This window comes from Eulemur rufifrons, chromosome 29 (genome assembly GCF_041146395.1).
Source record: "Eulemur rufifrons isolate Redbay chromosome 29, OSU_ERuf_1, whole genome shotgun sequence".
In the NCBI taxonomy this organism is placed as follows: Eukaryota; Metazoa; Chordata; class Mammalia; order Primates; family Lemuridae; genus Eulemur; species Eulemur rufifrons.
The window spans coordinates 78,590,923-79,167,638 of record NC_091011.1 but is presented as its reverse complement, the minus strand read 5'-3'; the positions used below and the strand labels follow the sequence as shown (position 1 = coordinate 79,167,638).

The 576,716-nt window shown below is 43.9% G+C and overlaps 3 protein-coding genes, 1 non-coding gene and 2 pseudogenes across 4 annotated transcripts; 1 reads left to right on the top strand and 5 right to left on the bottom strand.

The window, feature by feature from the left end:
* Positions 1-3,125: 3,125 nt before the first annotated feature.
* LEP (leptin) lies at positions 3,126-5,292 on the bottom strand. The gene is made up of 2 exons (XM_069462201.1): positions 5,149-5,292; positions 3,126-3,485 (listed from the first exon to the last, which is right to left on the bottom strand). Exons 1-2 carry the CDS (start codon positions 5,290-5,292, stop codon positions 3,126-3,128), a joined length of 504 nt encoding a protein of 167 aa, XP_069318302.1.
* A 137,935-nt stretch (positions 5,293-143,227) lies between these two features.
* On the bottom strand, positions 143,228-566,457 carry SND1 (staphylococcal nuclease and tudor domain containing 1). The gene is made up of 24 exons (XM_069462550.1): positions 566,185-566,457; positions 532,552-532,701; positions 525,804-525,924; positions 521,725-521,803; positions 519,090-519,250; positions 517,873-517,964; positions 517,077-517,235; positions 515,709-515,815; positions 513,370-513,460; positions 499,131-499,244; positions 412,559-412,648; positions 377,725-377,825; positions 339,545-339,655; positions 324,553-324,625; positions 302,954-303,095; positions 247,189-247,298; positions 163,665-163,853; positions 156,898-157,039; positions 153,586-153,709; positions 152,668-152,737; positions 151,438-151,551; positions 149,722-149,925; positions 147,835-147,879; positions 143,228-147,725 (listed from the first exon to the last, which is right to left on the bottom strand). Exons 1-24 carry the CDS (start codon positions 566,260-566,262, stop codon positions 147,660-147,662), a joined length of 2,733 nt encoding a protein of 910 aa, XP_069318651.1. The 5' UTR covers positions 566,263-566,457; the 3' UTR covers positions 143,228-147,659.
* Positions 185,500-185,561, bottom strand: LOC138377704 (U7 small nuclear RNA). Its single transcript, XR_011231860.1, has one exon. It is a non-coding gene; the product is annotated as a U7 small nuclear RNA (small nuclear RNA).
* On the top strand, positions 208,230-212,612 carry LRRC4 (leucine rich repeat containing 4). The gene is made up of 2 exons (XM_069462224.1): positions 208,230-208,756; positions 208,941-212,612. Exon 2 carries the CDS (start codon positions 209,041-209,043, stop codon positions 211,000-211,002), a length of 1,962 nt encoding a protein of 653 aa, XP_069318325.1. The 5' UTR covers positions 208,230-208,756; positions 208,941-209,040; the 3' UTR covers positions 211,003-212,612.
* Positions 454,469-454,574, bottom strand: LOC138377642 (U5 spliceosomal RNA; annotated as a pseudogene).
* A 7,159-nt stretch (positions 566,458-573,616) lies between the features above and the next one.
* LOC138377772 (small nucleolar RNA U3) lies at positions 573,617-573,819 on the bottom strand (annotated as a pseudogene).
* Positions 573,820-576,716: the final 2,897 nt, after the last annotated feature.

Here is a 576,716-nt window from a genome sequence, read left to right as displayed (position 1 = left end):
GAAAGGATCCAGAGCTGTCATCCATGCTTATTGTGAGTTGACATCCATGTGTTCCTTGGTCCAGGGTCACTGACATTTAGGCCTGTTGCTAATTGGGATGGGAAGGGAAGAAAGGTTCACTCAAATCCAGATACTCTCTGAGTCATTATCTCATTTAATCCTCAGAGCAAAGGGGAGGGTCTTTGAAATTGCTCACGGAAGTGATTGCCTTTGGCGGGGCAGCCCTCCACGTCCCCTGATTCGGGTGGACACTGTCAGGTCCTGTGTGCACTGCAGGGTTGGCTGTGCTCTGTGCCTGCAGCAAGAGAAGTTCCCCCTTTTCTTCCACCCTACGCACCTGCGTGGGTCTCTGTTACTGGGCTGTGCGGGGTTTTTTTGGTTTGTTTGCATGGATTTTTGTTGTTGTCATTCTTTTTTTGTTTTTTAAATAATTTGGTGCTTCCCAAGGCTGACTCGCAGCACTGCACTGACTGGTGTAGAATGTGCTCGCTGCCAGCTCTGGCTCCAGGGTCATCCTTTTGCCTGAATAACTGGCGGCTGGCTGTGGCCAAGCCCGGGCGGAGCTGACCCCGGCGGTGGATGGGGGCCAGCCAGGCCTTGCCCTGTCACACACAAACAGCTCTCCCGAAGCCCCTCTATGAAAAGCAACAGAAAACAAAGACTAGGGGCAAAGTTAATTTATTTAGATATTTTTTTTTTAAATAAAACAAGAAAAAAATTGTAAGTAAAAAAAAGAATCATTTACATTTGGGAAGTTTCACACTCTGAGAATGAGCCACAGTGTCAGGTTTTGTGAGCAAAAGGCTTGAGACATCGCAGCCTGATTAGGTGGCCATGACGATCTGCCTCCCGTTTCCCAGAGCAGGTCCGACCCTGACCACTGCACAAGCCTCTGCTCCAGGACTTGTGACTTAACTCTTTTAATGCCAAACTTCTTTCCCCTTCAATATCCCTTTAACATGTCCCTTTCCCTCCCATCTCTTTCTTCTCTGCCTTTCGATATAACTCCGTGCTGACACCTTCACCTCCCTGTCTCCACATACCAAAGCTTCCAACAAAACAGCCTCCTCCCTGCAGGCCATTCACATACCTCACCTCCTCCAAAATCTGCCTCAAAGCACCTCTCTTCTAGGAAGTACTCTGGTCTTCCTTGCTCCAGTCTCTCTCAAGAGGATTACCTGGCTCGAGGGATGCCCTGGGGGTCAGGGGACCTGGGCTGTAGTCCTGGTCCCGCCACTTATCGGCTATGACGGTCTTAAATATTTTCTTAGTGTTAAAGTCTCAGTTATCCTGGCTACACAGTAATAGATGCTAACGTGCCCAGAAAAGTAAAAATGCTATGAAATGCAAGCGGGGTTACCTGTGGGCCCCCTCAGCTCATGCCATCCCCCAGCTGCCTACGACGCACGGTGCTTTCAGCTCTTTGGCTGCCGGGGTAACCTCAGCAGCACACGGGTGAGTGAGGTTTGAACATTGGGAATGCAAAGTCCCTGAGGGCAGGACTAGGTTTTAATGTTTACTTGGTGAGCTCCTAGAGCCCACAGCACCAGTCAGGGCTGAGCACGAAGCAGGAAGCAGGCGCTCAGTCTTAAAGTTTATTACTTTGATTCAAGTTTCCTTGGACAGATCCACCACCCACAGTGTGATAGCTACATCACAGCAGCAGAATGGTGGAAAAACCCAAGCCTTCTTGTCCATCCTACTGAACGTGACGTCACTCCAGGGGAAAGGGTGATCCTGGCCGCCTGGCCTGGGGTCCAGGCACTCACCCAGCAGTGCCTGCCCAGGTCTCGGGACCAACGGGATTTTGTTTTCCCATTGGAATAAAAATCCCCCCAGACTGGGTGGGAGATGTAGCTTTGCTTTGGATGAGCCGATCAGATGAGAACTACAATTTGGCATGCAAACTCCAAACAGGGACACTGTCAAGTAATAAATCCAGAGTGGATCAACCCTGGACCATTCGGAGGGTCACAGCAAGGACCCCTGCTCTGAGGATCACTGTCTCGAGTGTGGGACCCTCTGTCCCTGATAGGAAAGGCCACTCTGCAGCAGTGAGAGGCGGCCAGATCTCACCTTTGTCCCAATGAATAGCCTTCAGCCTCAGCACCTTCCCTCCACGGGGGCTCCCCCAGACCTCAGCGCTCCCGAAAGAGTTATCCTTTGCTACTTTCATGGAAAACATCCTAAGTGGTTGCAGATCAGAAAACACCTCACCCCTTCTAAAGAATCCAACATAAAAATGTTATTTGGAAAACACATTCTGGATCCTTCTCTCGCCTGCCAACTCCCAGGTGCACATAGCTACGTATTACAGTTAATTACAAAATTAACCTTCTTCTTTTTAGAATAACCTGGCCCTTGGATATCTGCTCAGCGCAATGCTATTGCAAGGACGGTGACTTAAAATGCATCACAGTAGAAACAAAACCAGTTATGAGAGAACTAACTCGAGAGCCACCTCTGCCAGCTCTTGCTCAGACAATCCCAGCCCTCAGGTCACTCAGGTGGGTTTGTCTCGGCCAGATCCATCGATGAGATTGGAAAAGCATCCCAGGAGCACCCCTATCCCTGGATGACCCCAAGGAGCCTGGAAAAGCCGATGCTTTGCTTCAAATCCACTCAGAATAAAATATATAATAAATAAATAAGTGCTTCCAACTTGTGTTGCTTGGGAGTTTCCAGCTGTGTGTGGATGTAGCCTTCACGGTACTCCCCAGAATTCTCAGAGGGAACCTTGTTCTGATCGTCCAAAGGCTCTGGGCCCCTCCTTTGAAATCACCCCAGGTCACACGTGCAGTGAGAGGGAGATGGAAGGGGGAGGGGCCAAGACAACTCCTGTGGGTGGCTGAAGAATTTGGTGAGAATCACAGACACAGTCCACTCTTTGCTGGATGGACACCCCTTCCTAGTGGGAATGGGATCAGGGGTATGTATCTTTGGTTTCAAGCAACATGGAGGCTTAGAGTCTCATGCCTTTCGAAGGGTGGCTTAGAGGAGTGAGAGAAATGGACAGAGTCCTGGATACGGGGTGTCCACACAAGGCTCTCTTCTCCTGGAGACACCTGGAAGCCAAGGTTTCCTTCCTCAACGTTGTCCTTGGGGGAAGAGCAGCCTTGAAGGCCTCAGCACCCGGGGCTGAGGTCCAGCTGCTGCAGCATGTCCTGCAGAGACCCCTGCAGCCTGCTCAGGGCCACCACCTCCGTGGAGTAGAGTGAGGCTTCCAGGACACTACCCAGGCTCTCCAGGGTGTCCAGGCCATTGGCCCAGGGCAAGGGGCAGCTCTTGGAGGAGGCCAGCAGGTGGAGAAGGTCCCGGAGGTTCTCCAGGTCATTAGATATTTGGATCACATTTCTGGAAGGCAGACTGGTGAGGATCTGTTGGTAGATCGCCAACGTCTGGTCCATCTTGGACAAGCTCAGGACAGGGTGGACCCCAGGAATGAAGTCCAAACCGGTGACCCTCTGTTTGGAGGAGACCGACTGCTGTGCAGGAGGAAGCAGGACAGCAAGCGCTCAGCATGGCGGGGCATCACTTTCAAGGCCCTCTGCCTTCCCCATGGCCACGGAAGCTCCTTCTCTGGGCCACCTCCTTGCCCCCTTTCTCACCATTTTGGTCCAGGCCCTTATTTCCTGTGCCCAGGTGACTGCCAAGCCCTAAGCTGGTCTCCTGGACTCTTGCCCTTCCCAAACCACCTCACCCTCCATTCCAGACCAATGTTCCCAGGCCATTCCTTTCTCCAAATGGCCTCTGCTGAAGACCCAGCCGTGACGCCCTAGTTCTAGTTAGCTAAGCCTCTTCCGCAGGCATCTGAAGTCCTGTGTAACCAGCCCCTGCCCAGCCGTCCCACGGCCTCCACCCCCAGCAGACTCCTCCCTCCTAGTCGGGTTCTCACGCAGCCCCTCCCCCCTAGGGATTAAGGCTGTGCCCCCAGAGGTCCCACCTCCCTTGTCTGTCCATCCCACTGCCTGCAGCACTGAGGCGACCACCTCAGCGTCACCCTCCTTTGCTCTCCTGATAGAACATCTCGGCAACACCCAAGTTGGGACACTTCGTTTTTATCACGGGCAGCCTTGTCAAATGACTAGTTTGAAAGAAGGAGACTTAGGGTTTTTCTCTATGATATGCTTAAGACTCTATCTAATTCTGAGCTGTCCCTGCTTCTAGACACTTCACTTCTCCCTGGCTGCCCAAGGCCACTGTCAGACCCCTACAGTGGCCAGGAGGTATAGAAGTCTCCGGGTGGCTCCATGTGGGGTAGGGGAAAGGGGGAGTCACTTGCTTTATCTAATTTGGGTCTCATAACAGCCTTGTGAAGACTACACTATTCCCATTGTCTAGATGATGAAACCAAGGCTTAAAGACATTAAGGAACTGGCTTATGATGTCACAGAGAACAGAAGTGTGAAGATTCACACTTAGTCTTCCTAATTCCAAACACAGACCTCAGCTGGGCAATGGCTGAAGGTCTAGGCCTGCTGGACCAGGGTGGGTACTGCCTGCTGTTTGCAAGTATGCAGAAGGCTGAGCATGAAAGAGGGTAGACTAGCTCTTCGGGCCGGCCTCGAGAGGCAGGGCTAGCAGGAGTGGGGATGCTTCACGGGGCCAGGGTCAGCTGGCACTATGAGGACCCTAATGACAAGCACACCTAGAGATGGGGCAGAGGCCCAGGACAGCTGCTACTGGGGGTCTGGGCATGCCAATGGCACACAAGGGGTGAAGTCAGGGAGGAGGGCAAGTGTGGGAGGCAGAGTCAGAGGGGCGAGCAGGGAAGAGGCAGTGGGTGGGCCTGCACGCGCCTCGGCTGACCTCTGAGGCCCGGTTTCCCCGTGGTAGAGTAAAAATGAGCACATGCAGCCTCCTAATACCAGAGAATCCTATGATTTTTAAATGGAAACACGTGGCCAGGTTAAATGCTCTTAGGGCGGTTTAGAATTGGAGCCACTCACCCCTGAATCCCAGCAGGAAGAGGGGCCAAAGGAAACAACCAGGGAGCCCTGGGCTTTCAAATCCTCCTCAGCTTCCAGCAGGGGCCTGGCATTCAGAAGGCGCTCAATAAACGTTTCTTGGACTATCTGGTTCCAGTCCCACTAGGAGCCAGTGCTGGGCTGGCCACAGTTCTACTTTGTCCCCCCAGGCCCTCCCTACCGTGTGTGAAATGTCATTGATCCTGGTGACAATTGTCTTGATGAGGGTTTTGGTGTCATCCTGGACTTTTCCGATGGGCACAGCTTGAACGTAGGACAGATAGGGCCAGAGCCACAGGAACTGGCACAGGGGTGCACAACGCATTTTCCTTCCCAGGATGTGCTTCTTGGGCCTGAAAACAGAAGGAACCACATGTTGCAAGGGGCTGGCTTCTCAGAATACACCCATCGGCCCCATTCCCAGGCGCGTCACAGAATGTGGATGGAAACGAGCTTTGCTTTCTGCCCCGGCTTCCACCACCTCAAAGCCAAAGACACGTCATGACCCAGACGTGCGGTGACGAAATGCATCACCTTGGGAAGAGGATTATGGCCTGGTCAATAAAACCTCCATGAGGTGTCCTGCAGAGCAGAGCAGTGAGCCGGACTGTGACCAAAGGGATGTGGTGGGGACGATGAGGGCTTCACTGTGTACTTCAAGGGAAAGAGGTCTGGTGTGAGTCCAGCCATTTACTCACTGCATAACTTCAGGCATGTCACATAACTGCAAAAAACCCTGCTCCACCTTCGTCCCTGTAATGTCCCTATCTCCAGGCTCTATGAGGACCAAAGTAGACGACCCCTGTGAAAGAGCTGGAAGGTGTGAAATGTGCTCTCCCCCACCCTGTTACTAGAGATTATGTTCTTACTCGTCCTCTCCATTACTGTCTCCCAGTAGCCTGCTGACACTGTGGTGGCCTTTACCACTGGCTTTGTTGCTCCTTGCTCTCCCTCGGGGAGCCTGAATCCCACCAGCACTCACCGGTCACCTAACACGTTGGACATAGCACTAGGAGCCAAGGATACCATGGTGAACATGGACGCTCTCTACCCTCACACGGCTGACAGACGTGCTAACGCAGGAAGAAAGGGCTTTGCGAGGAGGGCAAGATACCACTGGAGCACAAAGCACAAAGCGGGCTCCCTGGAAGAAGTGTCACCTGAGCTGGCTATTAAACACTAAGCATGAGTAGAGAGTGGTTGTCACGAGTGGCCAAGAAATCAGTGAGTGCAAAGGCATGGAGGCAGGAGACGGCATGACACGGTCACCCAGAATGTGTGAAACTTTCAGTCTTGGAACCATGAATTCTAAAATGACGACTATGCAGAGCCTTGATTAAACAGCAAAGTTTTAATGAGATACACAAGGCAAAAGGTAATAAAGGTAAGTATAGGCGAGTCTGCGGCTGATGATCCGTGCTAAGTATGCGTGTGTGAGCCTGAGATGATAATAAAATGCAAATAAATATTAGGATGAAGGTTCTGGAAATGGTAGTAAAGTTAATCCCTGATTTTTGTGTTCTTTCTCGTCTGGGTCTTGATGAAAACAGGTAATACATTTTCTGTCCATAGGTGGCAATATCAGAATTCATTTTCTGGCAATATAATAAAAATGAGCAGTCTTTTTACAGATTATTTATAATGTTTGAACAAAGGCACTTTTTAAATCTGAATTACAGAAGAGAAAAAAATGAGAGGCGGGAGCTTTTGTAACCCACCCCACCAGCCTCTCCAGGCTTTACGGAAAAGCGCAAATTATAAACCACCTCAATTCCCCACCAAGGGCAGCTCCGGTGAACACGGCACTTGGAAACAAACGCCCTGCTCTAGGGGGAAGCTGTGAAATTGTACCCCCATATCAACTTCAAATACGAAAATCTCTTAAATAATTTGGGAAAAGGCAGTTCAGATGTTTTTGTGCATGTTTTCTGTCTTAAAAAAGTAAAACTTCCTCTATTAACTGTTAGCTGAGCCATACACCAAATGGTTGTGGAACAGAGATAAATAGTGCTACTCCCCAGTACGACCCCACGAGACCCTGGCGAAGGCGGGAGGGTGTAGGGGTTAGGCCCCGGGGCTTCGCAGCAGGCTCTGCCCTCGTTAGCTGTGTGTCTCTGGGCGGGATGCTTAACTTCCCTAAAGCACTGGCTCCTATCAGTAAAGTGGAGCCAACACCACTGTCGGGCTCAAGGGTAAATGAGATGAACCCCTGGCGCCCCTGCCCACAGTGTGTGTGTCCAGCACAGGGTGGGGGAGGAGACGCTGGCTTCTTTAAAATTATTATAATTTCCTGGCAACACTACCTGTAGCCAACACCGAATCTAGCGTCTGGCCCACCGCCTCCCACAGGCCATCTCAACAGGGCCTTCCCCCGAGACCCCCCACCAAGGCACAAGATGGGGCTGTATCCTTTTCCAAGATTCATGTGCTGGTGACACCTTCCTTCCCAAGAGAATTTATTACCAGATTAACTCTGGTCATAGACACTCTCATGTAATGGCCACCCTCTGAAACCGAAACGGAAAAGCAATTTTACAAGCCGCCTCCATCACCACTGACAATATGCTTCAGTGGGTACTGAAAATGAATGGCAGTTCCTTGAAGACATGGATATGGGAAGCTGCGGCTGAGTGAGTCTGCCTAAGAGGAGAGGCCAGGTCTAGGGAGACTTCCGGGGGCTGCAGAGAGAACTGGTAACAGGTCCGTCTGAGATCCGAGCGCTGGCAAGAACCTGCCCCACAGCACACACAAACATGCTCACGCACACGTTCGCGCACACACAGAGAACACAGTAGAAGCTGCCAGTTGTCTCCAGTATCTAGTCTTCCCTTCTGCCCCAGCAGTCGAAAATCCCAAGTCTTAGGTAGGGCTGTGGCCACTCAGAAAAATACTACACTTGCCAGCTTCTCCCAACCACATACGGCCACGCAACCAAACTCTGGCCAATTAAACACAAGTAGATGTGTCATGTGGCACCTCTCAGGACCCTGTCATGTGCCTTTGCCTCTTCCTTTTTCATCCCTTCCTGCATTCTGATGCCTGAAATGTGGATGTGGTAGCCGGCAATCTAGCGCCAGCTTGGACCAGGAGGATGAAGACCTTACCTCATGGACAACGGAGCAGGGAGCCGCAGGAGCGTGGATTCCCAACGACCTTGGGCAGCCAAGATGCCATGCTGGCCTTGGACTGACTACTTATCTCTGGCTGTGTGCTGGGTGTATGTGAGAGACATAATCTCTGCCTTGTTTAACCACTGGTTGTTTTTTTTTTTTTTTTTTGGGGGGGGGGTCTCTGCTAAATGCAGCTGAACTTAATTCAAACTGATTTAATGCAACCCAACATGGGCATCAGAAAAGAGGGGACACCAAGTCTTTCTTCGTTCACCTGAGTCGCAGTCACTGGGTGGGGCCTGGCCGTGGCCAAGAAGGGGAGACAGTAAGGCTGGGAAGAGCAGGGTGTGGGGACCAGGAGACGAGGGATAGTTCAAGGCTGCAAATGCAACATCATTGACACGGCACCTGAGACACGGTGATTGCGTGATTGCTCAATATGACGGCTGGCTGCTAATGTTCATTGATTGCCTGTGATGGGCCAGGTACAAAGAAGAAAGAGACATGGAACCACAGGAAAGCCGGCATCAGGAGTGGAGAGGGACAGGGTAGAGGCTGGGGGTTTTCCCTGGAAGCCTAGGCAGGGTACTACTATATTTGATTTTGTCAACTACTTGCTTATAGTATTTGTTAAAAATAAAAGTAAAGAACAAAATTGTGCCCTTAAGCAACTGGTTTAAGAATTTACATAATTAACTGCAATGCAAGGGAAGACGTTTAAACAGATAAAATGCCGTGGGTAACTCAGAGAAGGAAGTCATCTGCTTAAAGTTATGAATGCTAAGGTTCAGCAAACTGTGTTTGAGTCCGGGTATAGGACCTTGGGAAAGTTAGCTAACCTCTCTGCGCCTCAGTTTTCTTAGCCCTAAAATGGGGATGACAGCGTCACAATGCCCACTGGGACTGTTATGAGATGAAACAAGTAAAGAGCTAATCTGTGCCTGGCACACAGCCAACCCCAATGTCAGCTGTCATCATCACCATTTCCAGTGAAGAAATCAGGGAGGCGTCGTGGAGGAGGTGGCATTTGATAAAGGCCCCGAGTGTGGGTAGGAGTTGCGTTTGTGAAGGTGGAGGAGAGGGGCAGCCCTGACAGAGGTGGAATAACACAGGTGGGTTTAGGAGACGTGGCTCCTAGCGGGCAGGAGGGAGTGACACGAGGGTGTGATGGGCGACGAGGCAGGGGAGGGGTTGGGCTGGGGTTGTGGGGCTGTGAGGCTGCCTTCTGCTCTGAGGGGCAAATGTTTTCAGCCCAGTTGACCAGAGAGATGGAGATGGAAAGTGGAGAGACACGAGAAGAGGTTTGGGAAAGAGGAGGCTGGGACCCGCTGATCTGCAAGTACTGGCGGGACGTGCAGGTGGCCTGTCCAGCTGCCAGTTGGAATCTGGAGTCTGAGCTCCTGGGTCGTAGACCGGGAGCAGGGGCTGGGGCAGCCACAGGAGAGCTAGGGGAAAGCTAGGGCTGGGGTGGGGTACTGAGGGCAGGGAAAAAGGCTGTGGTCAGCCGGTCGGCCATCTGCCTGGGCTGCAAAGCCTTTTCTCCCCAAAAGTTTCCAAAGCAGTTTTGAACATTTTAGATCTGTTGTTTTCTAAAACTTAAAAGATGAACCCCTGAAATGTTGATACAGCATCTTTTCCGTCCTCTGAGCACAGCTGAAGCAGAGTCTGGAGGGGGAGGGGAGCTCCAGGGCGGTGCGCAGCCCCTACTCTGCCATCTCCATCACGCCTTGTGCCTGTGGCTCCCCAGGGCCACCTCGCTCTAGCTCTTCCCGGGCTGTCTTCCTTCTCCTTTAATTAAGGGCCTGCTTCTCCCATCATCTCTACCATCATCCCTGCCACGGTGCGCTGGAGAAGAAAAGAGAGAAAAACTAGGCAGAGAAGCCCCTGGGGCAGCCCCAGATAATGAAGCGTAATCACAGAAAACAGGCTGGGGCCAGTGGGGAGGCTCATACAGCTGCACCATCCACAGCCAGGATTTCCGCTTCTGACTTCACCCGGCCCCACCTTTACTCGTACTCCTCGGGTGACTCCCCCTGCAGCCTCCACTTTGGCAGTTGTGGGCAGGGCCCCCGCCCTACCCTCCTACTTCCCCAAGAAGCTGGTGGCCCTCAGACCTGAGCTGTCTGGCCTTCCCTCCACCCCAGGGGATGAGGCAGACCAAGTGGGGCCCCAATGTCAAGGTGGGAGTGGAGGTGGGCAGAGATGTCCACTCTTCTCTAGACCCAGGCCTGCCTACAGCCTTCAGATGACAGAAGTGGGAGGCACAGGGGGAGGTGGGGGCAGGGGAGGGTTCTGGGTCACAGAGGCATTTGCTGCCGGAGCCTTCTAGCCTTGGTTCAAAGTACCAGAGGTTAGCAAGGCACCCAGAACACTCTTCTCTCTCTTTCTTCCTCTCCAGCCATCCAGTTTTTCACACCTTCCTCTCTGGTAGTCTTTTGCATGCTAGTATGAATTAAATTAGGGTAATGTGATATTTGCTGCTAATTATGATGAAAAAGCTTTGGCTAGGGTAAGTCCTCTTCCCACACACATTCCAACCCCCCACCTCCCCACCCCCACCCATGGCTCCCTGCCTGTCCTTCCCTCCCACCCTGGTGGGTTTGGGAGAATTCAGTATGGTAGAGGGGTGGAGCATGGGAGGCTGGAGACCTAGACTTTCCGGGCTTGATTCCACATGTAGTGGGGGACCTCTGAGAGATCTGACCTACCCAGGACACACACACACACACACACACACATACACACACACAATCCGTGGTGACCGTGTTTGCATTTACACTCCAGCCACCTTGGCCACAACTGCCAGACCAGTGGTAGTCAAGAGACCAAAAGGCTCTTCTCCCCTGTGCATGGAGTAGCCGAGAGAGACCACGGTCCGCACAGCTACTGAGAAGTGGATTATGGTCACTGTCTGGGCTCCTTCCTGACCGTCTCTGTGGTTTTTGGTTCTGGGCCCTCATGAGACTTGGTGGCCCTCCCTGTCCTTAGTCTCCAGTGTAAGATACTCTTTTCCACTTATACTCACTAGAATAGCTTTCAACTTTCTAAATACATCTTTTGCTAGAGACATATACACACATGTAAGAGAAATAAGTTTCAAGAAATAAAATTCACCCTTACTATGGGTGATGCACTCTTGACTGTCTTAGTTCTTTTTTTCAAATATTGGTCACAATATACAGTTTGGAAAACATCGAGCTAACATGAGTGATTTTTCTCGTTTGTAACCAAAGCCTCATTTGAGAAATCATGTTAACATCCTTCACCGGTAGCCAGGCTGTGAATATGGTGGTTATATTCTTCCTGCTCATCGGAAACTACACTCAGATCTGATCCCATCAGGGATAACAAACACATTTCAACTCTTGTGTCAACTCTGGTCAACTGTTAGAGGCATCCTGGAGGCTGTGTGAGGGGCATCTGACATGTCAGCCAGACTCTGAGGGACAGGGGACCATGATCTATTAGTGACACCTATACTTGTCCCAGCACCTACCACAGGTCTGGCACAGAGCAGGTATTTGTTAAGTATTGGTAGAATGAAAAAATGAGACATTTCTCATTCTTGATCTTCCTTGGCTAACCAGGTTAACCTGCCTCTACGACAGTTTACTTATGCCCATCTTAAAGTCACATCCTAGAATTTACTTTTGCCCAGCAAGACTTCTTAATAAGCTGTCTTAATTAAGACAGAAAAAGCTTCAGTGTCTAGGTCCCTTTCTTGGGGACCTTTGTCTGTTTCTGGCCCCTCCTAGCTGGCCCTAACATCCTTGAGCTTCCTGGCTCTGCTCCATCTAGACTGTCATCCCTGGGTGCTCCCAGCCATGGACCCATTCACGAGCTTGGCTCCTGCCCCTGCCCCTGCCCCATGCACCCCTGCCCTTCCCAGAGACCTCTGCCCTGCTCTCCTGTCTTCTCTGTGGCTTCTCTCCTCTTCCTTGGCATCCCCCCAGCCTGGAGCACCCCAGAGCACAGATGGACACTAAATCTTCTCTGGTGTCAGCGAAATGTTGGCATGGACACTGACTGCAGCTTCCATTCCGGAGAGCTACCAAATTGAGCAGGAAAGGTGGTAACATGCCATTTGCTGAGAAAAACGACATATCTGTTGTCACAGGTGGAATAAGTGCAAAGGACTCTGTGGGCCCAGGCACCAGGTGTGTTGTTTTTAAGCAGAAACAACCTCTCTTCCTGTTTTCTCTGAGACAACTGTGTGCACAACGAAGAATTTCAAAGGTCTCTGCTGAGAGGCCAGAGGGAGCTGCAGCTGCTTGAGTCCCCAGGTGGGGACGGGGCCTACTGATTGATTGACTGACTGCTGGAGAATTTGGCTCAGTTTTCCTTTAAATCACACCGATGCTGTTCAGGGATCCCCGCACCACAAGGACGCTACCTCCCTGGAGCTTCTCTTCTCTCCATGACTCCAATGCTGCCCTGGGTGGTGGCTAGGCAGAGGCGGGACAGTGACTTGGGAGGACAGCTCTCCCAGGCGGCCACCTTCGTGCCCTGCATGGGTCACTCAGACATGCGAGGAATCCGCCTGGGGCTCATGGGCAGGAATTCACTGCAACCTCCCTGGCTCTGTCCTTGGCGCTTGGAGCCATTTCCTGGAACAGAGGGGGAGGGAAATATTTCCCCCAAATACCAAGAAGAGTTATTTTGAGCATAAGATGTACCAAATATGAGAAGGACGCTCCTTTAGCCAACATGGAAACGTTCCCCTCGGCCCAATGTTCTCAATTGCTTGAGAAAGGAAAGAACTTGAAAGCATCCCCTGTCCTTCCTGTCCTTCCTCCCCCTGCCTAAATGAGACAAATGCTGAGCACAGCCTTTCTGGGCGTTATAATGGAAGCACCTGGGACAGCAGAAACCCTCCTCTCCCTGTTTGGTTCCACCGACCATCCTGGTGGGAAAGAGATTGGGAACTCTCTCCCCAGTCCCAGCTGCCCTCTGCCAACAGAACAAACACAACAAGCTGACAGAGGTCAATTCCTATACTGCAAAGGGTAGTCGGAGAGCTCATGCTCTCGGAGTGGTACGGCCAAGATCCTGCCCTCCGCCCACCTCCCCTGAAGACCACCCTTCCCACAGTAATTAGTCATCTCATCCTCTTCAAAGCTGCTACTCTCAAATGACAACCAGGCCATGCATCTCATTTGGACCTAACTGTATTAGAGTCACTTTTCCAAAGTGCCACCATGGTTAAGCTATACAGACAGGAGTATAAGGGCGACCACACCCACAGTGAAATCTAGACCAAGCCTGGAGAGAAGGAAGGTGATAGGTGGGCCTGAGGGTCTCTCCTGGAGCCCACGTGCCAACAGCATGTATTCAGTAGTCCTGGCTAGAAATTCCGTAACGGTGAGAAACATGCCAGTAACTGGCCTTTTCCATGAAACCCCATTTTATGCATCCTGAGGAAGGCGATTTGCATGGCTTTAAGGCCTGAGTGGTGAGACCCGGCACACGTTCTCTGGGAGCGTTGGGTTCTTCCTGACAGTTTTTCTCTCACCTCTACTCCATCGTGGCCTTCGTCCTCAGGCTCGGCCTTATACAGCCCCTCCCATTCAGGGGACAGGCCCCTCGCTGGAAAACGATGCCTGGATTCCTATCCGCAGCGCAAGGCGATGTTCAGTCCTCAGAAACTGGCCGCTAGCACGTGAGTCCCCTGCACTCCCAAGATAGCGGCGGGGCACCCTGATCTTTGGGGATGTGCTCAAGGCAATTTCCAAAGGCAGGCGGGTCGGACGGTCTCCTGGGGCCCTTGCTGGCTCTACAGGGACAGAGTCCTAACTTTTGGGCACTTGGCACCACCCCAACCCCGAATCCAACGTTCCCCAGCTCCCAGCGCATTCCCTCTGGCTAGAACTCTGTGCAAAGCTACCACAGTCCAGAACCAAGCCATCCACCCTGCCTCCTGCCTGCCTCAGTTTCCCCGGTCTCAAGAGTAGGCTGGGGCGCTGTGGCCTGCCAAGAAAGACCAGTGGAGAAAAAGAAAGGAGCGCGCCGGGACCTTACCTCGCAGCTGTTGGCCGCCGAGACTCCTCCGGGGCTCCATGCCTGCCCGCCCCTCTTATAGCCGCCCAGCGCAACTTGCGCAAGTGCCCGGCAGGCCGGGCGCACCCCAAGCGCCAGCTCCCGCCCCGCCCCACGGGGCAGCGTCAGGTCCAGCGGCTGCGGGCCGGGCCGCGGTGCACGCCTCGGGGCGCCTCGAGGGAGAGCCTCGGCTGAGCCAGGAGCCACGCGCTCAGCCTCGGGTACGTCCCGAAAGTGTGGGGGCGGCTGGCAGGAGCCAGAAATCCTCGAGGTCCCGCCAGAAGCGACTGTGGCACAGGATCAACCCGTGCGGGACAGTGCTTCCAGCAGTGCGGGGCGCGGCCAGAGCTGGGTGGCCGCGAGGGGCTCTGCGGAACCGGCTGGGGGACCCGGCGGCGTCCCCACCCAGATGGCGAGCCCCGCGCAGCCGGCACTGCCGGGCGGTGAGAAAGAGAGAGTTCTCAGCGCCGAAGGTTCAGCGCCCGGGAAGCCCGGGTTAGAGGGAGGTCCCGCCGTGTGCCCAGCGCCCACACCCACAATGAGTGTGTGGGGGGCGGGGTTCTGCTGTCCCACCCCTGCTCTGGCGGGCAGAGAACCGGGTTCCAAAGTTCAGGCGGGTTGTCTCTGGCTGGCACCCCCTGGAAGACACGAGTCCCCTGGTTATGAGGAGTCTGTCTCCAAGGCTACGTGGAGTGCGCTCACTCCAGAGTGCTCCGGGCACTGCGGCCTTTGGGGACGCTCTGGACGCGCCAGGAATCTCCATCCTCAACCCAGTATTTACTGTGTACAAAGCAGAGTGTCTCAGACATAGCGACATTTCCCTCACCACAGCCTGCGCGTAGGGTGGTGTTATCCTCAGGCTTCAAGGATTAGAAAACTGAGGTCCAGGGAGGTTCAGTGACTTTCCTTAGAACCCCCAGCTGGTAAGGAGTAGAGATCGTCCAGGAACCCACGTGCGACAACTGGGTCAGGCCCATTGGAAGAGAAGCTCCCAAGCCAAACCATTGGGTTAGAACCATCATGTAAGATAGGGGTCCGGAAACTACTCTCGTCACCAGATCCTGCCACCACCTTGTTTGATACTGCCCACAAACTAAGCATGGTTTTTACAGTTTAAAAAAGTTGAAATAGAAAAAAGAATAATAGTTCTGATCTGTGAAAATTATAGGAAATTTACATTTCAGTGTCTATAAAGCTTTGAATTTTGTCAACAAAAAAATTGTGGAAATGTTTTCAGTTTTGTTGTATAAGTACCTTAAAGCCTGAAATGTTTACTATCTGGCCCTTTAGAGAAAAAATTTGCTGATCCCTGAACTAGGGAACCCATGTGCACCATGGATTGGCCCCTTGGGCCTTTATTCCAGTCCCTTTGTGGGGAGGTGGGACTGACTATGGTCCCTTAATCTCTCCATTCCACTGGGGTTTCTCTCGCCACCACTGAAGAAGCTTATCTGGGTTACCCTCCGGCCAACTCCCCTCCTCGAGGCTGCTTTGGGTGGCTCTGTTGTGAGTGGAGGACAGGGCCAGGGCCAGCCACTTTTCAAGTGCTGGGACCTGTATGGTGCCAAGCACATGTGGGTGTCCAGGAAAAGTTTGCCCGAATTGAACCCCAGGGGTGCCACACACCACAGAGCTGATTTTTGATGTGTATAAGTGCACCGCTGTTTGGGGATTCCTAGTCTAGACTCAAGCCCACTGGATTTTTTAAAAACTTGGGAAAATACATCTGCAGTGATGACGGTGTGAAGGGAACAAGGAAAGCCAGGCTCACACAGGCCTTGGAGACACCAGTCATACTGCATTTGAGACTTCCTAATGGAAACATGATCCCCAAAGCCTCCGTGTTCCGCGAGACAGTAGGGGTCTGTTTCGTTCACTGCTATACCCCCAGTTTGTAGCCCAGTGCCTAGCTCAAAGTATTTCATTTTTAAAACATATTTTAAATGAAAATTTCAAACATACTAAAAAGTAGGCAATAGTATAATGAACTACAATATACCCATCACCTAGAGTTAACCATTATTATTTTCCATATTTGCTTCATTTATTTATTTATTTATTTATTTTTTTGAGACAGAGTCTCACTTTGTTGCCCAGGCTAGAGTGAGTGCCGTGGCGTCAGCCTAGCTCACAGCAACCTCAGACTCCTCGGCTTAAGCGATCCTACTGCCTCAGCCTCCCCAGTAGCTGGGACTACACGCATGCGCCACCATGCCCGGCTAATTTTTTCTATATAGATTTTTAGTTGTCCATATAATGTCTTTCTATTTTTAGTAGAGACGGGGTCTCGCTCTTGCTCAGGCTGGTCTCGAACTCCTGACCTCGAGCGTTCCACCCGCCTCGGCCTCCCAGAGTGCTAGGATTACAGGCGTGAGCCACTGCGCCCGGCCTGCTTCATTTATTTTTTAGCAAAAATATTTTGAAGCAAATTGCATACATCATGACATTTTATCCTTAAATACTTCAGTGCTTCATAACAAATAAGAATTTCTATATAACAGCAAGACTATCATCACATGACAATAATTCCTTAACATCATGAAAAAACCAGTCTACATCAGATTTCTCCAACCTGTCTCTGAAATGACTTTTATAGTTGCTTTGTTTCAGCTTGGTTGTTTTGCTCTTAATAATTATTTGTTGAAGATAGGAAGGAAAGCAGGAAGGAAGAAAATTGAGTTATATATTTGTGGAAGTCAGAAATTGTTATGATTTATAACTATGTTGCCACCAAAAAGGGAGGAAACCACCTAAATGTTCAACATAGGAAACTGATATGACTATTAAAAAGCCACATAAGAGTAATATACAGACGTTAAAATTTATTTTGTAAAGTAATATTCAATAATGTAGGAAAAAATCATATTTTGTAAACTGGAAAGAATCAGATTACAAAGTGGTATGTGTTTTCTGATCATATACATGCAGACACACACACATGCACATCAAAATACAATGTCATTTACTGGGAGTAAAATTCGGAATAGTTTTTAATCTCTTCTTTGCACTTCTCTGCTTTTTAAAGATGTCCACAATGGAATTACTTTTAAAGTGAGATCTTTTACATACCACAGGAATGATAGGGTTTTGTTTTGTTTTGCATACGCGTACATAGGCAGTAGCACTCACTCGGTACCAATGCTGGATATAGCCAAGTTTTTCCTACATCTTTCTAACTTTGCTTGAAGCAAAGACTTAGCTTATTTTCAGGGGTTGGCAGCCTGGGGCTTCCCTGTCTTAGCATCACCTTTTCTGGGGTCACTGGGCAGGTTGGGACCTGCGGTTATTGCCTGAATTCAAGCAGCACTTGAGACCATATTGTGAGGATATGACTGCTTGTCCATCTATCCATCACCTGTCTGTTTTTTGCCTTTGGTTGAGTTTTAAAATAAATAATAGATGACAGGATTTAAAAAGTTCAAAAGGGACAAAGAGATATGAAGACTCAGTTTCTCCCTACGTCCTCCTTCTCTACTAGAAGTAACTGTTGTTACCAGTTTCTGTTGTCTTTCCAGGAATATTCTTTTTCCATCCTTCACATATGTATTTTCACACACACACAAACACACACACACACACACACACACACACACATAAATGTCATACTATTCATACTGCTGTTCCTGCCCTTGTCTTTAAATATTTTTACTTTTGAAATTTTCTGATCCCCATAATACATTTACAAGAAAAACTAGCATAACAAATCTCCACATACCCATCATCCAGCTTCAACCATTATTAATCTTCCTTCCTTCACTTAGTATAGCTAGAATACAATTTCCTACTGAGCTGGGCCAATCTTTTTAAAGTCACCATATATCCTATTTCATGGATGCACCACAATCCACCTAACCATATTGTTACATATATAATATAATTAATATGTTTAAATATACTTATTTGAGCGCTGTGTGAGTATAACTGTGGGAGAAATTCTGATAAATAGAAATGAGTCAAAGGGTACGTGCATTCAAAATAGAAATATAATGCCAAGTTACATTCCTTAGAGATTGCACCAATTTACATATGCAATGGCTGCAAGTAGCAGTGGCTTAAGTATTAACAACATTTAGTTATCTCTCCTAACCAGGAGCCTGGAGGGGGCGGGTGCAGTCGCACAGTGGCATCATTGAGAGTCCCACCTCACTTCTTCCATTCTGCCACTGTGTGCTGGTGCTTATTGCTTCGCAGGTGCAAGATGGATGCATCACGTCTGCACACCAGTAGCAAAGGCAGGACAGAGGCAATAGGTTTCTCTTCTTGAAATTCTTTGTTTCAAGTCAGGGAAGGGAAGTCAGACTTTCCCTTATTTCTCATTAGCTGGAACTGGGACATATGCCCTCCGTGGACAAATTGCTGGCAAAATGGAATGTGACTGCCATGACTAAGACCAATCATAACTCTTCCCTTGGGGTTGGTGTAGATCAAGCTGCATCTGTCCTTACTGTAAGAATTGGGGTTCCCTGAGCTCAGAAGAAGGAGCGGAGAAATGGCTCTTGGTCTATAACAAATGGCACTTACTGTATTCAACTATCATGTATTATCAAACTTCTGATAGACTTGACTTTATTAGTAAATGGTAAAACTTAAAAGTCTTCTCTGTTTAACCCTGACAACATTCACAATGAAAGAAAAAGTAATTCTAGCACTTTGGATCTGAATAATGCTTTTTCTTTTTCAAAGCACTTTCATGATCTGATTCAATTTTGTCAGTAACCCACAGAAAGAGGCAGAGCAGGTCTTGTTTCTGTGTGACTCATGGGAGCTTGAGATCCAGAGGGGTCAGGTGCTTGCCCGGCAAGTTAGCGGAAGAGCCTGGCCAGAGCCTATGTTTTTGGTCACCTTGCTTGTCCTCACCTTTTTATAACATTTCCTTCTTCCAGACAGGAAAAAACATCATTAGATGCCACAGTTCTTTTTTTTTTTTTTTTTTTTTTTTTTGAAAAGGAGTCTTGCTTGCTCTGTCACCTGGGCTAGAGTGCCGTGGCATCAGCCTAGCTCATAGCAACCTCAAACTCCTGGGCTCAAGCGATCCTGCTGCCTCAGCTTCCCAAATAGCTGGGACTACAAGTGCACAGCACCACACCTGGCTAATTTTTCTATTTTTAGTAGAGACGGGTTCTTGCTTTTGCTCAGGCTGGTCTCAAACCCCTGAGCTCAAGTGATCTTCCCACCTCAGCCTCCCAGAGGGCTAGGATTACAGGCATGAGCCACCACACCAGCCTGGCCCAGATGCCACTGTTCTGAGCTGGTGACGAGAGAGTTACTGGCCTCAGCCCTGAGCTGCAGCCTCTCGTGGGTGGCCCGGGCCCGAAGGTCATCTCATAAAGCACCGTGCTTTGCAGAGTGATCGGTGGTGCCTGTTGAGGAGGAAGAAAGGCAGGCACAGGTTAAATCTCCATTCTGATTTTAGGTAATCCCAAGTAGAATCTCTTGTGGGAAATATGCCTTTCAACTCACACTGAGGTGGGGTCTACACAGGCCTATCAATAGGGCTAAAAAGCAACTAGATAATTCAGTCAAGTAATGGCTCTGTTACTTTTAGCAGTGCCTGGTGCATAGTAAGCCCCTGATAAACATCTATGGAATAAATGCCCAACTAAATATGACAGTGGCTTTGTGTTAAGACACTTCTGACGGTCTGGGGTAGAGACAACAGGTTGGCAAAGCAGAGCGATGCCAGGGGGCCAGGCTGCCCTGCAGTGCCACAGACGGGGGGACAGCCCACTGTAGGTTCCCTGCTTCCATGGGACACACCCACACTCGTAACCCCTCACCACTCTTGGTCTGACCTATTTCTCAACTTTCTCTAGGTCTGTCCAATGGTTTTGTTCACTAACAAATGATCCATTATATTTATTCAACTCCCCCAAAGCTGATTTTCACTTCATGGTGCCGTACTTGGGTGATTCTGGCTCAGGTGTGGAGCTTCCCACGGGCCTACTGAGTAGGGGAGGGCGGGGAAGACAGACATGACCATAACTGAGCCCTGACTCACTCGTACTTTTTTAGAAAGGGGCTGCTTCTTATAGCAGAGGACTCTAGGGTTCCCTATTTTCTAAAGGCTCAGCTTATGAAAACATAAGTTTGCCAAGCCTGTTAGAAGGTGCCCCCCTAACTCCCAGGCTGGGTCTGTTCACTCGGAGAGTAGGGCACTGGGCTAGCTAAGGAGGGACGGGTTTCCATTTGCTCTGGGGCAGGTCAATCGGCTATGCCGTGCATCAGTTCCACGGACATTGCTTGACTGCTAGGGTCGGTGGGCATTAGGAAAAGGAGAAGCCGGGGCTTATGTTTAGGATGTAGACAGTTCCAGCCACACCCCAGTCCTGGCCAGTCTTGCAGCGGGGTATGTGTGCATGTGCAAGGGAGGAAGTGGCTGAGGGAACCGAGTGGTCCCTTGGACAAATGGCTCCAGCTTCCTCCAGCCAGGCCCTGCTGGCACTTCGGGCTGGCCTCCCTCCTGACTGGGCTCTGGGTTGCTCCCAGGAAGGGTCCACGCTGGTTATTGTGACCTTGTGCTCTCTCTCCCCAGCCCTTGTCTTTTCCTTGTCTCCTTTCACCTGCCCTCCTTCCTCCACTATGGACCTTCTTAAGCAAAATAATAAAAAAATAAAACACAAATTTCAGTGTATGTTTTCATACCTCCATTAGGATGTCTGTCGCTATACCTGGGAAGTTTCAGAAGGTGGTCTTCATAGCATCTCTTCCTCCAGTCAACAAACACACAGTCTTGCAGGCTCGTGAGCTACGTAACACCCTACCCCTAAAACTCGGTGGCTTAAAGCAATAACCACTTATTTAGCTCATAATTCAGTGGGTCCAGTAGTCTGGCCTGACTCATACATTGGCTGGCTGTCAGCCGAGAGGATGAGGGTAACGGGGCTAGCCTGGGTTTGGTTATGTGGTGACAGTTGCTGGATTTCCAAGTGCAGCAAAAGATGGCAACCCCCCGCGGGCAAGCACTTTTGAAGTCTCTGCTAACATCCTGTCTGCTGTGTCCCATTGACCAAAGCAAGTCACACGGCCAAGGGCAGAATAACTGGGCGGAGACTACCCAATAGAACAATAAAGGGAGGCGCGAACAGATGGGGACCATTACTGTCATCAGCCCAGCACAGGAGAGGGAGCCACGCTGAACTCCTGAAAGAATTGGCCAGCAGTAAGTGCGCGCACAGAGGCTGGGTTGCCGAGCAGAGCAGAGCAAAGGAGGGGGAGGGGAGATGCTTCTCGAGGACATCCAGCTGCAGGTGTTCCACAGTTAATTGGAGCTAAAGTCCAGGTGAGGGACCAAGGATGGAGACACAATCCAGACAGCCTCTGCAAAGACATGAAAGATGATTTCTCATGAAATCAGGGCTGTGGGGACCAGCAGACTCAGGCCAGTGAAGCGCTTTGTCATCTGCAGAGTCCTGAGCAGGTTAGCATGCAGTGAGGGGTGTGAAAGGATGGCGTGGGGATGGAATTTGCTGGTGTGAAGACCAGAAAGATCTTGGAGGAGGCCACATGAAACAGTGGGCACGCTGGTGCTTAGCAGCCTCCGTAAGGATAGGGAAAGAGTCCTGCAAGGGCCAGAGCAAGATGGTGACTTTCTTCTCCCTTTAATTATTTAATTGCCCAAATAGTCATATGCATTGCAGAAAATTAGAAAAGGCAGAGAAGCAAAGCCAAGAAAAAAGTCATCTGTAATCACGCCATGCTGAGATTACCCCTGTTAATATGTCTGCACTGCTCTGCCCAGACTTGGTAACAGCCTCTTACATCCTGGGTTGGAATCCAGCCTGGAAACCCAGAGAAGCAAATGACAGCTGAGAGGGTGACTATGCCCAGCTCCCTCTCTGGGCTGCATGCTCCTTCTCTCACAGGCTCTGTCTTCCCCATTGGAGTGGAAGGACTTGGGCCATGATCTTTTGTAGAGCTGGCTCCTGCCCAGGTACCAGGGGCTGAACAGGCATTTGGAAGATGTTCCAGAGAAGTGGCAAGAAGCCTTGAGCCCTACAGAAAGCTGAGACCTAACACATCCTGAAGCTGTGAATAAGGTCCTCCAGCCTCACATTTTTTCCCTAAAGAGACGTTTTGCCAGACTGGTTGCATAATCACTTAATAGACAAGCCTCTAGCAGCTAGAGTCTAGCTCAATAGGATTCACCCACTTCTCTGCAGCTGTGGGGGGAGTAGTAAGGAAGAGGGGCTTTGGGTGCCTACAGCGCAAATCCCTGGGAAGGTGCTGTGTACCCAGCACTCTCTTGGGTCCTGGGTGGTCCCATGGAAGTGAAAGGCACAGTTCATACACTTGAGGAATCCAGTCTTCCAGGAAAGATCTGAGCATCACCATGGAAACATGACCATGACAGGAATTGTCTGCCAGAGAGGCTGCATGGCATGGTGTCTCCTGGAGCCGCTCCTGGGGCTGCACTGCCCAGGTTGACTCCAGGCTCTGCCATTCATTAGCCTGTGACTTTGAGGAAGTCGTTTATGCTCTCTCTGCCTCTGATGCCTCATTTGTAATGAGAGCATCATGGTACCACCTCACAGGGTTGTTGGGAGAATCATTTGGGTTATTACGAGTAAAGCACTCTATAAGTGTTAATTATTAATTAGAGCAGGGGCATTGGCAGCACACAGCATAGCGGGGCTAGCCGGGAAGGCTGCCTGAAGAAGGCACCTGCTTTGCATGGCTGAGCCGTCTGGGAGGAAAGGAGCTCCAATGTGCCTGCTCAGCTGAGTGGAACGCAGTGACCAGAAAATCCATCCATCCTGCTTTTACGCAACCACCAGGCCTGAGGTCTGGTTTGTCCCATTACAGCCTATAACGGAGCTGAGGAGTCAGAAGATCTGTTTGCCCAGGGCTGGGGCAAGGCTGCCAGGCGCATTTCTCCTGCAGCTCGTTGCATAAGCAGGGTAGCTGCGTGGCACCCTGCGGAGGAGGGCAGGGCTGGGCAGCGTGCCCCAGCCGCTGGGGGCTCTGGGGCACTCTGCTGGCCTAGGCCTGCCCTGGGCAGTGCAGCAACTCAGCACCCAGCACCCAGCTCCAACCTTCGCATGCCTCAGATATGACCCATTGTCCTGTGCCCGGGAGATGTCATTTTAAAAAATAGACTATCTTTTATTCTGATTGCATAAGCAATGAACATTTATTGTAGAAAACATCCAGAGACGATCATTCCAATTTCTTATAATTCCACTACCCTGAAATCATGAATGTTTTATATTTTTGACCCATAACTTTCCTCTCTCCCTTGTGTCTCTAATATATGTATATATATATTTGCTATCAGAAATAGGATCATACAGCACACACTGTTTTGCAGTTGTCTTAAGTTTCTTTTCATGTCATTAAATATTCCTCCACGATGTAATTTATAATACCTGCATTGTGTGAATATGCCATACATTATTTAACCAAGCCCTATGGATGAAAATTGAGATCATTTTCAATGATTTTTCCCCCTCTCATAAACAAGGCTCTCATCCGTACTCTTGTAGATAAATCTCTCCACGTGCTCGTCCTTATTCCCTTAGGATCATTTCTAAATGCCAGGTTAACAGGCGTGCATATTTTTAAGGTCTTGGATGCCCACTGCAGGGGCTCCCCGATCATCGCAGTGATGGCTTTCCTGCCCGCGGGCCTGCGAAGGCACAGCTCAGTCACTTGTAGGGAGTTGGGCAGATTCCTCCAAGCACCTTGGAAATTCCTCCAGTGCTGAAGGCAAGTGGTTGGACAAGGAATGTGGCAGAAAGTGGTGTCAGCCACTGTGCAGCCAGGATATTTCCCTGCCCTCTGGAGGATCGAGGATGCTAAGGAGAGCTGGTGGATCCATGTGAATCATTCTGCGGAGGTGAATGAGGTGCCTCCAAAAGGAAGAACCCAGAAGGAACAGAATCTTCCCAGCTTAAAAACCTGCTTATAGCTTTCAAGGGAGCCCTGGGCTTGCCCACACAGCGGGGCTATGGTCTGTGTCTCCCAGCAGGCTGAACTCCCCGAGGGCAGGAATGTGTCACCCAGCTCAGTGATGGGCAAAGATTTGTTGAGCTAACAAGACAAACCGTACTCCCACTTCCAGTCCCTGCACCTCCTCCTCCTGCATTTTCAGATCAAGACTGCCGGCATCTTACTGCCTGGTGATGTGTCGATTGGAGCATCTTTTCTGGAGGTCACTTGAGCGATGTGTACCAAAGGCCTTAAAATATGCATACCTCTTGACAAGCAACTTCATCTCTAGAAATACCCCAAAAGTAATCCGAGATCTGCCTGACATCCTGGGCTACTTGGCATCCTTGACATTGGGAGAAGGGCATTTCCTGCCCCATTACCCAAACTCCGCTTCCCCTCAATGCACAGTTGAAATACTACCTCCTCTAGCAAGCCTGCTCTGACTCCTGGCCGGACCCCTTCTTTACTGTGTGTTAGAGTTAGTTACACACATGACTTGTCTGAACTTCCACACCTCAATCTACTGGAGGGCAGGCAGGCAGAATCCGTATCTATTTTATCTTTATCCCTCTCTACACCTGGCTGAGTGCAGAACCAGCAGCAGTTCAGAAAGTCTGATGGGGACGCGCTCAGGAAAAGCTGGTTCTCTTAATGCCTCTGGGTCGCACCCTACAGTGCCGTGAAACCGCATCCTCCTCCTGCCAATGTCTGCATCCTGCCTGAGCTGCAGAATGGCTCAGTCTTCGCAGCAGCAGCAATTTCAACCTCACTTTTCAGAATCACAATCTAAAGTTTAGTTGAGCAAATGGAGGCTAGAAGCAGTGAGGGGTATTAGCAAAAGGCATGTGAATGCTCTAGAACCCAGGTGATCTGACATTAAGTTCGGGGCTCAGTTTCTGAGTTGCTTCCTGTTTATATTGTGATACAAAAGTGATTATTTCTAACAGAAAAGAATTCATTTCCTTGCAATAAGGTCTAGCATGAGGGCTTTAAATATATGCAAAAAGTTCCCCTGAAACTCAAGGAACTAACTACAATTCGATTCACAAGAGCCAGTGTCCTGAAACAGGACTGTTACGGAAGGAAAGGAGCCTCTGTTCTGACACTTGCCAAAAGGTCTTTATCCACACTCCCCAAAGCAGCACTTTTAACTGATAAAAACTGAATTATTATTGGTATTAATAACATAGTTAATTACTGATGGTAAATTTGCGTTTTTTGACAAGGGAAAATTATTGAGAGAGTTAACCCATCTGCAGTCAACCCAGTGTCGGCAATGAGAAAGTTGAGGCTCAAAGAGGTTGATTAACCTGGAACCAAGCAGAGCCTCGATTCCAGTCTGGTCAGTCTGATTGAGGAGTCAGGGTTCTCTTCCCTGTCCTGGTGAGTCTCACCCTGCTACACACTGGAGGCTCCCAGTGCCCAGGTCTCGGCACAGCCCAATAAAATCGGAAATTCTGGGACTGGGATCTGCACATTAGCATATGTACTTTTAAGTGCAGCCAGTATTCAGAATTAGAGTCCAGAGGCTTAAACCAAATCTCCTGTTCAGGCCTTCCCCTTCGGCCAGCCAGCCCCCAGCCTGCCCGGGGCAGAGCCCAGAGCCCCCCTGGCGTCCTTCACAGGGCTCCCAGGGAGCCGCGGGGAGTGAGGATGGAGGAGAAAAATAATCGACATGCAACGACGTCGTCAAATGCTCAAGGAGAATTCCTGCTCTCAAGTCAATTTAATGGTTCTTAGCAAATTTGTTGACAAATTTACTTGACATAATCTGCCTTCACAGGAAAAACAAAATACACTTTAGTCTTTGCTTAGAAAACTGATTTAAAAAATGTCACGAATGGGGTCCAGATGAATGAGGCTCACTGTGGAACAAAGGCGACTGGCAGACAGGGGGAGAATGGAATCTGGGGCGCATCTATTACACATCGGCTCTGTATGTAAAGCGGACAGAAGCTGCTGCAGGAGACAACAAAAGAAATTTAACAACCAATGCATAAAAGAGAGCAGGTGAACCCAGGGCAGAGAGCCCTGCTAGGAAGGCAAGCTGGGGCCGGGGAACAAGGACACTGCTGAGGCTGCACCTGTCCAGGATGGATGGAGCCTGTTTCTTCCAGGCAACACCCAGGTTCCGTTATCCCAGCAGGAGCTGACCTTGGCAGGACCTGTGTGTCCCTTTCCCCTCCCTCCCTGTCGGCATCCTCCCTTCTGAAGGGCCTGGGCAGGACATTGCCATATCCTCTCTTTAGAAGAGCATGAAAATTGCTGGGGAATTGTAATTAAAAACAAAATCTGCCCCCGGTCCAGAAAATCTCTCCTCAAAGGTAGAAGAGAAAGAAAACAGTTTTATTATTGAATGAGCATTCAGCTAGAATGTGATGCTCATGCCCAGCCGTCCACTTAGGGACTGCAAAGACGGAAAGGAGTCTCAGCCTTTCATACAGCCAAGCAGCGCCCACTCGCTACATACATGTGTCCTGAGGATAAATAATAACTAGTCTTCAGGTAAGAGGACTTGGCAGCACCATTTGTCACACATAGTTCGTCCTAGATTCATGTGGTTAGTGGGGTGGCCATCTGTGTTTGCTGATTGCCTTTATTCAAAGGAAAAATGAACTTCTCATCTCTTCATGACAAGAGGTAGTTTTGCAACTTATAGCTGAAGGTGGGCTCCTGCCCTCCTCCCCAAGCTAGGAGATCAGGGCGCTGTCTTCCCTGATGATTGCCTTTCAGAGGGATGGTTTCCAGGTTCTTGAGAAAGACATGCCTGGGTCCTAAAGCTGGAAAGAGGCTTATTTAGCTTTTAAAAAGATTTACATACCTTTCAAAGAGACAGGGAAAAAATTGCCAGTTACAGGTTTTCTAAAGTAAGTGACCTAGGAAAAGGAGGTGACATGGGGTGGGGGAGTTTCTTCCATTACTTTCTTTTGTTATACATTATTATCATTACCATTATTATTATTTTAGAGACAAAGTCTTGCTCTGTTTCTCATGCTGGAGTGCACTGGTGTGATCATAGCTCACTGAAACCTTGAATTCCTGGGCTCAAGTGATCCTCCTGCCTCAGCTTCCTGAGTAGCTGGGACTACAGGCGTGCATCACCACGCCCAGGTAATTTTTAAAAATGTTTGTTGTAGAGACAGGATCTCGCTATGTTGCCCACACTGTTCTCAAATGCCTAGCCTCAAGTGATCCTCCTGCATCAGCCTCCCAAAGTGCTGGGATTACAGGCGTGACTCACCGCACAGGGCCTTTTCTGTTACTTTCAACAGGGAGAATTAAGCCTCTTATTTTTAATGCTTATTTGGCATTACAGACTTCAACTTTGGTCCTCACACAGTGCCTGCCTGGGAGGGGATGTGAATGTTTGGTCTCAGGGTCTGGCATCTGCCCATGACATGAGAAAATCCAAGGGGTGGAGTAGACTTAAATCGGGTTTGATTTTGTCACCTTGGGAGGGAATAAGGGCAGACTGAGGGCCTTTAGGAGCCTCCAGGTCTTGGGTAGTTTCTGGATTTGGTGAGGGTGTTAGCAAGGATGGAGTTGGAGCCCTCTGCCCTCTGCCCTTCCGGATCTCCTCCCTTGTTCTGTGTCCCCCCAACCCCCTCTGTGTGTCATCTCTCAGCTCCCTGCAGGGGAGGGGGGCTGTCTGGGGATGCTGGCCCAGTGTGACTCCTCGGCTGTGGCTTCTTCCCTTCCTCCCCTCTCCAGCACAGCTCACGGCTTCTGCTCTACTCCAGTGAGACTCCAACCCACTGAAAGCTACAGCCAATTCTGCAGAAAGTTCAGATCTGTAGGGACTTCATAAAATAGCCTTTACTGCTAAGTGTGCTTCAGAAGAAAAGAATTGGGGATTGGAGGTGGGGGGGGGGCAGTTGCAAAGCACAATTGTGCTTATCCTTCCCAAGCTCTGAGTGTTGGGGTTGCAAACAATTAAGGCAGAGCCATCGGGAGAGTGCAATGGGGGTGGTGGGGTGGATGAAGGGACTGCTGGCTGGCCGAGGGGGCACTGGGTGGCTCTGGGCAAGTAGGAGGAGGGACAGTGCTGGGGTGCAGGTGCTGTAACAGTGCTTGTCTTGTGTTGGCACATTCTGAGCAGCATCTTGAATTTCTAGTGTGTGTCTGGGAGCATGTTGGGCCTGTGGCCTTTCCTGTTTATGTCAGGGAATTCAGAGCAGGAGCCTGCATTGCTGCACACATGTGTGTCTCTGAGAAAGTCTGCTGTTGTCAGTTGTCAGTTTTCAGGCTTTCAACTGCTTGGATGAGGCCCCCCTACATTATGGAGGGCAATCTGCTTTACTGGAAGTCCACTAGTCTAAATGTTGATCTCACCCAGAACACCTAGAAATAATGTTTGACCAACTCTCTGGGCACTGTGGCCCAATGAGTTTGATACAAATACATAAAATTAACCATCACAGTAAGAGACACAGGGGAGGGGAGGGGAGGCAAATTGCTGAGCCCCAAACACTATTTCAGCTGTCCCAGCTCCCTTCATAATGAAACAGGAGTAAAATGGATCAATGGATAGATGGATGGGTGGATGGGAGGATGTATAGATGGATGGATGGATGGGAGGATGGATGGCTAGATGGATAGGAGGATGGATGGATGGGAGGATGGATGGATGCATAGATGAATGGGAGGATGGATGGGTGGATGGACAGCAGGATGGATGAATGGGGGGATGGATAGGAGGATGGCTGGATGGATAGACAGGAGGATGGATGGATAGATGGATAGGAGCATGGATGGATGGATGGATGGGTGGGAGGATGGGAGGATGGATGGAAGGAAGAATAGATAGATGAATAGACAGATGGGTGAATGGAGAGGTATATGGGCAGTTAAATAGATAGGGATAGAAAGACACTAGAACTGTATCTTTTCAGTCAGCATCAAACTTAAATTCTCGGCGGGGCGCGGTGGCTCACGCCTGTAATCCTGGCACTCTGGGAGGCCGAGGCGGGTGGATCGCTCAAGGTCAGGAGTTTGAGACCAGCCTGAGCAAGAGTGAGACCCCCTCTCTACTAAAAAAATAGAAAGAAATGATCTGGCCAACTAAAATATATATAGAAAAAATTAGCCGGGCATGGTGGCTCATGCCTGTAGTCCCAGCTACCCGGGAGGCTGAGGTGGTAGGATCGCTGAAGCCCAGGAGTTTGAGGTTGCTGTGAGCTAGACTGATGCCACGGCACTCACTCTAGCCCGGGCAACAAAGCGAGACTCTGTCAAAAAAAAAAAAAACAAAAAAAAAACCACAAAACCACAAAGAAAAAAAAAACAAACTTAAATTTTCAAAAATACAAAACTGGAGAATTGTCAACAGAGCAGAGAGGCCGACTTATCCAACCCTAAATTTCTACATGAAGAAAATGACACCCAGAGAAGAAGAGTAACTTCTTCAAGGCCACACATGAGTTATTGGTAGAGGTTTTATTGCCTCCCAGCCTGGTGCTGGGATTGGCACAGGAATGAGGCATGGACATGCCAGGTCAGGTGAGGCCAAACCGCAGGAGCAAACTACCTCTGCAATCTCAGAGGCCTTCCGCCTCCCGCACTTACCGCACGCTCACACAGTGTGTCCCGTTCCGGTTGGTGGAGGAGCTCCCCTCCTGCCCTGGCATCTCAACATGTGGCCCCATGGCCCTGAGGCAGGGGAAGAGAGAGGAATAGCATGTTGGTGCCACTCTTACAGGCTTCAGCCCAGAAGCAACACCTGTCACTTTTTCTCTCAGCCACATGGCCCTGAACTAGTAGAGGAGGACTAGAAATGTGGGTGAGCACATGGATATTCAGTGAGAAATAAGTTTCTGCCAAGAGTAGCTTTTCGTCTCTTTGTTGGGATCCCAGTGTTTCCTTTTCTGTATCTTCGAACCAAATGAGTTGCCCCAGGATATCTCAGGATCCCAAGGATGTTCCTTGGGCTCTTGGAGCCTCCAAGGGGTCTGACTTTGCATTGCGCAGAATGAATCTACTTTTCGCTATTGCAGAACTTGAAGTGCTTTTTGTGTCCATGAAGGTTTGGGGGACTCTTCCCTCCCTTCCATCTAAACAAATGGAGGCCGAACCATTTACTGCCCTTTTTACCCAGAGCACAGCAGCATCACCCCAGGGACATGCCGTGTCTGGTTCCCTGTCACTGTTACTCACTCACCTTTAGGAAACTGGCTGTCCATATTTTCAGGCTTTGAAACTTGCTCTTTCTAGGATGTGGTTTATTAATAAGTATTGATCAAGCATTATGATAATTATAAGAACCTTATAGGTTCACATCGCTAGTACCCCATAAACTATTCCTTTCCCTGGAAGCTCTTGCATATACTTGGAACAAACTACCACCAGGGAGTCAGCTGGACTTAAATTGCTTGGCTACCCAGAGGTGTTAGTAATTAAAACATCCTTTTTTAATGGCATTGGTGCTCTTTAAATAAATTTAACTAGGGCTTTTTATTAAAATAACCAAAAACAAAGAATACCATATATTAATTTAAAATAGGATACGTAGTTGGAGTTAGATCTAAAGAAATACAAACATCTAGGCATAGCCAGTATCTTCATTACTAGTGCTGTCATCCTTTATTTAGTTTAATCCTAGTTCCTCATTAGGCTTAGGTAGAATTGATTGACTCTGAATCTTTTAACTTCCTTAGGTCTGTACTGAATCTGGTCAGATTTTTCAACAGTGCTGGTCTATGGCTTCTCTCCAGCCTTGACCTCTGATGTCTACTAAAGGACCCCCTCCTGACCCCTACAACTCCTCTGAAGAAGGCTTTGGTTTCTTCTGGGTTTGTCTCAGCCCTACTTCATTGGAATCTGTGGAGAGAAAGAGAGAGTAAATAGAGAGTAAATATAGTTTACTCTGATGTTTCCAGAATGTTTGAAACTTGTGACTGCCTTTTTTTTCCGAATCAGCAGGAGGATTTTCTTTACCTGGATTCCTTTCTCAGCCTCAGCTCTTTGCTGAGTGTGTGTGTTATCACTAATCTCCACAGGACGGTCCCTTAGCAACTAGGTCCATGATAAGGTTAGGTTGTAAACTGACCCTTCATGTTGCCTGACTCTGCAAAGCCTGCTCTTTTGTAGGTACAAAGCAGGCCGTTCCAGAACATGATTTTTAAAGTACTTTAACCAGAAGGTGACACAGAGACACAAGGTCACTTCTTCCTGAGCATCCCTGTGTGCTCAGCAAGATCCCAGGGGATGGGAAAATAGAAAGGTGCTGAAGGAGCTTTCAGTCAATTTAGGTGGGAGCCCCTGGGGAGTCGGGCCCAAAGCACCACGGCCCAGATATCACAGAGCTGACTCGACAAGGCAGACTCCCGAGTGGTGGGGTTCATCATTCCTGGGTTCAGACCACCTGTGAGCGAAGCCCTGTCCCCTGAGGCTTAAGCACACGCTGCGGTCCGAGACCTCCTGGCAAGAGTCAGGGCCGCTCCCGGGCCTCCCCCAGTCACCAGGTGCTCTTGCTCCTGAGTCAGGAAAAGAGAGTTGGAAGGCCAGGGGGCAGAGCCCTCCATAAGCAGATGTGGCGGGGCGGTCAGAGAGTCAGGCGGGCCTGCCCTGGGTGCTGTGTTGGCTTCAGGCGAGGAGTCATTCTTGGGGCAGCTCAGCCTGTTTCATCCTGGGTATTTGGGAAGGGCTTGGAGAAGCCTTTGGCAGGAATCTCCATTCTCTTCTCCTTAGAAAAGCTGAACCAAGTTGGTTAATAAAATTACCCAACACTGTTCCTATCGACGGTGTCCAAATTATGCCGCAGTTCTGTGGCCACAGCTGTGCTGGGGGGTGGCGTGAAAACTGCTTGTGGGAGCTGTATACGTAGAAATCATTAGCATGTACTGTCTGGGAAGCCTTTCCCTCGTTATCTGAGGTATTAAGATGCACAGCGTTCTCCTTGAAGGGCTCATGCTGTTTGAGAACTGCCAGGAGGGAGAAGAATTCAATGCGGGGGAGGTCTCGGTGCCTGGAGGAGCTGCTCTAGTAAGGTGACCCCCCCGCCCCTGCCCCTCAGTCCCCTCCACCCACCCAGTGCCAGGGCGAGCTGCCTGTCTCTGAGCCAGGCTGGCTCTGCTTCAAGAGGGGTTGTTTGCTGAGCACAGTGCCGTGTGCACCTCGTTCCATTTTCTTGTTTTATCCTCATCATACTATGAGGCAAGGACAGTATATTTGTCCCCATTCTACAGATGAGGACACTGAGGCACAGAGGAGATGAGGTTTTGCTCACAATCCAGCAGCTAAAAGCTGGCAGCGCCAAATTCTACTCATGTTCAATCTGACTGTCACCCCCTTTGGTAACCTGCCAAGGTCTGACTCCATCTACACGGCCCCACCCTTGGGCTCGGGTGACTGGGCACATTGAGACTCTCAGGCGGGGCTAAGAGGGTCTGAAGAATTGGGGGGGTCAATTATCCTGTAAAACTGCCGGGTCTGGATCGCAGATGGTGTTAGTCAACTAGGGCTGCCACACAGAGTACCACAGAGGGGGCGGTGTAAGCAACAGAAATTTATATTCTCCCAGTTCTGGAGGCTGGGAGTCCAAGATCAAGGTGTCCACAGAGTTGGTTTCTGGTGAGGCCTTTCTCTTTGGCTTGTAGACACAACCTTCTCACTGTGTCCTCATGTGGCCTTTTCTCTGTGCACGTGCGTCCCCAGTGTCTCTCTGTGTGCCCAAATTTCCTCTTTGTATAAGGACACCAGTCAGATTGGATTAGGGTCCCACTTTTATGACCTTATTTAACCTTAATTACCCCCCTTTTTTTTTGTATCAAACCCATCTCATTTATAGAAAGATAGATACATGTGTTTCATATTTTACATGTGAATGGCCTGCAAAAAGCCATACAATTTATTTAAGCAGAATAAAAGGAAATTAAAAGTACAGAAAGAATAGTCATAGAATGAATACATACATAGACAAGAGCACACACACACGTGCATACATACCTACTTGAAAATGCACAAACCAAAGAGAATTAATTTCTTTCAGTTTAAAAAATAAAGAAGCCAAAAATTTAGTTTAGCAAAGACTTCAGTGGATGTGCCTGTGGGTATACTGCAAAATGGTTTTCTTTTTTCAGAGTAAGTGGATATATATGTTTGTGGGTAGTGTTGTCTTTTATGTAAGAATCGGTTTCAATCTATTTAAGTGTTTGTCTTAATTACCCCTTTAAAGACCCTATCTCCTATGGTCACATTGGAGGGGAGGGCTTCCACATATGAATTTTGGGGAACACAATTCAGTCCATTGCATAGCTAATTTAAAGCTCTTTGTCCCTCGTACGGCAGACCCCACAACCCTGGGTGCAGTCAGCTGCAATCTTCGTGTCAGCCCCTCTCTGCAAGGCGTGGGGGCCAGATGCTCCCCTCGAAGCCACATCAATGAGAAACCTCCACTCCACTGAGAATTCAATAAAGGCTTTTTACAGAACATTACTACAGACTCCTACAGCTCTATACAATCCAACATTTACGTGTAATTTTTACTTCAGCTAAAGCTTTTAAATTTAAAATCTCAACACAGTGACTGAAGCCACAACCCCCCATCTAATCAGAGTTTCTATCAATGCTAAAAGTTATCTTTTTAAAGAGTCCTCAAAGCCTTCTATGGTTCCAGAGGGCTATGTTCTTCCCACATACAAAACTAATTCCTCCAATCCCATCCCTGGAATAGTTTTTCCAACAAAGGAATGGCTTTGCAAGAAGCCTCAGGTACCTTGGTAAACCAGTTCCTAAAAACAAAAGCCCTGATTTATTCGTAGGGTTTACCAATTTTCGTGGTGTTGATACTCCCACCATAATAGATTTCAAGCTATTATACTAATGATTTAAAAATAGGCTTACGAAGTTCCAGAGATTTTACACTTGGCTCTCATGAGGCACTGTAAGTCTGCTCTAACACATCACCACTGGTCCCTCTCATGGTCATAGAAGCCCATTTTGTAGATTTTAACCTGAGTCAGGGGTACACCCCGAGATCTTGATCAAAATGAGGTTGACTGGCCCCTCTGGGACTCAGTCTCATAATCTCATTTCCATTGTTCTCATGCTTTCATCCCTGCGCACAAGCCACAAACCCATGTACATGTCATACCTGCTTCTGAAACCTTCCTAACTTAGAAGAATCCCCCATTTTTTGGAGTTCAGAGTCACCCCGCTGGCCATGGGAATTTCCATGGGACATTGGTATGCACAGGAAAAGTCCATCCTGCCTCTTTCATCCCAGAGGCAGAATTGAGGAGTTCCATAGGGACAGGCCATCGAATAATCACAATTCCAAGTTCATGGCAAGGATATGGTGTTTCAGAGGAAAACAGTTATCTGGGAGCAGCCCTTGGAGAAAACTGGGCTTGGAGATAACATACTCCACCAAGGTAAATATAAGTGGGAATTGCAGCAGGCTTTGGACCTGGAACTCGATGGTTTCCAGAGCGACTGGCATAGGGAGGGAAGGGACACACAGAATTGGAATGATCCCTGCCTTCCTCCCTGACTGTGCTCCTGTTCCTTGGTGGGAGGAGGAGGCGGCCAAGAGCCCTCAAGCCCCTCCTGCCTCACGGATAGTCTCTCTCTCCCGCCTGTGCAGTCCCCTCTCCGGATTATTGCTGGGTCCCGGCGAGCCAGCTGAAGTGGTCATGATAATACTAATAAGTTGATTTAAGGGAAGAGTTTAGCTCATTGGGCCTTTGGGAAAGACCTTGGCTGGCGCTTTGCTTGGTAGGATAACAAGCTTCAGTGACTAACAGACTAACGGGGATACCAACTCACTCCACTGCTATATTCCTATTTTATATGCTGGAGGTGTCAGTAATCACTCCCATAAGTGGAATCTGCCTTTCCTCTGGCAATGGAAAGACTAAATTGTAAATGGTATCTTTGGGGCCTCCTCTCCCTTCTAGGGCATCTCTGAGCTCAGGAGAGGGTGGGCACAGATGGCTCCACACGTTCCTTTGCCCTTGGGGTTCCTGGCCAATGTTCTCCAGAAGGTAAGTTGGCATTTGAAACATCAGTGATGAATTATCCTTTCTCTTACTCTCCCATGTTCTGTCTTTACTCATAGGTCTATTTTGAAGAATGCATTAAATTAAAATAATTATAATTGAGCATCTACTAGGTGCCAAATGCTGTGCTAGGTATTTTACAAATATTACTTCCAAACCTAATAAAAATATTATGAGAGAGAAATCATAACTGCCATTTTATAGCTGGAGAAGCGGAGACTCAGAGACGTTAACAGATTTGCCCACAGTCAGTAAGTGCTAAGATTCTAGCTGAGGTCTTTTTAACTCTAAAGCTTGCGGTTTTCTACCATGTTACCGTGTTATGTATAACATTGCATCATTCAGCACGAAATTAGGTTCTGCTGCCGTTACAAGTGACCCCCAAATCTTAAGGGCTTAGGCAACAACGTTTTACTTCATCCTCACGTGTGATACATGGTTCATATGTATAAAAGCTCGGCTCAGCCTAGCACCCCAGGACTCAGGCTGGTGATGCAAGAACAACCAGACTGTCACTGGTCCCCATGCTAGAGGGAGAGGGAGAGGGTCTAAAACAGCAACAAAATGTCCTGGCACTGAATTGACACGTGTCACTCCTACCCACAACTCCCTGGCCAGAATATTACATTACTCTTCCAAACCACAAGAGGGAGGAAGTGCGATCCCACTGGGCAGCTGAGAACAGAAACCCGCCATGAGTGTCTGGCACAGGGCTTGGCACCTACATGCTCAAGAAACACTATTTCATGCTCCCTTTTCTTCAACTATGAACAGATTATGGTGAAATAATTCTTTTTGGACCAAGAGACAGTCCTGATAAACAGGCCCTTTGTTGTGCATTCTGTTGAACGCATTCTCTCTTCCTTGGCTTGCAACCGGATTATAGGATGCTGCAGCAGATTTCTCCAGGGCCTGGGTCCCCAGCGCCTTGATGTCTGACTGTGTAACAGGGTTTCCATCAGTTGTTCTCAATACCGTGTTGCAGATGATGGATGACATTCACAACCATGACATATGACACCCTCCCTAGGGCATCCCATAGGCTCAGGGCTACAGGTGACCCCTATCTGGCAGCTATAACCTCACCCCTTCTTCTTCCTTTCAGGGAGGCATATCTGAATGCAAGTGAGCAGCAGGAATATATTGAATTTGTTCTAATTGATAAAAAGGTCATCAATCATTTGAATACCTCAATAGTTTATTATTAATAGCTAATCACCTACGACACACCTTGTAACTGTTCCGGGCATGCAGCATGTCGGGACTCCACACTGAAGACCACTGGTCAAGATGATGCCGGAGCAGCCAGTTGTGAAATGAAAAATGGTGCCAATTAACTGGTTGTTTTATCCTCGTCATGCCAAAGAATTGATTGAAAAGAACATTTTGTCCACACTCACTGAATTAGCTAGTGGTCTTGGCACTGCGTAGACACAGCCTGAGTATTAAGAATGTGAGCTGTGGTATCAATCATCAAATCACAGAATGTTGGCCTGGAACGAATCTCGGGAGATATTTTTCATACATTCCCCTCATGTCACAGATGAGGAAACCAAGGGCCAGCCAGGTTGAAAGACTTGCTTAAGGACACGCAGCACAATTGTTCACTATTGTTTTAGAAAAGAGGTGAACGCGGGCACATATTCACCCACTGCATTTTTAACATTTTCTGCAGCTATTTCAGAATCAGGATGCCTGCTGAATGGCATTGCGTACTCCTTCTAAAAGTAGACAAGAATTTGAGAAACACCCTGTGGTGCAATTGTTCATTGCTTAAACTTGCTGCTGACTCATTTGCCCTCCACCCCTTCTTTACCAACCTCTTTGGTGGCATCCGTCACTTCCCCTGGCTCTTTTCCCCAGCTTGTCCCACCCCCACTGGCTGGGCTGGGCAACAGGATGCAGTGACGTCACCGCCGCGCATCCTCATTGGCTGGCGGGAGGGGTGAGTCCTGGTGGGGAGCCCTGGGTGTGCCTTGCCTCCCAGCCTCCAGGCCGAAGCCAGCCACCTGTTGCCCAGAGGGCAGCCTGTTCTGAGCCAAAAGGAGCCTGTGGAATAAGGAAGCCAAGGTTTTCAGGGTTCACCTTTTTGATAAAAGACAAATACTCCCTCCAAACAAACAACTCCTGTAGGCCACATTTCAGGTGTTAGGGGAAAAAGTCCCATCCAAAAATAGTCTGCGGATCAGGGCCTTCCCTACTCCCACTTAGCTGCGAATTGCACTTTTTTGTCCACTTCAGGTGCCTGCCTCTGGAAATGTCTTGAGTTTGACCCAGGCAATTTGGTCGTGGTCCCTGTAATCCTCACCCCTTTCTCAGATCAACTTCAGAGGGCTTGAAGGCTCCCTGCTTCAGGGCCTTGAGGGAAGGATCTCCAGACAGCTCTGTGTGGCCCTGGGGCTGAGGGATCCAGCTCCGTGGCCAAGATCTCAGCTCTCCATGGTCGCTGCCCAGTCTAGGATTTTGGCAGCTCTCCCAGCCCACAGGCCCAGATGCAGGAGCAGTCTTTGGCATGGACAGAGAGCTCTTAGGCTTGGGGCCAAAAGTCAGCCCTTTACCCCAGATGAACACATGGGGCTGCCCCTCCCCTGCACAGCACACCTCTTTCCCTCTCCATGGGTTTACACAGCTTAGAGAAATGTTTGGAGTTTGGGGGTAGGGGAGCAGGGAAGATGGAACCGTAGGGTGGCATCCTGGGACAAATCTCCCCCTGACCCACCCCAAATAAGAGGGGGAAGAAAGGACCTGTAGCTTGAGAGTAGATCTGGGTCACATTGGTCACCCCCCTCTTTCCTGGGTTTGATGCACTGTTGAAAAGATGTGGAAAGTCTTGCTCTTCCCAGTGCTTCGTTCTCGTTGGCTTTGGTACAAAGCTACAAATACAGACACAGACACAGACACACACTGCTCTACCCTATAACATACCGATCGTTCCTTCTTGGACACTTGGCTGCTCTGCCCTATAAAATACCAGTCATTCCTTCTCGGCCACCAAGGTTCACTAGTAGCTAATGCCATTCAGTGGGCACTGGCCGATAGTGAACCTTGGCCACTAGGTTCCAGAGTCTGGAAAACCCTGGTTGTAGAAGAATTCATGGCTCAGAAACTTAAGACTTTTAGGGAAAGTAGAGTTAGGAGAACAAAGGTCACCAAGGAACTAAAGAAAATCCTTATAATTGGTTTTGCATTCAGGAAAGAACCCAATCCAAGAGCACACTGAATAAAGAACATTTTACGATGTGTCATATGCTGCTGGTAGAAATGGGAACTGGCTTAGCCAAGCCAGTGAGCACGTGGACAGCGTGGTCTGTAACTGAGGATGCGTCCTCCCTACAGCCCAGCAACACCTCTTGCAGGGACGGACTCTAGAGAAACGTGGTCAAAGATGTTTGCTGCAGAATCGTTTGCAATGGCGAAACACCGAGAACAATTCAAATGTCCATCGGTAGGTGAGTGAATGAATAGTGGGCTCTTTGTACTGTTTAATGATATTCAGCAGTTAAAGCCAATGGGCTAGATCTACACCCGTCAACATGGATAGAAGCTGGAAACACAATGTCAGGTTAAAAAAAGTTCCAGAATGATAGGTTCAGTGTGATACACCTTATGTCAGTTAAGAAGCACTCAAAGCACTGCTAGATATAATTTATGAGTAACACATATGCAGTAAGTATGAACACATGTATGAGAAAAATACCCACCAGTTTCAGGACATCTGAATATCAGGATATCTTTGGAGGCAGGAAAAGGGACACAAAGGGGACTTCACCTGTGTCTGTAAGGTCTTACTTCTTTTAAGAAGTAATGTAACATAAATGTGACAACATGTTAGCATTTGCCATTTCTAGTGGTAGGTACAAGGCTTTCGTTATATTACTCCTTGTATTTTCTGTATGTTTGAAATATTTTAAAAAGAAAAAAAGGAAAAAAAACATTCCAGTGGCATCACATTTACATGAACAGAAATGGGTAGGGTACTGAGATTATCCATTTTCATCCGTCCCCTGAAGGAATCTTAGAATTTCCCTTCCTTGAGTTTCCAATGAAATGCTGTAAGTGTGGTTTTCTTTGTTGCAGAAATATGCATCCAGAGGGGCATTTTTCCCAGCCAACTATCCTGTGCCCTTCTGATCTCACGGCTCAAAATAATTGACACCGCTTCCCTCATTCAGATACATGGAAAAAGGGGAACACTTAAGGTAGGCTACAGCCAACCTGCTGGCAGGTTCTGCCTCCACTTTCCATTCCCTGGGCTAGTAGGTTTGTCCTCTGCCCAGGGGGCCTCCTGCCAAAGGCCTCGTTGCTCCGCTCCTGGGAGGAAAGCCCAATGGGTGTTTTAATTTCTCTCTTCTTTCTTTGCCTTTCACTAAGTTTCCTTTGCAAAACCCTTCTCCTTGGGCACCCTGATATTTCTTTCCTTCTGATGATTCCACCAGAGCTGACCCACTGGAAGTCGATTCTCACACTTGAGTGCATGTCAGAATCACCTGGAAAACCTATTAAAACACAGAGTTCTGGGCTTGGCCTTCAGGCTTTCCAATTCAGTAGGTCTGGATGGTGTTCAGTGGTGTGCTGGAAGCTGGTTTTTGTTTGTTTTTGAGAAAGGGTCTCATTGTTGCGTAGGCTAGAGTGCAGTGGCGTCATTGTAGCTCACTGGGCTGGACCCAAGCAACCCTCCTACCTTAGCCTCCCAAGTAGCTGGGACTACAGGTGTGTGCCACCACTCCCAGCTGTTTTTTTCTATTTTTTTTGTGGAGATGGGGTCTTGCTATGTTGTTGAGGCTAGTCTCGAACTCCTGGCCTCAAGCAATCCTCCCACCTTGGCCTCCCAGAGTGCTGGGATTACAAGCCACTGTGCCTGGCCATGGAAGCTGTTTAACAACAGGCTCTCTGAAAGAAAAATTAGCAGTGATCCATGGTATTTTCCGATTTCTACAGCTTAAATACCCCCACCATGGCTGATTTCAAGCCCCCCATGTGACTGTCACTAAATGTAAAGTTGGGGAGTGCAGAATTGGTTCTCCTGAGTTGATGCAAGCCATCTCCAGCCCACCCTGGGCACTGGGACCTAAGAATGTGCATTTCTAATGAGATGCCAGGCAATGCTGAACTGTTGGTCTCTAAGTGGTTCACACTTTGAGAGCCACTGCCCTAGAAGGCTGAGCACAAAAGTGCAGAGCTTGGGAAGGGATTCCTGGATTGTGTGAATGATCCTGAAACCTTGACCCTAAAAATCCCATCTCCTTAAACGGAGCCCAGAAAGAGATTTCCTGCTCTCACAGCAAAGGGGGCTCATGACAGGGGACTGGCACAGATTACACTGCAGATAAAACAGCCTGGGCTCCATCCTGCCTGGTGCACTGGCCTGGAAGTTCTGTCCCGTAGCCTGAGTGTGCCCTGACCACAGGCCACCAACTCTGCTGCTCCCGCCTCAGGCAAAGGTCGCTCCTCAGGTCCACGCCCTGCAGCTCAGGGACACAGCCCTGAAAAAAGGGTGCACACTGATCCCTGGGGGCTCCTGAAAGAAAGAACCATGTCTCTGCGAGTGTTCCTGGCAGAATGAGGCATCCGTGCTGGGAAAGAAAGGGAGGGAAACAGAAAAAGAAGAATGGAAGAGAAGGATTGGGGGCTTGGGGGGTGAGAGAAGAGAGTCTAGAACAGAGACGCTGATGGGGGGTCCACAACTCCCAGTGAACTTAGGGTACGGCTAGATTAGGCAAAAATGAAAGCACCAAACGACACTTGTCCATTCCCCTGCTAGTGACATGCCAGCTTCATTCATCCAGATCTTTGACTTTCACTTCCCTGGTCCCTTCCGACAGGTCTAGCCCAAGGAGGCCACCTCTGGGGCAGAACAAAGGCGGCTCTGCAGGCTCTGCTGGGATGAGAAAGATCCTCCCGGGAGACAGACAGGATTAACACTCGGCAGTGCCGCCACACACATGCGTGATATTATCCTGTTGGTATATAGGATTATATGTCATTAGGATTACAGTGTGTGACAACTCCAGGTGCATTTGACATTTCTATTCAAATTGTTCTTTGGGGAAACCTATAGGGTTTCCTTGCTCATAATTTCCCTGGCTCCTTCCTGCCAGAGCCTGGCATCCCTCCCACTCCTCCCTCCCCTCTCGATCTGCCTCCCTGTGCCCTTCGCAGCTCCCACCCTTGACAGCCGTTGGGGCCCCAGTCCTTGTTGCCTGTTTCGAGCTGAACAGCCTGAGGGGAGGAGACTGTAGCTGAGAGACGATCCAGGAGATCCAGCACCTTCCTCTCGTTCTACAGATGCAGAAGCCAAGGCCCGGGGAAGGAAGGAGACTAGCACAGGCCACTCCATCCATGTGGCCCGGCCACATCCCGAGTCTCAGTCTCCTGGGAGAGGGAACGCCTTGCCCAGGTGCCCTGCTGGCTTCTCGAGCAGTCAGAGAGGGAGACATGAGCCTCCTGGAGAGACTTCCCATTTGTCCTCCTGCCACCCTCCCCACCTTCTTCCCTTTCGTTCTTGCCCTTCCTTCGCCCCTTCTGTGCCACCTCCCATTTCCTTCCTCCCTCCCCGAAAGGCCCTAATGACCCGCAGGTGGCGACATCCCTCCCAGCCTGGGCCTCTCTGGCTCCAGGGCCTTGGAGGGGCAGAGGTGAACCGCTGACTTCCTCCAGCCTCTCAGCCCAAGGCCCAGGTCCTGCCTGCCCAGGTGGGCTTGAGGACTGGTGGCTGCCCCTTCCCATGGTGCCCTCAGCCCTGTGTGGGCTCTCGGCACACTTCCTGTCTGTTTGGGTGGGTGAGGTGGGGGCAAACGGCCATGGCTGATTTCAACCAGACAACTCATTGCCAAGTGCCAGACACATCCACACGACTGTAAGACATACACACACAACCACGCGCCGACAGCCAGGCAGATACCTCCCCAGAGCTGACACCCCTAGACTTAGAGTTGGGGGCCCTGCTTTCTATGGTAGGGACCATACACTGACTAGGACCCATGGCCCCGTAAGGCGGGCATTATTATCCCTGTTTCACAGAGGAGAGCACTGACGCACAGAGAGGGTAAAGGACTTTCCTGAGGTCACACAGTAGTGCATAGAGGACCTGAGATTTGAATCCAGATCTGATTGAGTCTGAAGTCCAGGTTCTTCCTATCAACTTTGGAAACAGGACTGTTTTCTGAATACCTCCTCTCCCGAGCCCCTCTCCCTCCGATGGGAACAGGCTCCCTCGGGTGGCAGGGATTTAAGGGTGATCAAACGCCTGGGATGTGGACCCAGGAACCCTCTTTGAGAGGCGGCCTGAACCCAGGAGAGCCACCTGGCTGTAGACACGCCAGCAACATTTTCCCCTCTCCCTCCCCTGCATTTCTCCTTCCCTTCTCCCACCCCTTCTCAGGTTCTGCACTGCTCCGATTCTGTGGGGAAAGACTCGTGGTCCTGGAACAGAGCCCAGCACGTAGTCAGACTTCACATTCCTTGAGTGCGCGTAAGGGAGCTCTCTGAGGGCTGTCGGATGCGCTACCCATTATGACCACACGATGCCACCCTTGAGCTGCATGCACAGTCCCCGCCCGCCCGCTGGCGGCAGGTGTCGGGGCGCGACCGGCTCTACAGCTGGCGGGGACTGGGAGGTCAGGGTAAGTAACATCAGGTGGTCACAGGCATTATTCAGCCCTCAGCTTTGCGTGTCGCTGTCCTGTCTTCTCCCCCTCTCCTGATCCCTGGCGGTCTCCAGGAGGGCTCAGTTTTCCTCACTGGCTGGGTCCGTGGGTCCAGGGATGGCCTCGTGACCCACACACCCAGCCCTCCTTCCTGAACCTCCACAGCGAACCCCCAGTCCCACCCAGGACACTTCAGCACCTCTGAGCTCAGTGCAGGCTGCACACACACCAGCTCACGTGTTGCCTTAGAACTGCCCTCTAGCAGCCTCTGCACGGAAGGAACCTTGTTTCTGAGAGCTGCGGCTCTGTTACAGGTAAAGGCGTGGGGGGCTGACACCACGCCCCTCACCTTGTGCTGCCTCGGCACAAGCAGCCACCCAGGGCCGGTGGGAGGGTTCCAGATAAGGAAGCCACCAGAGCTTGGCCTTTTCCAGGCCAGAGAGCACCAAGGTGCCCGGGGGCCCTGTCATCCAGCTCATCGTCAGTGGTGGACAATGACGTGGATGTCCATGTGGCCATCCCTGACCTGCCGGGGCCTCACTGCAGCTGCAGTGGCAATCCCCCAGGCCCCTGGCACAGGGAGGAGGGACAGGGAATCCACAGCCACCGTAACAGGCATGACCCATCCTCTGCCCCCTTTAGAAGCGAGGCGCCCGTTTACTTCTATTTCAAATCTCTCCGTGTTACACAAGTCTTCCTCTGTGCTTTACTCGACAAGGTTCTCACCTCTAGGGAGGTTTGCTTGGGCCCTAACCTAAGCCTTGTCTATGACCCTTGCCCTCGGCTCTGTCCCCTCGCTGCTGGGACTGACACCTGTGGACCGCCCCAGGCGCGCCCCTCCCTCTGCTCCACAGCGTGCAGTCCCACCTCCTCTCTCTAGAGGGCTCTGTACCCGAGGCAAGCAAGAACACGAACTCCTGAACTTAAGCAACCAAGGATTTTATTGGAAGGATTCCGGGGTGGTTCACGGGATGCAGGGGGCAGGTGGAGGACCAGGCCAGGGAAGGGCAGGCACCAGGCAGGTCAGTCACACAGGCAGCAGAAGCAGAGATTCTTCTCGTCGCACGGCTGCTGGGATCAATCAGGATCAATCATTTTGTTCCCAATCTTGTATCCTGCACAGGACTCCAATCCCCAGGCCTGCCTCGGGTCTCGTGTCCACCCAGTGGGCAGTGGGAGGACAGGACATCTTGAGTGACAATCCAGCCAGCATGGGCTATCCACAGTACAGGGTGGGGGGGCCTTCCCCAAAAGGAGCTCTGAGGGAGGTCGTCTGCATACAGAGGTCTGTATGCCACGAGGGCCCAGCCACCTGAGGCCCCCACAGCGGGTTTCCCTGGCCTTAAATTGAGCCACTCTTTTTTCTTACCTTGGGGAGTCTTCCAGTAGACATTGTCCGCCTGTAAATAATTAAAAGTGGCATACAGAGCCTCAGTGCTTGACTTAAGTTGCTCAGCACCTCTAAAGGAGAGCCAGCTTCACTCGCTGTCTTGGGTTTGTGTGCGACTCACCTGGAGCCCTGGGTCTCCCCTGTGGACAAGGCCTCCCGCAGATACTTTTTGGGGTAAGGGCTTCCTGACTACTGTTGAGAGGAACAGCAAGCCCAGACCGCAAAAAGATCCAAAGGAGACAGCAGCCACCCAGTGGCAGGAGGGCTGGCCCTCCAGGGCTCAGTGTGCACCTGGTGACCCGGTCAGGGAGGCGGAGCTGGGACCTGGGAGGGGAGGGAAAGAGCGGGAAGGGGAGCTGAGAGAGATGGGAGCCCCAGGAGGCATGCAGGCAGCAGGAATCCCAGCCCCTCCACCACCCAGTGTCACACCTGCATTCTTACCCGGCACAGCTGGTGAGAAGTGGCACAGGCGGCAGCGTGCGTCTCCCCTTCACTGCCCACACCTCCCTGAGTTCCCCTCCGCCTTAGAGTGAGTCACAGCCTCCCACTGTGGCTGGGGTCTGTCGGTCTGGCCTGAGGTCTCACATGGCCTTGGTCCTTCCCTGCTGCCACAGAGTCAGCACACCGGGTTCCCACGGGGGACTCTCAGAGTCATAAAACGCCAAGAGCCCCGAGAATAAGATGCCGTGACTGGTTGGGACCTCTGAGAACAGACACTTTTGAACTCTGCTTTCAGCAGAGGTGACTTATGGAGAAGGCAGGGGTTCCCGTGCCAGGCAGACTTGGCCTGAATAAACCTCTCCTGCCCATCTTAAATAGCTGCTCCTCCAAGGTGGCAGCTAAACCTCCCATGTCACACAGTGGCCTCCTGCTTCCATAACGCATGAGGTCAGCAAAGCTTCCTTGAAGTCCATCACACGGCCCGGCCTGGGCCTTACCTGCCTTACCTGGAGGTGCCCCAGAGGCCACAGCCTCGGAGGAGGTCCCAGAAGGGTGAGCCCGGCAGGTGTGCAGAATGGATGCTGTCTGCCTCTGGTCCTCGGCAGAGCTCAGGATGGGTTTATCTCTTGCTTTTCCTAAAGAGACAACGAGGCATCTGGGAGCTGCTGGAGGGGGAGAGTCCTGGGCCCTCCCCAGACTCCCAACACAACACAGGCTTGTTGGTAGGGGCCACCTGAGACAGTGGCCCTGCTCTGCAGTCCAGTCCCAGGAAGAGAACAGAACGTGGAATGCACAGCCACGCATGAGATGGAGCAGCCACGGGGCAGGCTGCAGCAGAGAACGTGGGACAGACACGGCCCTGAGGGTGCCCATGCCTGGAGGTGACTCGCGGGCAGCAGGCAGCTGCATCATGGGGATGGGGACTATTGTCTCCCACAGGACGGTGGATTGCCCACAGCCAGCTTCAAGCTCTGGCTGTTTCCAGGGTCAGCCTAGGCCCACCCCCATCAGCACATCTCATGAAATCTCTTGGGACTCCAGTCCCTGGCTCCCTCCTGCCCCAAGTTCCTGGCTGCAGCCTGTGCCAGAATGAGCATGGGACAACATCGATTGGCAGGGGAGAGGGAGGCACAGCCTCCTGGGGGGTTTGAGCAGAGCCACCTGGGCTGTAGTGCCTCAGGGCAGGCCTGGTGAGGCCAGCAGGGAGGTCAGCTGGCCCCTGCCCCGCCCGCACAGGTCCCACCTCCCATAAGGGGCTTTCTCTCCAGCTTCACAAATGGCTTCCTCTTCCAAGCTCCTCCATCTGATTCTGCATTTCTGGCACTTCCATTCATCAAGCACCCACTACAAGCCCACACAGCGCTGTGAGCCTCCCCTGCGGGGTCCCTCTTGTTCCTACATCAGGAAATGGAAAGTCCTACTTTCAGCTTTAGGGCAAAAACCTCAGAGTCCTCCCTGACTCCTCCTTCTCACACTTCACCTCTTATTTCATCTTTTTTTTTTTTTTTTTTTTTTTAGACAGGGTTGCCTGCGTGGGGCTGGAGTGCAGTGGTGTCATGATAGCTCACTGCTACCTTGAACTCCTGGGCTCAAGCGATCCTCCTGCCTTGGCCTCCCACATAGCTGGTACTACAGGCTTGAGTGCCACCACCACACTGGCTGGCTAATCATCTTTGAAAAGCTTCCCCCCTCCGACCCCCTGCAGGCTCCCCACAGTCTAGTCTCCACACAGCAGCCCCAGTGATCCTTTAAAAGCAAAGTCAGGCAGGCCTCGTCTCTGCTTAAACCCTCCTCCCCAGTACCTTCCCATCTCTCTCACAATACAATCTCCAGTCCTCACCATAGCTGATAAAGCCACAGTCCGGCACCCCTCGCACTCCCACACGTCCTGCTGCCTCTCTGATCCAGTTCCCCACACAGCAGACACACTGGCCTCTTGGCAGGGCTTCACACCACCAACCACGCCTCTGCCTCAGGGCCTTTGCACTTGCTGTCACCTTTGACTGGATGCTTCCTTCCTACATGTCCCCACTGCTCACCCCCACTCCTCACTAGGTTTCTTCTCAAATTGATCCCTTCTTAGATAGGCTGTGATGGTTAATTTTACGTGTCAACTTGACTGGGCCACAGGATGCCCAGATATTTGACCAAACATTATGTAGGGTGTGTCTGTGAGGGTGTTTCTGGATGAGATTAACATGTGAATTACTACACTGAGGAAAGCAGATTGCTCTCCCCCATGTGGGCGGGCCTTGTCTAATTAGCTGAAGGCCTGAATAGAACACAAAGCTTGAGTCAGAGGGGATTCTCTCTGTCTGGCCATCTTTAAGCTGGGACGTCATTTTTTTCCTGACTTCAGAACATCAACTCGTCCTGCGTCTCGAGCCTGTCGGACTGGGAGTAGGACTACACCACCGGCTCTCGTGGGTCTCGAGCTCACCCACTGCAGATTTTGGAACTCGTCAGCCTCCATGTCTATGTGAGCCAATTCCTTATTCTCTCTCTCTATATATATACACTCACACACATCCTCATTCTCTGTCCTCACCTGCTTGGTTAGATTTCACAATATATATCACAACCAGACATTATATTTTATAATTTGTTGCCCTGAGGCAGGACCCTACTTGTTTTAATCGTTGCTATATTTCCTGTGCCTACCGGTGTGCCTGGCACATGGTAGGTGCTCAATAAGTGTTAACAGATGAAATGAGACCACAGGTGAGGCTGTGCCTGGCAGACTCTGGCGAGTGCTTAGACATATGCAGCGATTAAACACCAGCACCCCCTCTCCTCTGCCCTTCCTTCCAGAGCTCACGCACCCCCTTTCTTGGATGGTCACATACAGGCTGGCACAGAAGTCAGCCTGACCCACGTTTCTGGTTGTGCCATTAAAAGAACAGCTCCACGTGTGGGTCCTCCTGCTGCTAGAAACCTGTGCTCACTGAAAACTGAATTCGTAATCTTTCCTACCAAACCAGTGACCCTCCAGAACTCCTCTGGCCACCTGCTCGACCCAGTCTGGGCATTCGTGGTGGAAGGGAGGTCTTCCTGCAAATCTGCAAGTGAGGAGGAGGCCACAGGAAAGTTCCAATTCTCTCTGCCCCTCCAAACTGCTCCCTCCCACTAAACAGGAACAAAGCTTTCTTTGCAAAGGTAACAGGAAACACAGAGCCTGAAACATCTTCCTGTTGAGGTGAAAATGGCTGATATCTGAGCCTTTCCCACATTTTACTGATGTGGAACCGGGGAGGGGAACAGGCCCTGAAGTGCTGAAACAGGAGGGAGGGGTAAGGAAGGCAGGGGAGGTGTGGGGGGAAGGGAACAGGGCAGGGCCACACTAGTCCAAACAGAGCCTTTGCGGAAATGAGAAAGGTGCCCCTTCTCCCGATGGCTGCCCGTGGCTAGGCCCGCAGCCCCGGAGCTGGTTTTAGCCTCACCCCTGTTCAAGGACAGTGGACACAGCCAAACACCCTTCCTGAATGGTGAGCCTGACTCACAGGCTTGGTTCTCAGAGTCTACTGAGATTTCCCCCTGCCCTACCCCTATGTCTTGATCAGGTTTTGCCTCCCAAGGCCACCCGACCCCACCAGGATCGGCCGACCTACCGACTGTGGCCCTCACCTCTGGAAAGAAGCTGCGTACTCTGCTGAGATGCTCACCTTGCCGATGTCCTTCCGGGGACTTGCAAGCATAAAACACGAGCTGGCTCCTGGAAAGAGGTCTGCAGCTTCCTGCTCGTGCTCCTGCTCCTCCTGCATGGGCTGTTGGACCAGGTTCTGAAAAGAGCTTTCCTTGGGCCGCCCCCCTGTAGATGGGAAAGGGTGACAGACCCCATCCAGCATGAATGATCTCATGGGCACAGGGGAGGTTGGATCTCCCTCTGGCAGAAATGTCTGCCCACCCTGTCCCCCCAGCAGCATCCTCTGCTTAGACAGGATCCCTAGATCCTGCCCTGCTCCTCTTCCAAGCCCAGCCCCACCCCCTGTTTACCTCCCACCCCTCCCCCCAATTCCTTCCTCCTCCCTCTCTCAGAAAGTCTTCATCATCACCCTCCTCCTCCCTTTCCCTATCCCAGTCCCTCCCTGTTCAGTCTCCATCCATTCCACCTCCTTCCTGGGGCTTCCCTTGGGCCCGTTCATCCCTTTCCTGAAATCCCTGCAGCTCAAACATCTGGGACCTTCATTTGCCCGTCAGTCGCTGGCATGGCAGACATCAACTGGTGTCTGCACATGCCACACCCGGTGCTGGGTGCTGAGTCCACTGTAGACCCTGCCCTCCAGGAGCTCCCAGATCAGAAGGGAAGTTTGGCCATTTCCCCTGGATGCCCCAGCCCCTCCAACAAGACATCCTGCAGCCAGTTCATCAGCCCTCCCAGAGCCCAGTCTTGCTCCGGGGCAGCCTCTGCCAACGGCGCAGGCACAAACCATGAGGGGGCAAGGTAGGTGCTATGGGTGCCTGAGGAGGCCCCAGTGGCGTGGGGGTGCCCCGGAAGGGGAGACTCTCCAGGCTGGATGGGGGCCAGCAGGAGGAGACGGAGGAGGAGAGAGACTGGCAGAAGCAAAGGCTCAAGGTGGAAGCACACTCAGGGGGCCGGTTTGTAGGCACAGGAAGGGGAGAAGGGAGAGAAAAGGTGGGAAAGAATCTTCAGCCCAAGCTTGGTCTTCGGTGCCAGGCAGAAGAGGTGCATGTTCTCCAGCAGGTGATGGGCAGCCTCTGAAGGTTTCTGAGCAGAAAATCTGTGAAATTGACTGCAGGAGGGAGAGGCTGCTGGTGGTGTAGAAAATAGAGACTTGACAATGCTTCGAGGGCGCTGACCCGGAAGGACGGAAGGAGGAGACGAGGCAGCAAATTTATGGGGATATAATAGACGGGAAGGGACAAAGGTGCAGGTCACCTGGGAGGCTGGGAGAGGGGTCCCAGCGACGAGGACGGAGGGGCAGTCACAAGAGAAAAGTGAGGTGGTTGGATCATATCTGGCTTGCAGCCCAATTTAATAGACAGATGTCGAAGACCCACCACGTACAGGGATGCTTTCAGCTCTCAAAGTGGAGGACTTGATAAGGACGGAGATACGTGAAGGGCAAAAGGGACAGAGGGAGGCAGAAATAGGAGCTGGAGGAGGAAGGGAGACGTGCGGGCTTGCGGGCCTCGCTGCGCTGTGGACCCCTCCACCGCGCTCCCGGCGGAGCGCCCCCTGGCCCTGTGCCGCCAGCCCGGCGCGTGGAGGGGTCGGCGGGGCAGCCTGCAGAGCGGAACCCGCGGCGGGAAGCCCCGCCCCCGCGAGGGGCTGCCCGAGCCACGCCCACGCCGAGCCCCGCACGGGGCGTGGCCTCCTGAGAGCCCACCCCCAGGGCCACAAAAGGGTGGGCATCTGGCAGAGGTAGAGAGCTCCGGTTTCAGTCCCGACTCTCCCCACTGCCGGGCGACCTTGGGTGGCTCACTGCGGCTCTCTCAAGGGCCAGACCGAACGCCTCTTAGTTGTAGAACGGAACAGTTTCAGACACAAAGGAGAGGGTGCCCCACCTCAGTGGCGGGAGCCTCCATCCTCCTGGCTGCACCTGCCACCGCAGGCACCTCTACTCCCTCACTTCCCCTTTCAAATATCTCAAGGTTAAACTTCCAAATGTCTTCTAAATCTACCCACCTGTCTCCTGCCACCCTACTGCCCCGCACTGTAGAAGCCCATTCCGTGACCACTGTGTCCCCACGACCTTGTTGACCATAGTGGCATCATACCTGGTCCCCATGCACCCACGTTAGCCCCTCCAACCCACACACGCCTCGGCATCCACGATAACTTTAAATTTTTTTTTTTTTTTTTTGCGAGATGGGATCTCATTATGTTGCCCAGGTTGGACTTGAACTCGAACTCCTGGGCTCAAGTGATCCTCCTGCCTCAGCCTCCTGAGTAGCTACAATTTTTTAATGCAAATCTGCTTATGTTCCTCCACTGCTTAAAAAATCCTTAAATAGTTCCTTGCTACTCTTAAACTAAACCGCACGTGATCACCTGCCTACTCCCCAGGCTCCTCGTGTGTCAATCTCTCCCCTCTCCCAGTGCTGTAGCCACATTGGCATTTTCCCGGCTCCTTGAACAGACCGAGTTTGCCTCGGGGCCTTTGCCCTTGCTGTCCCCTCTGCCAGGAACACCATCACTCCCAGTCCGCCTGGAAAACTCCCACGCAGTCTGCCTGCCGCAGGGAGCTTAATTATCACTCCCCATAAGAGACCTTCCCAGCCCCCAAATTCAATCCACCCTGTTAGTCTGTCACGTAGCACGTGTGCTACCTCCCAGCACTTAATCTCCTTTTGCAAATATATATGCACTACTGTGATTATTTTGTCTGTTTAATGTCTGTCCCACTGGACTGTAAATCCATGAGGACAGAAGTTTCACCTGTCTTGTTAGCTGCTGTATACCCAGCACGCATAGGCAGTGTTGATGGAATGAAAGAAGGAAGGAATTAAATAAGGAAGGAAGGATGGAAAGAAAGGAGGAAGGGAGGAAGGGAAGGGAGAGAGGAAGAAAGGAAGGAGAGAAGGGGAGAGGGAGGGTCTGGAGGCAGGAAGTTGGAGGTCACCCCTGGATCTCCTGTCTGTCACTATTCCAAGATTCAGGTGGAGGCAGGTGGGTGACTGGTCAGTGTCTGTTCCTTCCCCACCAGGGGACAGAGGCAGAGCAGGGGCACCGGCCCAAGCTGTAAGGGGTGTTCTCTCCACTGCTTCCCGGTCATGCTACGGGATGGGGCAAAGAGCATCACGCAGAGGGAAGCTGGGGATTGGGCAGAAACGTGACCAAAAGAAAGTCACAAGCCAAAGAAAGCCATCATGCTAGACTTCAGGCAGGACCAAGAGCGGGGCCAGTGAGGCATTTTGACCCAGGCCTCTGGGTCTTTTAGCCAAGTGGGCAAAGGCGTGCAGGGGAGCAGCGTGAGGTCTCATCACAAATGCTGCTCTTGGCCTTGTGTCTTGTTCTAAGAGCCACAAGGCTGTGCTCACTGCTCTTGGCCCCTCATAAGTGGCAGTGGTTTTTGCCAGCAGCAATTGGCAACTGAGCTCTCCCCCTAAGGGCCCTGTGCTCCTGCCACAACTGCTTCTACCTCCGTGACCCCCCTGGAGAGCTCTGGGTGGGGGGGCTCTTCAAATGGGCATCCCATCTTTTCGTGTGTGTTACAACTCCCCTCACACAGTAGACAGTCTACACTGTGACTTCATCGCCTCATGAATGACTTTTATATCATTCTTCATTTTAGCTTCTTATTTCTTAATTTGTCACCTGCTTGGTGACAAGTTGTTCCATGTAATTTTCTCCATTTAGTATTTATTTTCCTTAGTTCATGTTAAAACAGAAATATTTCTTATTCAAGTTTTACTCAAAAATTTATAGGCCAGTATTTATACTCTTTGTATCAGCTCAGTAATAGTATTTTCCAGATCTATTGTAAGTTCTATTGTCTTCATCGTTTCATTAGCCATGAAATGAAACTAAATAGAGTTACGGTTGTTTTATTTAACGTCTGAATCTTATTCTTGTTCAGGAAATAATTTAGATAAAAATAACTATTGTATACCCTGAATGGTGTCTGAATCGACATGTGGCTGTTTATAGAATTCCATTCTATTAATAATTTTAGAGTTTCCTGCTTTCTTGCTTTCTGATGCTAATAGAAATCCAACTCCCACTCCCACTCCACCCGTCTGAACTTGCTATATCTGGGAATTTGCACTGTGAGGTGAGGAGGGGCCTTAAAATCTGAAAGCTGTCACCCTTCGCTGGGGCTGTCTGGGATCTGAACTCAAGGGAAAAGAACCTTTCCCAAAGGTCAGATATTCACGTGTGCAGAGAGAACTCTCTTCCCCATTTCAAGTGGAGCCCAGCCCGGAAGCACTGTCCTCGGTATTTGGGGGGAACAAGAAACAACATAAAATGGCATAGCCGGTGAGCACATTGCACCCCAGGAGTGGCCCAGGGAGCGGTGCTGTTGGACCTGTCTGGAGAGAACCTCAGAGATGGTCCGGGGGCTCAGAACTTTGAGCGAGGGGACAGCCAAGTAGTGGGAGCTGGTTCTAACAAAAGCAAGCAGAGGAACTGGTCTGAAGGGGGTCGGGGCAGGGAGAAAGGAGCAGAGGGTCTGGGCTGGTTTTCCAACTCTGCAGGGAGGCAGCTGGTCTGGAGGTGGCAGGCCCTGCCCCCCACACAGTGACCTCATCCCAGGCTGGTGAGAAGGCCTCTGGCAGCCCATGCAGCTTCCTGGGTTGTGGTTCCATTTGGAAACTGGCTCAGCCGTGGGCAGCTGCTGGACACGAATGTGGCAGCCTCTAGAAAGTTCCCCTGACCTCCTTCTACCCACAGTCAAGGAACAAACCCGCCTTCAGGTCTTCTCTGCTGTTATTGGGCCAGGCCCCTGGACCCTGGCCCGTCTCCGGGGGATAGATGGGAAGTTGTGACTCTGCTCTGCAAAGGCTGTGTCCAGACTTGGGGCCCAAAGCACAGACCCACGTGGAGCTCTGAAGAAAAGCCATTGCCACCCTTCCGGCCTTCTTCTGCCTCCTCTCCCCTCCTCCCTGCCTTGCTTTTCCTTCCCTAGGTCTCTGTCTCATTCCTTCCGTCCCTGCCTCTGTCTCTCTGCCAGTCTCCCCTTCAAACCCACCACCAGTGGAAATTTGAGCGTTCTCTTCCTGGGGCAATAGATGAAGCAGAGGGAGGAAGAGACAGTGAGAAAAGTGAAGGTGAAGGTGTTTTCCACCCAATCCCCATCCAAGGTCTGTAGGATGGAGACCCGGGCACACCGGGAGGAGACCCGGGCAGGCAAGGCCAGTGGCACCAGCCGTTTGTTCAGTGCACAGCACGCCCGGGCATAAGGGCCAGAAAACCCGAACTCACAGACACGGTGAGGAGGGTCCGTTTGGCATCAGGAGTGATCTTGACCACTGAGCTGGGGCAGAGAAGGCAAAAAGCTGGAGTTGGACTTTCCCCGCCAGCCACGCAGAGTCACTAGCTCTGGACTTGCCCTCCTGGCCTGAGCAACAAAACAGGTGAAGCCACTGTTTCCAGTCATGGTCGACAGGCAGCACACGACTGTCATTGTTGAGGGAAGGAAAATACGTTGGCCCCAGATCTCTACCCAGGGCACGTTTTAGGTGGCACAGATCAGACGGCAGGGCTGCTGCAGTGGCGGGAATTTGAGGGCCGGGTAGCTGGTACGGGCTGAGCTGTGTCCCTCCTTCTCCCCCATTCACATGCTGAAGCTCTAGTACCTCGGAATGTGACTTTATTTGGAGATAAAGCCTTTAAGGAGGTGATTAAGTTAAAATGAGATGGTTAGGGTGGCCCTTAGTCTAATCTGTCCTTCTAAGAGGAAATTTGGACACACAGAGAAACACTTTGACTTTGTACTTCTAGCCTCCAGAACAGTGAGGAGATGGTGGCATCTACAGGGGGCTCTTGGCGGGTGACTGGCTGAGGGTGGGGTGGCTACGCACAGAGCAGGACTTCACAAAGCCCAGCAGAGGACGGCTGCTGTGGGCTGAGAGCGGAACAGGGTCACCACAGTTTACACAGGGCCTGGAGACAAAGTCGTGGTCCAGCAAAGAGTGGTGAGACCTCAGTCATACTCAAGCATTCAGAACTGATCCTAGGAAAACCACATTGTAGGTGCCCTACTCTAGGACCAAGGAAAAAACACATAGCAAAGGAAAAACAACTAGTCTGCCAGGATCAAGATGATCTACCTGTAATTTAATGTCCACCAGAACAAAACTCAACGCCTTTTAAAGGAAGAACATATGAACTGGATTCCCTACAATGTCTCATGCACAATGTCCAGCATACAATGAAAACCTTTTGACGTGAGAAGAAGCAGGCAAGGGTGACCCCTGATCAAGAAAAGTAAACCCATAACTGCTTATTGTAAGCCAATTGAAACAGGCCCCTAAGTAACGGAGATGTTAGATTTAGAAGATAAGGACTTTTAAACAGCTATTATAAATATGTTCAGGGATTTAAAAGAAAAACATTTAATATAATGAGTGAACAAATGTAGGAGTTTTAGAAGTAAAATGGCAACTATAAAAAAGATCTAGGCTGGGAGCAGTGGCTCACACCAGTAATCCCAGCACTTTGGGAGGCTGAGGCTGGAGGACTGCTTGAGGCCAGGAATTCAAGACCAGACTGGGCAACATAGCAAGACCCCATCTCTACAAAAAATAAAAATAAAAGAATTATCTGGGTGTGGTGCTGCATGCCTATAGCCCTAGCTACTTGGGAGGCTGAGACAGGAGGATCTCTTGAGTCCAGGAATTCAATGTTTCAGTGAGTACTTCAGCCTGGGCAACAGAGAGAGACCCTGTCTCGAAAAAAATTTTTTTTAAGTGCTACAAGAAAACAAACAAAAAAACCCTGTCAACCCAGAATTGTACATCCAGTAAAAATATTTATAGTTTCAAAATGAAAGCTGAGAGAATTCATTGCCAGCAGATATGCATACAAAAAATGACAAGGGAAGTTCTTCAAGCTGAATGGAAAGGATGCAGGTGAAAGCTGCGATCTAGGAAGAAGTAAGAATACTAGCAAGGAAATACGTAGGTAAATGTAAAAGACTGTGTTTATTTCTTCTCTTAATTATTTTAAAGACTACTGTAGGCCGGGCGTGGTGGCTCACGCCTGTAATCCTAGCACTCTGGGAGGCCGAGGCGGGTGGATTGCTCAAGGTCAGGAGTTCGAGACCAGCCTGAGCGAGACCCCGTCTCTACTAAAAAAAAAAAATAGAAAGACATTATATGGACAACTAAAAATCTATATAGAAAAAATTAGCCGGGCATAGTGGCGCATGCCTGTAGTCCCAGCTACTCGGGAGGCTGAGGCAGTAGGATCGCTTAAGCCGAGGAGTCTGAGGTTGCTGTGAGCTAAGCTGACGCCACGGCACTCTAGCCTGGGCAACAAAGTGAGACTCTGTCTCAACAAAAAAAAAAAAAAAAAAAAAAAGACTACTGTTAAAAACAATATCATATTATTGAGTATGAGGGAGCCTGGAATCATTCCATTGTAAATTCTTACATTTTACACACAGTAGGGCAATATTAAGCCAGCAAACTTGATGTGTCAACTGTATACCTAAAATGAGTGAATTTTTTTTTTTTTTTTTTGAGACAGAGTCTCACTCTGTTGCCCAGGCTAGAGTGAGTGCCGTGGCGTCAGCCTAGCTCACAGCAACCTCAAACTCCTGGGCTCAAGTGATCCTCCTGTCTCAGCCTCCCGGGTAGCTGGGACTACAGGCATGTACCACCATGCCCGGCTAATTTTTTCTATATATATTTTTAGCTGTCCATATAATTTCTTTTATATTTTTAGTAGAGATGGGGTCTCGCTCTTGCTCAGGCTGGTCTCTAACTCCTGAGCTCAAACGATCCGCCCACCTCGGCCTCCCAGAGTGCTGGGATTACAGGCATGAGCCACTGCGCCCGACCAAATGAGTGAATTTTATTGTCTATAAAGTATACCTCGATAAAGCTAAAAAGTTTCACATATAAAATTTGTACAAAAATGCAAAGAACTTAGAATATCCAAACAATTTTGAAAAAGGAAGACAAAGCTGGAGAACCGAGACTGGATAATCCCAGCATGTGGGAATCATGGCCCCTCCTGGAGCAGTGTAGGGACCAAACCCTGGGAAGGGACGCTACACCCAGATCAGGAGGACGGGGCCTTCCTCCCAGGGCCTGGATCCCAGCCATGCTCAGTGTGCAGCAGTGGCCGCCCATGTCACTCCAGGTCATGCTGAGGTCCTCATGATGGCCTAGAAGGCTGTGTTCTGCCCTCCCGTGTTCTCCCCAGCCCCCTCTCCCTCCGTCACTCTGCCCCAGCCACACCGGCTGCCTTGTTGTCCCTCAAACTCACCAGACACGCTAAGGCCTTTGCTCATGCTGTTCCCGCTGCTGGAGTCTGTTCCCCCAGATGTCCCTGGGTTACCCACTCCCTTCCTTCAAGTTTGCTCAAATCTCACCTTCCCAACTCACCTTCTCAGAGGCCTGTGCTGAGCCCTTATTTAATACTGCAAATTGCCTTCCGCTTTACTGGGCTATGTGTCTCTGTTTTTGCTATAGCACTGTAACCTCCTAATATACTTTCTAATTTGCTTATTTCTTATGTCTATTGTTTTTTGTCTGTGTTCCCTGCTAGAATGCAGGCTCCACGAGGGCAGAGATGTTCATCAAACTTATTTATCAGTATACCCCAGGATGTAAAATACTGCACAGCACGTAGCAGGCTTCTATGCTGACAATGAGTACAATTTCTTCCCTGTCTTTTGCCCATTGCTCTTTTCATTATCTTTTTCTTATTGATTTGTAGAAGGTTTTTATATATTACCTGCACTTGGCCTTTGCTGGTTGAATGTGTTACCGATATTTTCTTCCAATTTGTGACTTTTCATTTTTTCACTCTTTTTATGATTCATGTGATGAACAGAGGTCCTCAAGTTTAATGTCGTTTGATTGACCAATTCCCTCCTTTATTGTTTGTGCTTTTTTTGTATCTTGTTTAGAAAATCCATCCCTGCCCAAGATCATAAAGATAATCTCTGTTATCTTCCAAAAGGGTATAATTTTGCCTTTTAAATTACAGTATTGAATATACATGGAATTGAGTTTTGTGAAGGGTGTGATGTATGGGTACAATTTCATTTTTTTTCTATGTAGATAGTCATTTGTCCCCACACAATTTATCAGATAGTCCAACTCAGTCCCAACGACTCTGCAGTGCCCATCCTTGTCATAAACCAAGTGTCCATTTGTCTATTCCTGTGCCCTGACGCACTGTCTTCATTACTGTAGCATTCAAATAGTTCTTCATTTCTGGTGGGTCAAATCTTCCCTTAGACGTCCATTTTCTACCTGTGATATGTTCTGAAGTTTTATAGAATGTATAAATTACTTATTTTCTTAAATTAAAAATATAAGTGCAGTAAAATACCTAACTAGATGGAAATGTTGATGATACATAGGTTTAAAAATCAGGTTACAGGCCGGGCGCGGTGGCTCACGCCTGTAATCCTAGCACTCTGGGAGGCCGAGGTGGGCGGATCGTTTGAGCTCAGGAGTTCGAGACCAGCCTGAGCAAGAGCGAGACCCCATCTCTACTAAAAATAGAAAGAAATTATATGGACAGCTAAAAAAATATATATAGAAAAAATTAGCCGGGCATGGTGGTGCATGCCTGTAGTCCCAACTACTCGGGAGGCTGAGACAGGAGGATCCCTTGAGCTCAGGAGTTTGAGGTTGCTGTGAGCTAGGCAGACGCCACGGCACTCACTCTAGCCTGGGCAACAAAGTGAGACACTGTCTCAAAAAAAAAAAAAAAAAAAAAAAATCAGGTTACAAATGGTTTGAATAGATGGTTTTAAGCTGAAAGAATTAAAAGATTTATTTATACACAGTATATATATGTTTTTAAAAGATGGAAGGCTATCTTCCTAAATTTCAACAGTGATTATCTCTGCTTGGTGAAATTGTGGGTGCTTTCTTTTTTTTTTTTTCTTTGTCTTTTTATCTATTTTCCAAATTTTCTACCATGAGCATGTACTATTCACCATGAGAAAAAAATAACCTTCGAATTATTTTTAGGTGGTGCTGTGTAACCGTAAGGAAGCACAGAAGTGCCGTGCAGGAGGGAGCAGGCTCGTCTGGGCTGGGGGCGTGTGGACAGGCAGGAGTCCCAGCGGCCCAGATGTCCCCTGCAGCGCCCAGGAGGACAGAGCCATCGGCACAAAAAGAAACCAGGAGGAGGAGCTAATTTGGGGACAAGGAGGAAATGTTAAATTGGCATTTAGACACATTGAGTTGGAAAGCCCAATAAGGGGGGCAGGGGAAGAGTCGGCCCAGAGCCAGAGCCCAGGCCGAAGCTGGCAGAGCTGGAGGGAGGATCTGAGAAGCTGAGAGCAGCGGGGCGGGAGAGCCCACTGCGGCCTGGGACAGGCTGGGGGACCCTGAGGGGCCAGATATTGGGAGCGGGCTGGTAACCCAGGGGTCAGATTAGGAGCGTGAAGGACTCCAGGTGGCCGGTAGGAGGAGGAGGACAGGAGCCAAGCAGAGTGGGCTCTGAGGAAGGACAGGAGCAGCCAGCCAGACCCCAAGAAAGCAGCTTCAGGGAGATGAACCCTGCAGAGCCCACAGTCGGGGTCGGAGGAAGGGGAAGGGTCTCACTGCATCCATCTTCAACATGTAGCTCTCACATAGGTATAATCGTTCCCATTTCACAGGTGAGGAGACTGAGGTTCACAGAAGGTCAGAAACTTGCCCAAGGCCACTGGATCGGGAGTGGCAGGGCAGAGTTTAGATCCAGACACGAACACCAAAACTCTTAGGTTAGTACTGGTGTGGTGGTTACAGGATTGGAGGAGGTGGCAGAGGGGGAAGGGATTCTAGAGGATTCTAAAGGTCTAGACGGGGCTTCCCTGACCTCACCTGTTGGAGAGGGGCAGAATGTGGAGCAGGAAGGTAAAAGACCCCCCAGTCAACAAATCCATGCAGGGCTGACCCCAGGACTGGCCCTGATGGCCCAGTGCTGGCCAGTCCATCCGGAGCCAAGCTGTGGGCTTGCAGCCGGGCTGATAGCAACTTCGTCTGACAAATGCACTGGGGCACGTTGTGATGCACAGACTGGATCCCCCTCTACAACTGAAGGGCTTATTCCCCAGCTGGTGGGCCTGCCGCAGCTGACAGCCCTCATCCCTCCTCAGGAACTGTCCTTGGCTACAAAGAGTCACCTCACCCAGAGCCAGGTCTCCTTCCCTGGGCAAGCCACTTCGGTGCCTGACTCTGGAGAGTTCTGCAGGGCTGGCTGCACAGGAGCCCGGTGTCCCCTCCTGCCCGATCCTGCCTCCTGGGTCCCCTCTGCAGGTGTCGATCCTGAGAGCTCTCCCTCTCAGAGAACCTGAGCGGTGACACACAGACTCTCTGCTTTCATCAGGAAAGCAACTGGCAGGGAACACATAATCTCAGTATTGTCATCCCATTTTTGCAGTTGAGAAAATTGAAACTCAGAGATGGCCATCTATCTGCCCAAGGTCACACAGCTGGCAATGGTGCAGTCAGGGTTTGAACCCGGTCTTTAAGAAGCCAAATCCCATACTCTCTGTACCCTTCTAGCATCCGTGAGGGAGGCAGCCAGGAAGGGGAGGCGGGTCCTCCTGGGGCCGGAAGGGCATGCCGCCCCTGTGCTCTCCAGCTGCCTGGGCACATTCAGGGCTGGACACTTCCAAGCCACCTGGAGGCCAGCCCTAGGCAGGGAAGGAGGGAGGTGTCCGGGCGAAGCTGCACCACTGGCCACCTGAGCAAGTCTCCCGTCAGTGCCCTAAGTGCCCAAAGTGGAGGCAGGGGCTCAGATACCCCCATCACAACGTGCCCTCACATTAGAACACTCGTCCTGTTGTCCCAACATGATGTCCCAACAGCACAGACTTTTTGTAACTGTCAAGAACGTGGCAGAGCATGAAATCCGTTACATAAGTGATCTAACTTAAGCCATGGTGCATCCTGTTTGTTTTATAACAGGGCAGAAATGGAAAATTTTGCCGCAAGGTGGAAATGTAAAACAAAGACAAACTATGATAGCTTCTCACAAGAGGCCTGCGTTGCTGTGTCCCCATGTTCCCTGCCCTCCCCCTTGCTGACGTGGGACCCGTGCAACTCCCGGGCCTCACTGTCCACCTTCCACACTTATCCATTGAAACCCCAGCCCAGGTCAGCCCCACTCCCACAGCACCCCTAGAAAGAATAATGACATAATCTTACAAACCGATGCCACAAAAAATCATGGTCTTCAACTTCAGGGGGCCTCTGAGGTCCATGACAATCTTTTGAGTCACCCCCATGTCTCTTGGCAACTGTTTTCAACTTTCATGACTTGCCTTTGGCCCTCACGCACCACCCTGCTCACAGTCTTGCTTCCACGGGCTGAGGCCCACTGAGGCCTCCAACTCTTCCCTGCCCCGATGTCCTCCTGTGCTGAGCTGATTTGGCCTATCTTACCTGCCCCATCCTCCTTCCTTCTGGGAGCGGACCGTCCCGTCCTCTTCCTGCTCATGTCACCTGGGCACTTGTGAGCTGGCCCCACTTTCCCCTGGTACCTTGTTGTCCCCCTTCTCTCATGTCCCCAAGTTCTTCCTCTCTCCTGGCTGCCCACCTCCTGGAAGCCCACGAATGTGCTCGCAGTGCACGCTTCCTCCACTCCCAGTCTCTCTAGAGCTGCGGCCCTCTCTCCTCCCCTGCTCAGCTCGGCTTTTCAAAAAGCGTATGGGAGCAATCTCTGCTCTCATATACCAGCATTAATGGGAACAAAACCAAAATATTACAAACAGACTGCAGCAGAAGAGTAATAAAAATAATAACATAAATGACAAAGTGAAGTTTATTCCAGGAATTTGAAGACTGTCAACATCAGAGTACCTATTAATGCAATTTGTCTCATGAATAGATTGAAGAACAAAACTCATATGATCCATTAGATAGATGCCCAAAAGACATTTGACAAAATCCAATATGCATTTTTTAAAAGTCCTCTTAGTAAACTAGGAATAAAAGGATAATTCCAAAGGAGGATAAAGAACAAATCTAAACCAGGAACTGATGTCATTCTTAAAGACGAGACATTACCCTAGGAGTGCGCAAGGACGTCCTTGTTCAGAGCTGTCATGAAATATTGTTTGGAGGTAAGTCCTAGTCAATGTAATCACAAAAGAAAAATAAAACATGATCTAATTATTGGAAAGAGAGAGTCAAAAACCTGATTGACTCCAAAGCGTATTCAAAGGTCAAGTGAAAATTATTATAATTAATGAGTTTAATAAGACAGGAAGTTACAAAAGAAATATAGACAATTTTATTAGCTTTTCTATACAGTGGCAACCACCAGCTAGAAAATATAACCAGAAACAGGATTTCATTCACATAGGAACAAAATACAAAATACCAGGCAAGACTCCTAACAAGAAGAGTGCACACCGCAGAAAGAAAAGCACTCATACTTTACTGAACAATTTGAATTAATAGGAGCCTATACTTTGTTTCAGTATAAGACTCAATATTGTAAAAATGTCAATCTTCCCCAAATTCGTCTACATAGTTCCTATAATTGCAATCAAAATCTTAAGTGAGTTTTGAGTAGAATTTGATGAAATGAATCTCACATTAATCTGGATGAATAAGTATAAGGAAATTCATAAGAAAATTTGAAAAAAAAAAGACAATTAGAGCAGGGCACACTTGTCATATCAAATATGAAAAAATATATTTTAACCCCATAGTAAAAGCCTGGTGTCAGAGTAAACAGATCAAAGGAGCAGAATAGAAGAAAATCCTGTTGGCATTTTGAATCGGAGGGAAAGAACATGCTATTCAAGAAATGGTGCTGGGATAACACAAAGGCTGTTTTCTCCTGATGATTTGATTTACCGAAACATTAAAAATTTCCATAGTTAAAGACACAGCATAACTGAAATCTTTACAGAAAACATGATATCATGTCTGGGATTAGCTTCAAAATAATTGGGGGAGAGTTGGGCAGGGTATCAATGAAATGAAATTGACTATATGTTAATGACAGTTGAGGCGGGGTGCTGGATATGTGGGGGTTCATTATACCATTCTGCCTTCTTTTATATGTGTTTGACATTTTCCATTATAAAAGTCTTAAATATCATACGAATTAAAAAGCCCAACTAGCGGCTGGGCGTGGTGGTTCACACTTGTAATCCTAGCACTTTGGGAGGCCGAGGCTGGAAGATCGCTTGAGGTCAGGAGTTCGAGACCAGCCTGAGCAAGAGCCAGACCCTGTCTCTACCAAAAACAGAGAAAATTAGCCAGGCAACTAAAAATAGAAAAAAATTAGCCAGGCATGGTGGCATGTGCCTGTAGTCCCAGCTGCTCGGGAGGCTGAGGCAGAAGGATTGCATAAACCCAGGAGTTTGAGGTTACTGTGAGCTGGGCTGACACCACGGCACTCTAGCCCAGGCAGCAGAGTGAGACTCTATCTCAAAAAAAAAAAAAATAAATTTTAAAAAGCCCAACTAGGAAAATATTTGCACACAAAGATAAATGTCCTTAAGGTATAAATTGCTCTTACAAAACAATACAAATGTTTAGTCTCAATAGTAGTCAAAGACATACAATTCTTTTTAATGTTCAACCTTTAAGAATAGCAAAGACTAAAAAGGATGATAATACGTGGAACAGATGAAGGTGTGAAGAAATGGGCCCTCTCATATCTCGGGGTGGGGAGTAAACTCTTCCAACTATTCTAGGGGTAAATTGTCCATATATGTCAGGAGCCTTTAAAATATGTTTATACTTTAACTCAGCAATTCAATTTTTAAGAATTTTTCTAATGGACATACTCAAATAAGTTCACAAAGACATTTATACATATGTGTTTATCATAATATTGTTTATAACAGTGAAACACTGGAAAAATGCCCCAAATATTATTAGTCAATAGATAACTTCAATGAATTATGGTGCATCCGCACATTAAAAATGATGGTGTAGCAAGGCGCAATGGTTCACACCTGTAATCCCAGCACTTTGGGGAGGCCAAGGCTGGAGCACTACTTGAGACCAGGAGTTCAAGACCAGCTTGAGCAACACAGCAAGACCCTGTCTCTACAAAAAATTTAAATATCTGCCAGGCATGGTAGGATGTGCCTGTACTCCCAGCTACTTGGGAGGCTAAAGTAGGAGGATCGTTTGAGCCCAGGAGTTTGAGGCTGTAGTAAACTGTGATTGTGCCACTACACTCCAGCCTGGGTGACACAGTGAGACCCTGTATCTAAAAGAAAATTGTTTTTAGTTAAAAAAATTTGAAAAAAGAATAATGATGGTGTAGATTTCAATTTAATGACATGGAAAGAGATGCTGTTGAGTGAAAAAAATCAGATTGAAAGTAGTGTGCAAGGTAGGATTCCATTTCAAAAATATCAGGAAAAATATTGGGAAGACTATACATCAAAATGTTAACAGTGATTTTTCTCTGGGTAATAAGACTGAGAGTGGTTTTGCTTTCTTTTTAGTCTCTTCTTGTGTTCTAAGATTTTTTTATGAGAAGAAAATATTTATAATTTGAAAAATAAACTTATTTCTATTTTTTTAAGAGAGGAAGGAAAGAAGAAGGGAGGGAAGGGAAGAGGAAGAGAAGGGGAGGAAAGGAAGGAAAGAAAAGAAAGAAGGAAAGAAAAGAAAAGATACTGTATCTTGTGTGTTCTTCCAAAGATACTCTGTATCCATACAAAATATATGGGTGTTTTTTTTAAACACAAATATAGTAAGTAGGTAGCGTGCTGTACACCCTGTTCTACCCTTGCCTTTTGCACTTAACAGATCTTGGTCACAGCAAATTACTCTCCTACCAATAATACACGGGTGCACTCCCCTGACCCCCAGCCACACCCTTGCCAATACACTGTGCTTTACCAAATTTCTTGATCTTTGCTGAGTTTTGATGGAAAATGACAGCTCATTGTAATTTTAGTGTGCATTTCTCTCATTTTAAATGAGATTGAACATCTTTTCACATCCTTAAGGGCAATCAATTCTTCTTTATCTGTAAACTTCATTCACATTCTTTGCCCATTTTTCATTTTTTTTCACATTGATTTGTAGTTGCTCTTTGTATAGAAAAAAGTGGGCATTCGTCTGTTTTGTTTTATGGCTTCCTAAGCACCGAGCCCTCTCTACTCTAAGATCTTATATAGAGAGATTATGTATACGCATATATATAATGTTCCATGTTTTCATCTAGTGCTTTTATTACTTCATTTTTAACTTAAATATTTTCTCCATTGACTTAATGAGTAAAGTGGGAATCACCTTTTCTTTTAGACATGTCTCCAGATATCCCTGCCGTATGTATTGAACCACCTGTCTTTTCCCCTCTGATATGAAATGCCATTTTATAATACACCAAATTCCCATATTATTTTGGGTCTATTTCTGAGCTCTTTAATCTGTTCTATTGATCTGACTGAATATTCTCCAGTACTTCTATATTCTAATTATGTTTCCACATACGGTAGAGCTGATGTTTTCTCATGACTGTTTTTAAAGAGAATTTCTTGGATATTTGTCCATGTTTATTTTTTCATATAAACTTGACAATAAGATTGTCTGGTTCCAAGAAAAAAGTTATCTAGGTATTTAAGTGTAAAGCATAATTTCAGAAGAAATAACATCTTTATAATACTTAGAATCAACATTTTCCAATTCAGGAATTTTTTTCAGGTTTTTCATTTCCATTTCATGAGTTCTTCTATTGTGCTCCTCAATAATGTTTTAAAATCTTCATAGGGACTCTGCACATTTATTGCTATTACACTAGTTTTTCCCTTCCATTGTATTCTTAAACTTATTGTTTTATACAGGAATGCCATTAGTTACCATATTAATTTTGTATCAGCAATCTAATAGAATTCTTATTATTTGCAATTTTTTCCATTGTTTCTCTTTGGTTTTAAAGTTATGCAAGCACCTCATTTTATATTACTGATACAAATTTACTTCATGTTTTCTAATTTGGTGCTTTATTTCTTTTTCTCATTTAACTGCTTTAGCTAATACTTCATTTAACTGTTCCTTACTCTAGTGAGAATCCTATAGTTTTATCATTAAGCTAGACAATTGAATTAATTTAAAATAAGTAGGAACAGAAAAATAATCAAAACACAAAATAGGTATTTCACAGAAGAGAAAATAAAAATGACTCATGAACACATGAAAAGGTGCTTAACCCTATTTAAAGTGTTATTAGCCTCCTCTTCAAATGCTAAAATCCAGACTTTTGTCCTTGGTCCCCTGCTTTTTTCACTGAATACTCTTTGGGTGGTTGTCCCCCACTGCCTACCACAGGCTGATGGCTTCTAAGTCCATAGCCCCAGGACTGACCTTTCCCCAGAGTGTCCAGTCTGTACGTTCAGCAGCCTCCTAGACATCCTCATCTCTGCTTCCTGCAAGCACCTCAGGCTCAACATATTCAAAACCAAACCAATCATCTCGACCACCAAACCTCTACCTCATTTAGTGAGCTGCACCATCCTCATCTGCCCACGCCTCCCAGGCCAAACCTCCTCCCACTTCCTCATCCTGTCCATGCAAACAATCAAGTCTCACCACACATTTACCTTCTAAATATTTGCCTTTACTTGCCCCCTCTAACCCCCATCCATTGTCTTGGTTCGGACCCTCCTGTCCTCTCCCACCTGGGTTATCGCAATGGATTTTCCTAAATGGATTTTCCTTCTCCATTCCTGCCATTTTAGAGCTTCCAGAATTATTGTTGTCAAGGTGTATTTCCAAAACTCAAATTCAATCATATCGTTTTCCTTCTTATAATCTCTAAGTGGCTCCCTGTTGCTACCAGGATCAAGTCCAAGCCCCTAGCAGGGTCTACAGGGCTCCTGTGGCCTGGTCCCACCAGCTGTCCTTGCTTTCCTGGCAGCCTAACCTGGACACTCAGCTCTGGGGACACCGAAGCCTCCTAGTAATACTGTGCTGGTCCTTTCAACCACCAGCAACCTCTCGGTCTACGTGACTGTATCTTCTCCCAAAGCATGCTGCCTGCTGTTTACTACATTTCGGTTTGAGGTTTTTATATGTTTATCAAACCAATATGTGCATATGGTTTAAAACATCAAATTTTATCAAAAGGCTGAAAATGAATAAAACTCAACCCAGGCCTACCTCTTCCATCCCTATTCCTGCTCCCTGGATGCAACCACTTTTAATTCTTTTTGCCATTTCTTCTGATATTTACTTTCATATCTCTAAATAATATATTTATACAGTTATTTCTTGATTTATCAAATTTATACATCATTCTCACTTCCTATATAGCAGGTGAGGATTTAGTTCTATTACTCTGTCCATACCTTGCCTCTCCTGTTCTATCACTATCTTTGGTTAAATAAAGTTTACATTATTGTGACGATATAAGCATTGTCATTACAGAATCAATTAAGGAACAGGGATTAAATTTTATTTGTGTGTGTAGATTTTTGGTTTTCCAGGGATTTCTAATTGCCTTTATTTTACTTTTATCGTGGTCTTCTTTAAACACTCCTCTATGCTTTCCTCAGAAGCTCTGGCACGTAGGTACTTTATCAAGTCTTCCTTTTGTGGGGACCCGCCCTGCCATGAGCCGTCTCTCCACAGACTCCAAGCTATCGGCCTCCAAGCTATCGGCCTGGGACTTCATCCAGCCGCTTTCCGGAATGGAGCCATTGTTTCTAGATTTTTTTGTCTGCCTTTCTTGGCTTACTCCTTTATTTTGCTGGAACACATTATTAATAACTTCCATAAATAGGGTGCTGAGTCCTTACATATCTGAAAAATGTCTTTATTCTACCCTCATGTTTGGTGACAGTTTGTCTGAGTATTGAATCCGGGGTGAGATTACTTTCCCTCTGAGTTTGGAAGGCCAGGTTGCTCTGTATTCTCCGGCCTGGTGCCGCTAGTAAGAACTCTCATGCCATTGGAATATTCATCGGGGTTTTCTATTTTCTCCCTGGAAGTTTTTTAGTTATTCTCATTGTTCCTGGTATGCTGGGATTTTAGGGTGACATACATTGTTACGGATCTATTTTCATTCTTTATGAAGGACAAAGAGTGGACTCAGCAGACTCATTAAAGACCCCTAAACTTCAGGTTGAGAATTTTCCCATGTCATTTATTTGATCATTTCCTCCCCACAATTTTCTCTATTCTTTCTTGCTGGAATTCCTAGGAGTCCAGTATGAACCTATCAAATTGATTCTCTTTTAGGTTCTATTATCTTTTCCTTCCGTCTTGTTACCCTGCTTTCTGGGAGAGTTCCTCAACTTCATCTTCCAATTCTACTGAATTTTTATCTTCTCCTTTCTGGGAGGTTTCCTTAACTTTATCTTCAATTCTGCTGAATATTTTATTTTGGCAGCCATTTAAAATGTTTTAATTTCCAAGAGCACTTTCTTGTCCTCCGAGTTTAGCTCTTTTCTGTTCCTTATGTTATTTCCATTTCCTCAGAGTCTCCTTTTTCTCTGTTTCTCTCAATCTCAATTTTATTGGACTCTCTTTTGTGGTGGATTAACCGTGGCTATATCTATTTATATATTTAAGAACAAGACATTGATCATTTAGGAGCCACGTGTGCGTGAGTGGGGTTTTCTTAGCAGCCGAGCTTGGCTTAGGGGTTCTCAGTGGGAGCTGGCTGTGCCACTGGCTGTCCCACTGAGCTGAACAGTGCCTGTTCTCTGGGGCCCCTCAATATTCCTGAGAAGGAACTTCCAGTCTACTGACCGAGGGTACAGCCCTCCCTATATTTTGTCTGGTGTAGGGGTTGACTGTTATGCAAGTGGACTTTCAAATCCTCCCATTCTGGTACCAGATCCCATTTCTTCCTTCTGCCACACCCAGCTCTTAGGAGACCCCCTCTCAGGGATTCTCCAGGGGCAAACCAGCTTCTCCTTCCTATGCGGGCTTCTCCGAGCACTCTAAGCTAACGCTTCCTCCTCTCCTCCACACAGCCATCCCCTACTTCTACCTTCCCCTGCTCCTAGTCTTCTACAATTTGGTGGAAGCTTCTCATCTGCAGATGGCCCCTCTTCCTCATTTTGTGGTTTTAAAAAACCCTTCCTATAAGTTTAGACAGGTCTTGGGAGGGAAGGAAGACAAAGGTGTGTTTAATCCTCTGTTTTATGGGACTGTTTCACTGCTGGCTGAGCTCCCGGGGACAACGGCTGCTTCTAAATCATCCTCGTCTCCGGAGCTGAGCACAGTGAATGGCATAGGTCAGTCAACAGTGTGTAAAACATCCGCTGAGCGGAACTGAACCTACTGGTCCGTCTGAAGCCTTCATGCTTTGGACAATGCCTAGGTTGGCCAGGATAACAAGGGGCACACAAGTCCTGTCACACACAGAATGGTGAAGAGCCCGTGGACATTCTGTCTGGAGAAGAGAAGGCAGTGGTGGTGGGTGGGGGAGGTGCATGGGGTTTATGGCCATCCGCAAACATCAGGGAGCTCTCCCATGGAAGAACTGACACTTTCTACATGGCCTCAGAGGACATGACCAGGAAGTCAGAGGTGGGAGATACTCAATGACAGGTCAGCTCCTCAGGTGCAATCATTTTTTAACAGCCAGCTCCCTGATGACAGAGCAGGCGGCCTGGAGAGGTAGTGAGTTCCCTGCCCTGCAAGTATTCAAGCAGAGCTGGACACCTGGTTACTAGAGTTGCCGTAGAGAGGATCCGACTCACTGGTTGAGAGATTAGCACAAGATCATTTTTTTAACACTACCAGAAATAAAATACCCACTTTTATAGCAAATATTTAATATCCCCTTTATTTTGCTGAAATGAGACAAAGTAAAACCTACTTTTAAAAAAATAACATTTTTTAAAAATATCAATACAATTCCCTAAGGGATATATAAAATAAAAATGACCTAATTTATAAGAATATGCGTTTCAACATGTAAATGTTCATGCATGATTACAAATAACAGAATGAAAGGAGATGCTTGCACCTATATGTAGAATCATCATGAATGCAACTGGTGCAAACGTAGACTGACACAGGTGTGTTGTTTCAATGACTCAATTACTCTGGGGAGCTTTGCCTTCAGAGATGTGATCTTCCAACATGACACACAACTTTTAGTAAAGTTCTGAAATACAATCTCCTCGATTTATATACAGAAACATTCCTAGACGATGTAACCGTGTCTGTTAACCATAGTTCATAGATAATCTGAACAGGTCTCTACTGCTTGGCAAGACGTTTGAAAGCCGTGAAAGATATGGGACATGTCTTTGCTGTGCAGGACTGAATTGTACATTGCACGAGGCCAGGCACACCTGGCCTCTACCTACTAAATGTAGTAGCACTCCTCTAATCATTGTGACAAAAGTGTCCCCACATATGTCCAAACTGTCCCCAGGGGTCACTACTGCTTGAGAACCACTGGACTAGCTGATCGCTAAGGTCCCTTCAAACCCTAGGGTCCCTGGGGAGTCAGTGGGGGGTAGGGGAGTCTGGGTCCCCATCTCTAGAGCCACCTGGGCTGGCAGACACAGAGCAGCAGCTGCTGTTGGAGGTGTCTATGCGGCACAGCCAGGGAACCAGCAGTGCATCCCCCATGAAGGAGGTTTACTGAGTGGGTGTGATCAGTGATCGGCCCTGCATCCGACCCTCCTGAGACAAAGGGCAGAAAAATGTGACTCTAAAGATGATGGCATTAATGGCGTTCTCACAGCACCCTCGGCGACTTTCCTCTTGTGCCTTTCAGCTTGGCTCATCCCCAGGCCTGAAGGAAACCAGCAGTCTTCACTCTCCTCACCTCCTGAGCCTCTGTGGTTGGCAAAAAATGCAATGCCATGCAGGCTGCTGGGACGCAGGTGGGGCCACGGCCTCGCAGCTCTCCCACCCCTGGAGCCTCTCAGCCCGGAGGCAGGCTGCTCAGCCCGGTGTTTCCCCCTGGCTGTCGGCTGGCGCTTTGTCCCTAGCCGGAGAGCACTGGCAGGAACTACTTTCACACCCCTCTCCTCTCCCGATGAATCCCTCTCTGCTCTGAATCGCATCTGCTCCCAGCACCTCTGAGCTGCGACTGTGTAGTTACCTTCTCTCCCTCTGCGTCTTTAACCGCTTTTAACTCTTGCCTGTCAGCTCATAAACTGCCCAATGGCCTAATTATCAAACCCTGTTTCTGTCACCATCTCATTCCATGAGTCACGCTCTTTTCCCTGAACGGCTGTTTTTGTTGTCGGGTGTTCTGTTTCCTCTTCTGATCCGTTCTTTCCGGTTTGTCTTTGCTGGCTCCTTCCCACTTCCCGACCTCCGTCTCCCCTTCTCCTTTTCCTCTCTCCCCAATCTCCCTTTAAATAATGAGGCCCCAGTGTTCCTTCTCTCCTCTCCCCTCCCTTCCCTAAGTCCCACTCACTCCTGTGGCCGCAGCAACCCCTGGGAAGTGCTGACTCCCAGATCTCTATCCAGCCTCAACTTCCTCAGCTCCTGTCCCAGAGACACACCTGCCTGCTCCACCTGGCCAAGCCTGCCCTGCCTTCCATGATCTCGTCTTGCTGAATGGCGCCACCTCCGCCAGATGCCTGAACTGCACACGTGGGAGTCCTGCTCAGCTTCCCCCCTTCCCACCCCGTGTGCAGTCTGCCCCAAACCCTGTGGGTCCTGGTCCTCTCTCGGAACCATCTCCTGGACCCAGCCCTCCCCTTGACCCCTCTACCACCCTCTTGTCATTAGGCCTTTGGATTCTAAGAGTTCCAACTCCTGGTGTCAACGGCCACCAGTTTTCCTCTATTCCGTTCTTCCACCTGCTCTTCTAGAGTTCTCCACCACAAAGGCCAAGCTGACTCATGACATTCTCCTTCTTACCTAAAGCCTCCAGAGGCTCCTCATTGTCCACAGCTAAAGCTGAGGCTCCCCTGTAGGGCACAGACGACTTCACCATCGTGCCCTGCCCACCTCTGCTGCAGCCATCCTGCGTCTCTGTAAGTCCTGAGCATCCCAGGCCCGGCAAGACGATTCCTCTGCTCTGCAGGACGGTGAAGGGCACATTCCCTGCACCTCTTGCACAGTGTGCCCTTCAAGCCTCCGTGGGTGCCGGCATTGCCCTTATGTTACAGCTCATAGCTGTGTGCCTGCCTGGCCCTCACCGGCGTGGCGCAAGCACATAGCAAGGATGCACTCAGTGATTATCAGCAAAACGACTGAATAAATGAATGAGCAGAGGGATTGACTCAAATATTATGCCCTTATCTGCTTCTTTATCATATCATTCCCTAGGCCAAATTTGAATATGTACACAAGTTACCTGGAAATCTTGTTAAAATGCACATTCCGATTCCATAGGTTCTGCATTTCTACAAGCTCCCAGGAGCCCTTGACACTGCTGGGCTGCGGCCCACACTTAGGGAGCAAGGACCTGGCTGGTGCCAATGGTTTCACAGACTTTGCTGAATATTGGAATCACCTGGAGAGCTTTTACAACTCCTGATTTTATACTATTAGTAATTGAATCACGACGTCTGGGGAGGGAACCAGGTGTTGGTATTTTCGCAGATCCCCAGTGATTCCAGTGTGCAGCAAAGTCTGGGAGGCCCTGGCCCGTGCCATCGCTTCCTTCCTTAGTGGTGATCCACAACCCTCACTGCTCATCAGAGCCACCCTGGGGGCTTTCACTAACCACTGATGCCTGGGAGGCACCCAGAGCAATTAATCAGGGTCTTCGGAGGCTGCCCCTGGGCGTTGTTAGCGCTCCCCAGGTGATTCACATGTGCAGCCAGGGTGGAGCCTTTGCTTTCAGGCTGTGCTTCTAAAGAACAGCTGCAGAGATGAGGGACTGTGGGTCCAGAACGATGAGTAGGTGTGAAGTCAGACTTGAGCACCGGCTCTCCAGCGATGCACTGTGTAATCTCAGAGAAGTTAATTTAGCCTCATCTCCAAAATGAGATTAAAAATACATGCCCCTCCCATTCCAATTTTAGTGGAGACTTCTGGAAGTCATCAAGCCAAAAATGGAATTTGGAAAGTCCCCATGTAGGAGCCTCTCTTCACCTCCCTAATGTGGGGACACCACCTGCGTCCCCACCCTTCGGGTGGGCTTCAAAGACCCAACACTGGTGGGAAAAGTCTCTATCATGCATGAACTCCCAGCTGCAAGCCCAGCTAGGGAGCAGATGGTTCAGTAGCAGCCCAGGCCACCAAAGGGGAAGTCACGAGGACTTGCAGACGGAGAGGTGGAATCAAACACAACCCCTGCAAAGCAGTCTGGCCTGCAGCCTGGATGCTGCATGGTGGGCTGGTTGGCCCTGTTCAGGGACAGGGCACACCCGCTGTTCCCAGCACACACTGCGGTGCTGCCACCTGACCCACTGCAACGAGCCTGCAGGTTGCACCAGACTCCTCTCTTGTGAGCTGTCCTCACACACAAATACACAAATTAATGCAAAAAAACTTAGGTTTAAATCCAGCCTACCCCCAGCTGTATGAACTTGGCTGTTTCCCTGGCTGTTATTTTAATTTTCTATTTTATCAGTAGCAAGATCTGCTGTCAGGGTCTCAGCCCCTCCCTGTGAATGGAAGCCCAGGCACCACAATTCAGGAATACAGAGCTGGCAGGATCCTGTCCCTGGAAGCAGCAGAAACCCGGGGCCTCAAAGTGCAAGGAGCTGAGGACAGAAAAGACACATTCCAGTGTGGATAGGTTCTGGGTCCTAGGTACAGGGAATCTTGAGATATATTTGTATTAACAATGATTTGTATTTATCTGAAATTAAAATTTAACTGGGCATTTATCTGCTAAATCCAGCAGCCCTACAGGAGGGGAACGAAGGAGTTAAAAGGCACAGCAAATGCCCACGGCCCAAGAGACAGGCCTGGAGGGGGAGGGCCCCTCTGGCTGAGCTGGGTTTGGGCTGAGGGCTTCATGGCTCGGGAAACCAGACAGCAAAATTACATAAACTTTTCTGTCCCCCGAGCATCTTCTGGAAATAGGCCTTGGCCAGCAAAGTCCAGTCAGTTCCTTGAGGCTGGTGAGGCTGGGCTGGGGACTGGGAGGGGTCTTGACTCACACTCTCAGCATTCCACCATCTATTTACCCCAAAAGACTAAGTCAATGTGACTCTCCTGACTCTACAGGAACAAAACTGCCCCCCCCCACCACCTGCCTTCAAATCCTTAGCCTGCACAGATGGGGCCTTTTTTTCCCACAGGTAGAGTCCTTAAGGATTCACAGCACAATAAAAAGGAAAGAGCCTTCGAGCTCATCCAATCCCCTCTGGTTACTGCTGAGAAATCTGAGCCCAGAGAAGGACGAGTCTGCCCAAAGCCACACAGTGAGGGAGGGGCTGGATCCCAGGTCTCCCCACCACTCTGGTCAACTCAACTCCATGCCCTTGAACCTACCCTGACCTTCAGGATAGAAATGTCACTGACTTAACACGCAGATCCATTCGCCAGCTCCACCATCCGGAATAAACAGGTGCCAAAGAGGGCCTTACATCCTCTCCAGTTACATCCCAACTAGAAGTACAACCATGGAGAATCCCGTCCTGAAAAGGGTCCAGGGCTTTCCAGGGCGTCTGGAGACAGCCCCACTCACTACACCCGCGTGAGAAGCAGCCGCAGTCCGCAGTGTTCTTGCTGGAGGCAGTGCAGACGTGGCTTGTGTTGTGGAGCCAGGACACCTGGGCTCAAAGCCTCAGCTGGGTGGTCTTGGCTCATACCCAGTCTCAGTTTCCTCATCTGTGAAATGTAACTATTTCACAGGGGTATCATGAAGATTAGCAAGATTGGCCACAGGGCCTGAAACATTGTATCACAAGGCCTGCAAGTTCAAGGGCTGCCTTGACCTCTTTGAGTTCTACAGGCCTAACCGTGAGCTCCCCTGCTCTCTCCAGATGGGCCCCTCCCCACCCAGTGAGAAAGGGTCCCCACCTGGCTAGGTCCCCATCAGCCAGGCCAGCTGCACGCCACTTGGTCTTCAGCCTGAACCACTGAACCTGGATCAGCCTTTCCTGTACCCCAACTACTGCTCCACCTCCCCAGCCTATGAAATTATTCAAACAAGCCAATCACAACCTTCTGCAGGAGCTAGGGGACACCCTACACTCTTGTCACCATAAAGCTGCCACCAATAGCCCCTGCTGGTTCACTCGGCTCCTGGTACAGCTCCCGAATGCAGCCCTCTCCTGGTCCTGCATGGTGTCCTGTGTCCTCCTCAGGGCTGTGACTGCATGTGACTAATAAACTGCCCCCAGTTGCATCTGTCATTGTCAGGTGTTGTGTGCTCGGCCATCTCATACTATTTAGAGCAAGGGATCGTCTTTCACCAAGAGAGTGAAGAAGAGGTGGCCAGAACAGGTAACTTAACGAGATTGTGGACTCCGATGCTAACGAGCACGCTAAATCTCCATCCTTCTGGGCAGACAGGCCTCCTGTATTCCGAATTGTGGTGCTGGGCTTCCATTCACAGGTGAGGCTGAGACCCTGACAGCAGGAGAACTTGCCAGGAGGGGAGAGCATCTGGGATCTTCTTGGGGTCTCAGGGTCAACAGTGCCCACCCGCTCCCATGACACACTCTTCACTGTATCTCATTATACTCCCCACCCGCTCCCATGACACACTCTTCACTGTATCTCATTATACTCCAACTACTGCCCCATGAAGGGCTGTGGCAGATCCCCCAGCTGTTTTCATGCTGTGAGAAGAAATGACTTTCTAAGGTCACACAGGCAGAGACAGGGCTGGCCCACTCCCTGTCAGCGCCAACCCTACACAACACAAGCCTCTGGAAAAGCAGAGACGCTGCCCCTTATGCTGAGGTGACACCCTCCCAGGCTCACCAACTTCATCCTTAGTAAAATGGCTACAGGACACCTCCAGACTGTGACATACCCCCCCCCCCGCCCCGCCTTGAGGCCTGCACAATCCAAAGGGTGGCCTTGGTCATGAGATCCAGGTCTCCTGGGAAGCTCCGCATGGGGAAGAGAGCACAGTTAGTTCCCTGTCCCAGCTCACTTGGACCTTGGCTCAGTCCCCAGTGCCCTGGGCCCAGGGGTCCAGCTGACAGGCAAGTGAGGGGATCAGGAGGCCTCCACATGATTCCCTGCACGGGGAACACCCTGAGCTTCTTGGCCCCAAGAGCAAACATTAGGACTATTTCTATTTTGCTGTAGACCCTCCTGTCCTTTGGGCATTGGGGGCTGCTAGCTAGAATCCTGAGCTTGTAGTCAAAGCTAGGTGGCTTTGGCCAGCCTGGAGCTGTTTCCTCACACATGCTTCCCATGGGCACAGTGAGTCCCCGATTTCTGAATGGTGGGATCTGAGCTTTCATCTACAGGGGGAGGCTGAGGCATTGGCAGGAGGAGAGCTTGGCTAGGAGGCAGGGAAGTTACCACTGGATCAGCCTTTCCTGTACCCCAAGGCACCCCAGCCTCTCAGGAACTGAGGTATTTTAGTGAACAAAGGAGCCAGCTCTCCTGGCAAACTCTGACTTCAGATACTAATAAAATGTTGTTTACACACACTCAGAACAAGCTCTCAAGCTGCTGGAAACCATCTGTGCTTCAGCTAATCCCCATTATGCAGATGGAGAAATTGAGGCTTGTCATAAGGACTTGCTTAAGCCATCAGCATGGGGCTGAGGGAGAATTTGGTCCGCTGCCGGGAAGGGTGCTGGGTCAGCCTAGCTCCCTGCTGAGTACCTGACTGGGTGACTTAAGAGACCAGAAGCTCCCTGGCCCGTGATGTCTGCAGTCAGGCAAGGACAACTACAGAGGTAGGCCTGGGAGCACCCTGATACTCAGTACAATGTCAAGTGCTAGCTTCCTGCAGGGCAGGGGGCCCCATCTTCCCCGGCTCTCCTCTCTAAGGTCCCTGCTGTGCACAACCAAAGGAGAAGCCAGGCTTAAATCCACAAGGCAAACTTCCTTGTACCTACTTGACCTTGGCCGGCTTTCCCCCAAGGCCATGGCCAGATGTTACCCAGCTGAGCACAGAGGAAGGTGAGGGAGTCAGGTGAGCTTGGACAGTGGCCAGGAGTGGGGCCAGGCTGATCATGGCATCTTTGCACTCTCCGAGGCCAAAATTTTGGCTGAAAGACCCTGGGGAAGCCACTGTCCTTTAGTAGAAGGCACATCCCTTTGCTCTTTGTGTGTTTTGCCCACACTGCCACCTCCTTAACCAGATCACACACAGCTCTTTTTTGTCATGAAAATTAATTCATTCAGGAGAACAGCCATTTCCAGATTCCCCTTGAGACCTCTGGAAACTCTCAGGATGTCAGAAGAGCTGGGCTTAGGCTTCTCCACTGTCAGAAGGAAGTGCCACAGGACTGGGGTGGCTGTCCTCCTCCCCTTGTCCCCAGTCCTAGGGTTTTTTTTTTTTTTCCTCTCCTCCCTCTGGTAGCTCAGCAGCAGGCAGAACAATGGCTGCTTCAGAGAAAAGGCCATTTCCTGCTGACAGTGTATATATGCCTCGCCCCAGGTCCCCAGGGCTTCTGTAAAGAGGCCCTTTCCTCCCCAAGCCCAGACGTCCTCTAGGGCTCTGGCTTCAGTAGGACAAAGGCAACATGTGAATCTGCTCCTGGATCACATCTGACAAGGACAGTCTAATCTCTGCTGCCGGAGAGAGGAGAATGTCTAGAGAAGAGTCATCTGATTCCCAGGTGGAGAAAGGGGCGCACCAGCTCCGGCTTGCCAGGGTCCTCTGAGACAGGATGGGGCAGGATGGAGAGAGGTGACTTCCCTGGACTTCCTCCACCCATCCCTGAGTCAGCTGGGGCATCACATAGACCCTTTCTGCTCTTTCTGGAGAACTGGGATGACAGCAAGAAGACACATTTCCAAGGTGGAGAAGGTGTCTGGAACAATATTCCATCAACCACTCTCATGTTTTATCAGCTAGAGGAGCCAAGCATGGAGAGAGGCACAGGGAGAGTTGCCGTGTCCTGGCTTCCACTTGGGGTAGTAGCCGTCTCAGAGGTCTCTGGGTAACCACAGTCCAGGGAGTGTGGCCTGCATGGAGCCCTGTCACCATAAAAATCACTTTTGGGGGCCTCTTGGGCAGCTCAGGGCACATCTCTGATGAGAGTCTACACCAACATCATCCCATCCGGAGCCCCCAAGTCCATGACATTGAACCCTCTCTGACTGATGCCGGAGGTGGAGACGCGGTTGGATTCATCCCCACCCGTCTCCCGTGATGAGGCCTGGATTTAGGGGAAGAGGGGAGGGAGGAGCTGTGGGAACGTCTAGAAGGGGATCTCAGCAGCCACCAGTTGCATTTCTATAACAGAATCCAGAATAGCCTGGAATCCCCAGGGCCTTCTAAAGGCCAGCTTGCCTTTTGGGCAAGGAATCTGGCTTATTCACTTATTTCAGTGAATGGAGGTGGGAAAGGGGAGCCTGTGGCAGAGCCATGGCAGTCTCTCTTCAGAGTCACTGCCCCTTGAAGGAAGCCAGGTCGCGATGTGGTATCGCCTGCCAGTCAGCCTCAGAGACTTCCCAGGCCACCCGACAGAGGTCCGGGATGGGGAGGCGAGGGCCCAATTTGTATGTGTTGGGGGCAGGGAGGAAGGTCTAGGATAGGGTTCTGGACCCAGTTAGAAGCTATAAAAGCCGGGGCGGGGGTGTCCCAGTCGGGTGCTCAGCGCTGGCAACGAAAGAGGCCGCGCCAGGCCAGACGTGGAGCTGTCCGGACTATGGTGCTGAAAAGGGAGAGCGGCGGGGCAGGGGGCGGAGAGCAGCCGCCCAGCTTGCGCTTGCGCCCCAGGTTGGTGGGGGTGGACCGAAAGGGATTCCCCCCTGCCCCTCTTCTACTCACTCTCCAAAGAGGAAAGGGAACAAGCAAGTTGGGGGGAGAAGGTGGATTGAGCATTGAGAGGTATGCAGCTGCCTGAAGCTGCCGCCAGAGTGGAGAAAGTGGGCCACGACCCGGCAGTGAGTAGGGTGTGATCTGGGCCAGCTGTAAGGTGTGAGCAGGGAAGAAATCCTGGACTTGGGCCGGTCCCTCGCTGGCCTCCTACACTCCGGGTAGGTACCATGGATACGTGGCAGGAGGGGTGCACGAGGTGTTCCCACGCGTATGGCACAGACATGCGTGCACAGTGGACTTCCGTGGGTACATACACACCCCATGGACACACGGGGTACGCTCCCAGCACGGGCATACACCAGACACACACAAGCAGTCCCTTACACGCGCCCTGCACAGGGGCACCGGCTCCCACCAAGCTGCCCAGGCTCCCGCTCCAGGCTCGCATCCCCTGGCCTGGACGTCCCTTCCGCCTTGCTTCCCGGCCTTAGATGGCGCCCCTAAGGGAGGCACAGCCAGTGGGAAGCCCCAATTCTAACCTTAGACCGGGGAGGGTGCAGGAGAGGAGCAGACAGCCAGCTCCTACGCCCAGAAAGAGGGGGGCGAGACAGGCGGAGGGGGTAGGTCTCAGACACCCATTCTTCTTTCCCCAAAGTCCCAGTTACGGTGCCAGGACACAAGAGGAGTGTGCACGGGAGTGAGTGTGAGTGTCTCCCTCCCAAACTGGGGACACCCCGAGGACCAGCGCGTACCTGTGCGTAGGAGGCCCCGCGTGGAGCCCCCTCAGCGAGTCCGGACCTGCTGGCTCCTCCGGCTCCCCCTGGATAAAGGTGGGGTGGGAGTGAGGGTTACCCCGCCTGCCCTCCACACGCCTCCCGGATGTCCGTAGGCAACGGAGAAACTCCGGCCCGGGCGGCGGGAAGTTGCCCGGGTTCCGGCGCTGGGAGGGTGCGCCCTCTGTTCCCCGAGCTTGGCCCGGGCCTCCGCGCCCCCGCGCCCGCCGCCCTCGCCACCTCGCCGGCGCCCTCCCGCCCGCAGACTGCGCCGCGCCTGAGAGCCGCGAGCCCGCCCGCCCTCCCGGAGAGTCTGCTGCTGACCTGCATTGACGTCATTGCGTCATTAGGTTTCCCCTGGAAACACTGGCTCGCCCAAAATAGTAACACATTAATTCAGGCCGGGGGAGCAGGGAGAGACTGTTTGTAACCCTGCAGCTAACTCGGCTCGCGCGAGCGGGCGCGCCGCGGCCCCCACCCCTCGCGAGGGCAGCGCCGGCCGCGCTCGCCTACTATTTTGAGAACAAAGAAAGGCAAAATATAGAACCCTGGAGAGAGGGTGCGGGGGACGCCGAGACCCTCTCGCCTGGCTCGCGCGCACACCTGCAGACACACGCACGGATGCACACAACACCTGGGACTGCCTGCGCTCGGGCGGGCGCTCCTCGCGCCCGGGCTCTTTCAGGGACCTGCTGGGGTGTGTGCCCAGATCCCCTGCGCGCAAAGATCGGTCCGAGTTGGGGCTCCCTCCCACCACCCCCAGCCAGCACGCCACCCTCCCTCCACCGGCCCATTTCCACCCACTGGTGCGGGCGCAGGCGGGGAGCTCCTCTCCCAGACCCAAGGCGCACCCTGTCTTTCTTCCTCGGCCGCGCACCCAGCGCGTGGGGGAGCCCTGCGGAGATCCAGCCGGCCACCCGCGGTCCCTACCAGCCCTCCTCGGCTGCGGAGGGCCAGGCCACCCTGCGGCGCCCCGGCACCTCATGGGGGAGGAGGACTGATGTGGGACAGGAAAACTGGAGGACAGGATTGCTGTCGCAGGCTTCAGAATGTGGGCCGGGGAGCGACCGACTTTTCTGAGAGTCTTCTCTGGGCTCTCTGGGGCCCTTGGCCTGGCCCGCAGACGGGGGAGATGGGGCAGGCGGAGCGGGCCGGACGAGGGGGAGCCCTAGGCTTCAGAGGCTCTTTCCTAGCTGTCGGTCCTCCCCTGACTGCACCCTCGACTCGGTCTCCCTGGGAGGGTGAGGAGAATGCTTCCCTGGATCAAAATGGCAAGCGCTTAGCCTGGGCTGACCGGTCAGTGGAGGCGGGAGGCGGCGCGTGGAGCCGCAGAACCCCGGGGCGCGAAGGTGGCCGCGCCCGCGGGGCAGAGCTGGGTGGACGGGCTCCCTCTCGCGCCCAGCAGGTGCGGGGAGGATAGAGGGGCATTGGAAAGGGCGTCGCGCTCCCCTGCTTCCCAAAGGCCGCTCGGAACCGGTGAAGGGCGCAGAGAGGTCTCTGCTATTTCATTCCACCCTGGGCTGGCCTCCCCACTCACTGCTCTCTCTGGCCGGGGGAAAGGGGTGTGCCTGGGATTTAGGGATACGTCCCCCAAGGTCGGTCCGTGAGCACACACAGCCCACTGGCAGTGCCTTGTCTCACACAGCTCCAGGAGAGATGGCTCCCGATCGTGGCCTTTGTTCCTTCTTGACCACAGAGATGATGAACAGGCAGCTGCGCACTGACCTTTGTGGACAAATAAACCCGGCTGTCCCCATCAGATAGCCAGACCAAAGAACAGATTTTGGAGAGGACAGGCCCGGCCTTGCCCGCCTTGGGAGCTGTGTGTGTTCCTCTCTCTGCATGTGCCTTTCTCTCCCTGAGCTGCAGCGGCCTCATCTGTAAAACTGGGCATGAAGCCCACTCCACCGGCTGCCGTGAAGATGACAAGAGATGGTACCTAGAATGTGCTGGAGAAATGATATGCCCTAGTCTTGCCTCTGCCCTGTGGGTTGTTCTCTCAGAAAAGAGTGAACCCACACTTCCCAGTATATAAGTCACATTCCCTGCTGACTTATTTGGGGAAAGCTGATCAAGGGACACTCAGGGAACAGTGACATTCAGGGCCTGGCCCGCCTGTGCTCCTTCCCTCCACATCATCAGCCTCTGACAAAACCCCCAAAGCAGCTCTCTGCTGCCTTCAGATTCAAGTCTGATCAAGTGGCAGGTGAGGGGGTGTCATGATATGGCACTGCCTCCCTCATTCTGGGCTTATTTCTCAGTGGGACATCCACAAGGCTGCCCTCTCTCACGCTGGCTCCTGTCCCTGAGCTGCAGCCATCCTCTACCTCTTGGCTCCCTCTCTGGACCACATGACACTTGCCTCTGTTCCCCCAGCTCCTCCTGGCAAGGTGCCTGGCACAACTGACGCTAATTGTGAACAAAGATCAATAGTCCCTCTTTCAGGAAACTACTACCCCAGCCCCCTGCTCCTGTCTGCTTCTCCATGTCAAAGTCCATGTGGCCCCCAGGTCAAATACCGACTCCTCCATTCAGGCTTCTCTGGTCTCCAGGGGTATGAGCTCACCTGCCATTAGTCCCGAGACCACTTGGGAGGTCTCTCAAGGCTTTGACCATATTCTGTCCTGAATTGCCTGCCTCTGTGTAAGCTGTACATCTTCCTCCTGCTGGGCTTCAATTCTGCCAGAAGCGGGTCCTACCCATCTCTATGTGCTCCACCCACATGGCTCGGCTGTGCCAGCCAGGCACACAGCAGGTGCCCAGGAAAATTGGCCAAGCTGAACTCTGCAGGTCTGCTTGCTACTTCTCAGCCAAGGGCCTGGCCTGAGTTAGAGAGTGGTGCTGATGGTGACATTGCTGCAGACCTGGGCTAAGAGAGATCCCGCCACATCGGCAGGAGGTACCTGAGTCCACCCAACCTGAGGCCCTAGGAGAGCCACGTTTCTACTTTTCCTCTGTCCCGGGGGAAAGTGCAGTTTGGCAACCTGTGAGGACAAGCGGGAGATGGGGGAAGGAAGAAACCCCCCAGGGTCAAGGCCACAGTCTGCCCAGTTTGGCAGGAAAGCCAGTGTCTTATAATCACAGGACAGACCCCAGTCTCATCCCAGCCCATAGCGGCATCTGTTACTCAGTGAACACAATAAACTGGAGACTCAGAGTGAGCGACGGACCCGCCAGCCCCACCCACGCACACGCAGGCCTGGGACTAGTTCCTTGTGCCCCAGTCCTATCCTGGCCACCCTGCTTCCCCAGACTGTCAGCACATCGATGTCAGCCTGCATCCCTAAGGGCCTGCTGGGTTCCCTAATGTAACTCTCTCTATCCTCCAAGGTGGGGAGTGGAGGGTTCTCTGTGTGGGCAGGGCCAGCTGTGCTCCACTGCAGCCTAGTGGTGTCTCTTCTGCCATCCAGAGGGCCTTTGGGAAGGGGCCTCACTCAGGCTGCCTTCGGGTGACCTGGCCTATTGTAAGGAGACACAGGAGAGTACAGGAGATGGGAGTCTGGGTGTGTTCACACATGGTCCTTGTGATGTAGAGGAGACACCCAGAAGGCTGCTTGGGATCCAGGGGGCTCTGCTGACTCCTGGGCTCTCTGCAGCTCCGGGACAGCAGGGGCTACTTGATTCCAGGCTGGAGTGCTGCGTCGAAGGCTGCTCATGACTCATTTGTCCCTGCTTCCTTCTGGCTTGCTCTCCACATCTCCAGCTCAAATTACTGTGAAGGGGACACTCCGAATGACTCAGGTAAGTACTAGGGTCCCTGGTTAGCCAGAGCCTCTGACCCAGGCCACCTCTAGGCTGCTCTTGGGACATCTATAGATCACAGCCCTTGGGTCAGGCATCCCCCACTGGCCCAGGCCACTGGGCTGGAGCAGGACTGGGAGACAGGAGAGGGCTGTTGCCTGAACTGAAGTGGCCATGGCTCGCCCTCAGCAGAGCTGTAGGAAAGGCCAGTTCCTTGGAAAGACTCTTTTGATGTGTTGAACACCCTGGCTGGCCTGCCCTATGTAATCACGCTCTGGAATCCACCTTAACCTCCCCCCTACTCCAGCCTGGTGAGATCAGCGTGCTGGGATTGCATGAGCAGCCAGTTTCATCCCTTAGCTGACCTTCACACCAGGCCTGCTATGGGGCCCGGAAGGCAGGGGCTGACCTCACTGAAGGGTGGTGATGGCCACGGGACCAGAAGGGCCCTGGTGTAGTGAGAAGCCCACAAGACTGTTCCCCCAGAGGTGGCTCAGTGTCCCGCATCAGCCCCCACGTAGTGTGCAAGACTAGGCTCAGTCGGAGAGGATCAGGACTGTTGCTGAATGCAGGTAGGCAGCCAGAGGGGAGCCCCCAGCACCCCGCCAGAGGCCTGTTCTGAGCCCCACAAAGACAAAGTGATTAACTTGGGCAACAGGATCAAGAAGAAAGAGCCCGGTCTGGGAATTAGGAGAACTGGCTTCTAATCCCAGCACTGCCATTGAGTCAGGGTATAACCCAAGATAAGCAATGCCCCTGGGGATGCTTCACTGCCTGCTTCATATGCTGGTGCAATGGGATGACCAAGCAGAGCTACCTGCATGGACTGGAGACCTGGCAACACCCTCAACTTCAGTGGAAATTGGCCCAACAGGCACCCAAGCCCCTTGAGCCCAGGGACACATGTAGGCAGGTGGCAGAGTGGGCTGCTCTCATGAGATTGGGCCTCTGGCTGGCTGGGTGTCTGGTGGCCAGAGACCCTCTCCTTCTCAACAGGCCCTCCATCTGACACCTTCTTAGCCCCTCTTGCCTGTCAGCAATGGTGCTGCAACCCCTTCAGGTTTCCCCAATGATACAGTGAACAATACAGTCTTTCCACAACCTCAGTTGGCCCAATGCCACTTACGCCCAGATTATTTTCCTCTCAGTTCCTGTTCCTCGACCACCAAATTCTATCCCAGGCCCTGCCCAGCCTTTGCTCTCAGCATTTACCAGCCCACAGGGCCAACCTGTCCCCTAAGGTGCCATCACCCCATCATTATCTAGGTCTGCATCTGAGCGGCCGGGAAGGCCTTCACCACTCTCCTCTCCGCCACCACACTGGTGCCCATGCCCCTCAACCACAGTCTATTTTCCCAAATTCTTCCCACTTCCAATCCCTAGGAGGGGAGCGCTGAGTCTAGGACACCAGTTGGCAGGACCCCGAGTTCAAGTCTTCCTTTCAGTAGAGGCACAATTGTTGCTCTTGGGGGCAGGGAGGGAGGCAGCTGAGCAGCAAATGACCGAGTGTGGGAAGACTGCCAAGGATCCCACCAAGGATCAAAGCCAAGACCTAGATTCAAACTGAGGGGTGGGGAAGGCATCAGCTTAGCTGGGGAGGAGAAGTTTTGCACATGGTATTCAGAAAAGGGAGCACTCAGGCAGGCTGGAGAAGGCAGGCAGGGCCACACAGGGAGATGACACTGGGACTGAGCCCCAAAGACAAGTAAGATGAGGGATGGGGAGAGGGAAGGGGAGGAAGACAGGTGGGAGCACCCGGGAAAAGCAGTGTTCTCATCCCCAGCCGCACATCAGCATCACTGGGGTAAACCTGGGATCCACCAAAAACTAATGGTTCCACTCCCGAGACATTCAGATTTCACTGATTTGGGGTGATTCCCAGGCGCTTATATTTTTAAATTTTTCATTTGTAGTCTGGGATGCATTGGCAATTACGTGGCATGCTATCAGAAATTATTTTCAATTTGTATTTAATAATATAGTTCAAGAGACTACAGAGTAGTGGTTTGAAGGGAAGTCCTATCTGCCGGAATTCTGGCTCCCCACTCACTGGCCATGTGACCAGGAATGATGTCCTGAACTTGCTAAGTTTCATGTTTCCTCTCCTGTGGAATGATGACAGCAATAGTCCCCACGTTGCACACGAGGTAACGCCTTGGAGCATTGAGCACTGACTCACTGGCACCACCCTGAGCAGCTGCACTGCTGATTCCCACGTGCAACTGGGCGGGAACCTCTATCATAGAGCAACGGCACAGAAGTCAGGACAAAAGGGGCTGTCGGGGACTCTCGTGGGTGTGGGGAAGGTGTATATCAGAGGGAGGAGAAACTGAAAAGTTGGGTCAGGACTGTATTGCTACCGAACAGTTTAGTGACATGGTGAGATGTTGGGACTCCATCCTATTAAACACAACAGAAGCTCAAATTGGGGGGGTTTGAGGACGAGGAGTGACATGATGAACATAATGCCTCAGGAATCAGGGAGCTGTGCAGACTTGATTGCAGGGATGGAGAAGGAGCCCAGGGAATACTCCGGGATCAGGAGGGCCATGGCAGCTGAGAAGCAGGGATGAGTATGAGGTGAAGCGTGAAGGAAGAATCAGCAGGGTTTAGGGCCTTGGTGGATGGAAGAGCTTAGAGAGATTGAGAGAAGAAAAATGTATGCAAGTTTTCAAGTCTAGGGGGAACTAAGGAAATAATTCCTGTGTTGGTTAGGATTATATTTAACTGTGAATATCAGGCAACTCAAATCAACAGTGGTGCAAATAAAATTCAAGTTTATTTCTCTACCAGTTAAAAGTCCAGAAGTATACAGTTCCATGCTGGTAGGGTTCTTCTGTCCCACAAAGTCCTTGGAGATCCAGGCTCCTGCCAGTCACTCACGTGCCGTCCCTGGGGTGTGGTCTTTATTCTCATGGCACCAGGTGGCGGCTCCTGGGTTCCAGCATCCATATGGAGAAAGGAGTAGAAGAGAACTGGCAAAAGGCAAGAGCCAGGGTCTCTCGGTTGGGGGGGGGGGGGGTCCTTGTAGCCACTCGTCATGTTCACTTACATTCTGTTGTCCAGAAATTAGTCTCATGGCTGTGCCAAATTGTAAGGGAAGCTAAGAAGTGCCGCCTCGTACCCAGCAAAAAATGCTCTGTATGGTACCTCCTATGGCAGAGGTATGTATGTTCTGTCTCTATAGAGGAGAGGAGTTCAGATGCTGGAGGAGAGCCAGCTGTCTCCATCACTGCCTCATGTCCTTAAATGGTGAACTTGAAACACGGAGTCAATTTGGGAAACTTGGGCAACAAGGTGCAGACCTCTGGACTATGGTGGGCAGAATTCTAAGATGGGTACAAGACCCCTGACTCCCGCGTACACACTCAGCCATGGGTGGGACTTGGGAATATGAGGGGAGCTTTTAAGGGAACATTTAGAGTAGCCTGGTGGGCATCCAAGTCAAATGTAGGGAGTCGATGAGGAAATAGCCCATGAGAAAGAGTAGCGCCGTCAACATGGAGAAGCCCCTGCACAGTACACAGAATCCTCTGGAAGCTGGCCACTGTCTCCCTCTCCAGACTCTTCTTCTGCCAGTCTCTTCCTTTTACCTCTTTTTCAACTCTACTCAACTGCTCCACAGCTACTGGTCTCACCTCTGTGTCATCTAGAATGCCCTTCACCTGTCCCCTTTGCTGTGGTTAACTCCTATTCACCCTCCCAAACTCAGTTCAGACATCGCCTTACCAGGAAAGCTTCCCTGACCCAGAAGGGCAGTTAGGTGTCTCCCCGTGGCACCCCCATGGTGTCCTGACCCTCACTCCATCCCTGAATTTATCACATTTTTTGAATATTACGTTTGATTATGAGTTTGTCTCCCCTCTGGGCTCCTGGAAGGCAAGCGCAGAGCAGATTGTAGCCACAGAACGCAGCACAACTCCTGGTGTACCGTCAGCTCTCAAATACGTGGGCAGCAGATAAACAGAGCTCCCTCCAGAGCTGGGATCAAGGGAACACAGGGCAAGGGACATTTATTCTGGGACTAACAAACAGAAGGAGAGGACAAATGTGGAGTGAGATGCTTTAAACGAGGAATCATTTTAATCAGGTCCTACTACCACAACCAAGCAAGGCTGATCGTTGGCATTTTTAATAGTCAAGCTCTAGTGAGAGCTGGTTTAGGGAGTTAGAGATGTGATCTTAGTAACGAGATAGGATGGGTGGGTGTGAGGCAAGCATGTCTATTTCCAAAGCAAAAAGAAAATCTGAACTGACAAGAGAAAAACAAACACACAAAAACAAAGAGGCAACACCAAAGCAAGCATTCGATCCATACGTTAACTGCAAATCCCAACTGGCATGGAGCGCAGTTAGGTTCTGAGTGGAACCTCAGGGCTCTTTCTTCCTGGGCACCCTCTCCCAAACTCAGTTCAATTCAATTCAATTCAGCAAATATTAATTGATTACCTACTGTGTGCTAGAGTGTTCTCTGCTGCAGCAGGCCCGGCATCAAGGATGTAGCCATGAAGAAGACAAACACAGGCTCTGTGCTCGTGGATGAAGGAAGACAAACACTAAGCAGGTACAGCAGTTGCAAGTGCCATGAAGTTGGTTAGAGGAGACTGTTTGGTTCCTTGTGTCGGGTTCCTCTGACCCACCTCTGGTTTCAGCCACAGCTGTGGTGGGCAGTTCCACGGGAGCCCAGACTCATCCTTGCTGGACGTATTCCCCTTGAAGCTTGTGTACTGCCAAGTTTTTATTTTCTGCCGCAGGATCTTCTCCAGCCCTCTGGGGGCCCTCTTGGAAATGTGGGGGGAGGGAGACCTGGAGGAGCCCGGATCCTTGTACACCCAGCAACTTCCATAGCACCCGTCCTGTGGGCTTTTCCTCCCCCCAGTCTCTCCGCACTGTCGCATTCCTGATTTCTGTGCTCAACGCCAGTGTGTGACCTGCACCCAGTCGGTGGCTCATGCATTGTTTTGGTGGCTCTAACCTGTGAGAATACAACTACAAGGTGCTAAGAGAGGATATAACAAGGGGATTTAACCTGGCTGGACTTCCTAAGGTCTCCTTGGGAAGGTCTTCTTAGGAGGTGATGTCTAAGCTGAGACCTAAAGAACAGGTGGGAGTTCCCCCAGGGGAGGAGGCGGAGGACGGATGTGCACAGAGGGTGACTGTGCAGAGGCCGAGTCCACACCGGGCCTCAAGTCTTTGAAGAGACACCATGGGGCTGCAGCACGACCGCAGGAGGGAGAATGAAATGAGGTGAGACTTGGGTGTAGACCAGGCCTCTCTTGGAGAATCTTGCGCTGCAAACATGGTAAGAACTTTTGATTTCATCCTAAGACATTGGGTAGCAACTGAAGGGTTTTAAGCAGGCATAAAACAGATTTTTATTTTTTTTATTTATTTTTTTGAGACAGAGTCTCACTGTTGCCTGGGGTAGAATGCCATGGTGTCATCATAGCTCACAGCAACCTCAAACTCCTGGGTTCAAGCTATCCTCCTACCTCGGCATCCCAGAGTGCTGGGACTACAGGTGTGCGCCACTGCCCCCGATCAGATTCATATATTTTTTTAAAGATCATATTGGCTTCAGTGTGGAGATTGGACGGGAGCAGAGTAGATATAGAGACAGTTTAAGTAGTCCAGAGGCTGACAAAATAATCCAGGGTAGTGTGGACAAGAAGCATGGCTAGGCCGGGCGCAGTGGCTCACGCCTGTAATCCCAGCACTCTGGGAGGCCAAGGCAGGAGGATCGTTTGAGCTCAGGAGTTCGAGACCAGCCTGAGCAAGAGCAAGACACCGTCTCTACTAAAAAATAGAAAGAAATTTGCTGAACAACTAAAAATATACAGAAAAATTAGCCAGGCATGGTGGCGCATGCCTGTAATCCCAGCCACCTGGGAGGCTGAGGCAGAAAGATTGCTTGAGCCCAGGAGTTTGAGGTTGCTGTGAGCTAGGCTGATGCCACAGCACTCTAGCCCGGGCAACAGAGTGAGACTCTGTCTCAAAAAAAAAAAAAAAAAGAAGCGTGGCTGACGGGATTGACTCAAGGAGGTGGAGTTGGAGCACTCGCTGTTTGGTTAGATGCGGTGGGTGGGGGCGGGGCAAGTCAAGGATGCTCAGGCTTCTGATCTGAGAAACAAGGTGGAGGCAGTGGAAAATACTGGCAAAAGCATGGATTAGAGGAAGAAGACAAGGAGTTCTGCTTTTATTGAGTTTGAGGTGTCCCTGAGAATACCAAGGGGAGAGATCCCAGAAACAGCTGGAAGGAGCTCAGAGGGATGGGAAGAGACAAATCCCGACGGCCTCAAAGGGTCGTTTCCCCCCTTTTGTAAATGAGCAGTTTGCTGGCTCTGCTGGCCTGATCCGTTCAGGGGCAGAAGCGCAGAGGATCCTTCCCAGTGTGGCCACCACCGCCTTGGCCAGGGAGCGTTCGCTGTCACAGGGTGGCACAGATGTTTCTGCCCACGCCCACCCCCGTCTCTATAAATAGGTGAGCAAGGGAACAGAGTCCCTCCCGACCAAATGGCTCCAGTCTCATCTTTAGATGTCTCCATCAATATCTGTGAAACAGAGTCTAGGAAAAGGACTAAAAAAGCTATCTTTATTTAGCCTGGAGAAGAGAAGGAGGGAGAGCTGTGATGTTGCTAGGAATAAACTGCTGCTCTTATCTTTTCCTCCTAAGGAGGCCAGAGGAGGTGGACTCGGGATACAGTTGGAGAATTGACTCTCAAGGCTGGGGACGGGGTTGGTGGAGAGTTTTGTCCCCATCCCCTCCCACTCTGGGGCCGTTTGGCAATGTCTGGAGGCATTTTGGTTATCATGACTGCTGGTGGCTGGGAGTGGTTTGTTGCTGGCATCTAGTGGGTAGAGGCTAGGGATGTTGCTAAACATCCTGCCATGAACAGGACAGCCCCCGTCACAAAGAATTCTACGGCCCCAAATGTCAGTAGTACAAAGGCTGAGATGCCCTGAGTTGAAGGAATTTTAGTTGCTTAATTTTTTTGAAACAAAGAACAAATGGCCACTCAGTCCACCTTAGGGGAAAGGGCATTTATCTGTTTGTTTGTTTGTTTAAGGATGCACAAGGTTGGGAGCTGGGACTAGGAGAGGACAGCTGTCAGGGACTGACTCTCTCTACCACGTCTTTGTTTCTATTTGCCCCCTCCTGCCCCTCTTACTGCTGATTGGCCAAACCTTTTACAATTCTAAAGGAAGCGGCCTGATGGGCTAACCAGTCGCCACCACTCCTGCAGAGACTCCCCCATGGGCCGCCTTCCTGGGCTCTGGCCAGCCTGTGGGTGGAAAAATAGCCTTTGGTCAGTGGTCCCCCTCCCCATCCAATTAGAGGCCACTTTTATACGAGGAGCAGTCTAGATATCTTGCCTGCATGGGAGACTGACAGGACAGTATGAGCCAGAGGAGATTTTGGAACCAGACATACCATAGCTGGCATTTATATTGGTCTTTCTGGCACACAGCTGTCTTGTTCTTGGCATAGCAAAGATAGGGGCTCAATACAAAGTTATAGTTTTCCTTCATATGCCCACGCTGTGCTGTCCAATGTGGTAGCCACTAGCCACCTGTGGCTATTTAAATTTAAATTATTTAGAATTAAATAAAATGAAAAACTCAGTGCCTCAGTATTAGCCACATTTCAAGTGCTCAATGGCCACAGGTGGCTAGTGGCTACCACAGTGGACGGCGCAGACAGGGAACACTGTCATCACCGCAGAAAGTTCTGTTCAACAGCGCTGCCCCCAAGGAAGACACTGGCCAAACTGGAAGGTGGGACATGAATGGAAAAGACATTTTGGGGTTAGCCACAAAGAGAAATCCGAGTCTTCTTTGCTTCAGTCACAGTCCTTACTGCTAGGTGTGTGTGAAATAGCACGAGCAACTGTGTTTGCTGCAGTTCATGCCTTGGCTTGGTACATCCCCAGAGACGCTGTGTCTCTGCTCACTGAAGCGAGAGCTGCGGGAATAGATTTACCTGAGCAGGACTGCTGTACCTCGCCCACTCAGAAGGTGCTACCTGTGTTTAAGAGCAAGGAGTAGTTAAAAAGCTATATATGGTGCATAATCAGCTTTTCAAACACCATGACAACAGATGACACACAGAAATTTACAGCTCAGGTGAACAAAAGCGTGTGACCAGAGTGTTAGCCTCACCAATATGCCTTTAAGAGCCTACAAGGTCTTTCTTTCTCAGCTCCCATCTTTCTTGCCCTTTCTTCTCCTACCCTCGTCTTATTTTGCCTCTAAAGAGAACACAGTTTCTTCCCCCCATGTGGTTGCCATCACTGTTATCCGTCAAATACTCTTGACCCCTCTGCCTTCCAGGCACAGGACCCTTGTGATGGGAGGCTGAGCCCACGAGACCAGTGTGGCTCTCTGCACTCCTCCGTCAGAGCATCCAACTGCTGATGTGAGACCAGCTGGAGGTCTCCTCCTGGCACAGCAACCAGCAACAATCAAAAAGAAGCTGTCCCCCCATCCTGAATCCCTGAGTGACCACCATGTTCGCTGGCCTGGTCAGCTCATGATGGTGGTATACTGTGAGCATGAAACAAATCTATGTTGTTTTCAGACACCAAGATTGGGGATTTTTTTAAAAATTGTAGCATAATATAGCCAACCCAGCCTGGTCACTGTGTCTTTCACATTTTCATACCCCCAGCCATACTATCTATGACACTGCAATCGGCTGTGTTTATTAGCTGAGGCTGTTTCCTGTTACTTAAAATAACAGGCGAGTGGAAACGTTTTATACTTGTACCAATCACTAAATTCAGATGTTGACATGATAATCTTTTTTTATAGATTGGGTCCCTTGATACTAGAAGAAGGAGCCTCTTCAGCTGCTGAGAAGGGGGCACATGTCTTCCTTAACTGGTTAAGTGCCAGCTGTCGCCTTGGTTCCTTGCAGAATGACCTTAAGGCTAACAACATCCTTGGAAAAGAAACTCACAGTGATTAATAGCGGCAGTGAGTCCAAGAGGAGAATAAAACACTGAGGAGGAGTTGATGGGAATGATCTCAATCCAAGAGACAGAAAGCACTCTGCTAGGGAAATGGACACACAGCTGCTAGGCCAAGAAAGGCCTCATTCATTCATTCATTAGCAAATATTCATTGAGCATTTAATATGTGCTCTGCCCAGATGGGGCGAATGTCCATTGGTGGGGGTGGCAGGCAATAAACACATAGACAAAAGTGCAGTGAAGGGAAGAAACAGGGAATGAGATGGAATGACTGGGGAGGGAGGGGACAGGGAAGGAAGGCCTCTCTGAAGAGGTGACACTTAAGCTAAGACCTGGAGGAAAGAGAGCCGGTCATGCAAAGATCAGGAGGAGAGCATCCCTCACAGAGACAGCAGTTCAGAGGCCTGAGGAGGAAAGGGCTTGGCAGGATCAATGAATGGGGAGAGAGGGGACCCAGGCCAGCAGACTGGGGTGTGGTGATGAAGGGAACAAGGGGAGATGAGCCAGAGGCGGCAGGGCCCGTGGGCCAGAGCGAGGACTCAGGGCTTCCCTCGGGGAGGAGCAGGAAGCCCGTGGAGGAGGTGAGAGGGGGTGGTGTCAGCAAACTCCTTCCGTAAAGGCCCTGGTCATATTTCTGGCTCTGTGAGCCACGCGTCTCAGTCGCTACTGCTCAGCCCTGTGGAAGCAGACACAAGACACCACATAAAGAAAAAGCATATGTGTATTCCAATAAAACCTTACTTACAGACAATAAAATCTGAATTTCAGAGATTCCTGTGGCGCAAAATATTATTCCTCTGACTTTTTTCAACCGTTTAAAAATGTCCAAATCACGTGCAGCTCAGGGACCATACAAAAGCAGGCAGCAGGCTGGTTTTGCCTGCAGGGCCCACTCTGCAGAGCCCTGACTTGCATGCTCGGGTAATTTGACAGCAGAGGCAGAGAAACCATTTAGGAGGCTTTTGCAAAATAATCCATCAGGAGGTGATGAGGCTTGACTTGGTTGGTTGTGCTGGAGGTGAGAAGGATTCCAGATGTGTTTCAGGGCAAGGGTGCAGGACGTGCTAATGTACAAGGTGCAGGGGTGACAGACAGGGGATCCGGGTGACTCAGTGCTGGGGCCATCTCCCCGAAAGGGACTGCTGGGAAGGAGGGCGTCTAAAGGAGCCGGGGGTTCTACTGGGCCACTTAGAGTTGGTGTCAGATCACATCACGATGGACTCAGCCAGACTTGAAGTGAAGCCCAGGGCGTGGATGGCTCCGCACCTAGATTTTCCAGGGCCTGTTGCTTACAAGCTGTAAGACCTCAGGCAAGTCACTTCTGTTCCATCTTTTTTCCTTGTCTCAATAGGAGCTAATGTTCCCTGCCCATCCCCCGTCAAGATAGTGGTGAGGATCAAGGGGGATTCCACTTGAACCTGGTAAGAAATTCCTATCAGACTCAGCACCTCAGCACTCCCCACGGCCCCAGCACCAAATCCAACTCCAAATGATCGAGGGGTGAGCCTTTGGACTTTGTGAGTTAATAGAGGAGGAGTCATAGCCACTCACTGCACAGCAACACTTTCTGGAAATCTCCTTTAAACTGCTCTGTTCTTTCTATGATGTCCCCCTCTCTGCCGTAGGTGCCTCAACCATCAGGCGCTTGCCTCATTTTTCTCCTGTGCTCACCCTCTCCTTAGGTTCTCACGTTGCTCACTCAGAACCCACGGACTGGCATCGAAGACGAGGGGGATTCTATGGTGATGGAATTGTTTTGTATCTGTGTCAGGTTTCAGTCTGGAATGTCGGTTCTTAGCTTGCTCATGGCCAAAGAATGACCAGACATGCCAAAGTAAGGCAAGCACGAAAATGAGGTTTATTGAAGAGAGAAAGATAGGATTACAGGGCAAGAGCAAAATATAGGCTTATAGAGCATGATACATACACCACAGATGACAATCAGACCCATTGTCACAGCAAGGCAAGAGCAAGAGGAAGGGTCTGTGTCCTGTTTTATAGTGCCCAGGTTGGGAACCCCTCATGGTTTAGAGGTCACCATGGAACCATGTTGATTGGACGGTTGGGAGTTGCATGACCTGAGTGTTACTACACACATGGGGTGTTCCAGGTCACTTCCAGACTCTATGGTACCTGTGCCTCTTGGCCCGTGGGCTAGAAAGTCCTCTGATTCTTTTGCAGCTGGTGCGCTAAGTTCTAATGGCAGATTTGCAGGGTGTTCCCTCCTCCCCCAGGTATGGCAGTTGCTCGGGGGAGGATTAGGGTGGGACAGGACCAAGATGGGGGCCTGGGACCCACCCTTGTCCTTCTTCCCAGGTGGGGCAATTGCACCAAGGCAACAGCACCCACTTTTTTTCTTTTTGAGACAGTCTCACTTTGTTGCCCCAATTAGAGTGCTGTGTTATCAGTCTAGCTCACAGCAACCTCGAACTCCTGGGCTCAAGTGGTCCTTCTGCCTCAGCCTCCTGAGTAGCTGGGACTACAGGCATGCGCCACCATGCCCAGCTAATTTTTTCTATATATTTTTAGTTGTCCAGCTAATTTCTTTCTATTTTTTTTTAGTAGAAACAGGGTCTTGCTCTTGCTCAGGCTGGTCTCGAACTTCTGAGCTCATAACGATCCACCCGCCTCGGCCTCCGAGAGTGCTAGGATTACAGGAGTGAGCCACCGCGCCCGGCCGGCAGCACCCACTTTTGTCCCTAGGAGACCCGGAACCCTTGCTATCTACCTAACATCTTGACTGTGGTGGTGGATACACAAGCCTACACATGTGATAAAATGGTGTAGACAAACCACACGCGCATGTGCACGTGCACAACACCCACAGTGCAAGTGAAAGTGGGGAAATTGAAATAAGATTGTTAGATTGCCTCAAGGTCACGTGCCTTGTTAGGATATTGTATCTATAGTTTTGCAAGATGTTACCGCTGAGGAAAGTGGGAAAAGGGCACATGGAATCTCTCCCTATCATTTCTTACAATGATCTCAAAATAGAGAAAGTTCAATTGAATAAGAAAGCACAACCAAAAAACTCTGGCTTGTAAACCCCACTCAACAAGTTAGAAACAAGCCTGACCTTGAGAGCAAAATCCCCTCTTTGGGTTCATTAAATGATTTTCTCTAACAATGTCTGAAATTGTTTATTAAATAAAAGTTAACAAACACATTCCCTCACTGGCCAAACATAATCACCAATTTTCAAACCTGAGGAGCTTTAATATACCCACCCTGGGGATACGAAAATCCTTTTAAAAATGTGCCTAGAACTGTGTTATGGTTAAACCAGCATGAACTGAACACCAACGTGTACTAGAGCCTATGCTGAAAGCTAGGGAGAGTGCAGGAGAACGCAGGTGAGGGTAGGGAGGCGCAGGTGGAGGTGGAGGAGATGTGGGTTGGGAAAGTTCTCCAGGTGGTTAAAATATGAGATTCCTGTCCTGCCCCCTGCTCCCATGATTGAGGGTGACATTGGGTGCTTTGGACTTGGGGCACCCCCCTACCCTCAGTCCCAGTCTAAAAGCCCACGCTTCAGATGGCAAAGGACGATAATAAAAAATACTGTAATCCAATTATGCAATCTATTTACCTACAATCCAATTTCTCAGACTCTAGTTCCACAAGAGATTTACAGGTGTTCCTTGAACAAAAGCCCCAGAGTCCAGGAAGTTTAGGGAACTGTGTACAGTTCTCCTGTATAAATTTCTCCTTGGAAATTCACAAGGTGCACAGAATTGAAAAGTCCAGATAATTCCTGCAATAAATCTGTTTAATTTTGTTTAAATCAGCAATTCTCCAATTTGTTAGATACCTATTAGTATATTGCTTACCCAGTGTTTGGAGAAAGCACTTTTGCTGTAATTTAATGGGCACCTGCTATGCGCCAGGCGTTGCACCATCTCAGTCCCTTTTGCTGCAGGAGTGAGAGTTCAGAACATCTTCCTTTTGCCTTCCCTTTCTCTGATGCTCTAGAGGGGTTGCAGGTGTAAGCCTTTCCAGAAAGGGGAACTATTTTTAGGTGGATTCATGCCCCAGGGTTAAGGAGCCATCAAGTATCATGAAATAAATGAGGGGGGAAAGAGGTTTCCTAAGGGGTCAATTTCCTAAGAAGAGGAGGGGTCCTGCTTGAAAAGAGTTCGGAGGGGTAGACCTAACTAAGGACCACTAAAGAGGATTATTTGAAACCCCAGCCCTCATTACGTGGGCGGGCCTCCCTTCCACTCTAACAGTTATTACCACCGTCTATACCCACCTGGCTGCCCTTCCTGCAGGCGGTCAGCCTGGCCCGCTGAGCACCAGCAGAGGCAATGCTTTGTGCTACCCACTTTGAATTTTCCCCACAGCCTCCCCACTCCCTACCTTTCCAGACCCCTTAAACCTCAGAAAAGCAGGTTTTGATCCTAAACTCTTAAAGAAGTGGAGGGCTGGGGTGGGTATTTGGAGGACTGAACTAAGCCAGTTCAAGATCTCCAGAGCTAAGTCAGTGGTTACTAGCACCTCTGCAAGGTTAACATTACTATCCCCATTATATGGATGAGAAAACTGAGGCCCAAGCAATTTAAGTGATATGCCTGAAATTTTCATAGCTACTCAGAGACGCAAAAGAATTTGAATTCAAGTGGCTCTTACTTAAAAGCCTGGGTTCTTGACAGCAGTCAAGCCCTGCTCCCCGGCCTGGCTGAGGCGCCAGGACTGTCCCTCATCACACTCACCCACACTCCCACAGCCTCCCCCCAGCACAGTGGACGCCCGGTCTGCTCTACTTCACAGCAAGACTTCTCCAAAGCCACTGTCACTACATCTCTACCTCCACTTACTTTTTTACATCAGCAAGGATTTATTGGGACTCTGTCATCACAATGCACAGCTTAGTCTGCAGGCCAGTTTATGTGTAATACTTTACTTGATCTTCACAACCTGCCCAAATGGCAAACAGTTAAGAAACGTTTAAATTGAAATAATATAAAAAAGTACAAAGATAATGATGCCATTGTCTATATTCTCACACCCAAGAAATCACCTGTGTATAACATTTTGGCATTTTTGCTCTTCTGCCCTATATTTTATGTTTATACTTTTAAACATACATAAATAATGAATGCAGTGTCTCTTACAAAAATTAGGCATAATGAATAAAACTGACCTCTACCACCATCCCATCCTAATCCCCTTCCACCACCAGAAGAAACACTATTATGAATTTAATGAGCACTTTCCAATCGTTAAAAATGCATTGCATGTACATAATTGTGTCCACAGAAAATATGTAGCTTTGTTTTGTGGTTTTTATTTACATAAACCACTGTAATGCTGCACACATCATTTGGCACCATGGTTTTTTACTCATTGCTATTTTTTGAGATCTACCCATGTTGATACATACCATTCTAACTCATTTCTTATAACTGCTAAGCAGGGCGAGATGCCAGACCCCAGGGGCCTGCCCAGGTTCAAGGATTGGAAAGAAGAATTTAGACTTGACTGTTTTCTTTCAAGGCTTCCTGAGGGTGCAAATGCACAGAACTCACTCATCTCCACAAATCCAGATCTGCCCCCTGCCCCTGCCCCAGTGGGATAGTGTGGGGGTGCGTGTCTTTTGCAGGATCCTATAAGGAGTGAGGATTCCACCTGTTTAGAAGATACAGGGACCTTGCGCTCGCCATTTGGAGGTGGCTACATCTGCTCCCGACACCCAGACCTAGCATTCTGGCGTGGGGGTTCACAATCATTTGCTGCACCTTAGAAACAGGCACTTTCCTGTTTTACTTTGTGTGCCATGAGCACTACTCAAGATTCCAAGGCATCAGTCTAGCAATGACCTAAGGCAAGTATCCTAGGATGCCAGGCCAAGTATCTGCCTTGGTCTACTTATCCATCCTTCTCTGGCGGGACATTGAGACTGCTGCCGCGCTGGATGTCCTTGTCTGGGACTCCCTGCACTCGTGTTTGACTAGCATTGGAGGCACCACTGAATTGCCAACAAAGCCCCTGAGCCCATTTACAACCAGACCAGCACTGGTGAGAGTGCTGTTTCCCCACACCATGACAACACTGGAAATTGCTAGACTTTAAAACTTTGACTTAGCCTCCCCCAGCCACACAGTTGTTCAAGATAAAAACAAAACAACAACAACAAACTCACATCCACAAGGACAAATTTAAAATCCATCCTCCCTCCCCACCTCTCCACCACTGCAAAAGCCACCAGTGGGTCTTGCTCCCTCCTATCCGTTCTGCACACAGCTGCAGAGTGCTTCCTTTAAATTAAACATTTCAAAACTTGAGACAAGTAAAGAGAATAATATAATAAAAAGCCCATGTACCCACTTTATCAATTATTCAGCTTTATCAATTTTTGACATGTTGTTGTATTCACTTCCTATCCAGGTTTTTATACTTTTCCAAATTTATATAATAACTATAACCATAAACAACATTTAGAATAGTTTTGCATATTTTGAAACTTTTAATAAATGGCATTATACAGTATGCATTCTTCTGCAGCTTGCTTGATTTAGATCCTGTGGTTTTAGAGGCATCCACGATGATGTATGTAGCTCTTGTTCATTTACTCTAACTGCTGCAGTGTATTCTATTATATGGATCCATCACAATTTATCCATTCTCCTGTGATTCTGGTTTTCATTGCTGCAAACAGTGCTCGGGTAAGGGTGAGTGTTCCTGCACACGGTCCCCTTATGCATATGTATGGTGACTTCCCTGGGGAAATGCCTGCAAGTAGAACTGCTGGGGGTGGAGGTATACCCCTCAGCTCTGCTTGATTTTGCTGAATTGCTCTCGAAAGTGTTTTATACCAGTTTGCACTCCCAAACATTTATTAATATTAAATGTTTACTATCCAACAATACTATCTTGATTCGTATCTAATGTGCAATTTCCTGATTACTGTTGAGGTCAAGCGGTTTTTCAGATGCTTATTGACTATGTGGGCTTCCACTTCTGTGAACTGCCTGTTTGCATCATTTGTGATGAAAATTGTATCTTTTAAAAAATGATTTGTCAGACTTTTTAATATATACTATTTTGTTTCCAGAGATGGGGTCTCGCTATGTTGCCCAGGCTGTAGTGCAGTGGCTATTCACAGGCACAATCCCACCACTGATCACCACGGGAGTTTTGACCTGCTCTGAGTCTAATCTGGGCCTGTTCACCCCTCTTTAGGCAACCTGGTGGTCCCCCGCTCCCGGGAGGTCACCATATTGATGCCGAATTTAGCGCAGACACCTGATCTGCATAGCACACTGCAGCCCAAAGCTCTTGGACTCAAGCGAGCCTCCTGCCTCAGTCTCCCAAGTAGCTGGGACTACAGGAGTGCACCACTGCATCCGGCAGAGTTTTTAATATATACTAGCTGCTAACTCATTGGTTATTTGCATTGCAAAAATCTTCTCCAATCTACGTCTTGTCTTTAACGATGTTTACAGTATCTTTTGTTGTACAAAAGTTCTAAATTTTCATGAAGTCAAATTTACCAGTCATTTTCTGGAATTGGGAGCTTTTACTCTTGTTTAAGAAATCCTTCCCCTTCCAACTTGAGGTCACAAAGATACTTTACTGTTGTTTTTTTTTTTCCCAAAGAATTATAAAGTTTTGCTTTTCACATTAAAGCCTTTAATCCACAGAGTTTTTACGTGGTATCTGTGGAGATTTATTATCCCATAAAGATAATAATTTGTCCCAGCATTATTTATTAAATAGTCCTTCTTTTCTCCATTAATGTAATGCAACCTCTCTCATATATCAAGTTTCCGAATATGAGGCTTATTTTCTGGACTCTCGTCTATCTGAATTCATGGGGCTACTTTTCTATCTCTGTGCTAATACCACACTGTCTCAGGATAACTTTATAGTAAATCTTCATATCTTGTATGGAAAAGTCCCCCTCCTCCGCACTTTACAATCATCTTAGCACTTCTTTTCCTCTTGTTCTTCCACATTAATATTAGAATAAGCTTGTCAAATTCCACAAAAAAATCCACAGAAATTTTCTTTTGTGTTGCATTACATTTACAGATTAAATTGAGAAGAGCTGACACCTTTATCATAGTATCTTCCAACCCATGAATGTTACCCAGGAACATTTAAAAATCTCCATTTATTCAGATCTTCTTTTATGTCTTTCAATAATATTTTTGTGATTTTTCTCCATAAAGGTCTTGCATACCTTTTGCTAGATTTATTCCTAAGCATTTTAAAGTTTATTGTCATTTTAAATGATATTATTTTCTATTATATTTTCTAATTGGCCATTACTTGTGTATAGGAATAATATGGATTTTTCTATGTTGACCTCTTTCAGCAAACTTGCTGAATTCTCTTTATAGTTCTATTTGTTCTTCTGTTTGCTTTCACGGTAAAGAATTCCTGGGACTTCCCTTCTGCAAGTAGCAGCCTCAATACTCTGACAAATCTTGTCACAATCATGTTTATCCGGCTGGAAACATGATTCCTCTTGTACAACCAGAATTGCAGGAAGTATGTGAAATCTCCAAGGGACCAAGTGAGCTGAAACCAAGTGAAGGAATAACCATACAGGAGAGATGGGTTTTCCCTGTGTGCAAATGTCCAAACGTGTAAGTGCAGCAAGATAAACTTTGCAAGACTAAGCTTTGGGCCAGCAGCAAGGAGAAGCTGAACCAAAACACATGCAGGAAGCTAATATCTTGGAAGATGTCCAAAGTGATCAGGTTGGTCCCTTGGCACCCAGAAAAAGCAAATGTGCATTCTTCTCTGAAGAAAGCCATCTTCAATTAAGGCCTAAAGATTCCCACAGATGAATATTTACCAATGTGAACTCACAATAAAAAATCAGAAGGGGTGGGGGATGGGAAAAAAAATAAGCAAAGACACAAAGAAGTAAACTCCCATAACTGAGAGCCAGGGGAAACAACCAACAAAAGAGTTAGGTCCCCAAGGATAACAGATATTGGAATCATTAGATAGCATAAAATAACCATGTAGGGAGTGTGTAAGGAAATAGAAGATGGAATCACAAAAATAGACTAACAATGAAAGACTATCAAAATTGGAAGACCTGATGCACACTGAAAAAAATGTATAACTTTTAGAAATTAAAAATATAATCTTAAAATTAAAAAAGTCAGAATGTGGTGAATGGCATAGTAGGTCCAAATGAAGACTTAGCTGAGGAGATAATTTGTGAACTGGAAGATAAATATGAAGATGCCACCAACAACTTAGTACAGATTAGGACATAGAAACTAGGAAAGAGGTTAAGAGATGAGACAATCTTGTATATGTCTAACAAGAGTCCCAGAGGAAAACATAGAGGAGAATTGAAGAGACAATGGCTGAGAATTTTCTAAAATTGATGAAAAATATCAATCTTCATTTATCCCAAGCAGGATAGATTCTTTAAAAATATCCACTCCTAGTGTGGTAGATAGAATATCCACAAATTCGTTGACATCTCTCCCTTCAAAAGGTGGAGCCTAATTCCCCTCCCCTGAATGCAGGCTTAGTTTAATGACTTCCGTGTCTCTTAGTTTTTCTTTTCTATTTTCTACTTTTTGGTCCTTTCCTTCTTCCTTCTTGAGGATTTCCTCATATGACCCTCCAATTCGCTCCTCAGCCTGTAATTATCCTAACCATTTTGTTCATTTTAACTAGCATATTCTCCATACCTAACATTGTATTTCAACTATTACATTTTTTATACATAATGCTCTGTTTCTGCTTGGTTTTTTGTTTTCTTATTTTGTTTCCTATTGCTTATATCTTCCTTTATCTTTCTACGTTTGTGAGGCCAATTAAAAAACTTTGGCCCATCTGTTCTAATATTTATGCTTCTCATGGAATCTGAAATCCAATATGCTGTTTTTCGTTTGAAATATGTGTGCTCCTCAGTGCTCATTTGAACTGGCTACTCTCCCAGGCAACCCGGAAGGCCAGACCTCAGTCACAGTTAGCTCTGTGGGCATGGGGGTGGGGCAAATGCCACCAAGGGTGGAAAGCCCCAGGTATCAGAAAACCTCAGTCCTCACCCACAAAACAACTTCTTGTGCCAGGGCATCATTCTTCATGCCCTCGTTCCTCTCTGCAGGGAAAAGCAGCGTTAGCAGGTGAAACTTAGATGATAATTTACCAGCCTTGAGGGTTAGTAGAGTGAAAAGAAACTACCCAAAGAAAGTTAGGCCCTCTCTGTTTTTCTCAGCTCCTCACAAGTACAGGGCTTCTAATTTTACTCTTAGTGACCTGGGGACCAGCGGTCCGAGTCACAGCAGCTGTGTTCAGAGCAGGTAGTATTTCTCCCAAAGTAATGGCAGAGAAGAAGTAAAACAGTTCCAACCATTCCCAGAGGTTCCTCAGAGCTTTCTTAGTGTTCCCTGCCCCCAAATGTTCCTCTGGCTTTGATCTCAAGAGGAGTCAGAAGTTGTGATAGTTCAGCTTCTTGGTAAGAAACAGAACTGCATCCTGTTCTCATTTCATGGATACAAAACTTCTCTTTGCCTCTAAAGGTAAGTATATGATAGCTCAACTTTTTTTTTTTTTTTTTTTTAAGTTTTCTTCTGCTTACCTAGTCTGTTTGTGCCTGTGTACTCTTTAATGTTGTTTTGGCTCCTTTCTTTCATGCTAGCGGCTTTCTTCAGATGCTGATAATCCTTGGTTGGTTGTTTATGACCAAAAGCGAGAAGGCACAAAGCCGATGGAGAGCTCTGAGCCCACGGGAGGTGTGGGGTGGCAGTGGGCGTGTCAACTCTGAGCTTCTTTGTGGAACCATCTGGGGGGACTGTTTGGTGCACCCCAGTGTCAGTACTTTTAGGTCTTTCTTCTTGGGAATCTAGTAGGGAAGAAGGCTAGACAGTTTCAGTAGTCGTGAAGCATATATTATAATAACTTAATTTCCTCTTTCTTGGCTAGTCTTCACAACTGATTTTCTCAATCCCGAAAAATAATCCCCCAGACTTCTGCCAGGGTGGGAGGGGGCATTGCTCAGCACTGTGGAAGTGGGGAGGGCTGCGATCCTAGGTCTGACTGCCACCTAAATGGCTTTCAATCAATTATCCCTTTTATTATCCCCACCCCCTCACACCCTGTCCCAGCAGTAGCAGAGGCTGCCAGGCCCTGAGCCCTTTGAGAATGCTGCTGGATGGGACAGCTGGTGCCCCCCTTACCCACGGTCAGGCTGGGGGGCGGCTTTCTTGGACCTGCTAAGTCAGTAACTTCTTGTCCATCTGCTTCCCAGTTTCTAAAATGTTATTGCTGGTAACTTCTCTCTGGTTCTCCTTGTCCTTGTGGATTTATGTCTAATTTTAAAAAATCCCTTTGCTGTAGTTTTAGTGGCGTATCAGGAGGGAGAAAAATTAGATTCATGTGTTCAATCCATCATCTTTACCTGAAAAGCTAAATTTTCTGTATAGAAAATCATTATATCTGCTACTGGGAACATTATTTTCCATTTCTCTCAATTCTTACACCTTTTTTCCTTTTTCTTTTTTGTCATTTTGCATAGGCTGTAAAATGCAATGTGAGCAGATGTGGTAGTAGGAATTTTTGTCTTGGTTCTGATTTTTGTAGGAAGGATTCCAAAGTTCCTCTTATGCTGTGTTTGCCATAAGTTTTTGATAGATCCCTTTTATCGGTTTTATTACACAGGTTTATATTTGACTATAAGTAATAGAAAACCACAAAAGAGCAGCTTAAACAAGTTAGAAGTTTATTTCTTCTTTTTTTTATTTTATAGAGATGAGATCTCACTATGTTGCCCAAACTGGAGAGCAGTGGCTATTCACAGGCATGCTCATAGCGCACTGCAGCCTCGACCTCCTGGGCTCAGGCCATCCTCCTGCCTCAGCCTCCCGAGTAGCTGGGAATAGAGGCATGCACCACCACACTGGGCTTAGATGTTTATTTCTATCAGCTGTCCAAAGCTGGAGTGGAAGTTCCTAAGTCCTTAGGGACCTGGGCTCCCTCCATCCCTTCTCCTCCATCTTCAATATAAGGCTGACTTCTCATGTTCCAGAATAGCTGGTCTCACATTAGACAGCAAATCTGCATTCCAGGAAACAGGAAAGAAAAAAGAAAGGGAAGGGCACCCCACCTCCCTTGAAGGACTTAGATCAGAAGTTGTACACATCATTTCTATTTACATCTCATGGGCCAGAACCCATCCATTGGGCCATGCCTAGCTGAAAGAGAGTCTGGAAAATGTAGTTTTTAATTTTTGACTGTTATGTGTGCAGCTAATTTGATGAGTTCTTCATCTTTCCTTTATCCATTAGTAATACTAATGCCATTTTTCATTCTTAATATAACTTATGCCTTTTCTCTTATTTCTCAACCTATTTTTATTTTTGATTCCCTCTATCATTTGTTTTTATTTCATTGATTTCTACTCTTGTCTTTATTATTTTCTTCCATTTACTTTTTAATTGTTTTTTTTCACTCTTTGAAGTGAACAATTAATTATTATTAATCTTTCTTCTTAATAAATGTGTTTAAGGTCATAAATTTATCAAGTACCATTTTAACTGCATCCTATAAGTTTTGATATGTAGGAAGCACTGTCATTGTTATTCGATTATAAATACTTGGTACTTTCCTTTTGATTTCTTCTTCAAACCATAAATTATTTAAAGGTTTTCAAAATGTGAAGGTAGTATTTGTTTCTTGGGTTTATTTTTACTACATTTTAAATCATTTAAAAAATTTAATTGCCTTGCGATCAGGGAAAATGGTCTGTAGGATATAAATTTTTTGAAATTCATTTAAAATGATTCTTGTGTTTTTGAAAGGAATGTATATTCTCTCTCTGCTTGGTGAAGACTTCTAAATATATCTGTTGGCTCCTCCTATCAATTTGCTTACTTGATCTCTCAGTTTCTACGGAGGTAGGTTAAAATCTCCCAGTATGACTATGGTTTCATTATTACCTCCTTGAAATTCCATCAGTTTATTCTTTATATATATTTAGGCTATGTTGCAAGATGAAAAAACAAGCATGTGAATTTTAAATCTTTTTGGATTTTTCCTTTTATTATGATGTGATGTCCCACTTTATTTCTGTTAGTAGGACTGTATTAAAATCGACTTTGATATTAGTTTTGCTATACCAACTTCCTTTCATTAGTATTTTTATGATATATCTTTTACATGTCTCTAATTTCAATCTTACTTTATGGTTTTATTCTAAGCATGTTACTTATAAGCAGCATAGAGCTGGATTTGTAAAAATTCAATCTAGTGAATTTAATCAGTTTGTGCTTAATTTCTTTTCTTTTTTTCTTCTTTTTTTTTTTTTCTTTTTTTTTGAGACAGAGTCTTGCTCTGTTGCCTGGGCTAGAGTGCCATGATGTCAGCCTAGCTCACAGCAACCTCAAGCTCCTGGGCTTAAGTAATCCTTCTGCCTCAGCCTCCCGAGTAGCTGGGACTACAGGTAGACACCACCATGCCCGGCTAATTTTTTCTATTTTTTAGTAGTTCCTGGCTAATTATTTCTATTTTTAGTAGAGACAGTGTTTCACTCTTGCTCGGGCTGGTCTCGAACTCCCGACCCCAAGTGATCTTCCCACCTCAGCCTCCCAGAATGCTAGGATTATAGGCGTGAGCCATTGCGCCCAAACACTTAATGTCATTACTGATGTATTTGAACTCATTTCTACCACATTGTTTTGTCATTTATGTTTATATCCTTTTTCTTTGGTTCTGTTTTCTCTTTTCTTGCCTTCCATTGGATTGAACAAGTTTTCTACATTTCTTCTGCTGATTTGAAATATAAGGATCCTATTTCTTTTCCTTTAATAATTACTGTTACATTTTGAATATACATACTTAACTATAAATGTTTCTGACATTTTAAAAATTTAGTTTTTCTATTCTCCTTCCAAACAGAAGTCCATTCATTCATTTTAATCACCAGCTGAACACCATCCCTCCGTGCGTTCATATTGTCTTTTTAGAGTTTCCATCTCACCTTTGTTAAATCATAAAAGCTTTCTTTTTAAAGTTGGAAGTTAATTAAATTTACTAACATTTTATCAATGTCTATGCTCACCATTGTTTATTGCAACCCACGTCTTCCTTCTGGGTTCGTTTCTCTTCTTGCTGAATGACTTTTTCTTGGAGAGAACATCTGTGGGAGGTAAATTCTCTCACTCTTTGTATGTCTGAAAATATCTTCATTTTGCCCTTGTTCCTAAATGATAATTTAGCTGCATGTAAACTCAGGGTTTTAAAGATATTACTGCATTGTCTTCTGGTATTGCTGCTTGTAGGAAGTAGGCTGACAGTCTAATAGACATGGCTTTAGGTGGTTTTATCTTTTCCCTATGATGCTTTCGATTACCTTGTTATCCTTCATGCTGTGAAGTTTCAGTACAATGTGTCTAGGCGTACACTTATTTTTATTAATATTTACCTCGCTTGGCACCTCGAGTGCACTTATAATCAAAGAACTCATGTCCTCTTCAATCCAGCAAATTCTCAGCTTTATTGATCCTAATATTACTTCTCTACTCTCTTCCTCCGAGACTTCTATTTTCCTACCTTGGAGCCTCTTTCAATCAATCATTCACATATCTTAATTAGGCTTTATTTTAATCTCTTCATCGGTCTGTGCTGCATTCTAGGCTAATTCTTTCTTACTATCTTCAAAGTCACTAATACACTCTTTGGTTCCATTTTAGAATTTACGATATTGCATTTTTTTCGATAGCTAATTTTTTCCCCCCATTTCCACTTCTTGGCTTATTTCTGCTTATTTGAATGTCTGTTCCTTTTTTATTTAACAGAACTTATTTCTTTAGTCATTTCTTTGAGCTCCTTAAACATATGTATTTAAAATATTTGTCAAACTATTTTATAAAATTAATGTTATTTGCATAATGTTATCTGCAGTGACTTCATCTTCTGATTGTAGATTTTGTTGTCTTTCTTAACATTAGAATTCTTCATGTGTTTTATAATTTTCAGTGGGAGGTTTCAATGGTTTGTTTGGGGCTTTTTCCTCTTTCTTTGTATGTCCACCTCTCTTTTTGGCTTTTTTTGTTTGTTTGTTGTTTGAGACACAGTCTCGCTCCGTAGCTTGGGCTAGAGCGCAGTGGCATAGCTCACTGCAACCTCCAATTCCTGTGCTCAAGCGATCCTCTTGCCTCAGCCTCCTTAGTAGCTGAGACAACAGCGTGCATCTTAGATATTTTAATAAATCATTGCCCTGTCTTTGTGGGGCTTAAATGTTAATGGGGAAGGATGAACAATAAACAAATCTATGTGGCAGGTGGTAATAAGTGCTATAGAAAAAATAAAGCAGAATAAGGGGACAAGGATTGCAGAGGTGGGGGTTTGTTTGAGCAGAGACCGAAGGAAGTCAAAGACCATGTAGCTACCTGGAGGAAGGGCATACATGGCAGATAGAGGCAGATGAGTCAGGAGTTCCTGCAGCCATGGCACTTAGCAAATGCCAGGCACATACTAGTTGACCCCTCAACATCTGCTAGATGGTTGCGGAGGAGGGGCCTTTAAGAGTGGGGTTCTGCATGATGTTTTTTCATGGCTGAAGTTTATGGCCCAGAACATGCACAACTCTCCATAAGGCAATGACGGCTGCTCAAAGGCTTGTGCCACTTCCTACCCAAGCAGGAGAGGCCACCCCACAGCTGGGCCTCCAATGAGGTCCACGTCACAGTCATTTAGAGGAAGGCAGCCCATTAGAGGGGCCCGGCAAGGCCAGCTCTAACATGCCCCAGGGGAGCCCAGCATCCCAGGCTGAGCTCCCAGCCCAGATGGCTCCTTTGCTCAAGAACCCTGAGGTGCAGATAGGACGTTTCCTTTCCAGCTGCCTCGCCAGTGGCCTCCAGGACGGGGGATGGTCCATGGACTCTGGGGAAGCTACTGGATAAATGAAGCAAAGGCTGAGTCTCAAAGTATCTGTCTGTTTCCACAGCAACTTGGGGACAATTTGGGCCAAGCTGGGGCCATAGCTGAACTGCTGATGTGCCCAGACTCTGGGATCCGTAACAGGATGGGGGCTGAAGCGAGGCTGCATGGGTGCTGGAAAGTGGTGTCTGTTGCAAGGGCCCAGCTCTGCCCTCTTCCTCCACTGCGCTCTCAGCCTCCCCACTCTTTGCTACTCAACCTCTGGCAGTACCCATGTCCAGACTCCCGCCAGGAACTATGAGCACCCAGAGGGTGCAGAGAGCAGAAAATCGAGTCCTCTACAGTATTCACTTTTAAAGTGGAGCAAGGGCACCAGCAGTGGGGCCTGGGGGGAGGGAGCAGCCCTTCTGGGTGTGGGTCACCTGCTGGCACCATCTGCATGCAGAGACCAGCAGCTGCTTGCAAGGCCAAGGCAAGAAAGCCTCATGGTGACAGAGGAGCTGCCCCGCCCAGGCTGTGCAGCTGGCTGGGGCCAGGAAGAGAGGAGAGAGGGAGAAGCTGTTCCCAGGACCTTAGCAGGGGCCATCAGAGCCTGTGCGGGAGGGGAGTGGGCAGGAGCTGGGCAGGTTCCCTCTGAGAACACCTTGTCAGCCCGGCTCAGGTGGGCACACCGTCCCCAGTAAGCAGGTACTGAGCCCAGAGGTCTGTCAAGAGCCTGCTGTGTGCCGGTCCAGTTCCGAGGTCTTTACAGAGCCTCTCATTAAATTCTCACAACTGCTCTTGCAGCAGATGCCCTCATTGGTCCCATTTCTCAGTGTAACTGGGAAGAAAGAGAGGCCAGGAAGGTTAAGTGACTTGCCCCAAGTCTCCAGCTGGTTGACAGGGATTTGACCTTGAGTTTGTCATTGTCATTGTCATTACCACACACAAAGGGGAGGGGCCCTCACTGAGCCCCACATCATCGGGAGCTGGTTAAGGACCCCTCCTGGGGAGGTGATGCCCGAGACTGCCCGAGGCAGGAGCAGCCAGAAAAAGCCTGAGTCTGAGCCAGGAGGCTGAGGGTGCGCTGCGGGGGAGGGTCCCCTCCCAGGCGCCGTGTTCCCCCACCCGAAACTGGCCCAGGGTGGGAAACTCCCTGGGGCCATCCTAGCGGCGCCTTGGAGCAGAAACGGGGACCCCAGGGCCTGTGGGCCGGCTGCTCCCCCGGCCCCACCACGCCCCTTCAGTCATTTCTTTCCCAAACAGACGGCCTAAAGCCACCAGGCTTCCTTTTCCCGTGTAAATCTCCGCGAGAGACTCGGTAGGCTGTAACTAGCAGCGTCTAATGCCGCGGTGACACTGGGTGTGGAGCGCATTCATTCAGCCCACCACGACTTGCTAAGGGCCTGCTGTGCTGCAGGGGAAAGCCCACCCCGCCCAAGGCCGCGCGTTGCGGGGGCGCTCGGGGCAGGGAACCCCGGTGCTGCCCGCGGCCTCCCGCGCCCGCCGCTGAGCTCGCGCGCCCCCTCGTGGGGGCTCCGGGCACTGCGCGGCGCCGCCCCCGCCCGAAGGACCCTAGGCCCCCGCCCGAAGGACCCTAGGCCCCCGGCAGATCCATGTCCTCAGGCTCCCCTTCGTCCCCAAGACCCTTTTCCACGCTCCAGCAGCCTCGCCGCCTCATCTCCCTTCATGGCGGGGCCCCCAGCTCCCCCTTCCGCGCGCCGCCACCGTATCCACACTGCGCTGGAACTCTTCCTGGGCTCCCGTCCGTGCGGGCGGGGGTGGGACCGGGGACCCGCCCAGACCCCCCTTGCACGTGAACATCCCACAGCCTGCTCCTGGCTTGAGGAGGTTCCAGGAGGCGCTTGCATTGCCGCGGAAGCCAGGGCTTCCAAATATGACCCCAAAGTGAGGCTTCTGCTCTCAGGGTCTCGCTCATATTCTCTCCCCCTCCCACAGAGATGGAAAGAGAGCGCCGACGGGCCACACCGGCAGGATTTCCCAGGAAAGGGGGCTGAGGGACTGCCATCAGGCCTTTTAGGACTCACCCTAAGGATAACCGTGGACGAGGGCCAGGCCTTAGTTAAGAGGATGTTCACTGTGGTGGTTTTTGGAGCGTGGGTCCTCCCTGCTACCTACACCAAATGAGAATGGTTAAGATAAACCAATAGTACAATCAACTTCAAAGAAAACCAAGATAATTTGAAGAATAAAAGAAAAAATTTTATATGTATGTAAAGATAAAACTCTAGCATCCTTAAAAAGATTCAGGAAAATTTTACAGCCATAAAACAAGAATGGAATGCCATAAAGGGAATACGAAGGAAAGTTAGGAGATTAAAATTTTAACTGCAAAAATAACAAGCTCCAAAATCCATGTAGACAGTCGATCCAGTTCTCCGTCTCCTTGATCCCAGACTTCCCCAGTAATTTCCACCCACCTAGGGCACCCAGCCCACGGCCATGTTGTAGACATTGTCCTTGTTACTTCCCACATCCTTCCCCAATTCCCATTTCAAGCCTCCTACTCACTCATATATTTTCAGCAAATTCCCTCTAATGTTCGGACCAACATGATTATAATCACCTCATTTTATAATCGCTCCTTTGCGTGCATCCCTCGCTTCCTGTGTTCCTTGTCCTCATTGTATTTTCCTGACCAAACTCCAACATTTATTAAATCCGGAGCTCCATGTCTTCCACATCCCTGCGGGAGCCACTGAAGGGAGCTGTCAGTGTTTTAAATTCATGAACGCAACCCTCAGAAGGCTCCCTGATTCCTGGCATTGCCTCTCCATTTCCCTGTTCAATCCACTCTCTACTCTCTTGACTGAATTTCATGCTTCTCTCCCCTCCTAGAATCTCCAGCACTTCCTCACTCTTAGCTGACAGGTGCCCTTGCTTCGTATTCGCTGGGGAGCAGCGGATTCCACCTCCCACAGCTGCCTCCCCCCAGCCCGTGCTGGGACCAGGCAGCACCCCTGTTTGTACCTACGTTCCATGCCCTCTTGCCACCTGAAGTCTTTCATCTGCATCCATCCCCTCTCTCTCTTTCACTGGACATACACTTTTTTCTCTGTACAGGATGCTCCCTACTACCATCCAAATAGGACAGTCATTTTAAAAGAATAAAACTCCATCGACCCTAGATCCCACCTCTAGGAATGATACCATTTCTCTGACATCTTCTGCAGCGAAACTCCTCAAAAGCCCCATCTGCAGTGGTGATCTCCACTTACCTTCCTGCATTTATTTTTATTATGAAAAACTTTTATTATGAAAATTAAATATTCACCACAGTGAGAGAACGGCATAATAAACCCCCATATGCCTGTTATAGGGTAAATTGTGTCCCCTAAAATTCACATGTTGAAGTCCCAACCCCCAGTACCTCAGAGTGTGACTGTGTTTTCAGACAGGGCCTTTAAAGTGATATTATAATTAAGATAAAACGAGGTCATATGGATGGGACCTCATCCAATATATCCGGTGTTCTTGTGAGAAGAGGGGATTGGGACCACGAACAACACAGACTGAGGGACGACAGTGAGGAGGCAGTGTTGAGGTGGAGAAACCAAACCTGCTGACACCTTGATCTTGGACTTCCAGCCTCCACACTGTGATAGAATAAGTTTCTGTTGTTTTAGCTACCCAGTCTGTGGGTAGCTTATTACACAGCCCGAGCTGACTAACTCAACACCTATTACCCAGATTTAATAATTGTCAAATTGTCTTTCTTTACATCATCTCTCTCCCTTTTTCTAAAGTGTTTTAAAGCCAAGTCCAGACCTCATGTCATTTCATTTCTACGTGTCTCCATTTGCATTTTGGGGGAAAAAGCACATTTTCTTACATCATTGCAATGGCTTTTGCACACTTAGAATATTAGCAAGAATTGCTTGATAATATCTAATACTCAGCCTGCATTCAGATTACCTTGACTGCCTTTGAAATGCCTTTTCAGAGCTGGTTCCTTGGACTCAGGATCTTACTGGTTTGCTGTGTCTCTTAAATCTTAAATTAGTCTAGATTAGCCCCTCCCCCATTCCTGCCCGTTCATTTCTCATCTCGCTGTTATTTTGTAGCGTGTACCTCAGTTTGCATTGTCTCATGTTTCCCCGTGATTAGATTCGGGTTTTGCACTCTGGCAGGGGTGTCACAGAGGTGATGTGGGGTTCTCCTCACTGAGTCCTGGCAGGTGGTACCTGGCTTCAATTTGTCCCACACTGAGGATGTCAACCTTGATGGGTTGACTGAGGTAGGGACTGCCAGGCACTGAAAGCCACCCTTTCCTTGTTGGTAAGCAATACATGTTTGAAGCCCTGTAATATCCTGTTACTCTTCAAACTTCCACTCACTAGTTTTAGCACCCATTGATGTTTCTTGGCTGAGTTCACTATTACCAGGAGGGCAGCCAAATTTTCTAATGCCACCGTTCCTTCTGTATTTATTAGTTGGCATTCTATTATAAGAAAAAGCTTTGTGTTCTCTGTCTCTCTCTCTCTCTCTCTCTCTCTCTCTCCCCTCCCCGCCTTTCTGTCAGTATAGGCTCATGGATGGATTCCTATTTTATTTACTGGGTTATAATATGTTATTTTGATTTAATTTGATGCCCAAATATACTCAGATCTGACCAGAGAGAGCACAGCTCTCAGAGAAAGGCTGGCCTTCTGTGTCCCTGTGTACCTCCTTACTCTCCACAACAAGATATTCCAGGTTTATCTTGTAATTTTTCTGCCTCAGCCCAGCAACGGCCATTTCTCCAGGGAACTCTGATTCCTTTTACAGGAAAATGGCATTTGGGGACCAAGATCTGAGTACTCAGGGTGCTGTTTGCTATTGGATGGCGCTGTTCCCAGGCCCTCTCTCTCCCCACAGATTTTCATCTATATTTCTCTATCCATCTATCTCTCCGCGTGCGTGTGTACACATACGGCCATTAGTTTACACTGATGGGACCAACTCCAGTCCCACATCCTAGGAGTCTTTCTGATTTTCTCCTTTTCACATTTATAACTCTTTTTGCTACCAGCGAGAAGCCCAAACCCCGTGATGCTCGCTGTATTTGTTTGTTTGACCAATCTCCGTATGTGACCGATCTCCTACTGACGCTGCTGTCATGCAAACACACAGATGCGGTCCTCACCCGCTCAGGCTCCAACCCCCGGTACCGGGCTGTCCCCCCAGCCCCCTGACTTCCAGCCACAGCCACCTGCCTGGTCCAGCCCCATTTGATGGCTTTTGGACTGAATAATTCAGGGAGGAAGGAAGGGAGGGAGGGAGAAAGAGGGAGGGAAGGAAGGAAGGAAGGAAGATCTAATTTTCTCTTGAACCCCCTGTAATCTGGAAACAGTACAAGTCCCCCAGCCCCCTCCCCATGGCCTAGTCCCCCAGTCCTGGCCTTCTGTTTCTCCGGCTTCACGGGCTGCTCCTCATCTTCGCGACCTCCAGATGCTGGAAGGCTCCAGGGCTCCTGCTCACACCTCTCCTCTCTCCTACCTCACCTGTAGGTCAGCCGTCCCCAACCTTTTTGGCACCAGGGACCATTTTCATGGAACACAATGGTGATGGTTTGGGGATGATTCAAGCAGATTACATTTATTGTGGACTTTATTTCTATTATTATTACTTTGTAATATATAATGAATAATTGTACGACTCACCATAGCAAGTTGGGGACCCCTGCTCTAGGTGATATCTTCCAGTCCCAAGACTTTAAGTACCATATGCTGAAGGCTTCCACATTTTTCTCTCCAGCCCCAACCTCCCCCCTAACTCCACACTCAAACATGCATCGCCTTCTCTCATTGCATGTCTAGCAGAAAACCCAAAGTTAACACACCCAAAGCCACATTCTTCACCTTTCCTCTCAGAGTTGCTCCTTCCCCAGTATTTCCCATTCCAGAAAATGACACCTTCATCCATCTAGTGTTTCAATTGCTTGATTTCTCTGTGTCTCTAACCATATATATATATATATTTTTTTTTTTTTGAGGCAGATTCTTGCTCTGTCACCTGAGCTAAAGTGCTGTGGCACCAGCCTAGCTCACAGCAGCTTCAAACTCCTGGGTTCAAGCAATCCTCAGCCTCCCGAGTAGCTGGGACTACAGGCGCACACCACCATGCCCGGCAAAGTTTTTCTATTTTTAGTAAAGACAGGGTCTCGCTCTTGCTCAAGCTGGTCTTGAACTCCTGATCTCAAGCTATCCTCCTTCCTTGGCCTCCCAGAGTGCTAGGATTACAAGTGTGAGCCACCATGCCCAGCCTCTATCCTTATGTCTAAACCAGCAGCACATTGTGGCAGTCATACCTCAAACTCCGTCACCAAACTGCTACTTCGCACAGTGTTCATCAACACGCCCCAGTCCAAGCCACCATGTAGTCCTAGGACCTCTGCACGAGCCTCCTCACCGGCCTCTCTGCTTCCTCTCTTGCTCCCATATTGCAGCCAGAACGAAGCTGTGAAAATGGAAATCCCACTTCCAGTTCCTGTAATAGAAATGACAGAAACCATTTTAAAATTAAGACTAAAGGACAAAGAACACAAAGGAGAATGGACACCACATAAATGAGAAAATAAAACAAATAAACAAGGTGATTTTAAAAATTAGAGAGAAAATGACAGATGTATAAGACAGGCAAACCTTGCATAATTGTAATCCTCAGAGGAGAAAACCAAAACAATGGAACTGAAAAAGATATTTTCAAATGCAATTGAAAAAAATTTTTTTAAATAAGGGAATATTTGAATCTATGTATTGAAATGCAAATCGACTCAACACAGTGAACTTGGAAACAGGTCCTAGTATGTCTCCAAGCACCAGAATGAGCTTTGTGACCAGAGGAGGTGAATCCTGGGAGGAGAAGACCCAGGGACAGCTGACCGGGGCTTGGTGGAAGCTGCCAGAAGGTGAGGGTGCAGATCACACGCTGCATTTTGGGTCAGGCGGCAACGACTGGGGTATTTGTCTCAAGTGAGACAACTCACGTGAAAGCTTAGATTGTAAACATAGGGCCATACTCCGGCCCTTCTGGTTGGGAGGAACAGAGAACAACTACATCTGAAGACTAGAAACCCCATCTGCTATGTCTGAATCCCCTGGTTCCCAGCTGCACTCACTGCAAACAATTGTACCTGGCCCGCTCCTCAGGGCAGGACATTCCTACAGACACAGAAGGTTCTCCTCCACATTTGAGGAAAGCCATGCTCATTGACTACAGCAACACATGGAAGAAGCATCCCTGACGAAACAGTTAAGAGAGTGGGCAGGAAAGAATTTTTATACACACACACACACACACACACACACGCACACACACACCTTTTTTTTTTTTTTTTTTTTGAGACAGAGCCTCACTCTGTTGCCCTGGCTAGAGTGCAGTGCTGTTATCATAGCTTCCTGCAACCTCAAACTCCTGGGCTCAAACAATCCTCCTGCCTCAGCTTCCCAAGTAGCTGGGATGTCCAGCTATTTCTTTTCTTTTTTTTTTTTTTTCTTTTTACTTTTTGTAGAGTGGAGGTCTCGCTTTTGCCCAGGCTGGTCTTGAACTTCTGGCCTCAAGGGATCCTCCCACCTCAGCCTCCCAAAGTGCTAGGATTACAGGCGTGAGTGCCTAGCCTAAAATTAATATTAAAAATACCGTCAGAGGCATGAAAGTTTACGGCATCAATGAAACAAGAACAGCGTATTTTGAAAAATATTCAGGAAGAGATCAAAGAAATTAAAAATATACTTAAAGATAAATTCAGTACATGAGAGTAACAGAATGGACTTAGTTGAAGAGCAAATGAAAGACAGAGGTGAAGAATTCTTCTGGAATGCAACAAAAAGATATAAAGTTATGTAAATCATGAAAGGAAAGATACAAGACATGGAGACCAAATCAAGAATTAACATCCATCGACTAGGTATTCAAAGAAGAAAAAAGGGATTAGAGAAAAGGCTACATTTAATGGAGTATAATGTAGAAAAATTGATAAAAAATTTCCCAAAACTTTTCAGATTGAAAAGGCCTGCTGATGTTAAGTAACCTAATACTCTAACACTTTTTTGTATAATTTAAGAACAACAAGAATAAAGAGAAAAGTTAAAAAAAATCTATAAGAAAACAATACATTACAGATTGAGCACGCAAAATCTGAAAATGCAAAATGTTCCAAAATCCAAAACTTTTTGAGCACCAATATGACACCACAAGTGGAAAATTCCACACCTAACCTCAAGTACGGGTTGTAGTCAAAACACAGTCAGGGCTGCGCATGGTAGCTCATGCCTGTAATCCTAGCACTTCAAGAGGCCAAAGTGGGGAAGGATCGCTTGAGGTCAGGAGCTCGAGACCAGCCTGAGCAAGAGCAAGACTCCATCTCGACCAAAAATAGAAAAATTAGCCGGGTGTGGTGGTATGCACATGTAGTCCCAGCTTCTCGGGAGGCTGAGGCAGAAAGATCACTTGAGCCCAGGAGTTTGAGGTTGCAGTGAGCTATGATGATGCCACACTACCCTAGCCAGGGCAGTATAGCAAGACTGTCTCAAAAAACAAAAACAGAGAAACAAACAAAATACCACAGTCAAAACTTTGTTTCATGCATAAAATTATTTAAAATATTGTATAAAATTACCTTCAGACTGTGTGTATAAGGTGTACATGAAACAAATGAACTACATGTTTACACTTGGGTCCCAACCCCAAGATATCTCATTATGTATATGCAAATATTTCAAAATTCAAAAAGATCTGAAATCCAAAACACATCTGGGCCCAATAAGGGATACACAAGAGTAACAAAAGTAGAGAAAAAAAGAAAGAAGCTCAATTTCTTGTCAACATTACGGGGTCTCTACATTAGCTTTGGTCTGCATTCCTATGGATTTACTAGTTAGGCGAAACTAAAATTCCTATTATTTTAAGTGTCTTTTTGTTAACTCGAAGCTGATATAGATCCCAACTAAACTGCAATAAGATTTTTTGTGGAACTTGACAAACTAATTCTAAAATGTTTGTGAAAGAATAAAACACTCATAATACCAGGCAGTGAAAGAGGGAAATGAGGAAGAGGAAAGGGTGGTACCTACAGCAGGAAAGTAAAACTTTCCCAGAAATTGCCCCATAGACTTCCCTTGCTTCTCCTAAACCAGAGCCCCTTGTTTCAAAAGCGACTGGGAAACATAGTTTTTTCTGGGGCATTATTGCCACAAAAGTATACTCCAGGCCAAGAGCGGTGGCTCACACCTGGAGGCAACACTGTAAGGGGCTGAAGCAGGAGGATGGCTTGAGCCGGGGAGTTTGAGGTTGCAGGGAGCTAAGTAAGATCAAGCCATTGTACTCTATCTAGCTGGGGCAAAAGAGCAAGACCCTGTTTCAAAAAAAAAAGTGTACTCCAGATGAATTAGAGACCTGTATGTAAAAAAGAAAAACTTTAAAATTATTAGAATAAATGAAGAAGACCATCTTTTTTCACTCTGGAGTAGGGAAGACTTATTTAAACAAGACGCAAAATCTACAAACCAAATCATAAAAGAGATTTTTACATAAAGGAATTTTACAAATCAGAATTTAAAATCCATATAGGGCATGAGATACCATAAACACATTTATTTAAAGGGCAATCTACAGACTGACGGCAAACATTTTAAATATATAAAAAAGGAATTAAAATCTAGCATTCATAGAGCACCTACACTTCAATAGGAAAAGGAAAAAGGACCCCAAAGAGAAAAAAATTAGCAATGCATATAAGTGCACAATTCACAAAAGAGAAAATATAAATGGCCAATAAGCATATCAAAAGATGCTCAGCTCCAGAAGCAACCAAGGAAATGCAAATCAAAACTCCTGAGGAGATACTATTTTTAATCACCAGCTTGGCAAAAAATAATTTTATTATAATATCAAGTGCTAGCAGGGGGTGTGGGAATTGGCTTGCTCCTATAACTGTTGGGGGAAGGGTGTCAGTTGAAACAGCCGCTCCAGAGAGTGATTCGGTAGTATATTGAAAACAGAAAGTGCGCGTGTCCCGTAACCGAGTGATTATGCTGCAGTGTGTCAGCGCTAAACGCTCACACGTGTATATAGGGAGACATGCCTGGGAACGATCACCGGGGTGTTTCGGAAATAGCAAAATAGTGGGATGGATAAATGCAATGTGGTGTTTTTAGGATAGAAGACTCTGTTGTCACCCAAATGAATGAACCAGGTTTAAATCTATCAATGTATATAGATGTACAAAACACAGTTGCAGAATATGTATGATACTATTAATATTTATATGGCAGGGTTGCCGGAAAGTAACCAGCGATTGTTAATGTAACGAGAACAGTTACATGCCTCGCATATATTTTTAAAGCGCACACCCAAATAATACTATCTATTTTGTGTGGGCATATCTAACAAAGTTTAAAATATTTTTAAATATCTGGAGGATCCACAGCAAAATCACAATAGTGGCTCCCTCGAGGTGGGGGAGGGGCAAAATTGTTGGGTCAATGGAGACTTTAGATTTATTTTTGATAGTTTTTAAGAGGAATAGATTCATGTATTCGTATATTAATTTGTAAGTGCAATGAATTCAAACTTCAAATCATAAAAAATATAAATTTATATCAGAGTGGTTTGTACGTTGTGCATAATTGTGTTTCATAGGGAGCAAACTCATTCCTGTAGTTTTCAACAAACCCTTCTGTTGTCTTCATAAAGGGCTCATTCCTGCTCTGCCTTCATAGAGAGGCTGGGCCCTTCCCTCCGCAGAGCAGGCGGAGCTGTGGCACAGGGTCTTTGGGGAGTGTCTATGTGACAGGGCATGATTTGAGAGGCTGCAGGGCACGGGGTGCCCGCGGGAGCTCACTTTCCTAAGCCTTCCTGCATTCCACAGCTCACGTCCTTCGGATTCTCTCTGCCAGGGTTCTCCAGCGTCCCCGGGTGCGTCTGGCAGCTGAGAAGATGGGGCCTGGGTTGTAAGTGGGGCGCTGTGGGTCCTGCATTCCCAGGTGGCCAGGGTTGATGTTCGCAGTCCTGTGGGGCTCCTGCTGCTGCTTGCACAGGAGGGGCTCTGGCTGGCTCGCACGTCTCTGCCTCACACTCTGGTCCTGCTCTGGGCCAGCTTGGAGGGGTCCTTCTCCACTGCTGTGGGCTGAGGGGCTGCCTGGGGGACGCGGAGCCCGGTGGCTGCGCTGCCTGGGCAGGGAGGCCCTCTCTGCACGCCGCTGGGCCCCCAGAACCTCTGCAGCTGCTCCTCCCTGCCAGGGGCACAGGTGCATCTTGCCTCAACACCAGCCCCCCCCCCGCCCCCCCCAGCCTGTGGAGGGGGCAGGGAAGGGGCAGGCAGGCAGGGCTGGGAGGGGGCCTGTGAGGGCACCATGCTGGGACCACTGGATGTGTCCCAGCTCCCGTGACAGGCTTGGCACACCCAAGACGCCAAGGTGTACTCATAGTCTGATGAAATATGGAAAAGGGGGTGCGAAGGGAAGGGGTGCTCCACAGAGAGGCAACCTTGCAGAATGAAACCACAGGAAACGGTCTGTCCTCGTCTCTAATTCCCCCACTGCTTGGCCAGGTAGAGCCTGTCCCTGAGGAAGAGTCAGAGCCTGGAGCTCGGGCCCCCTGTGCGATCACATTGCTGCCTACCCCCAGCCTCCCTGGCCCATCCCCCACACTCCTCCCCCTAGAGTGGGCCTAGTGGGGGGGAATCCGGCCCCCTGGGCCCCCCGCAGCCCCACCCTTGGCCTGCCCGCCCCAGCCCATCCCTGGCTGTCTTAATTAACTTCCAGAGACACTCCATAGCCCTGGGTGATGGGAGCCATAAATCGCATAGTCTGATTAAAAATAATAATGAGACGCTTATTGCCCATTAGCCTGTGCCTGAGCCCTGAACTAGGGCTAGTTAATTAATCCGCCTGCCAGCGGCCTGAGGAGGGGGCAAGGGTTACTGCCACTCTTTTAGAAGCGGGCAGGGGTCAGCGAGGGGCTAGTGCCGGGAGGAAGGGCTTTGTCTGACCTCCCCTGGACCTCGGTAGCTGCTGGGTCACAGGAGAGAGCTGGGGGCCGCCATCAGAGATCACCCCTCTGCGGTGGCTGCCAGCTGTATGACTTAGGGAGGTGGCTCCCCCTTCCTCTGGCCTCAGTTTCCTCATCTGTAAAATTCAGAGATTGGAGTGAATTGCTTTCCAGGGCTCCTTCCAGCAGCCGCAGTGGGGCTGCACCTACTGTGTCTGCCGCCACCTCCCTGGGGACCAGGGCAGGGCTGCGGTCTTCCTCGGGGAAAGGAGGGCCAGCCCCTGCCCTGCCCTGCAATGACACCCTGGCTTGTTAACTGAGCCCAGCCATCTCCCGCCCTTGATGTCCTCATTTTTGCTTCTGTTTTTCTAAATTGTGGTAAATACATAACATAAAATTTACCATCTTAACCGTGTTTAAGTGTACAGTTCAGTGGCATTAAGTACATCCACATTGCTGTGCAGCCATCACCACGTCCACCTCCAGAACTTTTCATTTGCAAAACTGAAACTCTGTCCCCATGAAACACTCGCTAGCTCCCTGTGCCCCTCCCCCGGGCCCCCACCCGCAGCCGCCATTCTACTCTGCTTGTCTCTGAATGTGACTGATCTGGCGCCGCATATGAGTGGAATCACACAGTATTTCTTCTTTTGTCACTGGTTTGTATCACTTACCATGATGTCCTCGAGGTTGGTCCTCGCTGCCTGTGTGGGCACTTTCCCACCTTCCAGGACCTCAGCCTGGGTGGGTAGGGGGAGGCTGGTTGTCGTGAGGGGCTGCCAGGCCTCACTCGGGCTCCTGCGGGACCAAGATAAAGGGGCACAGCCTCCAGGCTTGTCAGTTTTACTCATTGGTAGATATTGTAAGAGATTGCACATTAAAATAAACACGAATACATTATGGAGCAGAATGCAACACGCACATGAATTTTAAAATGAGGACTTGAAAGAATCCTGCGCCTGCAGCAGATTTTCTTCCATCCTTGGCCCTGGGGGAGTTTGATGGGAAGTTAAAGGAGATTTGGAGATTACTGTGGGCCTAGTGGGCGCTCAGGCCACGGCTGCCAATCAGAGATGTACCCCTCCAGCCAAGGGGCCTGGGGCTGGGCACTGGGCATCCCAGGCTCAGGGCTCACCATGCGGGGGACCTCATGGCAGAAGCAGGAAGGATGGAGGAGGCAGAGGCGGCGGGGCCTCCCCCACTAGGAGAAGCTGCCAGAGGCAGCAGCCCCCAGAGGGCAGGTGGGGAGCTGAGGGCCGGTACCCCACTGCTGGCCTCTGGGGAAGCCTCCAGGACCCGCCAGAATCCGCCACCAGGGCCCTCTCCTCAGCAGCCAGAAGCACTCCGTAATAATTTGGCCTGAGAGATGAGCACCGGAAAGTTGCCGGTTTAATTTAATTTATTTCAATTTAACTTTAATTTCAGCTATTCCACATTTGTTCCCCCAGCTATCTTTTCGTTCCTGAGGTTGTTAAATTATTGCAGCTCGTGAAGAAAGGGAAGATGGAAAACAGTCAGAGAGCCAGGAGGAACCAGCCCCAACCCCCAGGCCCCCCACGTATCCTGTGTCCCCTTGGGACTCTCAAAATGCAAGGCCAGACTGAGGCGGGGGTGGGGGCCACCTCTGAGGCACCTGGAGCCCCCTTTACCCACCCCAGAGTAAACACAGTGACAATACCCACAACTCCCTGAGCATCTGCTGTGCCAAGACTCTACCACGGCTGTTCTCTGCCTCTCCCTGCTGGGCAGCGGGCACTATGCCCACGTCTCAGAAGAGCAGCCTGAGGCTCTGAGGCCAAGGATACCCAGCCTCTAACAGCAAAGGACGGGGAGGGACTCGGACAGCGGGCATGAAATCCTGTCCAGCTGCAGTGAGGAGGCTGTGGCTGGCTCTGGGCTCAACAGAGCGTCCCGAGGGCCACAGGGCTTGTGCCCAAGGGCCTTTCCCAACCACACAGGCAGCCAGGCTGGGGCCCTCCAGACCCGCTGCCTGAATCCCAAACAACAGTCAAATTGCAAAGTGAGGTAATAATAATTGTACCTGTGAATAATAATTCACAGGTACGCTGGTCTCAAAAAATTAAATAAGTGCAGAGAGGCTGTCCAAGAAAGACTGGACTTAAATGTGGGAACTCTGGCAAGATTGTTCTTTTTGGATTAACAGCAACTTCTTCCTTGATGGGTAGAAGCCTGAATTTGTCTTTGGGACCAACTTTCCCTTAGTTCTGAAATGGAGCCCTTTGGAAAGCCATTTAGCTGTTTGGTGTGAGACAAGGACCTTGTTGGGGGTCCAGGGTAGGGGGACACCTGCTGGCCCGAAAGCCCAGCCCAGAAGTGGAAGCTTGGTGTATTCCCATGGCAGGCCCTCTGCTCTGTGTCAAGATTTTACTTAATGTCACCCTCTCAGTGAGAATTTCTCTGACCACCCCATCTAACCTGCAGTTCAGCCCCCACCCCACAAGCTCCACCCCTTTGCCTGGTTTGGCACCCCCCACCATGGCATCTGGCACCTCCTAATTTACTGTATGACGGATTAGGGGGTGTCTTGTGTGTCTCCCTGTCTTAGCTCTTAGGCTGCTGTAACAAAGTACCATAAACAGAGTGGCTTATGAACAAGAGATGTATTGCTCACAGTCCTGGAGGCTGGGAAGTCCAAGATCAAGGCACCAGCAGATTCAGTATCTGGTGAGGGTCACTTTCTGGCTCACAGATGGTGCCTTCTCGTGTGTCCTCACACAGTGGAAGGGCTGAGTGAGCTCTCTGGGGTCTCTTTTATAAGGGCACTACTCCTATTCATCAGGGCTCCACCCTCATGACCTAATCAGCTCCCAAAGGCATCTTCTAAATACCGTCACACTGGGGATTGGATTTTGAATATGAATTTGGGGGAGGGACACATTCAGTTCACAACACTCCCCACTAGACTGCAAGGGCCACGGGGGCAGGGATCCTGTCTTCTCTGTTTACTGTTGAGTCGCCAGTGCCCAGACTAGTGCCTGGCACGTGGTGCATGCTCAGGAAACATTGGGTGACTGGATTAAAGGGGAGCCTTTGCTCACGCAAGGTGCTGTGGCTGAGGTGGGAGGCGGGGCTAGGCAGGCCGATGTTCTTGTCACCTCACACTGGAGGAAAGACCTAGCTGAGAACCGGGGTGGCCACCGCCCAGCACAGCCTGGGGTGGACGGTTGGCGACCCCACGCAAGGGCCTAACTGCACAAACCAGGCTCTGGAAGGGCGTTGCTGGATTCTGGGGATGGGCTTGTCAGAACAGGGCCACCCACACCCTCCTGGGGTTACCTTTAAAAGGTACGGCTAGCCCCATGGGAAACGAGGCAGGCTCCTGACCCGAGAACGGGGAGGTCCTTGTTGTGCCTCGCTTGGCTCAGCTTGGAACACTCTCCGGGCGGTGAGCTGGTCTTGGCCCCGCGGAGGCCAGGCGAGCTGTGCTAGGTAGGGACCTGCCTCAGAGCAGGCTGGGGCGGTGGGCTCCACAGAGGGCCACTGAGGGCAGCTGGAATGCCTGGCCCGGGGTTCAGGGGAAGAGCCAGAGGGGTGAGGAGGGAGCCCTGCCCAAGGCTGGAGCGAGGGAGGGGCCCAGGTCACCAACAGAGGCCTGGTGTCCCAAAGAGCGGGACTGGTGACTGGAACAGAGGCAGCGACATGTTAGCATGTCAGAAGTTGAAGTCGAAGCCCAAACACCCGGAGAGGCCTTTTCCCGATGTGTGTTGGCCACATTGTTGATGAATATTCAATTCTGATATAAAACATAACAGAAGCTACTTAGAGGAGCAAATAGCTGACACATGGTAAACCTCAAGTATAGAATATATGCACGTTGAACAGAGATACAAAAAGAATGGGACAAATAAGAGTGTTACTGATGGGTGGGAGGGGTGGAGGAAGCAGCAAGGCGTGGGATACCCGTGGTACACTAACCGCACGCGAGGCACCTAACGCGTTCCATATTCATGAGATCTTAAATCGGCCACCCACTGGCGACACTCATTCTGGCTCCACGTGTCCTATGCCCAAGAAAATTAGTAAATGTTTTACTTAAAACATCCCAGATGCTAACTTCTATGAGCTCTTACCGTGGAAAATGCCTTCTATAATCTAAGTAAAGCACCAAATGGGTTTGAATCTTTAAAAAAACTAACAGCTGCTATCAGGCTAATTGGCAAAGCCAGCGTTGCTCCCGAACCCCTCTGCTGGAGCACGCGAGCGCTGGCTCCGGGCGCCTTCAGTCTGGTCACCCTGCCTCTGGTCCCTGTAACCCTTCCGTCAGCTGCAACACTGGCACAGCAGAGAGAAAGGGGGCATGTCACATCGTGCACCCCCCATTCAGCGGTGTGTGCGCCCCCTCCACCCCGAGGGCACGCTAGCCTAAGTGAGTTAACGTTCCCATCTCTCTCCTCTTGCTTCTTGCTGTGTGTTTTTAATTAATCTAATAAGCCGTGTAATTCGAGGATCTTCATTTAATCTGTGAGCCTTGCTGTCCGGTGACCTCGAGATAGCTAACACACAGAGGCTACCATTGCTTCAAGGTAATTTCCCACAGGACAATGTGACATGGAGGATCTTTGGGACACCCACAGATACACCTGGGTGCTATGGTTTGAAGGTCCCCTCCAACATTCATGTTGAAGTTGAACTGTCGGTGTGGTGGGAGTGGGAGGGGGGCTCAAGAGGCGATTAGGTCAGGAGGGCTCTGCCCTCGGGAATGGGTTAATGCTGGTATCTCGGCTTTAATGGGTTAATTACTGATTAATGGGTTGGTTATGTGGGGAGTGGGTTCTTGATAAAAGGAAAAGTTTGACCCAATTTCCTCTCTGTCTCTCGTGTCTCTCATGCACGGTCTTTTGTGTGATGCCTTCCAACGTTATAGTGCAGATGTGGCCCCTCGATCTTGGACGTCCCAGCCTCCAGGTGAGTGAGCCAAACAACTTCTTTATAGATGACGCACTCCGTGGTATCTGTTATAATAGCAGGAAATGGGCTGAGATGCTGGGGGAGGGCATTCTGGGACTCATGCCATGATGATTTGGATATGCAGGGAAAGGTTACCCTATTCTGTGGGTATAGACCGGTGTGGCAGATTACACCTTCCAGGGATGGCTATGACACTGTCTCCCATCCCGTTCACTCTTTTCACGGTGTGACCTTGAATGGTGTGAGAGAGTGGACATCGCCACTCCTTGAACCCGGGTGGCGCTCTGTGGCTGGCAGGGCTAGAAGGTGGTGCTGGCCAGGATGGTGGAAGTGGCGCTCTGTGACTGCTGAGGCTCTCTGAGGCTCGCTGCAAGACGCAGGAGGGAGCCAGCCTCCGATGGCCCCAGGACACCCTGCTGCCCTCCTCCCCTGCCCGGCTCCCTCCCGCCACCCCAGCTCTCAGGCATGACAAGAGTCCTGGGCAGAGTGTGCCTTCTCCCAGGGAGGCCTGGGGAGGCTGGAGGGCCGTGCTGGGTGAGCCCAGCCTCCTCTTGTTTGTACGTCCAGGGACATTTTTGCCCAGGTGGTCTGAATCTCCCTCTAAGCCGGCCCACGAGTCTGGGTCTATTGGTCCTGAGAGAAGGAGGCATTTCTTGGGGAGGACCTCTGTGGTAGGTGAGTGGCAGCTGACACCTGCCCCCAGGCCTGGCCAGTAGCCCCCGCTGCACCGGGTGCCTCTCACCCCATCTCATCCCAGTTACCAGGCCTTGGCTGAAAGGTTGTGCAGATGGCCCCGGGATTTACCAAGGACCTCTGGGGGGCAGAGGCAGCTTTATTGCTACAAACAAGGCCTTGCAGCCAGACTCCCAAGGCCATCCTGGTCAGGACGTGGCCTTGACTGACCCTCAAGGCAGGTGGTGCCTCCGTGAGGGCTGAGGGGGCAGCCGGCTGCTCGGCACCCATTTGTCGGTTCCCGTCCGTCTGTCTCCCTGGGGTCCTTCTCCGCCTTCCCATCAAAATCCTTTTAACAGGAGCATTTCCTCCCCTCAGCGTCCAGCCCACCTCCCAGCCCCGCAGCTGCCCCCAGTTCCAGGTGGGTCTGTTGGTTTCAGCCCACTTAGTTTGCCTTGAGGCGTCTCTCTGTCCCCAGTCCCGAGGCCCTCTCGGTCACTCAGGAATCTACCGAGCACGGTACAGAGGAGCTGGTTCTGGGCAAGCCCTGGGGCCTCGCCCCGTCTCGATCATCCCAGCTGCCAGGGTCTTGGGCGAATGGTTGCTCAGAGGGTCTCAGGATTTACCAAGGATCAGGGGCACCGTGGCGGGGGGCGAGTTACAGACTCAGCCTCGGAGCCAGACTACCATGTCCAGTTAGAGCCTTACCACTCACCAGCTGTGTGACCTTGGGCAAGTTCCTCAACCTGTCTGTGCTTCAGTCTCCTTGTCTGCAAAATGGGGTGTAACAGAACCTGTCTCACAGGATGATGAGCGCGTGCGCGTGACATTCAGAGCAGGGCATATCGGTGACCGATGAGTGTTGCTGTTACTATTGTGCCTCTGGGCTGCCAGCGGCAGGGAGTACAGTCAGGGGATTGCTTCCTCTTGGAGGGGGCTGTGTGCCTGGAATTCTCTCTGAAAGAGGAGGGAGGCACCCTGCTTTAACACCTGCCACAGACCAACCTCCCTGCCCTGGTCCTCCGGTGCATGTCCCATCCAAGTCTTTCTGTCGCAGCTCTGGCCCCCTGAGGAATGGAAGACAGAGAAGGGTGGTGCGGCGAGGGGCAGTGGCCTACTGTGGGCCTTCGTGCCCCACCTTCCCTGCCCAGCACTCTTCTAACCCAGGCTTCCCGCTGTCGCCCCATCTCTTCCTGTGGCCTCGGTGGGACGCAGGGGTCCGGGAAGCTGGGAGCCACTGGCCACGCCAGCACCGGATCCTGGGGACACCAGGTGTCTACAGGAGTCGATCCTCCCTCCTCCCCCACTTCTAGATTTAGGGTGCTGGGAACCCTGGGGGGTGGCAGCCAGGAGGAGCTCTCTGTGGTCCAGCCTGGAAGGAGGCTGTGCCCAGGCCTGCCCCTCCTGGGAAGGGCCGTGTGGTCCCCAGGTGGCCACCAGACGGTTGCAGCTCTCCACACAGAGCGGGCCATCTGGAGAAGCAGAGGAGCGAGCCCGGGGGAGCCCGGGAGGCCTCAGCTGTCCCTTCCCTGTTTGCCTAGGCCCTTGCCATCTTTCCAGGCCCCCTCAGGTGGTACCTAAAACTGTGGTCCCCAACCCCTGGACTCCTGTTACCGGTCCCTGGTCTGTTAGGAAACAGGTCACGCAACACCACCTGAGCTCTGCACCACACCCCACCCCACCCCACGACACCCCCCCACCCCCAGTCCGTGGAAAAATTGTCCTCCACGAAACCAGCCCTTGATGCCAAAATGGTGTTGCCCTAAAAGGTTCTGGCATCCCTTCCTCATGGGACGTTCTGCTGGTGCTTCGAGAGCCCTGTCAACACATGATGCTGTAACTTGCCCAGCTATTTCCTGTGTCCCTCTGGCCACCCCAGCCAGACTAGAAGCTTCCAGGTGTCTGCTGCCACTCACCTACCACAGATGTCCTCCCTAAGAAATGCCTCCTTCTCTCAGGACCAATAGACCCAGCCCAGTGGGCCGGCTTAGAGGGGGATTCAGACCACCTGGGCAAAAATGTCCCTTCCATGCTGGACGGCCAAATAAGGAGAGGCTTCCAGAAGGCAGGGCCCATGCCACTCCCATCTCTGAATCCCCACAGTCCCTGTTTTCTGGGGATGTGGTTAGAAGGACTGCCTGCTGATGTCACCAACAAAGAGGTGACTGTGGATTCTTAAGACTCTTGTCCACCTCTGGAAACTGGTGGTCCTGGAAATGGGTCTACATGACTCACAGCAGCTGGGAAATGGAGCTGTCACTACCACTGCCTCCCTAGTTTTTGTCAAGCCTTTCCTCTCTGAGATGTGACTTCCTCTCCATGCTCCATGGAGCAGCTGGAGCCACACTCACTTCCTCTGGGGGAAGGCAGGACACCGGTTGCTGCCAGCCCCTAGTGGAGTGCTGGAGCTGGAGAGGAGACATGGGAACATCGCCTCCCCCCTCTGCGCTCCTCTCGACAGACACAGCGCACCCTGCACAGAGCGGGGCAGGGAGCGGGCAAGCTGGTTCCAGGGAGGAGGGCCAGGTGATGGTCATGCGCAATGATTCCTGGGCGTCCCTATCTAGCACTCATGGAGCCCTCGCTGTGTGCCAGGCACTGGGCTCGGCACTGTCTCCCTTGTCTCCCGGAGCAGCCCAGTGAGACAGGTCCTTGCATGGTCATTGCCATCTCATAGGAAGCCGAGAGGTGGAGACACACACATAGCAGCAAGTGGCAGCACCTGGACTTGAACCTGGCGGTCTGGCGAGGCATCAGCACTCGATACCACATTAAGAGCAACCTAACCCTTGTATTCAGTCCTTGCCATACCTATGGAATGACATTCTGCCAGTGCTACGTGCTTGGTCCCATGTGGCCAGGCTCCCTGGGCCCATTTGTCTCAGCCAGCTGTCGGCACAATGATGCTGTGTAACAAAGCAGAAAATCTCAGTGGTTTGTAAAAAAATAATTTCCATCACGAGTCTGCAGGTCAACTGCAGTTTGGCTGCATTTATTAGCTCCCTGTTATGTGCCAGGCTCTGTTCTCAGTCAGAGCGTCAAGACCCAGCCACCCAGCAGGGGAGACACACAGGAAACCAACTGTAACGACAAATGCAGGCACTGTGACAGAAACTGTCCAAAGTGTCAGGGGACACAAAGAGAGGGAGGGACCAAGTTTTCCTTGGGAAGAATTGGGGATAGAAGGTAACATGTGTGCTGGGCTTTGAAAATATTCAAAGGATTTCGAGAGACAATGACGGTGGGGAAGGTGTTCTAGGAACTGGGAACCAACTTTAGCAAAGGCATGGAACGTGAAGAGAAAAGGGGCATTTTGGGGACCACAGGCAGTTTAGCTTGCTGAGGAATAGGACACACAGGCAGGCACGGGTGAAGCAGTAGGTTGGCTGTGGCTTGGAAAGGGTCAGGCCAAGCAGTTTGAGAGGCTCTTGAACTTTTTTAAGCTGGAAAATGGACTAACCAGCTCTTAGCAGGGAGGAGGACCAGGGCTGGGGGGCAGGAAGATGGTTGGAAGTCTTTGGCAGTTCTCCAGGTAAGGGACGTTGCAGACCCAGAGCCAGCTGGACTCGGGGGAGGGGGCAGCTGGATGTGCATGATCCCAAGGGGGAGGGGACAGAACGGCTCCCCCAAGAGTTCAAGCAGCATGTGACCAAAAAGCAACATAATGAATATTTCTGTGAGGCTCACATTCGGACTCTGTTTCAAAAGAAGCATTATTGAATGTTTTCTCATTGATGACAGCAGAATTGAGAGAAATTCATGTCCCAACCCCTAACCCCAGGTCGATGCTTTGCAGACCCAATTCCTCACTGAAACATTCATTCTTCATTTTCGTTGTTGTTTTTAAGCAGAACTCAGCTTGTTCTTAGGAAGCATCACATGCTGCACGCCCAGGCCCACCCTGGGGTCTGCCCTCCGTGGGTCGCAGACTGCGCTCAAAGAGCCGGTGCCAAGTGCAGACAGATGGGCCCCAGGTGCCCAGTGCCAACACAGTGCTCAGCACGTCCTTCTCTAGTGACAGTGGGATGTTCAGTGCTGACAGGAAGCAGCCTGGCGAGGAATGACCCAGCCAAGGCCCCACGGGGGGCCCAGAGGCGTCGCGGGACCTCACGCCCTTTCCCTTCGCTCATCCTGCAGCCTGTGCTCCCTGCTCTGGGTCCCCCTGGCCAGACTCGAGGCGAGACCGGGGAGCAGACAGACACCTGCTCGGACATGAGAAACCCACCCGGAGTCTGAGGGACCCATGCGGCCAGCCCGGGTCAGGGAAAGGAGGGCGCCGCTGGAGCTGGGAGACGCTGCTTATTTTTAGCCCACTTATTGGCTGCGGCTTTGCAGACTAAGACGCGCTCCCGCTCCTCGCTGATGCTGTGATTTCTCCCCACCACGGCTGGGAATTGGTTTATTTTCCAGGCAGCCACCTCTGCAGCCGCCTGCTGCAGCGGCAGGCCCTGGGCAGGTTGCTGTGTGTCTATTATTTTTGATTGCCTGTCTTATGGGGCATGAAATCACCTTGAGGGTGCGGGCTCCATGCTGCAGGAGGCAGCCCCTCCGCCTAGGCCTCGGGGTGGTTCCAGCCAGGGATCCTGGCCCGTGGGTGCCCCCCCTCCCCCGCTCTGTGTATGATACCTCTGGGCCTGAGGGGGCAGAGTGAAAGGCCAGTACCCAACGCAGGAGGAAGTCTTCAGTGGGGAGGCAGGACACCTGGCTTCCAGCCCATCTCTGCCCTGCTGCTTTGGCCCAGCCTCCCGTGCTTGGTGTCTCGGTTTCCCCTTCCTGCAAAATCAGCAGGGCCACTCGCCCCTTAGGGGAAAGCTCTAGGGGAGAGTGCCTTGCCTCTTCTAACTGCCGGTGGCTCCTGGTGTTCCTCAGTTTGTGGTCACGTAACTCTAACCTCTGCCTCTGCCTTTGTTCTCCCTGGTGACTCCCAAATCTCCCTGTCATTTCCTTATAAGGACACCAGTCACTGGATTCAGGGCCCACCCCACGAATCCTGAATCCAGGCTGATCTCCCTGAGATCCTTTCTTAAGCACTGCTTTGGTCTGAATGTTTGTGTCCCCACAAAATTCATACGTTGAAACCTAATCCAACATGATAGTGTTAGAAAGTGGGGCCTTGGCAGGTGATTAGTGCCCTTATAAAAGAGACCCCGGAGACCTAGCTAGCCCCTTCCACTACTCGAGGACACAGCGAGACAGTGCCATCTGTGAGGAAGAGAGCAACCAGCCTGAGCAAAAGCGAGACCCCGTCTCTACCGAAAATAGAAAAAATCAGCTGGGCATGGTGGCGCCTGCCTGTAGTCCCAGCTACTTACTCGGGAGGCTGAGGCAGGAGGATCGCCTGAGTCCAGGAGTTTGAGGTTGCGGTGAGCTATCATGACGCCACTGCACTCTAAGAGAGCGAGCCTACACCAGACACTAATCTGCCAGCACCTTGATCTTGGACTTCGCAGCTTCCAAAACTGTGAGCAATAAATTTCTGTTATTTATAAGCCACCTAGTTCATGGTATTTTTGTTATAGCAGCCTGAACGGACTACGACAAATACTAACTTAATTACATTTGCAAAAATCCTATTTCCAAATAAAGTCACACTCATAGGTACTGGGGATTTGGACTTGAACATATCTTTTTTTTGGTGGTGGCGGTAGGGGGTGCACTATTCAATTCGGTACAGCCAGGTACTTGTGGAGATGCTTCCCAGTTCTCTCCCCTAGCCGCAGTGTGATCGGTCGGAGGGCATGAGGCCCACAGAAGAAGAAGTTTGCCAGAGAGCTACTTCCATGCCGGGCTGTTCACTCACCTCCCAGTCCTGGTGCAGACGAGGAGCTTGGCCAGAGGCTGAGCCCGGCACGGAGTGAAGGTTTACGTCAGCCCTTCTCCTTCCCCCTGCAGGGAAGTAGAGAGAAAGGGGGTTGAATCAAAGAAATCTGAGCCCTACAGAACGTGGGCCACCTGGGCAGAGAAGGCAGGGCATAAACAAAGGTGACAGGTTGAATGACACCTCAGGACCCCCAGGCAGCGCCTGGCAAACCCAGATGCTTGCCTTCAGCTCTCCTGCCTCCATTTTGGACCCTTTTCAAACTGAGGTCCTTCCCTGGAGAGCCCAGGCACCCCCCACCCCCACCCCTGCCAAATCCAGCGTCGCACCCGCCTTGGGGGGTTCCCTCCACACACACTCCCCTTTCTCCCGTGGAGACGCCTCAGGCACATGTCTCTTCCCTTAAGCCTTTTCTTCTCAGCTTTTCTGGTGATGGGGAGCTCATCCTACAAACAAATTCCAACCAACTTGGGAGTTAATGATGGCAACTGTTAGTGATTGCTAACAACAAAGCGGGTTGATGGGAGGGGCATACTTCGCACTTTTGTGCAGAAAAGGCTTTAATTTGAAGAAAGGCGTCCCGAATAGTGGCTTGTCAGTCCTGTGACTGGCTGTGGGACACGTTTTTGAGTTGAGGGGCTCTGTCAGAGCTCTGGACATCCTCCCACGTGCACGGACCCCACACGCACAGCCGCTGCTGGGCCCCCTCCGAGCAGCCGAGGGGCTCCCTTGCCCCGTGCTTGAGGACCCCTTCCCCTCCTGCCCCGTAACAGGTCTCAGGGGACCAGCGTCTCAGACAGGCCCAGCTAGGTCACACTAACACGCCTCAGGATCTATTTATTACTGTTTCCTCCTGGCTTAAAGACGAAACAGCGAGCGATATGCCTGCCCAAGGTCACACACAGTACAGCGTCTTTGACCTGAGCACAGGTGCTCTTCTGTCTCACGTCAATGCTCTCTCCTTTTCACTTACAGGGCCTCTATCCCCCTTCAATGCCATTCCTCCCCTCCCTCTCCTCTCAAAATGACAACATTCTAAAGTGTTTTGGTTTGTAAGATCGCTTGCAAAATGGTGTGTGTGTGTGTGTGTGTGTGTGTGCATGCATGCGTTTGTGTGCCTGTGTGCGTGCATGTATTTTTAATCTATTTGAGTGGTTCGGAATTGAGAATCTCATTCTCTTTCTTACTCTTTCTACTCAGCACTGCTTTGAACTCTTCCATTTCTATGTGAACAGGGATTTCCCTTCTGCTGCCGAGAACCCGTGATTTGCTTCTGGTGCATTTTACCCATCCAGCCTCTCAGGGATGGGCCCTCCGCCTCCCTCCACCTCAAGGAGTATCGCCATAGATGTCCTCACACCGTCCCCTTATGAGAGCAGGTGTGAGGGTTCCTTTGGGGCACGTCCAGAAGGAGAAATGCTGGACCGCAGGGTGGGCATGGACTGCACGTGCGTCAGGACCGCATTCCACCCGCTTGGTCCACACCCCACCCACACTGCCTTCCAGAATTCTTTCCCACCGTTCCACACAGGCACCCTGGCTGTGAAACAGAGCATGGTGTCGTGTGAGATTGTCAAGGCTGACACTGAGTGTAAGTACTGGTGAGCCAAAAATGTAAGAAGAGAAAACCTACAAAGTTGCACTGTGTAGACACATAAATCATAACCATTGGTTTCCCATTCCATGGTTGTCAAAAAACCAGACTGTCCAGTAATCCCCGACCTGTGCATGTGCTGGAAGTCTCCTGTCTGCACCGCCAGACTTGTGCTCTCTGCCCTGCAGGCAGGTCTGCCTGGCGCCACCCACAGGCCCCCTCCATCTGTGGCCTCTTGTTGCGATGGCCATAGAGAGGCCCTGGCAGGGGATGAGGGGGCGGGAGAGGGACGTAGGCGTCTCCTTCCCTTAGGCCTTCTTTGCTCAACTTTTCAGGTCACCTGCCTCAGCTCTCCAGGTGCTAGCAAGCCAGGTCACCTGCCTGGGGGCCCTCACACAGCTCCTCTCGCAGGATCTGCCAACTGTCCCCACACCTCGCCCCTTCCGGCCTACGGATAGTGCAGACTTTTTTGTGTCCATGGCCCTGGGCTACTGCACCATCTCTGTTGATTTCCCTAACCTCTGCCCACACGCACCTTTGTGCATATTCCTTTGATGAATGGACGGAGTGTGTCACTTGTTTCCTGCTGGGATCCTGCCTGATGTCCAGTGTCTGATACTTTAAAGTCATACATAAAATGATGGGCCAGACTAGATGATATTTAAGGACAGTGTCAGCACTAACATTCTGCGTTTGAGGACAGCTACCATGTCTTCCAATACACCTGTCTCAGTGTCCCGATCAGAAACCTTACCTGGGCTGGGGCCTCCCCTCTGGGACACACTTCTCTTCATACCTGCAACTCAACAGAGGCTTCAGGTCAGTGCCACGCTCCACCCACCCTACCACACCCTACACGCCCCCTTTGCACTCCCTGGACTTAGCTCTGCCACAGCTTTGATGTCCTGTGTACAGCATGACTGCGAAAAGACTGTGAGCTCTCAAAGCCTGGCACAGGGTCCCAGGTTCCTGGCACAGTGCCCGGCCCATAGCAGAACCCCAGTATCTGCGGAGCACTTGCTGGCCCTGTGCTATTTTCTCTGAGCCCACCACGATCCTCCCTGGCCCAATGTAGATGGTGTCATTGTGTGTCTGGCACCTCTACCACCCTGTCCTGGACCCACAGCCTGTCCCACCTTTGAGAAGGAGCCAATGACAGAGCGGGAAGATGTGGTTGGAAGATCCTGGGGGGCTGGAGGGCGGACACTTTAATTGCATAATTATTTCCTCAATAACGATGGTGCTGGGGAAGATGAGGCCTGCTGCCTGCAGGATGGATGGTGTGAAGATGGGTGAGCTATATTTTCCCAGATAAAAGCACCGATTGCCTATAAACTCTGATTCTGCCTGATGTAAAAGCCACTTTATTGCACATCCAGAAATTACAACCCGTATAAAAGCACATTATTGTGATGTAAAAATAGATTTTTATATAATTTTTTCATGCTGCTACCTTGTAATTCCTCATTTCCAAGCACCCTGAGATTGCACTGAGGTTTATTTTTCTCTTTTAATTGTTTGCCATGGCATGCCAATTTATGGTGAGATATTCTCCCCGAGATCAGAGTGGGGCCGGGGCATAAATATCAGCCATCACTGCATGGCAGGCAGGGCTCTGGGGCACTCAGAATGCCATCAAACATCGGGTTCCATGTGATGCCACAGTTTGGGTAGGGGAGAGCTGGTTTCACACTCACCTGAAGCTGCTCAGGAGGGCAGGAAGCGGGCGGGGCTCTATTCCCCACCCCCCACTCAGGGAGGGTATAGTCTATCCCTCCCTTTCTGGCCCCCTGCCTGTCCCAAGGCAGCCAAGGAAAGCTGGGCTCTGGGCTGTGCTTAAGCCCCAGGGGCCTGAACCATCTGGCCTATGGGGCTGCTCCTTTCCTGGTCCCCGAATCCCCCACCCCATAAAGCTTCCCTTCCCGAACTTTGACCTTTTCCACGTTGACTCTCTTTGCCTGGGTTCCCTTGCAGGTGGATGCCTATGGAAGCCCTTATTTGGGAGAGATGAATTGTCTCCCCTGCAGACAGTCGGATTCCCTTGCTTGTCCACCTGGTCAGGGTTCCTCGCTCCTGCAAAAAGCGAGAGGCCCCTGGCCTTCCAGAGACCCCCACCCTCACTTACCAGGGACAGAGGAGGGTCACATTCCTGTCCTTACAGCTTGGAGGGTGGGCGCTGCGAGTGCAGCACTGTCAAATCCAGGCAGCTTCTCCCCACCCCCACCCCAAGGGAACCCTTAGCCATTCTCCGCCCTGCTGGTCTGGACCTGGGGCCTCCTTTCCAGCCCCTCGCTCGCAGTCTGCACTGGACCAACCTGGAGAGCCTCTGCCCGCCCTCAAAGCTCCCGGGAAGCGTCTTCAGGGTGGTCAGCTGGTGGGGCACACAGGACTGGTGCTTACCCGGTGCCCCTCCTCCACTGGCAGCGCTGGGAGTTCAGGTGAAGAACCAATGAGTGAAAGAATGCTTAGACCAGTGGCTCCCAAACTTCCGCGTGCGTCAGAATCCCCCGCGGGGCTCCGCGGAGTTTCTGTGTAGGCAGCTCTGGAGTGGGCCCCGAGAATTTGCACTTGGACAAGTTCCCAAGTGATGCTGATGCTGCTCCTCCGGGAACCATACTTTGGGAACCACTAGCTCGGATTATTTGTGTCTTTGTCACCCTGATGGAAGGGGGAGCACTGAGAGGTGTGTGTAGTGTAGCCCAGAGGGAGGTGAGGAGCAATCGGGTGACTGCATGGCAGTTCCTGGGGCGGGGGAAAGGTGTGGGGGGAGGGGAGAGTAAGAACAGGTGATAGGAAGTCCCCAGAGACCTGGGGGCAGGGACTGATGGAGGAACCAGGAGACAAACCCGTGGGGAGTCAGATCTGGCGGGCCGAGAAGCGGTGGGCCTCTGGAGCTGCGGTCCGGCCCCCCGGCGCTCCAGGGCGTGTCGGCTTCCGTGTCTCCGAGCGGCCCGGGGGCGGGGGAAGCAGAGGGCCCGGGCTGTCCCGCGCCGTAGGAGCAGGTGCCAAAGTTTAGCTGCCTCGGAGGGTCGGGCCACGCCGCGCGGGACCCGCCCCGGGACACACCCGGCAGGGCCCGAGGCCCCGGCTGCCTCTGGGACTGCTGCCTCCTCCCGCGGCCGCCGGACCAGGGGTGCAGGCCCGTGTCGAGCCCCCACGCAGCCCCACGGGCGCACGCGCAGCACAGTCACCGCGAGCGAATGCCCCGTCGCGCCCCGCGAACTCCGTGGCGCCGGCCTGGCTCGCGGGGGTGGCGGGCGGAGCGGGAGCCCCTCCGCCGCGGGCCCTGGGCGCGGATGCCGGGAGCCACACCCCGGGTTCCAACCCTGGCCCTGCAGCTAGCTAGTCCTGCGGCCTTGGCCAAGTCGCTTCTCCTTCTCGGTTCTCAGTTTCCTCATCTGTAAAATGGGGGTGGGGACGATGATTTCCGGTTCTGAGGTTGCGGATCTGTGAGGTGGAAGGCACCGAGAAGCTCCTGCACAAACCATGCAGGGAGCCCCTAACCTTTGCTCACACCCGGGCAGCGGATGTCCTTGGAAGAACCGCCACTCGTGGCCTCCCTCCTCGGTTGCCGGCCGCGGCGAGCAGGGCTCGGACCCCAGCGGTCAGCTGCGTCCCACCGCCCACCGCCCACCGCCGCGTCTCGCCTCCGCGCTGCTCCGCCTTGGCCTGTAGGGGGCGCCGTCTGCGGAACATGGGCGTGGCTGCCGGGGTGAAAGACCCGCCTCAGTCTCCCACAGACCTTGGACTAGGGTACGACTGTGGACCACAGCGAGGTGACCATGCGATGCGGTCATGTGATGTGTGTGGCACAGAACCCGGCACAAGGAAAGAGCTCCATGTATGAGGCCATTTGGATAACGGGGCGCTGACAGCCCTAACTTTGCCAGGTCCTGCCCTGCCCCTCTCAGCACAGTGGACGGATCTAGCGTTTGCCAAATAGAACTAGGGAAACATCGACCAGGAGCCATACAGGGCTTACGTAAGGACTGCTCTTTTCCAACTAGTAAAGGCTGGCCACAGGTTCCCAGGCCACCCTGTTCCTACCCAGCCTGGCTGGGCCTGGTGGGTATGTGAGGATTGGCCTGGAATCTGGGTCTGGCCCCATGCAGCTCTGTTTGGACTGAGCTGCACTTTAGTCATTCATTCACTCATCCACATTCATTGCATACTTGTTACTGGTCTTCCAGAGGGTGTCTATAAAATGGGGGGCAATAGGTCCCGCCCTCATAAGGTTATGTGAAGTGCTTAGCCCAGTGCTGGCACATAGAACTCTACACAAAACTGACATCATGATCACATTGGGGGCTTACAGTCTAGACAGCCTACACTCTGGAGGGTAGCTCTGCATAGCTGTGCTGCCCCTGGCACTCCTAGGGCAGACAGAGTCCTAACCAGCCCCAGCTCCTCTCCTTCAGGTGAACCTGCAGAGCTATGCCAGGGGCCGGCTCGCTCCCTGATTTCTGGCTCTGTGCAGCACGAGTCGTGTTCTTTCCTAGCACCTCTGTGGGGACCAGGTGGGCTTCTCTACCTCCCTACCTCCTGCTGGTAGCCTTGGGCCTGAAAAGGGGGCTGGGGAGGGGCTAGCTCCTCACAGGGTGGTCCTGTGGCCCAAAGAACCTTGGGGAACTGGTTAGAAATGCAAATTCTTGGACTTGCCCCAGACTTACTGAATCAGAATCTGCATTTTAACCAAATGCCCAGATGATTCATGAGCACATTAAAGTGTGAGAAGCGAGGCTCCAGGGCCTGCTGACCAGAAAGGCCTCCTCCCAGCAGAGGAAGACGGAGGTCTGGTCTTCAGGAAATGCCCACAGCCCAAGGAGCACAGCCACCTCCAGGTTCACAGCCGTAATTCTTCCTGCTTCTGGAGAACTCCCTGCCCCTGCCTTTAGGGGCCTCTCTCTCCCCAGGAGAATTGGTCTTGCTGAGCCAGACTGAAATATCTGCAGATGATATCTGGCAGACAGGGCAGGGACTTGGCTGGCTCAGCTGTGGGTCCTTTGTGCCCACAGAGAGTAGGTGCTTAACTCATGTCTATTGCAAAACATTCTTTGCAACTGGAACACAATAGCAGTTACAGGACAAGAACTGAGAGGCAGTTTCCAGTCTTTTTTTTTTTTTTTTTTTTTTGAGAGAGTCTCAGTCTGTTGCCCAGGCTAGAGTGCCGTGGCATCAGCCTAGCTCACAGCAACCTCAAACTCCTGAGCTCAAGCGATCCTCCTGTCTCAGCCTCCCGAGTAGCTGGGACTACAGGCACGCGCCACCATGCCCGGCTAATTTTTTTTTTTTTGAGACAGAGTCTCACTTTGTTGCCCGGGCTAGAGTGAGTGCCGTGGCGTCAGCCTAGCTCACAGCAACCTCAAACTCCTGGGCTTAAGCGATCCTACTGCCTCAGCCTCCCAAGTAGCTGGGACTACAGACATGCACCACCATGCCCGGCTAATTTTTTCTCTATATATTTTTAGTTGGCCATATAATTTCTTTCTATTTTTAGTAGAGACGGGGTCTCGCTCTTGCTCAGGCTGGTCTCGAACTCCTGACCTCGAGTGATCCACCTGCCTCGGCCTCCCAGAGTGCTAGGATTACAGGCGTGAGCCACCGCGCCCGGCCCCGGCTAATTTTTTATATACATATTTTTAGTTGTCCAGCTAATTTCTATTTTTTTTTTTTTTTTTTTAGTAGAGAGTCTGGCTCTTGCTCAGGCTGGTCTTGAACTCCTGAGCTCAAACGATCCACCCCCCTCGGCCTCCCAGAGTGCTAGGATTACAGGCGTGAGCCAACGCGCCCGGCCTCCAGTCCTCTGTTGAAGCAGAAGCTGATGCCTGCTGTCAAGGATGCTATGGAAGTGACCCCTACTTTGATGGAGTTAGATTCCAGAACCTTCTCCCCATGAAAGAACCAAGAGAAGGATGGCAAATATATGGGACACACATGACCATCCCCCTTCCCCACACTCTTGGTAGACAATAATTGATTACAGCTGACTTTCTGGCATGACCTTAGACTCCTTTTCTACATAGCACCCCAGGGAGCCACTGTCAATTGATTAGATATGGCACCATTTGTGATCTCTGCCTCGGGTCTCCCCCTGGGAACTGTCCTCTACAGATCAGGCCAGATGAGACAAGGCAGCCAGGCTAGTCCCCAAGGACGCCCATTGCTCCTCCCATCTTACCAGATGGCCCAGAATGGGTGTGCTGCTGCACGTCGGGGAGCCCCCTCTGTAAATGGCCCTCCCCAGCTGTTCACAGCTGGCTGGGTGAAATGCAGCCCCAGATCTGACTTTGCCCACACAGGTCCCTCTCACTAGGGGTCAAGGAGATCACATAAGTGGCTCACCATGGTGGGCCTCTGTGCAGCTCATGCCTTACCTGCAGTTTACCAGGGTCACACCCTGTGTAACTTGGGATTGGGCACTGACTTCTTATGGTCTCTGTCACCCTGTCAAACGGGAATTCCCTCCCCCGAAAGAGTCATGCACTGTGGTGTCTGAGTGTGCCCCTCACACCCCAGGGTTTCAGTGGATGTGAGGATGGTCTAGGAAGTGCCCCCGCATCGGTGTCAACATTTTCTGCCTGGCACGGTACCCTCAGCTTGAGCCTGGAGGGCTCCCTCTCACAGCTCTGTTCTGGCTTTGCCACCCGCCCCCCTCCCTCCCCGAGAAGCCCGAGAAGCCTGTTTCCCCTTTCACAGCCAGTTTCCCCTTTCACAGCCAGTGAGGCTGTGTGCTGGAGGCCAGGAGGCAGGAGTGCGGCTTTGCTGGTGACTGCTTCCCCTGCATCAAGGGGTGCCAGCGATCTCCAGCGTGGGGCTTGCTGCTGGGGGTGGGGTGCACGGCAGCACCCTGCCCTCCCAGCACTGCCCCTGCTCCCCACCCCACTCTGCCCACTGCCCTCTCAGCTGTCCCACCACATGGCTTTCCCAAGAGCCACACCCAGAACAGGGGGAGGATTCATTTTCTGCTGCAAGAGACATCTACACACACACAGAGCTAACACCTACCACCACCTTTTCTTTCTGCCTGCTAAGTCCAGATTTTATAATAGGTCCAAGGGAAGGTATCCACGTGCAAGTTACGGCTGGGTAAGGCATCCTTCCACGCTGCTCTGAGCGCGGGCGCGCGCCCTCTCGCTAGTCCATGTGGTCGGGGACTCTGTGCCTTTTGCTGTTGCATCTTCAGCACCCAAACCGCACCTGGCACACGGTCAGTGCTTCGTACACGTGGGCTGACTAGTGGCAGCCCAGCAAGATGGAGGGCCCCAGCCTCCTCCCACCCCCACCCTGGGTGGGCAGGACTCCCACCTCCCACCACTCCACAGCTGGAGACAGGCAGGGACTCCATCAAGTGACCTCAGCTCCCTCCTCCTCCTCTCCTGACACCCTGGTTCCCATGTGTCCTCAACTCTAAATGCTCTGAGAACAGGACGCTTCCACGTCTTTGATTTGATGGCATCATCACTAGGTCCCTTCACCGTAGTTCCGGGTTGCCCACGCTCCTACCGAGTAGGCCGGCCACTGGGTTACACAGGACAGGCGGTTCCTGCGCTGCGTCCGCCCTGAGCCGTAACAGCCAGCGCCGAACACCGAGTCTGCGCTGGGCCCCGTGCAAAGGGCTTCACAGATTATTTCTCTTTCATCAACCTTAAGAAGTAGGAATTTTTATTTTTTGTCTTCAGTCTACAGATGAAGAAACAGCCTCTGAGAGGTTCAAGAGCTTGCCTGGGGACACTCGGCCTGTGCACGGCAAGCTGGTACTCAAACTCAGCCTGTCTGCCTTCAGAGCCCATGTCCTCAACCACTACGCTGCACTGACTCTTTGAAATAAATCTCATTTCCAAGTTCTCTGCCAGCATCAACTCAGCCTCATAATTACTAATCTGGTTGACATCTATCTATCGACTCAGTCCCTGAATGCAGCCTAAGGCTCAGCAAGAAATTCTTTGAAACCCAAACTCCTGATCACCCACAGCAGAAGAGGCTGGAGACAGGCGGCCAGCTCTGGCAGGGCGACTCCTGTGGGTGGGTGTGTGTGCGTGCGTGCGTGCGTGCTGGCCCCAGCAACACCATTTCCTCTTCTGTGAACCCTCTGAGCTGAGACACTCTTGACCACAGGTGAGCAGAGCATGTGAACACATTCCAAAGCCAAACAGAAGTATCATTTAGAATTGTAGCTTTGGTTTCTCCTTCCACACAACTGAGAATGTGAAATGTTAATACCATAGGATCTGTCCCTGGGCCATACTCACTGGCCTGGACCTGTGGCATCTGGGTGGCTGCAGGAGCCGGCCTGAGATCTGCCCCAGAGTGGAAGGGAGATGGCCTATCTCCTAGATCCAGGAAGCCAGATGACTCCTATGACTCCTATAGACTGAGGCCTCCTGCTCGCTGAATTGCATGAGTATCATGGGCCCAGGGTAATGACTCCACGGAGCTGGGATGCTAGATCCGTACTGCCAGGCTGGACACAGCCAAGGCCCTCAGGCAGGAGGGCAGGCGCCTTTGTCTCCTGTAGGCCGTGTCCAAGGTCCTGAGGCAGCCGCGGTGGGCTCTGAGGCCCCTGTCCTACAAAGTGTCAATTCTGGCCCCAGATTTAGGTGCTTTAGCAAAGGTACCTAGAGGTTGTGGTCCCATCACACCCCAGCACTGTTTTGGGGAAAAATGATTTTTAAAAGACCCTGGCACCAACAGCAGCAGAAATTATGGTGAGAGGGGTAAAAATTGTCATTATCTTTCTGGGATGCTGACGTTCTATAGATTGATCTGAGTGGTAGTTTCAGAAGTGCATAGATTTGTCAAAACCCACAAGCTGTATACATAAGGTCTGTGCACCTTACTATACAAGTTCCACTTGAACTTGAAATGTGAGTGGGGAAGCTTGAAGTGTCTCCTGTAGGCCTTGTCAGCTCCCCCCACCCTCACTGGTGGCTTTTTCCAAAAGGGTGGGGCTTCAGCCACTCAGCACCCAGGGCTGGTGAGGACAGAGTGCTTAGTTCTGTGGCCACACACTACACTGGAACATGGGCAGCTTTCTCAAAAGAGCCCCACCAGCCAGGAGAGGGCTTTGCTTGGTGTGTCCCCTCAACTAGACCCATTCCTCATCTGGTCATTTGTTGGAAGTTGTCACCTTGTCCTTGAAACCTTCCACAATCCCTGGAAGAATGAAGTGCTTCACCCCCCACGTAAGTCCCAGGAAGTTTTCTCCTTTGAGTCCCCACACCACTCTATTAATTTAATAATGTAAAACCATCTACGGCCCCACTTCCCAGACCAAGACACAGACACTGCCAGTAACTTATGTCTCCCCAGCATCCTTCCTTATCCTGTCCCCGGGATCCCTTGCCCCACCCGGAGGTGACCACCATCCAGATTTGTGTGTTCATCGTCCTTTTGCCTTTGTATTTTATCACACCGACGCAGGTGTCCGTATGTCCCAGTTTACCCAAGACAGTGCTGGCTACGTTTGTGGCCCAAATGTAAGGATTTAAGAGCGTCCCCTGTCACTCAAAAACATTCCAATTTGGACAATTAAATGATCACGCAACATACACGTATGAAGCAGTGTATTACTTGATTTTGAACTTTATAATAATGGTATCTATGATACAATACCAGCCCTCTGAGGTGTGCTTTATTCACTCAACATTATTTCTAAGATTTATCCATGTTTTGTGTGGCCACAGTTCATTCATTTTCATTGTCGAGTGATATTCCATTGTGAATACACCCTGCCCTGAATGTCGTGCCCAGTTTGTTAGTAGGAACAAAGCAACAGTGCCCGTTCTCATGTACGACCTGCTGGGTGCGTTCTTACATGTGCAAGCAGCCCTTGGCCACTGGATAATGGGGCATGCACGTTGCCAACTCGGCGAGCTAATGCCCCAGCATTTGTACATACATCAATAACACCAAGCAGATTTTTCTGTCACCAATGTTTTCTCAGTAGACTATGAGCCCCATGAGGGATCCCTCCCCCTTCCTCCCCAGACTTCAGAACGGTGCGTGGAACTATTAGCTCAGTAAATGCTAAATGCCAGGAGGCTTTGGTGGCTCAGGGCAGACCCATTCCCATTCTGGGAAAACAACTCAAAAGATGTTGCTGCTGGCAGGACCGCAGGAGCAGCCGCATTTTTCCATGTGCCAGTTCCTGCAACGGCTCTGCACAAATCCAGGGCATTGTAAACACGCCGCGGTTAGAAATATCCTGCTTGAGGGCTCTGCGCCTGCGGCAGGAGGCGTGGGGACCTCCTCTGCGCCTGTGCAAGGGCACCCCAGCCTCCAACTCAACTAGGACCCCAGCTCACCCCGAAGGTCCCTGAGGGTCAGGCCCGCGGAGATGGACACCCACCAAGGTGAAAGCAATGATGTAGAGAAAAATCACAGGCCTGGGGCCAGGAGACCTGTTTTCTATTCCTGGCTCTGCCATTAATAAGCTGGGTGACCTTGGGCAAGTCACTTTGTCTCCTTTCTCAACTTGTAAAATGAGTTTGGACAGAGATAGCTAATTCTTGAGCTCGAGAAGCAGCAGAACTGCCGAGGAAGCTTGTTAAAGTGCAGCTTTTCAGCCCTGCCCCGCAGGGACTGAGGTAGCAGGTCTGGAGTGGCTCCTACATACCTGCATATTTACATGATAAGGAATAAAAAGACCACCAGAAACGCCAGCATATGGTTTTAAAAATTCAACAGTAGACAAGGAATTAAAATAAAAAGCAGCGCTCTCCACCCCTACTGGTGCTACCCTATAGGCAACCATTTTTAATCATGTTTTTGATCTTCTGGTGGTTACCATCTTACTGCTAAATAATCAGCTACTTTTTGTTTTATCAACCTCAAACGCTACCCATTGTCTTTCCTGCTATGATAGATGAGGACTTAGCTCACTTTCCCCACCCTCACTCCCAAGATAGTTCTGGTACTATTTTTGGAAGCTGCATTTTAACGAGCACCCAGGTGACTCTGATGTAGGTGGCCTGCCAGCCACACTTAGAGACTCCTTGGTGGAGACACTGAAGTTCCCACAGGGGTCTCTTAGGCCCCTGGTTTGGTTTCTGGGCTTGCTCACAGGCCCTCACTCACCTCCAGGAGCTCTGAGGCTGGGACCCGTGCTGTTCTGGGTCTGCTGGGGTAGAACTGCCCTGTCCTGTCATCTTGCTACCCCTTCTCGTCTACTGCCACCTCCTGTCCCCCAGCTGTGTAATTTAGATGAGCAAATTTCTTCTTTAGGGCCTGGCATAGCTCTGGCCCTAGCAGACTGTTGAATGTCTGACTTCTTTGCAAGAACCAAGGAGTGGCATACTGATACGGTGCACCACACAGAAACCAGAGTGCACAAACTAAAACGAACGTGACCACATGGATGAATCTCACAGACAGGCTGAGTCAAAGAAGTCAAGCACATAAGAACATGTATGGTATGAGTCCACTCACGGAAAATTTAAAACCAGGCAAAACAGAAAAACAAAAACACATCAACACAAAAACATAACGAACAAACAAAACAGGCAAAACTCATCTACTGGGCCAGAAGTCAAGAGAGGGTTGCCTTTGGGGGTGGCAGTGACCGTGGAGGGAGCTCATGACGGGTGGTGCTCTTTTTTGGTGTGTGTGCTGTTTATGCAGGGAATGGTCACTTCGAATGCTGAGCTGCACCTTTAAAATTCGTGTACTTTTCTGAATGTCTATTTCCTTATAGATGTTACCCCCAAAAATGGAATGGAGAAAAACCAGGCAGCTCTTCTTCTTCCCTCCTAAAGAAGCCCTTCCCTAGATGGGCTCAGGAAGGCTGGGGAAGCCAGACACGTGCCTGCGTGACATGGAGGGGCAGGCGGAGGGGCTGGAGCCCTAATCCTGCCAGTCTTGATGTATTTCTGAGTTCCCGCCTGGTGCCCCATGGAGCAGAGCCACCTGCTGGGTCAAGGAAGTGGCTGGAAATGAGACCCAAGCATGTTCCCCGGGAAGAATGACAAGATTCTAGCCAACCAAGACTCATGTGCCTTCTTCCCCACCTGCTAGCAGCCAAGCTGTCCGGGGGGAGGGTGGCGTATGGGCCCCCAGCCCGCCTCCCCAGGCTGCTGGCCAACCTAGTGTAAATATTATTACACTCCCACGCATCTGAAGGACGTTAATTATTAAAACACATGCCACCCAGGGTAGTGCACTGTAATTAGGTTCAAATTAAATTAGCATCCTCTTGTAATTAGGACATCAATAACCACTCTTGAGGCACCAGCTCTCCAGCCCCTCCCTACTCCTTCCCAACATGGGCTGATGCAAGAAGAGGGGTCCATCGACTCTCCCCAGGATGCTGAAATAATCAAACCAATAAATAAACGCGGGCAGCCACGAGAGCCCTTCTCTCCACAACCCGCCTTCTCTACTGATCCTGCGCACTAACAGGGAGGAGGGAGGTGATGGGGAGGGGTCTTGGGCACCCACACTTCCCAGGTGGCCATACCAAACCCAGGGCTCTGCTGCATCCACCTCAGAGACCAGGAGACTCCTGAACCTGCCCAGAGATAGCAGCGCTTTCCTGCCACCTGCTAGCCCCAACTCTCGCCCTTCCGCCGAGAAGCTTCCCAGCCACCCAGGCCAGAGCCTTGGCCCCTTGAAGTCCTGGAGCAATGCCCACTCCCATGGCTTGTCACAGATGTTATGGCCCTTGCTGCCACCTCCACACCCAGCCAGCATGCCCCTGAGAGCCCAGAGATGGCTCGGCACACACTGGACCCAACTCTGTACTTGGTGCTCCCTGGGTTTTAATCCCTTTTGGTGGATGCATGGATGGAAGGATAGCAGGTGCTCAAGACAGTTTGTTGTTCAACTGGAAAGGTGGTTGGGGAAGCAGAACCCATGGCCCTGAGGCCAAGGAGCACACTTTTGCAACTCAGGGGAGAGGGAGGAACCTACGGAGAGCTTTGTTTGTGATCCTGGAGCAAGCGGATTTGACTGGACAGCTCTGGATGGGAACAGAACGTGCGGGTGCACTCTGAGTGCCTCCTTCACGCTGCACCCCAGGCACACGGATCGCCTCACTATGGTCCCAACCCTGCCCCCGACAAACCTCAGGGACTCAACAAATGTGGCAGGGAGAGAGGAACACCAAGGTGGGGCCAAAACCAGACAAGCTGCAGCAGAACCTTCCTGCCTGGTGACTGCTCTGACCTTTGTCTAAACCAGCCTTGGAAGAGAAAGGAAGTAAGAAGTGGGAAGGCTCACGCATAATTTCAATTGGAAAACTAAGGAGGGTTTATTCTTGGGCGCAGATGTAACCACGGCAACAGTTAAGACCGTGAGATGATTTCAGACCCTTTTACAAAAGAGTGGGCTGGGATATTGCCCTCTGCTGACTGTGTTCATGCATGCGCACCGACCTACCTCTTGGTCCCACCAGGAGCACCTTAGAGGTTGAGCAGTGGGTGAGATGGGCATTCTCTTCTCCATGGATAAAAATAAAAAATGAGCCCAAGATGAGAGTACGCTCGCCTGTTGGGGGTGGGACAGCTTCTCCAGGAGCAGGGATGATAGAGAGACTCACACCAAGTCATCATCCACACTCCTGCTGACTTCTCGGGCCCCCCCGTAGGGCTGCATGGAGTCTGGGGAAACGCAGTTCACTGGACCATGAAGGGTTTGATTCAGGGAGCGCTTGCTCTCACCAAATCAGAGGAGCTGCAGGCAGAAACCACGAGTCCTCAAGAGGAGGAAGGGGAATGTAGAGGTTTCTGGAGCTGAACTGACCCAACATTTCTCCCCATTGCCCCTCCTTGGTTCTTCTCACTCTCATCTCTCTCGACTAGTACACCCTGAGTGCAAGCAGAACATATCTTTTTGGCTGAAAGGAGGAGTCCTGGGCAGAACCTCATGTGAACCCTGGCCAGAACAAGTGTGTGTTAGGGCAGGACCTCTGGCTTAGGAACAAGAGCTGGCCAGCCAGGCCCTGCTCCCTCCACTGACTCCCCCTACCCCAAGATCAAAGGACCGATCTTACAGGGCAGCTTGGAGCATCACTGCAGATGAGAATGTCAGGATGGAACGTGAGGCTGCCAGAAAGACGTGCCACCACCAGGTTTCACCAGAGTATGTGCCTGGGAGGGGCAGGGCCACACAGATGATGCCATGGAGGGAGAATGAGGGGCTGGACACTGGGGACGCCAGGAGTGGTGACGTCTACCTCACATGCCTGACTTTTCTGTCTCTGGCATTACCTGTGTATGACAGGCCCTCACGGCACACCATAGTGGCTGTCCGGGGGCTCTCTCTTCTCTCTCATGAGCTAGAAGTAGCCCGAAGATTCTGAGAGGCAGGGCCAGCCCTACCCTGAGGACCTTTGAGGAGAGTTTATCAAGTCATACATGAGCAAGAGCTAACCCGGAGTAGACAGGCCTCTCCTTGCTGGGGCCCAGGACCCCCTTGGAGAACGCTGTCGTCCCAGCCCTGTTCTCCAGTGAAGGACAGAGGGCTGTGTTCTAGCCCACTCTGTGCCAGCCCACGGCAGGGATTAGAAATTGCCTCATTTCCCTCACCTGATTCCCCTTTGGATCCTCGTGGGGCTCTGGCTGGCCTGCCTGTGGACAGGCCCAGCAACTCCCTGCCTGGGCCTCTCGTGCCACGCACATGTTCACAGTGGGTGAACAGTCCTGGGCGCTGCTGGCTGAGCTGCTCTAAATCTCTAAGGTCCTTGAGGACAGCCACTTGCAATGAGTCAAAGAAGACATGCAGCCTCTGTATGACAGCCATGGTGCCAAGCAGTGCCCACCGGGCCCCAGGAATTGCTCGCTTGGGACTCTGAAAAACGGGCTTGCTTTCCCCAGCAGGCTAGGTTTTAGGGGGTGGCCAGGCATTTGGATGATGACCTTGGGGGTCATTCAAGTGTCTGGGTCTCTTCCTGGCCAGGGCTGCCAGGCTCTGGGCTCCACTATGACCAATAAGGGCTGCAGACAGCATGTACTATTTTATTGGGCCTTAAAAGCTTTAAATACAGAATGGGCTGGCCAGGGGGTGGAGGTGGACACGCTGGCATTTGAGAATGGACATCAGAGAAATTACATAATCAACGGTTGGACAGAGAGCTGGGGAGGAAGGGCAGTCTGGGGTAGAGGCAGGTGCCAGCTGGCAGCTGGCCCACGTGTTAGGATTACGCCCTCCACTGGGACAAAGTCTTTCAATGTTTCTTCCTGATTTGAGGACAACTTTTAAAAACCACAACCCCCCAAATAAAAATACAAAATCAGCTGGGAGAGACTGTGGACGACAGTGCCCGTCGACCCAGAGGACAATGATCTGCTCCTTAGGAAGCCTTGGGGTTCCCCAACCCCAGCCCCGATGCCACCCTACGAGACATTTCCACACACTTGAAGCAAAGCTGGACCCAATCTACACCCTTCTCTGGGGTCTGGAGTTGAAAACACCCTCCAGGCAGAGAAAGGGGTACTGGCGTGAGCGGTGCTGGGGGCCAGACCCGATCTCTTCCTTAGCGGCTGTAGCCAAACTCGTCGGCGTCATCGGCTCGGAAGTCTCCATAGCGCCACAGGTTCAGCTGTGAGAGAAAGCAGAAGACAGCTCTTTAGGGACATCGGGTCTGCTGGAACGCACAGGGCCAAGCCCCTCAACTGAGCATCCTCTGGGCTCTCGAAGCAAGGACTCACCCTGGCGCTCTTGGCCGACTCCTGGGCGTTCAGGTACTCTGTGATCTGCAGGGGCGGGAGAGAGGAAGGGGGCGCTCAGGATGGGGCTTCTGCGCCGAGGGGCCAGCTGACCCTGCAGGATGCCCAGGGCAGGTGCGCACCACCCTGCTCAGCCCTCCCACGGAGTCCCAGTTCCCTCAGAGAGAAACCCGAAGCGCACAGTCACGTTTGTCTCCTGGGTGTTCCCTCAACTCTTCGCTGTTCCATCTGCCTGGAACACTCCTCCCCTCAGGTCCTCCTGGCTCCCTACCGCCTGAGTCTATGACAAAGTACCTCTTTCCTGATGAGGCCTCACGTGCCCCACGTAAAACAAAACCATCTCCTCCCACCCACTCTCATTTCCTTGACTTTTTTTTTTTCCTTTTCCATTGCAGTTATCATCTTTTAACTTTCTATTTAATTTACTTATTATATTCATTTTTATTGTTTCCTCATGCTTGAATGTAAGCTCCACAGGGCAGGGATGCTGTCTCTTGCTCACTGATATATGGCAGGCCCTCAGTAGGTGTTTGCTGAGAGAATGGATAAATGAATGAACACGTTAGATGTTTATCTCAGGGACTGGGAAAAAGGAATTTTCCAGATACTAGAGACATTATGGGCAGCTCCATATGGGGACATGTTAAGATCTCCAGTTCTACAGGGAAACTTTAGCTAACCTTATTGGAGCCATTTTAGGAAACCGGGAGTGTCCCAGGGGGGAGCCAGGGGTCAGACTTCTCCTAAGACACAAGAGCGTTTCACACTGGCGTCTTGTTCCGAATGAATCATCAACATGCACAAGCAGCGCCACTGATCCTCAGACCAGCAGTGCGTCAGAGGGCCTGAGGTGCTGTGGGCAGAGGAGAGGCACGGCGGGCTGGGGAGAGGGAAGGCAGTGGGCACACGGAGGAGACCAATAGGAGAAGAGAATCTGGTTTTCAGGCCCCGCCTTTCTCACCCCTCGTTGCTGAGGGAGTGTTGGGAGGAGCTGGGTACATCCTGTTGCTCTCCCACCAGTTCCTGCCATGAGGTGGTGGCACTGTGGAGGCCACGAGCTCCTCCTAGCCTGGCCCTCCTGGAGGCCTCCCTGGGGAGCAGGGCTGGTCTGCAATGGGGCCTTAGCTGTGGCTTGGTGAGAGGCTGGGGAGGGCTCAGATCTGTGCGGTGCTGAGTGAGTGGGGTTGCCTGGTATCCAGAGCCCAAACCTAACTGTCCATAGCTGCGCGGTGCACGGTGTTCCCCGGTAGTGGCTCACCGATCGTCACGATCAGCCCCGTGAAGTGGCAAGGTGGCGAGTACTCTCACTGCACCAGGGAGATGTAGGCTATAGGAGGCCGGCTTCTCCAGCTCATGAACAGTGGAGGCAGGACTTGTGCCCAGCCCCAAGTCTGAGGGTCTTTCCAAACAGGCTGGAGAGGTGTGTGGCAGAGTCCTTTTGGGAGCTTTGGGGCCACTTCCTGGACAGTTCTGGCTCCAGGTGGCACTGGGTGCTAGGAGTCAGTTATGGACTTGGAAGTTGCATGTTGGAGGAAAGGAAGTGAGACTGGGACAGGAAGAGACAGGTTTTGACCCTCTTCATACCACCCCTGGCAAAGCTTTCGAGCCTGTCACCTGGGGGCACAGGGAAGGGAAACTTTCCGCTCTAGTTTGCAGCTGCATTCTCAGCCAAACCCGTAGCCAATTAATTTGGGATGTAATTAGCTTTTTTTTTTTTTAAACTCTAACAAACCCAAATCCATTATCTTTCCCCAGCAGGAGCAGCAGGACGGTGGGTTCCCTCTCCCCCGCCTGGCTCCTGGTGCAGTCCCCAGTGCCCTCCTCTGTGAGGCCTCCCCCAGCGGGGGGTGCCACTGTGGCATCACATACCACTTTCTGGAACTGCTTCTCCTTGCGCACCTCCACCATGACCAGGCCCTCCTTCACCAAGCCCAGCCCCACGTCGCCCTTGGAATCAGCAAACTGCAGGGTGACGTGGGGGCAGCCGGCGCTCAGGTGCTCCACGTTGAGCAGGCACTGAGTGTTCTGGATGTCCCGGACCACGCTGTCCACGGCGTCCGTGCGAGCATCGTCCTGGAGCAGGGACACACCCGGGACAGCAGACGGGTCAGTGGAAGCTGAAGAACAGTCACTTGGGCCTCAGATCCTGTCCACAGAATTCCAAGACAGGCTGGCCAGCAGGGGCCTCCAATTCACTGCCCTTTGGATCCTAATGAGGGGAAAGAGGCCCTGGACAGGAAGGGTCCCTTTCCCTCGTTTCCTTTCCTGAAGCCCGAACCTATGTGCACGTGAGCCCATTCTTCTTTCCTACTGTTGCACCCCTCCCACATGCCTGTGCCTCCGAGGAGAAGTGGCTTTTTCCCACCCAAAGCTCCCCAACCCTTGGCACCCTGGCTAGCCCTCTCACCTTCCACCTCTCTTGGGACCTTGCTCTGGCGCAGTGAGCCCATCATGTCCCCATGTCTGTCTCCCCATCCCCACAGACTTCCCCTCACCGGGTCTGTGATACTTGCCCTCAACATCTTTTGTTCTTTTCTCTCTTGCCCTTCGGCAACTTTGTGAAAACGTAGGGAACAGTCAACGGTGCTGATTCCTACTCAAGCTTTTTTCCCCATGTGCACCCACCCTGCATCTGGAGGCAATGCCGACCATGCTGTTCGCACAGTTCTTGCTCCTGGCACCAGGCACCTCCTCGAAGCTAAACCCAAGGGCACCCCCTACAAGCCTCAACCTGCCTGAGATCCCTGGGGAGATGGACACTGCAGACTGGCTGTCCCCTTCTGGGAACTGCGGGCATCTACAGCCTTGAACACAGGTTCCTCTCTGGCTGCACGTGCTGCCTCTGGGCTCTCTCATCCTCGTGGGACCCCAGCACTTCTTCAGGCTCTTTCCTCCCCATTGCACCGTCTACATACTCACTCTGGGTAATCCTGTATACCGCCAGTTTTAACTACTCAATCGCATAATTCTAGGTCTCATCTCGCTTCCAGATTGAAAACTATAAAGCTACCTGGAGGTCCTACAGCCCCAAATTCACTCCTCCTTGTTCCCCTTGGCCAACAGCAACACATCCACACGTAAGAAATCCGGCACCAGCTAGTCTCCAGCCCAGACTGCTGTAACTGTCTCCCACCCATTCCTCCCATCCACAGCGCCACCAGAACCAACTTTCAGAAACACACTGGAACATGTCACACTTCTGCTGAAAATCGTGCCACATCCCTCCTGCCTATGGCACAGAGAATGAACTCCGCACCAGGGCCGACAAGCCCATGACACCCAGGCCCCAACTTCCTTCCCTTCTCACCTCCTGCCACTGTCCGCAAGCCCCCTGGGGTCCAGCTGCAGTGGCCTAGTCTTTGCTCAAATGCACCCTGCCCACCAGGCCTACCTGTTTCTGAGGAACTAGCTGTAAGGCTCTAATGTCACCTCCTCGGTGGCACCTTCCCTCAACTTCCCATCTCTTGATCCTGTTACTAACACACCATCCATGATTGTTTCCATCTTGTCTGTCAGCCCGTGAGGGCTGCAGCAGTGGCTGTCAGTGCATAGTCCCCTTTGGAAGGAGGAAGGCTCCAGACTCACATCTTGGGGCACCTGGATGAAGGCGAAGGCATACTCTGTGGCTTGAGCTGGCAGCACCCGAGTGCTGAAGGCAGGCGGCAGGGTACCCAAGCGGGTGGAGGGCAGGACCTCTCTCTGCAGAGGAAGCACCAGGTCAGCAGCATCACACACTCGATGCCCCCTCGCTCTCACGTGACAGCTCTGCGGCCGGGCCTCGGGAACGCCAACTGTGGGCCTCCCCCGCTCACCCCGCGGCCCAGTTCCACTTCACCCCACGCACAGGCTTCCCCAGTTGGTGAAGCCTTGGGAGAACCTGCCCTGCTGCTGCCAGCAGTAGCTGGGGAGCTGTGACTCACACTCTGTCACTCTGGGGCTGGTGCTGGCACACCTGGCGGCTCCCTTGAAAACAATCACAATGATAACTGGATTTTAACTGCTGTTGGCATTTTCTTCCAATGCCCTTCCCTCTGGGGTTGGTTCCCTGACTACTTTCCCAGAGCTGCTGGCTGGGAGATCACACCAGCACAAGGGTCCCTGTAGTCCCCAGGCCTGCCTGTGGTCCTGGCCCAGGTGTGTGGGGTCACCCAGTCTGGCAGGACCTTTTCTTTTGAGCACTCCCAGTCGGGAGCAGGGCCCAGTTCTGGGATCTCTGCTAACAGATCCTCAGCTAGTCCTTGAGGAGGGCACGGGAAGAAAGCAGACCACAGCTACACCTCAGGAGCATCATGGTCCTCAACTACAACTTCCTTTGCTCCTGCTCCTTGCTGCTGTACCTACAGGGAATCTCCCAGGAACTGTCAACAGACTCCCAGATGCAGCAAGAGACTTTTTCCCCAAGGGTACCAGTCAGTAACTCTGTCACCCTGTGGCTGTCCCTTCCCTGCCAATATGGGTTTTAGGATGTGCTGGGGATTAGCAGATGGAACAAACACCTGGTTGAGCGTGAACAACAGGAGCTGTGGGGTATAAAGGGCCTCCACGCCCTGGAGAAGGCCTGCACCCCTGCTGCAGGGGTATTAGCCAGAAGAGCAATGGTGCGTGTGGCTGGGCACTCACTTGGGGACTGGAGGTGGCACCTTTCAGTGTTTGTAGCCACTGGCCACAGACACCAGTTTTGTCTGGTCACAGCAGAGATGCCCAAATGTTCATCGTTCTGTCGGTAAGCTCAGACGAACCTTCCAGAGATCAGACAATTTGACCCAGGGGCTGCTGTGTTTGACAGTCCCTCCCGCCCTGGTCCCCAACACTCACATTGCCGTAGTCGATGTAGAAGACGTGTACTTTGGCAGGAGACTCGACTTTCTCTACTCGGGCACGATACCTGCAATGGCAGCACGGGCAGAGCTCAAGGGACAGCCCTGAGGGGTCTGGGATCCCATGGCCTAGGTGATGACAGGGCAGGGGGCAGAGCCCCTCCCTGTCTAGGCTTCGAGGGTGTCACAGAGGACAGTTCCTGGACTCCATCAAGGCCCAGCCTCGGGCACTGTGGCCACCACCTAATGGAATCAGAACATAGCTGGGAGCAGAGGAGGGAGCAGGGAGCATGTGGAGCAGATTAATGTGTCCTTGGGGCATAAAGCAACAAGACTAATGACTAGATTGATGTCTGCTGTTTAAACCCAGCACACTAAACAGCAGCTGTAATTAGCCGGCAGATCTGTCTGGGAGGCCGCAGCAGGGAACACATCCAAGTCACTTCGTCACTCTAGGAGGGCCATGGGCCCTACCCTTGGTAGATCACACGTAAGTGACCTTCTTCCAGCCTGTGAGTGCTGCTTCTCATGTTCCAGACAGCTGGGGTGGAGGGTCAAGTGGCTGGTCTGGGCTTATTGTGGACCAGCCTCCCCCTCAGCCCCTGTGACATTATTCTTCCCACACGGGGCGGGGGAGTGTGCTGGAGACTCCTGGCTGGCCAGCCAGGGCTCCCACGCTGGGCTTCCCCAGGAGAGAGGGAGGGACGTCACTTCTGTCCTCCAGGGGCTGGCTGGACTGCAGGGGGCTCACAGGTCAAAGTGCAGGGCCCCGGATGGCTGTGGCCACGAAGAAGACAGCCAGGAGAGCCGGTGGGGCCGTCAGCAACAATCCAGGGAAACCGGACTGCTAAGGCAAACGTCTGGGTCTGGCCTTAGGACAGGCCTCCTATCACTCCTGCCGTCCCAGGTGGCTTACCATTCTCCATCTACAAATTTGGCAATGCAGAACTCTCCCCGGCGGGGGGCGTAGGAGCCCTCTACAGGGGGGTGGCTGGCAATGTCGTTGCGCATGTTCTCCATCAGCTTCTCCAGCTGGGTGCCTGCGGAGGAAGAAGAGGGCAGTGAGGCCTGGGGCTGTGCTCTTTGGAGCCTCATCTTTGGGAGGGCCTGGGGAGTGAGTAGGATGTAAAATTCTAGGGGACACTGTGGCACTGGCTCTGCCCCCAACCCACGCAGGGAAACCTTCGGTCCCCACTCAGGTGGCTCATGAGGTTTCATGCTGTCTTCAGAAGTGGGACTGGTGACTTGCTGACACATCAGGCTTTAAAGGCACACAGAGCCTTCCAATCTCAGCTCTCTAGGCTGGGCCGTGGGAGCCCTTGGGAATGCGCCTGGGCTGTGAGTAAGGAGGTGGACAAAGTGAGGGGACATGGAGCAAGGCTGAGGCCAAACAGCCTCCCATATGGGGAGAAACGGCCAGCCTGTACCCGTTTCCCCAAGCACCAGCTCCCGGCCCGGGAGGCGCAGTCTCCCAGGTGCACGAGTTCGGATGAAGGATAGGGCCCACACAGCCCTCGGCAAGGAAAGGGCCTCAGAATTTGGATTCATGAAAGATGGGGGAGGGATTCTGGGAGCAGGGCCTACAGCCTCAACTTGGCCTCTCTGACCCTTGTCACCCTGCAGGATACATGCTGAGCAGAGCTTCCAGTGCTGCGAGGCTGGGGCTTCACCGTCCCGTCCCTCACTCAGTGCCTCTCCTTAGCTGGGAAGGGGTCCCCTTCCCTGCCTTGTCTTTCCCTACTCACTCTGACCTTGGGCCAACTGTCCTGCTTGTCTGCTGGTTTTTGCCAGCAACTCCCGAGGCCCTCCCCACCCCCACCCTGCTAGGCATCAGTCCCCTGTGGCTTCCCTTTTATGTCCCTTCTGGGCCTGACTGTAGCTCAGCTTCAGACCTTTTTTGCCCCCTCCCTCTCAGAGGCCAGGGTGACCGTGGATGTGCGGTTTATCTGTGGGGCCCAAGGCCACACTGTAACGGTGTTCAACATGTGTTTATTGTTGTTACACTTCCGCAGTCAGCCTTGTAAGTTCACTGCCATTACGCTGTGAGCTCCTTCAGGGCACAGACCATAGCTCACTTGTTTCTGTTTACTCACTCAAGACCTAGCAGAATCCCCAGTATATGCAGGGTGCTTAATAACTCAGCTGTACTGCGAGTAAACTCTGTGTATGCATGCCGGGATGTGTCTCCTGTCAGGCTGTGGCACGGGCCACCGGTGCAGCTTCACACACCTGGTCTCAGAACACGGACTGGAAGGCAGCAGCTGCCCTTCCCCCACCCAAAGGCAAACCCTCTAGAATTCTCCTTAGCCGGTGCTCCTGGCCCACAGACAGTAAAGTCCACGGACTAGGAAGAAGCCTCGATACAGACAGGTTCCTCTGTAACTTGATCTACTTTTATTTTTCTGCTCCAAGGCAATAGAAGCAGGACTTTGTCCACTGCAAACAGGCAAAGCCCTCTGGGAGGTCCTTCCGCAGAGCCTGGTTGGTCATTTGCAGCAAATGGCAGTGTTTTTGTCAGCTCCTTCCCGAAGGCAGGCTTTAATTGAGAGAAGGGACATGGACGAGATGATGTCCTTCAAGAGCAGATAAAAGGTTTCTGAAGAGGGAGGCTGTGGATTCCAAGGTTTATTTCCATGGATTCTATGGAGCCACCCGAGGGCAGGGTCCTGTCTGGAGCCCACAACTCCCCGGGCGGCTGCCACGAAGTGCCTTACTCCCTTCCCTTCCAACAGTCTAAGAACACACGACTTTCTCTAGTTTTCTTTCTTTCCTTATTTTCTGCCTTGGACACACTTCAGTGTCCTGGCTTCCTAGAACTGCCAGAGACAGCCAGGTGGGGTATAGGATGGTCCCATGAAGCCTTATACCCTTAGGCTTTGCTCCCTGGAAAATTCAGGGCCCTGTTCCTCTGCAGGGCGGGTCCTCCCCAGCAGGGCCCAGTGTCCAGGTGGAGCCTGCCTGGGAGTCCCCGCACCCTTCTCGGAGGGCCCTTCCAGCTGGCTCTGCTCAGGAACAGCTCTCGCTCCCACCTCAACCACTACCGCAAGATTCCTCTCTTGTCACACAACCCAGACCTGGAGGCTGCTGCCCTGGGTTCATTTCCAAGGCAACTGCTTGTCTAGCTCTCACCAGGACAGCTGACAGCACGAGAACCTAATTCTGAAGGCTCATCAGTCCCATCTCTCCCCCTCCCTTGCATTTTTCCTTCCCAAGCAAGCATAGCCAGCTCAAGGCCAGGAATGGTCAAGTTTTTCCTGGTGAAACGACATGCCACAGAAGCAGCTGCCTGGGAAATATCATTAGAAGGGAAGTGGCTGAGACAAGGCTGTTGGCAACCTGGAGTGGGCCTGGGGTGGGCTGTGGAGGCCAGGCGGAGACGCATCCTGCCATCCTCGGGGCTGTCCTGAGTGCCAGCGACACCTTCAGCCCCCTCTGCCAGGATTGGGCTCCTTGGACCCAGAGGTGGCTTTAAGAGCTTTTTCTTCTGCTCCCAACTAAATTGTTTCCCTGCACAGGGTGGCAATGAGAGGACAGAGATCAGCGTGGTGAGAGCACAGGGGGCGGAGGAGGGAAGTTGGGCCAGCTGTCGCCAGCACTCTCTCCTGTCCTCTGGTCTCTAGAAGTCTCTGCCTAGAGGACCCTGGCCACAGTGCACAGCACTCGAGGACAGGAGGGAGGAGAGGATCCTTTAGAAAGATGGCCCAGGGATGACTTCCCCTAGAGCACTGCCTGTTTCCATGGAAACCGGCAACCACTCAGGGCTATGTTAACCTCTAGAGAAGGAGAAACCCCAGCAGAGACAGCCCAGCCCCTCCTCCTCAAGGAAGCTGGGGGGAAAGGGGCTGAGCCCAGCCTGGCTGGTGCTTCCTAACAGACTCTCGGGCTACAGAGCCTCAGGCCTGGCCTGGTCCAGCCCAGCCGGGGATGTATGGGGTCAAACCGTGACCTAAGAGTCTCAGAGCACCACGCAGACAAAACCTGTTACCTCACTGGGCCTCAGAGGACCTGCTCAGCCTCACCTACATGCCTGAGTCCACTGTACATGTGGGTTCATGAAATGTCCCTCGGGGCCAGGGAGCAGTGTGACAGGCTTGGGGGTGGGGTGGCACCAGTGTAGGCTCTCCAGGGGAGGCTCCTGGACCACCAGGGCTGTGCTCCTCCCTCCCACTGAGCAGAGCCCCCCCAGGTGAGGGGGGCTGGACCAAGCCAGCAGCCCCTGGGCACTCACCGGTCTCCACATCCTGCACGTAGAAGTGCAGGTCGTCAGTGATCTCGGTCACAAACACTGGCTTGTAGCTGGCCGACCGCTCCTTCTCCTCCAGCACGGGCATCACCTCCTCCACCGGCTGTTCTTCATAGTGGGCCCAGACCTGTGTGTCCAGTCAGCAGAAGTGAGGGGGACCAGGAAGTGAAATCAAAAAGGACACTGGGAAAGAGGCTTTGGGCAAATGGGGTCACCCCAGGTGAGTGTGTGTGTGCGGGGTCACTGCAGGGTACTCGAATCACACCGGGCTCAGCCCCGAGGCCCTGTACCTCTGAGGGGGAGGCAGGCTCTTTGAAGTTCTCATCCAGTGGCTCTCAAATTCTGGCAGGCATCAGAGCAACTGGGGAGCCTATTAAAAATGCCGGTTCCCAGGTCCCACCCCGGGCCTACCAAATTATAATCCAAGGGTCCCAGAGAGAGTGAAACAAACAAAAGCAGACTCCACGTTGGTTGTCATGCGTGCCAGAGTGTGAGACCCTGTTCTAATCAACCGCCTTGGCTTGGGGCTCCCCACTTCACCACCCCTGGTGCTTCGGTCCCCATCTCCCTTCCTCATGGCGCTCTGCAGAGCTTACTCTGAACTCATGGCGCCACTGGCCCTCCTCAGGCAGTCCAGGTGACAGCCCTGGGCTGGGGCGGCCTCGCCACTGTGCAAGAATGCCCGTCTGCAGCAACTTTTCTTCTCTCCATCCTCCTCACCTCCAGCAGGTTGCTCTGACCTCAGCTCAGAAGCTGGGCCATCCCCTCCCCACCCTTCCCTCCCTTCCTTCCTGAGCCCTGTGCTGTCAGAGCTGCAGTGGCTCAGAATTTGATTCGAGGTGACAGTGAGTCAAGTCCAATCCTGAGGCCAGGAGATTATCCGAGTAGTGACGCCTGTCAGAGCAGGGGAGGGAGGTGGCTTTTCAGCTGAGCAGCAGGAAAGGGGTGAGGGGGTGGGGGAGTGTGGAGCTAGACCACACATGGGGTCCCCTAGACACATGCACATAGGAACAGGGATGATAAAATATTCACCCCAAACTTCCACGCTTACTAGGTGGCCAGAAGCCATTCTAAACATTCTCCAAATATTAATACATTTAATCCTCACCACGGCCCTCTGAGCAGGTATTGACATTATCCTCGTTTTACAAATGGGCAAACTGAGGTACACAGGCTTGCAGCTAGTAGTGAAACCAGGATCCAGACCCTTGCAGCCTGGCTCTAGAGCTCTTCCAGGGCATTCTGGCATTGACTAGGCATCCTGGAGAAAAAGGCGGCACTGAGCAGCAGGAAAAGCTGTGGAGGGGAGGCGTGGCCTTGTGTCCCTGTAGCGCTGAATTTGCTGTCTCACTTTGGTCAAGCTAGCTACCTCCTCTGGGTCTCTTCTTCCCTCGAAAATTAGGTAGTTGGTTTGACTACCCAATCACTAAGATGATGCCTTTCAGGGAATATGTAGATTCCTGGGGGCTCAGGAAGCAGCTGGGGGGCGGGAATGCTGGAATCCTAGAACCACCTTGGCTCAGACCTCAGAACCCACACTTCTGCACTTTACACGGCACGTACGTGTGTTCTTCCACTAGAAGATGTGGCTGCCGGGGGACGGCTGACACATCTCCCAGGCCCAAGCTTTCTGCCATCCTACATGGAGCAGTGCCTTCTGCGGCTGGCCCTGGGCTCCGGCCCAGACGGCTCCTGAACCCCTCTCACCTTCCAGGCTCCAGACACCCCAACACCCGTCCCTGTCACAACCACTCCCCTCATCACCAGCAGAGACCTCTGCATATGCCACTGCTTCCAGCATCCCCAGCCCTGCTTGGCCAGAGGGGAGGAGGCAGGCAGCAGGACTGTAAGCCACAATTCTGCCCCTACTCAGAACAGAGACTCTTGGCCTAATCCCTCAAGGGCCCAGCTGCCCATATAGGAAAGTGGGTCTGTAGCTTGCAGACTTCCCCATGAAAGGGCCTTAGAAGAGAGCCACAAATGTTCCACTTCCAAGGCCTATGTCCTGATGAGGCCGAGGCTTTGCCCCTGGGCCCGGCTGCCAGTTCCCCAGGTGTCTAGTCAGCCAGTCATTCCTGTCGACGTCTGGGCCCCCAGACCCTCCCGGACCCCTGCAGCTCTGAGGATCGATGGGACACACTGCCTCTGCGAGACAAACTGTCAACCCTACCTTATGTGAGCTGGAGTTGAGCTCTTCCTGAGCTACCCTTCTCTCTGCAGCACCCACCTTTGCAATCCTGCAACCCTCCCTCTCTCAGCACACCCCGTGCTCTCCAGACCATACAGCCAGCCCTTTCCTCTTCCCCTCTGGCTGTTCCTTCTAGCTCCTTCCTTTGCCAACACTCAGCTGGTTAAGGGGACAGGACCCCTTGCGCTGGTTCTAGAGTGGGCCCCACCCTGCTTCCCTTGGCTGTGGGGGAAGGCGGCTCCTCAGCTGTGTTGATGAATTGGGAACAGACTGACAGGCTGAGAGCAGAAACTGCTAAAGACTCCTCAAGTGAAAGTGCCTCAGGCGACAGCATCAGGTTTCCTCCTGGGGGAGAGGGGGTGGAGCTTTCCTCTCTGGTAGGCTCAGGTGGACAGCGAGCATGAAGTCACAGAGGATGCAAACAAAAGCCTCAGGGATGACCCTTTGCCCAACAATGGGGCCAGCCCTAGCACAGGTCCCACAGCTCACCTGGGGGTAGAAGGGGAAGTACACGCTGCCACGTGAACTGACAAGACAAGGCATCTCCACACAAGGTGGCTGGCTCCTGAGGTTGCCAAGAAGCATCCAAAGGATAGAAGAGAGCTCAATCCTCAGATGAAGGAACTCTGTTTCTAAGAGATGTCTGAACTTGGCCCTTTGGACAGTGGAGCCATGAAGGTCCCTCCTCCCCTTTGGGATGGAGGTGACCAGCTGCTCCCTGGGGCTTGGCCTGCTCCAGTGGCAAGCTGGTAAATGCAGCCTGGCCAGGTGACAGGGTGGGAAGGAATCAGTCAGCTAGGCTTGGCTACCCATGTCCCACCCTTAAAACAAGAGTGCATTTTGCCCATGTTGACTTACGCTGCCCTTTGGCAGAGCTGGTGCAGGGAGGAGACACACGTTGACAAGACACCTCCCAGACATGTGCCACTTTCCCACAGCCATTTCAGCCCTCCTACAGCTCAGATCCCTGACAAGAAGCTTGTTTTGGGGAAGCACCATGGAACATACCTTTCCAAAAGGAGCAGTGATTGTGCACACAGAAACAGAGAGAGAGCCTTCTGGCTCCACCCCCAGACTCTTGGTCTATAAAGGAGCTGGGCAGAGGACAGGGGTACTGGACCTGTGAGTTCTCTGGGCTTTTGGCAGAGCGAAGCCTGAATCTGGCCTAAGTAGCAGGGCCCAGGGATGCTGGGAGACCCACCCATGGAGTGGGTCTGTTCCTGCTCTTGGTCCACTCCAAGCTGCGTCACTGGGGAGAGGCCGTCCAGCTCTCTGGCTGATGGTAGGGTTGTGGTCAGGTTGGGGAACAGTGTCTTTTCTGCTTCAAGGCTGGGCCAGGATAGAGTGCCTCCCAGAGGCAGGGCACTGCTGGCAACCTCCATGGCCCTGGCTACAGACCAAGATTGTGAATGGGCTGCAGGCCGCTCTGCCACACAAGTTCCTGCCTTGCTTAGGTCCCCTCTATACTCTGGGGCTCCCCATGGTCCCCTGTTGCTGCAGCTGCCCAAAGGGAAGGAGCCTACCACGCCAGCCACAGGCAAGCCCAGGTCGGGAGTGGAGGCTGTGTCTCCTCCTGTCCTCCTCCCACCCCTGGCCCTCCCTCTTCCCTGTACTTTCTCCTTAGGGAGCCCCAGGTCCGCCTTCTGGCAGGAGATGTGAAATGTGGACTGAGGATCCAGTGGCTAGAGTCTTTCCTTTCTAAATCCTATTTAATATCGCTGCTCACAAGGCTCCGGGGGTGGCGCTGGCACAGGGCCAGGGTGGCGGAGGCCTTCAAGCCTGCAGCAGGGAAGCCAAGCTCAATAAAAGCCAATCAATGGCCAATCCAGCCCTGTCCAGGGCCCTGCTGGGCACGAGTGTAGGAGTGGGTTGAGGGGGAGAGAAGATAGGCATCTGCCATCTGCGGCTCCCTCCTTGGTCCTTGGGTCTGCCCAGGGCCCCTGAGGGGGAGGTAGAGGGTACCCTCCTGCAGAGGAAGGGAAGAGCTCCTACCAGCCTTCACTGAGGAGGAGTCCACAGAGTACAGGGAGGAATTAAATCCAGCAGGGAGGCAGAGGCAGCTAAGCCCTCGTAGCTGGGAAACCAGCACCATCAAGTTCCCCAGACAGACACACGAATGCACGCACACATAATCACACTCCCTCAAGACTTTTTTTTTTTTTTGACAGAGTCTCGCTTTGTTGCCCGGGCTAGAGTGAGTGCCGTGGCGTCAGCCTAGCTCACAGCAACCTCAAACTCCTGGGCTTAAGCGATCCTACTGCCTCAGCCTCCCGAGTAGCTGGGACTACAGGCATGCGCCACCATGCCTGGCTAATTTTTTTTTTATATATATATATTTTAGTTGTCCATATAATTTCTTTCTATTTTTAGTAGAGACGGGGTCTCGCTCTTGCTCAGGCTGGTCTCGAACTCCTGACCTCGAGCGATCCACCCGCCTCGGCCTCCCAGAGTGCTAGGATTACAGGCGTGAGCCACCACGCCCGGCCTCCCTCAAGACTTCTGCACGCACCTGGTCTCATACAACCTCTCAATGTTACCTTCCCTTGGTTAGCTAGCAGGTAGAAACATTCATGCATCCCGATGCTAACGTGATCTCTCAACCCCTGTCTCTTGACAGGTAAGGCAGCCCTCAGTGGGGTTACAAGTGAGGCAAGGTTGGGTACATCTCAGATACTCAGGTTACTGTGCCCCAGCTGGCCACCAAATGCTCTCATCTGGGTCCAGCCAAGCTTGGGGGCTGCTACGAAGTCTACCCCCAGGAAGCAGCCCCACCAGGAGGAGGAAAGCCCGCTTGGGCTCCTCAGGATCCTCGAGAACAGGGATTTGCAGGAGAGGGACCCAGGAGGCAGCAAGCCCAGCACTGAGAATTGTGCACTGCATTTTAATTGAACTGGAATAAAAACATGCAGCCCATGTAAGTAATTAATCACTGGTAATTACTCCTGAGCGTCATCAAGTGGCACCAGCAAAATGGTGACTTGGGCTCTTCCAGACAAACCTAGTGTAGTAAATAATGATGCCCAGTTCAGCGGAGCACCTGGCAAGGAACCCACCCCTCCGCCTCAGCCCAGATTCCCCTCCCCGTCCTACCCTGGGTCCCTCAGATCCAAGAGGCAGCTGTGAGGCTTACTTGCTGAGGAGCCAGGAAGCAGGGCCTGGGGCAAAGGTGCTTTCAGAATCTGGGCATTACACTCTGGCGCTTGTCACCCTGCACCCAGCTGCTAACTCTTCTGTGAAGGTTCAGTCCTATTAACAGGAGGCCCCAGCACCGCCTCTCCTCTATCTCCCTGCTGTAGGCAGAGGACACAGGGTGGCAATCTTAGGTTCAGCTGTCACAAGCAGGAAATGTGTGACTCCATTCTCCTAGGCGCCAAGGCTGCCTGCTTCCCCCATTGTTCCAGGAAGACAGAGTTTAATGTCAGCAGGAGGTGGAAAACCTCCTCTGAGGCCTCATGGGGGCTGCCTTATGGGGGCTGCCTCCTCCAGGGCCATGGACAGTCACCTTTCACCTGTCCTAGCCTTTTGGGCCACCTCTCCCTGGAGTCCTTCTATCTCCATTCTCCTGCCACCACCAAAGGGCTGGTTGTCTGCCCTAATCTCCAGGGGACAGGAAGAATAGATACAGAGAGGGACTGCCTAGGAGGCAAGTCCCTGGGGGAAGAAGAGAGGCCCTGAGTGAGGAGGTGGCTGCTCTGGGCTGGGGAAGAATGCAGTGCTTTGCGGGCCCCAAAGCCCCCCACTCTTTTTGGCAGGTGTCTGGGCCTTGGCTCTAGGAAGTGAGTTTCCAGCCAGATGGCTGCCCCATGGGGAAGGAAACATTTATTCCTGGAACAAATTTATGGCTCAGCACGGCTGTCCCAAGAAATCCTCCTCAAGCCCAGAGAAGCTCTGACAAATTGGTGGCCGGTTGATTTATCCCCATTATCAGGGCTGGGCTGTAAGTCAACAGCGACAGGCTGAGTGCAGGGGGTGCTGGGCCCAGCTCCCACCACCAAACCACTGGGTTCCTTAATTGTCAAATTGTCAATTGGTTTCCAAAAGCTGCTTTTCCAAAAACCACCCCCCTTGTCTCTTCAATGCAGTGTCTGCAGAGACCGAAGGGCTGTACATCTGCTTCCCAAGCAGCTATTTGCATCTCCTGGGGCTGCCTCCCCAGGGGGCAACGAGAAGGAAATTCCTCTGAGGGTGCTGATGGAGAGGGGTCAGGGCTGGGGAGGGAGGGACACCCCAGGCATTTTCTCCCATGGCTCCAAGGTCACCTTCTAGACAGATTTATGCCCCAGATCCAGCCAACCAGGCCTGGGGATCCCTGGTGATCTTCCCGGCTGGCAGCCCAAGCCCACCCCAGGTCTGCAACAGGCTATGGCTGACGACACGTGAGCTGGCAGCCTCTCCCTTGGTTGTATGTGGCTCCTTGGTGGCGGGTCTGAGACCAACACTTTCATGGGCCACTCAGTGAGGGGATGACAGAAGCACTTCCACCTGTTCTCTGGAGGCAGCAAGTTAGTATGTTGGGGAGGGGAGGGGAGGGTGGGAGGAACATGCATGGGCTGCCACACTCTACCTTCTCTTTCTTCTGCTTGGCGGCCTCCTCGGCAGACAGCAGGGACTTGTAGTAGGAGCTGCGCTCGGCGGTGAAGTGGACCTTGGAGAGTGCGTGCTCCACCAGCAGGACGGACAGGTTGGCTCCGTCGATGTGCAGCCAGCCGATGAAGTTGCCGGCCTTGTCCATGCTCTCCACCTCCACCTCCACCTGGGACAGAGAGACGCGCATCAGTCTGCAGGGCCAGGCCTGGGTGTGCAGGGGTCGAGTCCACGGAGAGGAGAACAGCGCCAGGGCTTTGGGTTCACAGGCCTTGGGCAGCTGCAGCCATACTCAGCCCGTGTGGCAGTAGCAGCTGGGACGAGCAAAGATGGGAAGGACCCTGTTGGGGCCCCTAAGAGGGAGCCCCTCTTAGAACCTTCACTGCAGCTCTGTAAAACAGGTCTAAGTGTACAGCCACTCACACCCAGAATGGCCCTTGACAGACATGTCACTGATGAAGCAACCTCCAAACCCCCCTTTGTTCACGGATCTCCTTCCCTTCCTTGTGGCAGAAAGCCACTGGGGCAAACGTGACTGCCCTTAGCTTACGGATGTGTGTGTGCACGCAGCTGGGGATCAGGAGGGAGAGAGAAGCAGGCCGAGCTGCGGGCACCTGCCGTCCAGCGCCCGCCCCCAGCTCTGCACTAGGAACACAGGCAGACCCACAGGGAGCCAGGCAATCCCCGGGGAGAGGGAGACTGCTCTTCCCGGAAGAGCTGAGTGAATTCTTGTTTAATGAAGGTAATTAAAGTGGCTGCAAGAAAGCCAGGAGAGGACAGGTGAGGCAGAAAGGCATGGCAGGAACTGCATTAACACAGGGCAGTTAGGGCCAACCCAGCAGGAGGAGCAAGCAGAAGGGTGTGGTCACTGCCATAAGCCCATCCCTGGGGCCACAGGCTGTGGCTGAATCCCAGAACCCTCAGGAATCCCCACAGGGCTCAAGGGCTCCTGGGCCTCCTCCACTGAGGGCCTCATCCGCAGGACCCCGGACCCAGCAATGACTGAGTCTCTAAGAGGGCAGCCTCAGGGTCATGGCCCTGCTGGTGGCTCATCTGCTCCCACGCCATGAAGGCAAAGGCCCAGGATAAATTCCTTCTTTGATACTTTCCTGACCTCTTTCTTCTCCTGCTAAAGGGGCCTATAAAAGTCTTTGCTGCCAAATGTAAAAACTTGTATTAATTTAAACAGTTTCAAGCTCGATTAAGCAATAAAATGAATATCTAAATACCTGGGAATTCCTGAAGTCGGGGCTGGAGCTAGTGGCACAGGCTGAGAAGGGATGGTGAGGGTGGGGAGCTGGGAGATGTTGAGTGTCCTGGGACACAGAGTGGCCTGGGTATGCAGAGAGAAGGTAGCGGGGAGGAAAAGAAGGGGCCGGGCCAGGGAGGCAGGACTCTCACTTCCTCTCATTCTTGAACAGCATCTTCCTACTTAAGGCCCACAGCTAATCTTTCCAGAGGAACGCAAGTTCAACAACGCCTGAGGTTGGCGTGTGGGACAGAAGGGGATATGTGGAGTCTATTAGGGTTAGAGAGACCCAGCCCAGAGTGCAGATCCTGGAGGTGGCATGGAGAAGGGAAGGGCAGCTAGTAACCGGCAGAGCTGAGGGCAGAATCCAGGTTTCCACTGCCTTCTCTACACTGCCTCCTGGCAGAAGAGACTGTCCCCTCACCTCCTTCCCTCTAACCACAGCCTTCTGTTTCAGGTGCCCCGCCTCCTCACTTCCCACTGCCACTATCCAGGACCGTGGGACCTTTCAGCTCCTGAGCAGAGCCTGGCGGAAGTACTGCGACACAGCGTGCTCCCAAGTCCTCTGCTGGGCTGGGCCAACCCAGTGCCTGCACCCCGCTGCTGAGGGGCAGAAGCAGGAAGAACCAGCATCTAGTGCCTGTAGGTGTTAAAACAGGCTTCTCCTTCCTCTAGTTCTGGCAATTGACTTAACTGAAGGACTTGCATTTGTGGGAGAGAAGGGCAGGTGGGCAAAATCTGCGGTTGCTCATATTTCAACACCTCTGATCTACCTTGCAAATGCCCAGGGCGCTAGAGCACAGGGGCAGCTCGGCCACTGGAAGAGTGGGCACCCCCCCACTGGGGTGGGATGGGGAAGAGGCTGTCAGGTCTGGGGACGGGGTGGACAAGAACCGTGATGGGCAAAATGATACACAGGAAAACCACCTTTTATTTGTTTTAATTTGCTAAGCTTTATCAAACACGCTAAAGTCAAGAAGCAGCAGATTCCAGAGGAGTTCTGGGGAAGCAGAAGGAAGAACACAGAGGCTGTTTGCCTTGTGCTGGGGGAGACACATGCCTGATCAAAAGCAAACAAGGCTGGTGCAGTGCCCAGCCAACACCGAGCCAGACCCATGCCAGTTTCCCCATTCCCTAACCTCTTGCCTTCCACAGATGTAGGAGCCAAGTGTCCTTGCCCTAAAACCGAAGGTGGCTTCCCTGCTTGGACACAAGGCCTCTCTCCAGGCCTGGCAACACCCAAGACAGCTTGTGGTAGGCCAGTGTGGCTCTTGGCACTGGGTTGCTGGGATAGATGCAAGAATCTCAGAGACAGGCTGCAGAGGCAACCAGGCAGGCACTGTCTCTGTCATCCTATAAGGTGCCCATGCTTAGACCTCTCTCCATGCAAACCCCAAATTCACACCTTGCTCTCTGAGGCCAGAAACAGATGCTTGCCCCTCCTTTCTCTAAGGCTCACATTAGAGAGAACTCAACAACTAGCAGCCACACCTGGGGCCAGCACTGCTAGGGAGCAGCCAGGCTCCCCTGGACAGGTGATCACTGACTTCACACTTAACCAGCCTCTCCTGTAATCAGTATGCTAACTTGGGCTTGACAAGTCCCTAGGCCCAGCCAGCCACAGAGGAAAGAAATCTCTGGCCTTGGGCACTGTGCTGCCACCGAATCCGAATCAGGGTTGTAGAGAGAGATAAAGCTGTTGCCCATGGGGCTCTGTTCCCCTTTTATTACAGCTGCCACAGCCACAGTAATTTCTCAATCAAATAAAGGCAATCAGGGGAAGGTGGGCCGGGCTCCTTTCTAGCCAAACCCTGTGCTGTGTCTACCCTTCTGGACACACCTCAGCCTGGACGGCTGCATGGAATTCACTGTGACTCTTCTCCAGCCCGGGGAGAAGCGTGGGAGTTGCAAGCAGAGGGTTAAGCAGGGAGCTCCCAGGTTGGTACGTTATATTCTTCCTTCACCATGTTCTCTTTTACACCACCAGGAACCTGTGGCTTACCTGTAACATTATGTGGGTCCAGGTCTGTACAAGTGTTATTTCTGTTCAACTCTAAGGCTCCAATTTCTCTGGCATTTTCTCTCAATGAAAAGATATACTGCTTTTGCTATATCCCATAGATTTTGGTATGTTGTATTTCTATTTTCATTTGTTTCATGAAATTTTTAAATTTCCTTCTTAACCCCTTCATTGACCCATTGGTCTTTCAGGAGCACATCGCTTCATTTCCATGTGTTTGTGTAGGAACTGGGGGCGGGGGGCATTATGCTAAGTGAAATAAGCCAAGCACAGAAAGACAAATGTTCTCACTCATATGTGGGAGTTAAAAAATGGATCTCATGAAGACAGAGAGTAGAATGGTGGTTACCAGAGGCTGGGGAGGGTAGCGGGAAGGGAGACGAAGAGAGGTTGATTAATGGGCACAAATATATACTTAGAATAAATAAGACCTGGTGTTCCACAGATCAGTAGGGTGATTATAGTTAACATTAATTGATTTTATGTTTCCAAATAGCTAGAAGACAATAATTCGAATATTCCTAGTATAAGAAAATATACACATTTAAGATGGTGGATATCCCAATTACCCCGACTTGATAATATAAATGTATCAAATTATCACATGTATCCTGAAAATATGTATGTTTAATATGTATCAATAAAAAGATATATATACACACAGATATATAGAGATATAGTCCATTTTTGTTATTTGTGGTAGTTATGGTCTATAAAGTGATCACAAACACTGAATTAGCAAATACTGAACCACTGCTCCTAGGGGAAATACAGAGTTTGAGTTCCTATGAGCCTCTGGTCACAATATTTTCATCTAATCAATATATAACCTTATTCCAATGTGTCTCTGTGTAAGACACCTTATTTAACGTAAGTCATTGATTCAGTAACATTAAATTTATGGCTAACAGCATGATAACTCGTGCCTGAATGAAACTTATCTAACACATGCACTTTCTCCATAAGGCACATACCAGCCTTCTTGTACAAGCTCAGGGACACTAGACAGCACTGCAGCCCTATTCTTAAGGGCCATTTAAAACTATAAAATGACCCTCCCCCAAAAATGCAAAAGAAAAGTAAAAACCATGGTACTAAATAGACCATGAGAAGGATACTTGTTTGTATTATGAGAGCTGAAACTAGAAGGCAGATTGTTGTCTTGTTCAACCTAAGATGGAAACGTGATCACCAGGTGACACAAATTTTTTGTCACTCTGTATATGTCCATAGATGATCAATCTCGGCAAGTAGGTGAATATGCATGTACATAATCTGTAGATAATGAGCATCAACTACATACCATATGGATGTGCAGGGAGAGCCATTTCCTACAAATTGCCTCGAATTGAAGACAGGACTTAGGGGAGGAAGGCTCATTTCTGTCAAATATGCAAGAATCCTTCATCTTGTCCAACTAGATACTGTAAGCATTAAACGAGATACTATTGATGGAGTGCTGTACAAATTGCAGATAGCTGTACAATATAGCTACTTGTCTCTCTCACATCTTGCAGTGCTTCAGGAAGAGATCTGGACTCAATAGCTTCCAAGGGCAGCCTCCTACAATGGCAGGTGACGTGAGGGAGCTTGGGTGACCATGGGCTGCCAGAAGGCTGGGAGCAGGCTTCATATGAGAGTGGGCATGTGGTGTGTACACATGTGGGCGGATATGACCTTTAGGGTACCAGAGTATGTGTATGCATGTATACAAGCAGTGTCAGCTAGGGACAGATGATGGCTCTTCTCTTTAATCTCCTCTGTTCAGTGTGCATGCTGGAGCTGAGACCCAGGAAGACATGTGGCTCTGGGGGAGGGGAGTGCTCCCTGAGAGACTATGAGAAGGGGCAGGCGGCGCCACACCAAAGAAGTGGCTTGGTGGTAACTGGTTAAGACAGAAGTGCAGCCTAAGTGCCTGAAGACCAGCCGTGAACCTCAGGTGTTCAAGGCCATCGTGGTGCTACCTCACTTGCAGCCCCGGTCAGCTGGTCTGCCAGCATCTCTTGCCCTCTGCTCCTGATGCTGGCAGAGTGGCATGGATTTTGTGATTGCTGAATACCTGGCCTGTGCTCTTCCCAGCTTCAATGCCTCTTTCTCTGTGGAGGTGTCCCTCACCCCCACCTGCCACGAGCCGCCCTCTGAATGCCTATGGGCCCACCCTCCCTGTGGCATTTAGGGGGCAGTGTACAGCACAGAGGTTAAGAGTGTGGACTCTGGCACCAGATGGCTTGTACCTGTATGAACTCTGGGGAGTCACTTAACTTCTCTATGCCTCTATTTACTCTGTTGTAACATTGGGATTGCAACAGTGCCGACCTCAAGAATTTGTTATGATTAAATGAGTTAATATAAATATGTCAAGCACTTAGAAGAGTGCTTGGCACATAAATGCTTCATCATGGTCATCATAAATTATTTACTTCCTGGTAGAGGCAGTTATTTCATTTCCAAATGTCTTTATTCACCAACTACTAGACTGTCAGCTCCATGGGAAATGAAGCTTGTTCTAGACACAGAAACTTCTCCAGAGCTGGGCGGGTGTACACTGACTGGGCCACGAGGTAGTAGAAAGAACATGGATTTTGGACTCAGACAGACTGGACTCAACTCCTCCTAGCTCTAGCTGTGAATTTTGGGGCAAGTCATGACCTCTCCTACACTGTTTCCCTATCTGTAAAATAGGGACAGGGTCCTATGTATTAAATGAGGTAACATAAAACTGTTTCCTCTTCAACAAATGCCCCAGTGCACTGGTGGTCCTGTGTCTCTCTGGGATGGTTACATGTAGCCCCTGTCCCACTTTGTCAAGCTGCGCACAGGGGTCTTCCCATCAGAAATGACCAACCCCTGCTTCATAAGCCCCTTTATTCCCCTCTACCCTGAAAAGCTTTGTGTTTCTTACACCCTGGAGTCCTCATGCAAAATACAAGAATGAAAGTAAGGCAAGTGGGGGCTGATTGTCCCCACACCCCCCCGAACAGATAGATACCGTTTTGCTCAATGTGGGGATCTTTCCCCACCACAGGGCCAGAGGAGTGGGTGCCACCAGCCAGCCATGCCCAGCGGGAGAGCAGCCAGACACGCTGGACCTGGCTTGTCTGTGGGCCGGGGCAGCCAGCGGGCCCTGCTGCCTCTCAGTGGGACGCGTCCTCCTGCTCCCAAGCACATTAATGTGCCACTAATGAAATTGTTCTGGCTTATTTACCAAATTAATACAAACGGCACAGGCTGTTAATTTGCATGTCTCCTAATTACTGAGGAAGAGCTCCCCGTGCCCAGGCAACACACACACCTCAGTAATCACCCAGCCAGGCTGTGGTCTCACCCCTCCCAGTTGAGGGTGGTGAGGAAGGGGAGAACTGAGGCAACCACCAGCTCCATGCTGGGAGCAAAGTCGGGGGAAGGTGGGCCTCAGTACTCTGGCCTCAGAAATATCTACCCCTTCTCCCTTCTCCCAAATCGTTCCCCTTCTCCCTATTGTCTGGATACTGTCCTGCTCCTTGAAACAGGAACTGCTCAAACAGGCAGCAGGGGCCAAGTCATTCTCCTCTTCTAAGTGAGGCGCATTCCCTGCCTGGGGTGCAACGCAGGGCCGGGAGGAACTTGGGGTTTGCCGAGGGCTTTGGAGGAAGGAAGAGAAGTGAAGGCTGGGCAAGGGCTGATGGTTTTATAAATGTTAACACACTCTCCCACCTTTTCCCGGCCCTCCCAGCCAATCAGCCTTCAAATTCTGAAATCTTTCCTAAGTGCACCTGTGTGTAGGTGTTTAGGGGGAATGTTGGGGAGTAAATTCTGACTGCCCTGGGGTTCATTTAGCTGTGTCCGTCCTAACTCTTGTGGTCTGGGGGCCAAGCTGGATGCCCAGAGGCTCTAGAGAGGGGCAAACCTGAGGGCCCAGCTCCCTCTCCCGCAGCCTCTCTGGGGCATGGTGAAGTGCGGGGTGAGGGGTGGGGAGGAGGAAGAACGTGCCCTGGAGGCTGCCTCCACGGAAAGGCCAGCTTAAACCAGGGAGCCAGGGGCACTGAGGGCAAAGAATTAGAAAATGTAGAACAAGGGAAGACAGCAGGGGATGCATGTTCCATGTGATGACTCAAGGGCAGCCAAAAGAGGTAGTCCACACAGGGGATCTACTAGCAGTGGGGGAGGGGAGACCCCCCCATATCAGCTTTTCCCTTTGGATTTGCCAGGAGGATGGAGCAGAGGCACCATCTCCCCCAGGTGCTCAGGAGTTGCGGCTATGCACAATGCCTGAGGCAGCACAGGAAATTACTGAGCCTCAGCCAGCCTCAACCCCACGGGAGTCTGCGAAAGCCTGAACACAGCTGCTAAGGACGCTCCCTCCCCAGGGGAAGTGGGCCACCGGCAGGCCAGGCCATCCCCGGTAGGTAAGAGCTGCAGCACAGGACACCCCTGCCCAAGGGCATCTGGAAAGGGAGACTTCCTGCACCAAGTGGGGTGCTAGCTGCAAGTTCCCCCAGATGGTGAAGCAGGAATGCTCAGAGCTACCTCAGGGGAGGTGACATCAGGAGCCCCAATGACAGGCTTCCGAGGCAGAAGTCTCCATCATTCCACATACTGTCTGGCCACAGACCTGCTTTAGATACTTCCAAAGCAATCAGCATCAAGCACAGTGAGAGGCCTGGATTGGGGGACAGCACTGCAGAGTAGAGACAGCCCTGGACTAGAACTGGGACCAAGGACCAGCCTCACCTCTTCCAGGCTGGGCATGTTACAGCCCCCTTTGGGCTCCATTTCTTCATCTGTGAAATGAGAGTTGAACCAAGCTTCTTTCCTTTTTTTTTTTTTTTATTAGCCCCAAGACCTCTAATCATTCGCTTTACCAGATAAAACTGTGGTGTAGGGGGATGGCAAGAGCGCCAGCTATCCTGAGGGTGAGCCAAGTTTCTAAGGGTCTCTCTGCTCTGAATTTCTGAGGTCAGAGGTAGAGGGTGGCAGAGCTGGGAGCATAACAGGATGAACAGGAGGCTGTGCCTGGAGGCTGATGAGAGAGAAGAAAAGCAGTGGGTTCCAAAGACAGAAAAGCAAGTGGGGAAGCCCCGCTCATTAATCGTCAAGTCCCGTGGGAGACCTTCCTGCAGGATGGTGGGAAATGGAGGGGCAACTGAGTAGTAATGTGGGGCCCAAGGCACGGCAGCCTCCTCCCAACCCACTCATGCCATCCACAGCTTTTGGCGAGAATATGAGTAGCGATCCAGAGCAACCCGAGTGGCACTGAGGTCCTTTCCTGCCATGCAGAGGAGCTGGGTTTTCTGCCATCACTGCTGCTGCATGAAGGCTGTAGCGTGCTGTCACAGCCAGAGCTGTGAACTTGAAGAGACACCTTACCTTAACACAGTAGCAGTTTAACACAGCCAGCTCATCCCCTCCACTCCCAGCCACGCAGAGCCACACCAACGTCTTTCAGAGATGACGAACACAAAGCAATTAATATTAATAATGCAATGCTTCGGGAGCTAAGAGGCAGTGCCTTTGAAATGCCTCCTGGGTCTCATTACCGTCGTGGGAAGTGGGCAGGTGAACGGCACAGATTTTCCACGTGCCGCTGGGCAGTGTTGCTCCTAATCCCCCATCACCTCCAGACCAGATGACTCTTTCAAGTCCAGCCCACAGAGCAGATTGCTTTTCCAGAAAACCTCTTTTCTGACACTGAAGCACTAGCAATGCCTGGAAGTCTGGCCTGGGTTGGCATACTAGCAAGAAGGGCCAAGAAGCTTCTGGAAATGGACGGAAGGCCTGGGCAATGAGCAAGATGGCTCTAGAAGCTCAGGACAGCTTCCTCTCTCTCCTTGAATGCCTTTTCCCTACCTCAGGCGTGAGGGGTGGGATGACAGGGGTGGGTTTGGGGGGCAGCTTCTGGTCCTGCCTGAGGCGGAGAGGCAGCAGCCAAGGCCATCGGCATCATCTGGGTCTGCTGGGAAATGCAAACCTGCTGACTCCAGGCCTTTGCAAGCGGTAACACAGTTTACAAACTGACGCAATCTGTTCCTTTGGTGCAGACAATAAGGAAAGCAGACTGTTCATCTTCCCAGGAAAGCCCCGGGCTGGAGGCTGGAGGCTGGAGGGAGATTTCACTCTCTTTCTTCCCTGAGGTTTTTGCTGAGAATGTGGCTGCATCAGGGGGCCCTCACTCTGCCCCTAGCTCCCACCTAGGGCACCGCTGCTGGAGTCCTGTCTCGAAGGTTTCCTGAGCCTTAGGCAGGCTTTGGAATGTCTTCCTTCTGAGAGCAGGCACACCTGAACGGCCCAGCTCCTCCGCATGCTCTCTGGCTGACACGGAGAAGGGCAGTCCTAGCCAAAATGGGGAGTGCAGACTGCCTTCCATTAGGTACTTGCAGACAGCATCTTTACCTTGAACACCGGCCTAGGTCAGGGAGTCAGCCACAGTGGTGTTCTCCCAAGCTCAGCCAGAGTACCTGAGCCCTAGAGGTATAGAGATAGGGAGAAGATGGCTGGCCTCTTTTCTTGGAGGGAAATCAGTGCATGACCTGGTCTGAAAATATAATAACCAAATGCTGACTGGGTCCAGTTCAAATGCCAGCTCCCCTCCCTCTGCAGGCACCTGTACCTGTGTAACTGACCCCAAGTCCTGCTCTGGGGACTGGTGCAGACCCCTGTTCTGTGTACCTGAACCACTGTGGGTTTCTATGCAGACCCATACTTTGCCATTAAAAAGCACTTAGGGCCAGGGGTGGTGGCTCAAACCTGTAATCCCAGTGTTTGGGAAGCCAAGGCAGGAGGCTTGCTTGAGCCCAGGAGTTTAAGACTAGCTTGGGCAACATAGTGAGAGCCCATCTCTAAAAAAAAAAAAAAAATTTTCTTTTAATTGGCTAGGCATAGTGATGTGTACTTGTAGCCCCAGCTACTCGGGAGGCTGACGTGGTAGGATCGCTTGAGCGCAGCAGTCGGAGGCTGCAGTGAGCTCTGACCACGCCACCGCACTCCAGCCTGCGCAACGGAGTGAGACCCTGTCTCTAAAAACAACAACAGCAAAACAACAAAACACTTAGGTTGGCATCCATGATTACTTTCTCTTCTATCCAACTTGGAGAAAAAGAAATTATCCTGGCTCTAGATCACACCCTCTCCTGCGTCCTCAGGCACCGTTTCCATCACTTACCTTATTCTATAGCATCTACCTCTTCACCTACAAGCATCTTGCCCAGCTTAGAGAGCTTTGCTTTGCCCTCACAGCCCATCAAGTCTACCTCTTTCTCCTCAGCCAGAGCATCCCACCCTCGCCAGCCCCTTTGCACTCTGGTATCCAATGTGGCTGGTCACCGAGGTCAGTACTCCAATGTAATCATTGCTTCGAAGGTCACTCAAGACCTCTTAATTGCCATTTTAATAATTCCTTCTCAAATTTCATCATTTTTGACCTTTCAAATAATCTGCCAAAGCTAAGCACCTCCTTTCTTTGGTGAAACTTTCTTTTTTAAGGCCTCTGCAATTCTCAATCTTGGCTTTTTCTCCCTGCTCTTTCTTAGTCTGCATTGTGAATTCTTCCCCAACAACACAGCCCTGGAATACGGATATTCCACGGGGGCCCTTTTAGGCTGCAGATGGGCCCTGCATTTCACCACTCTCTGAGTTAGAGGACACCCCACAACTTCTGCCTCCAGTCCAGTGTTCTCTTCAGAATTCAGTCCCACTAGGTAAATCTCCAATGTGATGAGTCCCATCCTGAATCTCTTGCTCTCACTATGAAAACTGGTCCTTCCATCTGTACTTCCTATTCCAGGAGGCAGCGTGAGCAGCATAGGAATCATTCTGGGATCCTTGTACATTCACAGCCCATCTCCAGCGCACACTGGTTCTACTTCAGAAATGTCTCTTGGATTCTGCCCTCATCTTCATCCTTATGGCCACTCCCCAAGTTCAGGTCCTAGCTTTGAGTAACAGTGCCCTCACTGTGTCCCTGCCACCAGCCTTGCCTCTTTCCTGCAGAGTGCAGCCTATCACAGGCAGTGCAGCACAATGGTTAGATGCAGGCTCTAGAGCCAGACCACCTCATTCCAATCTTGCTCTGCTATTTATTAGCTGTGTGACCTTGAGTGGGGGATTTACCCTCTCTGAGTCTAGGTTTTCCTTTTTATCAAATGGGAATAATGAATGCTACGTACCTCAAAGGGCTTTGGTGAAGAGTAAGTACACTGATTCAAGTTAAACACTTAAGAAGAGTCTAACAAATATTAAGTACTCAATAAACGTTGTTGTAACTTTCCCCCCAAATCCCAGTCTGATCATTTCACCCCTCTGCTGAAATGCTCTCCTTGTTCTCTGCTAACATTCAGATTCCTCAGCACAGAGGAGCATAAGCTCTTCATAGCTGGGCTCTTCCTGGTCTCAGGCCCTGCCATCTGGCCCTCATTATCTTGCTCTAGTCAGGCCACACGACACCCAGCTCCACACACATGCTGCATGGTTCCAGGCCTTGGCACATACTATTCCCTTTGCCTGGATGCTCCTTCCTACTATTTCATCTGCAAACTCCTACCCAACCCACGCGCTAGGGTTTTGCACAGATGTGATTTCACTCGAACCATTCCATCATTTCCTTAGGTAGGGCTTTTCCCCACAGCATATTGTTCAATTACCATGGCAATATTATAATGGTCAGCTATTAATGGCACCTGGTGGGCATTCAATAAATTGATGATGAAACGTATTAATAAAAGGTGCTAGCTTCTCCAGATCACCAGCAGTGACTGGGAGAAGGAAAGGTCTGGACAGAATACTGTCTGGGAAAATGCAGGGACACCAAACTGACTGTGGAAGGCCTATTTTGAGAACCCCTCTGAGGTGAGTGGGTTGTCCCTTAGCTGCCCCTGCTGCAGCAGGCTGGCTCATAGGAGCCCAGGGAGCAGAAACCGACTTTGGTCAGCGCAGACAGCACTGATGACTCAGAGGCAGCCCAGACTTCATGAGCAGAAGGGGCTGTTTCGCACTTAGCTTTGCTGGTACCGACCGTAACTGGAGTGAGGATGGCTTCCTCTATTTATCCAGGCCTGAGCTCAGGCAGCAGCTGTGTGTGCCTCCCTCTGGTCTCCTACACACCCACCACCTCCTGGCCACCGATCCCTCAGTAAGGCAGAGTGAAGAGCAAAAGCAGACATTGGACAGCCTAGGAGGAGCTATGAGGACAGGGCAGGAGCTGACGAGATTGAGCAGAGGCAGGGTGAGGCCACAGATGCCAGGAGGCCTAGACTCCTGGATCCCAGATCCCTGTCTAGTACAAAGCCCTCCAAGCAAGGGGTTAGGTAGTGCTGGTCAGGCCACTGACACTTTAGGAAACATCTGAGTACAAAAGGCTGAGAAAGTCTGAAGCTACAAGTCACCTGTCAAGTGACAGAAAGTCTCAGACCCCTAGAACAGAGAAACCTTCAAGGAAAGGTAATTGCTGTTGGGTTTGATGAAATCTGGGGCTTGGACTGGGGAGCCAATCTCTGGCTCAGTAACTTCAGAGTTCTCAAAACTGGGCTGTGGCCGTGGGGGCCAAAAGCTGTCAGGGCAGGGCAGGAGTGTCCTATGTGTGTGTGGGAGAGTGGGGGGGTGGGCAAGGTTGGGGGGGGGCAGGGGGGGGGGACACTGAATGCCTTCTTTTCTTTTACCATCCTGATCTCTTGGCAAAACGGACACAGATGCTAATCCCTCTTGCAGGCCAGAAAAAGGCACCAGACAAAAACTCTATACTTGCAGCTAGGGATCAGGCAATTTACTTGCTTTATTACACCGAATATAGGAAACGCCAGACAATTTCAACACAAAAGCATGAAATGCCCATCCCTCCCCAACCAATGTCAGATCAACTACCCGAAAGGCACAGCTGAACGCATCGAGAGGATGAAGAAGTGCTGTCACCAGAGGAGACTCCCTTGCCCCTCCCTCTTCCCTTTCCTCCCCATGTCTCCCTTATCAATAGGCTGGCTGAGAGGGTACCATCCACACTGAGCCTCCTCTGAGGCAGGCCCCTGCCCCTGTACTCACCCCTACGCTTCCTTAAATCCACCTGGCAGGAGGCCTGGCACAGGCCTGCTTTCCTCACCAAGCCAGGCACCGTGTATGCTGCGCACGACTGCCCAGGGAGGGTCCCCTTTTCTGATTCACACAAAGGCATTGTTGCAGGCTGGCAGCAGCCCTGTTGACCTACACCTCTGGACAGGACACAGAGAAAAAAAGTCCCAGCTTCTACTTTCACCCCACCAAGGAGCTGCTCTTAGGCCCAGTAGAGAGGAGATCTGGGCATTTTGGACTGTGCATGTTCCCAAACTGTTTCAAACCTATTATAACACAGCAAGGAAAGTGAGCAACCTTTGCAACAATGCTGAGCCTGAGACTGGTCTCTGAGTCCAGCAGCGCCTGTGCTAGAGGGCTGTTCCGTGGTGACCCTCCTGCGCACAGGACCACTGGATTCTTGCTCACTATGACCTGGAGGGCCCAGGATTGCTTTGGCCTCTCAGTAATACAAAGAAAAGCCTGTGGGTAAAAGCCACCAATTATAAGGTTTGAGCGTTACACAGGAAGTAAGGATAAATGCAGCATGCCAGAGGCCAGATCGGCTTGGTTAATGACCCTGGCCCCCGCCCTCTGCTGTGTAGAGGTCGGGCTTCCTTGCAGCTGATGTTTTATTGCCAATGACAATTAAAATATGGCATTGCTTACACTCTCAGAGTGGAGGTCTGATGTGCAACAGCCCTCCGACACGCCTAGTGCAGGGCTGGAGTTTGTACCTGGGACGTCTGGGTCGCAATCAGCAGCCCTGCCCCATCTCCTGCCCTCCTCCCTCTGCAGTGGGCCCCAGCAATCCCCAGTGCAGAGATGCACGGGGTCACATTCCTTCTTCCTCCACTTTACCCACTGCCCGTGGCACAGGCTCTTGATGCTCTTCTGGCCCTTGTGCTCAGCTCATAAAAGTTCTCAAAGCCACTGCAGTGAGATCAGAGGCAAGGCAGGTAGAAAGAAATATTAGTGACAGGAAAGAATAATATGTAGGATGGGTCAGCAGCTTGGTTGTTGATGTGACTCTCTGCCCACTTGCTTGACAGAAGCCAGGGGCCCATTCATCTCAATTACTGCGCTCTCTCCCATTTCAACCAAATGTCCCAAATACAATTCAGCATAATGAGGTCCCGGGAGCCAGTGGGTGGCCCTCAGCCCTACTATTTGCCCAGGTTGATTTTGCCCTGTTCTTAGGTAGGAAGTAGCTGTCCTGTGGTCCCACAGCGGGGCCAGGGTGGCCTCCTTTGCCCTGCTCCACCTCCCAGTTCTGTTGTGCTAACCAGAATTCCACTGACACCTGCTCTGCACTCCATGTGGGGAGCAATCCTCCAAAGTAGGTGTGTTCTGAGATGGAGAGAGGAAATGAAGATGCTCAGTGTCTCCGGCTAAGATTTCCCAGAAGTCACAATTGAGCTTTTAAAGAGAATCCCTTTAATTTGGAGGAATAACACTGACCTGGCCCTCGCATAAGCTAGCTGCCTCTTTTGATAGTGGACACTTGGATGTAGCTGCTGCTGTCACCATGGCTTCTCCCACTGTGGACTTCCTGCCACACCGCCCATGGAAAAAGCTTCAAGACACCTGCCACCACTGCCACTCACTGTAAATACTATTTAAGCAATTTGATTTCTTTTAATGCTATCTGGAGTTGTTCTCAATTGCTCGCTGCTCCTGAGCTGCCGCCTGGAGCCAGTGGGCAGGAAAATGCAGAGTGAGAAGGTCAGGAGCAGCAAGTAGGAAGGGAAAGGCCAGGCCCATCCTTTATTTTAAGCAGGTGCTCACAGAGAAGTTGCAGGGAGGACAGGAGAAAAAAAGGACTCAGAGGGGATTCTCAGCATCTTGTATCTTCTCAAGAGAAAGTATATCAGATGGTGCTCATGCTCCCATCTCATCAACCTCATTTCCACTGACTTTCCTTCAAGGTCCTGCTGTGGCCCAGCTGATCTGCTTGTTGTATGAACTGCCCAACCCACCTCCTGTAGCCCTGCCAGTCCCTGATGCCATGAATCTGCATCATGGCTACAAAGGCAGACAAGCAGCGGCCCCTGCACTGCCAAGGGAGGCAGAGCCCACTCAGAAAGGAGTCTGTACATCTACCAGTAAAGAAACATTGAGGTAACCTCCCTCAGGAAGATGCTGCTCAGGAATGCAGAATGAAAACATGTGCAATTGCTCGCATAGTGCAACCTACACTCACCACTTCTGTCTTCCAGGAAGCCTTCCCTGATTCACTCTTCCTAGCAAAAAACTCCACCTTAGTGGTCATGCTCTGTCCTACATCAGCTTGCTCTTGTTAACCCAATACCGTTTACATATTAAGCCCTCTAAATAAGGCTGTTTTCCTGTTTCTTTGAAACCCAACCCCAATCCCCACAGCCTGGTCATGTGCAGCAGGATTCTAGGCGGTGCTTGATAAAGAGAAGGTGCTGGATGGAGAAGGATCCTGGACTCCTGGGGGAGACTGTGCTTGGCAGGGCTCTTTTGTTTCTGGGCATCACCTTCCAGGTGGCTATATTCCTGGTTGCTGTCCAGAGCTCTCCTAACAAAGACAGCTTCCAAGGCCAGGCAAGTGGCAGGAAATGCACATTAAAGTTATAATAGAGAACAATGTACACTGCAAGGGAAGAGGGTGGTGGTTCAATGTTGCATGTCCAGAAAGATACAGCAGGGCTGAAGGAGGACTAGAGATGCCTAGTTGAGCTGATTAAAGAGATGGGAATATCCAAAAATGATCAGGATTTTTCAAAATGAAAAGACAAATGCTGAGGGAACTAAAATGCATAAAAATCATTAAGAGTATGTAAAGAAACTGAGGACTCATTGTAATCAATCGACCAAGAAATAGGTATTTGGCATCTACTAAGTAGTAAAAGCATTGCATTAGGCACTGCAGTAGATCTTAAAAGGAGAAAAAAACAACTTCTGTCTTCAAAGAGCCTAAAATTGATAAAGCCGCATCATGTCAGTTAGTGACAAAAATGCCATGTAAAACACATAACTGCCGAGTGATACAGCCAGCAAGTGCTACATGGGTTCAAAGAAGAGAGCCAGCTCTGATGGCTGGAGGGTTGGGACACTCTTTAGGGAGGAGCCAGGCCTTAAAGGATGGGACTTCACAGGTGGAGAGACAGGCAAACACATTCTAGCTTAAGGAATGATGTGAGTGATGCTTTAGAAGCAATGTGTAACTGGCAGGGAAGGAGAAGGGATGAGGGTGGAATTTGGGGACAGAAAGCGATGCTGGGGTCAGTGGAGGTACAAGCAGACATTAGAGAGAAGATGGAGAGAGGCCAGGAGGAGGTGCAAGTAGCTCAGAGGAAAAGCTGGAGAGGGCTGACCTTGAGGGATGGGTAAGGGGGCAAGCCAGAGCCCAACTCCCTGCTGGGACAGATCTGGGATGGATGAATCAGGGGCTGGATTCTGTACATTCTTAGGAAGGCAGGAAGGAAAGATGGAAGGAGAGGGATCCTTTTATAATCACGATGTTTGGGAGAATGGAATGGAAAGAAATGAAAACGCATGGTGGTAGTTTGTTAATGGACCATGCTGAACTAGAGTCAGAGTGTACAGAAGAGAGATCAAAGGAGTCAGAAAGAAAAAAGGCTGAAGGCCCAGCCTTTTCAAGACTTGGCATAAATTTTCACTCCTTCCCTGCAAAAAAGATGAGAACAATGCTTTGTGCCTGGTCCCACCTTCACGTATCAGCCTCAATTCCAACATTTTTCTCCTGGTTTTGGGGACCACAGCCATTGGCAGAACTGCACAGTGGTAACCAGTGAAGGCTCTCAAGCCAGACTATCTGGGTTGAAATTCAGCTTCTGCCATTTAGTGACCCTGGGTGAGCTATTTTAAGTCGCTTTCTTCAGTTTCTTCAAGCTGTAACACGGGAGTAATGAGTCTGAGCACCTCCCTCACAAGGTTTAAATGAGTTAGTACACATAAAGCTCTCAAAGAAACATCTAGTGCACAGTAAGCACTTAATAAATGTTGGCTCTTCTTGCTAGGTTAAGCACAGGTAGTGAGAACAGAAACGTATGTTGAGTGTACTCAGGGCACAGAGTGACCAAGCTCTGTGGTTATCTACAGGAAAAACTGTAGGCCTTCAGCCAATGTAAAGCTCAGCTTGCTCACTCCTAGCCTTGGCAGTGGGTCAGGCCTCTGTGACTTCTAGAACCACATGGGAGTCTTCCCCTGAGAGAGGGGAGGGTGTGAACTACAGGCTTTGAGTCCTGGCCTGGCAGCCAGGCTAAGGGACTGGTGCTTGGGCAGATGCTGCCTGCCCAGCCCTGGCTGAGCACTGGCCACTGCACTGCTCAGCAGCAGCTTTCAATACCTCGATGGAAATGTGCATCTGCTTCTCTGGTCTCCTGGCCACCACCTCCTATCTGCCTTATGCTGCACGGTCTCTTTGATCTGGGCTAACCGAACTCTGTGTTCCCTCAACAGACACTGAAGTTTCATGTCTCTGACTCTGGACGTGCTGCCTGTGGTAGAGATCTGTCTCCTAGTATCCACTCTGTCCTTTTTCTTTTCCTTTTATTCCAGGTATCTTTTTCTTTTTATTCTAGGCTTTTTATTGGCCAGCTAAAAGACTACATTTCCCAGTCTCCTTTCTCTTTGGTCACACCATTGAGATGTGACAGAAATTTCTGGGTGAGATTTTTAGGAAAGCATTTGCTATTGTTGTGCTTTTTCCCTGTCTTTTGGCTTCCCGATGGAAAGGAAGAGGTGAATGGCTGGAGCTCCAGACACCTTGGACCTTGAGAATGGAAGCCATGTGCTAAGACTAGCTGAACAGGAGAATAAAGGGGCTTGGATCCCTGTTGACACCATGAGTCACTGTACCAGTTCTGGACTGTGTATCTCTGGACTTTTTTTTTAAATGAGAAAAGAGTAGGCTGGGTGCAGTGGCTCATGTCTATAATCCCAGCACTTTGGAAGGCCGAGGTGGGAGGATTGCTTGAGGTCAGGAGTTCAAGACCAACCTGGGCAAAACAGTAAGACTCTGTCTCAACAAAAAATTTAAGAGTCAGCTGGGCATGGTGGTGTGCATCAGCAATCCCCAGCTACTTAGGAGGCTGAGGCAGGAGGATCGCTTGAGCCCAGGAGTTGGATGGAGGTTGTACTGAGCTACGATTAGGCCACTGCACTCCAGCCTGGGTGATAGAGTAAGACCCTATCTCTGAAAAAAAAAAAATTAAAATAAAAATGAGAAAAGAGTCAACTTCAGTCTTGTTTAAGCAAATGCTGTTTTTGATATTTATCACCAGCAAAAGAATACAGATCCTAACTGTTGCATTGGTATCTCTCTCTAGAATGCATCCTTCCTCTACCCTAGCCTGGCAGAGCATCCTTATAGACTCGGCCTAAGCAGTACTTCCTCCAGGAAATATTTTTTGAATCCCCAGTTGTGCACCACAGATCTTATAAAGCAGTCCCCCTTGTCTGCAGTTTTGCTTTCCACAGGTTCAGTTACCCATGGTCAACAGTGGTCCAAAAATATTAAATGGGAAATTCCAGAAATAATTTATAACTTTTAAATTGTGTGCCCTTTTGAGTAGTGTGATGAGATCTTGTGCCCTCCTGTCCAGGACATGTATTATCCTCTGTCCAGAGTGTCCAGGCTGTAGACACTATCTGCCCGTGAGTCACTTAGTAGCCATCTTGGTTATCAGATTGACTGTCATGTACTGCAGTGCTTGAGTTCAAGTTACCCTTACTTAAGAGTAGCCCCAAAGCATAAGAGTAGGGATATTAGCATATTGCTATAGTTGTTCTATTTTATTATCATTACTGTTAATCTCTTATGTGCCTAATATATAAGTTAAACTTTATCATAGATGCATATGTATAGGAAAAAACATAGTACATGTAGAGTTCAGTACTATCTGCCATTACAGGCATCCACTGAGGGTCCTGGAATGTATCCCCTGTGGGATACAAGGAGGACTACTGTACCACCTGTACTCTGATTGTTGATGAGCTCCTGAGCCTGCCAACTCCTTGGTGGCAGAACACACAGCTTGACTTTGTGGCCCTAACTCCAAGCACGGTACCTGACATACAGTAGAAGGTCAATACAAGTTTGTTAAGTGAATCTAATGAAAAGGAAATACAGATGCCAATCACTGGCACTTATCTATTGATTTGTCTTTGCTTTCAAGAATGTTTGATTCAAAGAACATAAAAGGAAGATAATCTCTGAGAAACAAGGCCCTTTCTTCTTTTGTTACCAATCCAAACGCAATCCCCAGCATACAGCATCTGGGGCAAAGGCCTGCTCATTATGGCTGTACCTTTCCCACTACGGCCCCCGAGCACAGGTTCTGTCCAACAGCCAGGCTCGGCAGGGAGCAGATCATAAATGCTCTTTACCGAGGCTCTGCAGTTGTCCAATTCCACATCTGAAGGAAAGACCAGTAGTTTCTTGTTATAGAGAAGAGGGAAGAGAATTAACATTTATTGAGTACCTGCTGTGTGCCACACATTGAATTAGGTTTGCAGACACACACGTTCTTTTACTTAATCCTTACAGCCATTTTGTGACGAGGTTAAGTCTCATTTTACTGATAAGGAAATGGGGCTAAGAGCAATTAAAGAACTTGCCCAAGGTTATTCAGTAAGTGGAGAGGCCAGAATTTGAACTCAGTCCTGCCTAATTCCAGAGCCTGGCTCTTGTCACTAACCAGTGGGCAGAATGATTCTGCTGACATCTGGGAGACTCACTCCCAGATGTCGAAGTTTCCTGAAGTAGCTGAGGGGAGGCTCTGGCCCAGGGAGAGGGATGAAAGCATACTGAGCGAGGCCAGGAAGTGGACCTGGGGAAAAGCATCTGTCTTCCTGCTGGCCCCGGTTGCTGTGCCCTCAGACCGAGGGGTGATGTGTCACTATAAAGGAAAAGTCATTAAGAAAGCTGTGGGCCGTGGGGCAGTGGCTCACGCCTGTAATCCTAGCACTCTGGGAGGCCGAGGCGGGTGGATCGCTTGAGGTCAGGAGTTCGAGACCAGCCTGAGCAAGAGTGAGACCCCGTCTCTACTAAAAATAGAAAGAAATTATATGGACAACTAAAATATATATATATACAAAAAATTAGCCGGGCATGGTGGCGCATGTCTGTAGTCCCAGCTACTCGGGAGGCTGAGGCAGTAGGATCGCTTAAGCCCGGGAGTTTGAGGTTGCTGTGAGCTAGACTGACGCCACGGCACTCACTCTAGCCCGGGCAAGAGAGTGAGACTCTGTCTCAAAAAAAAAAAAAAAAAAAAAAAAGAAAGCTGTGATCCCCCTCAGCACAGATTTGCCTGAGCTCCTCTCCCCAATGAGCCCACGCTGAGCACTCCAGTTAACAGTGTTCTGGGCTCATTACCCTCTGGGATTCGCTGAGTCTCTGCTCTGTTGGTTGCGCAGCTTGAGCCCAGCCACAGAAACTCACTGTCACCTCCCTGACTGCCTGGGAGCTGCTGGCTGCACTGTCCTCCTTGGGCCTGCATCGGAGGTGGTCAGGCTAGGGCAGCACCTTGCCATGAGGCCAAGAGGTTCCCATTTCATTCCTTCCCACTGCCCTGCTCTGCAGAGGAATGCTACAGCATATGTCCAGAGAGGGGCTCCTTTACATTCCTGCGGTGGGAACAGCCACCACACTGAGATAGATGACAAGAACAAGGGAAACTGTGGTCCCACGGAGCTGCCTGGGGCAGGGGTGCAGGCTGTGGAGAAGGCAAAGTGGAAGGATGAACAAAACCCGGCACACCTCCCTGCCTCAACCCTGACTGCATCTGCCTTTTTTTATCCTTTAACCAAAACAAAATCCTTCCGGCTTCCCCAACTGAAAAAACTAAGTTTGTAATTGAAAAGCTCAGAGAATTTATTGCTGTGGAGAGGAGGAAATGTAAAACTCATAACCATTCTGCAGGCCAATAGATCAGGCAGATATCCCTCCTATTAGAATGAGTCCACACTGCAGATATCCATCTTATTCAACCACATGGTTAAGAAAGCCTTTCCCCACATCACAGAGGTGCTGTGTACGGTTTTCTGCTCACCTTCCTGAGTACATTCATCAGCCCATTTTGTTTCCTCTGTTGAGATCGGCCTCAGAATTACAAACTGCTGAGAGGCAGCAGAAGTTTTAAATTAAGCATTCATGGGCGTAGGTGAGCTCGGGAAATGATGGTGGGTCACGAGGCAGGCAGGAAGATTTAGTGCCTCATGTAGGGGAAAGGCTGAGGCTCATCAACAAGTCTGGATCAAGCCTGGGGACGGAGGAGCCATGGAGAGGAAGAGGAGAAAGAGGGCTGGAGAGGAGGAATTTAAAAGCTCTTTGGTCAAAGGGCCAGACACGCCACATGACAAAATGAAAATTATTGGAGACTTTGAATCACTGCTAATGCCAACCTCCGTGCAAGGCATAAATATCTGCTATGCAGAACAATCTACGTGCGAGGTGACTCGTGCTCCCTCCTCTTCCCTTTGGGCATTTCCAGACCCACCTCTTCCAGCTAGTTCTTTTCTTTTTTTTTTTTTTTGCGTGGTGGGGGTTTTCCAGTAAGGACTGGAAAACCTGCTAGACAAATTCTAAAAGAGCTGTAACACTTCTTCCAGCTAGTTCTACGTCACTAGCACTTATCACAGATATAGTACAGCCAGGGTTGTGTTTAAGGAACACCGACCTCTGTTTCTCTGCTACCTGTGGGCAGGACTTCTTTCCACCCCACTCTGGTTTGCTTTAGCGGGGAAATGCCTCTCTCTGTTCCCTGCTTTCCTGCCACTGGAGGGCTGTCCCCTGGACTAGGCACCAAGGCCTGCGGTATTTGGAGCTCTGAACAAGCATGCCTGCATACATGCTGCTGCTCCATCTGACCACCACGTGGGTCACTCACTCAGCCCCAGAAAGGATGCCCAGGAGACCGTAGATGACTTACTGACAGCGGCCTTAACGGTGATCAGTGGTGCTGGGAAGACGGACAGCAGCAGGCCCAGTTCTCTGGGGGCCTGCCCCCTGCACCAGCCATTCCCATTACCTTGTTTTATTTTCTTTTATTGCAGAGCAGCTCCAGTGTGTGGGCAATAAAGCTTTGACTGCTGCACACACAGGCCTGGGGTAGGGGAGAGCTCAGTTGGCTAAAATAGGGCAACATGGAGAAAAGAGGCCCAAGCAGGAGCTGATTCTAGCAAGCTTATCTCCAGGGAAGCAACACCAGAGAATCCTTCTGTAGTTTGAAAGGCCCTTTGAGGACTAGCGGAAAAAGGAACCACTGTGAAACTAGGGCTTCTCCCCGGTTTCCCATTCATCCAGGTTCCCCATCCTCCGCTTCGGGTTTTACAAGGTTCACAACCCCAGGAAAAACCTCACATCTCTCAGCTGCTACAGTCCACACTCTGGCTCCTGGGTTGATCTCTTTCCCCACTGCCCAGACATTTCACCTCTGTCTTTTGAACAATTTTGTGTTCTACAGTCTTCTAGGTAGTGTGTGTGTGGGGGGAATATTACCCTCCAAAATGACTGGCCTCCTGCAACAGCTGTCCTTGAACCCTGAGAGTCATTCAGACCTTGACGGGAGGGCAGGCGAAGGGGAGAGAACTAGCTGGCACAGCTTTTGACAGAGGTGGGAAGAGGCAGCTCTTCACTTAAGCGCCAGCAGCCTTGGGAAATGGAAGTGCTGGAGTGGCTGAGGCTAGAGAGGGGCTTCTTGAAGTTTCAGGTACATGCTTGTAGGGGATAAAAGAGGCTTTAGGGAGAGGAAAGAGAAGCAGCTAGCTGGCTTACTGCCAAGACACGGGGTGACAGAACCTCTTGCAGCCCCAAATGGTTTACAAACATAGAACCTTTGCCAAAACCTGTCCTTGTCAATTTTGAAAGCTTTAAACCCCATAATTGCCTCTCTAATGAGACCTGCTAAAGAGACCCTTCCCCAGCAATTGTCTACAACACACTTATTTAAGCTGGCTACTCCCTACTCAATATACATTTAAAAAATTTTTTATTAAATTCATTTGATTTATGCTCTATTTTATACCAACCAGTTTAAGATAATTATGTGTCAATTCTGTATGCTCTAGACCTGCACTGTCCATACTGTAGGCACTAACTCTAAACTGGGAGTTCCTAAAGAGTAGGGGCTGGGTATTGGTCTTTTCCACATAATTTTCATGACTGTAATTCTCCTGCCCCAGGGGACCCATCAATGTAACACTGAAATCCCAGGGGGAATGATTTTCAGGGCACAAGAGTAGGGTGGGATACAAGACTGGCATTCCAGACACAGCCCATCGGGCCAGCCTTTGGACAAGGAGATGAATTTCGTCTGATTTCCCTTGACGGACGAGTTGTGTTCAGCAAACAGCTCGGCGTGCAGCTGTCACTCTGATGCCGAGCTCTGACAGGCATCGATCAGGCTGTGGTGTGAGCATGCAGATACACATACAGGCCTCATCACCACCCCAGCTTGGAAGACAGCTCTGTCTGGGGCCAGGATGGCTACACACACTCAGCGGATGCTGCTGAGAGGAGACTGCACCAATGGGGAAAAGGAGACAGGATGGAGCTTCTTCAAAATGCCCATTCCTGGGCAGGAAGACAAGTTGTGACAATGAAGTGGAGTCAAAAAGGGAAGGAGAGACAGATCCAACCTTGACAGACAAGCTGTCAGGATGGGAGCGTGTTCAAATAGTTGAAATGAGCAAATAGGGGCGTTAGGCTCCAGCTGGACACAAATGGCCTGTGATCTGTAAGCCCGAGCAAGAGGAATGGACCACTGGCAGCTCCTCTGTGCCCATGTACCCTACCTGAACCGAAGGTCATTGTTCCCTCCCTCCTCACAACTCTGATATCAGCTTCTATCAACTTCATCTGCTTCAGGAAGAGCCCATTTCGCTGTTAGGAAAGTCCTCTTTCAAGTGAAAACCCTCTAACCTGAACTTCTTCCCACTGGTCCAAGCTTTGTACTCTGAAGCAATTTGGAACAAATCTATTCCTCTTTTCTTACTTATCAGTGGGTGACTTTTGGTAAGTTCTCTGAACCCAAATATCACTTAGCTCAGAGGGCTGCCTTGAGGACAAAATGAGAAAAGACCCGTTAAATGACAAGGGGACAGTGCTTAGCAACGGCAAGTACGCGGAAAGTGTTCGTTCCCTGCCTGCTTCCACATAACAGCCATTGGTATTATTAATGTTTGCTCTGTCTTTTCTTTCCATTGCTAGTGATTTCCATTACTCACTGGACCTGAATCCCATATTCTACACCAGCCAGATCCCTTCCTAGGAATGCCCCTCCATTTAACAAGAACCCCCTAAAAACACAGTGCTCAGAACTGAAGACAATATTCTAGATGCTGTTTAGGCAGTGCAGAATAATTACCTCCTTCGATCTATACTATTTCTCTATTAATGCAATTTTTATCAGTCACTTCCCACTGTTGTTAGCGCACAGTTTGTAGTAAACAAAACCCCCTGGGGTAATTTTCAAATAAATTGCCATCAAGCTAGGTCACCTTCATCTTGTAATTGTGTAGCTGATTTTTGAACTTAAACACAGGACTTGGCATTTGTTACAACCAGTAAATTACATTTCACGTTGTAAGTTGCAGCCCATCTCTCTCCATACTTGTAAGAAATTTGGAAGCTTGATTTTCTGTTCTAACAGAAAAAGTCTTGTTCATCTCAAATGTCTTTCTGGACCTCTGCCTAAGTCTTGGAAAAGGTGAGCCCAGGGGCAGAAACAAACTTGCACGATGGCTCCAAAATGCCCCATGTGCAAGGATCTGGTGAGCACTGCTGAGAAGGAAGATCCCTATGGAACCTGTGGGAGGCCCCAGAGGCTGATCATGCGGGCAGAACCTGGGAAGGACCAGGCCTGAACTCTACGCTCTGGGAACGCTCACCCACCTCCTTCATACTTACTGGACCTGAGGCTTTCACACAAGTGCAGCTACTGCCGTTTACATGGACCCAGGGATAGAACTAGCACAGTCTACACTCAAAATGTAGGCAAGGCGGAGAAGAGCTCAGAAATATCTAGGAAATGGTGTTGCCTCCCAGAGCCCCTCATCTCAGCAGCTCTGCCTATCTTCCTAGGACAACGGTTCTCTCAGATAAGTACAGGAACTCTCTGGAGAAGACTGGCTGGGCCACAGGTAGGGCTGTGGGAACACAGAGAAGGATCTTGGCAGAAGCACAGAAAGTGGATTTGCAAGTGATAAGATAAATGGAAGAGGGATTTGGACCCAAAGACCAGGGGAAATATGTGAGAGGGAGAGCCAAAAAATCAGCCAGAAACTTGAGGCTAAAGTGAGCTTTCCTCCTTAATTGCTCCAATGGTAAAGATGCTGGGAATCTCAGGAACACATGTGACTTATTTGGGGTCCAGCTCCCCAGATTTTACATGGCAATAAGGCCCTCTTTCTAGATGACGGATCAACAGTAATGAATTCCTTGCCACAGTGTGGTAACTGAATTGTTCAAATCAGTGAAGGTAAAACTAGCAGAGGTTTTCTTTTCTTGGTATCAGAGTCGATGCTGTCAGCGTGGGTTATGTGGGGAAGAGGGGTATGGAGAAAAACAATGAGGTAGGGGATTCTTATTGCACTTTTTTCTTCATGACCTGCCAGATCACATTGACTCAATTTGTCTACAAATGATATAAAAATGGAGTAAAGAGTGCCAGAAAACAGTGGCTTTTGCAAAAATTCTTTGTCTCCATAGGGCATCCAAACAGAAAAAACCTCCACATGCAAAAAAGAGGAAGGTGGAAAAGAAAAGGGAGACCTAGGTATACTGAGTGTTCCATGCCTCATCCTAGAACTCCTCCTTTGCACACACCCTGGTTCAGCCTTCTTATGAGCACTGGGGGAAGCAATCATGCATTCCCTAGGGCCACCTGCCTAGGACAGAGAATGTTACTGAGGTCAATTCTTTGTGATTCAGAATGCAGTGTTCTCTGGGAAACCCTTCCCTTGTGTGTGTTCACCCCAGCGCCCCCAGATTCAGCCCAGCTTCATTTGATCCTAAGCTAACAGCTCAGAATCTCATTCACCTTCACATTGCCCCAGAGATTCTGCACATTGTGGTGCTCTAGCAAATTCTCCCCCTATAATTCTACTTATTATTATCATCCCCATTTTATGGATGAGGAAGCTGAAGGTTAAGAGTTAAGTGCTTTATGTCTAGGGCCATGCAGCTAGTAAGTGAAAGGGCTAGAATTCAAAAGTAGGTCTCTGATTCCAAAGTTCATGCTGCTAACCCCATCATGCCATCTTGCTGCAATGACAACCGTCACTAGACTTGAAGCTCCTCAAGTCTTCTGGTCTTATCAAAAAGAGGTGGTGCTTGGGGAGCTGAATGTCCTTAGAACCATGGTGGACCTGAGGGGGAAGGGAAGGAAGAGGGGAACTAGTGGGCACTGTGTCAGGATGGCACCTAAAAAGGAGACTGTCCTTGCAGGGATGCCTTGGAGGCCTGGGGTGGAGTGGGGGCAGCTTGGGGGAAATGAGCTGTTAAGAGAGGAGGGGTCAGGAAGAAGGAAGCTGGGAGATAACATGGAGGAGTAGGGACTTGTTTCTTTTATCAAGAATAGAGAAAACCTTCTGGTGGACTTGACAGAGTGACATATCAATCATGGAGCCCTCCACAGCATTGTGAAACTCAGGCCTAGAGGGAAAGGGAAGAGTGAACATTGTACGGGCTGAAAAATCCTGTAGATTTTGCCCCTATAAGGGTCGCAAAGAAAGAGGGGTGACAAGGGAAGGCAGGGGCAGTAGAACTTGAAGGGGAAAGGCTCTGGACCCACTTCCACCTCCTGCGATGAGTGCGGGGCCCAAGTATCCAAGGCTGCTTAGACGAAGCTCTGAAAGGCTCTGCAATGCTGTTAACCCAAAGGTCCTGCTCTTTAGCAGACAGAAAGATGGATAAAAACCCATGTGAATGGTTGCAAGAAGGAGCTGTTAACCAGAGAGAGCATAATCTCTGTACTAACTGAAAGTGCACTGCGCTAAGCCAGTGGGGTAGAGAAGGCACACAGGAGAGGGATGATACATGTTCACCCTGAATCACCTAAGAACTAGATGTGGACCCTCTTCTAATAACTTTCTGCTCTCTTGCCCTTCAAAACAAAAACTGGTCCTGGCAGTGCTCTCCCCAGCCATGCAGCTGGCCAGGCGGCCACTGAGAAGCTGTTTTCAGGAGCAACACCTTCCCCCTCTTCCTCTGTTCCCAAGGCTGTTACCAAACAGGCTGTGTGTTTCCCCAGTTCATCCCACTCTTTCCAATCAGTGCTAACTGAACCATTTAACTCAAAGACAATAACATTTGTCATTTCAAACCATTAAGAAAAGTGGCTCAGTCGAGGCAGCAAGCATGAGGCCTGCTCTGGCATTATAATACACACTCACAAACATGCCGGCGAATGCCCATAAGGCACACTCACCATGTAAACGTGCACACAGCTAACAGAGCTCAAGGAGAAATTCTGCAAAGCATAGTCAGCAAGTGTCAGACTGTCTTTCTCAACAGGGTTTCCTGAATTAAAAAAAAAAAAAATTGCTGCCAGTTCTCATTTGGGGCCTGGAAAATGCAGCTGTGGTCTCATGGCCCTCCAGAGCTTCTGCTTCTTACATTCTCTGTGGTCCAGATAAGAACCGAGAAGAGAAATGCAGACCTCAGATCCCACTGTACTTGGTGACAGGAGAATGTTTAGGAGAGGAGGAAAGGGAGGGAGAAGGAAGAGGTCCTCCTCCAAGCCCCTGTTGGGCACCGTTTCCTTGTAATTTGTCCTTATCAGAAAAGGTGCCTATAAGCAATAGCAATGCAGAAAGAGAAGTTGAGGGGACACAAAAGTTTACTGTCACCAAAAAGAACATCCTCTCCTACAGTGTCAATGCAGGGCCGTAAGGCTCAAGGAAGAAGAGGAGAAGGCTCTGGAGGAGCAGAGCTACAGGCAAGGACAAGGTACTTGAGATGTTGTGCTGCTCTGGTCCTCATGGGCTTTGGTGAGAAGAAAAGTGAGAACAACAAGGAAGAAGGGGTAGAACAATGACTACTGAGGAAAGAAAAGGCAAAGAGCACAGAAGAAGGTAGGGAGGGACTGCAGACTGATGTTAACACTCTGGGCAGGACATACTGTATTTTCCCCTGAGAGTGACTTAACACAGTGAAGTGGAAACAGCTCAGGGCAGATGTTAGCTCTGCCACTTCTTTATGCCCATGCGACTTTAAGGTAAGCCGTTTAACTTCTCTGGGTTTGTGTTTCTTCAAGTCTAGATGGGGAATGCGATTAGATCTCTGCGCTTCCTTCCAGCTCTCAAATACCTGATTCTGATCCTTGGCTCTGCAACTTGAAGTAGCTTGCTCAATTCCATCCACATGCACATGTTCCAGTCCTGCTGGCACCAGGGCCGAAACTGCTTGGTGCAGCTTTCTGTTGTCTGACTTTTAGGGCCTCTGGCTCATCTCATTTGCCTCTTTTTGAGCTCTGAGGTTAGGCCAAGCAGGGCTGCCTCTTCTGCTACAGGGTTCCAAGACTGAAGTCTTCCCTCTTAAAGTCCCGTAGTATAAGACCAAGCTACTCAAGTAACCAATAGTTGCTGGACTGCAGTCTGTATCCTTTTGGGGATCACAGAGAACAGAAGAGACGCTGTTAGGATGAAGACAGGCAAATGTTGGTCTGAGAGTTAAAAAGGGGAAAAAAGAAAGAAGCAAAAGGAAAGGAAAGACGGTGAATTCCACAAACCACGGGTAAGAAAGCGTGCAGTTTGTCTCAGACCAAATTCCAGAACCATTTGTTGAAACATGGTTTATAAGCTCTTAGAAAATGAAGGAAATAATGGTTAAGAGATGATGCATGTTTATAAAAAATAAGTCTAATCTCATTTACTTTGTAGGTGGGATCACTAGTCTGTAAAACAAGGAGTCTATCTTAAACCTGCTTTTTCCCCATGACTGAATTATTTTAGGTGGGCCAAAGAGAGGGCACAAAATGAAAACCATAAACTGACTTATTTATTCCCTTTTCAGTTATCTCTCAGCTGATTATGTTAAAGAGAAAGTCTCAGTTTGCAGCATTTGTCTTTAGCACCTCTTTAATGCAAGAGGGATAGAGCCGTGCAGACAAAAGGATTTAACCAGGATTCAGTAACACTATTGTGTATTCTATGTGTTTATTTTTAAGGGTTCCTTTCATTTATGGTTAGTGATATTTTTTCATTTAAGGAAGCTTCAGTTAAAAAAAAACGTTTCAGAAAGAACAGAGTGATTTAAAGAAAAATATTAAGAAAACATAATAATATTGTATAGGTATACCTGGATTTGGCAAAAGCACATAGATGGTACAAACATATCAGAAGTTTAGAAGATACTGCTATAAATGAAATGGAGCTGGGCAATAGCAGGGAAGGGACCACTTGGTGGCACTTAGGCTGCCTGAGTCTATGGGCATTCACTGTGGAAAGGGCCACGGGTTGCCCAGTCAACAGCCATTTCTCCCTGCTCCCTGCTGGCAGGTCCCCATTATTTTTTCTTGTATGTGACTCAGGAAAATGCTAACTGGATTAATTATTTTTTGTGCCATGGACCCCTCTGGCAATTGAGGGAAGCCTATGGACCCCTTCATAGAATATTTTTAAATACATGAAATAAAATACTTAGGATTGCAAAGGAAACCAATTACAGCAAAACAGTTATTAAAATATTTTTTAAAATCCATCAAAATCAGGATATAATAAACACATGTTTCTTTACTAACACACTAAACGAGATCTAGCAACAGGTCTAAAAACTACTATAATTTCAAAGCAGTGATAACATTAAACAATATTTTGAAATTCCTGCAATTAATGTAATGTGATATGAAAATATTTTTGATTTTTATTGGTGGTAAAGTCATAGATAAACTAGTTTCACTCTAATTTGTTCCATACATTCATATTCAAAGGAAATGCTAAATTTCAGTTAGAGGTTAACAAAAATAAAGATGTAATTTTTTTTTCCTTATCCAAATTTATGGACCCTACAAATTCCTGGTCTCAGCCAATCACTTGGGTGGGGGATGAGAGTTCCTTTCCTGGTCTCACATATCAGTTTAGGAGTGGGCACATAATTGTCCAGATCTAGATAAGATGTAAAAGGAAGTCAGCTGAGAGGCTCATAGGGAAGGATTTTTTTTTTTTTTTGCTTTTAAAAGTGCACAAAATAAGAAACTATGCTCCTACTGACTTTGGAGATTGGTGTGTGAGTATGCAATGTCTGGAGCTATGGCAGCCATTGTGCAGCCAAGAAAAGGCACTTGTGGGCATAGGGAATGAACGGCAGAATAGAAAGATGGAAAGAACCAAGGTGCCTGATTCTGACCTGGGGCCACCTCTCAGTTAAACCAACCCACCCTGGAGCTGTCCTACTTTGGGACTGACTTTTTATGTGAGATGATAAATCTCCTGATTATTTAAACTCCTTGGATGTTCTGTTACTTGCAGCATAAAACACCTATAGCCTAAAGTGACCCACGAGTCTTTACTACAGCTACATGTATTTTTCAGCCTCCAAACAAATCCAGGTGGCTGGATCCCCTAATATTTCTGTGTCACAGGGTAGGAGTGGCAGGGGTTGCTCTGTGCCCCAAGCCCATCTCTGTCCTTTTTTTCCAGCCTCTCAGGCTCCTTGATGTAGAGAAGAGCTGTTTAATGAGAACTGACAGGACAGAGGCCATAGGGACTGCTGACAATAGGAGAGAGAGCTCTTAGCAAAGGATGCCACCCAGAGGGCTGGAGCACTGGCTTATACCTCCATTTGGGTGCAGCCACCAGATGGGGAGGAGGCAGAGTCAGGGTCCATGGAAAGTTGGTCTAGAAAACAGGGAATAGGCAGCTCAGCAGAGTTGTAAAGTCAAGAAATCGACGTTTTCATGTTCTCAACTGGTTCTGATCCAAATATCAGGGCTGACGCCTCTCCAATTCTTTATAAGAGCTCTTTTTTTCCCCCTCATTGGCCCATATCTGCCTCTAGTTTCCATGCTATCGACATGCAAATTTCTCAATTCATAGCCATAAATCTGATAGGAAGCTTGGAGAAGACATCAGACAAACCCTATAATCTCCGCTAATCCTATAATCGGGAGCTAAACTCAGGACACAAATGGATTTGTAAAAATAAGGATTTTAGAAACTAAAATGGCATCAGCAGGCCTCAGAGACAAAAGCATACAACACCAGAATGAGATCCATCAATAGAGAAACAGATACAGTATACTGCTTCTACTCCATATGAGCTATCTGGAAAAATAAAACACCAAATGGAAAACGGCTGCTATACCTCCGAGGACGAGAACAAAGCCATCTCAACAAGTCCCTTCTTGAAGGTTCTCTCAAACTGCTTTGGAACAGGAATGAGAGGAGGGATAAAAGGTGGGGGAAAGTGGAGAAAGAGAAGACAAGCTCCTTTTTATTATTTTCTTTGGTGCAAAAACAGTGAATGGTTTCAGCAAGGTAAGAACAAAGAAGGATTTTTAAAATAAGTGTGTCGTACATGCATGGGGCCCATGCAGAAAATTCTGCGGTAACCAGTTTTCAAGTCACTGATTTCACATTTTCTGCTCACCTGACCTATCCTAGGGGAGAAAGGTCTCTGGGAATCAGGGAGGACTGCATTTGTCTACAAAGCCTGATTCTTTAGGAGCCTGTCTGTCCGTTTGTGGACCTGGCCTGAATAAACCTTTCTGTGCTACATGTCAGGGCTGCAAAGCTCCTTGACCACACTGAGTGGAGAAGTGGTAAGACACACACGGCAAGTGTCACTGGCCCGAGTGTGGCAATGGGGCACTCGAGATAGGAGGTGGGCCTGGAAAAACCTCTTTCTTTCTTTCAACTGAATGGAAACATTTCCTTGGGTTTTCTTCTCCTCCAGCTACCTAGATATAAAAGCAATGGAGTCTGGGGGCCATATCTTTGTTCCTTTTGGGGAATAAATGCTCCTCAGGAGAAGGTGAATGTAGACTGGTGCAGGAAAGCCCACTTTGCTAGCTTTTGTCCCCAGACCCAGGTTCTCTCAGGCCCATAGTCCTTCCCTCTGCACTATCCTTCTCCTGGAAGCTTCAAAAATAAAATGGGAAAAAAATTGGTTACATTGTCCTATTTAACAGACACTCTTTAAAAAATGTTACAATGTTTATTACATGTATATTATTTATGATGGACAAAATATGGGCAACTAAATATGCTTGTCATATAATAGGGACCTATCGTCAGGCCCCTTGATCAATATATTCAGAATAATTAGGGCAAATGAGATACAAGGAGGGTTTTACCCTGGCAAAGGTGAAGCCAGCATGAACCAAACAGCATCACTGAAATAGGAGGGGGCAGGGAGAACTGGTGTCACCTCTGAGATGCAGATGTTCAGGGGGCCAAACACTCATTTCCCAGTGCTACTGTCCTCTAGGCTCACACGTGAGTGTGAGACCTTACAAAATTCTTCAACACCCACTTAATTCTTTTCCTCCCCAGAGAAAACAGTACTTAATGAGAATGGTCTTGTTCACCTAAGCAAGCGAGTCAAGGTTATGTGTTTAGAAAACTCATTAATAACAAATAACATTTTAAAAGAGACAGACTCAGACAGCAGCTGGCAGGAGAAAAGTCCTTAGGAGGCATTTAAAATGAGGCAGGGTTAGTGCTGATGGTGCTGACATGTCTGGGGTATGCCTGGCCTCCTATCAGGGCAGGAATGCCTCTTGGTCTCAATTTGATAAGAAATTTTATCCTTAAGCTGCCAGATATTCAGGAGCTGAGGGTATAATTTCTGTCCCTTTTCAGACAATAGGAGCAAAAGATGGCTTTTCTTGGTTAGGAACTCAAACAGGCTTGGGCCAACACAGGTCCTGTGCGGGGAGAGAGAAAGACCAGTCTGGCAGGATGAGCAGCAGCAGAGTGTTGAGCACAGGATACGTCCTTCTCAGGCGTCTGGGAAGACTGAGAATGTTCCCAGTTTGTTGGTTGCTCTGTTTAGGTTCATATTCTCTTTCTTTCACTTACTATCTCTCTCACGTGCAGACAGACTTGAACGGATCCCACTGACTGGCATTCGGAGGCAGACTGCCAGAAGCCAGGGTAGGAAGAACGGAGCCTACGTTGCTCCGTGTGTCTGGGATCCCAAGATGGTCTCCTCTTGGGGAGGCATCCCCAAGGGCTCTGTGCCAGCTCCAAAGCACCACCAAGTTGCTGGGGCGGACAGGCCATTTTGGGGGGAGGGAGGGGAGCCCGATTCAGCTCAGACACTGCTCACTTATACAAAGAATCCTTTCAGAGTTATTGGCTGGCAGGGCTCCTCACGGGTTTTATTCAGAGTTTGTGCCCTGAATACAAATTAAGCAGCTTCACTGGGCTGCCACACAAACTGGCCACAGTCACCAAGAAAGTGATACGGAATGAGGGCTCTTCTAGCCAGGCTACCAGTGTCCAGGCATCATGGTAGAAGACCCCAGACCCCCAGCTGGTAGTCCCACAAGGTCTGGGGCTATAGGGGCCCTGATAAGAAGCAGAGCCATTTCAGTCTGGTGTCCTTCAGAGAAATAGTTTAAGTAGACCAAGATAAAAGGATCCCTAGAGCAGCCTGCTTAGCATTCTAGGCTGACAGTGAAGCAAAAATTGAAAGATGGCGATTCATGGGAGGGTGGTATTCGGGGCTAAAGGAGAATAAGGTTCAAGGTAATCATGTCACCCATGGTTAAAAAGAAATATACAAATCTACCTATTAGTTCTGGCCAAATTCAGAATTGTATATGAGAGAGATAGGAAGTAAAAGCAAGAGAATATGTACATGAACAGACCTTACCAACCAACAAATTGGGGACATTGTAATCCTCTCTAAATCTGACAGAGGAGCTGAGGGCCCTAGCTCCTTTAGTCCATGCTCACCTATCCACAGTTTCTCTAGATATAAAGGTGATTTTCCCCTGGAAGCATTTGTAACAGAGCTATGTCTAAAAACATGGATCAGGAGCAGGCTGGAAGCAGGTATATCTAACTCCTGGGGAAATTGATATCATACTGAAAAGGAATGCAGTATCCAGGAAACTGGGTGTCAGCCAACCTACTCATCAGTCATTTGATGACTCACAGAAGCCAGTGGTGTGGGCTTCAGGCTGGTGCCCCGGTGTTCTCAATGCTGTACTCCCCTCCACCTCTAAGGTAAAGTGTTTATCCTTTTGCTCAAGGATGGGATACGGTGGGGTGAGAATGGTCACACCAGCAACTGAGAGACAAAATTCAAGCCCACATTTCCATTTTGAGTTCTTTAATTCTCCCTCTGAAACCCCTTAGATGAGACAAATGAACACACCGAGGAACTCAGGTTACTAGGCCAGTACTGGATGATGGATAGAGGTCATACCAACTGGAAGTAGGAAGACCCCAGCCATAAATACTGAAAGCGTATCATTGAAAACAATTAGCAAATTGTGCAAGGCAGCTTGGTGGCCATAGATGCTGATGCACAAAGAAACTTAACAATAGATGAAGAAAGCTGGTAGAGAGAAGGCAGTGCCAACATGGCACTGCTCTACAGACCAAGGGGATTAGAGTGGCTTGGAGGCCATGGAAGAGATTGCAAGAAGAGACCACAGAAAAGGACACAACAGGCTTCAAGCCAAATTGATTAGATTAACAACACGTAGAAAGTTCCAACCTGAGTACATGTCTTAAATTTAGTCAGAAATTCCATAGGATAAATATAAAAAGTATGTTCCCATTTTGTTCACACTTTTTAAATGCTAAGTTTTCCTCTGGAGCACAGAGTTGCTCAGTAAGGGACCCTAGGACATTCCTAGGCGAATGGCCTTTAGCCATGTGACTTTTAAAAAAAAAAAATTTCTGTGACACATCCATGGTTGAAGGAAATGGGGTCACGACTTGAAGAAACATCTTCCCTCAAGGCAAAAGGAAAAGAAAGTTAATGACAAATCTGGAAAAGGACTCAGGTGGCCTGGGCTTCCAGTCAGACTCACCATACAGCTGTTTGCTCTGCCTCCCCCTGAGTGTTTTACATTAAGAGTTTGTTGATGAAACTGTTTGTTCTTCAGTCAAACAAAATTTGGGGACTGACAGCTAACAGAGATGAGGACCCTGGACAGAAGGGGACAGAAGCTCTGGACTCCTCTGCTTGCCCAGCCGGGTGCTCTCCGACTGTGCTACAGCTCAGGCACTCAGTGGGATATTTATAGCTGCCTTTAAATTTACCCAGCTCTCCATAAAGCGAGGTAATGGGGCGCCCTTTACTGCTGCTAGTGGTGATTGTCCTAACATTCTTTAATTAGCAAAAAGCGTTGGCACAGCCACTTTCAAAGCATTTGATCTTACTGTCCTGGTGTTCCCTATTTCAGGAACAGCCCCCACTCCCTTTGGAGAAAATGCACTTTAGCAAATTTGAAAATGACAGGCATATGCATACACAAGCCCAGATATGTATATTTGTATACCTATGTTCACTCTTCACATATTCAAAACTCCCAAGAACCTGTGAGTCTTTGTAATACCTCCCTAAAACTCTCATTCATAAATTTGTCAGCAAGGGGCTAGAATTCTAAAAATTGAGGACTGGAGAAATCTTAAGGTCATCAGGATCCTCCTTAAGTTTTCCAGTATTAAAAAAAATAAGGTTGGTAATTTTTCACCTACCTTTTCAAAGAATATAAGCAGAGTAGGGGTGGGGCTAAGGCTATCGATATATTATCAGGGAGGCCTGTGCTCTTACCCATGTGGGACATCACAAACAGTCCTCAACCTTCCGAAATGAATAATTCACTACCATGATCTAGGTATGGGAGACAAGATGGAAAGGGCCTCTGCTTTTATGGGGGTATGCAACAAAGTAAACAAACACATAAACAAGATAATGGTAAATAAAATAATAAAACTGGGTGATCCAGCGGTGATTGGTGGGGCTACGTTAGACAGCACAGTCAAGGAAAGCCTCTCTGAGGAGAGCTGCTCCAGCAGCAGCCAGCCAGCCCCCTGAAGATGTGGGGGAGAACGCTCTCGGTGGAGCAGAAAGCAAAGGCCTTGATGGGGAGACAAGCTTAAGAGTATTCCAGGAGAAGAAAGATGACCAGTGAGGCTGAAGTGCAGGAAATGAACAGGAATGTGATAAAATATGAGGGCAGAGGTGCAGACAAGGGGATAAAGGCTCAGGGCCTGTGGGCCATGGTAGGCAATTTGGTCATTATTCAAATTATCAGGGGAAGACACTGGAGTATTTTAAGCAAATCAATAACATAATCTGATCTAATGTCACAAAGATCACTTTGGTTGCTATGGAAAAGAGACTGTAGAGGGCAAGAGTAAAAACCTATGTCTTGAATAGATTTCTTAGTTTTGAATAAATGTTCTACGGTCACATAAGATGTTAACATAAGAGGAACCCGGGTGAAGGGTATATGGGAACTCAGTATTATGTTTGACCTGCTTGTACGTCTAAAATTATCTCAAAATTTAAAAGAAAATTAACTGCTAAAAACAAACAAAAACCATTTATATCCTGAATAAAGAATTAAAAGTTCTAAATTAGGCATAATACCAATAGCAGATCAATCTAGGAGGGGGAAAAGAAAAAGAAAAAGGATTCTCTCAATAACTGACTTTGAATGAAATAGTGCCTTTCTATAGTAGTTTCCATCTTAGAAAGTGATAAGTGCTACCACTACTCCTGTTGGCTGAGATTGACTGTGATTTCCCTTACTTGCTTCCAGTCCAACAACACCATGAGATAAACACAGTTATTAATCCCACTTTATACATGACCAATCTGAGGCTTCAAGAACTAACTTACATGTACACAGTATGCAAGAGGCTGAACTGGGATTTGAATCCAGGTTTGTCTGACTACAGAGATACTTCATACCTACCACTATGCTATAATGCCCACTAGCATAAACACACATACACACACACACACACACACACGCACACACTGTGTCTCTCTCTCTCTCTCTCTCTCTCTCATGTAACAAATTTTGTAGAAGTCAATTTGGGGTAAAAAATGTTTGGGCTTCCCTCAACCAAAATATGAATAAATTTAAATACACATTGTGCATGCTTTTGTGAAAAGGCTAATGGTAATTATAGGCACGATTAACAATCAAATTTATGTTTGAGATACTTGAAAAGCCATTTTATTCATAACTCTCAGTTCCACATCTATACCTGCCAGCTCTCCTTTAATCTCCAGTGAACATGAAGATCAACGTCTCTAGGATAGTTGAGCCAAATTTTGTAGCAATGCCAATGAGGTACTTTTAGTGTTGCTGGTAAATGCTCAGTGTTCCAAGATCTATAGGATAAAATCTAAAGACTATGTAAAGAAAGAGAAAATCATTAAGAAATGAAATTTGAAAGAAACAGAAAGAAAATAAAAGGCGGATTTCTCTTGGAAGAGCTTGTCCTTATCGGCCTGCCCCCTTCTCTCAGCTCATGTGATGTTTCCTGATTGACAGACCCTCTCCCTTCCCAGTGGGAAGACCCACAGCTGTACAGCTCATGTGTGGCTCCTCAATGCCTCACAAGCACAGGTGTGTGGAAGAGTCATCTGCTGGTTGTCAGATGCACCCTCTCTCTTAAATGGCACATCACAACATCAGAGTGGTCTAAAATTGGGCTCTGGATGGAGATTAATTTAAAAGCTGGCTCCATCAATGCAGAGGCTTGAATGAGTCCCAGAGAGACAGGTGCCATGCCCTGATCTCCAGAACCTGTGACTGTTACTCTATTTGGAAAAAGTGTCTTTGTAGACATAACTAAGGATCTTGAGATGAAGAGATCATTCTAGATTATCCAGGTGGGCCCTAAATTCAATGACAAGTGTCCTCATAAGTCATTAAAAGGAGAGAGGCAGACAGAGAGGAGGCGGCAATGTGACCACGGAGGCAGAGACTGAAGTGACACAGCTACAAATCAAGGAATGCTGACAGCCACCAGGAACTAGAAGGAGCAAGAGGCAAGGAATGATTCTCCCTGAAGGCCTGTGGAGGGAGCACGGCCTTGCCACATTCTGAGCTTCTAACCTCTAGAACCGTGAGAGAATAAATTTCTGTGCTTTAAATCACCAACTATGTCGTGATTTGTTACGGCAGCCTCAAGAAACCAATTCAGTCACTCATTAGTTCTGTGATGCTGAAAAAGCTTCTTAAGTTCATCTGCAAAATGGGGAAATCTAATGCTACCCACTTCACAGAACTGTTGTGAGGATTAAATATGTGGAACTTAACCCAGTGCCAAGTACCCACCAATACTGCAGTAAAGATTGCTATGAAAATCATTATTATTACTGCTATACACAGGCAATTAGAGAGGATAAACCACAAGGGCCTGGAACGGGCCAGTGCACCTCCAAAGGTGCATTCTCAAGGCTCCTGGCTGGACCTCTCTCGTCTGTTCGAACATGCAGGTGATTGTGGCTAGAAAGGGTACCAAACTAACTATTCCCAAAGAGACGGCAGTGGGGTAGTTGGGGGTTTTTCCCTATCCATCAAGCCTGGAAGCCCTTAAAGAAATCAAGCACCAAAACTAACCTCAGAAGACAGGGAAAGTTTCCTTCCATATTATAGTTCTTTGCCATTCATTTTAAGTATCTTGTTTTTTCTTAGTCTAGATTTTTAAAAATTGCTCTTGAGGGAGAGTGTTTTTTTTTTGTCCACTCCCTTCTGATTTCCTTAAAGAGGTGAGTCCTTGGGGGAAAAGAACTATGGAGTCTGAGCACACTGAGAAGAGTGGGTAACTCTAGAACAGCTGCCTTGCCCTGAATCCGTGGGCTCGAGGAATAAAATCCATTCCCTTCATGACTGTGGGTAGTAATGGTACAGCCGGGCTCACTATGGGACCACAGGCAAGAAAAATAAACTTCTTTTTGCAATTCTGACTTTATCTATTAAACAGAAAGTTCAGGACTAGGTGGCCCTGAGAGGTATCTGCACACATGGGTGGAGGTGAGAGAGATACACACATAGGCATATACACACAAAAGGTGTACATTACCTTGGGAAGAAAGAGGTGACTATTTCTATGCAGATGATTTCTACTACTGTTTTGTCATTACTAGTTTACCAATCAATAGATATGTTTCCTTCCTTTTGTGCCAATTTCCATACTATTTTTTTCTTTCTTGTGTCTCAAATTCCTTTTTTGTCTTTGCACTTGTTCTGTTCCTCCCACTGACAGACCTAGCTTAAAGGGGCCCAAAAGTCTATTGGAGGCAAAATGGTACCCCTGGGACTGCTGATTCCCGGCACACCCTGCGAGGCATTATGGACATCTAGTGGCTGCTCAGGAAAATGCCTCAGGGATGCATGTCAGGTTGGGGAGTGGTCTAGCTCTGGTCTTTACCAGGAGCCCAGTAATCCTGGCAGGGTGGAGCAGTCCTGAGTCCTCTAGATGACTATTTCTGTCACTTTCTATTAGGGGCCCAAAGTCACTTGAAATGGCAGATAGGCTCTATTGAAGACCCATCTTTATCCCAATCTAGCAAAGTATAGTAGCACTTACAAGACCACAGAGGACAGACATTTGGAAGTATCTTCAAGTCTCAGGTTTAAATGCCAATTAACTATACATTGTCATCTTGACTGAGAGACTGAGCTCGGAAAAGACAGACTCTGATACTAATTAGTCACATGGCTTTACATAAGTCATTGCATCTATCTGAGCTTCATTAGTGACATCTGTAAAATGAGAGGTTAAATCCGGATAATCTCCAAGGTCTTTTTAGCTTTAACATTCTGTGATCTATGAGCCTTTTTAGTAGCTGGGAGAACATAGTCTGATCTGCTCTGCTCTGGCACAGTGGATCTCTAGATTAAACTGAGGGAAGCATCCTCTCCTCAACTTTGTGGCCCATTTCCAAGACTTGGCTACAATCCCAAAGGATCAACCTTCTACACAGAGTTACATATCTGAGAAGTGGTAGGAATCATGGACTAAGAGAGTTGCAAGAAAGTTTCTGGTCCATTTCCTTGACTTTATAAATGAAGAAACTGAGGTTTAGAGCTATTTTAAGATTTGTCACATGTCTAATCAGTGGCAGAAAGGGGAGTTGAACTCAGGTGTTCCAATCTTAGGGCAGGGCCCATTCTTTAATACCAAACTCCTGACACAGGCCTTGCCCAATCACTGCTGGCTTCTTTAGCTCACTCTGGCTTTACAGTCTCTCTGTGTGAAACTGCAAGTGAAAACATTCTCAGCTGGGCATGGTGGCTCATGCCTGTAATCTTACCACTCTGGGAGGCCAAGGTGGGAGGATAGCTTGAGGTCAGGAGTTCGAGACCAGCCTGAGCAAGAGCGAGGCCCCGTCTCTACTAAAAATAGAAAAAATTAGCCGGGTGGTACTCGCCTATAATCCCAGCTACTCGAGTGGCTGAGACAGGAGTTATCACTTGAGCCCAGGAGTTTTCGGTTGCTGTGAGCTAGGCTGATGTCACGGCACTCTAGTCCAGGTGACAGAGCGAGTCTCTTGTCTCAAACAAACAAACAAACAACCCAAAACACCCCCCCCCCAAAAAAAAAAAAAACACCCAATCCAGCGTTTTTCCTTCTCTTTCTCTTAAGGTTTAAGTTGCCTTCCTCCCTTATTCCTTGGTGGCATCACTCCAAATCAAGGAACAGACCACTTCCAGATGGTACTTGGGGTACCAAGATGAGAAGCTGCAGCCCCACTTTCAGTTCAGAAGGGCTGTGTGCTACAATGGCCCCACAGCCTCGCTGCAGCCCAGTCCCTAGGTTTGATGGTGCTTTCCTTGCCCAGCTGGCCTACAGAGGGCAAAGCAGGGCCATGCAGAGCTCCATAAAGCTCCGGCATATTCACCCTGACCAACAACAGTCAAATACTTACTGTGAGACAACCTCATTACTAAGTACTGATCTGATCCCAGTCAGCCCACCCTCCCATCTACCTCCACAGGGTGGGGGCAGCAGCTTTCATTTGTTGAGCGTGGAGCTGAACACATTTGGTCTAAGTTTGTCTACAAGGGCAGGAAACCAGCCCAGGCAGAGCCCTTCTTTTGCATGCGGGAGGGAGGGACAGCTACATGCTAATATGACATTCTGACCCTGGCCAGGGGTCTCCTCAGGTACTAGACCACTATTAGGTTGGTGCCCACTGTGACAAGGAGCAGCACCTTTCACCAGAAAGTTTCTGATTATCCTCCATATATCCTAGTCAGTCTAGGTTTATATTTCCTGGGTCTGTAAGTAGTGTTCTGTTTGAAGCTGAGAATATGTAGATGAGACTTTAGTCAAGAAAGCTTGACAGAGCCCAGATAAAACTCCAGTGTTGGAGTTTGACTTGCCTCCATTTTTGTCTCATTCTTTTTCTTGATTAGACATCGTGAGTGAAACAAGTTCATTTTCTCAGCCCCTGTCCATCCCTTATCCTATTTCCCAGACATTGCACTGAACTCTCATACAGTCTTCCCTCCCCCCTTGCCTCCACTCATTACTCTATGCAGAATGGACACAGTGGACTCAGGGCTTGGAGACTGGACTGAAGGACTGGCTCTGTCACTTTTCCAGTGTATGAACTTTAAGTTATTTGCCTGCCTGAACTAAGTGCCTTCATCTGTAAAATGGAGACAAGTGTGGCAATTACTTCACTGGGTAAAGATTGAACAAGAAGATCTAAGTTCTTTTAGTATGGTGGACAGCACATAGTAGATAAATATCCCAATAAATGACTCATGAAGTAGATGAATGAAACCTGAGTTCTCATCCCACTGGGAGAATTCTTTTGGAAAATCATTTTCATATCCAAGTTCTTTGACATCTGGTCTGCCAGAGTTCAAATCCACTAACACTTTACTAGTGACCCTAGGCAACATATCTGACCCATATAAAACAGATAACAGGGTTGCTGGGAAGATTAACAGTGGTACACACAGAGTAAGAGTTCAATAAATATTAACTATTAATGTTATAAGGTGACCACAAATGCAAATTGAAAGGTCTTGGTAAAGAATGGGGAATCCAACTTGCCTACTACAAAGGAACTGTTTCCAGGACTTCAGGAATTCCATGGTATATTTAAGGAGGTTCAGGTTACTAGCCAACAGACACTACTGAGATATGGGTGTGTTGGAATCTAGAGAGCTGAGAAATCCAGGACCTCTCCTTGTTCTCAGGTAACAGCCCACGTGCAGGTGATGAGGGTTTAACAAGTGAGCTTGTCAGAAATCACACAAGGAAGGGGCGGGGAGTGAGGAGTCTGGAGGCAGTTCCTACAAGGAAGGGATGTTAAATCATGCCATATTCTACTGGACCTGCTTCTCAGGGCTTAGACACAGATTGTCTCACCCCCACTCGGCAGAGAAAGGGGCAGTCTTTTTCTGGGGTTGCAAAAGGCTTACTTGGTCCTATTCTCCACTAGTCTGTCAAATGCTCCGGGGTCTTCTTTAATCAGAAATAGGAGGAAGAACTTCCTTTCCAGTAAACTGCTACCCTGGGCTGCTACTTCAGTCTTCTCAGGAAGTCCCAGTAAGAGAGGGGCTGGTGAAGCTCACAGAGCAAGCGGCTTATCCCCCTCCCCCGCCATCATTCTCCGGGTGCAGGGGACAGGGGAGAGGCAAGAGGCAACGCAGGGCTGAAAAGAGCGAGAAACCACCGCTGTAGCTCCATGAATGAACGGGTCGTGCTGTGGGTTCTGGGAGTTCACTTCAATCCTTCCTACCGGCCTCGATCTTGTCCCAGGTTGTCATTCCCCCACGCTCCTCGCACTTGGTCTTTCCTTGCACTGTTTCCCGCCCCCGCAACCCCCGTTAAGGAAACTATCATTTACAGCCCTAGGAAGAGCCCAGGAGGGGCAAGAAAACGAGCAAGGGACGGGGCAGGCAGGGCAGGCATCAGTACAGCAGCGAAGCCCCATTCCCGGTCCTCCGGCTCCAAACAGCCCCGGCGCCCGCCCCCGAGCCCCCACCATGCAGCTACGAACTCCCAGTACGAGTCCGCTGCCCGGGCGGTGCGGTGAGGCGCCCCGTCAGCATTCGGTGGGGGTGAGGATGACGCGGTCCGGGCGGGAGGCCGACCAACTGCAGCAGCCCCGCCGCGGAACGCCGCGCCTCCGGCCCGCCGGCCCCTGAGCCCACCTCCCCAGGGCCAGAGGGTGCCGGGCAACTGGGTGCGGGCCGAGGGCGGGGGCCGGCGCGGCCTCTCCTGCGGCAGCGCCGTGCTCGCTCCAGCCTATCAGCGGCCACCCGGCGGCTCCCTCCGACCGGACCAAAATAGCTGCGAACGCCTGCGACTTGCGCGCGGCCCCTCACTTGACGCTCACTCCAGCTTGCTCGCCCGGGCCCGCTCCCCTCGTCTCGAGGGGGCGGGGAGGAAGCGGCCGGGGAGGGGGGAGGGGGGTGGGGGAGAGAGGGAGGAAGGAAGGAGGAGGAAGGAGGAAGGAGGAAGGGAGGCGGACGGGCGGACGGAGGCGCGGGGCTGCGCGGCGGGCGCGGGCCGGCGCAGCGCTGGAAGGCGCTGGCGTTAACCCCTCGAGGGCAGGCGGCGGAGGGGGAGCTGTGTTAATACATAAGAGCACTGCATCACGCTAATCTCCCCAGAACAGTATGCGTCAGCAGTACATTCACGTTCAGACTGAAGGACAAAAGGATGAGAGAGCAGTCTGCGTGGCTGCTGCCTGCAACATCGCGAGCCCGGCGCGAGGAGGAGACGGTGGGCGCGGAGCGCAAGGGCCCCGCTGCTGCCGCCGCCACTAGCCAGCAGGGACCATGTTCCCGGGCTCCGGAGCGTTTCCTGCAGCCGCGACCCCCGCTGCTCACGCCGCTGCAGCAGTCCGCGGGCAGCGCAGCCACTGAAGGTGCCAGGAGCCAAAGCCGCGAACTCGCTCGCTCCGCACAAAGCCGGAGCCGGCGGCGCGCCGGGGGCCGGGCAGCGGCGGGCGGAGACGGGTGGTTGCGCGCCGCCGGGGGCTGCGGCCGCCGCCGCCGCCGCCGCCGCCGCCGCCGGACCCGCGCCCGCCCCCGGACTCCCTGAAGGGGCCTGCGGTGCAGGCGCGACCGCTGGCACTGCGCGCTCCTCCGGCTAGCGGACCTGGTCCCGGCGCAGCCACCACGCCGCGGACCCTCAGGGGGCTGGACGGATTACCGCTCCTCGAACCAGCAGACGGCGGACTGGAGAACTAAACCCAGTTTTTGCCTTTTTAACCCTTCCGAGAAGAGGCCAGGAGAAAGGGGGTGTGTGTCTGGGGAGGGCGAAGGCCCCGCGAACACCTCCTCTTAACTCTCGCAGCCCCGCGAGCACACGACTGCAATCAGCTGCCGCCGGCCCGGAGCGGCCGACGCCGGGAGAGGAGAGCGCAGCACCGAGCGAGCGAGCGCGGCCTGGGCGGCTTCGGGGCGCCCCCGCACCCCACTCCGGCGGGGCCCAGGGAGTGGGCTGGGGGCGCCGGAGGCACACTTTGGCAATGAAGCGCCTTCCCCCGTGGCTGGAGCGAGCCGGTGCCAGGGTCCAAGGACAAAGCAGGGAAGCGCTGGTGGCGCCGCTCCTCGGGCGGAGGGGGGGGCATGCACCTGCATAGCCGGCCGGGCCTTGGCTCTCCCTGGCGCGCCTCAACTCCGCGGCTTCGCCGTCTCCTGCTCCGGATTTACTAGAAGCCATTTTGTCTCCCCCACCCCTCCCCTCCCCTCCCCTCCCCTCTGCCCTCCCCACCCCCCACTTCTTCCCCCTTTTGTTAATTAAAACTAAGAAGTCAGAATGGGATCGAGGTGCCCAGCTCCCGTGGAGAAAGCTTAAGGACACCACGCCAGTTCTTTCCTGCCTTCCTTCCAAGGTAGGTGACAGCGAATTGGGTGGGGATGGTTGCAGTGTGGGTGAGAAAGTCGTAGCTTTCGGAGGGCTTGCCTTGAGGGGGGTGCTGGGAGATGAGGGGCCGCTCTTTAGTTTGGCAGGCTTTTTTTTTTTTCGGCCGATCTGCTCCGTCTCTCTAATCGCCCCCTCCCCACCTCCTTCTCCAGATGGAAAGAGGAGCTCCTAGCTCACTTAAGCCGGGGTAGGGCTGGTTCTCCTTTCCGAGCCAAAATCCCAGGCGATGGTGAATTATGAACGTGCCACACCATGAAGCTCTTGTGGCAGGTAACTGTGCACCACCACACCTGGAATGCCATCCTGCTCCCGGTAGTCTACCTCACAGCGCAAGTGTGGATTCTGTGTGCAGCCATCGCTGCTGCCGCCTCAGCCGGGCCCCAGAACTGCCCCTCCGTCTGCTCGTGCAGTAACCAGTTCAGCAAGGTGGTGTGCACCCGCCGGGGCCTCTCGGAGGTCCCACAGGGTATTCCCTCCAACACCCGGTACCTCAACCTCATGGAAAACAACATCCAGATGATCCAGGCCGACACCTTCCGACACCTCCACCACCTGGAGGTCCTGCAGCTGGGCAGGAACTCCATCCGACAGATAGAGGTGGGGGCTTTCAATGGCCTGGCCAGCCTCAACACCCTGGAGCTGTTTGACAACTGGCTGACAGTCATCCCCAGTGGGGCCTTTGAGTACCTGTCCAAGCTGCGGGAGCTCTGGCTTCGCAACAACCCCATAGAAAGCATCCCTTCTTACGCCTTCAACCGAGTGCCCTCCCTTATGCGCCTGGACTTGGGGGAGCTTAAGAAGCTGGAGTATATCTCTGAGGGGGCCTTTGAGGGGCTGTTCAACCTCAAGTACCTGAACTTGGGCATGTGCAACATTAAAGATATGCCCAATCTCACCCCCCTGGTGGGGCTGGAGGAGCTGGAGATGTCAGGGAACCACTTCCCTGAGATCAGGCCTGGCTCTTTCCATGGCCTAAGCTCCCTCAAGAAGCTGTGGGTCATGAACTCACAGGTCAGCCTGATTGAGCGGAATGCTTTTGATGGGCTGGCCTCACTTGTGGAACTCAATTTGGCCCACAATAATCTCTCTTCTTTGCCCCATGACCTCTTTACCCCATTGAGGTACCTGGTGGAGTTGCACCTACACCACAATCCTTGGAACTGTGATTGTGACATTCTGTGGCTAGCCTGGTGGCTTCGGGAGTACATACCCACCAATTCCACCTGCTGTGGCCGCTGTCATGCTCCCATGCACATGCGAGGCCGCTATCTGGTGGAGGTGGACCAGACCTCCTTCCAGTGCTCTGCCCCCTTCATCATGGATGCACCTCGAGACCTCAATATTTCTGAGGGTCGGATGGCGGAACTTAAGTGTCGGACTCCCCCCATGTCCTCTGTGAAGTGGTTGCTGCCCAATGGGACAGTGCTCAGCCACGCTTCCCGCCATCCACGGATCTCTGTCCTCAACGACGGCACCTTGAACTTTTCCCATGTGCTGCTCTCAGACACTGGGGTATACACATGCATGGTGACCAATGTGGCAGGCAACTCCAATGCCTCGGCCTATCTCAATGTGAGCACGGCTGAGCTAAACACCTCCAACTACAGCTTCTTCACCACGGTAACAGTGGAGACCACAGAGATCTCGCCTGAGGACACAACTCGAAAGTACAAGCCTGTTCCTACCACGTCCACTGGTTACCAGCCGGCATATACCACCTCTACCACGGTGCTCATTCAGACCACCGGTGTGCCCAAGCAGGTGGCAGTACCCGCGACAGACACCACTGACAAGATGCAGACCAGCCTGGATGAAGTCATGAAGACCACCAAGATCATCATTGGCTGCTTTGTGGCAGTGACTCTGCTAGCTGCCGCCATGTTGATTGTCTTCTATAAACTTCGTAAGCGGCACCAGCAGCGGAGTACAGTCACAGCCGCCCGGACAGTTGAGATTATCCAGGTGGATGAAGACATCCCAGCGGCAGCATCTGCAGCAGCAACAGCAGCTCCATCCGGTGTATCAGGTGAGGGGGCAGTAGTGCTGCCCACAATTCATGACCATATTAACTACAACACCTACAAACCAGCACACGGGGCCCACTGGACAGAAAACAGCCTGGGGAACTCTCTGCACCCCACAGTCACCACTATCTCTGAACCTTATATAATTCAGACCCATACCAAGGACAAGGTACAGGAAACTCAAATATGACCCCCCTCCCCCCAAAAACTTATAAATGCAATAGAATGCACAAAAAAAAAGAGACAGCAACTTTTGTACAGAGTGGGGAGAGACTTTTTCTTGTATATGCTTATATATTAAATCTATGGGCTGGTAAAAAAACAGATTATATTAAAATTTAAAAACAAAAAATCAAAACAAAACTATTTTCTAACTTGTAAGTTCTATTTAAAGGGGGAGGGGGAGGGGAAATCTTGGGAATGTTGTGGGGAACAAGCCACAAGTCAACTTGCCATGCTGCCGGAAGGGATTTCTGTTATAAGGTTGAAACTGCTAAGATAAAACAAACTAAAACAACAAACATCCCTAAAGAGATAGGGTGTGGGCTGCTGAGGGGGTAGGAGGGATAGACTGAATCTGTCATTTTTTAGAAGCTGCTTCATAGGATACAGGAATACCCATTTCTACAGACATCTTTCTTAAGCTGAGAGCTGTCTTTGCAGATTTATCTTATTTTAAAAAAATACAAAAAAAAAAAAAGCACCATGGATTTGTACTGTGCCAAATGTTAGAGGCAATAATGTTTTTTTTTCAGAGGCCAAGGGGAAGATAGATTTGCCAATGTATTTTAAACAGGAAAACCACCAAAATTCAAATGAACCTATATAGGGGCTGAGTCTTTGTCCATGTGCACAAGTCCTCTGGGTTTGTGCACTGGGACACGCATGTGCCTTGCCTGACACAGTGCTTCAGGAAGGAGTGAAGAAGGGAGCTGGCGTAGCTCTCAGTGTAATGCTTTCACATTGCACCAGATTCCTGCAGTTGGGCTTAACCCACTCTGCAAGGCATGTGTCTATTCAGGGTTTCCCAGGAGAAAGAGGAGGCCCCTGAAGGGGGTGCGGCAACGGGGAGGGGGGCTGGGAAGAGAGGACAGAAGCAGAGAATGTATTCACAGGAGGCCATAAATTTGCATTGTGCCACGTCCACCTGTTGTTCCTGGTATCTGACAAATGATTGTAGATGGCATTTTATAATTTTTAAAAAAGGTTTTGTTTGTTTTAAGGTGGAGAGCAAGGAGAGGCTGGGAATGGGGAGCTTGGGGGAGTGGAAGCTTTTCTCATGCTTGTGATTTGGTGACTACTCTAAGTGCTGATTCATTAGGGATTATTGCAGCTGATATCAACTGGTTATGGTGATGGGGTTAAGCAGAACATGAAAAGAGGAGAAATTTCAAAAAGGGCACAGGCTCATTTAAAGTAATGAACCCTTTCCCAACCAGGATGGTTCACAAAAAAGATGTGAGATCCACAGTTACAAGTGACACGCGTGCACACGTGAATGAGTTCTGCATGGAGTCCTGTTGAATGGAGCGCACTGGGGGGAAGCTTCCCTCTCCCAGGCCCACCTCAGGAGGCGGTGGAAGAGAAGGGGTGGGCGAGGGTGGGGAAGGCAGAGATCTGTGTTATTCTGGTCCATTTATTGATGTAACTTCTTTCAGTTATTATTTTAGCTTTAAAAGGAAATAAGGGGCTCAGATTTGAAAGGGGGTGGTATGGGGGGGGATTGCCAACAAAAGAACACTGATTGTAATGTGAGAAAAGTGTATTTTTGTATTTTAATAAATATTGTTCAATTTTTAATTCAATGTCCCCAAAGGGTTAAATTGAATAAGACCCTGAACCTATAGATTCTTATGAGCATCAACCAAATCATTTCTATTTAAAGAAAAAAGGGGGGAGGGGAGGGGAGAGGTACAATGGGGGGGGAAGACAAGTGTTACATTTTTTTAAAGTATGGGAAAATGCTAAAGCTGTCAACAACCTTTCCTTAGCTTAAATAAAAGCACCCCAATTCTAGTGCACCTTCAATCAGCTAAGTGTGTTAGTCGCTGGCTTTGTTGGGGGTACAACCAGATTCCCTATGCCCTGGAAAAGCAGGGGAAATGGGTCAGCCTCAGCTCCTGGGAATGGGCCAAAAGTTAAATGCCACCTCAGCAGAAGCTGGTCAGGCAGCACCAGCTCTATCCAAGGACCCTGGGGGATCTGGATTTAAGAGGTCTGCAATAATGCAGTTTGGCTTAAATTTCCCACAGGCAATGTTGCTTCTGTTCTCTGGGAGCTAAATAGTCAAACATGTCTTGGTGGTGGGTTTCTGTCTCCTGATGCTTATGGAGTAATGATGGCCAGGGAGGATGCATGAACCGGGACCCTGGGTTTCTTCAGCACTATTATTTATACTAATGCAGGGAGAATCAGAACTGAGTGGGTGTGAACTCCCTGGCACTGAGGAGGGAAAGAGAGGCAGGCAGCACTTTGCAGCAGTTGGCTAAGAAAGGGCCAATTCTCAATCCTCTTGGGTATAGAGATCATTTCTGGGTATCAGTGTTTGTGGCAGCACATATGCATGGGCACACACTCACAAACTGCCACTCATGTTTCTAGGCACCAAAGATACGTTCCCTCTGCCTCTCCTTTACCACCAAACCCCTAATAAAAGAAAACTGCAGCAGAGCAAAGGGTAGGACTTGGCTAGGACCAGTTGAAAAAGCAAGAAATTACTCCCTTTCCTAGTGCCATAAGCACTGTTTTAAATTTGGGCTGTTTGAAACAGCTTCCTGAGTATGCATTCAGAAACCACTGTGGAGGATATTGCTGCTTCAGAAATAGAGGATGGGGAGCCAGTTTCCTAACATCCCCCTGCCCCTTTTTTGGTCAGCTATTTGGGCAGACAAGGAATTGTGCAGTAACTCTGCAATCACTAAAGGTCCGTGGCTAATGGTCTGAGGGGAGAGGTAGATAAATGGGCCCAAACAATCCTGGGGAGGAGTCCTAAGAACAAATGCATTTGTCCTGGGGAAGAGCATATTCAGATCTTAGAATCTGTGGAAGAAGTAGTTTCTAAACGGAAGTCGGGGGAGACTAAGAATATGGATTCCAGGTGTAACTATCCGTGGAGCTGCAACGGAGTTCCTTTCCCCCGTGGGCTCACCCTTTGATCTGGGCACTGTTTCAGCCTTCAGAGCAGTAAGCTTCCTTTGCCATAATGTTGGGTATATCCTCCTTTGGAGCAGGCACTTGGGACAGTTTTTCAGAGAGGAGTCCCTTGAGGACCAAAGTGCAGCTATTAATGCTCTGTTGGTAACTCATCCTTAGGCCTGGCCAAGGTTTGTTACCTGGGAATGGAACATGGGTTGGTAGCGCTTCAGAGGGGTAGTTACAGCAACACATTAGAGGTAGACTTGCTGAATATATGGAGTTAGAGAATTTTCATTATAGAACTGAAGGCTGTGAAAAATCATTTAGCCTAATCCCTTCACATTTTATGGTTAAGGAAACTGAGCCTCAGAGAAACCGACAGACATATCCAAGGTCACACTACTAGTTAGTGGAAGAGGTGGGACTAAACCCAGAACTCTTGACTTGCAAGTCAATGTGCTCAGGCTGTTACTGGCTATCAAGAACATATTTCTTTTCCTGCCAATATGCAGTTAAAATGAGACCTTCCTACAGATATTTCTGTGTTCTTTTCTTCCTCTGAGAGCTGTTCAATTTCCTTCAGAACTGGTTCCACTGCCCTCGAAGGCCTGACCAAAATTCTGACCACCGGGGCTCCACAGCTGGCCCAAGGGCCACATGTGCTTACTAAGGGGTTGGATTCTCAGGATTGTACATAACAGCTTCCTGATAGGCCCACTGGTAGACAGAAACTGCAGAGTCCCACAGAGGATGACAGCTACAGTGGAGAGGGAAAAGTAGGTAAAGATGGAGTGTTTACAGTAGGAAAGGTAGCTTGGCCTCCTCCCAACCTCAAACTTGGAAGCTTTGCAAAGTGGAGGATTGACAGAAGTCTTCAAGCACCTACCAGAGTTGTTCTCCATAGTGGAGTGGTTTCTGCTTATTGGTTCAACAGTGAGAATACTGGGGACTCCTTAACTCCCCGCTCCTCTGTCTCCACTCCCCAGCTCTAACTCTTTAAGTACCAGGCTTAGCTGTCACTTCGATAATCTGCTCCAGGGCTTTTTAACACCCTTCAGTGTAACGGCTGCATCCCATTACCAATGAAGGTAAAGGTAGACAGCTAGTTTCTAAGGCCTAGAGACATTAGCTTTATCATGGCCATTTTACATGTATTGAGGCCAGCAATTTGCTGGGTGGAACAATGTACAGAGAGTCCCTGCAAGACGGCCAGAGTCCAGAGTCCATGGTCTCTCTGGCTTCCTTTAGTGGCAATGGGTAGAGTGTGAGAGAGGGCTCAGTGGGCCTTGCTCCCTCCAGGCTTCTACCTCAGGGGGCCACAGCCCACAATTAAGGCTCCACCATTTCACTGAAACAAAGCAGCAGGGTCTTAAAATTAAAAAGAAAAAGAGAGAGAGAGAGAGAGAGAGAGACAGAACATTTATATCCAAACATATGTCTGATTTTATCTCCTCTGCTGGCACTCAGCACTCCATGCCACTGGCTAATGCAGGCACTGTTCACGCCATTTCTAAATCCTGCCTCAGCTAAACTGCAAGGCAGCTTTTGGCTCAAAGCAACTCTCTTGGTCTCCATCCATTCAGAAAGCACCCTATTCCCCTGCAGGGGGAAGAACAGTTTGGGCAGTGGATTAATGTTTTCATCTTTGCTTTAAATTAAAATGAAGTAAATTACTTCTTGGAGCTGGGATAAGGGCTTTAGGAACTAGATCAGTGAAATATATATATACACACATACACACACAGAGCAATATAGCGTAGTGCTTATAAGCATAGACTCTTGAGTCAGTCTTCCTGGGTTGAATCATAGTTCTATCACTTACTAGCTGTGTGACTTTGGGCAAATACTCAGTTTCTTCATCTGTAAAGTAGAGACAATATTAGTATCTATCTCAGTATTTCACAGGCTGTTGTGAGAGTTGAAATTATATATACCTCACACACATACAGATATATCACTCTTAGAATAGTGCCCTACATCATATAGCAAATGCTATATAGTTGGTAGTTACTTGACAGTATACGCAAAGGTACAGATCAACAGACAAGTCCCTATCACCCCCTCTATTCTTGAACCGTGTACATGTCCCAAGAGTGAACATGCCTATTGAGTTACTCCAGAGAGGAAGGATGATTATCTAGGGATACCACTAGAGATAGTAGTAATCTATAAGCCTAAGCACTGTGAAAAATACGATTATACTTTTCTTCCCGGGAAAACCCTGCCTTGTGCTCTGATCCCTAAATCAGCACTACAGCTGGCCCAAGGTACTGTCTTAGCCCAGGAATGGATTACTTTTTCTTGTGGCAAAACAGAAGAAAGTAAAGGTGCCGGAAGTGGCACACAAGCTGAAGGCTGGGACAGGAAATACCTACCTAGGAAACCGCGGGCTTTTACCAAGAAGGCAAGCTTCCTAGAGTCTTCTCCACCTACCCCTGCTTCTCTGTCAGGGTGCAGTCAAAGCAGTATTATTAAGAAGGTCAATGACAAAATCCTCCCTGACCACAGAGTGGCGCCAGGACTGGGAGTGGGAAGGGCAGGTAGGAGGAGGAAGGTAGCACAGAGTGGTACTGGAGAGCTCGAAGAAAAGAAAGGCAGAAAAAAAAAAGCCCCATAATTTGAGCAAATGAGAGAAGACTGGAGCTATGTGGCAGATACACAGGCAAAGGGTCTGCAATGCAGTTAAGGAGGAAAGCCAGGGAGATTCTTCTGTCTTAGCAAGCAAGAAGCTGGCTGGACCCTGGATGGGGGAGGAATGGGGGAAATTCATGTCACGGAACAGAGGAGAAGAAAAGCAGGGAGATCAACTTTCCAAGAGAGGTGAAGAAAGAATGCGTTTTGATTTCCTAATGAGAGGCTAGAATTAGATTTTAGGATGATCACAGGTTTTATCCTCTGGTACATGCCAGCTTCGCTGTCAGTACTTGGGCCAAACCACCTACCCACAACAGTGCTGTTCCCTATCCTGGAGGCTGTCCACTGCTTGGGGAAAAGGGCTGTAATCTAATCCTGACTCTGACAGGCTCCCTCAGTGATCTGCTCTGAACCCATTCCCTCATTTCTATTAAAGCATAGTCATGGGAGAGACAAGAGGTTGCAGATTGCTGTTTGTCCACAAAAAGAGTATTATTCCAGAGGAAGAATGTTATATAAATCGTGTTTTCCAGTGAAAATTATGACTATGAGTTCAGTGCACATGGACCCTTGCAGTGAGTCAGAGAGATTAGGCCTAGGCCTGTGGGGATATCCCTGGGAGAAGCTGTCTTGTCAAAGGAAGTTAGCATTTGGGAGGATGGCATGATCTTCTCTAGCTTATCCCATTAAGAAGAGTTTTGAACCTATAGTAGGGAAGCACTGAGGTGAGAGGCTACTCTAATGCCAGGTGTGGGGGCTAAACGGACCAAAGTAGCACTTAGCCCTTCAGGTTCGTTCATCCTGTGTACCCAGGAACAATACTAGAGCAACTACTCAAGTTTAGATCAGTTACAGAATGCCAAATCAATAGCCCTTGATTCACTTTTCTTCTATACCCACCCATCTTCTTGTGTCTCCACTAATAAAAAACACCCTTCAATTAATTATCATATCAGGTTTTCTTTCCCATAATCCCCATTTGAGTACATTCATCTGCCATGACAGGCCCTAGGAAGTACTGTCTGATCCTTCCATTTTGAAGAATGATGGCTTTCTCCCTTCTAACAGTTCTCATATTTCCTCTTCAAGGCAACTCCCTTAATCTGTAGTCTCTCTTACAGTTCCTTTAAGGTCTCAACCCTGTTTTCCCTGCACCCTAAGCTGGTGCTGATTTAGTCACTAGGTAAGGGACTCTACCTGCTCAATGAGTCAGCAAGGATAAGTGAGAAGAGCTTTCATGCACTAACTGTTCCCTGTGCAAAGTTTGGTTTCCTGGCCTCGGGCTATTCCTACCCAGTCTTCAAGGCCCTGGCTTCCTCCCTTCACCTGCCCACTCATCCAGGTTCATTAAAACCATTCAGATAGCTTCTCCCTCTGTAGGTGAACTGAATGCATTATAGGCAGCTCTCCATGGAGGCAGTTCCAGCCAGGAACCAAGTACCAGTTCCCTGGATTGTGCAGCTGTGGCTGGGGGAGAGCACAGTGCATCCCTCACAATAGGCCCAGAAATGGAGCTGAGGCCACAGATACTAACAGCCTGTCCCTGCAGCCTGCCAGCCACGGTGGTTATAAGTTATAATCTATTACTATTGCAAGAAGACTTAATTTTTGGACTTAAAGGAAGTCGGATAATACTTTATCCTATTAGTGTCTGCCTGTGTGAACTGACAATGGCTTCCTTCTGACGTGACAGCATATTCTTCCAATTCATCTCTTTAAGGCTGGGGAGGGGGAGTCTGGAATAAGAAAGGAGGGAGGAAAAGAAAAGCCTAAGGAAAGAGACTGCTAAAGGAACCAGGGAAAGGGAAGACTAGTTTTCCCATTAGAAATGATGAAAGGGGACACAGAAGGACAGGACAAGACTGGCTGTTTCAAAGCATGTTTGCATTTCATTTTGTTTCTCTCATGAGGGAAGTGATTCCAAGCACTGGGGATGCTGTGTGCATGTGTGTCAGAAGAAATGTTCTGAAGCCACAGGGAAGTATGGACACAAGGGGAATAAGGCACTGCCCTATCCTGTGCTCTTCCCGTTTCAGTCCATTGTGTCCGCTGGGTAGCTGTCCGTTTCCTTAATCCCCCTTCCCCCTTCTTGTCGGAGCCCACATCTACTCTGACTAGTGGTACCATGTCAGGGAGCATCTTCACATCATGGGTGTGTTAACAAGGCTGGCTGACCTTGGGACGGCAATGGACACTGAGATGGAATGTGGGTTCGTGGCTTGTAACTTCCAGGATGTGGAGTCAGTGAAGGGAACTTCCAAGTTAATTCAGAAAATCTAGCTGAAACTCTCATTTTATTTATGGAAAAAATAAATCCCAGGGAGATGTGACTGGCCCAGTATCACACAGCTGCTGATACAGAAACCAGATCTCCGATCTCTGTTTCTCACCCCAACAGTATCACTGAGCACCAGCAAGGCCACCATGACTGTCACCTCCAGAGGGCGCCGTTTACAGAAATGGCCAAGTGATCAGTGTCCCTAGAGTCTACAATTCAGTGCAATCCCTTAGTTCCCTTCCAGGAGGGGAGGAGAGGGGAGAAAGGGGAAGGCCTTTCTCCCCAGCACTTTATCTGTGCTTAATGCTTTGGGACAGATGGTGCTCACTCATGATTTCATTCGAACAGCTAGAGCTGAGAAATAAGGCACCTTTTCCTTTCTCTTCAACCACAAGTGTTCCAGGGCATGTGGGTTCTGACTGCAGCCAAGGAGCTAATAAATCAAAAGGGGCATTTGTTGCCTATGCAGGCTTCCCCTTCTCCCTATAAGAGTGCAGGGTAGTAAGTAAAGAACATCTATCCCCATGTAGGGAAAGCTTTACAGAAGCCGTTAGTGGTCTGTTCAAGGTCATGAAGACTACCGGAGAAGCAGAGAAGTCTGGAGTCCCACTCCACCTCCCTTGCCTTCCCTGGTGTTGTGTAAGCAGAGGGACTCTCAGAGGGAAAGTGTAGATAGCCCAGGCTGACTCAGGGGCCCACTCTGAAACAGGGGTCCCAGAAGCTAGTAAATTGTCTCCTCTTCCTCACATCTCAACAAACCCTCTCTTGGGAATTGGAGTGGCCCTGGCCATAATTTTATCACATACATTTAATTAGAATTTGTCTCCATGATTGTTTCAAATGAAATCCCAATAGAAACATTTTAAAAGAACAGCCGCTTTCAGCCAAGGATCTCTTTTAACCAAGTTAATTTAGCAGAAATTTGCCGTCTTGCATTGGGTGGAGTTACCTCTCTTTTCAACTTCAAAGCTGAGAAGCAAAGGGAGGTGGGGAATGCAGAAAAATAAAGAGGAGGGCGGGGGCTTCAAGCAAATGAGTTTCCATCTATTAAGGAGCAGTAATTTCTGCTAGCTCCCCTAGAGACCGGTCCCCTCCAATAATGGCCTGACTCTAATGATTCCCACTCCTAAGCAACAGCCTGTGTTATGCTGGTGCTGAGACGAACTGTGCCAGAGAAATTCCCTTTCTCTCAGAGGTGCTGCTGTCATTACGCAGGAGAGATTAGCCAGCCAGGAGGATGTGCTCTTGGTGGGGAGAGAGAAAAATAACCAAAGAGAATGCTCTTCTCTAGCAGGCTTGGTTACAGCTTACCTACGACAGAAAAGGCTGAGTGAGAGAGGTTAGAAAGGATTACCTGCCATGGGCAGATTCTCTGGACAAGGGGGTGACGACAAGACAAAGGAAGAGCCTCGCTAGGTGCCTCTAGATGAGCAGATGAACTCAACGCAAGAGAAGCACCAGCTGGCTGGGAGGCGGGGGCAGGTCTTTGGGGCGTGCAGTGTGGGTTAAGCTCAGGCATAACGGACAAAACTGATGAACATTTGAAATATGAAACATGGTAATAACTTCACTGGAAGCAAGAGCAGGGCAATCGATTTCAGGTCCCTAAATGTCAGTCATTTCCAGGGCAGAAGTACCGGGATGTGGTCTAACAATGCTGAAGTCAGGGCTGTGCCTGTTACCGAGGCTTCAGTGTCAGGTGGGGGTGGGGGGTGGGGGGTTGGGTCTTCTCATTCTGCCTTCTCCATTCTAAATACACTGAGATCTGTGGTAAAAGCTAACATTGTGGCTCTAGTTACTGCTGAAGTTGCTGCCAGCAGATCTAGAGTAGGGGGTAGGGAGTCCCCTTATTTTGCCTCCAGTGGCTTCCCCGTGATGAAGACGGACTGCTTCCAGAGGCCGCCTTGCCAGATGTGCCAGCAGGCAGCCTGGCTAGAGAGCCTGCAGTGCAGACAGATGCCCTGGGCCGTATTCAGGACGGTGAGACCCTTTATGGTACTGCGGCTTGGCTCTGGGGCAGTGCCAGAGCGGCAGGGTAATGTTCCTCAGCCAGATTCATTTCCCCCCAAACCTCTTCAGATACACGGGCCATAGAGGGAGGCAAATTTAATTAAATTACTGTGTTGTGAACTGCCCTTCCTGGGCAAAGGCTAAAAATGGGCTCATGCTGACATGCAAACCCATCTGTGTACACAGAGCATGCGTTTTCTTTGTGCTGGGCTGTCAGCAGCTGGATGGGCTTGGCAATGCCCAGGGCTGGACCCAGTGAGCTGGCTCCTTTGTCGCAGCAAGGCAGAGTCAACAATAATCCAACCTGAGCCCCACACGGCTCTGATGACCTTTTCTTTTCTACTTAAAAGATGACTGAGCGGCACTCCCCCTTCCTACATCAATTTGTTTCTCCTCAGATGCCTCTCTTGCTGACACCCAGGACTTTCCCATAAGACGGTGCCCTGTGCTGTACCGGGGAAGAAGGAACTAAGCTGCAGTGAGGTGTGATTCAGAAGAGTGCCCGGGCAGGGTTTGTTTAGCTTGGCAGGAGATGGAGGGGTCTCCCGGGTGATTCTCTAGAGTGCTACTTCAGCAGTTCCCTACTGGCAATGCCAATGCTGGATAGAGAACCCTTGTCAGGTGCCAGAGTAAAGCAGCAAAGCTTCCTCTCCCCCGTTCCCTGCAGGGATGCCACAGTGCATACAGGACCTGACCAACAAACAGAGGCAAGGAAGGTCAGGAGCAACTGGAAGCATTTAACATGTGGAAATCAGCAACCAAAACAAACGCTGCCTGTGCTGAACCTGTCACCCCCCAACCCCAAGGTCATTTCATTCCCTCTTGGAAGCAGGTCTCACTGCTTCAGCCTACAAAATATCACAAGGGTAAAGATTCTGTCCCTCAAGTAGTGCTGCTAGAGCTATAAGAGGGCTTCCCCCTGCTGAGAAACGGCCTGAGACGGGATCAGGTGTGGGATGGGGAGTAGCAGACACTGAGGGCCACGTGGTGGGCTTTCTGTTTGGAATAGAGACTGGGGAAGAGTCAGCCGGGCAATGTTTTCCTGACTTGTCCCCAGACAGAACAGAGCCACTTCTCACGTCTAGAACTTCAGTGGATGCAACACATTGAGCCTGAGAAGTAGCCCTGTACTGGGACAACGGGAAAAATCTTCCTGGGTGATTACTAGTTGTACTTATACAGCTCCCTCGCGTCCAGGGCATCCTCGCAGCAAGCAGATACCTATATGACTTGAGTGATGAGGAGAGCTCTGAGGGCCATGCAGCCTCCTGTAGGTCCCTATCTAGGCAGGTTTGCAGGCAAACCATGTGAGAATGGGGGCAGAACTTCCCTTCCCCAATCTCCAAGCCTCTGACCTGCCATGAGCTCTTCTGGATCACACCTCACTGCAGGATGAGGAAGGCAGTATCCCTCCTGGAACTCAGCAGGCCCCTTGGCACTGTGCTGAGCAGCTCCAGGGCAGTGCTCTGACATAATGGGGGTGTAGTGGGATGAGGCAGTAGTGTATCTGCTACACGTTGCTGGCTAAAGTTTTTGGTTATCAATCTGATGGTTACTTTAAGGACTAAGACAGATAATGTCAATTCAGGGTCTTGGGACCCATACCCCAAGAACCTGGACTGTGCCTGCAGGTCACTCAGTCTAGCACTTCCAAATGACTAGAATTTCTGGATCAAAACCAAAAGCAAGCAGATCACTAAGATTTGGTCAGACACAAGAGAATGGACCCAAAAGAGTAAGTCTCCTGTGGTTAAGAGGTTAAATAACAATTGGAACAGGAAGAGAAAGTGATATATAGTTCTACATAAAGAGGGCAGGGGCAGTTATGAAGAACACAGAATTGACTGCTTTGGGGAGATCTATCATGTGGCTTTACAGAGGTTCCTGGGTGCTCTACTATGGTAAAGGATCTTTCTTCCTTACCAAACTGAATAGAAGGGAGCAGACCCTGGCCCTAGGCCTAGGTAACCATGACATTTCAGTGGAATAAGGCCTTTCAATTCCATGCAATCCACATGGCCTCATGTCCACTCAGGCATGAAGAGCTCACCAAATGACTGGCTTCAGGTTCTAGGGATAGAAGCAGATGCTCTTCAGGCCTCTTTGTTTTCTTTAGTTAGTATATTATTGGTCCTTGGGTGCCAATAAAGATATTTGATCATTATCAAAGGTTTAGAAATATCCTTATCCTGAAGAAAACACTTCAAGTTGTATAGAGAGTGGATAATATATCTCAATCCTAATAGTCCTCTATAAAAAAGGTTTGCTTTGGGGACTTACGTTCCTCCCTATTTAAGCAGCCTAGGACTGGAAGAGTTTTCTCCAAGGGAGAAAAGGCCTTGAAATAATGTAACAGCTAACTAAGCATCAGGGTGAATAATGTAGCTACTGTATGGCTGTACCAATGGCATTCCAACAGCTGCTAGGATCCCTTCAGGTAATAGATGACCCTAATGAGCCAATGTGTTTGCGTTGTATGGCCCCATCCAAAGAAGAACAAACAGTGTAGCAGACTGCTACCCCAGGATTCCCTCCCTTACACAGGCTGTTGCCAGAGTGGATGGCTGTGGGTCTTGCTCAGCCAGAGCCTACTAGATGGGACATCAGATTCCTGTGCAGCTCCAAACTTCTGCTGCTCAGCATATGCCAGCGTGGGGAAAGGCAGAGTGGCGCCCCAGGGCTGCTGCAGCCTATCTTTCTCCTGTACAAGGTCACCCACCACCCCTCTCACACTTGTGAGCAGTCACTTCATTTCTACAGAAAAGGGGCAAGGAGAAGGGAAACTGATTACAATGGTGTATTACAGGGCACTACCTTTCAGAACCTTGAACCACAATGAAAAAATGAGGAGCAGTACTTTGAGAGGTTGCCAAAGTCTATATTAAAATAAGGAAAGGGTAGGAAAAAAAAAAAAAGGTGGTCTCTGACACCTGCTCTTTCCTCTGATTCTCTCTCAGCTCCTAGTAATACTCAGGAAGCAAAGTGCATGGCACTAAGGCCATTTGCAAAAACAGATTAGCTCTGATGCTGGCTGGAAAGTGTTTTCGGCAAAATACGAACTTAAACCTTGCCCTATTCTTCTCCTATGAGTTTCAGATAAATTCTTTTTACATGTCACCTGTGTTAAAATGCGAGAACATGAACTAAGAGTGGTCTTCATCTTAGCTCCAGGTTGACCTGCAGGCGAGGCCTGGCCCAGCCCCTTCATCTTGGGAAAGCAGGACAGGAGAGGGGATGGGAGTGGCAGACATGGCTGGGTACGGCTGGGGCCATCTGCACTACTGTGAATCAAGGTTGGCTCAGACAGAAGGCGCGAGGGAGGAGGTGCAGCTGCTGATGGCTCAGACAGCTTGGACCTGTCCAGGCAAACAAGCCGCTCAAGTGCAAGAACAGCCAGCCAAGTAGGCAGAGCACAAATAAGGACTTAAAGCTTGAAATATCTGACAAGATATGGAGGGAGGGTAGGAAGCTGTCTGGGATTTCAACTGGTGTCTGGCCTTGCCTCTCCCTGCTAAGGCAGGCTCTTCTGCTACCAATGGGTGGGATGTGATGCTTGGGAGCGGGTGGATGGATGCAGGCGAGCATTCCTTGAGCTAGTATTTTTAAAAACCTTCATCTCTGGTAACAAACTGCAGACATGGCTGTGGGTTGTTCTCCCTCGTTAATGGCCCCCAAAGCAAAACAGAACCCCTGTCCACAGACATATATCTATCTCCCCTCCACTTATCTGTCCACGGTTAAGAAGTGTGCTTTGTGTGTGTGGGGGGTGGGAAGCTGCACAACCAACTGCACAATGTGGGAGTTCTGTCTCAGAACTAGCTGAGGAGAGTGACACGGTGCTCTGCTCTCCAACCCTCCTTGGGGACAGGGAGGCCAGCAGTGTACTGTTCAGGAAGGACAGGTGCTGCTCCAGTTCCTCTGGTGAAGACTGAGACAACACCCCTCGGCCCCAGGTGCGCATTAGCAGCACTGAGGGAGCTGTTAAAAAATACCAGTGTTTAGTCTCTACGTCAAATACATCGCAATCTCTAGGGATGGTGACAGGACTTTGACACACTCTGAAGAACATCCAGGAGATCTGAGGGTACACCCAGGATAAGAACCTCTGCCCTACACTCTCGAGGGAGGCAGGGAGAAGACTCGGTGGTCAGATTGGTTTCTGATAGACAGGACAGTCCTGTCACTAACTCCAGAAGCACTCGTTGTACATGGTTTTGCTTAAGCCGAGGTACTATCCCTGAGGTTTCAATCAGGTTCAGGAAGAGTAACTTCCAAGACAGCTGGCCAGGTGTCACTTGGCTGACTGCCTGGGAAAAACAAAGAGAAACCCCTCCTATAGAAACCTCTTCTATAAACGTGTCACCCTCCTCAGAGCCCCAGGCAAGGAGGGAGAGGACAGATTGCTCAGAGACCCATCAATATCAAACGGGAGAAACCAGGGCACAGAGAGGCTACCCTTTATTCCAAAGGCAAAGAGCATGTTTCTTTCTAGCCATTACCAGCCATAGACTGTCTCCAGTTAGTCATACGCTGCTCTCCAAGCTAACTTAGGCAGGGCACTAGATCACCATACAGTTTAGATTCATATGCCCAAATGAATGAGAAACTCATTTAAATGTGAGGTTTCTGACCCTTAGCACAGTGGCACTGGCTGCCACAAGCCTTCCGTGGCTCACTTATGCATGAGTATGCTTATTTAGAACCAGTACGGTGGCCCACAGCTTGCCAGGTGCTGTGGAACAATGGAGATGAAAGATTTGATCTTGCCCGTGAGGCGCTCAGCACCCAGGGCCAAACAGTTATGATGGAGGGTCTGAGAGTGGTGACAGTGGAGGCGTGTGCAGTGGGGCACTCTGGAGGGAGCAAGCCAGAGTCAGGGAAAGCCTCTGCCTCCTGTCCAAAGAGTCCTGTGAAGAAATGCAGATGAAGAGATACATGCTTAGAGTTTTAAATTTTAGTGCCTTGGAGGCTACGTGTTCTTAGGATTGGGCTGGGGAAGAAAATCCCCCAGTTTGGATTTTATTTTATGTATTTTCTTTTTTATTTTTCTTCTCCATTCTGGTTTATGTGGCAGTTTGGATTTTAGACATAGGCACAGGACAGTGGTGGAACCAATACTGACTCCGACTCTGTGCAAAAGACAGAGATGCCCCAGGCCCTCCTACAGAGGTGCAGGGTGACTTTTGCACCTCTCTCCGGCAGGCATGGGCTGAAAGGACTGTCTCAGGGCTCCCTGAGAGTGGGAGGGAGGGCAGCCCTGCAAACCTTTGGGCTGGATGCGTGACCTGGGCAATCCATAGCCCTCCCTCTGCTTCAGCATCCCTGTGCAACACACAGACTAGCTTAATGTTTAGGTGTAAACACAAAGCCCCCTGAATAAAGAAGAGCTAGCAGCCTGCCCCTGAATGAAGAAGTGCTAAGCCAGGGTCCTAAGCAAGGCTGTGGTGTAAAAATGTAGCATAGAATCTTCTAGCTTGAGCTCCAGAGCTCCCTTTACTTTGGCTGCAGCAAGCTGCTGTTCATCCCACCTGCTGGGCAGCCACAGCAAAATAGTGCTTGGGAAGTGGAACAGGCACGGAGGGCACAAAGGAGCCCTCACACACATGCATGCAGAGCTGAGGGCACGAGGACTCCTGGGAAGGGGGGAAGGTACAAGCTTCAGTCCTCCCTCCCCAGCTTTAGCCAAATCCCACCTGGTGAAGTGCTGAGCACTCCTGGGATCAGAGCTCTCGTGGCATGTGTCACAATGCAGCTGCAGCTGTCTTCCATTGCCTGGGTATAGCCAGAGAGGGCCATAAGACGGGGCATGCAGTGCTGGTAGGTGACAAGGCAGGTAAACTCCAAGGCACAACAGCTCTCAGAGCCAGTTACAGTGAAGCCACTTCTGAGTTCAGATTCTACATACAGGTCTAATTTGATTATTGTGCCCATCCTGTCCCCCACTGGCTCATGGGAACTTATCCGGAAAGATCAGGCTTAGGTTATACAACGTCCAAAGTCAAAGCTGATCTAGCGTATGGCCATCTAACTTTACTCTCCTAAACCAGCAGTTCTCAATCTTAGTTACACATTAGAATCACCTGGGGAGCCATAAAAATTTTTTAAAAAAAACACTTGTAGGCTGGACGTGGTGGCTCATGCCTGTAATCCTAGCACTTTGGGAGGCTGAGGCAGGAGGATCGCTTGAGGCCAGGAGGCCATCTCTACAATAAAATGCAAAAATTAGCCGGGTGTGGTGGCACGCACCTGTAGTCCCAGCTACTCAGGAGATTGAGGCAAGAGGGCCACCTGAGCCCAGGAGTTTGAGGTTGCAGTGACCTATGGTGACATCACTGCATTCTAGCTCCAGGTGACAGAGCAAGACCCTGTCTTAAAACAAAGCAAAACAAAACAAAACAAAACACCCCCAAAGAAGACCAAAACCCCATTTGTGTTATTAAGAAAACTTTTATGATATGAAAAATCTGAAACACCGAAAATGGTAATTAACGGCTATATATATATACCGATCAGCCAGATCCAACAATTACCAAAGTTGTCATATTTGCTTCATCTATCCCCTTTTCTCTGGGGAAGTATTTTAATGTATAGCTTAGACATGATGCCATTTCAACCTTACATACTTCAGTATGCGTCTCTAAAAAATACAGTCATTTTCTTACATAACTACAATGCTGTTATCACACCTACCAAAATTAACAAAGTTTTTCCTTGGTATCAGCTAATATACCTGGGGAACTTGAAATAAAAAGCTGGTGCTTGATGAAGCCAGACTCTTTGGAGGAGCCCCAGACATTAGTAGCTTTCCTAAGCCACCCTGCCCCATGATTCCAACGTGTAGCCCAGGCTTAGAACCACTGCCCTGATCAATCTAGGATGCTGCCATGGAACCTGAGGCAAGCTCCGTGAATGTCCTCTAGCCCCTGATCATATGGTGGTACACAATAAAAAAGCCAAGGAAAACGTGACAAGTCACAGACAGAATGAAGAGAAGGAAAACAAAAGCATTAACAAGTCAGCAAGGCACAGAACTGAATCCTTTGTACATTGCAAGGCTGCCCTCTCCTCAGGAGTTGAGGCCCACTCACTTGATCCACCAGATCCATCAAAGGTCTGAAAGGCCTGGAATGAGGGTAGTTCCCAGCTGTCCATGCTGCTCACAGGGCCCTCAGCACCTCTGCACCGAGCCAGTCTGCATCATTCTCCTCTCTATTTCTAGCTCTTCTTGCCTCTGCACACTGTCTATCTGGCCTAATATTCTGACAAACTCTGAGCCTCCGCACCTGATCTTAGAGAGGATTAATTACATTGGCCTGTGGTGAGGGGGTGCACCAAAACTTCTTGGGTGTTGGCACTGGGGTGTAAGTACCAAAATTTTCAATTTTACTTATTTATTTCATTTAAAAAATAACCAAACAAAACATCCTGCAAAAAGATGAGGCTGTATCATTGCAGCTAAAAATACCTCTACTGAGGGCGTCCGCTCACCAGCTCCTCAATTAGAGATGCTACAGGGCCCTTTGTGAGCTGTGCAGTGTTGGCAGCTCCACAGGGGCTCTGGGCGGCTGGGGACAATCCCTGGAGCAGTGACTAGTGACTGCTGGGTGGAGGGGGGCTGGCAAACAGCCAGTGAGCCGACATGGAGCTCTGCACACTTCAGGTAGCTCCCAAATCCCTTTTCCTGTATGGACCCACTGCCCAAGCCAAGAAACCACTTGCCCTCTTTTGCAACAGGCCCAAATGGCATCTCGGAAACTCTTCTTGGCTCCCCTGGGGTTCATATGAGCATAAAACCCACCAGAGGCAATAATGCCAAGCAGTCTGGCTCAGGGTGTGTCTGTGTTGCTGGACAACAACTTGTAGGTGTGGGTGAGTGGTAACTAGGCTCGCTTGAAGCCTCTGGGTGGCCTCAGGAAAGGGCTGCTTTACATGCAGGCTGACATCTGCAGAGGGAGACTGTGTGGAGGCATAGGGCTCCACAGCAGTAGGGGCCTCTTCCTCTGGACCTCTTTCTACATCTTCTCAGTATCCACAGGTCATTCAGTCTAACACACTCATTTTTATTGGGGAAGATGAAGATGAAGCCTCAAGGAGGTGAAATGATTTTGTCAAGGTCACTGAGTTAGTAAATGAATAGAGTCAGGACTTAAACAGGGGATTTCTGATTGCAAGCATGGTTCTTTGTTCTACTATACTGTGTCTTCCAAATGAGTATATTCATTATAAGCATTCAACAAGTGTTGAAAAAGCTATAGGGAAAAGGTACTTTCATTTCAGGAGCCAAAGAAAACCCACAAGGAATGTCAGGAGAGTATTGCCTGGATGACCTGGGAATTCTGCAATCCCTGCAGTTCTGGGAAACTCAGGGTTGGACTCAGCAACTGAATCAGATGTTCAGTGGGAACGGTGACAACTCTGTAGATCTGCGATCTTCAGCCACAGATCCAGAGCCTTGCCTTTCTTTTCTGTCTGGGAGAGTGGGAGACACCTCGTGTTAGCTTGACTAGGGGCTGTCAGGAGAAAGCGGGGCAAGGATAAGGCCAAGGCTGTCTGATGTGATTCAGGCATTGACCTCCTTTCTCATTTCTTGGCATTGTGTGTGACCCTTATCAAAGAATTTGGAAGTTTATGTCAAGGGCATGAGGGATAAGGGTAAAAAAGAATGTATTGAGAAAACACACTCACTGGTATGGGGGAAGGTGCAGATTTGTTCTGGAATCACTATGGAAATCACATTTTCAGAGTACCCAGTGGGCAAGGGACTGTCTAGAGTCCTGCATTGTTCAATATGGTGGCCACTAGCCACATGTGGCTATTTAAATTAAAATTAATTAAATTTTATTAAAGATTCTGTTCCTCGGGTGCACCAACCGCATTTAAAGTACTCAATATCCATACGTGGCTAGTGGTTACTGTATTGGACAGCACAGATAAAGAGCATTTCCATCACACAGAAAGTTCTGTTAGACAGCACTGGTAGACTCTGGTTGTCCTCTCTAATCTCTTGCTGGCTACAATGAGTAGTTTCTGAAACCCCTTTGAGGAAGGATTGAACTTGGAAAAGCTAGAGGGTACCATATTCACTCTCCAGCAAAGCTACTAAACCTGGCATCTCACAGAAGCTGAGAGCACCTGGGCGCACGAGTCCAGTGTACTAGGCTCACCGGTCCTAACCGTTCTTTTCCCAGTGCCTTGTCTGTATGTTCACAGCCACTCTGACCTTTGCATATTTTATTCAGATTCTATTTTACGCTGTCTTAATTGATGTTTAATATAGCTTAACTTGCGTGGTGTTCCAAGCCCCTCACTAGGGGGCCGCTTGCAGGCAGAAGCACAATTAATAGCAGCCCCAGGAAAATTATGGCCTGTATCAAAGTTGTCATTGCACCATATAAATGCTTATTATCACTATTGAATTCTCTAGCCCTGACACCTCCCTGTGTTTACTAGGTAGCAGATAAACCTCTGTTTGTGCCTTTTCTACTCTACCACACCATCAGGACTAAATATAGCCCTTGTGTGTATGTTTAGCTCCATTTAGCCGTGCTTTGGAAAAGGGGGGAAAAATCAGAGTTAATAAAATTAAATTGCCGGAAAATGTGATTTGTTCCTCCCCCACTTGACAACCCCTTAAAAGACAAACAGACGTCACTGCTAACAAGATGGGTAACCAGCCTCAGCTACAGAGTGGGAGAGACTCCCCGGCCCTGACAACACGGCACGGCTGCCGAATCAGCCTCCTGTCAGAGTGGAGGGAACAAGTCCAAGAGCACAAGATACTGGGGTTTTCAAAGGGATGGCACCCGTGGGCCCACCCTGTGCCCTGTCTGAATTTGATGAGGACAGAGTGTTTGAGCTGGAGTCCCACCTAGGGAGTTCAAGGGGAATCCCAGCTAGGCAATTTGACCTCCCCCAACTCTCGCAATTAACAAAAAAAAAAAAAAAAGAAAAAGAAAAAGAAAAAGAAAAAAACCTCAACATATCACAATTTAGCACTTCTTGGTTGTTTCCTTTGGGCTCGTCTGAAGCTTAGATTTGGCATGAATAGGCAGCAGCTTTTCTACAATTGCGTATCAGGAAAAGCAATGGAAAATTCCAGGTCTGTCAGACACCTGTACTCCTCCCTCTCTGGCATGCCTCTCATCCTGTGTGTAGTTATCTTTGCACCCCTGTCTAGGAAGAGTCTCCTTACAGAAGGCTGAGGCCCCGGATGGCTTCTTCTGACTTAGTCTCCTGTCCTTTTCTCATTAAAATAATACAATTTAAAGAGGATTCACTTGTTTACCTCTTCTGTTTGCCTCCGTCACATCACTTACTCCCTTTTATATGCCACTGTTATTTTCTAAAATTACTACTCGTACTTCAGGTGGATGATCAGGTGGAGGCAGTTGTCTGGGAGGCACTGTGGGGATAAAGGGAAGATCAGCACAACGGGGATGTGGAGACTTCAGCCCTCCCGGGAATTTACTAAGTGAATGTGCCCAAGTGATTAACTTCTGCGTGCCTCAGTTTCCTCAAGTACTGTGAAATGTTTGTATTGGACTATGGAACCTCTAGAGCCCTTATAGCTATAAAATGCTCTATTTCAGTATTACAACGGCTGTGTGCTTAAGTCCTTGGAAATTGAATGGGTCATACTCATTTCTATTTATAATCTGTTTATTATTTTTGCACTCAATACTCTATGGAGAAATGTAGATTTCTATTCTAAATTCTTCTAGCCAACAAAGGAAATGCTCTATTTTAGTTTGTTTGACAGGGAAATGTTTGTAACTAGATTGAGTTTCCCATATTATATTTGCTTGCCTTCTTCCGTCTTTGCCTAAAAAAGGAGTTTCTAAAAAATCAGAAATGCTTTCTGTACGCAGGCATAGCAGGGATGAGGCTGCCTTGGCTGAAGGAAGAAGATGGTTTGTATCTCGAGCCCCAGTGGAGCAGGACTATTTGCCATCTGCTGCACTGGTTGCCTCGTCTCCAAATCGGGCCTGGTCTGTAGTTTGCTGCAAATATTAGGAGCCGAGCCACTAGCACTTCCCACCCATGGCAAGCCTTGAACCCTTTGTACTCTGGCTGCCAAGATGATCTGAAAGCAGGGGGCCACTTTCTAGCGTAGGAAAAAACATGTGCATTAAATGGAAATAGATTCTTCTTTTCCTTCCCTCTTGCCATTCCCAGCCCTTTCTAAACCTTTAGACTAAAAAGGAGGAAGACGTGTCCGAAAAAGCTGAGGAAGATGATGGAATTGTCAGGCCAGAATGGTTTATTAATGATCCATGGGAAAAAAACAATCATCCTGCTGGCAGCATCACATGTAATTAACCAGCTTCACAGAGAGCTGGCTGCCTTCTCCAGCTCTGGCATCCGCAGACCGCAGAGCTACCTGACACAGCGACTGGGTTTCTAGCGAAACCTGCCTACTGGGAGAGGGGCATCCAAAATAGTGACCTCAACCCACTGGGCACTCAGGAAACATGACTGAGATGGCAGTGCTCCTCTGCAGAAGCCTGGCTGTGTGCTGGGGCTGGCATAAGAGACGGCAACCCCCCTGATGACAAGAGCCAGCTATGGGAACTGCCACTCCCGCTGGTCACATTAACTGCCCACTCAGGTAAGTGGCTGAGCAGGGTTACCCAGGTAGCCCTCCAAAGACTACCTCTCTGCCAGCTCTCTACACGGCAAGAGTTTCTGGGAATTGGCTCACCCTGTGCTCTGAAAGCAAACTTCAGCACTGATGGAGGGGTTAAGAGGCCCTTATGGCCACACTGGGCATGGTAGACAATGGTTGCTTCTGTGTAAGGAGCAACAAAATTCAAAATAAGATACATCAAAGAGAAGTAGAAGCTGGGTTAACCACTCTTGGGCTTTGTAGTTAGTGCTAACTTCCCTTTTAAGAGTCCTGAGATTCAAAGAACCCTGGCCTCTCCACCAGGTGAGTGAACTAACAAGTATTTGTAATGCACAGTTTGGCAGCTAAAATATCATATTTGAGGGGCTGGGGGGAGAGCTCACTTTTCCAAGTGAGAGTCAGAGGGGGTTCCCAGTGACAGTGAACAAAACATACACACATGTCTTCCCTGTGATTATTTCTAGGGCAGAGAAAGAAGTTGACAAGAACTTTCTCTATTTTTCATTCCCTGGTCTGATCAGAACCTCTAAGAATAAAAACCCTTCCTTCACCCCCAGCCCCGCTAGGCTTGGCCCTCAGAATCTCATATTCCCCCAGGGTGTGCCAAAGCTACTACTAAAAGGCTCATGAAGGGAGTGACAGAACCTTTGACCCTTCAGCAAAAATGGAGCCAGTTCACAGGGGTCATGGACTGTTCACTCACCATACTCAATTTACATTCTGTGGAAGAACAGATAATAAAGGAAGGCTGTGCCCTTTAGACAAATGTCATATTAGTGGTGGGGGGGTGGCTGCTGGGGAAGGGATGGGTGAGACATCAACTTCCACACTGCCTCGGCTCGAGAGCACAGCACATGTGGTGAGCCCCTCAAATAAAGCCAAAGGATAGGCTCCACGGCAATTTTCCTGTTCAGTACTTGCAGCCTCCTCCCTCAGCTAGCTTTGATTCCAGGGGCCGAATACAGTGGTTCTCTCATCCCTGTTAAAGCAGCTTGGAAGCAGGAGTAATCCTGACTGCAGATCAGCAGTGTAACAGGTAGAGGGAGAGGTCACTGGTGGCTTGGTAGGAAATGGATGGCTCATGATAAATGAATTGGTACTGCCTGCCATTTTTTTCTCGCCGTCACTTTAATCAATAAGGGAAAAGGTGAATTGCTATTGATCTCTACAACACCTCTCAATGATACTGTACAAATTACAGGAACACAGCGGGGTGGGTGAAAGAATGAAAGAGACAGGACAGATGAAAGAAAGTCTGGGCAGTGTGAGGCTGCTGTATTTTCCTGGAGGTCATCTTCCCGTCACTGGGCGTTAGGCATGCTTGGGTGCACCTGTGAGTGTGGCGTGGTGAGCCCTTTCTCAAACCTGGGGGAGCTGGCCATGGAGAGCAGTCTCAATGCTTCCCTCCGCACCTAATGTGATGATGTGTCACCAGGGCCACAGGGCGTGTGGAGGCTTATGACTTCTCTTGATATAAGGCTAGATGCCTATATATTGAGAGGTGCTGTGGATCCCAAAGTCTCATAAATTTTGAAGCTGCCGCACTTTACTGGTGTTGGGCTGGGCTATCTCAACAACTGACTATAATTCTGGACAGGAAAGCAAGAATCTAAAATGTCAAGGGTAATCTCTAGCTACACTGTTCTAACTCTGCTCCTAGGTCACATGCCAAGAAAATATAGACAGCCAGCAAATAAGGTGAAACTATCTCATGTCATACTTGAAAATGATAAAGATCATGACTTCTTGGGCACATGCCTGTCCTTGGAAACACTGTGGGCTGAAAGACATGACATAAATATCAGAGGTCTGGGTCAAAATGTTAGAGGTCTGTTGGAAATTTCAGGGTGAAAGGGATACTGACCATACTCAGGCAAGAGGACAAACTGTATACGTAAATACGGTCTTATCCAGACAGCCAGGAAACAGGACATAGTGTTACGATAGATGGGCACAACAACTCATAACACAAAGATGTAACATTTAGCATCTGATTTTCATCTTCAAGTCAGGGCTTAGTCCAACCAGTAGGCCACAAAGATGACTAAGAGAACACCTAATTTCTCTGGGACAGATTCTATTTAGGATGCACTGCTTATCAAAAACCAAATTCAGGACCCTGCCCCTGTTAAGAGAAAGGCAATGCAACAGACAGATTGCATGGCAGACAGAAAAGGGAATACCAACCAAAGTTAGCCCAACAGGACAGAATGGTCAGATATCAGGGTCCCAGACCAATAGTTCTCTTTTTCCACCAATTGGGCCTAAAAAAGAAACTGTCAGACCAGAGGTCGCTCTCCAGGTCACACAGCACCCTCAGCATGTCATCCGGGGCTGGGAGCTCCTCAGAAACCTCCCCACCACATGTGAGTATTCACCTTTCAGCGTTCTCAAGGCAGGAGAGGGCTTAGCACACCCATTTTGCAGCTGGTGAAACCAAGGCAGGCAGTCACTGGTGTGTGAGAACGAGAGCCCTTCAGAACACCACTGGCATTCTTGCTTAAAGGAATCACCAGAGACAATGACTCAGGATGTAAATGTGTCATTCTGAAATCAGTGACACTGGTTTGCCAGTCTCCCCACCTTCCTCCCACAAATACCTGCTGAAGGGCTGAAATGGAGCAAAAAAAAAAAAAAAAAAGAAGTAAGTTACAAAGCTGCTGATGCGTTTAGAGTGGAAGTGCTGAGATTAGAAGGAGGAAGTGCTTAAGTGCACCCTGGGCGGTTGGAAATGGCCACGTCTGCAGCCCTGGAAGCTGATGAAGAAGGAGCTCTGGCCTTCTCTGCCAGGCAGGCCACGAGACTGGCCCCCCACTCTGGAGGTGGGGAGCACAGCTATGAGAGTTCATGACGATAAGAAGCAACTATTTAGCAAACACTAGTCTCCTCCTACAAGGAATCTTCCAGTTCCAAAAGTGACCCTATTCTAAAATTACCAAGTGGCATGTGGCCAGGCCAAAAATCCATATCCAATCAGTGGTAATGGACTATTTGTTGCATGTCCTCATATAAGGCTGCAGCACTGCTATAAAAACCCTGGGTCAGTGGTTTTAGATTTATTTAACTGGAGAGGAAACAGCACCCCAGCACTGCAAGCACTGTAGAGACCTGTGAAGTGACGTGGCCTACGCAGGCCTCTGGGAGGGAATGGAGCAACCTGCCTGTCTTATTTGCACGATCTTCTACCTCTAGCTGTATGTCCAATGCCAAGACCCTTTTCTGGTAGTCATTCAAAAGAATTCCACTGCATCATGAGAAGGGAAAGGGAGAAGAGGAAGGCATTATGCTAAGCTGGGAAGAATAGTGGCACAGTGAGGCAGTTTCTAGTCAACCTTTCATTTCTGGTTCCATGGATAGCTGTTCTTGCTGCAGTGACCTTCCTGAACGATTCTTCTTGGGGTTCTTTTCCTATCCTTTTGAGTCCTAGTTAACACCTAGATCTTTCTTTAGGGCTCCTGCTGGCACTGTGCTATCTTCCAACTCTCCAACTTAATGCAGATCAAGGATAGACCCACGGCAATCTTAGATTGCTGTGGTTGTGGTAGGAAGTATGGGGACAAAAAAGGGCACTGCTGCTCCATCAGAGGATAAGGAAGCCTGGGCCAGCCAGGGATCTAGAGAGGTCATACAGGTATCCCTCATTTTCAAGTCGCAGTGACACGGGGAAAGTAGACTACTATAAATAGAGAAAAAGCATAGACAGCCCTTGGTGCTGGCAGATCATTCTCCAAATATCCCCTGACTACATGGCAAAGATACTCAAGCCATTATTCCTTAGTCATCTATGAGGTATCTTTGAAGTCCTGGCTTTATCCCCCCGCCCCTTGGTGATGGTTGGCTTTATCAGTCCATAGTCAAGCCTAGAAAAGGCTTTTTGCATAGGTTAGGACTCACTGGCATTATTCCAGATCTTTGCTTTTCCGCAGAACGTGATATTGCCTAATGTGTAGGACCATGCAGAATCAGAGGAAGAGTCTAGTTTCATCTTAACTTCATAGAAAAAGACTGGCCCTGAAGGTACTTAAAGAAATGCTCTTTGGCGAACTTAGACTAAGGATGGCAAATAGGTTTGCATGAGCCCTGTTTTGAGAAAAATCTGAGCCCCAAGCTAAAGCAGCGCCGTGACTGACTAGCCGTGTCTGGCACGGGTGGATAGATGGATGGGGGAACGTATATGTATTTGCCATCACTTGCTTAAACAGACAGATCTGGGGAATGAGGATCACTGGAGAAGACTGTTCTTTGCTGATTCTAATACGAATGCTGTTCACAACACACATACCTATATTCAGCCTACAACTCTATTAGGGTATACTGTTTTGTCTACCACGAAGTTCAAATCCTAGATTTTAGTTCAACTCTGAGAGAATGTCTGTTAATAAAAAAAAGATGCTGTAAGCTGCTGTTCACTGAGTGCTTAATATCTATCAAGTTCTGTGTTGAGTACTTTACATGCATACTTTCTTTTCACAATAACCCTGGTGAGAAGGTACCCTCTTTACATAGGCAAGGCAATTATGTGTAGCAGGGCTGCTGCACTGCACAATGCTAGGGACACCCTTCATACTGAATCCTAACAGGCACCAAGACTGCCCTGGGTTTAGAGAGGCTAAGGATTGTGTCCCAGGGTCACAAAGGAAATGGTGAAGCTGGAATGAAAGCCCAGCTCTGACTCTTCCCATGTTACTAACAGAGTTCTGTTGAATAACCAAGAAGAAAAAGATGCCCTTACATGTCCTGAAGAGGAGTCTAAGAATGAGCTATTCCTTTCTGACTATGTGACACATGTTATTTGAGCCAGGTTAGGCTATCTGCTGTTAATTCTCAAGCTTGCTCATAATCTTATTTCATGCACCACAGCATTTCATAACAGACCATTGGTCACTTTCATTTGCAAAATCCATTTAAGTTCAGCTGACCAGAAACCGTCAAGGGTGGAGTAGCAAGTGGGGAGTTCATCAATAAAGGCAAGTTTGGAACACAGGGGTTCTCTTTAAGTCCTTGGCAACAGACACAGGGTGTGAGCATGCAAGAAGAGGGCAGGGTTAAGGTCAGCTCATCCACCAGAACAGTCACTGTGTCCCTGGGGGAATCACATGTGAAACCAGAATGTTTGTATTGCCTGGAGAGCAAATACAATCTACAATCTGCTTATGCTTTGCTGGTGGCTCAGGTAGCCTTGCTATTGTATATTAAGAGCCGTGTTCTGTAAAGATATGAGTTGAATTACGTAATTCCAAGAAGGAAATTCAGACAGTAGGCATGGCTTGCAACGTTTAGGACAACAGAGCAGGGAGGCATAAGGCTTGAAGACACTCCGAACACATGAAAGCTCGCACTCAAAGCTACATGGCTGTTAGCCAATGTGTTGGGTTCAGAAGCTCTTCTGAAAACAGGTAATAGGCAGGTCTATAGGAGGTCATCTTTAGTTTGTAAAAGAAATATCTGCTTTTCAGAAGGTATTTCCAAGTTAGGGTTCCAGAAAGAAGTGGACAGACTTCACAATATGGTATTTTACCTGAAAAAACAAAAATTCTCAGCCTGGGCAACACAGCAAGACCCTGTCTCTATAAAAAGTATAATAAGAAAAATTAGTGTAGTGGCACAAGCCTGTACTCTCAGATACTTGGGAACTGAAACAGGAGATCACTTGAGCCGGGGGTGGGATGGGGAGGGGTCGAGGGTGCAGCGAGCCATGTTTAGTGGCACTGCACTCCAGTCTGGGTGACAGAGCAGGGCCCTGTCTCAAAAAATAAAATAAAATAAAAAAAATTTGAGCTGCTTTTCTTCAGCGCTTTGTTATACGCTAAGAATATTAGCTTCCATTTTTTTTTTTTTAGAGAACCCTCACCAAAGCTCAAGAAGCAGTGAATATTCAGGATGATTGAAGAGGTAAGAGAAACAAGGAATTGTTGTTACTAGGAGGATCTGATACATCTAAGTGAAATAAATGGCACCCAGCTCTCCTAGCACAAACCTTACCTCTGGGGGACTCCAGCAGTCTCTTCTTCCTGATCACATTTTTCCATTTGTTGTGGGTCACAGGCCCTACATAGGTATAAGGAAGGTAGACCAGGAGACTGAATGTGCCTGGCAACAGCTGTCTTCCAGAGGGATGGCTCATAAAGAATATCATTTCATGTAAGATGGGTAGACAGTAGCAAATAGCATGAGCAACACGGGTTCTGCTTCACAAGGCTCTGTGTGGATTTTCATGACCACGTATGAACAAGTAAATGTAATGGCATTCACCACCCACTATCCTCATGACCACGCCTCAATTTAGATGAGGTATAAAGTACGTACTATGGACCTTTCTAGTAGAAAAATGCAAGAGGAAATCATGTTTGAGCCTTTCACATCTTTACTCTGGGACTGAGCTGAGTCAGAATTAAAGACAGAGAGGAAACGTAAGTGCCAGGATAGTCTTGGCACTGCCAAGGTTTCTGCTACTTCTACTTAGAGGAAGAAAGTAAAACTGTCAGGTCTAAGGACTGTATTTCTTTCTTACTTTTTCTGATGGAACAATAGTAAGAAAAATAAATTGACCTGGCGGAGAAAAATAAGTCTCTTAAGAAGAGTTTACAATAGTAGGGACCAATTCCCTAGGGGAAGGGAAGAGATGCTTCTGCTGAAAAGGATTTTCTTCCCTGGGATAGAATTCAATCCTTGAGACCTTCCTACATGTCCCAAGGAGGCCAAATCTCTTGTGGTCCTAAAGCATACCTTATGCCACCCCCAATCCCCACAGCCAGCTTGGGATGTGAACACTAGCCTCTGGAGGGCAGTGAAGCCTATCAAACCTACACCAGTCAGCCTGTGTGACATAATTACAGGTAATAGGATCTTGGCCAAGCCAATGAAAAATTAGGCGCAGTAGCTATTTCAGAAGAATGGATGCACTTCTATGCTTGACTGGCTATGAAAGTTCTAAGTGGAAGAATAGGGAAACAGCCTAGCTGAGCCAGCAGCTTTGCAGAGAGGAATCCCACTGGAGCCAGCACACTGTTGGCACCCCCATCAGCACACGCTGCTGAGCTTGCTTGGGGCAGGCCACCATTGACTGGAGGCTAAGCTACCTTACAAGGGAGACCCAGCAGCCAGGGGCAAAAAAGGGCAATGGGACGGCATCCTCCATTCTAAATTTTTCTCTCATCTCTTTTCATTGTGATGCTCCTTTCATTTATGGTCTCGAATGGGACTCAAGGACCCTCCTTCCAGGGCTTTTAGAAGTACTTGGCAAGAGCCAAGAGCCCAGAAAGGAAGGGGCTATGGGTGGGCAGATAACAGCCTGGTATTCACGTAGTGCTTACAGCCCATCTCCGAACAGGAATTTGTTGACCTAAACTTCAAAATAAACTCTTCACCTCATTTAATAGACTAATCTATGAAAGCAGAGGACAGGAAACATACCAGGGAGGGAGAGACAGATAGTCTATATTAGGAGAGTGAAGGGACACTAACAGTTTCTATTTCAACACTAAAATGTTTTCAAAATACTTACAGATCATTATCTCATTATCTTTAAACAGACAGGGAGACCCAGGGAGGTCAGGGTCCCATAGTAAGTGCACAGTCATGGACTTGCACTTGGTTATGGACTTTTTCAATGAGAAATTCCTGAATTAGCAGTCATGTGTCTATCCTCAGTACTCTTAAAGCCTCCCTCCCTCACAAATGCCAAACTTAGAGAGCTTTCCTAAAGAACCACAAAGAACAGAAGAAGAGGCCTTTTTTTCCAATCTCTAGAATTAGGTCACAGGGAATCGATTAGTTGATTTAACAAATACCTATTTACTGCATATCTCTAATATACTAGGCACTGGGAATACAAAGACAAAAACATGGTTCCTGTCCTTGAGGAGGTTATGGTCTAGTGGGGAGAGATTTGGGTCACAGATCCCTTCAGTACTGTTGGTAAGTGCATGACAGATGTTTGCACAGGGTGCTGTGGGGACCAAAGGAAGGACATCTTACCCATCCTAGGAGAGCGAGGGAAGGCTTCTGAGGGAAGGCGGTGGACCTTAAGGAACAGGTATGAGTAGGAAAGCAAGGAAGGGGGACGACTGATGTACTGGGTGGAGAGCATAAGTCTACCTAAGAGATGAGACAAAATGTAATGACATATAAAAGGAACTGCAAGGATAATAGGTTCGTTCTGATAAGGTACAAATTATAAAGTGAGTGATGGTAGTGAGACACGAGGTTGGAAAGGTAAACGAGGATATCTGTAAACTAAGGAGATCCCCAGAGGCAATGGGGAGTTATATCTTTTTAAATAAATCCATTTACATAGTCAGATTTGTCTTTTAAGAAAGTAGAAATAAGAATATGGATACACATGAGCAAATAGAAATTAAGCAGTCATTATATAAAAAAGTAAGGCCCACAAAGGCCAAACAATAGATGATGCAGGAGTCAGGCAGTCAAAAGACATAAGAACTGTGACGATACCTCAAATCCGTCTGCAGTCTTGCACTCACAATCAGAAACCAGGCCTTATAGAACACTGACTCTTCTTGGTGAACGTGGGACCTTCAGGGAGGTCCTCTACTAGTCCTGTAATTAGTTTCAGATAGTCTAGGGTTGAAAAATGATAAAACGTGGCTAAAAGAATGATCACTTTCTAATGGCAAAACTGGCAAAATTTAGGGGAGAAACAGCACTTGATTTAGAATGCAGACATTTGAGTTTTAGTATTTGTCCTACCACTAGCTATGCAAATAGAGGCAAGTTATTGTGCATCTCTGTTTCCTGAACTGTAAAACTGGGATAGCATTTTTCTTATAGGTTTGCTGTGAGATTAAAATGAAATATAAATGAAAGCACTTTTAAACTAGAAAAATGCTATATAAAATTATGGTTTGATCACTATTAAGACAGGAATTGTGTGGTTTTTTTTTTTTTTTTTAACCTGAGTCCTCTTCAAAGAAAATACCATTTAAGAACAAACTCTTTGAATTTAAAGACCACTGGTGAGTGATGAACTGTCAAGCATGTGTGAGGAGGTAAGAAAGGCCTTAGCCCCCAAATAGCCTTTAAAACCTCGAGGGATAAGAGAGCTGTTTAGAAAGCTGACCATAATGCATTCCCTTTTTCCTGGGCGGTGGCTGAGATAATCTGGAATAAGGTGTCTTTGTGCAAATAAATGAAACACGGCCGGACAGCCTGCTTGCTTTTCCAGCAGGTAATTATTAGTGGCTCAGCCAGGATTCCCGAGGGACATGGCAATCAGGGAGAGTCCGAGAGCAGGTTTCACTAGCTTCACCCACACCAGGTGTCCTTTAACCTCTTGGAATTCCCTGTGGCTTGAACAATCCTCATCACTTTGATCCAGAGATAAAACTTTGCTACTGTTCCTCCTCCCATGTGTCTACTCAGCAGGGAAGGGACCCGCACAGACAGACGGAATAGAAAGGGCTAAGAGAGCATATAGCACAGCACTCATGGAACAATGTGAGGAAAAGACAGAGGGTGTGGGAAGGAACACACATTTAGATCAACTTGAAACTGCTTAGAACAGGTTATCTTTTTCAGATAGGATGCAGCACATTTGGAGCCAAAACAAAAGAGACAAAAATCACTTTTTCTTTTACTGTAAGTTTTCTTTCCCAGACATGCACCCCTTCATACATATACACCAATATTCATGGGGGCCACATTCCCCTGAAACATAAATACGCTTTCTTCAAACAGCAACAGTTACTTGTAATGCTTTTATGTATTTTTGTTTGTTTTTTAAAAAAGCAGAGGGTAGGGGAGAAAGAGGAAATCCAGGACTGTGCCCTGGCCACTGCAGCCTGCAGAATGAGCTCCCCCGGGGGACAGCCTCCCTTTTAATGCCAGCAGGAAGAAGGGAAATAGGTCAGGGCAGCAGTCTGAGTTTTCAGCTGGGGCTGTCCAGCATGAGGATGTCATTTTCAGGCAGCAGCAAAGAGCAATTTCTGAGGTCTCAGAGAGGACAAAGGGGTCATCGCAAAAGACCTTGGAAATGATCACCAAACCCCCATATATTGCCCCTGTCCTCTGAGAACTGTACCTCCTACAGCCTTGAACTGTGAAGAGAGTTAAATTGTGACATTGATCTTTTAATAATACCTTATGGCCCTTTCTCTAAAAGTTCAGGTTTCCCCAACACAGCAGCGATCACAGTGCTGGAGGTACAGCCACCAGTCAGTGTGTGCTGACAAGCTGGCCTCCTGGAGGAAGGTGGGAAGAGATCCCAAATCACCGTTTTATTCAGAACAAGGGCTTAAGAGGGGAGAAGATGGCTTGGGATTGCTAGATCAGTGTTTTAGACAGGAATAGCAAGACAGGAAAGAATCACATACCCAGGACCACATAAAAACTAGAGTGTGAAAACCTAGGAGTTTGCACTTTTAAGTCAGATATCTACCCGTTAGCTAATGCTATCTCTCATCACTACTTCTGAGAGGATGCTAGCAACAGGCACAATTCCCCGTCTGGGAAATCACACCAGACCTTCCTGTCCTTGACAGTGTGGCAGGGAATCGCCTTAAAGAGGTAGCTGTACAGAGGGAGGGGGTGTCCCCAAGCACATGCTATTATTCAATGGGACACAGCACTTGGCTCACAGGCACAGCTATAGCAACAGGTACAACAATCTCATGCAGTGTGGTCCAGAAGTGCTCCAGCCTCAACGGCAGGGGACGAGAAAGCCAACTTGCACTTTCAGGTCATAACAAGCCACTTGAACCCAATTCAGCATACCCTATATAGCAGTGGCCAGCAAATGCTTTTGGAAAAGGGACAGACAATGAATATTTTAGGCTTTGCAGGCCATATATCCTGTCACAACTACTCAACTTTGTTGTTGTCTAAGTGTGAAAGTGTGAAAGCAGCCACAGACAATACATGAAAGAATTAGCATGGCTGTGTTTCAGTGAAACTTTATTTGTGAAAAACTGGTGCTGGGTGAGATTTGCGCATCCCTGCTATACACCGACTGAATCGGGCTGGAAAGAAATGCTGAGATTACTGGATTTCCTTTAAGTAAAAGTAAGTGTTAAGTCCTCTGATAGTTCCTTGGCTGCTCTGGGCTTCAAGGTCACAAAGAGAATCAGGTAATGACACTCTTCCTCCTGCCCTGAGGCTAGCAGCACCACCAGAACGTCCAGACCACTGACCTGGAACAGTCTTTCCAGACTTCCAACTCAGGGAAAAGAACAAAAATCAATAGGAATCAATGGATGAGGAGAAGCAACATGTAAACGATGAAGAAAAAGAAGAAATGCAATGCAAAGATGGCAGGAGAGCGAGTCAGGAAAATGGAGCTGAGTCTAGTCGTGGCCAGAAAAGTAGCTCTGTGCTGACTACTGTCATTGGAAAACAAATTTAAGGAAAGCAGGGTTATGAGGTCTCAGGATAATGGGGGCCACCTGAAACTGCAGAGAAAAGACCTGTCTTACACTTGCAGGCTCCACATGCGGACATGAGATGGAAAGATTATAATTCTCTCTTCACCCAAAACAGAGGAAGAGACAGGCAGGAATTCCTGCACTGCTCCTGAAGCCAGGACGATGCCCTTAATAAACATGGTGTCATTTTTCCAGCATCAGTGACCATTACACAGTCCCGCCCCCACTCTAGATCCTCCTCAAATCAGTTTATAGTTTCACAGAGTGGAGTCCAACTTGACAATAAGGCCTCTCTGGGATCACAGAGAGCGGTTCGGGAAGCACTCTGAAATCACGAAATCTCTATGCTGCTTTTCCATGAGAATGCACATGTATGGTAACTGGGGAAAGCATGCAGGGGATAGAGAAATCCTGGAGGAAAATAAGATAAAGGAACAAAATTTTAAAATTTAAAGGGAAAGAATGGGGCAGGGTCAAGGACAATCAATCACATCTTCAAAATACCTGGTTATTTGAGCTAAATCTGATTATAAGGAGAATAGACACGAGGTACAAAAAACCAGTTCACCCGTGGCCGTTCCAGCAGCAGCTTGGCTCCAGAAGAGTTCCTGGAGTGCACCGTGGCACAACAGAGGCTGCCCCGAAGGTAAGAGCTGCATGAGGTGGGAGGCTGTGGGCCCACATGCAGGCATTCGCGCAACTTCTGGGTACCTCAACCAAGGGCAGGAAGGACTCTGCATCCAGAAGTACCAAAGCATCATGTTCTCCTTTGCTGTCTCTTTGTGGGGTGAGGGGAGTAAGGCAAAAAGAGTAATGTTTCCCAAGACAACTTATGGTATGAAAATGAAGGTACTACATAGGTAACGGTAAATGAATAAACCTGCAACAAAACGAACACTTCTTTTCATTCCTACACTGTTCAGAAAACAGTTTTCATATATTATATGAAGGGAAATGTCCAGGACAATAGGCTGCAACTGGTTCCTTTAGTGAAAATCTTGAATTATTCCTGGTTTAGGCCATACTCATGTTTCCTCTGGATAAGACCTTTCAAAATAGCCAGCCCAAGTAATCATATAAGCAGCTAAGAAAATGCAGAAAGGTTCTTTCTGTTTTTAATTTAATTATCTCATCTAAAATGTCAAGAAAGGTTCTTTCCTGAGAGATCCTCAACATAGGCACATGAAAGACTGGGTCACTATAATCAAGAAAAATCAACTTTGGATTAGACTCAGATACATGCCAGGGGCATCAAAGCAGGTGGACGAAAAGCTTGATCTTTTTCAACAAACATTAGCAAATATACAGACAAAGGTAAGGTCTCAATAACCATGAGCATAAAGGAGCTGGTCAGTATTCCTCTTCACCCCCTTGTACTTTTAGATATCACCAGTGGGCCAGAAACATGATCAGGAGGAAAAGTGGCAGGGAAAACAAGAGCTGAAAAAGAAAGGGAAAGAAACTTTTGGATAGCGTTCCCCAACCTTTCTGGCACCACGGACTGTTTTCATGGAAGACAATTTTTCCATGGACCAGGGCTGGGGGGCGGAGATGGTTTCAGGATGATTCAAGTACGTTATGTTTACTGTGCAATTTATTTCTAATATTATTACATTGTAATATATAATGAAATAATTATACAACTCACCGTAGCTTGGGGACCCCTGCTTTAGGAGATGTGAAACAACAGGAAGATGACTATGGTGAGAAATTTGATTTCGATAATAAGTGGTGAGAATGCCACCAATAAATGTCCTAGGCAATCCAATGCTAGATTTCCTCCCTCTATCCAAAACATAACAAAAAATCAAAAATCTGGTGCTGCGTCTTCTGTAATGTCTTTAAGTTATAAATTTGAGTGGACTCACCTGCTTTTTCCAACATAGTTACTCTGCAGTTCATTATCCAAAGGCCTACAAAGTCAGAGGGAAATGCTACAACATTTGCCATTCACCTAATTCCTGGGCCACTTCAAAAACTGCAACAGGTACTGGTAGACAAGTAGAGTGCTTAGATTCTTGAAATACTTCTCTAGCAGGGGGCTATCTTTAATTGATAAAAATTCAAGCTACAAAATGGGAGGGAGGGAGGCACCTTTCATGTCAATATAAGGATTTCTACTCACAAGCATCTTCACAAAAACAAAAGAGGGGGCAACGTGACTGACAAAACAGTTAAGCCCTGCAACACCCCCAACCACTAGCAAAGCAGCTGTACTACCCAGGTGTTTGCAGCTGATGTCTGGGAAATGGAACTGGCAATTCGGGATTTGTTTTGCCACCTTCTTTCACAAAACGAGAAGGCAAGGGCTAGAGAGATCCCAAAGAGGTGGCAACTGACAGGAATAATACTGCTTAGTTAGCAGTCAGAGCGGAGCTTCTCTCAAGTTCAGGGGAGTCCCACATAAGCATCGTGGGCTGGCTTGTTCTCCTGTACCTCTCACACCTAATGTACTTGCTAGTGATATAAATCAAAATGAGATGCTGAAGCTTATAAACAGGTATTTGTATCACTGAACATTGTAAAGAACTCCACGCATCTGCTCTCCTGGGTGTACAAAGACCTATGAGAGAGAGAACCTCTAGGACCCCATATTCTTGTAGTTCTGTGCATATTACGATACTGCATGAAAGCTGGAAGGACTCTATACATTTGAGTGTAAAAGAAATGGGGACACAGGCAGATCCACAATCCTAAGCCTGAGCCTAGTACACTCCCCCACCTAGCAGGATGAATGGCTGGCATACTCCAGGAAAGAAGATGGATCTATTGACGAGGCTGGAGCAAAATTAGCAGGTAGAAGGGCACCACAGCAGCTGCGAGCCTAACTCCTGCCTGCAAGAGCCAGCCCAACAGGCAGAAACAGAAATACAATTAAATTAAGTCAGAAAACCCGCTACAGAAAATGCAATTACTCAAAGATACAAATAAATGTTCAAAGAAAATTGGCCCCTGACAGGGTTAGTCAAGCTTCTAAATCCAGCTGGAGGCAGGCAGCTCAGGCTAATTCACCAAGGAGGAGGAATGCAAAGCTGTAGGCTCTGTGCGTGTGGATCCTGGCTAGGCTGGCCTGGGGTTCACCACACATCCCAGGTCACCAGCAGAGAGGAGCAATTTGGGGGCAGCTGGCCTGGCCAACGATACAGGACTCAAGGAAATAAGATGTGGGCAGACACAGAATGGATCATGGATGTGCAAGGCTAAGCAACGGAAAAAGCAACAGACTGATCTCTGACACGGCAGAAAAGCATCAGACCAAGGCAGCCTTGTTTTCTCACCCCTCCCCATACAAGAATCAACAGGAAGATGTCCTACCTCGCGTTGAAGCACCAGTTCCTTGGTAAAAAACATAGCTTCCTCGCTGAAGGGTTCTCCTTCCTGCACCAAGCCTGGGAGGTTTCGGGCTCCTCTGGGGCATTCAATGCCTGTGTCAGGAGAAAAGGAGATTTTGTGATGAAAAGGCGCCCAATAGGCCTGCTGTCCAGCAAGGACAGGCCCCTGACACCTCCAAAGAATCAGCTGTTACATGTAACTTCCATCCAATCTGAGACTAAGTTAGAGGCAGTGAGAGGAGTGGAGGAGGGGTTTAGTTCTCCCCAGGTGGAAAAAACCAACACTGTCACAGCAGCAGCAACGGAGAGCGACTCTCAGCCACAGCGCCTGGGAATTATCAAGAACACCTGTGGGAAAGGAATGTTCCACATAAAATGAGCAGAAACTTCCCCTCCTCACAGAGAAATCCTTAGTTTGTACCGCTCACTCCTTACAGTCCATAGTCGCGCAGCTTTGGGATCACTTACAGAAATGGCTCTTACCTAAACGTAACTGATGTCCCAGCCATTTTGCCTGCTGAGAGCCATCTCAGCTGACTCCTAGACATTTTCGCCTTACCATCTGCCCTTCATATCACATTCAAAAGGGTGAATTCAGTGTCATTTTCTTCTTCAAATAAGCCTCCCCGCTCTGTCCTCTGGCTATATTTTGGACAATAGCACCATCAGTTTTTCATTCAGAATGAGAGACAGTAAAAAACAGAATACTGATGAAGTGTTAGGTGTCTGGAGCCCGAAAGACCTAGATTGACATCTTAACTATCACTTATTAACTTTGTGACCTTGGCCAAATTACTGAACAAAGTCTCAGTTTCCCTATTTGTAAAACAGATATTTATAATATACCCACTTCTTCAGGTTGCTATGTGAATTAGGAGAGATTCTGAATGATGTCTGCCACATGGAAAGGTTTAATGTATTTTAGCTATTATTACCATAATCTGTATCATCGTTATCATTATCACTCCTAGCAACTCCCATGCTCAAAATCTCAAAGTCTTCTTGAATCCTATCCTTCATGCTTCTTTGTATCCAACCACAGTATTCTGTGCCAAATAAGTGCACACAGGCCAACTTAGTCTGCCTTTTCCGTCTTTGGTTCAGTCATTCATTTTGCAAATATATTTATCACTAACAGTGATCATCTGTGACAGATCATGACATATATGTTGCATTTTGTTATCTGAATAAAACTTACAAATATTTCAAAGAAATTCATATTGTAGCTATAATTACGAGACAAAAAGTTGAACTGGGCTAGAGACATATGAAAAGAAATGTGATGAAAATTCAGGGAGAGGATGCATTCAGTGTCTTTGAATCACAGGTGGTATCTCCTGCTGCAATAAGGCAGAACTGGGAGGAGCTACCAACCTATTTACAAACAGCCTCAAGGGAAGCTAAGAGAGATGTGGCACAGGAAGACCAGAAGCAGGGTGTTTAGGTGATTGCAAACACCTGCTGGGTTGGCCACAGGGAGAAGAGGTCCTACCACTGCTGGGACAGCAGGTACATCTCTTTATGTATGAACATAGCAAGGTGGCTGCTGATGTTTCTGGCCAGGGCAAAGATTCAAGTTGACACAGCTAAGAAGAAAGGGAATAGCCTATATTTCAAGCTTTCACAAGATGAAGAACAGAGCTCTCTGTCCCTGAGCCTCAAGGCCTCACAAATGGAAGATACCATATCAAATGAAATGCTAGGCCAGGAGAGAGACTGTAGCAGGAGAGCAGCTTGAGCTGGCAGCAAGAACCATTCTCCCACCCTTGCAAAGATGGGACAGATGAAAGCCCTACCCAAATGTCACATGGGTAAGAAGATCACCAGGGCTGCCTGGCACTTCAGTGCCAGGCTGCAGGGGAGGAGTGGAACTTATTTTTGTAAAAGATAGCAATAAACTCATGAGCCAAAGAGCTTGAGATTAACCCTGCAGGGAGAGATGAGGTGAGAGAAAAATGGAATGAAAGATAGCCTCTGTTTTTGACATCAACAGCCAAAAATATTTTTCATTTTATATCTGCAAGCTAAGCAAGAACAGAATTGTCAGAGAGAAAAATAAACAATTCTATTGAACTATCTTGCCACGTAACCATAGAAAAAGTATTGTTGCACAAACAAGAATAATGCTGTCCCACCAACAGTGTATAAGCGTTCCTTTCTCTCTGCATCCATGCCAGCATCTATTGTTTTTGAACTTTTTAATAAAAGCTATTAACTGGGGTAAGGTGATAGCTCATTGCGGTTTTAATCTGCACTTCCCTGATGCTTAGTGACGTTGAGTATTTTGTCGTATGTTTATTGGCCATTAGTCTGTCCTCCTTTGAAAAGCTTCTGTTCATGTCTTATGCACATTCAAATGTTTACTGCCACACAATTCACATTTTTATTTATTTATTTATTTATTTATTTATTTTTTGAGACAGATTCTCACTCTGTTGCCTGGGCTAGAGTGCCATGGCATCAGCCTACCTCACAGCAACCTCAAACTCCTGGGCTCAAGCAATCCTTCTGCCTCAGCCTCCCGAGTAGCTGGGACTACAGGCATGTGCCACCATGCCCAGCTAATTTTTTCTATATATTTTTAGTTGTCCAGCTAATTTCTTTCTATTTTTAGTAGAGATGGGGTCTTGCTCTTGCTCAGGCTGGTCTCAAACTCCTGAGCTCAAACGATCCGCCCACCTCGGCCTCCCAGAGTGCTAGGATTATGGGCGTGAGCCACTGCGCCTGGTCCACAATTCACAATTGCAAAGATGTGGAACTAGCCCACATGCCCACCAATCCATGAGATGATTAATAAAATGCAGTATATGTATACTGTGGAATACTACTCAGCCACAAAGAAGGATGACTCAATGCCTTTGGCAACAATATGTATGGAACTCGAGACCATTATGCTAAGTATCTAAAGAATGGGAAAACAAACACCAGATGTACTTACTATTAAACTGGAACTAACTGATGAGCACATGTGCACAGAAGGAAATATAACTCAATGGAAATCAAACAGGGGGGAGAGGGGAGGAGGGGATAGGCAAAAACCTACCTAATGGGTACAATGAACACTATCTGGGTGACGGGCACACTTATAACCCTGACTCAAGCATTATAAAAGCAATCCATATAATCAAAAACATTTGTACCTCCGTAATACTTTGAAATAAATAAATAAATAAATAAAATAATGCTAAAACAAGTGTTCAGTTTGTTTCTGACTGTTAGCAGCCATCCGGGAGGGACAGGACTGGGGTGCTGCTGGGTGAGGCTGCTATGAACTGGGGACTAGTGCTAGGATGCAGCTAGGGTAATCCACTGGGCAGCAGGAACTAGGGGGGAAGAATTTTCCCTATGAGGGCACGAAAGATTGCTGTCAGTCTCACTGGTTGAGTACCCACTCCCTTGTCACTCACTTGGTATTCTGAAGTAGGCTGTTTTTGTGCCCTTCTAAAGCGGAAGTAAGTAAACATTCATGTACATTCCTGTCAGGCAGGTATAAGAAAAAAGAAAGGAACTTTGACCCGTCTCCTCTGAAGTAACCCTTTCCCCGAAGGGACAAGGGAGCCCTACACAGGAAACCAAAACAGGGATTTAGAAACCTGAAGTGGGCAGGAGGAGGCAGGCTCTATTACCAGACCAAGGTGCAAAGTCAGGGCCAGGAAAGCAGGAAGGGTTTTATGATATCTGAATGTCTGAGCATTAGAAATTTGCTGAGCCAAGTTACACCTGCAGATAAAGGATAGTGTACATCTACAGAGCTTTTTTTAAACTTTTTACTTTTATTATGACCCACATACACATTTACACATATATGGGCATAGACACATGTATAACACAAAGTTTCCATGAAGCAATGGTTGATCTTGACTATATGTGTTATACTGATAGTCTCCTGTTCCACTTCATTAAAGAAAAAAACAAGATGGCTCTTGACACCAAAGTAAGACCTCTACTGGGGCACAATACTCAGCTTGAAAAACGCTGGGATAGATTGAGGTGTGAAGACAGAGGGCCGGAAGGCTGGGCAGGTCCTGATGATCTTAGACAGTTCAAAAGCTGCTCCAGCTGAAAGTTTACCAGGTTCCGATCTTGCTCTGGTGTCCTAAGGGATCATGAAACAGGGCGAGAAATGTGCTTTCTACTGACAGAGAGAAGACCACACAAATGTTAACATCTTAAAGCCACAAAGTTACTTGTTGCTGCTGAAAACCAGGTGAAGACACATGCTGGCAGCAAGAAGAGTTCTGCTATGCCCTCCTCTCGCACGAGCTCAAGGAGCAAGTCAGCCCAGCCCATACCGAACCTTTACTCAATGCCTGCACTGCTGGGCTGGTGTCCCTGCTGTGCTGCTTTCTTACCAATAAAATGGAGTTTAAAAGAAAAGTTAAAGAAAACAGATAAAGAGGAAGAAAGTTGGGTTCTCAGGCAGCAATCCTGAGGCTGCTGCAGGCTGACAGGCAGCAGAGGAGAGCTCCAAAGCTACGAACTGTAAATATAAAGTGAGACATCACTGGACGTTCTCCCCAGCCAGTTGTAGAAGTGCCCATAATTCTGGATCCTGCATATTACCACTAATAAGCTGTCTTTTCTGATAATGTACCAGTACAGTGCTGCCTGCTGATAAGGACATATTAACTCAGCTGTGCTTCAAATGCCACAGGTGCACGGTAAGTGTCAAGTTTACCTCTGACACAAGCATTCAAAAAACAAAACTGTTTTGTTTTAATAAAAAACAAAACAAAACACACTACACCTAAAAAAATCTCAAACATTCTTGAGCACTTTCCTTCCCTATTATGAGGTGTTCCGGAACACCCAGTGGGGCCTTCTCGGCTGACTTCCACGAGGGCAGACACAGAAGAGGCGGGCAAGGCACACGCCCACCCTTGTGGCCCATGTGGCTCCCTGACCTTTTACAACTACGGGCCATCTGCCTATTATCTTTCGCACCTTTTCCAGACATTCTGGGATATGAGTGGTAGATCAAGATTACTTAAAACAAGACAAAATTAAATTAAATTTAAAAAAGAAGATTTTGCCTGACTTTGTATGGTTTAGGAAGAAAAAGTTTATTACTAGCCGTCAACACATCATGGTTCTGGTTTCCACTCTGCCACTGACAGAGCATTAAACTTCTCTAGGCCTCATGGTCTTTGTCTACAAAATGAAGGATCTGCAGAATCTCACCGGGACATAAAATGTTACAGTTTTGGTTATGCACTTTTGAGATTTCTCACACAAGGCTTGACTCGTGGAGTACAGGGTGCCTCTCTTCAAACTTAAAATGCTGGGGTATGGAGCAATCATTCTATTAAAAAAATTATACACTTAGAGACATTGACTAACTAGGTCAATTAGCACAAACACTTTGGTCAGTCAGCTTTGGAACAAGAAGTGCAAATTCTTGTTAATGACAAGATAATGGCTGTATAAGAGATTCTATTGATGGCTATGTGAGAGTTATGTATTGCTCTGAATATTTTACACTCTGTGTTGAGTTTTATGATAATTAAGCCTCAGGACTCTAAGTGTGTTCACTTTTTCCTTTATTGGGCAGGGGGACCTAAGGGGAAGTGTGGCAAATCTACCGTGGCTAGAAGTACATGACAGCTTCCCAATAGCACTTAGTCCAGCAACAAGAGACCAGGTATTGGCTGAAGGAAACAAAACTCTAGTGGGAACAAAAACCAATTTGAAGGATTAGTCAATAGTGCTTACTGTATGTCCACTGTGTTCCCACCAGTGCATCAGATACCACAGAGGGAAGGGCACAGGTGGTGTGCAGAATCTGCCTTCTGCCCACTTAGGATTCTTCAAAACCTCATGGTTCACCTAGAAGACTTTCTGTAGCTCTATTTAAGTAATACTTGCCAGTGCCTACTCTGGGCTAGGCGCTGTGTGGGAAGCTGATGATTCAATGATGAAAAAGAATGCTTTGTGTTCATGAAGCTTAATTACCAGGTAAAAGAAGATTATTTTCCCCTACTATTGTATAAGGTATTTACTGGTCACTGACTTTGCCATTTGGCCTATAGGTTGTAGAATGTTAAGAAATAAGATGTGGTAGATAATTGGATTATGTGCGGCAGATGCATGTGTGTCTGGGAGACGGCAGAACGCAATGGAAAAGTCAATGATGGGGCTCACCAGGACACATCCCTTGCGAAGGAGACAGCCTCTGGCCTGGCCTCTGTTCTCTCCCCTCACTGCAGGCTGGGAATGGGAAGTCAGAACAGAAGGTGGGGAATGGCGGGAGGGGAGGGAGAGGTGCTGCGGCACCAGAGTGAAGGGCAGCAAATCTGCAGTCAGGACAGCAAGTGGGAAAAAAACTCCGTTCAAACAGAAATATACCAGGTGAGTCAACAAGAGTCTCTCTTTGGAATTTGAACTGGCCCGTGTGTAAAACATAAGCCCAACAGGAGTCAAAGGAAGGAGGCAGTAAGCAGGGGAGACTAACTCGCATTAACACTGGAGATCTACGGTGAGGTCCCTGGAGCAATCTCAAACTCAGAATCTCCCTCCAGGTTCCAGGAACTGCAAGACCTGCCCCTAGCTAGAATCCTGTTAGATCTTCATGGATATTCTCTGCTCTTTCCCCCCATTGCCACCATGAGCTGTAAGCCAGTCTGTGAAAATCTCATATTTTCAACCAAAATAAAACTAAAGCTAAAACAGAAATTGCTTCTTAGGGAGGGCACTGTGTCATACTCAGATTTTATTCTCTCTAGCACCCAGTAAGTATACCGTCCAGCACACAGTGGCATTGTAGAACCTCAATAAATGTTGCATGAATATTATTGAAAAACAGTTCTCAAAAAAAGTAAACACACAGAAATGGTTAGAACTGTCAGGGTTGCAGACCTTAAATGAGGTCTAAGTCTGATGCATGTGGAGAACAAAGGTGTTTTATGCAAATACCAGGAGAGGAGCTTACAGAATCCCTAACTACATATATCCGACTTTCCCATGGTTATGTAATACTTCAAGGGTGAAAAAATACAGCATAGCTACATTCATTTACCCCACTGGCCCTTAAATGGGCACATGTGGAGAACGTGGTTTAAATACAGAGATGAGGTAGATGGTCAACACTGACCAGCAATGTCAGAGAGACCTGAAGCTGGAGTGCAGCAGAGACGTTTAGCTTCCAGTACAACAAAGGAGAAAAATTAATTCTCACTCGTGACCTGTGTTCAGCTCCAGGAAGCTATGTGGCCACATGGAAATGCAGAAAACTGGAGCACACTTAAAGAGAGCAGGAGAAAATGACTCAGGGGCGTGGAGGCCTGCCTTTAAAGGGAAGATAAAAGGTGCTAAATCTGTACAGCTCGGCTAAGTGGTGACTAAGAGGGTGACACGATAACAATCTGTAAATATTTGAAAGGTGTAAACAGAAGAGAGGAGGGAGAATGCTTAGTCTGGAAACAAGGGGTGTAATTATTAGGGGAAAGAAAATTTGGACAAAATATCAAAAAAACTTAGTGTGGGGATGACTACTGGGATATAAATAAGTTTACCAATGGAAAAGAAAATGTTATTTGGTCCTAAAGCTGAAAGTTGGTCACTAAATCCACCCCTCTGCTTACAGTGAAGCTGCCCCGATCACGGAACTGCAATTTTATTTTATATTTAGGCAAAGACCTCTTTGATAATATTCCAATCTAAACACCTCTGTTTTAAATACTGCTCCCTAAAATTTCAATATAATTTTTGTTGATCAAACCACAGAGGAGACAAAATGGCAGTTTTGGTGGGACTTTCAGAATAAAAAGAGGCTTTATCTGCTAGCCACATGCCTGCTAGCAGAAAACGTGGGTCTGAGCGTACACATGTGGGGAACACACAGCTGGGAAAGGGTCAGGAGTCTAGATCTAGACTATCCCATCTAGCTTTCACCTTCCTTCCTGGTCTCTAAGACCCCAGGCAGGAATGCTGTAAAAATATTCCTAATGGGAAATTATCAGCATGTCTCCCTTCTTTCTACACACCGTACACAGTCCCCTGGAGTAACTGTCAAGGACAAGTCAAGGCACAGAAAGAATACCGAAATGAGCTTCCTGTCACACTGACTGCACTCCTATACCTCTGCCTGAGTTCCTGCTGCTGCAGCTACTCAGTTTATAATCCACAGGCTCTCTGCAGAGTCTTTTTCACCCCCAGATTCAATTAGTTCCATTTCTATACTTTATCCTGTCATCCTTTTCCCGACCAAAGAAAATCAGAAAACAAAAACCAAAATTTTGAAAAGCCCCACTACACAAGAGAGTAAGCCACTTAAACTCTCTATATAGACTAAGAAAAGCAACATTTTTAAGTCTGTCTAGGCTAATTTTAAAAATCCCTTGGTGGGCTCGGTGTGGTGGCTCATGCCTATAATCCTACCACTGAGAGGCTGAGATGGGAGGATCCTACCACTTTGGGAGGCCAGGAGTACAAGAGCAGCCTGTGTGAGACTCCATCTCTGTGAAAAAACAGAAAAACTAGCTGTGCATGGTGGCGCGTGCCTGTAGTCCCAGCTAATTAGGAGGCTGAGGCAGGAGGATTGCTCAAAACCAGGAGTTTGAGGTTGCAGTGAGCTATGATGACGTTGCTACACTCTAGCTTTGGGCAACAGAGAGAGACCCTGCCTTAAACACACAAACAAAGAAACCCCAAACCCTTTGGCAATAACAATATATAGATAGATATTCCCTTCCTAAGCATCAAAAACACAATCAAGAACTCTTTCTCTCTCTTTTTTAAGAGACAGAGTCTTGCTCTGTCATCTAGGCTGGAGCACAGTGGCATGACCATTGCTCACTATAACCTTGAACTTCTAGGCTCAAATGGTCCTTACCCTCCTGAGTAGCTGAGACTACGGCACATGCATGACACCTGGCTAATTTTTCTGACAGTTGTAGAGATGGGGACTCACTATGTTGTCCAGGCTGGCCTTGAACTCCTGGCCTCAAGCAATCCTCCTGCCTCAGCCTCCCAAAGTGCTAGGATTTCAGGCATGAGCCACTGTGCCCCCGGCCCCAAATGAAGAACTCTTAACCGTCAACCATGAAAGGCAGAAGCAGACAAATCATCTGTCTAATTTTAAGGAAGGTGGTTATCACTTAAATATACAAAGCCAAATCAATTCACATTGTTGGTTCTCAAAACTGTAACATCTCACACACTGAAAACTTGCTCTCTGTTTTTGCTCGTAAGATTTAAAGCAGAAAGAATTTTGAGATCTCAAGTAGCAAATGCTGTCAATGAGTCAGTTAACAATTGAAAGCTGCAAGCCATTTTACTTAGGACCTACATTTTCATGTTCTTAAAATGGCCCAAAGAGAAAGGCAAATAGTAGACAAGTTGGTTCCTAAGAGTTAGTTCTACACGGTATGAGGCTTCGATTTGTATTAAAAGGTTCAGAAGTAAAATAAGGGTTTTGCATTGTCTCAAATTCTTTATTCTCTCCCTTGTTCTCTAAACCTCTACTTTGTTACCTCAGGGGAGGCAGCATCTTGTGGGCCAATTTTGGAACATGTCACTGCTAAAGCTCTTTCAATGATCAGAATAAAGGGATAAAGGAAGAATGAAGAGATCCTAATTAAAGGGATGAAACTCCTCAGGTAATTGCAGTCAGGGGAGTCAGAACGGGGCAGAAGCTGAGACTGAAGCTGTTTTTAGTTCATAGCTCTAGCTTTTTAGGATAGACTTTTATTAGGTTGTTCTGATTTTGTAATGTCTGATGCATCTGCTGAAAGACCAGGAACTGAAGTTAATTGGGAATAGGAACAATAAGACCATGCAACAGGAACTGCAGCTCCCTTTGATGAAAGGAAGGGGAATAGAGGGAGGCATCTATAGAAAGGAAGTGCAAAGTGCTTGGCTGTTAAACATGCTTGAAGTTTCTCTGATACAAGTCATAATAGCTGTTAGCCTGTTAGTAGTAGATCCTGAGAATAGTAGATTCTGCAGTTATTTCAGTTTGCTCTACATCCCCAAACAGTAGATGCTCAATAATTTGGCAAACAGTAGATGCTCAATAATTGTTTGCTACATGAGTGCCAGAGAGGAGAAAACCTAACAAAACCAGATATGCTGAACCTGTTACAATAATTTCCTTTCCTAAGTTCAGTATGCATATGAGTTAACACATGGAGAGTTGGTGAGGAATTCTAGTACTGTTTATTTCCACTTATTTCCAGGACTTTAAGGTGTATATTAAATGCACAATCAGTGACCACAGTCAGTGGAAGAGACAAGGAAGGGATGGTTTAGAGGCCTTATACTGGATCTCTTGCTCTCAGTCTAGCTGGGCAGTGTGCAAAACCAGCTTTACCAAATTTGATTTATTGTTAGCTTTAGACACCACAAAATCACTCCCAAATGGGAGAAAACCTTTTTCAGATGGAGCTGGTACAACAGATAACAATCAGGCCAGCGTGGGAATAACCTTTTATAATTCTCCCTATTGCAGAGCAAGATCTGAAAACAATGATTTTTAAAGGGAGAATAAACTCCCACTGATTAACGAGGCCTTTCCCTTCCTGTGGCATCCCAAGAGCAGGCCGTAAAAAACCCTGCCAGGCTGTCTCTGGGGGTGTGTTTGGGAGAGGGGACTGGAGACGGCAGGCTGTCTGCTTCCCAATACACATGTTCATTTCTGGGTTTGCTATAAGCAGCAGCTGCAGTAATGTCAACTAGTAGCAGAATAAAACAGCCGGGCACGGGGAAGATCTGTGCCCTCCAAAATCTTTTCCTTTGGGTTTCTCTTCATTATCCACATCAAAACAACAATCTCATACCTTCATTAACAAACTCACAGAAAACAAAGCATTTGCGGTCAAAAGCTAGAGACACATGGTCTTCTGGAAGACAAGAAAGCTCCTACAGGGCTCAAGCCTTTATGTAAGACAGCACCCAACAAGCACAAACACCATGAGCAAGGAGGGGGAGTCGGTTTCTATGAGAACCTCAACTTTTGCTTTTTCTGACTTATTTTAAATATAGAACTTTATCTTTATCAAATAAAACTTAGATTTTTTCCCCCCCTTTTTTCATTTTTGGCACCAAATGTTTCCTAATTTTGCTCTTTTTTATTCCATGTTAATGGATAAAGAGAAAAATTTCAGTCTACTGTCCAGGCTGGTGGAGATTAGCTATAACGTAGGGAGAAAGCCACTGGAAATGCCCACATGCATCTTGCAAGCCTAGGCTTCCAGAAGGTGTTCTGGCACACACCTGGCAGCCAAATGTAAAAGCTACTTACTTGCATAAATTTAGAGTGACTTTTTCTAAACCAAGCTGTGTTGTTATTTGAACAAAATGGTTCTGAGATGTGTGCAGTATACTTCCAAACTACAGCCTTTTTTGAGCTTTTACTCAAAGAAATTTGCTCTGAGCTCTTCCTCCCGAGGCAAGTGAGTTCCAAATGTCTATAGATTAGTATACTCAGGGACAGGGAAGAAAAAAACCAGCTAATGTCAGGTCCACTAAGACCCAAGAACCAAAGAAAATGACTAAAAAATCTGGGAGCTGAGAAACTCGTAGTAAACCTTTTACCTCACTAACTTTACTTTAAAGAAAAAGCAAACAAAAAAAGGATGGCTATGAGCCTTTAAAAACAAAAACAAAGAAAAGGAAAGGAATTCTGAAAAGCTGAGGTCCTCCAAGATTGAAGACTAATCTTAATGCATCCAGTCCTGGTGAGTACTTTGAATTCTGGGCTGTGGGTAAAGAACGGCATTTTTTTTGGTTACGTGTTTACCATACACTAAAGCAGGGGTCAGCAGATAACTTTTTGAGGACTAAGTCTGCCTACTATCTGTTTTTGTGCAGTCCACGAGCTAAGAATGATTTTTGTATATTTCTGAATGGTTGAAAAAAAATCAAAAGCATATTTGTGACATGAAAATGATATGAAATTCAAATTTCAGTAGCCATAAGTTAAGTTTTATAAGAACACAGCAGCATGCATTCACTGTTTATGACTGCTTTCATGGTACAAGGGCAGAATTGAGTGTGATAGAGATCATGAGGCCCACAAAGCCTAAAATATTTACTATCTGGTTCTTTACAGAAAACATTTGCAGACTTTTGCTCTAAAGGATGTTGCACGGTGATTTAAAAAAAAAAAAAAATACAGGCAAGGCAGAGAGTTCAATTTCCCATAAATATAATGTCAGTACAGGTGACAGCATAAGAATACCTTAAATTATAATAAATAAAAATAATACTAAAAAAACTTACGGTCCTGTAACCTAGAAGGTAAAGGGAAAGGAAAATTGTCTGAGGCAAGTGACATTAACTGAAGGTATGTGACCTCAACCTTTTTTTCCTGGGCCCTGTCTTATGAATGTCCCCCTTCCTGTACTTGTGATCGGTCCCCTTCATTCCCACGCTCCTCCCACAGACTCATATTTCCCCAGTCAAAACATACACCCCATACGCTCAAACCCCGAAAATGCCAGAGCTGCCACTCTTTGTTCCTCATCAGAACTGCTTTCCCCATCAGAACTGCTTTCTGACAATATCACTTCACTATCACACTTCTTGTGCAGAACCCGTTTTCCTAAGGTGCTGTACTCAGACTTTACCTTTTTAGTAAATGACATTTAGAAGTCCTACTAGATCTCTCTATGGCATTCACCACTGTACACCAACCCCTTAGTGAGATTCTTTCCCCCTTTTTGCTTCTTTCTGCTGGTTGTCCAGTCTCTCTGGGCTGCTTGTTTTGCCTCCTGCTGTTGCCCTCAGTCGTGTCCTTTCTTTTTTCTGTGTTACCCCTTGGCAGGCTCATCCAGTCTCACATTCTTCATCACCATGATCACGTAGAACTCACAGACATGTAGTCGTCAACTATCCTCTAAGCTTGACACCCAGTTCCCAAATGCCTACCAGAGATCTCCCCTTGAATGTCCTGCCAATACATCAAACCCAACAAGTCTTAAAAACCAAACTCATCTTCTTCCTCCTAAATCTCTACCTCCTGCTCCTCTCCTGGGGTTCCCTATTCTGAATTCAGTACTACCATCCTCCCAGGCTGAAAACCTCACTTATCTCTGAATCTTCCCTACTCTATTCACATAACGCAATGACTGCTATATTGCTATCAATTCTATTAATTTCACCTCCATCATTGTTCATCTCAATCTTCAACATAACTCTGCTTGTTTGGGCTCTTGTCAGTTCTGGCCAACAATCTTCTTACCTACCTGCCTGCCCTCCATTTTCTCCTATATTTATTCTACATACACACAGCTACCAGATTAATCTTCCTAAAGTACAATATTCTGCTATAGTTTACAGATAAAATTGGAACTCCACAATCTGACATTCTAGGCCTTCTAAGATCTAGTCCAATTCCTTGGGACCATATTAAACATTCATTACCCACTTGACACCCCTTCAAGTATTTGAAGATAGTCGCAACATCTATTTCTTCTGATGTTCATGTCTTATTTTCTCTGGGCTGAACGTTCCCAAGGTCCTCATGAGACGTGAGTTTTGATTTCCTACCATTCTACTTTTTCCGTTTTAAACCTACATAATATGAAAGGAATCTTCAAACTGAAAATACCTTTCTGGTTGGTTTAATTAAAAAAGGTCTGATGGGGGTGGTGCAGAGCCTGCAGCGGGGAGCATCCCTGCTTCTGCACTGTTGAGAGGCAACTTCGGAAGCTGAGGCAGTGAATGTGCCGCTTTTGCTGGATAAATGGCGCAGGGTGTGGAGCGACTGCCTATCGGTCTGTGACCAGGTGGAGTTAGACGTTTACTCCAGGCAGGATGCTGTAGCAAGAGACAGCTCCATTAGTGCAGGAGTGTCCCCAGGCTGAGAAGAAAGGGAAACCCTCAAGGGACTGTGGGGGGAGAAGGGAGGTGGAGGTGTCCTGGGGAAGGTTCCTGCCCCCATGGCCTCCAGTCCAGCCCATTTTCATTCTGGCTCTTGGCAGCTGCCCCAGGCCCTGTGGAGACCCCAGTGGTGTTGTGACAAGCAGTCTATTCATTTCCCTCACTCATCCTACTAGCTCTTAGGGGTAAAAAGGAATAGCAAATCCAAACCATTGCCTAGAATCCACTTTGCAGAATTCAGGGAAAGATTGTTCTATTAAAGTGATTATTTTCCCCCGTTTGGGAGACCTGAGGGGAAAAAAAAGGACTTCTGCATCCTTTACTTTCCACTGAGGCAACATTGCAGAAACGACTATTTCAGTCACTATTGTGGCTGGTGAACAGGGAAGACACGGCGTGTCTTTAATTGAGGCTTTTTTAGCCCCTGTCAGTGTGGCAACAGGGCACCAAAGCACCAGGACTTGAACTGTGATGCTGGACACAAAGTTTCAGCTGAAAAGGAGGGGAGAAGGGAGGACAGCGAGAGAAAAAAATCAGGTACCTGATCCTGGGTTTTTTGTAGCCGCACGGGAGATACTAACCCGAGCCGTCAGGCTGTGCCTGTCTTCTGGAGAGAGGAAAGCTGCTCTGATATGCTCTGCACAACTGAAGGCCAGCACTACAATGGGACACTTGCCAGGAATAATGATTCCTAATAAGGGCAGGGCAGGGGAGGGAGTGGCGAGGAGTGATTGGGGGGTGGGGGTGGGGGAAGAAAACGTCCTGAACACGGCTCTCAACCAAACCATGCACATGCCCTGACGGTGACTCCTAGTGACGGTGACTCCTAGTGACTGTGACAGCTGAGGCGTGCGCGAGTGTGAGTGTGTGCACTGGTGAGTGCTCACTCACCCAAGGGAAGAGGGTGGGGAGGTGGGAGAGGAGGGGAGAGGGGAGAAGAGGGAGGGGGGCAGAGGAAGAGGAGGAGAAGGAGGAGGGGCTGAAGAAACCACAGTGGCCATCTCAGAGGGCTGAGCTCACATGTATGAGCCTATGGCAGGAGACAGCAGCTGTCATAATGACCCAAATCAGAAACTGATATTTGGGAACAATGTGGGAGGAAGGATCCTGAGGCCGTACTGACCTGCCAACAGGCACAGAGGTGGGGGCGTATGCAGTGGCGTAGAGCAGAGATAGGAACGGCTGAGCAGGTGAGCGTGTTCGGCATGGCTCCCATGAGAATAAAGTCTCACTCCAGGGAAAAGGAGAGGAGCCACCCCTTCTTCTGCAAGTGATTTGCCGACCTCACACCCTTCACGTCTCTTCCGAAGCCCCCGGCTGTCTGCCTGCTCCCTTTGACCACCCTGCAAACTTCTGTAGATGCTGGCTTGTGGGTGCCTTCTCATTCACTTTTGTTCCTGTTCACTCTTCACGATATCCTAGCCCCACCCTCTGCCAGGCCATTCTTGTCCAGTACCACAAGCACAAAGAAACTGAGCTGAAGCCTTTTTGACTGTGGTTACTGGATCCTCAGGGGTGCAAGTGGAGGAGGAAATAAATCTCTCTTTCTCTCTCTCTCACACAAACATGTGCACGCATGCACACATCAGCAGCGCTTCTAAAGTGTGCCCCCTTCCATGTCTCCCTACCACGCCCAGTGCTGGCGTACACATAGCAGGCCTGTGAAAAGGAACCTAAATTAAAAGAAAAATGTAGGGCTGTACCTCCTTGTAGGGAACTTGGGGGAATCTGGGAAAGCTGTATGCTTTGTGGTTTTGACTGTTTTACATAACGATATATTTTTGTTTCCATAGTTTTAGTCATTAAAGTAACTGTATGTCTTCTAAAAAATATAAGAAAAAACAAAATAAAGTGGTGGGTCACGGATGGGGTTCTTTCTTTCTGGGCACTCCCTCTGCAATCTGTCAATTGCCTGGATGCCCTCTGGCCCAAATGGATCCCTACAGGTCAGAAGGCAATTAGATCTCCTGGCACAAGAAACACTTTGGCTACACAACTGTGGACCCAGGGTAAAAAGGAAGACGGCCTTTTCCATCTCAGCCAGCCATCCTAGGGAGACACCAGCTCCTGAATGGCAAAGAGGACAGCTGTCACCAAGAGGGCGGGGGAGCGGTGAGGCAAATTTCACAGCCTAACAGCCAAGAGAAAAACAAAAACAAGAGAAGTATTTCATATGGAGGCTGTCTCTCCTAATGCCACTAAACTGGAAAATCCCACATTCTGTAACTCACCCACCCTTGGCAGACAGTTCCTGCTTGAGCCGGAAGGAAAGGTGACTGCTCTGGAAGGGGATTTCTCCTAGCCAGCCTGGAACTTTAAGAAGATCAATCATCTAAATAATGCATTTTGGGCTGCCACAAAAAGTGGGCTCACTTCTCTATCTCCTAGGAAACCAATTTGCTCCCTAGGTAGTGAGTGAGAGGGCAATCAAAGTGCTGCTCCAGAGGGAGCCGGGCCAACCCCGCGGAAGGCAGCTCTGTATTCCACCGAGTATCTTCAGGCCAGACAGGACCAAGGCAGGATTATGAGAGAATCCTGAGGGACCAGGTTTGATTCAAACGACTTGAAGTCACCTTGTGTGGACTGTGAGAACTGGCATCTGTAATTTGATGGGGCCCTAACATTCTTATTACCCTTTTACCAATGTTCTAGCTGAGATGCTGTAACGTATTAATCTTCGTAGAAGAGTGATGTGGTTTAAAATACCGCAGGCTTTAGCTGCCATTCCCTCCCCTGGGGTCTCAAAATAACTCCACACAAATCATTTTTTGCTAAACACTCACTCAGGCAGCTCTTCCCTGCCAGAACACACACATCTTATGTAACTGAAGAAGCCACCTAGCTTGCTGGAAGATGACAGTGTTCCCAGAGAGGCAGTACTGCTTGCTGCCCCCGAGACTCTGCTAAGCTGGGTTTTCAATCCATCCCTGTCCCCTGCTAAAAAGCAGGCAAACAGCCTGGCCTGCGCAAGCTTCCTCAGCAAGACAGCCACCAAGGAGGTTCAGCCGGTCAGACCAGGGAAGGTCATCCAATTCAGGGCTGCCTTAGAAACAAAGGCAACTCGGACAGTTAGTGACCAATTACTACGTAAAAGGTCTGTCTGCTAGACTTTGGAAGGCAATGAGGAAGAGAAGTAACATGGCTTCTCTCCTTTAAAAATCACAGTTTAGTGTGGAAGATAGGCACATTTACAGATACGACAGAATACAAAGATACAGGAAGGGAACTGAAAGAATTAAGTCAGGGAATAGGAACAGTGAGTGGGGGTGGCTACGGAGAGGTGTTAGCAAACCCCTCCTCGCCTTAGGTAGCTTTGAAGCCTCCTCTTCCCAAATCTAAGGACACTGATGGTCCTAACCTAAGGGCCTCTGTGACATACTACGCTGCCCTTGGCTTGGCTTCTCTGTTAACTTTCTCCCGGTGTCCTTCCTACCTCTTCTGTCTCTAAGTCTCTGCTGCCAGATCCTCTGCTGACTGTTCCAAAGCCTCAGAGCTTCACAGTGGTCTGTTCTTAGCTGCTTCCCACTCGGAACCCCGTCCCTAGGCAATCAGATTCACTCCCTGTGCTTCAAATTCCACTATAAACTGCTGACTCTCAAAGTTTTAATCTCCATTTCTGACCTTTCTATTGAATTCATCTGGACCTGCAAACATCCACAGGCATCTAACATCAAAGGTGTCAAAATTGACCTCATCAAACCTTATATGATTTACAAGCCAGAAAACCTGATCTTTCTCTTCCTCACCTTCTATTATCGAATCACCAACCGAGTTCTGTAGATTAAAGCCCTCCTAAACAGTTCTCACGGCTGCCCTTTCCTCTCCACTCCCACTCTGCAGCCCACTTCAGGCTGTCACACCTCCTCCTCTCAGGTCCTGGCAACCACCTCCCAGCCACACTTTCTCACCTCAGTTTGGGCCCTCTCCAACCTAGTCTCCACACTGTGGGCAAAGAGACCTTTTAAAAATACATAATGCAATGAAAAGGGAGGAGCTTCTGCTATATCCAGTAACATGGATGAATCTCACAGACAAAATTTGGGTAAACTACGATTATGATTTCATTTTCAAAGTTCAAAAACAGGCAAAGCGGCCGGGCATGGTGGCTTACACCTCTAATCCCAGCACTTTGGGAGGCTGAGGAAAGAGGATCGTGTGAGGCCAGGAGTTCAAGACCAGCCTGGGCAACACACTGAGACTCGTCTCTAAAAAAATAAAAAAAACAAGCCGGGCATGGTGGCATGCACCTGTAGTTCCAGGTACTTGGGAGCCTGAGGCAGGAGTATCTCTTGAGCCCAGGAGTTCGAGGCTACAGGCTCCAGCCTGGGTGACACAGTGAGACTCTGTCTCTAAAAAAACAAAGCAAAACTTGCATCATGCTATTTAATACTTAGAACAACTCTTATTCATATTTGAGAAAACTAAGGCCAAGAAGACAGGTTAAATAATTTGTCCTAGATCACACGGATTATAAAGGACAGATTAAGAATTTGAGCCTATTCTTAAACTTATATTTGAAATGAATATAGTAAAGTGCATCCCTCAAAAAGTGATATATCATAGAATTTCCAAAGCCGGAGTTATTAAGAGACCATTGATCATCTCTGCTCACCTTTCTCATTTTATATATGAGGGAGTGGAACCAGGACCAGAAACTGAGCAGCCTGTCTCTTAAATCATTTTCTTTTTTCTATCCAACACATTACCACGTTACCATGCCAGTACTTAAGGGGACATAAAACAGATTAGCTGGTTTTGTTTTGATGTGTGTGGAAGCAGCTCAACACACGCTCTTCCCTTCCCTGGTTTAAGGCGCTCACAATGACTGACTAGAGAAATGTGCACTCCACTATACCCTCTTCCTCAGGACTCAGTGGTTGGGTACGTTGATCAATAGATCATGAACTTACCTACCCACCAACTATTTATGAACTTTCCACTTTGCTGTGTCAAAACTCCAGACAAAGGAGCAGCTACAAGGCAGTGGACTCATGCAATGAGAGGCAGCAGAGGATGCCACGTGAGCACAGAGGAGGTAGAGAGGACTTGCAGGGGAGGCCAACTCTGGAGTTGAGTCGTAAACAACATAAAACTGCCCAAAGGACCATGCTTTGAGCAAGTGTGAGGGTACTAAATGATGCTCCTGATGTTTACAGTAACAAAAGGCAGCAAAGCAAGGTATATGTGCCCTAGCAGGGCAGTCGAGTTTCCTTTGAGAACCACAGCCCAGTTCAGGAGATGTCAGATCTGCTGCGTTATCCTCGGGACAACACAATACTGAGTCTTCTGCTACATTCTTGCTTCTAAGCCAGAAAAGGAATTGGTTCATAAAACACACCTACATCCTATGTAATCTTTCCCCCTAAAAATTTTTGTTATAATTTCATAGACATCAAAAAAGGTAATAATTATTCAGACTGTGTGTGTAACTACTACATGAACACAGTATTTCATGTTAGCAGTCAGATTTAGTTTTAATTAAAATTGTGATCTGAGAACCATTATCACAGTGTTCTTCTTCCCTCTGTCAATGTCCAATCATTAAACCTTCTGAACAGAAATTCAAAGGGAGCTAAAAGAGTAAAAAGTGGACTATTTCATAATTCATCCTCGCTTCACAAAAATCTTTGACTTCCTACTAACCATGGAAATGGCTTTTCCCAACATTACATACACATATCAGACAACATGGACCACAGGTCTCTGTGTTACTGAGACAACTTTCAAAACCAAGAGTAGAGTGGTTAAAAGGGGACAGAGATATTTGATTGACAGTAGGTCACAATTCACTGGCAGATGAATAAAGAACTTGTCTCAATGGAAGATTGGAATTGAAAAGCTTAAAATATTCTTTGAAAAAAAGAAACATTGTCTGACATCTGAAGAGGCCAAATCAAATTGGTCTCCTCCCTCAGTCCCTGAAATGGAAGAGGGAGGAAATGGTGAAGTGCCAGTTCCTTCCTTAATTAAGCTGTATGACCTTGGCCAATTATGACTTTACAGGGCCTCAATGTTTTCACTTGTTAGAAGGCTACAGTAGCCCCTCCTATGTCACAGCATTGTAACAAACATCCAGGAGAAAAAATATATGAGGAAACATCCTGAAAAGTATGTCTTACTATATAAATTAACACTTATGGAGGATAATCTTCCTGGTAAGTTTATTTAACTACAGTATAAGCCAGTGCTTAAAAATGGCCACAATGGTGATAAGAGCTAATGACGTCACTAACTTTAGGAAGTACCTCTTGGAAATATTTTTATAAACTGTAGTTTCCTGGCAAAGCAAAGTAACCATATCCTAATGTAAAAGCAGGGTACTAGAAGAAAAACCAAGTGTGGATAAATATATATAATGCAATTAAAGAATACTTTTGATTCTAAAGAGCAAGACAGGAGCAAGGATGAGCCAGCAGGGGTAGGGTGCTAAGTAGGAAGAAAGGGCTTGCATCTCCAAGATCCCAGGACCTGTTTCGGGCTAAAGTTTGTGAAGCATAAAGAACAGACAACAGCTGGGAAATCAGGAAGGAAGTAAATCAAGCTGCAGTTATTCAGGCTTCCGGAAAGATACCGCACGGACAGCAACAAGTGATAGTTACATGAAAGCAGAAATTACATTCCTTGCTGATTCTCTCCATCATGATTTTGGCAAACACATTTTTTTCCACCACCCCCATCCCTGCCACTAACTTGTGCATGAAGCATCAAGGAGGTATGGGAGTTTTCTCTGTGGATGCCATGTCAATAAATACCAATCCTGCTGAAAAGGAGAGTGTCGACTACTGAACCAGAACTATTTTTCAGTGGTCCCTCAATTTCTACCTTCTGTCTTCTCCAACACGTGTACCAACCAACAGATCCAATGACTGTGCAACACCCCCTGGGAGTGTGTGAAAACAGTGAAGGTGATTTATTGAGGCTCCCAGTGTTTCTGCTGGAGGAAGGATGCTATGACATTTGAAGGGGGAGCTACGATGCTACACATCCTGCAATTCATAGGAAGTCCCCCACAAGAAGGAAGCATTCCACCCCAAATGCCACTAGTGTCCTCTGTTAGAAATGTGGAATTGGAGTCATACCTGTCTGTACTCAGACACCACCTACACTCCACACAAAGTGAACAACGTGCTGCACCCTGTCCATGCTCTGCATTTTCACACAGCTTGGAAAAGCGCTATCCCAATCTCCTTGTTCAGATCAGAACATAATGATTGTGGCTAAACGCTGTTTAACAATGTAGAGAAAAATAGATCAAATAATGCAATCGTCAGAATAAACTGTAAAGTAATTGTTGATTTGACTTGAGGTTCTAAGAAGGAAGAAAATGCGTTCTCCAAAGTGTTCTTCAGACTCCAAGAGATTACAGTGTCCTCTGAACTGATGCTTAATGTAGCTTTTGCTCTGAGTTGAGAGCTACCCGTATAAAAAAGGCAAGTGAAGTCAAGAATATGTTATGCCTGAGTGCAAGCTGTACAGCTGGAAGTCCAGTAGACGAAGCTCCTGCTTTGCCACATAGTTTATGACTGTCACAATGCCTGCCACTCTGTTTCTTTGTGCTGTTTCCTCATCTACAACATGAGATGGTTGAATAGTTTTCAACATTTGCTCCAGAAATGCTGTCAGAGCTGCCTGCGCGGCTGACGAATTAACAGACTAGGCTTGATCGTTGTCACCCACACCTTGACCTAACCTTCCCTACTTATATATGCTAGCTAGAAAAATGGTAAGAAACAAAACTCAAATATTTTTAAAAATTAAATATGGGAAACACGGGGATCCTTAAAGTAGAAAAACCATATATGTCCTGCTTCCTGTTGGCAATAGGCTTGTCTACATTTGATAAACGCTACCCTTTTCCATTTGAGGGATATATACTCTTCAGTTTTCTTCTTCACAGATGGATAATACTTTTTGCCAAAGAAGTCTGAGACCAAGGGAGTGGAAATGCAAAGACTCTTTGCACATATCAAGAGAAATATACACATATGTACAAAGAGCCTGGTTTTGTTTAGCCTCAACTAGGATCATGTATTCTTTAGCAAACACTTCTCTGTTTGATTTGTAGCCAGCTTGCTTACACAGCACTATTTGGGTTTCAAGGCTTAATTTATTTGACTATATTCATTCCTTTTCCCCATCTTCCTTCCAGCACAGCAATTGCAAGCAGTGAGGGAATACATCATACTAACTTTATGCAGAGTACTTCAGTCTCATATTACAACTCTCTGGAATTACTTTTTCTTTTTAGTAACAATAAGAAAAGACATAAATTATGTGCACCAACATAGCTATCCTACCTTTAAACTCTCTTTCTAATTTCTAAGAGTTATGCAATATGATCTTGATATGCTTATAGGATCAGATCACTGCAATGCACAGGGTAGGTGGTGAGAATGGTCAGGTCAGGTCAGCTCTCAAAGGTAATGGTAAGATGTCCTTCTGCCTCTGCCTCTAAAGGCAACTACATTGTTGCAGGAGGGTGTCCTGATCGTTAATTTCACATAACTTGATAAAATATACCTTTTTTCTTCCAACTGGGTCTCAATGGCCTGGTGAGGGAGCAGATACTGGCATTTGCACTGATTTATTCTGGTTGAGAATGGACACATAGGAAATGGTAGAAAAGCTTGTTCCAACCCAGGCAATCTTTCTGCTTTCATAAGCCCATAACGATACTAAAAATGAAGCATCCGAACAAACAGAAGTTGATGATGGCAATAGAAGAAAATGAGGCTGATTAGACAATTTCACATGGCAAAAGTAGTATTTAAATTTTGGTTGTTTTGGTTTTAGGTTATGCCTTTTTCTTTCTTTCTCGCAAATGAGTGCTTTTGCACGTGTTTTTTACAGTGGCAAACAATCAAAGATTTAATTTTATTTGTTTTGCTATCATCCTAAGGTTTCTTCTATTCTCAAGTTTCAGCTTGTTTCTCAAGTAGCTCAGAACAGAGATGCCTACATCTAGATCTCACTATCATGTAGCTTTATCCATAAAGAAGAAAATACATACAAGTAAACACCATTTGTAGTAACTGTATGAGAAAAAATTGCCACTGATTATTTTAGAAATATACATGTAACATATTATAACTTTATCTCCCTAAATTAACCAAATAGTGTAGTTTTATTTTTGTAAAGACGGTATCTACAAATTTAATAACTATTTGCATAATATGCTATGGCTGTGGAAAAACCAAAAGTGGGCCCACATATGAGTGGGTTTACATGGTCTAAAAGGATAGGGGTGCATTTAATTAATGTCCTCTCTTGACAGGAAGAAGGAAAGTTGACCCTTTTAGATCTGCCTATGCTTCCCAAGTCCAGATAGAAAGGAAAGGACACATTTGGCACTAGCAACTCTTCTCCCAACACCTAATTTCCCTGCGGATTTCCCTAAACTTCACCCCAGGATGCTCCTGAGCAGCTGGTAGAACAGTAGTGAATCTCACAGAAGTTAAGTTTTCATTCCAATTTCCCTATAACACTGCAGCATCTGATATAATCCCTTAAAGGCTCTCAAAATCTGGTCCTAATCTCTCTCCTAAAATATAATGCAGAGATGATCTGAATATAGATGGCAACCTGGTCCATTTTTTCTTCATACATCAATAGAAATGGATCATGGTGAATACAGATTTAATGTCTATTTTCTCAGCTATCGATGTGCCTGGGGCTGGAGAACATAGCTGAATGGAAAAAATCATCTAACTAGGCTGATTGCACTTTATTATTAATTCATCTTTACTTAATCCCAGCTGGGGCCGCAATGCTCCCCAGCAAAAATTCTGCACCCCACCCCTTTCTAGATGACTGCAATAAAATGTTTTCTTTCTTTTATTATAGATAAGTGATTCTCAAGAAGGAGCAGTATCAGCCTCCAAATGATGTTAGAATCATGTATGTGTGTGTGTGTGGGGGGGGGGGGCCATTTTTGGTTGTTGTAATGGCTGAGGCTGGTGCTAATGGCATTTGGTGAGGAAGGACGAATGATGCTAATGTGGGCAGTCCCACACAACGCATTTACTGCCTGTGCTAGGTACTACTGCCTATGCCTCTCCCCGCCCCCATATGGCTAGGAAATCAATAATGAGAACCTATTCTAGAAGCTTATGAAAAACAGGGTGTCTGTGCCAGCAATTATGATATTGGCCCAGATATTGTAATGTGAACCTGGGAAAGAAATGACAGAGGCAGAGCTGCTGTTGGACCTCATCTTACCAGCCAGTAAGTATTTTATTTAGAGGACAAATGGGTAACAGCTAGTGGAGTGGATCTACTTCTACTTCCTTCTCCACCTGAGTGAAAGCAGACAGCAGAGAGGGGACAGGGGAATGAGAAATGGAACGAGAGGGACCATGAATGAACTCTTTTGTTGGTTGATGTTTGCCAAGTACTAAGAATGAAATGGAAACCTACATGCATAACATACTTTTCTAGATTTCCATATCCCTGGGGAATACTGTGGCTACCAGTTAGAATCTGTTCATTGAATATTTATCAACGGCTTACTATATGCCAAGCATTATTCTACATGCTGGGGATATATATATATATATATATACATAGCAATGAACAAAACAGACAAAAATCTTTGCTTTCTTGCAATGTAGCATTCTGGTGGAAGGAAACAAACAAACTAGTAAAACGTGTACTATGTTAGATGGTAACAGTGCTATCAAGGGAACAAAGTATGAAAGGGGAGAGGGGACGGAGGTGGTGCTGCAGTTTTGAAGATGAGGGTTAGGGACGACTTTACCGACAAAGTAACATTTGACCAAAGATCCGAAGGAGCAGAAGGACTGAGCTATGGGGATACCCAGAAGAAGAGAGTGCCTAGTGTGAAGGTCCCAAAGCAGGAATAGAGATAGTGAAGTGGGGGAGCAGGAGATGAGGTCAGAGAGAAAAAAACAAATGGTGGGGTGGACAGGCCACATTCTAGGCCACAGTAAGAACACAGTTTGTGCTTGAGAAAGCCATTGTTAGAATAGCATCCAGGGGTGAATAAATATATAGACAGCAACATGTGAGGCAATGTGTATATAAAAATGATTGCAATGTAGTCCGCCAGGGAAACACTCCTAAGCGGTATCACCACGATCCATGGAGATCTGGCTAGCGCACTGCAGAGTCCCAAGGGCCACTGCCAGCTGATGTCTAGCTATTGTTTATCCCATTTCCTCACAGAGTAAAGACACGGAGCATGCAGCCATGCCTGGGAAGGCTCTGAAGGAAATCACCCCCACCTTCTCCTGAACTCGTGGGCTGCTGCTATTACTATCACTACCATTCTAGGGTGGTGTTAAATTAGCCAATTTAACAGCAACAACAAAAAGCCCCACACAAATGTAGCTTCCAATGGTATATTCATTTTTATTAATTGGCTAATTTAACACTGCCTTAGAACTGTAATAAGAACAGCAATCAGTGAATATGCCAGCGTGATGTCTGCTCTCTCTCATCATCCCTGCACCCCCAACTCTCATCACAGGTCGTATTTTTCTGGGTGTGCAGAGAATTCAGGGAACAGAGTAGTGACTGTTTCTATTCCAGTACTTGTACCTAATGCCTCTAAAGTGTTGTCCAGTAGTTCACTCTTCAACAGCTCTCACTTCTCCATGTATTCTACAGTGGGCCTAGGGGAAGGCAGGAGAGGCAACTGTTGATGCCAGGAGAACCCCACTTGCTTCTTTCAAAATGGAGTGGGCAGAGTTCCGCAAAGAAGGGGCAGGCACTTGGGACATGTAAGTCTGGATGGAAGTAAGGTAAAATTCTCAACCTCAGATGTATCATCTTTATCCAGGGGGTTCACATACCTTCACACAGAAGCCTGAACCTCTATGGGGAACCTGAACCGTAGCCTCACAATTCTCTGTTATTAACTTTCCTGCCAAGCTTCACATGTGAAGGCAGAGTAAAGAGGTTCAGGGTTAGTCCTAGTTCTGTGCATCTCAGGGCCAACATGCTTAGCCATGCAGTTCATGCCCTGTACAGGGGTGACATGTACATAGACGACTGGGCTCAGGTTCCTTACCAGTAAGATAGAGATAAAAGTGAAAATAAAAATAGGGTTAGTTATTACAGGTATTAAATCAGATAATTTACTATAAAGCATGTAATAGTGTTGGTAAACATCAAGTGCCTATGAAAGTAACTCACTAGAGTTTCATCTTAAATTACTGGTGGCAAGGACCAGTGAGATTTGGTAAGGAAGAAGCTTCCAAGAGCCAACCTGAATCTTGAATCTGGGTTGGCCTTGTACTACACATGTTTCAGCACATTTTATTGGGGCCTTTGGTCCATACAGTTCACCTTGTACCCTCATGCCCACTAGCCTTCAACACGAATCCCTGCACGAACTGAAGAAACAGCTGAACACTTGCTGATCACAGCCCAATTAACTGCAGCCACAGTTCTTGGTCTAACAATCCTAAGAAATCCAGCTCTGGAAGATCAGAACCTCTTGCATAGCTGAGGCTGGCAAGGACAAGCCTACATCTTGTTGTTGCTGTTGTTTAAAAGGTACATAACTAGTGGAATAGAAACAATAGCTTTCCAAGAAACACAATGGTCAGAGACAGAAAGTTAGGAGGACACAGTCTCAGTTCCCTTTTGAATCAACAGGATGGCAATTTTGACACCAGGAGAACAAGATGAGGGAACGGGTTTCAATTCACCAAACGCACCCTCAAAATGATATGGCCACCTAAGTGGCTACTACTGCCCACACAGGGTCACATTTTCACCAGGATGTTGAGAACCTATGCAGGAGAGGAGTCTAGTTAGTGAATTACTAACTAGCTTTGCTAGTCTCCAAGTGATGCCACCATGGTCCTATTAATAACATTGTCATTTCTCTATTCTCATGGTTCAGAAGCATCAGGGACAACACGGCAAGAAACCTCTGAAGAAAAACTGCACTTTGGATTTATCTTCTTGCAGAGCTGGGGATAGGATCATGCAGTTTGACAATTTGTTGTCCACTGGCCACAGAACACTGAATAGCAGACTAGTAAATGCTAGGTTTCCAGATGGCCTCTCAGGATTTCCCTGTTTAGGGAAATGGTCACTACCGATTCAACACTCACTCTGACCTAGGCAACGTTCTAGGTGCTGAAGATATGGCAGGGAATGAAACAGACAGGAATCCCTGCCTCCATGGACCTTACATTCTGAAGAGGAAAAAAGATAATAAGCAAGTAAATTATACAGTGTGATAGAGGTGTTAAGTGATGTGCAGTAAAATAAAGAAGAGAGATAGTATCAGGGAGGTGAGAAAAAATTACACATATACACACATATGTATCATCATCCCAAACCACAGTGCCCATGGCTAGGATAACAAGGTGATAATTTGTCTTAAATTGTGGTTTGCTTGGTTTTTCTTGCAACTTAGCCATAGGCCAATAGTAATCATTGGCAGACCAGGAAACAGCCCTCAGGGTTCTGCTGAAGCTCCAGATGCTCCAAGGAGCCTCTCCTGACCACTATAGATCTGTCACCTCTTTCTCACATGAACTTCCAGAGACAACCTGTAATCACACCTTCAGATGCTCACTGCCTTAAGTATTTAATCAGATTTAACAAGTACACCATTTTCCCCTTTGCTTCTATGGATAAGGTATCTGTATGTATCCTCTATAGTCCTCCTATAAAAAAGTGAGGGGCAACTGGAGCAAGTGGAGCACCTGGGCTCTGGATTTCAGGGAGCATGGAGGGAGGAGATGGGAGCAGAGACCTGGTGGGGGATCACCATATACAAATCTGTGTTCATTCAGCATACATAGATGTAATACCTGCTATGTGCCAGGCACTGTGCTAAGGATTGTGCATACAGAGGTGAGCCAGGCACATACAGGAAGCGACAGACATGTATGCTAAACCAAGGATTCTTCGGCAGCATATACCTACACCAGGTTCTGGGTTGGGGGGAGATGATGGTGGAAGGAGAGAAGGGAATGGGCATTCTAAGCAGAGAGAGAGAATACATAAGATACCCAAGGCCAGGATAACTGTTCAAGTGCCTCTGCTCAGCAGGAGGGCTTCGTAAGCGGTGCAGATAGCAAAGCTAGAAAGATAAACAGGGTTTGGATCATGAAGGGCCATGAATGTCTTATTTTAAAGACAAAGGATCTGCTGAGAAGTTAGAAGTGGTAGAATGATGTGAGCAGATGTGTGTTTTAGGATGGCTTCCCTGTTACAAGAAAGACAGACCAAAAGGGTCAGGAGAACAGAAGCCGGAAGACCGGTTAGGAGATGGGAATCCTGTCTGAGCAGGGAGACGGGAATAAACTGACTCTATAAACACCACAGATTCCTAACAATATGCTTGAGAAAGGGGGCTGGGGGAGTGCACCAGGAAGGTCAAACAAAATATGACACCCAAAGGAGAGCTTATTAGAAACTACATTTTTCTCTCTCCTGTTTTAAATCCTAGATAACTTTACCACCAAAGTCTCCCTCATATGCATAACCACATGCCACTCCCCCCACGCCACTGGCTTTCCACACTGACAGTGCCAGTGCCCGGCAGGATGAGTTACGGGGATGCTCTCATCTCTCGCTCTCAAGATAAGGTGCAGCTCTCCATGGGAGACGCCGATATATATCAGTGCCCTAACCAACACAGATAAATGTCATAACTCCAGGCCCTGTCCATAAATACACAGTGGCAGAAACAACCTTAAACAGCCCACTTTGCCCAGAAGAGGCAGGATTTAGTGGGCTTAGTTACTTGCTCATGTGCTGAAAAGTGCTTTTAGGAGGGTGTTAAATAGGCATATTACACAAGCTCATGGACCCAAAATAAATAAGGCATTCTCCTTAAGTGGACGTCGCCCACACGGAGAGGCTGCATATGCCCTGCTCAACAATAAAAGAGAGGAAGAGACTTTACAGAGCTGCCAGATACTGCTCTTGAGCCAGTGTCCTTCAAACCAGTGCCAGCAAGAGGGCAGGGAGGAGACTCTTTATGGGCAAGATCCCACTGCAGACACTAGGACTACTTATTCTGGATAAGACATGGGTCCTCTCCTCCATACTGGCAATTTCTTGAGGTGTTAACTGGTGGGAGACTTCTTGGTGTCACAGCCTTTATGACTATGGTGGTTGTGCTTTATTTACCTCCTTATCACCTACTTGCTGCCTTTAGGTCCAGGCCATCAATTTGGCTTCTCACACAAAGCAGGCAACTGGCTTATTTCTCAAATCAACAAAGCTCTCCAGCTCCCTGGAGAGGGATATATTAAATATCAATCATGCATACTATTTTACAAGATAATTACTTTGGCAATTAATCCATAAGAAATATTGCTGTCCAGATCCTAACTTCTGCCAACACAAATACAAAGCTCTTGAAGAGTGGTCACACGGATGGAGCCTGAGTTTGCAGGGCGGGGCGAGTGGGCGGGGTGCGGCGAGGAAGATGGCTGCTCCACACAAAGCTGAAGACCTAAGATGTTAAGATGAGCTAGTCTCCCCAGAGTCTCTTTCAACCCTGCTTCAAGAGACCATCGGAGCCACTGCTTAATCATGGAGAAGCAGAAATCAAGCAGAAATTGGGGAAGAACTATCTTACCCAAATAGGTAATAACAAAGGCCCTTCCTGCAGTCATGAGGTTTACATTCTGCATTTTGAGGGGAGTAAAAATACTTCAGTACCGCACCTCCATACAAACCCTTCAGCTTAATGAAGGTGGGCTTTTGTCTTGTTCCCTGCTGTGTTCCCAGAACAGTGTACATTCAACAAATATCTGCTGAAATACAGAGGGAGGGACAGAAAGCAAGTTCTTCCCGACTCATTTCATTGGGAGGCACTTACCTAGCCGCACTATCTACTTTCTAGTCCGCATCAGTCAGCCAGTCCATCTTGGCCCACAATCCCAGGTGCAGCTTGTTTGATAGCAGATTTTTCTTAAAAAGCCAAATCAATTTCCAAAACCTAAATTTGATCTGTCCCAAACCTAAATGTTGCTTTACAATAATTAACTGACCAAACTGAAAAATAAGTAGCTACATTTATTGTTTAAATTTTATTCCCTTCCCCCTCTCCTTCTCTATGGTGGAGGAGGAACAGTGAAAAGGCTAAGAGTAGCAGCAGGAGAAACCAGAGAAGGAAGTGATAATTGCCAAATTGGATAAGCAGCCTCTGAATAAATGAAAATTAGTAAGATTTGTTTTCCAATAGCTTCAAATCTAAGTGAAAAAGATTTGCTGATGGAATAGATGAGGGAAAAAATTTCATTTCATCAAAAGCACTTTTCCTGTTTCCTTGACATTTCTTTTACTGCCCCAATTAGTACCATGACAGTAAACTAAATAAGGGGCAGATTGAGAGTTAAGGGAGACTAAATGAGTAATCCATGTAAAAGCTGTGAACACAAAGACTAACTGGTTCAGTCCACACACACATAAATATTTACTTCCTATTTTCCTCCTTTTCCCATTAGACGGAACAGGGGGAGAAGAAAAATAGGGGCAGGAAAAATAGACTAAGTGGGATAAATAAAGAGGAAAAGGCACTGAAACTAAACAGGACTGGAAGAGGACAAAGGAATGAGAAGTGTGTGTGGCGAAGCAGGCAGGAGGAGAAGTTCAGGGGAGGGAAGAGAGCAATCCTGCACAGGCCTCTGCTCCCCTCAGCAGACCCCGGGGGCTGGGGGTGAGGAGTCAGACACCTCACCACAGACGCTTTCTCTTCTAACCGTATATCCGTATGCCTGTCTTTCTTGTGCTACAGTCACCCAGACTAGGAAAAAAAGGTCGAGATTCTACCAACAAAAAAAGATGTTTTACAGGCATCTACATCATGTAAAAATGTTCTAGTTAATTACTGGCCTCAAAATATTGGGTAACTGACACTTTCAATTTTGATAAGCAACTTCAGAAAAAATCTAGATTGTTGTAAACTGTCATGTCAAAAATGAGTTACTAGCACTGAAAGCTAAAGCACACAGCCATAAAAATCTAACATAGCTATTTTATTCAGGGGCTGATGGATCTACTGAGGAATCTCAAGAGGCTGCCAGCTCTAGAGGTCTGAAAAAAAATACAAGCAACCTAAGAGTTCCTAATTTTTGGCATAGAGCTAATAGTTTCTCAGAGAAGTTTGCTTTCTCCTGTTCCCTGAGCTTGTTCCATCAATTTGCACCCTTTGTGGCTGCTGTCTGCCCTTTGGAAATCAGATGTGATCTCTATTTATGTACAGTCTTCATTCCTGGAGGTAGAATATACTCTCAAGAGACTCTTAGAAATGCATGTTGGTGCCACAAACATAACTACGGAACAAAAATCCATGAGCATCTTGAAAATGATATCCAATGTAAATCTAGATCAAAAGCTGCTAAAGGAATGAACTTTTATGTAGGAATATATATAATTTTCTTGTTCCCTATTTTCTGTTAAAGAATGCACAGCTTTGAAAGTATATGAAATCTCCACTTATTCAACACACATTTATTGAGTGCCTACTATGTGACAGGGACTGTTAGGCACTGCGGATACAACAGAGATAAGCAACATAAAGACTTCAGGGAGTAGAGTCTACCGGGCAAGGCCTACATTAAACTGAGAAATATGAGCAAGGCAGGAGAACTACAGGAACACGTAATGAGGGGGAAGGCCTTCTTCTACTCTATAAGCCAGGAAAGTTCAAAGTTCTCCAGGAGAAAGTTGTATTTAAACCGAGAAGTGAACGATGAGTGGGAGCTAGCTCCTTCAATGTGGCAAATGTGCATTTTCCAATATGCAGGCCCCAAAGAGGGTCAGGGAAAAAAATAAAGGATTCTCAGCTAGAGAGAGAAAGTAGCCTTTTTTTTTTTTTTTTTATTTTGCTTTTTCAGTGATGTGAGACAACACCTGAAGTCACTTGTTGAGGCTCCCACACTTACTACTAAGAGGAGGCCAGGGACCAGGATTTGGGAAAGGCCCCCTGTGTCAGGCACATTCTTCCATCAGTTCAGCCTCACATTTCCAACCCCTGCTTTTGACCTTCACATTCCGTCCCAAACAAATTAGCTTTATTCCCTAGAAGGAATTTCTTTTTAGAAGCAGAATTTCTTCCTGTCTCCCCCTTTTAATGCGGTAAGAACACTTAACCTGAGATCTACCCTCTTAACCCACTGCCTGACAATCACCATTTATTCTATTCTTTGTTTCTATGAGTTTGACTATTTTAGCTACCTCATGTAATTGGAATCATGCAGTATTTGTCTTTCTGTGACTGGCTTATGTCACTTAGCATAACGACCTGCAAGTTCATCCACACTGTCACAAATGGCAGGATCTCCTCCTTTTTTTCCTAAGGCTAAATAACATTCCACTGCAGGTATATACCACATTTTCTTTCTTCATCCATTCCTGGATGGCCATTGAGGTTGTTTTCATATCTTGGCTATTGTGAATAGTGCTGAAATGGACATTGGATTGCAGACATCGCTTTGAAATTCTGATTTCATTTCTTTTGGATATATACCTACAAGCAGCATTGCTGGATCATATGGTAATTACATTTTTAAATTTTTGAGGAAACTCTGTACTGTTTTTCCATAGAAGCTGCACCATTTTACAATCCCACTAACAGTGCACAAGGGTTCTAATTTCTCCACATCCTTGCCAATACTTGCTATCCTTTCTTTTTTTGATAGTAGCCATCCTAATGGCTGTGAGGTTCAGAATCTTTTAAAGACTTTGTAATCTTATATACATCTGAGATTTAATCAGCAACCATCACTGCTACAGAAAACCCTTCATGATGGGGGGCTAACTGCCCTCCTATACCACACAGAGGACCTGACTATAGACATCAAGGCAGGAAACAGCCACTGTAACAGCTCTGTAAGATGTGACCACATGACAGACCAGCCTAGTATACTCCAATAAAGGCCCAGCACCTTTGACCAAGCAAGGGCTAACCTGGGCAAGAGGAAGGGAAATGTAATAGTAGGACCATGGTTTTGCTTTCATGGATGGGAGGGAAAGCCACATACAGTGCTAGTTCAAGGATATGTCCTAAAATGTCATGAGGCAGAGAGAGGCCTTCCCAGACAATGGCATTTATGTGGACAGGATTCAAATCATGCATCAAGTTTTGGCTCCAAATGGACACCTAGGGTTTTGCCTGCATCATACAAATGTTATGTCATCAGATGAGAGGCACCTCATAGGGATGATTTCCTGATCACTATGGCACTATTCTATCTTCAATTCTGTAATGCAGAAACTGAGAAGTTTCACATATCTAGCAAGTGGGGAGCCTAAACTCAGACTAGGTGGGGACTGGCTCCAACACCTGTTTCCTTGGCCACTAAGGTTTTGTGTGTGCACCGGATATTTCATAATTACCAAACCTAGGGGAAAGTAAAAGGGGGAGGGCACCGTTTCTACTCAAAAAAAGCGGTCTGCAAATCAGCAACATTGACATCACCCTCAAGCTTGTTAGAAATGAAAAATCTCTTGGCCCTTCTCCAGACTCATTAAACAAGTTTGGGAAGCACAATGCTAGAGAGCTCATCAGGGTCCTGGTGACATGGTCCCTCCACAACTTTTGCTCCCAAGGGCAAACCAGGAAGTTCTGACCCAATAGTCCAATTTTCCTTCAAGTACAGTGAGAGGAGGAGAACTGGGCGGGAGTCGGGGGGTGGGGAGGATAAGCACTCTTTGTCTTCTATTCAGCATAAAACCTGGCCCACCAAATAACAAGGGAAAGAAAAAAATAAAGTGTTAGAACACTAAACACAGCTGGCTGACAAATTAGCGCTGACGAAGGCTGAGGGAAGCACCTTTTCCTTCTTTGGAGGATCTAACCCACACTTAACCCTGTGGCAGGGCCCAATCTTGAGCAGGGAGCTTGGGGGGCGGGGAGAGGAGGAGCTTGGTTTAACAGCAATTTTGTTCTCAGATGAAGTTCCAAACAAGTAAACATGACTTCTGAGCTACTGAGTAAAGGGTGTTTTTTAAATTTAAGATTCCACACACAGGCACACACTGTAGATGAGATGCTTTTCTGCCCCCCGCCCCCCCCCCCAAACAAAACAACAAAAAAGGAAACCCACGCAGTTTTTTGGTTCTTAAATGCTGCTGGGAGACTGATTCAGTTTTGAATTTAATAGTTAAAGCTGTAAACTTACTTTCTCAGTGTGTATGCACATCTCATCTCCTTCCAAACATTACGAGATTAAAATCCAGCTCTTCTAAACTTGGCTCATTAAAGGCAATCTTCCTGCTAAGTACTGAACTTGAACTGCTTGTAAGTTTGATGCAAATAAAGGTCAAACTATTTTACTTTCTTCTTAAGGATTTAGGGAAAACAAACATGCACAAGAGCAAGAGGTGGAAGAACTGAATGAGCACTGAGAACCTACCATTCGAAGTGATTTAAGAGAGAAGATAGTTTCATTTATTTGCCAGCTCCCTGTCTTATCCTTCCCCTTCAAACCTGCTCACATTTGCACACTGTTCATGTAAAATGAGTCAGGGAATGCAAAAGGTTCTCATAGCAACTGTTAACAATCCCACAGTGCACATAAGCAGTATTGGCAATTACTAATTGGGCTGTTGCTAAAGGTGAACCCTTAATATACCACATGTGTGAAGTGGGCGAACCAGCGTTCTAAAAGAATTTTAAACTTATGTATTTCTCAGCTTATTAGTTTAAATCTGTAACCTTAAAAACGGGCACCTAATAAAGAATGACAAATCCCAGATAAAGCAAATGGTTAGCACAATGAAACTCTAATCCCAACAAAAAGAGAACTGGGAACAGAAGAGGGTTGGGCTATGTAGGGGCCTAGATCTTGCACAAACATCTGGGAGACATTTGAGCAAAGTGTGCACCTCAAACAAGCAGCTTACCCCAAAGAAGCTGATAGGACCGGACCGTTCAACACAGCTTCTCAACTTCTCCCTGGTGCTATCCCAGAAGTCCAAAGTCCTCATCTCATTAGGACCCTAACTGCTCTTCTGAGAACTGGATCGATGGCATTAGCATTAGCCCTTGGCTAGCTCACCTTTGAGCTCAGGATACTTTAAAACTGAGCCCTGTCATCCAATTAGAGTGTTTATCTGATGAACTGAGGGAAGACACAAGCTGTCTTCTAAACTGTCACCTCCTACTCATACAGATTACATTTATGTCAGGGTAAAAATTTAATCAACTCAATTTACTGATCACCTGATTTGATTTGATTTCTCAAAATGTAAGCGAGTAAGGAGAAGAGTTCGTAAGATCATGGCATTTTAGGCCTTGAAAGAATGTCAGCTACCATTTAATATCCAAAGCCACATAGCTAGGACTATAACTTGGAGTTAATGATGGGGGATTGGGGATGGGGTAGAGCTATAAAAGCACAGACAATGAGACTCAGAGAAGTGGAGACAGACACCTGTGTGGGCTTTGTTTTAAGGCCATTCAGGAAGCAGCAGAGTCTGGTTGAGAAACAAGGTCTTCTAATTTCTTATTCAGTACACTTTCTATTACCAATTTTCCTTTAAAATATTTCCAGCTCATCTTTCACATATTTTACTCCCCTAGAATTAGGCTTCCTATGCTAACCCTACTACATCGAGTATTTCCTGCTTAACTGAAAAGTCACAATCTCCTTGCAGTCCTCCTCTACAGGATCACAAAAAGCAATGGGGGCAAAAAGAAGTACAAATGCTAAGAATGGTGGGGTCATTATTAGTACAATGCTTGCTGTTATAAAATCAAGATCATTCACTGAATAATGAGAAAACAGGGCCGAGTGAGGCTAAAAGACATAATCAATGAGGACAAATATACACCTCAATATGGTATTTGTTTCAATGAAAATTTAGGCGGACATAAGACACAGAGTGGGTGGGAAAGAGCAAATATGATAGGAGTGACAATCAGTTCAATGCCCTCGGGTACTAGTTGTCATTCATGCTTCTTTAGCTGGAATGTTAGGAAGCACTGGCTTTGAGATCCCTCTTCTATCTGTGGTGTCCCTGTTTTCAGCAGGTTGAAATTCAGCCAGTATTTACAGTTCCTCAGGAAATCACTGATATTCTCATAATGTCATTAAATCATCGAATCCAGACATCTTTTGAAGTGTATATGAATGAATCATTTTGCCATACTTCTAACCGATTATTTCCTAAAATGTGAACTAGGATATAAAACTCCTATCAAATCTAGAGGCACCATGAAAAACTCAGACAGCAAACATGTGGATATCCTGGATGTGCACATTCCCAGTGGCTTCCAGACAAGGCTGTAAACTATATTACTTAAATGCTCTTACCCCTGGAACATTTGGGCCTGATAGATGCCCCAAAGCTGCTGGAATGATATCTTTTGAACCAAAAAGACCCACTGGCCTCATACTTGGCCTGAAGTTTGAACAGAGGACTTAAAAGCAGAAGTTTTGCTGAAAAAGCCATGATATATAATTGCCGTGATCACCTTCCAAACTGGGGCAATATGACCGCTGCTGCCACGGAACAAGTATGGTGAGTACTTGAACTTTTTTTTATGAATATGAGAGGTCATCTGGCCAAAATCTTTTGATTCTAAAAATATGTAGAGGTTGGTGTGGTGGCTCATGCCTGTAATCCTAGCACTCTGGCAGGCCGAAGTGGAGTATCACTTGAGATCAGGAGTTCAAGACCAGCCTGAACAAGAGTGAGACCCGTCTCTACAAAAAATAGAAAAATCAGCTGAGTGGTGGTGTGCACCTGTTGTCCCAGCTACTCAGGAGGCTAAGGCAGGAGGATCGTTTGAGCCCAGGAGTTTGACATTGCAGTGAGCTATCATGATGCCATTGCATTCTAGCCAGGGTGACAGAATGAGACTTTGTCTCAAATAAACAAATAAACAAAAATACAGAGATGGCAAGTGGGGAAATACATTGACAATTCAATTAAGGGTAAATGGAAGATCTTTGTACATGTATTCTTGTAAATTTTCTATAAATATGAAATTATATCAAAATAAAAAGGCATAAGAATTATTAAAAAAAAAAAAAAACTTCTGATGCTTAAGTGTTGGATCTCCTAGGACATTTAATCACCATAATCATGCCACTCTGTGAAAGTTGCATCAGATGCAACAGTTCAGGAAACCTCAGCAGCCATACCTGCAGAAGAAAGCCTCTCGTTAGCAGACACTGCTAGCATTTCAGCACTAGTTTCATGCATTCTCCCTCAAAACTCTGCTACTCAAAGTAGTCCATGTAACCCTTTCATCTCCAAATTAGAAAGGAGGGTTCCTTGGTGATTAGCAAATATTCTGTTCCTCTAACCTATTCTCTTTAAGCCACACTCTTAAGTATCACCAGGACCAGGCAAGTTGCTTGGCTTTTTATTAATAAAGCAGCTGAATAATTTATAAGGGTTGCATAGGGCCCATTAGAAGTGCCAGAGCAGTAATAACTGGCTTAGGACTTTGCTTACTCAGGGCTGAAGTTTAATTTGTCCATAAATGCCTTAGCTCATAAACCCATCCCACAGGTCTGACCTGCTCTCTCTCTCTCCTCCTCTACCATCATCACATGTCCTAGCCATGCTCTCATCTTGGATGTGTGTTCCTATTGGTGTCATCTCTGGGGCCAGTGAAACAAATCCAAACCCAAAAACAACAACTAAAAATCCATACCTCCATTACTACACTTCCTAAATAGGCACTGCCCCCTTCTTAAGCTTTGCTTTTGGTCATCCCAAAAGAAAGGCAGTGCCAGGGTGATTCCTAGTCAGCAAGAGAGCATAGGCAGATGCAGTGAATGAAGGATGAAGGGAAGACTGGAAAGCTCCCTTGTTACATGGAGAAATATAAGAGGTAAGACCTGGGTAAGAGTATGTTCAATGTCAATACAGGCACTGTGTCCTAAATAAGGGCACATACAATGAGATCAAGAAAATGTGCTCTGCTATTTATTTATTTATCAAGTTAATTAACTTTTCTAGGCCTCAGTTTTCTTAACTGCAGAATGAGGATTTAATGGTACCTACCACATAGGACTGTGGTAAGGATTAAATGAATTAAACCACAGAATCTAAGTACTCATTAAATAAAAGCCATTACTAGAAATTCAGACCTGGAATGAACCCTAGAGAAACCTAATCCAACCTCCTTATTCTATGAAAAAAATCCAGGCTCAGTGAGGCTATGTGACCTACTCAAGGCTCTGTGACTTTGGGGGCAGATCCAGGCATTAATCCAAGTCTCCGGAGAGCCATCCAGTTTGGTTCTCTGTGATTTCAGGGCTGCTGTGGCTCCAGCACTCTTTCTCTACGAACAGTAGGGTTATTTTGGTTTTTGAATTTTAAAATAATCAAAATGTTAGCATAGAAATATCAGTGCTCATTCATTCATCCAAGAAGTAGCTACTGAGTACTCACTCAGTCAAGTACTATTCTAGGTAGTTATGGTGGTTTCAGTGATGACAAAATAGACATGGTCCTTACCCTCAAGCATCTTACATGCCAGTGATGGAAAAAGTGACATGTGAGGGAGCAATGGTGGGGGTTGGAGGCAGGAAGATGGATGTCCCTTGACAGAGGCCATTTCATTGCAGTGTAATCTCTAGGAAGATGGCACTGTAACACTCGTTTCAGTGTATGCATATATAAATGTGCATGGATATATATATGATAGGCAGAAATTATACAAAGTGGCATCACCCTCTAAAAATTTCACTCCTGGGCAAATCATATCAGAAACACACTATTACCCATTAATGACTTTATCAGAATAGACCTTTTCTGGTCTTTGAGTCCTACCTCCCTGGCTAGTCAGGAGCAGATGGGTGGGTTGAACCAAAAGGGCACCACAGTACTGGAAGCAGGGCTTATTTCACTCTCTTTCAGGTGAAGTTCCTTTCTTTACCCTCTGGAGGTTGGATTCTTAGCCTTTGGCATTTGTGCTATGTGCCACGAAATCCCGGCCCCAAAAACCGGTTCAGGGGATCAAAGAGCTATTATTAATGTCTCAGTTTAGGCCAACTGAGAGCGGGAATGGCGGCAGAGGCAGGCCACTCACCCCTCCATTCAGCCGCCCTCTTCCACAACGGGGCCATTGAGCAGGCGCCACAATAGAGGGCTGAGAATAAAAGGCCGAAGGAAAGCATACATAGTCCCCTCGCACAGACTCGGTCATTCATCACCAGGCAAGTGCCAATATCTGGGAACAGCAATCTCAATTTCTGCAAATCCTCCAACTTGCAACAGCTGCTAGTGACTCTGGTGGGCGGCTTTGCTGCTTACGCGAGTTTCCAATACCAAGCCCTGGCCCAGAGCCAAGGAGACATTACTTAGGTTAGAGACACGCTGGCTGCAGAGAGCAGCAACAATGGACTTCACAGCTTATAAAGTAGCTTACAAAGGGCTCCCGTGTATTTCAAAAAGCACTTCAGATAGCTGGTGAGAGAAGCTATCTGCACAAACGCATTCAAGCAGTTTATTCCTAACCCACTTAATTCAAGGTTTCTGTCAGGAGCCAACGACAGAGTGGAGGTAGGTGCAGAGGCCTGCAAGAGAGCTGGACGGCTTGGCAGCTGGAGGAATGTAGTCAAGGCACATCCACCTCCCTCGGGAGCACCAGCTCAGCAGGATGGGGAGTGACTGGCAGCAATCAGACGTAATGAAAAAATGAAAGATAATCCGTGTGATTCCACAACTCTTTAGTGAGCTGTTTGTTAAAACTGCTTTCATCAGTATCGTTAAGTAGCATTTCTAAATGTTACTGAATGAACTCTCCGAGTGCCATCTAGATGCCTGCTACCATACCATCCCAATGTACCTTCATGTGACTGCACAGGTGACGCCAGCCAATGGCATCTCCTGCACTGCCTTATCACTCTTAAGTATCTAGGGTCCCACTCATCTCCTTCACGACATCTAGGCCTGCCCTGTTAGGCACAGCTTATTAGTTTCTAGGGGACAATTTCATTAGGTAACAGGCACAGAGACCAAAAGAAGCTAAAGATCGTGGCATAAAGGCCTAGGTTTGGAGCCTGGAGTTCATGGAAGCCACAAAAGGACACAGAAAACACTGAATGTGCCAAAAAGGGACCATCTCACAGAAGAAATACACAGGTAGGTGACAATTCTTTATCAAATTTCTCTTGCCCATCAACTTTTCAAAAGAATTTCAAGAGTACTTTGTTCATGAAAATGAACTAATGTGAAGATGTGAGGTGGAAGCCTGCCCTGCCTGAATTCTTAGATATGTAAGTGGAAGGATTCCTCACATGACTCGGACCCTGTTTGGAAATCTGACCCCAAATAATGTTTGTAGTGCTAGGTGTGAGTTTCTTAGAGAACTCTGAGTCAGCAGATTCCAGGATAAGAAATTATAAGAATAATTAATAAAATCAAAAGAAATATAGAAAGCTGTATCAAATGTAAACTAGAATCTGGACTGCGAAGTAGCATAACTCAAGTGCTAGTATATTGCAGGCACAAAAGCTATCAACCCTCTAGCCCTCATTCCAATGGCTAAAACCTATTTTCTAAGGGAAGAGAGAGTGAGTACAACATGACAGTGTTTACTGTGAGGCCAACTTCATAGCATGAAATGGGTCAACATTAGAGTAGGCTTAGAATGCTATTACTCCATACTCTATAACTTCTTTTGTTATTGCAGGATATGCCGTGTGTAGTGATGGGATGCCTTAATGGGATCAGGTTCTGAATTAATCTATCATGTGTACTCGGATCATTAGCCCCAAATGCAACTCTTCATGTCTTGATTATTCCAACAGCTATTAGCAGAATGAGGATTATATAGGAGAAAATCGTTAGAGAGAAGGTGGGAAAATAAAAATAGTTTTTATCAATTGCAGAATTTTTGCTTGCCTACCCACAAGGCACATCTATTTCTAGTGTGACTTCCCTGGATTTTTCATGTTATGTTTTAAAAATTAGAACTTGGCCTGGCGCAGTGGCTCATGCCTATAATCCTAGCACTCTGGGAAGCCAAGGCAGGAACTCAGGAGTTCAGGACCAGCCTGAGCAAGAGTGAGACACTGTCTCTCCAAAAAACAGAAAAGCTGTCTGGGTGTGGTGGTGTGCACCTGTAGTCCCAGCTACTTGGGAGGCTGAGCCAGGAGGATCACTTGAGCCCAGGAGTTTAAGGTTGCAGTGAGCTATGATGATGCCACTGCACTCTAGCCAGGGCGACAGAGCGAGACTCTTATCTCAAAAAAAAAAAAAAGAAAAAAGAAGTTAGAATTTACCAATAGGAAGGATCCCTGCAACAGAGATCAGAGGATCAAAATTAGAGATCACAGAGGAAAAGCACAATGACATGACCTCAGACCTATCCACCAGAGCTTGCTTTCTGCTCCCATCCTGCTACCAAAAACCAGCCAGAGACTAGGTTACGCCGAGTTGGGTAGGCCTAGGAAGGCTCCAATCACAGATTCATGATCCACGACTGTGCATTCTGATTTGCTTCTTGTCCTCTAGATGTTGAAGCTGCCATCTGCCAAGAGCAATGGTTGTTCCAAGAGGACTTGAGTATTGGCAACTCTCACTTAAGAAGCCTACCTATAACCTGGTATTTTGTACTTTAAAAACTTTTTGTCAAAAATAAGCTCCTTAAAAGCATATACTATTTCTTTTTTTCCCTTGCAGTGCCAAGCAATTAAAAAGTGTTAATAAATAACCACTGACTAATCAACTATTAAAAAAAGAGGGATGTGAGCACAAATACTAGCAAGAACAAGTATCCGTTACCATATCTTCCCAACCACCAAACTCTGGAGGAGAAAATTCCCTCCTCTCAAATCAAGGCAGGCTGCTTACGAGGAGCACCACGTGCAAGGGAAAGATGGCCACTCTACGCAATATGCCTATTTTCATCTGAAGGGTTGGACTGTCGTTAGCACTTCCCAATCAGTAGCACTCACAAATAAGTCTAAACTTGGAAAAGAACAAACAACAAAAAAAAATTTCCCTATCAAACAATGAGAATCAAGAGTAAAAAAGAAATAGCAGTTTGCTGAAAAACAGACTAAAATACATCGAAGCCTTAGAAGAGTTATTTCTGCATTCCCTGCACATACAACATCATTCATGAAGAAGGCAATGGTACAAATATAGCATAAATGTCGTCTGCTCTAGCTTGTAATTTAAAATGCAAATGCTAATGAGTGAACTGGTATATCAGTGGAGTTAATAACCGCATGCCTAGCACAGGGGCTGCATCCAAAACACACACAGAGAAGAGACAGACACCATGTTCCAATTTAAAAATAAAAACACCCAAATTAACCCCAGAAAAATCACTAGCAGATGTACAAGCTCAGGAAAAGGAGGCACACAAGGGCAAGGAAATAGGAACTTCTCCATCAGTCGTAGACTAACTAGTCGATTTAAATATTTTCCTACATATAGTAAAGGTAAGCATGGGAGTTACTAGGGTTTATTGAGGAATGCTATTGTAAAAGCATTACAGAGTACAAAAGTATAATAAGGAAAAACTACAGGGAATCCAGAAAGCTTGAATAGAAAGTTTTCTCCAAAGCCCACTTTAGAAGCCTATAAGCTAATCTTGCAGGGAGCCATAGGAGATGTAGATCTCATTTGCTTTATCAAAGGGAAAGGTTGAAAAAACCTAAAAACTTGCAAGGTCTAGATTAAGTGGGTAATTTAAATAAATGGAAAAAAGCTCTAATGATGAAATAACACAACTGAGAGAATACAGTTGTGTCTCAGATGCCTTCCGAATATGAAAGGAACTTCTGTGAATTGTTCTTGCTCCTACTATGTCTGTGGTTGGCAGTCCTGCAGCAGAATCTGGGAACGCTCCGCTGCGCTGAGATGAAGGGCAGCTCCTTGGCTTCCTCAGAGCCCCCCACGCATGGGGCGTGAGGAAGTCTACTCTGTGGCCAGCGGCCCTGTCCACTTCCAGGAGTGAAACTCTGTGATGCCCCCTCAAAGCCAACAGGTGGGTGTGCTTGCACTGATTGCCCAGACTGGACACCTAGGGTGTTCTAACTCCCACGTTAGTGCTATTTATTCAAATTTTATACAAAGGACTAGGCACAAACTCTGGCAAATCCAGCCCATAAGACTGGAGAAGCCTCAGAAAAACTTTGAAAGAAACTCTGAAAGAAATTCAAGGTGAGCAATGACGTGGAGTTTGGGAGACGGGGGAGCAAACAGTTTTTCAATGTTGAGGAACGATTTTGTTTTTTTTTAACACCCAGTCAAATCTTTTTGAAAGGGGCGGGGGGGGGGAATGTGTGAGGTGGTTTCCATAGTAACCAGGATTAAGTCTTCCAGCAATGTGCACTGTTCACCCCAGGGCTGCCCATTACCAGATTTCAAAGCATTAACCTTTAATTTCAAATTACCAAATCATTTACATTCCCTCTCCTGCATCTAGGTTCTGCCATTTTCTACTATTACTATGGCCAAATGGACTCCCCCCATAGAGCTGGAACAGTGGTGCGAAGCCCAGTAGCTTGTCAACATTACTGCTAAGTGGCTGCTGGGAAGTACCCATAGGTTGACAAGATGGTGTTGAAAAATCTACACTGAAATGTATTCTTCTGGGAAAGCCACAAGAATGGAATTAGAACAGAGGCATTTGGGCACAACCAGACACAGGTGCTGAAACTGGAAACAATCTAGCAGAGAAAAGCCATCAGATTTCTGTAAGCTGCCCATTCTATTCCCCGATACCCACAAGGTGGAAGGCAGCCTAGACAACACTAAACAGACGCAGAAAGAACACTACAGTAGCAAGGAAGGAGATGGACCTGGAAAGGAAAGCTTGGGGAGAGCACAGGTCCGACCTTCTGGACCACTCTACTGGCTCTCATTTACTCTGTACAGAATACACCTCGTTCCTCTCTAGGATACTTTTCCCCCTTGTCTCATCCATATTAAAACTCAAAACTAAGAATAAAAAGCACTCATAAAAGGCTTTAGAGCAGAAGACTAGAAGCACTAGTCAAGAGAATTTAGGAGGAAAGAATTCTCCTCACTGACCTATCCATCCAGAGCCAATTCACAGGCCTATCATGAAATAGCAGAGGATAAATCAACATCTATCTTTCCTTGGCACATAAAACCCGACTGAGATGGTGAGGACTGAACACCCAACAAGGAAGTCACACCATCCTCATCAGTCTGATTCCACAGAAGGCGATGCCACCACTAGGACTATCTTTCCTCAGATACAGGAGGCCCTAGATAGGCTGACACATAAATGCCATATGGGCCTCGCTGTCTCCCTCACTTCAAGGTCACCAGCATCACACCAAGATAAGCAGGCCAGTCTGACGGAAGTTATTAATTAGAAAGCAGGAAAGCAAGAATTCATCTTTAAATGTTTTAGCTCCAAGGTCTGTGAACTGCCATTAAACCATGCTAAATAACTCCTATTTTTATTGACAGTTTTATTTATTACTCTGCCTCAATCAAAAACATATTTGAAATCGCTACTGAACAAATTGAATCCTTCCCTATTTTACCCTGAAACACTCCATTATGCCATGGAAGTCTCTCCTTTGATTCCTACTATTAGCCTTCAGGTGTAGGCCGTTTTAGGCTATAAAATCCCTCCTGTGATCTGATCCACCTGCAGTTTGCTGATGTCCTTCATAAAAGAATGGACCTCAGGTGGAACACCACACTGCAGGCTGGCACTGACCCCGGCTGAGCCAGCACTTGGCCTCACCCCGTCTGGATTATTTCTGGGTTATGGACCAGGACGGCCTTAGACTTTTTGATAGGAGAACAATATTTACTCTTACTGTTTTATAAAATCTGACTTGTTTTCATTTGTATGGTATTTAAAACAAGTTTCTCCTATCTTTATATTTTCTAAAAATATTTTTGCTCCACGTTTACATATTCTTTACGTCAGTAGACACAATTACTTTGCTTGAAGGCTGAAACTATTATTATGCATTTCTGTATTCCTAGCATTGTGCCCAGTACATATAAAGAAAATTATTAAATAACCATGTGACTGAATGACCCACAAGTATGATGTGGCTCATTCTGGGGATGATTTGTGATGTAAATATGGGAGATAATCAGGCTATAATTGGAGCTTTGCACCTTCATCCACCGTGAGCATTGGGTGTGCCTGCAGAGACTGGGAGCTGAGGGCAGAGCAGTGAATGCTCAATGGGAGGAGAGCTGAGAACGAGGTTTACACACCAGGACAAAAGCAGAGAGAAAAATGATTGATGAGCACATCCATTTCTGTTAGGCAGCTCCTCCTGAAATCTGATATAGGCAAAGTTGTTCTGCCCACACGAATCAAACCCAGCCTGACCAAAGAAAATGTTGCAGACCTTCTTCGAAGCTCACGTGCCATCTTCCTAGGGAAAGCTTTTCCATTTAACAATTAATTGCACTCTTTCCTCTGCACTCTCATAGTGTGTTGCTTATACTTTTGATAACTGCTCTTTTGTTTTTCCTTGTTTATGTTTTTTGTATGGCTGTATATACCACTAGACTAAAAGAAATTCAAGACAGAAGACATCTTATTAATTTATGTATCATCCACAATTTATCTTTTGAAGACTGTGTTTTGTATATGGTGTGCTTGCAAACATCCTGACCTCATTAAAAAACTCTCCCTAAATCTGTTCGCTGTGCTAATTCTCTCCTATATGTGACCCTCTAGGATCCCCTGACATGAACATAGTTCTCATAATTCCTATAATGATATATTTAAAAGCAGAGAACTAGAGCAACTCCAAAAAAGTCTCATGTTAAGCTGCCCATTTCTAGTAATGGGACCCAACTGAAAGGAAGTAGGCAGTGGAGACAGAATCAAACTGGGAAGTCCCAAGAGAAAGAATACCCCACTTTACAAATATCCATTAAGCTGCAATTCAATTAAAGCATCTGAAAGGAATTCATAAGTATCAGCAGACCCTGTAATTGCTTAATTAAGGATAGAAGCCTAGCAAACACACAACCACAATAACAGCCTGATTCATTAGCACCTCTGTGATAGCAGAATGGGATTTCTCACTTAAACATACATTGGCTTTAATTGTGTAATTTAGTTAGGCACTGGTAATCAATGGGGACCCACCATTCCTGGGGCCAGGAGATGAGGAGGATATGCCTGTTCACCTTCCCTTCCTTGTCTCATTACAAGTTTTTGGTCTATTAAAACAGGCAGTTGATATTCCAATTAGGATTGGCCGGAGAAGAGGCCTTAAAGAGAAAGAAGGAAATGAGGCACTTTATTCAAAGGCATTCAGGGTGGAAGGATACACAGCCAAACCTTTAGTTTACCAAGCACAAACCAACCACCATTTATCAAATCCCAGACACATAGAACCTTTCTCATTGCTTCCCTTGTCATAATGCAGCTCCAGCGGGGAGCTGTAATATAGGGGAGAGGAGGGAGGTGCAGAGAGGGCAAGAGAGGGCAAGAGGGCTGGAGGGCTCAAGGGAGGGAGGGTGGGGGGAGAGGGAGCAGAGAAAAGAGAATAAAATTAAAGAAAAAGAAAAAAGCCGCAGGAAAAGGAAAGTTTTATATTCTAGTCTTATTTCATATGAATAGGTAACTGGTTAATTATAAGTCACCTGCTTGTGATCCACACAGGAACCCCCTGCCAAGTGGCTGCTGCCTTCTAAGTGGTTTGTACCATGAGTTCTAAGCAAGGTGACTGACATCCATTCCCCAACCCCCTACCTGACTCAGTCTGTAATTCATCAAGCTTATTGCTATACCACCTTTAAGAATATGAAAATGCAAATGGGTAGATTCACTCAACGAGTTGGCAAAAGACTTTAAATACCTGATCTAAGACTCTTTAGATTACTTTGCATTGAAATCTCAAATTATTGTCTTCCGATTCAAGAGAAAAGCATTTGGTTTACAGGCACCATACCTTGAGACCTGCTATGCTTATCCAACAGGACAACTTTCTGAACTATGCCCACAGCATGACCCCGATACCCAAGAGCTAAGAAGATAATTCAAAATAAGGAAACTTATTATAAAGGTCATAGTAGTAAGACACACTCCATGCCTACTGGTGCAATTAAATAAAAATGTGAATCAAGGGCCAAGTGATTTCCAAATATGTGACTCAGTCTCCCGTTAGACAAGATAAGTAAAGTCTGACACATATGACAAGTGAAAGTAAACTAAAAATAAAGATTGTGGAAGAACTGCTTTTACTCTCATGCAAGGAAATAAATGTATGGGGATCACTACATGCTAGCTGAGGAAAAGAGGAGCTTTTTAACAAATGCAGGCTGCACGGGGATCTTGGCTTCCCTGCTAACTCAGGACAAGAACTGACTGTGATTGCCTGCTAGACTGAAATAAGCATGCATAGGAAGCTGCCACAGCAGCAGGCCGAGAGACCTTGAACGGTCTCAGCTCTGATGGTGTAAGGTCACCTGCTCGCTGACCAAACCTAAGCCAGGTGCTCAAAGGACCAAAGGGCAAGCGTGCTCAGGAGGCACTGACCTGTTAGCTACAGCTGACTGTCCCCGGCCCCACCTGCTAGCCCATCTGACCACGCAATCACTCCACATACAGGGGTGCAGGAACCGTGACAGAGAGGCCAGCTGGCTCGGGCCAAATGCCACTCCCTATCAAGCTGTGGGGCCGTCTGCCCAAAAAAGGCCACACAAAAATGGGAAGTGTCCACCCCACCTTGAGGAAAAGAGGGCTCTCCAAAAGGCTGGGATTAATGAGAGCAGCACATAGGGACGGCTCCCAACAATTATCTGGACTTTCCCCTTGAGAGTCACAACCCCGACTCCCTCGTTGCTGCAAAGAGACATCATTTCCAGCAGAATGCCATGTGCACATAATGGAGAGTACATACCACAGAGATCTGCAAAGCTGTACCATGACAATCACCATCCCAGGGAACAATCCCGCATGAATACTGTGTCTCTGCCTACACGCATTTTTAGCTTTGTAGTTAGCTTCAGAGGACCAAGGGGTCCTTCTCTCACTAACGCTACTCCCCCCACCCACGTTCTCTGTCCATGTCATTCATTCTGTCTCTTCTAGGTCATTGCTCTATTAATTATCCCCTGCAGCCTTTCCTAGTTCCTTCTCAGAATTCAAACCAGTGCTTCCAGTGCTTCTTAACATTTTAAATCTCATGTTCCCATGATATTCTCTCACTCCATCTTTTTTATAACCTCATTTGCCAAGAAGATTTTGTTGAGTTTTACATTCTGTAATTGGTATTATGAAAACATTAGGTGTACAGAATAGCTTTTTCGACTATACATGCCACTTTCTCGATTCCTGAATTAAGAATTACACTTCAAAAAGTACTAAAAATGCTGACATCCCTAGAATGTAGTTATCTTGACCCTTTAGCTTTTTTTTTTTTTTGAAACAGAGTCTTGCTCTGTTGCCCAGGTTAGAGTGCAGTGGCATCAGCCTAGCTCATAGCAATCCTCCTGCCTCAGCTGCTCGAGTAGGTGGGACTACAGGCGAGCACCACCATGCCTGACTAATTTTTTCGATTTTTTTTTTGTAGTTTCTGGCTATTTTTTTCCATTTTTAGTAGAGATGGGGGTCTTGCTCTTGCTCAGGCTGGTCTTGAACTCCTGACTTCAAGTGATCCTCCTGCTTCGGCCTCCCAGGCCCTTTAGCTTTCACTTTTTGTACTATTTCTCTATTCTGTTACATACTTATTTGTGAAAAGTAATTTAAATTTGATAACTCTTCTTTATCTCCCATATTTGCTTCCCAATCACCTGTAATTGCCTTTAGTTGACTCAACTCTGATGAAACTGTACCAACAAAGGTCACCTGTGACTTACTAATTGAAACTGATAAATAATATCACTTCATAATTTTCATATATTTGATCTTTAATGTAAAACTTGACATTGCTGATGCCTTAGAATTCTCTGCTGCCTTGGCTTCCAGAATACTAACTACTCACTCATGATTCTCCTATTCCTCTGACAGTGCCTTCTCTGCCCATATGAATCCTTAGCCTGCTCCACACAGGTTGGTGTTTTCCAAGTTGTATATGCCTTGTAAACTTGTTCTCTAGGCACTGAAACAGTTTTAACTACTGGCTATATGCTGATGACTCCCTGACCTGAATATTGTGTCTGGCTCCTCTGCTGAGCTTCAACATTCCCATGAATATTCCACAATCAAACCCCAGTGAACTGTTCCTAAAACCTGTTCTTAACTTCCGTGTTGCCCTTAATTTGTGGACATCACCATCTATCTGACTGCTTGAGCCTAGGGCACTTCACCTTCTCCCCGGTACTCAACATTATCCCCAGTCCCTGACCAAAAAAAGGCCAGTCTCCAAATCCTGTCAAGTCTACCTCCTGCTTGTCCAAATCTCTCCACTTGTCTCCACTGTCAGATTTCAGGCCTCTTAACCGTTCTCCCAGACTCTTGCCTCATTTATTCCGATATATCCACGAGAATGAACTTTCTTAACCCAAGTCTGAGCATGTGACTCCCATGTTTAATACCATCCAGTGACTCGGAGGGTCAACAACATAATTCAAGGAAGAAAGACTAGCACCTGAATGTTCACCGTCATGCCAACCTCCACCCTCCCCACTCTTTGTACACCAATAGTATGTGGTTGCCTAGAGGCACGCATGTGTGTCAGACCTCTACAACTCTGTACATGCTGCTACCTCTGCCTAGAATGTGCCTCTCCTCCTACTCCCCTTTCTCAACACAGCACACTCTTACTTGTCCTTCAAAACACAGCTCAGATACCAACACCTCAAGGAGGTGTTCCCTGATCTCTGCCTAATGAAATCATCATTCCCTCCTCAGTGCTACTTCTGTATCTCATCCATAATTCTATTATCTCACCAAGTGTCTAACACTACAGTTTGCTTACATATCTGTATTCCTTTGAGAGTTTCTGGAGACCTAGGACTGTGTCTCACCTGTGTATTCTTTGTGACATGGTGTTAGGACAACACAGACTTTCTTGCTCCGAAGTCTCAAAGGGAAAAACCAGGAGCCTTCCTTTTAGTGAGCTTAGTCAGAAGGAGGCTGGCACAGTTCCTTATCTTGATGTATTTCCATTAATGGAAAAGTCAAAATCTCCATGGTAGAGCCATAGCTATATGCACACATGGAACACAACCATACCATTCCAAATTGAGAGTCAACGGAAAGTCTAGTTATAGAAACACTAACTCTTTGCAAGCGGAAGGAAGTGTACTTATTATTTGCTTTATGGTAGGCTTGTTCTAGATTCATCTCATTAAAACCTCCCAACAATCCTGAGAGGCAGGAAATAATTTCCAGTTATAACTAACATGTAAACTGAGGTCGAAGAGGGTAAATAACCTCCCTAATGTCACTTGCTTATATACAGTACAGCCAGGATTCAAACTGAGATCTGCTTTCTCTTAAGACTTTTCCATATCCTGTATCTTTGCTAGGCTTCTCAAGAAACCAAAAGATGCATGATATAACAGCATATACTATGGCAGGAGAAAAACGTAAAAGCTTATATTTTTATCATGTATTTGCCTCTGTGTAATCTATCTTTCAGAGTGTAAGTTAACTCAGGCAATGCCTTCGGAATTGCTAAGCTTAGAATAATGCCAAGTACATAGAGGAATTGGCTGATGCAGAGTCGAGTGATCAGACTGCTTGTGTCTAAGCAAGGTAAAATCGGAAGGATTCTGCAGAAAAACTCCAGCCAAGAGAGGTCTGTGCTCTGAGCTGATTCCACTCAGGTAGTTTTGAGTTTAAATGCTGGAACTTCAATGTTTTCTTTCTTTCCCTTATAGATCTGTGACCAAGTTTCCCCAGAAAGAATAATACTGTTTCTCTTTCTCATCTCTGGCATAAAGCTCTACACTACTAAAAGAACGCTTTTGTTTTTCAGCTACATAGCAGACAATGAGGTGAATATATACAGGCATACCTCAGAGATATTGTAGGTTCAGTTCCAGCACACTGCAGTAAAGTAAACATTGCAAAAAAGTGAGTCACGTGAGTCTTTTTAGTTTCTCAGTGCATATAAAAGTTTACAGTATACTGTAGTCTATTAGGTGTACAACAGCATTATGCCTAAAAAACAATGTGCATACCCTATTTAAAAAATACTTTATTGCTAAAAATACTAAAAATCATTGGAGCCTTCAGCAGAGGACAGTCATTTTTTTGCTAGTGGAGGTTCTTGCCTCGATGTTGAAGGCTGCTGACTGATCATGGTGATGGTTGCTGATAGACAGGGTGGTTGTGGCAATTTCTTAAAATAATACAACAATGAAGTTTGCTGCATTGATTGACTCTTCCTTTCATGAAAGATTTCTCTGTAGCATGCAATGCTGTTTCATAGCATTTTGCCCACAGTAGAATTTCTTTCAAAATTGGAGTCAATCCTCTCAAACCCCTGCCCACTGCTTTATCAACTAAGCTTTATATAATATGTAATAAAGGCCAATAAAATCCTTTGTTGTCATTTCAACAATGTTCACAGCCTCTTCACCAGGAGTTGATTCCAAGAAAGCAAGAAATCACTTTCTCTGCTCATCCATAAGAAGCAACTCATCTGCTCAAGTTTTATCATGAGATTGCAGCAATTCAGTCACATCTTCAGGCTCCACTTCTAATTCTAGTCCTCTTGCTATTTCTACTGCATCTGCAGGAAGTTCCTTCTTCCACTGAAGTCTTGAATCCCTCTTCAAAGTCATCCTTGAAGGTGGGAATCAACTTCTTCCAAACTCCTGTTAAGGTTGGTATTTTGACCTCCTCCCATGAATCACGAATGTTCTTTATGGCATCTAGAATGGTGAATCCTTTATACGAGGCTTTCAATTTATTTACCATCAGTATAATCACTATCCACAGAAGCTACAGCCCTGCAAAACATATTTCTTAAATAATAAGACGTGAAAGGCAAAATTACTCCTTGATCCATGGGCTACAGAATGGATATTATGTTAGCGAGTATGAAAACAACATTAATCTCCCTGTACATCTCCATCAGAGCTCTCGTGTTACCAGTTGCACTGACAGTGAGCAGTAATATCTTGAAAGAGATCTTTCTAAGCAATAGGTCTCAACAGTGGACTTGAAATATTCCATAAACCATGCTGTAAACAGATGTGCTATCATCCAGACTTTGTTGTTTCATTTTATAAAGCACAGGCAGAATAGATTTAACATCATTTTTTTTTTTTTTACTTCGAAGTATTACAGAGTACAAATAATTTTGGATACATGAATCGCTTTTGAACACCTGTCACCCAGATTTTGCTCATTGTACCCATTAGGTAAGTTTTTGCCTGTCCTCTTCTCCACCCTCTCCTCTGTTTGATTTCCATTGAATTTTACTTCCCTTTACGCACATGTGTGCTCATTGGTTAGTTTCAACTTAGTAGTGAATACATGTGGTATTTTTTTCCCCATTCTTTAGATATTTCACTTAGGATAATGGTCTCCAGTTTGAGCCAGATTGTTGCAAATGGCATTAAATCATCCTTCTTTATGGCTGAGTAGTATTCCATGATGTGCATATACCACATTTTGTTAATCCATTCATGAATTGATGGGCATTTGGGTTGATTCCACATCTTTGCAACTGAGAATTGTGCTGGGATAAACATTCACATGCAGGTGTCTTTTTGATAAAATGACTTCTTTTCCTTTGGGTAAATACCCAGTAGTGGGACTGTTGGATCAAATGGTAGCTTGACTTTTAGTTCTTTGAGGAATCTCTATACTGTTTTCCATGGAGGTTGTACTAATTTGCGTCCCACCAACTGTGTATAAGTGTTGCTTTCTCTCTGTATCCACGCCAGCATCTATTGTTTTAGGACTTTTTAATAAAGGCCATTCTAACTGGGGTAAGACGATATCTCATTGTGGTTTTAATTTGCATTTCCCTGATGATTAGTGACATTGAGCATTTTTTCATATAATTATTGGACATTTGTCTATCTTCTTTTGAAAAACTTCTGTTCATGTCTCTTGCCCACTTTTTAATGGGGTTGTTTGATTTTTTTCTTGCTGATTTGCTTGTTGAGCTCTTTGTAGATTCTGGTTATTAGTCCTTTATTGGATGTATAGCTTGTGAATATTTTTTCCCATTCTGTAAGTTGTCTATTTGCTGTTAATTATTTCCTTGGCTGTGCAGAAACCTTTTAATTTAATCAAGTGTCATTTATTTGCTTTTGTTATTGCTGTGATTGCCATTGGGGTATTCTTCATAAATTTTTTGCCTACGCCCATATCCAGAAGAGTTTTTCTAACATTTTCTGTTAGAATTCTTATGGTTTCATGCCTACATTTAAGTCCTTTATTCATCTTGAATAAATTTTTGTAAGTGGTGAAAGATATGGATCCTGTTTCATTCTTCTGCAAGTGGCTATCCAATTTTCTCAGCACCATTTATTGATTCTTTCCCCCAGTGTATATTGTTGTCTGCTTTGTCAAAGATCAGTTGGCTGTATGTAAATGGTTTTATATCTGGGTTTTCTGTTCTGTTCCATTGGTCTATGTCTCTATTTTTGTGCCAATACCATGCTGATTGAGTTACTATAGCCTTATAGCATAGTTTAAAGTCTCATAATGTGGCAGCATCATTCTTAAGGACCCTAGGATTTTCAGAATGGTCAATGGGCACTCACTTCAACTGAAGGTCACCAACTGTATCATCCCCTAACAAGAGAGTCAGCCTGTCCTTTGAAGCCAGACACTCGCTTCTCCTCTCTAGCTATGAATGTCTTAGAGGGCATCTGTTTCCAATAGAAGGCTATTTTGTCTACAATGAATATCTCAGTTTAGTGTAGCCACCTTCATAAATGATCTCAGCTAGATCTTCTGTATACCTTGCTGCAGCTTCTACATTGGCACTTGCTAATTCACCTTGCACTTTTATTTTATAGAGATGGCTTCTTTCCTTAAACCTCATGAACCAACCTCTGTCAGCTTCAAACTTTTCTTTTACAACTTCCTCATCTCTCTTAGACTTCATAAAATTAAAGAGAGTTAGGGCCTTGCTCTGGATTAGGCTTTGGCCTAAGTCAATGTTGTGGCTGGTTTGATCTTCTATCCAGACCACTCAAACTTTCTCCATATCAGCAATAATGCTGTTTTGGTTTCTTTTTTTTTCCTTTTCTTTTAAGATGGAGTCTCACTATGTTGTCCAGGCTCAAGCGATCCTCCTCCTATCTCTGCCTCTCTCAAGTAGCTGGGCTAACAGGCACCACTGCATCAGGCTTTGTTTTGCTTTCTGATAAGTGCTGATTGCTTGGTTGGTGGAGCAGTCAGAACACACACAACATTTATTAAGTTTGCCATCTTATACGGCTGTGGTTTGTGGTGCCCCAAAACAATTAATACAGTAACATCAAAGATCACTGATTACAGATCCCCGTAACAGATACAATAATAAAGTTTGAAATATAGTGAGAATTACCAAAATATGACACAGAGACATGAAGTGTGTACATGCTGTTGGAAAAATCATACCAATAGACTTGACTGACATAGGGTTGTGACAACCTTCTATTTATAAAAACCAGTATCTGCAAAGTACAATAAAATAAGATATGCCTATATATCAAACTGTATAACAAGAATTCACTGTTAAGACACTTCTCAGGTATAGAAACCTTAGGAAAAAGGCACAAAAGGCTCCATGAAAGAACTCTCTCCCACACGGCTATGCTATCCCTTGGTTTTACTACAACTCACATGTGCAGAAACAAAAGCACAGCCTTCCAATAAGGAGGGGGTTTGTTATTATGGTCCTTCTTTTCAACAGCTGTCCCCGAGCTCACTGTCACACTTCAATTAGTCCCTTTAGAAAGCCTGTAGAGCTATGTGGTGATCAAGTTCATAAGAGTTTGCAAGAGAGCCTCAATGAGAAGTGACAGCCAAGCAGCAGCAGCAAGCTTCACGGTCATGTATTCAGGGAGTGATTTATCTCACATAACTCAATCCATTTAGTTGGGGCCTGAGGGAGACCCTTATCCAGACAAGAAACTACTGGTGCCTTCTAGGAAAAGGAGAGCAAGGCAATCTGGCAAGAGACAGAAAGCATGGCTCCTGTTTCTCTTTCTCTATAGCAAATCCTATTCAGGAATTCAACAGAAGAAGTGCTGAGGCAACAGAAAAGGCAATGTGCATCTGGGGACCACAATGGAATATGTCCTTTGTGAGTGAATGAATGTTTGTGTGTGCAGGGCTGAGCTGAGGAGTGTGGAAGTGAAATGACAGCTTCCCCTCAAAGACCACAGTCTCTGCGAAGTACTGAGTGGAAATAAATAACTATTTGCCAGCAGCGAAGAAATGAAGCAGTTTCCTCCTTGAATGCATAAATGTAAATTGCTCAAAGAGCACAGTGCATACACAGCCTTGCTGGCTTGTGAAGTATTAAGCTACCCGAAAAGATAGGATAAGAGAGATGTACATTCAGTCAGCAAAGAAAGGAGCAAGGTTTGCCTTGGCATGTCAACCCTAGTGCAACTAGAAATACCACAGACGTGGGAGCCTGTGAAAGTAATGTCATGGCTGGGATCTCATAAAGGATTGAGATGATCCTAATGGCATTTGAAAAGAATAAAACAGCAATGGTACTGCCTAGGGAGCTACCAGGGCAGGGTTCCTCAGCTCCTCTGAGGCCTGCCCATGACTAACGTAGCAGGAATGGTTGATCTCAAGTGAATAATGCCAAGTCTGAGAATCCCATCATTAAGATTTTCCTAAGTCTGGAGTTCCCTTTGCTTGAACTAGATGAGGTTATGTGCTGGCCTGTAAGCTGCTCTATTCCTTCATCCCGAGCTTGGTGAAAATAAGGAGTGGGAAGAGGGTGCAGCACTGGGTCTGCAGTGACAGTGGGATGCAATCTAGAAATTGTGTGTTCATATCCTAACTAGAGAGGAAAGCATCTCAGTGGGCCCTAGGGCCTATCTAGAACACAGGAAAGGAGATGTGTAGAATGACTTCTGAGCTCCAGGAAGAATGTTCAGAGTAGCATGTAACAGACAAGACTTACCTGCAAGCAAGAAGGTGATAAGGCAAGTTTCCTTTGGCAAATAGAGTTTGAGGCGAGAACCACTGAAGACATATTCCACCACAGCTTCAGAACGACCTGCCCGCTGCAGAAAGGGCAGGAATTGCTTTGCTTTTTGGGTATCCTGATGGAGAAAAAAAGAAAAGAATCACTGGAAAGTAATGGAACCCAAGTAAATGTTTCCTTCTCTGTGGTCTAGGACAAAAAGTCTGGTAGACCACAGGAAGCTAAGCAGATAACCCTATAAAATCAGACATTTCTGAAACCATGACATAGACATGATACCCATGTGACCCAATAGAAGAGATATAATCAATGGTTTCCACAATATTCTTATTGACTCAATTTTTCCCTCTGTTCAGTTATTAAGTAATATGAATGAATTAGGAGGGTGCTTGGAAAATGAGACTTTCACACGTTCTCCGGACAGGAAGAACAGCTCATCTTCCTTTAACAAAAATTAAATCAGAAGACCAGAATTAGCCTTTTATGGAGGTAAATCTTACCTCTAATTTTCCTTTCAAAATAAAAGTGATGCCCAGGCTGTCTCATAAAGCTCCTAAAACCCTTTCCCAGGAAACCAAAAGTAGTTCATTTTCAATCTTAAACAGGTTATGTAAGATTCAGAGCTCGCTGTTTCTTAACCTTGAGAAGAGGCCAGTCTTCTTTGGACACTAGTACAGCAACTCCTGCTCTGTGTGCATTTTGGGAATGTGATGGTACCCGGGGCATACTGTTCCTATCCAGGGAAATCTGTAACAGCAGGATGTGCTCCATGGAGACAAACAGCATGTCATGTCAGCACAAATAATTATAGAAACAATAAAAACACATGAAACCGCATAGCACTTTTTAAACTTTTTTCATGCATCAACACAAAGTCCATGCATTCTATCCTCATGAGCACCAAACAGTGGACATTTGGGACCTCAGAGCTCTCAGCCACATAGGAGCTAAGGGCCTTCAAATCCTTTCAGTCTCTCAAGCTAATTAAACAGATGACAGAGTAAGCAAACATCAAAATACCACATCCCATATGCTGGGAGAATACTCACTGGATGTCAGAATTTTAGGTTTTCAGTCCAGCCAGCAGAACTGTAAACTCCCTCTAAGGACAGCAAGTTCAACACACTTTCCTGACTTCTGTGACACAAGCAGTCTGCACCCAGCCAAGCTCTTCCTTTCTGACTCTTCTCCTAGCAACAGAGCTATTGTATCTAAATTAATGCACACTAGATAATGAAAATTTAACAAGCCATCAACTATTTCAAGAGTTTTCACAGCAGCCAAAGGGGCTCCTCTCATTCAGAAGCAGTGAGGTAGGCTGGGATGAAAACAATATTTATAGTAATGAGATTCATCCTTCCCATCAAACAGGTTCTCAGAGAAAAAGAGAGACAGTCATCCATTCTCAGTGTCTTGAATGGCACAGTAGTAAACGGTAAGAAAACAATGAGCTTTAGTGGGTTGGAAACACTTAAGCAACATACCTTCTACTATACATATACAGCATGAAAAGTGCCTTTCTGGCAGTTGGCTGATGTCCAGAACAGTCAAGCAAGACAAATGCTCCATGGGATAGAAAGCACTACCTGATTAAAATCATTTTGCCACACTAGTCTAAATCTGGGACGTTATTCATGAGCGGAGCCAGTAAGTCAACAACAATTATCAAATTGATTATCGCAAATCATGAGGCAACCTAATGTCTCTGAAGGGAAGGCCTTTTTCATCAAGACTGGAGTAATCTAAATTTCTCAGAAACAGACTTTTTCTCGTGATTGTCCTTCAGATATATTTACTGAAAAAATGCTTATAAGAATAGCAGCAGCACACACATGCACAGAGGCATGTGTTTAATGTTAACACTAACATTATTAGTTAGAATGATATAAATAATCTCACCCCTTTTTGCTAACTATTACCTATTTGATAAAGAGAGATACCTACCCAGACTGAGAATGATTAAAGAGAATCAAAGGGACCTTACTCCTGCCATACATAATAAAAATCAACAGATGCTCCTGACTCCTTCTAAGTCTCAACCCACAACTCAACAGCCCTGTTCCAGAAATGACATATAGGAAGACAGCAAAGAGAATGACATGTCATTGATTATGACAAAGATCAGAAGTGAAAGGCCACTACAAAAATCAAAGGCATAAAAACAAATTTTAAAAGCCTACCAGAATTGGCAATGTTTATTTCCAGACACAAAATTATAAGGTAAGACATGGAGCTCCCCATCTTCTTCAGCCAAGTGCCCCAAGGCTTGGATGAGATGATATGCCTGTGGACCACCCATTAAGAGAAAAGACGGACATTTCATCCTAGCTGACAGAATTTTAAGTTCTTATTAAGTCAATTGAATTAAATGTAATCACTAAAAGATGTCAGTTCTTTCAAATCTCAGTCACGGCCACAAAATGGTGCCTGTCTTTCCTTGTCATCTCAAGCACTTTTGCTTGGCATGTTCTTTTTCAATACAAAAATTCTTAAAAACTTTAATAATTTGTTTCAGTAGCTCAAAAGAAAAGACTAGTAAGGAAGACTGGCAAGCTTCCTCAGGTGACGTATCCTGATGATTTACTTAGGAAAATTATTTTAGGTATTCTGATCATATCATTATAAAATTCACTGAATGTAGTTAAGTAATGCTGCCTTCCAAAGAGGCTGTGTAAGCATGGTAATGTGCTTAAGTCTCTTATACTCATTTCTAGGGGTAAAAAGAGAAACGTAAGTGGAAGGTAAATAAGTTGGGCCTGGTGGCATGCACCTGTAGTCCCAGCTACTACTTGGAAGGCTCAGCTGCGAGATCCCTTGAGCCCAGGGGTTTGAGGCCAGCCTGGGAACCAGTGAGACTTCACCTCCCAAAAAAATGTAAGCAAAAGAAAACTTGATTATGAGGAACAAGTTATAACAGAGACCAGTTTAGGCCCTACTTAAAAGGTGAAGATGCCAGATGGATTTTAATGTGATAAAGTACAAAAAAAGTCATTAAGAGGACTTTTCTAATTCTCTTCCAATAATTCTGAAGCAGAAGTCAGTGACATTTGGTGAAATTAAAGATTTCTTTAGAAAATGTATACCCCAAAATGTATTTTTAAAAATAAAGATTAAAGGCCCCAGAATTTAAAGAGATAACAACATTGGGATTTGTTATACAGAATGCTCATTTCAAGGTAATATCAAATATTTCTTTACATATCAAAATTTCTGCTTAAGACATCTATATGCAGAAACTTTCAGCCTTAGGTTTTCTATGTTGTAGCTTATTTACATAAGGTCTGGGATTCTATTTGACATAGTTTTCCAGCACTACATTGACTCATGGCTTTGAGAATTCAAGTAGATAAATTAGCTATGGTTTTCAGTTATCTATAGTAATATTCCCCTTCTCTGGTGTAAGTATTAATAATCAAGAAGCAAATGTATTTCTGAGCAGAGAAGTCTTCTTTTGTTGTTGTGGAACTGGTAGTTTTCACATTACCTGTGTTCCAAAACAAACCATACATAAATATTTTCCTGTATTCTTAGAAAAGCTAATTTAAGGTTGCATTAGCTACATTTAACCTGCTATTGTGGATGGCATCTTTTTAAGGAATGTTTCTGGCTCTTCAATGCACCTTGAAATTGAGAAAGTAATGATGCAACAAATGCGCCTGGGTGACTTCATTTCAAAGGAGTTAATATCTATATCTCAAACTTAGAGGAACAGGGTTTTGAACGACCCTCCAGAAAGGCAGAATCATCCATATGACAGAGGCAAAGGTTACAAAGACGCCTTAATTATACATTCCCACTCTGCCCCGACTTCTGACTAGTCAGGCCAAATCTCTTCCAAGCATGAGTACATCTGTCCAAGGCTATAAGAAATCTCCTTCAGTAGTCAGATTGCAACTTATCTCCACAAAGTGCCTTGCTGTGAATACAAATACATGTTTAAAATAATTTAGTACAATGAATTCCCAAGTGTGAGAGAATGGGAAAGTTGGGTGAGTAGGTGGGGGAGCAAGGGAAACACAATCCTTATAGAGCAGGCACAGGTAGAAGTGAAACACTGTTTAGACAGGTCACCAGCATCCCAGAAGAGCAGAACTTAGAGAAATCAAAATTCTATGAATTCTAGACCAGGGTTTTAGGCCGTCAGTGTGCATTAGATGTTTGCAAAGTGAATCCTTTGAGTTTTCCAGTGAAAATTTCCATACAGTAGGCATGACACTATAATAGAAAGGACTGGAGAGAGGCAAACATCATAGCATACAAAACTGCATGGGGAAATGGGAATAGAGTAAATCTATTAGTTAACAATTAACCACTCAGGATTATCATGTGCAAGTCTCAAATGGGAACTGTTAATAATGAAGCTCACTAATTAGTCTCATCATCACAATCACTCTTTGATTAACATCATAGGAAAAAGAACTAAAAACAAATACATACAGAACTCATTATGTTAGCGTGGAGGTATTTTACCAGCACTTGAGAAAGTTAACTGGAAAGAAGCCCATCCACCACGATGAACCTTCCTGGAGGTCCAACCATGCACTCTGTTGCCCACCCCAGAATGTTTCTTCCCTGTGAAAGCTGACTCTACTGCTAGGTCTCACCAGGGCCAATCTGAGGATAAAAGACTCCAGAGCACAGTGCTGTTTGGGTCCAACCAATCTTAATGTTGAAGTAGCAAAATCCTTGTGAACAGGAGGACAGATGCAGATAAAAGAGCATGGGGATCAGAACTAATCGCTAAGGATACTGAAGCAAATGTGCTCTCTCATTTTAAGGTGTACTGTGATCATTCATTGCCACAGTTATCTATCTTTTCAGGGCTGCACAGACCAGGAGAATTACTTTTGCAGCAATGTGGAAGACAAATCACAACTATATCCCCTACCAACAAGGCAAAAACATCATCCATCACTCCACACTCTTCCTCCTTTCCACATCTGGGCTCTATGGCCCCAAGTGACATTTTAATTCACAGAATGAGTTTATGATTCTTTGTGAGGAGCCAGCTATACAGCATGATAATCTCTTGAAATAAATGGGACCCTGGGTGGACGGAGTGGGGAGGACACTTGGGAATGCCCTCCAGCTCCAGCGTTGCCACAAAGCACTTAAAAATGGGAAACCAACCTTCCCTTGCTGGTTTTCAATGTTTTGTGGTGAGAGCTGTGTGACAGGGCCTGGGGGAGGGCATAAGCTTCAGTGAATTTAAAATTTAACAGGAATGAAGTGAACATTGGAGAGAACACTAGAAAAAGACACTGACCAAGAAACTCAAAAACCACCAAAAAAAATTACAACAGGAAAAAAAGATGCTGAAGCTACGCCATCAATACTCTTTCATTAAGTGTCGCCTGTGGTTTACAATTTCTCACGCTGTTTCCTTAGCTGGCACAGCAACTTGCTCAGGGTTCCACCATGTCCAAGCAAAGGAGAAACCACAGTGCAGGCCCTGGGCTCCGCTCCTGGGAGCATGGATTAAGGCCACATTTGTAGGAGCACTAAGCTGGAAGAAAGCCCTGGGGTTGGGAGGCTAGCATTCTAATCTGTGATGCCCTCAACAAAAAGTACAACCTTTTTCTTCTCTGATTCTACTCTTTCACCAATTATTAAAAGAGGATAGCCTGGCTAAGCAAAGTTTCCAAAAGGGAACTTGCAAGATAAGGACAGACCAAAGGGCAGAAGGGGCAGGAATGGCAGGCTTCCCAAACTAGAAGGAAGCTTCAGAGCATGTTAGTGCAAGTGTGGCTTCATCTTCCAAATATGGTGGAAAACAATTATTCTGCAATCAGACTTGCAAGAAACTAAATCTACAACTTAAGGAGCCCTACATAGGACAGGCATCTATAAATATTTTTATTTGGTTGATCCTGCCTCCCACCTATTTCCTTTCTGCAATATACAATACCGAGAAAAGAAACCAGGACTTAGCAAACGCTATGAAGAGAAGACACATCCTCGTGTTTACGGTGAAAATATACTAAGCAGCATTCTGACTGATAATCATGGCAGTCCAACTACAAAAGAGTCAAATCATGTTACAGAAATAGATCAGGGACACTCAGAAAATGGCCTGAGCTTCATTTGTAATCACTGAAATCTGGAAATAACATAAGTATTCCTCAACTGGGGATAAAAAAACTATAGTACGATGCACAATGGAATACTAATCCACACTAAAAATGATATAGGCAACACGGATGCATCTCAAATACATGATTCCATTTACATGGACAAACGTGAAACGACAGGGACATAACAACAGGTCTTTGGTTGCCAAGGACTAGGGATTGACTCTAAAGGGAAAGAGGAATTTCCTAGGATGATGAAACAATCTCATTATCCTTTTTGAAAAAAAACAAAAACAAAAACAAAAAAACAGGGTCTTGCTCTGTGGCCCAGGATGGAGTGCAGTGGCACAATCACAGATCACTGTAACCTCGACCTCCCGAGCTCAAGCAATCTCACCTCAGTCTCTTGAGTAGCTAGGACTACAGGCGCTCACCACCATACCCGGCTAGTTTAATTTTTTTTTTTTTTTTTTAATAGAGACAGGGTATCGCATTTTTGCCCAGACTGGTCTCAAACTCCTGGGCTCAAGCGATCTTCTCCCTCAGCTTCCCAAAGTGCTGGGATTACAAGCATGAGCCACCACGCCTGGCCCAGTCCTATCATCTTGACTGTGGTGATGACTGCATGTGTACATGATTCTCAAAATGCACGCTTGTCAAAACTCATAAAGTTAGATGCTGAAAAATGATATATATAATGCATATGAAGTATACCTCAATTTTAAAAATATACAATGCAAAAAATGATCAAGGTATGAAGAATATGTAATATCTTATTTTTTAACTCAAAAAACCTTTTATTCCCCAATAAACTAGTCTGCAGTTCAGGAAGAATAACAAGTTCAAAACTAACCATTCAATAATTATGTTTTAGATCAACTAGTTTCAATGTATTCAAGTACTTTAAAAGATTTAAACAGAAAATGGTTTAGATGAGAAAGCAAGGGGTTAGAAGAGTATAGAAAAAAAATCTTATTGGTTCCCCAATGTAGCACAAGAACGTCTCAATTCTTGGACAGTGGCTAAAAGAAAGCATCAGGAACATGAGGTCACCCCCAATTGGCCACACATAGGACATTTTGTTCAAATAAACAAAAAAGTTCTGCTAAATACATATGCCTACTAACATTTATTTTCTACCTTGAAACAAAATCATGTGATACAGGTTCACATAAATAAAGAAATATTCAATTTTCAATCAAATAAAAATTCTATACAAGCTCAGAGACTGTTCTTTTATTGAATGACTTTCAGTTTCCCACATTTAACCAGCTGAAATTATGCTGTAAGAACCATTCAATTTAACCTTTAGAAATGAAGTCATTGCCTTTTAATGGTAAAATCTGCACTTTATCATCAACAGGAAATATAATGCCCTTGGCTTACTCTACAGGACTTTTGTTGGTAAGATAAGTTAGGCGTGGAAAGTGCAGAGGGTGGTATATCTATGCCTCATGTAAAAAGGCTGGAAGTAAGTATATACCTAGTTAAAGTATCAACTACATAAACTTGCTTTCTTCCTATCTTCAATTCCCTTTCTCTAACTTGGATGAGATGTAGCCATCAAGGCAGTTCCAAAGGTGCAAACTGATGTCCCGCCTCAGGCCTGCCAATCCACAGAACTATCTGAAAATTATAGCTTACAATTCATGGTGTCCAGAAAAGTTTCCACAAGTAATCTCCACCTCTTCCTGCCCCCTACTTCACCCCAAAATGTCCCTTTTCCCATTTTTCCAGACTCTAACTTCTCAACAGATTATGATTACAATGTTTGGTTAAATTGACACTCAGAGTATATAACATCTTGACTTTGAAAGTAATTGCCCTCCAATTGGAGAGCTTCCTCTTGAGAACTCGTCAGTTTTCCTGCGACCTCTGCATGGTGGCTTGCTAGGCTTTCTCTTCACCGAGACCCTGGACCTTTCTCTGATTGTTTTCTGGATCCACGCCTTCTGCTTTTTTGGTTTATTCCCCTTTCCTTTTGTAAAAAAAATAAAAATAAATTAAAAAAATTGTTCTTATTTCATAGAGAAATTGTCTTACCTCTCTGAGGTCAAGTAAGTAAATACAGAATTGCTGTTGCTGTCGCAGTTTTATTAATATTTAGGAGAAAGACTATTCTACCCATGAGTGCTTTGAATCAACATAGAAACTCCTTTCAATATTCATCAGCAGAGTAATACACTACAGTTTGATATAACTGAATGCTTTAATAATGATGTCAAAAAAACTTATTTTAGTGTGAAACTTAATTGTATCTACTAAAAAATACAGGTATAAAATAGTGATTTAGAAATATCAATCTATAAGAAGAAAATATTTATAAGAGAGCTTAACACACTGGGAGATATACCTTCCAATTATTTTCAGGTAAAATATTCTCTAAAATCAGGTACTTTATTCAAATCATAAGCAAACAATTTATGTCAAACAAACCATTGAATTGATAAGAAAATAGTTAAAGGTAGCATTTCTACTTTGAACTGGTAAAGATAAACACAACCAATGGGGATCTAAGAAAAGGGGCATTTAGACTTTTAACATCTCTACTCTTACTTTTCCAAGACTCAAAAGATAATGAATTTTTACAGGACTATCACAATGAACAGCTTGGACATTTTCAGAATTGAGACATGAGACTAGTCTAAAAACCGTAACTTACACATGGCATGCGGCATTGAGAATACTGAATATGGCATATCAGCCAGCGTCTACAATTGGATATCAATTACAAGGCTAGGATTAAAAAATAACTTACAAGTTTGAAATACTATTTTTTTCTTTAAAAGTTTTAGATCAATTTTTATCACTTGAAAGTCTCTATAGGCACGAAGTAAGAATTTATTATAGAATCAGAAAATAGCTTGAGAGATAATTAAAATAAAATGTGTAGAGTAAAGAATTTAAAAGACATCTAATGAAGCACAAGTTTCATTTCATGGGCAAATCAAAAACTCAGGGGCGAGGAAATTGATGTCATGCTAAACTGTGTCCCACCTAAGGCAAGAATGTAACTATGCAACTTTAGAAAAGGATAGAGGAAAAAAATGTCAGCAAGTAACATATAATAAAAAATGTTTTAAAATCAAAATAAAAGTTAGTAAATTTTAGATGGCTAAAATAGTTTCAACATACCCTAGAAGTACTCTGAATATTCATTTTTGCCTGCAGACATAGCAGTGTAGCTTCAATAAACCTTAAGTAAGTAAAAGCTTTTTTATTACATCTAATTAGTCTTTTTAAAGCCCTCCATTTTAAAGAGTTAATAAAAATAGATAATAATACAATTTGGAAGAGAAAGTTCTAGTTTTTTCAACATGAAGAAAAATGGCAACAGTTATGGTAGAAATTTATTAGTAATTAAAACAGAAGGTGGTCATTGTTTTGAAGAACAACAAAGGCATCACATTAAAAACTCAATCATTTCACTCAGTAAAGATTTATAGAATCTTGTTAAAAAATATATGCTATTCTTTGGCGTAGGTTTCTATTTTATGGACATGTTCTGAGAAAATAATTACAGACTATGATTTAGCTAAAGGAACCAATGAACCAATGTTGTTTATGATAGGAAAAACAACACAAACAGGTCCAATATCCAATAACAGGAGGCTGATTAAATCAATCATAGTAGGGTAATTTGCAACGTTCATTCATCTAACAATATTTGCTAAACACCTAGTTTCTGCCAGACACTGTTCTGGGCACTGATTGTATAGTTAAGACTAACACAGAAAGTTCTTGTCCAGAAAAAAACTTGAAAAAATTAAAAAAAAAAAAAAGAAGAAAGAAATTTTACTTCTACTTATAACCTGACCAAAAAACAAACAAACAAAAAACCCCCCAAACCTCCACCTTCTGGTAAATAGAAGTACTAGCATAAAAAAATTTCTGGTAATAGCAATTCAGATAACTTCTGTTTTCTTCTTTTCACTCATATCTGATGTATTTATAAACAAAAATTTTGACAGAAAATTTATGTAAAGAAAAATATGTATAAGTTTTTGTTTTTAAAAGAAGAAAATAAGGATGGCTGTGGTGGGGTGGGCCTGTAATCCGAGCTAGTCTGAAGGATCAGTTGAGACCAGCCAGGACAACAGATCTCAAAACAAAGCAAAACAAAATAAAATGAAATACATAAAAGAAGAAAATAAACTAACATTCAATAAGACTATACTTTCAGGGATCATTTCTATAGTCCATATTAATATTCAAGGCTGATTCAGCTTTGCCCAGATAAACTTACAAATTATTGAAGGTCAGGTAATTATCCCTCCAGTTTGTTAATGCTAGCACTCAACATTCTCTACAGTAAATTAGTTCTTTATAATTGTTCTACATATTTTGAGACAAATAAATATTATTGACATGCTAATAAAGTCTATAAATTGATATGGAAAACATCTTAATCTGAAGCTGCATATGAAATTTGCTCTACAATTCCACCAAAACCAGATCTAAGAACGGTGTTCTGTGGGGCTGATGATATTAAACTAAGTAGTTCTTTCCTAAGGATTAAAAGTTTAATGTAGATAATTATCATTCAGAGCCAAAAACAGTGTGGGCAACAGGCAGAAAATAAACAAAATCACACATTAGTATGATGTGAGAATAAAAATAGTCTTAAATTTTTATTTAATGTCCAATAGTCTTAAATTCATGCATTAAGCCCAGGCCAATTTTCTGGGCTACTGACATTTCATCAAAAGGTTCATTAGAATGGCTCATTGAGTGCTACACTTTTAACATGTTTACAAATTCTTAATTTTCCTTCCAAATCTAATCTGCCAGGTATTTACAATATTGGGTCATTCGTTTTCTTACTGTTGAATTTTTTCTTTTTCCGGTAGAGACAGGGTCTCACTATGTTGTCCAGGCTAGTCTTGAACTCCTGGCCTCAAGCTATCCTCCTGCCTTGGCCTCCCAGAGTGCTGTGATTATAGGTGTGAACAACCATGCCTGGCCCCAGTGTTTACCATATTGGAAAAGGAGCACCATCATCAGCTAGTTATTTGTGCCAGGCATTTAGAATGCTCATGCATGACACCTGATTTCACTTCCCCTCCCTCCATGACCCCTGATCCAATCAATCACCCAATTGTACCAGTTCTACCAAACTGGAGCTCAAATTTATCTTTCCACTTCCATTGCCACAACCCTAGTTCCAGCCTCTATTCAGCTATCACTGAGTCCACTGCAGATTCCACCCTAACCACTGTCCTGGAGACATACTTGTCCAGTCTACATAATGGGCAGAATGGAAAAAAATATACAGATATATACATAATATGTATCTGATTATTATGGATCTAATTATTTTACTCCCATTTCAGTAATTTCTCATTGTTCTTCAGACAAAATCAAATCCTTGTCAAGGACTACAAAGTCCAAATGATTCAACCATTCACTGTCGTGTCTCTCATTATTATCCTCACATCGCAGCAAGACTGGCCTTACCTGTTGAATCCAAGCCTCCTCTTACCTCAGGACCTTCCTATACATACTTTTATCCTTTGGCTCCGAACAAGATCTGCTAACTCCTTCTTTGGGCCTCATTTTAAAGTCATTTAGAAGACTTTCTCAGACCGCCTAGAATAAGCTGTGGCCATCAGTATATACTGTCACAGGACTCTGTACTTCCACCACGATTGTAATTACATAGCAAACTGTGTATGCCATATAAAGACTTTATCTGTCTTGTTTAATATTATATCCTTAACACCCAGCATTGTGTCTGGCATATAAAAAGCTCTCAATAAATACTTACTGTTTAATCATTCATTCACTGATTCAACATGAAAAATGCATTTAAAAAACAAGCTAGAGATGGCATATGTTAAATGTCAAAAGAGAGATAAAGAGGCAGTAAAAGAATTCAGGAGAGGGAACAGTATGATTTGGGACTTGAAGTGGATGAAGGGTTTGCAATGTGAACACTACCAATGATGATAATGACAGCTATCATTTATAGAGGACTTTCTTGTGCCAGGCAGAATGCTAAGCAATTTAATAACAATGAACACTACCATGTGAACCACCGCTCTCTGCTGCGCACTTACTATTTCAACTGTTCTAAACACTTTGCATGTATTCATTCATTGAATCACATCACAACCTGATGAGTTAAGTATCATTTGCATACCCATTTCCCACATGGGAAAACTAAGGCACAGAGAGATTAAATAACATCCCCAAGGTGACAAAGTAATAAGCAACGGAGCCACGCTTAAACTCCAGTGATCTTAGAACCTGTGCTAATAATCATGACTCCACACTGTCACTAAATTCTAGAACACAAGCACACTTTCTGCTGTATCCTTTTACCAGCCTGCCCACTTCTATTAATAGTTACTAACCAGTGGTTAATCCTGCAGCTGCAAACCAGTGTCACTTTTTTCTCAACACAAGTTCATCTTGTTTGATCCCATCGCTTGGTAAATCAAATCTAAACTTGGCACTGTGAAGAGATATAAAAAAAGATCCCCCCTTTCCTAGGAGTTTAAAAACTAGTAAGGACAACCAGTCAACATGTAACTAAACAACTTGAGAAGTGAGAAGTCACCAATCAGTTTACCTACAAGGACAAAATCATGGTAATGTAACTATGTAAATGCTGAAGAAAGACATGATCAGAAGGCAGAGGGGACAAAAAGGGGAAACTGCCTGGAAGAAGAGACATGCGCTGAAGGAGGAGGAAGGCCTGGTAAGGAAGGGAGAAGACACAGCATTTCAAAAAGAAGAAATGCCATTTCTTCAACACAACAAGCACTAATTAACAAGTGAGTCAGTTGCTGAGAACCTTAAATAGTGGGAATAGATAAATATGATAAAAAAGAAAATAAACAGGCTCTACTGTGGGTGAAGTTTCCTGGCTTGTTGCCGTTATGCACAATCAAAAGAACATAGGTCCTCCTCCAAATTAGAAACCCTGGTAACAGCTTATACTCTTAGGCACCTTACAAATACAGTATTGTATGAGGAATTCATTTTCTTCCTGAGAACATCATTTCCTGGAGAACTGAGGCAGAAAACCACTAGGGCATTCCAAAGCAACCCTGAGCTCTATTTCAAAATATCTGGGTGTCACACTGCAAGGAGTGTCCAAAATTCTGTACAAAATCTTCTGTAGGGAAAATGTTGGAAGTATGCTAAATAGAGACTTAAAATACAAGTAAGCAGAATGTCTATGTTAGTAAAATGACTTACTTTGAGATGTTTACATAAGGAATAGCCACAGGACAAAACGAGTTCAATCCAAGGCTAAGTAGTGTTATGATGGTGAAGTGGAGGGTGAAACTGGGGCTATGCAGAAATATTTCAAGTTTTATCACATCACTCAGCATTCATGGGACAGATCAGACAACACAATCATATACCTCAACCTGGGGATCCAGGAATTTTGTCAACTGCCTTTACAGTACACTTACATTCATCGCAGCCAAGCCTGTAATAGACTCATTTAACCAGTCTGTACCCATGAAACAGAATCACAGAGCAATATCTACGTGCACCCAGAGAATGCGAAAGAGAACAGGAGAGCATGAACCAGCTATAGCAGAATCTATGCTACACAGAAATCTCTTTGGAAAAAGATGCCACTTTGTTTGGAAAAAAATGTTCCTGAACTCCCTCAGTTTCCTTTCTCCTGTCTTTGAACAAAAGAAGAAAGGCAAACATCATTATAGCTCAGTACTCTTAAATAAACGCTAGGACCCTGTTGCTGAGGAGCTCATTTGCATGCACGCTCATCTGTGAAGTCATAGTTAAACAAGGAATCAGAAGGGAACTAGAAAAATTTACAGCAGAAAGTTTCCTGATAACAGAATTCATAGCAATGACATATCAAGGTTACTGATTATTTTGGGACGATTTCAAACTTGACATTTTTACTCTATAGTTTGACTACGTTTTGCATCTTTTGCAAACTCACTTCAGCATTCTTAGTAACCTACCTACATCAGTTTTTCAGTCTCCTTTGAATCTTTCTGGTTCCCCCACTAATTTGTGGGTTAAAATGAAATTTTTGACATGTGTTTATTTTATATTTGTATAAGAGTCATGATTTGACCTTATTGGAAATTATCTTTTACACAGGTAAAAGTTGCACAAGCAAGAGAAATACCAAACTGTTATAACAGTGAGCAATAAATGATAACAGAATTATGTACTTTGAAAACCTTTGTTTTATTTGCCTCCTCTATACCTAGAAACATGAAGAGTAACTTGGATGTGAAAGTTCTAAAAATAATAAAGATTAAAAAAAGAAAGAAAGAAAATAAAAATTTCTAAAGTGACTATGTCCTTTCATGTGCAGAATGTTTGGTTCTAAGCCTGTACCTTACTTGGTCTACCATTTTGTTCAAAATAATCCTGTTTTGGATTATTCAGGCACCGTAGCAGATAACCTTGAGTGAGCTTGGACAGTGAAGGCAGGGCACAGTGTCTTGCCATTTGGGGAATCTGCAATTCAATGCCTCTGAGGAAATGCTTGATCAGGTGACTTGCCCAGAGGTGGAACACCATTAGAGACAGGGCTATTGTCACTTCTTATACTAAAAACGAACCACCCAGCAGCAGAATCCCTACAAGAATCACATAACTACAAAGGTTTACTAGGCAGCACCCAGCACTTCATTGGAAGGATACCCAGTAACCTTCTTGATCTTTTCAAAGTCCTGAACAATTTTTTCTGACACTCCCAACCAAACAAAATAAGAGACCATGTCCTAAATTTGGTGCCCTACAAAAGGAACACAACTCAGTTAAAAGGTGGATTAAAATCTGTAAAAGGAGGTATCTTAATACAACCACCACTAACTGTAATAAATGCCAAAAATGCAATCTTAAAAAAATTCCCATGGTACTCATAACTGCTTCCAGATTTATTTAGGAGAAAAGGATGTTCCTGCAGTTCTAGGAAGTTTGAAGAGGAGAGCTTCAAAAACCAAGAACTGGCCACACTGAACTCATGTGAACAAAGAAACTATGAGCAAAAAAACAATAAAGCAACGACCTTCACACCAAGAGGGTGAAGGTTACTGGTTGAAGCAAACTCTCTGGCACAAAGTCTTAATAACACTCACCTCTTTTGCACAGAAGGGGTTTTATTAATAGAAGAAGGGAAAGGGAAAGAGAAAGGCAACAGGAAGGGGAAATAGAAAAGAAAAAGAAAAAGCCTGGTAGAAACTTCCAAGGTAGCTGCCACTTTGGCATCAGAGGTGCTGTGTGCATGTTTCCGTGCAGGGAGAATCCAAGTCAATTACTTGCACATTACAATCCAACTGGAGTTCAAGAAACTTTGGTTGAGGGAAGAGGAAGAAGGGAATATATAGAGAAATATCTTTTCCTAAATTACCAACAACTTGATCTACTGAATATAGCAGAGATGCAAGAAAGCCACCAGGAGAACCCAACGTTCCACCAACCATGGCTTCCTGGCAAGGGGCCAACCATATGCAGGGAGCACACAGTGCTTGCTCTAGACAGCAACTTCACCAGTGAGCTGTCTCTTTCAGAGTTCCTTTGAGATTTTCCCAGGGTAGCAAATGCGGAAAGAGCCCAGCAGTGGAGCCAGTGGCTAGTGTGTGAATGGGGCTCCAGTGCTAAGCCACCCCTGCAGGTCATGGAAACCCACCAGGCAGAACCACAGGCCTTTACCTTGTGTCATCTGTACAGTAACTGCAGTTGGCACAAGAGATAAATTAGAACATCATGTGGGGCCAAGGGAGAATAAAAAAGGGAAGGCCTATTAAAAAACAAAATGGTGGCTCATGCCTGTAATCCTAGCACTTTGGGAGGCTGAGGAGGGAGCACCATTTGAGGCCTGGTGATAGAGACCAGCCTGGACAACACTGTGAGATCCTGTCTCTACCAAAAAATCTTAAAAAAAGAAAAAAAAAGTTAGCTAGGAGTGGTGGTGTACACCTGTAGTCCCAGCTATTCGGGAGGCTGAGGCAGGAGGATCTCTTGAGCCCAGGAGTTCAAGGACACAGTGAGCTATGATGATGCCACTGCACTCTGGCCTGGGCAAAGGTTAAGACCTTGTTTCAAAACAAAACCCAAAACAACACTCAAAGAAGTAGCATTTGTGCCACCAAATACCAGAGTCTAAAAAGAACAGAAAGGAGGCTGAAAGGAACTTTAGATTCATAGAAGAAGGTAAGAAGGAAATCTAAACTAAGTGGGCCAGAGACATACAAGAGAAAAAGCCCCTGGGTGATTTTGTGGCTTTTACCTTCTTCACACTTATTGGGAAAAATCACTTTTTTTCTGTTTTTAATTCTTTTTAGCCAAAAGAATATTAATTTTTGTCTTATTCCTTCATCAAGCCCCAAGTCCATAAGTAGCTAAGCAAAGGTAACTCCTTTAAAGGTCCCCAAGCCTCTTACAGAAAGGAGGACTACTTCAGAAAGTTCAAGGAAAGGAGCACAGTGTTATTCAAGCGAAAAACCAGACATCGAAGGAAGAAATCAGGAAAAGAGGCTAGAAAAAAATCCTACCCTGTCTGATTATGTGTCTCTAGATACCTATTTCTCATCTATCTATCTAGCTTTATGTCACTATTTTAAAGGAACGGTTCTATCCTTTATATGTGCAAGTTAGTTAGAATCCCACTGGTCAACTCTGTAAATCTTCATTTCATGACTCACTTCACGTCATGAGTAACAGGGACCTAAAAGTCTGACCTCCTCCCCTTGTACTCCCCCAGAGGTAGTCATTGGATCACTCCAGGCCATGGCTTAGGCACATTTTTATCAGTAATACTATGCATCTCCAACAAAATCAGTCATGGAGAGAGAAGGTTATAAAAAAGTTGGTATGTGACATGAGCAAGAAACCAAGTCACAGCATGATAAATGTCTAAGAGAGCACAGCAGCAGTTAAGAGAAAAAAAGACCTAGGGATGAGGAGAGTAAATATCATAAAAAAGTGAAATTAACAAGTGAGTTGTCAGGACTACCTAACGTGAAAAGGCAGAATATATTCAGAGAAAGATAATCCCCAATCTGAGACTTTCAGAATAAAACTGACGTGGATGCTGGTCTTAGGCTCTACTTTTTGTGCTGTCAACAAACAAACAAACAAAGAAACATCAAAACTCCTAATGCACAGAGAAAGAGATGGAGAGGAAAACTCAAATAGTCACTCTCACCCATCAAGCACTCCCCAAGTACAAATGGAGGAGGAAAGAGCAGTGGGGGTAAAGGAGGAAATCAGCACTGGCAGGGATGGCTGCAACCTGAGGAGTGGGGAGCTTGCTCTAATCTCAGAACCATAAGTGATTTGTCTGAGCTACCAAAACAACAGTAAGGCATGCACCAGCCCTATTTTATTGCCTGTTTTACACTCTGTATCTGCAGGAGATCGTATTTGTTACAGAGCAGGCTACAGCAAAAACAATAATAAACCTAAGATAAAGAACAACTGAGAAATCTAAGATAAAGAAAACTGACACACACATTCCAACTTTTTCTATGCTGGCAAGGGAGGGAGTTGAGACAGAATCAGGGAAAAACAAAACCAACTAATAATGGGTATATGAAATAATGGGTATATGAAATGAAGCAGTCACCATAGAACCATCTTTCAAAGCAAATCAGATCTATTTATAGTACCAAGCTGGTCAAATTCTTAGTTGGTTCCATATACTTAGGAACATCCTGGCCTGAAAGGAAACCAGACTATTATAGAAACGACAGCACTGGCTGGTACTTGTAATAGCTCACTTCCTATATATCTTGAGAAACTGGAAATAAAGGAGAACTAGTTACTTCTTCAGGATCTGAGTTACCAGTTTGGCAATAAGTACTTTTCTTCCTTAGTGATTTTCCTGAAAATAGGTGCAAAAGATGCAGATGGGCCAAGTTTTATCAAAGCCCTAGGCAAGCAGGGCTTTCATTCAGTTGGTGTTACATGCACATGTTCTGTCTGTCTTATGGAAAACACAGCACTCAGCTGACACTAACATAAAAAGCCATCTGTAATAACAAACAAACAAAAAGCCTTGCCAGTTTTGGCTACTGCAGAGGCAGGTGTCTCACTTGCCAAGGCAGGCCATCAACCTTTCACTCCTAAACTTGGGTTACTTACTTCCCACCATATGCAGTCAGCCAAGCAGGTCTTACACTTGCTAAATCTCCATACAAAAACATTTTTTTTTCTTTTTTTGGAGACAGAGTTTCACTCATTCATCCAAGGTACAGTGCAGTGGCATTATCATAGCTCACAGCAACCTCAAACTCCTGGGCTCAAGTGATCCTCCTGCCTCAGCCTCCCGAGTAGCTGGAACTACAGGTGAGTGCCACCATGCCCGGCTAATTTTTCTTTCTATTTTTCTCGCCTGTAGTCAGGCTGGTCTCAAACTCCTGAGCTCAAGCGATCCTCCTGCCTCGGCCTCCCAGAGTGCTAGGATTATAGGCGTGAGCGACTCAGCCAGGCTGATACAAAAGTATTTTAGTTTTTGTCTCTTTTACAAGAGAAGAGATATGGAGAATGGGTAGAAACTCAACTCCTAAAGTTAGAGGCAGTTAACATGACAACAAAGGTATAGGTCATTTGCCTTACAACAATGATATAACCTCTTGCATACAGCACATTTCTTGAGCGTGTTTAGGAGAAAAAAAACGTGTAGTTATCCATGTTTTGTTTTTTTTTTCTTTTCTATCTCCAAGGATGTATACTGGGGGTGGAGAAGAGGATGGTGAGAGGTATTATTCACAAGTATGAGTTCACAGTAGATTATTTTGCCAGCATATTGGCTATCCTGTCAGCTCAACAAAAACCTCCATTTACCATGACCTACACCTAAGAGGGGGATCAATCTGGGGCAGTGGGGAACACAGTTAAAGATTAAAAAAGATTAAGAAGCTTTATGAAAATATTACATATGTGTATACTACACTGCCTTCCAGGTGTTTATTCTTCAGCAGGCTGTAAGCTGTTTGCCTGTCCGATCCCACATGTCTACCTGTCTCTCAGACAGCAAAGTGGCCAGCATGCTTTGGAAAGCAGAAAACCCATACATCTCACTTAAATGGGACAAGGGCACCCAAACATACACACAAACTTGATGGAAAAGAAGGGAGGGTTAGAAGGGGGGAAAAGACAAAACTCCTGTATTACAGAGGGCACAAAAAATTGTAATCTTAAGTGGATAATTTATGATTCAAACAGACAAGGTCATATATGACATCTATTTAAATTGAATAGCTTTTTCACTTTCAGTCTTCCACTTGTTCAAGCTTTCCACTCTTATTTATGTGGTAAGTGAGGGAAATTTAACTGGCATTTATTTTTAAATAACTTAAGAGCAAACCAATTCTCCAATATCCAGATAGGTATGAAACTGAGGTACAGCTTACAGGGGAGTTGGTGGAATAGGAGTGGGGAAAAAAAAAAAAGAAGACAAGTTTCACAAGTCCTATTACTACTAACAACAAAAACAAAGGAATGAGAAAGCACCAGAAAGCATCAGGGTACAAGGCAGCGCAAGATTCAAAGAAAGCAATAAGGATCTTTTGGACACTACACTGGGAAGTGCTGTCCAGTCCTGAGGCAGGTGCGCTTCAGCCTCAAAAACCTCTTTAGAGTCACTTCACCTCACCGCCAGTGGGAAATCGAAGCAAGAACATGAACTTGCACGAGCCAAAAGAGAGCACATATCCCCAAGGTTGAATTCAGTTTCTGGAAGGCCCTGGAGTGTGTGCCCTTACATGGGCATATTTGGCCCTCACATAGAGAAGCCTTCATTGTGTTCTCCAAAACAGGTAGTTATGACTTTCCCCGGTGCTGAACAGCCAAAAAATTGCCCTCTGATTACATCTTTACCAAAAGAACATTAAGGAAAGTATTGTTGAGAATGCCACAGCACACACATATAAAAGCTAATAATATATATGCAAAGAATAACTCAGCCAGGTAAGCCACAGAGAAAATAGGCTGAATAACATTGCACTGGGTGAGACACACCTGTTAAAAATGAGCCTTAGCAGCTACACCATGGTCACCTGTGCCTCAAAGGCCATTAGCTACAGGTTTCTGAGCTTCTCAGAATTCTAAGCCACAAAGAATGACTATCACAGTACCTCATCCACTAAACAAAGGCCCCAGCTTCTAAACTGACATCCAACTGATGCGTGGTAGGTAAACACTATTTAACCTGTAATATGCAGCAACTAGCTATAGAGAAAGAAAAGCTCACCAGAGTCCCATTGCTTAAAATGAGCAGAGTACTACTATACTTAGCTAACGGTGAGCTGGCCAGACACATTTGTAATAAGCAATCACCAAGAACAACAGAAAAAGCCTCAGCCAGGCCTGGGCACACAACAGGAAGATAATACACTGTAATTCATCACTGCTATGGGCTAGGCTGAGCTCTGGAACCTTTTGTTTATACTAGCATGATATTTTCTTCTCAGTGCCCAAGGCAAATTCCCTGAGTGTCCAAGCTAAGATTTACTAGCCCCTCCTCCTTCATCCTCCATGGGCTATGTGGTCTTCCCTGCCCCTGACACACACCTGATCCTTAACCACTAATGACTATGGGAGTTGAAATGAATGGTGTGTCTCTCAGGAACACAGCTGGCCATCTGATCAAAATCTTGTACTACTCACTGTCCCCTTAGCTAGTTTTATTTCTCTTCACAGTAGCTGTTACCACCTGCCATTGCAATTGTCTTCCTTTCCCACTTGAATGTGGGGCTTTATTGGTTCTCTTCGTTATTAAATTTTCAGGGCCTCGAGCAAATTGTGGCATACAGTAGGCACTCAATAAACACTTGTGGAATAAATGAATAGACCCACTCAACTAACAAGGGGATCTGTTCGGCAAAAGAGATCCTAACGTGCAAGGTGTAAAGCAAAGCCCTTATTGCTAAATTGTCATATGGACACAGCCTTTTGGGAATTTTATTTGTGTCATCGATTCTTCCATATAATCTACATCTATTAATGCAAAGGATGTTCACACATTTTTCCATTCTCTCCCACTTATTACAGGCAAGCAGATGAAAAAGAAGTCATGAGGAAATCATGATGAATTCTTATATTTGTCTTAAAACCTATACTAGACCTTCTACCACTAAGACTTCCCACTCACAGTGAGAATTAAACAGGAATTTAAAAAACAGGTATTTTGATTCTGTCTTGGGAAGTGGAAAAAAAAAAAAGTAATTTTATTTTAATAACACTGGGAAGAAGTACTTTCTAATCACAAAATACAGTAATTGTAATTATAAAAATAATCATAGACTTGGGGATCCAAAAAAAAAAAAAAGGAAAAGCAACATAGAGATAGTTCAGGTAGAGAAACAGAATGAGGTTTTCAATTCTGCCTTTCCAGATCCCTACAGAAGCCTAAGTGGATGCCCTGGAAAAATTCACATTCAATGTCTGAAAAACAGTGAGCTGGAGAACACACATAAGCTGACGTCCTTCGGGAAATACACAGACATGTTCTTGGAGCCTTGGAGCTACACAGCTCCACTCAGAGATATGACTCACCCCAGATATATCTGCGACCCGGTGGATAGGCACTTCTTTCTTGCTATGCAATCCTTTGCCATTCTTAATGGCTCTGTAAAGGAAGAAGAGAAAAACCGATTAAAATAAAAATCGCAATGTTTGAAAAGCGAATAGTGGGAAAATGGGGATATATGACTACACAAGTCACACTGTACAATGCTAAGTAGCCAGTCTTTGCAAGAGGATTTGCTGGAAGGAAAAATACAAGGCTACTCTTCTCCTAAACCCAGCTAACTGTGTGCTTGGTAATCAGAGGGCTCCCTTATTTGTTTCCAAATTAAAGCCTTTGTTCCAGGCACAAAAGAAGAATAAGTTTGAAGAGCACACTCCTAAGAAACAGAAGTAATAACGTTTCTTTCAGCGTTTAATCACATGAAACATTTTAAATGCAAAACATGTAGCTAGTGTTCCAATGCTAATGGAAAGAAGCTCCTTCTAGGTAAAAAGTTGCACTGAATGGAGAAATATTGTACAGAAAAGTAATTGAACAGTAAGCAAAAAAAAATTAGCAAATGCTACATAACTGACATAAAGCCTCATTTTCAATCAGTCTTAGGTTGTAATAAGAGAGATTTAACAAAGGACTCTGGGACTCCACCAAACACTGGATCATGGGTTGGTTTACTCCAATGTCCCAATCCTTTCAGTGGTTGTATCAGGGACAGAAACCTAGGCATCACTGGGCATGATCACTGGTGTAACAATGAAGGACCACAGGATAAAATGACTGGTAAATCACTAGGTTCCCACATTATTAGATAAGGCCTTCCTATGTATACTGCCAGCCTGCAGACTGTAGTAGGGATGAGTTTCTGAGTTCTGAGATAGAGAAATAGATATTCAAGGTGTTTCCACTCTGTGGACTAGACTTTAGGGTTTTTGAATTCCAGAGGAAATACAGAGAAAGCTGCCCAGACCAGACCAGGGCAAAGGTCAGTCTGTGGGACACACGAGCAGCCACATTTCTGCCTTCTTCACACTCAGGCACTCACTCAAGGACCAGGAGAAGAGCACACCACTCTGCAGGGGTGTTACTTCAGGGTCATCACTTTTTAAACCAAACCCACATAAACCAAATGGCGTGGGTGTTGCTCAGTGCAAAGTAGAACAGGCATATTTCTTACCTACTTGGGTTTTTATCATCCACCTGAGCCCCTTCCTCCATCCCAGGGGATCTCTCACCCAGCTGATTCGAAACGCTTTTGGTTCAGAAATAACAAAAGCTTTCCTTACTATCTAGTTTCTACTCCATGATGAGGTAAGCACAAAATTAACAAGGAAGAAACAAACAAACCACACACTCTCTCATTCACTCTGATGTGAAAGCTAACTCAAATAAAGCATTTCCAAGTTCTGTGAATCCTGTGGTTCCTCCTGAATATGAATCAAGGGCTTCAGCTTTAGAAATTGCAAATGGGTCAGAATATTTCCCTTTGCAATTGAGTCTAGTGATTTATCATTCAGGGATCCTGTCAATGGTCACTGACCAGGGCTGATTCTCAAGGTTTGCCCCTTGTCACTTGGGATTTGCAAGCTAACAGTAGAGGACTAAAAGATGGTTTATATGGGAAACCAAAGGCTAGAAGCCAACTAACGATACAACTCTTCCAATTCCCAAAGCCCTGCTTATGTCTTGTCTGCGTCCTATTTCGATAACCTCATCTGCCACCAACAGGGTCTCTCACTTTTGCTACTGTAAACTGGAAGAAGCAGCCTTAAGACGGAAGCCTCTGTGAGGCAAGGCGAGCTCCCTGCGACCCTGACTGTGCCTTACCTCCCTTAAGCCAGGCCTGCAAAACTTTCTATAGGTCCTACGGGGCACTAAATGCCTACAGCCCTATCTGCTAACAAGGACAACCAAAATAAATAGATCTGCAGGTTCTATAAACAGGTTCACGTTAGAGCACTGCTGAATTCCTGGCTTTTCCTGAGGGCTAGAGAACATCTCATACACTATGAGGGAAAAAGAACAGGGTCTGAGCAGCAAGTTAGAAAGCAAAGGTCCTCTAGGCAAAAGCAGTGAGGTAGTAAACTACAATTCTTCTTTCTCTCACCGCAAAGTAGCTCTGTGCCATAAACAAAAATCCAGGACTTAACCAAGAATGAACATGCTACCAAAGGGGGGAAAATATAACACCAAAAACTGGAAAGTATGGATAACAGTGTATATTTGACATTTAAAACAATACAAATCTTGAAAATTAAATCTTAATATTAAAGAAAAAAGGTATTTGTGTTCTACCCTGTTCCTAAAAACCTATTATCAGATATTATTTGCATTCAGGTATTAATTTTGAAAAAATTTTCAAAGACTTAATTTTTTTACACTTAAGATATTGTTAAATTAGATCAATTTCTGGTACATTCAAGAGGCAGCAAGAAAGCAGCACTGTAACATCATATATACACTGAGAAATAGTTCTTATTTTGTTAACAGAAGGGAAGCAACATTGAACGTCAACAAATAAGCAGTTAACTACTAAGTTCAAATAATGCCCACCTAGAGGAAGCACTCCCAAGTTGCAGTGGTACACCCGACCCAGGCCACTAAGTGTGAGGGATCTGTGGGAAATGAGCAAATTGACCTATTTCAGCTTGGGTCTCCTTCCCTGTGCGGAGGTTGCTTTGATTCTTGTCCCCATACTGCTGCAGAAATGACCCCAAATGAGCTATCTGCAGAAGGCTTCCCTCTTGCCTGATGCAAAGCTCATGCCACACCAAGAGATTCTCCTTCAGAGACTATCAGGGAGAACTGCCCAGGACAGAAACCCAGGCATGTATCTCAAAGAGGAAAGGAGCAAAAGCCAAGAGGGCAGGCTTACCACAGCTCTTCCCCAAAGGGAGTGTACATCTGTGTTCCAGGACCATGAGGACACATGCCATGACTGACTACGAAGAGTTGTACATATGGGAAATAAAATGTGGAGGTCCAGGCTCTGCTGAAAACAAGGTATGTTGTCTGGTCATCATCTCTCAGTGGGGCTCTCCTCTGCATCTCACATAACCCAGTTTCTCTGGGATAGATTTGAGGAGCTCTGTCTCTGCGACATGGGAGGGTAGGCAGATAGCAGGCTTGCTTCCACCGATGTCTGCTCCACAGAGCAAACACTGACTCCCTCCCCACACTGCCTGTCCCTGCAGGCCACAACCACAGCTCTACATCCCTTTTCATTAGGCAGGGAATGAAACTCCTGACTTCTAAACTTCTCCTGCTGTGTCTGCTTAATAGCCGCTTCTTCACAAAGGCAAGCTGGTGTTCAGGCTGGCCAGGAGAAAGGAAGCAGTGGGGCAGAACACAGCCTGCTCCTCTCAGAAGCTTTCTTTTCCAAGATGCAGCAATACAAAGATGCAAAGACTACCAGTGTCAATAATGGACAAAAATCATCACTAGCCAGGAAAAGTGAGTACATATCCATATACATGCCAAGGGATGACAGGGCGGCAGAGAGATGAAAACTCAGCCTTCCAGGTTGCTTTTCTAGGAGACACAGAACTGTAGGGTATTACAGTGCGGGAGATGAACTCCGTTCAAATCACTAAAAAAACTCTGTTTTCTTTAAACAGCAAAGTTTGAAATTCTAACGTATTAGATGTGACTGCCTTCCCTCTAGAAGATAAAACCTACAACTCTGCAAAGAAAGACGAGGACCTTGTTATAGTGAGAGCACCCCCACGGCCTCAGCACAGCAGGATTAGAATCTCCACGCACACTTCACGCAAAGGAATAGAGTTTGCTCTTAGATTTTGTGGTCCCTAGCTCAACCAGGAAATCTTAAGACCAGCCCAGCCCTCTCCAAGCCAGAAGTCTCAGATCACAGTCCCTCCTGTGCCAGCACTCAGGCCTTGATCTTACTGCCAGTTCAATGATGGCGGCTTATCATTCTGAACAAATATTTTTGTGAGCTTACAAAGAAACTCAAAGCATTTTTGGTCAGATCCCACCTTATCACAGTCACAAAATAGTTGTCACATCAGGAACTCTTAACCTGGGGACATAGTAAACTACAGCTAGGATGCTAGAAATATCTGCAAACACCCCCAGAGTATATATGTGAATTTTCCTAGGGAGCAGAAGTTTTCAACAGAGTTTTTACAAAAAGAACTACTTTCTCACATAAAAGAGATCTAAGGAAAATCAAGCGATAGAAAGCAGAAATGGTGTGTAACAAAGAGGTAGCAGGGAGATGATGGGACAAAGGAGGCTACAGAGCTGAGAGAGATCAGGAGCCCCTGAACGTGTCCCCTCATTTGTAATCTCCCATTCACAATGCTTTCCTGGTAACTGGGGTCCAAGATGTCTCTTAATTCTGCTTTTGCTTCATCCCTACATCCAATACCTTCTTCCTTCATAACTGTGCTTATTTGGCCCTTTGGTAACCTTCTTGGTCAAGGCCCTCACCAATTTATTTCAAGATAATATCAGGAACATTTTAACTAAATTCAATCAATCCCCTTTGATACTGCACACCACTTTGGTTCAACATTGCACAAGAATGCCAGATAACTTCTGAATAAAAATCTACTTTGTCAACTCACTCCCCTACTTATACACAAAGACCACAAGCTTGTGAAATCAAATGGAAATTCTATGCTTGGCCCCAGTGTATGTATTCACATGATTTCCACATTACTCCCTTGAATCCAATTAGGCCCATTCTCTCCATGGCCCCTCCATGCAAGTTACTGATTATGTGTGTCCACAGGGCTTTTGCTTCTCCTTGACCCTACCTGTCCTTCTAGGTGAACACAATGAAAAGAGTTATCACATCTGTATCTGTAGCCACAACCTCACTATAATCATACAATAGCTATCATAACAGAAATTCTTAATATGGGGTCCTAGGTAAACTCCTTTGAATTGGTAATAAAATTATATATGTGAAAGTATGATCATTTAGTTCAGTATATAATTATAAACTAGAACATATGACTTTAAATTTGCTTAATGTGTTAATCTTTATTTCTATAGCTAGACTAGAGGCCCCTTGAGGGTTGTCCTTAATATTTATTATGGTACTTACCACAGAGCTATGATCCCATAATTATATAAACTCAGGGCCATCTAGTTCAGTTAAAGTGTACCTAGTAAAGCTGAATAAGCTGGGTGTGGTGGCTCAGACCTCTAATCCTAGCACGACAGGATGCCAAGGCAGGAGGTGGACAGGAGTTTGAGACCAGCCTGGACAACATAGCGAGACCTCATCTTTAAAAAAAAAAAAAAAAAGAAAAAGAAAAAGTTGAACAAATGCCTGGTAACTGACTGACTAATGCCGAACAATGAAAATATTTCAAATTGGAGACATGGACAATGCCAAAGCAACTGTAGGGCAAAAGAATGAGGTCTGCTGGCCCTCCTGGATCCACAGTTTCATAACCTGTGCTCCAGGGCAGAAGAGAGGTTAAACTCTGGCCTCTGAGCAGAAACAGGAGTATCCAGAACAAAAGCATCACATCTCACATCAAGTCCACTGGAACAGGAGGAGATGGGGACGCATCTGAGTGGCGGTGAGTGGGAGCAAAATTCTGGCCACATAAACAATAAAACAGAACCCTTGTGGCAGGAATGTAAGGAATTCCTACTAGACAATAAAGGAGAAATGACTCAGAAAGAAAGAAAAAAATAATTCCAACATAAAAGGTTAAAAAGAACAAAGACTGAAAAACTTGCTAATCTTCTGAAGTACTTCTCATTGTGTTTCAGGTCCTGTTAATGAGCATGGTGTTTTAGCATGAATCAAATACAGGTATCAATGAAACAAGGCAGCAATGAACAATTTCTTCAGCCTTTTTCCCACTGGTTCCTTGGCAGCTGGAGGGAGCCACAGGGTCCTGTCAATCAGAAAATAAGACACAGAGCAGGAGCAGGTGCAGAATGGTAGATGGGAGAGGTAGGGTTATGCAGCTGCAATTCCAACGAAAATGAGAATTACTGATAAGACAGAAAATATGGAGAGTGCATAGACTGGAAATGAGGAAATTGAGTCCTATGGTCAAGAGGAGGTGGGCAGCCTAGCGAGTCAGTAGGTATTATGAGGCAGTGAAGCAAATAACAAAGAACTCTAGGGCATCATCTTGTCTAAAACTAATGTAAGAGAGCAATGAAGACACATGCTATTGTGCCAGTATGACAATAGATGCGCAGCGGAGGGGATCCTGAGCTCCATGGCAGGGAACAACCAACCCAATGCTAGAGATGAGGGAACACAGTTGCAAAAGATAAGCAAACTCTACTGTCCCAGATTAGGATCAAAAATTGAGGAAAACAATGATTCATAATCCTATTCCAAGACAAAAGCACCCTTAACAGAGTGCTTACACACACATATCCACTTATATGTTTAAAGAATTGTACCATGGAGGAAAAAGTTTGGCAGGCTCTTTTTTCTTTTACCAGAAACAATAGCTAAATGAATACTTCTCTATGTCATTAATTTCTTTACATCATTTTAAATAGCTGCACAGTAAATCCATCACATATAGATGCATGTTTCAAAATTTAATCAATCCTCTACTATGAGGTATTTATGTGAATATGATGCTTCTACTATTATAAATAATGCCATGAGGAATAACTTTTAAACAAACTGATGAGCACCTTGCTAATTGCCTCCTTAGGATAAATTCACAGAAGTGCAACTGCTATGTCATGGGGCAAAGAAGTAGTATTTGTTTTCTATTTCCCTTTGCTAAGGCAAACCAAACAGATTATGCTTTGCCTCGTGGACTCTTATTTGTGGATAACCTTTCGATTTAGGTGCTCCTTTTCCTCTGCATCCCAGCTACCCATGTATGTCTCCACTTTTGCAATTATTTGCAATATTTATCTGTCACCCCAATCACCACTAGGTCATGAATTTTTGTTTTTACCCCCCAATACCTGATAAAACATTTGTTAGTGTAACATGAACAAATCAGTTATAGAAAATTTTAACGTGTCTTTTGACCGAGTGAAATATAACAGTTTTGTGACGTTCAGTTTGGAAAACCATTTTCCAATGTGAGCTACATTTACTTGGACCTACTGGAAAAAATTCATTGCCATACTCCAGAGATTGGCTCTCCAAACTTGATGCAAAAGCAAGAAGAATGGGAAGTAATCCTTCTCAACTTCTGCGCCCAAAGCTGGAGGGGGAGGAGTCAGAAGCAGCTTAGGATAAAAAAGAAACGCACAAGGGAGTTTACAAGACATGTAGATGCAAAGAATCTTGTAAATGAAAGAGCTATGAAGCGGATTTCCCGTTCACAAGCAGCTATAAAATTCTGTGCATTGATGTATGAGTGATTAATTATTCGAACTGTAGTCCTCCTGAGAGATTTCCAAGGATTAGAGCAAAAGAAGGATAGAGATATGCCTAATAGAGACTCTGCTCTCCAACCCACTCAGCCACCTGACACTGCAGATGAACTAAAGCAAGCAGCACTGCAACACTCAACATGATTTCACATTAAATTAACCAAGAGCTGGTGGAAGCTATTCAGAAGAAGTCAAATTAAGGAGCCATAAATGTAGAGTATGAGGCAGAGGAAAGAGACAGGAGTCAAAGGGAATAAAGAGCCAGGACATACTATAGGAATCCAGAGCTGGTCCACTCCATGCCTTGCTGTTACTTACAAACATGACTTATAAACACGATTAAAATGAAGATTAAATGATTAATCTGCCATAAAAGTACACCAAGTGATTTGTTTCACAGTGGTCAGGAACTGTCTAGGGCAATGTCTCTCAAAATTTAGCATGCATCAGAATCACCTGAAGAACATGTGGAACAAGACTGAGGTAGGAGGGAGGGGTGGCAACTGAGAATTCACATTGCTAACACGTTCCCGAGTGACAATCATGTTGCCGGTCTGAGGAGCAATGGTTTATGGAGTCAAGTAATAAGACATTCTAGAAAGTCAAGAGTCAAGAATTATCACTTTAGTGTTACAACTTATTTTGGATTGAAATGATATTCCCAGTACAAACCAAATGTATCAAATATTTTGGTGGTCTGTGAAAGAGGCAAAAGCCTCTTACCCCAAGAATAGTGACATGGGAGAGAATGGACAAGTTGCCCTGGACAGATGACAGGTCGTAGCTGAATATATTTTGGAAGATGGGGTTGGAGGAGGACACAATGACAACCAAATCATCTGGGAAGGTAAATCTAGAAAAATTTCTTCCAAAGGACTACAACCAGTGCAGGCTAACATTACAGAAAAGATCGGGCAAGGAGGATTTCTTCCCATCAGATCATCACTTGACTATGACCCGCAGAACTACTCACTGTTTGGTATGCAAGAGAGCAGACAAAGCTAAAGAGCTCCAACTATACCCCAGGCCCCTCACACTAGTCAGCAAGAAAAGTCTCACAGCTGAGTTACGTCAGAAGGAACTGGGGGTGGGGAGGGAAGAGAAGGATAGGATGGAGGGAGTGAACAGATCCTCTTAATATCCTGAAGGAGAAAACTATTTGGAAATGGAGACATTATACAGCTCTCCAGAAGTGGCCATTTGTGCTGCCTTAAATGCAGATTGATTACTGCTATTTGGATGTTGAGTGCATCATCTTTTCTGAAGAAAGGGAAAAGCTAAATTTCCCCACATTCAGCTGCATCGTCAAATCACTTCCCCACACCAGCTCTTTTAGCACATTTTCCTGTTATCATACCCACTTGCAATAGCTGATCTTCCCTACTCCCCAACAGTGAACCCCCAACACACACTGACACGTGCTGGATGCAACTAGCAACCAACCTCATGACCGTGACACCCAACTGCAAGTTCAAACTGTAGTGGGGGTCTGCATTTTCAGAGTTAAAAAAGAAAGGAAGCCATTAGGATATTTAAGAGAAGGCCAGTCTTTCTCTGTGCTGGCTTCCAACCTGTACCAGCATGATGTAATGCAGCTGGGTGAAGAGGGCAGCGATAAGTCACCCAACTCCTGCTTGCTATGATGCTTGAGCTAAAAATCCAACAATACCCTGGTGTTACAGGAATCTATGATTAAACTTCAAGTAAAAGCTGTTTCTAACAGTATTCAGTAAGTTCTAGTTTTATTCAGAAAGAATTTTCTCTTGTTGAGGTCATTAGATTGAGAAATCTTGCTTTATTTAAAGCTGTACCATTAAACTATTGAGAAGATAAGAACAGAGGCTGGACAGAAAAGATGAATTTCAGAGAGATGCTCTCATGGGAAAATTTAATAGAAATGAGAGATGGAATAAAAAAGGTGTTAAGGCAAGCAGTGTTAAAAATAAAGCAGGAGAAAAGAGGAAGAGCTAAGAAAACAGGTAGAGAAGAAATACGAAAAATAGCAATATCCAGAGGTACTATTAAAATTATTTAATGCCTGTCCCTCTGAGACTGCATACTTTGTAAAGGGTTGAGTCTATTTACTTTTTTCTTTCACCACTATTATCCCCAATGCCTGGGACCCAGGATATGCTCAAGGAAATGAGAAGAAAGAGAAAACATGAACGCAAAGCCATCACATGCAACCAGGCTTGAATAACTGTTCCTGACAGAGGAAAGATTTGATTTCTTGGAGAACCAATTAACACAAGTAATCTATACTATGAGATAGGCTATATTAGTTTTAAAATTTCAACATACATACAAATTCAATGCCAATTTTCTCAATGGTTTGGTGTGGAATAAAACCTGCTTCTTCTTACTGAGACATTTAACAAATCAGAACTGTGTCAAACCAGTATACTGACCTCTTCCATTTAACAGTCCTAAAGTTGTATCTTTTAACATAGCAATAGAAAGTGCCAGCAAGTAACTCTATACAATCTGTTCATATTCGGTATGTGAATGCCAGTAAAACTGAAGATACAGATATGAAAGATCCTATCAAATTTTTTTAAAGGCACAAGTCACTTCCCCCTCCCCACTGAAATTTTATGGAAAAACTTCCTGATAAATCACAAGAAAAGTAAAGCTCCTCTGGTTAAGTCAAGAGTGGAAGACCAAGAACACTTCCTTCCCAGTGGTATCAAAAGTACTTCAGTGAAACTACAAAAGATATTTACCAGCAGCTGCTATGAACATATGGAAATCAGAAAGCCCACCATGGTCCCTAGTAACTGTATTAACCAAGAGAGAGACGTGATTAAAACTCTATCCCTCTTAATAACGACCACTGATACTGGTTTAGAAAAGAGTTATCAACAAGTTTATAGCCTTTTGATCAAAGTCTGTGATAGAAATGACAGCACAGATTTCCTAGATGTTCAAGCAGAGAGAAGCCTTCAAAAGGGGGGTGCTGTCAACCACATGGAAAAAAAAGCAAGAGACTGGTGCTTGAGGGTTTGGAGACTGGAGATGTAGAAGTCAGAAAGGCAGGAACACTAGTTGTTTGGGCTTCCTCAATCAGAAAAATGAGTCCTTGAGGGGACTGGGAAGAGAGGGAGCCAAGGCAAAGCTGAGAAGAGGGCAAGTTCATGCTTGCCTCTCAAAAACAGACAACACCACCACAGATTTCTGAATCTGCAGTGTGCAAGGCAAGAAATAGAATACACATGAAAAGATAAGAGAGAGTCTGCCCTTTTCTCTTTTCCCGAGATAACCCTAACCTCATTAGGTATGTCCAGAATGAATCTAAATTCATTTAAATCTGCTCAGACACCAGATTGTTCAATACAATTGCTTTCCCACAGTCAAGGTGGGGCATCAATTTCTTTTCTGAATATATACATCCTATCTTGAAATTACAAAATCTTAGAATTAAAAGGTGCCTTAAAGGAATAAAGCCCCAACTTCTGAACTTCTGTATTTTCCTGCAATGAGCCACAGATTCTAATAGTTTCTAGGAATTCACATAGATGATATCCCCCATATCTAAAGAAAACAGCACACAGCCAGGCTTTGATCTGACTCTAATCATTATCAATTTGTCTTCAGTGTCCATAACATGCTCAAAAAAAGCCCAACTGGAAGACATCTAGCATGATGATGAAATTCACATTCTGGCCTCTCCAGAATCATACTGGATGTGTTATACCAAATACATGGGATGGGGTATATGAAAGATTGTTAAAGCACCTTAAAAAGTAAGAAGGGTCCCAATAATGACTATCTTGGAAATACCTCACAAGGGTGTAAGAGATATTCCCTGAAGGAGTCAAAAGCTCTATCTTAAATTTAGAACACATAACAAGACTAAGAACACAGCAGGCCAGCTAACTGGGAAATACTGAAGTAAAACGAGAATTGGAAATGGTAGAAAGTCAATATGGGGATAGAACATTAGTTTCACACAGAACAGAAATGATGTGTCACACATCCTAAGGAGTCTATATGATGCCTCCAAAAAGGGGGACCAAGTTCAGGAGTGGCACAGACAACTGGGGGTCAGCCGCACCTAAATTCTTGTTAAAAATACGGAGGACACACATACTGGAGCTTTCAGAACCGTGGGACAAAATCAATGGCTTTTCACTGGAGCCCATGAGAGAAACAAGACCTGAGAGTACGTGAGAAAATGCCCAAACCTTATCTTGCCATGACACAAGGTAATGAGGGAAAAGGCAGCTGATGATAAGATAACTGAGCTGGAAAGAAAAGCTGCCTTTTGGGAATTTGAGTTTTTTTAATCTTTTAAACAAAAAAGATGTGGCTTCTTCTACATGGGCCATGTATGTGAGACATAATGAGGGTTTCCCAAAAGCAGACAGGCATCTGAATGAAGGCGTCTCAATGGGTCAGCAAACTGGGCAGAGCTGCTGAGGTGGCAGAGGTTGTTTCTAGCAGGTTGTTTCATTCAGCAACAGCCAAACTGCAAATTGGTATTCTTCTTCCCCTTCTGTCTCATCTGGTCTCCCAAAGGGCACCTACCGCATCACTCCCATCTGATGATCTATAATAAGAAAGGCCAGCAGATCATACCCCCTTGCAGAGGAAGCAGGGGCTGCAGAACCCTGTGAAGGCTCATCAACTCCTAGGCAGGCAGCTGCGCTGACCTGAGAAGTCAGAGGAGTTTAACAGGCCGACCTTTCCCTAAAGCTTACAATGTTCCTCTAAAGGGATTAATGACCAAACAGAGGACTGGAAAGCAAAGTCAATGGAAGAGCACCCTGTACCACACTGCCAATATCATTAGCGATAACCGGAGAGATAAACAGGTCAGAGTCAAAAATATCTGTTGGAATCAACACCCTTGTGGGGAGGGACTAATCACAATGATGGCCTTGCTTTGCTACCCTCACCCACCTATTATTTACCTAAAGAGTTTGAGAATGAATGACTGATATGAATGCAGCAGATGTTATGAATTTGGCCTTTGCTAAAGCATTAGATACAGTACCTCAAGAAATTTTACTTGGGAAATTAATTCAGACTGGCTTGGTTCAATACACAATCACTGAAGATTAAAAAGTGGCTGAAGGATGATAAACAAAAGACAGTTAAGTGACACTCCATGCAGCGAGAGACTTGGGGTCAACACCAAAGCCATTCTTGTTTAGGGGTTCTATTCAGGGCCCAGAAAAGGAGTAAACAACTCGCTAATGAGATCTGCAGAGGACATGAAACTGGAGGTAGAAAAACCACACTGACAGGGGCATAAAATCACAAAGCAGAGTTCAGCCGAAAAAAATATAGCTAATCTATCTAGGGGAAAACGACCCTTAACTCAGATCATATTCAATAAATGACAGGATATGGGGCAGAAGAACATGTCAAAGAGCTCTGTCTGATATGCTGTAACACAAGAGAAGGTAAGAATGCTAAAGGAACACAGGGAGTGTGTCACGAGGGAACAAAGTCCTTCAAACTAAAGGCAAACTCAAATAGAGCATTGTCAGAAGACAGGTGGTCATGCAAAGGGGTCGACTTTATCATTTTTTAAAAAAGAGGTAAATTCTGCACTGAAAATCTTGGCTATAAAACCACATTCCTATTTAGCAGGTGTTCTGATCTTTCCTGAATGTGACTTCCCCTCCCTGGGGGTTTAGCATCTAGATGATGGCACTCGGCCACCATCCTGGGTCTTGCTGACGATACTGTTCCAAATGAAAACCCACTCACAGTTCATGCTGGATATTTCTCCCCATTCTTTATGAGGCCTGTATTGCCTTATAGCAATGCCTCACAGGCTTAGGGAAGTGGTTAATTTCTCTCCGTTTACTCAACCTGCAACAGTGCAATGACCCCAAAGCCAATTTTTCCACCATCAGTCTGAAAGCAATGGCTCAACACAATTATCTCTAGGCAGCTCACTGCTTTAGCAAGCAAGCATCTTGTTACATGACTTCAGCACAAAATGAGCACTAGACTACAGAGGCTGTTTTCTTCTTAAAACCTAAAACTTAAAAAATTTCACTATCTATGCATATTCATTAAACATTATAGCACGACATGGCTATTTCTAACAGGATAATAAAAGAGCTTATTCTGGCCTCACTTTCTGGAGCTGCTTTGCAAATTATTTCCATGCTTACCTGCCTGTCAGAATTAAATATTCACTAGTGGCAATGTGAACCCAGCATGGAAAATATGACTACATATCCCACTAGATTGTAAACTGCTCCTGCTACTCTGGAAATCTATTACCTATTCTTTAAGTTTCCATCAGGTCAGGCTGCCCACTATGGATCTATCCCCTGAATCCCACCTATATTTTAGTAATTGTCCACGTCCTATAAGAGCGAGATGATCAAAAAGTACCAAGAAATGCGAAGCCACATTTCTTATCATGGGTTCTTTGGGCCTACCTGGCTTAGTGGTAATAGAGGTAGGGAGAGAAGAAAATAAGTGAGGTTTATGAGAAACACCAATTATAGACTATCTATCACATTACTTTTACATGGCCATTAACCAACCTTAAACAACCAAGATATGGGTATTTTCGCTGAACTCTTTGTATTTAAGAATTAGGTCCCAGACGGGCCTACTGGGAAAAGCCCATAAGAAAGGAATCCAAAAAGCCATAGCAGCTTGACAGACTGATTTCTCAGCTGACATTCTGTGTGACATTCTGGAGATGCTCTATCCATCAAGATGCGACACAGTGTTAGAGGTAAATGTCACATATCAGGGCAATGTTCTGGGCCAAAGAGCAAGAGAAGAGATCTCCATGACAAAGTCTGAAGTTGAGATTAGATAACATGTGCCCAAACTCATTCCTCCTCTAAATGTGGAGAATAACCTGACAATCACCAAACTTCTAGAACTAAATGGGTCCTACAGACCATGGAAAAACTGCTGGGTGAGGCAAGCCCATTGAAACAATGGACATACTTTGGTTAAGTCCAAGCAGTCTGCTGAGCTATCCAAGTCATAAGTGGCTCAGTTCTTGCTCTGCTTCCCAGGAAGTCTGAGAATCACTCAACTAACACACCACCCAGTGACAAAAGTCTCTCTGAGTAAAAGCCTTGAGGAATGTCAATGGCAAGAAATACTGCTGAGCGGTATGCATGTCCTTGGGGTAACCAGCCACAGGGATGAAGGACAAAAGTAAAATGTCACAGGGCTTCTCAAGTGCTCTCCTGCCAGCTGTCAGAAAGTGTTTGAAACCAAAACTCATTTCCTAATAAATGTTTTCATTTCCTTTGTACATGACAAAAGGTCTAGAGGTGATTAATGGGAGGGGCTGGGAGTAGAGGTCTCTGGAGGTAAGAAACAGACAAATGTACTGCTCACATAGGCAGGCGTTCACTGTTAGTCCCAGGAATGATGATAAAAATACCTTATAGAGTGCTCTCATTCATGTCTCCTTCTATAATATCTATATAGGGAGATCATATCTAACATATACCAATTTCACATATTTAAAAAAATAGAAGCCCAAGTGAGCTTAACCAAGGTTAGACAGCAAGTTCAAAGTGTGCCCTTCCTGTCATGGGGAAAAACAGGAATAATAAAAGGATATGAGCTTTCTCACAGTATGTTATTTTCTAATACATTCTCCTCAGGTAGAGGCACAATAGTGGGAAAGAAAAAAGTGGGGCTGTGGGTCCCAACGTGTTTAGTAATTTTTTGTCTCACCTGGCCTCTGCAGCAAGCAGTTCATCATAGTGTGAGGATCTCTGGTCATCATCCTGCCGGTATCTGATCACTGTGGCTAGACCTTTGCTGACAAGAGCCTCAGCGATGTTTCTGCAACAGAAAAGATAGGTCAGTGAGCACTAGAAGTGCATATGGGGCTCAGTCAACAGAAATAATAACAGTTAGCACCTGGAGGTCTTAACGCATTCTGGCAGAGGGAGGGAGAAGCCAAGGATTTCAAGACCAATGAGTTGCTAAGCTAGAAATCCAAATAAAAGGTTGAATAACAAAGTTCCCTAGCTCAGCATTTTTCTGCTTAGTACAGTCAGATGCTATATCAATCCACACATAAAAACTAGCTGAAAATGTCTGTAAAAAGCCCACATTAAGCCAGGCTATTTACAGAATGTTATAAACAAGCCACTACCCTCAAGAAAAGTCTGCTCTAAAATATTAGGCACATAGATAAAAAACTGAGCACATATAAGCATGGCCTAAATTTCTCAAAATCTCCTTTCTAGCCTTTACAGCTACTAGAAAATGTCTTGTTTTATTTTATTTTGTTTTTTTGAGACAGGGTCTTGCTGTCTCCCAGGCTAGAGTGTAGTGGAATCATCATAGCTCACTGCAACCTCAAACTCCTGGGCTCGAGAGATCCTCCTGCCTTAGCCTCCCAAGTAGCGAGGACTATAGGAGATGCCACCACACCCAGCTAATTTTTCTATTTTTCGTAGAGACACGGTCTTACTTAGGCTGGAAAAATGTCTTGTTTTAGTTTGGCAATGTTGGAAACATCGGTTTAATGTAACAAAGTGTGTATCTTCTCATCAACTCTTGAGGTTGGATCTCTCCCAAAGTAGGCTTGGAGAAGGCAAGAGTCATGAGCAAATTGGAGAGAAGGGGACAGGTGGAAGAGAAGCATTCTAGTACAAAGGAAATTCTTTCTGCAAAATGAATTGAGATGGGGAACAAAGAAAGTAAAAATGTATAAAAACTGAAATGAACAGTTTTGGAGCAATACTCCAAGGAGGCTATAGATCTCAGGTTAGAATCTAACTTAAAGCAATTCTGAAATGCATTCAGTCTTCTTTTTTTCACCAGAATAAGAAAAGTGCTTTCCCTTTGGAATGAGAAGTACCATTACAAGTGGCCTGCATCTACTAGCTAGGGAAAAGTGCATGGGAGCTGACACTCAGATGACTAAAGAAGCACATTTGCACGGTTCCTCCCCAACCTGGAAAGGGAACTTTGATATAAACAATTAAGCTGTAAACACAGTTTTTCAAAAATTAACTATAATTAACTATAGCAAATACCGGAAAGCAAGAAGAATGATATTATTAAGGGAATGTGGTGCTTATGTCTTTCTTTGTGTCTGTCATAATTACATGAAAGGCCCCACTCTAACCATCTGGTTCGGTGCCCGTTAGGGAGAGGGTACGGTAAGCAATAGGCTACTGTGCCATATGCTATGATTTACTATTGTTTGAAAATGTACTTAACTCTTAACACACTAGTGGTTCTTAGAAACTCACACTATGGGGATGCTGGGGGCTGAACTAATCAGTATCTGTGTATGTTTAAGCCTTTTAAGAGTTCTATTCATCAAAACCCAGGAGAACACACTTTTTTTAAAAGAAGAAAAAAATGTGCCAGTAGAGAAAGGAAGAAAAGATGCTGTGGCTGAATATCTTCTCATTATATGCCCCTCTGCTGCCTGTTTATCTACTGCCAGCACGATATTAATATCTCCAAACTGCCACGGAATTAGCACTTCTCAAAATCCACTCCCACAAAGAGGCTGCTTTGCTGGCCACCCTGTCTCCTGAGTCACTGCATAAGCGTGCTGGCAAATGCTGTCATTATCACAGAGTTGTGTTTGGCAGCATGGAGAAGGCAACAGCCCCAAATCAGCAGATGTAGATGCTGATACATAATGAGGATTTAACTAAGATGTCACCAAGAAGCTCTAACAGGGCAAGAGGGGGGCTCCATCCCCCAGAAAGCCAGCAAGAAGGCTGGGGAGTGGCATAGGGGACAACTCCACTTTTGACAGCCTGTGATGTCCCGGCGATTTTAAATGCCAAGAGAACAAAGAAATATTTGTTGCTGCATTTTGAATAACTGAGCATTGACATTTTATAAGCAATACATGGGCTCTGCAGGAGAAAGCTGGAATGGCAGAGCAGGCAAGGAAAAGTTCACACAAACAAGCTTCTGTATGAAAAGCTAGAGAATACTAAGCAAACCAACACAAATGTTTAATGATCCACTCCTGTTAATGCTGCTCAGATCAATTCACAGAATTACTGAATACCTACCTGCCTGGGCAGCAAAGAACCAAGGGCACAATCTTTCCCTACTCTTCCTAGCCCTTGCCCCTTTATCCTATCGGCAAATGTTACGGACCTGTTAAGACCTGCCATATGGAGTTCCTAAGGCCTTAGATTCCCAAGTCACTTCACACCCTGCCCACTACTTTCCTTTCCCTTTCCTTTAAAGCTTAGCATCTAAGCCATGTTCTCTTAGCTTCTTATCCCTAATTACATATTTCTCCTGGAGGAACAGTTGTGGTGCTCGTGTTTAGCGGTAAGGAGAGTAAAAATACATGAAATAACAACTATCATCATGGGGTATTTACTACGTGCCAGGCATGTCAAAATCACATGTACTGTCTTCTCTATGTGTCCCCCATGTGATAAATCATCATGTAATAATATATTGCAATTATTAATTCATTATCTACCTTCCCTGTTAAGTGATGAACTTCTGAGGCTATGGGTCACATTTTTCTTGCTCTGTACCCCAGTGCCTAGCAAAGCACTTTGCACAAGGTAGACAGCAAATATTTTCTGAATGGAATTACTTAGCTCATCTAGAATAAATAAAAATAATATTTTAGGCCGGGCACGGTGGCTCACGCCTGTAATCCTAGCACTCTGGGAGGCCGAGGCGGGTGGATCGCTCGAGGTCAGGAGTTCGAGACCAGCCTGAGCAAGAGTGAGACCCCGTCTCTACTAAAAATAGAAAGAAATTATCTGGCCAACTAAAATATATATAGAAAAAATTAGCCGGGCATGGTGGCGCATGCCTGTAGTCCCAGCTACTCGGGAGGCTGAGGCAGTAGGATCGCTTAAGCCCAGGAGTTTGAGGTTGCTGTGAGCTAGGCTGACACCACGGCACTCACTCTAGCCCGGGCAACAGAGCGAGACTCTGTCTCCAAAAAAAAAAAAAAAAAAAAAATTTAAAGTTAAAGCAAATTCCTTTACTTTTGTTTTCAAACATACAGAAAAATTTGAGATAGTCTTTTAAGTATAAGAAAAACACCTAATCATTTTGGTAATATAGCCTTAGAACAAAATTTATTTTCCTAGCCAAGTTTGCCCAGCATAGCATCAAGGACAGTAACTTTCTACATTCCTTCATAGCTTTTGTCTTTTTCCTCCCAATTATGTGAGACTTCAATTTAAAAAGAGATTGAAAGAAAGAGAAAGAAATGGAATTAGCCTAGATCCATATACTTGACTGTCTCATTCATTTCTTTTGGCTGCTAATGAAAGGTCAGGAGATTCTCCCCTAGCTAAAGATGGCTCAGAAGCTGACACTAGTGTGTTGATCGTTGCCCAGTAAAAAAAGGGAACATTAAAATTGTGTGCCATGACATTATGCTGCTTTGGACAAATTTGTAAGTTCTGCTTTCTTGAGTGTATCAGTAATTCTCCAATTACAAATGTCTAGCCTGAATGGCTAATTCATAATCAGCACATAAAAAGGACCTAACAGCCTTGAAGTCTCACAGTAAGTCATCTCTCTGTATCAGTTTGAAACACAAAGAGAATTAGTGCTGGGATTAAAATGCTTCTCTAAACTAAAACAGAAATTTAGGGTTCAATTAAAAGTGAACAGTTTCCATTAGTCATGATCAGGTGTTCCTGACACAAACACATACAAGTGACATAGGTCTCACACACAGGCTTTCTCAAAAGATCTATAAGTAGTTGACATCTTCCCCTCTAACTCCTTTCCACAGTGAGCATGCTGTAATAAGCTCATACTTTCCCAGTATAAGGCAGCCATGAAACTCTGCGGTCCTCTATTATGCCAACATGGAGAAAGGTGTTCTATGCCCATATAAGAGAATAAGAATCTTAAGGAGTAAATTTCAATTACAGTAGGCTTTAATCATTTAAACACAATTTTGCCTGCTTTCCCCAGCTCTACCAATATCGGAAGTAACAAACAATATATCAATAGGTCAGATAATTATCTAAAACTGCATAGATTACTTCACAGTGTATGTCTGCACGTGTGTAATTTTGAAACCATTTAAATTTATAGAAAAGTTGTACATACTGTACAAAGAACATGCCCTCTTCTTTAAACCAACTGAGAACAAGTGGCTGACTCACAGTACCATCACCCCAAATAACTTAGCATGCATTTCCCAGAAGCCAGGACATTTTCCTATATGTTCAGAAAATGAGAACCAGGATATTAAGACACATTAGTACCATCTAATCCACAAACCTGCTCAAATTTTGCCACCTGTTCTAATGGAATATTTAGAGTAAAAGGATCTAGTTCAGAAACAGGTGTTGCATTTGGTAGTCATGTCTCTTTAGTCTGGAACAGTTCTTCAGTCTTAATCTTTGACTACCATGGCTCTGACACGTTTGAAGAGTACATGCCACTTATTTTGGCATGTTTCTTAGTGATCATATTCAAGTTATGCACTAACGTGTAATTTACTGACAATGTTAACTTTAATAACTTGATTTGGGTGGGGTCTACCAGGCTTCTCTACTGTAAGGTTACTTTTTCCTCTTTGTAATTAAAAGGTATTTTGTGAGGAGACACTTTGAACTATATAATTCTCATCCCTCAACAAACTCCCAAGTTATTCATTTATTTATTTGTATTAGAAGAACTCATGGAATCTCATTATATTCAAACAGTTATAATCCACTACCCTTGTTTTTCATTTTGATGGTCAAATTGTTCCCAATATGGCCGGTACAAACTGGCTTCTGTGTCCTTTGGACATGTCTCCTTTCCTTCTTTGAGCACTTCTCTGTTTTTTGGTACAACATGTTCCAGGGTCATCTTGTACTGTCTTCCCCAGCTCTGGAATTAGCCATTTATCTAAGGATCCCACATGTACATCTGTATTTATTTCTATACATTTATTTCTATGTCTATCTGTAACTACTGAAAACCATGCATGGCAGTCATGAAAGTGTGCCTTTTGGATCTCCAAATGCAAGAAGCATAATTGACTGACAGCCCAGCTGCTGTGCTCTGAAATCCATCACTGCTATTTCAGCCAAGGCTATGCTTCCTACCAGCTGTTTCCAGCCAATAGCCGAGCATAGCAGACATACTAAGGCAGGCTTATTGCTGAGAGACATGAGATTCCTCTGATGGGCAATTTTGACTCCTTATCAGTTTTAGGGAAACTTTCTTTAGAACTGCTCCACAACTTAAGACTTTTCCTAATCCAACCTGCCTTCATTCCCTTTCTTCTCCATGTTGGTTTGACCTGCACTGCAGTCTGACAGCTCTCAGCCTCCTGTGGCTCCCTTTACATTTTCACTCAGATGAGTTTTCTCCAATTATAATCTCTTGCACGTCTAATCCTTCTTGGCATCTGCTTCTTGGAGAACCTGAACGAAAATAGCATGAGTTCACGCAGATACTTACAATCCAGTTCACCACTACAGGGTTCTTTCTAGTTTTCTTCTTTTTCTTATTTGTAACTCCTTTCTCTGACAGTGAGAAACCTGGCTTATCCTTAGTACTTTTAGTTACAGGATCAGTCCTTCTGAATATAACCAATCTTGTATCACTGATGTCACCCCCTCACAAGTGGACACTCAGGCTCTAATGCCCTGCCACTAAGCCACCTTCCCACATGGATATTTGTACCCAGCTTGGACTCTGATATCTTGTGTGAACACTAACATCCTATGGGGCTCTGACACTCTAAGCCAGACTACCCCTCTGAGCAGACAGGCCGCCTCTGATCTGCCCGAATTGCTTTCAGACTGAATTGTTTCCATCGACACCAAACGACAACCACCACTAACCTTCTATACAGCCAAGCCATGAAGAAGCAGAGATAGCTTCTCAAGGATGATCTTGTTTCTTCATGAGAGAACCAGACTATGTGTTATGCATTTGCCTGTCCATATACTCACAGCCAAAAGTAATATATATTTCAACAGTGACAATAAAGATAAAACCTTCTCCATATACACACACATACTCCTTCTCACTCAACTCATACATTCTGTGACATCAAGGATTTGGTGCCTATATGGAGAGCTAACTTAAGTGAACACACTACTGGATAAAATATTAGAACCTGGGTAAATGGATAAAGATACTGTAGGGGCTAAGGTAAAAGCTCTCTTTGCCCTCTGAAGGTTCCCTGAATATCAACTGACAAAAGGCAGATTGACATAAGATAAGGCATACAAAAGTTTATTTTAAAATGCATAGCATAGAGGAATCACAGGAGAATGATTACTCAGTAACCTTGTGTAGTACACCCAAGCTTATGTACCCTTTTTCATAAGGGACAAGGGAGATAGGGAATGTAGACAACTCTTTGGAGGGGCAGTAAATCACTAGGGAGAATAAATGGACTCAGGAGGTGGGAGGCAGACATTGCTGGAAGGTTACAGGCCAAGCTGCACAGGAACAAAGATTGTCTTGTTTTGGGGTTTTTTGTTTTGTTTTGTTTATATTGAGCTAAAGTTGTCTTATTAAGTAGATAAAACCTCCCGGGTAATCTCTTGGAGCTGCCCTCAGAAGAACAGATGAAAAGTCTGTCTGAGCCTGGTGATGACTCTCAGTCTCTCCTGTACTCCAGTGGTCCATCTTTTCTGGTTGTTTGATAAGATCCCTATGGAGGGGGTTGAAGGCAAATGGATTTCTTTAAGAAAGAAATTTTCTTAGATTAGGAAACTCCAGAGAATCTGCCCTTCTCTGCCCTTGGGGTCGAGGGAGCAGGACAAGGTTAGAGGGACCTTGATTCTGAGGCAGCTTCTAAGGCTTCTCAGCATGTCAGACTGTTAGTCTTTGGGGTTTCACATCCTCAGCCCCAACAATATCAAAATAGTGGACATAAGGAATAATACTGAAACACCCCCTCACATACCCACCCCTTTATTCTCCATCTGAAAAAGGTAACAGATAACTCAGTGGCTCTGGCTCATAGATCTTTATCTAGCTCTTTGAGCTTAACATTTTCCATTTAAAAACCATCTATATTTTATCAGTCACTGGGGTGTCCATGGAGATTATAAAAGCAGAATATTTTCCTTAAGGCAGACACATGTGGGCACATATTCGGAATAAAGTAAACCTATAAAGAAATGCTTCTGCAATGTATTTAAGTCAAAGTTAAAGGAAAGGTCTGAAAGATAACTAACAGCACAGTATATTCATAATACCACAGTCCCCCCCCTTATTTGCAGGAGATACGTTCCAAGACCCCCTGCAAATGCCTGAAACTGCAGATAGCATGAACACATATATATCTACACTGTGTTTTTTCCTGTACATATACACCTATGATTTCTTCACAATAATTTCAAGGCTCTGGGGTCAAATTTTACATACTAAGCACAAAAGGCTGTTTTCTGTGAGACATTAGGTATGCATCCTGGGCCTCTATCAGCCATGACCCTCAAAGGCTCCAATGTCTTAATGCTAAAAAACTGCCTCTACTTCCTTTACATATTGGCTGTACTTTTGCCACAAATACAGGCATTCTCGCAAGCGCTGGGATGGAGATCCCCCGTTGATCGAGTTCCAATATTGATTTCTGACATACCAGATGGCTGATCTCACTTCTTGTCAGCTATTCAGGGGATGTTCTACTGTGGAGCTGATCTACAAGGGAAGCTACAGGGTGCTGATGTCTTTCTCTGCAACTAGGGTAGAGACAAGGAAGGAAGGAGAGGTCATTGCAGGATTCAACAAGGAAGTAGACAGCTCTGAAGATTGAAAAACTATTGTCTTTGGATTATTAGCTCCACTTTTGCTCATATATATAGAAGACGTGGGCTCCCTATCCCAAAAGACAGTAAACAGTAGGGAAAATGTTCAATGGCTAACAGGCCCAAAGCCAGGCTCCCTTGAGATCTTCTCTATAGGTTAATACTAAGACCTCTAACATCCATGCTCTTTGAGGCAGGAACCTGACAGTTTTAGGTTTGAGACAGACTAGGCTTTTGTAAGCCGACAAAATAAGTCTGTAAAGGATGAGAGCAAAATTTTAGATGAGAGAGATCTAGGGACAATGGGCAATAAGCAAATATCTTTTATTAAGTTTCTATTTTCCAACCAGGCCTCGAACCAGGAAAAAGTCCTATGAAGCAACAGATAGCTTCCAAAAGCTAGTAAGATGGCATCTCCAAGGAGTTACATTACAGTTCTCCTACCCAGTGTTTTTTATTGCACAATCTCCACTGGCTAAATTCCTGTGAATCTGGATCACTGCTTTTTTTGTCCCTATTTTTTTTTCTTCATATACATCTAGGAGACACTTCTCACATAACCAAGCAGCATCCGTAGACAGGAGATTCTGTTTTGGAAGCATCAATAATTGGAAACATTTTAGGTGGCACACATCCTTTATATTAATAGATTTACTAAATCTCTCTCTTATCATCTTCACTATTTTTTTTTACTTCCTCCTTAAACTTATGTAGTTCTAAAAATGACTGAAGTTGATTTTTTAAATCTTTTTACACTGTATGGCTCCTCTTTCTACTTAAAAAGTCCTGTCACCAGGACAGCCACCAGAGGATCTAAATAGTGGCTAAAGACTTTGCAAGCATTCACAATACAGACTGAAAACAAAGAGGAAGATTCAAATGCTTCTATATCCTTTTCAAGTCAGGCTTTAGTAACTAGGGTGAACTGAGGGGAAAATCCAGGATTATTAAGAGCTGCATTAAGGCACAGGGAGCCCTGGGGCAGGACACCCTAATTCCAGGCTCCGAGAGTCAAAAGTCCTTATATGACAAGAAAAGGCACAGGCTGGCCCACAGGGAGCATGACCCTAAAAAACCAAACTCCATGAATGGGCAAGTATGGAATGGAATTTAAAAGTAAAACAAACAAAACAAAAAACCACTCTTGCAAACAAATCTCCCCATTAAGTTTTAGTTCATATTTAATGAGCATTCAAAATACGTACAGGTCTGTGATTCTAAATACACGTGAGAGTTGAGAGTGTTTTCTAGATACTAGAGTTGAGATATGAAAATCAAGAACTCTTGGGAACAATGACAGTGCTTTAATGAATCCTAATCATTCTTCTTTATGGGGAGGACAAGGTGGAAAGAAAACAATGAAGATTGATATGGACTTAGTCCTATTTTTAAGAACTCGAAAGGATGCACAGTTAGAATGAAACCAAAGGAAACCCATGAACAAGACTGGTAGAAATGCTTAATGAAAGACACAACAGAAGGAGGGAAACAGAAAGGGAAAACAGCAGGGGAAGGAGGGGGGAAAAAAAGATAGTCATTCCATGAAAATATTACTGCTTTATGGACATATAAATCCTTGAATCCCTACAGCATATATCCATCTAAACTTCATTACTGATAATAAACTTACACTTGAGCACCACAGAGGTCACACCTTAGTGAGCACCAACAGCACCATTCAGTTTGGGAAGAGAAGAAATAAAACCAAAGATACCTGTGAACTTAGGTTTTAAAAGTGGGTGACAAAGAGATGTCACTTCATATTCACCTTGCCAGAATAGCTGTCTACTCCAAGATAACTCTGAGCCATAGTCTATGCATTACCTTATTTCCACTCATGCACTACCTACCTAGGTGAGCATACCTAGCCTTGGTCTCCCGAAAGAACAACTAACAGACAGAGGAAAGTAAGATAGAAATATATTTGGAAGCAGTAAAATTAAACGACTAACTCACTTCATAAATCTGGCTAGTAGAGAATACAGTGTGGAAACCATGGGTCAAAGCGATTAGAAAATGAGGGGCAAGAAGTATAACATCAAATAGTTACACTTAGTAAATAGACAATTTTATTCTGCCCTCAGGATTTCTGCAGTGCCATAATCTTATTGCCACCTCTTATGTGATAGTTTCATTTATTCAGCAATATCATGGTTATGGCTTCATAAGACAAGCAAAACTGTGATATTATACTGCATTACGCCAGCTCCTCTCTTGAGTACCACTGCACTTCTAAGTCAGCAAAATTTGGGGGGAAGTTAGGACAATGATGAATGTTGGCTGAAATATGCAGGGCATATTAAATATAGGTGGCACTAAAACAATGTCCACCTTCAAATATCTAACATTCTCCCTGATCCCCAAACATTACAATAAGAGAAAAGAAAAACAGTGGGGGAAAAAAATGCCTGTTTCATAGACAGAAACTGTATGGACTTGTCTGAATCTTGCTATATGACAGAACATGGGGTAATGTCCCCAAAGTGGCACTCCCTCTAAAAATGCTTCTCTCCCAGACCAAATACATTCTTCAAAAACAATAAGATCACAAATTAAATACTGGCTCTAGCTTGAAGAAAGTAAACTGTCTAACAAACATGTATTTCCAGTCTAGCCAAATTGGTTCACTCATTACTAAATATGCTATGAATATACATTTCCAACTATCTGCAGGACATGTGAATTTGTATGATTCATCATCATATAAAACTCAGCATTTTAAAACATAAAATTCACTTCATTAGACTAAAGCTTTTCTGAATCCTACCAAATAAGCTCCTCCCAACAGCCCCACCTGTAGGACCATCATACTCAGCACCTAGGCCTGAAGTCTCTCTCATTCCTGTACAATAATCTGAGCCCAAACCTATGTTTCCCATGAATGTTTTCTTTTCCATTCTTTCTCTCTACCGCACTTAAGTTTCTCACTGCCTCTCACATGGACTATTAAGTCTCCCCTGCCTGGTCTCCTTGCACTGGTGACCAATCCCCAACACCGTTAGCTTAATCCTCATAAAGCATCAGGCTGAGGTAAATCTCATTTTCAAATGCACCACCACCACTGCACAAAACTTGTTAGAAATATTCCAATATGGAGACAAATATTAACTTATTATATCTGAAATGATGATGGAGAGGGAAGGAGAGAAGAAGGGAGAAAAGGAAATGGGATGGGGAGAGAGACATAGGAAGAGGACAGAGAAGGAGAGGAGCACAGGGAGGGGAAAGGAAAGACGTAGGGGACAGGGAGGAAGACCAGTATGTTTACTGAGCACTATTCTAAATGGTTTACATCTATTACTTCATTTAATCTTCACAAAATTCTGATGAGACAGGCACTGTTATCATTCCCTGCTTTACAAATGAGGAAGCTGAGGCACAGAAAGGTTACAAAGCTTGTAACAGAGCTATAACCAATGAGAAGGCTATACATAGGCTTGCAGTAGCAACGTAGCATTTCAGTGATGAAAAGGACCTTGCCAATCATCTCATCCAACACCTAACCTAAAAACATCTGATGACAAAACTCTTTCATTCATTTTCACTCAAAAGGTAATTTCAGATTTAATGACCATCTATTGAATGTTTACTATAGGATAAGCACTAATACTCATTAGCCTAGCCTAATCCTTCCAGCAGTACAGAGGTAGTTAGTATATGTTGCTTCCAAAAAACAGTAAACCGTTGCAACTTGCCATAAATAATGTTTTTGTAAGAGTTAGAGCCACATTCAGAAGTCAGGTTTTCTGATTCCAAATCCAGTTTTGACTTTAACAGTGCCACAAATTACAGAGTAACAGACTATTAAAGGCACTCTACAATCTAGCCCTCACATACCTCTAACCCTATTATATAAATCCCTTCCAACTTTCCATTTTAGCCCAAACAGGCTACTTCTTAGGCAACCAACCAAGCCCTGCATTCTCCCCATGTCTATGTGTCTGGCTGCATCGCTCATTTGGCACTTATCTTTTACTGCTGTATATTATTACTTCTCTATGTACATATCTTATCTTCCCAACTAGATCATATTCCCTCCTGCCCAAAAAGAGCAAAACACCTGGTAGGCTCTCAATAAATATTTATTGGCTGGCTGATTGATTTTACTCACTGAGTTCTCAGGAGATTCTGTGGGCTGCTGGATGAAAACAAAATAATAACTGATTGAGCCACAGAATTTTTGGGCAAAAAGAGTCCACAGAGATAAACTAATCCAAATGCCTCCATATACAGATGAAGACAGATCCAGAGAGAAACCAAGAAAATTTTTAAACAAGTTGTCTAAGAGAAAAACCGTAACAGCATCACAATGGTTATCAAAGAGCCTTCTGATTCTTAGCCTATTTCCCTTTATTATACTGCTGTCCTTTTAAAATTCTATAAAATAGAAATATACTGTGCACATAATTATCTAAGATTGCCTTAATAAATTTAAAATGTATCAGCACATTAAAAATAATCTACCCACATCACATTATAAATTTGACCACTCTAATACTAATACGCTAACTAAATTATATATTAAACATTTAATTACAATAATTTGCAGGCCTTCTGGGGATTCAGTGGACTTTTTTGAATGGTGAGGGAGAAACCATTTGAAAATGTCTGATGACTTCTCTTTTTCTCTCAAAATACATTCTAACACAAAGTAGAAATGCTCATTGTAGACATACAAGAATGTTTCCTTTATTCCTTATTTTCTATGTCCCACTTTCCTTTGAAAAATAAAATTTCACAAAAGAATGATGTGAGGAGTGTGAATAGAGGTATCAAAACATCCTTGGCCAGACACAGTGGCTCACATCTATAATTCCAGCACTTTGGGAGACCAAGGATGGAGGATTGCTCGAGGCTAGAAGTTTGAGATCAGCCTGGGCAACATAGCAAGACTCCATACCTACAAAAAAACAATTTTTTTTTAATTAGCCAGGCATGGTGGCATGCACTTGCTGTAGTCCTAGCTACATGGAAGGCTGAGGTGGGAGGATCACTTGAGCCCAGGAATTTCGAAGCTGAAGTGAGCTATGATCTCACCACTGCACTCTAGCCTGGAGGACAGAGTGAGATCCTGTCTCTAAAAAGACAAAACAAGACAAAACAAAACAAAATCTTCCATTTCTCTCAGTGATGGTGGAGAGTACAGTTACTCAGGGGACTCTTTCTTTATCCTACCATCATCCTAGACTCCTGACTGAAGTCACTAGCCTATGAGGGGTGCTGAAACAAAAACTGATTGTAGTTATTCCATACTTTTGTGCATAATATGGTCTTTAAATACATATTCGAAAGCCAAATATTTACATATTAAACAATGGATTTAACAGGAAATTGTCATCTCCCTTTCAGCATATCCCATTGTTGTGGTCTTAATGGGAAGCAATGCTAAGCCATACACTGTGGAAGACGAAAATCATCAGCTGCTCACACTTGTTCCTGTCCCTAGCAGATGGGGCAGAGACACATGACGGAGGCTCTGCCTATTAAATGCTCCTGTCTGGGAAAGGATACAAAATAGACGGGAAGTCAGAGATCATCAGCTCTGGTTTCTCGGCCCTTTGCAGCTGCCCGGATCCCCATCTATTATTATCTTCCAAGCCTAAGATTCCAGCTTACATCAGTTCTATCAGTTTTTCCCCACATATCTTTCTTTTGTTTAGCATAGTTAGAATTATTGTTCCTTGCAACCAAAAACATCCTAACAGTTTTAAATAACTCATTATGAAGTTTCATTTCCCAGAGTTTAAAGATAAAAGATCCAGCTGGAAGTGGCGGTGCACACCTACAGTCCCAGGTATGCGAGAGGCTGAGGCAGGAGGATCGTTTGAGCTCAGGAGTTTGAGGCTGCAATGTGCTATAACTGCACCTGAGAATAGCCACTGCATTCTAGACTGGGCAACATAGAAAGACCCTGTCTCTAATAAAATAAAAAATTAAAGGTCTCTAAGCATGGGCTACATAGGGAAATTAAAATCTAAAGTTTTGAAAAAATTCCTATTCCTAGAGAATAGGACTAGAGACTTTGTTGTCATAGCCATTGTAATGTCGTAGCACAACACATTACATGTTTATGGTGATGCTGGTGGAATCAAACCTACTGCACCGTCAATTGTGTAAAAGTCTAGCACATACAATTATGTATGGTACTAATACTAGATATGACAAACAGCTATGTTACTGATTTATGTACATAATATACTATACCTCTTGTTATGTTAGAGTATACTCCTTCTGCTTAAAAAAAATTAACTGTAAAACAGCCTCAGGCAGGTCCCTTGGGAGATATTGCAGAAAAAGGTATTGTTATCACAGGAGATGACAGCTTCGTGCCTGTTAGTGCCCCTGAAGACCTTCCGGTGGACAAGATGTGGAAGTGGAAAACAGTGATATTAATGATCCCAATCCTGTGTAGGCCTAGGCTAATGTATGTGTGTGTTTTAGTTTTTAACAAAGAAGTTTTAAAAGTGAAAAAAAATATATTAATAGAAAAAAGCTTATATAATAAGAATATAATGAAAGAAAATATTTTTGTACAGCTGTACAATGTGTGATTTAAGCTGTGTTAACACTTAAAAAGTTTTAAAAAAATTTAAAAATTTATAATAGTTACATTAATCTGAGGTTAATTCATTATTGAAGAATAATTTTTAAAAATAAATGTAGTGCAGCCTAGGAGTACAGTGTTCGTAGAGTGCACAATGATGTCCTAGGCCGTCACATTTACTCAGTGAGTTACCCAGAGCAACTTTTAGTCCTGCAAGGCCCATCCATTATACGTGCTCTATACAGGTATACCATTTTTTAACTTTCATACCGTATGTTTACTGCATTTTTTTTAATGTTTAGATATACATATACTTTTCCATTGTGTTACAACTGCCTACAGTATTCAGTACAGCCAAATGCTATACAGGTTTGTAGCATAGGAACAATAGGCTATATCACATAGCCTAGGAGTGTAGTAGGCAATACCACACAGGTTTGTGTAAGTATACTCTATGATGTTTGCACAGCGACAAAATCGCCTAAGGACGCATTTCTCAGAAAATATCCCTAATGTTGAGCGATGAATGCTGTACATCAAGTGCTATATTGGCCTATCAAGCTTATGCTTGGAAAAATATAAGTAGCAGCAACATGTCAATAAAACCATTATGAGATGCTTCTTAAGTGGCATTATGAGCTTGACAATATCCTAATGGCCATAGGAGATTACTGTACAGGAAGTATTAAGAAGGCAGATGGACTTCATTACTACGTCAGGAAAAAATCAGAGTTTATTACTGAAAGAATCTTAGTGTTCTACTCTAATTCCTCCATTTTATAGGTGGCTAAACTGAGATTCAGAGATAGTGAATAATATTTAGTGATGAATCTGGAGTAGAACTCAGGTCTCAAGCCATAAAACAGGTATCTTTTCACCACGACAGCCTGCCTGCTGCTTTCATATACAGATTAGAAGTCAACAGAAACAAACTATTGATATAAGTAATGATGACTTAGATGGATCTCAAGGGCATTATGCTGAATGAAAAAAACTCAACTCAGAGGATGATATGCTGTACAATTCCATTTATGTAATGTTCTTGAATGATAAAATTATAGAGATGGAAAACAGTTTAGTAAATTGCCAGGGATGATAAGAGGGGAAAGCAGTAGGAGAGGCAGCACAGGGAGATCTTTGTGGTGACTGAATAATTTTCTATCTTGACTACAGTGCATGTGAATCATCACGTATGGTAAAAGGGCATGGAACTATACTACACACACTGTAGCAACATCAAATTCCTGGTTTTGATAGCACATTATAATTATGTAAGATATAACCATTAGTGGAAACTGGGTGAAAGATACATGGGATGGACCTTTCTCTGCTTCTCTCACAACTTCTGTGAATCTATAATTATTTCAAAATAAAAAGATTTTTTTAAAAAAAAAGTCAATAGAGCTGAGGGCAGTGGTTCAAACCTGTAATCCCAGCACTTTGGGAAGCTAAGACGGGAAGATCACTGGAGCCCAGGAGTTGAGACTAGCCTGAACAACATAGTGAGATCCCACCTATACAAAAAATCTTAAAAATAAAAAAAAAATTAGCTGAGCATGGTGGTGAACACCCGTAGTCCCAGCTACTCTGGAGGCTGAGGCAGGAGGATTCTTAAGCCCAGGAGTTGGAAGCTGCAGTGAGCTATGATCACACCACTGGACTCTAGCCTGGGCAACAGAGTGAGACCCTACCTTTAAAAAAAAAAAAAGAAAGAAAGATAGTCAACAGGATTTAAACTTACTAAAAGGAGAGAAGAAAAATACATAAGACCCTAAACTCCATTCTCAACCAGAATAATCAGAGTAATTCTCAGCCAGAATAAATCTTTGAAGATGAAAGTAGACAGAATGTGTCATTACTCCTCTACTCCAAACTCTGTAGTGACTCCTGTCTCACCTGAAGTAAAAGCCAAGTTCTCTCCACTCCCACCTCTGCTCCAGCCATGAAGACTTCTTTGCTATCCAGGCACACCTGCACCAGCAGACCTTTGTCTCGGCTGTTTCATTTGCCGTCTACTGCTTGCTCCTTCCCATCCGCCAAGTCTTTGCTCACGTGAGCTTGTCACTGAGGCCTCCCTGACTCCTCCCAACTACTCTTCTGAAAATTTTCCTCCTCCCAATCCTAGAATACCTCCCTCTACTCTTTTTAGCTTTATTTTTCTCTATAGGACTTTTTATCATCTATGTATTTCATTGTTTCTTTATCTGATTGCCCTCATCGGAACGTAGCTCCACAAAAAACAGATTTCGCTCCACTATATTCACTGCTTTATCCCCAGTGCAAAGAACGGCACCTGGCAACATCGTGTATTCAACTCAGTAAATAATCTGTTGAATAGAGGGGGGAAAAAAGAACACAAACTAAAGCATAAAAGTGAAATGATTATGTAATGCTCATGTGGCCTAAGAAAAAGGTATAGTTTGGGTATTACTTGTAAATGAGGTTGACATTCAATGACATGTAGAATCATGAGATTCTAAATTTCAATTCTGGCTTTAGTTAGATGAGACTCTGAGAAAGACATCTGACTTTTAAGTCATATTTTTCTGTTCACTATACCAAGGGGGCTAACGTGAAGGAACTCCAGGGTCCCGGACAAAGCTCAAGTTCTATATTATGCTACATAAGGCATAGTACATCTGTATTTCAGACCCAGGCCAAACCTGGAAATAATGACGTAGCCATGGAAAGGATTTGAACATTTGTCAACTCAAAGACCCTCTACGTGACAGGAAATGTATTATACGCTGGGAACAAATTAAGCGAGTTTTGCAACCGAGTGCTGCAACTGCTAGGAACCTTATCATATGCAAGCACAAGGGGCTGGGGAAGGATATACCCAAGGTGCCCAATTCAGATTTTAGGCAGCATAACTAAGGTAAAGCCTTCCGAGAAGCGAGTGCTGTAGGGGGATTAAGAGCTAGCCAGGTGAAACGTATGTTCTAGGCAGAGAGGGCAGAGTGAATTCAAGAATAGTGTGTTTATGTTGTCTTTTACAGAGATGATGGATGAGAACAGGGGAATGTTAAATATAAACATAGAGAGGTAGGCAGGGGCCAGATCATGGGTTTGTATAATCCAAAGACTGTGGAATGATTAATGAAGACTTTTAAGCAAGAGAATAATATTTAGATTTGTGTTTCAGAAAGAGAATTACAGCAGTAATGCAGAAAATGATTGTTAGGGAGTAAGATTAGAAATAGGCCAGTAAGGAAATTGTTGGGTTATTCTATGCTGACAGCGTAAACCAGGAAGTAGAGAAAGGATGAAATGAACCTGAGATATACCAGTAGAAATAAGGTACAGGGAGTAACAGAGGAGATAGAAATGACACTTCAATCTCTGGACTAAAAGACTGCGTAAATGGTGACACCATCAATCAAGATGCTATCATCTGAGTGAAGGAACAGCTTTTAAAGAGATCATGAGCCCATTTTTAGCCATGTTGTGTTTCAGCATCTAAGTGATGATGTCTAGTCAGCAGATGAGTATTGGTGGGACCCTTGGTAGAAGACTTGGGCTAGAGATGGGGATATGGGAATCAGCAGCATCTACATGCAAACTGAAGCCATATGATGAAAGAGATCACCCACAGAAGAGCAGAGGGAAGAAGAGGTATAATGACAGATTTTTAAGGAGCACTCAAAGCAAACTCAGAAAAAGTAATTAGAGTTGTAGAAGGAAATCCAGGAAAGCGTAGTGTACTGAAAAGATAGGAGAAAAAAATTTCAAAAAAGATTGAGATAAATATTAAATGCTGCAGAAAGAACACATAAATGTAAGGATTGAGAAGTGTCTTTGAGGGAAGCATTTGTGAATGGTGTGGAGGGGTCAAAGCCAGAGGTAAAAGAATGAATAGCAAACGAAGACAGAATTAAAATGTATTTCTTTTTTTAGTAGAGACAGAGTCTCGCTATGTCGCCCAGGCTGGTCTCAAACTCTTTGTTTGCCTCAAGTGATCCTCCCACCTCAGCCTCCCAAAAATTTCTTTTAATTCTTCTAATTTACTTGGCTACGAAAAGAAGGCAAGAAGAAGAAGAAGGAAAGCAGATGTAATAGATAGAGCACTGAAGAACAATTTTTGAAAAATTAGTTAAAAAGGAGATAACTGATGGGTCAAAATCCCGAGACCAAAAGAACCAGAATCCAGAGCATGTAGGTTAAAAAAAATTCGTTTGGAAAGGAAGAAGGTAAAATCTTCTACAGAGATGGGAAGGCAGAAAATAAGAAAGCAGGCAAGAGAGCTGGGCACGGTGGATCATGCCTGTAATCCCAGGGACTTAGGAGGTTGAGGCAGGATCACTTGAGCCCAGGAGTTTGAGACCATCTGGGCCATCTCTTTTTACAAAAAGAAAAGGAAAAAAAAAAAAAAAAAAAAAAGCACGAGGAAAACAAATTTGGAATTGATAGAACAAGAAATTAAAGGCATTTTCTTGATAAGCCTCTATTTTCTTCATAAAGAGATGAGATTGTCTTCTGACAGTGAGGGGAGACATAATTGAGTAGGGGGCTTGATTGAAAACAGCTGTCAGAGTAAAAAATAGCTGTTGTAGTAAAATAACAACTTAAAAATAACACGACATTATGCAGGAAGATTTGCAAAGGGGAAAACCTACAGTTAGAAAAGGCTTAGAGCTGACTTGCTGACAGCTATGGAGTAGACAAATGGCAAGAGTAACAGAAAAGAACTGATGAGGGAATTGTTTAACATATAAATAACTAAATCACCACCCTTCTAATGCAACTGCTTTCTCCCAAACCCCCAAGGATCAAACACCCTCAATTATTTCAGGTCCTGGTAGGAACCCAAGCTATAGATGGGCAGCCCCCATGTTTTAGGTTTCCCAGTCTAAAATGCTTCTTGAACCATGGTTCATAATCCAACTTACTAACCCATTAAATCTGAATGACCATGTCTATATAAAGCACATCTGGAACTGTTCCCTGTGCAAGCAGTGATCAATTCTGATAGCTGTCCAATCAACCTGGGCAACCCTTCAAAATGCCCCTTGTCTAGATTCTTGGCTTCTCTCCAAGCTCAGTGTGTCAATGCCTCACATAAAAAGCAACAGAATCAGTTGAGAGGAGAAGACTATTTTTAGTGAGTACTACAAAAGGTGGGTCCACCCCAATGCCTGGGGTATGTTTTAATAAGCTACATAGGTGAGTTTGAAACACACTTGAGTTTGAAACTTTCATTTTAATCAACATTAGCGTTAAGCATGTTGGCTTTGAGATGAGAGTTAAGACATATAAATGAAAATAAAAACCAGGTATGTGTAAGTTGGGAGTAGAAATAAGATATATAAGCAGAAATAAAAAACTGATAATCATCAGAATACAGAGGATAGGCAAAGCTATGATTTAATAAAATATGTAAGGGTAATCATTTACAGAGAAAAAACTTCAGGATCAAGACCCTTAGAGAATGTGAAGTCAAAGGACTTAAGTTTTTAAAATCTTGTACCAAAAGTAAAATATAGCACTTAGAGCACATTCAGTTCCTGCATCTCATTTCATCTCTTAACTTCATTTCTAAAGACAGACAATAAATGATGTTTTTGACATCTTTCCTTGAAGAAAAACTATATGATAACAGTAATGCTTTGAGCCACATTTACCTAACCTATTTCCAATCTTGATTTTCCTAAATTAATCAAATGGAGAGAAAACAGTTCAAATTCCTTATAGATACAAGGAAAGTGGTCCTGTAACTTAGAAAGAGTCATGGCCAGGGATATGTAAACCTATAGAGAAATTCAAGATGTGCTAAGGTCCTCAGAGGGAGACACTAATGTAATCACCAGTAGTGTTTATCTTGCAATGGAATTCCTGCCTGACTGCTGATCCGGGTGCAGGCTAATTTCCCCCATGGTGAATATTGCTGCTGAGATGCCGAATCCTCCTCCATCTGTTCCCCAGAATTAGCATAATGACAGATTATCTAATCCCTTACATTTAACAGATACAATTGGCTCTTCTATAACACCAGTTTATTCATATTCTCATTCCTATGATCTACTCCCACCTGATAAAAATTGGTCCTCCCACCCTGCTGGTGATGGATCTGGTCTGAAATTTACCCCCAATCTTGCCAAAGAGTCCAGGTGTTTTGCCAACAAGTAGCTTTCCTAACCCATTTTATTATAGTGGAAATGCAGCTGTCATTCCAGATGCATCTGAAAAAGGGCATGCTGAAAATAAAGAAAAACTGTCTTTAGTAGACCAGCAAAACTCACTGCACAAGGAAGTGCCTTCAGCTAGATCAGATTAAAAACTTCAACAAGGTAGACAAAGAAAAGGTTAACTCAGTACTGAACTGGTGAGAGTGACCAAAGGGAAAAAGACACCAGAAAGAAACTGGAAAATAAAATAGCTAGCAAAGTATTAAAATTCTAACAGGAAAGATTCTGCTATTCTACAGATTCAGAAATATTCTAGATAGCAAGATTTAGGTAGCATTAACAAACAATGAGAATCAGACACCCAGAAAAACAGGGACATGCTCACAGAATCAAATAACCAGGAGCTGAGCACAATCAGTAAGAAGTGGATGGATGGTTCTTGGTGTCACCACCAGAGGAAGTGGTGAACTGTCATATCCCCAGTGACCAGTGCAGAGCAGCTCAATGAGAAGGAAGTGCGAAGCTATCAGATTGTACTGAAAACAATTTCCAAAACCAGCCGTTTCCTCATAAACTGAGCTTTTAGTAGGGGTCATGAGAAAAAGATTACAAGAAAATGCTAACTGCATAAAAGGTGCTACCAGATTGCCTTTAAAAAGACTTAGAAAGTGGAGGAAATTTCTTGTTCATCTCAAATATCTAACTTTTCAGATAAGTGAAATCATCATATATTTATCTGTAATATTCACAAATCCACAAGTATTACTTCTGTTTAAACCATTATATTTCAGAAAAATTTAAGTCAAGCTAAACTCTGTATGAGTGTATTCGACACCAGAGTATACCTCATCATTAGATACAATTTTTCAGAAAGTTTCCTCTCATCTCCTCATCTTAAAATTTTACTATTTGTTCCACTAAAGTCCCTAGAATGGGGTTGGAAAATTCATCTCCTGTTTTTATAATTAAAGTTTTATTGGAGCACAGCCACACAAGTTTGTTCCCATAGCATCTATGGCTGCTTTGGCACTACAAAGGCAGAATAGAATAGGGAGACCATATGGGTCTCAAAGCTGAAAATATTTACCTAGCCTGTTATAGAAAAAGACTGCCAGCCTCTACCTTAGAGCACTGCCCTTTAAGGTGAGCTTTAAAAAGGTCACTTTCCATGAAACTTGTAATTAGAGGGTCATATTCACAGGAATAATTACTGCATTTGTGTAAAAAAAAAATTGGCTTTTTATGATTTTCCCACGTGCACTGGCTGAGGTTGTGTCAGGCTAATTTATATGTTTAAAACAAAGTAGCTGAGGAAGCACTCTGTAATATGATAGCTTCTGGGAAGACTGAGTATAGTGACTTCCTTTCTCCTGAGCAGTTTTGTTTTTTTTTTTGAGGGAAAAAAAGAACCTGGCATTTATTCAGGGTATTAACACTCCGGCCATAAGATTCTATAGTAAACAAACTAGCACCTCTCTTCCAAGGAACACTCACAATGCTTCCAATAAGAATAAGGAGAGCAACCAACAATGCCATCTCTGCTTTTAACAACAGCAGGAGATACAGAGAGAAGCTGTGTGGAATACTGGACTTGCTGTGCAGTGTTACCTCCTAAAGCTTTTGTGAGGAAAAAAATGAATGATGACATTTAGATACTCCCTGGTACACAATAAGCTGATGGTCATTGTTGTTAATAGTTTTCATTATTATTAACACTGGCCTAGTTGTGGTCACTCCTCCTGGACTCAGCTGCCTTGTTTGCAAAATGAGGGAGGTGGACTAGATAGTCTTATAGGTGTCTTGCTACTGTAAATTCTATGACTTTATTAGAAGAAAAATAAGTCCAAAATACAGACATTAAGGTACATGTTCTCAAAGAAAGCATCTTTTAGGAAATAGTTGAAAAGGTGAAGCCTGACTTCACAAGTCCAGAGATCTGTCTAGTAGACAAAGCTGTCAGTGCGCATTCTTGCTTCAAATCCAACTGTCCTAGGAAGAGGTCACCCTGAGCTGCCAAAGATACCGTGCTCACCTCTTCAGCGGCAGTGCACGGCCTGGGAGAGCACCCATCCATCCGCAGCACTCTCAATCACACATGCCATTGCAGAAACAAGATTCATGGCCTGGGCAACAATCCAGTGTCATCCAATATGCATGAAATCAAAGTTTTCATCATTTCCAATGGTCAAAGGCCACTGAGTGTTAAATCCCAGAATACCAGGATTAATGAAGGAGTCATTAAAAATCCAGCATTAAATCACTTGTGTAGCCAATGCTGAGAGTGATGTCTATAATACATTACAAGCCTGATTAAAAAGAAACAAGTTCCAATTTAGAAATGAATTACCTAATTTTTTTTAACTGGTTGGATGGCTATCACAGCAATTTTGTTATTACAGCGGTTAGAGAGACTAGGTAACATATAAATTATGCCATGAATAGGGAATTATCATCCTAAAATCACAGGGCACAGAATTCCAGAGTGAAAAATATCCTAGAGACATATAAAGAGGGAGAAGAGAGGCCTGGCAATCTGGCCAGACTTTACCTCTTTTAGAGGGTGCAGTCTGTTAACACTTTGTGTCCAGGAAATGAATTTAATCTAGAAAAGTTTTAGAATAATTACAGAGTGAGTTCCACAATTCCAGACTTTAGCAGACTCTAGGAAAAGTGAATGAATTCTTCAGCTCATGCTTTTGGAGCTGTCATACATAAAGTATACTTTCCAGAAAGACTTTTCAGCTAGTAAAATCAAGGGTAAACTGCAAAGAGATTGAGGGGCAACACGGGGATTACCTTCCAATCCACGATAAATACTACTGTTTTATTGCTAGACATAATCTATCAACATGAAAAAACAAAAGCCCTCAACAAATGCATTAAAGGCCAGGCATGGTGGCTTGTACCTATAATCCTAGTACTTTGAAAGGCCAAAGCAGGAGGACTGCTTGAGTCTAGGAGCTCAAGACCAGTCTGAGGAACATAGTGAGACCCTGTCTCTACAAAAAAAATTAGCCAGGCATGGTGGCACATGCCTGTAGTCCCAGCTACTTGGGAGGAGGATCATTTGAGCCTAGGAGTTTGAGGTTGCAGTGAGCTATGATGACACCACTGCATTCTAGCCTGGGCAACAGAGTAAGTTCCTGTCTCCAAAATAAGAAAAAAAAATGAATTAAAGACAAAGCATGGTGACAAACAAAAAACTGGCACAGTGGGCATTGTCATACTTGGTCTATATACTCCACCATTCCCCTGAGTTTCTGGATGTGAAAATCACAGCTTCCAGAGACTTCTACTTACTGTTTTAGGTTCTGTCCTAGGATGGTGCATTGATTAGAAAAACAAAGGACACCAATTAGATGGTCAGGCTGAGAGAATCTCTTTACAGACAATGGTTCACAGCTGCACTCTCAACATACAAACTTCAACAGTGCATGGAATGTACAGAAAACAGTTCCAATTCAAAGGATTCAAATCAAAATGGGTACATTTGTTCTTGACTCTCTCATCTCTGCCAACCCATTATAAAAATAAGATTTATATCTCTCCCTGAAAAGCAGCCTTGAAGGGTTCTCTAAGACCAGGTGATATTACATGTTATAAACATGGACAATATTAAAAATATAACATATGGCACGGGTTAATTTGTTATATCCCATATTTACTGGCTTAATAAGAGCCCTTGTTACAAATAGAAAGGTGTGAAACAAAACAGCCAGTGTCATAAATGGGGTTATATATAGAAGGGCATCAACATAAAACAGTGAATCTACTCCAGGATATTAGTTTGGATCAAAGGCTGCCAAATAATTATGCTTCAGTCACCAAAACACATAATAATTCCAGCTACATCAATCTACCATCCCCCCCCCCCCGCCCCCCGCCGGAACATAATAAAACAGGGCTTCTTGGATATTTAACTATTGGCTTAAGTCTTTATAAACCTCACAACTGGCACTATAGAGCCTGAAAAATGGACAAATTATTCTTGAATTTCTTTTGTCTCCAAAGGTATTTATTACATGGAGATACAGTTTTGGCTAGTTAGCAGAACAGTGACAAGAAAAGAGGTTAAGATCTTTTACTGCTTAAGAGTTCCTATTGAGGAAGAAATTTTAAAACAACAGTAATACAACAGTTACTAACTACACAAAATCTATAAATTTGGTAATCAGTTACAGGTAGAGTTAAAAAGAACCTTACAGGTCCAAATTCACTACACCACTATTCCACTACACCACCACTCTCTCACATAAGCAATTTAGATAAGATGATGTCAGTGGCTAATGGCAATGAGGCCACTGAGCCAGCTGGCAGAGATCACTAAGAGTTAACTGTTCATGCCTTCAATTATCACTACCAAGAAAAAAAAAAAAAGAGTTAACTGTTTGGGTAAAGTCTAATTACATTAATAAAGAACATGCATCTTGAGCAGACTTAAATCTACAGACTTTAAGCAAACCTAATTACTTTATGATAAAGAGCCTGGGAAGAAAGGGCTACAAAAGGAAAAATCCATAGCTGAACGTTAAAGCCAATGGAAAACTTGTGGCTTCATTGTTACTGCTACTCTCACCCACAAACACACCCACCAGTGAAAGCCCCCTCTATCATGAACCTGGGAAGAGGCTTAAAGGAATTGTAGATTACTAAAAAGAGACACATAAAGGAAGCATAATATTAACAGTACTGTTTATGCCACTTAAAAACAAAAACAAAAACAAAAAAAGGACAGATAAGGGCCTTAGGAAAAGAGGTTAAATGACTTGCAAGGTCACTCTTTAACCTGGAGGCAGAGCTAGAAATAACCACTATACCCTCAGCCTCTCCATTGCTCTGCCATCACGTACATTTTCTAAATAGAGTTGGTACAGGAGAAATTAATGGAGTTGTAAAAGGCTGGGCTTAGGAACTGAAAGTGATCTGAGAACACAGAAATTTGTGTAAAGTCTTTGTTTATTCCTATTACCTATATCTATGCTGCAGACATAATCGGAAAATAGAGGAGAATGTTGTTGGTTGAAATCTCCTATTTCCACTAGACTTCCTTATCAATACTGGCTGCACATTAGAATCACCCTTCAAACCACCACTGCCAGACCCCACACCAGAACAATAAAACAAGAACCTCTGGGGGTGAAGATCTATATTATTAAATCACTAAGCATCAGTACTTGGATTTTAAATTTGGGCTCCATTATTTTTTGTAAGTGCCCCAAGTGAGTCTATCAAGTTTTGTGAAAAACTGCCCAGACCGAAGACTTCAACTAATATACTGTCCTTCTCAAGAGATCAAGGGCCAAGAATGACCTCATACAACCTAAGGCCCCAGAATCATAAATGTATCAAAACACCTGGACTTCCCAAAGAACAAGAACCTGAGAACTGTGGGTAGGTAATAGAGCAAACTTTGGAAGTGTGTCAGGAACAGCAATCTCATTCTTATCCGTTCTATTTAGGTCACAGGAAGCCAAGCAATCAGTTGTGGTGGCAACCAGAGAGAGGATTCCTCATCTTTGTCTCTTCAGAATAGAACTGCCAACTGCCATGCTGCATTTCCTAGGCAGCTGTGATGACAAGAGCCCCCTCCAAAATGTAGACATCACTTGGGGGTGGGAGAGAATGGCTCTCCATCTCTCTAAAGAATAGGGATAAATAAGCTGACTCGTGGCCATTATGACAAAACCAGGCCTACGTACCCAGTTTATTATTAGCTTGACATTAACCACCACTTAAAAACAAAACAAAACCACCCACCCACACAAACACATACCCCAAGACAGAAAATTACATAATGGCATCTGGAATGATCTGCTCTGACAGTGAAAGCAGAACCAGCCAAACCGGAGAGGTCTAGTAAAGTACAAAATGGGGATGGGGTAGCCCCAAAGAGTCATCCTAACATCCCCTACAGTTAAGGTAAATGCTGATGTACATAAACAATGCTTTGTTTAGAGGAAGAAACTCAAATAATAATAGTCTAGATTCTGGAAGGCTGTCATTCTGCTCAGAGAAATACTGAGATGCTACTAACTGGAAATATAACTCTTCATTCTTCTACCAAGTCCAATCATTTTAGATAAGTTAGAAGATTGTGTGATTTAACACACATTGCTTCTTAGGGTGGAAGCTCAAGATAAGTTTTATGGGTCAGAAAGGAAAAAAAGGTCCAGTAAGAGGAATTCCACTACCTACCCCATTATGGTTTATGACCCACAATCCAGCCAGCTGGCACCATGGAAGCAGGGGAGTGGTGTTTTTGTTCCCCAGACTCCATTAGCAACTGGACCAAACCCAACGTCAGTGTTGCTGAGGTCTAGATTATGGCAGCTGCTGTTGACTTTCACTGTATAAACAAAGTACAGAACTTCTTCAGGTAAAAGCTCTAGAGACAAGACCCCACTTACAAAACTAACTCAGTGAAAATAAAATGTACAAAAAATGGTCAACATTTTTCCTAAGAATTGGAAACCAGAATATTTTTTAACTTAACAATTCATAGTTCTAGTATAAGCAACAAATGAACCCAGCAAAAGGTTAAGGGTTTTGAAACTTCTTAGTATTCTCTCCTTCCCTTTGGGGAGGAAGGGGTTGTTTTGGTTCCTTGCTTTGGAATACCATAAGCCACTATAGAGACTGCGGTCAATCCTCATTCAATGATCTGATCCTTCCACAGCTGCAGAGTATGCTAAGTGACACATGAAGGAACACAAACATTTCAGAGGGAGGTTTCGGAAAAAGTGGTGACAGAAATAAATGCATTGTATAGCTGCTTCTTGTTTTTTTTTTTTAAAAAAAAGGTGATTTTGCAGTCAATTCAAGATGATCCCCTCCCACACCCCCCTTTTTTGGGAAGGAAAAGGGATGGTGTGAGAACTGTAATACAGTTCGCCTTGCTACTGACCTGATATGTAATGGCTTATAAATCACGTGATTAATATAATAGAAGCTCACATTAAAGCATCAGTATCCTGAATCACCGTTTATATGTAAGCAAATATAGAAGAAAGTCAAAAGGTTCCATGTAAAACCTACACTGGAAATCCAACAGAAGGCAGTCCCATGTCCCTTTATGAAGCTCATGACCTTAAACATATCCAAATTCTGTCATAAATACGCACCTCCAGGGTCCCAATATTTGCTAAATTCCTCCAAGTTCCACGTGTTTCCCTCTTTTAAACACATTTTCACTGAAGGCACAAAAATTCACAAAGGCATCACAGCCAAGAGAGTCATTCTAAAAGCTCCACAGACCATGACTTTGAGTAAGCCTTTTAAGGTGGGGGTATAAAAAAAAATTCCCTAAAATTTTTTGTTGGTAGCACTCTGTCTTTTTACCACCTCAGATAAATAGGTAGCAAGTAGATAGCTAGCTCATTAGCTACAGCAAGCACATCCAGGGAAGGAGCCGGCTAGCAAACCTTTTGGTTTGAAAGGTATCCAATAAATTGTTTTTATTAAGAAATAAATTTTATGCCTACTAAATGGTAAATGTGTGTTAAGCTTCTTGAAACATTAAGAATTACTCATGAATATCCATTATTTCTACTTTTATGCAAGTACTTATCAATCATTACTATCTTAAGGGAGCATAGTATACATTCAATATTTAGGGGGAAAATGGATGTAATTTAGCCATCATGACAATTGAAAAAGTAAGAGAAGAGATAAATCTAAACCGAAGTGCCTCCAATGGAACAATAAAATGGCTCAGTATGACAAAATCTGGACCATAATCCAATGCGGCATTTTGTTTCTTTTTTTAAAATGAAACACTGGGCAACTACTACTTACTGAGTTCATCCACAGAACAATCCGTTACATCGCAGTACTATCCAGTGGAGGAGTTGGCCACGGAGATGGTGAAAAATCAGAAGAGAATGGAATATAAAAACACTCAAGAAAAGTCCTCACAAAAGCAAAAAGTCTGAGCTAAAAGAAATGGCCAGATATGTAGGAGAGAAGTGGGAGAGAAGAAAAAGAAAGGTTGGAAAAGACCACTGGATCTGAAATTAGGTCAACAGTGACCAGCTCCCTGGAGAGGCTCAGGGCTCATTTAAGTATTAATATTTGATTATTATGTCTTAGTCACTGTGCTAAACATTTAAAATAAAACATGACATTTAATCCTTACAACATCCCTATGATGTTCTCTAACTTACAGAAAACAACTAACGCTCAAGATTACACAGTATCTAATAGTAGAGGTGAGGTTTTACCTCAGGCCTGTTTACTTCCAATGTCTACATTTTTTTTTATGATTCAACAGTAGTTTGCCGTAGACTTCATCTCAACACTATGCCAAGTGGTCAAAGGTTTTCTGCTCCTAAATTAAGTTCTTAAAAAATAACCAGCACTCAAAAGGAGTACCCCGAAAATAGTAGCTATTATTATAGTAGGATGAAATAATGGGTAATTTCCCCTATTTTCTAAACTTTTTGAAAATGTTACTACAAGTTTTATTACTTTTTAAAAGATCACTCAGCATGAATTGGAGCAAACCCTTTTAAGTAGCATCACTACTGGGAGTTAGAAAAATCTATAAAAACTCTATTCCTATTTCCCTTAACACTTTGTACTGTGCTGACCACAGGAATTACAAAGAGAAAGGGGCTGAGAAATGGCATATAAAAGACCCAGAAGTTTCACTTATTGGTAACCATGTCAAATGTCTCCTCTCCTTATCACATCAATTGTACTATTCAAAGAAAGAAAGAAAGAATGCTTGTGGGAGGTCAGAAAGGCCAACTGAGAACTTAAGTCCATATGTCATCTTTTACAAGGTCCCACTGAAATAAGAGAAAAGACAGATATGGAAAAGCATAAAGCTCTAATGATGCTGAAAAATAAGAAAGTGTGTTAACAGCATATCAGAAAGTTTATGCAAATCATGAAAATCAAAACGCAGATAAGATCAGATTGCTGGAGAAACCGTAGCACAAACACTAAGAAGTAAGAACACTCTAACGGCCTTTATCAACAAATACAAAGCACCACAGTGAGTGGGCTTAAGGGGCATCATCCCAGCAATTAATTAGGAACCACATTCAGAAAAGCTGGGCTGGGCCAATGCGGTGGCTCACACCTGTAATCCTAGCATTCTGTGAGTCCGAGGCTTGACGTCAGGAGTTCGAGAAAAACCTGAGCAAGAGCAAGACCCTGTCTCTACTAAAAATAGAAAAAATTAGCCAAGCAACTAAACATAGAAACAAAAAATTAGCTGGGCACGGTGGCGAGTATCTGTAGTCCCAGCTCCTCGGGAGACTGAGGGAGGAGGATTACTTGAGCCCAGGAGTTTGAGGTTGCTGTGAGCTAGGCTGACGCCATGGCACTCTAGCCCCATCAACAGAGGGAGACTCTGCCTCAAAAAAAAAAAAAAAAAAAAAAAAAGAAAGAAAGAAAGAAAAGCTGGGCTGGTCAGCCAGAATCTCCCCCATCTCTCCCTCTTCCCTGTGATGCCAACAGACCAGGCAGGGGCAGAGGGTTTTGACCCCTGGCAAAACCCAGGAAATACTCTTATGAACAAGTATAGGCAGTGCCACTATCATATACTTGTATGTGTGTTCCCAAACCACACACATTCCACACGACTGCACAGAAAACTCTAAACAAATGGGGATGTGGGAAAAATAGGGTTATGGGTCATCCACTTAAATAAACCCTATGGAACTTTGTAGCCCAGGCACTAGTAAAAATACAAGCATGGTTAAATCTCTACTGGCAGAGCAGCCTAAAACCCCGGGCCTCTCATGCTTTCTCTTCCTTATAGATGAGGTACTAGAGGATTTTGGCTTCTAACGGAGCCCATTTTAATCAGAAGATAAAATCTGATCCAGGGTTTAGCCTTCTTCGTTACCCCATTGTTTTAATACTAGATGTGTCTTCGCAGCTCTTCCAACAACACTTGCAGCTAGCTACCGAACTTACCCATAACATGGCAGAAAGCATTAAGGTTCTTGAAGGCACAAAGTATTAATAGCTCACAACTTACGCTAGCAGAAGTTACTGCTGTACATTTCCCAACTTTACATTTTCAGATTTTTCTTTTTTAAGTCTTTACATATTGCTAAAGCTCTCTCTTTAAATGTGAGAAAGCATATCCTTTATTGTTTAAACTTGGGAATATTGCTTATAAGCCAATATGACTTCAACTTTACACCAACATCACCCCCCAAATTATCAATGTCATAAGTTAATTCATTTCAAAGAAGCACGTGTTATAGAAGAACAGACGATAGGTATTTAACTTGGGAAGAACCTTAGATAGACAAGCTACCTGCAAGAACAGCAGAAGCAGAGCATTCAAGATAGGCTCCATAAAGCTTATCACAGCCCGCTCCTGTGTCCCCTCTCATACTAGGATCCCGGGAAATACATGAAAGCTCTTTACCAGCCCCCTTCCCTCGACATTTTAGTGGGGTCCATAATTTGCTTGCTTCCTCTGTGCTCCAGGCCCTGATGCTTTCAGGCACCCTACAAGGAAGCCTGCCTCTGATACTCCCTGCCCACGCACTCCCTTTCGTGACAGATGTCATGGAAAGCAGACCTACACACCTGCACAGGAAGATCAGGTCTTCTCCAACTAGTGAGCGACACAGTCGTTCCTTCATAAATATATGTGAAGGTTTACAAACCTTTGAGGACTTTTGAAAGAAAAGGAATAAAATAAAGAGAATATCTAATCATGGAGGAAACATACATCAGATAATAGGCGAGGATGTCATTTCTTTTAATTTTAAATGTTCTCAGAGACATTAGAGAAAATATTGTACTCATGAACTAGGAACAGAATGCTATTAAAACAATTAACGAACAAAAAATTTAAATTTAAGTGCTGAAATTTTAAAAAAGGTAAAATGGGCTAGATTAAAAGAATAGCCCATAAATTTTAGGAGAGGTGAAAATCCTTTCAGTTTTAGAATTACCAATATATTCATGATGCCTAACACAGTGCTTACTACATATCAAGCATTCCATAAATACTTGATAAATGAACTAATGACTTGAGTGGGTAAACGAACAAGTAGGATGAATGAACAAGCAAGAGAATGAGGATGAATAAAGTAAGTCAATATGCATGGCTGGTTGGCTGGCTAAGCAAATAACCTGGAAGATTAAGTTAAAGGTATCTTTTTGACTATAGGACAAAAATCCAAAGGAAGTTGTAAAGCATTTAGAGAAATGTTACAATGAGACATGAAGCAAAAGTTATAGTTATAACACAAATAGATTTGGAGAAAAGCCTTACTCTCTCCTAGGTTCTAAATGGTAAGGGGGAGCTTCCTAAGGATCAGCTCAGTAAATATTCAAGTCATCCATCTACAGCTTGGCACTCTACTCAACTGATACCGTAAAAAGAAAAAAGGGAAAAGAAAAAGCTCTCACGTGCCTCAGCAAAGGATTTGCTGATTTGTAGGATTCAAGGGTACTATTATAAAAAGCTAAATTGAACTTCCATCCAGAAATGATAATAAAGTAATCTGAAACCAAGAGTTTTTAAAGAAAATAAGACTTGGCAGCATGAGGTTTCCATAGATAGACAGCCACAAAATATTTGAACAAAAGAGACAGATTTGTCTAAAACGCAACAGTATTTTCCTGACTGCAATCCTGAACCCTGTGCAACAGCCAAGTTCTTTCTTACAGTGCCTTATGGGACCAGTCTCTTAAAATGATTGCTATACGTGAGCTAGCAGAGGACAGGCCCTGTTAATTCACTACTTCTTTACGAATTTTTGTTAACTAAATGCCACAGATGCTTCTGATGTCCTCAGAATGGACAGGCATGCTTCTACTATTCAATGTAAGAGAAGTAGCACAATTATATTAATCACGCTACCCACGACTTCTGGGAAACCATCTAAGCTGCTCTTTTGGGGAAGGGGGAAAGCTTGGATTGGGTTGGTTAGCAGCTTATTTCTGATTTAAGGGGCGGGGAGGGGGGAATCCTCATTCCAGTGTCTTGTTTTTCTTCAAAGCAGAAAGGGGAAAAACTCACCACCATGTTTCATTAAATATGATAAAGTGTAAGTGATCAATCTGTGGGAAAAGGGGTTGGCTATCTCTCAGAATCCACCTCCTGGCCGAGCTGCTGCCATTAATGCTCTCACCATACTTCCTCGAGTGCTGAAAGAGAACTTTCAGGTTGTTGTGGGACTCTCTGGGTAAGAAGACTAGGCCAGAAAAGAGGGATTCAAGGGGACACTTTCTTCCCAAGTGCAGCTTGAAAGTGAGATATTAGCAGTAGGTTTTAAGATTTGAAAACTCTGAGATACAGGAGGTTTGGCTGACAGTAAAAGCCTCAAAGCCACAGAACTCTAGTCAGAAAAGCTGAGCGTAGTATGATACTTATTCCTTCTGTGACTGAGAAAAACCAAACTAGGATTAAAAAAAGATGATTTTAGCAAAGTAAAGATAAGATCCAACCTAAGGCTTCAGTCACTAATAGAACAACTAGAAGAAAAAAGTATCCTTGCAAATTAGAACCTCCCCCCAAAAAGAAAAAGGAAAACAAAGAAATAGAAACCTTATTCCTTGCAAGTTTAATATAGTCTGATTCATACAAATATAATAAAGTTAAACACTGTCTATGAGACAGAAAGGAAGTTCATAAAGACAGCTTTGAATCTGTGGGATGATAATCATTAGAGCAAAAAGGTCACCTAAGATGTTCCAAGCCCCATAGAACTTGAACAGTACCTCTGGTAGCAAGGCCCTATACTCAGGCAGACATCAAGGTGGGTGGCAGTGGTGATACATGGATCAGAGAGATGGACAATGCAAGGAAGTGGTTGAGTGAGAATAAATACTTGTAAAAAAACAAATTATCTCTCTAAAAAGATGTGATCTCCTGCATAAAATAAACAGGAATTTTCCAAATCACTAATATTGCACAGTTCCATCTCTGTGCCATTCTTTGACTTGCACAAGATGGGCCATGTCTATTGTTTTCTACCACGGTGAAATATTTCACATAATGAGAAACAATGGAGAAGTGCCTTAGTGACAATATATCTTCTAGATATGTGACAATTTTCCAGGCGTGAAGGGTAAAGTGTTGGTGAGAATGCATGTCTGTATGTGTGAGGGTTGATCCTAGTCATATTTTGTAGGTGCCCCATTTTAAATGTGAATACATTTTCTTTTAACACCTTTCTTTGAAAATGTGATATGCAGAAAGACATGAGCAAGGAGTTAATAGATTATATGGGTTTGCCAAATTGGAAATCAAAGTAATTGGGAAGTCCAGCACAGGGAAAGGTCACCCCAGAAAATCTCACTCTTCAAGCAGGCTCTGGCAAGAAGATTTTAATCACTGCAGCTAATTACAGAGCCGACTAAATCACAAGAAGAGTTATTTAAGTGTCTTAAATACAATAAAAAGTAATTAACAGGAAGCACCATCTTGACAGCTTCATGTCGCAAACCAACCCTAAAAGGATCAGCTAATTCCCAACCCAAGAGTCAGAGACTGAGAAACGTTGCAAAGTTTGATCTTTTTATTTTTTATTTAAACTGTTTTGATTAACAGATAACAACTCTTGCCAACTCCACAGTGAAGTTAATCAAGAAAAAAATTTTAATCTATTAGAGGAACCATGAACTTTGTTTCCATTGATTCCCTAGAGGGCAAGAGATAAGGAGCCATAGCCTGTGTCACACAAGTAAGTCGTTTCTAAGTTCCTGTGACTCAACTCGCCCCATACATCAAGAGGAGAAACAAAAGGATTAGACTGAACCCACTTGGGGATACAGACAATTCACACACTTTGCATGTGAAATACATCTAACAATCGGCTTTGAAATAACCCTTTAAGAGATACCATCTCATCTGCCTCTTTCTTCTTTTTTCCCTAAAATCACCAGTTTCAAAGAAATTCTTCTACATTTAGAGAAGTCTGCTGTTCTCTTTAATAACAGGAAAGCCACTAGGTGCTGTGAGGGCCTAAATGGAGTTACATAAACCCACAGATTATAAGAGACATAATTTAGATTGGATCTCTTCTTAATTCCACATTTCTTCGAGCTTGAACAAAGTTCACCTTTCAGAGAGGCAATGCATACCACAGAGACTCTTTTACCTAACACTTCCCTCCACTGACTCACATATTCTATGATCCCAGCAAATGAGTGACTGAGGGCTACTCAAACACACCCTGAGCACTTCTGTGCCAACCAGACAAGCCATTTGTTTTTGTCCTCAAATCTAGTTTATACTGGTTGTGCTTGTTGTTTTAATTACGTACTTCATTAAATACTGTATTAATCACTGAAATATGAGCACACAAAGAATGTGTGCTTATGAAAACACTTGCATGCTTCAAAAATTTAATAAAGAGAAATGGCTTTAAAGTGGTTACAAAATATATACGAGTGGGACAATTTTAACAGATGAGGAGGATGTAAATCACAAAGATACAGTGTTCTATAATTAGTGTTTTGAAGTCCTCATTCTAAATAGTTATGTAATTCACCAGGATATCATATAGGTGGTCCATGCTGCCCAGATAGCAAAGATTTAGAAAGATAGTCACATTTTTATGTTTAAAATAAATAAAATATTTGAGACATGTCTTTAAAAAGTTCCCTTCTCTAGACAGTGTTTATAAATAATTAACCATTAAGTAAGATAGAAGGCTATTAGTAGTGTACCTTAATTCTGAATATAAGGTGAATATTTGGAGATTCTTATTTATTAATATTGCAATTTTTATATAATATTATTTGGAGTTGGATTTTTTGGAGATAAGGTCTCACTTTGTCACCCCAGATTAGAGTATAGTGGCATCATCCCAGCTCACAGCAACCTCAAATTCCTGGGCTCAAGCAATCCTCCTGCCTCAGCCTCCCGAATAGATGGGACTACAGGTGCATGCCACCAAACCTGGCTAATTTTTCTATTTTTTGTAAAGACAGGGTCTTGCTCAGGCTGGTCTTGAACTCCTGTCCTTAAGTGATCCTCCAGCCTCGGCTCCCCAAAGTGCTAGGATTACAGGTGTGAGCCACCACGCCTGGCCTGCAGAGATTTTTTAAAGTGTAGAAAATTCAGAGAAAAGATAAATGAGAACAAAGTCAAGGCAAAGGGAAAATAAATAGAAGCTATGAGTAAAGTTAGAACATAAAAAGCATGCTACTAAGTCCACTTGCTGCAGATGGCCTATCTTTGGCAATGAGCTTCCAATCACAAAATAAAAGAAGAAAACTATTAGTTACAAGTTTTATAGTATTGATTAGATAAAAACAAACTTGTAGCCATCCCAGGTAACGAGACATACAAATACTCCTAGTTATGCTTCATAAAGGGATGATTTGCAATGCAGTGAACAAATCATTCAATAAATTCATTGAGCTTCTACCATGTGCTAGATACTGGGGCCATAATAGCAAATAAAAGAGACAAAATTCTTTATCTTTAGGGAAACAATAGTCTAGTGACGGCTGGCTTCAATAATATCAGTAGATTCTTTACATGTCTCGTGATTGCAGCCTAGCAGTTAAACCACAAAGTCTAGCTCAGTAGAAACAACCCTATGAAGAAAATTATAATTCATTCCGGGTACCTGCAAGGCTGATCTAATCCAAGGAAACAATTTAAATATCTAGAAGAATACTTCTAAAATTCTTCTAAACTTGTATATACTTCTATAATTTGAAAAAAATTTACTTCAGTGAATCACAAAAATAACATTTCATACAATCCAATTACAAGAACTAGGAAGCAGAAAACTCAAGGTTATCCTGCCTGGCAGGAACCTGGAGTACAGATATTGGATTAAGACCGGACAACTTGTGTTGTTAAACAACTAAATGCAAAACAGGGTTGACACCTTCTTACAAAGACTCAAGAATGTAATCAAAACCCAGACTGGAACACAGAGTGACTCCACCTCTGCAGAGAGGAAGGCTGAAGGAATAATCTCAGTACAGCCAAAACAAACGCAGTTGAAATCTCAAGGCTTTATGGCACAGAGCATGGCCACAACACTCTACGCTGGAAATTTTAAAAAGTCATCTGTCTCAAATTATTCTAAAAACAAAAGAATCCTAATAAAATGCTTCCTGAATATCTCCTTTAATCAGCATGAACTTATTTTAAAAATATACCTACCTCATTGGTAACCAAATGAGATAATCCACTCTAATAGAGTGTTAGATAAACATTGGTGGAGGCCATTTGCCAAAAATAAAGAGATTGTGTTTTTTACAATAGTGAAGTCGTTTTCACCAGTAGTGACTGTAAAAATTTTAATATAGGAGAATACAAACATTCCAACTCTTTACAGTAGAGAGGCATGCATCCAGTTCCTAAGACGTGGTGATAAATCGGTAATAAAATCATTATTGTTAAGTTATACAGATAGAAGAATGACCAAAATATGTCCTAGTTTTTCCCATTTCAAAAATACCACTTGATTTGTCAAGAACCTGCCCTGCTCCTAACAAAACCTGATGCCTGTGACGGTGTGAAGGTAATAACATCAAAACTCTATATTGAGCTCCTCCTGGCAAAGATGAAACCTCTCTTTGTTGTGTGAACATTAACAACAACATTAATAAATATAGGAATGGTAACAGTAGCTAAAAATAATAATTTCCAAATGTGAAAGCAAAAACAAGAGGAAAAAGGCTCCTGTGTGGTAGGAGACTTTCTAGAAGCTAAATAGTTACAAGATCCTCATTCTTTTCAGAGGCATGCTGTGGCTTAGAGGTATTTCTCCTAATGGGCTTCATTGTACTTTCAATAAGACAATCTTTGTTCTGATGAGAAACCTATTCTTTTCTTCCCCTCCACTATGTCCCCTTAAAAGAAAAGAAAAATAACAGTTTGGTAACAAATAGCATTTAAGGCTGTTAAATAGAGAAGGAAACAATTACAGCGCTGGTATATTTTATGCAAAGTAAGAACTGCTACTGGGGTCTGACTGATTGTTTTAATATTTATTGTGGAAGCATAGCCCAGCAGGCTTCCTCCTTCCCCTATCAGATACCTCCCTTGATAGGCCCTTTATCAACAAGGCTGCCAAGAGACCTTGGAATAGAATCAGGTTACAGCCAGTACAGCAGAATAGGAAGACCCTACCATCTACCTACTACATTCCTCTATTAACTTTATCTCTTCTTCCCTCTTCCCCCACCCCCCAATCCCCCTACATAAATGAATTTCCTAAACCAATATGCAGAGAATCTTTTTAACTAGTTTTGGATAGGGCCTGATTGATATTCAATAAATGGCATTATTAATAGTAATAATGTGTACTTCATAGTGCCAAGCACACAGAGCCCAATAAATCTTAAATAACAATAATAACGAAAGTATATGATTACCTAATGAGTGATTATAAAGTACTTTGCAAATACAAAGTGCTACACAGGCACATAATTATAAACCACTGGGTTAAGAGCAAGAGAAAGCAATGCAGAGTGAAAGGAAGGAGAGATTTGAATGGGCAGAGAACCCTTATCTACTTGAGAGACAGCTGAGTCCCTGACAGCCCGAACACTCACATTCCTCCAATGGTGACAGTGGCACAGGTACGCTCTGAAAATGCAGGCACCGTCTCTGTGGCTGGGCTGGCTGGTCTAATGTAGTCCACTGTCACATTGACCTGGAAATAAAGAATCAAGGGAGTTAGGGTTGGGAGTTTGCAAGACAGCTCACTAGCAGCCACATATGCCTGCACAATTGTGAAAGATCAAATCACTCACAGTTTGACTTTCTGGGTCTAGGATTTTAAAAAACAATAAAAAGCTGAGCAATAGATAGGCAGAAAATATTTGCAAAAGACATAACTGATAAAGGACAGTTATACAAAATATATAAAGAACTCTTAAAACTCAACAAGAAAACAACTTTATTAAAAAATGCAAAAGACTTGAACAGCTCACCAAAGACAACATACAGATGACAAGCATAGGGAAAGATGCTCCATATCATATGTCATTAGGGAACTGGCAATTCAAACAACATTGAAATACCATTACACGTCTATTAGAATGGCCAAAATCCAGAACAATGACAACACCAAATGCAGGCAAGGATGTGGAGCAACAGGAACTTAAATTTATTGCTGGTGGGAATGCAAACTGATGGAGCCACTTTAGAAAATAATTTGGTGGTTTCTACAAAACTGAACATATTCTTGCCATTTGATCCAGGAATATAGCTTGTTTTATTCTTGATAATTCTTAACCTGGTCCTTGAGAAGTTAGGACAGACTGAAATTACATGCAGAAATTTACCTAGAGGAGTTGAAAACTTATTTTCACACAAAAACCTGTCCACAGATGTTAACAGCAGCTTTGTTCATAACTGCCAAAACTTGGAAGCAACCAAGATGACCTCCTCTAGGTGAATGGATAAACTGTGGTACATCCAAGTGATGGAATATTATATAGTGGCAAAAAGAAATGAGCTATCAAGCCATGAAAAGACATTGAGGAATCCTTGATGCATATTACTAAGTGAAAGAAGTCAATCTAAAAGGTGTCATATATGATTCCAACTATATGACATTCCGGGAAAGGCAAAACTATGAAGACGGTAAAAGATGTGTGGTTGACAGGAGTTGTGGGTGGGGGAGATGAATGAGTAAAGCACACAGGGTTTTTAGGGTAGTGAAACTATTCTATATGACACTATATCAGGGTATACATGCCTTTAGACATTTGTCAAAGCCTACAGACAGTACAACACCAAGCATGAACTCTATGGACTTTGAGTGATGTGTCAATCTAGGTTCATCAATTGTAACAAATATACCACTCCAGTATGGGACTTTGTATATATGGTGGGGGCAGAGGGTATACAGGAAATCTCTCCACTTTCTGTTCAATTTTGCTGTGAACCTAAAACTGCTCTAAAAAGATAAAGGCTATTTCAAAAAGAAAGAAAAAAGCTCATAACCAAAAGAGCAGGATGATTGGCTGAACACATAAGGCCTCACAGAAATTCTACTTGACAGAGAAATGGTTTGCAACATTCCTGCAGGACTGCTAGACATTATGATAAAGCAGATCTTTAACCTTTTCTGGGTCTGTTTTTAAAATATGAACTGCCTCCATAGAAAATCTGCATGTAATTTCAGTCTGCCATAGCTTCTCAAGGACCAGGTTAAGAATTATCAAGAATAAAACAAGATGACAATCACAAAGATGCTTGGTTTCACAGTACATAAATAAAAAAGACGCAGCTAACTAGGTCTAATACCAACACAGATGGAGTTCTGACATTTGGGGGAGTGTTGGGGGGGGGCGGGGTGGTGGTGATCAAGTAGACCAGAAGAATCTTTAGGTTTTGAATTAATAAAGGATATATATACGGATAGGAAGTTAGGAGCATAAAATGGAAAAACTGTTTAATCCTAGCATATATTAAATAATTGGATGTGAATGCATTGAACAATGCTTTTTCTTTATGAAGCATTTTAAGATAAACATGTTTGTTTATCAAAAGAAACAAGTATGTGGTACCCTTTAGCACTACAGTATGGGCTTGCCAGGAGTCCAAGGCTGCAGTGAGCTATGAGCCACTAAACTCCAGCCTGGGTGACAGAATGAGACCCTGTTTCTGAAATAATAAATAAATAAAAACTTTAAAAATTAAAAAAAGAATTTAAAAACTACATTTAGCTGGAGGCAAGAGGATTGTTTGAGGTCAGGAGTTTGAGACCAGCTTGAGCAAGAGTGAACCCCCATCTCTACAAAAAAAAAAGAAAATTTAGCTGGGTGTAGTGGTGCATGCCTGTAGTCCCAGATACTCAGGAGGCCGAGGCAGGAGAATTGCTTGAGCCCTGGAGTTAGGGGTTGCAGTGAGCTATGATGACACCACTACACTCTAGCCTGGCAACAGAATGAGACCTTGTCTTTAAACACACACATACACACACACACACACACACACACACACAGCGACAGTATAGTCCAGTTTAGGGGCATTCAGCGGGAAGTAATACATATGTGGAGATGAGGGAAGAGGTCCACATATCTTCTGTGTTTTCACCCAATCCATCTAACAAGCCTTCAGTTCTATTACCAGGGGGAAAAAATCATCACTGCATAAAAATAACCTAAGTGATTCTCAAGGTTACCTTGCACCTGCCAATGCCAAGCCTCATCCTCAGCACACACACAGAGGTGGGACAGCAGCTCTCAGCACAGAAACACTGCATAGAGGAACATGAGCTCTACCCAGATAGAGCACTAATTCATCAAGAAGGCCACATGTGTGGTGGTGATGGTGGAGATGACTCGGGGAGTAATGGAGGAATAACAAACAAAAGTGAACACCTGCGATCTCTCAGGCCAGAAGGCCAAACTGGTGTGCTATTCCAAAACCGTCTTCCAGGGAATCAGTGGGAAGAGAGACAAACTTAATCTTCAATAACCAAAAAAACAACTACATTCATCTGCCAATAATTAACTGGTTCCTATATCTAGAGAAAAAGAACCGCAAATAACTCAGAGATTAAAGAGCTCCTTGTGGATACAACATCATTAAAGAAAATCTCAGATACAAATGAGGCCCTGAGACTAGCCCATAGCCAAGAAACACACCTGCAGGCAGCTATGACAAATCAGGAATTAAAGTCAATGTGTAATTAGCATTATGACCCTCTCCTGTGGATTCCAAGATCTGTTCCTCTACCTTGGAGTTTTTCATCTCTAGATACTCATCTCTGACTGTCAGTCACTTGAAAATGAGCCACAGTTTAAACAGTTTCAATTGAAAACACTGTAAATCTTATCAGTGTCTTCATCTGACTAAATGAAAACCTGAACTTTGTGTTTTGGGGTTAAGTACATATGGAATGGCATGAGTTGAAGAGAAGAAACACATTCATATGGGTGTGTTCTTCCTTTTTAAAGCAGATATTCCTGAAATGTTTGGTATACAAGTATTTGGCAAATACATGACCAAAAGGCTGACCCAGAGCCTGATCCTTGTTTATAACAATGACCAACCACAAGGAGCCCTGACACTCTCTTACAAATGACTCACACATCATCTTTGGATCTCAGTTTCTCCTCCCCTAGAAAATGAGAGCACTAGATTAGAACTTTAGAGCATCATTTAACTGGAGTTCTAAGAGACAATGTAGCCAGTCATGGTATACTATATAGCGTTTTCTTACACTTTTGTATTTCCTATCTCACATTTATTACAATCAACTGGGACACAGATTGTAAGCTCCACGAGAGTGCAGACCATGTCTTTTACTCACTGAAAGAGCTGGCATAGCACCTGCAAAGTAGAAGAGTACGCAGTAGACATTTGTTGCATGAATAAATATTTATCATCAGAAACTCTTTTAGACAGAACATTCTGAAGGACATTTTCGAAGTGAAAAGGTTAGGCATTTTGAGAGGCCCACTTGGTCAAGCTGTTGACCATTCTGCTGTTTTATATAACAACATATTTATTTAAACCATGGGTGTGGGGGTGGTAGGGGGGATATTGAGGGATGAGAAATACTTTGAAATTGTGATAATGCTTTAACACTTTAATCAAAGCAATGACTATGAAAGATTAAGCAAGCAAAATTATGTAATTTCTCATATTTTTTTTTCTCAAAGATAAGAAAGGGTAGCAGGCAATCTCATCTATCTTGGTTCATCAGATTATTCCTTGGAAACAATTTCAGAATATTCCTTGAAAGCAATTTCAGGGACCCTTCAGAGGAACTAAGACGGTAACTTAAAACTAAATTTATATCTCAATCGATTGTAAAGTCTGAAACTAGGTTAGTACAATAGAATAGCTGTGGGCCACATTTAAGGAATTCCAGGGATCTCTGGATAGTCTTCATACAACTAGAACAGTATCAAATCACCAAAGAACTTCATAGACTTTGATGTTGCTAATGATAAATAACAAAATGTGAACTACCTAAGCATAAAAGATGAGATGAACCAGTAAGAAAAACAACTATAATATATATCCACAACAATTCCATGTCATACCCTAAGTTTAGTGTTAATATAACTAGAGCTGTTATGTGAGGCTATTTCACATAATTACCACATAATCCCACCATTTCACATAGCCATTCATAAATTTACAAAGAGCCATAATAAATACTTTGTCTCTCAAAATAACCCCTCTGTAACCCCTCTCTCATGACACAACTTTCAGGCAGTTATGGAAAGCCTCTATGCACCCGATACAGAGAAGACAATGCCATCTGGTCTAAGTCTGACTGATGCTGCCTAGAAACAAAAGTAAAACAAAATATGTCACACAGCCTCAGTAAGAGCATGGACACTTTGGAGCACCAGGAGGCAGGGCTTGGTTCCCATCAATTCTACATGGCAGCTGTATGAACTGGGATACGTTATCTAGCAGCTCTGTGCTTCTGTTTAACGTGGGTAACCGTGCCTATCTCATTGCTATGGGAAGAAATTCATTAATATACATAAGGCATTTAGAACAGGGCCTGACTCACAGTAGGCACTGTGTAAGTGTCAGTTATTTTTAGATAAAAATGTACTGGTTTTCTTAGAACAGTGCCTGGCACAGAGTACTAAACAAGTATCCATGAGATAAAATAAATAAATACACACACACACATATAAGGATAAATAAGACACATGTTGAATTAAATCATTAGATTACTCAAATCATCAGGCAAAAATAAATCAAATACACTTTTCTCTTTAAGAAGCCACAGCAAACAAAAATATGTACCTCATACATATTCATCCCAACTTAGAGCTAAGTAGGGCTTACTTTAAAGAATGATATACTATTTAGTATTTATTCAGACATTTTACAGATTAAGTTTGCAGGTATCAGTTATTGAGTATTTTATTTGCTGAAGATAACTGAAGCAGAGTGTTATGAAACATCTCAATTAGCAGAGATATTTTAGGAAGGATATTTCTTGCCTTACTAAATTAGGAAGACAATTAACATCAAATAGTGACCAAGTTTTCGTTTGCTTGGGACTTAACAGGACCTTCCATATATACTACTCCTCAGTATTGAAATGATGTATTCCTAATCTTCTTTCCCCTGTTAAAAGTACCTTATGTAATTATTCTAAAAACATACCAGTGATATATATTTTTAAAAATTTTGAAACACATCAATCACGCATTCGTCCAGGTACAGGAAGAGCTTCAAAACAAAATGCTAAGGAGCATCTTGGGCCTCCTAAGGAGCCTCTGGGCACGCTCTCAGCTCACCTCCCAGCTAAGTGATCTATGCAGACACAAGCACTTGTAGAACTGCACATCTCTCACCGGAGGATGTCAAACTTACCTCCTTCTAGACAAGCACTGTGTAATAGAAATATAAGGAGAGTGACAAATGAGAGTCACATGTATATGTTTAAATTTTCCTAGTAACAACACTGAAAAATTAAAGGAAACAAGTAAAATTAATTTTAATACTATCTTTTATTTAACTCAAAATTTTCAAAACATTATCACATCACTATGTAATGAATATTTTTAAAGTACTGAAATTATTTTTTGTACTAACCTATTAATAGCTGCTGTGTACTTTACACATGTACAGCACATCTCAATTTGGACCAGCTACATTTCAAGTGCTCAAAACCCACATATGGTGATGGTCACCATATGGAACTGTGCATACCCAGACTTTCTGTTAAGGCATAAGGGTCCTAGCCTCATTTGTCTATCACATGATCTTACCTTTTGTGGTTCAAACATTCTCCCTTTATTTTCCCCTGTGAACTTAGTTTGATGAAATGCTCTTAGACCAAGTATGAAACATTATGGTATGAAAAACCAGGTATTTAAAAAAATGTTTATCCTTCATTTTCTTTTTCAAATCTATTATCTGACTATATTAGAAAGATAAGCTATATACTTTTGCAGTTCCAAAGAAACAATTTCAGGTGTGATGATAAATTTATACCTAGGGAGGAAAAATTCCCTACTCTGTAACTACTATTGTAAAATATATTCTATTCAAATGGTTTAATGAAGATACTTTTCAGTGCCTTCTACCAATAGCTGGATTTTATTAATTCTTTTTTTATACTTTTAAAAAATTTTATTGCCAAGGCTTTCTCAGATTTTTATTTTTTATACTTTTTAAAAAATTGTACTTGGATTTTATTAATTCTTGATTTATCAATATAATTCTAAAATTCTTTATCTTGTGTTTGAAATTCATTCTAATGTATGGATGGTGAGTGGATAGTGGCCAGAAACTGAGGTTAAAGAAATATCTGCTTTTGTAGTTAATAATCAAGGCTTCTGCTGATTACTTATATTATTAAAAAGAAAATGAACAATTGGTAAATAAACTATTTTCATAAATTTTTATAATTATAAAACACTGAAATTTATTTGTTCCATTAGGACATCTTTGAGCTGATATGTCTTAAATTAGAACATAACAGATACATTCACAAAAAATTATACATTTTGTTGTCTCATCTACACTGCAATGATTAGGAGACATAGACCAATGCTCCCTTCCTACCTCTCCAATTCAGCCTAAATATATTCTGTAACACCCCCTTCCAAATCACTGTAATTAGGTGCTTAGGATGGTTGTTTGTTCACATGTATTTATGCTGCTTTCTCCCATCTATAATCACCCTTTCCACCTCCCCCCTAGAAAGTCAGAACTATTTTGAGCATATTTCATTTTCATCAATGGAATTTTAACCTACCGTGCTTACAAATTCTTACAAGCCCAGAGTCAAACAGCTTTTTTTATTTGGTAAACTAAGACTCTTTTTGACAAAATGAGTTTCCTATCTCAACCCTTTCCCCAGTGGATGGGCAGATGCTTTTATCTGTTTGGAGAGGAAAGGTAAAATATGGCTTGATATAGGGCCTATGGAGATATTAAGAATCTCTTCCTAACATTAGGCATTCATTTAAGTGGACATCACTGCTCCCTGATAAACTTGCACCTTGATAAATATTTAATTAGAGGCATACACAAGCGCAAGATCACAAATATACATTAAAACATTTTATGTAAGAGGCCATTAGAGAACAGCAAAGATTTCTAGAAGTAGTGATTATAACCTAACAAATGATCTGAAAATATAATGCAGTTTATGTATAGAGGTGAATAATAAGCACATATAAAAATCTAATTTTGACAACTGAAAATATTTTAAATAAATACAATGGGTAGAGAAAAGCAGAGATCGCTATTTCAAAATAACCTCACAGCTGCCAGAAGTTTCATTAAACCTCTTGATTCCTAAATCCTTATAGTCCTACAAATATATTGAGAAAGTATAACCAGTGTTTGTGAATTATTATCTTACTGATTATTTTATCATTGGCATAACTCATATCAATACACAGTTTTAATAGAATGCTGCTTATCCCTAAGAAGAAATGCCAGAAGGCCTCAGAGGCACTAATGGAAATTGTCCCTTGTGTCCCCTGCATGTCCCTTCTTACTCCTTATCAGAGCTGCCATCTCATCCTGCCTTCCTCTAAGGATGGAAGTTGAGTGTGGGTCTTTTTTCTTCTTCATACAAGTGTCAATCACAGTCATCTGTGGCCAAAATTTCCAAGGTCACCAGCAGTCAGGGTAAATTAAATCACTTAGTCCAGAACTCTCCCTGGAGGAGTTCCAGCCACACAAGCAGCACAAATACATGGAGATACTTATGCCTTTGTGCAAAATACACACAATGTCACCCAGTCTTTAAAACAACAATAAAACTATGATGAAAGGCTCACAGATATGTAGAAAGGGGATTTGTTTAATGGCTTCTAAGAAGAATTACGGGGGGGGGGGGGGGGGTAGTGGTGGATATTATTAAGAAATGGATAAAAATAAAAGGTTACTTTCCATTTGCTCTGTCTATGAAGATTTGGCATGTCTGTACTCACCAAAAGGTGAAAATGGGAAATCTAAGTAATAAAAGTGGAGAATAAAGTATTCACCCTGCCAAGAGTTCCAATAAATTGCTATTGCTTCGGGGGCTAGGTATTGCGTGGGTGAGCAAAGCCAGTACAGAAAAGCCATCCTGCATTCACTGCAGTTCAGAGCACTCCCATTTCTGCAGCACGCCCATGATCTGGCATTAAGAAGTCACGCAGCAAAGGAAATGTACATTCAGGTAAGTTAACCAGAGGCCAAAGTTAGAATGGTGACTTGGCCTCAAGGAAGTATATCATGACCTCAAAGGAGAATTATGGAGTAAAATATAGTAATTCCTCAGCAATATATGCCAATGACCAAATAGCCCCCAAAACACAGCATTTGTGTATATAAATTATCCTTAGTTTTGTTGCTAAGTAAGCATTCTAAGATTCAACCATGTGTCAACATCATAGGCCTTTTTATCTGTGACGTGCCACCCTCTCCTTCTATTTCTCACAGTAGAGGCCTACTAAATGGAACAAAGTTCCTTAATCAAAGGCACAGGGTGCACAGAGCAATGACACCTTAAGTCAATGTCAGAAATTACACAGACACTGATCAAAGACTATCCTGCATTGCATCTGGGTCCACCTCCACATTCAGGTCTCTTGACTTGTAGCCACTGTTTTGAAAAACTATATATATATATATATATATATATATATATATGCACAACCAACCCCCCCAGACCACAAACACGCTGCTCCTGTTTCCACTCATAAGTTATCAGAAATATGAAGCAAAAATATTGCTTAGCTTCTTTTTTTTTTTTTTTTGAGACAGAGTCTCGCTTTGTTGCCCGGGCTAGAATGAGTGCCGTGGCGTCAGCCTAGCTCACAGCAACCTCAAATCCTGGACTTAAGCGATACTACTGCCTCAGCCTCCGGAGTAGCTGGGACTACAGGCATGTGCCACCATGCCCGGCTAATTTTTTGTGTGTGTGTGATGTGTGTGTGTTTTAGTTGGCCAGATAATTTCTTTCTATTTTTAGTAGAGACGGGGTCTCTCTCTTGCTCAGGCTGGTCTCGAACTCCTGACCTCGAGAAATCCACCCGCCTCGGCCTCCCAGAGTGCTAGGATTACAGGCGTGAGCCACCGCGCCCAGCCAGCTTAGCTTCTTAAAAAAAATTAAACCTAGAATTACCATATGATCCAACAGTTCTGCTTCTGAGTATATGTCAATGAAATTGAAAGTAGGATCTCAAAGAGATACCTGAATATCCAGGTTCATAGCAGAACTTATTTATAATAACCAAAAGGTGGAAGCAACTGAAATGTCCATTGATGGATAAATGGACAAACACAACGTGGTATATAAATACAATGGAATATTATTCAGCCTTAAAAAGGAGAGAACTTCTGCTATCTGCTATGACATGGATAAACCTCAAGGACAATATGATAAGTGAAATTAAGTTGGTCACAAAAAGACTTATAAAAAGAATACTGTATGATTCCATTTAAATGAGATACCTAGACTAGTCAAATTCATAAAAGATAGAAAGTACGAGGGTGCTTGCCAGGGGCCAGAAGGAGAGTCTCTCTCCCTCTCCTCTCTTTTTCCCCCCTAGGATGTTTTCCCACATATTCCATAAGTCAAGAACAACTTAGCAGCATGAGCTGGGCAACTTTAAGACCAAACCCAGCCAACTCTGGAATATATTGGTTACTTCAAGGACAGTTCAAGCACATTCCCAGGAAACTAGATGGTTCCCCAAAGGCAATAATAATTAGGAGTCATGTTCAATGACCCATTAGTAAAAAGAGAGGTCTCGGGTAGTCATATGGGACAAAATAGTCCACCTTTCTTGGGATATAAAATACATGTGTCTAATTTGTCTACTTTATAAAAAGAAGAAGGCACAAGCTGCATGTCTAGGTACCACAAAAGTCTACCTAAATGTATCTTCTTTGCCATTTTTCAGAGGCAGTTGTAGAAAGGGGATAAGAATAGTCTATGGGTCATTGACTTCTTACAAAATTGACAAATTTTGATGCCTTGTGTTTTAAAACATTCCCTTTATGAGGAATAGCCCTCCTTAATCTGTCACCTACAGATCTATAGAATTTTCAGTGCATTCCAACATAATTTTCCTATCTCTATCTACTTCTCTAGTTGCTGGATTTAATCACTGTTATCTGTGCTTTTATCTAATGAACGTTCAATTTTCATGTGCTTCTCTAAGTGATATTTTTCACTGTTGGCAGGAGCCTAAATTATTACATCTTTGGAGGTCAAGCTGGCAATTCTACTAACATTTAATATGTGGATGTGCTTTGACCTAGCAATTCCACTTCTAGGAATTCAGTCTATAGAAACAAAGACGTATGTACAAGAATTGTGGCCTTGGCACACAAATGCATAATTACAAGCTGAGATCTAACCCATGAGTTCTAGAGTTGCCAGAGACCATGCCTATTTTTTTCACCAAAGTATTACCAGCACTTTTCAATAAATGTGATGTAGCTATTGAAAACAACAAGGGAGATCCATGCATTCTGCTACGGAGAGATGTCTAGATAAAAAAGCAAATGCACAATGGTAAGTATAATATAATCCTATCAGGGGAACAAAAGTGAGGGAAGCAAAGAAACAGAATTTGGGAACATACTTGATGCTGCTAGAAGGGCTTACCTTTGAAGGTACAATTATAAGGCACTTTCCATTTTGCATATCATACATTTCCTGAATTTTAAATTTTAAAATTATATTTGCAAAAGGGAAAAATAAGATTAAGTTTTAAGAAAAATAAGCAATATGGTAAGCTAAGTAGACAAAGAAAACATCTACCTTTAAAAATAATAGCAAAAACATACAAAAAATGTCACAACCAGTGTCTTCAACGTTGAGCATCTATTTCATCACAGTAGTTCCCACACTGAGGCCATGATCACTGCTCAGTCGTGTCTGCCAACCAGTAAGGATTATGCAGGGCAGGCTAAACACTGTTAGAAGGACATGATCACAAAGGTTTCCGGGTGCCCAGTGGTGTACTGTTGCCATGGCAGGTGGGCATCACTATCTGCAAATGAACTGCCAATCTCACTCTGAGCTGATAATGATCCTGCCACCACCACCTGCCTGCCATATGTTTTCTCTACTTGTCACGTAACAAGGAACTGCATTTTGGCATGCTGATCACTGACAATCTGATATTACTGGTTGATGTTTGTTATACCTAGCTGCAGCCCTTCACAGAGCTGGGAAAGAGTGGAAGAAGGATATAAAATATTGCTTTGCCAACTGACCATTCACTAAGACCCAACATTTTGCAACAGACCTGGCAGCTGTTCTTCCTTTAGTTTTAAAACTAAGACCTGCTAATGTGTGAAGGGCTGTGTCCTATCCCCATTTGTGCTCTGTGATACTGTTCCTCATTAGTAGAGTAGAAAGGGAGCCCAGACTTCCCACTACAAGAAACTGAATTCACTCTGTCTCCCTGAATCATCAAGGTACAGTCAATAAAAACTGATGTCATTCCATGGGGGTTTGTTGTGTACTCTAATGTAATGCATTGGTGAGCACAGGGTATGGCATCAGGAGTCAAGAATTCTCAATGATGGAGCCCTGTCTCAGAGCAGCAATCTGGGGATGAGAATAAAATATGGAAAAATATGGTTCATATACCAATCAATTGCCTCCACAGTCTGCCTCTCTTAGCAGAGAGACTCATATATTCATAACTGTATATCCCAGAGAATCTCAACATATAAGGCTTGTTATCTACTCCTAGTCAACAAATTAGGAACTAGTTTCTGAAAAGAGGGAGAGCAGGAGAGTTTCAACACAGATCTTAGGTAAAAGATAGCAAACACATGAGATTACAAAAGGGACTAGAATCAATTAAGTATGTTACCCAAACCCCTTGTATTCCCATTGATAGGGAGAATGTAAAGATGATCATCCAATGGCACTGTCCATAAATTAGGAGTCACTGTGTTACCAAAAACTCGCCACTTGTCCAAGAGGCAGACAAGTACATGCTTCTCTTAATCAGGGAATCCTCATGCATTCCAGTTGCCAGCCCATTCCCACTCCAATAGCCACCTAACCTGCTGGATAAAATGCCAGCCAGCATTGGCATCAAGAAACACCAAGGACTTCTTCATTCTGCAACAACACCACTAATATGCAGGTGTAATTTTTAACTGAGATAAAATTTATGTAATATAGGCTGGACGTGGTAGCTCATGCCTATAATCTCAGCACTTTGTGAAGCTGAGGCAGGAAGATTGCTTGAGCCCAGGAGTTTGAGACTAGCCTGGGCAACATAGCAAGACCCTGTTATCTAAAAAAAAATATAGACAGAATTAGCTGGGCACAGTGGCATGCATCTGTAGTCCCAGCTAGTAGGGAGGCTGAGCTGGGAGGATCATCTGAGCCCAGGAGTTTGAGGTTACAGTGAGCTATGATCATGCCACTACACTGCAGCTTGGACAACAGAGTAAGACTTTGTCACAAAAATAAATAAATAGATGGATAGATACATATTTTTAAAAATGTACTGAGCATAAAATTCACAATTTTAGCGACTTTAAAGTGTACCAATTTAGTGGTTTTTAGTATGTTCACAATGCAGTGCAATCATCTTGATTATCTAATTCCAAAACACTTTCATCATCCCAAAAAGAAACACTATATCCACTAATCAGTTATTCTCCATTCACAACTTTCCCTAGCCCCAGAAACCATCAATCTAGTTACTGTCCCCATGGATTTGCATATTCTGAAAATTTCATATAAATGGACTCACACAATATGTAGTCTTTTATGTCTAACTTCTTTTACTGAGACAATATTTTCAAGGTTCATTTATATTGTAGTATACAGCAGGACTTCATTCCTTTCTCTGGCAGAATGTACTGATTGTAAGGATATACCATATTTTGTTTATACATGAAGACATACTTTTGAGACTGCAGCTGTAAGAGAAACTGTGTTGAGAACCACTTTAAAAATAAGAGCTAATAATATTATCTTTAATAATAAGAGAAATTGTGTTGAGAATCAGTTGAGAGCAACCTGTGGCAAAGGGGAAAAAAACCATCATTAACAAGCACAAACTAAGCCACCAGAGTCAAATCACACAAAAGGAATATTTTAATCTCCTAATCTCAACCAAATCCATAAAAAAAAAAAAAAAGGCTACTCTCATCATGAGGAGGAAATCTTTCAGTGTCTCAAAGCACTGTCCAAACCAACGACCAATCAACCAGCCACTTCAGAATAATGGACACTTCCTCAAAGCAATTCATTTGCTTAAGATAATGACAACACCCACTGTTTAGAACGCAAACATAACCCAGAGATAAAATGAGGTGGAAAAAACCAATTCCTATAGGCTTTGACCCTCACCTGCTGCATTTGCTTCCAAGTTTCCTTGCACACACTCATTCACTTAAAATGAACCAGACTACAATTCAAGTTTCAAGGACTCTCATATCTTGATTACACAGCCTTTGAATATATCACTGGTATATACGGCAACGAATCTCTCTTGGATGCACCACCTGTGGTAATTTCTATGCGATGATCTTCAGATCAGCTAACCCAACTCCTCTTTTGCCTCTACCTCTAAGAATTCACAGTGGAAAAACCAAGGATAAATTCTTCTACAGCACAGTAGTAAACGAATAAACAAAAATGACTCAGTAAGCTCTGCTTCATAATTTATTATGGAAAGAGTTTTTATTCAGGTGCTATTAAAGTCTCTGTGCTTTTTAGCCCAGGAGATAAGTCAGTATCTAAAGAATAGAAGAGTTGGTTTACTCTGAAGAGTAATGTTTTGAGCTGTAAGTTTATTATCCTGGTTGTTAAAAGACCAGCCGAGGGGCGGGCGCGGTGGCTCACGCCTGTAATCCTAGCACTCTGGGAGGCCGAGGTGGGCGGATCGTTTGAGCTCAGGAGTTCGAGACCAGCCTGAGCAAGAGCGAGACCCCATCTCTACTAAAAATAGAAAGAAATTATATGGACAGCTAAAAATATATATAGAAAAAATTAGCTGGGCATGGTGGCGCATGCCTGTAGTCCCAGCTACTCGGGAGGCTGAGGCAAGAGGATCCCTTGAGCCCAGGAGTTTGAGGTTGCTGTGAGCTAGGCTAACGCCACGGCACTCACTCTAGCCCGGGCAACAGAGTGAGACTCTGTCTCAAAAAAAAAAAAAAAAAAAAAAAAAAAAAAGACCAGCCGAAGAAGAAAGTGATTATATTTAATAATATTCTGACATTATAGAATTGCCAGAGAATTTTAGACAACTCTATGGGAAAGAAGAACAAAGCCAAAACTTCTAGCAGCTCTACAGGGTAAAGGGAAAAAAACCAGGCAGTGACAGAAGCATCTCCATTCAACAACCAAAATTATACAAAAGCACTAACCTCCAAACACTAGAAAATTAGCAAGTGAGGTTTCCAACTACAGGCAAGAGTTTACTGCAATCACTGGTCAAGATCTTCCAGCAAATCACTGCAAATGAAGAGTTCTCAAACAATCTCAAAATGCAAAGTAAAAGAATGATCTAAAGCTTAATCACTTAAAGAATATATATCAGAACAACCAGGAGATGTAGGAAATAAAAATAAATCTTAGTTTATTAGAAAAATAGCAAGCAAAAGTGCTAACTATATATATTTGTTAAAGAAATCCAACAAAGTAGTAATATAAATAAATATATTAAAGAATAACTGGCCGGGCGCGGTGGCTCACGCCTGTAATCCTAGCACTCTGGGAGGCCGAGGCGGGTGGATCGCTCGAGGTCAGGAGTTCAAGACCAGCCTGAGCAAGAGCGAGACCCCGTCTCTACTAAAAATAGAAAGACATTATATGGACAACTAAAAATCTATACAGAAAAAATTAGCCGGGCATAGTGGCGCATGCCTGTAGTCCCAGCTACTCGGGAGGCTGAGGCAGTAGGATCGCTTAAGCCCAGGAGTTTGAGGTTGCTGTGAGCTAGGCTGACGCCACGGCACTCACTCTAGCCTGGGCAACAAAGTGAGACTCTGTCTCAACAAAAAAAAAAAATAAAGAATAACTAAATGTCAGGATAATTGTCTGCTGAAATATAAAAAAATAGGCCCATAATATATTCTGTCTTTATTTTCTTTGTAAAAGACAAACCAAAACAAATAGGAATGTTTAGATTAAATGATACACTTGGCCGGGCGTGGTGGCTCACGCCTGTAATCCTAGCACTCTGGGAGGCCGAGGCGGGTGGATCGCTCGAGGTCAGGAGTTCGAGACCAGCCTGAGCAAGAGCGAGACCCCGTCTCTACTAAAAATAGAAAGAAATTATATGGACAACTAAAATATATATATAGAAAAAATTAGCCGGGTATGGTGGCGCATGCCTGTAGTCCCAGCTACTCGGGAGGCTGAGGCAGTAGGATTGATTGAGCCCAGGAGTTTGAGATTGCTGTGAGCTAGGCTGACGCCATGGCACTCACTCTAGCCAGGGCAACAAAGCGACACTCTGTCTCAAAAAAAAAAAAAAAAAAAAAAGATACACTTATAGTTGTATCAGATCTAATAAAATGAGCATGTATTTGTTTAGTGATATCTGCTATAATTCCTGTGAATAAGTATGACAATAAGCATTAGAATATAACAAATATAGTAATATTCAATGTTAAGTCACGGGCTAAAATGTCTAGAAAAACATCCTATAGTTAATAGGACTTTGTAGGCATGTTAGAGATAGTCTGTGATCTGGAGCAAATAGGGAGAATAGAGAAGAATCAATTGGTATTGGTCTAACAAACAACTCCAAACCTGAAAAGAATGCATAAAACCAAGTGTTAACAATCCCCCAATATATTAGTAATCAATCTGTATCAGTAAGTGGGAACTCTGTATTGCTTTTTGTTGTTTTACAGTTTTGCTTCTTATGAATATTTGGTGAATTTTTTTTTAGATGCTTAGGTAGGGGTGATTGGATGGGAGAGCAGTAGGAAGACACATTAACAACATATACAGTAATAGTTATTAGTGATTAGTAATTTAGAGAGGTTAGACCATTTGCCCCAAAATTATAAGAAGGGGTCTTCTGCAAGAGAAATAAAATATAAATGGCCAAGTCATACAATTTGGAGTTAGGCTAGCTTATAAAAGAGTAAAAATAGAAAATCTATCTGTATATTAATAGAAAAACATTATTTTTAAATGATTACTATTTACATTTTAATTATTTAATTATTTGATGATTTCCTTTTTTATTCCAAGTCTTAAATGGTTAACTGAGTCTTTATGGGATAAATTAAAATGAATAACTTATTTTATATTAGAATGAAAGGGACTACTGTTATCACCTAGAACAAGCATACATTACAATATAAGAGAAAACAGATTCAGAGAAGTTATGTGACTTCTCCAAATTTAGATATCTACTAGAATCCTAATTATCAGGGCAAAAAATTATCTTAAGTATGAGAATAGGAAACCACAGTAAAAGGTACAGTATCAATATCACTTCAATAAATTAAGTCTGTTATATACCTGCATAGAATTACAGTCCAGGAGACCTAGCCCAAGGATCTTCAAATATGTGTCATTTTAGAAGCTGCCCTTAAAGTAAGTAGATGACACAAGTGAGGTGGCTGAGAGGGTAGTTCATGAGAAGGTTGACATACAGAGACCTCTAACTTCTGTTATTGATTCTGGTTCTCTCCAAAACTACCCACCCTATAGCCATATCTCTTGCTGATCTATATGAAAGCAAATTGAAAATTTTAAAAATTAAAAATTAAAATAAAAAAGGGGAATATTTATTGCTATTTTAAAATAAGGGATTAAGAAATTAGCCATTAGATTTAGACTCAATGATATTTAAGATAAAAAAAGGAATGAACTTAAAGTTTAAAATCTCAGGAACCATAACAGGTTGACATTTTTAGGGGAATAAAACATACAGGGCTTAAAAAAGGAAAAATGCTAATATCCTTATTAAATGACCAAGTCCTGTCTAAGAAAGTATTGAACACTGTCAATAAATAGACATAGAAACTTTTTGTCTTTAACTCTTCCAATCTTTACATTTTCCCAGATCTAGATGACTGTGATAGGGTAGGGCTCAGAGAATCTAGTTGATATCATTATATAGTAGGGCCTGTTTAAAACATAAAATAAACTGCATCACCATAGTTAACAAAAATTTAAGATGAACATACATAGTTTAAATAAATTATGCAATCATGGAATGAAATGACAAAGTCATTAAAATCAATACATAAATGTTCATTTATAGATGTGAGAAGATGTTTAAGTTTTATTGTCAATTGTTTTAAAAAAAGGACACATAGATTGATTTAAATATAAAGACATATGTATAAGGAAAAGAAAATACCCCAAAATGTCATCTGAATTACTTTTGTTTTTCCTCTATACTTGCCAAACTTATTATAATAAACCTACAGTTTTCATAATCAGAAAAAATAACTACAAAAGGAACATGAAAGATCATCATAGTTAGGGTACGTTCTAAGGTAACATTAGTTATTGTTATTCCTAAAAAGCAGTGACCCATATATTACTGACAACAGGGAAGACTAGATTCCCTGTGTGTAATTCTCCAAAAGGTTTGTAATCAACCAACCATTTTTTATTTGGTACCCACATGTTCCTACTTCCTTATTTTTAACTAATAAAACTATTGCAGCTGTATATACATTGCAAAAACAGACCAAAAGTTTGGCAAATAAACTACCTGAGATGGAAATCAATGGGGTTATACACAAAGAAAGATCAAGATCAGAGGTTTGCAAAGCTTTCCAAAGTCAAGAACTAAGAAGATAGGATGGTAAACAACAGCAAGATGGTTAGAACTACCAAAAATGATGACATTCCATTGCTTATCCATTATGTTTTAAAGCAAGCTTAAGACAAAGAATGCATGAGAAGACATGTATATGTACAAACTGCAAAAGAATCATCCCCTTTTTCTTACCACTGGGAATGCTATCCTTACTGAAGTGATTGATGAGAAGGAAAGATAAAGTGATAAAGGCAATAAAAATGGTTAAAAATTAGAATTTGCTTTGTAGGCTATAGAACTGAAATGAATCTTAAACCTAACTCACTTTAGTCCTTAAAATAAAAAGCTAATGAAGAATCAAGTAGCAAGAAGGAATATCATAGAGGTGGTTTTGAATACTTGTTCTGGTCCAATGAATAAGGAGAGAAAATAGATTTCATCTACATCAGGGAATTTAGTTTAAATACTTATAAAAGCAAAATAAAACCTCAATATTTTCCTAAAAACAAGGCACCGACCTTCCATGACGAAATCAAAGAACTGGCAGATAATTTTTCTGAGATGACAAATGACACTATTGCCGAAGATGTATATAAAATCAGACCTTTTATCCAATATTTCGGTTACTATACACTTAATTTTGAAAGGGATATCATTCAAAATCAGTGGAAACTTAAAATGTATCACCATGGGAAAAGGACAATATAACAATATGACGTAGCAAGTGTATAACCAGTTTGCTTAATTTCTTTGTTTTACATTTTGCCTACCTTTTTTAATAAAGCAGTATTTCTACTTCATTTTGTTTTCAACATACTCCATATTTAATACCAGAGTAAATCCTTCATTGCCTAAGTGTTGATTTTGATATGAGTAAACAAGAAGCATCACTCTATAATACAAATCATAACAAATCTTTCACTTGAAGTATCAAGGTACTTTAAACAAAATATGCTACCTATGGGATTAGAAATAAATCCACTGCATAATATTACCTAAACTTAATCAATACCTGAATTCATCAACACCTCCTCAATTAACAGTCCAGCTTCTAAAAGCTAATGTGTCAAACTGGGGGAGGGGAAGAGAATATTTTGAAATGCTGAATTAATTAGTTGAGCATTCATTGGGGAACTGAAAAGTAGGCCATCCAACATTTGTTTCCAACTGATGATCAGTTATCGTTAGATAGGTAAGTTCAGGAAACAAATTCTTTGATTTTGAGTTTCAAGTTTGAGTCTTTCAGAGAATTTCGGGGTTAAAAAAACTGCTGGTGGGGGCATACTTTGGCCTTTCCTTAGCTTCCTTTGGCTCACAGTAAATTAAGTTCTCCTCAGATGTCCTGCCAGTTCCCATGGGAACTCTGGCTGTGCAAAAAAAAAAAAAAAACCAAACAAACAAACAAAAACAAAAAACAAAAAAGCCTCGGCAAAGAAGGAAATGTTAAGAGTTCTCTCCCAACTTCCTCTCAGATTCAGGAGATCCTACCACCTGGGGAGCACTTGGGGATGCAAAAGACTTTCTAAAAAAGCAGAACAAGCTACAGACTGTAATCTTGTTAGACTGGTTTTGAAAGCAACCAAGGGGGCTAAAGAAAATAAAATGTTGGCCACTTTCTCCCTCATAAAAACTCACTCTATATATTCCCCCACCCCACCCTCACTCATTGCACATTTTACCCTTCCCCTTCTCTCTCTCACTCAGCCTTATCAGGACATAGAATAGAACTAGTTTATTTATTTGTCATATTATATACTACTCCCTGTTCTTAGTTTTCCTAAGCCCTGACTCAGTAGTTTGCTGTTATCAACTGAACTCTTATGCCAAGCATTGAACTGAATGCTTAAACATATATACTTACCTCATTTAATGCTCATGACAGGACTGAGTTAGGTAATGCTACCCCAGAGATTCAAACTCATGTTTGTTTTGTTCCAAAGTCCACACACTAAACCCCTACAAATAGCCAACAGGATATTGATTAAACATTCACTTGATATTAAATGATAAAAGTACCTCATGTAGAAGGCTATTTAATTACACAGAAAAACTATCATATTGAAGGTTACAAAATAGTAACATATAATTACTAGCTAAGTTGAAAATTATGCAAATACCCAAATGCATATAAAAAAAGATTGGAATAATACATATTCAAGTATTAACAGATTTCACAGATGCTACCCTGGGCAACAGTTTTCCTTTTTCCTTTATGCTTTCCTGTTTTTTCAAAATATTTTTTAGAATAAACAAGAGTTGCTTTTATGATTGATAAATTGGGCAGTAAACATTATTTACAACAAAATAACAAAAACAAAATACGGTATCATAAATAAGAATAAAATGGACAGTATCACTAGTATTGGCAGAATTCATAATTGCCTTTTCAAGTAGGAAAATTATGGCCAATTTTTCATACAAAAAATTTTGTAGGAAAATTGTAAGCTTGCCTGAAATTATACAGATCAAATATGATAACCCTTTAGTATCTGTAAGCACAGAGAAATGAAACACAAATGCGATGATACTATTTTTGGTGGCATGTATGAAATTTTAAACTTATTTATGATGCTAGCGTTTGTGTAAAAAAGGAGAAGAATAAACACCCACCCACAAACACATCTTCCCATATAGGCCTAAAATATCTCTGAGAGGATTCACAAGGAAATGGTAATACTGGTTGTTTCTGGGATGGTAAACTGGATCCATGAAGGACCAGGACCAAAGAGAGATCTTCACTTGTATATATTAGCATTTGAATTCTGAATCAAGTGAATGCATTACCTACTCAAAATAGTAATTAAAATAAAAAAATGAATACCACATCAAGAGAGAAACTTAAAACAATGATACTGGTTTCCCATTAAATAAAAATGTCTAAAAGATATGTTAAATAACTTAAATGTCTGCCTGTTTTACATAATAGTTTGTCAAAAAATATCCTATATTTCCATACTGGCTTTCCTGCCAAATGACGTCAAAATGTCTGTTTCAGCAAATAAAACAACCAAATTCATTTACTTTCTTGATTTGACTTTAAAAATCTTTAGGAGAAAATTTTAAAAGAATCACTGCTTTATCCATATACGTACTTTCTACACATCTATTTTTTTTTTCACATCCTTTCTACATCTATTTTTAAAATGTAAAGAACAAGTTATGTTACATAAAACAAAATTTTAAAAAATTATGTCTTCCTGTCTGTTTAAAAATTAAATGAGAAAACATTCTGTAAGGAAAAGTAGCATTGCCTGGCCATAAAAATCATCCCAAGGCAAAAAGCAATCCCTGTAAGAAAAGAAAGAAAACAAGGATGCAGAGAAATCATTGCTGCACTGCTACCCCAGACACAGAGGTAGAATACTGAGATGATGACATGGACTCAAGGAAGAAACAATCAAATCCAAATGAGAATTATAGGAAGCTGGGTCAGGAAACACACAGACTCTGAAGCAGGTCAGAGTGTTACCCAAATTAACTATTTTTTTTACTAGTTGATACAATATCCAAGCTCCTCACATGCTACTTGTGCTTGGGGCAGCATCCAGCTGACACATCATTACAGCACGCAGCAAGGACACACATCCCCTGGCCCTGGATTCTCAACTAGAATTCCTTGGGGAAGGGAAATCCAGACTAAATGGGGTGACTGACATGACTTCTTCCTTGTCCATGTTTTCCCTTCTCCAAAACCAGCAGGAAGTGACAAAGCCTGCTAAAGCAGGCAGAGAGTCTTTAAATGTACTACAATATTATCTAGCTTGGAAAATTCTGAATGTTCAATAGAACCCAAGCCCAAGCAGAAACTGGGACCATCAAGCAAAAACTAAGTGGACCCTGTTCAGAGAGAAGCTAACACTTCATTAATTCTGGTACTGAACCAAGCTTCATGCTGCTGGGAAGAAGAACAGAAACAAGAAAAAAAGGCATTCAGCAAATCACTTTTTTCTTGTTAAGGCCAGAAAGGTCCCAGGGATCTACTGCAACAGCCAAGTCAAACATTAAGGCAGATGGAGTGTATATATTGGAAAATGAGAGCTACTACAAGCTTAGTTAGCATTTTGACATGGTTCACATTGAAAGTCTAAGAACTTTTGAGGAGGGGGATAGAAAACGGAAGGCAGAAAAAATGGAAGGATAAATAAAGAAGGAAGAAATAAAATAAGAAGGTTAGAGAGACAGAAAGGAAAGGGAAGTTTGTGTCTGTGAAGTAGAGGATATAAAAGACTATCAATACCACTCTCAGTCTCCGAATGGTGAGAGAAACGTAATAAATCTATCTAGACTTAGTGATCTTATTACCATTTGCCCCTTGGAAAGCTATGATTAACTACCACCAAAGCAGAAATACCAGAGAACAGCAACATGACTCATCTTTGTCTTTCATCTTCAAAAACTATCCCATGCTGTGGAGTTCAAACTACATGCTGCTCTTCTTCCATACTGCTGGCAGCAAGCAAACTCTACCACTGGCAATGGGAGAAACGAGGGGAAAATGTGAAAAAGCACCTGGCTAATGTCAATGAATCAATCATTCTGATGAAGTTTGATTCCTAAAGCCATTATTTCAAAATTTAGTGAGCCAACAAATGATGGAGGGAAACAAATACCTGTCCTCAAATTGGAGAAAACCATTAGGAACCATAGGTCCTACAGAAGGAGCAAAGAGGTCCCTGCTCCAATAAATAACTGGACTGTAACCCCAAGCATAACCATTTCAACATTTCAGATAAAAAGACATGCTTTGACCATAACTCAGTGATATAAGCAGAGGTGAGGAAGAATGAATTCAATCTCCTAGCTCTGGGAGTTTGGGGGGTGGGGAGTCAAGCATGGTGGGTAATTAAGATAATTAAAGCCACTCTACAAAAGTTGTAGAGATTTATATTGTAGCATTCTCAACAAAAAGGCCTCTAACATTCAGTGTTCACAGTAATAGTAGTACAAAGAACCACCCACGGTCACAGGACTCAGAGGTCTGTGTGTGACACACATTCGTCACGCCAGGTATTCACATTTATTGATACTTAAAATAGAACAAATCTTTGATGACAAAAAGATTAAACTTTCAGAACTGCAAGAGTAGGTCAATGAATGCAAAACAGGGCAACAAATCTTCAAAAAAGAGTTTATAAACAGATCCTTGGAGATTGCCAATCTCTTCCCCTTTTAGAGCTGAATTAACTAAGGGCCAAAATAAAAATGGAGTGAGGCGAACAACAACTAGAGCACTTCAGGTCCAGGGCTCCCATCTAGACTGAGCTTTTTTCTAGCTCCAGCCCATACTGTGAGGGCGGCCAGTGTCCTGCAATGGAAATCTGCCTCTGTGTAGTAGCCCTCCTTAGAATTAAAACTAGGAAAACTAAACATTTATAAGTAAATGTTGTTATATCAGAGTCTGATTAGAGATACCAGGATAATTAATAGAGCCTTTCTGGATCCCTTAGCAAGATCATCTTTTTAGAGGATGAAAAAGGTTCCACTGGATTTTCCAAATTAAGAAAATAAGGAATACTGAAAGAAATGAATTCATCCCCAAGTATAAGAATTTGAACATACACAATCTTTAACTGCATATCTTCCTGTCCCTGAGGTCACAGAAATGTCCCAACTCTTCATTTTGATGTAGCCAGACAAATGTGGACAAGGCTGCAGGTCTGCATTGGAGGTGCTATCTTCTATTTCCATTCTGAGGAACTTACACAGTTCCACCCAACTGCCCCACCCAAAATTTATTCCAATGCAGCTGTCTGCTTAGATTCCCTCCCTATACTATTATATCTAAGGAATCACAGCTGTCAAAATATTGTGCCCATTTTGCAAATGAAGAAACAGGGGCATCACGAACATATAGACCATAAATTTATGATGTTCTCTCTCAGATGCTGAGATCCAACCAGGAAGCTAAAGAAGCCCCACCAGCTCTCTAGCTGCATATGGTACCATCTGATCAAATCATGGTCATCTAACTTCTAATAGAAGACCAGGTCACTCGTGTGATTTTCTTCCTTTCTCTCTTTTATTCCTTACTTTCCCTTTCCTTGTCTTTTCATGTTTTTTTTTAATAAATAAAGGGGGTTAGAGGTTTGGAGGTGATAGAAATGTGGCCTGGTTGGGGGAAGTCAGGCGTTTAACTGGCCACTCGTTTCTCAGTACTCCACTGTGCATCAAAGTCTACGATGACAGGCTCCAAGGGACTGGGCTCAGCAGCAACCTGCCAGGCAAAAAGGTACACCATACACTGCAGACACGGCAAAATGGAGCAAGTCACCGACTTATTTACTTCCACTTCATTTGGACTACTACTGGGGAATAGGAACATTATGAATCCCAAGTCAGTGGAGAGATGGAACAGCAGGGCACTGTCAGGATCTATCAAACTTCTGTCACTTAGAGTTTTAAAATAATAATGGAGAATTCAAACTAAAAAAAATATTAGTTTATTGCCTACTAGTTGAGTAAATTCTTCTGTGATTTTTAAAAAGAACAAATTATAAATGCTGCACATTCTCAATTATGGAAAAAAAAACACAACACAGAAATAGCCTCTAACCAGACCCACAACACAAAGGAGTGACTATCGGGTTGCCTCATGAAGACTTCAAACATCAGCCAAACAATGGGGTGCTGACTACACCACCAAGCATGCTTCCAATCAAATGGAGTGATAAGCTAATAAATATAATTTGTAAATAGCAAAACATAAGAAAAACATATGTATCCCACCTATTTTTAAGGTCTTGGTTTATATTACAGTCAAATAATGCAATATGTAAAGTCTCTTTGAATTAGGGCTCCAAGTCCGTATTAGAACGAGGAAATTTAAAAAGCAGGTGACAAGGAAACCATTTCTCCAGCTCAGAGATACATCATGAGCTTTGTTCATCCCTTCTCCATACATAAATGTGCCTGCCCATTCTTATGACAAGGCACAGGACCTTGTCAAGGCTAACTGAGGACCCTAACCTGATTCTCAACATCAGGCAAAATCTTAGGAACTGTGAGCTGAGGAAAAGACAAGACAGGCTGTTTGCCTTATGGAGCTGGAGAGGTAGGTTAGACCTGGAACTACTACTATAGAAATGGACACAGAAGTACAGGAGGACAGAGAGTGCCAGACTTTACATGGGGAGCCAGGAATACAGAATCAGGGTAAGATTCCTGACAGAAAAACAAGTGCAAAGGTAGGAGGCTGTGAAACGGCTTGGCATGTCCATGGTACGGTGAGTTCTTTGTGCCATATTATAGGAGAGTAAAGCAGAAAGTAAGATGGGAAATGGAACCAAGATGTTCACCTAAAATTATAATATCTTACACACAGCTGCCTTTCTTTTGCTTTTACATTCATTTAGGGAATTAGATTCTTTTCTGCAAGCAACTGGCTATCGCTAGAGTTGGTGACATGATCAGGATGATGCATTCTGAAAGCAACTGTGACAGCCACGTGCAAGATGGCACAGACTGAGGGAATAGGGCACCTAGTTAAGGTGAAGTTGCAATAATGAAAATGAGAGATAATGAACACAGAGACTAAAAGAGATTCACTGGAAAAAACCACACAAAGCAGGATGACTAAGGCAGAATCTGGTGAATCTGGTAAATGAGAAGATTGGAATAGCAGTTGGCAGATTGCTGGCTCTAAAGTTTAGCACAATGGATGGGTGGTGACATTAACAAAGATCAACAAAGCCAAGTCAGTTTATGGGTAGAGAAAAAAACCCATGTGGAAACTCTAAACTTTATTTTGGACACAATAAATGTCAGCTATCTACTGGAATCTGTAGTTGAGTATACAGTAGTTAGTAGCTGGAAAGAGAGATCTGTAAGCAGAGAAAGAAGACAGGGTGGAAATATTCATAAATAAGAGTCAGCAGTATGCCTGGTAGCTGAGGCCGTTAAGCATTAATACATAAGGTCACACAGCAGGTGAGACCTTTCCTATCTCTGAAAGATAGCCATGATCTGTACAATTCACATTAATATTAATCAAATACTGCCAACTAGCACGTTTCTGTTATCTTACCAGTTATTCAAATCTGTTCTTATTCAACTTCCCACATGACAATCTTACTGTAAGATAGACTGTAAGCAACTTGCAACAAAGATGATATTTTATTCATTTTTATTTCACCTCCACAAAGGTACTCAACAACCCTATATGTTCTATATGCCTTTCTCAAGTGTTAGTTCTATGACAATAGGCTCTATCTCCAATGCCTACACCATGGTTTGGCACAGATTAGTTGCTCAAAAACTAATAGAAATGAATTGATTTTACTAGGCTACTTCTTAACATGTTAAGGCCTTCTTAACATAATGTTTATGCATGACCAAAGCTTCAGAGACTGAGTCCTAAAGAGAATAAACATACCAACTGTTGACAGTCATTTTCACAAGACTACCTGCTTGTCGGCCCAGACCAGCGCAGTGCAGCCCACTTGTTAAGGCTAGAAGTGGTGAGAAGGCAAAGTTGAAGAAAATGCCATATTGAAGAGAAAACCTGGGATTCCTATAGTTACCGAAGAAAATTCCTGCATAGCTCCACATAATGCTCGCTGTAAGCAGGCAGAACGTTAGGGATGGTGTTCCATAAGACAGGCTTGTGCTAATTATTCCTAATGTTCTATTCATCAACCTTGAATGGGATGAGCACGGCTCATCAAGAGCTACAGCCAGGAATGATTTCTCCCAGGGTGTGTCATATTTCAAAATGCTAATTACTGAAGTAGAAGTGAGGGAGGCCTTGTGACTAGGATGGCCATGAGACAGGGCAGCCTTCTCAAGTGGACATCAGCACTCATCCCTCAAGGAAGGAAACCAGGACAACAGTCTGAGAGTGAACCAACGACAAAACGGGAAATGTGCTTGAATGTATCAATTCCTCCACATCAACTGTCAGCTGGTCTGAAGGAGGGAGGGCATTACCACCCAGGCAGAGTATTGACGGAAAGAATAAACACAAATAAAGGAAGCAAGACAAGATAGGCAGGGAATCAGAGATGAAAGAACGCTGACATTATCAAACACTATCCCACAGATTACTTTGGCAAAAGAATTACTGAAGTATAACCCAGAAACAAGAAGTCTGGCCAAGAATTAAGTGGCCAGATACAAGAGGAATCTAAATTGCTTTCTTACTGCAATAGTTTCCGAGGACTGCTGTAACAAAGTACCACAGATTGGATAGCTTAAAACAACAAAAATTTATCCCCCCCAAAGTTCTGGAAGCTTTAAGCCTAAAATCTAGGTGTAGGCAGGGTCATTATACCTCCCAAGGTCCTAGGAAGCATCCTCCCTTACTTCTTCGAAGCTCTGGTACATCCTGGCAATCACTGGCCTTTCCTGGCTTGCAGCTCAATCACTTCAATCTCCATCTCCATTGCCGAATGGCCTTCCTCCCTCTGTGTCCAGTGCTCTTCTTATGAGGATACTGGTCATTGAAATTAGGGCCTACGATAACCCAGTATTAGTTAAGTTTTAACTTTAATTATATCTGCAAAGACCTTATTTCCAAATAAGGTCACACTCTGAGGTTCCAGATGGACAGGTATACTGGAGGGATGCTATTCAACCCACTACACATATCATCAGGAAGCCAGCAATACTCATGGGGTAGAGCTGCATTTTAGGAATATCTGAAAATTTGCCGGAAAAAAAGATAACCGCATAAGTGAAAGTAAAAAGGGCAGCTCTAGGTATCAGTAAAAAAACTGGTTTCTGATAAGAGCAAAAAGTGTCACTCAGATTTTAAATACATTAAAACAAGGAGCTCATATTTTTAAATGTATAAATGCATGACCCCAATTATGAAGACATAGCCTTAAAATATCACTTCCACCACCCGGCTATAAAGAGCTGACAAATTTCAACATTAGAACCAACAGTCGCTTGTGTATCCTACCTTCTCACACAGGCACAAATTATTCATACCCTTGGGAAAGAAATATTCAAGCAACTTAGATGATTGGCCTAACTTTACTGACCATAACAGAGAGGCCACACAAAAAGAAACCCTGGAATGTTGGTGCTCCAAATTGGACTATTTCTGAATGATACGTATTATTTTACAAATACATAACAAAATTTTTTCTCTTTAGAAAAGTTGTATATATTATCCCTACATAGACCCTTATAAGCAGATAAAATTGCTTATGGAGAAAAAATATTATAAAAAGAGAGCAAGTCAGGTTTCCTTTCCAAATAAGCACATCTGTATCCAGTCTTGCTTTACCCTCTTCTACAACTTAAGACATCCTGCACAGTATCATCAAGCCCAAGCTCAAAAGAATCTATTCTTTGTAAACCAGGAGGTATAGGAAGTTGGAAGATTTGCAATTCAGCACATTTTATAGGGTTTTTTGGCACATAAGGGTTATTTTTAAAGTGGGGAAAAAAGCCTGTCCTCTCCCTACCCCCAAACACAGCTGAGCTGATTCAGCACAAACCTCCCCCTAAAATAAAATCTCAGTTTGCAGAGAATAAGCATGGAAAGTTCCAGCCCCAAGGACGACATTTCAGAAACCTAGCTAAAAAGATCAAGAGTAGGTGGCTTAAGACAAGCCGACCACAAATCATGTTATAAATATAAGAACTTTCACCAGAAAACTACGAGCAACTTGGGAGTCCAAGGAAGCAGATCTTTAATAATAAGCAAAGTAATATAACAGTATTACCCAGAGATGTGAGAATCTCGAGGATTCTGGTAGCTAATAAATCATTTCCCACAGGTGAGCATACAGAAGAAATCTCTGGGAATGCAGTTGAAAACTCTAGTCTCTTCATTTAAGTTAGAGATGCTTTGCTTTCTGAAGAGGGTATTACAATATACATCATACAAATAACACACTTCACCAAAGAGCTGTGTACTCAGCTCAACACCCTGATGGCCCCCAAAGTGCAGAGGTACTTTTCACAATCTTCAGGGGAAAACACAAAAAACAAAAAACCAAGAACTCTTATCAAAAAGAGCATTTAGGCGGCAGCAGGAAGAAAGGTACTTGCTGAGTTTTCAGCAACAGGCAACTCCACAGTCATTTCTGTTAATCAATCTTCACCAAACAAGGGAGCTAATGACTCAAGGTGTAAAAGATTAGGATCATTCCCAAAACTTAGAGGGTAAAGGGTATATACAATGAACCTTGCTCTCCAATACATACTGACACATTCCTATTACATCCAAGTGGGAGAACTCTTACTAGAAAAAGGCATGGTCAGAAATTACAAGTCATTCAAAACATCTCTCAAATTTGGTGAATACAGTCAGTCATTTATTTAAAAAAATTTACAGCCACACTGATGGTAACAGCTGGCACCGAGAAGGCAAGGACAAGCAACCTTGTATACACCTGTCAATTTAAATCACAATGCATTCACAACCTTAGGGCCTGTTTTGATCATTAATGTAAAGGAATTTTCCACAGTCTGAATGAATCAAATTAATATGAAGTGAAAAATGTGGAAATGACAAAAGAGATGTTTATAAAATTCAAACTACAATACATCAGAGGTAATTGAGAACAAGAATCTCCAAGCTTTGTATTTACACAGCTGATGAAGTAACACACTGCAACAGACAGAACTTACAAGTGTTTGTAAAGAAAAGAACAACCCTGTTAAATAGCCAGAGAGAAGGGTGGAGTCCTCCTTAGGAAAGCTCTGTGCCCTTGAAGAGCTCTCACTAGCTGAGTGAAAAACTGCTCCCGCTAAGCAATGTTGCTGTTGGTACCTTCAGAGATCTGTCCTTGTATAGTAGAGTAGAACAAGCACCTAGAGTGCTCCTCAACTTCTCCCTGGCCCTGGGCCAAGAAAAAAATGCAACACCTGTCCTTCCTTTCTCCCTGATGCTCCCAGAAGTCTCATCTACGCCAAGGGATTGAAGAGAAAGGGAAATCAAGCTTCAATATTGGCTTAGCAATGTTACCTATGATTTCACATTGTCTGTATAACTAGGAGCAGAACATGTAATCTGACACTGGTTTCTCTGAAGAGCAATTTAATGAAACACCACCTCACAGGGACACCTCAAAGACTAATGAGATAATGTCTAGAGGGCTGAAAGCACTCTGAAGGCAGATACATGGTGCTGTTCCCATCTCCTGATAGCTGTAGACTAGGACAAAGCAGCTGAAGAATCAACTTCCCGTAGCATGTAAAGTATATGTTATATACAGGAATAGACATTATCCCCAAAAGTACCATGACCCTGTCTGCCATCTCAGTCAGTATACCCATCAGAGAACTGGACCTTTCTAGATGGTCTTTAATTCAGCATAGCAATTAAAAGCACTGGTATCTGGGTAAAGTACTTAATTTCTATGGGCTCTGGTTTCTGTAAAGATAGGAACAATATGTAGATCTTGCAGGGTTGAGGTGAAAGTTAAAAGTGAAAACAATGCTCTATAGAGTTCAGTGCTTACCACAAGGAGAGAACGCAATAAATAGCAGTCCTAATCCTTTAGGATATAATGGGCATTATATAAAGTGCTTTAAAAAACAGAGTCTGTCTAGTTCACAGAACAAATTTGAATGGTATGAAAATCATACAAATGTAGCCACCAAATTACAAATGAACCACATTTCCTAAAGACCACTTAGACATTTAGAAGATTTTATTCCATAGAAACAAGGCTATAAACAGCAGTTGGGTTGCCAACCTAGCTCACAGAAACACATTTACCCAGAATAGAGATAATATCATTACATATAATATTAACTGTTTCCAGATTGATTTCAGACTACTGAAATGAGGAAGCCACCTCACCCTGATTCTTGCGGGAAAACCAGTAAGGCGGCACAGGAGTCCAAGCCAGAAGAGATACAAGCAAGGCAACAGTGGTGCACTGGAAGAGGAAGAAACATTCAGACATACATCCAGCAGGCCTTGGTGAGGGACTGAAACAAGAGGCGGTCAAAGATGTCTCAGACAGCAATAGATAATGGAGTAACTCCCAAAACACTGGAGGAGACCCAGCTGTCTGCTAGATGATCATGAATTTAGTTTTGGGCATGCTAGATTTATAATTCTGGTGTATACATGGAGATCATTTCCATCTCCATACCCCACAAGTACATACCTCAGGAAAGAAAGATTTGGAAAGGAGAAAAACAATCTAAAGCCACCTGGATTTGAAATAACTCACTAAATGATTTATAGCCCCATCATTTCGCAAATGCCTGCACTGATCAAGAAAAATGCCCAATTTCAAGTGCCTAAAAAAGAGCCAGGCTTGCTCACAGGACAAATTTCAATTGCATGAAAATCATACAAAGGCTGCTGCTAGTTTACAAATAAAGACCATCTCCAAAATATGCTTATTCAAAAGAAACAGTAAAAAACACATTAAGGGAATAGGCATATATTTTGGGAGAAAGGTCTCTGATGATAGGACAGCCTGCAACGAGCATCTATTGCCAGCATTGAAGTGTGAATGCACTCTGGCTTCGTGGAATTCCATCTCTTCCACCATTTGTGACCCTCCAATTGTCCAAACGAATTCCAACTTTAAATACAATGGTTCCCATGGTGATAGAAATTCTGCAATTAAGGGACTGAAGTTATACGAATGATTCATATGTCATTTTTAAATGCTGTATTACATGGATTAAAAATATTAAAACTCAGCTTTAGATATTCCATGTTGGGGGGAAATTCCAATGAATACCCCAGTTATTACCTTATTCTGCTGAAAGCAAAATGACTAGGACATGAAAACTCTTATATTCCATGGGCTGACCTCTAAGCATTAAGGACAAAAAAATATTGACACAGAAATAAATTGCTCCTGCTATTATTAATACAAGAGGACTGTAGCCCTGGTTCTTTTAGAGAAGGGCATGAATCTCACCATCTTACACATTAAAGAAATCATTTTGGAAAACTAGAAGGCATGTTAAAGTTACCATGAATTCCATTTCCATGATAAACCCCTAAAGAAATTAACAAGAAAATTTTTTACCATGAGTATTCCTTAGTCAAGATTTTAGTGGAAGGACGGCAGATGGCAAACAGGGGGATGGGAAGGGCATTCTACCAAGCAGGATAGCAATTTAGGCAGCTGCTTAAACACTTCAAAAATAAACACGTATTCTTCTACCACTCCCTCAATTAGAAAAACACACACACTCTTTAGCACTAGCATACACTCATTTTGTGCAATCTAAAGCCCTGAAGCCACATCTAACTAGATAACACTTAAATCCAGGACTACCACCATCCTGGATTCTCACAACAGCTCCATGAGAGAGGGAAGGCAAGTAATATTCCCAGTTCACAAATGATAAAACCAACGCTCTGAGAGTAGTATGGTTACTTTACTTAAGGCATTTATCCAGAATTAAATTTTGGGACTGAAATCAACATGAATTTCCAAAAATGGGATAGAGGTCATCAAAGTCAACAACCTTAGCAGTTTACCTTCAATCTTATTTCTCTACATTCTAGAAACTCCTCAAAATTGTCATATTATGGACTCTCTGGGAAGGTCAAACTATTGTCTAGGCAGAGAAGATGATTTTACTGCCATTAACTTCCTTAAGCTGTGTCAGGGTGCCCTAATCAGCTTTTGTGCACACAGGCACATAGACGCACATGCTCCCTTGCCGTGACTCTTAATCACCACGTGCCACGCTGAACAGCTGCAGAGGTCTGAAGGGAATTGGCAGAAATGTGCAATGATGTGGTAGCCACCCCCCTGAGGCAGCAACTGCCCTGCCTGCTCCCAGACGCCAGAGCACATGGGCGTTCACTGTCGCAACTGTTAGGCCCAGAAGACAGGCAAGTGGTTTCAGGTGGTGAGTCAGGAAAAGCAGTTTGCATCAGGAATGTTCCAGCCCAGCAGAGCTGAGCTGCATCCTACTCCCTACATGGGGAAACAATATTTGTCATTTATACAATGTCACTGTGGGGGACAAAACTTGGGCTCAGCACAAATAGAATCCAATCAACTCTGTTGCACAGGAAACAGTAAGCAAGGCTTCTCCTACTAGGAAGGAACCTAATTGCTTAAGAATTGACACCATATCTGACACTGGAGGTCAGTCCTTTTATACTGTGATAGAAGACTTTACAATGGCCTGGCACATAGTCATTGAGAGCAGAGGCTTGGGCTAACCTCCCAGGACCATTCAGCAGCTGCTGCAATAAGCTGTGATCTATGTTCCCAGGGATGAAACAGAATCAGGGTAAGGCAATATTCAAAGAAACCAGGTGGATGCCATAAAACATGCCACACAACTGGCTACACACAAATCAGATATGTGCTGCCACTCCTTTCAATGTGATTTCGGATGGATTTCAATAGAAATCCACACTTGTGAGGCAATTCCTCGGTTGTCTATATGCAATTGTTTATGAGCCAGTAAATGAATGATATGATATCAACTTGGTGAAACAGACATGTTAGACATTAGATCAGATAACAGGAGATCTAGAAATTGAAAGAGGGTTAAAGCCATCATTCGCACCACACTTCATGAATGAATATAGCATTCTGTCAGGTTTTATACAATGACAAATGAGCCTATTCTCTGAAGAAACCTGAGAAGATTTAATACTCATTTTAGGGAATCTGGTTTCTTTACCTCAAAATTAGCAATTTCACCTTATGTCCAACTTCAAAATCTCTTGTTATAATTTAACATCCTAGTGACTATAATATATAATAAAATAGGTTATATTTATAATACATTATTTTGGCATTAGTTCAAAAGCCATAGCCTTATCAAACCTGTCACAACATCAATATTTTAAGGAATGCTAATATAGCTTTAATGTGCTATGGCCAGACAAAAAAAGGAATGGCCTTACCTTTCTGAAGATATAATAAAAATCAACCCAAAACTCCTAGAATCCAAACTGAAATTAAGTCAGGAAAAGATGAATCACAGTCCCTCCCTGAACAGAGTTCCCTCAATTACCATGAAAAGAACCATTCCATTCATTTTCTTTGTTCTTCCAGGACACAAGGAACCACCCAGGACTTTTACTGGCGGAAAAGGGGAGGTGGGTGTCAACAAAAATAAGGGTATGCTTGAAGGCTCACTATCAGCTTCCCAGAATGCAAATGCTGTAGCTGGTCATAGAATATTATGCTTTAATGTAGGTCACAAGGAAATGTACCCTAGGGTCTCTGAGCTGTTACACTAGACTATAAAGTCAATGTGCTACACAAAAATCTGCACAGGAACTACCCGGAAGCCATGCACACCTTCTTGACAAAAAGGCTCCCACAGCATCTACAACAGAGGCTACAGGAAATTTTACAAGCCAGAGGAACAGAGGTAGCATTCACATCATAGTGCATTCCATTAAGCATGCTCCTATCCCAGGAGAGCCCCTCTTCCCCTCCTTATAGACAGCCTATCCCTCAGAAGTAGAAGCATGAAAAAGCAGCAACCTTCCCTTCCTAGTAAATCCTATAGTCCCAGACCTTTAATGAAGGTGGCTGGAGAGAACAAAAGAGCCAAAAGAATGGAGCTCAGGCCAATACGCAATTATTGAAACCGGACCTAAGCCTGGACTCTGTCATGAGAGTGTTAGCAAACTGTGGTCAGGGCCCCAATTTTAAACCTCTCCCAAGGGGTATCACTTCCGGACACACAGACACATGTCTCTTCATATGGGAGTGTCATCTGTTGGTAAAGGGCCCACCTTAAAATAATCATCTCCAAAGGATTAGCTTAAGCCCAATCATTTGCAACTATGTTTCTGTAATCACTTACTTACCTTCTTCCCAATAAGCTTTTTTCGAAGAAATTCCCGGGCCTCAAACATGTAGGGAATGTCATACAGGGGGCGTAATTTCTTGTTCTTATCCTAAAAACAAAATACCACATTAAGAATGCAAAAACCAAAAACTAAAACAAAAACAAATGAACACTGCCAACAGCACAAGATACTGTAATGTATCTGAAATTGGCTATCTCCTACTATCACAAATATTAAGTAAGTGTGAGACACACAAAAAGGTTAATAAATATTTGGTTGAAATTCTTTATTTAGAAGAGGATTATCTTTTCCACAAGACAGGCTCAAAAATAAGCAATGAAATGTTTGTAATTATGTAAGCAGGAATGTTCATCAACAGAGAAATAGCTACATAAACTGTAATATAGAAGCAGCTCAATAAGTATTAGGACTCTTCAAATACTCAGAGACACTCTATAAATCTAATTCTACTACTATAATGCCTTATTGAGCACCTACCAACTATTAGCTCTATACAAAGCCTTCTGTAAATATATGTATATATTGATACTCAAGAATCTTGAAACTTAACATAATAATAAAAGAAATCATACAGACACGAAATACCAACATAAAGCAGTTTTGATTAAGTGCTAAATTATGTGATACAGACTAGGGACTAAATGCTATAGGAGTTCAGGGAAGTGGAAAGAAAGAAGTAATCAGGAAATGTTTCATTGACAAGGTGGGATTTAATATGAGTTTGCAGGATAGGAAGGAACTAGGAAGATAATTAGAGTTAGAAAAAAACAGAACAAACAGAAGGAGAGAGGCAGGAAGGAATAGTATGTCAACGCACACCCAAGCAAACATACAATTACTTTATTATCTCATGGGCCCCAGACTCCTCCTCCTTCACCCCAAATAAAGTAATGTCATTTTGAGATGATGCGAGAGGGTCTAAGATAAAGGTGACGTTAAGTGGGAAGGGATAGGAACCTGAGAAATATGAGAACCTTTTGAAGAAATGAAGTAACAGGAACTGACAATGTAACAGAGACAGGAGATAAAAGAGTAGGAATCTAATATTGAGTCACCATGACATGCATAACAAGTCAAGAGACGTTTGGCTTTTGGCAGGAGGCAAGGAGGAGTGGAAGATGTGAGTAAGAAACATGGGATCTTGGCTAGACGAGTTGGTATAATTACTTTAATGTCTCTCTCCCACTAGCCTGTAAGTTCCAAGACAACAGAGACGCTGTCTGCTTGTTTTCAGCTCTCCACAACACAGTACCTCCCTCATAGTGCATACTCAATAATTACAGTTAGACTAAGTAGCTACAAGAGAAACATGCAGAATGATATAAAAAGATTAAGTATGCTAGAACAGGACTGCATGTACAGATTTGGGAATCTCCCAGAACCAGATAATATTTGGAAAAAAACAAAGGCAGGAAGGACAAAATCAAGGACTAACTCCTAACCTAGATGTGCACCACAGATCCCTTGTCCTCTATGGTTATCCACAGGTCACACCTTTGCCATCTGTCATGTACCTGACAAAACCAGACACCTCTGTGTAATACATTCTGTACTCAAAGAAGATAAGAATATCTTTTTTTTTTTTCTTAAGTAGCCACCTACTCTCAAGTAAAGAACTTTCATCATTTTAATCCCCCATTTTAAAATTTGTCCTATGGTCACGGCCTTATTTAGATAAAGGGGATCGAAATAGATGTTTCCTTCCAGATGCAAACTAAGTAAGCCTCAGTGTACTGAACACATCATATAAACATTTCAATTCATTGATTATGACTAAGAAAATCTCTTATGAGAATGTAGATAATTCTGTCAGTTGCAAGGAAACTTGAGCTTCACATTCATTATCCAACTATTTTCTACTTATTGTTTAAAAAAACAAAATAAAGTCCATTGTCATCATTAGTCCAGTGCTGTTCTAGGAAGTTAAGGTACTTCCTTCTCCCGGATGATGTGTGGGAATCCATATACTCTGCACAGAAAGAACTGGGTTGGTCCAGCTCTGATCAAGGTCCTGGGGTGTCATGATCACTGTCTATTAGTGGGATATGATCCGAAACATGAGATTCTTTAGAGGAACAAAATAAGGCTTTCTTATATTAATAGAACAATGAAAATGGGATGCACAAAAGTTGCCCAGGCTAGGTAAAGGGACAGATGTATAGGATAATGGATATTCTATAAACATCCTGGAAGCCACTTGAAAACAGAAGGTCACAAATTAGAGATTTATTTCAGAGACAAGTGTAATATAAAAGCCATAAAATAGTTAGTGGTGGCACCTGATACAGTAAGAATGCAGAAGATGCTAGGTGCCAGTAATACACAGGATTTTTAATAAAGACAAAAATCGATGGTTTTCACAATCAGCCCTCAGAATAAAGAAGTGCCAGTGTATTCATATTCACCAAGCAACAGAGGACAGTCTATTTACAGAGAGAGCTGTGTGATTACAAAAGCCTAAGTGAACATTTCCAAAAATGAATTGAATGAAATAACAACATTGACCTTACATAGCCTTACAATTTGCCACAGAACCTGGAATTCTGCACCTTACCCTACATATTCTGACACAGTGCAGAGGTACAAATATGCCGTCAAATGAAGATCATGGGGATGAGGTTCTCTAAATAAGAATTCTGCTTTTAATATACTCCATAGGACTGGGCCAAGACAAAAATGCCCTTGAAAGAATGAAAGAAAACAAATAGTGTACCAACAAACACCTCAATAAAAAACAGGACAACTTCAGAGTCTGATTATGTGTCTCTCATGAAGTTAGGAAAGAACTAATAGCACAAGCAGAAAACAAGGTATCACAAGTGAAAACAGAATGATCTTGTTACTCTAACCCTTCAGAGCTAGTAGGTATTGACATCTGCAAACATCTTACAAGAGAGATATTAGAAGTCCCTGAGAAACCACAAAATAAAAGCAATTCCTCCAAATTACCAGGTACATAAAAGCCTTTGAAATCTCTAAGAGGCAATTGAGGTATGGAATGTATTCTGAGAAAACAGGACTTTAGCTGAATCTTGTCTGCTTAAAAAGAACTGTCTAGTTTAGATTCTAATTTACATGGAAATTTCTTTATAAAAAAATAAAAATAGAAAAAAAATGCTTGCTTTATCTGGTGGGCAGATAATATACAAACCAATATGTGCTGTAATCACTATTCATCCTCAGAAATGACATTGCACGTAGGCCCTGCAATGACTCACAGTAGAGACAGAAGAGATAATGTCAGTGATCTATACCTCTCACCAGTTTCGGAGAGAGGTCCTGTACCCACATCTCAGCATCTAAAGACATGGCTGGCATTTTTAAAGGAAGATATTTTTGGCTGGCTGCCAAAATGGGTGGTCTGGTCAATGTTCATTAGGAGGGAATGAAAGCAATTCTAATCAAGTCTCCATTCTCAACCCCTGTTCAAACCTAATTTTACCCAGCCTATTCTTAAAAACTGTAGGCATAAAGCTTAATGACCTTGGGGTACTGCAGGATTTCTTAAACAAGGCTGAACAGACACAAATTATGAAACAAAGATTGATAACTGTGGCTCCATTAAAACTTAAAAAGTTCTTTACTGAAAAGACATCATGAACAAAGTGAAAGGTCAAAGCACAGACTGTTGGTAGGTGTTAAGTGAAATGCAGAAAGAAAAAGTAGAGCAGGAGGAGAAGGAACAGGGGTGTATGGTTTCCCTAAGAAGATTACATTTTATCAAAGACTCAAAGAGGTATGGGATGTCTAGTCATCTGAAGAAAGGCAAAGAGAATAGCCAGTGCAAATTAGGAATATACCTGGGGAGTTCAAGAAAACAAAGACACCACTGTGGCTAGAGCAGAGAGCAGATGGGGAGGTGGTAGAAGATGAAGACACAGTTCTGACTTAGCATCTGAAAGAATTACTTTGGCCTTTGTATTGAGAACAGAAACTGTAGGAAGGAAAGGGTGGGGCAAGGGAGACAAATTAGGAGATTATGATAGTAATGTGATCAGGAAATGATGGTAGATCACATCAAGGTGGTAGCAGCTTGAGATCTGGAAATATTCTGAAAGTAGATAGAAGGAAAGTGAAGTGTGAAACAAAAGGAGGAATTACATTTTTATCGAACCAAATGGAAAGAAGGGTGGGGTCATGAGATAAAATGGGGAACACCACAAGTAGAACAGACTGGAGGGAGATAGGTAGGATCAGGAGTTCAGTTATGGACATGCTAAGCTTCAGCTGTTAGACATCTAAGTGGAGATGGTGAGTGGGCAGATGGTTATACAAACATGGAGTTTGGCCTGAACTGCTGAAATACACTTGGAGTTGTAGGCATATAGGTGCTATCTTCTAACATTAAAAAGTAACAAAGGAGACTGAGAAGGAGCAACCAACCAGTAAACAGAGCAGGAGGAAAATACCAGACTGTTGTGTCCTGGAAGCCAAGAAAGAAAGTGAATTGACAAGAAGGGATGATCAACTGTGTCAAATGCCACAAAATAACGCAAGCAAAATGGTAACTAAGATTTGCACTTCAGATCTAGCTAAGTGCGGGTCATTGGTACACTGACAAGTATAGTTTTGGTGAAGCATTAGAGGTAAAAGCCTGGTTGGAACCAGGAATGGATGGATATACAAGAGAATGGAAACAGAAAACCCAAAGAAAAGCAACTGTACTAGTTGACCCTTGAATGATGTGGGTTGGAACTGTGTGGGTCCACTCACACTTGTATTTTTTTCATGCCTCTGCCACCAAGCCCCTCCTCTTCTGGTAAACACCAGGCTATGAGTAGTCAGGTTTGGGGGGAGTCAAAAGTTATATGCAGATTGTAAACTATATGGGGTCAACACCCCTAACCCCCACGTTGTTCATGAGTTGAACTGTATATACAGTCCTTTCAAAACTTGTGCTACAAAGGAGTATAAAGAGATTATGTGGATTAAGAGATTAACTGGCAGGGGAGGAGCAGAGTGAAAAGAAAGTTTTCGGTTTTGATTTCAGCTGGGGAGAAATAACAGGTCAGTGGTGAATGAATAAATGACAATGCAGACGACAGAAAAGAGAATTGCTAAAGCAATGTTCATGCCATGGAAGGAATGGCTTTACATAGGGGCATCATCTGTAGGTGTATGGATGCAGATTCTTTTAGGTGGACGGATAGATGTGGTAGTGAGAGTCCATGGAAGTTCTCTTCTGAATACTTTATTTACTCAGTAAATAACTCCAACAAATCAATCAGAAAAAAGAGAAACAAACAGAAGAATTGGCAAAAGTTATATATATACTAAAGTACTCCAACTAGGTATTAAGTATGGGAAAAAAGTATAACTTTGATAATAATCAGAGAAATGGAAATTGAGATACTATATTACATCATATTGGCAAAAATTTTAAAGGTAAGAATGTGGGGAAATGGGAATGCCCTTTAACTACGGATGGGACTATAAAGTGGTTTAACTATTTTGGTACTTTCATATGGGAGTACATGGCACTGTTTGGTTAAGTTCAAGATATGTATATGTCTAACTAGGAAATGCTACTTATAGGTAGGTATATTATCCTAGAAAATTCTCACCATGTGCAAGTATAACAATATCCATGTTAACACTGGGTATGGTATAGTCACACAATAGAATACAAAGCAGTTGAGCTGAATTACAGCAACCTAACAAATGAACAAATTTAGAAAATGATATTGAGCTGGAAAAGCAAGTTATAGAATGACATAGTAATACCCCATATAAATGCAGTCTAAAACCAGACACAAACAATAGTGTACTATTCATAGAGCTATGTAAGCAGCAAAAGTATAAAAATGCACAGAAATGAAAAACAAGATTACTGATGTGGGATGGGCTGGCAAAGAAAAGGAGAGGAGGAAAGAAACAGGGTTGAGGACAAATATGCAGGGACTTTCAACTGTATCTTTAACATGTAATATTAAAAAGGAAAAAAAAAACGGATCTGAAGCAAATAGGGGATAATATAAAGGCTGAAAAAGGAACCCAAATGCTTGTTATATTATTCTATAAATTTGGAATTTTCTTAAAGCCAAAAATGTTCAGGGAGAAAAAAAATCTCAAAACCTTGTTTGATCTCCTTTTCCCATTTCTCACAGTGTCTTATACTTTCATTCCTCTCTTTAGCAGAATAAGTAGCCATTCTTTTCCTTATAAAAAATGCACTAAATTCCATTTTTCCCACAAAAAAAAAAAAAAAAGATCCTCTTTCATAGATATATCCTGTGAGGCAGAGGGAATAATTTAACTACAAACATGCTATTAAATAAACAGGGTCAAAAACAAGTTTTAGTTTTATTTTTAAAAGGAGACTCAAACTATAAATATTAATTAATGTAGCCAAGCGGAATTAAACTCCACGGTGATCTTAAAACTGACTGTTGAATTAAAATAAGAACTACAGACATGATCAAATTAAAATGGATAAAATTTCAAACAGTAAATAATGGACCAGTCCCAGTTGCCCTGCCACACATGCCATTTTAATAAACAAAGGCTGCAATTTCCATTTCAATTATAGACTTAAAATAGGAACATTACCACATGCCCTGGGCATATTTACAATTAAGGACCTTTCAATTCCCTTGGCAGCCAGGAGACAGAATACACAGGGATAGCCATTATTTTATGGTCTTTAACACATACAGTAGCACATTCTATAAAAGGCAAGTCTGCTAACTAGAAAGCCACAAGTCAGCAGCTGAGAGAAGGTTTAAAACTGTAATCACCTTGGCCAAATGGAAGATATCTTTTATCTTCCTAAGATACCTGAAAGACCATATGCAGAAGCTTCACATACCCAAATTCCTCCTCAGGAGTTGTTTCAAAGAAAAAGAAGCTTTATTTCCCAACCAGCTCTACTTCATTCTCTCTACTCAAAATAACTCTTAATATTCAAAATAGAGTATATTATAGAGACATAACCTAGGTAAGTACCAAATTCACAACAATGTAATACACATTTAGTATATATTCCAGGAAGCAAAGAAGAAATGGTAAACAATAAAAATTGAAATCATGTTTTTTTAAAAAACTAAAGTCTACTTAACAAAATTTACAGATGTGGACTTAGAAGGGGGTGATTATGCAAGACTAGCTACCTTAAGTGTTTCACTGCTTTTATAGGACCCTCAAATCTCTCTATTTTTCTGACAACCCTATTTGATCCTGCTGATCCCATGTTCAAGGATCTATTAGCATGTTTAAAAAGCACTAAAATTTAAAGTGTAATAATAGCTATTGATAACAACCTATCATGTAGGTTTAATGCTGACAGCAATCCTACCCAGTAAAGAACAGGAGCCCCCTTTTACTGCAAGGAAGAGGTTTAAAGTTTAAAATTTGCCTGACGTCACATAACTAGTAACAGTAGAGCTGAGATTTTGATCCCAGCTCTCCCAGAGGCTCATCACTTGTAGGACAGACACTGCACTCTCTTGGTTTGTTACTGCCAAAAGGCAATCACTGCCTGTCAATGGTTGTCAGGTTTTAGTGTGCCTAGGAATGACCTGGAAACTTATAGTCATGCAGACTGCCAGGCTCACACAACATACTCTGATTTAGTAGGTCTGGTGACTCCCACAAATCTGTATTTTTAAATAAGTAGCAAGGAAGTCTGTGAGAAATGCTGTTATATGTACATTTTTGAGCACCTGGCCCCATGACTTTTAAGTTAATGGCAATAAAAGAAAAGGGGGTGGGGGAGTAAGAAGTTTTTAAAAAGCCACAAAGCCACACTAGGTAGCTTGATTAATGTCAAAATGATTCAATAGGCTGGGTGCAGTGGCTCACACCTGTAATCCTAGCACTCTGGGAGGCAGAGGTGGGAGGATTGCTTGAGCTCAGCCTGAGTAAGAGACGCCCCCCCCCACCCTACCCCCCACTCACCATCTCTACAAAAAACAGAAAAAATTAGCCAGGGACATGGCGGCACGTGCCTGCAGTCCCAGCTACTCGGGAGGCTGAGGCAGGAGGATCACTTGAGCCCAGGCGTTGGAGGTTGCAGTGGGCTGTGATGACATCACTGCACTCCACTTGGGTCCACAGAGCAGGACTATGTCTCAAAAAAAATAAAAAGAAAAAATAAAAAAATAGAAAAGAAAAGATTCAATAAAAATTAAACAAAGAAGTAAATAGGGAGGTTATTAACAACTCAGGAGTTCAGTATTTCTCAAACTTCTATACAGATAGGACAATTGGAAACATTCTAGTAAGAGTGGCAAAACAAGATTTCCAAATAGTCCTTGGCTCCAATTACCGGAAAACTGGATGTGGGATCTGAAAATCTAAGAGAACAAACCAACCTGATCATGCCAGGGGATAGGAGAAGTAGGCATATCCTCTCTCCTTCCCTGCCCATCTCCACACAGGCACCCAGTGGTCTGGATTGGACCTATACTGGACATGGTGACAGCAAAAAAGAAGAGGAAGTGGCAATTCTAAGAAACAGTCCTGGTTACAAATGTCTCCTGGCAACCTGCCAGTAGAAGAAGAGATTCATGGTATAAAAGAGGGAAAGAAGTAAAGCAAATTTAGGCAGCCTCATGTCCTTGAAGAGATTGACCCGTTATCTCCAGTGCACAGCATATGATTATATTCCACAGGAACTTGCACATCCCAAAATTAAAGTACCATTTTCAAGACCATCATGTAAGAAAAAAAGAAAAAAAAATCTGCCTCTGGAGACTGCTCTTCTACTCAATTACATTAGCCAACTAAGAGCATTTTCAGAAGTACTTGCTATTTATTGCTCAGACGCAGTAAGGATGGGGGAGGGAGGAGGAGAGAGAAGAGAGGGACGAGAAAGGAAATAACAGGAGCCAAGCAAGTATTGGGTCTTTTTCCCCCAAGACCCTGTCAGGACTTTAAGAATAAATAGCTTAAAGGTGCTAAGGACTCCCAAACCATTCTCCACATAGCAAACCATATGTGATCTGCTCACTTAGCTACAAATACTTCTGTAGGAACAGGAGAAAGACTGGAATAAAATACTAATGTTAATGGAAGCAAACGCTCACAAGAAGCTGTGCAACCAGCACAAAGTACCTCCCAGACCCACTGAAGAAAACAGAAAATAAAAAAGACACTGGGGCCCTGCTGCATCTTCCCTGCCCCGCACAGGTATAGCTTCCAACATGGGCATAAACTTTTCCATCCATAAAATATTCTGGAAGTAAAAATCTGCTCCAAGAGGGAATGAAGTCTGTGATATCTTTCCTAGAGGAATAGTAAGGGTTCAGCCAGTGAGCCTGGGATAATGAGACAGAAAGGGCATCATATCCTTGAAGAGAACAAAGCTCAGGTTCAGTACTCCTGAAGTCAATGATGAAAAGAGCCATCCTGGACCTTGAAATCAAACATTCTCCAAATATTTCATGGCACCGAAAGATCAAGAGTTAAGTGAGCAGCTTCTTGCTGATCTAAACAGAAACCTGGGCTCTAGACAGTTATTCTGGCACAGGCAGGCCTCCTAACTGGTCACCTGCCTCAGTTTCCTGTTAAGAATCAGCAAAATAAGAATTATCTGGCCTTACATACGACTTTGCAGTGAAAGCCAAGCAAAATTATCTTAAAACTTTGTAAAAAATCAGAAAAGGACTGCATATATTAGCACAAATTAAGGCAATTCTAAGTTCACTTAAGGAACATTTCAGCAAATATTAAACTCCATGGGAAAACCAATTCTACACTTTTACTGTTTCTAAGAAGCAAGGCTACTTAGCTGTGTTAAGTTTTACAACACTTAACATGGATGTTAACAAGAGCTCAAATGTTCAAACAGAAAAGGAGATAAGTCAAACTTACAACACTAATCACTTTCTGCTTGTATTATTATAATTTAATTACCTCACACAGGTCTTATCTTCTCTACCAGACTACATGAGGGAAGATCTATGTGAGAGAAAAAAAGATATTTAGGGTACCTAGGAAGTGCCCAGCATAGTGCCACATTCCTACAAAATGCAAACATACTGAGAGAATAAATGGAGAATACAAAAAGGATTATCTCAAAGATTTTTGACAACTCAAAGTTATCTCTTGTGATTATGGGAATAAATGAAACTAGTTAATAATCTCCTAGTGAATTAAAAAGGGGAGGACAATATCACCACAGCTTCGTTGTTAGCAAATTCATCAAAGGAAGGCCACTTATATTGTACTTGGTGAATACAAACTATTTCTCAATCTTCTGGTTGCTATTACTAAATATGATTCTATGCTATACACAATTTCATTAATGAATAAAGATCAAAAAGACTAGAAATCTCATTACACAACTGCAAAACCTAGGCTCTTTGTAATCACTGATGCAAAAGCAGTACTGCTGGTAGTTTGTGAGTAATGTTAGAGAAAATCCAAACATAAAATCCAAATAATCAGTAAAAGGTCTCCTTTTACCTGGCTAAGACTAAAGCAATCTTCTGTTCTCTCTATAACTCTAAGTTTTACATAATGAATTCTATTACTTATGATCTTTGAAAAAAAACACCCTCAATCTATCATTAGCAAATAGTTAGCAGAAATCCTAACAGAACACATATATACCACGCTGAGTTCAAGTATAGCTGAACTATATACTAAAAATACCTTAAGTGTGACAGTTTAACACTAAAATAAATATGATATTAAGCTACACTACAAGAAGGGGTAATTTCCTAACATAGAATCAAAAGAACTAGCTTCCTCCAAAAAACACTCACAAATTTGAGCCAGGGCAGTTGCTGTGGTAGTATATTTGGGGGTTAAAATGAAAGAAAAGAAGGGAAGGGTAGTGAAAGATCGTAGAGCCCTTCCTTTGTTCTGCAAAAACTGATCAGCAGCAATACTAACAGGTGCGAAGTTTTGCTGAATTAAATGTACTCTTCAGATGCTGTTTAAATGAGCAAATAGAGTTGAGAAGAAAAATACAGTGTCTGTGCAGAAGAGCCTCTTTCCACCTAGCTAAATAGTTCTGAAGAGCAACTGGAAATGTGAATCAATGTTAAAAGGGAAAACTCCTTCATTGCAAAGGACACAAAAAAATCTACAAGTAAGAAGCCAGAATTTAAAAGCAGTAGGGAAAAAGGAGTGAAGAGAAAGAACTATTCAAAGACAAAAAGCAGGCCTGGAGGTTTGGGAGGTAACGGAAACCGGTGGAAAACCGGTGTGGTAAGCGGCGGCGGCAGGGACCGGTATATCACAACTGGCTCTGCCCTTCTGGCACTACTTTCCTCTTCGCTGGAAGCTCATAATTAACCAGTTGGCCCCAAATCATGTTTTCTAGTAATGGAGAAGAGTCTTCTCCCACATTTCTTACTGTTCATACCCAGACTAAAAATGGAGAGCCAATGCCCTCCAGAGAGGCAACCCCGTTACTTAAAGTACAGGCTCCGGGCCAAATGAACCCCATCCAGCACAGTGATGTGACACCAGCCCGCCCACAGTTCTAGAAGAGGGGAAAGGAACAGGAGGAAAAGAAAATAAATCTCTGACAATAGGGAACCAATTTTCTCTGTAACAGACAGCAGGAGCGGGTGAGACCATTCAGAGGATAATATTATTTTGTTAGAGAAATGTTTCTTTGTGAATGTCTTCCTTTTTTCACCATATTAAAAAATAATAATAATTATTAAAGTTCCTTCCTGAAAGAACAAAGAAGGGAAAATGATACTGGATATGACACCATTATTTAGCTGGTGCCAGTGGAGCCTTCAATTGAGCCAGATTTCCAGTCAAATTTGTGCAATAAATTGCTGTGCAGTTCAAAAAACAAGACTGAATTATTTAAGTGCACGGCAGAAAGGTCTCCCTTTAGATAGTGGGTTTCTGTCTTGCCAGTTGCATCCCTTCAAGGTCTAAATCAGGCTGCCAGGTCTAGGGCCATATATTTTATCCAGCAAATTCAAAGTACTCTCAGCCTGTGCGTAAATATTCAGTAAAATGAGGCCTGTACCTTTTCAGGATAGGTATCAGTCTAACCATACAGAAGGAAGATGACTTTCTTTTACTGTATAGTCTACCTGACATCAATCAGAAAACTCAAACATTTATCACCCACTACCAAGATGGAGAAATGTGAGCAAATGAAGTTAAAAGAACTATGAACAGCACAGACATTTGGCTTCAGGACTCAGCTGGCATAGCAATTTCATTATGTAGACATAATATGCCTTGCCCTGCTGCAGTGGTCCCCAACCTTTTTGGCACCAGGGACCGGTTTCATGGAAGACAATTTTTCCACAGGACCAGGGTGGTGGGGGGTTGGTTTCTGGATGCTTCAAGCACATTACATTTATTGTGCAGTCCAACCTCTCTGCTAATGATAATCTGTATTTGCAGCCACTCCCCAGTGCTAACATCACTGCCTCAGCTCCACCTCAGATCATCAGGCATTAGTTTCTCATCAGGAGCATGCCACCTAGATCTCTTGCATGCACAGTTTACAGTAGGGTTTGTGCTCCTGTGAGAATCTAATGCCAACACTGACCTGACAAGAGGTGGAGCTTATGTGCTAATGATGTAGTGACATGAGTGATGGGGAGCAGCTGTGAATATAGATGAAGATTGGTTGGCTCACCCACTGCTCACCCTCCTGCTGCGCGGCCAGTTGCTAACAGGCCCCGGACTAGTATCGGTCTGCGGCCCAGGGGTTGGGGATCGTGGCCTGGGGTCGGGGACCGCAGCCCTACTGCATGAAGCGACCTTAACAAGCCTGAAGCAGTACAGGTTGCAGCTGGGAAACAGAGTGTCCCTTCACCCAGTCTGAGATTTCGGCATTTGTTGGGGTTCTTTTCTCTCCATTGGTTGTACCTGGTAAACAAGCAGGCAAGTAACAAGAGTACACAGTAACAGTCAGGTGAGAGTGGGGGCCAGGAGGGCAAGAATAGAGAGCTTCTCACTCTGCAAACATGGTTGTCATGCACAACTGGTTCACCTGTGTGGGAAATGACACAGGACGTGAGATTGGTGCCTTCATCTGTGAGAATACAGTTTTAGCTCTTGCTTCATGTAATGTCACCCTGAATTCCCTTGTTCTTCTAGCCATAAGAGGAACTGAAATGGTGCCTTTTTAGCAACGTTTTTATGTCAATCCTATCACCATCGCATTGTAACAACCATACCCTCCCTGCCTTTCCTATTGCTAGCCTCCCCAACTTAATTTCCTTAACAGCACAAAGGGTTGGCTCCTCTCTAAATTTCTACACTTCACTAAAAAGCAAAATAAATACTATTAACTCTCTGAGTGCCTGCTATGTGGCTGGCAGCTTAAACATATTAATTTTGATCCCAATAACAAATAAAGCTGGAATTGTTAGCTTTACTTCACAGAGACTGGAGAAGCTAGATGCCCAGAGAAACAACATGCCCAATATCATGCATGTCAGAGCAAGAGACCCCAACAAAGATATGTCTGATCTAGAACCCATGTTAGTTTCTCTCTATCACTTGCTCCCCAACTGGGATGGTAACAAGAGCTAGCTGACTACCCACTGGCTTTTTACTCACACCTGGTTCCACCCACAATCCCCCACAGATCTGAAAAGGTCAATTAATTTCTACATGCAGCACCTGCCGACTCAAAGCCACAAGCTCCTGGGAAGCTCACCAAGGTTTAAAAACTTGGAACCAGTAGTTGTGTCAGTTATGAAGCTATGGTCATTCAGTTTCAAAACTGATCTTTTTAAAATTTTACTCTGTGATGCTGTAGCAGGGAACCTGGAAACCATGTTTCTGCTTTGCCAGCTGGTTCCGTGTTAAACTCTGCCAACGGAGGGGGCTAGAGGAAGACTGGACAGGATGAAGGGACAAACTCTTTCTTATTTCTGTCAGCTTCTCCAGAACACCACTTCTTCCTCCCCACAATGGCGGTTTGTTCCAGTAGCAGCAGTTGAGTTCAGCTTGCAGTTTTCCCAACACTCTCAGAAACAGGTTCACCACACCTCCTCAAATTCACCAGAACCAACCACTGGCAGCGCTCCTGGGAGCTCTGGGTCTCAGAACCATGGAGTTGCAGTCCCAGCCCCAGTCTCCAAGCTTAGAGACGCAAACATCAGCTGAACAAAGGTCTGTGTCCCAGTTTCGAGGGGTCTACTTCCAAATTTCTAAGTTTTCACATTTTCTATCTCTTTTCTTCATTCCCCCAACCCTCCGAGTGGGAGCTATGTCTTGTAGTTATTTCCTCCATGCTATCTTGGGGTTCTCTTTTCACCTTGTTAGTATTCCCATACCTGGTTAATAAATTCTTATATTATGTTAAAATAACTGGTGTGGTTTCTGTCTCCTGACTGGATCTTGACAGTGGCCAAAAGCACCCTCTCTGTATGACTGAACAAAGAAAACTGACCATCAAATAGTAGCAGCTCACGTTTCTCGATAACAAACATTCCACAGAGAAAACTCCCTCTAACCTATTCCACACAACCTTCACCTCCACTTGGCCTGCCCCAACATAGCATGGCCACTTACACTGTGCAAATATGCACAAAAGACCCAACAAAAACAGAACAAATGCACATAAAGAGCTTTCACAATTAAAATACGTGATCACAGAGAAATGCTCAAAAGATTTAACAACTGGTAACACAAAGTAAAGAGAAGATTTTCAAGCCAGTATGTGTCTAATCCATGGACTCTGCAAGATACTATATAAAAATTACATGACAAGAGAACAATATAACCTATAATTTTTTTCTACCCGATATGTTGTTGAATATTCTAGAGGACAGTGGGATCATTTTGTGGTTTTAAAGCAAAATGACACTTGTTGAATATTCTAGAGGACAGTGGGATCATTTTGTGGTTTTAAAGCAAAATGACACGGAGGCTGCATTCATGGCTTTGTAAATAGCAATCATGGTAAAGATGGAAAACTAAAGTTAGCTTAAATGTGCCAGCGTGGTCACTATATTGCATAAAGCAGCATATAAATAAAGCAAGGGTTAATGGAGATGGCAAAAGCCACAGGAAGCCCAAAATACCAACAAAATGTCATTTTTCTACTATAGGAAGATGAAAACTCCCAGGTTGCTATCACATGTCTTATCATACAATGTTACTAAATGAACTCTAGAAAGTTCTAAGCCTGCATTTAAAAAAGTGGAGCTGGGTGCATACCCAGGGCTAGGAGAGCGAGAAAAGGGAAATTGTTGTTTAATGGGGATAGAGTTTCAGTTTTGCAAAATGAAAAAGTTTGCAGATATGTTTCACAATGTGAATATACTTAACACTTCTAACAGTACTTAAAAATGGTTAAGATATTAAATTTTATGTTATGTGTGTTTTACCACAATAAAAAAAGTAAAGCTCATTCACGATAATATTCCACTGATTAATCTAGGAAAAGCATCAGGCATGCTATCAAATTCAATTTCCACGTTAATATGAGAATTTTCAGATATGAATCCTGATCTTTGGTTGACTGCAAAAAGAGATTACTTAGTTACTATTTACGGACATAATAAAGCAGTTCTGCTCCCAACAGCTATGTTCCAAACTGTCTGCTGGCTGAACAAGCTCCATGAATGAATCTTCTAGTCCTCCTTTTATGTTATCTCTTCTGCCTAGATGTGACAGCTATTTCAGTGTGAAAGATTTTGTTTAGTAAAATGCCGAATGGTCTGCAAGTCATGCTCAACTGCCATCCACTGCCTCCAGGAAGCCTTTTGTGAATTCGCTAATATACTCTTTTGCACACCTGACCCAATTCAGTATATATGCATCTTACATCTCACAGGTGATGAGAAGCCATCTGACATTTTTTTAAAAAAACTATCTTTCTACTGACCTTTTTGATATCACTATGTTCATTTAATCCTCAAAACAATTTGACAGAATCAGCAAATATTATCTATATTTTTACAGATGAAGAAAAAGAGGCTCAGAGAAATGGAGACCCTTGGCCACACTACTAAAACTGGTAGGTGAAAAGTGAATGCCTATAATCCTAGCACTTTGGGAGGCCAAGGCAGGAGGGTTGCTTGAGGCCAGGAGTTCTAGACCAGCCTGACCAACATAATGAGACCCCATCTCTATAAGCCACTGGATGGTGTCACAGAGCATCTAACAATCCAATGCTGCCTCTCCAACAGCTTAGACCAAGAGAAAAACTGTCATTTTCCTTCCCTTCAAGCCCTAAACTCTTTGTGCTAGAAGAGCAGAACTCATATGTATAAGGAAAAGGGAAAGCACAGTCAGCCTGAGCATTCCCTACAAAGCACCTCCCACCCCCAATCCCTCCTTCCCTCTCATGATGGGAGATGTGCACAAAGTGACCTTCTAACCTGAGCCCAAGCTCTGCCTCACCACCAAATGACAAGGACGCTGGACAGCTCCTAACAAAAGTTGCTGAATGTGAGAAAACTATCCAGGGTCACTGAATGAGAAGCCAGAACATCTTGCCACCTAGCTACAGAATGTTCACCTAATAAATCTTACAGATTTGAACACAGCCCAAGACCAGAAGGTTGTAAGAAAAAATAAACAAACAAACAAAAAATTCAGAACCATCAGCCTAAAAATCTACATCACTACCTATAAACTTCTAATAGTATATTGTAAGGTTTGATATCAGAACTAATCAGAAATAAAGCCTATAATAAAAAAACAAAAATATTTCTTTCTGAACAGTTTCATGGTGACACATGGTCACTATTTCTTTTGAGGATACTTCTCTTTTTACCTTTATTTAGTTTTATTCATCTAATTTTGATCAGGTTCAAGTGTATAACAATGGATGAAGGGTTAACAACCTAAATGAAATGGAAAAATCAAGAGAAAAACATTCTAGCTCAGCAAATGAACCAGCATGCTAACAGGCCCAAAAGAACTATCATGACCACATAACAAGAAGATGATTAGGCATTAGGGAAAACTAACCTGTATGCCTTTTATATTGCAGTACAATGGATTTCCTTAAAGGCAGACATGGTGTCTTGCATGGCAGGATGCTGCCAGCATGCTGATGACCGTAAATGTTTAGGTTACAATTAAGTATGGAAACAATACCATTATGTAGCATATTCTCTCTACCATAGGGAGAGATGTAGAATTCCCTTATTTTAATTATAAAAAATTTCAATTATTTGTATTTATCTGATCTGAGTTCACTAATTATGAACTCAGATTTAATCAGACAGGGCTAGACTCACATTTATGCATATATAATTTGTGAATTTTTTAAAAAAGCGTTGGCAATTGATTTGAGTGTAACTAAGCGTTATGTTTAAGCTTCTTAACTGAATTAATATACTGACAGACAATTGATAGAACTATAAATCTACCATTAACAGCGAATCACCACAGGCTGTTTCTTGGCAGCAATATACTGGCCTAGATCAGAGAACCAGTAGAGATGGGGAGAGACAAAGGGACTGAATGCTGAGAGGTTGGGGAGTGAGGGACCAAGAACCCTTCACACATATTTGCCTCAAGTCATTTGGGGTAAAACCACATTTTTAAAAATGTATGTGCCAGTCACTAGAGAAGTCCCTGGTTCTCGAGAGGGGAGAAAAAGTTAAAGGAAGCTGGACATACAGACCAAAAGATTATAGGATTGAGAAATATATACAAGGTGCTGTAAGAACATAAAGAAAGAAGTGCCTAAATTTTTGCAAAGGTCAAATATGCATAATGAGGAGATGACATTGAGCTAAATCTTGAAGGATGGATGACCACTTGCTACAGAGATGTGCAAAAGTATGGCCCATTTGGGGAATAAGAGGTAGATAGTTGAAACTCTAAGGAAAATGAAAACCAAAAAAGGAAAAGAGGCAGAAGAATTACAGCACCAGTGATCCAAGGGAGAAGAGAGTTTGAAGAAGGAAGGTATGACAACAGAGTCATACATTCAAAGAGGTTATAATAAACACTGAAATATGTCCACAAGAGGTATAGCTTCATCAGGGGGTAGCTTCAGTCAGATTTTAGTGGGCTGCATGTTGATAAATGTAGATGGCGAGTGTACGCTAATCTTTCAAGAAAGAGTGGTAGCTAAAAAGGGGTATTAGATCTAGAGAAAGCATAATTTCGTTTTCAAAAATAAGTGAAAATCATCTTTATTAAATGATTGTGTAAGTTAAAAGGTAGGCGAAGGGACAAACAGTTGAGATTTCTGTCACATCAATATAGAAAGATTTAATCATGAATGATTCATAAACATTCTACTCCCTGATCTGTTCATTATGAACTGTATGATCTGGGAACTATGTGTTTGTCTCCGACAGGGACTCAAACTTATTCATCTCTATAGCCCCCAGCACCTAGTACTGAGTCTGACACATGGTATATGCTTAATTAATGTTTGTTGAATAAAATTATTTAATCTCTCTGGACTTCAATTTCTTCCTCTATGAAAAAACAAAAAGAATTAACCAGATCTAAATGATGTTCCTTCTAGTTCTAAATGCCCATCAGCTTGTAAATGTCACATAAAATGGGTCAATTCCCTGTGATTCCTTAAAAAAAACATGCCATGTCGTAATATTCACATTCAACCAAGAGCATGAGAACATCAAAGCAGCACCAGTTTGTCTAATAGTGAGAATATATGCATTCTTGAGATCCTGCTTTGAGGTGGAAATGCCTCCATTAAATGAGATCACAAAAAGGAAACAGAAGTAAGATTACTTCAGAAACTGTTTGATGAGTGTAACTTTTCTTGTCTTCCCCTCCCCCAATGTTAATTGTCAGTCTACACAGACTGATACTGGCAGGACTTACAAACCTTCAAAATGGAAAAGAAACCTTTAACAGTTCATTTTCAAAAACTCAAAGGTAATAAATCTACAGTTGTGTAAATGTCTTATGTCTTCTAGGCATAAATTCTTTAAGTTTTAATCCAAATTGGAAGCTAGGGAGGAAGGAAAGGAAGAACAGAGAGAGAAGGAAATGGAACAAAGATAAATTTCAAAAGTCTCCTGTATCTGTAGGCAGCTAACAGGAAGGAAATGCTTGTAACACATTAAAACATCAACACTAATCAATAGATCCTCAAAGCAATCAAATGAATAATCAGCTTCCCATTATTACCAAGAAAGCCACACGGCCATAAAATCAGAAGGCAACTGTGTCTGATATTATGAAAAGCTAGAAATGCCAGATAGAATCAGACTCTGATGAGACAGCAATAAGAACCTATGCCCTGCCTCCAGGACCATCAAAATAACAACTTGGTAGGTTGGGGTGGGGGTGGGGGTGTGTGTGGAATAGAATCAATAGCCAGAAGAGCTGCAATTGTCTTAAGACAAAGCTATTGCCTCATTACCACATCAACTTCCTACCCATAGTACCTCCAAACGGTCCTCTAAATCATTGCAACCTTTTCTAGAACTTTATTTAACCTGCAAAATCAGAATTTAAATATAAAATAATTGGACCCTATCCACAGGGATTTTGAACAAATGGAACAGGTATCAACAAGTTGATCTACCTTAATCCATTAGAAATATCTAAATGATGGGTTTTAGCAAGAAAGTTTTTTCCTGGGATCACTTTCTAGGAACATAACGTAAGTCCCCAAATGGCTATGTGTTCATACTTGGCAAATTACATTACGTTGTCTTGTCTATTTTCTATCATGATCAGCAAACATTTAGTTGTCCATTATGTCAATCAATTCAAATAGAAATCAAGTGGCACTGTTTAGAATGTATTGCAGGAAAAAAATTTCAACAAAAAAATACTGCTGTGATTATGCATGTTATAATAAAAAAGACTCTTCTTCCTATACAGAAATTTTAAAAATTGTTTCTTTACACAGTTATCTTCCCAGTGCTTCTAAAACATAAATTGATTTACCAATTTTATTTGCAGTATTTCAGGAACATTATAATAAGGAGCTACATTTTTTCCCTTTGCGTTTCCAATGACTTCAAAATAACTCTTTACTTTATTTAATTTAGCACCAGTTAAGCTTAACTCTTCAAAAGAGAAGATGTAAGAGATGGAGAAAACACTGAGCTCATTTTCATCCCATTTTCCCAAGAGCTTTATGTAATACTCAACGATTACAGATATTATCCCTCCTGATTCTGTGCCTAGGTTATAACCTAAGAGTTATGAGTGGTAGGGGCCAGAGGATTAAGTAGAAAGTGTTCCAGTGAGCAGATGACAATGATTAAAAGCTTAAGGTGTGTACCAGAGGTTCCCTTGGAAAGAGACAGGGGAGAAACTACAAGCAAATATGTAAACTGGGTCAATTATAAAGAACAGGCTTCTTATTCAGACAGCTCCTATGGGTTATGTACATGATATTATATCCATTTAATTGTTCCAAACTTCCTTGTAGTTTAACTCATGTGCTCATTCTTTCCTTTAAAAAAGGAAACCCAAGCAGCTAAGAAACCTGTAGCAAAAGGGTCAATGAAAACCAGAAACAGGTCAAAGGAAAGTGAGAGTAAAGCAAGCCATAGTCTTTGTCTTGAGGAGAGGGCTGTTACCCCAAATCCTGATCTCCGTGGTTTATTTTAACTCTTGTGAAAAGTTAAGCAGCACACACTGACAGAATATATGGTTAACAAAGGGTGGGCAGAGAAATTGTTCCTAATGAGATTTTAAGTGAGTCATGCTCAGTAACCCAGACGATTTCATTTACTTATCTAACTGAACAATGTATTTTATCCAAGAAGCCATTAAGAGGACATTGTATATGCCTAAAATACATAGTGATCAATTTAAAATGAAATTCAAGAGAAAATGATATGGGTATAAAACACCATCCTTTATAGACCTCTAGATTTACCAAATTTACCCTCAAATTTTAAGTTGAAATGTGGTATAATAAAACCCTAGGTTTTTAAGAATAATTGAAGAGGGTAACCATTAGAAAAGGGAAAAGAAAAAAGAAAAAAGAAAAAAAAAAAACTAGTGTCAACAACAAATCACAAAAAAATAATCTGCTCCAGGGTCCAGGCCACAGGCTTTAGGAAGCATTCTGAAAAACGTACCTCTCTTTATTTTAGACATCTTTCCTAATGCAAGTAGATGTGAAGGTAGAAGCCAAAATTGTTTTACTTTCTTCCATACATGCTTAGAAAGCAGAAGGCACAGGAAGGTCCTGGGATTAAATAAACATGCAGCATAGCTGGGGTTATTAAGGCAGCCAGATCTTCTGCAATCTCAGTACAACTTAAATTCAATGATCTGTGCCAAGAGTCAGATAATAGAAAAATTTAAGTATCCAATACATACTGTCCTTAAACACCATCCTGTCAGCCACCATTAAATACCATTTTGCTAGCCTGTAAAATTGATATTTCATATCTAGCAAGTATGCAATGGATAACTGGGAAAGCATTCAAGGCTTTAGATACACATTTGAGGTTTTGCAAATAAACATTAAGAATCAATTCAACAGCAAGTATGCTAACTAAATTTCATGACTATCGAACGTCTAGCAATTACAGTCACCCAGAGAGATAACTGAATTGTTAAATTACTTTTAGGCCAAAAGGCTTAAATGGCTCAAGTTCCCCAATGGCTATTATGGATGATATTTCTTAAAAATGTCATCTTACCACTAATAAACTTGTATAAGAATTTTCTTTTTTTCCTTCTTTGAATAGCATGCATCAAAATTCTCAAGAATCAATATCACTTTTGTCTCTGCACAATCAGGAATCAACTCACAAAACTGAAGCAGTCATTAAAGAATCTTCAAGGAGGACTTCATGCCTTGCCCTTGTTTCTCTAAGCTGTTCATCTTCTGATTAATTTCTACTTTGATTTCCTACCTCCCTTCCACTGGTCTATCAAAATGCATTCCTTTAAGTCAGCCCCCTTTTATGATGACCAGGGGTCTTCAGGCCGTTCTGCTGTCATATTGCTCATGGCTTTCTCTAAAAACCATTCTTTTCCAATACAGTCTACATTTCAATAAATAGAACCTTTTCATACTTTTCCTGCTTTGTTCACATCTCCACAATTCCAACCTCTCTGCCACATTCACTATCTACAGAAGAGGTTCAAAGACACAGGTCTGTGACGAACTAGGGACAACTGTGGAGTTTTCCCCAATTCTCACACAATGAAAAAAGGGAAAACAATGAGATGAGTCTGGGTTTGGATGAATTTATTATAAATTACTCCAGATTGAAGGACTGTCTATTATTCGGAAATTATGTCTTTTTAAAAAAATCTTTAGAATAAGTTGTTCATTCTTTTAAGAAATAAGGACGTCAGAAATAGAAGGGGGGAGAGACACTTCTCTCAAACTTTCAAACTTTCCAACTTAAAAGATGAGTTCGAGTTTTCCAGGGAGGGAAGAGAGATAGGCAGTAGGAAAGAATGGAGAGTTCAAAAAGGACTATGACTAGAGATAATGCTGGACAGGGCGCCAGCAGACAAATCTGCAAGGGCCTAGCATTGTTTGCCAGGCAGAGCTGTTAACCTGCAGAACACAAAAACACAGAAAATTTTGGGAAGGGGAGTGATGTGATTTCAATTTTACAAAGACCAAATGAGCAGCAGAGTGGGACAACAGATCGCAGGGATGATATTTGAAACATAGAGCTGAAAATCTTGTGCAATAAATGAGACAAGAGGTTAAGGCTTCAACGGAAGTGGGTTAGAAGAATTGTGAGATAACACTCTGAAGCTTCAATCAGTTAATGTACATAAAGCACCTACTAAAATATAACCCACGTGTAGAAACTGAACAATACTAACTTTCTGTTTACTTTTCTTTATACCTTGCAATATTCATCTAGCTGTGATGGCGTTGATCCACGAATATCTAAGAACGCAAAGGTTTCCATTTAACATGCTTGCTAGCAACACAATGAAAATGTCAATGTAAAATAGCTGTTATAGGTCCCTACCTTAATGAACAGTATATCCAAGTCCAAATTGTACTATTTTATACATGACTGGAGACATAACCAAACTAGTGGACATTTTATAAGTCTTCAATACAGAGCATAAAAAGATCTGAGTACCCACAGTAGGTGCTCAATAAATACTTAATGATTAAAGAAAAAAAAATTTTTTTTTCTCATGAAATGTCTCATCGAGCAAATGAGCAAAGAAAAACTCAAGCTAAACTACAAGTACAGCTGCTACAAAGGTCCCAGAAATGAGCAAGTGTGCCTGGCCTATAACCATCCCCTTTAACCTGGCAACTTTTATCATCAATGTGAAAGAGGACCCAGCCTCTCTATCATAGGTACAGGCATATAAAATCTAAAAATGAAACGAAATCTATTTCCCTGTGCCATCAAACGACTCTGCTATAACACAAAGCTGCTGCTGGTCTGTTAATACAATATTCATCAGGGGAAAACAAGAATCACAGCATTCTGCTAATCACTGTCTGCTGACCAGTATCTTGTCAATCACCAAAGAGAGAAAGCCTGTTCCCTATGGGCAAAAATTGTTCATATCTACTAAACCTTTGAGAAATCTAAAAAGGCTGAAGTAAATAGAATAAGGAATATTGGGGAATTTAGGTAACAGCTGTCAGACTTCACTTCTATAATAGCAGGCACATCTGGTTCGATGTCTGCTGGGAACAGTAACCATAGCTCTACATATCCAAATGAAAAGGGGTGCCATACTGGAAGGTGAATCACATATGCCTCAGAAGGCATCTGAAAACTACCCTTTAATGGAAATATATCCGGAATTGATTCCCCTCCCCAATTGCCAATGAACAGAATCCTATCATGAGTCCCTGCTCTCCTGCAATATCTTTGTTAGATTTAAGAGGAAAGCACTGGCCACACACATTACTTCACCTGCTGGGCAGTTCTTGTTTTCAGCATTTCTATAGCAAATAGACTTAGGGCAGTTGAAAAACTCAGTCCAGGCCACTAAAAAAGATCAGTGGTAGGGCAGACATCCCTGTCCATTCCCCCTATGCTCCCCCAGCTACTCATGATGGCCGGAATGTATACAACCCACAATCACACATAGAGGTCTATGACCCTGGTTTGCAGAGGGAGGAGCAAAGTGTTCCAAGTGGAGTTTTAGTTACTTTCTCTAACTTCCATATGACTTTAAAGACCTAATAGGCTGATTGAATCATGACTCTCTTGTCAAATTAAAAATCATTACTCTGTACAGGAGCCAATTAAATTCTATTTTCAGCAAACTAACCCATTTCTGCCCCCAAAGTATTGTAACCTATGACAGAATGAGGTTTAAATAGAAAAATAAGCTCCTTGGGCTGCTTAAAGATGTCTTAACCGCAAAGGAAATAAACATCTCATCTGAAGACCACTATCTTATTAGAATCCCTAGCAAAGGGTAATGCAGGCCAGTGTGAGAATGCAGGACCCCTGGATTGCTTTTCAAACTCATACACATATATCACAGAAACCACTATTCTGACTAGATCCTATTAAATTAACTTCCCTTTTCCCCCTAGAAAACAATCAGACCTCAACTGTGATCATCCTCAATAACCACAAAGAAGGTCAACGTGTTTAAATTAATCTCTCTTCCTTGGGAGAGACAATCAAGAAACAACAGGAAATCAGACAGGTAAATAAAGTACTGGGCCAAGAATAGTTACAGGGTATCCAGCCAAGCATGGCATGAAACTGTTCTCCGCCTCCTCAGAGATGTACAACCTTGAGTAGAATCACAGACATGACTGCTTGATTGTGAAGACATCTAAAAGGAACTGGTCATCACCACTTAGATAAATGGTATAATAAACCCAGGCTAAAATTATGTGGGAACTTGTCTTAAATGGAAAGAGGAAATCTGGACCAGGTTCTGCAAATAATTAACTGATTTCAGTATCTTGGGTTTCTCTTCTATAAAATGATTGTGAATAATCCAGGTAATTATTCCCATATCTCTATGAGATTACAAATCTGAATATGCTTTCGAACATTTTCATTATTACTGGAATGACATTTCATTATGATTGCTTTTACTTTAATTATTAATAAGGCAAAGCTCTATCAAATACATAGCATCTGGCTAATTTGCTCTAAAGTTAGCCAAAAGATATTCCTTGGGTAAAAAGTAGGACTTATAAATCAAACCATGAAATAAGGTTCAGACCTGGATTTCTATTCCAAATGAAAAAAAGCAAAAAAGTTTCTTCTTCCTTTGTCGACTCCTAGGGAGTCAAGCACTGCTATTATGGCTGCTATTATCTCTATCCCAGCAACTTGGCATAACTGGGATGAGTTACAATTATAAAGGAAATTCAATATCATAGGCAATAAACCAGTTTCTCCTTTTCTTGATGAATTCTGTAGTTCAATTACATCAATTAGTATGATGAATAACGGGGAAAAAAGGAAGGATCACTGCCACGTGGTATAGGCAGCTTCAATAGGAACCAGCTAAATCACTTATAATCAATGTATGACATAAAGCATTATTCCTTTAGTGAACTAATTAGTCTCTTCCTTTTTGTAACACTATAGACTCACAGAGTCTGTGGACTGGATAGGAACTTATAAGTCTTTTAAGTCTGGCCTCCTATGTATTGTCAAATCCCCTCCACATTCCTACTATATGGTTATATGGCTCATACTTAAACATCTTCAATGAAAAGAAACTATAACCTCCTCTTAGAGCAACCCACTCTTTCTCTCACAGGACATCTTTCTTAGAAGGTCCTTTTTTTCACGTTAAGTAGAAATATGTTCCCATATATCTGATCCTAGTTTTATTCTTTGATGTCCCACAGAACAAACCTAGTAATCTTTCTCACCGACTAGGCAATATTACAGTGTCTCTGCAGTGCAGCCTAACAAAGAGGTCATAAAACTTGAGTTTTCTGTAGCTCAGTAAAATTCCAAATGCTGCCAAAATCATAAAGCACTCACTTTTCAGCCATTGGACACCTTGGGCAACTAAATCCCCGGTGCACAGTGAAACCCATTCTTCAGGAACTAGACTGCCTATTGCTCTAAATGACCACACTGGATAAAAAGGGATCTAAAATGAAGGATTTCTTCTTCTCATTGTCTAATTCGCATGTTAAGGCATTGAAACAATTCTAGCAAAAGAGATAAGAAAGACTAATGGTGCCATTATGATTAGTGGGCTAAACCCTAAACAGAGAACACTAAGACAAGCTTTCATTACGTCAACAAGAAAAATTACAAAGGAAGCTATCTTTGAAGAAGCAGGTGATTTGAAGTCCAAATCTGAGATGTCAAAGAAAACAGAAATATAACAATACAGAAATTATTTCTATGGGGATTCATATTGTTGCCTTGGATAAATTAGTCTCACTAGACCTCACATGATATATTTACAGACATCTTTACAGGAGATTGGACCCATGTACTTTGAAAGGCCCAGACAATTTTGACAATGATATTCCCTTATCCTAACTGGTGAAAAGAATTTTGACTCAGGCACCCATCCTACTGCTTCCTCCAAAGAATATGATCCTACTCACCACAAAATCTTCTAATTGTTATTCATGTTAGCTAGATTTCACAACTGGAAGCTACCATACTTTAGTCAGTGTGATGTGAAAGTACGAAATATATAAAATATATGAGAAACCAAAACTACCACAAAATTATTCAGTCCCCATAGTAAGTATTTTCAAGTAACAAAAACAATTCCTAAACTTACCATGCTTCAAAGCAGGAACAGACCTCTTCATTGACACAAAATAAGTGTCTATGACCTGTACGGCACCATACTGGGGATACAAAAATGAATCAAACAAGAATCCTACCTAGAAAGAGTTAAAGGTCTAGTAATGGAGATGAGACATGTGCCTACAATGCAAACTAGAAAAATGGTACCATAAAACAAGATATGGCTAAAGTATTATGGCAGCTCAGCAGGAGCAATTACTTCTGACACAAAGGGTCTGAGGAAGCTTCAGGGAGATGGTCCTGCCTGCCTGAATACTGAAAAGTGGATAACACTTGTACATAGATAAGGAGAAAGAGCAATCCAGGCAGGAGGCAGATTAGGAAAAGTGAAAAGGAAAGAATCCATGAAGCATGGATGGAAAACCACAAATCCAATTTAGCAAACTTGTGCCAAACTGCTCAATGGGAGCACCACTGCTATTTTGGCTAGGTCAAATCTCCAATAGGCAAGACCATCCATTTAGCACTTTTGGCCCCCACCAAGTGTCCCCAGTGACATGCATGCAAAAAAATGTCCCTATACATTTCCAAACTCTCCCTGTTAAGCATTCTAAAAGTAAACAGTATATAAAGGGCATTGTAAGAAATAAGTTTAGAAGTTTAGGCCACATCATGGGACTTTAGGAATTTTGCCTTTTTCTCTGTGAAATAAATGATAAGCTTTTTAAAAGTGGAGGATAAGGAAAATGGCAGAATCAGAAGTATATTTCAGGGAGATTAATCTAGTAGCCATTTATAGAACTGGATTAGAGGGGGTAACAACTGGAAATAAGGAGGCCAGTTAGGAGGCTATTATAGTGGTAGAGGAAAGACCTAATTAGGACCATAACTATTCAAAAGGTGTTCTGTTCAACAGCACACTGTCCAAACCAATTTTAAATGACTCCAACAACCATGTATCCCTTGCTTTCATAATTTACTCCAGTGTAACATGTCACTACCGCTCATATCAGAGAAAGAACAGATTTCTGTGTGTACTGCAACAATGCCCCCCACGGTGTAAAGCTGAGCTGAGGGTTTCTTGCATAGAAAATTTTGTATGCAAGTATGCAGGTAGGTACCCTGCCCTATTACATATGGACTCATTAGGAAGCACATTATTTGTTAAGGAATTAGCATTACAAATCAACTTAAAGTAACAACTGAGAATAGGTGATTCAAAATGAAAGCCAAGATTATTAGTATAAGTCTTTCAACAGGAAAAAAAATCCATCAGACCTAAGGGAAATGGCCAGCAGCTCTCAGTTCGGTGAGGTGAATGTGCAATACATGAAAAGCCAGAGGCTGCTTTTAGGGACCTTCTTATTTGGGGATCCAAAATGAGCTCCTCAGAGCTACTAAATAAGCTTTAGTGACAATAATAATTAGTAAATAACTATGTAACATTTGAATGCCTAATGTGCATAGGCACTGTATGAAACCATTTAATATTCACTCAGACTTAGAACTCAACAATAACATCATTTTACAGACAAGGAAACCAGAGCCCAAAGATGTTAAATAACTTATCCAAGGTTAGTCACTCCTAAGTCACAGAAACTCAGGTCAGTCTGATTGCAAACTGTTCTTTTTCTGTGGTATTCAATTCAGAAATCACTATGTGACGACAAAGCAAGCATTTAGAAAACACAAGTAAATGGGGCTGGCAAAGAGGTGGACAAACTTGACCAGCTAAGGTAAAGAAATCCTACATGGAGAATAAGGAGCATAATATAAAACCAAGTGCTAACTTCTGAGAAAGACCAACAGAGCCACTAGGATGAGCCAGTGTGGCTGTGAAGAAAGGAGAGCACCTCATTTTAGCAAGGTCTTCAGACTATCTCCCAGGTAAAAAGAGGTACAGATAACGGACAACAAAAACACAGTATCTTTCTCTTTCATTCATGAACTGTCTGAAGGTTTAGCATGTGCTCTGTTATAGTGAAAACTTCAATACTATAGTGAAAAAAATCTCAAAATCAAGTGATTTTCATTTGTAAACTGACAAATATATTGCCTTTTTCCATTGCATACCTTGAAATATTATACTTTCTCCTCTAGAATATATCATAGTTATATGTTTTGGAAATCAACAATGTAATATCCAACCTCACCTGGTAACATTAGCTCTACTACTGCCCATTCCTGGCCCTGCTTTCGTCCCCAAATATGGACAACAAAACACCCTCTTCCATTTACCCAGTTAAGGGAGGAAGAAGAGTAGATACCCAAGTCTGTGCTGCAAAGCTAAAACAATCTATTTGCTCTACCAAATCCTCCTTAATGTTGAACAACTTTATCAACTCTTGCTGAGAATTTTTCAACATTTACTTCTGCTGATTCCAAGATGGTATTTTACATATAATGTTAAGATATCAGTATAATAACAATATAGTTTTTTCTTAAATTCAATTTCTTCTGCCATAAGAAGACTTCATTTCCTCTGTTCAGCAATTTGTTTCCACTCGTTATGGGGAGGTAGACAGGAGAGTGCAGTGAGTCCTGATCATAAAACGAAGCGGCAACAATTTTGACTTTCCTCTTAACAAGCTGGGTCAGTGAATAACTTCTTAACCTAACAGTTATAAAATTCACTATTTGTGAATGAGGATGAAAAGGGCCCTAACGACTGAAAACCAGGAAGTGAGCATGCAGCAGGCTACAGAAGAAATGTATCACAATTCTGTGGGTGACAACAGGAGTAAAGGGGAATGTGCTTTCCTTGTGCCCACAGATCCCCAAGGGCAAAAGGCCATGAAGTTCTGAAAACTAATTGGTCCCCTAGCAGAAATTTCTGTTCTAAGCTACAGTTAAATGGGGCCTTGTCTATATAAGCTCCAGCCTTTGAGAGTGAACACAACCCGAACATCTTTATTCCTGTTGCTGGCCATTAATACAAATGCTTTGACCCTTTGGTTATAAGAAATACTCATAGTTTCTTATCGCTCCCCCTACTTGGATGTCTAAATGACACAGTACCTGGATTCACATGCAAAAAAGGCTCTCTCTTTTATTTCTTTACTATACCCATATATACAGGTACTATCATGTTCACACATTTTACAAAATACTTATAATTATAGACATTTGGTACACTACCCCTGAGAAATGCCCAGAATGTGGAGAGGAGCACAATTGTTTGCTGGGTAACAGAAATATTTTATAAAGCTATTTCTGTTTTATTCTGGAAACTGCATACTGCATGGTGTGGCCTCCTTGATAAAAACTTCACTAACCACATGTCTTTTAATTTAAAGTACTGCCACCCATATATTTCTTATCTTCTTAAAACCAAAACAAAATAACACTGGATTTTAAACCAAAGAAGAAAAGTTAAATAAAAATAAATTTCAGTTTCAACGGGTAAAGTTGGCATATAAAAATCATAATAAAAATAGCTGCTCCTTTTATTAAAGCAAGTTCAAGAGCTATGTAATGTGTTTAAGATCAACTCAAACAAATAAATTAATTACTCAGATTCTACCAGGTTTTGCCCTAAAACAAACAACAGGACAGGAGCCAATGAGATGAGGACTTTGTGCCAGTCTGGCCAAAACATGAAAGGGTCAATATAAATTCATGTCGTGATTATTAATAGAAAGTAGAGTTAGAAATGACTGATCATTACATAGACCAGTAAGCTTCTATTATGTACAACAGTAAATTTATATTAAGATGATACAGATTATCATCCTAACAATGTTCAATTTCCTGTGAAATAGTATCTCAGATTTTAAAAGAAAAGCTAGCCAATATGAGGACAATTGTACAGTATCATTCAAGGTTAACAATGTATCAATAACATTTTTTTCATACCTAAAGGTCAGTATTCGGCAGAGTCCTATCTGTTTATGCTCATGAAACCTGTGCTCTGTGACTACTGTTAACTTTTATGACTAGTTTTTAACTTCAATAAACACACGGTTTTCTAGCTATTCATCCTTTTCTTTACACTGCAGTTACAGACTGAAAACAGGGAACAGTCAGATAATACATTTTTCCCCCAAACTTAACTAGCTGCCACTTATTACTGTCATTATCTTGGGCGAGTTTACTGAACTATTTGTGCCTCTATCTTCTCAGTCTGTAACTGGAAATAGTAAGTCCTTTCAGTCACATACTATTAGAATTAAATCTACAAATATTTGTCAAGTGCTTATGCTATGGTTTGTTTGTCCCCACCAATACTCATGTTGAGATGGGGCCTAGTGGAAGCTGGTTGGGTCAGGGGGTTGGGTCTCTCACGAATGGCTTGGAGCCCTTCTCTAGGTAGTGAGTTCTCTGGCAAGACTGCATTAGTTCTCGTGGGAATGGACTAGTTCCCTCAAGAGCTGGAGCTCCCCTCAGGTTTTACCTCTTGCCACATGTTCACTTCCCCTATGACCTTCCACCATTTTGTGACATACCATGAAAGCCCTCACCAGAAGCTGTGTTGATGACAGCAACATGCCCCCTTGAACTTCTCAGCCTGCAGAAACTCGAGCTAAATAAACCCCTTTTCTTTATATATTACCTAGCCTCTGGTATTCTGTCATAGCAACACAAAACAGAAGACAACCTAAAAGCAGTGTGTGGCACCTAGGGAGCGCCATCAACAGATGTCTGTTACTGCTATTCAAACCTAGGTCCACACACACTTTGCATATGTATTTATATATAAATTAACAAAGACATTAAACTTAAGGAGTATTCCAGCCAGATCTTTCATACCTCACGGAATGTCCATGTTAAAGCCAATTTTCATTTTCAGAGATTATTAAACTTTTATACTAAACAACACTAGGTACAAAGTGTTTTTGTGACTAGGAAACTTTCAAACTTCAGTAGGCTTATAAGTATCTATATGACTGATTCAAAGGAACAGCTTGTTGAAAGAAATAAACCAGCTTTCAACAAGCAGTTTTAAAAGGATAGTTTAGGCTGGACTAAAATAAGACAAGACACCAATTATGACTATATCAAGAGAGTTGGTATCTAAAAAGAACATTATTTGTTTCATGGCATTGCAATAAATTTCCACTTATATCATAGACTGAAGCATTAAACAAATAAACAAATGAGGGATAGGATGGAGAAAGTAAGATTTAAGAAAGATTTAAGCCCAGCTGTGGAAAAATAATAAATTTACCATGTAAACTGGTAACATGAGAGGCAAGACTAATGTTCTAGAATATAAAAATAAAAAGTTCTAGAAAGTGAAATGTATTTTTAAAATAGAATATCCAAATATAGGAAAGTAAACAAATAATTAAACTCATATAAAAGCCACGCAAGAAAGATGAAACTATATAGCCAATAAAATAATTCTTCTACTTTAATCAAAGTAGAAAAATGTTTACACAAAGTAAAATAAAATGTGGTAAATTGTTACATAAAAAATGTACATCCTTACTAGCAATATTATAGGCAAATTAAAACCATTTTAAGGTCCTATCAATATAAGAAATCTAACAAAAATAATGGCAAAAGAAAACTGGATTATGGCCGGGCATGGTGACTCATACCTGCTGTAATCCTAGCACTTTGGGACGCCGGGCTGGAAGGATTGCTTGAGACCAGGAGTTCATCACCAGCCTTAGCAACATAGCGAGACCCTATCTCTACAAAAAAAATAGAGGAATTTGCCAGGCATGGTGGTGTGCACCTGTAGCCCCAACTACTTGAGGGGCTGGGGTGGGAGGATTACTTGAGCCTAGGAGTTTGAGGCTGCAGTGAGCTATGATGTCGTTACTACAGCTTAACCTGGGAAACAGCATCAGATCCTGTCTTAAAAAAAAGAAAACTGGATTATATAAAAGAAATTTAAAAAATTTATGAGGTGCAACATAAAATTAGCATATATCCTTCAACCTATTAAACTACTTTAGGGATATAGTTCCTTATTTTGTTGTTATAACTGAAACATTTTATAAACCATAAAATTTTAACACTAAAATATAAAGAAGAAATTAATACAGTCCCATATAAACAAAAACTGAGAATACTTATTGCTATCAGACCTGTCCTATAAGAAATACTAAAGGAAATCCTCCAGGCTAATATGAAAGGACACAAGATAGTAACTCAAACATACATGAAGAAATAAAGGTTACCAGTATAGGTTAACTACATGGGTAAAAAATTTTTTTAAAAAGTATAAATATATTTTTGTTGATCTCTTTTTCTAAATTTGTTTAAAAAAACTTTCAAAAAAAATTTATATTGCAATAGATTTAGGGGTACAAGTGGTTTCTGGTCATGTGGATGAATTAATTGTGTAGTGGTGACATCTGGGTTTTTAGTGTACCCATCACACAAATAGAGTACATTGCATGGGATATAGTTCTATAATAAATAATCCAAACTAGGGCGAAAAGTACATGTTTAACGTATTAAGAAAATTAAAGTCTAGAATAAAGGAATAAGGAAATAGTATATTAACCTAATATACATATGTATGCACATACATATGTACATGTATAAAATTTAAAGTGCAGTAATTCAAGAAAAGTGTGGAACTCCTGAACTTCTGTTTGCCATCCAAAATGTACATCCTCCTGCCTAAATGGGGTGTGTGTGTATGAGAGGACAGCATACGGTTTTCAAGGCACTGGGTAATAGACAACCAAGGACAATGATCCTTAAAAGACAGGAAACAAATGTGCCCTACAATTGTCCCAGCTTACTGCCTTGTGAGAACCTCTAGTGGAAACAGACACGGTGTGGGGAGACCAAGATGGCTAGAGTTCATGGCACAAAGTAACAGGGAGAATAGTGTAGCATAGAGAGAGAGAGATCTCTGAGATCTGCAAAGGGCCCTCCCTCAAGCAGAGTACTGATCAGCCCATGAGCACGCAAAAGTCAATCAAGTGAAACCAGGGAAAGAGCCATCAGAAAGAATTAGAAAGAACAGTGTCAACACCTACCACATGATCCAACCATTCCACTCCAGGGTATTTACCCAAGAGACAAGGAAAAATATGTCCACGTAAACATTTGTACACAAATGTTCATAGCAGCATTATCTGTAAACAGCCAAAAATTGAAAACAACTGTAAAAAGTCCAAATAACCACCAACAGGTAAATGAATAAACAAACCCTGATGGATTCATACAAAGGAATAATGCTCAGGAACAAAAAGAAATAACTATTGATATACACTACAACATGGATACATTTCTTAAATAGCTGTGTGAAAGAAGCCAAATTAAAACAGTACATACTGTATGCTTTTACTTATATAATACTGGCAAATGCAAAATAATCTATAGTGACAGAAAGCAGATCAGTGGTTGGGGAGTGTACAGAAGGGGCAGAAGGGAGAGAATACAAAAGGATATAAGAAAACTTCTTGGGGATAAAGAATATGTTCACTATCTTATTTGCAGCGATGGTTTCATGGTTATATTCATTTCTCAATCCTCACCAAACTGTACACTTTAAATATGTGTTGTTTCCTTGCATATCAATTAAATCCCAATAAAGCAGTTGTAAATGTCAGATTACATTGTAATGTGCATATATTGGCCACAATGATCAGAAGTTTAGAGTCATCTACATAAAGTTTAAGATCTTTGGAGTTTTGCTTAATTACCTTTTTTGTTTTTTAATTCTGACACTTACAGAGTTAGTTAATGTAAGGAGACATTCTTATTTACTAGAAATAGGAGCTGGAGGAGAGTTTGGCCATGATCATAATGAAGAGACATTTTCATACATGTACAGTAATGTCCTAGGCCTTCACACTCACTCACTGACTCATCCAGAACAAATTCCAGTCCTGTAAGCTTCCACTCATGGTAAGTGCCCTATACAGGTATACCACTTTTTAACTTTTATAATGTATTTTAAATACAGTATAAAGTACAAGATGCATATACATGTAATACATGTACACAAAATGTATGCAACATATACAATACAAAATAAATGGCTACATCTCATAAGATGTATATCTCTGTTCTACATTTATCATTCTCAAGCAAAAGTCTCACCAGCACCAACATGAGAGAATATACTTAGAATAACAAGATACTTGGAAAACAGGAAGAGATACAAACAGAGAAAGTAGAGAAATGTTTTTTTAATTTTACGAGGGCAACTAGAGTGCTCCTTAGGGGTGAAACATGAAGGGAAACCTTCTACACAGGAAGGATAACAATGTTTGGAAATTAGCCCAGTCTAACAATTTCCAGAAACAACAGTTCTTTTATGATCTATTGAAACATTCAAAGCAACACTTTGGAAACCCAAATGAACACCCTTCACATATGTGATGTTCACTTAAAAATCCTGTATAGGTGTGTGTGTGTGTGTGTGTGTGAGTGTGTGTGTTTACTGTTGTTGTTATAAAAAGTTAAGTCATTCTTAATCACAAAAAGTAAACTGTTATGGGGGGGGGGGGGCAGTGGTTCACACCTGTAATCCTAGCACTCTGGGAGGCCGAGGCAGGAGGATTGCTTGAGCTCAGGAGTTTAAGACCAGCCTGGGTAATAACGAGACCCCGTCTCTACTGAAAACAGAAAAATTAGCTGGGCATTGTGGCACATGCCTGTAGTCCCAGCTACTCAGGAGGCAGAGGCCAGAGGATTCCCTAAGCCCAGGAGTTGGAGGTTACAGTGAGCTATGATGGGCCACTGCACTCTACCTGGGCAACAGAGGAAGACTCTGTCTCCAAAAAAAAAAAAAAAAAAAAAAAGTGGGGTGGGGGAAAGATTGGTTTCCAAGGGCTGCCACAACAAATTACCACAAACTGGGTGGCTTAAGTCAGAAATTGAAGTGTTGACAGGGCCATGCTCCCTCTAAAGGCTCTTGGGGAGTCCTTCCTTGCCTCTTCTAACTTCTTGTGGTTGCTGGCATTCCTTGGCTTGTTAACGTATCGTTCCAATTTCTGCCTCCATCATCACATGGCTTTCTTCCCTCTGTGTATCTCTGTGTCCTAACCTATTTTTATGAGGACAACAACCACTGGATTTAGGGCCCACCCTGGGCCAATATGACCTCATCTGAATGTGATAACAACTGGAAAGACTCTACGGTGCTAAATAGTTGTAACACAATGGCAAGTATTTGTATATCTAATCATGTCTAAACCTAAAAAAGGTACAGTAAAAATACGGTATAAAAGATAAAAAATGGAGCACCTGTATAAGGCACTTACCACAAATGGAGCTTGTGGTACTGGAAGTTGCTCTGAATGAGTCAGTGAGTGAGTGGTGAGTGAATGTGAAGGCCTAGTACACTACTATACACTACTGTAGACTTTACAAAAACTGCACACTTAGGCAACACTAAATTTATAAAAAAAAAATTTTTCTTCAACAATAAATTACCCTTAGTTTACTGTAATTTTTTTACTTTATAAACTCAACTTTTTAAAATTTTTGACTCTTTTATAACACTTAGCTTAAAATATACATTGTACAGGTATACAAAAATATTTTGTCTTTATATCCTTATATAAGCTTTTTTCTATTTTTCAAATTATTTATTTTTTACTTTGTACACATTTTGCTTTAAAACTAAGACACAAACACATACATTAGCCTACGCCTACACAGGGTCAGGATCATCAATATCACTGTCTTCTACTTCCACATCTTGCCCCACTGGAAGGTCTTCAGGAGCAATAACATGTATGGAGGTGTCATCTGTTATAACAAGGACTTCTTCTAGAATACCTTCTGAAGGATCTGAGGCTGTTTTACAGTTAACTTTTATATAAGTATATAAAGAAGATATAAGTAGATAGAGTACATTCTAAAATGATAAAAAGTACAGTACATTAAATACATAAACCAACAAATAGCTGTTTATTATCATTAGATGACTGGTAGCACAGTAGCACTAGCATCACCAGAAACACATGAGTAATGTGTTGTGCTATGACATTACCACAGCTACGACAATGTCAGTAGGCAATAGGAATTTTTCAGCTTATTATAATCTCATGGAACTACCACAATATATGTGGCCGAAATGTTGTTATGTGGCCCATAACTGTATTTCCAAATAATGTCACAATCACATGTAGGATTTTAACATATCTTTTCATTCTTCAAGGAGGAAGTAGTGAGGAAGAGTGAGAGCTCAGTTAACACAGCAAGAAATATCTTCACTTCTAAATACTTGGTGATGGTCATTTCACACTGAATCAAGAAACCTTAAAATGGCTGGCAAAATGCAAAAATTGGTTTCCTTTTTGTTTCTTTTTTCTAATTTCAAAATTACATTTGCAACAAACACCCCAACAATTATTCCATCCTAACGCCCTCTCATTAATAATTTTCATTCTCAAATATATTATTTGAATTTTGGGAGCTAAAAAAAAAAAGGAAAAATATAGCTTGTTTAAGTCAAAAGTGAATTGCTTCTAAGGGGGTATTAGTCTTGTCCTTTCAAAGTATCATTTTAAAGGTATTTTATAATCTTTAATATGTTTATGTATACACTTATTTACATATACAGACAACACTATTGTTACAATGTACTCTTAGTGCAGAGCTGTGGCTTCTCATTCAGTGTCTAGTATGTGCTAATCAAATAAAATTAACATAATGTGGAAAATAAAAACTTAGTGCCCATTCTCTAGATTTTCAAGTGGAAAACAAAATGTTTGTTATTAAACAGTGAAATATATTAATACCTACTAGCTGAAATTAAATAATGATACCTACTCTATCGATAAGGAAGAAAATGAAGACAGTTACATTAATCATCCAACATTCAAATAAATTCAGAGACTGACACTTTGGTGACAGATGACTGAGGGTGCATTCTGCTACCAAAGCAAATGTATCAAACAAATGTCTCTGGTTCATAGAATTTGTCTGCAAAATAGTAGCTGGAGATATTTGTTTAGTATACTCTTTTGTAATTAAAAAAAAAACAACTACATATTTCATAATTTGTTTAATTTTATGTGGCATGTAAACAAGTGTCAGAATGGTCCTCTAATATACCCTTTTAACATTCTGCATTGTGGTGGCACAGATGAGAAACCAGAGGAATTTTTTTTATAATTTCTGATAATGAGACAAAATATGGTTATATTTTAGGAGCAGATCTAGATCTGGTGCAAACAAACACCAAATCTAATACACTCCATGTCTTCCAAACCTAAAAATGACCATGTATAAGGGAGAAAAATTAAACACAGACATTATACCTGATTTAAAAATAATAATAATAGTACTAATAAAGAAACATCTCTCTAGAACTGAAGGCACCACTATCAATAGTAAAGGTTTTGTGAGTACAGGAAACTATTCTTATAGAATGGGTGAGGAAATACTAAACTTTTGTTCACATGGAAAAGCGCCATTCATCTGAAGTACTTAAACCTCATTTTGATTAGTGAGAAAAAGCACATACTCTCAGGATCTCTTCCAGGTTTAAGTCTCTTAAGATTCAAGGATGCAGTGACTGCTCTTTCTTTATCTTGGTGAATGCAAACAGCGTTAGATCTAAATGAGTTTTCACTAACATATATTCTGCACTCCCCTCCTCCAATGCCCCTCTGCACTGAGGGGCTAAAATTATATTCGAGAAGACTATGTTTCCAATGCACTTAAATCAGCATCTTTTCTATCACAACTCTCAAATATTACATCAACTCTGAAGTGTTAATGTACATTATCTGATGGGTATAAAAAATGCCAGTGATAAACAGTGAATAACACATCTTTTTAAATAGATAGAACTCAGGTGTTCCAAATCTGCTGAGCAATCTACCAAGTCACTAGAAATAAAGATGAAAGTGGGGGTTAAAACCAAATAATGATGCATAATAGAGCCATCATATTTAATGAAATCTAAGGCTCCACTTTTTTGTAAGACACACTATATCAAACCTAGATCTCACTTATTTTAAGATGCAGTATTTTGTTATACGCCACCATCAATTATCACTATAAGTTTCATCACAAATTCAGAGATGTTAAGGGGCAGGGGACTATTTTTAAGAATTAAAGAAATTTGGTATTTCTCCAATAAGGACAAGAAAGCAGGAAATAAAAAAGTTTTTTTCATCTGTCACAGTTGAAAAATCTTATTGGCAAAACCTAGTTTATATTAAATAGTTAATCCCACTCTTTAAATGCATTTGTTATGATTCACATTAATATTGAGTATAATTACTCTACCTGCAAGTGGACCTCAAAGAGTTAACAGTATACTGTGCCAACCATTTGGAAGAACACGAACACAGAAGGCACCTAACTAGCTTACAGCTTGGCCAAACGTCACCCATTCGAGTTACTTTTACCAATCCAGGGAAATTAAAAAAATTTAAATTTGGTCCCTTGAAAAACCAGTAGTACACATACACCAAGAATTAGCCTGTGGCCCCCAAGCTGATCATTTTCTTTGCATTAACTCAGGGTGAATAATGATCAGAAGGCAATTGGCAGACACACACAGCCCCCAGCTCTGTTTGATGTATGATCCTGTGACAACACGATTAGCAAGATCCATTTCTCTTACACCAAAATACTGAGTCCAGATGTCATCCTGGTGCCTGGAAAAGATGCTACACAGTGACAGCTGTTTGATGCGTCCATGCTGAATAGTTGCATTCCAACCAGACACATGCTTTGACCAATGAGATATCAGTGCACTCATAAAGAAAACATTACCAAAAATAACCTCTGGCCACCAAAATTAAAAACTAGCACTCTCTTGCTTTTTGATCTGCCTATATCACAGTAAATAAGGGGCACTTTTGCAGAAAGATGATAAAGGGACTACTGTATTTTATGTAATTAAGCAATAAGCGTATAGAAGCGATTAAGTGTATAGCATGAAATAGCAGTAAGCATTGACCACAACACAAATTACTCAACACATTCATTCCACCACAGTTTTTTAATTGAAAGAATTGGTGACCTAGATAAAGCACTGAAGTGAAAATCAAGAGAATTTAAAGAATAAGATGTAGTAGCTACAAGTACAGCCTTTGGGCCAGAACTGGGTTCTATTCCCAAAGGTTCCACTTATCAGCTATTTGACCCTGTGCAAATAATTTAACCTTTCCAAGCCTCAGGTCCTGACATGCAAAAATAAAAATAAAACCTATACCTCACAGGGCTTTGACTTTGTCAGTAATCAATTAGATAGTGCAAGTAAAGCTCTTAGCTCAGTACCTGGCACAGGATAAACACGCAAAATGGTATGTGCTACTTATCATTAGTACCAATTATAGCACTATCAAGCTATAGGAGGATAGCTTTTTCTTTTCCCAGTGAAGAAAAGAAAAATCTTCTTCTGAATTTCTTTGGTATTTTGCTTTTGTGCCTCTCTCCAAACACTTTTATTTTACCTTGCTGTATTTATTTGTATTTTATCCTGACTCATCCACCCACTGTCCCCATTTACTTTAAAAAAACATCTTTGTATTCCCACCCCTTGGTAGCTAACATGGTACTGAAAAATATTTAAGTCCTATAGAGGTGCTAAAGAAATATCTGAGCAATGAATGCACATAATTCTGCAGGTTTAAGATCTTCTGGGCCTTAGCATTCACTGCCTGCCACCCTGCACACTGGTGACGTTGAGTGGCATAAAGTTGGAAGGCTAGGCGGCAGCAAGAGGTCCCTAAGCATTTCCATTTCCCTCCATTCAGAAGGATGCCTCTCCATAAATGCATCAACTCCAAAGAGACACTAACGTGCTTCTGTGGAATTCTGCCAGCCTGACCCATAAATATTCTTATCAGGAAGAGTCAAAAACTATTTAATTCATTATAGGCTGAGAGTTTAAAAAGCAATAGAGGATTAAGCAATGCACACTCCAGCACTGGCCTACAAAAGGGCACTGTTCCGGTTACTACAGCTGCCTTTGTAATGGAAAAGGAAAAGAAAAGATAAATATATATGGAATTCTATATTAAAAAAAATATATATATACACATGCATATATACACACACAAACCCAGATTAAAAGAAAAAAAAGATTCCATCAACATTATGCAAGGGGAAAAAAGGAACACATTTCAAAGAACTCAACTCAGGAAAAAGATACATGGAACACAGACCCAGACTAGGAACTGAAGCTGCTCAGAATATACCTAACAGAAGAGAAACCAAAGAGGGATTGCCAGAAAAAGAAGTAACCAGACTGATTGCTAAAGAGAAACCAAAACAGTCCTCTGAATTCAGCAGTGACTCAACATTCTAGGTAGGAGAAGTCACCATGTAATGGCACAAAGAATTCAACAGGGCTGAGTGAACATGTTTGCATCCTGCCTGTGTCAAAGATGAGCATCCACCTCCCTGACCTGGGGACATCCACCTCCTTGAACTGGGGACAAATAACCTGGGCTTCTGATTAATCACCACCCTGAGGAAGAGTTTAAGAACCGTCACTTCTAAAACACACTACCTGGTGCTTCTGGGACTCGAGAAACAAACCCAAACACTCTCTCTCTCTCTCTCTCTCTCTCTCTCTTGACCACTTTTAATTCTGCATCTGCAGCTGACATATTTTTACCAGCAGTATCAAGACCTTGTCTATCCCCAGTTCAATCTCCTAATACCTACACAAATCATATGGTATTTACTTCTCCAGAGGCAATTAATTATAAACTCCAGAGGTGCAATGAAGACAAAAGAATTTGCCGTACACACATAATTAACTTATTGGTGTATAACTGTATTCTCTCGGAGAGAAAGACTGAGGAGGAGGGGTTGGGGAAGGAGGGAAAATTACTTTAAACATTGCTGGCTATCTATACACCCCTGCGACCTCCCAGTTCCACTCGAAAGAGAAAGGACTTGACTATAAAGTGTTCCTGATCCTAGAGAGTGCATCTGACCACCCTACCCTGAAGCACTTCAGTTTGAGCAAAATGACATTGAATGGATTTTCATCGGTAATTTTCACTATATACAATTTTCATCTCATACTCTGACCTTAGACTCCACAGTAAGATACAACTCTACTATACTTTGTTATTCTGATATTTACATAAAAAACCAAAACTTCCCTATTTGATTAGCTACAGAGAATATGAACACCATCTATATAAGTTTGAAACCACAGAAAAATAGCTCTTCCAACTGCAGGAACATTCACACAAAGACAAGACTCATCACCTCCAAATTTTGAGTCAGTTTTATTCTTTCATTTGAAAATATTCCTAAACAATCAACACCATAGAAAACTTCTCTGTTCCATAATAGTCCCAATGATTCCATTCAGATGGCTACACTGACAAGGCCACAACTGTAAGATGAGAGATCAGGAACCCATATAACAAAGCATGTTTGGTGATCATTCTGAGTCCCTGAGCATGCCCAAAGCAGTTACTTGCCTGTCTAATCCCTCTGTAATCCTCTCCTACTAGAGAGGCATATTCTGCCTCACAAGCGTTTGTTTTTTTATACTAGCCCTGACAAAGCAAGGCCTCAAGAAATTCATTAAAATTTCCTCTCCACGAAAATCTTCAGTAAAAGACGAAAGATTTATGCACTCTGAAGAAAAGCCAGAGTATCCACAGGTTTTATTAAGGGAAAAGTATAAGGTCCTTTGAGAATGAACAGTGAACAAGATTGAAAAGACAGACTTTGATTACAATCAGAGAACACAAACACTGCCTCTAATAAGGAAAGATGGAGGGTGACAGGCTGTTAACGAGGTGCTGAGAGATAGCCCAACCCTGCCAACTATTCTAGCTCAGTACACATCCCAGATTATGCTGCTGTGGAGCTATAGCATATTCAATTATCTAGCCCAATTTTACCAGGAAATCCTCTTCCATGCTGTTCCATGGGGCTGCCAGGTATGTATGGAAGGGTTGAACAGATGGAATGTTCTAGAAATTAAGTTTCAGATGGTGCCTAGTCTTCAATGAATTCTGTGGATGCATTTATTCCGCACCCCCACACCCTTCATACCAAAACCAAAGCTTCAAGGTCTATTATAAATTGCAGGTTTTGAGGGCAATTCCAAACATAAACACTGATAACCCACATATGTTTGGCTTTACTCAGACCTACGATGTACCTAGATTGCAGAATTAAAGGACAATAATCTTTTACACCTGTTGATTCCTTAGAACGATGGAAAAAAGGAAATTGATGGCATTAAGTACCTTGTGACACTACCATCCAGAAATTGGGTCCTTCTGGTCCCTAGCATTGATCACCAAAGAGAACTAATAGATTTGTTAGAATCATTATTAGCACCTAAGAGTTATTAGACTCTCATTAGCAGAGTCCAATTACAGACAGAAAGACAAACCATTTTAGCTGAACATTCATACCAACGGGAAAAAATAGAGCCTTCTTAATCACTTTCATTATCAAAACAGACTCCCTGCTGGAGCCTTTTAATTGGAACTCTACCATTTTAAAGACATTTGCATTTTATCAAACTATATTGACAGGGCTAATAGAAATAGCTTCTAGCTCCTAGCTTCACATCTCCCAAATACAAAAAGGCAGCTGTGGTGATCAACTGAAACAAAACAGGAAGACCAGGATAGGAAGCTGGGCCCCCAGCAGGCAAGCATCTGGTTGGAAATCTCACCATACTGTGAACCAACCTTTCTCTACTTCATCTCTACTACTTTAAAATGGAGGAAGGAACAGGGACAGGACAGTGAGAGAAGAAGGGAACAGTACCACATCTAGTTTCTATGTATGAAAATGTCCCAAAGATAAGGGGATGTCATCTACTAACAAATGAACAAAAATCAGAAGCAATCTAGATGAGTATGTGATGATGAATAGTTTTGCATGCTAGACATTTTATACCCGAGATATATGTCTCTCTCTCCCCATCTTTCTAACACACACTATCTCTAAACATCTAGGGTACCACAGTGTTATTGCCATGAGCTATATTTTGTTATTTATAGAGGCTATAAAAGTACACAGCACTTTACAATCCACAAAACATAGGCACTAGAGCCTGGAGGAACTCAGCCTAAATTAGATACAAACAGTGGTGAGGAAAACAGGAAAATATTTAGTTGCACCAAATTTTCGGCAAGAACAATTCTGAGATAGTTAGAAAGGGATTATTAAATAGTGATCAGGAGGAGAGTTCACACAACCCAAAATAAACCCATCAGTAATCCAAAGGCTTAATTCCTGGAGGGCAAAGAGGTGATAACATCATAGTAAACCTATGGTAATTTCCACCTTTAGCATTGTCTTAGTCCATTTGTGACACTATAATAGAATGCCTGACACTGAGTAATTTATAAAGAACAGGCATTTATTTCTCACAGTTTTGGCAACTGGAAGACCAAGATCAGGGCACTCGTGGGTTCAATGTCTGGTAAGAGTCCAATCTTTGCTTCTCTGATGGCACCTTGTTGCTATAACCTCCAGAGAGAGGGAAAACTGTTGCTGCCCTCACATGGCAGAAGAGACAGAAGTGGCGAATAAGAGACCAAACTCCCTCTGTCAACCACTTATATATGGGCATTAATCCACTCACGAGGGCAGAGCTCTGAGGATCTAAACACCTTCCAAAAAGCCCTATGCCTCCCAGTATTGTTAACATTGGGGATTAAAAGTTTCCAGCACATGAATTTGGAGGGACACATTCACACCATGGCTGGCATTATACATGAATTTTGGTTTTCTAATCGTATCATTCTAAGTTCATCCAAGTTATATTAAAATGTGAATGCTAAATAAACATCCAAATGCTTACAGATAAATAAACAAGGGCCAGGTACAGTGGTTCTCACCTGTAATCCTAACACCTTAAAAGGACTGCTTGAGACCAACCTGAGCAACCCATCTCTACAAAAAAACCCAGAAAATTAGCCAGGAGTGGCGGCATGCACCTATAATCCCAACTACATAGGAGGCTGAGGCAGGAGGATCACTTGAGCCCAGGAGTTTGAGGTTGCAGTGAGCTATGATGACACCACTGCACTCTAGCCCAGGCAACAGAATGAGATATTGTCTCAACAAAGAAAACAAAAGAAGAAGGAAAAGAAAGGAAAAAAAAAAAAAAATGAGAAATGGGGCAAAATATGATCTTATAATGGGTCTGGGAGAGCTACGAACCTATTAATTATATTAAGTTCAGCCCACACAAGTGATGGACCCACAATTCTCATCAGCTACAGGAGTCATCACATCCTTTATTCTCCTTGACAAATGAAAGATGTGATCTTCTAAAACTTCTACAAAGGAAGAATTTCCAAGAGTCGGAGAGCTAAAACACAAGAAATTTTCTCCAGGCCTCAGCCTCAAAATCTTTAATAGAAGGATTTAAAAGGGTTGACCTCTAATTCAGTACTCTCTGCACTTACCAGAGATTGAGAAAAATGCACAGACAGGTGTTGTTAGTATCAAGTTTTACCAGTTACAAAGGCTCTAACATTGTCACACAATTCTGTGATATTTTATTATTCCCATTTTGCACAGAGCTTAAGGGATTTCCTAAACACGAAGTAGATGTCTGAGTGAGACATAACCCAAGTAAGTCATCAGAATGCCAATCACAAATGCTTGATGACCTCTATTCTAACATACCACCATAAACAGTCAAAACTAGCCAGGTCCATTTTTTTAAGTGTAAATAAAAAGTGCTCAGTAGTTGATTATTAAATAGAAATTCGAAAGCTCCTAGGCAATCCCTCAACTTCTGAGCTCACTGAGGGTAACCACCACAAAAAGTCTCTTGGTGCTATTTTTCTACTACAAACCACTAGAGTCCATGGCATCATGGTGTGTTCTCAGATGTCATTTGTAGCCAATATTGAAAATAATCACCTAACTGATTCTGATAGTCTTCTCATAAATTTCCCTTTACTCTGCCAAAGAGCATGTTACCAATTCATTGCAAAAATCAGACTTTAATCTCCTTCCATTCATCAACAGGGACACCAACCCCTTTCTCTATTCAAAGGGGAAACCATCTGCAATGGTTCTGCCCGATTTCCCCTGAAATTTTAGCTTCCACTGCCTGATTTCAGAACCCTCAGCAGTGGGAGCAATTTACCTCGATCGACTTCACCAGTCACCGTTGCAATTTAGCTAAGACATTTCCCAGGGGCCCATTAGAAAAGGTTCCAATTTGAAAAACTCACATCTGATCCTACAAACCAGTCCTGGAAACATCATTTGGTACCAACTTAGAAATTATTCTTTTTCTGATTCCAAATCCTTCACTTTGACACAGAAATGCAAAAAAAACAAGATTTTTTGTGAAAATCAGCTCAACGAGAGCTCAAATATACAAACATTAAAAGACATTCTGATAATAACCACAGCCTGCTACATGCGTATCAAGGTTCTGCTTTGGTTTGGTTTTGTTATTCTACTCTACACCAAGCAAACTGAAGATGGCGGCCCAGTACAAAGGAAGCCTTCGGCAGCATCTGCAATTGAGTAACATCAGAAGCCTAATGAGAATGTGGAGTTCCTTCCAGAGTTAAGGACCATGAAAAGCCAAATTGCACTATTAAAATACTTCATACTCTCACACACATTGCACCTTCTCAATGGAGCTAACCAAAAGAAATGTGGAAGCACACAATATGTAGCAACGGGCACAGCTCCTCTGGCTAAAGGAATGAAAAACATTTTTATTATCAATAGGTGAAAAGTCAGTAGCAACCTTCAGATTAGTGTTGTGAAAGCCCCAACATTCAGTTTAGAATTACATGCTATGCAAGATGTCTGTAAGGAAGGAAAAAATGACATGCTATCCCACAAATAATTATATCATTTTTTGAAATTAGTCTTAGTAAGTCTTGACAATGTATTTCAGCAAGTCTAAATCTGTGCCTTTCTAGAATACTGGTCGATCTAAAACAGAATGCAGAAAAAGTGTCCTCATGGCTACTTAAAAAAATGTTACCAAAAATTAAGTTAGAGACTATATAGAATCGTCTGTTTGGAATTTTTGTCCGTAAGTTTTTCCTTAATAAAAAAGACCCCTTTGCTATCAAATGCCAATAACTCAATGAACAAATATCAAACTACTATTGATAAATCATGCTTAATTTGACTGGATGCATACATCTGGTGTACACATATACTTGATTTTGGATAACATATGTATATTTTATACCAGGAGAATTATCTCAGATTAAAATGACAACATTAAATATTTTTTATGTACCATGAGTTCTAGGAGTTTTGCCACCTGAACATGTTGACTATTTATTTATTTATGGCTACTTAGCCTACTTCTACTTTTTCTGAGCAACTATGCTACAGTGAACATCTTTAGGCACAAAGCTTGGTTTTTCCTTTAAATTCTTTCCTTAGAAAGAGCTTTAAGAGGGGGACTACTCTGATAAACATTATGTACATTGGATGAAGTCACTTACATATTTAGCCAGTTTGCTTGCCAATAGCAAAGCATATGATGCCACTGCATATAGTTTCTTTCATGATCATTCCTTGAAAATAAAATGAAGAGAATTTTACAAACGTGTAACAGCTACGAATTGAATTTAGAAGTTATTTAAGAGTGTCAAGTCTACTTCAGACACTCTGAGGCTCACTGGAGTCAGCATAATCTGTCATGACTAACTTGGGTCTCAGTCATAGTTGTAGACATAAAGACAAGGGCAAAGTCGTCTCTCTGTTAGACAAGGCTGCCTAACACGTTTAGATAACTGTTACAGACTGAACTATGTCTTCCAAAAGTCATAGGTTGAAGCCCTAACCCCCATGTAAGTACTTCAGGATGTGGCTGTATTTGAAGACAGGGCCTTTAAATAGGTGATTAAGTTAAAATGAAGTCATTAGGGTGGGCCCCAGTCTGATTGGTGCTCTCACAAGAAGAGGAGATTATGAGAGATGTTAAGGGGTGCCATGTGCGGAGAGAGGTAACCACAGGAAGAGATGGCAAGGGAGCAGCCACATGCAAGCCAATGAGAGAGGCCTCAGAATAAACCAAACCTGAGAACAAGGGACACCGAGACACCTTGATCTTGGACTACCAGCCTCCAGAACGGTGAGAAAATACATTTCTGTTGTTTAAGCCACTAGGTCTGAGGTATTTTGTTATGGTAGACCTAGCAAACCAATAAAGTTATCAATCTGACCCCTGAGGACATTTCCATGTGTCCTCCCAATCTACTCTAAACTTTCTCATTTACAGAAGTGAAATCAAGCTCAGGTGGGGTTATGTTTTCACCTGTGACCACAAAGCAATTAAGTGGAAAATCAAGCAAGAAAATCTAGATCTCATTCTCTCACACCAAACTCCTTCCACCACATTACTACAACGATTATAAATGAGAGCCCCAGATATTTCTGAGCATCAATACCAAGGACCCACAATTTAATCTTAAATCAATTAATTTCTGGAACACAGTTCTTGACAGCCAATAGTTTTGAATAAAACATAGTTTTGAACAAAAACATATCAAACTACAAACCTTTGGAGAATACTATAACAATCACAGCTGCTATACAAATATGCCTTCAAAGAAAAACTGAAACAGTTTTTAAAAAGCCAAGGACTATAATAAGAGGAGGGACTTGCTCTGGTAGGGGGATCAAGCTAATTTTAACAGCTTTCAAGGAAAGATGGGTATTGCAAGAATGAGACCAAACAACCAATGCTATACTAGCTTAGAACTATGGATAATAAAATTCAATAAAACAATAAGTTTCAGCTTTTCAAAACTAAAGACTTCTAGAAAAAGATGGAAGACACTGTTGACTGTTACAAAACAGTATGACTATGGCTGCATGTTTACTTAAAGGTTTCTGTCTCTGCAGATCTCCTTCTATCTTTGGTATGTAATTTTTGTTACTGTTGTGTAGCCTTCCTTTCTTAGTTGATACTTTCTCAGCTAATCTACAGGTAAGATTCCCTGATATACCAGATAAGATAGTGACCACAGCTTTCCTACCTTGAAATTCCAAAACAAATCCACGAAACTATACCTGAGAAAACAATAACCATGGACAGCTTTAGATATTAACCCCTTGAGTCTAGGGATTTCTTTTATAAAGCAATTTATATATGGAGATATAAACTGCTGTCCTCCCCAAAACTCTCATACCCCTCACACAAAACTTTTTGGATTCAGGAATGATTAACTTAGCTGAAGTCGGGGAAGCTGAATTGTAATTAGATGCAGGCAAAATATTCAAAATTCTTCAGCATGTTAATTTTGTACTTGATGGCCAAAATGATAGAGGTAGGTGGCCTAGAAAACCATATGGAGATGTGCTGAAAACTGTGCTTTCCCAAGTCCTAGTTAAGGTATATATGGAGAGCAATATACCACTTGAAATCTATTTTTGAAATCTTTTTATACGGTTTAAATGTTCTCTAAAAATTATGCTATAAACTGGAATTCTGAGGATCTAGAAATTTGTTCAGAATACAGTTTGCAATTATAATGTAGTTTCTATTTCATCATGTCCATATCCATGCAATAACACCAATTAGTGAAGCCTGGACACATAGTAGGGTTTCAATGCTCGATAATAAGAATAAACAACTAAAGATGGGAAAGGTCATCAGACAAAAAACTAACACTAAAGGGCCACAGGATAATTAGGTTAAAAAAAAAAAAAGAGTTAGCAGAGGGTTTTCCCTTAATGATGGCAAAGAGAAGACAGAAAAGCAAAACATATGGCACAGTGATATCTTTTGAGAATCTTGCACAGTTATACATTAACCTCACGACTAATTTTTCTTGTTGTCATCGAGGTACATAATGATTTTCCTAGGCAAAGCTAGGAAAGTTCAAAATTAATAGTGTTATTAAAGTCAAACAAAATACTTTGACCTTATTTGGCTATGAGCAGATGATCAGATTCCTCCAGAAAGCAAACAAAAAGATAGCAATGTTTGTTAAATGTCTCCTATGTATTCTCTTATTCAACTCCATTTACTAAGCAACAACCATAAAAAGTCATCATGATAGTGTCCATTTTATACGTTCAAACACAGATTTAAATTTAGATTTAAATATCGTCTCACTATCTCAGAACTATCTCACTATCTCCAATGGTGGGGCTGGTTTCAGACACAAATAGTCCAACCCTTTAAAGTCCATTCCTTTTCCATTCCCCATCTGGTCTCTCAAGTAATATTAATAAATAAACAGGACAGATCAATGATTAATGAACCAGATAAGTCAAAGAAGCCCAAATGCAAATCATGAGTGGACTAAGGTGACATTTCTAGTCCAGGTCTGGCATTTTGGTGCCAGAGTCCAAGTGGGCTGAGGAGAGTCCATAGGGAGATCAGCCTACCATGAGAAGTCAGGACCAAAGCCGGGTATGGAAGGCAGAGAAGCCCAAGAATGTCGAGCAGGTCGTCCACATGGGGAGGGAGGAGGGTGACTGATTGGGGAGCTACAGGGTATCTACCTAGAGGAGAGGCTGGCTACAGAATTTGTTACACGAGGGGTTGGGGGGGTGATTAAATTGGTAAATGCATTAAAGGTGGCAGAAGCAAGGCTCTCACTGTTGTCAAAGGTAGTTTACAAACGCAGAGAGGGAGAAAACAGGATGAATCCTGTGGTGTTGGATGGGAATTGGAGGTGTAGATGTGAATAAACATAAATATGTAGTTACAGAAATAGATACAGACATAAATATATGTATGTATATTCCTATCTATATTCTGTAGCTCTTATCAATTGAGAAGGTTTGGAAGCAGCAACACTACAGTAACAATGAGCACACCTGATGCCCAGATCTTGACTTTTAAATATCATTTTCTACTAAAAGGAACAACACTCCTTGGAGAAATGGCTGACTCTACAGCTGAGGTGGAGACAGTTTAAGATAAGCTTCATCCCAGAAAGCAAGGAATTAATCAAAGAATGATGGGGACATGTCAAAAGGACACAGGAACCAGGTTAAAGAGCTCTCAACTGGCCAAATCAGGACAGACTGAGTATTTAAACAAAAAATATTGATGGATTATAACTCATTGAATAAAGTATAAAACCATAGTCTATACTAATATAAATTAATGCAAGTTTAAATGGTTTGAAAGTACCTCCTCACAAAACAGTTATTAATTGCAAAGAGAGAGTTCCTTTATAGTAGAAAAGCCTGACAGATACGACCTTAAGTCACAAACTACATTCTGACAATTCTTACCTAATCATTCAACTGGTCTGCAAGCTGTTTACTAAGCAATATGTACCTGTTACTTTAAAAGTCTGAAAGTAACAACTCCATTTCATTTTGAAAATTGCTTATTTCAAATTTCCACTAAATCAAAATGGATTATATGTCAGTTAAAAATATTAGCATGTTTCTACTATAAAAAGTTACACCTCAAAATCACATGACTGCGTAGTTTCAATACTTTTTGCCATACACATCAGAAATTTTATAGCAAAAATATTACAGGAACAAAATGACTCTAGCTGTGTATATCCCTTAATATAGTATCAACCTGCTAACTCAATAGAGGCAATTCACAGTGGGGATAGGACATGGAATGTAAATTCCATGAGGATGGGGACTGTTTCTTTTACAACTGACTTTCTATGGATGCGCTTTAAACACAGTAAAAACTCACTAAAATAACTAAGGAGGACAGATCCCCAGCTGTCAATGAAATAAGGACATGACGCTGTAAGATCCCATCAACGCCATGCCTAGTGTACTGTCTATCCACAGAAGACTGCTGTGAGCTTTAATTTCCTCATTTGTCAAATAGGAATAGTATTAGTAGTACCTATTCAACAATGCTGTTTTATGTCTTAAATGAGTATGTATTTAAAATGCTTAGAAATTGCATAGTAGTGTCTCAATATATGGTGATTACTATCATTTCTGTGGAGTAATGCTAATTTAACTTTCTCTAAAGTGAATTTTGTGTGGGTTCCTTAAGGAAATCCTGAGCTCACATGAGAGTTAAGAAGATCTTATAGCATAACAATTGTTCTACAGTTGTATAATACTTATATTCCAGTATGGCAGGAGCATAAATGGTAGAGAAGTTTTCCAAATGAAAGTGAACAGAAAAAAATGTCATCGCAAACATAAAATGAGAAGGACACAGGAAACATCTGCCGACACATTTAATAAACACTATCAGCTCTTAAGAGAGTTGAAAGGCCAGCCACAGATCAGGAAAACATATTCACAACACACTTTTAACTAGAAAGTCACATTTAGAATATACAAAGAACTCCTAACAAGAAAGATGTAAGAAAGATGGTAAGTAAGAAAAAGTAATAAAGAAAAAGTAAGAAAAAGATGAACAACTCAATTTTATAAATTAAAAGCATCAGAAGACCTGAACAAACATTCCACGAAAGATATTCAAATACCCAAAACCTTATGAAAAGTTGCTCCACACATTAGTCATCAGAGAAATGTAAATTAAAACCAAATGAGATGGTTTTAATCTCTCACATCAGAATAGCAAAAATTAAAAACATAAAAACACCAAGTGTTGGCATGGATATGGAGCAACTCTCCATACAGTGACACACTGGAGAAGTGTTTGGCAGGATTAATTCAAGCAAAACATTCACCTACCCCATGACCCGACAATACCATTCCCAGGGATATGCATGTACATGTCCACCAAAAGACATATACAAGAAAGTTCATTAGCAGCTTTATCATAATAGACTCAAGCTAAAAATAATCTAAATGACCATTAATAAGAAAATGGATAAACAAATTGCAGTTTATTGAAACAGTGGAATAATATACAGAAAAGAATCACTACTGACACAAATAACAGCCTGATAAATCTTGCAGACATTACGTTGCACGAAAAAAGCCAGGCATTAAAGGATACCTACTGTACGACTCCACTTAATGAAGTTTAAGAATAGGCACAACTAATTAATGATGACAACAGAACATGTTTATTTCAAAGCATAAACAAAATTGTCTGGGAATGGACGTGGGGAAATCTTTTGGATGCTAAACATATTCTATGTCTTGATTTGGATGGTAGATACACCAGTATATAAGTATATAAAAACTGTACATTTAAGATTATTGTACCATATACACATGACTGGATATTGGTCTCAATAAGAAAATTTTTGTTACAAAAAGCTTTCAGAAAGTGGCAAAGATATGTAGAGTAATACCATTTACATTTAAGGAAAGAATAATTTTTATTAGTATTGGGAACAGAATCTGAATATTACTTTCTAAAATTTGTACCACTATGCAAATATATTGTTATTCCTGGTAGCAGCTGGCAATTCTGCTTCTTAAGAAATGAAGAAGCTGTATATCTAATTTTTCTGGAGGCAGGTATATAATTTGGGGAAGCTCAGATTCTACGTTGCCACAGATCCTTGAAGGGCAAGAATCCCAGAGAAATGGCTACAAGCAGAGGCTGGTGACAAGAAGGAATTCAAGACATGCAAGAAGATATAATATGGAACAGGGCTAAAGACAGTAGAAGGCCTAGAGGCTCTACATTCTAGAACACAGCTTCTGCTTCAGAAGAATGAAGCTAAAATGGGAAACATACCCCCAACTATTCTCTAGTTTGTGATTTTTTAAATTACACAAAATGCTCTTACAGAGCTTGGCTGGAGTCCCCCCTCCCTCCCACCCCCATATGTTTTAAAACAACACACAGGTCTGAAGCACATAAGCTACTACTAAAGCAGATGTTGTGAGGGAGGTACCAGGGAGAGAGAAAAGGAGGGCTAACAGGCAGAAACATCATAATTGGTGGGGTGCAATTAGCGCACCTATGGCTGCAAGACACAACAGTACATAAAGCTGACACTACTGAGGCCAAGGCCTCACTTACTTGCTGACTTAGATCTAGTAAACATAATAAAAGAAAAAAAGTCACTTTTTTAATGCCTGTGCTCTGAATTCTTGACTGCCTGCCACATTAACTTGGCACAGTTTACAGCCTGCACTCTCTAAATGTCTGCATGTTGGTAGGCTACATAAGTGACAAGGGCCTGCTACACTGTTTCACTCCTTATCCAATGTCCTCAAAGAAGAAATTCACTGTTACTGTGTCCGAAGCTCTGAAATAGAACCACTCTTGCTGAAATTATCCCAACATCTGTGTAGTCTTACAGGTTCTGAAACACCCTGGTGCTTATGCTGGGTCATTGTCCCTGCTGGGAACACAGCTCTCAGATCCCAGAATCAGATTACACAGAATTCACAGAAAAACCTCTTTCTTATCCACCTGGACTAGCCCAGTTTCTCTTGGATGATAAATTCACTTCATAAACATAGATAATCAATCCTAGTCAACAGTCCAAGATTCAACTACCTCACATTATCAAGTTCATATATAAGAACACATATAAAATTTAAAATTAAAATACTGAAGATCAACAGCCATAAACTAAAATATAATCCATCTCCCTGCAGACTCTAGCACTCTCCCACCTAAGATCAAACTCTAGACATATTTAAGATAAAGGCTTCTCTAGTTGTAATTGGTTTGTAACAATCAAAAGTTTATTACCCACTGGCATTTATCAACTCTAATATTTCAAAGGCTGATACTATGGCTCATTTTACTTAAGCTCCATAAATCCCCCAAACATTCGTAAGTATTTTTCAATTCAAATCCAACTGAATTTTATTTTATTGAAGACAAATGGCAATGCTAAACAGTGTTTAAAAAAATTAATAGACTATTCCCATTACCAAACCCAGACTATAAGTATTTATGGAGTAGCACACTCTTCTATTTGTGTATAATACTCCTATATTCATATAGCACTGCAATCCTATTAGCAGCAGGCTTAAATTAATAAAATTGTTTGTCTTGTCAGCTTGTGTTACACGTTGTACAAACTTGTTAGATAATCAGCAGAGGCATGACAATTCATTATCCTACAGGGAGCCGGTCTGAAACCAGCAGCTTCCGCTTTCAAATGGAGCCACCACATCAAATTAGACCATCATTTGCAGCCGGCTGCTGCATATTCTGAAGGGCACAGACACAGAAACTCTGCATACATCCTACCGTTCACCAGCAGCAAAAGAGATTTTAAATCTCACTCCCAAATGCAAGGCACCTATGGCTTCCCAGCATCAGCAGGATTATATTTTGAGAAGTCTCTGAAACAGGACAGATTCAACTTTTTTCAAGTCCTCAGCTTGGCTGGCAAGGACAAAAGATGTGGTCAGATTTTACACTGGGTTTTAGCAGCAGCACTTGGCTTATATCAAACCACCAAATGTTATTCTTCTCTGTCAAAGAGGGGGAAAGAAGGAAGAGAAATGAACCCTTCCTGAACAGAACCCCCTTTTGTTTCAGCTTTAAATCAGATGCCTCCACACTATAATTGCACAGAGTTAGGGGCATTTAGTTGCCACTCCATTGGTTATAGAAGAACAAGCTGTCACTCTCCTCTTGGGCTCCTTGCTACCCCATAGATAAGTAATGACATAGTGAATTAAGTTAGCATGAATCTACTCAGGTATTTTAGGCAACAGGAAGTGGATGTCAGTTACAATATATACTTCTTGGCATCCTTTACCCAAAACACAAACTGGTGGCAGGTGGAAGACCATGTGCCAAATGTTTCTGTAGGTTACAGAGATCACCCCTACAACTCAGCCCCTGAGCTAAGTATAGCTATGCAAATTAGAACAAGTCCACGGACGCAAAGGGATTTATTTAGGTCTAAATGAAATGATGCTTTTGGAAAAGTGAAAATGCAAATAAAAATAAGACCCACAAATTGAATACTACATTTCCTTAGGCTTTAATGCTGATTACTGATCCATCAGACCAATAAAATTTTTTTATAGGCAAAAGTAGTTTTTAACCTTTTTCCCCACTGGAAGGAATATGAGTTCCCCATTTGGGACTGGATAAATTTCACCAACCATCAAATCTGTGGTACTGTTTCAAAATTTTGTCTGCCCCTCTCTGGGAGAGGATAAACCTGCCAACCCACTGTTGGGCCTGGCCACTTAGAGTACCCTTCCGTGAAGAAGGATCACACATACATCCCTGCTCTGGTGCATTCAGGGGTGGCTAGTGAAACCAGAATGAGTCAGCTCTTGATTGCCATTTCTCCCTTTTCTCCTCACTGTGATATTGGTAAAAGGCCAGGTAGCAAATGATCTGTCAGCCTGAATCCCAAAATGAGGACAACCTGAAACAGAGCTACAGCCTACCTATGATGGACATGTGAGTGAGAAATAAACCTCTATTGTTATAAGCCACTGACCTGTTACTGAAACACAGCTTAGCCTAAGAAGACTGAATAAATCCTATAGGAAATTTGGTCCCAGCAAGGATATTGATAATAGTGAAAAGCAACAAAACATCCAATCAGAGAGGCAAAACAGGATCTTTCAAAGCATGATATGACCCACTTTAAGAAAGAAAAAATTATTTTATTCTACCTGACCTCCACAACCTGAGCCCCATTTTCACTCAAGAAGATAATCTGTACAATTCCAACAGAGAAATCATTTTCTATTCTCCAAATAGAAAATACTATGACACAAAATGACACACCATATTCAGACAGTTTAATATCTGTTTTATCTTTCTTTGCTTATCTTGCTATAAGGATAGTAGCTCCAATTCACTTCTAATTGATAATCTACTTTGGGCTAAATGTGAATAAAATACTAAGGCTCTGAGTGTTCAAGGGGGCTCTAGTGAAAGCTAATTTTGGGAAAGAGATCTATTTTGGTTCTCCAGGTATCAAAATTTTACTCTCACTTAATCTGGATAGGTAAAGCATTGACGAAGGGAGATAACCATTTAGTAGCAATCAGGTGTTACAAAATTTTATCAGCTAGGCAGACTTCAAGAGATAGGGTATAATAAGAGTTGAAGTGTATTTTAGGGCCAAAAAAAATTCTTCAGAACCCTAAGAAAGCAGAATATAATAAACAGTGTCCTAATGAACATAATACAGAGGCAAGGAAAATCCACAACACCACACTGCTCCATTTTACTTTGTTTACACATTGTGGATTTTCTGTCAAAGCATCAAAAGATTTATCAGAAATTAGAGGTGCACTATGCACCCAGGCACCCTAGGAACCTCTTGCTTACCTTTGTCCAAGCCCTGTTATGCGACCAATAATGATAGAATAAGCAAGGATTTGGCAGCTGGGTACTAGAGTTTCATCTCAAGTGGCATGAGGGAGAAGAAGAGACTTTTTCAATCAAAACCAAGTGGGACAGGGGTTTAAGAAAAATCAACATCTGAATTGTCATGCCAAACACACCTATAAACAACATCTGGCTCTCAGCATCCAAGGTTCCAATGGGCTTATTCTGTACTGTCTCTGCTTTTCAAGACATGAAAGTATACTGTTTCCTATTATCATTATTGGTAAAAATTTCCATTCAGATCATCATCCCCAAAGCAGAAATTACTCCAGTAAGAATTTAAAACATCTCCAATTGAACCTAGTCTCTTCTATATCAAACTCTGAGTCAAGACACCAGACAGGAATTCATTATCCAAGAGTAGGCACTGAACTTTCAGCACTCTGCCGCTCTGAATGAGGACACTAAAAAAACTAGGAATGAATTAAGATCACTAGGTCAATACCATGTTTACCACCATGCTGCCAAATTACTCAAGAGTTCAGGAAAACACAGCACCCGATCAATGCTAAGCTATCTTTCCAAGAACAGACACTCCTGAGACAACAATGGAAGAAAAGCTGGATATAGAGGCCAATGCCCAGTGCTTTATATCAGAGGTCAGTAAACATGAGCCCACAGGCTAAATCTGGCCTTTTTGTGTGGCCTATGAGCTGAAGATGGTTTTTATAGTTTTTAATGGTTTGAAAACACATGTATGAAAATTTTATGAAATTCAGATTTCAGTGTTTAAAAATAAAGTTTTAACTGGAACAAGCCATACCCATTCATTCATTCATTCAGTGTTACATGGGTGATATCTGCCACGATGGCAGAGTAGAGTAGTTGTGACAGAAACTGTATGGTCTACAAAGCTTAATATTTGCTTAAATATTTACTATTTTCCTTTATAGAAAAAAAATAGTGTAAGCCCCCACCTTATACTCTCTAAATTCCTCTTCTGCTTTCCCCAAAGGAAACAGAGCCTACAACTCTGGAGCTCACCATTGGAATAACCAAGGAGCACATCAGAGCATCCTGTCTGGCAGAGAGAGGCTGGGTCTCAGAAGGAAAGTGGTCATATTCATCTTTCTATTTCCCATGCCTGGCACACCACAGGTGTTTAATAAATACATGTTGTTGGTTCACCACAGAGGGTTTACCAACATACCCATCCCCTCCAAATTTCCACATAATCATTTTTAGAAACCACAAGACATCAACAGAGAACAGAATGAAAACCACTCTTATAATTTATATGGAGACCAGCATGTCCAGTACAATTCCTGCTGGAATAAACTCTCCAGTTCTATCAGGAAGACAATATCCTAGGATGTGACAAAAAGGAAAAGATGAGAAGAGGAGAGGCAGAAACGCTACATCTAACAACATGGCTGGCTTAGCTGGATCCCAGCCAACACCCAGCCCCATCGATCAGATATTCACAGAGCAGCAAGCAGAAAGGAAGGGGAGGGGGCGATCACTAGCCTTACACTCGATGCTACTTGGGATTCAGACAACAGCTGCACAGCGGGTAATGCTCCCACGAGCAGTCAGCTGGGGAAACACTGTGCCTCATCCTCACTAAGAGCTCCAGTTGCAAACCCGTACACGCTATTTGGACAGCCAATTGCCCATGACTAGGCCAGTGTCCAGAGGCTGCTGAGTAACCAGGGAATGCAATAGGGTCATTTGTTCACAACAACAATCCTGCAAAACTGCAAGGTCTCTCCTATTTTCCAAATCGTGCCCTACCCACAGATTGGCTAGAACAGGGATAGTGCTGTGAGTCACACAGAATCCCACACCATTATCTTTCAATCAAATGAGGACACTGAGGCCTGTCTCTCTGGAAAGAATGTCCCTAGGCCAAATGAAGGCTATAACCTAAGGTTTCCTCTAGCCAATTTTCTTTCTTAATCGGTAAACTTCTCTGCCTTGGAAAACCTTCCTCATTCTAAATCATTGCTCAATTAACTTATATAAAACAAAGAAAAATACCAAAAGTGGTATGGGTAGTTTGATATGAGCAATGCACAGGCAGAAAGGCAGCTTCCACTCCTCACCTAACATTCTAAACAATGCATACCACTCTACCATGGAAAGAGCCAGGACTTATCTCTTGAAACTACACTGTCCCAGTTAATGGGCCACAATTACCAAATGAATCATGCACTCAGAGCCACACCAAAATCTGCAAAAGGCCACTAGGGAAGCTAAGAATGCTTCTTTAGAACCAAGTTTGGCTATTCATAACCTGAAGTCTGGCTAGGCTTTTCCACCTTCCAATAAGAGAGGGAAGAGCAAACAGGTTCTGACAGAGAATCCTGCCATGGAAACAAAATATCAACAACACCTGAAATGACACTGTTTGCTTATATTGTCTAATTTTCTAGATCTGCCTCAGTAACATCAACAAAGTAATGTTCTACCTCTTCAGAGCCACTGGTAAACCAAAGGTACATATTACCATTACATACTCCCCAGAATGAAGACTAGGTTAAGAGGAAGAGAAGAAGAATGTGAAAGAATTATTTCATACTAGTCCAAAAAGATTAGTATACACTCATCCTTTCAAAGGAATTTCCTACATTTGATTTTCAGTCTTTCTCCTTTCCTTGTCCATTTCTTGTCAAAGGTTTCTAACAGAGTAGCCTCAAACTACAAGTCCAAAATCCCTTATCCACAACTGTGAATTTCAAAAAGCTCTGAGAAACAAACGATTGTTCTTATAACACACTTGCTAGTAAATTTAGCCTAACCTGGAATTATTTGGTGCAAAACCTCATGTGAACAGGTGTGAGATTAAAGTCTTCATCCCATTTAGTAGGAATACAGGTTGACTATCTCTAATCTGAGATCTGAAATGATCCAAAATCTGAAACTTTTTTAGCAATGACGTGATGTTCAAAAGAAATGCTCATTAAACTATTTCAGATTTTCAATTAGGGATACTGAACCAGTAAGTAAAATGCATTAAATATGCCAAAATCTGAAAAAAACAAAACAAAACAAAACAAAACAAAAAAACCCAGAAACACCTCTTGTCCCAAGCATTTCACATAAAGGATACTCAACCTGTATACACATGTTTCACTGCAGAAATATCAGTACGTTTAATTATGCTGTTGCCACCTCTAACCTCACTGAGGATAGCACATAATTAATACACCACACGTACCATGTAGCCTTCTAAAATTTACAAACTTCTGAATTCAATCTCTAAGGATTTCTGTCAAAGGACTGTGGACCTACATTACCGTAATCTTCCTCATCACTCCCACCAGTGACCCAGCTGTTAAACTTTCCACTCATGAGAACCAGCACACTGAGGGCCTCCAAATCCTTCTTCTCAATTCTTATTCTATGACCCATTTGCAGCCTGTGCAACCTTCTACTGTATTAACAATAAAGCTTTATGCAATTAAATCAAATTTTTTGTTGCCACACAAAACTTTGTTTGGCTAAACCTCATTTACTTTCAACTTCCTCTTTGAACCTTCCCACTTGTAGGCTGTGCTTCTAACTCGACATAGTTGAAGCTGAACTTCTTGTGGCCACCCAGAGTCTCCCAAACCAGTTCTACCTATTTTTATTAACTAAATACTTACCCTCCTGAATCAAAATCTTAAGTCTCTTTATAAATTCACATCCACTGATCTACAGTGGATCACCCCATTCCAAATTTAATTAATCAACAAACCTTGCTGACTCTTCCTGCCGCCAACATTCTTGCATCCTTTCCTTCCTTCTCATGTACACTACCTAATTAAGACTCTCCACACCTCATTATTAAAACCACCAAAATCGTCCTCACCACAAGATGAATATTCCTAAGACAACATTTCAATCACATTAAATCCCTGCTCAAAAACCTTCAATGACTTTTCACCCCACAGAAAGAAACCAAACTACCCTTAGGGTAGCTTTCAAGACTTTTCAATTTTGGTTCCAAACTGCTTTTCCAGGCTTATCTTCTTAGGGCTAGAAATACATCTGAATCATCAAGGAAGCTTTCAGAAACATATCCATGTCTGTACATATCCCTCCCAAACAGATACTCTTGGGGGGGGAGGTGGTCCAGCAGAATGCCGTTTTGTTATTGTTGCTCTTTCTTTGTTTGGGGGCTATTTCTTAAGCTCCTCTGTGAGTCCAGTGTGTACTCAAGGTTTGGGGGCCACTGGTCTAGAAAAACTATTTTTTTTTTTGAGGCACAGTCTTGCTCTGTCACCCCAGCTAGAGTGCAGTGGCATCATCACTGCTCACTGCAACCTCAAACTCCTAGGCGCAAGAGATCTTCCTGCCTCAGACTTCTGAGTAGGTGGGACTAGAGGCATGCTACCATGCCCGGCTAATTTTTTTTCTCTTCTTGGTAGAGAGACATGGTATCACTCTTGCTCAGGCTGGTCGCAAATTCCTGAGCTCAAGTGATCTTCCCACCTTGGCCTCCCAGAGTGCTAGGATTACAGGTGTGCCCAAAACTTTTTACTCCAAACACCCACTTAGGCTTTGAACCTTCCCCTCAGCTACCCTTCAAGGCCTGCTCAAATGCCATTTCTTCTACTAAAACCATCAAGTTCTACCCCATCTTGAAGTACTTTCTCCTACATCTTAACAGCTATAGAAATTTCTAACAAATTCTTGTAACTTTATTTTCTACTGAAGTAGAAATATATTTTCCTTCTTACTTTTTAAAATTTTGTGTAAATAAGCTTATCACTTAATTAGGTTATAAACTCTTTAGAGGAAGAAGAAATATTTCATCTCTTTTCTACTCTCACCAGATACTTAGCCTGACTCACATGCGTACTATTAGTATTAGGGTATCTTTTGATTTTAAAATTACTTCTGCCAAACTTCGGAGGGTTAACAGACCTCATGGCTACCAATTCAGACATACAACTACAGTGTACACCTAGCTGATACAGCTGCAATCCAGAATGCAAAGGGGGATGGGCATGCTCGTGAAGTATAGCATCTTGCACACAAGCTTTGCTCACAGGGGAAGCCTAAGAAAAGGTGAAAAGACCTAGTCTGAGCAAGCGTATTATAGTCAGTATTTGATTAGTTTGCATGGAGTCAAAGGCAGGAAACAAGATGTCAACAGGAAGATGTAGGAGACTAGGCCTGGGATACAAAAACAAGAATCACAGGCACAGTCCAGCCAACACCGAATGATTCCCATGAGCAACAGATTCTCATTTCAGTATCCTGTTTTCATGCAAGTTTGTATTTGCACTGAGCCAGAAACAAGGTCAACACTTACTTGGGCAGTTGGTAACCAAATATATAAAACAGAAAAAAACAAGACGTTTCCTAGTTTAAAGGAATAATATATACAAAGAGAAAGGGTTGGGAAAGGGGGACAATAACTACATTTGGGCCATCATTACACAAAAATATATTAATTCTACAATGATCAATAAAACCCGCTCTCCTCTGTTGTCTTCTACAGTCTGTTCTTACATTAGTCAAATAAAAGGCAAAGAAAAGAAAGAAAACCCAAGTAGGTGACAATACAACATGGTGACACTGACAATGGAAAGATACAAGTCGCCTTTAGCTAAAGCACTGCCAAAAATTATTACAGTGGCATGTCCTAAAAAATTAGTCCTTATAAGAAAACAGTATGCTGTGGGCCTATATAAGCAAGAGTCATTTCCTCAAAGCACTGATGTTGAATGTCGTCAAATATGTCATAACCAGGCACTGATAACTGCTGTCAGTAGGAAAAAAAAATTTCTCTAAAGGATCATCCAGGCTGGACATGTTTTTGGATTATCTGCTCCAGCTTCCCTCCAAGACTACAGCTAGAGAAACCATTCGTATCCACTCTCACAGAAATGTTCCTCAATACCCCACGCCAATTCCTTGTAATCCCATCTGAGCCTTGAAAGAAAACAATGCATTGCAGCCATTTGCCACATTAGCGCAACTGTTGGTGATCTACATGAGTGAAAAGCAGAAGCAAAGAATAGTCCAAGTCCATGATGATTCCTCAGAGAGACAAGGGCAGGAATTGCCACAGGCAATCCTACACTTAACAGAGTCCTTTCCACAGACACATGTGCTATTTATAGCCAAAGCATAGGATCCAGGGCCTTAGACAATTCATTTAATGATAGGGCACACCAGCATGCCTGCAATTTTCAAAGGAACAGAGATGTTTGTCATTTTGAAGAACTTGGTCAACCTGGAAAGTAGCCCTGCAAATGACATTATTCCTTAATTTCTATATACAAACTCTAACTATGCCACCCAAGCAACATCATCCACATACACAATCAGAAAACGTGTACTGAACACAAAGTCATTCATAAGGCGTTGATTCAATTATTCCAACATAAGTTTTTTTTTTAAATTACTTTAATAACAAAAAAATACAGAAAAACAAAATGTGCTAGCAAAGAAGTACAGAACATCTTGCTTTCAAGTCATACTGAATATAATAAAACATTACTAGCATGGGCTGACTACTCAGATGTCTCAGACTGAATGCTAGCAGCCTTGCTTAGTCACATTTGCAGCTCATTGACCATAAGCTCAAAGTGGCTAGTCAGTGTTACACAGACTGATGAGGACCAGAGATTAGACAGCAGTGAAGTCACAGAAGTTAGGATATAATAGGTATTTTTGTACTACAAAGGGCAGATATCCATTTTCTAGCCTAAGGCACCACCATACTCAAAAGATGAATGTTCATAGGAAGAAAGAAATTAGTAAGAAAAGGCCAGTCACATAAACCAATATGAAATATCTCCCAATGAAAATAAGGCACAAAAAATTGGAAAGGAGGGAGATTTTTCACTCTACCAGCAGGATATCTGTGTTTCCATTCTTCCTTTCCTTCTCTCATGCCCTCCTCTGATGAGTCTGTGACATTACTAACAGATTTCTCATTTAAGCATTCATTGGTTCCTGCTATTCATTCCCACCTCAAATCATTACCCTTAGAGTTTGAGGCACAACAACTGGTTGTTATGGAAATGAATGTAAGACTGCACGGGCTAGGGCGCAAAAAGCTGGTATAGTTGGCAAGAAAGCTGAATGAAATCTCCAATCTTGTTTCTGCAAGAGAATTAAATTAAATTAAGACCCCTGCCTGTTTCTGAGACAATGATATGATCAAAGCTGTATATTTTTTAAAAATACTTCTAAAATTACAATGCATCATAATAGCAGGCAGAGACTATGTTATGAAGTAAAGCAAAAAAGGAGTCCTAAAGATGCATATTCACCATGACTGTTCCCTCCAGGTACTGCCTACTGTTTCCCCACAGATGCTTATGGGTAACATGCAACACTGACACAAACAGGTGTGCACACAATCACAGCCTCCTCACCAGCGGCCTCAAAGTAAACAGTGTAAGCAACCAGACAGACAGCAGTGGAAGTTAAGAATCTCTGCTGGAGAACCCTCGGCATGATACCTACCTTAAACACTCAAACCGTTAAAGGGCCCAGGCCACCCAGGACTATCACTAGTAATCAGCATTTAATCGGACTATACAAGATGTCAGGAGTTGGGAGGATTTTCACAAAGCAAGTCTATGATAGAGCCACTCACTCAGTGATCAAAAGAAGATAAAACCACTTTTAAGTAACTTTGTGGCAGCCTTTAGAAAGAGAGGAGGAAGCTTGTATCAATCATAACCTGACACACAGGCAAATGTACCTAATCTGAATTCATTTTCCCCTTGTGCTAACAAGATGCCTCTCTGTAGCATCATTACTCGTCACTGATGAGGGCATGCCACAGTAGGCATTTTAATCAGAGAAGATTCTGGTAACCAACTAGAATTCTGAAAATAAGACAAAGCAACATCCTTAAAGCTGTCTAAAAATAAATAAATAAATAAAAATTCTGAATCAAGTCCCTTGTTTCCGCCCTTTTCCCAATTGTTGTCACTCAGTTAAGTCATGCTCCACGTGACATTTCAGCCAGTGATGGACCACATATATGATGGTAGTCACATAAGATTATATCACCATATTTTTACTGTGCCTTTTCTATGTTTAGATACCCAAATACAACTGTGTTACAATTGCCTACAGTATTCAACACTGAAACGTGCTCTATAGGTCTGTAGCCTAGGAGCAACAGATTAAACCATATAGTTTAGATGTGCAGTAAGTAGACTATACTACCTAGGTTTGTATAAATATCATGTTCAACAAAATCACCTAACGATGCATTTCTCAGAATGAATACTTAGAACAGAATAATCCATTGTGGTTGTGGTCATCTTAAAGTTTACCCCAAGCAGCAATCCTAAGCATTCAGGGGAGTTGTGAGTGTGTCTTTATAAACAGGAATATTTATCTCCAAACCCTCTCTTCCCACTATTTATTTTGTACTCTTCAAAATCATTTCCCTTTCTGCACTTATATTTCTAAATTTAGGCCAAAAGGACCAAGAGTAAAGGTTATCATCTGACAAGGGATTTTAGCAAGTACATTATCTTCTTGAACACAAGAAAGGAAAAAGATGATCACATATAGGTGGTTCCTTTGAGAAAAAGCATAGGGCAGTTAAGGGGAAATGAGCACATCATCACATAATCATGGCCCAGTTCAAAATGTCTCTTGGAGATAGGATAGGCCACAAGACAGGAATACGTGCCCAGTCAGGCAACAATATTTACTTCATGCCCACTGTACATGCAACATCTCTAACCTTGGCAATGCATGGATGGACAAGAATAAAGACTGTGGCTTACTTAGCAAGCAAATATTTTTATCATAGAATACACTGGTTTAAAAAAAAAACCACAGTGTATGTGTACAAAGGGAAGTAAACATAAGCAGACGTCTTTTGGGTGGTCTTTAAATCCACCAAAAAGACAAAATTAATAAAAAGAACACGGAAGAAATAGGGGAGAACAGGAACCTAAATATATTTAGCACACCTTCAATATCTATTAATTATAAATATAGATCTTCCCTAAATCAGTGTTAATTGCAAAGGGAATATTCATGATCACTTTGCTAACTAAACAGATGTTTGACTAAACTTACAACTTAATCACCATCATGAAAGATATATTAAAATCTAGTATCATTAAAAATCACCACATACAAATTAATTTAAAAGAGGTTTTACAGCAAGTCTTGGTTCTTCATTAGAACTAGCATCATCACACATTTGAAAAATATTTGTGTCTATGTGCAATTTACATGCTGATCGATAAAAGACAGGTGCAAGGCCTGCAAAGTGAAAGGGGACCCGAACAGCAGGTAGGAATTCTACCACTAAAACCACCATGATTGCCCTAGTCAATCTCAGCAAGAAAACCTGTCAAGAGTACAATATGCTCAAACTGTGAAATAATCCAAGAATGATAGGCTTACATGGTTAAGTAAAAAACACTCTTTAGCAGCAACAAAAACAAAAACAACCACAACTACTTTCTTCCAGGAGCCAGAAACCATAAATCATGAACTTCCTCCTAAGGAACAAGGTGACCATCCCAAGCTCACCATCAACACTAGCACCTTCAGACTTACTGAAACCAGTCTCTTTAAAACATGGCTCCAAAGCTTTTTACAAAAACAGCTTTCAGAAGGGACAGGTTATAAAGATGACAGTAAGGACAGAGGAGGCAAGAGAAGGAGAGAGAGGGTAGTAACCTTTAAATGTAGTGCTACCAAAAGGCCAGGGGTTATTTTGCTAGAAAGTAAAAGCGTCACCTTCTTCCCTGACATCAGAGCAGTGACAGTAAATGTTTGCTGACATTCAGGAAAATGACAAGGGCTGCCTGAGGAGTGGCCTTCACAAAATGTCTAGGTAAGAAGCAAAGTTTTAAGGGAAAACACCTTGCATACCGAGGTTTCTACAGACTAATAAAGGAATCTCTTCAAATTTAAAACATTCACACATATAAGACCAACACCTTGCAGGTTCATAGGGTTTGCACCAGTTTATGGTTCAACTCCATCTCTAGTCTCGAGCTCACCAGCAAACTCTACCAAAAAGTTAAGTTTGATTGTTTGGATATGAGGTTGGCTTCTACAACATTGGGAATGACAAAAGCGTTTAAAAGGAGAAAACAGAGGCAAAAATTCCTAAAGCAAGAATAAAATGGGAGTAAAGGGAGTTAACATGTTACCTCCATAACCCTGCCCAGTGATAAATCTCTGAATGCCCTATACTTTGGCTTCTACTCCACAAGAGATACAATCAGAACAGCACCAGAATCCAAATGATAAAGTACAAGTCAAGGGTGATTTCCCCCTCCTTTGAACTCCACCCCATTTGGGTTGTGTCCCTCTTGGCATGTATCATATGCTGTCTTGATTAACACGTGCTTGAGTTATTCCCACTACCAGACAACAGGGGCTTCATCTTCCATACCTCTCTGTACCACTCCTCATCCCCAACACAATACAGTGCTAAAGTAAGGACTAAGAAACCACCTGATGAGCTAAGCTGTTAGAAAATGACTAGACACTTAAAACATTCCTATGGCCCATTCTCTGTGGAGCACTTTCATAGAAGAAAAGGCACATGGTACTTGCCACAACCCCTCCACTATCACTCCCAATACTTTCTGCCCTATTAGTAATGACAGAGAGGCATTAAAAAGAAGTTCTTACTCTAGATTAAAAAAAAAAAAGAAAAAAGGATTACAGGGGAAAAAAAAAAAAAGATGAGTAGGGTCCAGTGAACATAGAAGGATAACTCTCCTAAGAAATTCTCCAACAAAGAAGTTTCTTGCCTTTTCAGAATGTGAAATACTCACTGAGTTACTAACCCTAGTGACTCTCAGGAAGAATGACAGTTGCAGAAGCTCAAAGCTGCTGAAAATGACACTAATTCTGCCCTTTTGTGACACCACAATGGAGAATGAAAAATACCCTTTAATTTGATGCAATTTAAACATCAGCCAAAGACACATCTTGGTGGCATATGCTGTCCTCTCAACTCTGGTTCTGCCTTGGATCAGTCCAGCTTTCATACCCACTTTCACATACTAATGCTAACATTACAACATCCTTCTAAGACTACCCACACTCAACCACCAGCAGCCCATCAAGTAGATCTCTTCACCAAAGATTAGAAAGAACACCTTTCTGAAGTTCTTGCAAGACTTACCTTCTGGCTAAGAAAAACTAGGTGGCAAATCTTACTACTCAGATTATCAGAAAGGCATCCTGGAACCGATCCAATCCCCTGGGGAGAGGATTCAACTTGAGAACAAGATAACAGAGCCCAGCAATTTCAGGGTATTAGATTTAACAACAAGGAAACCCTTACATGACTCTAGGGAAACATTGAGGTAATTAATAATAAGGTTTTTAAACTTATATCAACTACCCCAAAAGAAATAAGCACACAGTGTTATCATTTATTAAAAGCAAATTTCAAGAAGTAGACGTATCTACTGTGCTCCATTCTAACAAGTGGGCCTTTTAGAGACACGTGCAGAAGTGCAATGATGAGTCTCTCTCATAGGGTCCATAACAGAAACATAGCTGAGGGCAATGTTAGCAAAGAGTGAGGAAGGAGGAGTAAGGGCTGGTCAGGAAGCATACTTCCAAGCAATGCTCAAACACTGTGGCTAGCAATCCTGTTTGACAACTAGAATCAGCTATAGCATAGCAATTTGCTCAGAGATTTGGTTTAATTATTCTCATTGAGGCTTGGGCATTGGTTGATTTTTTATTTTGTTTTTAAGTTATCTCTATGTGATTTTAAGGTAATGCTGTAAGAGATAAGTAACAATAAAAGAACAAGCAAACAAATATATAAACAGGCAAAAGAAAGAGAAAAGGAGCATTTCAAGGTTCCATTTTATAGAAGAGAAAGCCAAAATAGTAATAATAACCCAACATATTCAATATTTAAAAGTCATTTTAGTTTTTATGTCTTGAGAGAGTTAACTGTATATAGGACAAATCAAGCCAGAATGAAACACTCACCTAAGTATCCTGACTATATTACAGGTATACTTATGGCACAATAAAAATTTCCTAGAAAATTTCATAAATCAGGCCACATTATGGCTTTTAAGGCAACTACCAGCTGAAACCATAGGACAGGAAAGAGAAGTCAGACACTATTACTATGTTAATTATTTTCTCTCCCTACTTCTAGAAGAGACAGATAAGTAATAATGCGTTATAAGGGAAGAGCTTTCCAGACGGAAAACATTTAAACTCATCATTGAAGAAATTGAGTGGTGATGACATCTTTATTATGGAACAAGTAAAAATTCTCCAAAGTGTAAAAGAATATGATTACTTCATACAAGTCTTAAGGCAGGCTAAACAACATCTACATCTACAAGATTTTATTTGGGTTAGATGCCATCACTTTCAATCATGAGACCCCCACCCAGAATCCAACCCACCAGATCTCCACTTCTACCACAGCTACCCAGGACATACAAAAAAGTGGTTTTCAGCCCTAGCTGCACATCAGAAGTATCTGATGGCCTTGGGGGAGGAGGGGAGCGAGAAACAAAAAAGCCATTTAGGAGCCCCTCTCCCCGCAGAAATTCTGATTAAGTAGGCCTGGACCATGTATGCCGATTAAGAGCTCCCTGGGTGATTTCTGATGTGCAGCCAAGGGTCCAGAACCTCTGCATTAAAAGCATTGACACCTAACATTTTTCCTCTGCATTACTCTGCTGATTGAGCCATGTTGCTACAGAGTCAGACCCAAAGCAGGCAATAAACGTTTCTGTTCCTTTACACAGATGAGTTACCATTGACTCTTTGGGGCTCCAATTTGGTGGAGTTGAGCACTGAGGAGTTCATGGCTTTGTTTCTCATTAATCTTTTATTGTGTTCCAAGTTGTGTGTGCTTTTCATTTCATGACACCAAATTAACACATATAAAAATAAATGCTAAAAAATATCCAAGCTACTTGCTAAGGAAAGTGACTTTTTTTTTTTTAAACCTTATCCATTCAATAGCTGCTTGATGAATAAAAGAAAGATATCACCCCCCCCACACACAGCCAGGTATGTGTCCATTACAAACAAATATAGCCAGTTACCCTGCAAGCAGGAGAGTACAGAAACCTGTTTTGCCCTAAACCTTACAACACCTGAGATCTGTCCTTGCAGGCAGTGTGAATTCAGTCATGGAGAACAACCTGAGCACAGGCTTAGCAAGGGAAAATCTGGCAGGAAGATGTGTAACTGCTTTATGCTGGCAAAAAGGAAGGGAGTGAAGGGAACAAGTACTGTGCAAAGGGAGTCTCTCCATTAGGAGACTCTGGGATCAATCTTTAACCACCACAACTTTAAAGACTTGGGCCAAAAGGTCTATTATCTATGACCAGCGCAACATCTCAGAGACCATCCTCATCAGCAACTGCATGATTTCTTGTCCAGACAGGGGCAGGTGCTTGAGAATGTCTGGAGTACCTTGGCCAGCAAATTAATCACCATGGCTGTCCTTGGGAATCAGGAGCTCAGGATGCTGAGTCTTATACACTGCTGTGCCATATGCTCTAATATGAGTTACACTGTCCCTTGCTGGGGGCATTCTGGGTGCATTTATTTCTACCCAGTCAGGGGACAGAACAGCTAAAGCCTTATTAAAGCTAGTAGAGCCAACTGGTCCCCTAAGGATGCAGGCCCGGGGAGGACAGAAGATTATCACCAAGGAAATCATGATGGCTGTCTGGGTCTCAGAAAGCACCCTGCACTAGGGAGAAGCAAGTTATTAAAAAAGACAATAAAATAAATAAATCAGCCTTCTGGGTTCACATAAATATTTCACTAATCAGTAAAAGGACAGTAAAGGGAATATAGAAAGAATGCCTAAATGTAATGAGATTTAGGTAAAATATTATACTTTCCAAAAGTTACTCAAGTGTAGCAGGGGTCTATGAGCTAAAATTACTTTTTCAAATGACCAAGATATGAATTTCTTCTTCAGAACCATGGGGAATGACCCAAGCAAATGACGCAGTAATGCTGAATGATCACCAGCCCTGAACCTATTCTTTCCCTTCCTAAAACTGCAGACACATTTCAGCATAAACCCACTGCTCTGTTTCATCAGAACTGAACCAGAGGGAGCCAATGTTGCTTCAAGCTACACACCTGTGCACAAATTAAAATATCTCCACTCACACTTCCTGTGCCTCAAATACAACTAACCCTGCAAGTGCCCTTCCAAAGCCCTCTACTGGCTTTTATAGCCAGCTCTCCAGAGCCAGTAAGAAGGTAACAGGGAGAAGGTACAGCAGATGGAGACCAAGAAGGTAGGAAGAAAACAGCTGAAGACCACCCCCTGGGGTCATACAGGGTGATCCCCTACAGTGAACCAGCAACTAGTAACTCAGCTTTTATCCCTCCTCTGAGGTACCCTGGAGCATGTTTATCTGAAGAGATGATCCTCTCTGAGGGGAAGAGAGATTAAAAATGAAAGACCCAAGTAAAAAAGAGGCAAACAGAGGCAACTTTCATTTGGAGCCCTCTCCCCTCCTGCTGATGGTCTTCTCCCAGATAAACAGCTGATCCTTAAAGAAACAGCTTTCAGCAAGGCTAGAGCTAGACTGCCAGTAGCTGAGAGAATGCACTAGGAGTAAATAATGTGTCAGTCCTTGGGGCTAGGGGGAGAGGCTGACCACAGCCTAGAGAAAGGACACACAAAAAACAATCAGAGAAAAGAACGCAAATTTGAATATTTGAAAGTATCTTCTAATTATGTCATACAGATGTTAACCATATAAAGAGTTATTATATTAATACCAACTTCTGGGTTGGATTATTGTACAATAAAGAGTGAGCAGCTCAACTGCTGAGTGACATGGAACACAGACAGTACACTGTACCTGGGTCTGCATTTGTCAATGGCTGCCTTCTTGCTTTAAGGTATAGTTGAGATGCAAGGTTCTACAGGTTGAGTATCCCTAATCTGAAAATCTGAAATCCAAAATCTTCTGAGCATCGACATGATGCTTAAAAGAAATGCTCATTGGAGCATTTCTGATTTTCAGATTAGGGATGCTTACCCAGTAAATATATGCAAACATTCCAAAGTGCAAAAAAAAAAAAAAAATCTGAAATCTGAAACACTTCTGGTTCCAACCAGTTTAGATAAGGGATACTGAACCTGTAGCACTCTCAACAATTTGAGCCTTAATTCCCTGTACATACTACTTCTTGAGATCAAACAAGACTATGTTGACAGTGCTGAGATTTCATGCACAGTAGACAGAATGGCTGTGGAGAACCCTCATTTCATGCCAACCCTGAACTAACAGCATCCTCCTCCTCAAGGAGGGGATATGGTATATTCCTTTAAACTAGCACTAGTGATTTTAATTATCTACTGGTCACTTATGCTCTTATATTTTAATTAAATACAATTGCTTTACATACACTTACTTGGGAGAGATTTTTATCACAATAGGGTGCAATTTAATAATCAGCAATGTAATTGTGCAAACACACACAAGTGCACTATGGAAATATCTGACAGAACAGCACATGGAAAGAAATAAGTAAATACTGCAGGCTGCATGCACGAGGCTGCCATGGGAGCCTTTGTGTCCCCATTAAAGTGTCTCACAGTTTCCCAGCCAGGACAACAGAAAAGAGTAGTGGTCCCCAGGAGAAGATTTACCCATTTGCTTTACCCTTTATTTCAAGAGCAACACGTTCAGCTATTGGGGGGGTGAGGAAGAGCCATTCTGGCAACAAAACACAAAGGGCCTGGATCATAACCAGCTTCTAAATAACAAATAGATAAGGAATTAGCTGATTAAAGAGTGTACTGCCAGCGGGACTAAATATCAGCTCCTTAGGGATCATGTGTCTGTGGTAGGAATTTCATACATTGTACTATAGCACAACTTATCTAAGAGTTGCCTCCAATCTGAATGGAGCTTTTAATGCTTTCTACTTCAAGGCAAATCTTCATTTCAAGAATGAAGATATAATCAAAAAAATTGGAAATAACTGATATATCCAAAAATAGGTGGAAACTGGTTAAATTATGATAACTCCACATTAACAACTACATAGCCATTAAAAATCATGTTTTAGAAAATTATTTAAAGGCCCAGGGAAATGCTCGGTTATAAAACATGAACAGAGAAGCTGGTGAAAAGGCCAAGATTATCAACAGTTGTGATGCTGCGTCTGGGTGGTGAGATGTAAGTAATTCATATTTTCTTCTTTAAATTTTCCCAGATCTATAAAATGATTATGTGGTATTTATAATTAAAAAAAAAATTTCTAGGGTAGAGAAACATAAGCCATCTATCTAATGGGGTTAATGTACGAAAATAATGAATGAAAATTAAATTGATAATGAACTATCTAGAAGCAGGTGCTCACAGGGCTCAAAAACCTGTACAAAAGTGACTAGTATTGAGACTTTATTTAACAGGGAGTATTCAATTCCTTCATAGGGTTGGCTGACTATTCTCAATAGTGAGATTACTGCCAGGAAAACTTCATACAGGAGACAAGACTATTAAAGAGGTACAGGTCACTCACTTATCTGCAGTTGAATACTCATTAGAAATAAAAATTAGAATGTCTCTTGAAATAAATTATGGTGCCTCCAAAAATGGTTGCAGGAAATATTTTAATTTGTAAAAATATGTTGAAATAAGAAAGCATGTGTTACAGTAACAAAGACAATCAGCTACAGCTTCTGGTAGATAGCAGAAATTCTGAAAAGACAAGAGCTTGAGGAAAAGTCCACCCAACACTGCAGAAGAAGGTCACCAACCCACCCACCCAAGTCCATGTGGCACATCCGGAGGCAGTTAGAATCCTGGTTCCTCTGCTTACCAGAGAAGGAACCTTGAGCAAGTTATCACATCTTCCCAAGCCTCTGTTTCTTCATCTATCTAACAGTGATGGTTGTGGAGATTAAAGAAAATATAGTGCATGCCCAGCCCCTCACACTCCGTCTAGACCATGCAGGTACTCAGGGGCACCTCAGGCTTTCTCAGTATTCAGCAACTTCCTTTACTCAGATTCTGTAAATAAGCAAACTTCTTCCACAAGAAAGAGAACGTCCTTGGCCCATCAAAACATTCTGGTCTGTTTAGCAGTTGGAATTCACATCACACAGTGACTTTTAAATCACATTTTTGTGTATTTATTTAACATACATCAGATAATCAGTCTAACATACAGCATTTCTCAGCCTGTGAAGCTCAGAGCTGAGTCCTGAAAAGAACTGAGCAGCTGACTACTGGAAAGCCTTTTAAAAAAAGGAGACGCTCTCCTCCCCATCAGTCTTAACACAGAGTCAGCCCCTAACACTAGACCTGTACTGTGTACTTTAGTGTGCCAGTCACAATTCAGAAGGTGCTTAAGGATTTTGCTGTGCTGTGTCCTGAATTTCTATCAGGCTCTTGGCTTCTCTGTATGTACCATAAAGCACCTGTATTTTCTTCCAACCATTTGAGAACTGCTTGCACATGCTGGAGGCAAGCACATTCCTTAACTTGTACCCTTTTCTCTGCCTTACTGAGTTCAGCTAATATAATCGCACATGAGGTGTGACCCCAGATCTAACAAGGCACTACTTCATAAACCTTTTCTCTTTTTAACACGAAGTAAAATTCACTCTGAAACTGTAAACAACAGGCCCCACCTAAACATCAGCTCAAATAGTATGTTATAAACCCTAAGAAACTCTACTATTCCCTAGAGAACCCTGTTCTCTGAAGCAGATAAATTTCTTCAGGCAGAACTCTCATATCTCCTTTCACTGGAATCCTCAAGGAGATGTTCTAAGCTAAGAGGGACATGTCTGCTTAGCATCTGGCTCTGAGACCTGGAGGGGGGAAATCTTATACAGGAAATAGCAGAAATATTACTGTGTCTAAGTCTGGCTCAAAAAGGAAAAATGGCATTGCCAGAGAGCAAAATCCTGAAGAGCGAGCTTAGTGAGCCCCCACTCTGCCACTGCGAAGAGCAACAATCTAGAACAGTGGTTCTCAAGCTGAAGTCCAATAGAAATACCTAGCAATTGTGACAAATGAACCTTCCAATCACAGAGACTTTTAACACAAGTAGGTTATGAAAACTACATCTTATGAAAAACTGATCTGGCCTCTACTCTAGGGGAAAAGCTCAAGTGGATTTCACTGTGAGAGCCAGCAGGGCACACACCTGTGCCTCTGAGCTAGGGCTTAGAGGAAAGAATGGAGGAGAGAAACCATGAAGAGAAGGGCAGTGGTAATCAGTGGCAGACCCTGAATACACACTGCAACTCTGCTGTGTATTCAAAATACATGGCATCAGCAGAAATCCACTTAATCTTTGTCCTCAGAGCAGTCCTGTGTAAACCCAGAAGGCTTGGGGCTCATTTGTACCAAATGAGAAGCAATAATGTTGAGCAGCCATATTTGCAGTGAATTTAACAGTTAACAATCAAATGATTTGCCCTTGTAGAACTTTGCATCAGGGGATACCTTAGAACCATACATATGAGTATCATTTCCCTGGCAGGGAAGCGGACCTAGGTAAAAGAGAGATGTACCAAGGTCAAATAGCAATCAGAAATAACAATGAACACCTACTCCCCAGTTTCAGCACCCCAAGTCATCTCAGTGGTACCATGATGCCGAGATACACAAGCATGTGTGAGGAGTAAAGAACTGCTTCCTTAGATTTTTAAGTCTCCTGTTGCATTAAGATCAGTTATCTCAAATACCATGAGGGGCTTTACATCCCTGAATTAGCCATGGCAGAGGGTTACAATTAGGCAGAAAAGACAGAGTCAGTGTAGACTTCAGATAAAGGGAGAAATAAGGGAAATAAAACCAATTTCTTCATTCCTCATTCCCTCATATTAATCCTGACTAACACCAAGATAGTAACAATGAGGACCAAGCTAGGAGGAGGGAAGAGAGGGAAAGGTAAAGATGGAAATGAAAGGGGGAGTGAAAAAGAATCTTGAAGCTGCAACTGTCTAAGGCCTGCTTCCTCCCACGGGCACCAAGGAAGTAAACCTTACTGTCTCTACATAGCTGGAGTTTTGAAACTTTCCACCACTAGTTACAAATACCAAGGTTGAAACCTGACATTACAAACAAGCCAGAATGAGGAAAACTATGCCACACCATGAGGATGCTGCACATGCTCACTCGTTTAAAGGCAACTCCACCGCAATCAGTAAGGTGCCTTCTGTAAATCAATACCTATGAACTATAGATTTAGAGATTTTACCAATTAAGATATCAATTTAGGTAACTTCTAGGAACAGAAGGATATTGGTCTTGCCTAAACTGTAAAAATGTGTTTTCTAGAACACAAAACTGCATTTAATAAGCAGCTTTAATGTGGTTGCTCAAGAAAAGTAGGACAATACAGTTTTGTTTTTGCCCATGTTTTAAGTAGTGAATTCAGGTTAAAGATGCCACTATCTCTGGCTGAATCCAAAGCAAAATAGCTAAAGTCAACTTCAACAACACCAAGCATTCATTTTCAGGCTCATGTAGCATCCAAAACATAGCACAGAGAATTTAAGGGCCACACAAAACAAGGGAGATAGAGGGACAGCAACAAGCTGCTTTGTAAGGTCTGTAGTAACAAGAGAGTGAACAAATTCTATTGGCCAGAATGATCACATCATTCAAATCCAAGTTTACAAACTCCCTCTCTGCACTCCAGGAGGAAGGGTAGCAGGTGGAAATGGCAAGAACCACAGTGTGGATGGGGGAGGTAATTCAAAGAAATTCAGACAAACACTAACGTAGCAGGAGCACATATCTATACTCTTACCATTCAGACACTGCCAGAAATATTTGCAAGCCAAAACACAAAAGCAAATAAATGAACAAAGAAAACTTTTGAGAGCCATGAGGTGAGGAAGACAATGTGTTTGGAGAAAAGGGACCAGATTCAGGTCACAAGTCTCCAAATCTATCAGCTCTAGGGTGGGCACAAGAGCAAGAAGAGAGCATGTTCCCACCTGAGCACATTTGATTATATTCCCAGACAGAGAGGCAAGACAGAGACATGAAACACCATCAGCTTCTGCCCTCAGAATTCATTGCTTGCTGGGTGGTGCGGGTGAGAGATGAAAGGCTATAGGATTTTATTACACTGAATTGCCAATTTGTCAGGCTCCATCTACAATATCAGGTACCCTGGGACCACTTTGTATCTTTTACGATTGAGACATATCTCTCCAGCAGAGCCCCAATGACCATTCTCTACCTGCTGTATTTTATGGAAATCTAATAACAAGGGGCCCAAACACTTTTACAAACTGAAGCCATTTACTGATTTCTCAATTGAGGACCTTACATTTTCCTGAACACTGATACTACTGAGTCCACGCACCTCCAGAAGAGCTATAACTTGGTATGCAAACAGGAGTGTCTCAGCTGAAAGAACCAGTCACTTCTCTGGGAGAAGAGGAATGGGAGGGATGGGGGAGGGAGGGTGAAGCCAAAAAACTTGAAGACGGAAGAGGTGGGCATCACAGAGCAAACTGAGAAGGCAAGACAGAGCCTGGCTCAAATGGCTGGGAGGAACCCTGTATGTTTTCCTGAGGAAAACGCTGAGCTGGTTGTTTACTACACTCTGAAAGGAATAGCAAAGGGCTAGGATAATTTCTTTTCCTTTTATAAGAAATAAGAAATAAATAAAATAAGCTGCTCTGAGTGATATCCAGTCTCCTTCCTCTTAAAGTACAAACTGCCCTAATAATCCTGGATGCCCCAATGGCCAAAACCAGCAAAAGGAGCTGTCTGCCAATTTTCCCATGCAGAACACAGTGCACTAGCTCACACTCCTTTCACAGAGGAAACAAGGTCCAACAAGAATAGGGCAGGTAGTACAGTCTGCACCCCATCCTCAGGGACCAGGCCCCAGGCCAGAGCCTGAAGGAGCAGGGAGGCTGGGAAGGACAGCCCTGGGCAGGCAGCCCAGCAGCAGCCCTCTGCAGAGCTCCACCTCCAGCTTCTGCACACCAGTCTTTCTAAAACAAGCCCCTCCAGCTGGAGAAGCAGATGCTAAAGGCAGCTAAATATGAATTAAAATGTGGCTTTATCCTAAGTGCAGCCCACCTTTCAAAAGACAAGAGCAAGTGAAGTAGCGATGAGGAAAATGTCCTAGGAATGGTGGAGTGGTAGAATCAGAAAGTCAAGCATTAGTATACTCTGCATGTCCCCAATCTTCAAATTATGAACAATGAGTAAAGATGGCCAATGAGAACGCAGTGGGACACTGTATAATACCCGAGTATCAACTATGTGTTAGGCAATTAGCTAGCAACAGATTTGAAGAAAGGACAAATCTACTTGACCCAGAAAATCAAACTGAGTAGGGAAGGAGAAAAAAAACACAGGAGAGAAAAAAAGGAAAAAGTATTTTAAAGCAGAAACTAGAAACTACAGGCATCCATCATGTGGGTTATCCAACATCAGCAGGACAGCAGAAGCAACCAAATTCTGGGGATCAGTATCTGAACACACATTTCTGCTTAGCCTCACTAATTGTCCACAAAGTGAAACAAGGATGAAGGAGATTACATCAAGAGGCTTCTAGCAGAGAAATGAAAAGGTAAGGAACACAAAGTTTCCAGAATTTCTTCACAGATAAAGTGAACAGAGATCCTACTGTGAAACAGTAATACTCCATGGTGGCCACCAATACACTACTGCATTTGCAGCCCAAAACAGACATCACAGTAGATGGTGAGATTAAAGACTATAAAATGGGAACAACCCATAAACTGACTGTAGATTTTCAAAATAAGTCTAAAATGAAAAGTGACATCAAAAATATGCCTAAGCAATAGGCCTGTCATTTGCTGGGGAAAAACAAACAAACAAAAAATCAACAACAAGGATTTGTGTCCTTCAGCTTCCCCTTCTAGTCTCAGTTCTGAAAAGCCTTTGCTAAAACACTGGCATGAACTGATGCTGCTTCATCCCTAATCCATCATCCAGTCTAAAGGCCACCTGGTGACCAAAACACACACACACACAAACTGGTCAGGATTCGAGATTTGGTTCCTAAAATTATAAACACCTTACTCATAAAAATTTCCCAGACCCATAGTGCCTATATAGTACATGAGCAAGTTAAATGTTTAGTTTTTTGAGCTGAACAAAATTTCCCCAATACAAAGCTAATTAGCCCACCAAGGAATGAAACCTACAGCTCTGGACTGCAAAAATGCAAAGCACTGGATGACTGCACTAAACTTGCCTTGAATATAAATGTTATGCAAAATTCTAAAAAAGTAATTTATCTAAACACAGTGTAGGTAGCTCTGCAATCAGCACCTCATAAATAAAGAGAGAAAGATGAAGGGAAAGCTCTCTAATTGATTTTAAAATTAGTTCCAAGCAAAGAAATAATCTGACAACCAACAAGGTCGACAACAGTAATATAAATATAAATATATATATATATCCCTCAGTAAAAAGTGCAGCTAAAAACTTCAATGAATCAAGATACCTGAACTACTATGAAAGGAAGATATTCAGAAAAGCCTGAATCAGACTAGAGGTGATGAGAGAATGTCAATTGGGGACCAATCTTCAAAAGCACTTAAAATCCTGAAATTAACCCCTCTGGTAGACTGAACTCAGCCTGCACTGTGCTAATGGAATACACATTATGAGGAAACCATCATACAGAGGCCGGGCCAGTCAACCCAATGGCAGCAACCGGATTAAAACTGGAGTGGGGAAGAGGAAGTACCTACAGAAAACTAAGCCATGTGTGACCTAGCCAGCAGCAAAACAAGCAATCCAATTAGGAAGCAGAAAAAAAACAGGATTACAAAAACTCCTCCTGACACCGGTAGACACCCGCACATTGGCTCAAGCTGGAATGGCTATTAGAAGCAGTCAGGGAGCAGTTGTTGCGACGTGGTAAAAATGATGCCCACTCAAAAGGAACACATGGAATTAAGTCTTAACATTTATTAAATGCCTACTATATTCACAGCACTCTACCAGATTCAGAAAGAAGGGATATGAAGCTGAGAAAACGATGCCATTCCTGGCTTCAGCGGAGTTTAGACTTCACAATGGAAAGTCGGCATGTACATAAATAAATAGTACAAGATGTTATGGAAAAGGGAAAGACTGTGCCTATGGACATCTCTGGGCTAAAGGGGCCTTCAAGAACCAGGGCAAGAAAGAGTGTTACCTCAGCACAGCAAATATGTTAAATGCTCAAAGGACAGTGAATATGATGGTGCTGTCAACTCTGGAAACAACAGAGAATTACTGCAGCTCACAGGACTGAGAAGAGGCAAGAAATATGAACATACCAGGACCAGGAAGATTTAGATAAATGGAAAGTGTAGAACTATGTGATAGTGATGATTAAAGGAACTGGGAAGAGAGAGAGAGATGGATTGAAAGAGGTAAATGCACATGGTTCAGGGAAGGATTAATCACCAAGACCCACTAGGAGATTGTTAAAATCCCACAAAAATTATTTGAAGGAGATAGGCAAGATCACGGTAGAGGGAATACATAATTAAAGGAAATGAAAGAAAATACAATTTTTAATAGAGAGAAGAAAGCAAATCAAAGGGCAATAAGACAGGCACATACTGTCTTCTCCAGTTTAAAATTCACTGAGAGCGATCAGTGGAATGTACGTTTTAGTAAACTCTGTTATCTACCCAAATATCAAATGTCTTGACCTCATCACAAGGAGTCGGGTGCCAAACCAACCCCTTCTCCAGCTAAGGAACAGGTCATAGCAATGTTTTAAGTGGCAGTACCCAGACGTTAATCTTCAAAATCAGGACATATACATCCTGGAATCTTTAATAGATGAGCTAAGACCCACCCATAGTCTCCTAATAGTAATTTTTTTCAGTCTTTTAACAAAGAAGATTTTAGGTGTTCTTCTCAAAAATGCCCAGATCAAACAAATCTGAAACTGGTACAGAATGCCTCTGCCTGCCTCTGACATATTCTAAGTCTTTTGATCACATTGCGACAGTCCCAAAATCTCTCCATTGGAGACTGGTAAAATGCTATATCCATTTCAAAGAGCTTCTGCTTTTCTCCAAGGTCCTTAATGCTAGGCTGGAGGTCCCTGTCTAATTTGCTATTTGCCTTATGCTCCCAGTCACAGTGCAAGATCACAGTCAGTGGGTTTATTGGCCTGCCCCCACTTCACTTAGGGACTCCAACCCCACAGGGTTCTGTTGGTATGCACCTCAGCATCGGCAAAGTCTGCTTGAGGATTTAGAGGGACCAGTCGTCTTGCTTTCAGAAACCTAAACTGGAGGGAATAGATTGAGAACCACTTTTAATGGCAAAGCACCCTGGAGCCCTGTACAAGGAATGGAGTTATCAGCGCCCCACGCTACCCTGCCTCTGACAAAAAGCCCTTAAGAATCCCAGGGCATCATTGATAGTGTACTTACCTGCGGCTCCTCTCTATCAACTGCCTGAACAGGAGACCCAGGTGGGTCAGGTCTGGAAGATGAGTTCCCAAAACGAAGGCAGCAAAGACACTGGGAGATTAGGCAGATTGCAGCTTTAATAAAACTTATTCTTTAGTGTCTAGGTCTGAACATTTAGAGGCCTTGGTGTGAAAGAACCTTTATGTGGTAAATAAATGCACAGGGAGGAGGCTGAAAGACAGCACGATGGAAATGAATAGAAGTTGATAGCAGGGGGCACTGCCTCCGGGTTTCCATACTTCCCGGGAGTACTAAGCTGGAGGGGGGTGGTGGGGGGTGGCGGGTGTCTGTGTGTAATGGTGGGCAGGGGAGGGGGTGTCAGTCCAGAAACAGAGACAGAGAACAGGGAGAAACAGACAAGCTAAGGAAAGGAGTTTGAGAAAAAGGCCCTGCAACTGAAAGCAAATTTATATACATAACACCTGGGAGTTGGGTAAATTATGTACCTGTTTTCAAGGTAAATTTCAGGTCTGGTTCTCTTAGTCAACTACAATAGCACTGCAAGAGCAGACTACATGGGGGAATAAGTCAGCCCCTTCATCAGATGCCTGGGGGCTGTTTCCTTTGTCATTAATACTCCAAGTGTAACACAAAGCCCACAGCAGCCCTGGGCAATAGAGCAATAGGCTTTCCAGTTTCAGATCAAAGCCCGGAGCTCTCTAGGAAGTCCTGAGATTGCACAATGTGTTTTCTCCTTTAAGGCAGCAGCTCAGAAAACCCACAGCCTTTCTCCAAGACTTAGCATTTATTTCTTTATGGAAAACAACTGGATAAAACAAACTGTACCTTTAGAGAAACCCTTACACATGGTCAGGTTCACAAGAGCATCACGTCAGTTTTCTAAACTGGCTCAGCCTAAAGAAGTTAGTGTCTCCTAAGAATTGACACTGGATTAATCCAGAAGAATGATGCCACAGAAACACAATCAACATCAGACCCAGCCAATGGGAATCCTTCTGAGGGAAATATTACACACCCCTGCTTTTAACTCTCCCCATTAAAGAAGCTGTAAGAAGAAAAATCACCAGGGAATCCCAGCGTGGCTGTAACTATATGTTGTAAAGACAGGGCAACAGGCATCCTCTCAGAGTGTTGGGTTTCTAGTTTCCTTTACTACATACCAACTCTTGCTGCTGACACTATCCAGCAACAAACCAAAATCCAGGAGCAGTGGCTACCCATGAATTCCTGGGTAATTTTTGGAAAGTCTAGGGTGAAAACAGTTCCTTTGATCACAGTGTTTTGTCCAAGCACTTCCCCTGGCTCCAATTAGAAAGTAACCAAAAAAGGAGAGTGGAAGTGTACAATTAGCCAAGGGCCAAACCTCATCTTCCGATATAATTTAAGAGAAATGAACATGTCTCTGTGCACAAAAAAGAAACATCCAATTTGCCCTATTATTCCCCGAATGTATAGATGTCTCAGAGTAAAAGAAACATTAAACGAATCTCTCCAAGTTTCCTTGAAGTGAAAGTCCCCTGGGTCCTCATCTAAGAGCTTATAGGGAGCCCTGCCCTGCAGCAGAAATCATTGCCTGCCATCTGGCCAGACTTTCCCCTCTTCACCTACTCTTCCAGGTCCTTAATCTGTACCCTCTCCCACTTTGTTCTTAGGTTTAGAAAACGCTCCAGTTTCACAAGCTATCAGGTTATCTTCCTCATTTCAAAGCCACTGACCTTCACAAAGAGTCCCATAGAGTCAGTAATTTCCTGAGTGTTTCTTCCAAGGCCCTCCACGATCCATTCATCACATACCTTCATCTCTAAACAATCCTCAGTACTCCGTGGTTCTGCAACTACAAGACCACTCCCCAATTCCTAAAATGTGCCCTTGATGTTTTCCTTCGAGATTCTACCAGCCCTGTCCTAACTAGGGCAGGCACACATTCTAGTGCACACTGTGCCTTGCAGAAGGGCACCTAGCCAAGGCGACAAAGGGAGAACAAGAGCTGAAACTCACCCTTCATTCTGCTTGCCAAGCCATGTGCCCTGACATGAGGCTGCCTAGAGGAAGGAGTACCCTTCTCTAAATTTGCATAAAGGTACCATATGTCCTGGCCCCAACATATATGCCTTGAATACTTTACTGGCTCCCCTTGTCACTGTAAGAATAGCTGGTACATAGTAAAGGAAACTACAAACCCAAGATTCTTGAGGGGATTTACACACATATAGTTACAGCCGCACTGGGATTCCCAGGTGATTTTTATTCTTATGCCCATGTTGTAAATCTCTGTTAACTTTAAAATAAGCATAGAGCAGAATCCTGCACTCTTTATAAGAGTTCTGGAGAACTCTAAGTAGAAAGTTAAGTACTCTGACTCCTCCAGTATAAAGACGGATGAGTGGAGCAACATCCACAGTAGTTCTCACTCATCACACCATTCTCCCCCAGTCCTCAGTCAACTGAGGCTTACCAAAAGAAACACCAGCACTTCTTGCCACAATCAATTTTTATCTAGTATACTCTTCTTATAAATGGAAATTACTTTCACATCTTGTAATTGCAAACCACCAAAAACAAGAATGCTTAAATCCAAACACACCACTCCCCAGTTTAAAATTCCTCAAAATAAAACCTAAAAAGCAAGGCATATAAGTCTTCAACATGTGGCCCCTGCCTAACTCTCAAGCCCATTTTCTTACCACTCCCTAGCATTTATTAATAACTATCCTCTATTCCAGTCATACAAAATCACTTCCAGTTCATCATATGCCCCGTTTTCTCTCTCCCTTCATGAGTATCCTGAGATGTTCGGAGGGCCAGTGTGATCTGGCCCTGCCACAGAGGTCTCATAACACTCATGCATCACCCACAGTGGTCATCCATTCCCTATTTCCCAAAACTCACCCCTAATTCTTGTCATTGCTGCTCTCCATGTCAGAAATGTCATTCTCACACTTTTCATCTGGCTAACTCCTAGTCACCCTTCAGGCCTTAAATGTCACTTCCTCAAAGAAGCCTTCTCAGATTATATACACTCCTAAACTCTGAAGTTTTCTTTCATAGCACTTAGGATAAATGAAATTGCCTGTATATTTCCCCTACTAGACTTTAAAGTTCCATTAGGGCAGAGACAGGGCAGTATCTGTTCATTCCCTGCTGCATCCCCAGCACAGGGCCTGGTGCAAAGCAGGCACCTAACAAATATTTATCGATGATGACTGCCCCATTCAGAGCTGTGCTGTGCATTACAGTAGCCCTCGCCTTGTGTGGCTATTGAGTCCTTGAAATATGCTAGAATGAATTAAAATGTGGTGTAAGCGTAAAATACATATACAAGATTTCAAAGACTTAAAAAAAAAAAAAAGGAAAATATCTCATTAATTTTTCATATTCATTAAATGTTGAAATAATAATTCGTATATAAGTCAAATTAAAAACATTAAAATTAATGTTTCTTTTTTGTTTTTTAATGCAGCTACTTGAAAATTTAAAATAACAAATACAGCTGATCTAAGTGACTCACATTACTTATCTACTGGACAGTGCTGGCCTAGAGAACCCTTCCTCCCGTCTGCTAACTTTTCGTCCTTCAACACTCAAGATGTACCCAAACTGGCTTCTCTTCAGGGTATTCTCCACCATTGTATTCAAGGCACATGATATTGTTTCCTAGGTGGCCTCTCGGTAAACTCTTCCAAAGTAATTTAATGAACAAATAATGGAAATCATTCCTCATTTCCCTCACAAGCCATATGCTGTAGACTATAATAGCTAAGCCTTACTTAGAACTTTCTTAAAATGGAGTAAGATCTCAGGAGTGAACAGCAAAGAAGAAGAAGAAAGAGGTAACATGCTTTGGTAAGAAATAAGAAATTTTAAAATCAGGATCTAGCCTAACCTAGGAAATATATTTCAACAATTTCCCGTCAGCCATTAGGCTAAGGGAAATGCATCTTTTACCCACTGAGGAGTTCCAAAGGATCCTGGAAAAACCAAAAATACTCAGCAGTAGGTTAGCTCTTACTGTAGAAAACCTGCTTTCATCCTACCTAAGCTATAACACCCCCCTAAAAATGCTTAAAATTCAGCTACATAGTCTATATTAACATAATGCTTTGGCTGATGAAGCAGGCACAAAAATTAACGTTCAAGAATTTCAAAGTTGTGGTTGCTGTGGGAACCTTAATTCCAACTGTATGGCACAGATGCAGAAGTGTGGACTACTCCCAATACTGATAAAATTGGAGATGTGTATTTACTCTGTGCAATGAAGCAGAGCTACAGTTACTGAGAGAACCTTATTTTGGCATTTCTAGGCTCTTATGCATTTAAATTCTCAATCCCTCCACAATATTGTTTGCTGCATTAAACTGCCTCCTCTATGGGGAAAAAAGGGAGAGAATGAACTGATTGGCCAGACATTCAAATCACCCATCCAGTATGTGTTTTTTATGCATGATCTGATTCAAAAGACAATCATGATATTTTTATTTTACTCTTATGGGCTGTCTATAAACTCTCACACAAATGAAAACAGCGCATGAATTTCAACTTGTGAATGCATCAAGATATGTATACGTGCAAAACCTCAGAAAAGCAAATTTCCCATCTTCAGAAGTACAAAAGAGACAAAATAAAAAAGGTAGATAAGCATGGTGCAGTGGCACCTGCCTATAGTCCCAGCTACTTGGGAGGCTGAGGCTGGAGGATCTCTTGAATCCACAAGTTCAAGGCTGCAGTGCATTCTGATCATATTTGTGAACAGCTACTGTGCTCCAGCTTGGGCAAAATAGCAAACCCTTGTCTCTTTTTAAAAAAAAAAAAAAAAAGGTAGACAGTACATAGCACTAACTTCAACCACAGTATTTAAATTCCTGAAAACTGTCCAAACACTCCTTTGGCACTCACTGGCTCTCAGTGAAGACCTACTTCCATAACTAGTCAACACTGTTAGACACTTTAGTTATCACAAGGCAAAAATAGGAAAGGGAAAGATGTCTGTAAAATAAGACATAACCAAACCCCCAAGATGTTTCAACCTCAATTCTTGTTCCCAACCTCTCACAACTCATAAAGATGGAAAGAAAACAACCACAAAATTCAAAACAAAAAACCTCTGTTTATCTGCATGCTGAATATCAACTCCTATTAGAGTTTTCATCCAAAGCATAATTTCTCAAAATTGATACACCCCAGTGACACACTCGACTATTCTGCCAAAACACCAAAAAACAGCACACAAAAGTGTAACTAACAATTATAGTTACCACCTGCAAAAGATGAATAGGTGACTTCAGTTAATATATACACCAAGATTCCTTTCTTCCTAGAGCAAAAACATGAGAAACTATCAAATCAAAATGACCAGCAGAAACAGGCCCTATTATCAAGTATGTGAGATACAGACCTTCTCCTTTCTTTACTCACAGAGAAATAAGACCTTGGTAACAAATAAAACTCACCCACCACCTCACATATTCCAACTCTAACTGCTCGAAAGTTCCCTGGGGAGAAGTGCCAACAGTGCCCATCTGAAATGGAGCACAGCAGTGAGTATGGTTCACAAGACATTGAAACCCACCAGCCAGGCTACAAATATTAGAAAATAATACTCAAGAGATTTGAAATACTTGTTCTTTTGTATTCTCACTTGTATGTAGCATATTTAACCAATTTCTCCAGCTCCTTCCCTTTGCTTTTGCAGAGGCTTGGCTGCTTCCCTGTTCTCACCTGAGTGTTCTCCCCCTCCAGTCTCGGCGGTCGGATGCTAGACAGGTGGATCGTCTTGTAGTCTCCGGAGTTCAGCTTCACAACAATGGCATCAGCATTCAGAACCTGCATCACCTGTGAGCAAGAAGGCAAAATGCTTAAACCTGCTTCAATGTCCCCTAACATATGCCCACCACAGTCACAGGTACAAAGTGAAATCAACAGCCATCTGAGGCCGATACAATAATATCCCTTCACGATGCAACAATGTCAGAGAACGTTATGCTATAACTGTCAGTTCCGAACACCTTATTATGATCTCTCAATGAGACAAAATCTGTATCATTCATAAAAGTGGTCAATCTTTCATCTTTTGCCCTGACCAAGACACGTGGTTAACTACAAAGCTTAAAAACTGGAAATCCAGTCTCTACATGTTATTAAAGATTTTCCTTGAAAAAGTAGACTAAAATCAAAATCTCAATGTGAATCAGGGAAAAGAGGCAAGGGTTGGATTAAAGGAAGATACCAGCACTAGATGAGAAAGAACCAAAATAGGATGCCCCAGTAGAGAGAAGAAAAATCAAAGGCAAGTGAAGGGCAAAAAGAATTGTCATCTCAGCACAGGAAAGGAGATGCTCAGCTGTTAATCTCACAGGTAGGAACATTAAATTACTAAAATATTACCTCAGGTACTCTGAAAGCCACCTTTTCAGAGCACTACTATAGACATCTTTGCTTTGGAACCCAAATTCAGTAACATTGTGCCCCACTAAAAAAGATTAACTTCTAGTCTGGGGTGACTTACAAGGATATCTATTCGAAGGGCAAAAGCACAAGTATTCCTCTATGAAGGTTATTAAAACATTCCACCAGTGTGTACATAATAAAACTCCACTCAAACCAGGAGAGTATCAAATCAGGGTTATAACTAGAGCCCATAACATGGCCAGTAGTCTACAATTCACCCAATTACATTCAGAGTCTGTTGTTTCAAGGCTGTTTGGGTTTTTTTTGCAAGCAACACTTTGCTACAAGGTGCATGCTGACTACAAAACACTGTCACCATCCACTTCATCTGCAGAATCAAAAATCAAACTCTTCTAGGCTTCAAACAGGGCCCTTTAGGAGCTACCAAGCTGAACAAACTTATAGGGTCAGCTGCCACACAGTGAGGGTAGACTGGCAAAATTTCCCTCCTATTTTATGCATGAAACAAAAGGAGCTAGACTATCCTTTGCCATCAAGGATGTCACACCGATAAGTATCTTAAAGGAAGCCTCACTATTTCTTGAAAAGCCCCAAATCTTTTAGCACAGAATATACCTATTTTCTTATACCATCTTCCGAAAACAGCAATTCTTTACCTTTTTTAATTTTTTTAAATAATTTTCTAACATATTTTAAAATTTTCTTTCAGTACCTTTTTTCCTTTTTTTTTTTCTTTTTGCCACTGCTAATTGGATATGTTATAAATTCTTTACCTTTTTCAAAGAACCAGCCAACTACATATCAAAAGAGTAAAGAATGCTTTAAGGGACAATCTGAAGAAAGACCAAAAACAAAAACAATTGAGAAATTATACATAACAGGAAACAGCACAAGCTAAGTGCCATCAAACGGAATAAATGAAAAATGAGAGGTGACAGTTGGAATCAAGCATAATTCCATGGAAGGTTGACTGTGGCTGGTGAACGGGAGGCCATCCCTGGGTTTTCCACTGTAAATACGGGAAGCAGCGTAGAGAGCAGCCCATTGATCAGAGAAGTAATGAAAGGTCTGAGAGAGAACTGAGTAAATTAGGAGAGGGGAATTTTTTTTTTTTTAATTTTCTAATATATGTGATTAACTTGCAATGCAGAAAGCAGCAAAAAGACAGTCTCAAATAACCATAACCAGTTTCCTATAATCTTTTGACAGATCTGAAAATCTGTCAGACTCTACTAAACCAGAATTAAAACCCAGAGAGTCAGACCCCAAAATTCATCTGGCCAGAAAAACCTAAAGATCAAGGGTAATGAAAGGCGTAATGTGTGATCACACCAGAACGCAGGTCAGGGCTGGTTACCTAGGTATAGGTGGCACCAAAGGGCATAGGATCCTCCAAATCAAAGAGCCTCTTAATACGAGCACAATCACAAAAACATGTCATGAATTTGGAACTTAAAAAGTACCTGGAAGGTATAACCAAAACCACAGATTCAGTCACTAAAAGGAAGAAAAGAGTATATCTTATTCCTATTACTATCTAGACACATTAATACCAGGTAAAAATGCACATAGTAATAGAATCCCAGTAAATGGTATAGACAATTGACCAGAATACCCCCCAGCTAATGATTTCCCTATCCTTCAAAGTTCTGCATTTGGGTCAAGGGGAAATTATTATAAAATGGATACCAGAACATGGCGGGGGCAGGCGGGTGGAGAGGTTTCCTTGATATGGGCTATTCTGCTACTCTAACTTCAAACAAAAGAGAAGAAAAAAAATTCCAGTAAGCCATACCAAGCAAAATAGCTAGTAGAGCAAATTAATAGAGCTACTCCTTCAAAAGGATACCCAAAGGATAATAGGGTAATTGGCAGGCATCTCAAATGCACACACCTCACAATATGTCCAAAATCTTAATGCTGGGCAAGATCTACACCTTCTCGCAAACCAAAACTAACCCTTATTAAATTGTCAATTGCCAAAAATATAAGGAAACTCCTACAATCAAGACATGAGAAATACGTAGACACTCTCTGCTCCCTAGTTACGCTCACAGAGGAATGAAACCAGGGAAACTATCATAGTGCTCACACCTTCACCTCCTGATTACAAAACATGAAGCCCTAAGCAGACCCTATGACAAGTTACTGGTATTCTTCACCCCTTATAATACGTTAGCAGCAGCGGCAACAAATGATTCTTGGAGCTGTAAATTTTAGGCCCCAGCAGCAGACTCTCTCTGCTCAGCAGCTCCCTGATTAGAAACCTCCTCTTCAGGAACTGCGCACTCTGCCGCTGCCAGCTAAGTGAGGTTTAGCTTTCTGGTGAAGTGGGGGAGGTGAGGGCATGTGTGCGTGTCTGTGTGTGTGTAAGTGGGGTTTATGGTTTTTTATTCCTCTGTAAATTGTGTCATTACTGTCCAGAGAACAAGCAGCTCCTGAGCAGAGACGTGGAATATGCAATAAAATACTGGTTATAGTCACGTACTGTGCACTAAGTAAAATGCAGAGTGGATTACTATCCGAAGCCTGTTCATCAACACCGTTACAGACAGCATTTTAACAGTGACATTTCTTATGATGCTTTTCATCAGGATAACTGAAGTATGCCCACATTGCTCACCTTCCACAAGCTATGGATCCCTGATCAAGCCAAGCCCACGCACACTCACTATACCACACATACCAAGAGATAACCTGAGGCATAGGAGCTGAAATCCACACAGAAAAACTCACTAGCTAGACTCAAGATACATGGACTGAGTCCAATTCCCTCCCCATTTCTTGAGGCCCAACTATAAAAGGAAAAATGGTTTAATGATGCCAACGTGTGGGCTAAGGATTGCCACAAGTTAAGAAAATCACAGTTCTGTGAGGGGCAAGGGACATTCATCCCTATCTCCAAGCTGGTCCACAGTGCTCACTGGGTGGGAGAGCTGCTGCTGTTTGGCTTCTTAAAACCCTGCAGCACACATAAAACAAACAAAAAGAGCCATACAACAGCCTCCTGAGCTACAGAGACCCTCAGAATAGCTCTCTAGGCACAACCGCCAACAGGCCCAATGCTGCCAAAATTTTTAGTACCAGATAGAAACAAAAGGATCCTCAACCCCAAAGGGGCTTCCACAGACACCACCAGGGAGCGTACCTTGATGAGGTCACTGAGAATGAGACACAACTGCCCTTTCTCCTCTCTGAAATCATGGCACCTGGCTGCTTTTCCTGCTCCCTAAGGTTGTGTGCTGTCTATTCTCCCCATTCCCTCCAGAAAAGTGCAGCTGCCACCCTTGTCCTCAACAAAAAACCACAACAATATCCTGATGCAAGCACCTCTGGGCACCTAAGCACAATCACACCAGACACTATAATATGCACTTAAAAGGGAATCAGGCATCAGACAAATTTCAACAGAGGGACATTCTACAAATACCTGACCAGTACTTCTCAAAACTGGGAAAAACAAGGAAACACCAAAAACATCAAAAACAAGGAAAGTCTGAGAAACTGTCATATGCAAAAGGAGCCTAAGGAGATATGACAATAAAATGTAATCTGGAAACATGGAACAGAAAAGGGATATTAGGGAAAACTAAGGAAACCTGAATGAAGTATGGACTTTAGTTAATAATCATATCAATATTAGTACATTAATTATAACAAATGTACCATACTCATGCAAAATATCAATAATATGGGAACCTGAAGTGGGGCTGGATGGGTAATGTGGGTACTCTGTACTGTCTCCTTAATTTTTCTGTGAATCTAAAAAGTGTCCTAAAAAATAAAGTCTATAATAATTTTAAAAACCAGATAAAAAAAAATTTTTTTTTGGAGTCTTGCTTTGTCACCCAGGCTGGAGTAGAGTGGCAGGTGTGATCACAGCTCACTGCAACCTCAAACACCTGGGAGCTCAACAAATCCTCGCACCTCAGCCCCCCAAGTAGCTGGGACTACAGGTGGGCACCACTATGCGCACTTATTTTTTTATTTTTTTGTAGAAATGGGGTCTCATTATGTTGTCCAGGGTGGTCTCCAATTCCTGGTCTCAAGTGATCCTCCAGTCCTGGCCTCCCAAAGTGCTGAGATTACAGGCATGAGCCACTGCGCTTGGCACTAGGTAAATTTCTTTTTCTTTTTTTTTTTTTTAAATCTTTTCTAATTCAATCATTTTCTTTTTCTTACCAGCAAATTGGTTTATTAGCAAAGTTGTAAATCAAATCTTGACCTCTTTTTGGTGGGTGCAGCAGAGGCCACCTCTCGTCAGACCACCCATCCCTAGAACTTTCTTTTCACCTAAAAGTCGTATGACAAGTCAAGGAAGTAACCTGTATTTTTTAGTTCTCTCCACATTACCACATGCAAGTACACTGGAGAAGTTCTAATAATGCCAAAAATATTAAGAAGTATTTTTGCTTAAAAACCATGTCAGGGAGCCACTTCCATTTAACATAGTACTCAAAGTCCTAGCCAAAGCAAGTAGGCAAGAAAAAGAAATAAAAGGCATCCAAATTGGAAAGGAAGAAATAAAATTATTACTGTTCTCAGATGATATGTATGTAGAAAACCCTAAGGATTCCCCAAAAACTGTTTGAATAAATAAATTCACAAAGTAACAGGATACAAAGTCAACACACAAAATCAGTTGCATTTCTATAAACTACAATGCACAAGCCAAAAAAGAAAATTAAGAAAACTTCCTTTCCAATAGCATCAAAAAGAACAAAATACTTAGACATTAACTTAATCAAGAAAGCGAAAAACTTGTCAAATAAAGCCAAGAAATCATTGCTGACAAAAATTAAAGACAACATAAATAAATGGAAACACATCCTATGATCATGTATTGGAAGACTTAATACTGTCAAGATGTCAATACTACCTAAAATGATTTACAGATTTAATGCAATCCCTATCAAAATCCCAATGACAATTTTTGCAGAAATAGAACCATCCATCCTAAAGTTTATATGGAATCCTAAGGAACCTGATTAGCCATAAAAATCTGCAAAAAGGATAAAGCTGGAGGACTAACTTCTTGATTTCAAAACTTATTACAAATCTACGGTAAACAACACTATATGGTATTACCATAAAGTCAGACACACAGGCCAATGAAATAGAATGGAGTCCAGAAATAAACCCTTGCGTATATGGTCAAATGATACTCGACAAGGGGGCCAAGACCATTCAATGGGAAAATAACAGACTTCAACAAATGGTGCTGAGAAAACTGGATATCCACATGGAAAAGAATGAAGTTGGACCCTTACATAACACCATAAACAAAAAAAATGAACTCAAAATGGATTCATGACTTAAATATAAGAACTAAAACTATAAAACTCTTAGAAGAAAACACAGGGCAAAAATTTTGCAACATTGGGTTTGGCAATGATTTCTCAAATATGATACCAAAGGAATGGGCAACAAAAGAAAAACAAATAAATTAGATTTTATAAACATTTTAAAATTCTGTATATCAAAAGCACTATCAACAGAGTAAAAGCTCACCCACAGAATGGGAGAAAATATTTTCAAATCATGAATCTGATAAGGGATTACTATCCAAAATATATAGAGAACTCCTAAAACTCAGTAACAACAACCACAACAACAAAAAAAAACAAACAACCTGATTCAAAAATGGGCAAAGGACCTGAATAGACATTTCTCCGAAGAAGATATACCAATAGCCAATAAGCACATGAAAAGGTGTTCAATATCACTAATCGTTAGGGAAATGCAAATCAAAACTATAAGATACCACCTCACACACATTAGGATGACTACTATCAAAAAGAACACACACACACACACACACACACACACAAACCCAGAAAATAACAAATGTTGATAAGAATGTATAGAACTTATAACACTTGTGTACTGTTGGTGGGGATATAAAATGGTACAGTATAGGAGTTCCTCAAAAACTTAAAAATACAATTACTATATGATCCAGTAATTCCACTTCTGGGTACAAACTCAAAAGAACTGAAAACACAGTCTCAAAGATATCTGTATACCCATGCTCATGGCAGCATTGTTCCCATCAATGAATAGCTGAAAAAAATGTATATACACACAATGGAACATCATTCAGCCTTAAAAAGGAAGAAAACTCTGACACATTCTACAATATGGATGAATCTGGAGGACATTATGCTAAGTGAAATAAGACAGTCACAAAAAGACAAATACTGTATGAGTCTACCTACATTAGTTACTTATAGTAGTCAAAATCACAGAGGCAGAAAGCAAAATGGTGGTTACCAGGGGCTGAGGGGGATGGGGAATGAAGAATTACTATTTAATGGTTATAGAGTTTCAGTTTTGTAAGATGAAGAGTTCTGGAGATGGACAGTGGTGATAGTGGCACAACAATATGAGTATACTTAATACCGCTGAACTGTACACCTAGAAGTGGCTAAAATAGTAAATTTTATGTTGTGTGAATTTTATCACTGTAAAAAAAAAAATGGTGGGAAATATGTCAGAGATATGATAATTAACTCCATCCAGAGCTGTGACTAAAAACACAGCAAAAAATGATCAGGGCAAAACCAAATACATTCTAAAATCCACTGCATCCATGATAGCTTATAATCTGATCTCTAAAACTGGACATGCCAGTTAACCACCTAAGACTTCCAGACCAAAGCCTTAGAGGGTGAACTCCTTGAAGGCAGGAAATACTTCTAGTTCTTTTACATCTTCTCAAAGCACCCAATTCAGGGATCGGTTAAGCTATCTTGTAGTTACAGAGAACTAAGCAAGAGGCCTCTAACCAGGCAGGACAGTAAGAAGACACTTCTTGAGGACATGCTTCCAATCCAGCCCTCCTCCCTGCCCCAACAATGTTATTCAGGTCTGTGAAATCTGCAGTGCCCATGGATCCAGCAGCAGGAACAGGGAAGCTAAGCCACGTGCTCAGGGGACCATATGGCTACAAACAGCACAGATCAGCTAAAACGCCACAGGGAAGGAAGGGAGGGAACTGGCAGGCCACGACAGGCACAAAAGTCTCAGGCAGGCTCTGCTAATCGCTGTGAAGTGAACATGCTTCTCTGCTAACCTGGAGAGACAAGGAGAGCCCTCCCTTGCATTTCATTCCCTAAGAAGTAAAACTGCTTAAGCAGACAACGGAAACCAGTCTTTCAGTAGGCCACTTAATATCAAGAGAATACTCTGTTGAGTTTCAAATTTCTCAGGAATGAGCCCCTTGGCAAACACTGATCTATAGCTTTGCATCATTTCCAGAAATCAATGATAGAGCCCCAGAGGCACCAGTTAAAGAGGTCAAAGGTTACACTTTGCAGGCTTTTCAGACTATTTTAGCTATGTCTTGTACAATTAATTCTTAAAAAAACATGGTGACTGCTGAAGAAAGAATCACCATTTGTTAAGGCCTTACAATTACATGATCCTCAGAGCAGAACAACTCAGCAAAGACATGCAGAACTTTCAGACCATGTGTGTGAGAGCCCTGGGTACCTTAGGACATTTTTTTAGGTTTCGTTGAAAAAGTTGTTTGGCAGTAACAGACATTTTAAATAGGTAAAATGACTACAGAACTGCAGTTGGGTTCTAGGTTATAAAAAGTAATGCACATAATTTTTTCTTTTTAAATTTAATGCTCATATATGCTGTTCTACAATAGAGACTGGCAAACTGTGGTCCAAGGACCATCTAGCTCACTTCATATTGTTACATAGTTGTACTGGAATACTGCCACATTCATTTACTTACACATCGTGTGTCTGTTTTCTTGCTACAATGGCAGAGTTCAGTAGTTACAACACAGACTATATGGCCCACGAAGCCTAAAATATTTATGATGTGCTCCATTAAGAAAAAGCTGGCTAACCCGTGTACTACAACATATTAGAAAATGAACATACTTAGGGGTATATACTAGTTAACATTTCTGAAGAGCTATATGATCCAAGTCATTCCTAAGGAAATAACTACCATTTACTTGGAGATTCATTCTATTTTCTAAATAATGGAAAAATTATCAACTATGTGAATATCAACCTATTAGGGACTGATTGATTAAACTATGGTGCAGCCTTATGATGGGATGTTGTGCATCAATTAAAGAAGTAAGCTCAAACATTTATTTTGGTTCCCTCTCTAAACATCTCTAGATAAAAATAATCTAACCTTTCCATCCATCTATCTACATAAGCCCAAAAAGACAAAAATAATGGAAGAGAAGAATACTGCAACAAAACTTTGGAAGCTAGAAAGCAGATGGATGATAGTACCTTATGCCACTGACTCGCAAAAGCAAAATCCTGAGCTAGTGGTGATAAAACACAATAGTCAAACTGATTTATACTGCAGAATCCCCCCTCGTCCCTACAACTTGCTAAAAGACTCAAGAAACTGTTAAATCAAGCATCTCAACTGGGAATGAAAATGTGTCCCAAAACTAGGATTGGTTTCAAATCTCTATAAGCAGCAGCTAGATTTTAAGATGTATACCCTAAATCCCACATACAGGTTCGTTGCTTATCGGTGTTTTAATAGCTCATCCTTAAATAAGAGAGATAACCAAGGATTAGCAAATAACTGAGGAAAGCCTCTACTATGAAAAATAAGGAACAAAAAGACCAAAGGGAGAGAAGGGGGAGATGTGGGCCAGGGAGGGGGGCCTCAAAGAATATAAAGGGTATGTAAATAAAAGAAAACTTAAAAAAATTAATTCCTCAGAGAGCTAAGAGATGATATTCATCTCTGAAATAAGTATTCAATGTTATTTTTTAAGACAGTAATAATAAAAGAGAAATATCCAGAGAACAAAAAAAGAGCTCTTTAGAAATTAAAACAGTATCACATCAATAAAAGTGCTGAAAGATAAAGAAATCCAAAAGGAATAAAAGATGGGATAAAAAACAGGAGGAAAACATTGGAAGACCAGCTCACAAAGTCCAACATCCAAATAACAGGAGTTCTAGAAAGACGAAAACAGAGGAACTAGATGAAAACCAACAAAATAATTGGGGGAAAAAAATTTCCCAAAACTAAAAAACTAAATATTGAGGCACAATATGCTCACATAGAGATAAGGAAAGCATATCACTGTGAAATGTCATAACACCAGGATCAAGAATTATTTGCTAAAACCTTCCAGAAAGAATGAAGAAATCATATAAGAATCAGACATCAGAATGGTTTCAGACTCCAAAAAAAACCAAGAAAACAAAAAAGTCTCTGATAGCTGACAATGAAGCAATACTTTAACAATCCTGATGGGAAATAACTTCCAAAATCAAATTCTATATCCAGCTAAACTATCAAGAGTAAGCAGAGAATGAACATGAAAGTTCTCAGAAAATTTACCTCCCAAGCACTGTTTTGCCCTGAAGTTTAAAGAATGTATATCCCCAAAATGAAGTAGCAAATCATAAAGAAGCAGCCACAGGAACCAGTAAGCCTAGATGCAATCTAAAAGTAGAGCAAAGAAACTCCCTCAGGATAATGGTGAAGAAATCCAAAGATGACAGCTCTAGAACTGGCAAAAAGAGGAACTAGTCCAGATTGGTGCGGTCACAGGCTCCAAAAAAGTACTATCGAAGATCAAATTAAAAGACTGAAAGAGTCTCCTCTTGAGAGGAGATTGACAGGCAGAGAGTTTAAAAGTTGAATTAATAGGCCGGGCGCGGTGGCTCACACGTGTAATCCTAGCACTCTGGGAGGCCGAGGCGGGTGGATTGCTCAAGGTCAGGAGTTCGAGACCAGCCTGAGCAAGAGCGAGACCCCCGTCTCTACTAAAAATAGAAAGAAATTATCTGGCCAACTAAAATATATATACAGAAAAAATTAGCTGGGCATGGTGGCACATGCCTGTAGTCCCAGCTACTCGGGAGGCTGAGGCAATAGGATTGCTTCAGTAGGATTGCTTAAGCCCAGGAGTTTGAGGTTGCTGTGAGCTAGGCTGACGCCACGGCACTCACTCTAGCCAGGGCAACAAAGCGACACTCTGTCTCAAAAAAAAAAAAAAAAGTTGAATTAATAATAAGTATGTTTTAAAAATGTAAATTTTAAAAATTATTAACTTCAGGGAAAACAAAAGATTGGGGAGAAAATTAGAAATGACTGTAGTCACAGAATGCTATATAGCACAGTGTTGAATAACATTTACAAAGTAAATACTGAATATTAACTTAACCAAAATTATGATATAATCATATTGGAAGGATTGAGAAAGAACACGTGCGCCCATGTGAGTATGCATGTTTGAGAGAAAAAACTAAATCCTCCTCTTTCATCGTAGGAAGAAAAGGAGTTATGCCCAACACTGAAAAATTAATAGCCATATAAACATTTTACTCAGAGATATGAATTAGCCAAGAATTTAAAGTGGCTGTCTCAAGGGAGAAGGAAATTGAACTGTTACATATTTTAATAAGCCTATAGCAATTTTTAAATTTTTCTGTATTAAAAATAAAAATATACAGACTTAAAAATTATACACAAAAGTGGCTGCCAGTCTGCAATAAGATAAGGAACTTATATTAAACATTAATCAACTACACCACTAAGAACATTGCTGACAGGTTTTGTTGTGTGTGTGTTTGTGTTTGTGGTAAGCTTTCCTTGATAAAGGAAGCAATGCCTTAATTTACAATCTGGCCCAATGGCCTCATGTCATACCAGTATACTTTAAGGAGGAGTGAGATGGATCAGGGATCATCAAACTTTTGGGTAAAGGGCCAGACACCAAATATTTCAGGCTTTGCAGGCTATCCATTTTCTGTCACAACTACTCTGCTCTGCCATCATAGCGTGAAAATAGCCATAGACAAACACGTTAATTAACACACATGGCTATGTTCCAATTTATTCACAACAATGAAATTTAATTTCACATAATTTGCACATGCCACAAAATATTTTTTATCAATGCAAAACCCACTTTTTAATGTCAAATCCACAGGATACACAAAAAGAAGTGCCAAGCCAGATTTGGCCGATTGGCATAGTTTGCCAACCTTGAGATAAATAGTATGATCAACTTTGTTTTTTTTTTAAAGAAAAAAAACTACATCATAGTGTTTCATGTGTATGCATGTTTTTGCTTATCTCCTTTACGCTTATTTTTCCTGTTTTAAAAACAAAAATAATGCTGAAGACTAAAACCCTTCATCTACCTATGAATACATTTTTCTCTCTACTCTCTAAGTAGGCCTATATCCAAATGACCTAAATTTATGTTTCAGGTTCTACAGAAGATTGGTTATTCCTCATAATTCTCAATCAGATGATTTATAGGGGCAATCTCCTCTACTTTGGCATTGTAATGAATAAAACTTCATTGTAATGATAAAAGCCTCACTTTATTATTTAAAAAAAAAAAGATCCTAGGATCCTAAATTTTAAAAAACAAAGAAAATGCGCCTACAGGCAGTTCTCCCTTTTCTAGTTGCCAATAAAGTCATATTTAAGATAAATGCAAAGTTGTCAGCTCAATTATCTAAATTCTTTGAATTTCATCATTCTGCAATGCCTTAGTTCCCCAACCAGTAAAGGCCCACAATTCTCCAAATACTCTAGGTATTTCTACAAACTCAGTTGCAACTGAGGCGAGGCGGGTAGAAGCAGCAGGGTAAAGGACCCTCACAAGCCTCATCTCCATCACTAATATCACAGACCCTCAAAACCAAGATGGTGAAAAACAGAAGGCCCACCTCCCTGGTCCAGTGAACAAATATCCTTTCATCATCTAACTACATTCTTACAACAAAGAACATATTCAAGGAAACATAAGCACAGCTAAGTGAGTTCTAAGTAGGTAGAGCAACCCAAGTGCAAGTTTCCACATTAGCACACTCCTCACACAGAAAAGAAGCAGAGGTCTATTCTGGTCCACATCAAGACGTAGAAGATGCGAGGATAGCACACCAGGGACAACTCCCACTCATATCCACTGAAAGGGGTGATTATGGCTAACTTCACAGCTGTTTGGATACCACCTACTAAGGGGGAAAGAGGCCACTTGCCCACTCTGTGACCTAAAACATCATAAAAAAGAAAGTGAAGAAATTCAGCCAATTCCTTAGAGACTTTGCTGAAGTTTTACCATTCTAAGACAAACAGCTTCAGGATTTTTCAGGCTGACAGTGCCACCTAGTGGCTTTCCATCCTAAACTCATGGTTAGCAGATGAGACAGCCATCTCACTGTCCAAGAATATGAACACCTAACCACTTTTGGCCCATAAAGATAAAACTTCCAGGATCTCTTGGCAAATGTAAAAATAGGTGGAAAACATTACAGCATTTTGGGAAGACATGAAGAACAGGGTGACCACTCAAGTTACCAAAACCTGCAATTAAGAAAAAATATTTTTATAACACTGATTCAAACAAGGAATCTATTTCATAGCTCTAGTTCCCTTCAAAGCAAACCATCCCAAGATATATCAACAGCAAACTCTCAGGAAAAAAAAAAAACCGCAAGAGCTCCTAAACAGAAAGAAGAGAAACTTGAGGTCTACAGATACTCCTCAATTTACAATGGAATTACCTCCTAATAAACTCATCATAAGTTGAAAATATTTTAAGTCGAAAATGCATTTAATACAACCAACTGAACATCATAGCTTAGCCTAGCCTACCTTAAACATGCTGAGAACATATATAAGCCTATGGTTACCAAAATAATCTAACACAAACCCTATTTTATAATAAAGTACTGAGTATCTCATGTAATTTATTAAATACTGTACTAAAAGTGAAAAATAGAATGGTTGCATGGGTACTTGAAGCATGGTTTCTACTGAAAATGTATTGCTTTTACTCCATTGTAAAGCCGAAAAATCATAAAGTCGAATCATCAAGTCGGAATGGATTGTCTGTACTTAGGCATAGAAAATCTTAGAGAATGCCATTTGCTAAGCAGATAAAAAAAGAACCCCCAGGCCGGGCGCGGTGGCTCACGCCTGTAATCCTAGCACTCTGGGAGGCCGAGGCGGGTGGATTGCTCAAGGTCAGGAGTTCGAGACCAGCCTTGAGCGAGACCCCGTCTCTACTAAAAATGGAAAGACATTATATGGACAACTAAAAATCTATATAGAAAAAATTAGCCGGGCATAGTGGCGCATGCCTGTAGTCCCAGCTACTCGGGAGGCTGAGGCAGTAGGATCGCTTAAGCCGAGGAGTCTGAGGTTGCTGTGAGCTAAGCTGACGCCACGGCACTCACTCTAGCCTGGGCAACAAAGTGAGACTCTGTCTCAACAAAAAAAAAAAAAAAAAAAAAAAAAAAAAAAAAAAAAAAAAAAAAAAAAAAAAAGAACCCCCAAAATATGAGAGATATTTCAAGCTAGCTTGAAGTTATGCTAATTTACAATAAGCAATTTAAAAGTTCTTATGCTTTCTAAGCCCCCTACAATAAACAAACATACACATACACACACACACACTCCCCCATTGGCTTGCCTTGTTATATTCAAGAGCTGCAGCATTTCTAATTGTTCAAATCCTTCTATTATCACTTGCCTGGTGATGTCCACTACGCATATCAAGATGCTGAGAATGACTCACCTTGGCAACAAACTGCTTGTCCTTTTGGTCCAAATTAGCAGTGGGAGCCACATAGTCTCTCCATATTCTCAGCCTGCGCTCCTTGGCAAACCTAGCAAGAAAGCAAAGATGCAAGATCATTCAGACTGAGTCGGCAAATGAAATCCACCACCACCAATGGGAGCACACAATTAGTGCAGAATCCTTCCCTACCCTACAGACACATTCAGGAGAAAGACCACCAGTCAAACCAGAACAAAGAGTGACAGCAAATGAAAATATTCAAGATGCATATATACCGTAAGCCCAAGGCTGGTAGAATAGGGTCCAGGCATGTAATTTTTGGAGCCTGGATGGTATAAATCCACCTTGACAATTAAGTCTTTGGTTTGTCCATTATTTTCTGAGTGACCACTACAAAATCTCAGTTAAAAATACAGAGCAAATGCTCTCTTAAATGGGAAAAATACGCACACCTAAACAAACTTTTACAAGGCATGGGCCTGGCTCAATTTCTATTTGAATCATAAAAAGGTTATCAGCAACCAAATCCTGTGTAGAGCAAAACTGTCACCATAGTGCATCTATCTAAAGAATAGTTGAAAAATGGACAAAACTCACTGACTAGAGTTTAAAAACCATGTAGCCAGAAATTTATTTTTAAGTATTATGTCCAGTAGATATTTTCTGAGTCAGACTAAGAATGGGAAATGGAATATGTCAAAGATTAAAAAAAAAAAAAAAAAAAAGCAATGAACAGCTGTCTTAAACTACTTACAAATAAGTATATACATGTGCAGTGAAAAGGAACTATTATTTCTGAAAAGAGAATTGCAATCTTTTTTTTAGAGAAGCACTAAAATGAGAAAAACACAAAGCAGGATGTAGCAGTTAAAAAAAACATTAATTCAATACAGACGATGCGATCTTATCTACAACACAAATAGCTCAAATACAGCATGCAAAACAGTAGACAAGTAATCACATATTATAGAAATATGATTTGCATTCCCTAGTCTAAAGCCTATTTTTTTAATGATGAACACTCTGCAAAAAATCTATAAAATCTTCTAAAGATGTTATAAAACATGTAGATATTACATTCACTGTATTCACTTTCTTAAAAGAAAGGCAGCAACTTAATGCAAAAAAATTTTATCAACCAAAATAATAATTTAGACTACTTAACAAGATTTTCTGAATCACAAAAAAGAAATTGAGCATCACAGAGTAACGAGAAGTATTTGGAACACTGTACTTGATAAGGGTATTACATGTTTAATTTAACTGTGGAACAACATAAAAACTAAAAAAAAAAATTCAAATAATCACTGCTTTTTTCATCAAACAATGTACATTTGTTCAATATGCCATATCAAATGGCCCAGATTAAAATCTCATTTTATAAAAACTTGCAAATATTTCTGCTTACAGGTACAGAAGGACCTAAAAGACCTAAGAAAAGGAATGAATACTATAGTTATTCAGTTCATACTATTGCATATCTCTTAGCTGTATATCTCAATGGCAAAAATGTAGTTATCAAAACCATTATAATTTTAAGATTCTGATACAAGCCATACAACAAGCTTTGACAGTGAACCACCATCATCAACTGTTTGTTGTCTTCTGCTTAGATGTACCCTGGGAGGTGGTGATTCAGACTTTCCTGAGCATCAGTTCCATTCACCTACGCTTGCTACCTGCTTTATTTTCTTCCATCTACCCCATCAAATGGAAGAAGTTCACTTACATCTAGAAATACTTGACCTTGACACTTGAAATGGCCACCAATCTTTAGAATTTCCACCCTTGGTTTTCTGGAAATTATTTAGTTCTGTATCTGCTTTAATCATAAGGCACCAAGCCAAAAACACAACAATAGCACCTTGGAGTTGTATTAGCACTTATAATTAAAAAATACTTTTAAATAAACTAGGCATTAAGCCTCATAATATCAAACGATCCTGGTTTAGGACCCACAGGCTCTATCTTTCCAACGTACCCCTGCTCCAGCCTTTCTGTTTCATCTTTGTCAAATGAGCCTCAAGTTTATTTCATTCCAAATGCCTTAACCCAGAACTTAAAAGAGTGGCTTGGGGAAAAATGACCTGAAACCATTAAAAAAGTAAATCAAGTGAAGAATAATGTCTGAGTGAAAAATCTAAGCCCTTACTATCCAGCATTGAATTAGACTGAACCTAAAAACTAATATTTAAGTCACTCCTCCATGAGGAATTCCCCTATTCCTTTACTGAAATAAAATGGACATTGATATACAAGGGTGAGAGAAGATCACTAGGTTTCTTTCTCTAAAGATCTTTAGCAAGATGTTAGCTAGGAGGCCCCCCTGACCTTACCTCTCAGCTGCCCTCAGCTTTTCTGCACCCCGAGTGTAAACTGCAATCGACCAATCCACACAGCGTGCAAAACCTTCCTTCAGGAGGAGCTCTGTGATGTTGCCATTCTGAAAAGCAAGGCGCATGAGAAGGAAAGCACAGATTAGAATCTGTCACAAGAGAATCCATTCTCTAGACTTCTGACAAAATTAACATAGCCCCAATCTATTCTGCAGTTTGTCTGTCGTTTTTAAAGTAGTTTCTCTCATTAGGAAACCATCCTTAAGATGGGAAACACCACTCTGAGACTCCTCTGAACAGCCTTAGCTTCACATCCCCACAACACCCAGCATGGTAATTCTACTTAATAGGAGTAGGATAAATGCTAGTGGCATTGAATGGAATTGACATTTCAATAGCTCTTCTTGTGAGCAGAGGAGGATGTTAATCTTTACTAGAGATTATACCTTATTCTTCCCCTCCCCTAAGATCAGCACTTCCTCCCCTTTTCATAAGGGGAGAGCTGAAGAACGGGCTGAGTAGGGAATAAAAGCAGCTACATTTTGCCCAGTGAATTAGAATTCACATTCTACAGTGACACAGAGCCATCTGGCAGGGCACAGCCAGACATCCAGTACTCCAGAAGAAACAGACGTGACCTTGGCACACTCCAAACCAAGCCTCCCAACCTCCCACAACTGCCACCATGAAAGAATTATTCGGCCAAAAAGTAACAGTATTAGACACAGGTTACAATAATGGAAATCCATTCAAACTTGGTTGTTACAAAACAAGGTCATATCAGGTCTAAGAATAACCATTCTGCCTAAGTATACGATAGGGTAAAACTCCCAACAGAACTACAGGAACATAAAGAACCTATTTCCTGATAAAAGCAGAGTCAGGAGATACCTGGATAAAGCCTGGAATACACAAAATAATTTTTCCACACAACAGCTACCTCCTCATTGGTCTACCAATACTGCAGAAAGCTGACTTCTTGACCTACATACAAACCTCACCAATCTTATTTTACAAATTTCACTTCTACTTCTAATGAATGTGGCAACCTCCAGCCTTTCCTATCAGCAACCTCTAGGACCAAACAGTTGGAAAAATAAGTGATAAAGTTCTTCTTCCCCTTATAAACCCAGTAAGATTGGATATTAATTTCCTAAAGGTGAGAAATTGCACAGATTTGTCCAATTCTTTAAGACTAATGATATCTCCCTAGAAAATGTCTCAAAAATCAGTAGATGATAATCCTGCCAAAATATTTAAATGGATGTTCAACACAGAGAGAAAGAAGAGAAGAGAAGCAATCTCTAGCTCTTCAAACCCCAAAAGCACCCTACCCCATTACAACCCAGTCTGCACAGGCACACTCACTGGATGAAGGATGGTACCCAGGATGTTCTGGTTGTGGCAGCTCTCCAGAATGATCTGAACATCTCTCTGAAGCAGTCTCGACTCAGTGAAAAATTTGGCTTCTGCAGCAAAAGGCTCTGGTGTTTCACTGCCATCTGCTTCCCGTCGAAAAGTCGGGCACTAAAGCAAAAGTAAGACAGGTGAGTAATGCAGCCTAAATGTGAGTGCTAGGCACTCTCACCCCACGGTGAGCTTTCCAAATACCACATATGCCATAAAGCTAAGCTCAGGAAGGTTTCAAATCAGGTCTTCTAATCCTTTTAAAAACATACTGATAAAAAAGGCACTGGAAATATCATTTCAGACTTCTTGATAAAGGCAAATAAAACTCACATTACCCATGAAGAAAATAATTTTAATTACAGTTGAGAATGACCCCTTACCAAGAAAAGATTTGCCAGTGCTTAGCTTTCAATCCTTGACATTTTTAAAAATTAAAATGAATATTTTACATTAATATATGCCATATTCAGCAAACTTCAGAGTCCCTCTCATCTCTCCTTTTCTAAGCTTATACACTCAATAATCTCTAAGCACAGACCATTCCAAACAGACCCAGAGTATGATCTATTTGATCCAATTAGAACTGTGCCACTGCCGGTTTAAACCAAAACAAGTTTGAAGTATTCTGGTCAATGTTAATGGTCCATACTAGGAAGAAACAGTAGATCTGAAATCCCCACATAAAAGAATTTACCTATCACTGAACACTTCTACAAACCCTATACCCACCACGTAGCCCAGCGTATGGTCTGACCTTGATCCCTGACAGCATGACTGTAACCAGGTAGTAATCTGGGAGGAGCAGGGCCCTGACCACACTGCCGTCCCGCACATGCTCGATGATAGCTGCATGACAGAATAAACACCTTAAATCATTAGCAAAAGTTGTGCCAAGGATAAACAATGTCCAACCAAACTGCATTTAACACAGTTCCCCTCCCCAAAACCCTGAGAGAGCCTCCCTCTGAGAAGTGAGGATGCACTGGCAGATCATGAGGTTTTACACAACAGACACTTAAGCAAATGATTCCTGGAGAATACAGATCAGACCTGCTTCTCTGTCTTCCAAAACTTCTGGGACCTCATGGCTCACAATGAAGCTTTGTTATCCATAAACTAGGATGTTCAATTAAGTACCAGGTACCCAGCAAAAAATAATTCAGGATTGATAATAATTTCATTTTACTGTCTGTAGTTAACAAGGTCTCAAAGTAGGGCCGAAAATCACATAGTGTATAAATACACACAAACACACACACAGACACATACACACACACACACAGTAGGCCCTCCATACCCGTGGGTTCCACATTCGTGGATTCAACCAATCACAGATTGAAACTATTTGGAAAAAAGGAAAAATTTCATAAATTTCTAAAAATCAAAACTTGAACTTGCTGCACACCAAGTATTACATTGAATCCAAGAAAATAAAGTGATGCGTAGGCATTGTATTAAATATTATAAGTAATCTAGAGATGATTTAATGTATATGGGAAGATGTCTGTAAATTATAGGCAAATGCTATGCCATTTTATATCAGGAACTTGAGCAATCTCAATTTTGGTATCTGTGGGTGATACTCCTCCCCACAGATACAAACGGATGACTATATGTGTTTAGATATATATAGAATACATGTTTCTACCTCTAAGTTTTAGGGGTGGTATTTAAGTAGCCTTATTTTAATGAACAAAAAATCTCCAAAGTGCAAAATACCAGTAATTTACTACTAATACCTTGTAACAGCAAAGGACTAACCTCTGCAAAATGCATCTGATATAACCTATGTAAACTAAATTCAAATTGCCTTCCAAAATACCAATGTGTTGTTTTACCCTTAAAGATTTCCTTTGGATACTAAATAAGTAAAAGAAAGGCTTACTAGATTTTTATAAACCTCGAGAAGCAAAAAGTGCAAACAGAAGGAAATGACCCTGAGTCACATCTGTCTTTTCCCGCCAGCCTCACCATTGACAGGCTTCTGGTGGTGTGAGTCCACAAAGTGCCTTGGGTTCTCAATGGTATACTTGAGGTCCCGGATAGTATGTGAACCGTTCCCCTCACTCCACATCCCTTTCTTAGCTGCCTTTGCTTGTTCCTCACATTCCGAAAGCCGGTTCTGCTCAGGACTGGGGCATGAAAAAATAAACAAGTGGGGTTAGTGAGTTTACAAACAGAAATATGAGGCCCTTTGACAAGGGGATTCTTCAGCATCTTCTCCCCTTGAAGAGACCAAAGCATTTGTTTCAGATCTATGGCTTAAGACTCAAGCCTATCACCAGAAAATCACCATGAGTGCAATTTCCAGACTCCAAACTTGTTCCTTCAAACAACAGATTAAACTGAAAGAGAAATTTAATGAGAAGATCTAAAGAACACACATCTCGGTACTGCCACTATTAATGATTAGAAGAGAACAAGTTAGTGGCTCAGAGGGGAGCTGCTCCAGGGGGTACAGCTTCATTTAACCATCCCAGATTCAGGAACCAGAAACCAGACACAGCTCAGCAGGACACAGTGCAGGGAAGGTGACTAAGAACCAGTCTTACTCTTTCTCATTCTACAGACCTAGGCTGGGGAATGCGGAGTGAACGCTGTTATTACAGATAACATTACCTCAAAACTACCTATACATTCAATAAGGCCAGCTAAGCAAAAGCAGTTTGGAAATGAAAGCCTCCTCCTTCATTAGGCAGGAAACCAAACTACATGAAAGAACAGTGGTATGTAAGTCAGTAGACAGACCAAAGCAAGTTAAAAAAAAAAAAAAAAAAAAAAAAAAAGCTAGAAATTGGTCTTCTCTCTGAGCTAAAGGGAGCGGTGAACTGCAAGGCCTTTGCACAGTCTCACACACCTGGAACCACCAATGGCTGGCTGCATGCATAAACTGAATCTCCTCCCACCTTCACCAGCAGGCATTTCTAAGCAGGGATGACCTACCATTTTTCAAGCTGGAAGTCTTTAGTACCACTCTTCCCTCCCCTGCCCCAAAAGGCAACCATATCCTCAAGGATCCAAATTAACAGAATAGATGAAGAAATGTAGTGTAAGAGATAAAAGCAAATACAAAACTGAGAAAAGGAGACTTTAGGTCAAGACAATTTTGGAGACAAAAGAAAGATGGTACTCAATGGGGAGATTTCCTTGTTGAGATGATACCAATAATGCTGTGAAATTTTATTATTCATTCTGGTTACAGATTCAATTCCCAAAAAACACTGCAATGGTAATCAAGCCAGTAATTGTCCTTAGATACAACTTTGGCATGTTTCCAAAAACACCATCTAAAACAAATATCTTAATTCACCAAATTCCCACATGTACATATCCCAATTACAAAGTCCAGCAAATATCTCCTTGCAGTCAGAAAGGACCACAGAAGTACATGGTGAAAGACATGACTACAAAGTCTATGAAGGCAGAAAGAATGCAAAAGGTGCATTTTTGCCTTTGCTCATCCTCATCACTGGCACACCTAATGCAAATATTTCTCTAAAGCCTTTTCTAGAGCTACAACAGTCATATAATATAGCAAGGACTTAATGATTTTAAAACAGCATGTTTATAGCCTCCAAATTACTAATGTAGCATATCGCTTTTCAGAGACTGAAGTGTTCACTCAAACTGGATCTGTTAATGTCAGTCTGCAAGTTTTAGGACACATATTTGTATAATAAGACTGAATTTCATTCATTAATATGTTCTTGAAGGAAAAGAAGGATTCATATTTTGTTATCTGCTTCTCATATTAATTAATAAACTACTAAATATTAAACCAAAAAAAGAGACTAAAGTGTTAATTAAAGCCAGCTGCAATCCATTCTACTGAGAGCCAACACTAGTGAACTTGATCACGATATATATGTGCTATAAACCTTACATATCTAACACTCCTTTCTAACAAGTTCACAGTGCCATTGCCAAACAAATACATTTTTACCTACTAATTAAGTATCTACTACACATTCATAAACCAATACACACTTAAAAGACTTTGTATATAAATTTTCCCTGAATCTCAAAACAATTGATGTCTTGCCAGTTCCCCCAGATTCTAAGCAGCTGATTTTGCTTTGTCTTCTACTTATTCACCCACTTAATTTTCATTGCACTTATTCCTTACACTAGATATAATATTGTATATCTGTTTATTGGTTTATTATCTGCCTTCCCATTAAAATGTTAGCAGAGGCTAAGTCTGTTCGTTGCTATATTCTCAGTGCCTAGAACACAGCCTGGAACATAGTAAGTGCTCAATAAATATTTGGGGATGAATGGATGGATAAATACTCTGGAACAGAATTATCTATGATCTAAAACCTGTTGACTCTTATGAATATGGGTAGAATTGCCTATTCTCAAAGCCTGTTGTTAAAGGACCTACACATGTCAAACACCATTAATGAATTCTGAATGACCTCCTGGCTCAGAATAATCCATACCTGGGCAAGAATGTCCTAGAAGCCATGGAAGCATCTGAAGTTAACCATTTTATGTCAGGGGGCAAGAATGAAAATGTAGAAAAGACAATTTACAGTTGACTACCCAACCACCCTTGACATCTCCAAGAAGTTGGAGGGACAGAAAGATAATGAATACTTACTTGTTAGCTCTCATGCCTTCTCTTCGGGTGGCTAAGCCCTCTGCAACCAGTGACTCTGCAATGTTTTCCCCATTGGTATCTAAGCAAGAAAGAAGGAATTTAAAAACAAGATTCAAACCTGCCTCCAATAGAAACAGAGCCCAAATGAGACCACTTTCACACTTGGCTCTTTGAGGAGAATAATGCTGCCAGAGAAGTGGACAAGGCAGCGACATAGCACTGGGTTTTTCAGAAAACCTCTTCTACCAATATGTCTAGTCTCTAGGACCCAAAGGTCTATCAATCTTCTCAGGACTTTTTTTTAATTTTCCAGTGTATCTTCCAGGCCAAAGGCAATCTCAGGAATCACGGGAGACTGAAAAGAAAGCAAGACATGCAGCTGGCAGGCTCAAGAGAGTTTAAAGCAGTGACTGAAGAAGTAGAGACCTGGAGCTGAACACAAAGTCTGCCGCTAAATAGCTTAGACATGCTCTCTTACCATCTTAATTTACTCATCTCTAAAGTGGGGAGAGCTCTTGCCTTGCTGGGTTCTTATGGGAATGAAATAATAATGTACATAAATTACCAAGCACAGTATCAACCACATGGCAAGAATTAGGAAAAGTTAGTCCCTTCACCCTGTAAAATCAGAGATTCATTTAGGATTGTCTATCACACTTTATACCAGAAAGTCAAATTCCTCTCCTATTCTCTGCTCCAAGAAGACACCAAGACAAGCTACATTATTTGACAATGACTTTCTCTTGTTCTCACAAAAATACTGAGAGAAACTGGCTAGATTTTTGCTCTCTCACACAGCAGCCATCAGAACTGGCAAGAAAGATGAAGTTAAACATAAAACCCAACCTGATTAGGTTCTACCCAGGCACTTGAAACATTAATTGCATTTCTATGCTATTGAAAAAGCTTTTAGGCTCAGTGTTTTCTCTTAAATCTCTGCTTGTCAGCTAAAACCATAAAGGAAGACATCTATGAGGGAATCATCACATAAAAGTCTTTAATATGGCAGAGAGCAAGCTCCTGGATACACTGAAACACAGCAGTCTAACAGATAAGTAATATCAGCACAGAATAAAATTCTATAAGATTTATATCTGTACACTACACATTGACTTCTGTAAACAGTAACAAGTACACATAGCCCCCCAAGCCCAACCTAAATGTCTCGCCATTAGCATGCCCTAATTTCTGCAGAGACAAATTGTAAGCCTCTTTTCCTACCAAGAAAAGTTGAGATGAATGATATTTATATAAAAAATGCTCAGGTTCTGAGGCAAAGTATGGCTCACCCAGTCTTTTCCATTGAGATTACCGCTGAGGCCAGACATAAACACAATAGTAAATTTTACATTGGTTCTTTCAAAGCAACAGAAACCCCAAAGAGTAGAAAGTCTAAAGGAAAAATTCAACAATTAAGGGAAAAGTTGAGCAGGTCAGGGGTGAAAAATAAAGCCCAGGTACAGGCCAGGCATGATGGCTCACACCTATAATCCTAACACGCTGGGAGGCCAAGGCGGGAGGATTACTTGAGCTCAGGAGTTCGAGAGTAGCCTTAGCAAGAGTAAGACCCCATCTCTACCAAAAAGAAAGAAAAAAAAAAAATATCCAGCTGAGCGTGGCAGCGTGCACCTGTAGTCCCAGCTACCAGGAAGGCTGAGGCAGGGAGATCCCTTCAGCCGAGGAGGTGGAGGTTGCAGTGAGCTACAAGGACGCCACTGCACTCTACCCAGGGCGACAAAGTGAGACTCTGTCTCAACAAAAACAAACAAGGCAAATGAACATCCCTCCTCATAACCCCCCTTTACAAAAATAAAATAAAATAAAAGCCCAGGTATAAACAAGGTGAGTGACCATAAAACCAGCCAATCAACAGTACACCTACTAGCTCTCAAACATTTTCTTGGCACAGAGCACTCTGAAATGGCCCATTTCTAAAGAGTGAGTTCTGAATGCTCCTGCAAACAGGCAGAAAAAAAAGAAAAAATGCATCTCCCTAGGCTGAACCTTCAAAGGAGGAAACCAAATGTGATGGATAGGATAGTGAGACAAGAATTTATAGGCCAAGGATCTCCTTCCTGCTTATTACTTACAAAATTATGAATTTGATCAAGTCACATTTGGGGATAGTATTCAGAGCAGGTGGGTCAGAAGGTTAGTCAGAAGACTAACCATTTCTTTTTTAATAAGTTCTAGGGTAACCACAAATTCTCAAATTCTACCACTCTTCCCCATCATAAAAAGACTGATTAGCAATGAAATATAAGCAATAATTATCTAAGCCACTGTTTTCTTTCATTAGAATTGGCATTAAGAATTGGTTAAAATATCTGAGTGAAAATACTAAACATTAAACCATTTAATTTAACATTTAAAACTGAAAACTGAAAGATACAGGTAATTTCAATCATTCCTTTAGTACATGGTTATTGATCACCTACTATGTGCCAGGTTTTATTCTAAACACTCGTGTGTTAGTATACTAAATTATATCCAGTTTATAATTTGGGTCAGTTTAAAAAAAACAAACTTTTTAAAAACAACTTTAATGATAATTTAAACTGTCAGCTTCTCTTAACATAACCAAGGTTATTAAAATGAACTCTTAGAGGTGGTCTCCTTACAGAAATATCTGAGCCGGCAACGACCCATGGTCCAGTAAAGGCCCTTGCAGGGTAATAGAAGACTGACCAGCTGTTACGGAACTGAAACTTTTTAGGTAATGAAATCCTTGAACAACTGCATTTTGAAGATAGTGCACTTCATTTGATCTTACATTCTTTCCAACCAATAACCACTCAACAATAATCCTTAAGTGTTTGATTTCCTTTTATATTATTAGAATTAAGGGCAAAAAGCAAATTTATTTATTTGCTCATTTCCCTTTTTGAAAAGATTCCTTTTATTTCTAGAATTTCCCATTCAATCAAGCAGCAGCCATTTTCTGGGAAGCTAAAAAAGGTGTTTCTCTACTACGTGGGAAATTGGACAAGACACCTGCAAGTTCATTCCCAACTTATTTTTCTAACACATCTATAATTAAAATCAAGATCTTAACAGAATATTGTTTGCATTGCCATTCTACCGTTTGCTTACCACTAGCACTGACTACCCAAGTCAAGTAGATTAACCTAAAGCAGCTCAGTTACATGAGCTATCAGGAAGGTTTTCTTAAATCACAGAGTCACAGGAAACCTTTTAAAAAATCTGCTCCCCAAATAATTCAATGAATATGACTATTCAAATTCATCAGATGCTTTTTGGAGAACAACCTACCAATTCTTTCAATGTCCTATTTCTGTTCAAACTCCATTGCTCAGTCTTATTTTCCTTCTACCTAATTCAAAAAGAGACCAAAACACCTAATATCCCATGAGCCATGTGGCCCAGATAAACAACAGGTATATGTGTGTACACACGCAAATGTATTTATTGAGTACATACTCTGCGTCAGAGCTAGGTGCTTTACATATACTATCTCTTTAAACTCTCTCAATAACTTACAAATGAAGAAACTAGGGCATAGAGAGGGGAAGGGCAAAGGATACATGGTAGGAAGTCAGAATTCTAACGCATATCCACACAACTCCAACATCTATGTTCCTTCCATTCTATTACAAAACACGTAGTCTGCAAAAAATCAAAGGCCCTAGACAAATCTTCCCTTCCTAAAGAGAATACCCAAGAGGAAAAGAGAAGCCACAAGATAGATAAAGGAAATAGAAGATGCAATAGGAAATCTATAGGAATTCAATTAGCACTCTGACCTAAAGCACAGAGCCACTGAGTTCCACGAGCTGATGGCCTAAATACGAGGAAGAATGCAGCTCTGTACTACATACACCTAAACTAAGCCACGAAAGCAGGCAAAGGAGTAAACAAAGAGCAGGAATACAGGGTGTGTTCCTCTGCACCTACGTGCTTTGTGCCGAGTACCCAAAGCACTTCCAATTACACCTTCTGCCAACTGTCCTAGACCTACCTTCACCAGCACCCACACTGGCCTTCCACCACATGAAAACTGATCTTTAGAGGAACTTGAGACTCAGAGAGAAATGAGTTCTCTCCTCCTTGCAGCTCACCTTTTCCAAGGTAGATCATGCCATACTCTCGCCCCTGGGGAGTCCTGTTTTCTATCGTGAAACAGACTTCCTTCCCAATCAGCTTCTTTCGAAGGAACTCTCGAGCAGGAAATGCCCAGGGCTGAAAGACAAAACAAATGTGTCACAGGAGAACTGCCTAGCTCCAGACCCCAATCAGCATTCAAGCAACTTCACTCCTTCAATAAATATCTGAGTACCTACCACATCCTGGCCCTATGCTAGGCCCTGAGAATATAAAAATGAAATGCACACAACACAGATCGCACCCTTAAGAGGCTCATAAAAAAGGAGGGTCCAACAGTTGGTTTAACTAGCACAGACCCTAAAAACAGGCCTGAGAGTTTCCCAGACACTGGCAGCAGCACTTCTTCCCATCACTGTCTGTTAAGAGTTATAGCTTACTTTGTGAATAACATTTGCCAACACTTTTATAACACTTATCATGTGCCAGCCACTGCTCTAAATGCTGTATATATATCAACCCACTCACTGAAACGGAAGTCCAGGCCCCAGGAACCCACCTGGGCAGAGGGAAGTCATAAATAACGACAACCACCTCCATTTGTTCACCTCTCTCCAGTTTACAAAAGCACTTTCACTGACAATTAAACTAACCTGAAAACAGTTCAAGGCATTGCTGGAGGAGAGACAAGGTTCTACTGCTATTATTATTTTAGGGTGAATCTGCTGCTCAAGGAAGAGCCTTATTTGTGTCATTTCTATCCCCTTTTCAAAGATCATCAATAGTTATAAGACATTCCCCAAAATGTCTTCTCTTCTACTTCTGCTCTAGTCTGAAGCCTTTACAGGTCTCAATCCTGGGGAGGACACCAGTAACAGACCCTGATAAAGGATCACCTTGACAATGGCAATTCTTCCCTCTCATCCATTAAAGACAAAGACACAGGGGGTGAGCCAGACATCCACACTATAGGAAGCAGAATCTCCATGTTATCTCAAGATAATGTGCAAAGGGGTGGTCTTGCCTCATCCCCATCCCATCATTCCTAGGATGGTTTAGACAAAGGGAGATATCTCCTCTGAAACAGCCCTGTCATAGTGGCCACTGGCACTTGAGTTTATGGTCTGGACCTAGGTCAGCATCCCAAGTCACTTCAGAACAGAAATGAGGGGGGATGGTGTAAGAGTTCAAGGAGCATATGATCAGTAGGAGCTTATGTGCTGAAAAAATGCAAAGTATAAAAGGGGAAAGTGGTATTAAGTGTGCATATGTTGTCTACTATAATCTCCTGAAACCACAGAACTCAGGCTACACATAGTAAAGGCAAAACAGTACATTGGTGGCCTAAAAGGAAGCCTCTAACCTCTTCGGTCTACAAAGATTATACCATGGAGTCATCCAACAAGCTTTTCTAGGAGAAAAGCATTCATATGACTTCTCAGAAACCAGAACCCAATCAAAAGATGGCAAGTTCACCAATCTGTTGGACTGGTATTCATAAAAACAGTACTGTCACATAACATCAATCATGAATGGTTCTAAGATGAGCTGATCCTGAGGAAGGGCTTTCAAAGACACAAAACCAAGCATATCCTCACTAACCTGATGCTCTCTCCTCAAAGTGCCAACAAGCAAAGGAGCACTTCACTCAATGGCAACATTGAATTCATTTTATTTTTATGTCCCATTTCTACCTCGACCACTCTCAAAAAGTCTGTTGATAAATCATCTCAATTATTAAACACATCACAGAAACAGTTTGAACATAATCTCCCACATTTTTATAACCTTAGTAGTCAACTTATTCTAAGAACATCCCCAGCTATAGATATATGTAAGATTTAGCCCTGAATACCACACTAATATTTACAATTCAATAATAAAAAGCTTTCCTTAATACTGGGAAAAGCTCTGACCAAACAAGTGCTCCTAAAGGAAACCAAGACTTTGGTGAACACTCACTTATCAAGGGTCAGTTCACCAAACTAGAAAGGAAATATCTAGCCTCTGTGGGGAAACCTCCAATGGCTACCAACCAGGCAGAATGTCTCTAAAACCTTTTAATGCTTGCTCAAGGAACATCCTCCTCTTAGGACCTCATGTTTACAGCTAGTCAGTCACTGGTCAATAAGAAGAAGCCATACTGAAAGTCTTGAAAAGGACATATACCTAACCTTATTTAAAAAAATAATCTAGTTTCTCTAATCTTTCTTTCCTAAACCAGCCTTCTCAAGTTGTGCTTCATCCAGGGTTGGGCAAATTCAACAACTGCACAAGATACCAGCTAAGAAAGGCAACCAGGAGACTCCATGAGATACGTGGGAAAGTAATTGATCACATCACTCCTCACAAGGGCAAGAGAGCACTCTGGGAGAGAATTCTTGGGGAAGTGAGGCCAGTACCATCCATGTGTCCACGCAGAGGACAGCCACGCAGAAGGCTATCTGATGGAGACATCTGTCCCAACAGAATCTCCCAGAACAACTCTTAAGATTCAGGTATAGGGAATTTTACTCAAAGCATTTATCAAAAAAGGGTCAGAATGGTCTAAGAGGAAGAATAACTGTGGTCTATTCAAATGATACCCCAGAACTCCATCTAAGAAGCAAGTGGCCTTTAAGTAGTTGAGACTCAGAAGTATCTCTTTCCTTTAAAAAGCCCAACACAGCAGGCAATCTGGTAGCTCACTCTGCACTCCAGGACCCAAGCAAGGTTGTGATGTCTACCACAATGAAATGGAACTTTTAATTTCAATCTTCTCTTTGATCAGGTAGACTCCTAAAACTACTGGGACAAGATTAAACCCCAGAACAATGTAAAACCTTAAAGCTAATTATTCTTATGTATGACCCAATTGCTCAATACTTCTTGTCCCTCTTTCTCTTCTGATCGTCCCACTGTACCATCTAGAACTGATAATCCTGCTCTGCCATCTCTCCCGCACCACCCCAATCCTCAAAAGCTCCAATGAACACAAGACTATGACATTCATTGCTATATTTGTCATGAAACCAATATAAGGCTTTACACACAGCAGGAGCTCAATAAATCTGTGAGAAATAAATATATAATTCCCACAGTGCCCATCAATGCAGTATCTAGGCTGCCTGGAGTAGCTAGGCAACACTGGGGATTAGCCTGGAGCAGGGCAGAGATGGCTGGGGGACATACAGTGGAGCTTCTTTCATTTCCACAGGACTGAGGAGAGATCTGAGTTTCTTTGAGAGAAGATATCATGAGGGAAAACACGGAATAATCAAATGTGATATTTGGGACAGTGATACAAAGGGAAGCAAATGAACAATAATGTCCTTGATTCTTCTTCAATGTAAAAAAACTAAACAACATGCTCCAAGCAATGGAAAGCCAGAGAGAAGGGTAGTGCCACATTGTACAATCCACGGACACTCCCCCAAAAAGGAGACACAGGGGTTCTTTCCCTCATTATTCACTGTATACCTGCACTGTGTCAGGTATTGACCAGGGAGAGAAAGAGTATGGAGAGAAAGGGTCTCTCCCTTTGAAGAACTTACAATTTGGTAGCAAAAGGCACATAAACATGGAATGAAATGGTGTGAATGCTATGACAACACAAAGATGGAATGATGAAAGGAAATGTCAGGTGTGACTTCTCAAGTGGTCGAATCTTAAAAGACGGCATGTACCAGGCCACACAAGGTGGGGAAGGAACTCCTAACGGAGGGAGCAGTGTGAGGAGGCAGGACTCAAGCGGCCCGTGAGAAGACCTAATAAGTACTTCCGCATGGTTAGGGCTTAGCAACCCAGAGGGGCTTCAGTAAGAGAAGTCTAAAAGTCAAATCACAAATGGGCTTGTATCTCAGGCTAAGGCATTTAGATTTGTCACAGAGGTAATGAGGAATCACTTTAGAGTCTGAGAATAACACTGAGCAAGGGAATAAATGAAATTATGTTTCAAAAAGATTTGGGAGCATATGGAGAAAGAAATAGAAGGAGGGGAATGAAGGCAAAGAGACTATTATTTCAACGTTCCAAGTACCCTATCAGAGTAGGACAAAGAACAATAGCAGTATTAATGAAATGTCAAGAATGGATAAAAGAGGTTTTGAGGAGGCAGAATCTCTAGGTCTTGATAAAGGCCTGGATGCTGGCGTGGGGCAGGGGGGAGAGGGGAGGTGGTGTCGAAATCAGGTTTGGGGATCAGTTGGCATTACTGGCAACTCACATCAGAGCAGCTTTCAAGGCATGATAGGAGGAAAACCAGATCACAGCAGGGCAAGGAGAGATCGGATTATTAGGAAGGAGAAATAATGACTGTGGGCTAGGAAAGGATCAAATCTCCAACTATCAAATACATTAACTCACAGGGATCTTTGAAGAGTTACTAAGAGAAATTGAGTTGTTCTAGAAGAGACAAAAAGCACCAGACTGTATATTTATATGGAGCTAAATATATAATGCTGGGATCAGACTGCACAGTGTCTGCTCACCTAGGACGCTTCTGGTAGTATTTTATTGTCCTGTTACATGGGATACAGTTGTGATATTCTACAGTAAGTTCCAACTGGCCTTGTGTTTCTCTGCCGAAAATTCTCATCCATGAAACGGGAAATTAAAATCCAACCCCTCTCTCTTAGAGGCTCTACTACTTCTTTTTTTTTTTTTTAAATTTGGTAGCTTTAATAAAGTCCAAATACAAAACACTTGTTTATATTGCTAAATAATTAAAAGTACAAATGAAGGTCCTAGTTATGGTCAACTGCTACCAAATTTGTAGTACAGGAGAGATTCCAAGAAAAAAATGTGTCACTTAATATTAGTATCAACTTCTTCACTGAAATATGTCTTCACTAATTACACATACATATAATTGGTTTGGATACACTTGTTTGCTTTTAAGCCGTTTAATCAAATTTCAACTTTTTTTTCTTTTTTTTTAATTATTATTATTATTATTTTTTTATTTCAGCTTATTATGGGGGTACAAAAGTTCAGGTTACATCCGTTGCCCATGTACCACCTATCCCCCCAAGTCAGAGCTCCAGGCGTGTCCATTCCCCAGACGGTGCGCAACGCACTCATCATGTAGGCATACACCCATCCCCTCCCCCCACCCCCCACCCCCCACCCCCCACCCCCCACCTCAGTCTGATATCCGATTGGTATCAGAAGCTCTACTACTTCTTACATCTAGGGAAATGAACTTGATCGGCTCCAAGAAAAGTCAACACTCTTCTCTCAGAAATAGTCAAGCACTTACACAGATAACTGAAAGGAAAAGAACTATTCAAAATGTTGGTTCACTCATTTGGTTAGCACCCAAAATTTGAAAAATGATGAAAGAGATTTAATCTTCAGTGCTTGGTCTAACAGTACTAGGACTAACTGGAGTAAGAGAAATTAATAAGCAGTAGTGACTACCACAACTAACATTTATTAAGTACTTCATAAACATGCACTAAGTACTTCATGCTATGTTGTTTAATCCTCATTAAATAACCCTGAGGTATACACTATTATTCCCAATACCTGTGGTCACTAGTGGAGGACCAATGAAAAAGAACTGATTTTAATCTATTTAAACTTATTTTAATCTATTTAGTCTGATTACTGTTGGTAGCAGAATTGTGGGTGATTTTTCTCTGTCTCTAGTATCTATAACATTGCTTCACTATCTTCCTAATTCCAACAAAATGTCCTTTATTATAGATGAAAAAACTAAATGTTTTCCATAAATACAAGACCCCCATGAACTCTTGCCTTTTCTTCACCTCCTTGACAGGGCATAGTATACGAAAGCTGAGGTAACCTGCCCAATGTCACTAAGTTGAGGCAGAGGACAAATAATTACAATCCAGAAACTTCATTTCTGATGATAGCCAAAGTACTACTAAGGGAGAGCCAAGCACCAATGTTTCCAATTGTAGAGGAGCCACAGGAGCCAAGAAGACTACCAATGCCAAGTTGGACTTATAGCAGCTTCCTGAAAAGGCAGTAACTTAAGGAGTGGAAGGCAAACCACAACGAAGGCAAAGTGGCCCAGGGGGCGGTGGGGAGGATGGAGAAATGGTGGGAAACAAGCTCAGTTTCTCAATTCAACATAACACAATGGTTCTGAACTACTCATGAACCACAAGTTGCCTTAGGAAACTGATAAAAACTCCCTCTCTAAAAAATTCAGGTTTACACAAAATTTTGCAATTTCTTCGGATTCACAGATGCCCTTAGAGGTACATGGATCCCAGATTAAGAATCTGCAATAAAGCATTTATAGTATGCTACAGTTTATAAAAATGAAAGTGTCTGCTCTTGTAAGTATTAAATATCTCTGGAAGGAAACACAAGACCCTAGTAACATCAGTTATCTCTGGGAGAAGTACTATTTGATAGAATTTTCACTGTATATCCTTCTGAATTTTGAGCAATGTGAATGAATAAAAATTCAAAAATAAATTAATAAAAGAGCTCTGCCATAACCAATGGTGACTTCAAATGGCTGAGACTACCAAGGAAATGTTCCTAACATATTCCAAGACGTGGAGTAGTGAAAACATGACAAACCTAAGCCTACGGAAAAGGGTATGAGAAAAATCCCCAAGACTACAACTGCTGCTAAAGGTAGTAAATGTATAAACAACAGATGGAAGCCACTGTGGGGATATCCAGAATCATCGGTCCTATGATGCAAAAATACTCAAAATACACAGAAAAAGAGTACATCAAAATTGCATCAGTGAAGGAAGAGAGTGGGCCGTCACATAGGGCCACAGCTCAGGAAGCACGTACCTCATCGGGGGTATCTTTTGCATCGGGTTGTGTGGCAGCTGCCCGGCGGGCAAGATTTCCAGCGCGAATGTTGCTGAGGTTGATCTGCCGCTCAGGAGGAGGCCCACCACGAGGCTGCCCTCGAACAATGATGGCACACCCTGAGAGGACCTAAGTGGGGGGAAATGAGAAAATTAGTGGTCTACAGGAAATATCACCATAATGTAGATTGTCTATTACTGTATCCCCAACATCTAGAATGACATCAGAGGCACTCAAATATTTGAATGACATTAGGATTGTTTTAATTTTGTTAAGTGAAATGCCTACATTACGCTTTAGGTCAGATTCTGAAATGATGGACCCAGAAATACAAGTAGGAATTAAACAATAGAAAAGTCATAAAATAAGTAGACTGAGGTGAAAAGGCATGTGAGACATGGAGATTAATGACCTTTGTGATTTCATCCCAGCAAGCACCATTACTGTGTTCCTTTCAATTATTAAAAAGTTAGTATCTCAGGCCAGGTACGGTGGCTCATGCCTATAACCCCAGCACTTTGGGAAGCCAAGAGTTTGAGACCAGCCTGGGCAACATAGTGAGACCCCATCTCTACAAAAAAGCAGCTTTTTTTAAATTAGTTGGGCATGGTGGTGCAAGTCTTTAGTCTCAACTACTCAGGAGAGTGAGGTGGAAGGATCAGTTGAGCCTAGGAATTCGAACCTTCAGTAAACTACGATCATGCCCCTGAACTCCAGCCTGGGCAATAGAGCAAGACCCTATCTCTTAAAAAAAAATTTTAATTAAAAAAAAAAAGAAGTTAATATCTTCGATCACACTTTCCATTCTAGGATCGAAACAAACAATAGAAGGCTTAAAAAAAGGGGAAGCTGAAAGAAGATCCCACATGCCATCCAGGAGGAACTGAGCATGACCAAGGCTAACATGGAAGCAGTAATCCAGAGCCCAGTCTTCATACTTCCCTGGTGGACAGCTCTTATGGTCGAGGCCAAGAGAGAGATACAGAAGTAATCTAGAAAACCCATGCCCTAGAAGATTAAAACAGGAGACTCTAACAAGCACCTTAAGGCTCCCAAGAGTAGTAGCTCCTTTCATCTCACCAACCAAAGGTGTCAGGCAGAGTGTCCACTTGCAACTGTAAAGACGAATTCTGAAGCCCATGGGCATTTAACTTTAAAATATTTACAGGAGAGAAGAAAGGAGGATTTCAAGTGAGAAAAGGGAAGAAGGGGCCTACAGAAAAAATGACCCAAATGACCTAAGATATTCAAATTCTTTACTCAGAGGGCACAATGTAACAAATGGGTTGTGGGAAGTGGCCTCAATCATTGGATTCACTAGACTTGAAAGACTTGATTCCGCACTTCAAAACAAAAAATAGCCAGCTGGAGCTGTGACATACACCTGTAGTCCCAGCTACTCAGGAGGCTGAGGCAGGAGGATCACTTGAGGCCAGGAATTCGAGGCTGTAGTGCACTATGATCATACTTGTGAATAGCTGCTGCACTTCAGCCTAGGCAACAGTGAGACCCTGCCTCTCAAAACAAAACAAATCAAAACAAAAAACAAAACCAAGAAATAAGAAATAGCTGCTGAAAGGTTTAGTAGATAGAAAGTTGGAGGGTTCTGTCAATGTAGAACACTGCTCAGACAAGACCATAGAGTTCTCTGTAAAGGAATGATCCCTGTAAAGGAAGCTGAATCAAAGAAAAAGAAAAAGGAGTATAAAGGGAAGTCACTCATACACATACACTTTCCACTTGGTTGACATTTCTCCCTCACCTCTCCATCTTAACTAATGCTTTAAATTGTGAAATATTAATATAAATACAGAAGTGCATTTAAACCTGTATGTACAAGTTAGAGAAGGAAAGTAAACAATTGAGTAAATACCACCCAAGTTAAGAACTAGAATGTTGCCAGTACCTTGGATTCCCTCTGGGCCCCTCTCTAGCCCCTTTTCCAGACCCCCGCCATTATCCCGACCGTGGTGATAATCCCTCCCTTGCTTTTCGTTCTGTACAGTTCATCTACATACACATCCCTAAGAAATGTGGTTTTGTTTTTCCTAATTCTAAACTCTATAAAGTCTACTGTGTGTGCCCACCAATGACTTGCTTCTTTTGCTCATCTGGTTTGGTGAAACTCATCCATGTTGATATGAAACACTATATAAGTTGAACATTCCAAATCCGAAAATACAAAATCTTCCAAAATTTGAAACTTTTTGAGCACTGACATGAGGCTCAAAGGAAATGCTCCTTGGAGCATTTCAGATTTTGGATTTTTAAATTAGGGATGCTTAACTGGTAAGTATAATGCAAATATTCCAAAATGTGAAAAAATTCAAAATCAGAAACAGTTCCAGTCCCAAGCATTTCCAATAAGGGACATTCAACCTGTAGTTTATTCATTTTCACTGCTGTATAGTATTCCAATCTATGACTATACCACAATTCATTTATCCACTCTTCTTTTTTATGAAAACTCTATCAAACAAATATGCACATTCCAATTTTTAAAAACTAGTGGTCTAATTAATATCTAATTATCCCCAATACCCTGAGCACATAGATCTTGGCCTAAATCACTTCTCCCTGGCTATACTATGACACACACACAAAGACTGTCTTCCTAATCCAGCTATAAAAGGCATGCTTTTCATTTTTACCTTTTCTGATCAAGTGTTATCAGTAATCAGACCCTTAAACTTCCAACCAAACAACCTAGCTAAAATCCTATCCTGAGGACCCATACCCTGGCCATCATCCCAGAGAACTGATATTCTGAAAAGATAAGCTCTCAAGCAAAAAACAAGCCAGAAAAGAGCAGATATACTAAAGTAGAGGATGCTTGAACTTCCTGAATGAGAATGGCCAAGGAAGAAAAGGAAAAGAGCATGGATCTGACTCATTTATAGTCAATTCTTCCTCATAAGTGGTAAAAACAAAACACACAGCACAGTGTAAAATACCTGCACTTAAAATCATTCAGGCACAGATTCCAAATGGGGCTGAGGAGAGACAAGTTACATACAGCATACAAACCAGATCATCTGTCTCCCATGCCTGCTCCTCAATTTTAGTCAAGTTTTCACAAAAAGTAATAAAGCATTTCAGAAGACCTCTTGGTAAAGTCCAATTGGAAAAGTAAAGACCCATTTACAAGAAAACTCCTATTTACTTTGGTTGACCAAAGTAAACTCTGATAAATAAGCACTGATCCAGACTAGGAAACCATCTTTGTTTCTCAAGCATGCCAAACACTACTGAAAAGCTCAAGGATACGGTGACTGATGAGAAGAGCCCCTTTTCACCTCTAAATATCAGAAAGGTATTGCTTCTAATTCCTCTGCCTAGTAAACTAGATCCCTGGGGGCAATGAGTCCACAACTATTATCCTGGTCCCACTAAGGGCTTTGGCAAACAACCTGTAGGTAGTAATTGTGCAAAACTTCTTTATATGCCCTCCCTCTCCCTGAATGCTATTCTAAAGGCTGCTGTCAGAAGTTCTTTGCATTATTCCACCAAAAATGCTGTTCAGACAACAGTCGATTCTTGCATTCGTATTAGAGAGATTATTTTTACTATACAGGGTGCCCTACAGCTTTATACTATTGCGTATACAAATGGAAGCTGTTCAACCTCCTAAGCAACAAGAATAGATTCATTGTGGCAGGCCCTGCTACTCCTATTCCTCCACGAGGAAAGGACTGGCATGTACATCTCTCCTCTGAAAATCTCTTTCTCTCATTTGGTCATTGTCTTGGTGGTGAGGTAGGAAAAGACTGTGTCTGTAGACCACTATGGAAGGAAGAGACCTGTTTCTTTTAGGGAAGAACTAGTTTCCCTCCTACTATTCATAGGAACTGAAATCGTTCAAAGCACACTACACCTTTTCACTATCTCCATTTCATCTTCTAAGCACAGTTTAACCTCTCCCACCTATCTTACTTGTCAACAGTCTTTATTCTAGTTTCTCCCTTAATAAAAATATTTTAATGGCCTTCCCATATCTAAGGTTCTCCACTAGATAAAGCCAAGAAAAAGTATCTTCTGGGGGAAAAATACTTAAAAAGGCCAAGAGTCGATACGTCAGATGACTTATATCTCATATGGCACCAAAATAAGTCATTTTTCCTCTCTGAAAGACTTTCCATCTAAATTGGACTATTTTTATGATTTTTCTTCATTAATTGATTCATTTATTCACTTATTAAATTAATACAAACTTATCGAGTGCCAACTATATGTTAGGCATTGAAACAAAACAGACATAAATTTCTGCTCTTGGGGAGCTGCCGTTCTAGTGGGGAGAGATGGACAAATAATAAACATCACATATAAGGGAAATACATTGTTTATCAGAATTTTAATTTCAGGCAAATAATATTAAGATTCAGAAGAAACTGTCACGGGTAATTGGTCTGCCAAAGCTGTACTGATTCATGTTGCAAACTTTCATGGATGCAGTAATTATACTTAATTGCTAATTTATAGAGCATAGAAAGCGAGTCAAATGGTTACTGCTTTATCCACTTATATTAATAAAATGACATTCTAGAAGAATGATCATGGGACTACCTGATACAGCAGGATGTTTGTGAAACCAGCTGTCACAATGAGTCAGTTTGAGTGAGGTTATGGATTAGACATTTCTCAGCTCTGCCGATAAAGGTTGCAGAGGTTGCAGAGGGACGTGGTGTGATTCAAAGGACCTGGCTTCAGGGCACAAGTCAGATGGTTACAAAAGCTGAAACAAGGCAGATGACAAGTAAAATGGGGACTCAAACTGTTCAAACCCACTTATAGGTTTACTGGGAGATTTACCTACAGTGAAACACTATATAGGCAGCCAGTAAAATGTTGTCCAGCACCAGGAACACCATATTAAACCTTCACCAGATTCTGATTAATGATTTGGTATGTTTAACTCTTCATCCCCCAAGTACCGATACAAGAAGATAGAAAACTTCTTATACAAAAACCTAGCCATACTATTCTTAGGGCAAAAAAGTGATGGTATAGAAATTTGTCAATAAGTCAATATTTTTTCCACAGCCCAACAACAAAAATCATCTTGGCCTGAGAATGGCATCTTATCAGCCCTGCTAGAAGGACTGGCTTAACAGGCACATCTACCCAGTAAGGTATATATAACAGGTATATTGTAATGGCAATACTGCCAATATGAAGAACCAATATAAGGAATGAGGGCAGACACATGATAATGAATATTACAAAAGGTCCAAAACAAATCCATATAATTATGGCCAACTGATTTTCAAGTATGTCAAGATAATTCAATGAAGAAAGAGTGTTGGGATAACTAGATCTCCATACGCAAAAGAATGAAGTTGGCCCTCTACTTCACACCTTATACAAAAGATAACTCAAAAAAGGATCAGAGATTTAAATGTAAGAGTTAAACTATAAAAGTCTTTGAAGGAAACAGATGTAAGTCTTCATGACCTTGCATTGGTGGTTTCTTAGATATGACACCAAAAACACAAGCAACTAAAAAAATATAAATTGGACTTCATCAAAATTAAAAATATTGTGCTTCAATGGACACTATCAAGAAAGTGTTAAAAAAAAATTTGCAAAGCATATATCTGATAAGAATCTAGTACCCAGAATAAAGAACTATTATAACTCAATAATAAAAAGACAATACACTTAAAAATGGGCAAAAGAGTTGAATTGACATGTACCCAAAAGAGAAGCACATGAAAAGATGCTCATCATCATTAGTCACCAGGGAAATGCAAATCAAAACCACAATGACATACCACTTCACAACCACTAGGAGGATGGCTACAATCAGTGAGACAGACAATATAGCAAGTGTTGACAAGGATGTGGAGGAATTGGAACCCTCACACATTGCTGGCAGTGCAACTCCTTTGGAAAACAGTCTGGCAGTTCTTCAAAATATAAACATAAAGTTACCGTATGACCCAGCAATTCCACTACTAGGTATAGACCCAAGAGAAATAAAAACATATGTCCACACAAAAACTTATACACAAATGTTCACTGCCACATTGTTCATAACAATCCAAAAAACAGAAAACCCCAATGTTCATCAACTGATGAATGGATAAATAAAATGTAATATATCCATACAACATGAATATTATTCAGAAACAAAAAGAAATTAAGTACTGATTGATGTTACAACATGCGTTAACCTTGAAAACATTATGCTAAGTGAAAGAAGCCAGACACAAGACGCCACATATTGAATGATTCCATTTATATGACATGTCTAGGATAGGCAAATCCACAGGGACAGAACATATAGTGATTCCCAGTGACTGATGGGAAGGGAAAATAGGGAGTAACTATAAATGGGTACAGGTTCCTTTTGAGGTGAAAAAAAATGTTCTGAAATTAGTGGTGGCAGTGGTTATGTGAATACAGTAAAAACCTTTGAATTAGATACTTTAAAAGGGTAAATTTCATGGTATGCAAATTATATCTAAAAAAAAATGTTTTAAGGCCCCATATGGAAGTAAAAAATATGGGGACATAAATGTATATTTCACTACAGAGATTTCCATATTCTTGCAGGAGGATTACATGCTTAGCTGAACAACATTAACAAAAATTTTAAAAAAGGAAAAAAAGCAGCTGACTGAAAACCAAAAGTCAGGCATAGTGACTCACCACAAAAGAGGCTGCAGTGTAAACCTTTAAGTCTTCTAGAAATAACTAGGTAGGAAGCCACAGGAAGGACACAGAACTTCAGTGAAATCTATAAAGCTCTAAAAAGGATAAAAATGACCGGAAACAATATAAGCTTTTTCTCAGAAACAACACAAGTATTCTGTGTGAGACACAGAAAGGAGAACCAGCAAAGTCATCGAGCTGAACGGTCCATAATGCCATCTGGAAGGTTTCGGCTACCACAACCCAAAGGCTACATGTGCAGGGGCTCTTTGACAGGGTGGCGGAGAAGCAGGCCAGGAACTCTCCTCCGCGTAAGGCATTTTCCACACCTGAAAATATCATGAAAGGATGGGGAAGGAGCTGCTCTAGAAAGGGGAGGCAAGGTTTGGTCCTATTAAGATCCACTTTAATAAAGCAAAAACATCTGAAGAAACTGAATAGAAGGAAAAGTAACTAAAGAGAAACTCAACTGGGGAAAATATCCAAAAGTATACCAGGAAAAAGATTCCTGGCAGCCAGGCCTGTTGCTCCACAGGAAGAATCATCTCTTGAAAATTAAAAAGTCATCTAGACAAAGCAAGCAATCCCCAAAGAATATAAGCTGTGTGGTCTGGGAGGTCTTTCCCAGAATATTCACCAACATGGCCAGTTTTTTTTTTTTTTTTTTTTTCTTTTTCTGGCAAGAGCAAGAGTCAAACCTAAATTAGAGAGGCCAACATTCAAAGCCAATGAAGTGGAAGCCCAGGGCTCACAGCGTTGCTGTTTCACTGGCTCTGGATACACCAGCAGACGCAATCGCAAGCTGCTGCTCCTGAGCTAGTTGTGCCATGAATCGGGGCTCAGTTTGCAAATAGACAGTTGAAATCTCAGGAGAACCATAACAGTCATATACAAAGAGGGGTCAGATAAAAAGAACATCTAAGCTAATCTGGGCCCTCCCCCCCCCCTTTTTTTTTACAGCTAAAAAACCTGAAAGCAAGACAGGCAAAGTAACTTTTGCCTAAAAGAACAAGGTACTGATAGTGGAAGAAGGACTGTACTTGAAGTCTCCCAATCCTAGTATCCCACTAGATCAATACAGAAACAAGCATTTGGGAGCTTATTTCTCTGTTAAAATGGTATCTGAAGTTACCTACTGATTAAATCTTTCTCCCAATTAAAATCTCCATTTATATGTGCCAGAAGAGCAGGTGTCAGAGACCAAATCACTAAGCAAGTAAAGCTTCCTTAAGCTGGCTGCCCCAAATCAAACCAGCATTTATTAAACACTACCATCTGCAAGGCAAGCAGAGACTAAGAGTCCAGTATTACAAAAGAACACCCAAAAAGAAGACACAAGAAAGAAAACTTCAGAATTACAAAAAGCAGGATTGGCAAACTACAGCCCGCTAGCCAAATCTAGCCTACCGCCTGTTTCTGTACAGTCCATGAGCTAAAAATGGTTTTTACATTTTGAAATAGTTGGAAAAATATCAAAAGATTATGTAACATGCGAAAAGAGTATGAAATTCAAATTTGTGTCCATAAATAAAGTTTTATTGGAACATGCCAAGCTCATTCATTTATGTATTGTCTACGGCTGCTTTCACACTAGAATGGCAGAATTGAGTAGTTGCGACAGAGACCATATGGCTGGCAAAGCCAATATTTATTACCTGGCCCTTTACAGAGTAAGTTTGCCAACCTCTGATAGAAAGCATTATGACAAGGGAGTGAGATGAAAACTGGTTTTATGGTAGTCTAAATAGCAAGTACACGGCAAAAATAAATTCTGGACTATTTCAAGTTACACAAACTGCTCGTGTTTATAATCAGAGAAGGAGCAGCAGTATATGGCAACAAGAATTTAGTTTCAGAATCAAATTGATGTCAGCAGTAACTTTTGAAAGTTACTCAGTTGGCTCCATTAGCCTCAGTTTCATCACTTACAAAGTTAAATATATAAGAATATCCCTAAGAGTTGTTATGAAACCCAAACAAGAGAGCCCAGCCTAAAGATACAATAAATAATAGCCAACGTTGCTATTATAAAGAAATGGCTCAACCTGTGCACTAAAGTAAGATCACAGTAGTATGTACGATAGAAAAAGATGTGATATTTCCTCCAGGGGTATAAAAGTAAATATCAAACTCACAAAAATTCTACCACCACTGAATTCAGACAGAATTAATAGATAACCTATACTCTAATTACCCTGATTTACCAGTTAAGATACCCACTCTCTAGGAAAACAATTTAAGTGCCTATGTCATAATCTCTGTCCTCAGAGGTAATGGTAATAAATATCATCTCTTAAGTTTGTACTGAACTTCATACTTGACAAAGTGTTTTGGCAATCATAGCCTCAGTTGGTGTGGCCAGCTGGAACAACCACGAGCTCAGAAATTAGATAGTCTTGAGTCTGAACACAAACTCAAGTGAAAATCATTCTGAACACTGCGATAATCCCTCATCTGTAAATGAGGATAATACTACTATCTTCTCTGGGTTGTTTGACTATTAACTGACATGTCTGACAGCACCTGAAACGTAGTAGGTAACGCAATAAATGTTAAGGGAACATTGGTCTCCCTTCCCTACTCTCCACCCCTCTTCATCCTCACAACAATGCTCTCAGGAAGCAGGACAGGCACACTTATCCTCTTTTTACAGACAAGAAAACTATGGCACAGTAAGATGATGGCATCAGGGCTAGAACACAGATTTTCCCAGTACACTTTCTAATAAAGCCCAAACACTGCATCTATGATAGGAGAACCATGAGCCAAAATATTGGTAACTTACATAAAAGAACACCACCAATCCTGTAGCTTAGTCTTCACAATCAAAGCCTTACCATGAAGGAACTAACTCAATCTACTAGAAACCAGTATCAGGACCATCTCCAGGAAAATAGCCCTCTGCAAAGCCAAGTCCTCACTACCTCATGCTGAGCTCTGCCATTGCCAAGGGTCTGGGAGATCAAGGCATATTTACTCAGAAATAAGAGAGAATTCAGGAAGCCACGTATAGCAGACAAATGTGAAGGGACATTTCAGAGACATCCACCCTAGCTGTCAAAAGAAAATTTTTCAAAGTGGTTAACAGTCATGTGTTAACTTACCAGAGAAAGAACCAAAAATTAACTGACTCCAGAACATAAAAAAGAACCTCACTACAGAGAGCACCTTCCCCTCTACTAAATGGTTAGGGTCAAGCATTCAGACTATTAAAGGTAAAGGAAAATTGCAGTGATCAGGGACCTTTATTCTTTTCCCATACTCTCTTCAGAAAGGAAACATTTCTGAATTTTCTTTGGTATTAAAATCTGGAAACAAAGTGTAAAGGAAGAACAGAGCATCAAACAAAACCATTCAATAAGTTTTTTTATTTCAGAATATTACAGGGGGGAAAACATTTTGGTTACATAAATTGCTTTTCTATAGTTTGAGTCAAAGTTATTGTACCCGTCAGGTATGAATTTACCCATCCCCTCCTCCCTTCTCCTACCTGCTTGATTTCTGATCAGTGTTATTTCCATATATGCACATAAGTGTTGATCAATTAGTTCCAATTTAATGGTCAGTACATGTGCTGTTTGTTTTTTTTCCATTCTTGTGAGACTTCACTTAGAAGAATGGTCTCCAGTTCCATCTAGGTTAATACAAGAGGTATTAGTTCACCATTTCTTTTTATGGCTGAGTAGTGCTCCATGATATAAATATATGACATTTTATTAACCCACTCTTGTATTAATGGGCACTTGAGTTGTTTCCACATCTTTGCAATTGTGAATTGTGCTGCTATAAACATTCGGGTGTGCCACATAAACCAGGGTATAGAGAAAAATTAAGAAAGAAAAAGAAGTAAAAATATATAAAGATTATAAAATATTTATATATTTAGAAAAAAAAATTCAGGTGCAGGTGTCTTTTTTATAAAATGTCTTTTTTTCCTTTGGGTAAATACCCAGCAGTGGGATTGTTGGATCAAATAGTAGGTCTACTTTTAGCTCTTTGAGGTATCTCCATACTACTTTTCATAGAGGTTGTAACTAGTTTGCAGTCCCACTAACAGTATATAAGTGTTCCTATTTCTCCACATCCATGCCAGCATTTGTTGTTTCAGGACTTTTTGATAAAAGCCATTCTCACTGGAGTTAGGTAACATCTCATTGTGGTTTAGATTTGCATTTCCCTGATTATTATAGATGTTGAGCATTTTTTCATGTTTGTTGGCATTAGCCTATCTTCTTGTGAAAAGTTTCTTTTCACATCTTTTGCCCACTTTTTAATGGGGTTGTTTGATTTTTTTTCTTGCTGAATTGCTTGAGTTCTTTGTAGATTCTGGTTATCAGCCCTTTATCAGATATATGGTATAAAAATATTTTCTCCCATTCTGTACATTGTCTGTTCGCTCTATTGATTGTATCCTTAGCTATGCAGAAGCTTCTTAATTTAATTAGGTCCATTTATTTTTCTTGTTGCTGCGATTGCTTTTGGGATCTTCTTCATAAATGCTTTGCCTAGGCCGATGTACATAAGAGTTTCTCCAACATTTTCTTCTAGAATTCTTATAGTCTCATGCCTTAGGTTTAAGTCTGTTATCCATCGTGAATTAAATTTTTTTAGTGGTAAGAAGTATGGATCCTGTTTCAGTCTTCTACATGTGGCTATCCAATTTTCTCAGCACTATTTATTGAACAGGAATTCTTTTCTCCAGTGTATGTTTTTTTCTGCTTTGTCAAAGATTACATGACAATATGAGGATGGCTATATTATATCTGGGTCTCTATTCTGATCCATAGGTCTATGTCTCTCTTCTTGTGCCAGTACCATGCTGCTTTGGTTACTATAGCCTTGTAGTATAGCTTGAAATCTGGTAAATGATGCCTCCCTATTTGTTCTTTTTGCTTAAAGTTGTTTTGGCTATACAGGGTCTTTTCTGGTTCCATATGACCATAGAATTATTTTTTACAGATCTGTGAAAAATGACACTGGTATTTTAACGGGAGTTGTATTGAATCTTTAGATCACTTTAGGTAGTATAGACATTTTAACAATGTTGATCCTGCTGATCCATGAGCATGACATATTTTCCATTTGTTTACATCCTCCGCGATTTCCTTCCTCAGTGTTTCATAGTTCTCCCTGTAGAGGTCCTTCACCTCCTTGGTTAAATATATTCCTAGGTATTTTATTTTCTTTGTTGCTATTGTGAAAGGTATTGAGTCTTTGATTTGATTCTCAGCTTGACTGTTGTCAGCGTATAGCAATGCTACTGATTTGTGTACATCATTTTGTAACCTAAGACTTTGCTGAATTTATTTATCAATTCCAGGAGTCTCTTTGCAGGATCTTTAATAACTACATATTATTTTCTTGAACGATAAAAGTACCAAGTCAGAGACACCAGAAGTCTAAATGTAGACACTACATACCACTGAGGTTTAATTCTGAATAGCCAGTGAAAAAGCTCGGTCTAACAGTAATCACAACTCCTAAATTCAATGTTCTGACAGGAAAAAGGAATCAAAAACATATAAGAGGAGTGAATTTATAAACTTCTGGTGAAGAAACATGTCTTAATTAAAAAAAAAAATGAAGGGTTTTTTAAACACAAAATAAACCGCAGAACTATTGGAGGTAATTTTTTAAAGTGCTTTATTTCAATCCCAGATAAATACCAAAAGCATATGGTATTTGAAGAAACAACCCAGCTCAAGCCTTCTAAGAAGTTTAAAAAGGAAGCTGGAAATATTTCAAAGAAAAAAAGCCTAAAAGCAAAGTATTTTTTTTTCTCCAAAAACAGAAGAGATACCATGTTTCTGCTATGATGCTAGGCAGTCTTTATTTTAAGGGTGAACATTTACAAGACCAAAACACCTTCAGCTACCAACAGATCAAAAAAGCTCTAAACCCTCCTTTCCCTTGGTCAGCACAGGCTGGTAGGGAACTGGGGCCTGCAGAGTCAGCCAGCCCTTACTGGCAAGTCACTGGAAGCTGAGGATTCAATGTTGCAAGCAGGAAGTTGGTCACCCATAGGGGAACTGAGCAAATCATACACTGAGGATAATGAGAGCTAGGTCTCTAAGAGCGGAATTACAAATATAGAAAGGTTAGAAAAAAATCCTCTTGGATTGTAAGTAAAGGTAAACCCCCTGCTTTTTAATATATTAAGATTAATATAAAAAGAGTCAGAGATGTGTGTGTTCATACATATATTTCCTAGCTCCAACAAAGAAGAAAGAGGGCCTAAAAATTATGATACCCTAGTAGCAATGAGCACACCTGGCACCCAGATCTTGGCTTCTAAGTACTCTTCCCTGCTAACAAGAACCAAGGCTCCTTAGAGAAAGAGTCAATTCCAGAGTTGGGACAGGGAAAGTACAACATGAGCCTGGAACATCTTGCTGTGTCAGGAAGTAAGAAAGTGCTCTAAGAATGATGGGGACATAGCAAAATGAGAGAGGAACCAGCTTATAGAAGCTCTCATTGGTCAAAGCTGTGACAACTTGAAAATCTAAAACAATTCAATAAATGAATAAATGAACTAATGTGAAAGAAAAGGTTCTATAAAATCCTTATTAACTAAAATTATACTGGAGAAACCAGACAGACACCATCTTAATTAAGTAATCAGCACCAGTAATGGGACGATGATGTAGTATGGCCTCAGTGATAGGATGCACTGAGGAGAACCTAGCATCATTTAGGTGGTATTCCTGTCAAAAATGCATAGCTTTAAATCTAGTAATAAAGAGGCAAAAGACAAACCTACAATGAAGGACATTCTATAAGTAACTCTTGGGAAATGTCAGGGTCATGAAAATCAAGGAAAGACTAAAGAATTAATCCTAATTTAAAGAAACTAAAGAGACATGACAATAGGTGATCCTGGAATAGGTGATAGTGCCCTGCACTATCAGGGCAAACAGCAAAATCTGAAGGGAGTCTGTAGGTTGGATGGCAGTATTGTATCCATGTTAATTTCTGATTTTATTGTGTCATACAGATGAGTGACCTTGTTTTTAGTACAATACTAAGAAGTATTAAAGCTGGGGTCCCCAACCTATGGTGAGTTGTATAATTATTTCATTATATATTACAATGTAGTAATAATAGAAATAATGTGCACAATAAATGTAACGTGCTTGAATCATCCCGACACCATCCCCTCAACTCCCCAGTCTGAGGAAAATTTGTCTTCCATTAAAACAGTCCCTGATGCCAAAAAGGTTGGGGACCACTATATTAAAGGGTAATGGGACATTGTATCTGTGGATAATGCTGAAATATTTCAGAAAAAAAATACAGAAGATCCGCACTATTCAGATTCTAAATTTGCAAATTCGCCAACTCACTGTAATTTATTTGTAACCCCAAAATCAATACTCGTAGCACTTTTGCTGTCATTCACAGGTATGCACACACACAAAGCAAAAATCTGAGTTGCCTGATGCCCTCATTCCCAGCAGAGGTCCAAACAAGACAATGCGCTGCCTTCTTGTTTTAGTTCTCACATGCTAAAGAATTCTCTTCGTGGTCAATTTATTAACACATTTTTAAAATTTTTGTCCTTTTTGTTGATTTCACTGTTTAAAATAGCCTCTAAGGGTAGTCCTGATGTGCTATCTAGTATTCCCAAGCACAAGAAAGCTGTTGTGGTGTACCTTACAGAGAAAACACATGTGTTAGAGAAGCTTCATTCAGGCATAAGTTACAGTGCTGTTGGCTGTAAGTTCAAAGTTAATGAATCAACAATATATATTAAATAAAGTATATATTATATATTAAGTATATTTATAGATAACATCACATATTTAAACATCTTTATATGCTAATAATATAAATATATTGTCTTTAAACAGAAGCACACATAGAACAAGGTTATGTATTGATCAGCTGATGAAAATGTTGTGACCAGAGGCTCAAAGGGACCTAACCCTGTATTTCCCCTAGCAGCAATGGTTCAGTATTCACTAATTCAGTGTTTGCAACCTTATAAAACATAACTACTGTGAATACCAACATATATATATGCACAACATAAGGTAATTGCACAACATAAGGCAATTGGCGACTCCGGGGGAAGGCAACATAAGAGCTGTTTGTACTATTCTTCCAACTTTTCTTAAAGTTTGAAATTATTTCAAAATAAAAAGCTTTAAAAAACACCTTTGAAGATGCTAAACATACTACAGGCTATTTTAGATAGCCTCAATGATAAACATATCACTAGAACTAGGTCTCATTGGTGGTTCTGAAACTTTGTCTCTCCCTACCCCTAATCTCCCTCTCCATGAACACACAACTTCCAAGAATGTGAACGTCAAACTATTATTATATTGCAGAGACTGTATCTCTCAATGTGATCCATTCATTGTTTCATGTTCTTTTCCAAATGAAATAAAATGTAAGATGCTTTCAAATCAGAGAAATCAAACCTTCTCTGAGCACATCCTTCAAAAAGTCTATCACCCCAAAAAAGACCTTTGGTTTTAGGGAGATCCCTTTTCCTTTCTAAGCCAGTTATTTGGCGGGATTTTTAAAAATCACACAGAAATATGATCTAATTAGGTTTTATATTCAGAAAAGCCAGAAACCTCTTAATGTCTCAAAATTTTGAGAAACAAATGAAAGTTCAAAGTTACAGTGATTAGGAACTTTCACTATATATATTTTTGGTTTAAATGAAGCTTTATAATCTTGTTTACAATCCCTTTACCCCTAAGAGTTGGCCTTCATTACCAAAAAGGTATTAGTTTATCAAAAACAATGCCTGAGTCCTCCACACTAATCTAGAAACAGAAAAGATGCTTTGGGAAATACCAAGAGAAATTCTGTTAATTTGCAAGACACTGACTGCGTTTTATTTTCTTTTTTCCTTATCAAATCCTAAGATTTCCTCCTCCTGTCCCCATATCTATGGCCTTCTCTACAATGTAGGCTGTCTGGATCAAAATGCAAGGGCAGTAGAGTAATATTTTCAGCTAGCATGACACATAGAGGGGACAAGAAGAGCCTCTACTGCTCATCAACTACAGTCTGAAAGCACTGAACAGTTAGGTTATGTCACTGCAGCTACCACAGCTGCAGACGGGAGGGAAGGAAAAAATGAATTCCATCATCTTTCAACAGAAACAAAAGAGAAGAAAAAGGCAGAAGTGAGGAGAAGCAAGCATAGGAAGCTTCTGAAGGAGACTACAGATCAGCAATCACCAGAGAGCTTGTTAGAAATATGAACCCCGATTAGCCGGGTATGGTGGTGTGCTCCAGTAGTCCCAGCTACACATTTGGGAGGCTGAGGCAGAAGGATCACTTGAGCCCTGAAGTCAGAGGTTGTAGTGAGCTGTACTCTAGCCCAGGCAACAGAGTGAGATCCTGATTCAAAACAAACAAAAAAAGAAATGCAAACCCTGGACCCTACCCCAGACATACTAAATCAGAATCTGCATTTTCACAAGATCCTTATGATCCTTATGATCCTTATGCACAGTGAAGTTTGAGGAGTACTGATCATTAATTCCCTGCCTATATTCCCCACCCTAACTACCTGGCTCAGAACCATATGAGCACCAGCAAATCTGTTCACTTTGGTCTTCCTCAAAGAGGCCTTCCCAATCGCGAGACTTAGGTCAGCTGCCCTGCAATATTCCCTGAAAACTACACTTCTCTCCCATAGAGCTCATCACAATATTAAATAATAGTATAACTGTTAGTAGCAGTCTTCCTCTCTATGCTGGAAGTTCTGTAAGGGCAAGGACTATGTCTATCTTGCTGACCATGGTAAGCCCAGAGCCCAAAACAAGACCAGAGACAAAGGATAATATTTTTATTGAATAAATGAATGGCCCTACCATATACCAAGTACAGTGCTAGACTCTGGAGAAAGACGACGAGAACAATTAAGACAGGGTCCTTGTCCTGAAGTAGCTCAAAGCTTAGTGAATTTCTACTGAGGCTAACAAGAGCCAAACCCCTAAGAGCATGTGCTACACTCACAGGTACTTTACCCATTTCTCTGCCAAATGACAGAGGTAGCCCAAATGTTCTCTGAAGCCTTCTGTCCCCTCAGCATGACCTACAGGCAAGCACACCCTAACCTACTCCTCCCCTCACTTGGATTCTCCATCCCCAGAGTGTAATCCCTTGTCCAACCTTCTCTCTCTGCCCTCTCTAATACAGCTCCAACTTGCTCAGCATCATTTCACTCTCTCCTAGGAAGTGCATGTTATTTCTGGCAATATACTGTCCAGCTTGCTTCCCTCATCAGTCCTCTTATTACAGGATGTCGAATTTCCCTTGTTACCTCCTTCAGTAATGTCTTACCTAACTCATTTCTGACCACTCAATTGATTATTTCCTGTGAGCTGTCAAGCCTACTCTATTTTCAATGGAAACTACTCAAATCTATATCCCTAACCACATTGGAGAAGCTCCCAATTAACTGTTCGATATTCAATTATCTTCCAACTTTTCTCAGTCACTTCCTATATCCCCCAAAGGGATACCTGGTGTCTGAGCAAATGTTATCTCTTCTATGATTGTATTCTCCATAATTCTTATATTCATTCTTTCTTAATAGACAAAAATCTCTCAGTAGATTTATATCCCAAAGCCTATATCCAAATATCATGGTAACAAAAACATATCCAAATGCCTAAACTGATAGCAATGAGAGAGTAACATTATTTCCTTTTATCTTTGGGGAAAAAGCTCAGACAGAAATGTAAGTGGGTGGGCAAAGAACACACTGTGACAGGGAGGGAGGTGCTCAAACAAGCTTAGGCTACTATCAAGCAAGGTCACAGACTCTGACATGCTCAAAATCCAACTCCACCCTATTTGCCAGATCCCAGCTGGACAACCTTAATGTAGCAGTTTACATAATGGAACACAATGCAGCCCCTACAAACATCGAATTCTAGACTCTATGACCTTGATGTAAAGGTCTAGTCTAGGCAATGTATGTGCATATGTGTGTATTACAGATGTGATCTTGCACCCATCAGGTGTACGGTTAACAATTCCAAGGACCAGACCTTCCGAATATTTTCCAACGCCCAAGCTGTAATAGTGTTTACCAAACAATGATGGACTAGGGTCCTAGTCCAAAGACTCGGTTTTGGTACTACCAGAAATTTTAAAGCACTTAAAAGTATTTTAATAAGACATCAATTATTTACTATTTTCTTAAACACTTAAAAATATACAGTTCTAGGGTACCTGGCCTCAACCTATCCTGTGGGTTTGAAAGAACTGATGAAGTTTTTCTGTTGATATTTTGTAGACACATTCAGAATATACATAGTTTCAGAACTATTCCATGTGGACACATACTAGAGAGGAAGGTTGAGGGTCTTATTTCTCTTGAATGTACGTTATATAGTACTGCAGGTATAAAAAGCAATTGCCCAAAGACACTAGTGGTCTTCTGTTAAGGAAACTCAAAATGAGGAAAGAGTCTGCCTGGTTTCGGGGGAAGACGGAGGTGAAGCAGGGTGGAGAAGCCTGGGATCCCACTCCAGGGCTACTCAGCTCACTGGATCCGGATGTCTAGCCCCAGCTGCCTTTAACTGTGACTCTTTCTTCCTCCCCAGAGAAAGGAGAGAAGTGCAGCTATAGTTCCTGATCCAGAGAAAGGGAGAGCGCAGCTGCTGTATTACTTACTAGCCCCAGTGATTGAGAATGCCATCACCTCTTCTCCTCAAAGCATACCATCACTGGGTCCCTGAGTGAAATGTACTGTACCAAATATCAAATGATAATAAAATGATAAAAAGAAGATGGGGACTTGTGTACCAGATACAACTAAATGAAAGCATACCAGAGATCCTGAAATATCTTAGAGAAATGAAAAGTATTGCATTTACTGTTCCTCAGGTTTGCTTATGTACAGTCATGTACATTTTTTCTTAAAATTGACCTACAGCAATAGGGATGCTAAGCATAATATGCGATATTATTCAGAGTGAATCATCTCTAAAGAATGTCCAATATAATTATTTTAGTTTAATGCGGACTGATCACAGAACTTGAGAAAATAAGACAACTTCTATGCTACCCATGAAAAGCATTAATTTTCCCAGTTTATTTTCATATTTGAAATGTTGATAGTCAATTTTCAATGTCAAAATAAAGTACAAAGCATAAATCCACCAAAAACATTCCAGCGTTCTTTACTGCTGAATTAACACACCCTCCAGGATTCTCCTTACCATTAAAATCCTAGGGAGACTATCATAAAGGAATAAAAGCTGAAGTCTCCAGTCATCTAACAAAGCTGGAGATTACAAGAGAACTGGTCGTTCCTTCCCACTGTGCTGCTGGTGTCCCTTCCGTCCTCCACCATAATGTACGGATCTGGGCCAGGCACAGTGGCTTATGCCTGTAATCCCAGCACATTGGGAGGACAAGACGGAAGGATCACGTGAGGCCAATAGTTCAAGACCAGCCTAGGCAACATGGCAAGACACTCTCTCTACAAAACATAAAAATAATGTGGTGGCACACATCTGTGGTCCTGGCTACTTGGGAGACAGAGATGGGAGGAACACTTGACCCCAGAAGTTTGAGCTTACAGGGAGCTGTGATCACACCCCTGCACTCCAGCATGGGCAACAGAGCAAGACCCTGTCTCTCTCAAAAAAAAAAAAAAAAAAAAAAATCTGCATATCTCCTCAAGAAGTTAAACCAAAGGCTATCTGGCCACAATTTGGAACTTGTTTATCATATCTTCACTGCAAGCAGTGCCAATAAAAGAGACTGCTCATCCATGTTTATTAATAACACTCACAACATTCTACCTAATGTAATGCTATCGCTAAAGCACAGCCCTGTGACTCCCTGTACCTCTTTTTGAAGAGGGTACTTTCTCCAGTGAATAACAAATTAATTAAATTCTTTACCATATAAAGCATAGAGATTTCAAATGAAACTTTATGGACAGCTCCGTCTCATGGGGCACCTTTACTGTATGCTTAGCCTTGTGCCATCACCACTTTCAAAAATCAAATTTTTGAGTTCCTTTTCCTCGAGTAATCCAAGTCCTGAGCTTATTGCTCTTTCTACATTGCCTTCCAGCTTCTCCTGTTGATAATCAAAGAAAGACATTTTCTTCTCACCCGAGAGTAAGAGAGGTACGTACTTTTAATGAAAGCATGGATACGGAAACTCTTAAGAATTTAATGGAACCCCAGCAGTCCAGACTAGCAGCCTCACATTGCTTTCTGTGTATGTAACAGAAAGTTATTCCTTTAGAGCTGGAATTCTGATGCCTAATACAAGGGCAGGGCTGGGCCTGTGCCCCGCAGAGAGCCTGCAGGAGGTCTCAGGAGATTCTAAAGCTCTCCTAAGAGGGGAGTTTAACAAGATAACTCAGCTTTTAAGTAACAGGGGCAGCCTCCTGGCCTCTTATGCTCTTATGCAGGGCTCACCTGCAATAATGCAAGTAATTACTGCACACTTGCAATAATGCAAGTAATTACTGCACACAGAATAATAGATCTCAGCGGGATTCCAGGACCCAGGTACCCTGGAGTCTCCCTCTACTTTCCACACAGGGAGGAATAGAAAGCATCGTTTTTCTCATTAAGACCTGGGATAGAGTCCTGATAGGTAAGTAGATAAATTTCACTTGGCATAGTCATTCTGTTTTGGGTTGTTACCAAAAATAAAAATGCTCCTGTGTTAAAGGCTATAAAACAGTGGATTTTCCCTCTCCCGGAACTGAATTCATAAAGTTGAGAAGTTCACGAACATCACATTAGTGTATTCCAGAGACTGGAAACAAAAAATTGGACATTTATTTCTTTTTCCTTTCTCTACTACAAACATCAAGCCACCCTTAGTCACTTTGGGCATGTCAAATCCAGACTGCTCAAAGCTGCTTTCAAGAATATCTATGTGTAGCCTTCTAGAAAGAAAAAATTTTCTTAATTTAAAAAAAAAGAATACCTCTGAGTATTCCTACCTTTACTTCTCCTGCCTTTTATCTCATCCATTTATTCCTTTGTCTCTGTCAAGTCACCTGTCACTTTCACTCTCTCTCCTGAAAAGATTTTTTAAACAAATAAACTGATCTAAAATTATCACATCTGAATTTTCCAGCCCATCCATTCTCTAAGAAAACCATCAGTATTAAATTCACAAGTTGCTCCTTCCACGATAAAACAAAGCTACTTGACTGTACCAGCAGCATAGTATGAGACTGACAACTAAAACCTCATCAGCCCAAAGCTTTAACCCAGAATCAAACGCACAGCCTAGGGTCCCAAGCTTACCCTAACTCTCCACAAAAGGCTCTCTTCTCAGCTATGAGGCCCTCCTCCTCTCTGTGGCCATCCCGGCAGTGAGACTTACAGAGATGATCGACCTTCAGTTTATACTAGTCTCTGAGGACAGTGCCACCTCACACTCTTCTTCCTCCCCAAATTTGTTCTTACTAAACCCATAAAGCATACATTTTATCACTCAGATCAGGACACTTTTGAGAGTGAAACAGGGTGTTACTGATAATTATGCCAGAACAATAGGTGTGAACGACAACAGTCCTGGATGGACCAAATGTAAGTCACCCTGTCCTTATAATGGTGCTGAGGACAGGTAAGGGGTTCTTACTTGCAAAGAATGATTTTCTACTGGTTGAGCCTATTGCTCTTCCCTGGGAGACTTTCCTGGCAGTTTTGGGAGTCAGCAAAGAAGAACACAAAAACAAATTGGGATTACCGAGTTCCCCCTTGGGGCAAAAAAAAATATAAAACGTATTACACTGTAATAAAAATTTTGTTCCAAATGTATTGAGTTTTGATAAGTGTTTTTCCTGGGGGGAGAAGCATAAGGGTGCTAGAAGAGGGGGTAGGACAGAGAGAGCCTGTTGTATATTTGCTTATCTAGACACACTGAATAACATCCAGTACTCACACACACAACTGCACTGAGTGCCTAAATTTGCTTAATCTTTCCTAAGTAACAGTTTAATGGATGATGCCTCTCAACTCAGAAGAGTTACACATTTGCCAGTTTCCTCTATGCCAGGGATTCCCACACTAAACTTCACAAAACTGTGAAGTCTCCCCCACCTCCAAAAATTTAGGACTGACATGTTATCCATTGTTTATATTTTTGCCCAAGACATTAAAGAAAATACATTTATAAAGGATACTTACTGCTACCTGCCCCCCAAAAAAGGGTAGGAATAACATAATCTCAAAACTAAAGCCAGTCCTTCAAACTGAATAACATCACAAAAACTTGCTGTGTGAGTATTCCTCACATTTTGCCTCAGTTCCACTTGCATCCTCATTTGACTTGGGGTCTTTCTGGAAACCTCTGGACTACTAAAAATAGCTAATGTTTACCGAACACCCAACGTGCTGGACACTGTACTGAGTATTTTACAAGCATTCTCTCATTTAATCAGCAACAGCCCCATGAAGTCAGTTCTGTCATTATCCCCATTTTACAAGTGAACCTGGAACTTTAAGGGGTAAAATTACTCGCCCAAGGCTACACAGCTAGTCATCAGTGAAACTAATGATTTAAACCACAGGCAGAAAATCAGTTCAGTTCTGCTTCAAGACATAAAGTATGTGTGTTTCCCTAAGCGTGGACTGGTTTAAAAAAAAAAATATTTTCGGTGGTACACGATCACTGTATGTACTCGCATTTAATAGTATTTTCACACACATAAGACTGTTACCTTTTCAATTCTCTTTCAATCCTTCCTATAAAATCAAGAAGAAAGTTTCAGCTTGGTGCTAGGAAGCCTCCAATTTCTTTGTTGGAGAACAGAACTTGGAACTCTCTGCCAAATGACAACACCTAGCTAGAATTTAGTAATGTTGTTTTGTTTTCATTGTGGATTATTTAATAGTACTTTCTACTTATGTCAAGTAACACTGGTGACAAAGACTCTCTCCTTTGACTAAAACTTTAGCCAGGCTCCTCTGAGTCCTCTGCTTGACTAGACGGGACTTTGGGCTTCCCTCTCTATCCTTGTAGAACCCAGTTTGGACACGAATCCTGCTAAGTTAATTTAGAGAAGATTCTCCACCTTTGGTACCTGACTACCCTGGATATCTTATTACCCTGGCCAGCCTTCAGCAAGAATCCTACCAAGTCAGTTTAGTCAGAAATCCCTTAGGATTGATGTACCTCTTAGTAATTTCCCATCCACACTGACCTCCACTCTCCCTGCTCCTTGGTTATAAACTCCCACTTGACCTTGTTGGAGTCATAGATGAGTCAATCTCTAAATCTCCACCCCCCCCCCCCATTGCAAGACCCCATTACAATGGTCCCTATTCCTAGTGCCACAACTCCCCTTGAACAAAGTCTGCCGTACCATCTTTAACAAGTGTCATGAATAATTTTTTCTTTAATACTGATTTTTCATTTTTAATAGTAAAGTTGCCTTTTAAAATAAAATAATTTAAATTTTAAAAATAGTTGACTGTCAAAAAGATTTCCAAAAATTCAATAAAGTGATATGTCAAAAACCATGGTAGAAGTAAGTACACACACATCTGAAGCCAGGTAAACCAATACCAGGATTGAGATGAGCACTTCCAAATCCCAAAAGCCTGCAAACCAGATCCCCTAGCCCAGAGGTTTCTCTCCAAACTCTAAAAATGACAGTGTTCCCCATGCTGGATGTTGTAATGCTTACTATCACCTACCACCCTAAAAAGAAAAAATAACTGTTTTTCACCTGTATTCACACCAATATTTCTGATACCAAATGTGTGGGCTTTTTCCCCACACCAAGCCAACTGGGTGTCCTACAATGCAACTGAATTCAGACACTGCCTTCCTGGAGTTAGCATCAGATCCCACAAGTTCAGGGTACAGTTCTACAAGACTGCCCCCGAGGCAGATGCCAAGTCCAAGCCTCCCTTATAACTGAGTGACTATACATTGAGGGACCTTGTGACCCTCTTCTCAGGTTTGTTAATTTGCTAGAACAGCTCACATAACTCTAGAAAATAGTTTACTTGGTAGATTACTGGAATTTTTATGTGCTTCCCTGGGTTCACCAACCCCTAAGCTCTCCAAACCCTCCAAACCCCATCATTTAAGAGGGTTACCTTACACAGGCACGAGTGATTACATCACTGGCCGTTGGTGATTATGCTCAATCTCTAGCCCTTCTCCCCTCCCTGGAGAAGGGGCAGAGTGAGGCTGAAGAGACCAACCCCCATTCTTTGCAGTTTTCCAAAGTCACTCATTAACATAAACTCAGGTGAGGTTGAAAAGGGTTTGTTATGAACAACTGAAGATGCTCCTTTTACCTTTATCACTTAAGAAATTAGGAGGGTTCTTTTTAAGAGCTCTGTGCCAGGATGACCAAGACCAAATACATATTTCTTATATATCACAATATCACACCACCCCCACCTGCTTATCCAAGAAGAAAAAAAGAGGAAGAGCTAAGAGTCAGCCAGTAGGAAAAAAGTCGGACTTCTCTCCCATGACTTTGCTTCTCATGTCCGTTTGTCATTTGTACCTTAGGTAGTCACAAATTTCCTTAGTCATGGAGCTCTCCTGAACTCAGAAAGCAGACAAGGACAAAGCTCAAAAGGGCCTACTCCACTTGTCAGTGCAAAGACCTTAAAATGCCTAGGGGTCAAGCAATTAAGAAGTACAGTAGGCCTTCACACCCAGGGAGTCAACCAACCGGAGATCAAAAATATTTGTGGGGGGAGATAATAAAAAATAACAATAAAAAATAATACAATTAAAAAATAACACAGTATAGCAACTATTTACATAGCATTTTGTTATATCAGGTATTATAAGTAATCTAGAGATGATTTAAAGTATACAGGAGGATGTGCATAGGTTATATGCAACTACTATGCTACTTTATATAAGGGACTTGAGCATCTCTGGATTTTGATATCCAAGGGTGGGGGAAGGGATGCTAGAACCATACGGCTGCAACTGTAGTTATTTACCAAGTCCCAAGTGCTAGGCTCTGCCCTCCACCGAAGAGACAAAGTGGCTTTCAAGAATACTCTTACATAGCCAGGCGCGGTGGCTCACGCCTGTAATCCTAGCACTCCGGGAGGCCGAGGCGGGTGGATTGCTCAAGGTCAGGAGTTCGAGACCAGCCTGAGCAAGAGTGAGACCCCCGTCTCTACTAAAAATAGAAAGAAATTATCTGGCCAACTAAAATATATATAGAAAAAATTAGCTGGGCATGGTGGCACATGCCTGTAGTCCCAGCTACTTGGGAGGCTGAGGCAGAAGGATTGCTTAAGCCCAGGAGTTTGAGGTTGCTGTGAGCTAGGCTGACGCCACAGCACTCACTCTAGCCCGGGCAACAAAGCGAGACTCTGTCTCAAAAAAAAAAAAAAAAAAGAATACTCTTACTGGGGAAATAAAACCACCAAACATGTAATTAATGAGTAATGAGATGTTAAGCTGTGTTTTGCCCTAAATTTGATATAAGATACTTCTAAGACACAAACAGTTAAAGTACCCCAACCATCACCAAAAACACTAAATGATTATTAAAAAGGTATCAGCAATTACACTTTTACAAATCTTATAGAAATTCTAGCACAAGAGTACAAAGATGTACAGTTCAGTCAATGCAGCAATATTTAGAATTATGAAAAACTAAAAACATGTCAACAAAAAAATAGATAAATGTCTAAACTATGGAATACTGCCCAATCATTAAAAAAGAATGAGGAAGATCTATAAATATGACATACAAAGATAGCCATGACAATTAACTAAAAAAAGAAAATTGCCAGACACATAGACTATGACTCCATTTCTGTTTCTTAAAAAAAAGTAGGGGAGGCTTGCACCTGTAATCCCAGTTACTCGGAGGCTGAGGTGGGAGGATCACTTGAATCTAGAAGTTCCAGCGTGAGTGACAGAGTGAGACCCTGTCTCTATAAAATTAAAAAAAAAAAAAAGAAGAAGGGGAGGGCATGTATCTACATGAAAAATTTTGGAAGGAAACATACTGTTGACATATGCTGAAGGGTATGAGAATGAATGGTTGAAAACTGAGGGGCAAGGAGGGTAGAGGGAGAAAGATCTGAGTATTTAACTTTACATACTTCTATACTGTTTGAAGTTTTAAAAGCAAGTCTATAATTTAAATGTCAATTATTAAATTAATAATACTGGATGGTATCCACCTGAGCATTTTGAAGGAATTCCAGAATAAACTGGAAAACCATTGGCCAAAATGAGGAAAGGTCCCTAAGTAAACTGCAAATGTGACCCCTAATCGTAAGGACTTCATAAGATCTGAAATTATAAGAAAAGTTTATTTGCATATTAGACAAGCTAGTGAAATAAAAAGTAAAGACTGAGACCACTGAGTAGATCTTTTTGGATTTTAGTTGTCTTTGTTAAGAATGGGGCTTATAAAAAAGAGAGGACAGATCTAAATAGACCATTAAGCCAAAAGGCCCAAGGATGAGGCTCCTCAGGATTGCAAGAACAGAAAGTGAGGAACATAGAATCTTTGTATTTGTAAATGACACTAAAGACTTCCATAGCAATAATGTGCCAAGTTATTGGTGCCAAATTATAGGAAGATGCTAGGAATCTATGCAAATAGAAGGAAAAGTGGCAGATGAATGTTAAAATGAACATATGGCCCAAATCAGGCACACAAAACAACAACTCAGCTGTCAGTTATGACCCAGGAATAGGATCTGAGAGTCACTGTAAATGGACCCTAAGGACACCAGCCCAATAAGAAGCTACAAATTAAAAGCAATATAAAGTGCCCTGGGAACTATCAAGGCAAATGCCAAAAAAAGAGAGAGAGACAACTCTCCTCCCCTCATAAAATTCTGGTGCACCCGCCCCTACAAACACCCACTTTATTTATGATTTGTGTCCTACCCCTTCAACTACATACAGCACAGGGGTTAAACAAGATCAGTGGGTCTCATATGCCTGCCTCAGATCAATCCCAAACTGATTCTTTCAGAATTCCCTAGCAGTAGCTTTTATTAAAACAGATTCCCAGGCCAGTCCCAAGATCCTAATTCAGTGCCTATAAAACTGTGGTCCCCAATCCACAGTTAGGAAATGGGCTGCACATCACCACCTGAGCTCCCCGCCCACCCCCGTCCATGGAAAAATTGTCTTCCCTGAAACTTAGGAACAAGGCAGCACAGCAGGAAGAGAGCAGTGGCAAGTGAGCAAGGCTTTACCTGTACTTAAAGCCACTCCCCATTGCTTGCAGCTGGCTACCCCATTGCTTGCAGCTTGCAGCTTGCATCATCAACTGAGCTCCGCCTCCTCCCGACCCCCAATCCACAGCCAGTCCATCCGTGAAAAAACTGTTTTCCGTGACACCAGTCCGTGGTGCCAAAAAGGTGGGGGACAGCTGCTATAAAAGGTCTTCCAGGTGGTCCTGATGCAATGATTTAGGAATTCACTGGACTCTTTTCTCTCATTCTAAATCTAATCCCAGAAAGGATTTAAGAAGTCTTACTATAAAAAATAAACTCAAAAGAAACCATGTGAGGAACTACCGAGAATAGGTTAAGATGATTGCTATACATGTTGAGCATCTCTAATACAAAAATCTGAAATGCTTCAAAATCGAAAATTTTTGAGCACTGACATGACACTCAAAGGAAATGCTCACTGGAACATTTCAGATTTCAGGTTTTCAGATTAGGGATGCTGAACTGTAAATAAAATGTAAACATTCCAAAATCTGAAAAAATCTGAAACACTTCTGGTCCCAAGCATTTCAGATAAGGGATACTCAAACTGTATTTGCACATTAAATGGAAGTGGAAAAACATGGGGGAAGAAAAAAACAAAGATCTGGCTCCACTCAAGAAAAGTAGAGCCCAGAACTCTGTCATGCTCCACATTATCACTTGTGTCTCCCAATCAAGAGCAGGGCAAGAATAGACTCTCCCCATGAGCTACAGGATCCTTAAGTTACCTCCTCATCCCCACCCTTCTCAAGTCAGGACCTGCTACCTCCAGGAAAATGTCAGGGTCAGGGTGTTCTGAGACAGAGATAAAACTGGGTGAATGAAATCCACTGGCACCATGTTCCTCTGGCTTACAAACAACCACTCGCAGTAGTTTATCCTGATACCACCACTGAAAAGAAGCCAAGAACCCCCCTTACTTCTATCCACTCTCTACCCACTCCACTATCCACTTAGTCTAATTCAAAATCTAACCCTCTAGCCTTCCACGCTAGAAAACCATATTTCCACTAATCATAAAAAAAAAAAAAAAAAAAAAGCAGTGGGAATAGAAAACATGCTTTCATACAGGATAAGCAACAATTCAAAGTCAAGCCTGCCATAAGGTATGACATTTCTCAGCATTGTTTCAGCATGCCTGAAAGAAATGTAACACAGGGTTTCTTATATAATCACAGCCTTATGGGACTGGAAGATGGTTAGAGACCAGCCACCTCACTTCAGAGAAAAGGAGAGTTTGAGGTGGAATATCTTACTCAACGTTACCCAAATGGAGAACAGCAGCACCCAGGCCAGAACTTGTGTCCCAACTTCTAGGCCAATGATCTCACATCTCCGCCATGCTGCTTCCAGGAACAATGTTCCTGGAAATTAGATTTATTAACTTTAATATATTAGATTCCCCAAATCTCCTTAATTCCTCCTATTACAAATGAAATTGGTGTTACAAGACCATCCCAAGAAGAATACTTCACACATAATGAGAACTTAAAGCAGCTCAAATTTTGTTGAGGAATAAAGAGGAGATGGTGCCTTAAGTCACTCACTCTAAGCATATAAACTGAGAAAATGTGCCAAGCCAGGTTTATAACATAGATTAAACATTCCAAAAATGGCATCTGAAAATGACATCAACATATTCATTAGTTTTATTTTTCCTATAAGTTGCTGAACTTTCTAATTTTCAAAAAATGCCAACTGAAACCACTGTTCATTTTTTTCTTAAACATTAGAGCTAAGTGAGGAAAAACATAACATTAATTTATCATATTGAGTCTCACAAAAGTGAAATCCCGTAACACTCCATCTGTATCAAATGTTCACAACCTGTGATTCTGCATCAATTTCTGCTGTAAAAACAAAAAGCATATGTCAGTCTCCCAAGAGAGGAAGCAGCAACAGAAACTGGGTGTGTATCCATCTCCCAACAAGAAATAAGAGGAAAAGCTACATAAACCCACTAAGAGTTGAGTTTCTATTTTATTCCTTTCCCCTGATAAGGTACAGAATTTCCTACAGTTTTTAGCTATGCTCTGCTAGAAGAAATGAAATAAATCCAAAGACCAGAGCCCAAAGGATATCTACTGTGCCCTGCTGGAACCACACCTGTCAGATGGATAGTTAGCCCATGCTGACAAGTGAGTGCTCAACAGGCCTCAGATAACTTTACCTGAATTAAAAACCTGGCCAATTTTCTCTTTTGAACCTACAAATGAAAACTAAAAATTTTACTTCCTTCCCAAATTTCACTCTCCAAGTAAACTGGGACACAGACTTCACCAAATCATTTGCCCACTATTGCCATCACTGGTCACTAGCCTCAGAAGTCCTGACCCATGTTGATGAGCCACATTGTATATGAGCTAGTTCCTTCCTGACCATTAGTTTCAAGCCCTGAAGCATGCTACTTTGCTTTTTACCAGAGCCAGAGCAGCAGTAAATTCCATGGAGTAACAAAATGCTAACAGGAGTATACACACTGACAAGTTCTAGATGCTATTTAACATAACTATTGGAAGAAAAATAATGACTTTGGAATACATAGGACTAGCTGACAGTAAGTCTGAAAACCTCAGTCTTCGCCCTGTAAGAAGCAAGCATATGACTAAGAGCAAATTTTTTTTCTTTTCTCTCTCCCATTCTTTATATTTATTCAGTGGGCTTAATGTCAGCTACTGATCTCACCAGGGTACCAGAACAATGACCACCTCCACTGCCTCTCTTCCTTTTATCACCCTTAAACATGTATATTACATAATAACTCAGGTTAAACCCATACCATTTATATGGGACATTAAACTTGAAGACATTCAAGAAGTGAGAATCATGGTTCTTAGTATAAAACAGAAGACTGGCAGAGGGATCCCTTTCCCCTTCTCAGGCAATTAAATGGGTGAGGGGAGAAGGTGGGGGGGAAATGGGAACTGGGATTTGGCAACGGCCTCCTTTTAGCCTTCCACACCATAGGCAAGACAAGATAGGCTGTTTCCATGGCTGCTTCTGATAAGCACAGAAGATTAAAGAACTGTGGCCGATTCATTCTGCTGTTACGAAATGTTCTCCTGCTTGAAAAGACATGCAAACATACCAAATTAGAGGAAAAGTAAATGTGAAAAGACATAGAGAAGGTCTCTATTTCAAAAACAGAGAGTAAACCAGGTCAGTAAAACCAGAGAAAGTAGCCATCTCTAAGTAGCTGCCAAGTGGGGTAACTGAATTTATACTATTTAATAAGTACCCTACGATTTCTCCCAACCTCATCGGCTTAACATCTGCTGCCAATATTCTGTTGCAGCTACAGAAGGTCTAGCAATTATTCAAAGAAACCCAGAGTTAGACTTCTTCACGGTTTTAAGAAAATAAGATCTAACTTAATAAAAGACATTTATTTAACCAGGTTATATTTTGTCCACCCACACTCTTGCTAGTCTCATCCTAACTCAGAAAATATAAATTCATCTTCAGTTTTTCCATCATCCTTACTGACTTTTTCCGTAACAGAACAGCTCCAATATGCTTATAACTATCGACTTACTGCCCACTTCCTCCTTACACATTCCAGAACCAACTCTGTCCTTTCACCCCTACTCTCAATAGCAGACACAGGCACTACCATCATCATCATTTTTTAAAAACTGATAGAAGGCCGGGCGCAGTGGCTCACGCCTATAATCCTAGCACTCTGGGAGGCCGAGGCGGGTGGATCGTTTGAGCTCAGGAGTTCAAGACCAGCCTGAGCAAGAGTGAGACCCCGTCTCTACTAAAAATAGAAAGAAATTAGCCAAAGAACTAAAATATTTATACAAAAAAATCAGCTGGGCATGGTGGCGCATGCTTGTAGTCCCAGCTACTTGGGAGGCTGAGGCAGAAGGATCGCTTGAGCCCAGGAGTTTGAGGTTGCTGTGAGCTAGGCTGACATGACAGCATTCTAGCCCAGGCAACAGAGTGAGACTCTGTCTCAAAAAAAAATAAATAAATAAATAAATAAAAACTGATAGAAGTGTTTTACAACTTGATTCCCAAGTTGTTCAACCTCAAACAAAATAATACAGGATTTACTGGAATGGCAAAGCAGAGACCAGAAGAAACTTACACACTCCGTGGCCCTACAACACTTTGCAAAAAGAGGAAGGACTATTCCCCCCACTTCACTGAGGCAAACCTCAACCCTAGACCATTTCAGACCTTCAGCTCAGCCTGAGTCCAGACAAATCTGGAGGGTTCACACTGAAAAGCACACCTACCTCTGGTTAGTCAAGTGTTCCAATTTCTGCCCCTTTCCCAAAAAGCAGAAAAGTAGTATCTCCTGTTTTCCTACTCATCAAACTCTTTCTCACTTTCATCTGTCATAGAGCTCCAAACTCCTTTGTAGTTTTTACAAAGCAGTTCCTAGTGCCACTAGAAACGATTACTCTCCAGGAAAATACAACTTTGCTTAGCAGAAGAGCTTCACACAGAGCAGTCTGCCAGTGGTCGATTTTTCATTCAAGACAAGGCTTCTAAGCCTGGCACAAATCTGCCTGTCGCTCTGCAGTTCACTCGGCTTCCCTCCCCTAATCCCTGCCTGTAACTCACTCACCCATCCTCTGTAGTGTGGTTAGAGAATGCAGTGCAGTCTGCTCAACACAGACTGCTCAAATCACTGAATTTTAAATGCCACCTCCCAGACTCAAACATCTTCCACACCACACTCCTATGCACACAAAGACCGTAAGCACCAAATGAAGTCACTTACCACAACAGCAGCTTCCGGACAAGACAAGGAGTAACATCTAATCTTTTCTCAACTCAATTATAGTCCACTTCACTTTCCTGCAATTTGCAGCCATGCATCACTGGTCATGCTCTCCATGTTATAAAGTAATTCCCTGGAGTCCTGGAGTCAGAGGCACCATAGAATGATGTTGAAGAGTGTGTGCTCTGGCAGATAGGCCTAGGTTCAAGTCTCAGCTCTGCCTCTTATTACCAACATAAAGTACCTACCCTTCAGTAAACCAACCTTTCTAAACCTCAAATTACACACCTGTAAAATATAGCCAAAAATCATATCTACTTGTTAGGTATTATAAATGAGATAATATAAACAGAATACCTAGCATAAGACATGACAATTAAAAAGCAATTATTGACATTCAGTATCCATGGGGGTAATTTGTAGGCAGTCACCTCATAGAACCCAGCTGCCCTGGAAGTCTCCAGTATTGGCAGAAGTGAAAATACATTCAGCCTCATTCTATTCCCATCCCACAAATGAGAGGTAAGGCTTAGCAAGGAAAAAACTCTGAATGATACACTTGGTGCTGCCAATCCCAACACCAGACAGCAAAGCGATGCTTTGTTCCTATGGTGAAGGGAGGATCAGCCCAATTGAAAAAGCTAATGGAAGAGGAGCAGCTTCAGGATAATTCTTTCATGAGTCAGGTCAATATTTCAAGGGGGGAAAAATACGTGGATGTTGGAAATTCCCTTCTCATTCAGTTTCTGAAATTCTGACTCTCCATTATGTATAAATAAAGGGAAAAGACAATATTGAAAATCCCAAGAATCCCAGCTGGCGGCAGGATACAACCTAAGAAAAGAACACATGGGAATTGGGGGGAAAAAAAATCTTGAAATCAAATTTACTCACAAGTTACAGAACATTTTAATCCTGTCAAAGACAATGGGACAATAAAATAGAATTTTTAAAAACTTTCTACAATAGCAAAAACTGTGGAGCTTGGGAGAAAGTATCATAAAGGATATTTACTGTTCCAGATGGAAAAGTCAGAACTGCAGTCTGAAATGAAACCTAGAAGTTTACAGTCATTGCAACCAGAAAATCTGGTAATAACTAAGAAACGTCAGATTCCAAGAATTGGGAGGGTTGGGGGAAGGACAACAGCGGGAGCAGGTGGTAAAGCAAATTTATAATATATTATTACAAAATTATCATGCAGCTAGGGGTAAATTTTTAAAATGAACCTTGGAGGGTTACATTCAAAATTCAACAATGTAGAAAGTGACGGGATATAAAATCAGGCAGAATCTATGGTATTATGAGCCCTGGACTGGGAATCAGAAGACTTGGGTTCTTGTCCTGGCTTCAACCCAAACCACCATGCAACCTTAGGCAAGTCACTTGCCCTCTTTAAACCTGTCTCCTTATCTGTAAGACGTAGAACAACAATGAGTACTAAGATTCTGCCAGCCTAACGTTTTAAAAGTCAAAAGGACACAAAGATCAGGGGCTCTCAGGCCTACAGACTAGAAACAAGAGGTGGAGGGGAAAAGGAAAAGAGGGCCAGAGAGTGAGAAAACTTCAAGTAACTGAGCGTCGGTGGAAAGAGAAAAGCCTCATGATGGCCAAGCACTCCTGTGGTTCCATACAAGAGCAGATGTTAGGATCTCGAAAAACTGCAAACTGTTCAGCATATGTCAAAATAGAAAGACGGCGGATGGGAGGACAGATATCAACCAATTATCTCCGTTAATCAATCAGTATTCAATCTGTCCCGGTAGGCAGCCAGAAGATTAGAATGCCACGGCCACGCAAATCACTGTGACCCCTGATGCCAGGGTGTCCGGAAGCAAGGACCAAGGGGAGCCCGTGTCGAGTTCCGCCGTCTAGTGAGAGGATTCGAAGAATGGGTGAAAAGTGAAGAAGGAGAGAGGTAAGGGCATCTGGGAAACCATGCAGGCTGGCGGGAGGTGAAGAGGACTCAACACCTGACTCCCGCCCGAAGGCAGGCAGAGGGGTCAGTGTCCGGGGCCCCGTTCTCACCATCTTGACGATGCCCCGCTGCACGGTGGGGACCGCGGATCCCCCGGAGGAGCCGCCGCTCTGCGCGGAGGAGGCCATGTGTTGAGATGCAAAGGCAGCGAACGAGGCGGCCCGTCCGGCTGGAGGTGTCAATGTGGGTGTCGATGTTAGTGGGAGGCCGCCGAGGCGAGGGGCGAGTAGGCGATCAGCTGCGGGCGACGGACGGGACGGACGCGCTGAGCGCTCACAAGAGCAGTAGCGGGACTAGGAGCGAAAGAGGAGACGCGATCTCCGCCACCGCCACACGTTCTACTCGCCGCGCAAGCGTGCCAGAGCGCCACCGTCCCCCGGCCAATTAGCGCCCAAAGCCCGCCGGACCTCAAGCCAATAGACACCATGTTCGCGGAGCTCCGCCCCTTGGTCCCCAAACGGGTGGCTAGCTCCAGGAAGCGCTGAAAGAGCTGATTTGCGGTGACGGGCTAAGTGTGGGGCGGGACTTCCGGGGCAGCCGGAGTAGGTAGTGTCGGGAGGTGTAGTGGAAAAGAAAGGACACGTCAGCATCTGGCCGCGGGGCGCGGGGGGCCATGGGAGCCCTGGGGGCGGGGCCAGCCGCGCCCTCCCGCCTAGCCCCGCCCATCGCGCCCCGCCCCGCGGCCGCAGGGGACCCCACTCTGACGCCTGCGGGCTGGGTGGGCTCAACTGCACTGGAGGGTGCGGGCTGGGAGGGGGGATCCCCGCAGGCTAGGTCCTGAAGGAGTCTCCGTACCGGCTGCACACTGAGTTCCGACATTTTACATCTGCTAAAAGTAGAGAGAGAAGAACTTGGAAAAGTCAGAGCATTGTGAAACCTCCCACCGATATTGGCCTTGACCTGGAACGCGGCCGCGCGCCCTGCCTGCAGTCGGGAGTGTGTCTCGCTCGTATTTGTGTACCTGGGGTCTAGCACTTGTAAGACGCTCCATTAATGTTTGTTGATGGAAGGGATAAATGTCTCCTGGAAGGAATAAATGATCACGTGCCCTGTCCTGGGCCTCTTCCCAGCTGCTCCAGTGAAGTTAGGAAAAGCCTCGCTTCACGCTTTCCCTGGGCCAGAAGGAGGCAGCCCCTGACCGATTGTGAAGCGCCTCCAACCGCCTGATCTCACCTAGCCCTAGCTTTGAGAGTAAAGAGGTGGGGGAAGGGACGGAAGAACCAATGCCTACAAATATTTAAGTGAAGCCCTGGACCTTGCATGGGTTGTCATTTAGTCCTAAAACCTGAATCTATACAAAGGATACCATTTCCCCTGAAGCTTTTTTGAGAAGAGTTTTGCTTGTTCTCCCACACTTCACATTCCCCAGAGTCAAGTTTTAAGGTCAGCATCTTCCTAGATCGCTAGTGCTCTTTCCATGCCATGAATTTGCTGCCATCTTCCAAAAAAAAAAAAAAAAAGAAAAGAAAAAACCCACAAAACAACTTTGTGGAGGCTCATTTCATCTGATTATACCACTCTCCATCTCATTGAGATTGTTGTCTACCCTGCCCTAACTCATACCCTGTCATTCACTGAAATTGTTGACACCTAGTGCACACTCTTCTCCACCCATTGATCCCAAAATACTTTAATATTTCTGGCCCTGACTTATCCAATACCTTGGTCTCTCAGGTCCTTGACCTCATCTTCAGTAAACTTGACCTCTGCACCAGGTTAGCCACCGTTCTCCGGGACAGATGAAGTATTATAACTTCGTGGCCAAAACTGTAAACTCAAACACCTCATTCTATGATCATAATTGCTGTCCTCTCTCCCATCTCACTCAGTTAATTATCTCATATCTTGTATTAGTTGCTTAACAATTTGCCCCAAAACTTAAATTTTTATGAGCATTTATCTCACAGTTTCTGTGGCTAAGGAATCTGGGCGTGGCTTGGCTGGGTATCTTTTCCTCCAGGTCTCTCATGAAGCTGCAGCAAGATATCAAGGTGGGGAATGGGGGGACTGTGGTCTCATCTGGAGGTCCCTCCTCTGACTGAAGGTGGATCTGTTTCCAAGCTTCTGTTTTCAAGCTCACTTATAGTTGTTGGCAGGATTCAGTTCTTCAAGAATGTTGGGTGGAGAGCCTCAGTGCCTCAGTTTCTTGCTCCATAGGTCTCTCCATAGGGCAGCTCATAGCATAGCAGCTGGTTTCCATCAGAGCAAACAAGAGAGAGAGCAAAATAGGACAAGTTTACCTGGAACGTAAAGTCCCTGAACCCCTCTACCCTCTCTTTGTCAGCTCCCTTCTGCTTTCTCCTAGATCTGATCCTGGGTTAGACTCCATGCACTGTCCATCATATTAGCCCCTGTCCTACCAATATCATCATCTATAATCCCCATTGGCTTTCATTGTATCCACCTGTCAAAACTCCAACTCTAGACCTCTCTACCTTCTCCAAAACTACCACTTAGCTAGAGAAAACACTCAACTATGTAGGTTGGTGCCACAATGAATTAATGGACCCTCACACATTGCCTGGAATTTCTTCTTTTCCTCAGTTTGATCTCCAACTCCACTGGGTCTGTTTTAAATCTTCTCTGTTCTCTTAACTCCAACTCCACTGTATCCAACACTGTCAAATATTCATAAGGCCTCCTACTTGGGAGAGAAAAAGTCATCAAGATCTCCCTCCATTTCCTACCACCAAATCTAAAATTTTATCTTCCTTCTCATTCCTCTCTTCTGCCTTGTTACAAGCAAAAAGCTCCCTTCTCCTGAGGCTAAACTCTCCATCTATGTTCTGAATCTACCTGTTCAAAGACTTTTTTTTTTTTTTTTTAGAGATATGGTCTTGCTATGTTGCCTAGGCTGTCCTCAAAAACCTGGATTCAAGCAATCCTCTTGCCTCAGCCTCCTGAATGGCTGAGAATACAGGTGCACACCACCATGCCCAGCTCTGAGAACTCTCTTAATAGATCATTCCTTCTCCTGTTTTTTTTTTTTTTAATAGATTTAGGGGGTACAAGTGGGTTTGCATACATGAATGAATTGTATAATAGCAAAGTCAGGGCTTTCAGTGTGCCTGTCACCCAAACAGTATCATTTTATCTGATAGGTAGACTTTCATCTCTCAGTCCCCTCCCATCCTCCCCACTTCTGAGTCTTCAACGTCCATTATGCCACTCTGTATGACCATGTATGTTCTCCATTTAGCTCCTTATAAGTGAGTATATATGGTATTTGTCTTTCCATTCCTGAGATACTTTACTTAGGATTATGGCTTCTGGTTCCATCCAAGTTGCTGCAAAAGACATTATTTCATTCTTTTTTTTTTTTTTTTTTGGCTGAATAATATTCTGTGATGTATATGTACTGCATTTTCTTTATCCACTTATCAGGTGATGGGCACTTAGGCTGATTCCATAACTTTACAATTGTGAATTGTGCTGCACTAAACATACAAGTGCATGTGTCTTTTTGATATAATGACTTCTTTTCCGTAGAGTAGGTATCCAGTAGTGGGATTGCTATATCGAATGATAGGTCTACTTTTAGTTCTTGAGGAATCTCCATACTATTTTCCATAGAGGTTGAACTAATTTACCCTCTGCTGTTTTTACAGACTCTCAGTTTATCCTGGATTCTTCTCGTTAGCCTTTAAAAATTCTCAAATTTCTTGCATTATAGAAGTAAATTAATTAAATAAATCTTTCTTTACTTCACACCCCTCTCCAGAGATCTCCCTTCACAGGAAACCTTCTGAGTGAAATTCTTTGTTTGTTGCCACCACAACCTCACCCCACATCCAATCTTCAGCCCACTGCACTCAGACTATTGCCCTTACCAATTTACAGGAATATTTCTTTCCAAGGTCACTAGTGACCTTCTTGTTACTACTTTTCAACGGACATTTTTCAGACCTCACTTTCCTGATGTTTCCATAGCATTTGACACTGTTTGCCCCTTGAAATGCATTTCTCCTTCAAAGATATCACATACCATACTTTTTGTATTCCTTTCCTAGATGCACCTTCTCATATTGGTTGTGAAGGATTCCTCCTTTGCCTGCCCCTTACTATTGTTGTTCCTCGGGGTTCTTCTCAAGGCATCTTCTTTTCTAATTCTAAACATTCTTCCTAAGACATCCTATCTACTCCCATGGCTGCGGGCCAATGATTCCCAAATACATAGCTCCTGTTAAAATCTCTCTTGAGCTCCAGACCATACGTCCATCAATACTAATCAATACTCTGGAGATCTGCCTATGACTGTCACCTGGAGAATTTAAATTCAACATGTTTCACAGGAAACTAATTTTCTTTCCTCCCAAACCTGCTCTTCCCCAGTGTGTGTCTCAGCCCAAATAATGACACCAAAAGCTACCCAGTTGCCAGCCAAAACCTGGATGTCATCTGTGATTCCTCCCTCTTCCTCATTCCCCACTCCTGAGTCAATCTCTGAAATCTGTAGGATCTACAGCAGAACAGTCACAGGCCCTGGAACCACACTGCCTGGGATTACATCCCGACACTGTATAACCTTGAGAAGGTTGTTCCATATCTCTGTGCCTTAGATTTCTCATCTGTAAAATAAAAATGATAAAAGGATCTACCTCTAAGGGTTGCTTCAGTTTTCAGAATCATATGAGTTAGTATGTATTAAAAACTTAGAACGTTACCTGAATCTATGTGTTAAATTTTTTATGATTACTGATAGAGAAAGGATTTGACAGTAGCTCCTATGACTCTAAATCTCATAATCTTTCCACTGTGCCTTTACAGGAAGGAAAGGGACTTTGAAATCCTTAAAGAAAAGACTCCTTTTGTGCAGTGGACAACACACACACACACACACACACACACACACATATGTGTGTGTGCAATCTGAAGATGGACAAGATTCATTGAAAAGAACAAACAAAACACCCTATTTCCTGAACTCCTTTGAAAGTAAATTTAAGAAATATGTTCCTAGCAGTAATAATAGCCTAAATATTGAGCACTAAACATACGTACTTGGGTTGGGCGTGGTGGCTCATGCCTGTAATCCTAGCACTCTGGGAGGCCGAGGTGGGCGGATTGTTTGAGCTCAGGAGTTCGAGACCAGCCTGAGCAAGAGCAAGACCCCATCTCTACTAAAAAAAAAAAAATAGAAAGAAATTATATGGACAACTAAAAATACATATGGAAAAAATTAGCCGGGCATGGTGGCGCATGCCTGTAGCCCCAGCTACTTGGGAGGCTGAGGCAGGAGGATTGCCCAGGAGTTTGAGGTTGCTGTGAGCTAGGCTGATGCCACGGCACTCTAGCCAGGGCAACAGAGTGAGACTCTGTCTCAAAAAAAAAAAAAAAAAAAAAAAAAAAACCACAAAACAAAACAAAACAAACAAACAAAAAAAAAAACATATGGACTTAACAGACTCTATGCTTTTACCTACATTACATAATTTAATCCTTAGAACAACTCTATGAAGTAGATATAATCAATATCTTTCTACAAAGGAGAACATTAGTGGATAGAAAAGGTGAACTACCAATTGTAGGTCAACAGCTAATAAGGATGGAGTCAAAATTTGAACCCAGAACTTTCTACCGTAAATAGTCTGCTTTTCGCTAATTGACTAGCCTTCTTCTAAGGTGTCCAAATATGCCCCTTTCAGCCTGGGCCTGTGCCTGTAGAATTTAGAAGCTGGGCAAAGAAAGTGTTTTCAACTCTCTGGTAAGTTTCATTTGGGAAAATAGAAGAACACTCAACACTGTGAAGTAACTTCCTGCCTCCATTCTCCCCAGCCCACCTCCAACTTCCACCCATCCTCCATACTATGAACCTGCTGTTCTTTCTAAAATGTAATTTTCAGTCACATTAACTCCCTCCTTAAAATTCCAGTGGCTCCCCCCTCTTCAGGATAAAATTTGAACTCCTTAGCATAGCATATGGTGTAGCACCCTTACCACCTGGCCCTGACCTACTTTTCAGCTTCTGCTTCTTTTCCTTCTTCTCCTTCTCCTCCTCCTCCTCCTGTTTTGAAGTGTCACTGTATGTTTACTTAAAAGAAAAGCTTCACAAACCCAAGTCGTCTAGATCAATGGTATCTAAAACAACTTTCTGCAGTGATTAAAATGTTTTATGTATGCTCTGTCCAACATGGGAGCCACCAGCCACACATGGCTAATGAACCCTTGAAATGTGACCAGTGCAACTGAGGAAGTGAATTTTTAATGTTATTTCATTTTAATTAATTTAACACATGTGGCTAGTGACTTTATTGCACAGCGTCAGCCTATGTGGTTAAATTTGAATATTGCTGTCATATCTGTTATCATAATCTTCTATGTAGGTTTTTAATCTTCTATATAGGCTTTAAAATCATTTCTATATGCTTTGCATGATTCAAACTTGAATAAAATGCATAATGGTATAAGCTATCATTTAAAAAAACATTTTAAGACCGGGTATAATGGCTCACACCTATTATCCTGGCACTCTGGAAGGCTGAGAATTGCTTGAAACCAGGAGCTTGAGACCAGCCTGAATAATATAGCAAGACCCCATCTCTACAAAAAGAAATTTTAAATAAAAAAATTAGCCAGGTGTGATGGTACGTACCTGTAGTCCCAACCACTTGGGAGGCTGAGGTGGGAGGATTGCCTCAGCCCAGGAGGTCAAGGCTGCAGACAACAAAAGTTTATAATTAAAAGTGGAATGAAAATCCTGTTTTAAAAAGAAAAGAAAAACAATTTGTCCTATGCTTTAGGCTTAGGCATTATTTCTCAAACCTCATAGTAAAACAAAATTTATTTCAACTTAAGGAAGACAATGCATTCTTCCTCCCAAGTTGCCCTATTTATATAGTAACTTGATGTAAAGGATTTAAGAAGTTGTAATACATGTTTTTACAACTATATGGTTTGAGCAATGGTTATAAAACTTTGAATTAATGGGTCAACTTTATACCTTGGCTTGCTGTCATTTAATGACAAGGCCATCCTTCATTCTATTCTCCCAAATGCTATTAATCAATGCCTCTGGGTTCTCTCAGGGCCTTAGATAATTGTATATTGATTTGCTGCTGTTACAGCTATAGGCTTTGACCACTGTCGCATTTCGTCACTCCAGACCTTGCCTGCCACGCAGATTTTTAATAGAAAAAGGCATAAGGAAAACTCCATCCAACAGTACCCCCTTTATTATATGGCAGCGTGTTGTTCTGGGTCTCTGTAAACTGAGATGATCAAGAAAGGATGAAATTGAGGATTCCTTCCTCTCTATCCCCGGAATTCTGAAGTCAGCAAATTCAGAGTGAGGAAAACTTCAGCAAGTGATAGCAAGCTAGATTACCCATGAGACAGACAGACATTAGTGCCCTCTTATCCGCTGGGGATATGTTCCAAGACCTCCCGTGGATGCCTGAAACCTTGGATAGTACCAAACCCTATATATACATTATGTTTTTTCCTATACATACATACATACATATATATTTTTTTAATACAGGAGCCACTCAGACTGCGTCCTCTCCCTCTGAAGAGAAGAACAATCATCAATGGCAAGTGGCAGTTGCAGCAAAGCAACACCACAATCCAGCTTCACGCTCAGGAGAGAACGCTGCACCTCCTCCTGGTGGTTTCTGGTGCTCTACACGCTCAGAGAAATTTCCCTAGTAACAAACTACAGAAATGACCCCTGAAAGTATAGTCTTCATACCTATGATAAACTCTATTTTATAAATTGGGCACAGTAAGAGATTAACAGCACTAATAATAAAATAGAACAATTATAATAATACGCTGTAATAAAAGTTATATGAATGTGGTCTCTCTCTCTCTCAAAATATCTTAATACTTTTGGACCACAATTGACTACCAGTAACTGAAACTGCACAAAGCAAAACCTCAGATTGGGGGAGGTGGGGGGGTTGCAGAGACTACTATACATTTTTCTCTCACAGATCCAGAAGTTGAAGGTATTTGTTTAGAGGCTCAAACATCTCAGTGCCGGCATCTCTGCAAATTTCTTGGCTTTTTCTCTTGTAGTTGCAAAATACCTGCTTCAGCACCAGACACTGGAAGAAGAAAGAGGAGGAGGAGAGGAGCAGCAGGGGGAGGGGATGAAGAAGAGGGGAAGAGGAGGAGGAGAAGAGAGAAGAGGGGGAGGATGGAAGGGGGGAAGGGAGGAAAAGAGGGATGAGGAGGAGGAGGGGAGGGGAGGAGTCTTCAAGAAGAAGGAAAGTACCTGTCCCAGAAATATCTGCCCATTTTTATCGGAACAGCAAAAGTTTTCCCAGAAGTGCCTGTCCTAAGGCCTCTCCTCAATGCAGGCGGGGGCTGGGAAGGCATTTAGATTGACAAGGGACAGGGAATCAGGAATTCGTACTAGAGTGACCTGAGTGAGCACTGGACCCCTTCTTTGCTTCTGGCCCCGTTCTACCCTTCTAGAACTCTGGACTATTCCCAAGCCTCATTCCCTTTTATCAAGGCAGAATCTTGGCTCCTCATTCTCTCCAGACTAAAAACGCCCAAAGCAGTTAGCCTGTGTTTCATCGCTGCTGTCTCTAGACCGGGGGGGGGGGGGGGGGGGTCTCCACTCCCAAAGGCCAGCCTCCGTGGAGTGCGCAGGCCAGGGAGCAGGGGCTTCCTCCTGGTCTCCTGCCTGTGGAAAGGCCTTCTGTCCGCAGAAGGACATAACCCTGTGCGCATTGCCCTCTGCTGCTCACTGTAGGTCCAGCAGCTCTAGCCACACTGGGAAACTCACCCCCAATACATCCAGGGCTTCCTGTCCCTGTGTTTTTCCCCACACCCAATTCCCTCCACTTGGAATGCCCTTCTACAGCTCAGGTCAGACACAGCTTTTCCCATAAAATCTCCTGAGATACCTCCAACTAGAAGTTAGTCCTCCCTCCCCTGGATCCTCAGCCCTTTTGAATAATACCTTTCCCATGGTGTGTGCTGCATTCTCCCTATGTCACAGTTATTTGTGTAACAATTGAACTGGCCTGTGAACTTTTTGATAACAACCTCCTATGAGTCTTGTTAATTTTTGTGTCCCCATAGGCCTGGCACTGCCTTATAAAGAATAAGCACTCAATAAGTATATGTTGAATTAAATTGAAATATTTAATCTGTTTGAATGTCTAAGATGACTTATTTACCTTCTCTTTGCATTCTGTATATCCATTGTATATCCTTTGTGTTTTCTGGAAATTGAACTAAGAATGTTGAGGGTGTTTAGGGTGAAAGTTGGCCATTAGAGTAAAGATTACGATCGTGGGACAGATCCCAATATAGGATAGTTCATTGAGTCATAAATTGTATTTAACTTCTGCCAACAATAGAATGTGTCTCGTCTCCCCCTCTTCCTGAAGCCTGGAAACCACACACACCTTAACTTTAGCTTGCCAACAATTATTCAGTGACTTAAATAATACAGCTGTATATTTCTCTCTCACATACAGCCCAGGATGTTGACTTTCCTCTTATAATCATCCAAAGACGGAGGCTGGAGGCAGCTGTCCCATCCATTAACAGGGATTCTAATAGAAACAAAAGTTCTCATTTAAAGTCAAGAGCAAAGGAAGAGCGATCATGTGATGATGCAGAAATGTCTTGAGGAGGAGAAGAAAAATGTTGAGATGGTCATACTGGATACTCTCAATCTTCTAATTAAAGTAGGAGGGCTTAGCAATCAGAAGACAGGATGAGTCCCTGTAGAAGCGGAGACCTCAGGATTAAAGATGAGGCCTTTTCCAGGGAAGGCAGTGCCCTGGAATCACCAGGAGCTGATCCAAACCGAAGCCAGACCTCTGGAGTGGATGGATGTGGTGTCAGCTGTCAGAGATTAGGGGCCACAGCAATGAAAATGAAGCCAAGCAAGAGGTCAGGACCTGAGTGGATGGCAAAGGTTGGGAGTTCAGGGGCGAGCCCAGAATGGGAAAATGGGCCCCAGGCTTTGTGAACAGACACAGGGTGGCTGGAATGTGGGGGGTGGAGCAGCCACAGTGGATGACCAGAGTCCAGACAGACATGTCATTGCTGGGAGTCAAGGGGCAGGGCGGAGCTGAGGCAAGAGGCCAGGGTTCAGGTGGCAGCTTGAAGGGGCACACGGTCCATTCAGGGGGTTTTCAGGAGAGTCTGTGCATTTTTTTCAGGTGCCCTTTTCTGGATCTTCTCCAGGTTAATTCTCCCAAAGAATAACTATTTTAGGTGGAATAGTACCCTATTTCAGCCACATTCTACACAAATACTCTTTACCTCAAGCCTTCATTTCATGCGTTTGAGAGTGCCATAAATTCCAATAAGAAATGATTTTATGAAATGGCATGATAATTCTAAAATTATACTACACCCATTGTTCAGTGGAGAACAATTAATAGAGTTTGCTCTTTAAGAGTGCTTCAGAGGATGTTGCTTTATGCTGCAGTTGAAACAGACTAAGCAACCAAAGAGTTATGTGATTTTATATGCTTTAAAAAAAAAAAAAAAAAAAGAAAGAAGGAAAGAAAGCTCTTTCCCAACACCACAGGTCCCTTGTGCTCTTTCCCTCAGCCTGGAGCTCTGTCCCTAGAATAGGGAACAAACATGGATAAAATCTCTTCCTTCC

Bases quoted from the DNA above. Each gene is read 5' to 3' on its own strand.
- LEP (XM_069462201.1), bottom strand. From the start codon at position 5,292: ATGCGTTGTGCACCCCTGTGCCAGTTCCTGTGGCTCTGGCCCTATCTG. The intron at 3,486-5,148 runs GTAGGGAGGGCC...CCTCCTGCACAG, and splicing joins TCAATGACATTTCACACACG to CAGTCGGTCTCCTCCAAACA.
- LRRC4 (XM_069462224.1), top strand. From the start codon at position 209,041: ATGAAGCTCTTGTGGCAGGTAACTGTGCACCACCACACCTGGAATGCC.
- SND1 (XM_069462550.1), bottom strand. From the start codon at position 566,262: ATGGCCTCCTCCGCGCAGAGCGGCGGCTCCTCCGGGGGATCCGCGGTC. The intron at 525,925-532,551 runs GTACGTGCTTCC...TTTGTCTTTCAG, and splicing joins CAAAAGATACCCCCGATGAG to CCCTGGGCATTTCCTGCTCG. The intron at 521,804-525,803 runs GTGAGCTGCAAG...TTTCTTGCTTAG, and splicing joins CATGATCTACCTTGGAAAAG to ATACCAATGGGGAAAACATT.